Source organism: Schistocerca piceifrons, chromosome 1 (genome assembly GCF_021461385.2).
Source record: "Schistocerca piceifrons isolate TAMUIC-IGC-003096 chromosome 1, iqSchPice1.1, whole genome shotgun sequence".
In the NCBI taxonomy this organism is placed as follows: domain Eukaryota; kingdom Metazoa; phylum Arthropoda; class Insecta; order Orthoptera; family Acrididae; genus Schistocerca; species Schistocerca piceifrons.
Genome location: NC_060138.1, coordinates 986,560,988 through 987,015,145, shown reverse-complemented (window position 1 = coordinate 987,015,145; position 454,158 = coordinate 986,560,988). Strand labels below are relative to the sequence as shown.

The following is a 454,158-nucleotide window of genomic DNA, read 5'->3' as shown; positions in this document are numbered from 1 at the left end:
AGGTGTCAGCAAACAGATAGCACATGGGAAATGGTCAATAGAGTATGTGTCAGAGAACAGACCACTCGAGATGATGGGTAAGCTGGGCAGTGCACAAGGATAGGTCCAAATGGGAATAGGTGTGAGTGGAGTCAGAAAGGAACATGGGTGCTGCTGCATGAAGGCAGAAGAGGTTAAGTTGATTGAGAAGGTCAGCCAAGAGAGCACCTGTTGGACATGTTCTGGGAGAACCCGAAAGGGGATGGTGTGCATTAAAGTCACGGAGCAGCAGAAAGGGGTGAGGTAGCTGCCCAGTAAGCTGCCCTGATGACATCAGATGATGGAGGGATGTATGCGGTACAAAGGGAAAATGTCAAGTGAGGAAGGAAAAGGCGACCTGCAACACCATGAAGATGGGTAGTCAGGGAGATTGACTGACTACGAATGTCATCCTGTATGAGCAGCATGACTCCCCCATGAGATGGAACGCCATCCTCAGGGGAAGGTCTGAAAGCACAGGGAAGAAATGTGAGGGCTCATAGCAGTCATGAGGATGCAATTTTGTTTTCTGAAGGCAGAGAACAAGTGGACACTGCGTTTCTAAGAGCAACTATAAATCCTCTTTGTTGGATCGAAGACCACGAACGTTCCAGTGGAGGAGGGTCATGATGAGGGAAAAATGAAGGGATGTCACCTCAGTGGCTGCTGAGTGCTAGCCTTCGAAGACTCACTACTACAGTGCACAGAGGCAGGAGGATCCTGCTCCATGACATCTGCAGAAGTGTCAGCATTCTTCTGTCAGCCTGTGGAGTCCAGGGCAGAAATATGGTTGGTGATGTGCACCGGCAACATGGAGGTTGGTTGGGCGAGGGTAACACGTGACAACACCATTGAAGAGGATCGTCAAGTTATCAAAGGAGAAGATCGTTGCCTTCGTTTGACTTCTTGGAGCCTTTCTGGTTGGCAGAGGAAGACTAAGTTGTTGGTTGGCTGGAGGGACATAGGAAGTGTTTCCGGGAATATTCCTTCTGTCCTTTCCAGCCTGCCAGTTGTGTAGCTGGTGACTTTGCCATGTGAGGTGAAAGTTTGGTGGTGTGTTGCACAACTGGAGGAAGAGACAGGGATGCTACCATGATGCTGGGCAATTTCACATCTGTGGTGCTAAATTTGAAGTTACATGTCTGCATGGCCATGTCCTTCATGGAGCGAGATGTAGCAAGTACAGTATTGCATCCATGCATGCACGAATGCATGGTTTCCGACTCGCCAGCAACCTACGAGCAACCAGGTAAGGCACTTTTTCCTTCACCCACATCTCCTGGAATGCCCACTCATTGAGATACACAGGACTACTGTGGGAGGAGGCAGCATGGTCGCCATTGCAGTTTATGCAGCTGGGAGAAGGAGGCGGACAATCACCCTTGTGAACATCCCTACCACAGATTACACATTTACCTGGGTATTGACAGGACTCTCAAATATGGTGCAACAAAGACACTGGTAGCAGCACATTGGGTTCAGAATATATGGTGTGACTTTGATTACTTCATAACCTGCTTTGATCTTTGACAGAAGAACCACTCTATCAAAAGTGAGAAAGAGAGAGCGTGTGGGCACTAAGGAGGCACCTACTTTTTTCATCACCCAATGGACTGCAATTACGCAATGATCAGAGAGGTACATTTGGATTTCTGCCTCGGTCAGATCATCGAATAGCCTAGCATAAATAACACCATGGGAAGAAGTCAGAGTTCGATGGGCTTCGATACGAATAGGATAGCCATGGAGGAGTGAAGCTGCAAGCAGTTGCTGTGCTTGAGAATCAGAAGTAGTCACCAAAAGCAAAGTGCTATTGTGTAAATAAGAGTAGGATTTCACAGGGCCAGCAATTGCAACATCTCTCTGAATAAGAAACGGATTTACCATAGCAAAAGACTGACTGTCTTCAGTACATGAAACCACGAGCAACTCTGGTGCAGGTGGGAGGCTCTTTGAATCGCTAGCCTCATTTCGTTTATGGTTCATAGCCATTGACTGTGAAGATGATTGGCTCATTTTGAGAAAATCCCGTAACTGCCAGCGTCTCCAACGGCACGCTACTTCCAACTGGGGGCCCACTTCAAAAGGGGCGCATCCACCTTATGTGATTGTTCACACATCAAGTCACACCTCCCACATACCTGGTAGAGGGACTAACTGGCAATTTGGGAAGGTAGCAGCTCAGGCATTCACCCTTCCCTGGGCCTGGCCTGTACCATGGGGTAAATGTGAACACTACCTGTTGACCTGGGGTGGTGAATTACACATTACCCAGTCACCTGTTACATGTCAGACCATGGGCCGGCCTTCACGAGCACACAGGGAGGAAGAAGAGAAAGAGAAACCTAAAACACCAAAGCAGAGGATGGATAGGAGAAGGTGAACAAAGAAAGAAAAAGGAATTAAAAACAGGGGAGCGTATTCTGATATTGACTACCAAAAATGCAGAATACATTTCCAAAAACAGCCCAGACATGTTCCCCAAGGGAGGGGAAAAAGAACAGCAAGAGGATAGACATGCAGCATGGAAGGGAAAAGATGCTGCAAAGGCTGGGAGCTCCATGATAGCCAAGCACGAACAAGCCAAAGAGTGGCGAGCACCCTGGAGTGGTCGGGATAGGGGGGAGGGGGGTTTGTGCAAGTAATCTCTTACTGAAAACATAGAGATGTATGACATGCTGTGCTTGGTGCAACTGTTTGAGGGGTGCTGCTTCAGTCACACCTGTGTGTTGTTGCCCCAGTTTGTTGAGCGACTCATGAAGCTCTGCGTTTACACAGTCAATGGAACACTTCATCAGGGCTTGTCATACTGCTAATATTTTACAAGTGTAAGTATAGCATTATCTGACTTTGTGGTGTAGTCCACACTGCCAATCTGACACAGCCACCTGACTCAATTTCAATTAGTGGTTATTGGAAATAGTCAGTAGTGTTCCCATCACTGATAAGTGACTGACAGGCAGAATCAGTGTAATGGATTTAATTGAATTTTATTTAATCCTGTAAGATTACATGGTGTACAGTAAACGTACATATAATATAGAACATGTCAAAAATATAGAAACCTTCATTATCACATACTTCCTAACTATTCTGACATCACTGATTATAATTAACAATATTTACAAATTTAATGTGAGCAGTACTCATCAACACTCAACAGCTCCAACAGCCCATTCTTCCAAGTATAAACACTCAGAAAATACTCATTCCTTTAAAGATACAAAAGGAGCACAGCCAGAAATCCTGTGTGAAGAAAAGCAAACTGTGATGAGCACCCCATCTCCATTAGTTTTACAGCAAGCGCCGGCAGAAGTGTTTCCACCAAATATACTAAAAGCATCAGAAACAATCACAGCTGCAACAACAACAACAACAACGACAACAAAAGCAGCAGCAGCTACATCAACAGCAGAGCCACCTCTGGTACCAGCAGCAGCAGCAGAATCATTGGTAGCAGGACCAACTCCTGCAGCAGTATCTCCACAAAAAGTAGTAGAAACATCAAGAACAGTTACAATAACAATAAAAAATGCAGTAACAGCTCCATCAGCTGCAGAGCCAGCTCTAGTACCAGCAGCAAAATCAACAGCAAGAGCAACAGAACCATCATTAGCAACAGCAGAAACATCCACAACAGCAGCAGATTCAACTCCAATATTAGCAGAACCAGCAATGTCAACTAAAGAAACTTCAGACAGCAGACAGAAGCCAGTGCCTCCACCCCATCTAAATGATTTTTAGTGGAAACCAGAAAGAGGTGGAAGCCCACAAGAGAAACAGAGATATGACCTTATTTAAGTTGGAAAATCAGAGAAATCCACAACAAGGTATTTACAGCTTTAAAATAATTCACCAGAACGTACAGGGGCTGAGCAAAAAATATGAGCAATTAGGCATGTTTGTAAATGAAACTATGCCTGGTGTGCTTGCTAATAGTGAACACTGGTTATCTGATGCCAAATTAGAACTTTTTAAACCTCCAAACATGGTACTAGCTAATACATTTTGCAGATCTTCCATCAGAGGTAGGGGTGTGTCAATGTATGTAAAAAGCATAAAGGTCTTAATTTTATGTGGCGATTTCAATGTTGATTTCCAGTCTACAGGGCATGTGAAAGAATCCCTACTGAATCTCTCTCACTCATTCAGTCTGAATCTCACAGTAACATTCCCCACAAGGTGCAAAAGCAACACCAAAACCACACTTGACCAGATATTTGTAAACTGTCCCTACCAGGAAGTTGAACCTCTGGACACAGGCTATAGTGATCACTGTAGCCAAGTCCTATACCTTACAAATGTTCTCCCCTTAGTCTGCAACAACAAATACACAATTAAAGTAAGAAATTACAGCAATGAAAACATGAAAATCTTCAATGATTCCTTAGCAGCAGAAACATGGAACAAAGTATATGAAGCAGACAATAAAGATAACAAAGTGGAATCATTCCTAAACACATTTCTGTATCACTTCAATACTGCCTTTCCTCTTAAACTCAAACACACCACATCAAAAGAACCTAGTAAGAAGCCATGGATAACAACTGGTATAAAGATTTCCTGCAGAAGGAAGAGAGACCTGTTGAAGTATAAAAAAAATAGCAATCCCATCCCCACCCCATCTCAAGAAAGATACATAAAGCAATATGTCAAAATCCTTAAAAAATTCATAGCACTAGCAAAGCAAATAGCAAATGACAACTATGTGGCAACATCCTTAAACAAAACCAAGGCAGTGTGGAAAATCATAAGGAACAAAACAAATCAACAGCCACGTAAACATGAAAACACTATTCTGATCCACAACAACACCAGAGCTACTAATCCACAAGAAATTGCAAATATTTTCAACAATTACTATGAAAATATTGTTAAAAATCTGTTACAAAACATCAACAAACCCACACCCAACAGACAAAACAAAACAACAACTCCTGTAGAATCTATATTCTTCTGGGAAACTACTGCTGAAGAAATTGTACTAAGTGCAAATTACCTCAAGAATAAATTCTCATCTGGAATCGATGACATCCCAGATTTTATCATCAAAAACTGCATAAACAAAATAGCTCTCCCACTCTCAAATGTGTACAACTCATCGTTGATGGCAGGTACATTTCCAAACTGCATGAAAGTGGCTAAAGTCATCCCAATCTTTAAGAAAGGTGAAAAATTCAATGCAGAAAATTAAGACCCATATCGCTGTTACCTGTGTTTGGTAAACTTTTGGAGAGATTAGTTCACCAAAGAATAATAAATTTCCTTGATAAGAACCAGACACTATCTGATGCCCAGCACGGTTTCAGAAAAAACAAATCCACGACAACCGCCATATATGAGTTGAGTTTTACACTCCACCCTAGATGCTCTAGACAAAAAACAAAAAACAGTTGGGATCTTTCTAGATTTGCCCAAGGCATTTGATGTTAAAGACCACAAGATTCTTCTCAGCAAACTGGAGTCATATGGCATCAGAGGAACTTCACTAAACTGGTTCAGCTCATACCTGACAAATAGGAAACAAGAAGTGTCAATAAAACATAACAATCAAGGACATATTGAAACATACTACTCGGGCTATTGCAATATCACACAAGGTGTGCCCCAAGGCTCAATACTTGGACCAATGCTCTTCCTTGTGTACGTAAAAACCCTACCATCAAACATCAATGTCGGCACCAGTACACTCTTTGCAGATGATACCAATATCCTCATAACAACCAAAAATGAACACGAACTCCAAGAGGCCATAAATGGAAATACAGACAAACTTGGTGATTGGTTTGAGAAAAACAAGCTCATAGTTAACACAGAGAAAACCACTTACATAAACTTCCACCTAAGAACAAATAAAATTATGCCTGATATGAAATTACACAGTTCCCAAATATCCCCAAATACAGAAATAAGATTTCTATGCCTATGGATCCAGGATAATCTAAAATGCCAAACACACATTAATAAAATTAATAGTAAGCTAAACAAAGTGTGCTATGCCCTACGAATCCTCGCATACTGAACAAGCCCAGAAACTGTTCACACAGCCTACTATGCACAATTACACAGTGTAATGCAGTATGGTATTATATTCTGGGGAGAGTCTACACATAGCCCAAACATTCCCCTCACCCAAAAGAGAGCTATAAGAATAATGAATAAGGCAAAGCTGACTGATAGCTGCAGACCTCTCTTCCAAAAGTTGCTCATCCTACCCCTTGGCAGCCTGTATGTACTAGAACTATGCAAATTTGTAAAAAGTAATATTACAAAATTTAATAAAAATGTAAATGTCCATGACTATGGTACTAGGCAGAAAATGAAACTCCATGTTAAATAAATGTGCACCTCTGCCTTTAAAAACTCTCCCTTAAACAAAGGCATTAAACTATACAACAGCCTGCCATCAGAAGTAAAAAACAGTAAGTCCCTGACTGTATTTAATAAAAAAATTAAAATCATTCCTACTTGATCATTGTTTCTACAGTGCAAGTGAATTTCTGTTCCACATAGGTGGAAAGAAACATGAAGCAAATTGCAGCAAAGAATTTTGTAAAGAGTAAAACATTAATGCAAGTATGTGCAAAAATCTTGCATCTGTATCATCTGCTACTGAGCAAATTAAGTGCAGAAAGAATATCCAACCAGGTACTGTTGTGTATATGTGTGAGAGGAATACAGCACTAAAATACAAATGTGTAACTGAGTACGTAATTTTTGTGTTCATAAATTTGTGTGTTTATAACTTCTCAGAAAATATGTATGTAAACTCATGTTTGTGTAAACTTTCAGCATATAACTTCATGCCAGCAAATTATCATAATGTCCAACATCAAACGCATGTTTGTGCATCACCATGTGCATGTCATGTACAGTATTGATTGAGAGGACAAATATATAAATATTCAATTCAATTCAATTCAATTTTTAGTATCACATAACATGCCTTATACAATCAAAGATTGTGACACTATATATAATAATACTAAAAATAGACAATAAACTAATATATATATGGTGTTACATATTCAAAGAGGTATTTTAATTACAATTATAATGCATTGTTGCCATTCACGAAATCTTCTATATAAATAAATGATTTTAATTCTGTAAATGTAAATAAATACTCATTAGAAAGGACAATTGAATTATGTGCAGCACTTATAAAGATACCAAATGATGAAATTTATGTTATATGTTTATATAGACTGCCAGATGGAAACTTTGAAGTTTTCTTAACAAAGCTTTGTGACAAGATAGTGAATGTTTTTATGTCACGCCTAAATAAGTTAGTAATTATAGGGGATTTTAACATAAATGTATTAGCACATAAGTTACATATATTCACACATATTCAAGTATACTCTGCTTGAATATAATGTAAGATACCTGAAAAACACTGCAACCAGGGACACTAAACATGCCAGTCTGCAATAGATAACACAATCACTGGTACTCATCTTTACAATCTTATATATTCTTTTATTACAAGTGCTTTGTCAGACCACCATGCAGTAGAACTAGGTGTGAACATGAAAAAGGTTTATACACACTGTTGCTATAGAGACATCAGGATGAATACAGAGCAAAATACAAGTCATTTGAATAACATGCAAAGCAATGTGGATTGGAACAGTATTCTGATGACACATTACAGCTATGGCAAATTCTCAAATGAAATATACTACATTCTCAACCAAGCCTGCCCATTAATAAAAAAGAGAATTCAGTCACATGCTGGATATCAAGTTCAGACACTGAGGCAGGAAGAAAACTAAGATGGTATGAGTATACTATGTTAAATGACTTGGGGGGGGGGGGGAATTTAAAAAAAGAGTTCAAAACGTATCAAAAATACTTTACAGATCTCCCAATTCTCTGAAAAACAGAAACATTTTGAAAGTGTCAATCAAAAGTCAAATAATATTTCCAAAATATAATGGTCACTAGTAAACAGAGAAATAGGTAAATCTGGGAAACATAAACTGAAAATCATTTGCTGATGAATGGTACAACAGAAACTGATCAGAATAAGGTGGCAGATCTATTTAACAATTACTTTGTTTCTGTTGGCTCCAGCATAAACAATCAGTTTAAAAAATCACAAATACAAATTTAGCAGAACACCAGTGTCAGGAAGTATATTTTTGACACGAACAGGTGAAGAAGAAATAATTAAAATAGTGAGTAGCTTGAAGAATTCTCATGCAGTACAATATGATGGTTTTAGTCTGGACACTCTTAAGAAATGTATTCATAAAATTGCATCACCTTTATCAGCAGTTATCAGCAGTTATCAGCTTTCATATGGAAGATGGTCTGTGATTTCTAAGGGGCAGTATGGGTTTGTCAGGGGGTCATCCACCATTACAGCAGCATCCAACTTAATTGAAGATGTCACTCAAGCAACAGGCAGTAAAGAACATGTATGTGGCATCTTTCTAGACTTACAAAAAGCGTTTGACTGTGTTGATATGACCATATTGCTGGACAAACTGTGGAACTGTGGCTTTCGAGGCACAGCACATAATCTGATTAGATCCTACTTGACAAATAGGAAGCAGTTTGTGTCTATTAGCACTACAGAAGAAGCATACAAATCAAACACCACTGACATTAATTTTGGCTTTCCACAGGGGTCAATATTAAGACCACTCCTTTTAATTATTTATGTTAATGATATTCAGTCTATAACAAATCCCGCTACAACTATCTTATATGCAGATGGTACCATGTTAATATGCTGCAATCCAAGCTGTTCGCAGCTCAAAGTGGAATCCAATACTGCAGCAGGCATAGTTCTGCAGTATTTTAATGAAAACAAGCTAAAATTAAATACAAATTAATCCGTCTCTATTGAATTTGATCTTGGGAGGGAAAAAACTCATGAAAACCAAATTTTAATGAATGATGAATACATTAAAAAAAGAATACTCGACCAAATTTCTTGGCCTGACACTTGATGCAAAGCTAAACTGGTCTGATCATGTAAATGATTTTTGCAAAAAAGCTATCTACTACCATATACACCCTAAGAAAACTAACACCTTTTTATAACATTACCACTCTGAGGCAAATATATTTTGCACTATTTGAATTCCATCTAAGCTATGGGAGACAGATATGGGGATCCAGCAGTAAAGGTAATATGAAAAGTGTACTTATCCTACAAAAGAAGGTACTTAGAATTATGAGAAAGGAATGTGCCAGGGTGTTCTGCAGAAATTGTTCAAAGAATTTAAAATACTAACTTTTCATAACCGGTATGTACCTAAGATATTCATTACGGCAGTAAGAGATAACAAAACGCTTAAAAAGAAATACATGATCACAACACTAGAGACAGAGACCCACAACATCTCCCATAGAACAACACTTTATGAGAAAAGCCCTCACTGTGCAGCTATGAAACTACTGAATTGCTTCCATCCTAATATCTCCAAATTGCCCATTACAGAACTAAAAAAGAAATTAAAATTATGGCTCCTAAACAATCCTGCGTATTCAATAGATGACTTTTTAGATTTAGTACACTCATCTGATGGAAGACCAACTACCTAAAATTATATGAATCTCAAATTTTAGACTGTGTCACAAACTGTAAATATTTGAATGTCGGATCTGAAGACATCTACATCTACATCTACATTTATACTGCGCAAGCCACGTAACGGTGGGTGGCGGAGGGCACTTTACATGCCACTGTCATTACCTCCCTTTCCTGTTCCAGTCGCGTATGGTTCGCAGGAAGAACGACTGCTGGAAAGCCTTGGTGCGCGCTCGAATCTCTCTAATTTTACATTCATGACCTCCTCAGGAGGTATAAGTAGGGGAAGCAATATATTCGATACCTCATCCAGAAACGCACCCTCTCGAAACCTACGCCTTCCGGAAGTCAAGGAAAATGGCATCTAGCTGGGAGACTGTATCTAATATTTTCTGGGTCTCATGAACAAATAAAGCGAGTTGGGTCTGACACGATTGCTGTTTCCGGAATCCATATTGATTCCTACACAGTAGATTATGAGTTTCCAGAAATGATATGATACGTGAGCAAAAAACATGTTCTAAAATTCTACAACAGATCGATGTCAGGGATATATGTCTATAGTTTTGTGCATCTGCTCGACGACCCTTCTTGAAGACTGGGACTACCTGTGCTCTTTTTCAATCATTTGGAACCTTTCATTCCTCTAGAGACTTGTGGTACACAGCTCTTAGAAGGGGGGCAAGTTCTTTCGCGTACTTTGTGTAGAATCGAATTGGTATCCCTTCAGGTCCAGTGGACTTTCCTCTGTTGAGTGATTTCAGTTGCTTTTCTATTCCTTGGACACTTATTTTGGTGTCAACCATTTTTTCGTTTGTGCGAGGCTTTAGAGAAGGACCTGCAGTGCGATCTTCCTCTGTGAAACAGCTTTGGAAAAAGGTGTTTAGTATTTAAGCTTTACACGTGTCATCCTCTGTTTCAATGCCATCATCATCCCAGAGTGTCTGGATATGCTGTTTTGAGCCACTTACTGATTTAACGTAAGACCAGAATTTCCTAGGATTTTCTGTCAAGTCGGTACATAGAACTTTACTTTCGAATTCACTGAACGCTTCACGCATAGCCCTCCTTACACTAACTTTGACATCGTTTAGCTTCTGTTTGTCTGAGAGGTTTTGGCTGCGTTTAAACTTGGAGTGAAGCTCTCTTTGCTTTTGCAGTAGTTTTCTAACTTTGTTGTTGAACCACAGTAGGTTTCTCCTGTCCCTCACAGTTTTACTCAGCACATACCTGTCTAAAACGCATTTTACAATTGCCTTGAACTTTTTCCATAAACACTCAACAATGTCAGTGTCGGAACAGAAATTTTTGTTTTGATTTGTTAGGTAGTCTGAAATCTGCCTTCTATTACTCTTGCTAAACAGATAAACCTTCGTCCCTTTTTTATATTCCTATTTACTTCCATATTCAGAGATGCTGCAATGGCCTTATGATCACTGATTCCCTGTTCTGCACTTACAGAGTCGAAAAGTTCATGTCTGTTTGTTATCAGTAGGTCCAAGATGTTATCTCCATGAGTCGGTTCTCTGTTTAATTGCTTGAGGTAATTTTAGGATAGTGCACTCAGTACAATGTCACTCAATGCTCTGTCCCTACCACCCATCCTAAACATCTGAGTGTCCCAGTCTGTATCTGGTAAATTGAAATCTCGACCTAAGACTATAACATGCTAAGAAAATTTATGTGAAATGTATTCCAGACTTCCCCTCAGTTGTTCTGCCACTAATGCTGCTGAGTCGGAAGGTCAGTAAAAGGAGCCAATTATTAACCTAGCTCGGTTGTTGAGTGTAGCCTCCACTCATAATAATTCACAGGAACTATCCACTTCTACTTCACTACAGGATAAACTACTACTAACAGTGACAAACACGCCACCACTGGTTGCATGTAATCTATCCTTTCTAAACACTGTCTGTGCCTTTGTAAAAATTTCGGCAGTATTTATCTCTGGCTTCAACCAGCTTTCTGTACCTATAACGATTTCAGCTTCGGTGCTTTCTATCAGCGCTTGAAGTTCCGGTACTTTACCAATGCAGCTTCAACAGTTTACAATTACAATACTGATTGCTGCTTGGTCCCCGCATGTCCTGACTTTGCCCCGCACCCTTTGAGGCTGTTGCCCTTTCTGTCCTTGCTTGAGGCCATCTAACCTAAAAAACCACCCAGTCCACACGACACAACCCCTGCTACCCGTGTAGCCGCCTGCTGTGTGTAGGGGACTCCTGACCTATCCAGCTGAACCCGAAACCCCACCACCCTATGGCGCAAGTCAAGGAATCTGCAGCCCACATGGTCACAGAGCCATCTCAGCCTCTGACTCACACCCTCCACTCAGCTCTGTAGCAAAGGTCTGCAGTCAGTCCTGTCGACAATGCTGCAGATGGTGAGCTCTGCTTTCATCCCGCTAGTGAGACTGGCAGTCTTCACCAAATCAGATAGCCGCCGGAAGCCAGAGAGGATTTCCTCCAATCCATAGTGACACACATCATTGGTGCCGACATGAGCGACCACCTGCAGATGGGTGCACCCTGTACCCTTCATGGCATCCGGAAGGACCCTTTCCACATCTGGAATGACTCCCCCCAGTATGCACACGGAGTGCACATTCATTTTCTTCCCCTCTCTTGCTGCCATATCCCTAAGCGGCCCAATTACGCGCCTGATGTTGGAGCTCCCAACTACAATTAATCCCACCCATGCGACCGCCCAGATCTTGCAGACTGAGGGGCAACCTCTGGAACCGGACAAGCAGCCATGTCCGGCCGAAGATTAGTATCAGCCGGAGACAAGGCCTGAAACCGGTTCGTCACACAAACTGGAGAGGCCTTCCGTTAGCTCTCCGGAATTTCTTTCACCCCCTGCCACACCTTGAGACGACCTCCCACTCTACCATGGGTGAGGGGTCAGCCTCAATGTGGGCAGTATCCCAGGCAGCCACAGCCGTAGTCTGATCGGGGGATGCGTGGGACGAGCCGGCCGTCCCCGACGAACCCCCATCTGCACCCCAACAGTGATGCCCATTGGCAACAGCCTCAAGCTGCGTGACTGAAGCCAACACTGCTGAAGCTGGGAGTGAAGGGATGCCAACTCAGCCTGCATCCGAACACAGCAGTCACATTCCCTATCCATGCTAAATACTGTTGTGCAAAGAACGTCTGAACTAATCTACAGAGAGCACAAACAATTCGACACAAAATTTAAACAGTTATTAAAATACAAGATTGTCTAGTAAATGCAGTAATGCTGCTACTTGCGCACTGCTGACACACTGCTCAGCGGCAGAAGGAGACTACGTGATTTTTCAGGTACTAAAACGCGATGCTATAACTCTCAAATATTATAATACGCCCGAAATTTATGAATTAAACAATGCAAGTACCCAAAAATACACAAAGAAATTAAGAATTAAACTATGTAACAAACAAGTGAGCTAAGAGTATATGACTTGCTGCTGGCAGCTGCTTATGCAACGGTGCCAGGGAGCACACTGGCTGTGACCAACCGACACTGCCCATTCAACACAAAAACAGAAGACAGACGACTACGCGAATTTACACTATTCAGATACTAAAGTGCGGTGCTACAACTCTCAAATACTATAATACACCCGAAATTTATGAATTAAACAATGCAAGTACCCAAAAACAGGCAAAGAAATTAAGAATTAAACTATGTAACAAATAAGTGAGCTAAGAGTATATGACTTGCTGCTGGCAGCTGCTTATCCAATGGCGGCAGGGAGCCACAAACTGTAAATTCCTTAATCTATGTATTGCAATAGCAAATTGTTTTTATGTATAGTCCATATATGTAACGTTGTTCTCTCAACTAAATTCAGAAAAGTTGTGTAGGTAATATTGCCAGGCAATAATATGTAACTCTAGTAAGTAAGGCTCTGACTTATCCAGAAGATTGGAACAAAAAAAAAAAAAACTTTTTTTTGTAATCAGTTGATGTTGGATCAAAATAAATAATTAAATAAATAAATAAACACTGTAACATTCCTTTTCACTTCCACCAGATAGTCTTTTAGGTTTTTTGGAAACTTATTGTCGTATACATTGTCACACAGTGTTTTACGCAGTCTTCTTAGTAATTTGATACCTGAGTACTGGGGTCCCTTTCGAAGCATTGTCAGTCGGTGAGGTATGCTTTGTATGTCATTCTTCCTCCATCTGTTGTGGGTGTGTACATTAGCATTTGTAGTCCATTCTGCACTATCTTTTGTGACATATAGTATAGTTTTATATAAATGTACAAGGAGGAAAAAATTAAGATGCCTGGTCTTTTGAAGCAATTTTTGCATATCACAGAAGTCTTTCTTCTTAATATGTTTCTAACTGCTTTTTCTTTGTGATGTGGACACCCTTTTTATTTCTTGAATGTTTGAGATTCCCCACACTACCACTCTGCACTGCAGGTATGGTTCAAAGAGTCCATGGTATACTGTGCACAGAAGCTGTTTGTCTGCATACTGAGCTAGCTGCCACATTATAAATATGACAGAGGTGAGTTTCTTACAGACAGAATTAATACGTTGTTTCCATTTCAGCTTGTTATCCATGGAAATACCTAAGAATCTAGTGGATTATACTACTTCTAGTCTTGTTTCATCCACCTCTAATCCCATGTGCACAGTCTTCTCTTTATTTCTGAAAGCTGCATACATAGTCTTTTTTAGGTTTATAACAGGTCCATTTTCCAGGAGTCATTGAGCTGTGGTGTTTGCAGATACGTATGCTCCTCTCTCAAGCTGTGTCACAGTTTGTTCATTGTTCAGTGTTGTCATGTCACCAGCATACAATATTTTCTTCTCCTTCTCTTCAACACCTATGTCATTAACAAACAGATCGAACAGCAATGGACAGATTGCTGATCCCTGCGGCACCCCATATTTGATGAATTTGTTTGCTGACTGATATGCATCCCCTGTTGATACATATTACTTCCTGTAGCATAGGTATGATTCTATCCACTTCCCTGCTTGCCCTCGAATACCATTGTTTTCCAATTTTCTTATTAGTATTTCATGGTCAATAGTGTCATCCAGGAACCTTGCAGATACAACTTGTTTTTCAGCTAAGGACTGTATAATGTATTAAGTCAGACTGGCAATTGCTGATTCCATAGATCTAGTCTTTCTGAAACCATGCTGTGATGATATGAGAATGTTGTATTTGTCCTGATAATAAACTATTGTATTGTACATAATCATTTCCAGGATTTTTGAGAAACCTGATATCAGTGAAACTGGTCTGTAGTTGTTGGGGTCATCCTTATCCCCTTTCTTGTGTACCTTCAGTTTTTCTGGAAAAATTCCATCTCTGAGAGATATATCTGCTATGTCCAGCAATGGTGAGATTATTTGCTCACTTACTTGCTTTATTACATGATTTGACATTTCATCATCACCAGCTGAGTTCTTGGACTTCAGTTTCTGTATGGTTTTCCTCAGTTCATCTTCTGTGACTGGTTTCAAGAACATGGTTCTGCTTGAATTTTGTGTTAACTTAGTAACCTTCTTTTGTGGACTATTTTTTCCTGTTTCAAGTTCTCTACCACATTTATATAGTTATCATTAAGTATATTAGCTATTTCTCTGCCATCTGTAACCACACTGTTGTTTATTTTCATTGATGTGATATGTTTCTTTGTTTGATCCAGCTTTTTCCTACCTTTCACTATTAATTGCATTCCAAGTTGCCTTTGTCTTATTTCTTGAGTTCATTATGGTAGCATGAATTGCTCTTGATTTTGTCTCTCGTATTATTTTTCTGTACTTCTTTTGTAGAATTTTATAATTTTCAGCTTCACCCCCCTGTCTCAGATCCTGCAGCTTCCTTCACAGAACCTTGCCTCATGACTCATATCTCTGCAGTAGACCTAGATGCAAGACCTGTCCCATACATCTTCCTACCACCACCTACTCCAGTCCAGCATCACCTATCCCCTCAAAGGCAGGGCTACTTGTGAAAACAGTCTGTGAATTACAGGCTAAACTGCAACCACTGTGCTCCATTCTACATGGGCATGACAACCAACAAGCTGTCTGTCCACATGAATGGCCACTGACGTTGGCCAAGAAACAGTTGGACCATTCAGTTGCTAACCAAGCTGCTCAACATGATGTTATTTATTTCAATGACTGCTTCACAACCTGTGCCATCTGAATCCTTCCTGCCAACACCAGCTCTTCTGAATTGCACAGATGGGAAATCTCCCTACAATATATCTTAGGTTTCCACAGCCCTGCCAACCTCAATCTTCATTAGTCGTTGTTCTTCACCCAAATATCCCCTTCCCCGTTCCCATTCCAGCACTACCCAGTCCTTTATTCTCTCCTTTTCTGCTACAACCCCCCTCCACCCATGCCCATCTAACCTCTCGAATGTACCTAGCTGCCCTGCCCTCTCCCCATCTTGTCCCAGTATGCTCCCACAAGCAGCAGTTCACAGTCCCCTGCCCCTACTCTTGCTATCCCTCCCCCTCCCTGCCCCAGCCTCTCGTTATCCCTACCAACCAGTTTGCTTCTCCCATCATCTGCTGCTGCTCGCATTGTGCTCTTGGCAGCTACAGACTGTGGTCATGTATGTGTGTGTGTTGTCTATTCTGATAAAGGCCTGTTTGGTAGTCTTTTTGTTGTGCCTATCTGTGACTCAGCATCTCTGCTACATGGTGTGTAGCAACTATCTTTTCCATAATACTGTCAAATAGTATAAAATGTGTTTGTCTGATAAACATAATTCTTAAGAAAATCTAAGTTAGTTAGGAGAGGATCTTGGACCTGTGAGCTGAAACTGCCACATGGAGCAGCATGAAAGCAAAGCCCTCTAACGATTAACCCAGGAAGTCAATGAGACAGTTCAACAAATGGGTATTCTATGAGTTCACGTGGTTTAAGGTAGACATATTCAAGAAAGATACAACCATTGTGTTGTATATAAGAACCCTGTAAACTTACTTCTATCTCATATAATATTATCATCAAAAGCTTTACGAATTTATCCACATCTGACGCTCTAAGTTAACCAGAAACTTTTTACCCAAGGACCTCATGCTGAAAGTGAGTAGAAAGTAGAGAGGTATTTTTCCCAAGAGTGGAAAAAGTCTGTCTCAGGTAGGGATTCTTTTGGTTTGTTGAGGAGCATTAAATAAGTAATGCAACACTTCATTTTTCTCAATCAGTTTTGGTTGAAAAAATTTGTCATTTATAGTAGAACACTATAGAATATCCTTGCTTCAGCCCTTATTATTTTATGAAGTTCTGACAGGTGGCAGCACTATATGTAGCCTTCAAAATGGCATCTGTAACAGATGTGCATTCCAGGCAGAAAACTAGAGCATCACAGATATTCATAGGTGCTTGCAGAATGTCTGCAGAGATGAGGCAATGAACCAAAGCATGGCAAATCGTTGGACATGGCACCTGTCACGTAGCAACAAGATCATGCAAACTGTTCAGTCGGCCACATGTAGCTGTTACCCCTGCAATATTGGAACCTGTGGATACTCTCATTCGAAGCGATCAATGGATTACATTCAAACACCTTGCTGCACAACTGGATATCTCCGCTGGTAGTGCTGGCATATTCCTCCACCAGTTGGGCCACCAAAAGTGTTTGCCAGCTGGGTTACTCGCTGTCTAACAGAAGACCAAAACAGCAATGAAGGACCATCTCTGCAGAATTGCTTGTGTGTTATGAGGCTGATTGTGACAATTTTTGTCGAACACTGTCACAGTTCTCTCTGCAGAATTGCTTGTGTGCTATGAGGCTGATTGTGACAATTTTTGTCGAACACTGTCACAGGTCACAATACATGGGTTCACCTCCTCGAACAGGAAACAAAACAGCAATCCATGAAGTGGTGCCACACCACCTCTACTGGAAAGAAAAAGTTCAAAGCCGCACAATCAGCAAGTAAAGTCATGGCAATGGTCTTCTGGGACTCTGAAGGGCTTATACTGTTTGATGTCCTCCGTCATGGTGCAACTAAAAGGTGTACAACTTTGCTTCCCCCATTTTTTCCCCAACATATGAGGCTATAGTGAAACAAATTGGTTACACATGTATCATTCAAAGTATTTTCCATCATTGACCACTACTTTCTCTCATCTTTTGGGCAGTGTATGATTCCTGCGTCGAAAAAATTGTTCATCTTTTTAGGCGATCAACGAATTGATCCAATTTGTGACTTCTTCATGAGATTGGAAGATTTGGTCAGCCAGCCCATGCGCCATTGATCTAAACAGGTGATAGTCAGAGGGAGCAATGGCTCGAGAATATGGAGGGTGGTGTAGGACTTCCCATTGTAACGTTTCCAAGTATGTTTTGACCTGTTTTGCAATGTGGGGTCGAGTGTTGTCATGCTGCAAAATCACTTTATCATGCCTCTCACTGTACTGTGGCCGTTTGTCTTTCAATGCTCTGCTCAATCACATTAATTGCATAAGATAACAAGCACTTGTGATTGTTTCACTTGATTTTAACACCTCATAGTACACGACGCCGAGCTGGTCCCATCAAATTCAGAGCATGATCTTGGAGCCGTGAATATTTGGTTTGGCTGTTGACGTGGAAGCATGTCTGGGATATCCCCAAGATTTTTTTCATTTAGGGTTATCCTAATGAACCCATTTTTTGTCTGTGGTCACAATTTGATGCAGAAATCCCTTCCATTTTTGCCTCTGAAGCAACTGTTCACAAACACACAAATGCCATTCAACATCTCTTGGTTTCAGCTCATACGGGACCCAAGTTCCTTTTTTCTGAATCATGCCCATAGCCTTGAGACATTTTGCAATGGCTTGCTGTGTCACTCCCTCTAATCATACCAATTCTTCTTGAGTTTGATGTGAGTCTTCACTCACCAATGTCTCCAATTCTGCGTCTTTGAAAACGTTCTCTCTTCCACCACTCTGTGGGTCTATAATGTTAAAATCACTGTTCTTGAAGCATTGAAGCCACCCCCAACATGTTCCTTCACTAATAGCGTCATTACCATACATAGTTGAGAGCATTTGATAAGACATTGCTGCTGTGCCACCTAATGGCAAACGGTGGAAGCAAAGCTGTACACCTTGTATAACTCTGACGTGTATTGTGCTATCCTTAGGAAACTGAAGAAAGAACTTCTGTGTGTTCATTACCACAAAAATGCAAACAAATTTCTCCTTCTCCATGAAAATGCAAGGCCTCACATAAATCTTCATTGCCGACAGGAGTTCACAAAACTACTCCACAGCCTGAATCTCAGACCTACTGATTTATGTACGTTTGGCCCAATGAAGGATGCACTCCATAGGAATCAGTATGTTGATAACCAGCGCAGAGGTACCATGTGGGCATACATGCTCTTCCAGTAAGGTGGGGAAAGCCATCACATTGAATCGAGATTATGTTGAAAAATAAGATTTTGTAGCTAAAAGAGTGGAGAATAGTATGGTGTATTGGGATCCTGAGTGAAACTGACCTGCTTGGAGAAAAAAAAAGTGTTGCATTGCCTTTTGAATGCCTCTCATATGATTTGTTGATGTGACTTGAGATTCAATGAGGGCACAAAACATTGATTGACTCAGGATGATTTTCTGAAACAAGCTGTAAGTTTCCTGAAATAAACATCACTCCCTACATAGATTTAAATAAAACTTTCTCTGATGCCTAGTAGAGCATAAACTGCCTATTAGAGTGACAGCATACCAAAACTGCCCACCAGGTTGTCAAAATTGTGGAATCTGAAGAAGGAGATTTGTGTGGAGCAAGCAATGAGTTGTCCTTGCACTGATATCATTTTCTTCATGCAAAGGAACTTGTCTAACAGTTGTGGGGAAGCATTTATGGATTTCCCTACCTAGTTTTCTGACATTTACAAGGCACTCTGTATTCGTCTGCATCACCAAAGCATTTTGATTACAAGGCCAGTTGTTTTCTAGTGCCATATGGACCCAATGTAGCTGCAGCACATGACAGATCTTGTGCAATCATTTGACATTAATAATAATTATTTTTATTATAACTTTTCTATCATTAAGTTGTGGTAGATGGAGAGACATAGAAACTGACCAAATTCAATGAAAGTGAAGTAAGGATTTTGTAAATTATATGTTTTTTGATGTTTTTTATGGCTGACAGGAAACTTAAATAGAAAGTTCAGAGTTGGTAACAATGTGATGGAACAATTTTTCAATAGGTTTGCTCTTCTCTGTATGCAATTTGCAATGTGTAAATTTAATAAAAATTAGTGATAGCTACAGTCTAATAAAATCTGTGTAGATTAACTAACTTTCGATTTGAACTATTTTGAAATTTTAGCATGTTGTGGTTTCAGGGTGCTTGTTCTTATTTGGGTCTTTGTTGTCCGGCTTACATGTTATTAGGTACTGTCTCATCAGGAGGTGTGCGCGCACATGCACACGCACGCACACACACACACATTGTTGTTTGAAATTTCTTGACAGGAAACTGATTTTTACCTGAAACTCTGAATTACCTCACTGTCAATATAATCCAGTTAATTATGCAACAGAAATTCTGGTCATTACATACCTTCCAGTACTATTAAGTCCCTTGCTTGGGGAAAAGAGAGGGAAGCTTAAAAGTAAAAGGCAGGTCATTCGAGCTCCAGGATGTGAGAAACCCACCTGTAATGAGGGTGAATAATCCTGTAAACAGTTTGGTCTGCTATCTTAAGAAGAGATTGTATGGTTTCAAATTTTAAGTCATGCAAGACCTCTAGAACACATGGTAGTACTGCCATATAGAAATTTAGCACCAACAGACTTCTCTTTCCTACTTGTAATAACTGTGGACTACTGCTGCCACAGCAGACTTTAATTTTTGTTTGTCATCTACTTGATTAGCAAAATCTGTGGTTCCTAGCACAAATATCAGCATTTGCAGTACTTACATGAAATTTCATAATAGTCTTGCAAAAAGCAAACTCATTTTCTATAAAAATTACATTAATAGAACATATAGCTTGCCTCCATCTAGCAACAAAAATTCCTTAAGCTTATTTAGGAGGACCTAATTTAGTTTGACACCTAAAGCAATTGAGATTTTAATATAATTGTATGGTTCAGAGTTAAAAACACTTACTTAAATTGAAGTGTGATATTTTGTTTAGCAAATATGTCCTTAAAATTGTAGAAATGCTCCAGAAGATCGCAGCAAGCGGGTGCGGACCACACAGGGAGCACCTGGTAAAGGGGGAAGGCCACAACAAGCATAAATAGTGGACCAGGTCCACTCAAGGAGTAGTCTCAGGTCGCACCTGATGAAGGTAATGAGCTACGTTACTGAAATATCGTGCAAGTACAACGCTGATATCCGGCAGAACACCCGACAACCCAAGATGTCATTAGATCACCGGGAAAGCCTGAAGAATTACACTAGTTTATTTTTGTTGATATATAAGTTGTTAACAGAAGTCTTTGAACACATTCCTTTGTGCTTTGGTGAGATGACACAGAACTTAATCTTTCTGATATATTCTTGTAACCTAGTGTGTCCAATAAATTGGTATGGACACCTTCAATACTTATCCCCCACCAGTGATGCAGTCTCAACAACAGTAATGTGGATATTGCTTTCCACAAGGTTACACACAGCTAAAATATTGTCTTCAGTGACACTGATCACATGACACCATTTTTCGACTAAATGATGACCATTTCAAAATTTCTGGACCCATCTGAACATTTAGATTTTACTCTTCACTGAACTCTTAAAAATTTTAATTCATCTCATTTGTGTTGGCAAGCAAATGAATAATAATGTGTTGCGCATAAGACAGTGGTACCTCCCATTCACCCATAGTGATTCCAAAACTGGGAACTTGAGTTAAGACGGTTGTGTGCAAGGTTATCCCTTCCCTTCTCCATTCTCACACCCTGATTTCCCAGTTCACTAGGCTGTTCAGTCACTATGTAAGTGAAATGAACAAGTTTACAATTTATATCTGAATGATCTTTCTAGCTGTTGGCGTGAATGTCTACTTCACTTTGAGGGAATAAATTTTTAAAAGATACCAACCTATCCATTACAAAAGTCTTCAATGATGAAAAGCTTGATGTGGATAAAATTCATTGTGGGATACTTTATGAACATCACCAACATTGTGGTCATTCAGGCTATCCCGGCAAAATGATGATTTACAACTTTTTGGGTTTGTAGTCAAGCTGTTATCTCTGTACACAACATTTTGACAACTCTAGTTGTATTGAGGGTGGATTTCATTACTTGCTGTTTTGAATTCCAACCCAACTGTGGAAGAAAATGGCTAACTGATTCAAACATTTTTCCTTTCTCAAGAAAAATTTTCTGAATTAAAGTCTACCAAACGAGTTTTTATGTTATGTTTGAAGCTTGGTGACTGGTATTCACTTTTTAATGCTGTCTGATTACTTGTATAGACTTTTGGTGCATATTTCAAAGGACATAGGACATATTTTTCCCAATATTACGAATACTGCATCTGAATTAAAGCTGCTGATCTTGATACATGTCTTCTTACTAAACTGGAGAGTTGTAGACTACACTTATGAAAAGACATCTTTAACAGCTAGTGTAACATGAGAAAATTGTATTGCATTTATAAACAGATTTTTGAACTCTTTTTATAAGTCCAATTCTAGTGGAATAGTAATGGTGGAGACAGGTTTTAGTTGAACCTAGGGAATTTTAATCAGAAAATGCATGTTGGCTGCATGTGTGTGAATATTGCCTACCTGTGACACCTCAGGAAACTGTCCTCCACCAGCAAATGGCCAGCCTATCCCATGTGGAGAAAGCCTTAGTAAATATGGGCTAAAGATCAGTGGTCACTTTTAAGTCTGGCTGGGCATCTAAATCCAATGGTCACTGCACTTCGTAGTTAAAAACAAAAATATTTCAATGAGAATGACAACTGAACATTAGATATAATAATATGACTTGACCATAAGTTTAACAATAACAGACCAAAAGGAATGACATCTCTTGTCATCCATGATCTAGCATTCCTAACAATAATTGTCACTGCTCTGAGCAAAACCAAGTTATCCATTCACATGAAGCACAGTGGTTAGCTGACTGGACTGTCACTTCGGGAAGATGATGGTTCAAATCCTCGTTTGACCATCCAGATTTAGGTATTGTCAAACAATGGAGAGTCCAGGATGAATAGCAACAATATTACGAAAAGGATTGGTACACTTCATACAGAGGAGATGTTGAGTTGCAGACAGGCACAATGAAAACACAGCTATACATTTAAGCTTTTGTCCAAAACATCTTCTTCCGAGGCAGAAAACACGCAGATGTTCATACACGCAGAACTCACACATGCATGACCAACGTGTATGGCCACAGTGGCTGGACTGAGGACTGCAACTGGCCACAGCAGCCAGAGACAGTGGTGATGTATGCATGTTGTCTACTTTAAAAGAAAACACTTTGGTCAAAAGCTTAAATGTATAGCAGTCTTCTTGTTGTGCCTCTCTGCGACGCAATGTCTTCTCTATATGGGGAGTAGCAGATTTAGGTTTTCTGTGGATTCCCCAAACTGTTGAAGGCAAATGATGGGTTAGATTCTTTAACAGGGCATGGGTGATTTCCTTTCTCATCCTTCCCCAATCTGAGCTTGTGCTCCCTCTCTAATGACCTCACTGTTAACTAGACAAAGGTAAGGTCATTACAGTGGTCACAGGTAACACCATTTTTTAAAAGGATTTCAAACAATGGAAAAATCCAGGATGGAATGTTGTTTCAGTTGCCTGAAACTGCAGTCGTGTGTGTGTGTGTGTGTGTGTGTGTGTGTGTGTGTGTGTGTGTGTGTGTGCGCGCATATGTGAGTCTATTGTTGATGAAGGCCTTAATGGCTGAAAGCTATATTTGTGAGAGTTTTTATGTTATGTCTATGTGCGACTCAGCATCTCTGCTAAATGGTGAGTTTTAAAAGGATTTGTTTTGCATAATCGTGTTTTCCAGACTGCATGCCCACAAATCAAAGCTGCCACGTTATAAAGCACAGAAGACTGCACCCCAGAAAACATAGTAAAAACAAATGTAGGAAGGGTGATCTATAGACAATAAACAATTAAGATAGAAACGTGGAAGGGGACAGATAATACTGTTTCACTGTGGCATCACTAGGAACCTTTTTTTTGGAGGGAGCAGTATGGATGGACATTTAATTCTATGAAATCCCATACTCATTTGTATCTGTTGTATGAGGCATGGCTGATGGGTTTAACAGCAGACCAGGATGCAGGACCTTTGAGTCCAGAATCTGATGTCCTACCACTTGAACTTTAGTTCCAAGGAAAGCTGAAATAATAAACAATTATATAAACATAGGCAAAAAAGCTGAAAAATGTGTAAACAATGTTGACACTCCATGAGAACTAAGATAGTAAAAATAGTATTTAAGTCATTGGAGAAAGACAGAAAATGATGTGGTTAAGAAATACATTTTGGAGAAAAGAAACAGAATGAAGTACAAAAATTATGTATCCAGGTAATCGAGAGAATGCACCAGCATTATTTTCAGTTGTGATTCCTGTGACATAAAACTTTAGCTTGGAGAATAAGGAACAATGTGTTTTAGTGATAAGGCAGACTTTAAAAGTTGTAAGATGACAAAACAATGCCTAGATTTTTTGCATATTCTGCACCTCATTGCATTACAACTCATTTGCCTATGTTTATTGTCATTTTATGTTATACAAGTGGAGAGGGGAGGAAATACAGATGAAAAAGGTTGCAGGGGCACTTTGAAGACTGTGGCAGAAAAGAATAACAGAGAATATGATAATGTAATGTGATTGGACAGATAAAGAAACTACTCACCAAGTGATGGCAGGAGAACACACACACTTAAAAGAAGGTTATACTTATGCAAGCTTTAGGAGTCAGTGGCTACTTCTCCTAGCAGAACGGTTGAAGGGGAGGGAAGAAAGTTGAAGGAAAAGGACCTGTCATTCTGTATAGCTTTCCCAAAATATAACTCTCCAGTCCTCTTCCTTTCCCTTCTGATGGAAAAAGGAACTACTGGCTACAAAAGCTTGCATAAGTATGACCTCCTTTTATGTGTGCGTTCTCCTGCTGCCGCTTCATGAGTAGTAGTTTTTTTTTTTTTTTTTTTTTTTTTTTTTTTTTTTTTTTTTTTTTTTTTAAAAGTCCGTCCAGTTGCATAATATTGTCAAAGAATATGATAAGTTATAGTATTGGAAATAATATAAAATTCCAAATAATTCAAGAGTGATTTTTTTTTATGCAACTGCAAAGTAAAATAACTTCAGGACTAAAAGACAGTGCATGAGACAGTGGCTAATTTATTGAGCATGCAGCATGTCTGTGTGGAAGAACGAGGATGGAAACTCTTGAAATGCTGATAAAACTGTTACCTTTTTGGTATCATGACAGATGTATTTAGTAAGCATTATCTTTCACCTATTTGCTATTCAAACTATAACAGAAAAGAACACACACAGCAGAAAGCAACCACAGTAAAAAATAAATAAATGTTTATTGTTCTACAGTACTCACCTCTGAAGGTCTTGCTGAATGGTGGTCCAACATGCAATGTGTGGTTTTCATGAACTTCTATTTTGCATTAGACACACTTCTGTTGAGCTTGATATTTGGACTTGGGCTTCAAGTTCCTATGCTGACTACAGAATTTAACTATTCCTACAGCACTTTTGGGACTAGACAGCTGGACAGTTGCAGAGCTTACAATGGACTGGTTGCCCACTACACATGTCTATTGCACTTCAGTGGCATTTGTATTTGGTGTACAATAAAGGAGAATTGAGATTGACATAACAATGCAAAACATCCCAGTTATACCACAACTAAACAATTTTTTGTATGTACTTGGGAGTTTCTCATATTGTGGCAGTGGCAATCGTTTTGCAACAATTGCAGCTTTACTCTCAGCAGCAAGAGCATTAAGAACATTGGCCATAAATCAATGACACCTGTCTTTTCATGACTTGATTCAGATCTATGTCATGATAAGTACAACATAGGTGATTAATTACAACATGTAATTATAAGAGTGCAAGGAGCATCTATACCTATCATTTGTTTGGTGTACAAACATAAGCCCCGACCCCACACCGTTTTTCCCTGTAGACAACCACGTGTATCTCCATTTCTCTCTCTTACAGAGACTTGCTCTTTCAAGCAATAATTAATTCATATAAAAATCATAAACAGTTGCTGGTATGCCAACTGAACTACTCCACTGAAACAGATGATATCCTGCTAGAAGGAATCTTCTTCACTCAAATCAGTATTGTAACCAAGTTTTTCCAGCCACCACCAGTCTTTGACTTCCAGTTGCACATTGGACATATTTGGCATTTTAGCTGTGATGTCTCGAAGCAATCTACTGGGCTCAGGGCCTTCAGTCAAATGAGGCAGATTATTCTTACCGCCACCTGTGAAAAAATGTGAGTGTGCACATGTGTTTGTCTATTGTTGATGAAGGCCTTAACAGTTGAAAGCTATAATTGTGAGAGTATTTTTGTTATGGATATCTGCGACTCAGCATCTCTGCTATATGGTGAGTTTTAAAAGGATTTGTTTTGCATAATCGTGTTTTCCAGTATTGTAATGAAACACTATTAGCAGGAGTAAATATGTAAGAAAATAACTTTATTTTTTTAACAATAAACACATTTTCTTACACAGAACTATTAAACATCACAGTCATTTTTAAGAGATTAGCTATTGTAAGCATGGTCCAAAGGAAGCTGTCATAAGAATGTGCATTCTTTTCTTAAAAACAGCCAAATTTGAATTTACAATTCATATAAAATAGTCTTATGATATAATAAGAAGGAAAATTTACTCCTACAGTCATGCTTATGGAGAATTGGTGGATCTGACCCCAGCAACACCTAACAGGTGTTGGGTAAGTTTACAGACTGGGTGCCCACAAGCCAAAGCTGCCACATTACAAAGCACAGAAGACTGCACCCCAGAAAACATAGTAAAAACATCTGTAGGAAGGGTGATCTATAGACCATAAATGATTACGATAGGAACATGGAAGGGGACAGATAATACTGTTTCACGGTTTTAGTATGGCATCACTAGGAACCTTTTTTTTTTTAGGGCGATGTGTGGATGGATATTTAATTCTATGAAATCAGATACTGTTGTATGAGGCATGGCTGGTAGGTTAAACAGCAGCCCAGGATGCAGGACCTTTGAGTCCAGAATCTGATGTCCAACCACTTGAACTTCAGCTCCAAGGAAAGCTGAAATAAGAAACAATTATATAAACATAGGCAAAAAAGCTGAAAAATGTGTAAACAATATGGACACTCCAGAAAATGATGTGGTTAAGAGATACATTTTGGAGAGAAGAAACAGAATGAAGTACAAAAATTATGTATCCAGGTAATAGAGAGAATGCACCAGCATTATTTTCAGTTGTGATTCCTGTGACAGAAAACTTTAGCTTGGAGAATAAGGAACAGCGTATTTTAGTGATAATGCAGAATTTAAAAGGTGTAAGATGACAAAACAATGCCTAGATTTTTTACATACTCTGCACCTCATTGCATTACAACTCATTTGCCTATGTTTATTGTCATTTTATGTCATACAAGTGAAGAGGGGAGGAAATACAGATGAAAAAGGCTGCATGTGCAGTTTGAAGACTGGGAAAGAAAAGAATAACAAAGAATGTCAAAATATAACGTAATTTGACAGATAAAGAAACTACTCACCAAGTGACGGCAGGAGAACACACTCACTTATTTATTTTTTTTTTATTTTTTATTTATTTATTTATTGTTCCGTGGGACCACATTTAGGAGAAGTCTCCATGGTCATGGAACGAGTCAATACATGAAATTATAACACGATTGTAGAAACACATAAAATGAAACAAGTCGTTAGTTTAAATAAAGAAAATCAAGAATGTAACACTGGAATTTGCTTAATTTTTTATCTCTTCCAGGAGCTCCTCGACAGAATAGAAGGAGTGAGCCATGAGGAAACTCTTCAGTTTAGACTTAAAAGTGTTTGGGCTACTGCTAAGATTTTTGAGTTCTTGTGGTAGCTTATTGAAAATGGATGCAGCAGAATACTGCACTCCTTTCTGCACAAGAGTCAAGGAAGTGCATTCCACATGCAGATTTGATTTCTGCCTAGTATTAACTGAGTGAAAGCTGCTAACTCTTGGGAATAAGCTAATATTGCTAACAACAAACGACATTAAAGAAAATACATACTGTGAGGGCAATGTCAAAATTCCCAGACTATTGAATAGGGGTCGACAAGAGGTTTTCGAACTTACACCATACATAGCTCGAACAGCCCGTTTTTGAGCCAAAAATACCCTTTTTGAATCAGAAGAATTACCCCAAAAAATAATACCATATGACATAAGCGTATGAAAATATGCGAAGTATACTACTTTTCGTGTTGAAATGTCACTTATTTCAGATACTGTTCTAATGGTAAATAAAGCGGCATTTAGTTTCTGAACAAGATCCTGAACATGGGCTTTCCACAACAGCTTACTATCTATCCGTACGCCTAGGAACTTGAACTGTTCCGTCTCGCTTATAACATGCCCATTCTGTCTGATTAAAATGTCAGTTCTTGTTGAATTGTGGGTTAGAAACTGTAAAAACTGAGTCTTACTGTGATTTAGCATCAAATTATTTTCCACAAGCCACGAACTTATTTCATGAACTACATTATTTGATAATGTTTCAATATTACACACAAGATCCTTCACTACCAAGGTGGTGTCATCAGCAAACAGAAATATTTTTGAATCACCTGTAATACTAGAAGGCATATCATTTACATAAATAAGGAACAGCAGTGGCCCCAGCACCGACCCTTGGGGAACGCCCCATTTAACAGTGCCCCATTGGGACTGAACATCATTACCACTCTCAATATTGCGGAGGATTACCTTCTGCTTTCTGTTCTTAAAGTAGGAGGCGAACCAATTGTAAGCTACTCCCCTTACTCCATAATGTTCCAACTTCTGCAGTAATATTTTGTGGTCAACACAGTCAAGAAGGTTATACTTATGCAAGCTTTTGGAGTCAGTGGCTGCTTCTTCTAGTAGAACGGTTGAAAGGGGAAAGAAGGGGGGTGAAAGAAAAGGACCTGCAGTTCTGGGTGTCTTTTCCAAAATCTATCCCTTTTCGTAAAACTCTCCAGTCCTATTCCTTCACCCCCTTTCCTTTCCCTTCTGATGGAAAATGGAGCCACTGGTCCAAAAGCTTGCATAAGTATGACCTCTTTTTATGTGTGTGTTCTCCTGCTGCCGCTTCATGAGTAGATTTTTTTTATCGGTCCAGTAACATTATATTGTCAATGAATATGATAAGTTATAGTATTCGAAATAATACAAAACTCCAATTAATTCAAGAGTGATTTTTTTATGCATGTGCAAAGCAGAATAACTTCAGGACTAAAAGACAGTGTCTGAGACAGTGGCTAATTTATTTGAGATATTTTGGGTGCATTTACTATGTAGCATGTCTGTGTGGAAGAATGAGGATAGAAACTCTTCAAATGCTGATAAAACTGTTATCTTTTTGGCATCATGACAGATGTATTTAGTAAGCACTATCTTTTACCTATTTGTTATTCAAACTATAACAGAAAAGAACACACACAGTAGAAAGCAACCACACTAAAAATAAATAAATGATATTGTTTAACAATAGTAATAATGTGTAACAGTATTTGTTTCTGGGTAAAGAAGAAAACGTGTTTCACCCAGAATCTCTCGTTGACCTAAAACTGTTGTACAAATATAATCTCCCACCTCACGTCTTTTTTCCCATAGACACACACATGTATCTCTATTTCTCTCTCTTACAGAGATTTACTCTTTCAAGTAATGATTAATTCATATAAAATCATGAACAGTTGCTGGTAACCAGACTGAACTACTCCACTGAAATAGATGATATCTCGCTAGAAGGAATCTTCTTCACTTGAATCAGTATTGTAACCAAGTTGTTCCAGCCACCAGTCTTTGACTTCCAGTTGCACATTGGACATCTTTGGCATGGCTGTTTTGTTAGCTGTGATGTCTCGCAGCAATCTGCTGGGCTCAGGACCTTCAGTCAAATGAGGCAGATTATTCTTACTGCCACCTGTGAAAAAATATTAATTATTTTTATCTTCATTTACTGTAGTATCCACTCCAACTTTTTACCTTTCTAGTAGCATAATGATGTACTGTTGTTGTTGTTGTTGTTGTTGTTATTATGACATTGTGTTTACACACAATAAAAGACACACAAACACACACACAAATTTCAAGCTTTCGCAGTCCAAGGTTGCTTCATCAGGAAAGAGGGAAGGAGAGGGAAAGACGAAAGGATGTGGATTTTAAGGGAGAGGGTAAGGAGTCATTCCAATCCTGGGAGTAGAAAGACTTACCTTAGGGGGAAAAAAGGACAGGTATACACTCGCACACACATACATATCCATCCACACACGCTGGTATATGTGTGGATGGATATGTGTGTGTGTGTGTGTGTGTGTGTGTGTGTGTGTGTGTGTGCGCACGAGTGTATACCTGCCCTTTTTTCCCCCCTAAGGTAAGTCTTTCCACTCCCGGGATTGGAATGACTCCTTATCCTCTCCCTTAAAACCCACATCCTTTCGTCTTTCCCTCTCCTTCCCTCTTTCCTGATGAAGCAACCGTGGGTTGTGAAAGCTTGTAATTTGTGTGTGTGTTTGTGTGTTTTTGGTCTCTACCAACATACCAACACTTTTGTTTGGTAAATTTCAGCATCTCTAAACATATAATACTATTTGTCACAAAAAACAATACATAAAGTTTCCTGCTGCATTAACAGACCATAAATTAAATGAAACCAACATGCTGATAAGATAGTTCACCCTGTTTTACACTTATAAATCTTTCTCAATGTGATGACTTGCAAACAAAATGCTCTTGTATCTTATATCTTTGAATTCACTGTTGTCTTACAGATTAAATATCTGAGATAATGTGGCAATATTTTTTCTATAAAAATAAGCAGTAAGAGGGTTGTGAAAAGTCAACAGCCACACTTGACAAAGACTATTTCCAGAACTTGTAATTCTTACATTCAAATGTCAGAAAATTTAATTGTAATGGCTTTTGTGACTATTTGTGAGAGTTATTTTAGGATGAACTGTGACTTAGAAAATCGTAACACAAAACACAAAAATAATTTCTATATATAACTTTTGTTACTGACAGATTCTTGGGTTCAGAATAGATTCTCGTGTTCTAGTACAAATTTTCTTACAGGTGTGTAGTATCTCTGAAAAACCAAGAAATATGGATAAGGACATTCAATTATCCATGAAAAAAGATGAGATCAGTGATTTCAGTGCAGGAAGATTCTGTATTGTATTTATGAAGCAAGGAATTAACCATGCCCAGACATTGGTCAATAATTTGAAGGTATTCCTACATTATCATTCATGCTTGGTAATTATTCTTCAAAATTATACGAATACATGGCTTCCAGCAAAAAATGTCCCACAGAGAACAATAATCACTGTTAAAGTAATCTTCTGTATGTATTACACTTTAATGAGTAGTTTCCTTTATGTGTGTAAGAGTATTCACATGAAACTGAAGTACACAGACAACAAATGAGTAACATAACTGAATAGCTAGGAACTATTTTCAAAACTAGTGACTTGTTAATTACTTGAGTAAAAAGTTTATTCACAGTCACAGTGAGTATAAACAGTCAGTATTTTTTCCCTTTGTCATAGAATCAATATAGATAAACAAAAAGTAACATATACGTAACACAATGTGCGAACGAATGAATGCAATAAATATACAATTGCTAAGTTTGATATTGCAAGTTTTGTGGTAAGCATTACTGCACCTTAAAGGTGTCAACTTCATCTCACTGTTCAGTGGGAAAAGTGTACTACTTCACCAACAGAATATGCATACTGTAAAATTACAAGGAAACAGAGTGGCTGGTCATCATCAACTTTCAGGACATCAAATTTCAGTACTGCTGAGAGACACATATGATGTGAAAGAAGTGAGTGTATATACATACATAAAAAAAAAGTTTTGAGTGCACATCATGTGAATTACTTCCTTCAGGATAACGACATCGCTCGACAAGAGTAGCCAGCATGTTCTCCAGACATGAAACCTATCGGAAATGCCTAGGATAGATTAAAAGGGCTGTTTATGGACGACGTGACTCACCAACCACTCTGAGGGATCTAAGCCAAATTGCCACTGAGGAGTGGGGCAATCTGGACCATCAGTGCCTTGATGACCTTGTGAATAGCATGCCACAATGAATACAGGCATGCATCAATGCAAGAGGACGTGCTACTGGGTGTTAGAGGTACAGGTATGTATAGAAATCTGGACCACCACCTCTGAAGGTCTTGCTGAATGGTGGTCCAACATGCAATGTGTGGTTTTCATGAACTTCTATTTTGCATCAGACACACTTCTGTTGAGCTTGATATTTGGACTTGGGCTTCAAGTTCCTATGCTGACTACAGAATTTAACTATTCCTACAGCACTTTTGGGACTAGACAGCTGGACAGTTGCAGAGCTTACAATGGACTGGTTGCCCACTACACATGTCTATTGCACTTCAGTGGCATTTGTATTTGGTGTACAATAAAGGAGAATTGAGATTGACATAACAATGCAAAACATCCCAGTTATACCACAACTAAACAATTTTCTGTATGTACTTGGGAGTTTCTCATATTGTGGCAGTGGCAATCGTTTTGCAACAATTGCAGCTTTACTCTCAGCAGCAAGAGCATTAAGAACATTGGCCATAAATCAATGACACCTGTCTTTTCATGACTTGATTCAGATCTATGTCATGATAAGTACAACATAGGTGATTAAGTACAACATGTAATTATAAGAGTGCAAGGAGCATCTATACCTATCATTTGTTTGTGTGGTTCAGAGGCAGTATGAAGAATCAGAGAGTTTACACTGCACATACAAAATGTAGCAGACAGCTCACTGTCCCCGCCTTCCAAGTGTCAACATTTGGGGTTAAAACATATGCAGCACCAAAAATGAGTGTCCCAGAATCACCCATAGGTAGTGTTTCATTGTTAACTGCTGTCTCTGTACCGGTGTAGGTCTCAACTACAATAAAGGCTGACTTGACTCTATCTACATATACTGGCACAGAAGAGCCATTGAAGTCAACATCAAATATTTTGTTGTGGTGTGCCAATAACATGTATGACCATTGTATGATGATTGGAGAGGTTACTGAATGGCATCACGTCACATGAAATCTTTCTTTGGAGAACTGTAAGTTGCAGAAAATGAGTGGTCACTGGGTTGAATGTTCTTTTCAAATGGCAGGAGAGTGCTTGCATATCTGTCAGTGAAAATGTTGTATAAGCCCAAGGCGTCTACAATACTGTTGGATGTGATAGTAAAGAATTCTCTTGATAGTCGAAGTGTCTGACCATACACTAATTCAGCCCTTTTTGTGTTGAGATTTTCTTTGAAAGCAACCAGGAGGCCTTGTAGAACAATAAGGATGCTGTCAGTCCAATGCTGTGTGCCATGGCATCTAGGTGAACCCATTAATTGTCACTGGAGCCATTCCACAGGACCATTAGCAGGATGGGAGTGGGAGGAGGGAGGGGGTGTGGGGGGGAGAGGGTGTGGGGGGGGGGGAGGGGGAGGGGTAGTAGGCACAGGTTCGAATACATTTCATACTAACAAGGGAACCTCCCCCTCAGATTTAGTTATATGTTGGCACAGTGGGTAGGCCTTGAAAAACTAAACACAGATCAATCGAGAAAACAGGAAGAAGTTGTGTGGAACTATGAAAAAATAAGTAAAATATACATACTGAGTAGTCCATGTGCAAGATAGGCAACATTGAGGACCGTGGGAGCACAGGAGTGCAGTGGTCCCGTGGTTAGCGTGAGCAGCTGCGGAATGAGGGGTCCTTGGTTCAAGTCTTCCCTCGAGTGAAAATTTTAATTTTTTTTATTTTCGCGAAGTTATGATCTGTCCGTTCGTTCATTGACGTCTCTGTTCACTGTAATAAGTTTAGTGTCTGTGTTTTGCGACCGCAACGCAAAAGCGTGCGGCGATTAGTAAACGAAAGGACGTGCCTCTCCAATGGGAACCGAAAACATTTGATCGCAAGGTCATAGGTCAACCGATTCCTCCATAGGTAAACACGTCTGATATATTATATACGACACTGGTGACGGCATGTGCGTCACATGACAGAAATATGTTGTTGACCCACCTAACTTTTACACTTGGCGAATGAGTAAAAAGATTCTTCTACCATGCCTGATTTAGGTTTTATTGTGATAAGAGTTTGTCAGATAATAATTGTCTGAAAATAAAAGATTAAACTTTTCACTCGAGGGAAGCCTTGAACCAAAGACCTCTCGCTCCGCAGCTGCTCACGCTAACCACGGGACCACAGCGCTCCTGAGCTCACATGGTCGTTGAAGTTGCCTATCTTGCACATGGACTACTCAGTATGTATATTTTACTTATTTTTTCATAGTTCCACACAACTTCTTTCTGTTTTCTCGATTGATCTGTGTTCAGTTTTTCAAGGCCTATCCACTGTGCCAACTTATAACTAAATCTGAGGGGGGTGCGATGGGGAGGTTCCCTTGTAAGCAATACGGAGGAAGCTTTAAAGAGAGATGACTTAATGTACTTCATGCTTGATGCGTTGATACATCACAGTATACCACTACATTGGAGCCTGGTATTTGAATATGTCACTGCTATAAGCCTGACAATATTTCAAGGCATGCCTTCAATTTGTTGCCTGCTTCCTGGGCACCGCTAAGTGCTATGAAATCAAGCTCCTTCGTGATGGCGTCAATGAGAGATAATGCATCTGGTGGTCCATCCTGCTCACTATTAACAGGTATCCATAGTAAACTGTACTAAGGAGTCAAAATGCCACAATTAACATGGTGACGGTTTGTTTCACTCCTGAAGGAAAGTGAACATAAGTAGCCTATGGCCTGTGAGAAGTGTAAAATGTCTACCTTCATAGATGCGCCAAAACTTTTTGGTTGACAAAAACTCTGCATAGAGCTCACAGTCATATGTTGACCAATCTGCTAGTGAAAGTGATACTTTTTTGCTACATATAGCTACAGGTTGCCAGTCATGTTACACCCACTGCAGTTACTATGCATTCACCATATCTGCGAGACATGTGTCCAGAACAGTGTAAGTTTACGCAACAGCAGCTTTCACTCTGGTCAAGAATGCTTTCTTTCCACTAGTACACTGTAGTGTATCTCCAGGTTAGGTGAATCTTTTATCATCTCATTGAGAGGTGCTGCCAAAAATGCATGATTTTGCACAAAACACTGAAACCAGTTTGTCCAACCCAAGAAATGGCATAATCCTCATATTTTAGTGAGCTGGGGAAACTGAGGAATAGCGTCTACTCTGTCTTGAATTGGCAGGATTTCTTGTGCATTGATAACGTACCCTAAGAGTTTTACTTCTGTTGCTCCAAAGACAAATTTTTTCAGGTTAATCACTAATCTATGTTCTTGTAGTCTAGTGAACATCTGCTGTGGGTGTATTAGATGCTATGCCTCACTGGAAGACATTACAAGTACGTCATAAATGTAGACATAACAGAATATAAGTTTCTAGTTACTCCCCCCATGAAGCTCTGGGAAGTTTAGGCAGCACTGCATTCACACAAATTTGTAAAGTTTAAATGGAGAGCGAACAATGGTTTAGCTGATAGTTGCCACAAGGGCATTACCTGTTACTCTTCTTAGGGACAGTACGGAATGGAGATGCCCAGCCAGCTGTTATGTGAAGGGTGACAGATCTCTTGTGCTAACATGAAAACAACTCTTGCTTTACGGTCTTTAGTTTCTCTGGATGAAGACGACAAGCCCGTGTGTGAACTAGTAGTCCTGGCATGATGATAATGTGATGTGGCACAAAGTGTCTTACCGATGCTGGAGAAGATGATGGACAGTTGACTTTACAGAACTGATGAAGCAGGTCATTGTATGGTGAATCGCTGCAATCACTTTGATGCCAGCATGGTTGGCACTGCATAGATGTCGATGATAGACAACTATGTTGTAGAGTCAAGCAAGCTTCAACTGTGAAGATGTGGGAAGATGATTTAAAATGACAAGAAATCTGCTCCAACAATTGGGTACAGCATGTTAGCAACAACAGACCTCCATAACAAGTTCACACTGAAGATTGAAGTTTAGATGTAAGTTGATGTAGCTGTAAGTCTTGATGGGTGATCCATTCACAGTGTATAGGTAATGGCCATTGGTATTTTGCCACAGAAGACAAGAAGAATGGTAAACTGAGAGTTCAGCACTTGTATTAATGAGAAATTGGAGCTTGGTAGAGTGCTCTGTTATTACAGTTGATGGCTGTCTTGGTTTGAAATCAATTGCCATAGCTGCTGATTTCTGGCAGCATTTCCCTTTTCACAGGATGGCAACATTACTGAGCTGCAACTCCAAATTTTTTGTGATATCAGGAGATATTCTACCCAGCGGGTGACTGCCTGTTTCTGCTGGAAGGGCATCACCATGACGCAAGTGATTTGTGCTTGCAGTGCTTCCAGAGAAGTCTTTGTTCTGACGGAGACAGTTGTGATGTCCATTGTTGGATACATCTTGGCTATTTGGTCAGTAATTTCTGTGGGAGCATCAAGGCCACTAGTGAAAACTGTAAATATTTTCGGTGCATCCACAGCAAAGTATGCCACTCAAATATTCCACAGAATCTCATCATTAATTGTACTGTTTGTGAGTATGCAAAGGTGACAAAGTTGAGACAGTATATGGTTATCAAGTTCTTCAGCACAACACAATTTTTTAAGTTGATTATTTCTGACTGCAACAGATACATGCTTGATAGAGATGTATTTTTCAGTGATTAGTGGCAAGCGTAGGATGACTTGTATTTCCATAGCCATATGCTCATTAAGTGCAGCTACCACATAATTATAGGCCTATTTAGTTTCATATGAGACAATGTGGACTGAGACAAATTGGCCCTCAAGTTGAGTGAACCACAATATTGGGTTCTCCAATCAGGAGGGTGGGGTTTTCACTGTAATTGAACTAACGATCATGTTTGTTAATGGTAAGTCAGCTGCTTGCTAGATTCTGTGTGTTTGACACTGTAGGAACTGATTACATGAAGCTGTTGTTATGAGTGGTTCTGTGCAATGCATTTCATGTGAGAATTTACATAAGATGTGTGTTATGATTCTGGCCTGTGATTCAATTTTTATGACATGTGATGCGATTGTTCCAGCTGTAACATTATGCATAAGTAGCCATGCTGATCATTTGCCTACAATTGGTACAAGATAAGGCCAATTTGCTTGAGAAGCTGTGTGGCCCCAGGACCAAGAGTGTGTCAAGTCCATGCAGGCTACAGTGACGGCAGTTGAGCCAGGTGTAAGGATATCAGCAAGGGGCTGGATGTAGCAAACCCCAGTATGGGGAATTTTGATGATGGACAGTCACTTAAAAAGACAGACCATGCTCCAAGAAATGAAAGAGTATCAGACAAGCTGAAAGATGGCTTCTTACAGCACTGTGAGAATTTATAACAATTCACAGTGACATATTAAAAGCAAATTTGAACACATTTGTCATCTCAGAAAAATGAGGTGTATCCAGTGACTGAACTATACAGGGTGTATCAAAAAGAATCATCCAATTTACAAAATATCATAACTATTATGTTATTTGAGATATGTGCATGACAACATACTGTTAGAAAGAGCAAACTCTCGAGTTTTACATGGTTCCCACTGGGTAGCAGCAGTGTGCACCCACTTCAGTTCTAGTAAAGCTGGTGTCAGGACAATAGAAAGCATTTAATGTTCAACGTTTTGTGCAGTGTGGGTCAGTAATAACTGTTCAAAATAACTTTTGTGCTACGTATGGTGTGGATCCACCTACAGCACACAGCATTAGATGATGGTATGAACAATTCTGAGAAACAGGTCGTTTGTGTAAAGCCAAATCACTGGGCTGTCCCCAAGTGTCTGACACAGACATCGAATGCATCTGCCACAGTTTCACAAGGAGCCGCAGAAATCCATTTGCTGTGCAGTTCAACAGCTCAACATGCCCCCAATGTCCATCTGGCGTGTGTTGAGTTGATGTTTAGGCATGAAACCATACAAAGCTCAGCTACTGCAAGCCCTTCATGAAGGTAACAAATAACAACATGTGGAGTTCTGTAATTTCGTTCTTGGAAAGATGGAGGATGACAGTTTTCTTCCATGCTTAGTGTTTAGTGATGATGCAACTTTCCATTGAAATGGAAAGATGAACTGTCATAATGTGAGAATATGGGGTATGGAACAATCACATGAAATGGTACAACATGAGAGGGACCATCCAAAATTTAATGTGTTTTGTGCAGTTTTATGGGAAATGATGTATGGTCCATTTTTCTTGGCAGATAACACTGTTACAGGAAGCACATATCTTGATATGCTTGAGAACTTTCTTTTCTCACAGTTGGAGACTGAATCAAATTACTTCATTTACCAACAGGATGAGACACCACCACACTGGCATCTGGAAGTGCGGGAATTTTTAAATCAAAGGCTTACTGAATTATGGATCAGTCAAACCAGATCAAATGAGTCAGCCTTACATTACTGGCCTCCAAGATCACAGGAGCTGACTGTATGTGATTTCTTCTTGTGGAGGTTTATAAAAGACTGTTTTTTATGTGTCCCCATTACCAACAACAATGAATGAATTGAGACCTTGCATAACAGCAGCTGTGGAAGCTTAACTCAAGACATGCTCGCTGCAGTGTGGGAACAATTTGAATACTGACTTGACATATGCCACACATCTAAATGAGGCATACTGAACATCTATAAAAGGTGGAAAAAAACTTTTTGAGTTTCCCATTCATCAAAAAACAAAATTCATTTTATATGTTTATAGTCGCGATCTTCAAGAAAGGGGATAAAAAGAGATGTGAGAACTACAGAGGAATCACCCTGCTATGCCACTGTGGAAAAATCTATGAAAAGATCTTGGAGAAGAGAATAAGAAGCAGTATTGAAAGTAGACTGCAAGAGGAGCAGTACGGTTTCAGACCGGGAAGATCAACAACGGACCTCATATTTGCGGTAAGGCAACTGCAGGAAAGGCACTATGAGTACGGGAAGGACTTAATCATGGCCTTTTTAGATATTGAGAAGGCGTACGACAGTATCTGTAGGGACAAGCTCTGGGATGTGCTGAACGCAAAAGGGATAGATGAAGAGATAACACGAAAAGTCAGAAAAATGTATGAGGGAAGTGAGAGTTGTGTGAAAGTGGGGAAGGAACGTACTGCATGGTTCAAGCTGGAAAATGGGCTGTGACAGGGAAGTGCACTTTCGCCTTTATTGTTTATTATTGTTATGGATGAAATCCTACAGCAAGTATCAGATGCAATTGGAGATCGTAAAATGAAAGCAGTGCTTTTTGCCGATGACCTGATGTTATGGGGAAATTGCGAGAAGGAGGTGCAAGAGCAGTTAGATGCATGGGAGGCAACGGCAGCACAATATGGAATGCATTTCTCCGCAAAGAAAAGTGAAATAATTGTCACAACAAGGAAGAAGAATAGGCCAAATGTGGATTAAACTTGTGGAGGGGAAAAACTACAAGTGGTAGAGAACTTCAAGTACCTGGGAAGCGTGATTGAAAGTAAGGGGGGAAACGCAATGGAAATAAATGAAAGGTGCAGAAAAGCAGGGCAGTTCTACAAATGCATTAGGGGCTTATTTGGAGCAAGGAGGTGCCACAGAAATCCAAGGGAATTATATACCGAACCTACTTTGTCCCCATATTGGCATACGGAAATGAGACATGGGTAATGCACAAAAGCGACAAAAGTAGAATACAGGCTAGTGAAATGAAGTTCCAGAGGAGAAGGTTGGGTGTAATAAGACGAGACAGATTGCGAAATGTGTATGTGAGGGAAAGACTAAAGGAGGAACCAGTACAGGACAGGATAGAAATATCAAGACTGCAGTGGTATGGACACATGAAGAGAATGGATGAGGGAAGAATTCCAAAGAGGATGTTTGATCTGCAACTGGAGGGGAAGAGGCCCAGAGAAAGACCAAGAGATAGATGGGTGAAGGGAGTGAAGGAATGTGTGATGAGAAGAGGAGAGAACTGGATGAAGGTGGAAGAGGGGGAATGGTGGAAAGACAGAACACGATGGAGAGGCTTGTGTTCCCAACAGACCCAGCCAGTGGCTGGAAACTGTCCAAGATGATAATGATGATTAGTTTCAGAAATATATGCCAAACTGGATGATTCTTATTGATACATGCTGTATTTTCAATATCTTTAAAATGACAAATTAATATTTCACAGTGAATAAACACCTTCACAATGAACCTCTAAATTAACATCTTTTAAATGCTTTGTATGATTTTAACATACAATATTTTAGGTGATAACACTGCACTAGAGCTATCACCTCTGAAAGCTTCATATCTGTATCTAGTTTATTTCTTGATTTATTACTTTTTTTAAATATCTTTTCAGTATGCAAATGTTTGTCATTAGATTGTCTCCCCACAATCACACAGCAAATGAATACAGCATGAATACCTCATGTTTTATCACATTTGTTTATTTATTTCATGAACAATTTATTATTTCACTGAAAACTGTATTTAAAAATCATTTACAACAGATAATACAAAATCATGGTAGTTTAATAAGTGAGCAATTGCATGTGTTAGGTGACACCATCTTTGTAAAAGAGTGCCAAAATATGCTTCTGACAAACAGGCCTAAATAACTGTGTAAACAATATTACCAATAATTGCTTAAACGATGTTTAATGAGAATCTGTTGTCATTTATCATGAGCACATTTGCGCAAGAATACTGGATTATTTATTTATGAACAGAACTTCTATTTATATTTATTATGAGTGGCCTGAGTGTGACAGAATGTTAATAACGTTTCTTTGTTTAAATATTTTTTTAGTATATTACTTTAGTCTGAGGAATGGTCAAGTCATGTCTGTAGAACTTATGAACAATGTGTTAATGTATTTTTGGATGGGACAGCCTTCAACCAATGGAAAAGCAGACTATGGTGGTAAATTACAAGAGTCAAGGGGAGAATGTGACTTTTTGAGGGAAGAGCTGAGCAATTATTGGCTTATATGTTTGTGCTTGAAGGAGGCAGACCCATGGTAATGGGTGATATTTGATTGTGTAGGTGATTGATTCTGGGTGATGAACGGTGGCTACCATACCTTAACTTTTGAAGGGACTTATATTTTGAGAGGTTTGAATGTGCTCCAATGTAGGGCCCTAACTTTTCTGCTTGTATAACACAACTGAGGATAGGCAGAATGTGAGTTACTATCCTTTGTACTGCATGTGTCAATTTGTGAATCATCATGCTGAAGTCTGAACTGGTTTGACTGAGGAACATTTTGTGTACTGTGATCACCAAATGGACTTAGTTTTCGAAACTTCCTGGCCGATTACAACTTTGTGATAGACCAAGACTCGAATTTGGGACCTAGGCCTTTCGCGGGAAAGTGCTCTACTGATTGAACTACCCAAGCATGACTCACAATCTGTCATCACTGCTCTACTTCTGCCGGTACCTGGTCTCCTACCTTCAAAACTTCACAGACGTCCTCCTGTGAAACTTGCAAGACTAGCATGCTTGGAAGAAAGGATATTGCGCAGACATGGGTTAGCCACAGACTTGAGGATGTTTCCAGAATGAAATTTTCACTTTGCAGCAGAGTGACCTGATTTGAAACTTCCTGTGTCATATTAATGCACACTCTGCTGCAGGATGAAAATTTCATTCTGGAAAAATTCGCAAGGCTGTGGCTAAGGCATGTGTCTGCAATATCCTATCTTCCAGGAGTTCTAGTCATGCAAGTTTCACAGGAGAACTTCTGTAAGTTTCAAAGGTAGGAGACAAGGTACTAGAGCAAGGAGAATTGTGAGAATGGGTCATGAGTGAGACTGGGTCATGAGTCATGCTTGGGTAGCTCAGGTGGTAGAGCACTTGTCCATGAAAGGCAAAGGTCCCAAGTTCAAGTCTCAATACAGCACACAGTTTTAATCTGCTGGGAAGTTCCATTTCAATACACACTCCACAGCAGAGAGAAAATTTCACTGTGGCTAACCCATGTCTCCACAATATCCTTTCTTCCAGAACTGCTAGTTCTTCAAGTTCTGTAGTACAGCTTCTGAGAAGTTTCAAAGGTAGGAGATGAGGTACTGGCAGAAGGAGAGCTGTGAGGATAGGTTGTGAGTCATGCTTGGGTAGGTCAGTCAGTAGAGCAAAGGTCCCGAGTTTGAGTCTCAGTCCCGCACAGTTTTAATCTGCCACAAAGTTTTATATCAGTGCGCACTCCACTGCAGAGTGAAAATTTCATTCTGGTATTAGTTTTTGTGTATCTTTGATGATTATTTAGTGTGGGTATTTTGCTGCCATTCTTGTAACACTCTCAACTTAACTTTGCTGCATTCAATAAGGGTATTTTCTGTCTGTATTTTAACTGAATATTGTAGGACCACTTCACATTTATTTGAGATGTCCTTTCTTGATTAAATATTATTCAAAATAATTCTCTGTCATCTACATCAATTACAAATGTTAGAATAGAGCCCTTGTTATTAAATTATTCATTTAACTTTTATTTTGTATTTCTGTGTATTTTATTAACTCACAATTCTAGTCAATGCATAGACTCTATTTGACTGCAGGATCACAGCTACAAGTTATTATTTGCAGTGAATAGTTGCAGGGCATGAAAGCTGACATGTGTGGCTCAACCCTATGACTGCATCAAGATATTCTTATTAAACAGAGCCATGCATAGCCCAAGTACCTAAAGCAAAATTAAACACAAGTGAACATGCAACTGGTTTGCTTGTAAGGGATGCTGTTTAGAAGAGCAACCATTCAGCAGCAACAATTGTTCACCATCACACAAAGCATGATTTGGAAACTTGGGGTCACCGAATGTAGTGCACTAATTACAATGTATTTGTTCAACACAAAATAAGTGATTAATTACAATGCATAAACATAAGACTGCAAGAAACATCTATATCTATCATCTGTAGCTCAGACGCAGTGCAAAATCCAGAGTGTGTACATTGCATGTAAAAAAAATAGCATATGATTCACTGTTCTTGGGGATAACAAGCTCTGCTGTCATCTATAAACCCCTTTATAAATCATACTGTTTAATGGGTCCTTGTAGAATGCCCTGCTGATACAGCTGCTTGTGATACAGGTGGTGAGCCAGACTCAGATTGAATCTGCACAGTGGATTACAAAATTGGTCTGGTACACAGACCAGCCTGAATGCAGCTTTTAGGTGGTTTTCCATGCTTTTTTAGACAAATGTTGAGTTGGTCCCCAACCTACACACAAAAAATATGATACCCAAATACTTAAAAAACAATAATAACCACAAGAAAGGTTACACATTTCACAGACAGCTCCTGCACACAACTTAATACCTTAGGTTAACACGTAACACAGCAAGCTGGAACTACTACACCTGCTATGGCTGCACTCCTGCCAATAGTTAATTTTTTAAACTAATTTTTCAATTTTTGTTCAAGTATTTAGGTTGCAAAAATTATGTACTTGAATCTGTGAAAGCATTAATCAAACTTTGCCTCACTTAGATTTATTATTCATACTACGATTTTTGGTATGCTAATTGCAATACGACATACAGTGTTGTCAGAAACTACATTAATTAAATGATATTAAGAATTGAATTATTACTGTAGAATACAATATCTGATTTTCAGTGAGCTAGTACATGATTTTGGACACCACTCCCTAGAAAGACTGGCATTCACACTTCACAGTAATGTGTTTTGATTTTCCCTAAACTCATCACAGAATTAATGTTAAAAGTTTGGAAGTAACTACATTTTTTCCACTGCAGATTTAGCCACTGTACTTGTTATATTCCAGCTTTTACCATTGCATTTTTGTTGCCCCAATTTTTATGAACTGAAAAATATTCTTCAATATTCAATTTTCAGGTACTGTTGGCACACATTGGAATATCAAACAAGATTTTCTGTATGCTTGAATCCAAAGTATACATTTTTTTCATGCCCAGATTTTTGTGCCCAACTTAGATTTAAGCTATCTAGCATTGTCAGACCATTGTTAAGGCTTTCGTGGCCACTTGTTGACAAACTGCCTATTGGCTTCTGTCTCGGGTTCTTCGGCCGACATTCATCTAATGATTTTTCTGACGTTTCGCCAGCACGAGTGGCTGGCATTGTCAAAGCTTCACCCTCCATTTCACCACCGGCAATGGAGGGTGAAGCTTTGGCAATGCCAGCCACTCATGCTGGCGAAACGTCAGAAAAATCATTAGATGAACGTCGGCCGAAGAACCCGAGACAGAAGCCAATAGGCAGTTTGTCATTGTCAGACCATGTTAGACAATTTAATCCAATTTTTTTGGGCGACTTAATCTTAAATTTTCTGAATTAACGTGGCTTGTAATTCTTTTCATTATTATTCTTAAAAAAACGCATAAAGTTGTACAAGATGGTTAAATTTCATTTCTTTCAACAAAATATTACCCACAATACAACACCTCTGCACACAGTCACACTGGAATCAAAAAAGTGACAATATCTCCGCCAGTATTGTTTCGACATATTTTAAACATTACCAATGCTCATTGGAGACATATACAAACTTTCACAAAAAATTTCACTGAAATCTGTGGTAGGTCAAGCAGGGAATAGGTCTGAAATTAGGCAATTTGATAAGGAGTGACTCCTAGGCCAGATATCAGTATCAAAAGAATGGTTCATGAATGCTAAGCTTTTGCACAAATCAATGTTACCCTGCCAAAATCAATTTCCCTCTGGCCAAGAAACCACAACAGTTGCAAGAATGGCCATATGTTTATTTAATGGGACATCTTTGGAGCCAATACCCTCTTGGTGAGTCACCTAACTTCCCTTTTGCTGATGTTCTTATTTAGAGCAGCACAGCTACTGGTGCTAATTTCTTATAGAATAACAACAGTGAATAGTTGCAGTCTAACAGAAATTTTCTCAAGATCTCATAGCTGGATTCTGCTGGATTTTCTATAGCCTAGCCCAGCCCACCTCACCCCACATGTCTATGTCTACATAGATATTCTGCAAGCAACAGTACAGTGCATGGCGGAGGGTACCCTGCACCACTAGTAGTCAATTCCTTTCCTATTTCACTCACAAATAGAGTGAGGGAAAAATGCCTGTCTATATGCCTCCACACGAGCCCTTATTTCTTGTATCTTATCTTTGTGGTACTTACGCATGATGTATGTTGATGGCAGTAGAATCATGTGGCACTCAACTTCAAACGCAGGTTCTCTAAATTTTCTCAGTAGTGTTTTTTGAAAAAATGTTGCCTTCCCTCCAGCAATTCCCCTTTGAGTTCCCAAAGCATCCCCGCAACATTTACGTGTTGTTCAAACCTACTGGTGACAAATCTAGCGGCCTGACTCTGAATTGCTTCAATTTCTTCCTTAAAACTGACCTGATACAGATCCCAAACACTCAAGCAGTACTCAAGAATAGGTCACATCAGTGTCCTATACGCAGTCTCCTTTACAGGTGAACTGCTCTATCCTAAAAAAAAATGGTTCAAATGGCTCTGAGCACTATGGGACTTAACTTCTGAGGTCATCAGTCCACTAGAACTTAGAACTACTTAAACCTAAGTAACCTAAGGCCATCGCACACATCCATGCCTGAGGCAGGATTCAAACCTGCGACCGTAGTGGTCGCGCGGTTCCAGACTGTAGCGCCTAGAACTGCTCGGCCACCCTGGCTGGCGCTCTTTCCTAAAACTCTCCCAATAAAATGAAGTTGAGCATTTGCCTTCCCTACCACAGTTCTCACATACTCATCCCACTTCGTATGGTTTTGAAACCTTACACCTAGATACTTAAATGGCTTGACTGTGTCAAGCAAGACACTAGTAATACTGTATTGAACATTGCAGCTTTGATCTTCCCACTCATCTGTTTTAACTTACATTTTTCCCCATTTAGGGATAGCTGCCATTCATCACACCAACTGGAAATTTTTTCTAATTCGTTTTGTATCTTTCTGCAGTCACTCAACTTTGACACCTTACCATACACCACAGAATCATCAGCAAACAACTGCAGACTACTGCCCACCCTGCCCGCCAAATCATTTAAGTATATAGAGAACAACAGCAGACCTATCACACTCCACTGGGGCATTCTTAATGATACCCTTGTCTCTGATAAACACTCACTGTCGAGGACAATGTAGTGGATTCTATTACTTAAAAAATCTTTGAGCCACTCTCATATCTGTGAACTTACCCCATATGCTTGTACCTTCATTAAAAGCCTGCAATGGGGTACCGTGTCAAATGCTTTCTGTAAATCTAGACATATGGAATTTACCTGTTGCCCTTCATCCACAGTTTGCAGTGTATCATATGATAAAAGGCAAACTGAGTTTTGCATTAGCAATGCTTTCTAAAACCATGCTGATTTGTGGATGTAAGATTCTCAGTCTCAAGAAAGTTTAATATATTCAGACTGAGAATATGCCCAAAAATTCTACAGCAAGCTGAAGTTAGGGATATTTTGGGGTCCGTTCTTTTATCCTTCTTATATAATGGAGTCATCTGTGCTTTTTTCCAATCACTTGGGACTTTGTGCTGGTTGAGAGATTCACAATAAATACAGGCTATGTAAGGGCCCAGTGCCATGGAGTAGTCTTTGCAAAACCAAATTGCGATTTCATCTGGACCCAGTGATTTATTTGTTTTCTAATCTTTTAGTTGTTTTTCTATGCCAAGGATGCTAATTGCTGTGTCGCCTGCACAGGAGTCCTTCCAATGATCAAATGATGGTATGTTTGCATGATTCTCCTGTGTGAATGATTTCTTGAACATGTAAGATAAAACTTCGGCTTTCATTTTGCTACCTTCAACTGCCACACCAGACTGGTCAACAAGGGACTGAATGGAAGCCTTAGACCTGCTTAGCAATTTTACATAGGACCAGAATTTTCTTGGGTTCTCTGCCAAATCTTTTGACAAGGTGATAGTGGAAGCTGTTGTATGCTTTGTGCATAGATATTTTTACAGCACATGAATCTCTACTTATGTTCACTTGTCATCATTTGTGCATTCCCTTTTGAACCAAGAGTGCAAAAATCTCTGCTTCCTCAGCATCTTACATATATCGTTATTAAACCAATGTGGATCTTACCCATTCTTTATGCACTTACTGGGCACATAACTCTCCAGACCATGATTTCAAATCTGCTTAAACTTTGCCCATAATTCCTCTACATCCATCTTACTGGAACTAAGTGATGGCAGACTGTCAAAGCCCAGCGTATTTGTAGCTATAAGGTCTAAGGTACTTCCATTGTGTGTGGGCAGCTGAGCTAGCTGCTCAAGACAGTTTTCAGAAAATGTATTCAGATTTATTTCGCATGACTGTCTGTCTGCCCCCCCCCCCCCCCCCACCTCTTCCCAATGTATCTATATACATCCCAGTCTATACTCAATAGGTTAAAACCGCCTACAACTAGTACTGAGTGGCCTATGTATTTATGTGCTACTGACCATTTGGCAGTTTAGAGTCATTGAAAGAAATTATAAACTTTCTTTGAATGACTCTAAACTGTCACAGTGGAACTGTGTGGCCAGAAAAAGCATCCAACAATTAACTTCATTTCACCTGCACCTGTTCTATGTGACCAGGAAACTTCCCTGTCACACTCTAATTTCAACCCCAACAGAGGCAAATAGTTTTCTCAGCTGCAATGAACACTCTTTCTCCTATGGCCTCTAATCTGTCTTTCTGATATATGTTCCATGACCCACTAAATATCTACGAGCTTTCCAACTTGGGTTTCAGCCAGCTCTTGGTCCCAAGAATAATTTGAGTGCAAGAACTTTTTGGAGGGTAGTAAATTCTGGAACTTCATTACAAATACTTTGACAGTTTACTGATAAAATTTTGACTGTCGAAGTGTCTTTATTCTGAATCCATGCGACTTCCCTTGCTGCTTATCAACTGGTGAGTGTTCATCACCTCAAACCACCGTCTAGCTTAAAAAGCCCTCATGTGCACTTCATTAATAATCTGCTACCTGAGTAGCTGCTTCCTTTGCATACTAAAATCCTGACTTATCAAGGGGAGTCCTACAGATCAGTATACAATAACACAAGTCTATAAATCTGCATCTAAGACTACCACAGAGTCAATAAAGCCTATGGTTGAGACTCTCCACTCGGTTTGAAACCAAAGGAACCCATTCAACTCTGGGAAAAATGCTGCAAATTGTGAGTTCTGCTTGTGCACCGCGCTTGAGGCTAGCAGTCTTCACCACCTCTGTCAGCCACCTGAATGAACTGAGGATGTCCTCGGAACCCATGCGACAGTTGTTGGTGCCGATATGAGCCACAACTTGCAGACGACTGTACCATGCACACTTCATGGCTGCAGGCAAGACCACCTCCACATCTTCGGTGAGGCCCTTCAGCAGACATACTGAGTTTACATTGGTTTTCTTTCCAGCAAAGTCCTCAGATACAAATTCCATAGTGGGTCAATACTCATGAATATATGCCATGCTAGATATTGACCACCATCACTGGAAGTAAGGCTTGAAAACTCTTAATGGTTGAAGTTGCAGCAAATCAGATGACCCACCACTGGAACCAGTTACTAATGGCATTACACAAAGAATATCTAATGCTGCCTGCCTAGCTACGAGAACTGAGACCAAAATGATGTTGACTACCACAACATCAATTTACAGCAACCTCACTTCTGTAAGATATATGACTTTGCTCTCACCTTCGCCTGCAATCAGCACTGAACATGGACATTTGGGACACTGTCTCAGACCTAATGCAGACATAGGCTTTGCTATGCCACATCACTCGCCCACAGCGTAACAACTGTGACTCTGCAATGGCAGCCACAGGTTCACAAGATGATACTGAGCATTCTTTCACAAGATGATACTGAGCATTCTTTCACATCAGCAGACATACCTTCAATTGTCTTCCCTCTTTCCCAATGACTCAAGCACATACCAGGGCATTACTGCCACTGTCAATCAGTTAAACAGGGGAGAGATCTTGTCTTTTCACTACATAAAAGGCAATCATTGAACATGAACTCAGCCTGTGGTCTACAGCTGGCATTACACAACTGAGCTTTGCCAGTGGGCCCTGCTGGTATTAAATGACGACTAATCACCAGTTATACAGAAATATTTATGGGTGAATGAAACTTTTACTTGGTGTTAGACTGCCATATGTTAGGCTTGTTATTTGGACTCAATGTTGGGTTGGGTTGTTTGGGGGAGGAGATCAGACAGTGAGGTCATCAGTCTCATCGGATTAGGGAAGGACAGGGAAGGAAGTTGGCCGTGTCCTTTCAAAGGAACCATCCCGACATTTTTCGGGAATGATTTAGGGTAATCACGGAAAACATAAATCAGGATGACCGGACGCAGGATCTAACCGTCATCCTCCCGGGACTCAATGTTTTTACAGTGTTTATGAAGGCTAGTTCTTCCTAAAGTACTTCCTGAACAGCTGTTTGGACAGGCAGCCACAACATTTGTATGAGTTCTTCACCATTTCCCTGTTGAGTTTTAGTGGAGCTAGTATTTCATGGACAATAAAGACATGTCAAATATGATCCATGCTAACATTTAAAGATTTCAGAAAAGGCTGTAGTAAAGTGGTAAATGCAGGAGTGTAAACATAAAAACTACACTTATAGATGAAGACTATTGCTTGGTCATAATTGTGAACCATCTTATAGCGACACACAATGGTATGGCCCTCATGGCTGTCAGATGGACTGCTCTTTCTGGACAGACGATGTAGTGAACTGAATGCTTCTTTCAGAAAATGTTATTAATAAAAACTGAACAGCTCATTTTCTGTCTCAGGTATGTCCAAGATTAGTCTCCATCTCCAGAGAAACCAAAGAGTTCATTCATTGTTGACTGTGTTGCTGCAGAACCCCCATAAAAATAACATTTTGGATGAATTACCAGTACCTACCTTCTTATATTATGTTGTTCAGCGGAAGAACTTAACAAATCAAGTTAGAAAATGGTACCTAAAAATCAGTCATATTAAGACAAAAATAATACATAAACAGCATATCAAATGGAAACAATACGAACTAACATTAAAGTCACAGAACCATTTGATGATTATTTACATTTCAGCTACTAGACAGACAACTAAAGAAATAAACAGAAAAATAAAAACGGTCTAGGGTCTTCAGAATCAAGCTTCTGATGCACCACAAAATAAAAGTTTGCAATCAGTGTGTATTATCAGTTTTGACTAATGGCAATTAATAGAAGACACAGAAAAATCAAAAACTGGATCAGAGAACAGACATAAAAACTATAACAACAACTGTAATGAAAATTAATAGGCGGTGGCAAGAAATGAAACTAGGCAAATGGAAGGTAGGTGGGTCAAAGAAGCTTTTGCTTGATTTCAAGAGCTAAGGAAAGTCAGAGAGAACCTGTTGGAAGATAGGGATATAATGTTTGAAAACATGCAGAACCAACATGAATGTACACAGCTGAAGACCAAAATGTATGGAAAAGTGTAGTGGAGATCTTTAGTCAGAAAGCTGATGTATCATGTAACTGGCAAGAGTTTTATTTTTAATTTATTACACTGCAAACAGAGTGTTTACTTCTTTTTTAACACTTTGTTTAAATATTAATATTTTATCCAATACTTGAAAGAAACTGCTATAACTGAAAGCTTTGACAGTTACAATATGCTAATAGGAAAAACCAAACCCTGATACAGTTCCAAACATATATAACTTTATTTGGGACTTTTAGGAAGATTACCATCTTTGATTACTAGTCCAGATTTTAATTTTTTTGTTTGTGGTCTGGGAGGTAAGTGAACCAACAAGTAGAAATTACTCTTTTGCACTTATCATTTCTCAGAATATTGCACACTTTCAGCAAATCATTTCCAAAGCAAGTATTGTCTGAGTTCATTTACTGACTCTTTCTACTACTGATATGAATTCAAATGCTACTGCAAAATGAAAGGCTAGCTACATTTTTGTACCTCTCTCTGTGACATAAACTTATCTATTATTCTCCAGACACAATTTGAGCTGTCAGGATAATTTGGAACTGAATATAGTTTCAAAACAATTATTATTTGATTAATTGATAACCTAGTCTAACTTTCCAAATGACCTGAAATGAATAAAAGCAAGCGACAGTTCATGACTCTTGTGTCAATAATTTAGTGCAGTAATGTGCTGCTAAAACTTACTGTAAAGCTACAAAGATACACTTAAGAAACAAAAATAATGTTTTTCTTACCATGAGGACGACTGTTCCTCTTCTTTGCTCCTGGGCGTTCTTTCTCAGGACGTACTGCTGGATCAGAAAGCGTTGGAGCCAGGTATTTGCGACCTGAGCCACTACCAACGCTGTCTGACCTTGGGATAACAACACGGTGCCCACGATGTCTAGCACCTTCTGGTTCCTAAAACAACACAAGTATAATATAAAATAATTATGCAGTGCCATGAATGTTGTGGTACACATCAACATCTGAGTGTAAAAACATTGTGTACTGCCTCAAAACATGTTTTCTCATTTTATGACTTACCTAATGAGCAATGAAATTAGAGATAGTTGTCTTTTTTAATGATACACTATCTTTTTTAGAATCTTCAAACAGTTCATTAATCATCTAACATATGAATGCTCTCCCAGACATGTTGATCCAACTAGTATAAATGACTCTAATTTGTTGAAGATGTGAATGACTTATTCTTTAGATTTTCCTCTTTCTGCATTAAACACAGAAAGTAGATTTCAAAAATGCAAGAATCATGTCTGATTTTTGGAGCACTGCTTTTGGCCATACTCTCTATTCCCATGTACTATCTTCTCAAAAACAGACAACCACAATTATCAACTCTATTTATTTTAATAAACATATTCAGCACCAGGTTGGCAGCCCTGCAGCCAGGTGACTAGCATGAGTGTTGGTGTTCTCATAAAGATAAGTCATTCTAGATTATAACAACATTTAGTTTAGTACCGATTATGTGGTAAATACATACATCAAAAAAAGTTTTGCATCACCCTGGATCCCAAAACTCCTGAAGATAGACACTGACTGTGAATATTGTATCACAGACACAGTCTCTTTGACTGTTTAGAGATGTCACTAAACCCGTCCAAAGATGTAAACCACCATGCACAAGCAGCGCCTATTAGACGGAGGGCGTCCAACAGCTGATCAGTTCCAGTCATTCCAGTCATTCCACCAGGAAGGAGGTACACGGCTACTGTTGTCTGAAGTTCAACCATGCCTAGACTGTCAATATCACAGTTTGATTGCGTTCACATTGTTACTTTGTGCCAGGAAGGGGTTTCAACAAGGGAAGTGTCCAGGCATCTCAAAGTGGACCAAAGCGATGTTGTTTAGACATGGAGGAGGTACAGAGACAGGAACTTTCAATGACATGCTTTGTTCAGGCTGCCCAAGAGCTACTGCTGCAGCGGATGACCGCTACCTACAGATTATGGTTCGGAGGAACCCTGACAGCAATGCCATCATGTTGAATAACGCTTTGCGTGCAGCCACACGGCATCGTATTATGACTCAAACTATGCGCAATAGGCTGCATGATGCACAACTTCACTCCTGACGTGCATGGCGAGGTCCATCTTTGCAACCATGACACCTTGAAGCGTGTTACAGATGGGCCCAACAACATGACGAATGGACCGCTTAGGATTGGCATCACATTCTCCTCACTGATGAGTGTTGCATTTGCCTTCAACCAGATAATCGTGAGAGATATGTTTGGAGGCAACCTGGTCTGGCGAAATACCTTAGACACACTGTCCAGTGAGTGCAGGAAGGAGGAGGTTCCCTGATGTTGTGGGGTGGCATTATGTTGGGCTGACGTATGCTGCTGGGGGTCATGGAAAGTGTCATAACAGCTGTACGATATGTGAGTGCCGTCCTCCGACCAATAGTGCAACCATACCAGATGACAATTCACGCCCCCATCATGCACATTTTGTGAATGACTTCCTTCAGGATAACGAAATTGCCCGACCAGAGTGGCTAGCATGTTCTCCAGACATGAACATGCCTGGGACAGATAAAAAGGGCTGTTTATGGACGACGTGGCCCACCAACCACTCTGAGGGATCTACGCTGAATTGCCGTTAAGAAATGGGACAATTTGGACCAAAAGTGCCTCGATGAACTTGTGGGTAGTATGCCATGATGAATACAGGCATGCATCAATGCAAGAGGATGTGCTACTGGGTATTAGAGGTACCGGTGTGTACAGCAATCTGGACGACAACCACCTCTGAAGGTCTCGCTGTATGATGGTCCAACATGCAATGTGTGGTTTTCATGAGCAATAAAAAGGGCGGAAATGATGTTTATGTTGATCTCTGTTCCAATTTTCTGTACAGGTTTCAGAACTCTCTGTACTGAGGTGATGCAAAACTGTTTTTGATATGTGTAGGTGCATTAGTGTGTTTTTTAAGTGTACCATTAACGGTTTCACTTTTCTTTACATAATATAGCAGAAAATGTGAAAAGGTTGTAGTCGGGTTATAGTCATATTTTCTTTTTATGTTTTGCCACTGCAAATCTATAGAATTTCATTTCATTGTCCTTTACTCTCTCCAGCAATTTAACTGTAGTGTATCTCTTCATTATTTAACTCACATTTCCGGAAAGTAGCATAAAGATTAAGTTGTTGTTTCAGAAACTTTGTACTGTGGTTTTTGTTTACATACAGTTGCGTATAGGCCAAATTTGTGGAATCATAATTTCGTGTATATCTGTAATTAACTGATTTTTTCTTAATAAACTATTATGTTTATCATGAATGAAAAGTGCTTGACTTGCCATAGAATTGTTAGGTTGGGGCTTTGGTGTGACGGGTGTTGTAGTTTTTTCCATGTGGGTGACTGTAGTGGTGTGGGAATAGGGGAAGTAAATGAGACTCATCAGTGGCTTTGTAGCATATGTAGTAGAGATAGGATGATACTAGAACAGGAGGGGAAAATTGCTGCCTTCAGGCTGAGTTTGATAAGGCCAGGGGAGATCTTGACAGGTTAAGGAGGGAGAAGGGTAAAGAACAGTGGGAAGTGGCAACAGGCAATAGGAGGAACAGACCTAGAACTTTGTCTGACAGCTTCGTGGTGAATGTGGAAAATAGATTTGACCTGTTGGTTCAGTTAGAAGCTGGAGAGCCTCAAGCAGTTGCAGGTAGGGTACAACAAACTTTCAGCGGCAAATTGAAAAGTAAGTATGTAGGGAAATCAGTAAATAGAAAGAAAGCGTTGTTGTTAGGTAGTTCCCATAAAAGAGGTGTTGGCCAAATTTTGCAGGATGAACTAGGATACTCATCACCAAAATGTTTTTAAACATAGTGCTGGTCTGGAGCAGGTGACAGAGGATTTAGGATCACTCTGCAAGTATTTCAATAAGGAAGACCCTGTGGTTGTAGTGGGTGGGCCAGGTAATAGTACTGACCGAGGTCCTGGGTACAGTATAGAGTGTGACCTGGCAAAGATTGCATCAACATCGAAGCAGACTAGTGTTGGGTTTGTATCCATTCTTAGGTGCCATGACCAACTTCATTTGAACTCTTCTGTCAGGAGAGTTAATTTGGAGTTCTCTCAATAGGTGTGATTATACTAGGCATGGCCTTCACCTCAACAGGAAAGGGAAGGGTAAACTGGCTGGGAAAATAGCAGGAATCTTAAAGGGGGGAGGCACTGTCATGAGTAATAAAATGCCACTGATTCAGAGAAGACCCTTTTTTAGGGTAGGGAGGACAGAAAGAAACCAAGTTTTAAGAGAGGTTAGGATTGAGACAAACCTTCAGTTTGAGCAAGAAACCAAAAAACATAATTATAGCTTATTACATCAGCATAAACAGCTGTTGGTTAAGAATTTTCAACAATCAGAAATTTCAACTCTACCCCATTTTAACTCAGTCAATGTGAAATGTCAGCTATCTTATTCAAGGACTGAGAAATAAAATTAATGAATTAATTATTTTATCAATTATTTTAGGACACTACTCAGAGACATTCACTGGAGTGATGTTAACAGTGCTCATGGCATAAATGAAAAATATAACACTTTTGCTAATAAAGTGCTTACCTTATTTGAACACTGTTTCCCCCCAAGACTAACCAAGGTTAGAGCAGAGTCTACAAAGAAGCCATGGATTACTCAAGGAATCTTGTAAAACAAAAAGAAAACTATATCTGTCAATCTGAAACAGTTCTGATGTTGGTGCTATAGCACATTACAAGAAACACTGCAAAACATTAAAGACTGTAATATGGACATCAAAGCAAATATATTACAAGGAAAAGATAGTCATATCAGATAACAAAATAAAGACAATATGGGATATAGCAAAGGAGGAGACCGGTAGAACCAGACATGAAGGGGGCCAAATAGCATTAAGAGTACACGATACATTGGTGACAGATGGGTATAGTGTTGCAGAACTTTTTAACAAACATTTTATAACTGTTACTGAAATAAAGACAATATGGGATATAGCAAAGGAGGAGACCGGTAGAACCAGACATGAAGGGAGGCAAATAACATTAAGAGTACACGATACATTGGTGACAGATGGGTATAGTGTTGCAGAATTTTTTAACAAACATTTTATAACTGTTACTGAAACTATAGGGTTGTCAGGTTCTGTAGATGCTGCCATGGGATACCTCAGACCAGACATTTCAAGTAACTTTCATAATATGAATTTGACCTTCACTAGCCCAACAGAACTAATGTCCATCATAAAATCTTTAAAATCAAAGACATCTAGTGGGTATGATGAAATATCAACAAAGTTAATTAAAGAATGTGATTCTGAGTTAACTAACATATTAAGCTATCTGTGTAACCAGTTGTTTATCAGTGGAATATTTCTTGAATGGTTGAAATTTGCTGAAGTTTAAGAAGGGAGATAAAGAAATAGCACCAAACTTCTGTCCAACTTTACTTTTGCCAGCAGGCTCAAAAATTTTAGAAAAGGTAATGTACAATTGGCTATATAACAATCTTATCACAAATAACATACTGTCAAACTCACAGTTCAGATTTCTGAAGGGTTCTGGTACTGAGAAGGCTATCGACACTTACAGTGAAAATGTACTTTGCTATCGACACAGTGAAAATGTACTTAATTCATTAGACAAAAAACTGCAGGCAACTGGTTTGCTTTGTGATCTGCCAAATGTAAATGACAATATCCTATTAAGTAAATTAGAATATTATGGTGTAAGAGGAAATGCTGCAAACTGGTTTAAATCTTATATCTCTGTCAGGAAACAAAGGATGTTATTAGGAAAGAGACACGTATTAAGCTACCAGGCATCATCCAACTGGGAACTATTTACATGTGGGGTCCCACAAGGTTCCACCTTAGGGGCCTTACTTTTTCGTGTGTATATCAATGACTTTTCATCATTAACATTACCAGATGCCAAGTTTGTTTTGTTTGCCAATGTTACAAACATTGCAATAAATAGCAAATCAACTGTAGTCTTAGAAAGATCAGCTAATAAAATATTTGTGGACATTAACACTGGTTCCTAGCCAATTCTTTGTCACTAAAGATTGAAGAAACACACTATATGCAGTTCAGAACATGTAAGGGGTGTCCCATGAGTATATGCCTAACATATGTGGACAAGCATATAGAATAAGTGGACAGTGTTAAATTCTTGGGATTACAGCTTGATAATAAATTCAACTGGGAGGAGCACACCCCAGAAATGCTGAAGCTTCTAAACAAATCTCTATTTGCAATGCGAATTCTGTCAGACATAGAAGATACTATGTTTAATTTCACTCTGTAATGTAATTATGGGATTATTTTTTGGGTTAATTCATCAAGCCAAGCTAAAGTTTTCCAAGCACTAAAATGTGCAATAAGAGTTATATGTAGTGTGAACTCAAGAACATCCTGCAGAGGCCTGTTTAGGGAACTAGGGATACTAATTACTGATTCCCAATATATTTATTTCCTTAATGAAATTTGTCATTAAAATATATCACTTTTTCAAATCAACAGCTCAGTTCATGGAATCAATACTAGAAATAAGGATAATATTCAAAAGGATTTAAAGTCACTTACTCTTGCACAAAAAGGTGTGCATTATTCAGGAACAAACATTTTCAATAAATTGCCAGCAGCCATAAAAAGTTTAACAAGCAATGAAATTCAGTTTAAGAAAAGCCTAAAGGATTTATTGGTGGCCAACTTCTTCTCCATTGATGAATTTCTCAGTAGAAGCAACTGATTTTTATAAAGTACGATCTAACTTCTGCAGGATTTCAGTGCAGTAATGTGTTCATTGTAAATAAGTATTGTAGTAGTTCTATTATATGTTTATTACCTTATAAATAAAAAAAAATTTTTTTTAATTTTAAATTCAGTGCGGTAATGCGATCTTAGTAAATGAGTGTTGTAAAGTGATCCTTTCGTATAGTGCTCATTAAAAAAAGAGAGAGAGACAATCATTCCACTTGGGATCTGAGAAAGGTATATTTGCTTATTTGTTTTAGTTGTAAATATTTATCATGTATTACTGTTTTTTTTGACATGTTATACATCCTGGAGGACCTCCTTACTATGGATCAATTGGAATGAAAGTAAATGTAATCTAATCTAGTTTAAAAATTCAGAAGTTCACCTTCAGAAAGTGTACACATTTCAGATAATTTGTTTCACATTTGGTTGGTGGTGGCACCTTCTAGGATACTACTGTAATCATCTCTTACACAACAGCAATTTTGTGATTATTTATTAAAAAAGATGATGACTAATGGTGCCTTGAAAAATTTTGTCATGTTATCAGAAAACTGAAGACTGTCACAAGTGGTACATGACATCAAACAAAAGTTGATAGCTTCACTACACTTTGTTAAGTAAATATGACAGAGAGCACCTGTTGGTATGTGGGGCCATTACACTACTATTTCTTCAGTTTAAAAAGTCCTGCTTTATAAAATTTCTATTATGGTTTGTCTTTGCAACATCCTGTATTAAATATCAATACTGGCAGCAGTTTCTCACATAGTAAGGGCATGTAATATTGTTAATGGTGAATAGTCTGTTGGATAGAGACAATAAGCTTAGCAGCTTCCTTGCTGCTATTCTCAAGAAGAGTAGGATAGGGGACAGCACTGGGTTCCCCCACCCCCTTTTTTTTTCTTTCAACTGTAATAATACAAACATAGCATACACTGCACAAGCACTCATCACAGTCATTCATATGACTCAGATGCACAGTTTGACAATTCATGACAGAATGGGGGAAAGCGCTTCATTAAGAGTTGGTCCAAGATGGAAAAGTGGGATTTACACACCTGCCACCAACATTCATTTCATAAGTGTGGGCTTGACTTCTACTTTGATTACAGCCTGTAACTTCTCAATTTATTTACAGTTTCTCATTTTAGCATTGTTTGACAATAGTTAGGTTTATAAGTTCTAAAAATATGGCAGTATCATTATCATAATGAATGATAATTTACCTTAGAGTCTCCTTCACTGTCCCTGTCAACACTGTTCTCTTTTATTTTGTCTTCTGGGTGGTCTTGCACTGGGGCTGTTTCATTAGTGGCTCTTAGACCAGCTATCAGACTGTTCTGTTGTTTCTGAAAATAAATAATCAACCATAGGTATTTGGTATACATACAACAGATACCACTTAAAATTCTCTCTCTCTCAACACACACACACACGCACACACACACACACACACACACACACACACATCTTGACTAAAAAAAATTGAAACTGCTTGCATTAGTAAGGAACTGTTTGTTTGGGAATATTCGTGCTAGAGTATTTTCAGTATTTAACTGATACTTTAAGCAGTGATAGCCTCTGCAAAATTTAGTCAACTCAGTGACAGTGGGCTAGCAAATTAATACAGATAGGTCCTTATGCACTAATAAAGTATGAAAAATAGTTCCTCGTCGAATATCTGAGCAGCATTGTTCATTTTGTGTGTGTGTGTGTGATTATTATTATTATTATTATTATTATCATCATCATGAAACTCTCACTGAAGTCGAGCCAAGACATAGATTCTCAAAAGCATGCAGTTACATTAACAGCTAGCATCAATAACTCATGGAGGTGGCTATTGTGGTCTTCAATGTGAAGACTCTCTCCACAGAAGTCTCTCTTGTGCAAGTCTTTTTATCTCTGAATAACTACTGCATATTACATCCATAACGAGAGGCAAAAGTTAGTACAAATTTGTGTGTGTGTAAAAACTCAACGTGTGAAGCATACAACTACCACCGTGTTATCTTAGTGAAAGACCTTGCTAAGAACCCAAGGAAATTCTGGTATTTTGTACAATTTCTGAGCAGGTCAAAGGCTTATATCCAGTCACTCATTGACCAGTTCACTGTGACAATAGAAGACAGCAAAAGCAAAGCTAAAGTTTTAGATTTTGGAAAGGAGGATGACACAAATGTACCATCATCTGAGCATCACACAGACTCCTGTATGGGGGAGATAGTAATAGGCATCCATGGTGTAGAGAAGCAACTGAAAGAGTTGAAAATGAATAAGACACCAGGTCTGAATGGAATCCCCAGTTTTACTGAGCATACTCTATGGCATTTGCCCCTTACTTAACTTGCATTTATCGTGACTCTCTCACCCAGTGCAGAGTCCCAAGTGACTGGAAAAAAGCACAGGTGACTCCTATACAAAAGAAGGGCGAAAGAATGGATCTGCAAAGTTACAGACAAGTTTCCTTAACACTGGCTTGTGGCAGAGTTCTTGAACATATTCTCAGACTGTATATAATATATTTCATTGAGACAGAAAGGCCTCTGCCCACAAATCAGCACAGATTTAGAAAGCTTCGTTCATGCAAAACTCAATTTGCCCTTTTCCCATCATACACAAGTGGCTCAAAGACTTCTTAAGTAATAGAACCCAGTACAGTGTTCTTGATAGCAACATGAGGGTATTGTTAGGGTGCCCCAGGGAAGTGCAATAGGACTGCTCTTATTCTCCACATACAGGGCGGTTATAACTAAAGTCCTAGATTCAAAACAATGCAAAAAATGAATCACTGTAAAGAATGAAGTCAAAGTTGAATTAAACATTATTGCAGAAGGGGAAAATGTTATGTAAAAAAAATTAATGAAAATTTTACCACTACATGGCACTGTAAGCGGCAGAATATGCAAAATAAAAGAGGTGGGATACATGGCTGTGCCTCATTTGCATCTGAGATTCTTAGCATGACTGTCTCGATGCAGGATCATGTGCTGCCGGTAAAGCTCTAAAGAAGTTCTGGACACACTAGGGTACGAAAAAAGAGGTTGTCTGCCATGGGTCTGGAGAAAATGATAGCAACACTTGAAAAGATAGTTTCTTTTGAAGTGTAATGTGCCAGAGAGAGGTAAACAGTTGATCTGATACCAGTAGAAGATGTGGCCACAGTACATCAGGGGGTCATGCAATGGCATGCAAACACTCATTGAATGGGGAATTGTCTGAACTTTGGACATGGCCTGTGTGCACAGCACATAAAATTCTACCAAACATCTTGCACTGCTATCCATACAAAAGTATCCACATTCAGGAGTTACTTCATGCTGATCTGTCAGTAAGACAAACATTTGCTCTAGAATTACTTGCTTGCATGGAAGTGAACATTCGGCCATGGGAGATTCTATGGACAGACTAAGCTCATTTCCATCTTTAAGGACATGTCAATACAAAGGATTGCGGAATATGGGCAATGGAAAATCCACCTGCACATCAACTGGTTCTGCTTCATTCTGCAAATGTAACTGTGTGGTGTGAATTGATGGCATCATTTATCATAGGACAATATATTTTTGACACGATGATTCCTGTGTGTCTTGTTACCTGGCAAATGCCATTACAGTCTTCTGCACACCAATGTCATTCCAACCCTTCAACACTGTGGGTATGTGGGTAAGGTCATTTTTATGCAAGATGGAACTCCTCTGCACATTGCACAGCCAGGAAGCAGCTGCTGCACTGACATTTTGGAAATGCTGCAATTATCAGCTGTCATTTCCCTACAGCCTGGTCATTCAGATCACTTGTTCTTAATCCATGTGACTTCATGCTGTGAGGTATTCTGAAAGATATTGGTTCAATGCTCTGATTACAATTGAAGGTACGCATTGCACAGCACATTTTGAGCATGACCCTTGAGACACTCCAATCTTTTGTGGAACATGCTGTTTCTCAATTTCAACTTTTGGATGAAACTGGGGGACAGCATATTCAACATGCCTTGTGCCAATCTCACAACAATTAAAAACTGATTTAATTGTTGCTTTTATGTGATTTTTGGTCTTAGGGCAGTTAAAAACCGATTTTCCCCCATCCAGTGTGGTGCAACCTTTCCATAGTAGGTGGGATTACCTAACAGTGCCATAACTGTTGAATGCCAAACTTGTGAGGTCATGCACATTGTACAATACAATTGCTTTTATGTACAACTCACTTATGTTATTGTTCTTACAGTGGCATTTAGTGGGAAAAGTCTTGTTAAACTTTTTCTGTTTCCATAACATTTTCCACTTTTTCGATAATATTCTTTTTTGATTCGACATCAGCATGAGGAGTGTTTCTTTTTTTTTACAGCATTGTGGAACTGGAACTTTAATTATAATAATACTGTACATACATGATCTGATGGACAGGATGAGCAGCAATCTGGGGTTGTTTGCTGATAATGCTGTCGTGTATTTGCAATGTGTCATCACTGAGTGACTGTAGAAGTATACACAATGACTTAGACGAAATTTCTAGTTGACATGATGAACAGTAGCTTGCTCAGATAAGTAGGAAAAACAAACTTGTAACATTAGAAAACAGCATAAGTAATGTGTTGCTTGACAGTCACCTCGATTAAGTAGCTAGGGTAACATTGTCAAGCAATATTAAATGCAAAAAGCAAATAAGGATTGTAGTAGGGAAGGTGAATGGTTGACTTCTGTTTAATGGGTGAATTTTTTTTTTTTTTGGGGGGGGGGGGGGGGGTGGGGTGGTTTGGTTCACCTGTAAAAGAGAACATGTGCACAACATTAATGTGACCCACACTTGATACTGCTTGAGTGTTTGGGATCGCCATCAGGTCAGATTAAACGACAACATTGAGGCAGTTCAGAGGTGGACAGCTAGATTTATTACCGGTATATTGCGGCAACACAAGAGTATTACAAGATGGTTCGTGAACTCAAATGGGAATCCCTGGTGGAGCACTACTGAGGAAATTTGAAGAACTGGCATCTGAAGCTGACTGCAAAACAAATCCACTGCTGCCAATGTACATTTTGCCTAAGAACCATGAAGATAAGATAAGAGCAATTAAATCTCTTACAGAGGTATATAGGCTGTTGCTTTTCCCTCACTCAATTTGCAAGTGGAACAGGAAAGGAAATGATTAGTGGTGGCAGAATATATTCTCCACCACTCCCCTTACGGAGACTTGTGAAGTATGTATGTAGAGGTAGATTTGAATCTGCTACAATATTCAAACCTTGATCTCTCTCTACAATTTTTACCCCCACGCTAAGCTGAATTACCAAAGTGATGGTTCCTAGATGTCTTAAAGATTTGTCATAACAATCAATCCTTTTTTTTTAGTAAGATTGCACCTTAAATTTGTTTTTTCCCCAATTGATATGGTTCCTTCTTATTAGTCATTCAATCTATACATCTAATCTTCAGGATTCTTCTGTACCATAACGTTTCAAAAGCTTCTATTCTCTTCTTGCCTGAGTTGTTTATTGTCAGTCTTTCACTTCCATGCAAGGCTACACTTCAGGCAAATACTTTCAGAAAAGAATTTATAATATTGAAATTTATATCTGATGTTAACAAATTTCTCTCTTTCAGAATGGCTTTCCTTATTATTGTCAATTTGTATTTTATATCCTCTCTACCTTGGATATCATCAGTTACTTTACTACTCTACTACTTTTAGTATCACATTTCCTAATCTACTTTCTTCAGCAGCACTTGATATAATATGTCTTTATTCCTTTATCATTGTTTTATTTTTGTTGATGTTCATTTTATAACCACTTTTCAAGACACAGTCCATCCTGTTCAACTGTTCTTATAAGTCTATGATACAATTGCAATGTTATTGGCAAACTTCAAAGTTTTTATTTCTTATTTTGTCAATTACTGCTTCCCTTTCATGTCTTTTGATTCACATAACTGCAGTTCAATTTCTGTACAAACCGTGAATAATATTTCATCAACACTATCACAACTTTTATCTAGAAGGGGCAGTCAATAAAAAAAAGACAGAAAAAAGTAAGTAAACTGTTCATTATTTCAAAAGTAATTACCAGGACTGTTAAGAAATCTATCCCACTGTGAAACAAGACAGTCCGTGTCTTGATGTACAAATGTTTGCAGAACCAGGATTGTACCCAGGCTTGCATCTCTTCATCCAAAGCAAATTGATGGCCACAGATGTTTTTCCTCTGATCTCAAAACATACAGGTATCACATGGGGAGAGATTGGCACTGTGTGGAGAATGTGTAAGGGCTTCTCAGTGAAATTTCCACAACATAATTGAAACGACAGTGGCAATGTGTGAACCTATCCACATGTTCCCAAGGTTGTTTTGACTATACTGCAGAAGTTTTGCTGGGAAGCCCTTACACATCCTCCATACAGTTCCAATCTCTGCCCATGCAATTTCCATGCATTTGGAGACCTGAAGAAAGACATTTGTGGCCACTGATTTGCTACAGATGAAGAGGTACATACATGGGTACAATCATGGTCCCACAGGCGGTTGCAAACATTTTTCTATGAAGGCACTGACCATCTTGTCACACAGTGGAATAAATGTACTGGCATTTGTGGAAATTACTTTTGAATTAATAAACAGTTTACTTATTTTCTTCCACATGTCTCATTTTCATCTAATTTCCTCTAATAAATCTACAACTGCTACAGACATGGGTTTACTTTCTTTCACTCATCTTCTAAGATAAGTTGTTGGGCCAGTATTGCTTAACATTTTCTTGCATTTCTGTGGAAGCCAACCAAACTGATCTTTCCTAGGGTTGTCCTGTATCAGTTTTTCCAATCTTCCGCTAATAATTCCTATTAATATTTTGCAACTATGCCTACTTAAACTGGTAGTTCAATAACACTGACACCTGTCGCAACCTGCTCTTTTTGGAATTGGCATTACTGCATTCTTCTTGAAGTATGAGGACATTCTGACTATCTCATATATCCTACACACCAGTTGGCATTGTTTTGCCTTCCAAGGATTTCAATCATTTTGAGGGTATGTCATTTGCTTCAGGAACTTTGTTACAGTTTAGGTTTTCGTTACCTCCTTTTCCCTTTCTACAACATTGTCTTCATGTTCCATTTCCATTGTATCTGAACTATATATTCCTTACATTTCTCAAATTTCCCTTCTTTGCTTAGTACTGGCTTGCCATCTGACTTCTTGATATTCATACAGTTGCTTCCCTTTTCCCCAAACATATCTGTGGGTAGCATCTATCTTTCCTATAGCCAAGCATGCTTCTACAACTTTGATCAATGCACTCTAACCACACCTGCCCAGCCACTTTGCACTTTCTGTCAATCTCATTTTTAGACTTCTGTATTCCTTTTTGCCTGCTTCATATTCTTAATTTATGTATTTTCCCTTTTTTTCAATTAAATTCAGTATCTAGTGTGTTACCCAAGGATTTCTATAGGGCCTTGTCTTTTTACCCATTTGATCCTCTGCAGTCTTCACTGTTTTATTTCTCAGCACTACCTATTTGTCTCCTATTGTATACCATTATATACTGAAGAGCCATAGAAACTGGTACACCTGCCTAATATCGTGTAGTGCCCCCTTGAGCATGCAGAAGTGCTACAACATGACACAGTATGGACTTGACTAAAGTCTGAAGTAGTGCTGGAGGGAATTGACACCATGAATCCCACACAGCTGTCCATAAATCCGTAAGGTTCGAGGAGGTGGAGATCTCTTCAGAACTGCATGTTACTAGATATCCCAGATATGCTCAATAATGTTCATGTCTGGGGAGTTTGGTAGCCAGAGGAAGTGTTTAAACTCAGAAAAGTGTTCCTGGAGCCACTCTGTAGCAATTATGGACATGCGGGGTGTTGCATTGACTTGCTGGAATTGCCCAAGTCTGTCGGAATGCACAAAGACATGAATGGATGCAGGTACTCAAACAGTTGACACTATTGTGCATTTCATGCAACTGTTTCAGCATCATGATTGGCCTCACCTTCATGCGTTTTTAAATTGAAGTCAGCTGCTTAAAGGAAGTCCCTCTAACAAAGGAATCACTTTCAAAGGACACCAGATATCCAAGTAGTACAGGAATTAGCATATTTTATCAAAACAAAAGAGGGATTAGAGATTAAGTTAGTGAACTGCTTATAGATGTTGGCTCTGACATTATTGGTATATCAGAGCACAACTTAAATGAGGCTTCCTTTACCAGCATACAGTCTGCCCCGGTAGCTGAGTGGTCAGCGTGACAGACTGTCAATCCTAAGGGCCCGGGTTCGATTCCCGGCTGGGTCGGAAATTTTCTCCGCTCAGGGACTGGGTGTTGTGTTGTCCTAATCATCATCATTTCATCCCCATCGACGCACAGGTCGCCGAAGTGGCGTCAAATCGAAAGACCTGCACCAGGCGAACAGTCTACCCGACGGGAGGCCCTAGCCACATGACATTTCCATTTTTATACCAGGATACAGATCAGCTGGCTGTTTTTCAAGGTGTTCTTTGAGGAGCAGGGGTGGCCATGTATGTAAAAAACAGTATTTCATTTCAGTCCATAGATGTATGATGGCACTGCACTGAACAGTTATTTGAATGTTGTTTATAGGTCCCCTAACTCTTGGCTTCAGAGCATTTCTGCTCAAGCTAGAGAGGGTTCTTGGTTCACTTTATTGGAAGATCTCCCAAACTCATATGACCTTATGCAGACTGTGTTTTTTCCAACCAGGATACAGGGTAACAGTAGCACAGCCACAGCCAATATTATTATTCATTCTTCATTACTAGATGGGCATTCAGTTAGTAAAAGAGTAAATGGCCTTACAGACCATGATGTGCAAATTTTAACACTAAAAGGCTTTTGTACACAAACAAATGTTATATGTACTATGTAGGAAAGCTAATCCAATGGCAATAAAGGGTTTTTCTAAACCTTATTAAGGAACGAGAGTGGCAGGAATTTTATAGTGCTAATAACATAGATGACAAATATAATACTTTCCTTAGCAGATTTCTCATGGCCTTTGAGGGCTGCCTTCCCTTGGAATGTACTGAACAGTGTACTAGCAGTAAAAGGCAGCCTGGGTGGATGACTAATAGGATAAGGATATCATGTAGAACAAAGCAGGAATTATATCAAAATGTTAGAAGTAGTCACAATCAAGCTATAGTAGCCCATTACAAACAGTGCTGTACGATGCTTAAACATGTTATTAGGAAGGCAAAGAGTATGTGTATGCAAATAGAATAGCTAATTCACAGGATAAAATTAAAACCATATGGTCAGTTGTGAAGGAAGTATCTGGTCAGCAGCACTAGGTCAATGATATAAAGTCAGTTCGTAGTAAAAATATTTCTGTTATGATAAGTCAGATATATGTACAGAATTTAACAATCATTTTCTGAGCATTGCTGGTGCATTAAATGAAAACTTAGTTTCTACAGGAAATACTCCTCTATGATACTGACAAGGGGGAGATTGAATCAATAATTAAATCACTGTAGACTAAGTACTCTCATGGATATGATGGAGTGCCTAGCAGAATATTACAGTACTGCACATGTTAGACCCTTACTTAGCCATATTTGTACTTTTTCCTTTAAGAATGGTCAGTTTCCTGAACGATTTAAGTACTGAGTAGTAAAGCTGCTTTATAAAAAGGGAGAAAAGGATAATATCAACAATTTTAGACCTTTTTCTATGCCATAAGTGTTTGATAAAGTTATTGAAAAGGCTGTGTATGTAAGGATAATTGAGCATTTTATATCACATAATTTGCTGCCAAATGTACAGTTCAGCTTTAGAAGTGGTTTAACAACTGAAAGTACTATATTCTTTTTTCTATGTGAGGTACTGGTTGGATTAAACAAAAGGTTTTGAAGCCATATTTTTTGATTCAACTAAGGTGTTTGATTGTGTTGACCACAAGATATTTCTCCAGAAGTTGGACCATTATGGAATACGGGGAGTGGCTCACAATTGGTTCACCTCTTACTTTAACAACAGACAGCAAAAGGTCATTATAGTGGTTGTGATGTGGGAGGCACAGTCAAACGGGGGAGGGGAATTGTCCCAGGGATGAGTGTTGGGGCCACTCCTGTTCCTTATTAATATAAATCATATGCCCTCTAGTATTACAGATAATTCTAAAATACTTCTCTTCGCTGAAGGCACTAGCTTGTTAGTAAAGGACATTGTGTGCAACATTGACTCTGTTTCAAACAGTGAAGTTCATGACATAAGTTCATGGCTTGTAGAAAATAAAGGAACGCTAAATCACAGTAAGACTCAGTTTTTATAGTTTCTAACACATATTTCAACAAAACACGGTTTTAATTTCACATAATGGGCATACAATTAGTGAAACTGAACAGTTCAAATTTCTAGGTGTTCAGATAGATAGTAAACTGTCGTGGAAAGCCCACATTCAGGATCTTGTTCAAAGACTTCATGCTGCCATTTTTACCATTCGAACGGTATCCAAATTAAGTGATCATTTGACATGAAAATTAATCTACTTTGCTTATTTTCATTAGCTTATGTTGTATGGTATTATATTTTGGGATAACCTGGCCCATTCTCAAAGGATATTTTTGGCTCAGAAATGTGCAGTTTGGGCAATAAGTGGTGTAAGTTCGTAAACCTCTTGTCGAACCCTGTTCACTAGTCTTGGTATTCTGACTTTGGCCTATCAATATATATATATTCTTTACTGTTGTTTTTTGTTAATATATATATACACACACACACATTCTTTACTGTTGTTTCTTGTTAACAATATCAGCTTATTTCCAAGAATTAGCAGCTTTCATTCAGCTAATACTAGGTAGAAATCTAATCTGTATTTGGATAGAACGTCCTTAACTCTTGTGCAGAAAGGTGTGCAGTATACTGCTGCATCCATTTTCAGTAAGCTACCACAAGAATTCAAAAATCTTAGCAGTGATCCACGCATTTTCAAACTGAAACTGAAGTGTTTCCTCATGCATCACTCCTACTATTCTGTCGAGGAGTTCCTTGAAAAATTAAGCTGATTCCTGTGTTATATTGTTGATTACATTTACTTAAACTTATGGTTTGACTTTTTTTAAATTCATGGACATTTTATTTTACCTGCTATTACTTTTATGTTGTAGTTCCTTGTACTGACATTATCCATGACCTTGGAGATTTTCTCCTCAATTTGGTCCTACAGAACTAGACATGTAAATAAATAAAAAAAGGGCAGAATGCTTACGTACATGTCACCTGGCAGAGTCATATCTAGAGGTATCAGGGGTCCCATATCACTCCAACTGCACACACCCCACACCATTACAGAACCTCCACCAGCTTGAACAGTCCCCTGCTGAGATGCAGGGTTTTTGGATTCACGAGGTTGTCTCCATACCTATACACGTCCATCTGCTTGATACAATTTGAAATGAGACTCATCCAACCAGGCAACATGTTTCCAGTCATCAACAATCCAATGGCAGTGTTGATGGGCCCAGGTGAGACGTAAAGCTTTGTGTCGTGCAATCATCAGGGGTACATGAGCGGGTCTTCAGCTCCAAAAGTCCATATTGGTGATGTTTCATTGACTGGTTCACTTGTTGATGACCCGGGATTGAGACTTGCAGCAATTTGCGGAAGGGTTGCACTTCTGTCATGTTGAATCATTCTCATCATTCATCATTTGTCCTGTTCTTGCAGAAACGTTTTCCAGACTCAGCAATGCCAGAGATTTCATGTTTTACCAGATTCCTGGTATTCATGATACACATGTGAAATGTGTTGCGTGGAAGAATCCCCACTTCATCGCTGCCTCGGAGATGATGTGTCCCATCGCTCATGCACCGCCAACAACACCACGTTCAAACTCGCTTAAATCTTGATAACCTGTCAATGCAGCAGCAGCAATAACTAAACTAACAACCGTGCCAGACACTTGTTGTTTTATATAGGCATTGCCGACCACAGTACCATATTCTGCTGGTTTACATATCTCTGTATTTGAATATGCATGTCTATACCAGTTTCTTTGGCGTTTCAGTGTATAATCTATCTGAAGCCTTCTGGTGTCCCCAAGTTCTCTTACATATATATATACCCTTCTTTCACAAAACTTAAACAAGTAGTTAATGTAATTTAATCAGAGCACTGGAGCTCACTGGTGGGGTGTTTATAGCACCTGTGATTTTGACAGTACAGGGTGTTTCAAAAAGAATGGCCGATTTCAAAACTCCATATTTATTGATAAAAACATACTAGAAACATGGGATTAATTGAAAAATACTAACAAAATCTTAGTTTTAACTACACTGTTACAAATGCTCTATGTGTTCACTAGCAGATTGTAGCGCCTAGAACCGTTTGGCCACTCCGGCCCGCTATCTGCTATTACAGAAGTTACAGCAGCTGTTATTCTGCTCTTGACTTCTTCTGTGTCAGAAGGTAAAGGCAAGATTAACACACTTCCCTTCATGTGCCTCCCCCCCTCCCCCCCCAAGCCCCACACACAATCACATGGGGTCATGTCTGGTGATCTTGGAGGCCAAGAATGGAGGGCATTGTCTTGGACTCCCGAGCACCCTGTCCAGCACTGAGGCAGATAGTCATTGGGAAACTGATGTATATTGTTGTGCTAGAGTGGTGGAACTCCATCACATTGAGAAATAAATTCTTCAGAGTCCTCTTGAAGTTGTGGGAAAAGCCAATTCATTCCGGTCATTGTGTTTTCCTCAAAAAGAAGGGACCATACACTTTTTTATGAGAAATGGCGCCAAAAATGTTCACTTTAGAAGAGTCTCTTTTCATGCTCAATAATGTCATGGGGGTTCTGGAGTAACCACAAGTGACTGACCAAAATCACTGACTCACTCTTTGCAAACTACAGCACACGAAACAACTTCTGTTGAGTGGATGCCATCTTACTTCTGACTGATTGGAATATGAGAAGATGCATTGACTGACATCTAAGGGCAATTTTCTGAAACTCTACACCACAAACTTTCAAACAACACACATTTCCTTGCTGGTACATCTAATGTTTCATAATTATTACCATCCAAAAGCAGGTCATTCTTCTTGAAACACTCTGTAAGGTGGATGTATTGACAGGTACACGAAGACACTATTATAATGTAGAACTTCCAATCAATTTTACATCAACACAACATCAATGCAAAGAATCTAGTTATAAATGGTTAAATTTAGGAATACACATCTCTCAGGGGGGAAAAAAACAGAACTACAGACAACAAGTTATTTTGTGGACTCTATAAAAAAAATTCTCAACAGTGTTATTCACAAATGTTTTAGAAAATTTCTTGTGGAAAAAACTGCAGTGTGGCTAAAATTCTTTTTGAATGAATTAGGAACAGACTTGGTCACAATAAAATATTAATTTACAGTAATTACTGGTTTTGGTCAGAATGTGACCATCTTCAAACCATTTAAGTAGAGTTGAGTGTGAATTTACAATATAATTCCTTACACTAACTGCGCGGATTTTTTTAAGACATCCTTCCAACCAAGTTCTTATTGTCTGCTTTGCAACTTCCTCTTCGATGATGTACTCAAATTCTTCACGAGCCAATAGCTCCTCTAACTGCAGAGCTTTTCGTATATCCACAGAACGATAGGACAGCATGCTGTAAAAAAAAAAAAAATAAAGGCAAGGTTTGTCATATTAGAAATAAAAAACTGGTGCCAAATAAATAAAAATTAGTTAAAATCCAATAACATACTTTTAATTTCAGTTTACAGTCTTTTAACTGGACTGTTATAATGCACTTTTTTGAAGTGTGGTGACAGTCCCTTCATTTTTGATAATCGCAACATCCAAGATCCTCAACAAGATCAATCAGTGAGGCACACATCATGGATGTGGGATGAGTCAAAGGATAATTTAACAAAAGACATACAACATATAGAAACTTAGTCTTTGAACTGTTTTAATAATAAACAGTGACAATATTGCTTACTGCTATTAGTACTTTAAATATTTAATATCCTTAGTGGTGAAGGATATTGATAATGGATCTGAAGCACTGGATTCAGCATCTGTCCAGCACCACCAGAGGCACGATCACAAGTCACGTGAATTGAACTGATAACTGCACGGAGCTAAGTGAGCGACTGCGGGCCAATCTTGTTTAGTATGCTGCTTGAGCTCCATTAAATCTAGCTGCAATTCAGATATCGACCCTGCTTTGGACACCAACTTCCTGGCTTATTTTCTTGATGTTTATACAGTGCTTCCCTCACAACAGATTTGGATTTGTTCCCAGATTAAGCACTCATGCTCACTGGGGACATTTTAGTAGCAACGATTTCTTACCCTACCTTGTTCACCACCGCTTCCTGTGTTATGGACCTCAAGTTCATGGAACTTTGGCAGTAACAGCTGTCACAGCAAGAGCAACAATTTGCAGCTCAAGAGCAATGCTAGAAAGAGTAGCAGGTTGCTCTTTTCCATCTCGTGTCTCAGCAGCAACAAATACACCAGTCAGTGGTCATGGCTATGGCCTCACTGCTGTTCCCTACATTCATCATGTCATCGAAGAGTTGGGAAGTCTACTACAGTTATTTTGAATTCCATTGTTTTGATTTTATACAAAGTGGTTCAAAAACTGAAATTGCTCTCAGACCCTACTGAACTCTCTTTCAATGATCCCTGTTCTCAGTTAGCCAAACACTGCAGTCAGCATACATACCTTGTTGCAACTAGGCTCCAGTTAAAGCAGTGTCATAAACAACATGGACAGCCATGTGCAGCTTGGGCTGCTGACTTGCAGAATAGTGCATGAAAATGCAGTTTCATGTGTCAGAACTGTAAAGTCTCCTATACAGAATCACTTATTTGAGATGTGGCTCTGCACCTCACCCACACCAGGGATGTTGCCATAAAAGCTTTAGCTATATCTGTTCCTAGTCTTCATGAAATACTTCAGACTGCTAAATCTACTAGATTGCATCAGAAGCTCAGTAAGGTTTTAAAAACAACACTCATGTTTCCAAGCTTTTAGTCACCCTTACAAGCACATGTCTACTAATGATTCAAACTCATCAACTTCTACTCCTGCCACCAAGTCTCATCCAAGTTCATGGACATTTGGAACACTGGTGCTACTCCTGGATCCTTAGTAATTTTGTCATGTATCAGCCTAACCATTTTATTAGAGTTTCTGAGCTCTGCATGCAGCTAAGTTACATAAAGTGACTAACTGTTGATCATGATCTGACAATTGGTTTGCCACCAGCTATGTATGTGTGTATTAAACTTTGGCATCTTGAATGAATATATTATCTATAAGGGTCTACTATTTTGAGCAATTTGGGCAGGAAAATTTATCTCTGATACCAAACTATAAATGGCTAAAGCACCTGCAGATTATTTTTCCTGCTATGAAAACCGGATCCGAAGGAGAAATAACACTATGGTTGGTAGTCTATTGCAAAGACGTCTTTCCAGAGGAGTGGTGGAAAAGACTACAGTTGTTTATGAACAATTATGGAAAGGATAGATTGCTACTCATCATAAAGATGACACTGAGATGCAGACAGGCATAACCACTAAAACTCTATTTTTTGGTTTTAACCATACTGTTTCCAAGTATTCTTAGAAAAATCTCAGTCATTATTAAGACATCAAGCAGACAACAGGAAGTAAATGACAGTGTGTGATTTTGATATTAATTTCCTGAAAGATACAAATAAAGGAAACACTTTGGAAATGTTACTCAACAAATAACCAGAGTTTTTTCATTAATTTGCTCAAAAGCCTTACAAAAGGAATAAGAACACTAATAGACAACATAGCTCTAGATGAACACTTAATTGATGAACCTAAATATTTATCCAGTAGTGAATGGCCTCTATGACTACAGCACACAGCTAGCCATATTAAATAAAGTGTATGTGTCTGTGTGTGTAGCGTTAGTTATCTCTGAAGAAGCAAATTGTTTGAGAGGTTAGGAATGTTTTCTATCTTGTTTATGTACTTATCACCTGCTCAACACCTCAATTATTTTGGTTGATTAGTATTGTGAATGGTTTGATGCAGCCCAGCATAACTTCCTCTTCTGTGCCAACCTTTTCATCTCAGAGTAGCAGTTACATCCAATATTTTCCGTTATTTGTTGGATGTATTCCAATCTCAATCTTCCCCTATAGTTTTTGACCTTTATGGTTACTGCTATGGCTATCTCTAGCACCAATGAACTTATTCATGATGTTCTGACACATTTCCTATCATCCAATCTGTTCTTCTATTCAGTTTTTTCCACTTATTGATTTCTTCACCAATTCTGTAGAGGACCACTTTATTTATCATCTTATCAGTCCACTCAAATTCCTGAAACATTTATGCGACACCAATCTCAAATGCTTTCATTTTTTCCTTTTCTGTATTTCCTACAGTCCATGATTCACTTCCAGACAATGCTGTGTTCCAGGCAGACATTCTCAGAAATTTCTTCCTCACATTAAGGTCTATGTTTGATAGTAGTGGACTTCTTTCAGTGACAAATGCTCTCTTTGACTACGTTACTCTCCTTCTTATGTCCTCTTTACTTGCTCTGTCACAGATTATTTTGCTTCCCAGGTAGCAGAACTTCTTCACTAATTTATTATGTGGTTTGATGTTAAGTTGTAGAAATCATTCTGTTACATTACACATAACAAAGAATTCAAAGAGTTTATACGTATAAGAAGATCTGTAACAAATGACATATGAAAAGAATATTTCTATAGGAATGATCAGCTCTTGTATAGTACAGAAATGGATGTGTTTTGTTTTATCTAAGTTAAAAAGATTGCTTTTTCAAGTGCTGAAGTTTCTACATTATGTTTGATTACAATATTTAAAAATTCTGCAAAGAGAATGTTTTCTGTATCTTTCATATAGAATGTCACATCAAAAGATATTTTACTGAATACTGAGAAATATACACACACCAAAAAAAGTTTTGCATCACCTCAGTTCTGAGTTCCAGAACCTGTACAGAAAATTGGAAGAGAGATCAACATAAACATCATTTCCGCCATTTTTACTGCTCATGAAACCAAACATTGCATCTTGTACCGCCGTAGAACGAGACCTTCACAGGTGGTTGTCCACAGATTGCTGTACACTCCGGTTCCCCTAATACCCAGTAGCACATAATCTTGATTTGATGTATGCCTGTATTCAATGTGGCATATTATCCACAAGTTCATCAAGGTACTGACGGTCCAGATTGTCCCACTCCTCAATGGCGATTTGACGTAGATCACTTGGAGTGGTTGGTGGGTCACGTCATCCATAAACAGCACTTTTCAATCTATCCCAGGCATGTGTGATAAGGTTCATGTTTTCAGAACATGCTGGCCACTCTAATCAAGCAATGTTGTTATCCTGAAGGAAGTCATTCACAAGATGTGCATGATGTGGGCACGAATTGTCATCCATGAAGACTGGGCGCGAACTGTCGTCCATGAAGATGAATGCCTCACCAATATGCTGCCGATATGGTTGCACTATCAGTCGAGGGTGGCATTCACGTATCGTACAGCCATTACGGCGTCTTCCATGACCATCAGAAGCACACCCTACATGATGCCACCCCAAAACAGCAGCGAACCTCCACCTTGCTGCACTCGCTGGACAGTGTTCCTAAGGCATTCAGCCTGACTGGGTTGCCTCTAAACATGTATCCGACGATTGTCTGATTGAAGGCATATGCGACACTCATCAGCAAAGAGAATGTTATGCCAATTATGAGTGGTCCATTCGGCATGTTATTGGGCCCATCTGTACAGCGTTGCATGCTATCGTGGTTGCAAAGATGGATCTCTCCATGGATGTCGGGAGTGAACTTGGGCATCATGTACCCTACTGTGCACAGTTTGAGTCGTAGCATGACGTCCTGTGGCTGCACAAAAAGCATTATTCAACCTGGTGGCGTTGCTGTCAGGGTTCCTCCGAGCCATAATCCGCAGGTAGTGGTCAACCACTGCTGTAGTAGCCCTTGGGTGGCTTGAGCGAGGCATGTCATTGACAGTTCCTGCCTCTCTGTATCTCCTCCATGTGCAACAAGTTTGGAAGCTAGGAGACGAGGTACTGGCAGAAGTGAAGCTGTGAGGACGGGGTGTGAATTGTGCTTGGGTAGCTCAGTTGGTAGAGCACTTGCCTGCGAAAGGCAAAGGTCCCGAGTTCGAGTCTCGGTCCGGCACACAGGTTTAATCTGCCAGGATGTTTCAAGATCGATTTGGTTCACACCTGGACACCTGGAAACTTCCCTTGTTGAGAGCCCTTTCTGGCACAGAGTAACAATGCAGATGTGATCGAACCACAGTATTGACCGTCTTGGCATGGTTGAACTACAGTCGACATGAGCCATGTACCTCCTTCCTGGAGGAATGACTGGCTGTCAGACCCCCTTTGTCTAACAGGCGTTGCTCATGTATAGTTGTTTACATCTTTGGGTGGGTTTAGTGACATCTATGAATAGTGAAAGGGACTGTGTTTATGATACAGTATCCACAGTCAACATCTATCTTGAGGAATTCTGGGAACTGGGGTGACGCAAAACCTTTTTTGATGTGCGTATAAGTATCTGAGTTTCAAGAAGGATTGTCTTAAAGGGAAATCTGATAAATAGTACCACCATTTTTGTTTCTTCATTACAAAATAATATAACAGCATAAGACAAACCTCTTGAAAAAGAACAAAATAATAGTTTTATATTGAAATAGACAGCAAACACAGACATGTTCATGCAAATGCAACTCACACACATGACCACTGTTTCTGGCTGCCAGGGCCAGACTCGACAGCCAGAGACAGTGGTCATGGTGTGTGAGTTGCATTTGTGTGTGTATGTTATCTATTTCAGAAGAAGGCCTTTTGGCCGAAAGCTTATGTATGTAGCAATCTTTCTGTTGTGCCTGTCTGAGAGTCAACTTCTCTGCTATATGGTGAGCAGCAATCTATCCTTTTCATAAAACTGTCATTATTCCATCCTGGATTTTCCATTGTTTAGTTTTTATATTAATAATTTCTTGAATTATACTAAAAATGTCATAGAAACTGTGAAACTTAAGTGTGAGCAAACAGACTGCTCAGTTCCCAGGCCTACTGAGTTTCTTACTTTAGAACATCGTGGAAAGTCACATCTTCCCCATTGTGAAGACGGTCCAACTCATAACACATATGCTTGAAGAGGAGTCGATCTTTCTGTGGATCAACCTCAAGCCGGCCTTTCAGCAATCTCAAAATAAATTTCACCTGAAAATAAACGTTACTCACGTTACAACAGCAATTCATGGAAATTAATATGCAAGTCTGCGCTTTTATGACATTTAAATTTATTTTTAACTTTATTCATCTTTTGCCGTAAGAAAGGTGCAAAAACTGACAATTGATATCTAATTGTTCTACTACCTCTTCAAACTCAAATTGGTCAGCATCACAGAATGCATATGAACTACGGTTACTATTTTGAAAATTTTGAAATTCATACAATGCTTTGATACAATCAAGGCTCCATGTAATTTTCTAAAAATGTGATGAAATTTACAGAATTTTCTAGTAACAAGCATAAATGCTAACAGTAAAACTACAGAGAAGAGTGAAGATGTTTTTATTACTCTCACATTTACAGATTGCAGATTAATATTAATACTGATATTATAAAAATATTTAGGGAAGAAAAATTTAATGTGGAGCAAAAGGGAAAGCTGGAGATGGAGCAGAATATTTACAATCTATTGCAAAGTGAAACATGCACCCCACCCCCTCCCCACTCCCAACCTGAATGTCTCTTGGGCGGGCACTCTCTGCCTCTACTAGCTACAAAAATATGGATGTGAAAGAGAAATAACCACTATAGTTGGTAGTCTATTGCAAGGATCTCTTTCCAGAGGTATGGAAAAGACTACAATTGTGTATGAACAATAATAGGAAGGGTAGACTGATACTCACCATAAAGATGACCACTTAGATGCAGACAGCACAATGAAAAGACTGTTACACATTAAGTCTTCAGCCAAAGATTTCATCAGAAAAGAAAAACTTGCACACATTCACACAAGCAAGCAAACCTAATACACAAATTACCACTATCTCTGGTACCCCAGGCCCGAGCAGCCAGAGGTAGCAGTCATGTGTGTGTATGTGGGGTGTGCTTGCTTGTAAGAATGTGTGTGTGTTTTACTTTTCTGATGATGGTTTTGGCTAAAAATTTAATGTGTAACAGTCTTTTTGTTGTCCCTGTCTGCACTCACACAAGCAAGCCAATCCCCCCCCGACACACACACATTTTCACTATCCCTGGTAACTCAGGCCTGAGCAGCCAGAGATAGCAGTCATGTGTGTGTGTGTGTGTGTGTGTGTGTGTGTGTGTGAGGTGTGCTTGCTTGTGTGAATGCATCTGTGTTTTACTCTTCTGATGAAGACTTTGGGTAAATGCTAAATGTGTAAAAGTCTCTTCAATGTACCTATCTGCCACTAAGCATGCCGTCTTTATGGTGAATATCAATATACCCCTCCCACAACTGTTGACATTCCAATCTGGACTTCCCACTGTTCACAAATTGTCTATGAGGTTACTGAAAAAAGATCATCAATGTGACTCAATGAATAAAATAAAGAAAGATTGTGAATTTATCAGAGACAGAGCTAATGCTCATAGTGTGGAAGGAAATCAGTTGCATCCTTTTGAATACAAGCATCCATCCCAAGATTTATGGTAAGCTCTTTTTGGAAACCTAAATTTGGACACCCTGATGGAGATTTTAACCACTATCCTTCTCAATGCAAGTTCAATGCCTTACCACAAGGCTAGTAAGCATGGAGAATCAGTAATTATCTCTGTTGTTACTGATACATAGGAAAACTTTATCCTGGAAGGCAGTAGCAGTTCCTCCAGTAGCCACAGTTTGCAGAAATAAAGGAGAGTGGTACAGAAACTGTGGTGGTACCTGCTAGTGTGGTTAAGATGAGAAGACTTTAATGACCAAAAAATTGTGATGTGAATCACCACATTACTTTTCCCTAATAGATGCAGTTTTATGCTAAAAGAGTCAACAAGGCCTCATCTTTGGAAAAATATTTAAGAAATCAAATACAGTACTCTACCACATGGATCATAAGATATGAACTACTCAGAAGGAGTTATCAACAGAGAAAAGAATGTATATATGGTGGACAATATGTGAGTAAATCTCAAAGATAAAAATTGAAAGCAAACAGTTGGAGATTTTAGGAATCAGTGAAACACAAGCATTGGAAAAGGTGTTTTTGGAAGGGATATCATAGGCTAATTGATATTGGGCTACATAATGGTAAAATATGACTAGCAGTAATATGGAAATTGGCAACAGAGAAAAGGGTAATCTGCAGTAAATAGCATGAAGCATCAAATGAATCTTAGCTTTGATGGCCAAAACAAAAGAAGTAAAACTTACTCTTCTTACAGGAATAACCCCTCTCTGATGTATATCAACCACATTCCAAGTGTTCTGAAAATTACGGATGTCTGCGTATGACAAAAGGGCGTCTTCTTCATTTGAATAAAACAGTGAGAAATTCTCCATGATGATGGCTGTAAAAGAAAGCTAGTTACCTGTGTGTACCACATTTCAGATTCTAATATCAATCACAAAATATATAATGTCTGCTCTCACCCACCAACTAATAAGTTAAGAACAATGTATGTGATGATAACGTAGAAAGAACAAAAGTAAATGAGAGATGCTGTGAAATTTCCACAGTCAGTTTCCCAATAATTGTCTGCAGGTGTGCAATATGGTGGCTGCACCATGCAATCATGCATTATTTTGTTCCAATCTTCACCAGTGACAATGCGAAATAACATTGCCACACCAGTCACAGGTGAGCCAAAATTTGCTCTTCTGAAAAGATAAAGACGACTTGTAAGATAGACAGTCTTTTTGTATAAATGATTCAAATATTATAATGCAACCCTAAATTACTTTTAATTTTAAATTCATGCAGTAAGTAGAATAGATTCTTATTTCTGTCCTTTAATTATTTATTTACTTTAATTGTTTTGTACTTGTAACATCTAATTTTACACAACAACGTCAAATGATACATACATATATATTGCCATTTACACTCCAAGATTATTTATACTATTAAACAATATTTAGTCTACAGTCAGTGTATCACACAATAGCATCAGAATTCTTTTGTTTGTAAGCTTTACATTACTATATTTGGAGCTCTGACAAAACTGTTGCTAAAATTTATGTTGATGTCAGTTCTAAAGTGTAGGTTCCTTTAAGAATAGCCCACTGGTGTAGCTACTTTTTGAACATTTGTGAATCAAAATTTTAAGCCAATTTCGTAGTATTTTATGAACTTGGCAAATTTATCATTTACTATTAATGTCAAGTATGTTAACCACACAAAAATCTCTTCTACGCCCTGTGTGAAAGTAAATTATTTTTCTACAGAATGGTGTGAGTCTGCTTAACATCCTTAGATGGTATCTGATTTAGCCAGAATTCAGTGATTGACTAGGGCTACAATAAATGCAGAAAGTAAAATTTAAGAAAAAATCTGAATGAGTGAAATTAATACAACTTTAATGTGCTTCTGTACATGGAAAGTTTAAGATCAAAAACCACCAATAATTAAGGCAAACTTTCTCTGTGCATAAATACAAGCAGTTCTTTTCATTGTAATATATGGAATGGTCCCATACTGGTATCCAGACAATTTGCATGAAAATAAATAATGGAAGGAATAAGGACAACAACCAATCACATAGTTGAGTTGTTGACAGGCATGATTGAGTACATGGCTGAGATTCCAGACAAATCCTTCTTCTGAGCAAACAGAATACACATACATACACACACATACACCTGCACAACTGTATTGTCCAGGCTGCCTATGCTGTGCTGGTAACACAGCTAAGTATGCTGGAGAACTTCCGTGGAGTTTGGGGTGTAAGAGAGAGGTACTATCAAAAGTGGAGCTTTGAGGGCTAGTCATGAATTGTGGCTGGATAGCTCTGATGGTAAAAGCACACCCCATGAAAGGCAAGTATCTAGGTTTCAGTCCCAGTTGGCACACAGTTATGATCTGCTAGCTACTTTCATTTATTAACCAATTTCAAGTCAGCTCAGTTCCTACAGATGTGCTGCTCTAGCTTATAACCAGTTATATGGAATAATAAATAAAAATCAATATTAAATAAATATCAATCTACAGCAAATAATTTCATTTATAAAATGCCTGACAAAAAAAGTGAAGTGCCCAGAAGGCATAGTCAGATATCAAGGTAACATTGCACATGTACACACCACAAGCAGGTATGTAAATAATTAAGGTTGCAATCCTCTGTGACAGGTAGAATAGCCACCAGAATGTGTTAGTGTTTTCATGTTTAGTGCTGTTACTAGGTCTGGAAGGGTAAATGAAGGGCATGAAGAGCATTAGAAGTTGTGTAATCACTGTGAAGTGATACAGACATGTTGCATACTGTGAGACAGCGTTATCAGCATCTGACAAAGTTTGGAAGGGGCATCATAGTAGGTATCCATTTGGCCAGATGGTCTGTTTGTGCAATATCCAGATTTATGAGGCATTTAGATGTGACAGTGGCCCAATGCTGGACCACATGGGAATGTGACTGCAGACACATTCATCATCGACATTCCGGTTGACCACCTATTATCACCACATCATCATTATAGAACATGTTGACCAGCTCAGACATCAACTCTGTCCCTGTGCCAATGTGTAGGATGTCATGGACTGGTTACAACAATTGTGAGCCAGCTTGCCTCAGTAGATGATACAAGGGATTTATAACAACACAACCAAGTCACTGCATGCAACCCTGCCACAAGGGGCACAATGTATTACTGATAAATGGGCTCACACTGACAAGTTGTAAATTTGATTTGATTTTGTAACCACTGCTGTAACATCACATACCCTTTGAACCCACAAAGTTTAATTTTGTTTCCTCCTCCCCTTCTGAATGCTCCACTTTTTTGTCAGGCAATGTATATTTTTAAAAAATATTACTATAATGAAAACTCTAGGTAGGTATATCAGCAATGCAGGAAAAGAGAGATTGCCACTTACAGTAAAGAAGATACATCAATCTGCAGACAGGCATAATTGTGAGTGTCTTTTAATTGTGCCTGTCTGCAACTTGACATGTCTTCTTCACCATAAGTAGTAATCAGTCTTGTCCTACATTGTTAGTACAGTTTACTTATTATAAAGTAATTTTTTTTAAATATTCACTGTTACTTAATTTAAAAGAATACTTGAAACTTGCTGGCAGATTAAAATTGTGTGCCAACTCAGGACTCAAATTTAGAACCTCACTTACATGAGTAATGCTCTCCTCAATTGGGCTATCCAGGCACAACTTAAGATCTGGCTTCACAGTTCCAAATCAGCCAGAACCTCTCTCCTAAATTTGAGAAGTAGCAGAGAAGTACTGAAGGATTTGAAGCAGTGATGATGAGTCAAGAGGCATACACAGATGGGTCAGTTCGTAATAGCATAGCGCATTCCATTAACAAACAATTTGATTGTAAACAATATTTTCAGTTTCTTCACCAAAAGTAAGAAAACATATTTATTCTTGAGTAACAACATAAAGTTATGAGTAAGTGAAACATGGAATTCTTAAATGAACTCTACAGTTCATAATAGCCCTTTCCTGTGATCTGTTGATTTTGACTGAGAAGACACATCTCATCAGAAATTACACTCTATTAATATTAAAAAAGTGAGCCATGGGAACAAATGGTCCCCATGGGATAAACGGTAATTCATCTCTTCATTTTCTACAGAAGCGATTGTTCCAGATATATTGATCATTATTTTCACCCTGGTGCTAGTTGCACAGCTGAGAGAGACAGGGGTGAAGAACTACATCAAATAACTGGAAGTCCCATTTAAAGTCAAATATGATGTGGACACACTTGGATCAGACCTTATGTGCTTAGTTACTTCTAAAATGTTTTATAGCGTGTTCTTATTTCTCAAAACCTCAAAAAGGTTCCACAGAGTTCTGTTCAACTAAAATTGGGATTAGGTGATCTTGGGGCAGCTGCCAAGCAGCCCAGAAGTCTCGAAATCTATTGATTTCAAACTAATATGGACCATGTTTAATTATTATTAGATGATATCTCCTTTACATTCCTTGCACTGTTAGGGTTGTCTTACTCTCAATTTTTTCCGAATAGTGTATTGTGTATATGACATTTTGGTGAAAAAGCTACAGATATTCCAGAGTTGTAGAACTTATACACATACATCCATTTACATACAGGATAAAGCCCACTTATTTAATTAAGATTATGAACATCTATTAAGCATGTTTCTGATATAAACTTGCTGTGGCTGTGGAAGTGTGTGTACAGGTGTCTGTGTGTGCGAAAGTGTGTACTGTTGCTGGAAAAAGAGCTAGTACTTGAAAGCTAGTGTGAATGCTGTTTTCTGTTACGTGTTACTGTGCTCCAAGTATCGATCTGCTGTATGTGAGTGGTTGCCCTTTCATTTAATGTATAGCTCTATCCAGGAATTTCCATTATTGTGATATAAACTTAAAATATAGACTCTTACCTTCCAATCCCTTCTCCATACTTCACAGTGCCAAACAGAATGGTCCCAGCAAGAGCATAAAAGAATACTAAAAGAAACATTCCAAAGATGATAAAGAAACTTTTACACACTGAGACACCCACAGTGAGCATCAGCATTTTCAGTGTTGCATGCTTCCCAGTTATTGTAAAAAACCGAAGAATGACAACCATGAATCCGATTGAGTATGATAAGTCATTCTGAAACGAAAGGGAAAGTTGGAAAAAGAGAGAATTATTTGAAAATACGCTTCTGTATGCATAATTAATCTCTACAGGTGGTACAATGGACATAGATGTAGCTGTAACACAGGAAAGTTTTTATGGATTAATCAGATCAGGAGAAACAAAGAGAATTTCTTATTTTCACAATAACTGATGTGTGTTCATAGAAAGACAGCACAAAAATAGTGAATCAATAACTATTTTAGGAAAACGTCAAATGGAACAGTCTCAAATATAATTATAAAACATAGATTTCTACTCACATTGAAGAAAATGTAAGTACCAGAATACAAAGGGAAGTGGTAGCTAGGAACAGGGGCCACAGAACAGTTTCCCAGTTGGCACAACCAATAGATTTGCCTTGCTGCCACAGTTAAGTAAGGAAGAGGCTCCAGTAGAAGTAGATGTAGTTAAGAGGCAACAGAATCTCACTAGGAAACCAACTATTTCAAAAAAAGTAGAAAGTAAGAGGAAAGTTCTGTTGCTAGATAGCAGCCATGGAAGAGGTGTGGGCCACATTTTGCAGGAAAAATTAGGTGACGGGTACCAGGTCACAAACTTTTTCAAGCCAAGTGCATGTCTTAGCCAGGTGGTAGAGGATATAGGTTCCTTGTGCAAGGGATTCACAAAGCAGGATCATGTGATGATAGTGGTTGGAGTGGGAAACAGTATTGATAGGGATCAGGGCTACAGTATTGAGTGTTACGTGGTGAAAATAGCCTCGGAAACTACTCATACCAAAGTTGGGCTCCCGTCTGCTTTCGTGTGACATGATCAGCCCCAGTTGAACCGCTCTGTCAGGAGGGTAAATATGGAGTTGGATCAGTTGGGTAGGGCGGCCGCTCTGTCAGACATTGGATTGGTTCCTGTCAAGTCTATTGATAGGGGGAATCTCAATAGGAAAGAGAAGGGTAAACTGGCAGGGTTGTTAGCGAAATCCATAAGGGTGGACACTAATACTCATGGATGTACTTATTTTTTAGACTAATATCAGTGTCCAATGAGAAGTTCAGGCAGGCAGGTGCTAAAGAGGTCCAAAACTCACAAAATTCTCACAACAGGAAAGTAAATAATAATGTTACCATATTTAACCAAAATATTGGTGGATTAAAGAAAAAAGTAGATTCTCACAAAAGTAAAGTAAAAAATAATGTTACCATTTTTCACCAAAATATTCTGGGATTGAAGAATAAAGTAGATGAGCCCCTGGTTTGTTTAGATGACACTGAATCTGATAATGTAATAGATATACTATGCCTGTCTGAGCATCACATTGTGTCTGATACAGAAAAGGTAAATATCAGTGGTTATAAACTAGCTGCACATATGAGTAGAGAGAATAAGGTGGGAGCAGGAGTTGCCATATATGTCAAAAGTTATCACTGTGTAGAAAGCTTAGATACAAAAAAGTTTTGTCTAGAGCAACATATAGAAGCATGTGCCTGTCAACTTAAACTGAAGGAGGGCTCTTTTATAATTGTAACAGTATATAGGTCCCCTTCAGGAAACTTTAATTTATTCTGGGAAAACTTAGATGCCTTGTTGTGCTGTCTGTCAGATAGGAGAAAGAAAATTATTATTTGTGGGGACTTATGTGTTGATTCACTGAAAGAGTGTAATAGGAAGAATGACCCGGAAGTCTTGCTCGGTTCTTTCAATTTGACATCTGTCATTAATTTTCCTACTCGGGCAGTAAGGACAGCAGCACATTGATGGATAACACTTTTATACACCAAGATAGGTTTAAAAACATAAATTCTTGTCCTGTTGAGAATGGCCTTTCTCATCCTAATGCTCAGCTAGTTACAGTATATGACATAGCTCCATTCAGTAATTCAAAACTACCCTCCAAAGTTGTGCATTCAATTAATGACTCAACAATTAGAAATTTCAGAGAAAATCTTCTGCAGTTAGATTGGTATGATATGTACAAGGAACCTGATGCTAATTTAAAATATAACTTATTTCATGATACACTTGTAAGAGAATTTGAAAGCTGTTTGCCAAGAAAGTTGTTAAATCTAATTATAAGAAACCACGCAAAAAACCTTGGCTTACTAAAGGAATGAAGGTTTTAGGTAGGGTGGCAGGTGATCGGCGTGAAAGGAAGTGCTCCATTGCAGTGAGGCCCTGGATGTGCGGAATATTTGTGTATAAGGAAGTGGCATCAATGGTTACAAGGATGGTTTCCGGGGGTAACAGATTGGGTAAGGATTCCAGGCGTTCGAGAAAGTGGTTGGTGTCTTTGATGAAGGATGGGAGACTGCATGTAATGGGTTGAAGGTGTTGATCTACGTAGGCAGAGATACTTTCTGTGGGGGCTTGGTAACCAGCTACGATGGGGCGGCCGGGATGATTGGGATTGTGAATTTTAGGAAGAAGGTAGAAGGTAGGGGTGCGGGGTGTCGGTGGGGTCCTGATGCATTCCACATAATTAAGAAGTGCCATATTCATGATCTATAGAACTAGTACTAATCTAATCTAATGGAAAAAAATCCAGATACTGACTCATGCACCAAGAGTTCTGTACAAACTTAAGAATGTGTACAGATAGTTCAACCATGGCAGGAATTGAAAATTTATATCAAAATATGTGACATAATTGGCTGTATCTTTTGATTGCAATGATATAGAAGCTTAAATTTCTTACACTACCAAGGGACCACAGACTTTAGTATGTGACATAAATTTCAACTTGATGTGTCTACCTATTCCTGAGAAAAAGAGGTCTTAACAGATGGACAGACAGACAGTTGGATAACATGACAAAAAATTTACTTATTTATTTATTATGTGACACTTACAAATTAGCAATTTCCAGATTTTTTCCTTTGCTTGTACTGTGAAACCTTGCTTCTTGCCAAATTTCATGATTCTAGGACAATGAGAAGTACCCTACAGGTTCTTACGAACACATTTGCAAATATGAAATAAGTGACATACATAGCCATATCTTTTGACTGTGTTGACTTGGAAGCTTAAAGGTTTCACACTGCCAGGGAACCATAGATTTTAGTATTGACATATGTTTCAAAATGAAACATCCACACATCCCTGAGAAAAAGGGGTCTTACGAGAAGGATGGACAGACAGGCAGACAGATAACAAATGACAATTTTTTTTTTTGGTCATGCTATATAATAATAAATTAATAATTTTCAAACTTTTTTCTTTAATTGTACTGTGAAACTTTGCTTCTTGTCAAATTACATGATTTTTGGTCAATGCACAATACCTTACTGGTTCTGATAAGTGTGTTTGTGAGTATCAAAAAATGTAACGTTAATGACCATACCTCTTGAATGCATTGACTTAGAACCTTAAATGTTTTACACCACAGTGGGTCTGTAGACTTTAGTATGTGACATACATGTAAACTACCCATTCCCGAGGAAAGGGGTTCTTAACAGTCAGTCAGTCAGTCAGTCAGTCAGACAGACAGAAGACTGTATGGAATCCTAAAAATGCTAAAAATGCCATGAGGTTTAGTTTTCTGTTCTTTCTTATTAAAACTAGCAGCAGATAAATTTGAGTGATTTCCTGCATTCACAGAATGACCTTGACAGCTAAGAGAAGGTAATTTTCCTTTCACAAAATCGTAGGTGATTGTCAAAACATCATCAGTAAGTAACTAATGGCTTACAGGGTCTGTGAGAAAAGTAATGAGACTGACTTTCCATATACCAAAGCTTTTATGTTTTCCATACACCAATATTGTCCCCTTCAAAGTAGTTCCCTTTGGCATTGTCATGCTGCAGCATACACTTGTTTGCAATGTCTGGTCTAACTAGATTCATCTCTTTCCTGAAACTTTCCAGGGCACCCTTGTAAAACACTTGGTTGACAGTTTGTTCTGGAGGAACAAATTCTTCATGCACAATATACCTACTATCAAAAAAGTAAACCAGTATTGTTTCGATCTTTGATTTGTTCAATCGAGGTTTTTTTGGTCAAGGAGATGTCTCAGTGTGCCACTCCTCACTTTGCTGCTTTTCTCAGGACCATACTCAGAAAGGATTCATCACCAGTGATCACATGACTGAACCATTCGTGGTCATTGCCAGTTCTCTCAAGAAGATCAATGCCCAATTTTCTTTGATTGTCCTGCTCAATTGTGAAGTTTTTCGGCACAATTTTGGCACAAACCTTCCGTTTGTGCAAATATTTGGTCAAAATTTGATGTCCGGTGAAAGTGTTTAAGCTCAACAGGTCACTCGTCATCCTCATTGTTAAACGTCAGTCTAATCTCACAAGAGCACGTATATATTCAATGTTTTCATTAGTTTTTGAAGTTGAAGCTTTCCCTGAGTGAGATTCATCTTCAACATGTTCTCAGCCTTCCAAAAATGATGTTTTCCAGCAAAAAACTTATTCCCTTGATGAGGAATGTTCCACATAGGCCTTTATCAAATTTTTACAGGTCACACTCACGGATTCCCGAAGTTTAACACAAAACTTGGTGGTATAAAGTTGCTCTAAATTCCGCTATTCCTTTTCATAACACACAACAAAAACACAACTTAAATGACAGTGCTCTCAAAAATGACGTGATGGCTATATAGAACTGAAACTCGGACTGAGCATCTGGGAGGGATGAACATACGAGTCTACACAAGTAGAATAACACAGCATTACCAGGTTTCTTGCAGTGTTGTCAGTCTCATTACTTTTCTCACACAACTCATATATTGCACAGGGCACAGTGGTTTCATACAGCAAAAATTTCAAGTATGTCATGTTCCATTCTCCAATGGAAGGTCAAATAAACAATGAAAGTAGTTTCCCATGTCACTGTGTATATAGTTGCTACTTGACTGCTACATCATATTATGGATTCATAAATACTGTTTCCAAATTGTGAAGGAATAGGTGATAAAACCTTTTTGCTCTTGGATCTCAAATTCTTATTAACTTCACCTAGCAATGGCATTTGAATAATTTGGTTGTCACAGGTTGTGATTTAAGAACATTTATTAACAAATTTATTGTATAAATATCCACACTATGTGACATTTTACAAACCTCAAACTTGTCTGTTAAAATCCACACATTGGAAAGTCTATTGGGCTTAATGATTAAGGCTTACTGAAAAAGTATTTTCACACTGCAAATATGCTTCTTGGGTTTGCCGCTGGATTGTATTGTGTAATGTGCACAATATTTCATCAATGCAAATGCTTGACATCACCAGGTGGTGGTAGCTGCTGATGTCACTGCTGCAAGCTGCAAATGAAGATAATCATGTGGCATCGTCGAAATTTATCATGCCAGGAGCGGAGAATACATGTGCATCGGAAGACGCTCGTAGTTGGAGGAAAGTGGTGCTCCTAGAGCCCCCTGCTGGCTGCTGCAGGAAGGCCATCCACGCATGCTCTATGGGCAATGATTGTGCTGCTGGAAGCTCCTGTGGATAGAGGTTCAATTAAATCTCAGTAGTATGTTGTGTCACGTGATGAATTGGAAGTTCTTGTTTTTTCTGTCTTGATTTAATGGGACCCAGTGCTGGATTCCAAGCAGTGCTTAGTTGAAAACCTGCATCCCTGTTGATGAGATTGTCTGCTGTATGGGTATGTATGGCCTTCTTAACAACACAGTCCCAAAAAAATGATTCGGGGATAAAATTTATGTCTTTTCGTAAAACATACGATGTCCCGTGCCCAGGCAAGCTCTGCTTCTTCAGAAATACTCCACTACTGCAAATTTATCAGGTTGCCCCAGGCGAGTATGACAATGGTGTTCAACGTAACATTCTTGCATGGCTCGGCACGTCTGCCCAATATAAGATTTTCCACAATGGCATAGGATTTTACACATGCCACATTTTCTAAGGCCATGGTCGTCTTTGACCGAGCACAATAAATTCCTCAGTTTTGCTGGTGGCTGAAAAACGCAATTGATGTCATGCTTTTTGAGCATTCTTTCTATTCTAGAAGACATGCCGTTAAAAAAGGGCAAGAACACTGTTGCAGTGGGTGCCTCCACATCTTCATTTACATCCCACCTTCAAATTTGCTTAGAACAGAATGCATGGCATATCTGCCTATCGGAATAGCCATTCTGTTGCAATACCATTAGATTAGATTAGATTTACTTTCATTCCAATTGATCAATAGTGAGGAGGTCCTCCAGGATGTGGAACATGTCAGAAAAACAACAATACATAACAAATATTTACAAGTAAAACAAATAAGCTAATGTACCATTCCACAGGTCCCAAGTGGAATGATCGTCATTTTTTAATGAACACTTTTTTTAAAGTCATTTTACAAATACTAATGCACTGAATTTAAAATAAAAAAAGTTTTTTATTTATTTATAAGGTAATAAACATGTAATACAACTACTATAATACTTATTTACAATGAACACATTACTGCACTGAAATTGCGCAGAAGTTATATTGTACTTATATATACACGGTGTTACAAAAAGGTACGGCCAAACTTTCAGGAAACATTCCTCACACACAAATAAAGAAAAGATGTTATGTGGACATGTGTCCGGAAACGCGTAATTTCCATGTTAGAGCTCATTTTAGTTTCGTCAGTTTGTACTGTACTTCCTCGATTCAATGTGATCAAATTGTCAATTTTCACAATCAACATGCGTGGGCTGATGAGAATCCGCATGCAATTGTGCAATCACGTCATCAACACAGATTTTCTGTGAACATTTGGGCAGGCACTGTTGGTGATGTCTTGATTGGGCCCCCATGTTCTTCCACCTATGCTCAATGGAGCACATTATCATGATTTCATACGGGATACTCTACCTGTGCTGCTAGAACATGTGCCTTTACAAGTACGACACAACATGTGGTTCATGCACGATGGAGCTCCTGCACATTTCAGTCGAAGTGTTCGTACGCTTCTCAACAACAGATTCGGTGACCGATGGATTGGTAGAGGCGGACCAATTCCATGGCCTCCATGCTCTCCTGACCTCAACCCTCTTGACTTTCATTTATGGGTGCATTTGAAAGCTCTTGTCTACACAACCCCGGTACCAAATGTAGAGACTCTTCGTGCTCATATTGTGGATGGCTGTGATACAATACGCCATTCTCCAGGGCTGCATCAGCACATCAGGGATTCCAAGCGACGGAGGGTGGATGCATGTATCCTCGCTAACGGAGGACATTTTGAACATTTCCTGTAACAAAGTGTTTGAAGTCACGCTGGTACGTTCTGTTGCTGTGTGTTTCCACTCCATGATTAATGTGATTTGAAGAGAAGTAATAAAACGAGCTCTAACATGGAAAGTAAGCGTTTCCGGACACATGTCCACGTAACATATTTTCTTTCTTTGTGTGTGAGGAATGTTTCCTGAAAGTTTGGCCGTACCTTTTTGTAACACTCTGTATATATACAAATCACAGTTGGTTTTACTGAGAAATTCATCAATGGAGTAGGAGTTGGCCACCAATAAATCCTTTAGGCTTCTCTTAAACTGAATTTCATTGGTTGTTAAGTTTTTTATGGCTGCTGGCAAGTTATTGAAAATGTGTGTTCCTGAATAATGCACACCTTTTTGTACAAGACTAAGTGACTTTAAATCCTTGTGAAGATTATTCTTATTTCTAGTATTGATTCCATGAATTGAGCTGTTGGTTTGAAAAAGTGATACATTTTTAATGACAAATTTCATTAAGGAATAAATATATTGGGAAGCAGTAGTTAGTATACTTAGTTTCCTAAACAGGCTTCTGTGGGATGTTCTTGAGTTCACACCACATATAACTCTTACTGCACGTTTTTGTGCCCGGAAAACTTTAGCTTGGCTTGATGAATTACCCCAAAAAATAATACCATATGGCATTATGGAATGAAAGTAAGCATAGTATGCCAGCTTTTTCATTTTTATATCCCTTATGTCTGACAAAATTCGCATTGCAAACAGAGATTTGTTAAGACACTTCAGCAGTTCTGTGGTGTGCTCCTCCCAGTTGAATTTATTATCAAGCTGTAATCCCAAGAATTTAACACTGTCCACTTCTTCTATCTTCTTGTCATCGTATGTTAGACATATACTCGTGGGACACCCCCTACAAGTTCTGAACTGCATGTAGTGTGTTTTTTCAAAGTTAAGTGACAAAGAATTAGCTAGGAACCAGTGATTAATGTCCACAAATATTTTATTAGCTGATCTTTCTAAGACTACGCTTGATTTGCTATTTATTGCAATGTTTGTATCATCGGCAAACAAAACGAACTTGGCATCTGGTAATGTTAATGATGAAAGGTCATTGATACACACAAGAAAAAGTAAGGGGCCCAAAATGGAACCTTGTGGGACCCCACATGTAATTAGTTCCCAGTTGGATGATGCCTGATAGCTTGATACATGTCTCTTTCCTAATAACACCCATTGTTTCCTACCAGAGATATAAGATTTGAACCATTTTGCAGCATTTCCTGTTACACTATAATACTCTAATTTACTTAAAAGGATATTGTGATTTACACAGTCAAATGCCTTTGACAGATCACAAAATATACCAGTTGCCTGCAATTTTTTGTCTAAAGAATTAAGCACATTTTCACTGTAAGTGTAGATAGCCTTCTCAATATCAGAACCTTTTAGAAATCCAAACTGTGACTCTGACAGTATGTTATTTGAGATAAGATGGTTATAAAGCCAACTGTACATTACTTTTTCGAAAATTTTTGAGAATGCTGGCAACAGTGAAATTGGACGGAAATTTGATGCTATTTCTTTATCTCCCTTCTTAAACAGTGGCTTAACTTCAGCATATTTAAGCCATTCAGGAAATATTCCACTGATAAATGACTGGTTACACAGATAGCTTAATATGTTACTTAGCTCAGAATCACATTCTTTAATTAACTTTGTTGATATTTCATCATACCCACTAGATGTTTTTGATTTTAAAGATTTGATGATGGACATTATTTCTGTTGGGGTAGTGAGGGTCAAATTCATATTATGGAAGTTGCTTGAGATTTCTGGTCTGAGGTATTCCATAGCAGCATCTACCGAACCTGACAACTCCATCTTTTCGGTAGCAGTTATAAAATGTTTATTAAAAAGTTCTGCAACACTATACACATCTGTCACCAATGTATCATTTACTCTTAATGCTATTCTTAGGTGTTGTAGCACACCAGGTAGACTATTGGCATCTGGGACCACATGTGTTCTATGCACCAAAGAGTGTACGACACTACCGCATTGCGCAGGGTGATGACAACTTGTGGTGCACAGGGTGATGACAACTTGTGGCCTGCAAATATAGCTCTGTATGAGTTGATTTGCGATAGATGCTATGTCCCACAGTAACAGCAGCTTTTATTCTGACTATGACATCCAGGAATGCCATTCTTTTCCGCTTACATTGTTAACTGTTGAACTTTCTCAGTGAAGCTCATGTTAAAATTTGGAAGGTTCCCTCCTAATCTCTTCTGCAACGTCACTGGGAAGCTACAAAATTTCCTGTTCTATGCCAGCTATGAAATCTTGGATTGGAGCTGTCCGTGGTGTTGATGCATAGTTCAAACCTTTCTCGAGCACTGCAATAGCTGCGTCATCCAGGATTCTATCCGTGAGATTAAACATGGTGCCTTCCCTTCTTACAGTTGGGCCTTGAGATGAGAATACTTTGACATTTGGCAAACCTTTGTCTTGACCAGTCAGCTAGCGCCCAGGACAGTTTGCTTGTCACGGCATCTCATCCGTTGTGCCTTGCAGCAGTGACAGGAGCAACTACCACCACCTGATGATGTTGAGCAGTTGCATCAATGAAATATTGTGCAAGTTACACAATATGATCTGGTGGCAAATACGGGAAGTGTGTTGGCAACAGATCTCTTGGGGAAGCACGAAAAGTCACATATGGTACCTCTATGGGGAGAAGATGGCCAACGACATATGTGAGCTTGAAAAGTTATGTAACAAGAGAGGTAGACTGTTGTGCACCATGGCGTTTTTATTGAGATGCCATGACAAACAAACTGTCCCAATGTTTGCTAAATTTAAACATCATACTAAATCTGCAGCTGCTGTTAGAATTAAATGACAGGCGAGTGCAACCCTAGTGAGAGAGAGGGTAAATCATACAAATCAGGAACTGCACATGGTGTCCACAAAATTACTGTCAATGCATCTGAAGATCTCTTTGAAACTCTCAGCGCTATCCTGGGATTGGTTAGATAGCGCTACCTGGATGCTAGCTGACTGGTCGAAACAACAAGCCAAGGTTCGCCAAATGTCAAAGTATTCTCATCTCAAAGCATAACCACGTTGGTGCAACATGTTTAGTCTCACAGATAGAATCCTGAATGATGCAGCTGTTGCAGTGCTTGAGAAAGGTTTGAGTTATGCACCAACACCACGGACAGCTCCAATCCGAGATGTCACAGCTGGCATATAACAGGCAGTTTTGAAGCTTCCTAGTGATGTTGCAGAAGAGTTAGGAGGGACACCTGCCAAATTTTAACACAGGCCCCACTGAGAAAGTTCAACATCAGCTCAGCAGAAAGGAAGTCTCTGCGAGACTTGAGAGCGAACAAAGTCCTTGTGATTTTTCCTGCTGACAAGGAGAACACCATCGTCCTCCTCTCACGACTTGAATACGACAGCAAGATGGAAGCACTGCTAAACGAACCTGCCTATCGAAAGCTAAGAGAGGATCCAACTGGAACAATTCAGAGAAAAACATTAGATTTTCTCCAGGACAGTTCTATTCCTTCTAAAGTGACTAAGAGCCTATGGCAACAGGCTGCAGCTCCCACAAGACTGTATGGCCTACTCCTCTTGGCCCAATAGTGAGCAACATTGGAGCTCCTACTTATTTTCTTGCCAAGCATCTTGCTACACTGTTGTGACCTCTCATAGGCAAATGTGGTAATCATATCCGGAATTCAGAGGACTTCATAGGATGCCTGAAGACACTTAAGCTACAAGCGTCAGATATTTTGGTTTGATTTAGCATTGAATCATTAGTTATGAAAGTACCTCTGCAGGACTCATTAGAGCTTATCAGCAGCAAGTTTGAGAAAGACATAGTGGGCATTATTTAAACATGTGCTTACCTCAACTTATTTCTTATTCAATGACCAGTATTTATAACAAGTGGATGGTGTTGCCATGGGAAGTCCTCTGTCTCCCATGGTGGCCAACTATTTTATGGAAGACTTTGAGGAAAAAGCACTACAGTCAGCAAGTCTCAAACCTTCCTGCTTCTGGTGGTATGTAGATGATACTTTTGTGGGGTGGCCCAACTGAATAGTGACATTACCTGTGTTTCTCTGGCATCTGAACTCTCGCCATCCAAATATACAATTAACAATGTAAGTGGAAAAGGATGGCATTTTACTATTCCTGGATGTCATAGTCAGAATAAAAGCTCATGGTACACTGGGACATAGCGTCTATTGCAAGTCAACTCATACAGAGCTATATTTGTAGGCCACAAGTTGTCACCCCCTGCACATTGTGATAGTGCCTTAAGCTCTTTGGTGCATAGAGTACATGTGGTTTCAGATGCTGACAGTCTACCTGGTGAGCTACAACACCTAAGAACAGTATTCCAACAGAATGGCTATTGCGATAGGCAGATATGCCGTGCATTCTGTTCTACGCAAATTCAATGCAGGGATGTAAATGAAGACGTGGAAGCACGCACTGCAACGGCGTTCTTGTCCTTTTTTAGCAGCATGTCTTCAAGAATAGAAAGAATCATCAAAAAGCATGAAATCAAGTGCTTTTTTCTGCCACCAGTAAAATTGAGGCATTTACTGTGCTCAGTCAAAGACGACTGTGGCCTTAGGAAATGTGATGCGTATAAAATCCCATGCCATTGTGGAAAATCTTATGTTGGGCAGATACGCCAAACCGTGCAAGAACATTGTGTTGAACACTATCATCATATGCACCTTGGGCAACTTGACAAATCTGCAGTACCGGAGCATTGCCTCGACATGGGACATCATATGTTTTACAAAAAGAAGGAAATTTTATCTCCAGCATCATCTTCCTACGACTATGTTGTTAAGGAGGCCTTACATATCCATACAGTGGACAATCTTATCAACAGTGATGCAGATTTTCAACTATGTGCACCTGGAATCCACCACTGGCTGCCATTAAATCATGACAGGGAAAAACAAGAACTTCTGATTCATCATGTGACACAACGGACTACTGAGATTTATTTCACCCTTTAATCACAGGAACGTCTGGCAGCATAGTCACTGCCCATAGCGCATGTGCGGATGGCCTTTCTGGGGCACCCAGCATGGGGCACTAGGAGTGCCGCTTTCCTCCAACTATGAGCATCTTCCTGCATACATGTGTTTCCTGCTCCCGGCATGATAAATTTCAATGCCACTTGTAGTGCTTCAAGAATTTCAGGGTAAATTCTAGAAACACTTGGCTCTCCACTGTATCGAACACCCGATATTTTAATGACAGGGGTGAGAGAGCCTTTTTACTGCGTCACACATGTCTGTGTGAACAGGAAGGACAGTTGTCATGCGGAGCCAGGAGCTGTGTCAGATGAGCGGCCCCGACAAGTGGTTACAAGCAGCGCCCTAGAAGTTATATCAAAAAGTCAAAGAGTATTTGGATAATGTTCTATGGTGTGTGGTATCATGAGGATTGTTACAGAGACAGACGAAGCATGTGTTATATAGAGAATTTACTTTATGTCCTGGCTCTTCATGATGCAGAACATATGTAACTGTACAAATGTTTAGTAGATTCTGACATTTACCTTGGAACCAGTTGGCTTGCTGGAGTTTGTACAGAATAATTGTTACTTTGACAGAGTCAAAAATATATTGTTGTTGAACTGATAAGAGCCTATGAGTACATAATTTATTTCAAGAATATAGAGCTGGTTAATAATATTCCCCCTAACCTGATACAGTCTTTAGAGATGAATTAAATGGCGAGAGTAACGTAGCTGATAACTCAAAGAAGAGGATCAGCTGCACGCACACCCAACGTTGATGTAGTATCCTGCCAATGACATCGATGCGGTAACGGGCCGCCATCGCCATCTGCAACTGCCGTTCACCGCTGCTGACTTTGCATCTGCTCGCCAATGCCGCAACAACCGTTTGACGCTGCCAGCACCCGTGCTGTTCACTGGTGCCGAATCGACACCTGCTCACCAACGCACGTAACTGTATGAATTTTTAGTAGATTCTGACATTTATCTTGGAACCAGTTTGTACAGAATATTTGTTACTTTGGGATGAGAGTCGAAAATATATTGTCGCTGAAGTGACAAGGGCCTATGAGTACATAATTTATTTCAAGAATATAGAGCTCATTAATAATATTCCCCTTAACCTGATACAGTCTTCAGAGATGAATTAAATGGTGAGAGCAATGTAGCTGATAACCCAAACAAGAGGATCGGCTGCACGCACAATGTGTAAGTCAACTGGAAGAGACGTGTGAGTCATGCAACCCAACACTGCACTGTCTCTTGTCATCCAAGAAAGTGTTAGATGCTGTGTGATTATCGCCAGTCGCACCTCACAGCAGTGAAAGCAGCAGCTACCACCACCAGACGATGCTGAGCAGTTGCATCAATGAAATATTGTGCGAGTTACACAATATGATCGGGCAGTAAACCAAATAAGTGTTTTTGCAACAGATCTTTCGGGAAAGCATGAAAAGTCATATTTTCACACTGATAAAAGCCATTGAAATGATCAGACCTTGCATAAATTTCTTATTTGCTCCGATGTTAGTTCAGAAGATCTCATTCTCAAGCATTTGGGGTATCAAAGGACTACTGTAGATGACTTGGAGATCTATATTTCCTTCAATGGTAATTTCTGTCCACATAATTGACACAGATACAACAATTAGGATTAGACACACTGTGGTAAGAATTTTCTCAGAAGATGATATGTTGCTAACCTGCACACTATGATTCACCTACAGAGGAAAGACAATGTCATGGGGTAGTTAGTTGATGCTGTATAGGACATCTTGTATTCTGATAAGTGCAACTTTTTTAGACACTGAACAATTTGGACACATGACATTTCTTCATATTTGAATGTGCACATTCAAAATCACCCTTCAGGTCAACCCTTCTGTCATCTACTTTATACTGCTGGAATTTCCACATTTTGGAGTCTGTAAATTACCTGGAGCAGTTAAAGTGAACTTCATATATCCTTTTGCACTGGTGAACACAGATTCATATGAGATTTTGAAACATTCCATCTATACCATCAGAAGACACAGCCACCACATTTAGAATGGTTATCAGTTGCAAAGTGTCTTGATGGAGGTCCTTGGCCGCATGCCATGTGCACCATAATCATATTTCATCATTAATTCAAAACAAATAATGTAAGAATTTTTTATGAATAAGTTGCATGTATTACAAAGAGTGAGAGTTGTAGCAATGTGATGGATCGTCAGTTCATCCTTTCACTCACAGTGTGAACAGATATAAATGTGTCATTCCACAATGTCTTAAGAAGTGATGATGTTCATGTGATTATATGGAAATGAACAGTGTTTCAGACAGGGGTTGTGCACCAGCTTACCAACTGATGAAGCAAAACCATCACACATGGATAAGATGGAGGGACAGGGATAAGAGGGAGGGAAGGAGTGAGGGAGGGAGGGAGGGAGGGAGGGAGGGAGGGGTGGTAGAGGGAGGGAGGGGTGGTAAAGGAAGGGAGGGGTGGTAGAGGAAAGATAGATACAGAGAGAGAGAGAGAGAGAGAGAGAGAGAGAGAGAGAGAGAGAGAGAGAGAGAGAGGTGGCACACTGAAGTGTGTCATGCACAAGAAACCCTACGACACAGGCCTACAGGTGGAACATTAAGATATATGGCTCCCTCAATATAAGATTGACATAGTTATTCCACCTTAAATAATTTATATTGGTAACTCCAGTAAATATAGTGAGTGTTACCGTCTCTAGATCTTATCGCTATACTCAAACAATACTGGTGATATTCATCTAATTACAGTAAGTATATTACATTTACTTATGTTAGTCATCTGTCCATCACAGTAATCATCTGCAGGAGTTTCTGCATTTCATATACATTTTCTTGGGCTATCTTCTATGTGCAGATGATGGGATGAAACATAAAAATTACTGAAGAGTTACTGACACCACTAATTATACCTATGGATAGCTGCAGTATCATCATATTTTACTACGGAATTCTTAACCATACATTCACTTCCAATAACAACACACTTTTCTGAATGTTAATGCAGATCCACAAACTGTTATAACAATTTATGGATGGGCAGTAGATTATAAATGGACTTGAAAATTCATAGCAAATTTTAAGGTTGGGAGACAACATGCTCAAATCAAAATTGTTTAAAACATTGCACTTCCAAGCAGAATTTGGAAACAGCCCCAGATATATTGCACTGCATCAATATTTGTATCGTTTTCCAGTACCAGCAATATCTGTCCCTCTCCTGTTCTTTTATCATTTCACCTCACTGTTTGCTGCCACTTGAAATAATATACTAGTGGGTGTGGTGGTGGTGGTGGTGGTGTTACAATTGGAGAAGTGAGGTGTTCGCATGGGTAATAGGGAGCAGGGACCAGTGATGCTTGGTTGGCAACATCCTCCTCTTTCAATGTCAAGGGGTCAAGTGACTTGAATTTGCGATGAGGCATACTGACTTTGGCAGTAGGAAGTTTATGTAAGTACAATGGCTTTAGTGTAGAGCACACTCAGGTCTTCTGGAACTGATTATTTTGCCTTGTGGTAATCTAGCTGTGCGTGGTAGCTGATTCATGGACAGGGGATTAAGCCCTGTTGTTGGATGTTTGCCTGGTGTGAATTTTGGATCCGAGAATCCCACTTCTTGTCTGAAAGGGTAGACTGAACTTTCACATGTGAGTGTAATTGTTCCAGCCATGTAAGAGTCTCCCTGCCCCACCCCTCTCATTCTCCACGTCTATGTAAATCAGTGAGGAGCCTAGTTGAGTTGCAAATTTATGGCTATTTAGTTTCTTTGTCCATGCTCAGCAATATTTCTGGGATTATCTTTTTATCCTACCATCTTTTGTGATACCCGCAGTGCCTACATACTATAATGTTACTCAACTGTAGCCTTCTCACTGAGTGCTGAACCTGTGGCAGAGTTAAGCATGCAGTGCTGGCCCGGACTTGGACGCACCTTTAGTCTGTTCCAACGTAACAGACAGTGTGGTATGGCACCTTATGGGGCTCTTGGATGATAGTGCCTTCGAAGCTGTGCTTTTACACACCATGACGGCCTGCACCATCTTTGCTGAGGAGGTAACTGCTCACCAAGTTATGTAATTGTAATCTATTAATTGTTTCATATAATTGCTGTTTTCCTCATTCTAAAGGCTTGAGTGCTCATGGTAGTCGCCACACACTAACTTTCATAACTGTAATCTAGTAAATCTTTTATGTAACTATTCTATGCCAGTTTGGTACCCCTTGTTTTAACAGTTTAGCATTTTTAGACTTGGCCAAGATTTTTTAATTATTATGGGAAGTTACTCCTGTCATAACTCTTCATTATTTTGATTTAGTAGTTTATTTAATGTGGAAGGCCCCTCTCCCCCCCCCCCCCCCACCCCCACCCCACACTGCCCCATTTTTTTCTTTTAATGTCAGGAGCTTTGATGGCACTGGCTTCATGGACCTCATGCTTGGTTTGGCCACAACTGACTGTATTTCACATGCATGGTGCCTACATGCAAACAGATTGTTTTTAGAGAATGAGATTTTCACTCTGCAGCGGAGTGTGCAATGATATGAAACTTCCTGGCAGATTAAAACTGTGTGCCCGACCGAGACTCGAACCCGGGACCTTTGCCTTTCGCGGGCAAGTGCTCTACCACCTGAGCTACCGAAGCACGACTCACGCCCGGTCCTCACAGCTTTACTTCTGCCAGTATCTCGCCTCCTACCTTCCAAACTTTACAGAAGCTCTCCTGCTAACCTTGCAGAACTAGCACTCCTGAAAGAAAGGATACTGCGGAGACATGGCTTAGCCACAGCCTGGGGGATGTTTCCAGAATGAGATTTTCACTCTGCAGCCGAGTGTGCGCTGATATGAAACTTCCTCCGCAGTATCCTTTCTTTCAGGAGTGCTAGTTCTGCAAGGTTAGCAGTAGAGCAGTGTTACAGCCACATATTTGTATGAGTTGGCTGATTCCAACAGCGACTCATTGATATTATAATCATAAGATGTTAGATTTTTTTTCCATTTAGTTAAGTGCAAAATTTTATATTTCTGAACATTTAGAGTAAATTGCCAATCTCTGCACCACTCTGAAATCTTATCAGGAGGTGACTGAATATTTAAGCAGTTTCTTTCAGACAGTACTCCATTATAGATGGCTACACCATCTGCAAAAAGCCAGATTTTACTATTATTATTGCCTGCAAGGTCATTAATATACAGCATGAGCAGCAATGGTTCCAACACTCTTCCCTGGGGCACACCCGGAAGTTTGTTCTAGATCTGACAATAACTCTCCACCCAAGATCAGTCCTCAATCCAGTCACAGATTTCACTTATTACTCCATATGATCATACTTTTGATGACTGGCATAGGTGTTGTGCTGGGTTAACTGCTTTTCAGAAATCAAGAAATACTGTCTTGATCCAAAGCTTTAAGTAAGTCATGTGAGAAAAGTGAGTGTTGGGTTTCACATGATCGATGTTTTTGAAACACATGCTGGTTGGCATTGCGGACATCATTCTTTTCAAGATACCTCATTATGTTTGAGCTCAAAATATGTTCTAAGATTACACCAGAAATCAGTATCAAGGATATTGGGTGGTAGTTTTGTGGATCACTTCTACTACCCTCCTAGTACATGGGTTTTCCAAGAACTGGGTACAAATGTTTGTTCGAGGGACCTACGATAGATTATAGTTAGAAGAGGGGCTAACTCAGCCACAAATTCCGTGTATAATCTGATCAGCTGTTTCTCAACACCACTGACACTATACTTATTTCATTCACCTTTTCCGTGATACAAGGGTTAAACTGGGGCAATTGTCCTGGGTTTTCCTTTGTAAAGGAACACTTGCTACCCTCAATTTCAGTTCCTGTATCATTCGCTAGGGACTGGACACTAACTTCAGTGCCACTAACAGCCTTTATATGCAACCAGAATTTCTTTGGGTTCTGTGAAATATTATTTGACAATATTTGCTATAGCGGTCATTGAAGGCATCATGCATTGCTCTCGTGACAGCCAAAGGTGTTTCATTCAGCATCTCTCTATCTATAACCGAACCCTTTGTTTTACACCTATTATGCAGTAATCTCTGTTTCTTTAGACGTTTCCTTATAGTGACTGTATACCATTGAGGTTCCTTCCCTTTATGAACTGTTTTATTGGGTACATATCTAACCACAGTCAAATATTCTTTTAAACTTGAGCCAGAGTTCCTCTACATGCTCCTGCCCTGTGCTGAAAGTTTCAAGTTCCTCATTGAGATATGACACTACGGATTTTTTAGCTACTTTACTGAACATATATATCTTTTTGGTGGTTTTAGTTGTCCATTGTACTTTTGTAATAATTGTTGGCACAACTGTATCTCAATCACTGACACTAGTTTTGATGTGGACATCCTCAAAGAGGTCAGGTCCGTTTGTTGCCATTAGATCCAATATATGACTGGGGTTACTAACTATGTGTTCTAGGTAGTTTTCAGAGAAGAAATTTAGTAACATTTCACAGGGTGTCTTATCATGCCCACCATTAATGAAACTGTAATTTTCTCAATTAATTGTTGGATGATTAAAGCCTCCACTAATGAGTACAGTATGATTAAGGACTTACATACAAGTGAACTGAGGTTTTCTCTAAAGTTTTCATTTACATCAGCAGATGAGTCTGGGTGGGTGACAGATGGATCCAATTATCATTTTATGCCCGTCACTGATACTGAGTCTTGCCCAAACTGACTCACATGCAGCTTCAATTCCTATCTCAGTGGATTTGAGTTTCTTGTCTACTGTGGCAACTACACCACCTCCATTTCCCATTTTCCTATCCTTTTGATATACACTTAAATTTTCCCCCAAAATCCCACTGTTATCAAGTTCAGGTTTCAAACAGCTTTCTGTATCTGGTATTATGTGAGCTTCACTGCTTTTCATGATTGCTTCAAACTCTGGAACTTTCTTGTGAATACTTCAGCAGTCTACCATTAGAATTTTAATACTTTCATCTGTGGGAGGCATTTATTTTGATCTTACACTGATACTTCTGGTCATATTGCTATCGTTATATGGATTGGATGGAGAGCCACCTAAACTACTTCAGCAGTCTACCATTAGAATTTTAATACTTTCACCTGTGGGAGGCATTTATTTTGATCTTACACTGATACTTCTGGTCATACTGCTATCATTATATGGATTGGATGGAGAGCCACCTAAACTAAAAAACCCTTGTGTGCACCATACACACAGTCAGCTGTCTGAGTAGCAGCCTCTGACCTATTTAGAGGGACTGTACAATTCTCAAATCTATGGCACAAGTCCAGGAAGTTGCATCCTAGCTTGTCACAGAACCTTCAAAGTCTCTGGTTCAGCACTTCCACACAATTCAGAACCAAAGGGCCATGATCAATTCTGGGGACAATGCTGGAAATTACAAGCTTTCTTGAAACTCAATGTGCAAGGCTGGTCTTCTCAATCTTTTCTGCCAGTCACTGGAATGACCCAAGAATGACCTTGGAGCACAGATGACAGGCATCATTTGCTCCAATGTGCACCACGATCTGCTGTTGGTTGCACGCTGTTTGCTCAGTGGCTGCTCTGGAATAGCCTCTTCAACATGTTGAACAAGGCCCCCAGTCATACACACTGAGTGTACCTGGTACTATTTCCTTTTCCTTGTTGACATTTCCATAACGGGTACCATCACTCACCTTATGTTTGAATTGCCGACTATTAACAGGCCCCTACCCTTTTGTGTAGGTCTCCTGATTCTGGACAATACAGGTTTCCCCAAATCAGGTGAAGTGAATTCCACTGGCTCAGTTTGCAGTTTCATTGAAAGACATTACCTCAGATTTGTTGGTTAGGGGAATCGGTACAACATACTCAGTCCTCCGTTGTCCTTGTGCACCCTGTAGAGGACACCTAGATCTACAAATACTGATCCAGATCTGTCAAATTCTTCTCGTAGTATCATATCTCCCACCTCATCTTCTTCCCTTTCTATAATACTGCTTTCAAGTTCATTTCCCTTACACTGTCCCTCCAAATGCTTCTTTCACCTTTGTGGTTGCCCTTTCTTGTTTAGTATTGGTTTTCCATCTGTGTTCTTGATATTCACACATCTACTTCCTTTTTCTGCAAAGACCTATTTAATTATCCTATAGGTGGTATCTATCTTTCTCCTAGATATATAGGGTGATTATAATTAAAGACTTTCAAATGCTATAGAAATAACACCACAAGTCAGAATGACGTCAAATTGCAACGGAATATTATCGGAGAAGGGGGAAAATGTATGGCAGAAGAAAAAAAAGTAGTGTGAAAAGTGATCAATAGATGGCACTGTATGTGTCAGAATACATAACTGAAAACACCTGTCATGCACATGACCCACTGAAGTTAGTATGAACACGCCAGGTACATGGCTTTTCCTCCTTTCGCATCTGCGACATTCGCCATGACTTTCTCAATGCAGGACCACACTCAGCTTGTAAAGCTGTGTTACAAGAATGATGACTGTGCACATGTCACTCTGCAGAAGTTCTGGACATTGAAGGATTTGAAAAATGGCATTGGTCCGATGACTGCCTTGGATCTGGAGAAAATGATTCAGAAATTTGAAAAAGCAGGTTCTTTTGGTGTGCAACCTGGTAGAGGGAGGAAATGAACTGATTCGATGTCATTAGAAGCAGTGGCCACAGCAATGCAGGAGCAGACGAGTGTTGGAATGCAAACACGTAGCGCATGGAGAATTGCCTGAACATTGGACATACTCGTGAGCAAGGTGCGTAAAATCCTATGAAACATCCTTCCTCTTTTTCCATTCAAAATTACCCATGTGCACAAGTTCTTCCTGTTGACCTGCCAGCAAGAGAGACCTCTGATTTAGAATTTCTTGCTAATTTGGAAGTGGACAATGATTGGCCATAGACGATTTTGTGGACACACGAAGCCCACTTCCATCTGACAGGATACGTCAATACACAGAATTGTCGAATGTGGGCAACGGAAAATCCACATGCAAATCAATCAGTACCACTTCATCCTGAAAAGGTTACTGTGTGGTGCAGGTTTACGTCATCATTTATCATAGGGTCATATTTTTTCGAAGACACAGGTGCTTCCAGTCCTGTTACCCATACCGGTTCTGGTAAGTGCTATGAGTGTCTTTTGCACAACCATGTCATTCCAGCTCTCCAACAGTGTGGATGTTTGGATGGGATCATATTTATGCAAGATGGTGCACCTCCACACATTGCAAATCCAGTTAAGCAGCTGCTGAAGCGCCATTTTGGAAATGCTAGAATTATCAGCCGCCATTTGCCTACAGCTTGTCTGACCCCATAACCTGATCTTAATCTGTGTGACTTCTGGCTGTGGGGCTATTGCAAACTTAGCTGCATTAAAGGCACATGTTGCACAACACATTCTGAATGTGACCCCGGAAACACTTCGATCAGTTGTGGAACATGCTATTTCCTGATTTCAGCTTGCTGCAGAAAATGGTGGACACCATATTGAAAATGTTTTGCACTAGTCACACAGAAATTAATAACCCAATTTGATTTTGATTGATGCTTTTTATGCAGTTTTTGGCCTCAAGACAATTAAAAACTGATGTGATTGATGCTTTTTATGCGGTTTTTGGCCTCAGTACAATTAAAAACCGATTTTTCTCATCTGATGTCATATGACCTGGCCATGGTGGATCGGTTCACATAACTAACAGTATCCACCTGTACACCCATGCACACTGAGTAGTATAGTGTGTTTAACACCAAACATATGCCTTAGGCATTACTGTATGATTTATTTGTCATTTGTAGTCGACCACTATTAAATTATGATGCTTACAGCAACATCTATTGTTACATTCTGTAACTATTTTTCTTCTGCCAGACGTTTTCCTCTTTCTCCGATAATATTCCATTGCAATTTGACATCATTCTGACCATTGGTGTAATTTCTACAGTGGTTTGAAAGTTTAACTTTAATTATAATTACCATGTATATGCTCCTACAGCCTTGCATTTTTACCCCACTAAAACAGCAAAAATTGTAGAGCACAACAAAGCATTCGGTGACTACCAATACAGTAGTGTGGTTCACAACATTGTCAATCTATGGAATTAAATCCAGAAGTATCCTTAACTTCTTTAATGGCAGCCTTTACAAATAACTAGAGTTAGTGTACAGTTGTAATTCAACTGAGGTAACACCTACATATTACCATGTTGCTGACACTACTAGGTGTCTCCATCTCCAGCAGTGATTCCTCCAACGGAGGCTACTGCCGCCCATCTGGCTGCCACTCGAAGTACATGTGGTTTAAATGTGGCCACTCATACAGCATTACGCCATTTCTGCCTTTCACAACACCATGCTATGTCATCAAGACTTGTTCACTACCCCATGGTGTTCATCCCAGAGTCAGCCACCAGGAACAGCACCTGCTTCCCGATCATGAGTCTGCGACAAAGATGCATGTGCCAATGCTTACAGCATGCCTCCTGGCACCCATTTGAGCTATGGTGGCTTACTTAGGCCATGGCCCAAGCTTCCTGCTTCACTTCATTTGCTGCACCATAACAATCACATTCTTGTACTCTGTGCTACAACTACAGGGTTATTACAAATGATTGAAGCGATTTCACAGCTCTGCAATAACTTTATTATTTGAGATATTTTCACAATGCTTTGCACGCACATACAAAAACTCAAAAAGTTTTTTTAGGCATTCACAAATGTTCGATATGTGCCCCTTTAGTGATTCAGCAGACATCAAGCCGATAATCAAGTTCCTCCCACACTTGGCGCAGCACGTCCCCATCAATGAGTTCGAAAGCATCGTTGATGCGAGCTCACAGTTCTGGCACGTTTCTTGGTAGAGGAGGTTTAAACACTGAATCTTTCACACAACTCCACAGAAAGAAATCGCATGGGGTTAAGTTGGGAGAGCGTGGAGGCCATGACATGAATTGCTGATCATGATCTCCACCACGACCAATCCATTGGTTTTCCAATCTCCTGTTTAAGAAATGCCGAACATCATGATGGAAGTGCGGTGGAGCACCATCCTGTTGAAAGATGAAGTCGGCGCTGTCGGTCTCCAGTTGCGGCATGAGCCAATTTTCCAGCATGTCCAGTTACACGTGTCCTGTAACGTTTTTTTCGCAGAAGAAAAAGGGGCCGTAAACTTTAAACCGTGAGATTGCACAAAACACGTTAACTTTTGGTGAATTGCGAATTTGCTGCACGAATGCATGAGGATTCTCTACCGCCCAGATTCGCACATTGTGTCTGTTCACTTCACCATTAAGAAAAAATGTTGCTTCATCACTGAAAACAAGTTTCGCACTGAATGCATCCTCTTCCATGAGCTGTTGTAACCGTGCCGAAAATTCAAAGCGTTTGACTTTGTCATCGGGTGTCAGGGCTTGTAGCAATTGTAAACGGTAAGGCTCCTGCTTTAGCCTTTTCCATAAGATTTTCCAAACCGTCGGCTGTGGTACGTTTAGCTCCCTGCTTGCTTTATTCGTCGACTTCCGCGGGCTACGCGTGAAACTTGCCCGCACACGTTCAACCGTTTCTTCGCTCACTGCAGGCCGACCCGTTGATTTCCCCTTACAGAGGCATCCAGAAGGTTTAAACTGCGCATACCATCGCCGAATGGAGTTAGCAGTTGGTGGATCTTCGTTGAACTTCATCCTGAAGTGTCGTTGCACTGTTATGACTGACTGATGTGAGTGCATTTCAAGCACGACATACGCTTTCTCGGCTCCTGTCGCCATTTTGTCTCACTGCGCTCTCGAGCGCTCTGGCGGCAGAAACCTTAAGTGCGGCTTCAGCCGAACAAAACTTTATAAGTTTTTCTACGTATCTGTAGTGTGTCGTGACCATATGTCAATGAATGGAGCTACAGTGAATTTATGAAATCGCTTCAATCATTTGTAATAGCCCTGTACTTTTGTTCTACTACTGGACTTTGTTTAGGGATAACCCTGTTCAGATTAATTGTTTTGCCAGTCACTGACTTGTGGTGTCAATAAATCAGTGGTTAACTGTTTTTGGGTTGTTTCAGTGTTTATCAGTTGTTACAAAAGTAGTGACGAAGGAACTCAGTGTGCTCTTTTCTTCCCTTGAACAGTACATTTGACAGATTCAGGAACAGACAATTATTACCACTGCCATTAGTGAACAGTGCTCTGAAGTTACACAGTTCAGAACAAGTGCCAGTTGCAGATGGAACAAATTTAGCAAGAAAACACCACCATGTTGGGAAAGGTTTTGTCAGCACCTGTGGAACGCCAGCAGCATCCACAGCTAGCCACCCGCCACTGCTCCCACTGTACAAGGAATCAGCAGAGGACTCAGAATTATATGAAAAATGACTCTGACCATACTTTGAAGCTTCCCAGGTAAGGAATGCTGACACTATAGAAGCTCTCTTCTTGTTCGGATCATTACTTATACTAACAGAATTTTATGTAAATTAGCCCTGTTGATTGAATCCTCTTAGTTGTAAATTGATGAAATGCACAATTTACTAACCACAAACCACCACCAGCAAGTGCATGGGATTGTGTATAGCGTAGAAGTTTATCAAAGTAAAAAACACCCTAATCAGACGTACAAGGCATGGACAGCCTTAGTCAAAAGTGTCATTTCATCACTTCCAAACATAAGGAGTCACATACCAACACAATAGATTGCGATGCCATTATCTGTTATGCCCCATATAAAGAAGTTAGATAGCACACTATACAGTTTGATGACCGATCACCTGAACAAGTTCTAGCTCTCACACAGGCCTTTTGAAATTTCCTATGTGGCAGGCCAGTAATTAGAAACATGGGCCAACATTGCAGGTGACATGCTGGATAGCAGGTGCCAGGCATCGATAGGCTTGGACAATGTGAAAGTAGTGGTGGTATGGCCCGTCCACAGATAGATCCCAGCTTGTGTATGTGCTGCAACAGGTAAACAGTCTGGGCATTCTCCACTTCCATCTTGCTCAGTGTGTTTTAAGAATTAATCACAGTAACACTGCCCCCATCATTGGGAGACTTGTCACAAGTAATAAGTGAGGACACATTGCAGTTGTGTCAGTTTCCCACAATTCATTCTTGGCAGCAGCAATAACAGCCTGTGGATATGAACTTGATCACTGCCAGCAGTTCCCCTCCCAACAAATTGTTTATCACAGTCCAGATGAATTAAAGGCCAAACTAGCTGGTGGGAGATATTTTTTGAAAATAGAATTGGCTGAATCCTACCCGTAGCGTCTGCTTGATGAAGAGTTGTACAGCTCTTGGTAGTCAACACTCCTTTAGTGTTCTACATTGCCACTACTCCCACCGTGTTTCAATGATTTTTGAGCAATTAATGTAAAATACATCATGCTATCTAAATTACCTTGACGACATCAAGTAACGGGAACTTCCACAGAGGACCAATTCGAAAATCTGTGTATGCTGCTCCACACACTCCACTAAGCAGGTGTAAATTCAACAAATCTCAGTTCTCTCAGCCATCAGTTTAATATCTGGGACACGTAATTTTGCACGAAGCCATCACGGCACTACCTCGGCTGAAAAACGTCAAGGAACTGTTATCTCTTCTCAGGAAGGTTTCCTAACACTGTAAGTTCATGCCAAAAGCATTACAAATAAAAGGTAACCCATTTGCTTGGACACAGGACTGTGAGACCGCATTACGAACTTTGAAAACTTGCCTTCACTTAGCCCTGTGCTCAGCTACCTTTCAGCTTACCAAACAGTTGTTAGTGATGGCTGATGCTTCAGAATATGGGATTGAGGCCGTCCTGGAACATGGTATTCTGAAGGGACTTGGATGGCACCTCAAAGGAATTATTCCCAAATTTAATAAGAAGCTTTAGCTGTTATATATGCACTCAAAAACATTACTTATTTTGGTACTGGCTGAAGTTTCACCTGACAACCGCCCATAAGCTGCTCATTTCACTGTTCAGCCCCTCATCACAGCTCCCTGATATAATGGCTCACTGGTTGCAGTGCTGGTCACTTTTATTCAGCTGATACAAGTATGAAATTAATTTTTGTACCAGGGATAGACATTTAAATGCAGATGCCCTCCTCTGGCTGCCAATGGGTCCCAAACCTTTGCACAACAAAAAAGAGATTCTATGTTTCTACCTTAATGAAGTAGCACAGTCCACAGTTGACACATTTCCCACTACAGGTGAGCATATCGTGGTAACCACGGGTGTAGACCCCGTCTTACAACACATATTTTGTAACTTTCTGTGGGGATGGCTAGAGCAGCTGCTGCAACGGAAGGCAGAGCCCCTTTATCAATATTTTCAGCTATAAGAGTGGTTGGTTTTGGTTGATGGAGTTATCCTATTGGCTATGAACATGCATCACTGCACATAATCGTACCCTCTCATTATAGAATGACATTCTGTGCTTCTACTTTCCTACCACTAAGGGTATACAGGATAAAAATGCTAGTATGACACCATTATACTGGCCAGGAATCAACAAATAGTACAGATGGTCCAGTCATGCAACAAATGTGCAGAATAGCAAGCGGCTCATAAGAACACTTTCTTTCCATGGCATAGCACCGCACAATCGTGAGACAGGGTCTGCTTGGATTTTGCTGGCCGTCTTCTCAGAACACATTGGATCGCTGTGATGACTGTATACTCCTGCTTAGTTGATACAGGGTGAACAGTAATAAAACCGACAAACCACAGGGACAGATTCCTGACCGGAAATGGAGGAAAAAAAGGTCCTATGAACGTATGTCCAGAAACAGACGGTATGCATGCAATGACAACAAACCATCCCGTAACACAGTACAGAGGTGCATTGCATTAACATCACAACAGATGTTCGAAGTGGCATTTCAGGTGATAGAGGTGGTAGTGACTGCAATGCAGGATACATATAACCAAACTTTGGCTTACACCATTTTGGTGGGCCACTAGCTTGTACTAGGGTTTGTCTCCATATGCTGTAGAACCTAGTCCTCCAAATCTGGTGTATACACACTCCACCAACTCACTGCACATTCGTCTGTCTGAAAGGAACCATGATCACACAAACACCCAAAAACAGCTTGAAATGTTGTGTGATGTTGTTAGTGTCTGTGAAGGTACTTGTTTTGGTGTAGTCATGCTGCCTCTGAACCATTTTCATCTGCTTGGCTGTATGCAAACACCATCTTGGCTTGTTCCAACATGAACAACACCATCTCTGCTTGTTCCTGACATGACTACTGGACCATTCTGCTGCTTACAGTATGCTGCATCAATTGCACAGCCTGTAACACAGAAGGAACATGCAACATGAGGTCAGAAGAACTGTTATTCGACAGAGCCATCTACCATGGCAATAATGCATTTCTGGACATATGTTCATACGACTTCTTTCTTTCATTTGCAGTCAGGAATTCATCCCTTCAGTTTGTCAGATTTTTTAATGTTCTCCCTGCATAGTCAGTCTCAGGTTTACAACAGGGAAAAGCACCGTTATGGCCTTATCAAAAACATTTTCCATTGAAGGTCTTACCCAGAATTTAGTGATGGACAATGGTCCTCAGTTTCTACTGCAAACCTTTGGGAACTTCTATGTGACAAATACATCCAAAATATTTGGGCCCCATCTTTTCTAATGGTGAAGTTGAGTGCCTGGTGCATGCCTTTAAATTTCAAATGTTAAAATACATCTGTGACAGTCTGGCCTGTGATGTTTTAACTTTATTTTCAAGTCTGTTACTATTGGTTATCTGCCTTGAGCTGATTGCAGTTTAATTAAAAAGAACTACACCACATGCATATCATATCACTGTTATTTGTAAATCATATTCTGTGGTTATTCTGCAAACTGGATACATACATTTGTACATTTTTGGTTGTTTTATTTTAAAAACAGCAATTTGTTTATAAGGTTTGTGTGCAAGTTACTTACGGTGTTTCTTTACATGTTCTGCTTCTTCCCTCCTTGCCAGCAGTGGTTGACATCTAAAGACTTTGACTCGCATTAGCAGTTGGCAGTGTTTGTCATTCTGCAGGAGTTCTTGTGCTGAATTATTTATACTTCACTTTGGTAAACTGTTTTTTTTTTTTTTTTTTTTATTCCACACTGTATCAATTTTGATTTCTATTCATTTCTTTTCATTCATGTTGTGAGTGTTGCTAACCTGTGAAACTAATTTGTGTATGTCTCTGGCTCTAATTTTATGTTGGTGTTGGTGTAAGTGTTCTGCAAAAGTTGAATGATTTGTCCTACACATTCATGCTCTTACATGTTCTTTGTCTCTGTTATCAAATGTCCTCCTGGTTTGACGTATGTATGTTCCATCACAAGTATTACATTTTAATTGGTATATTCCTGATTTCTGAAATAGATCAGTTTTATCTATTGTTTTTGGGAAGTATTTCTGAATCGAGTTGTTGGCTTGGTGGACTATTTTTATGCCTTGTTTATTGAAAACATTGGATATTCTGTGTGTTTATTTGTAATTGTATGTCACTGTGTACGATCTTTTACTTTCTGTTTCTTCCACATTTTGTGTTGTTCCTATTTTTGTATTTTGTGTATTTGTTTCGTGTGTGATTTTGTCCTTGTCTTGATGACAGCTGGGTGTTTGTTCTTTTGTGTTTTTTGATTTTCTTGTTCAGCTTTGTTACTAAATTATCTTTGTATCCATTGTTTGTGGCTATTTGTATTATTGTATTCATTTCTTTTTGTAATTATCTGTACATAGTGTTTAGTCTGTGCAGCATGTATCTAAGTGCCGCCTACTTTTAAGAACTGGGGTGTTGTGATGTCTCATGTACAATTGTGTCTGTTTCGTTGGTTTTCAGTATATGTCAAATGTGTGTTGGTTGTTTTGGATCTTTATGGTGATGTTCAAGAAATTTAACTCTCTATTTTGCCCTTTTTCTATTGTAAAATGTATCTTATCATGAACAGAATTTAAGTCAGTGTATAACTGGTCAATTTTATTGCTTGGTTCATCTATCAGGCACAAGATGTCGTCCATATATTTAATCCAGTACAGGATGTTGTACCTATTTGGAACTAATTTGTTCCAGACACTTGGGATCCCATTGGTAATCCTTCACTTTGTAAATAGAATTCATTATTGAACTGAAAATAGTTTCGTTCTGTTACTAGCTCTAGAAGCCTGACTGTTCCTTTGATGTATTTGTGTGCAAGTGTATTGTACGCCTTAGGATTTTGTTCTATAATGTTTATTGTTTCAGTTATTGGTGTATTGGAATACATATTGTCTACAGCAAATGACAGGAGGATGGCTGTGTCTGTAACTTGTGTCTTTTATGTACTGAATCAATTATGTGGCATTTATTATAGTTCTGTCCTCTTTATCAGAAAACTACAAACTACAAGAGGACAGAACTATAAGAAATAACACAAAATTGATTCGGTGCATGAAAGACATACAAATTCCAAACACAGCCATCCTCCTGTCATTTGATCAGGACAATATGTATTCCAATACAACAATAACTGAAACAATAAACATTGTTGTTGTTGTTGTGGTCTTCAGTCCTGAGACTGGTTTGATGCAGCTCTCCATGCTACTCTATCCTGTGCAAGCTTTTTCATCTCCCAGTACCTACTGCAACCTACGTCCTTCTGAATCTGCTTAGTGTATTCATCTCTTGGTCTCCCTCTACGATTTTTACCCTCCACGCTGCCCTCAAATACTAAACTGGTGATCCCTTGATGCCTCAGAACATGTCCTACCAACCGATCCCTTCTTCTGGTCAAGTTGTGCCACAAACTTCTCTTCTCCCCAATCCTATTCAATACTTCCTCATTAGTTATGTAATCTACCCATCTAATCTTCAGCATTCTTCTGTAGCACCACATTTCGAAAGCTTCTATTCTCTTCTTGTCCAAACTATTTATTGTCCATGTTTCACTTCCATACATGGCTACACTTCATACGAATACTTTCAGAAATGACTTCCTGACACTTAAATCAATACTGGATGTTAACAAATTTCTCTTCTTCAGAAACGCTTTCCTTGCCATTGCCAGCCTACATTTTATATCCTCTCTACTTCGACCATCATCAGTTATTTTGCTCCCCAAATAGCAAAACTCCTTTACTACTTTAAGTGCCTCATTTCCTAATCTAATTCCCTCAGCATCACCCGACTTAATTAGACTACATTCCATTATCCTTGTTTTGCTTTTGTTGATGTTCATCTTATATCCTCCTTTCAAGACACTGTCCATTCCATTCAACTGCTCTTCCAAGTCCTTTGCTGTCTCTGACAGAATTACAATGTCATCGGCGAACCTCAAAGTTTTTATTTCTTCTCCATGAATTTTAATACCTACTCCGAATTTTGTCAGGACTGGCTCTCCCACGGCCATCAGTAGTTCCAATGGAATATTGTCTACTCCGGGGGCCTTGTTTCGACTCAGGTCTTTCAGTGCTCTGTCAAACTCTTCACGCAGTATCATATCTCCCATTTCATCTTCATCTACATCCTCTTCCATTTCCATAATATTGTCCTCAAGTACATCGCCCTTGTATAGACCCTCTATATACTCCTTCCACCTTTCTGCTTTCCCTTCTTTGCTTAGAACTGGGTTTCCATCTGAGCTCTTGATATTCATACAAGTCGTTCTCTTATCTCCAAAGGTCTCTTTAATTTTCCTGTAGGCGGTATCTATCTTACCCCTAGTGAGATAGGCCTCTCCATCCTTACATTTGTCCTCTAGCCATCCCTGCTTAGCCATTTTGCACTTCCTGTCGATCTCATTTTTGAGACGTTTGTATTCCTTTTTGCCTGTTTCACTAACTGCATTTTTATATTTTCTCCTTTCATCAATTAAATTCAATATTTCTTCTGTTACCCAAGGATTTCTACTAGCCCTCGTCTTTTTACCTACTTGATCCTCTGCTGCCTTCACTACTTCATCCCTCAAAGCTACCCATTCTTCTTCTACTGTATTTATTTCCCCCATTCCTGTCAATTGCTCCCTTATGCTCTCCCTGAATCTCTGTACAACCTCTGGTTCTTTTAGTTTATCCAGGTCCCATCTCCTTAAATTCGCACCTTTTTGCAGTTTCTTCAGTTTTAATCTACAGGTCATAACCAATAGATTGTGGTCAGAGTCCACATCTGCCCCTGGAAATGTCATACAATTTAAAACCTGTTTCCTAAATCTCTGTCTTACCATTATATAATCTATCTGATACCTTTTAGTATCTCCAGGGTTCTTCCATGTATACAACCTTCTTTCATGATTCTTAAACCAAGTGTTAGTTATGATTATGTTGTGCTCTGTGCAAAATTCGACCAGGCGGCTTCCTCTTTCATTTCTGTCCCCCAATCCATATTCACCTACTATGTTTCCTTCTCTCTCTTTTCCTACACTCGAATTCCAGTCACCCATGACTATTAAATTTTCGTCTCCCTTCACAATCTGAATAATTTCTTTTATTTCATCATACATTTCTTCAATTTCTTCGTCATCTCCAGAGCTAGTTGGCATATAAACTTGTACTACTGTAGTAGGCGTGGGCTTCGTATCTATCTTGGCCACAATAATGCGTTCACTATGCTGTCTGTAGTAGCTTACTCGCATTCCTATTTTCCTATTCATTATTAAACCTACTCCTGCATTACCCCTATTTGATTTTGTATTTATAACCCTGTACTCACCTAACCAGAAGTCTTGTTCCTCCTGCCACCGAACTTCACTAATTCCCACTATATCTAACTTCAACCTATCCATTTCCCTTTTTAAATTTTCTAACCTACCTGCCCGATTAAGGGATCTGACATTCCACGCTCCGATACGTAGAACGCCAGTTTTCTTTCTCCTGATAACGACATCCTCTTGAGTAGTCCCCGCCCGGAGATCTGAATGGGGGACTATTTTACCTCCGGAATATTTTACCCAAGAGGACGCCATCATCATGTAATCATACAGTAAAGCTGCATGCCCTCGGGAAAAATTACGGCTGTAGTTTCCCCTTGCTTTCAGTCGTTCGCAGTACCAGCACAGCAAGGCCGTTTTGGTTATTGTTACAAGGCCAGATCAGTCAATCATCCAGACTGTTGCCCTTGCAACTACTGAAAAGGCTGCTGCCCCTCTTCAGGAACCACACGTTTGTCTGGCCTCTCAACAGATACCCCTCCGTTGTGGTTGCACCTACGGTACGGCTATCTGTATCGCTGAGGCACGCAAGCCTCCCCACCAACAGCAAGGTCCATGGTTCATGGGGGGGGGACAATAAACATTATAGAACAAAATCTTAAGACACACAGTACACTTATACATGAATACATCAAAGGAATAGTCAGGCTTCTAAAACTGACAACAGAACAGAACTATTTTCAGTTCAATAACGAATTCTATATTTACAAAGTGAAGGATTATCAAGGGGATCCCCAGTGCCTGGAACCATAGCAAATATATTTATGAACCACACACAACACACTATATTTAACAAAACAGTGCCAAATAGGTACAACATCCTATACTGGATTAGACACATGGACATCATCTCGTGCCTGATACGTGAACCAAGCAATAAAATTGACCAGTTACACACAGACATAAATTCTGTTCATGATAAGATGCATTTTACAATAGAGAAACAGCAAATTAGACAAATGCCTTGGACATCACAATGAAGATTCAAAACAACCAACACACATTTGAAATATACTGAAAACCAACAACAAAAGACACAGTTATACATGAGACGTCACAACACTCCAGTTCTCAGAAGCAGGAGGCACTTAGCTACATGTTCCACAGACTAAACACACCAGCTGTGCACATGTTTCACCTACTGATGCCAGCCCCACACCTGGTGCCAGCACTGCTGGCACCGAAGTTCCATCCAGACATCCTAGTCTGAGCATGTGCTTTTGGTAATTGGAACAGACGGGTCCCACCAGTCATTCAGCAGCAATGGGGTTGCAAGTTGTGTATGCTGAAATTGAGGGACAGGCAAGCTGCCCGCCATCTCAACCAGTTCTGTCTGCACACCACTGGGCAGCCACTGCCATCAATTGCTCCAGCTGCTACAGCATTCCCCAGCAGATGATTTCTCTCTTGCCCATTTTTACTCACCTCCGGTCACAATCGTCCAGGTATCCCCTCTTCTCCTCACCTGGCACTGACTGCATTTTCTGAAGAGATATACCAACAAACATGTTCTAGGACTCAGCGGGAGACAATTGACTCAGCTCAGCAGCTCAAAGGGGCCCAAATGCTGCCACCCAACAGTCCCGTGTTGCTGCCTTATACTTTCCAGTGACCACGCACAGCGCTACAGTAGCTTGGATCTCTGCCTCGTGAACCGTTCCTGGCAGCACTGGTGATCTACCCACTCCGTGATGCTTTGGAGGTCCTGGTGCCCACTCTGTGGTGTTTTGGGGGTCCCAGACGCTCAGAAAGTGTCACTACTGCCAGTGACCCAGCAGGCATCCCACTTTGAGCTCCACAGTGTCCTCACAGGGCCTGCCTCCACTTGGATCACTTATGGCCCTACAGCCTACAGCCTGCAACATGCAAGTATGGGGCTGCTGGTGGCTCCGATAGCTGACAGTGCCATGTTCATCGTGTTCATGGAAGGCCACCAGCACATAAAGAGTCTCGCAGCTTTTACAGACATCAACAAGCCTCTCCTGAGGAAGGAGGAATGTGTTAACACTCATATTTTACTGCATTGCTGACACTACTAGGCATCCATATCTTGAGCAGTGACTCCTCCACCAGGGGCTACTGCTGCCTATCTACTCACCCCTCGAAATTTGTGCACTTTACATGTGGCCACTTATACAGCAGTGCACCAGTTTTGTCTTTTGTGGCACTGTGCTAAGTCATCACGACTCGTTAGCTACCCCATGGCATTCATTCTGGAGATGGCCATCAGGAGCAGCACCTGCTTCCCTGTTGCGAGTCTCCAACACATGTGCGCATGCAGATGCTCACAACACGCCTTCTATCACTCATCTGAACTATGGTGGCTTACTTAAGTTGTGGCCAAATCTCCACACTTCACTTCATTTCTGAACCACAGTGATCATATTTTTGTGCTCTGTCCGACAATGACCTTGGTTCTACTACTGGACTTTGTTTCAGGATTACTCTGCTCAGATTAATTGTTTCACCAATGAGTACACTTATGGAGTCAATAAATCAGAATTTAACTGTCTTCAGATTATTTCACTGTGTAGTAGTCACTACAATAAAAAATGGTTTTTAAAACTGTGACATTATTTTGCAAACAAAAAATGTGTTATAAACTTACCCTGAGAGTTGCATTGATAAACATCCAAATTACTCCAAGAACTGTGACTAGTAGATCATAACGATTTCTTCTCGACTGCCAGTAACCTCTTGGGGTGAAGGCAATATTTTTCATCACAACCTCTACCACAAAAATTAATGTCAGAACTGTACTAACTGTTGCCAGTGGGTCTGTGTGAGATTCTTCTTCCCTCCACTGTGAAGAAGGCATATCAGAGGTATTGCAGATAACAGTTACCAACAAAAATTCTAACATATGGTGATCAATAAAGAAAAACATGAAATTTAAACTTACAGACACACAAAGTAAACTGCTGTTGAGGAGAACCATGAGAGCAATAAAACGTTTGAAGTAGATATTTTGTGTAATATCATAGATGAATGCTCGAAATTTCTTTCCATCAGGTCTTGGAGGTAAATGAAGTGGTTGAGCAATTTTCAATCTTTTCTTTAAATCACACCTATCAGAAATTTATCAGTTGAGTGTAAATATATGAATGAAAAATCCCGGCATACTTTTCAAACTACATAGCTACAAATGCTATTACCATCTCCTCTGATCAACTGTAAGCAAGGCAGTCCCCTTATTTTCTGAGTAATTTGCTATTACCACACCAACAAAAAGTGTCAGTCCAATCATACAGCCAAGAAAGATGTAAATGTGAATGTATATTGCATGGACCTGGAACAAAGTAACAAAACTGATAAACAATCATGAATAAATTCTTCAATTAATGTCTTGATTTTTCCATCTAACATGTTTATTTCATTCAATAGAAGTGCTTAATACATTTAACATCAGACACTCACTTCTAATAATATTATAAAATTACCAGCAATGAAGAAACCAACAAAACACATAAAAGTGATAACATGCAACATGTGTTTCTTAAATATAGTACATAAGGTCACTTTGATCTGAATACAGAGTATGTTGGTATGTACTGATAAGGAAATCTAAGGGAAAGCTTGTAACGAAACAGGGTTGCCCACTGCTATCCTGTTTTGGTTTTACACTCCTTCAGTAACTTATTTAAGCAATGAACTTTTATTTATTTTTTTTTTTTCATTTTCACTACTACACTACACTACTACAGATTCTGTGGCCTTCAGCCTCATAGTACGGAATTCAGAAATAGTTTAAATAAAATTCCCCTAGTAAAATCTATTATTTCAGTACATTCTAATATCTATTCTGAATGTAATGAGCTAATCAGTTTTATTGGAAATGCATACTATTAACAGTTACGGACAATGATGTATATTGTGAAATACATATTAAGTAAAATTCGAGTGAGCTAATAGATCAAATTCAGCTATAAGACTGCATCCAAAAGAAAGCCTAAATTTTACTGATTCCAGCAAAGTGTTTAAATTAACCTAAAGTCTGTTAGTTAAATAGATATTAAGACTTAAAATCTGTAGCCTGTATGACTTTCAGTGCCAATTGTGACCAAACTACCAAATAATTCCGAGATCTGTTTCGATACTTTTGCTACCTTTATTTTCCTACCTAAAATAACTCCAGTCTCAACTTTGTAAGTGCATTAATTAAGAATTAAGTACATTTGAATATGTAAAAATTATTGTTCAAAAGGGCTGCCGTGGTTATAAGTCGGGAATTCCCACGGCGGATGCATAAGTTAGTTCCGCGTATTTAAATTGATACAACTCACTCATGTTATTTAAATAATAAAACCCAATAGTTAACTTCAAAACCAGTTAGAAAGGATCATTTTAACCCTGGGAAATTATAAACTATAATATATTAACATAAATAGTCAAATATTCAAGTGCTCGTCTATATAATGTCCGAGCTGGTGCAGTTCTCAGTTAGTTCTCGGTCAGATTCTCTTGGAGCAAAAGTGCAGCACGTTGGTTAATTTTTCGGTAATTGTAATTGTGAACTTTGTTAAAGACTGGAAGTTTTTGACCTACCTATTGTGATGATTAAGTGTAAGAGGCCTGGTCACATGAATATTGTGTGTGCGAGTGATAACAAATAAATCACACTGTGGTTGGCATAAATGTTCAACAATGAATACGATCTTGATTTTTGATTTTGGAAAACTTCACCTGGCTTCTTAATTTCAGTGTTATTTAGGTGAGATGGACGCAGCTACCAGGAAGACAACATTGAATAAACAAAGCAAGGTAGGTCGAGAACACTGCGCACTATCTACTGGGGGAGGAAATGTTTCAATACCGGTACATCCAGTTGTGACGTGAACTTTAAGTGGCACTAATAAATAAGGGCATGTCCCGGCACGTTACATGTGGTGCCCCAGGTGAGGATACAGCCCGGCACGTTACATGTGGGCTACCGGGTGAGGATACAGCCCGGCACGTTACAAACTGATAACTGATTACATATCATATGTCCAGCTACAACACCAACTGGGCCAAGGAAGGTATGAGTGCACTGAGTAAAGAATAAAACTACGGCCTTTATGACTTACCTAAGATAGTGTCTGTTGTGAGCACCCAGTATTCAAAGGCAAAGGACTTGTAATAATATCTCTATAGTTACAGAGTAAATGTCAGCTCAATAAGTCTTGAATCGCAAGGGAAGTAACTGATCTTAGAACTGATTCCCCTACTCTATGCACAGTATTACTCAGTTTCAACTTGTCACACACAACCAACCATGGAAAGAACTTGCTCCTCTGGCATATGAGTTCAACATCTAACATAAGTTACAGTCAAACAATGGAAAATCCAGGATGGAATGTAACAATATTATGAAAAATGTGTGTGTGTGTGTGTGTGTGTGTGTGTGTGTGTGTGTGTGTGTGTGTGTGTGTGTGATCTATTTTTGATGAAGAGCTTACTGGCCGAAAGCTTTATTTGGGACAGGCTTTTTGTTGTGCCTATTTGCAACTCAGCATCTCTGCTATATGGTGCAATAATAAGTTACATTCTTAGCTGTTAAAATTATCAGTTGTAATTCAATACGTGAAAACTATGATAATTAGCACTTTGTTAGGGTCTCTCACCAAATTTTGTTGATGACATTCTTGTGTTTATATATGGTCATGCTGTATACTTGTTTTGATATAAAATAGACAGTGATTTTTGTTGGGTGTGCAACAGTGCTTTTGTCTGTTCAAAACATGATAAGAGGGTGCACAATCGCCTCTGATGTTGTCAGGATATAAACGTTACACATAGACAGTTAATAATAGTAATGGAACAGCCTACAAGTTACAATTGATCTTGAAATTCTGAGAATGCATAGCCGAGTTGCTTTCGAGCCCCAAAAATGGTCTAATGTAGGACTGAAGTTGATTGTGTTTAATAAATAATGGTAGTACAGATGTGTATTTTATAATGCAATTTTTAACCTAAGTTATATTTCCTGTCTGAGTTTATTCTAAAATAAGATCTAGAATATCTGTATATGAAAAAAGAAGTTTGATAATATGGGAAGCAAGCCTCAACCTTGCACTCTTACTAATTAGCATAAATAACTTTTCTTCTCATTTTTTCCTGAGATATCAGTCTTGCACAGTAAAACTTCATTCACAGGCAGCCCCAACTGGAACAAAGACTATTTATAGCAGGATCATAAATATCCACAAGGAAGTGTCAACCGGGTAGGGGATGGTGCAGGCCTTCTGTAAGATTTAGAACTGCTGAATGTGACAGGATATATTGTGGCACTTGTAATCACTATATAACTTGGCTTCCTTTGATTTTTAGTCAGTTCATGGAAAATTATGCCTTTTTCTTTTTGTGGCAGTGGTTTTAGCACTGCCCTGCAGCCAAGGCAGATGTGAAGCTTTACAGAACATGTGTTCCTCTGTACTTCATATATGGACCCAAATGTGTGAGCTGAAAAGAGAAAATATTTTCTGGACTAGAGGAGAGGAAAAAGGGCCTGAAATTTAAAACACAGGAAGAGCTATACAGCTATACACAACAAGGAATTGGGGAATTCTAAAGCTACACAGAGGGCAACATTCAGTCACAGTTAGCAGGACTGTACTATAATACGTAAAACTGGGGACACAAGGACATCTTGGTTCACTCCTAGGCTGTTAAGAGTCATTTGCGCTGACCAATTTGAGACTGTCAGAACCAACTGATGTGCGTATGATATTAATAATATCAAATAATGCGAATATTGCATACAATTAGACTTCTGTACAAACTTTGTGCAGTAATGTGATCACTATAAATAAGTGCTGTAAAATGATTTTTAATTCATTTTTTTATTTGATGATGTGTGGCTACAAACCCCAAGATTATCATATACACCTAAGTGTATTAAATATTTGGCGACAAGTTTTATGTACTTTTAAATGTAATTATGCTTATGATTTTTTTTCTTTTTTCTTTTTTTTTTGATTCCCCATTCACAAGGGCAATTTCATTTGATATTAGCATAACTGTTCTTATTTTGTGAATATTTATTATGCATTCTTCTTTTCTGACATGTTCTACATCCTAGAGGATCAACTCACTATGGATCAGTTGGAATGAAAAGTACATCTAATCTAATCTAATCCACATACATGTAGTAAATTGCTGGCCTAGATTGAGCTTTATCCAAGCAAACAAAAATATGTAGCTTTCAAAACACATTTAGTTGAAGTTTGATTTTGCCATTCAACTAGAAATAGAAGGCATGAAAATGATGCAATAAATCCATTAACACGATCCGATGTGAGGTTTTGTACACAAATGAAGTGTTATAATGGCATCAAAATTGGAGTTTATTTTCCTGTTTCTTCACTGCGAGGAGCATTGATCAGTGCAATCTTTTGCTGATTAATCTACAGGATTACTATAAGTCTAGAGATTTTTTCTGTTTCATGTTTTTAATTTTCAGGGACAAATTAAGATTACTGCTATGTGAACAAATATATATTTTGTGAATATTTTCTAGCTTGATTTCCTAACTCATTGAATATGCTTTATTTAGTTATATTGGGGTATAATTTCTGACTGTCAAATCAAAGAGGTGGCACTCATCTTCATACTGATAATACAAAAATGTCTTTCTTGGTAGTATTTATGTTGACTGCAGCCTTGTACAGATGTTAAACAAGGATGATAAGCAGTTCAGGCAAAAAGAGAATAGAAATTTTGAAATGTGGTGCTACAGCAGAATGTTAAAAATTAGGTTATTAGATCAAATAATTAATGAGGAGGAACTGAATCAAACTGATGGAAAAAGAAATTTGTGGCACAACTTGACTAAAAGAAGGGATAGGTTGATAGGATACATCCTAAGGCATCTACAAATTATCAGTTTGGTGATGGAGGGAAGTCATGGGGAAAACTGTAGAGGGAGACCAAGACATATTCAAATGGATATAGACTGATGTAGTTATGTGGAGATGAAGGACCATGCACAGGCTAGATTAATGTGGAGAACTGCATCATACCAGTCATTGGACTGAAGACCACCAGAATAATAGCAATACAAAAAGATGTATTTTGCATTTGCTAATAAAGAACCCTTAGGTATCAAAGTAATTAATATTTAAAAAAATGCTGAACTGAAATTATCAGTCATTTGCCATACAATATTTTTGGGCACTTCCAGTTTAATTTAGTTATGGGTTATGACATGTTCTCAGATTCACCAAATCAGTTATATAAAAAATGAAAATTTTATAATCTTGAACCCTAATAAACACTTTTCTGTGAATGCTCATGAGGAGGACACTGCATAACACTGATCTGTAGCGTGTTCTTTGTGCCTTGTGCAGTGTTCCTGCCTTCATCTCAGGCACTGCACAGCTATGACTATCACCACAGCAATTTCCAGGCACCACTGCTGAACACCCCTTATGGAGGTGAAGGGTAGATAGCCATATGATAGGTGAGCAACTTTAATCACTTTAAAATAGATACAAGGCTAACTGTTTCATTATCGTTAACTCACCAACACCCATACACATTAAGGTGCTGATAGTTCATTTCACTAAAGTAAAAACTGGCTTTGAATTTGTGGGAATAAGTGTCTCCTCAAGTCAAGTACAACAGACAGTCTTTGGAATGTGTGAATGGTGAACTACAATTGTTCTTTGATTGTGTTGTTGTTTCAAGTTGCTTCCTGCTGATAATAAATCAAGATATCTTATATGTGGCTACTGTAATTTGCCTCTCTAGTTGATTACCTCAAGACGAAAATAGTTCACAAGCAGAAAGTACGGTAGCATTTTGCATAATTTTTTCACAGTCATGGAAGGCATGGTGGAATTGTTGCTTACAACTGGTGAGGGTTTCTACACCAAGGAGTGATGACAGCTCAGATGCAGTGAACTTATCAGCTCCAGTGATATCTTCAATGCTGCAAATGCATTCACAAGTTGAGTGCTGTTCACCAGTCATCTCATTAGTGTGATTCACACCACTGTTATAATTAAGGGTCCCACTATTTTCATCTGCACAATCTGAGATCTGGTTCATGATTTTAGAAAATATTTTCTCTCAACAGAAGATCATGGAGGACCAAGAGTAATTTATGTTGATGGTAATGTAGACCAGAGACCCACCACCATAGTTACAGATGTTATTCTGCAAACTCCACACTGACAGACTCACCAAACTCTCAAGATGGCACTTACCACTTGCTGCATCAAGTCACCCAAACAAAAGCTTAAGCAGGTGCTGTATTATTAGTGAAGAGGTGACAGAACCCCATTGGAATTCTGGAGACACGTATGGGCTATGATAGAAGTCAGTGACATCTCTGAAGTGCTGCTACTTCATGTCTGACAACAGCAACTGCCTCAAAAGATGCAGTTAACCTGATAGCACATGAGGGGTAGCCCTTGGACAAATTATTGCAGGCAGCTGATCATGCACACAGAATGTTATAGTTTGCAGTTTTATCGGCTGTAGCAATAGCAAATAATGATGCCACATGCAATACTCAGGCATTGTAGGTATCAGAAGAACATACGAACTGCTGCATGGTGGCATCATTTTGGCAAACACTGAGTAGGACCACATCTCATCAAGATTTACAAACCATGCAGGAAAAGATTTTCAATTAATTGCACGGGTTGGAGCTTCGGGTGGGTTCAGACAGGTGGCTGCAAGCAGGATGTTACTAATCTGCCAGCTCAGGACCATACCCAAGCTCAAGACACTGCACTGACCACCTGTTGATATCAGAAATGGTCTGGGCTGCAGGCTACGAAGTGCACATGGCCATTTGATTACCCAGTTAGTAACAGTGGTCCACAGTAACCACCATGGACCGGAGCACCTCCTAGCGGCGTCAGTGGCTTATAAAGCACCGACTAGCAGTAGTTCGGGGACCACAATGCAATATTAATGTGCCCTTGAAGACTGCAGAATTACCTCTCCTCAATAGTGAATTGGTGGTTTAACACAACTATTTGGAACATCACAGCAGTTGCACATTGCCAACAGATGATCTAATTTAGTATTTTTGGCAGATATTGATTTGGGAATCAGCACCCTGCTGATGCCATAGGCAACAGACATGGCAGTGCTGGAGAAACTGCAGCTGTTAGCCATCAATGATTTTAGTATTAGGATGCTGGGTCAAAGGAGCTGGTAAGTGATGTCGGCTTTACTATTCCTTTCTAGTGGACATATGTAGTGACAGACATTTCTCCACCTATCTTAGGAACAGATTTCTTGGGTATTTTGTGCTTTTAGTGGATTTAACTAAGGCCTTGCTCATAAGTAGACCTACCAGCAGCAAAGTCAGTGTGATTTTAAATAGTTCTGCAGATGGTAGGATACATTGTGTAAGCAATATAACACAACAACCTGTTTTACAAGTATCAATGCAACTGCACAATGTAGAGCACAAGACAAGACATTACACTACATAAGTATGACCCCAGGGCCACCGGTTATGCGGTGCATCCTTAGAACTGTGCCAGATAAAATACTGGAAATCAAAACTGTTTCAGACAGTGCATGGGGCTCTCCACTACCTTTGGACAGGAAGAAAGTTGGTACATTGTGTCCTTGCAGGTATTACCCAGGCTCAAATGCCAGGACTATTCTAGATACATATTCTATTCCACCTCTTTAAGGATCCCTGTATGCTTTGAGTGGTACAACAGTTTTATGTTCCTCGATTGCCACAAGGTCTATAGCCAGATTCCTGTAGTACCCATGGACGTTCCCAAGGCTGCAGTGATCTTGCCTTTTGGCTTATTGCAGTCCTGCATTCCCGCAAGCCCTACAGCTAGATTTCTGTAGCTCTTACGGATGTTCCCAAGACAGCAGTGATCACGTCTTTTGGCCTACTCAAGTTTTTGCGCATGCCTTTCTTGACGAAATTTTGGTATACTCTGCTGAGACACAATCACATGTCAGAAATGTGGCTGAAGTATGGCAAAGGTTGCAAGACCACAGTGTGATACTGAATGAAGACAAATGCACGCTGGGTAAAAGGGAAATGGCCTTTCTCGATTATAGAGTTTCAAGTAATGGAATCGCCCCATTGCTGAAAAAATTTGCTGTGTTGTGAGAGCTGCCATGTCTGAGGAATTACAAACAACTATGATGGCTGTTAGAATTGGTGAATTTTTATTGTCGCCTTTTACCAGCAACAGCTGCTACTCGGGTACCTCTCACAGACGCTCTTGTTGGCCACTACACTAAAGAAAGGTATTTACTGAAGTGGGCTTCCAGGGATGGACAAGGCCTTCCACACTTTGTAGAACGGTCTTGGGCAAGCGGAGTCATTTGCCCACCCGTTACCAGCCGCACCGATAGCTATGATAGTCGACACCAATCAGATTGCAATCAAGGCCAAGCTACACCAGAAAGTGGGTAATTGTTGGCAGCAATTAGGTTTTCTTTTTTCATAGATGTTACTGCCATGACTGATTAACTGGAGCATCCATAATAGGAAATTGTTGGAATTTTATGAGAGTGTGAAGCACCCCTGTCCTCATGTCAAAGCTTGTCCAGTGACAATTTACATAAACTATAAGCATTCCAGAACACAAGTAGTGCTCACCTTGACAGATCAGGTACTTCGAGTTTGTTATCCAGTTCACAATGCATGTTCAACATATTAAAGGTGCTGAAAACATAGTGGCCAACTACCTCTCTCATGCATGTTACGTGGTTGCAATCCTGAAGTATGAGGACCTTGCCAAAGCACAAATGGCATATTATCAGCTGCAAGACTTACTGATGGGTCAGCCTATGAGTCTGTGATTCCAACAGGTTGAGGTACTAGGTTGCGATGTCAAGTTACGGTGTGACATTTCTCGGCAGGCACCATGGCTCAAATTTCACAAGATAGCATTTGACAATGTGCACAACTTGGCACAGCCAGGGCTGAACACCATTGTCAAGATAATAATAGAATTTTTGTATGGTCTTCAGTTAAGTAAGATGTTTGCAACTGGATCTGCACCTGCCCCCACTGTCAACAGCGTAAAGTGGAAACTCATACCCTTGCTGAGGTTGGGCATTTTTCAAGTCTACTGGTGAGATTTTGATGTACCCACCTTGACATCATGGGTCCCCTACTGTCTTTGATGGTTACAGATGATTGCTTATACTGGTAGACAGATGCACAAGATAGGACGAGGCCATATCACTACCGTACATATTAGCTGAGCATAGGTATTTGTCACACACTGGTTGGCATGCTTCAGCTGTCTGCAGCACATTACGACAGAACAAGGCCGGCAGTTTGAATCTACCCTGTTCAGCGAGCTGGATAAACAGTGCAGATTCCAGTACCACCAATACCAGTTTGAATCTGCCCTGTTCAGTGAGCTGGTTACACAGTGTGGATTCCAGTACCACCAAACCATCAGTTACCTCCCAGCCAGTAATGGTATGGAGGAGAGGTGGCATTACATGCTGAAAGCGGCCCTCATCTGGTAAGAAAGTTGGACTGAAGCACTCCCTCTCATACTATTGGGGTTACAAATAGCTTGCAAGGCTGATATTGGCACCTCAGTGGCTGAGATGATATACAAAGAGCATTAAGGATCCCAGCGGAGTTTTTCACCTCTGCACTAATGCTAGATCAAATGGAATTACCCTTATTGATACAGAGGATTCAGGATCACGTGGATAAGATTTGACAAGCACCAGCTGTGAATCATGGCTCACACCCTGTTTTCTCACAAGAAGGCTCTAACACATTGTTCGCATGTCATGCAGTGCACTGATTCTGTGCGGATGCCTCTTCAGCTGCTATATATGGGACCCTACCAGGTTTTGCAGTAAACACACATTTGAGATTCTGCAATACTAGAAGGCCAGCAAAGTATCAGTGTAAAGACTGACACAGTATGGGTAATTCTGGCTCCAGCTTCAGACCATGTGGTGAGCAACATAGTCGGAGGGGGGCAAGGGGATGATGCTCCCACAACCACACAGCCAGCAGACAACAAAACTAGTCTGGACAACTCACACTGGCCACACAGAGATGACCACTCCACTTTCCAACTCATTACACCCGAGGATAGACTGCACAAGAGCTGGCACAATTGTCAAGTTCAAGTAACACTACAGGTGCTCCACACTTTAGGGGGAGGGCTGTGTGGGAATGCATATCTCCCCAAGTGAAGTGCAGTAGATAGTCTTTGGAGTGTGTGAACAGTGAACTATAATTGTTCTTTGATTGTGGTTTTGTTCCGAATTGCTTTCTGTTTATAATTAAGTCAAGCTCTCCGATACATGGGTATTGTAATTTGTCTACAAACTGTACAGATGAGGCTTCAGTAGAGGAAATTGGACTGGGAATTAAATGGAGTATTTGCAGTTTAACTGAAACTCCCCTGAATAACATCAGTTAAATTAATATTCAGTGTTTTTTTAATAAATTAATTATAAGAATGCAGATGCAAGAAAATACCCATCTTCATCACATACATCAAGTTAAGATGTACAAAATTGTTGTGTTCATCCCTTTGTTTTTATTTAAGAATACTGTAAAGCATCAAAAATCAAGTCCACATATTTATTCACTTACTTTTACTTTTCATCAATATATAAGCATCATTTCCTACTGTTTTCTTGGTGGAATTCCTACTTTTTTAAATTCTTTCCATCTTGGGCATCAGTATCACTTTTATGAGTGCTGAATTACTAACAAAAACAGCAAAAATATAGAACTGACACTTTCAAATAAGTATAGAGACTTAATACATGTAATGATGGAAGTCCTTGGAAGTGAGAACTAACTGATCATACTAAGTGCAGGAAAGTATCATTCTTGCAGTGTTCACATTGGTAGTAAGTAACTGCAAAAATTTAGCATGATGCCTCCAGTATGACCAATAAGAACTACACCTCACAAATACTGCATACAGAGTTCCATATTTTAGACACTAGCCAGTTCAGCACTTAGCAGGGTATTGATGTGTAGTCACATCAGCCATGGTCAGTGCCATGTCAACTCAATATTAACAGAGAAATTAAGATATGATGCTGTTACAGGTCACCAACATCATACCACTTGTCCCTATGCTGACTGTTCATCACATCCACAGTCACTAATTGGTGTTTCTTCCAATGACTGAAATGCAGTTTATGTTGTTAACATGTCACAAGTAATGTGGCTAAATTTTACAACCTAAACAGAAACTATGTATATAACATGAAAGAGAAATAAAAAGCACAAAAACACAAAACAACATTTTCTTCCAGAAGTGATGGGTAATATATACTAAAACATAAACAGTACACAACTCTATTATTTTTTAACAGTAAGCTCCACAACATTCTATATTAGCATAAACATTTGAACAGAAATGAACTTACACTCACATATTGAACATTGCATCACACATGCATTATTATTCTCATAATATAATATTAACCAAGCCTTGCACTTTCAAGAACACTTTCTGTTGTTGAAAAGAGCAAATAATAATATGAAAAAAATACATTACATTAAAATCTTGGGAAATATTGAAACATTCTGAAAAAAATCTGCGCATAAAGGCATCTGCAAATAAGGCTCACAGGTTTATTTTCAAAATACAATGATACTAAATTTTCAGAGACCTTTCTTGTCATTGAAAATTCAAAGCATTTTCCTCCTCAGTGATTTACAAGTTATTTTATTCGAAACAATAACCATACTTTGTATCTCTGTTATTCTGTGATGGCAGCAATTTCACAGTGAACTGATTCTGACTGATACAGTTGCCACCAGTTATCACTTAGATATTGCATAAATCATGTCTTCCTCATCCGCCTCTACAGCGTGCATTGCTCTTTCAGAATCTAAATGTGGAAACATATTTCTCAGTTGTGACACCTTCTTCGTGTTCTTCTTCCCACTCTTTGGGCAGTCAGTGAATAATAATAATAATAATAATAATAATAATAATAATAATAATAAGCTAGACATCTTGCACAGAAACCAACCGGCAGTTCTAGTTTATAAAGACAGCTTATGGACCATAGCGCCAAGTCTCACAACTTACAAGGACTAGTTCTCCCATAACCGTGCCTCTAAAAAAAAAGGAGCAAGGCGGGAATAACAGAGGGGGTAGAGAAGATGAGGTCAGCCTTCTGTATGACCAGAGGTATATACAATTAAAATATATATATTTAAAGATGTAAAAAACAGACACTACAAGGAAATAGTGAGTAATGTGGAATTATATGCTGCTAAGACAATAACAGTAGGAAGAAATGTGCACGATAACTAGAGAGAAGAAGAGAGAAAAGTATTGACGAAAATGCTAGGCCCTAAAAGAGATAGCGAGAGATGGTTGCGAAGACTTAGGGAAGAAGAGTACCGGAGTGTGAGAACAGAAGAAGCATGACTGAAAAGGGCAAGATTTGCAGGAGATGAACCAGGATATGATGGACAGAGTAATGACAAGAGAATGGGAAACAATAGGGAAAAAAGAGGAAAGACAGCGGGGGCAGTTGAACTCCAAAATGATTGGTCAGAATGGGGATCTAGGTCGAAGGAAAGGAAAAACGAAGAAGCAAGTACACATCAGCAATTATGCCAAAGATTGATGACAGGAGGACGCAGGGGAAGGATAGAGAATCACCAGTGGAGCAGACAGAAGAAAAGGATACTGAAGATCTGAAAGAGAGTGGGAGAGAAGAAGAGAAAGAGATTTTAGGAGAAAAAGAGGAAAATGCAATCCATGAATGGGTTAAATGTGATCCTACAGAGATTGTGATGCAAGAAGAAGAAGAAGAAGAAGAAGAAGAAGAAGAAGAAATTAAGATTTTTTTTCTAGTGCAGATAAGGTTTACTTTATTAAACTAGTCATAAGTGAGAGTGCCAATGTTACATAAAACCTTCTGTACGAACATTGCTCAATTTTTTACATTTAGATGATGACAACGTGACTGGCAATTACAATCAGAAAATTGCCTCTACTGGTAATACAAAAGAACTCATTGTTGACAAAAACATACAGTAAGTATGGCTTCTTGGGTGGGTAACACTGGGGATAAGTTAAGCCAACTAATTGGAAAGGTTTTCTTTCGTCGTCTTTGTTAGCACTTTTCCTTATTGAAATAGTTTTGTATTGTAAGAGCATATACCAAGTGTGAGTGACTGTGGCGTGCGCGCGCGTGTGTGTGTGTGTGTGTGTGTGTGTGTGTGTGTGTGTGTGTGTGTGTGTGTGTGTGTGTACTTTTACTTATTGCTTATGTTGTCAATGGCAAAGAGAGAAGTGAGAGAGTGAACCCCAGCATCAGTATTTACCTTATTCCTCTTGAATAACACCAAGGGGATGGCAAGGTTAATGGCCATATCTGATGGGCAGATCAACATCAACAGTGTCATACATACTTGCTCTACGAGACACTGTGAAGAGACTTGGAATTTATCTCAGTACATTGGTGCAAGTCTGGTGATGATGAACTGCAAAGAACTACATCTCCTTCATTTGGAACCCAAATATTTGCGAAGAAAATTTCTTCCACCACCAAGATTCAAACCAGCTACCTCTGAGTTGAACATCAACACACCAGCATGCATTAGCAATTCTGAATATACAGGACCCACTTCATTCAATCCACTTCATTCCTGCCACTAGCATCTCCTACTTCATTAACAACAGGGCTACATGTGAAAGCAGACATATAATTTACAAACTTAGCTGCAACTGCTAAGCTGCATTCAATGAGAACATGACAACTAAGAATCTGTCCATCCATATGAACGACCACCACCAACCTGTGGTCAAGAGACAGATAGTCCATAAACTTGGCTGAACAAGCTGCCCAATGTGATGTGCCTTGTTTAATGATTGCTTCACAGCCTTTGCCATCTGGATTCTTCACATCAACACTAGCTTTCCTGAATTGCGCAGGTGGGAGCTCTCCCTAAAACATATCCTTTATTCTCGTAATCCCCCTTGTCTCAAGCTTTGCTGGTCCCTGTCTTCCACTTGCCTAGCCCCTATCCTGCCCACACTCCAGTGTACACATGACTTTTGTTCTACCAATGCACCTATAAGTCCTTTCCTCTTCTCTACTCTACTCCTCTACTCTCGCTCTCCCCTCCCCAGCATAGCACAGCCGCCTAATGCTGCACCTAGAACTGTCCAGTCCCCACCATGTCCCTGCACATTCCCACAGGCAGCACTAGCATCTTCCTTGAGCCTTACTTTGCTATCCCTCCCCCTCTGCACCCAATGCCTCCTCCTTGACCCCCAGTACTCACCCCAGCTGTATTGCTGCTCACATCAGATGCAGCTGCACCAAGCCCTTGGCACCCAGAGACAGTGGTCAAGTGTGTGTCTGTGAGTTGTTGTGTGAATGTCTGAGAGTTCTACTTCTGAAGAAGGATTTTGTCCTAAAGCTGAAAATATTTTAGTATTGTTTTCATTGTGCCTGTCTGTGACTCAATGCTTCATCTGGGTGGTGAGTATCAGTCTATCCTTTCCATATTGTTGTTATTCAACCCTGGACTTTGCACTGTTTGTTTTAACACTCACCTGGTTTGATACAATACTTCCAAGATAACAACCTTTCTACACATTCAATTCTTTCTTCATACGGTTTGAGGTCTCATTGACTCAGTGTTCTGATCAATTTCATTATTACTGTTTTGTTATTACTTATAATTAATAATAATAATAATAATAATAATAATAATAATAATAATAATTATTATTATTATTATTATTTTATGTATCATAAGCACCAACCACCACCAATAATTTCATGTGGTTCAACAGCCTAATGTAAGTCTTTCAATGGGTGGCACTTCAGCAACTTATGTGTCCCTAACCAACCCCAGTAATCTGGACGAGGATATAAAGTTTAACTTGGAATCTGAAACATGTATAATTTCTGGTGAATCTTCACATTATTGATAGTTGGAGGCTAAGTTAAAGGCAGGCTAAAAAGAATCTGAGGTCCTGCGACCTATTGGTTTCCAGGCAAATACTTTACCACTAGACCACCAGGCCAATTAACTTGTACTCATTAAATTTATTTGTCCAGCAATGTAATTTTTTCTAAACCTTTTCTTCTGTCTCACCAGATGGCAACATCATCTGCAAAAACTAATGCATTCAAATCTCCAGATTATACAGCTTTAATTTCTTTAATAACAACATCCAAGAGTGCAATGAGAAGCAGTGGAGATACGTATGCCTCTCTTCGTTTGGAACCATTCTGATCTACAATTTTCTTTGTTCACTTCTTTCACAATTTTCATACAGCAATTGAATGTTTCGAATCAGAGAACTTGGAACTTCTAGTTTATGCAGACACACTCATATTTTGCTCTTTTTTAACACTGTTTTAGGCTTTTTCTATTTCTAAAAGCACTACAATCAGATCTTTCACTTTTTTCCCAGCACTTTTCCATTTGTTGTCTCATGGCAACTAGATCAACTGTTCATCTGTTGCCCCTAAAGCCATGTCATTGTTCTTCAAACTGATACTCTATCCTTGTTCTTAGTCTCTTCAAAATAATCATTTCTTAATCTTGAAACAGCATGATAGCAGGATAATTCCATTATAGTCTGTACAGTTTCCTCTGTTCCTTTTCTTAAACAATGATATGATCAGTCCCCTCTTCCACTCATTTAGTATCTTATTTTCTTTCCAAATTATCCTAGTTTACAATGTAGCCACTGAAGACTACACAGATAATCTGGATCCTAATTATCAGTACCACCATTACAGGCAGATCTTCACATGACAAAAATTTGCTCTCCAGCCATACATGAAAATACTTTTGTTTTCAAGCAATGTTATAATGAATTTTGCACAAATTTAATGAGCAAAGAATACCTAGGCAGTTTCACAAATGGGTGACACCGCTACAAATTAATCCTCACTGTGCTCTCCACCAAGCTACTGTATCTTTGCAGATACTTAACTCAAACTCACACCACTGTCTCCTATTGTAGCCTCTCACTTCTCACCCCTTCCCCCATTTCCCATTCTGCTGTTTACCAATTTAATGCACATATATACTGTCGTAAGTCACATATAATTTCATTTATTTTATTACAGCATCCTCAGATATTCATCAGACTGGAGGCAAACCACTACAAGTTTAAAGGAGCATTTATGAAGCAGCTATGGTATAAGCACACAGTTAAAAAATTCTTTCACTACTCATTCACTGAAATAAAATACTGCTATGGCATACCCTCTGCCATTTTAAATTCTAGAACATTTATGTGGATGTAGATGTGGACATTGGATATGTAATTAAAAGACATCAAAATTATCTCTCCATGAAATTTCTATGATCCACTGGCTCTATTTTATGCAAGTTGTTTATATTTGTTTGGAATGTCACCCCAAATAATCAGGACATTTGAGCTGCATAACTTATAGTTGTGCACCCTGATAACAAAATCATCATATCAGAGAAACATTTATGATTAAAATATGAGCATAAAGATGCATCTGAATGATGTATTGTTGGCACTAAATGTGGATGCTAAATGTCAGTAGTTACTTCAGACATTTTTGATTGGTGATTAGTTAATACCATATCACGTCCTTTCTCATTTTCTTTGACTGCAGTTTCAGTTTTGAGGCAGCTTCTCCTATGACAAATCTCCAAGAGAAGTATAACAAGTACACAAACTCCTAGTTTCTGAACAGTAAGTCACTGTTACTCTAAGCTGAAGTTTAAATTCTGAAGAACCTGTCATTATTTAGTGAAGTCCAAATACAGCATGAGAGTGGAACACTTTTTGTGCTGAGCAGTGTATGCAGCTTTCACTTCCAATGTAACCAACATGTAGCTTCACAGAAATAACAGTCGTGCATGGTTACAAGTACACACAAATGCACTAAGATTACATGAATTTTTTTTCATTTTTTACATAAAAATTTTGCTATTTGTGGAGCAAAATAACTGATGATGGTCGAAGTAGAGAGGATATAAAATGTAGACTGGCAATGGCAAGGAAAGCGTTTCTGAAGAAGAGAAATTTGTTAACATCGAGTATAGATTTAAGTGTCAGGAAGTCATTTCTGAAAGTATTTGTATGGAGTGTAGCCATGTATGGAAGTGAAACATGGACGATAAATAGTTTGGACAAGATGAGAATAGAAGCTTTTGAAATGTGGTGCTACAGAAGAATGCTGAAGATTAGATGGGTAGATCACATAACTAATGAGGAAGTATTGAATAGGACTGGGGAGAAGAGAAGTTTGTGGCACAACTTGACTAGAAGAAGGGATCGGTTGGTAGGACATGTGTTGAGGCATCAAGGGATCACCAATTTAGTGTTGGAGGGCAGTGTGGAGGGTAAAAATAGTAGAGGGAGACCAAGAGATGAATACACTAAGCAGATTCAGAAGGATGTAGGTTGCAGTAGGTACTGGGAGATGAAGAAGCTTGCACAGGATAGAGTAGCATGGAGAGCTGCATCAAACCAGTCTCAGGACTGAAGACCACAACAACAACAAACATAAAAATTGGTATCCTGCCAATGCGAATATCAACCATCCTGACGTAATCAATGGCTCAGGCTTAGAAAAAGTACTGAATGGTATTGTTCATAATTTCACCAAACTATCCTATAATTCAGTTGTGTTTTAAGGTGACCATGGTAGTCATAAAATGGGATGACTTTATTAGCTTTTAATTTGCAGAATACCAGCAGATGTGTCCAGTGATAGAGATCAGGTATCAGGGAAAGGGATTCTAAAGCTCACATGATATTGTTTAAGTTGTTAAGGAGTTAGAATGAAACATTTAATTTTGAAGACTGCTGATTGGTAGGAGAATTGTCACAGTGAAAATCTTTTGTACAAGGACACCAGTGTAAACTGCTTCATGTACATAATAATCATACTAGTACTGCAATATTACACAAATAGTTGTGTGTGAATTAGGGCCATGTGAATAAATCTAGTCACCACAGAACAGTCTTCACTTTGTAGGAATGTAGTTTCAGCACAAACCTCAGCTAATAACAATAACAATAACATACATGAATGATTATTTTTTCCATCTTTTTCTGTCTCCTGGGTAGAATCTATCACAACTGTAACATTTTAAATGCAAACTTTTCTTGGTTTTACCAGCTACTCTATTTACAACATTGTTTTACTCATGAAGTATCTTCTTATGAAAGATAAGTAAAAACACATACACATGTTCCTAAATGCTTCAGCACAGAACAATTAAAGCATGGCTTCTGTACGTCATTCCAATGCATACGATTATTATGCCACACAGATTAAGCGCTACAAATGTCAGTCTCTATGGAACATCATGCTCACATGCCAGGGACCACTACTCTCAGGGAGATTTCCATTTACATGTTACTGTTTAACTTACTGGTCCTAACTGTTTAATAAGAACATCTCGGACATCCAACCAGCCTTTAAATGATAAAACTTCAAACAATGCCAACATGGCATCACCTATGTTATCAAAATTGAAGCGCCGAGGGTTTGCCCTAATGAAGAAAAAGAGCAACACACAATATTACAGATTAAAAGAGTCACAAAAAGGAAAGAAATATATAGTTTGCAAGTCTGAGAAACGTCATTATTATCTGCAGCATTTAAAAACAGTCAAGATTAGTTCCTATATTTCAATGAGGTCCACTATTCATCATCTAAATAAGATGACTTATTTTATTAATTACAGCTGAAAGTTTGAATTAACTATTTAAAAAAATATGTTAAAAAATGACAAAATTCCTCCAGCTGTATTAAGGTGTTGGTTTTATTGGCGACTAGTTTCGATGTTGTTACATCATAATCTTCAGGCCCATACTTGTTGACAGCAACTGTATGTGTCTAACACTAGTAGTCAGTGGTGAGATAGGTGTGTTCCATGCGGAAGCCAGGTAGTAACTGATATCAATTCATATCATATCAGTTACTACCTGCCTTCCGCATGGAACACACCTATCTCACCACTGACTACTAGTGTTAGACACATACAGTTGCTGTCAACAAGTATGTGCCTGGCCTGAAGATGATGTAACAACATCGAAACTAGTCGCCAATAAAACCAACACCTTAATACAGCTGGAGGAATTTCGTCATTTTTTAACATATATTATACTAGCTGACATCCCAAATCATCCATTTCAATTATGGATATACAAAGATTTAAAAAAAAAGGTTTTGAAGCAGAAATCTACTAACCAGACTCGAGGTACCAGAATAGATGGATATGACTCATTAGCACCAGGCTGCAATTTCATTTTTGTGACAAATACTCTTCTCATAAACACACCAACACAATCTTCACGCTTAGTGATTGTAGGATCATTACATCTTGCTAATCGTCCTCCAAACAGCTGAACACCATAACTTGCAAATACAAACATCAGCACTATAAGAAGAATTGATACCTGAAAGAATTACAAAACTTTCTTTACAGTGAAGTACACATGGACAACTTCAAAATGCACCAAATGTAAGAAGTAAAACATGAACAGGTAATATGGACAAAATAGCAAAACAAAACCAGCTGCAGTCATCACTGGGCTGAAGACACACAAAGTAAATTTTAAAGTTCACAAATACAATTAGCAAAAAAGTTATTCTCTCTATCTTTTCTTCTTTTTTCGAGATGTCCAAAAAGATGTTAAAATGAATTAAATACTTATATACATTCCTTTGCCCTTATTACTACTTCAATTTTTAAGTGGGAAATATACTATTTTTTTAATGATTATCATTTTTCTTCCCGTATACTTTCAACAAGTGTATGTATCCACAGACAGACAGATCAAGTTATACATTTTTTAGACTAGATGGCAATAAACTTCAGGGTGTACAATACTTTTATAATCATTATTGTCAAATAATTCTGAGCCTACCTTTTGAAATTTGTCAGACCAACAAAGTTTCTGATGATAATGCAGTGAAATTAAATTTTTTAGTTCTTGAAGAGTTGTGAACAGTTTATATTAAATATATTTAAGAGTACACTTTTTTGCCTTTACATCTAAACCTAGAATGTATTGCATTAAAATCCAGCACAACACTGTCAGTATATGGGAGAAGAATGCTGGTGAGAAACAGATAACATGAGGTATAAAGACAGAATTACAAGTAACAACATATGAAGATCATTCAAACATAAATCAGAATATAGTAGTTGTTCTTGTTGTGGTCTTCAGTCAGAAGACTGGTTTGATGCAGCTCTCCATGGTATTCTATCCTGTACAAGCCTCTTCATTACTGAATAACTAATGCAACTTACATCCTTCGGAATCTGTTTACTGTGCTCATCTCTTGCTCTCCTCCTATGATTTTTATGTCCCATATTCCTCTCCAACATTAAACTGGTGATCACTTGATGTCTCAGAATGTGCCCCATCAATCGGTACCTTCTTCTAATCACATTGTGCCACAAATTTCTTTCCTCCCCAATTCTATTCAGTACCTCCTCATTAGTTACAAGATCTACCTATCTAATCTTCAACATTCTTTCTTCTGAAGCACGACTTTTTTAAAAGCTTCTATTCTCTTCTAGTCTAAACTTTTTATCATCAATTTTTCACTTCCATACATGGCTACACTCTATACAAATACTTTCAGAAAAGACTTCTCCACAACTAAGTATACATTCGATGTTAACAAATTTCTCTTCTTCAAAAACACTTTTCTTAACTGTTGCCAGCTGACATTTTATATTCTCTTTACTTCAGCCATCATCAATTATTTTGCTACCCAAATAACAAAACTCATCTACTACTTTAAATGTCTCATCATGATCTAATGCCCTCAGCATCATTTCATTTAATTTGACTACACTCCATTATCTATGTTTTGCTTTTGCTGGTGTTCATGTTATGTCCTCCTTTCACGCCACTGTCCATTTTGCTCAACTGCTTTTTCCAAGTCCTTTGCTGTCTTTAACAGAATTACAGTATCATCGGCAAACCTCAAAGTTTTTAATTTCTTCTCCTGGGAACTTTAATTCCCACTCCAGAATACAGTAACACAATTTTATTGGTGACATGTACCAAGTTTTATTAGTGACTTGTACCAATACAGATGCAGCACCTATTTTTCTACATTTATTTATTTTTTTCATCAGTCTTCTGACTGGTTTGATGCAGCCCACTATGAATTTCTCTCCTGTGCCAACCTCTTAATCTCAGAGTATTTTCTGGACATATTCCAGTCTCTATTTCCTCTACAGTTTTTAATCTCTGCAGCTTCCTCTAGTACAATGGAAGTTATTTGCTGATGTCTTAAATGATGCCCTACCATCCTGTCCCTTCTTGTTGTCAATGTTTTCCATATATTCCTTCCCTCTCCAATTCTGCACAGAACCTCCTTATTCCTTACCTTATCAGTCGAACTAAGTTTCAATACTTGCCAGTAACATCACATGTTAAATGCTTTGATTTTCTTCTGTTTCCATTTCCCTACGGTCCGTGTGTCACTACCACACAATGCTGTGCTCCAAACATACATTCTCAGAAATTTCTTCCTCAAATGAAGGCCTACATTTGATACTAGTATACTTCTCTTGGTCAGGAATGCCTTTTTTGCCAGTGCTAGTCTGCTTTTGAAGTCCTCCTGGCTCCAACTGTCATTGGTTATTTATTTATTTATTTTGATGCCTAGGTAGTAGAAATCCTCAACTTCACCTACTTCATGACGATCAACCCTGATGTTAAGTTTCTCACTGTTCTCATTTCCGCTACTTCTCATTACTTTTGTCCTCCTTTGATTTACTCTCAATCCATGTTCTGTACACATTAGACTGTTCATTCAATTCAACAGATCCTATAATTTTTCACTTTCACTGAGGATAGCAAAGTCATCAGCAATCTCAACATTGGTATCCTTCCACCTTGAATTTTAATCCCAGTTTTGAACCTTCCTTTTATTTCCATTATTGCTTCTTCAACAGATAAATTGAACAGTACAGGTGAAAGAATACACCACTATCTTACAACCTTTTTAATCGAGTATTCCATTCTTGGTATTCCCTCTTGGCTCTTTTAAGTGTTGTACATTGCCAATGTTTCCTTATAGCTTACTTGTATTTTCCGCAAAATTTTGAACATCTTGCACCATTTGACACTGCCGAACACTTTTTCCAGGTTGGCAAATCCTATGAACATGACTTGATTTTTCTTTAGTCTTGCTTCTATTATCAACTGCAATGCCAGAAATGCCTCTCTTGTGCCTTTACATTTCCTAAAACCAAGCTGATCAGCATGCAACACATCCTCAATTTTTTTCCCCATTCTTCTGTATATTACTCTTGGCAGCAGCTTTGAGGCCTGAGCTGTTAAGCTGACTGTGTAATAATTCTTGTGCCTGTCAGCTCTTGCAGTCTTTGGAATTGTGTGGACATTTTTCTGGAAGTCAGATAGCATAGAATGAGACTCATACAGTCTCCACACCACCATGAACAATCGTTTGGTTGTCACTTCTCCAAACGATTTCAAAAATTCTGATGGAAAGTTAAATAATTGTTCTGACTTATTTGATATTAAGTCTTCCAAAGCTCTTTTAAATTCTGATTCTAATGCTGGATACCCCTCTCTTCTATATCGACCCCGTTTCTTCATCTATCACATCAGACTATTCTTCCCTCCATAGAAGCACTCAATGTACTCTTTCCTCCTATGTGCTTTCTCCTGTGCATTTAACAGTGAAATTTTCAGAGCACTCTTTATGTTACCACTCTTGATTTTAATTTCACCAAAGATTGTTTTGAATTTTTTATAACTTGAGTCAGTCCTTCCAACATTCATTTCCTTTTTTGACTTCTTCACATTTTTCATGCAGCCACTTTGCCTTAGCTTCCCTGGATTTCCTAGTTATTTCATTATTAAGCAGCTTGTATTTCTGTATTCCTGAATTTCCCTGAACATTTTGGCACTTCCTTATTTCATTGATCAACTGAAGTATTTCTTAGTTTATCCATGGTTTCTTTACTGTTATCTTCCCTGTAACTACAGTTTTCTTTCCAACTTCTGTGATTGCCCTTCTTCAAGATGCCCATTTCTCTTCAGCCAAACTGCCAATGAGCTAGTCCTCATCACTGTATCTATAGCTTTAGAAAACTTCAAGCTTATGTCCCGTTCCTTAGTACTTCCGTATCCTAATTCTTTGCATACTGATTCATCTTCACTATGACTTGTCTCTTAAACTTCAGCCTACTTTTCATCATTAATAAGTTGTGATCTGAATCTATATCTGCTCCTAGGTATGTCTCACAACTGAGTATCTGATTTCAGAATCTCTGCCTGACCACGACATAATCTAACTGAAATCTTCCCATATCTCCAGCCTTTTCCAAGTATACCTTCTCCTCTTGTGTGTCTTGAACAGAATATTCACTATTACTAGCTGAAATTTACTGCAGAAGTCAATTTGTCTTTCTCCTCTCTCATTCCCTCTACCAAGTCCATATTCTCCTGCAACACTCTGTTCAACTCCTTTCCCAACAACCGCATTCCAGTCCCCAATGAGCATTAGATTTTCATCTCACTTTATGTACTGAACTATTTGTTCCATATCCACATATACTTCCTCTATCTCTTCATCTTCAGCTTGCAACATTGGCGTGTATATCTGAACTATTGTTGTTGGTGAAAGGCAACAACTCACCTATAGAGGACTGACACATAGAGCACAGTAACACATGACAGAAAACAGCATTCACACTATAGCTTTTGAGCACTAGCTCTTTTGATGGTAGCTCTTTTGATGGTAGCTCTTTTGCCAGAAACAGTACACATATTCATGCATGCAACCATACACACACACACACACACACACACAAATGCACACTCCAGTGTCCATGGCAAGACCTGTATGGCTGCTTGTGTAAATATTTGTACAACTGCAGGAAAAAAGAGTTAGTACTCTAAAGCTAGTGTGAATGCTGTTTTCTGTTATGTGTTACTGTGCTCCATGCATTGATCCACTACAGGTGAGTGGTTCCCTTTCCCTTACTTTAAATGTTGACTTTAATTCGATTAATATAACATTTACAACAATGAAAAGAAGTATATGTAACTGTCATGAATTTAATTAATGGGACACAGTAGTGACCACGTGGGTGAGTCAGTCCGCCTGTAACAGTTTTGTTGAAGGTTGTATGGAGTTTGAAGTTGTCAGACTCTCTAAATATAAATGTCTTTTCTGATTATAATGAATACAGCACAAATGAAATAGAAAGGTGTGTGTAGCTCATTTCCACAATTAGAGTGCTAGTTTCCTGTTCCAGTATGCAATATGCGAGTGGGCCCTGATTGAAACCAGCATCATCAGCAGCCATTATGAATTAAGGCACGAAGGAATTACAGACATTGACTGTGAGTGGGCACATGTTGTTGTTGTGGTCTTCAGTCCTGAGACTGGTTTGATGCAGCTCTCCATGCTACTCTATCCTGTGCAAGATAATCATACAGTAAAGCTGCATGTCCTCGGGAAAAATTACGGCTGTAGTTTCCCCTTGCTTTCAGCCGTTCGCAGTACCAGCACAGCAAGGCCGTTTTGGTTAATGTTACAAGGCCAGATCAGTCAATCATCCAGACTGTTGCCCCTGCAACAACTGAAAAGGCTGCTGCCCCTCTTCAGGAACCACATGTTTGTCTGGCCTCTCAACAGATACCCCTCCGTTGTGGTTGCACCTACGGTACGGCCATCTGTATCGCTGAGGCACGCAAGCCTCCCCACCAATGGCAAGGTCCATGGTTCATGGGGGGAGAGTGGGCACATAATGAAATCAAAGTGGTAAGTTAAAAATTTGTGCCGGACTAGGATTCGAACCCAGGTCTCCTGCTTACTAGGCAAATGATCTGACCACTAAGCCATCTGGACACAATTTTCAACTTCTTTGCAGACTACTAATGTTGTAGTGCCCCTTGCCCATTATCCTCATTAGTTGTAGCATTTCGCTGATTCCTGTAAGAGTTAGAGCCTGATGTGCATCTGCAGTGAAGAGATCATTGGGCATTTCAGCTTAATACGCTTTCAGCTTTCAGTACGCGAAAGAACTTTCCCCCCTTCTAACAGCCGTGTACCACAAGTCTCTAGAGGAACAGAAGGTTCCAAATGATTGGAAAAGAGCACAGGTAGTCCCAGCCTTCAAGAAGGGTCGACGAGCAGATGCGCAAAACTATAGACCTATACCTCTGACGTCGATCTGTTGTAGAATTTTAGAACATGTTTTTTGCTCGAGTATCATGTCGTTTTTGGAAACCCAGAATCTACTATGTAGGAATCAACATCGATTCCAGAAACAGCAATCGTGTGAGACCCAACTCGCTTTATTTGTTCATGAGACCCAGAAAATATTAGATACAGGCTCCCAGGTAGATGCTATTTTCCTTGACTTCCGGAAGGCGTTCGATACAGTTCCGCACTGTCGCCTGATAAACAAAGTAAGAGCCTACGGAATATCAGACCAGCTGTGTGGCTGAATTGAAGAGTTTTTAGCAAACAGAACACAGCATGTTGTTATCAATGGAGAGACGTCAACAGACGTTAAAGTAACCTCTGGCGTGCCACAGGGGAGTGTTATGGGACCATTGCTTTTCACAATATACATAAATGACCTAGTAGATAGTGTCGGAAGTTCCATGTGGCTTTTCGCGGATGATGCTGTAGTATACAGAGAAGTTACAGCATTAGAAAATTGTAGCGAAATGCAGGAAGACCTGCAGTGGATAGGCACTTGGTGCAGGGAGTGGCAACTGACCCTTAACATAGACAAATGTAATGTATTGCGAATACATAGAAAGAAGGATCCTTTATTGTATGATTATATGATAGCGGAACAAACACTGGTAGCAGTTACTTCCGTAAAATATCTGGGAGTATGCGTGTGGAACGATTTGAAGTGGAATGATCATATAAAATTAATTGTTGGAAAGGCGGGTACCAGGTTGAGATTCATTGGGAGAGTCCTTAGAAAATGTAGTCCATCAACAAAGGACATGGCTTACAAAACACTCGTTCGACCTATACTTGAGTATTGCTCACCAGTGTGGGATCCGTACCAGATCGGGTCGACGGAGGAGATAGAGTAGACCCAAAGAAGAGCGGCGCATTTCGTCACAGGGTTGTTTGGTGACCGTGATAGTGTTACGGAGATGTTTAACAGACTTAAGTGGCAGACTCTGCAAGAGAGGCGCTCTGCATCGCGGTGTAGCTTGCTCACCAGGTTTCGAGAGGGTGCGTTGCTGGATGAGGTATCGAATATATTGCTTCCCCCTACTTATACCTCCTGAGGAGATCACGAATGTAAAATTAGAGAGATTAGAGCGTGCACGGAGGCTTTCAGACAGTCGTTCTTCCCGCGAACCATACGCGACTGGAACAGGAAAGGGACGTAATGACAGTGGCACGTAAAGTGCCCTCCGCCACACACCGTTGGGTGGCTTGCGGAGTATACATGTAGATGTAGATGTAGAATTATATACATAAGGTGAGAATTCGAGTCTGATGGGAGTGATGCTAGGAAAGGCCATGCAGCCGCGATGACCCCCATGTCTGGATGACCTAGTGGTCAGAGCATTTGCCTCGTAAGAAGGGGACCTGGGTTTGAATTCTGGTCCAGCACAAATCTTCAAATTTTAGTATGGGAAAACAAACAATGCAAAAGACACCAACCATTTGCTCCATTAATTCTCTGCAGTTCCTGATCCTTTACCACCCGGTACTCTGCATGTCAGCATCGATGCCATCTCCCTTTATGCTAATATCTCCAATGCCCTTGGCCTTGCCTCTACTGAACACCACTTTTCCTAATGCCCGAGTGACTCCACACCAACAACCCCCTTCCTGGTTACCATAACCAACTACATCCTCACTCACAATTAGTTCTCCTTTGAAGGCATCACCTACAAACAAATCTGTGGTACAGCAATGGGCACCCACATAGCAACATGTACTGCCAATGTATTCCTGGATCATTTACACACTAACGTGAAGTATCTGAGCTAGCAGAATATGAAATGCAGAAAACACAAGTCTGAAAACAATTTATTAGACTCACCAAAACAAAACAATACCATCTCCAAAAGGACAACAGACTCGATCCCAACAGTGGATTGTCACAAATATAAAATAATAATAGAAAAGACCCAACTCTTCACAGGGAGAGATCACAATCAAAACATTCTACAATGTCAAGATGTTCATCGACTATACCAAGTCCATCTGCAAGGGATCAGCCAGCTAGAAGAGGTGTCTGCTTTGGTTGCCAGGGTGGCAGCTCTGTATACTTCCAAGTGGTGCATCAAACTGCCCTTTGCTGATAGTGCGCCACCCTGTAAAGCCTGTTTGGCAGATGTATCTTCTGGAACTATTTGCGATCACATGCCTGGCATATCAAAGTAGTTCCTGGGCTAGCTGCGACCTCTGGTGAAGCTGTTCTGCAGGCTCTGTGAATGGGTAGCAGTGGCCTCCGGTGGAGACCTGGTGATGTGTTGTGTTGTGGCTGCTGGTAAATATTTGTGTTGACAACACAGACAACGTACATTTTCCTGATGAATATATGCCCTGTGATGCAGGCATCCTGTGTTGATTGGACGTGAAGTGGGATGCTGATGCAGAAGGTGCTATGATGTCTGAAGTGTGCTATGATGTCTGAAGTGGGCAGCCACAGCATAAAGGAAACCTTCCTAAACACTCAGAATCCGAAACCGATCACCTGGTTCAGATTCAATGATGACATCTTCGTGATCTGGATGAAGTGTGAGGGAACCCTCCCCACATTCTTCAGAACCTCAACGCCTTTTCCCCATTTGCTTCATCTGGTCCTCCTCAACCCAACAAGCCACATTCCTTCAACTCAGTCTCCATTTCAAGAGTGGCTACATTACTACCTCTGTCCATATCAAACACATCAACCAGCCACCAAAAATACCTCCACCTTGAAGGCTGCTATCTGTTCCACAATAATATGTCCTTTCCATGTAGCCTAGACACCCATGGTTGCCTCATCTGTAATGATGAACAGTCCCTTTCCAAATATGCCAAGAGTCTTACTGAGGCATTCACAGGCCAAAATTAGACATCCAGCCCTGTCCAATAACTGATATTCTGTATCTTGTCTCACCTGTCACTAACCTTTCCCCACAAACTCACTGTCCAACCACACTGAAGCTCTCCTCTTGCGATTCAGTACCATCCAGGGTGGGAGAAACTGAATCACATTCTCCACCAAGGTTTTGACTACTTCTCACTGTGTCCTGAAATGAGAAATGTTCTCCCCAACCCTCCCATAATGGTATTATATCAACCATTCAAAAGGCTCATCTCCATGCAACAGATCTAGATGCAAGACCTGCCCCATACATCCTCCCACTACCACCTACTCTAGTCCTATCACAGGCACCTGCAACCACATCAGAGGCAGGGCCATCTGTAAAAGCATCCATGTGATCTATCAACCAATCTGCAACCACTGGCCTGTATTATACATGGTCACAACAAGTAACAAGCTCTCTGTCCGCATGAGAAACTATTGCCAAACTGTGGACAGTAGACAGCTGGACAAACATTTGATAAACTTTTTGCCCCACTTTAATGACTGCTTCACAGCCAGCACCATACGGATTCTTCCCACCAAGATTAGCTTTTCTGGATTCTACCTATGAGAAAGAATTCTCTCTATAATATAACCTTCAATCCCCAACCCCCCCTCCCCCTCAACCCCCCCACCACCACCCCCTTGGCCTTGATCTTCGTCAGTCCCCGTTCTCCACCTACCTTTTCTCTTCCCTGTTCCCATGCCGGTACTGCATACACCTTCTCTGCTGCCAACACACATACAAAGAAGTCATTTCCCCTTCTTTAAGTCTCTCCTCTCTCTTGCCCCCCCCCCCTCCCTCCCCCTTGCCCCCACCACAACAGAGCTTCATAATGCTGCACCTGGCAGCCCTATCCCGTCCCCACCACATCCCTGCATGTTCTCAAAGGCAGCTCTAGCATCTTCTCCCATCTCTACCCTACTATCCTTACCTCTCCTCATGCCTCTCCCTTAACCCCAACATCCACCCAAGATTGCTGATCAATGCAATTGCATTTGGGCCTCAGCACCTCCAGACACTGCTCATATATGTGAGAGAGTGCTCGAGTGCATGTGTGTGAGTTTTCTACTATGGAAGGAGGATTGTCTTCAAAAGCTTAAATACTTTAGCATTCTTTTTCATTTAGCATTCTGGGTCTTGGTGCCTCCTCTATGTGGTGGGTTGCATTAGACCTATTCCATATAGTTGAAATTGTCATAGAACTGTTATGATAGAAAGCTTCCTAATCTGTTCATGGAAGAAAGAAGTTGGCTACCTCAGTAGTCAATTGCACATATACTGTTTGACTGCAGCATTTTCTTTGAAACATTCCTCTCCTGATGTCTTCTTCAGTGGACCGAATATGTGGTAGTCACTTGGGGACAAGTCTGGACTGTAAGGTGAGTGATGAAGAGATAGTGTGTTTTTCACTAATTAAGAGTTGCTCTACGGGGCTGAGTGCTGTCATGCAGGAGGGTATTGGGAACTGGCTGCCAGATATGCAATCTTGGCATCATCCATTAGCTTGCAGTAGTAGTTTGTCATTCAACTGTGCAGGTAGTCAATCAGCAGTACATCTTTTGAGTACCTTAACACAGTTGCCAAAACTTTTCTGGCTGAAAGCCAAGTTTCGGCCTTGATCGGTGCCCCCTCTGCAACTTTCCTCCTCTCCATACTCATCCTCTTGTTCTACGGGGTAAACTGACAGACCCACATTTCGCAGCAGGTCACAACATGGTTCTGAACACACCTCCTTCTTGTTCAGAGTAATTCGGAAGATGCTGATTGATGTCTTTCTGCACATTCTTTTGTGCCTCGATGAGAAGATTTGGAACCTAGTTACCAATATTCTTCGATATCCAAGTGTGACCAATAAAATTGTATGGACACTTCCAAGACTCACTATCACCTATCATGCAATCTTGGCAACAGCAATGTTGCAATGAAATTGTACAAGCTCAGACATAACTCATACATTGTCTTCTCTGAAACTGGTCATCAAATTTCATTTGTGGCTTTGATTTTATACTTTATCATGACCATTTTGGAACTTCTGGGACCAACTGACACATGGGTTACACTTACAGTAGCATCACTTTACACTTCAAACTGTCAATTAATTTCATGTTTTATTTGGTGAGAAAATGAATAATAATGTGTTGTTTAGCAAGCACTGGTACTTCTGTTCACTTAATGGCAATACTGAAATGGGGTACATACTTGTGTTGGCCATGTGCTACCCCATCTCCATTCTCCTGCAAGCAATTCCCCAGTCCGCTGTACGGATCATGTCAGTACAAAGTCAAATGAACTTAGTTGGGGTATTTATTTCACTGATCCTAGTAATATGATACTGGAAAGTACTGGGTGGATTACATTTTGCGGAATGTGTGAAGATAAGGATAGTTGAAGTACTGAACAACACCAGACTCATAAACAAGATTTGGAGCTTTTAGCTTATCTTTCATTCATTGCCTTCCAGAGGTAACAAACATCCCCTACACATTGTAGTTGTGAATGACTGTGTTTGTTTCTTAGGTGTGTAGGAGGACACTGTCTGAAAGCTGAGCTATAAGCTCTATATCTTATTTTTATGGTTGCCTATCATCCAAATCAACTATAAAATGAATGGTTATCTTTACTCTTTCCATTCCTTACATAACAAAATATAAAAGAAAACAAAGCTTTGAGTGGAAAAGAGGACAAATGCCAAATGGAGAATACTTCTCAAATGGAGGCAATGCTAGACTAAAGAGGATAAACTTTTGGTAAAAAGATTTCTTGTCTGCCATTACTGAGATGATCGTTATCCTAAATAACCACTCTTGTTATTATAAAATTTTCCTTTAACAAAGACAAACATGCTTCATTTTGGACATTTTTTTCTAAATACATATACTTTGATCTAAGTTCTCACTGAACAGAAGTCGCTTTGAGTTGTCAACAGCTGCTCACAAAAGAAAATGAAAACTTTGCTAGCTTTTGGAAGCTACAGTACAAGTCCACCCCCCACCCTGCATCAACGCCCACCCTCCCCACACACTCTCACCTGTGTACCTACTTGCATTGTGCAGCAGGACACACAACACTGAGAATTCTATAGTTGATTTGAGTGGTAGACAGCCAGATAAATAAGATGTAGAACTTGTAGCTTAGCTTTCAGACAATACACTTCTTCTGACGTATGAAACAAACACAGACATGCACATCCGAGCACCACGTTCAAAGGATTTCTTCTGAAAGCAAGCAAAGTTTTCATTCTCTTTTGTGTGTGTCTGTTGACTACTCAACACTGTTGCTATCTAGTGAGTGTTCTCCTTTACTCCTAAATTTTTCTCATTCTGCCAAAACTTTCCTCACTAAACTGATCTAAGTATCAAATTCTATATCAGTTTTTGAATGCATAATTCTCATCGTTTATCATGTTTTAACAAGACTCTGCAGTAATCACATTCTGAAGAGAAACCTATGCATAACTTAATGAATACACTACATAAACTTATTGCCTACTGAGATGTAAGAACAGTACCAGCAAAATTTCTTTGAATCCTCGGCATAGCTCGTAGACTACTTTTCTCATGTGTGGAACAAGTGTGAAAATTCTTAGAGGTCGTACACATCTGAGTATCATAAGAAGCTGTGCTCCTGAATTCGGTGGAACATTCTTTGGCATCCAGCAAAGAAAAACAAGATTCACCTGAAACAGACATATATCGTCAGCATTAAATTTTAAATTGTGTTTACTTACAATATAAAATACAATCACATGTGTATGTTAAATGATCTTTGCATTATTCTGTCTGGACTGATCTATGGAGAGGAAATGTGGAAATATGTGACATACTTGGCACATTAGTATAAGATCACCATCTTTGTGCATCAGACCATGTGGGCAGATGTCTTATGTTAGGGGCTGAGGATGACACAGCAAACACATACGGATGACATTATGCATGAAATGATCACTGACAAATTAGAGGTCAGCCACTGTCAATGAAAGGTGGACAATAGTTGTATGCCTCCAATCACGTCATTTAGCAGGATTAAAAAGGAACACAGGAGGGAGAAAACTTTCAACAGCAGTGCAGGGAAGGTTTACCACATACTATTACCAAGTCAGAGGATACTCCTCCTGCATTAAGTGCTTAATTTGTCCAACAAAAACAACACCTACCCTACGTAAAGATTTCACAGTATCCTCACTCACAACTTCTATCTGACTGAACAAGTTTAGTTATATGCTCAGTGAACATGTGGATGCATTCCTCTCACAAAGATATCACATGGTTCAATGTATGTGGTGTCTTGCCTTTTGTAGGTATCTCTATGAACAATATGATAGTGTCCTGTTCACAGAGTTGCAGTTTAGCCTACACGGAGATTCTGAGTGTCAAATCCCTGAGACATGAAACCATTCTGGCAAAAATTGTGAAAAGGGACCAATGTGGTAACACCAGTGTTTACTTCTGTGACAACATCATGTCAGTGGCACACATATGCTTCTATGAGTACTCCAATGGCTGCAGTTACAAGGATGACATCATGAAAATGTGCAGTTTTTATGGTGTATGTGATGGCTGGTTCCACATGACACATAGTAATCACCACACACAACTGATCTAATGGATGAGTACCTACAACTTAGGACATATCTACAGCAGTCCATTTACTTCTTAGGAAGCTCTAAACAAAAGTACTATAGCCCCTACACTGTCCCCTCTGTCTACTGCTGACCTCCAGCAATGTTAAGTGTTCCTGAAAGCCATGCTGGATGGCCTGATCTACAAAATTAAGGGCCTTTTTCATGCAGAATTGTGATGTGAGGGCATCACAACCTACAGGGACAGTCAGTAGGGCTCTGTATGTTGGACAATACACATAGTAAATGTAATCCATTACTCATCATAGGTTATATCTCGTATCTGTAACATTCAATCACTTGTTAGTTAGTTAGTTACGTGTTCCATTGATCAATAGCATGGAAAACTGTTACAATGTGGAACGTGTCAAATGCACAAGAAATGCGCACAGGTAACAAGTTTTTTTTTCTTTATTATTTTCTTTTTTTTGTTTACATTATAGTGTTATACCTAAATATTTCTATTATCTATCCCATTCCATTAAATGGCACAAAATACATATATTATATTTCCAGATTTATTTACTCATATTCAAGATTCATCTACGGTATAGAAGGAATTGTCAAGGAGGTATGATTTCAATTTGTTTTTGAAACTATTACTGCTGTCTGTCAGACATTTTATTTCATCTGGCATTAGGAGTGATTTAAAATGCAATGATCATATAAAGTTGATCGTCGGTAAAGCAGATGGCAGACTGAGATTCATTGGAAGAATCCTAAGGAAATGCAATCTGAAAACAAAGGAAGTAGGTTACAGTACGCTTGTTCACCCACTGCTTGAATACTGCTCACCAGTGTGGGATCCGTACTAGATAGGGTTGATAGAAGAGATAGAGAAGATCCAACGAAGAGCAGTGCGCTTCGTTACAGGACCATTTAGTAATCGCAAAAGCGTTACGGAGATGATAGATAAACTCCAGTGGAAGACTCTGCAGGAGAGAGGCTCAGTAGCTCGATACAGGCTTTTGTTAAAGTTTCGAGAACATACCTTCACTGAAGAGTCAAGCAGTATATTGCTCCCTCCTACGTATATCTCGCGAAGAGACTATGAGGATAAAATCAGAGAGATTAGAGAGCACACAGAAGCATACTGACAATCCTTCTTTCCATGAACAATAGACAATAGATAGTGTTGGAAGTTCCATGCGGCTTTTCGCGGATGATGCTGTAGTATACAGAGAAGTTGCAGCATTAGAAAATTGTAGCGAAATGCAGGAAGATCTGCAGCGGATAGGCACTTGGTGCAGGGAGTGGCAACTGACCCTTAACATAGACAAATGTAATGTATTGCGAATACATAGAAAGAAGGATCCTTTATTGTATGATTATATGATAGCGGAACAAACACTGGTAGCAGTTACTTCTGTAAAATATCTGGGAGTATGCCTGCGGAACGATTTGAAGTGGAATGATCATATAAAATTAACTGTTGGTAAGGCGGGTACCAGGCTGAGATTCATTGGGAGAGTCCTTAGAAAATGTAGTCCATCAAAAAAGGACATGGCTTACAAAACACTCGTTCAACCTATACTTGAGTATTGCTCACCAGTGTGGGATCCGTACCAGATTGGGTTGACGGAGGAGATATAGAAGATCCAAAGAAGAGCGGCGCGTTTCGTCACAGGGTTATTTGGTAACCGTGATAGCGTTACGGAGATGTTTAGCAAACTCAAGTGGCAGACTCTGCAAGAGAGGCGCCCTCATCGCGGTGTAGCTTGCTCACCAGGTTTCGAGAGGGTGCGTTTCTGGATGAGGTATCGAATATATTGCTTCCCCCTACTTATACCTCCCGAGGAGATCACTAATGTAAAATCAGAGAGATTAGAGCGCGCACGGAGGCTTTCAGACAGTCGTTCTTCCCGCAAACCATACGCGACTGGAACAGGAAAGGGAGGTAATGACAGTGGCACGTAAAGTGCCCTCGACCACACATTGTTGGTTGGCTTGCGGAGTATAAATGTAGATGTAGATAGATGTAGAGACTGGAATAGAAGGGAGAACAGATAGAGGTACTCAAGGTACCCTCCGCCACACACCGTCAGGTGGCTTGCGGAGTATGGATGTAGATGTAGATGTTCTCAAAAAGTTTTATAGCAGCATATTTTACCCCTCTCTGTGCCAAAGATAGGTTAAGTAAAGGATAGTGTAGATCTTTCTTTTTTCTGGTATTGTAATCATGAAAGTCACTGTTGATTTTAAACTGGTCCATGTTGTTGAGAAAAAATTTCGTTACTGAATAAATGTACTGTGAAGCAGATGTAAGAATTCCTAACCTTTTAAACAGATGCCTACAAGATGTGTGACTATGAACCACACACATCATTCTAACTACTGTCTTTTGAGCAGTGAATGCCTTTTGCCTAAGTCTTGATTTGCCGCAGAATATTATTCTGTATGACATCAGAAATAAAACTTCTGAAATTCAGTTAGCAAATTAGTTTGGCTTGCTATCTGAAGTAGTGGAGGAAGGACCTTATTCAGATGTAGTTGAATGTAGGTTGAAGCAGAATACTAGCTTAAAGAAAAAAGACATGTCGAGATCAAACCAGGATAGGAAAAGAAGAATTCTGCTTATAGGTAGCAGTCATGGGACGAGTGTGGGCCAACAGCTTCAGGAGAAATTAGGGACAGAGTACCAGGTCACAAGTTTTGTGAAACCAAGTGCTAGCCTTAGCCAGGTGACAGAAAACGTAGGTCAGCTATGCAAGGACTTTGAGAAGGAAGATCAGGTAATTATAGTTGGGGGAGCAGGAAACAGCCTGGCTATGAATCCAAGATATAGTATTAGGAGTGACCTGGATAAAATAGGAGCAGAAACTGGTCACACAAATGTGGGGTTTGTGGAGGTCTTTTAGTGCCATGATCAGCCCTGGGCCAACACTGCTGTAAGGCATGTTAACACTGAGCTGAATGGGATGCCCCAGACACTGACAAAGTCTCACATGAGTGTTGTTCCAGTTGATACTATTCGTAGGTAGGGTTACACTATATATGGGCTGCACCTTAATAGAAAGGGGAAAGATAAATTAGCTTCTCTATTAGCAGATACTGTAAGGGGGGTTACAGTCACACAAGGGGTGATCCTTGTGGTTATTGCAACCAGGCAGACAGACAGGTTTTTAGGTAAAAGCCAAATCCTAGACAGGCAACAACCAAGGAAAATAGAAGAAAACAAACTTCATGTGCAGTAAATAGGGATAAAGCTAAGGGTGGTATCAACTTACTTCACCAAAATATCAGGGGAATAAAAAATAAAGTAGATGAGCTGATAATATGTTTAGATGATCTCAAAAATAAGAATGAGATTGATACACTTTGTCTGTCTGAGCACCATGTAACCGTGGGGATGGAAAATGTCAGTATAAATGGGTATAATTTAGAATCTTACACTTGTAGATCTAGTATGGATAAAGGAGGAGTTGCCATTTTCTTAAAAGAAGGGTATAAATACAGAACTGTTGAAGTAAGCAAATTTTGTGTTGATCAGCACTTTGAGGTTTGTGCATGTGAACTTCAGCTACATAATGTTGTGTAAATATTAGCAACAGTGTACAGGTCTCCACTAGGAGATTGGGAACTATTCATAAAAAAGTGTGACTCCCTATTATGCCGTCTGTCAGACAAAAAGAAGAAGTTATTAATCTGTGGTGATTTCAATGTTAACTTTCTAAGCAATTCTAATAGGAAAAGTGAACTAGAAGTGTTGTTAACAACATATAACTTAGAATCAGTGATCAATTTCCCTACACGTATAGCTCAGGACAGTAGTACTCTAATAGATAACGTATTTGTACAGCAAGAGGATGTAGAACAAACACATGCTTTCCCTGTGGTAAATGGATTATCTGACCATGATGCACAGCTGATTAAATTACAAAACCTAACAAGGAGTACACTTCAGAAACCATTAAGTAAAAGTGTGAGGGTGCTCAACCTGGTATCTATAGATCACTTCAGAGAAAGTTTAGGAAATGTAAACTGGGAAGATGTATATAATGATAAATGCAGCATATTTCTTGATAAATTTATATCCCTTTTTGAACATTGTTTTCCAAAGAAAATTACTAAATGTAACACCACAAACTTTTCAAAGAAACCTTGGACTACTACAGGTATTAAAGTGTCTTCAGAAAGAAAAAGAAAACTGTATGAGACAGCAAGAACTAGTAAAGATCCAGAAGTAGTTTTATACTATAAAAATTATTGTAACATACTGAGAAAAGTTGTAAGGAAATCAAGAAATATGTATGTTAGAGAAGAAATTAACATCTCAAGCAATAAAATCAAATCAATATGGAATGTTGTTAGAAGGGAGACAGGAAAAGTAACCACTGGGGTAGGTAGTATTACTGTTAAAGAGAATGAGACCATCTTAAAAGACAGGAAAAGTAACCACTGGGGTAGGTAGTATTACTGTTAAAGAGAATGAGACCATCTTAACCAATAGTACACAGGTAGCCAATGTATTTAACAATCACTTCTTAAGTGTAGGAGAAAAAAATTGGTGAGAATAGTTCAAAAGAAAAAGCCAGGCAGTACATGGAAGAGTCAGTTTTGAAAATTTTTAGTCAGATTAAGTTTCATGTAACAACCTCTTGTGAAATACAGAAAATTATTAAATCTTTGAAAAATATATGTTCTGTTGGAGTAGATGACATCTCTAACAAGTTATTAAAACAGTGTGGGGCAATTACAGCTGATGTTTTGAGTCACATATGTAATGCATCACTGACTCAGGGTATTTTTCCAGACAGGTTAAAATATGCCATTGTCAGGCCTCTCTACAAAAAGGGGGAAACTACGGATGTCAATAATTACCGGCCAGTATCCTTGCTTACACCATTTCCAAAAATCTTTGAGAAAGTAATGTACTCAAGAGTGATTAGCCATCTCAACAGTAATGGGATACTTGGTAAATCACTGTTTGGATTTCAGAAATGCTGCTCCACTGAGACAGCAATATACAATTTCACTGTCCACATAATAGAGGCTTTAAATAGTAAAACATCGCCAGTAGGACTACTCTGTGACTTAGCCAAAGAATTTGATTGTGTGAACCATGACATTATGTTAGAGAAATTACAATTCTATGGTATAAATGGAACAGCATATGAGTGGTTTAAGTCATATCTACAGAACAGGAAGCAGAAAGTGTCTTTATATGCTTCAAGTAATTCAAAGGAGTTTGCCACTTCATCTAACTGGGGTGAAATTACATTAAGTGTTCCACAAGGTTCGATCATGGGTCCCCTCCTGTTTTTGATATATGTGAATGACCTCCCTTCTTATGTGAAACAAGATGCTGAACTGACACTGTTTGCTGATGATACAAGCATAATTATTAATCCAGTAAAAGAAAGTCTGATAGAAAATGACACAAACAAGGTCTTAGGAAAAGTTACTAATTGGTTTTCTGCAAATGGGCTTTCTCTGAACTTTGAAAAAACACAGTACATCCAATTTTCTGCTGCAAAAAGTATAATTCCATCAATAAATATAACACATCAAAAGAAGTCAGTAGCCAGGGTAGAGCATTCAGTTTTAGGATGTACATATAGATGAGAATCTTAATTGGAAGATTCATATTTTGGATCTCCTAAAGTGACTAGGTTCAGCAACTTTTGCAATTAGAATAATTGCCAATTTGGATGATGTAGAAATTGTTTCCCTTTTTTGCCCTTTGCTTGTTACCTTTTCCCAGTGCCCAGAGTCCTTTTCCTCCCTTAGCTTACATAATTCTAAATTCGCAATTTCTAATTCAGCCTTAAGGGCACAAATCTTTGCCTCCTGTTCCGCGATTTTTCTGTCCTTTCCACATAACCTACACTGCCATGGAAGAGCCTCATTATCTACCCTTGTTTCCTCTCCGCTGCACTCGTCTCAATGAAACTACAACCTACAGTCTATACAGAACACCCCCTCTTTCAAATTTCTACAGCAACCTCCACACTTGTCACACATGGTTTGATAGTAAAACATAACACAAAAGCAGAAAATAACTTCAACAACACAATAGTTTTGTAACCTGTACTAATACATAACTAAACACTAATGTAAACAAACTTATAAACTTGCTTCAGAAACTTTTAATTAACCTGTCAACAGGTTGTGAGGATACCTTCTAGATCGCATGTTAATGCTATGCATTGTGTTCTTTCTTGGGTCTTCCGGGTTTATTAATTTGTGAATGTGAGTGGATAAGAAGGATAATGCAATGATTTCGAGCAGCTGAAGTGGAAAAGAGAAAGAAGTTCAATAATTTCGATTAACTGCAGATGTAAATGAAAAGTGTAAATTAAATATATTATCATATGAAAGTTGACAATACTTACCACATAAATGAAGACATCCAACACAGAAGCAACATCTTTGATATAGGCTTTGGGTGTGAAGAACAAACCATCAGCTAATATTTTCAGAGCCAGTTCAAGACTCATGAAAATAACAAATCCATATTCAGCGATTTGGAGAGCTGGAGTTTCCATGACTCGATATGTTGGTGTTTCAAACATCATTGAAATGCATGATAAGGTGGTAACACATATCATTACCCAGTCAAGGTATGTAACCAATCCAAGAAAGTTGCTTCAAAAGAAATAACAAGCATTAAAATTACTTCTTTAGCCACTGTATTTTGTATCTGCAGTGCAATAATAATAAAAATAATAGTAAAAATCATCATAATAGTAATAAACATTTTAATGGACTTACTGAAGTCTCTTGTATTGTACTTTCCTTTCCTTTCCTGTCAAAGGATCTTTCAGCCTGGCATCATAGCGAGCATAAACTATAAGCTGACACGCTTTGCGGAATTTGCTCTCTCTTGGGACACAGAACAATGGTGTATCAAAGAAAGGATGATTTTCCCGCAAATCATCTTCCCGCTGATTCCTTAAATGAAAGAAAACACTAATTAAGCTCAAGACATAAAAACTATTTTACATATTGCCTCCTCAACTACATGTTGTTACATATGGTAAGGAAAGTTCTGGCAGACCGCAAATAATTTAGGAGTAAATGAGACTAATCACTGAATAACAGAAGCTCCCCCCTCCCAGACACACACACACACACACACACACACACACACACACACACACACACCACTAAGAACATCACACACATCCATGCCCAAGGCAGGATTTGAACCTGCGACCATAGCGGTCGCGCAGTTCCAGACTGAAGCGCCTAGAACCGCTCGGCCACTCCGGCCGGCAATTCAAGTGGTGCTTGATGAGAATGACACAGAGGCGACTGTTGGGAGCAGGTGACAGGACAAGGGAGGGGGAGTCTGTTGGGCCGAGAGTGGAGTTGCAGTGGGTTAGCAGAGATTCATGCCACAGGATTACAAGAGTAAAGAACATGTCATAAGGATAACTCTTATCTTTGTAGTTCATAAAAACTAGTGCTGGAGGGAAGGATGCAGATGGCACAGGTTTTTGACGCAGCCACTGACCTTAAAAATATTGTGCTCAGTGGCATATCACAACAAAGGCAACTCCATTCTTGGCCATGCCTCCATGTCATTATCATCAAGCATGGCACGAAATCACTAGCTTCGGTACTCATGTGTCACATTGCTATCCCACGTACCTGCTGCCTCTCTCTCCTGTATTCCTAGGCTGCAGACCGACTGCCTCTACAAGCAGCCAGTTACTCCTTCCCATCTCTTCCTCCTGCTTGCTGCCTGTTTGTCTTTCTACCCATCCCACCCAGCACAACTAATCACCCCAGTCTATGTGCCAAACTGCAATCCCACCATTGTGTGTTCAGCCAGCACAAGATAGTGGCATTTGTGTGTGTGTGTGTGTGTGTGTGTGTGTGTGTGTGTGTGTGTGTGTGTGCGCGTGTGTTTGTGTTTGTGTGAACGCGCGCGCGCTCGTGTGTGTACTTTAGTTCGTCAAATGATTCATCTGAAAGAAATGATTTTTCCTTCTTTTTTGAATGCCTCTCAACAACTCACGCCTTTCCTGTTTGGTGATTGGACTTTACTCTTAACATGTTGTTAAGTCCCTTTTAAGCAGATAGGTGTAAAATGACAAATTTGTTTGAAATTTTCTTTGTTCACTTACTGATCTATTTACATTTTCACACAATATTGTATCATCATAATATAGCTTTAATAATTTTGATGAAATGAAACACATCCTCAGGCATTATGAAAATGAAAATCAAGAAAATAAATTCAAGAGTAAATCACTGGACAGGTAGGAACAAAGACATTTTTAAATGAATCCTGAAATGTCAGAATGAAAGGCAAACTAGAAAAATCTAGAGAGGAATGCAAAGCAATGTAATCTGTGTGGTTATTTTTATGGCCAGGAATTGTATAACAAAATATTGCCTGAAGGACTACATTATAGTGTAAGAAGGAACATAAATTTAATAATAGGCTAAGTAAATGACAGCAAAAAAATGGGTTAAAAATGAAGCAGTAATCTATGAAAAAATGTTAGGATTTAACATCCAGCTGATGACGCAGCCATGGAGACACAGCATTATAATGGACTGGCATAAGAATTAAATCAGAGGAAGGAAGATTTGGGTATAACATATCATCAATGACATGATTGAGGAGATGGAACATTAGTTCAGTTTGGGGATGGATGAGGAGGAAATCAGACATTTCTTTTCAAAGGAAACATCAAGATCCCCAGTAGAAGTCCAGCGTCTAGTAATTGTTCCACCTTGCTCTCTGTGAGATGAAATAAGATGCGTCCATTTCTAACCCCCCCCCCCCCCCCCTCCTCCCAATAATTCATATTATTAGAATTATAGAAACTACTGAAAATCTACATCTATGTGGGAAGACAGTGTGACATAATTATCTTAACTCTCCTCTTATTAACATCAATATGGTCAGATCCATTACTGTTCATCTACTTTATATTAGTACACATTTGTTACACTTGTTTCAACAAGGACTTTAATTGTGAATCCAGTTTATTTCAATGTTTATTATTTCCTGTTGGTTGTAAATCAAGAGGCAAAACTTAAAAGTGAAATAAACAAGATTTTCATTTGAGCTTCCATGTTCATGATGAAATTAATTTTAAAACAAATATTTTTTAATCAGTTACAAATATTATCAGAAATATTTAGCTGAAAATGACATACTTAATATATCATGAAGGAAAATTCTTTCAAGTTTGCTAATGTGTGTTGTGAAACTAGGGATAAAAAACATTGTAGCGTACTAATATGGCTTGTGGGCCCTATTATATAAATATTAACATAATTACAGTAAGGAGAGTAAAGAAGAGACAGTGTTGTTATGAAACTGGGTTTTTATTGAACGATATAAATGATAAATTTTGGGGAAACCACTGTTTGTTAACACTTACAGCACGGTGCCCGTATGCCATACAGGCGCGGCCGCCCTGACGTTGGCGACGGCGCCCGTATACCGTACGGGCGAGCCTTTATTTGGCTCCGTAAGCGCGTTTAGTGCGTCTCCGAAGCAGTTTTGTCAACTAATGTGGAGGTATATCACTCTTCTTCCGCAAGAGGCAAGCAATTATCGGCTATCTCATCCTGGGAGCGGCTGGGAGCACTGCAAAGACGAAGTTACCTGCAGTTCATTCACATCGTGAAAATATCGCGCAATGAGTTGACGGAGGCAGAGATCTTAGATATTCTTTATGGAGATGCAGGATCTGAAGTTGACGATTCTGACAAAGAGGATTCGTACTCTCAAGACGAAAGTACAAGTGACGATTCAGCTACCTATATGTCTCAATTGTTCATAAAGTGAAGAGTTCATTACCACATTTTGTAGTGTTCATTACTTCACTTGCATTTAGTACCTTTTAGTAGCAATCTTACCATTATTTTTTTTTCTATGCAGACAATGGTACAGACCATCAGTCACCATCTGTGGTACCTGGTCGTGTGTGGCTCACTGAGCACAAAGAGTAAGATTGGTCGGAACCAGACGATCAGCCAGCAATGCCGGATTTCCAGAAAGTAGTCGGCATAGCATCGCATTTTTCAGATGCCACTGAGGAGTTTCAATATTTTAGTTATTTCTTTGATGACGACCTTATTTGGCTCACCAAAAGTGAAACGAATCTGTATGCTGGTAACGTTATTACGACAATGAAACGCAAAGGTAGCCTGAAAATAAACTCTGTTCGGCGTAAGTGGTCTGCAGTAAAATTGCAAGAGATTTACTGGTCTCCCAGTATTATTTTGCATATGTGCGTCATCAAATTGCCAAAAATCAGTGATTATTGGTCAACAGACCCGTTTCCGCAGACAGAATTTGCGAGTAAATTGTTGAGTCGTGATTGATTTTGCGCTAGATTGTCGATGTTACACTTGAATGACAATGCTACGTTCATTAGCAGAGGTGAAGAAAAGCACGACCCACTTTACAAAGTGAGGCCTTTGTTTGATTTCTTTGTGAATAAAAGCAAAATTAGTTTTCGTCCAAGCATGAATCTGACAATAGGTGAGGCAATGTGTCCCTTTCGTGGTAGAACAAGCTTCAGAGTTTACATGAAAAACAAACCCAATAAATATGGAATAAAATTGTGTGCTCTCTGCGATTCATCAACTGGTTATATGCTAAACTGCGATGTATATACAGGTTCTGCAGGCAGTGTTGACTATAGTATCCAGGGCCTCTTAAAATGGTTGTGTTCACAGTACTTTGGCATAGGACATTGCATTTATATGAATAGGTACTACACCAGTCCATCTCTTTTGGACATGTTATGGGAAAATAAAGCTCTTGGAGTGGGAACTGTAATGAAAAACAGGAAAGGTTTGCGACGAATATTCAGGAAAAAAAAAAAAGGAAACACCATCTCTTGGCAGTGAAGTGGAAGTCAAAACGAGATGTTTTTTGTCTTTACACAAAGCATAAGTCTACCAGCACTAGTATTCAAATGAGGGCCAAAGGTGGAATAGCAGAAATTGTAAAGCCAGATGTTATTATTGATTACAATAAGAATAAAGCTGGGGTTGAAGAGCAGATCAGTTCTCCAGCTATTATCCGTTTGCCCGGAAAACTTTGAAGTGGTGGTAAAATCTGTTTTTCCACTTGTTTATGGTGTCAACTGTCAACAGTTTTATTTTACATAAAAAGAACACTAGGAAGAATGTATCCCTAGTAGACTTTATTCACAGAGTGGAGAAGAAATTGGCTGAGAAGGGAGGAAATATTTTTCAGCAATAAGCTGCTTCATCCTCACAAACTGAGAGGACATTTGCAAGGCACTTTCCAGAGAAGGTCCCACCCACTGCAAACAAGGTGAATATTACTAGGTATTGCAAAGTATGTTCAGACAGGGGGTAGAAAGAGACGGGTAAGCGCATTAGAAAGGAAAGTAGATGGTGGTGCAAGGACTGTGGCGTTGGCCTTTGCGTCCCACAGTGTTTCCAGGATTTTCACACAAAGGCTAACTACATCTGGACTATTAAAATACTCTAGTTTACAGGTACCTGCAGTTAGACAGTCCAGTGATATTTTGTTTTAAATTTAGATACAGTAATAATGGCACTACTCAAGAGAGAGAACATGTAAAATTTTTTTATCCACGATAGTTTTGTGTTTTCTTTTTTTAATTATAACACCCATTTGTATTTTATATTGTAAAATAAACTCACGTTCATGTAAAGCTCTTACGTTTTCCTTTTAAATGATGCAAGAACCATATTCCTATTATTTTTCTGTTCTTTGCAATTTAATTTCAAACATCCATTAAATATGCCAGTTCACAGCCAAGTGCTGGGTGTAAAGAGGGCAGTGTTGAAAGTGTTAAAACTTTTCAAATTAAATTGCAATACTACTTTGGTACAATTAGCAACATCAAATCACCATCTTTAATATTTAATATCCTGTTAATATTTAATATTTATTGAAATCTGTCCATTGTAAGAGGAAAAAACTACTATAATAAAGTCGGCAGTTAAAATAAAATTGCAAAAATATAATAAATTTTAAAAATAATGATAAAAGGTTGTTCGTAGGCAAGTGCTCTACGAAGACAAGATACTAGCAGAAGTAAAACTGTGAGGACTGGGCGTGAGTCGTGCTTCGGTAGCTCAGATGGTAGAGCACTTGCCCGCAAAAGCAAAGGTCTCGAGTTCGAGTCTCGGTCAGGCACACAGTTTTAATCTGCCAGGAAGTTTCGTATCAGCACACACTCCGCTGCAGAGTGAAAATCTCATTCTGGAAACTTTAGGAGATGTTTGTGATTGTGCAAAGTGTGAAATATTTGTGACAAGGAAAAATACAAATGTTATTGTTCATCGTTTGACTTACAGAAATTTAAGCTGTCCTCTTAGGTTCCTGTCTCACCACACTCTTGAAAATCACCACACATTTGAAAATATCACGCAAATCCTTATTTCATCCTTTGTTCTCTAACCGGACAGAAATGTTCAACAAGATCATATATTACAGAACATGTTGTTTTATGATCATAACGAAGTGATAACAATGCTAAGTTGAAAAAAATATTGGCATGTAGCAGGTTGTAAACCTATACCCTCTAACTCAGCTAATCATGACATTATCCATTATGCTACAGCTTACTCATCTAAAGGTTGTACTGTGCATTAGTTATCATAAAATATGTTGAAGCCTTACATCACTGATGCTTTCACATTTAATGATAAGTGTGATGTATATGTGATCTGGTACTTTCAGTGCACCAATGCTTTACATAAATATATAAATGGTATACATATGTAACACACTACTAAGGAAATGAATAATTAAAATGCATTCAGTTCACACAGGGGTCATTCACAAGTGCTCACAAAAGTTGACAGTTTAAATCTCATTAGTGAGATCACCGTTGCGGAAAGTAGTGTGAAGCTCCATCCGCACTGCCACTAGGAACATGTTTCTGTTGAAATCATTATTTTCTACAGTGTTTCACATCTGTTTCTGACTTTATTTATTGTCTTTGTCTCTGTCCACACTGGCAGCAAACATTTCCCAGTATATTTGCATCATCTGCAATGCTATTTGTTATATTGCTTTTGTATTGTCTGCCTTGTCATGTACAGAGATGAGGAAACTGTAATATGTGCTGTTGCATTGTTAATATTTTTCATGCAACCAAAATGAAAGATGATGTCATTGTTCACTCTTTTTTTTTATTTATTTAGCGTGACTTCTGACTTGAAGGCCATAAATATCTCTCAGTGTTTTGTAGTTTTACAGAATAGGGTTGAGTTTATCAAAAAAATTTATAATTGTTTTTAAAACTACTACAGTGGAACCTCGATTACCAAGCACCTCCCATAATGCGCAGTTCGCATGATGAGCAAAACAAATTGTAAAATAATGACTTGCTTAATTAGTGATGTTTCGCAAAATGTGTGACGACGATTTAGCGTGATGTCGGCAGCCGATCGCACGTAGCAGGAGAAACATTCAACAATATGAACACCTTTTGTTGTCAGCACTGGCATACGAACAACGTGTTTAGTATGTACTGCAGTCTGGGTGTAGTGCTCACCATCTTAGTGTAGCTTGTGAGCACAAATTTTTCTCACCTTGGTTTCACACAGTATTTATTTGAGTGCAAATTTTAATGACCTTTGTTCAGATGTCCCACCTTCGTAGAAATGTCCCTGAAGATAACGCCGCAAGAAAAAAATGATAAGAGAAAGAAAATGACCTTAGAAATGAAAAGTAAAATCACTTGGGGCGGGGAGGGGGGGGGGGGGGGGGGTGAATTAACGAATGTGGCATTAGTGTTGCTGATTTAACATACACATACAATCAGTCTACATGAACTATTTGCACTACCCTCAAGAACAAGGATGAGATTACAGAGAGGGGGAGCAACAAAAATATCTAAACAATGGTTTCATATTTTGGATGATGTCGAAAGGTTTCTCCTTATATGGATAAATGAAAAGCAATTGAAAGGTGACACTATTAATGAGAACATCATTGGTGAGAAGGCAAGAACGATTTTAGCCGACCTCTTTAAGAAGACGGCAGCATCATCAGTGGCCAAAGAAGTGTTTAAGGGAGCCATGAGTATTTCGAGAAGTTTAAGAGAAGAACCAGCATCCGCAGCATTTTGAGGCATGATAAAGCAGCCAGCTCCAACACAAAAGCAGCGGAGACCTTCATCAGCAACCTCAGGGTACTCAGAGATTCTGTGGGTTATATGCCACAACAGGTTTTTAATTGTGATGAGAAGGGCCTATTCTGGAAAAAGGTGCTGAAGTGTATCTTTATAAATGCAAAGGAAAATGCCCAGCCAGGTCACAAGCCAACCAAAGACCATCTCACACTGCTATTCTGCACCAATGCAAGCGGTGATTTGAAAATTAAACCGCTGCTTGTTTACCATTCAGAAATTCCATGAGCCTTCAAGAAATGTAAAGTCAAGAAGTTCAGGTTAAACGTGATGTGGAGGTCCAACAACAAGGCTTGGGTGACACTTGATCTTTTTTGTGATTGGATCAATGAAGTGTTTGGTTCTCGGGGAAAAGAATATTTGCTTGAGATGAATCTACCACTCCATGTCTTGCCTGTTACGGAAAATATTCCTGACCATTCTCCAGGCCTACAAGACTACCTCCTTGAAGAATTTCAATTCATCAAGAAGAATTTTAATTAATCATGGTCCAATTTCTGCCTCCCAGCATGACTCCATTACTGCAGCCTATGGACCAGCAAATTATTTCAAATTTCAAAGCAAGCAATGACGAATGACATTACTTTGTTTTCTACACAATCTTTCTCAGTATTCTACAAAATATAGCAGCAGTTTTCTGCAGAGCATCTTGTTTTATTGCTGTTCTTGTACTGCTTGCTTCATATATTCCACAAGCAGCCATCAGCCTGGTACAATGATAAAAACTCGACGGTCTGCTACCTCGCACACAGATTTTTTTCTTTCTCTCCCAGAAACATACACTTGTGCCATGCATTGGTGACAAGTGGTAGCTGGCCTGAAACATTGTTTCCTTATGAAACTTACTGGCAGATTAAAACTGTGTGCCGGCCCGAGAGTCGAACTCGGGACCTTTGCCTTTAGCAGGCAAGTGCTCTACCAACTGAGCTACCCAAGCACGCCTCACGACCCGTCCTCACAGCTTTACTTCCACCAGTACCTCATCTCCTACCTTCCAAACTTTACAGAAGGTCTCCTACGAATCATGCAGGACTAGCACTCCTGAAAGAAAGGATATTGCGGAGACTTGGCTTAGCCACAGGGGATGTTTCCAGAATGAGATTTTCACTCTGCAGCAGAGTGTGCACTGATATGAAACTTCCTAGCAGATTAAAACTGTGTGCCAGACTGAGACTCGAACTTGGGAGCTTTGCCTTTCATGGGCAAGTGCTCTACCAACTGAGCCACCCAAGTACGACTCACGCCCCGTCCTCACAGCCTTACGTCTGCCAGTACCTCATCTCCTATCTTCCAAACTTTACAGAAGCTCTCTTGCGAACCATGCAGGACTAGCACTCCTGAAAGAAAGGATATTGTGGGGACATGGCTCAGCCACAGCGTAGGGGATGTTTCCAGAATGAGATTTTCACTCTGCAGCGGAGTTCGAGTCTCGGTCGGGCACACAGTTTTAATCTGCCAGGAAGTTTCATATCAGCGCACACTCCACTGCAGAGTGAAAATCTCATTCTGGATTGTTTCCTTATATCTGTACAGACACTGCTACAGACAGATGTTTCCATGTTCCAAAAGATGTTTCCAAATGGTGTCCACATAAAATAGCCAGAAATATGTTTCAAAAACATGTTTCGAGTTAGTGTGTGCTCAGTTTGAAGTTTACTCAATCCAATTAACTGCCACTGGCTACAGAATGAACACACACACACACACACACACACACACACACACACACACACACACACACACCAAAATATTAGATTCCAGCACCTTTCACCATACTTCAGTTTTCGGTTTAATTCGACATGAAACTTCCTAGCAGATTAAAACTGTGTGCCGGACCGAGACTTGAACTCAGGACCTTTGCCTTTCACAGGCAAGTGCTACCTAAGCATGACCCACACTCCGTCCTCACAGCTTCACTTCTATCAGCGCACACTCCGTTGCAGAGTGAAAATCTCATTCTGTTAATTCACCATGTTCACCAATTTTTGCTTTTTCTGTGTTACACAAAGGAAAGGGGTCAAAAAATGTGAGTTTTGATGTATAATTTGTGGTTGTAGCATATCGAAAAACAGCTTGATTACCTCGTACACAGATATCAATTTCAATTTTTTGATGGTTTTTTACTTGCTGTTACACATCTGTGACTTTTTCACAACTGATGAAATTCATGACCACAAATTATTGTGTAAACATTTTATTGTACATTTAATTTTCTTCACTTAAACAGATTTTATGCAATGTATTGGTGTGGATTACAATTTTTAATCATATATGCCAATTACATATGTTTTTGCTCATATTTTGAGGGTCTAATGTTTTCCTCGATTCTGCATTTTCCTCGATTTTGTGGCTTTTAAGGCTGGGCCTCAAGAAAATGTAAAATAAAGCTTTCAGTGTAGTACATAATATGCACCAATAGCAATATCATGGTGACTCCTATTTTTCATTGAAAACTTTTTCAAATTTAGCAAAATGAATTCCTTCCATGTAAATATTACAAATACGATTGTTAACAAAATAATGGACACACCATCATGAAGCTCTGACGTACACAGCTAAAAGTAAAGCAAAAATGATTTTTTTTTACTGAATAATTTCTGTAAAATCATTTGAGAAAGATTCCAGAGTGTGCACCTTGATTAAGTCTTTGCCAAGCGGCCGAAAGGCGGCAGGCACTGTCGGCATCCCATTCCAAACAAACAAATGAACTCACCAAGAGCTTTGGATAAAAACTGATCTCTGCACATTGACCACCATATCCTGCTTGGAGTCTATTGTCTCTAATGTTTCTGATGCTCCTGGTCATGGCTGTATTCAGTGTCCACCAAGGGTATTCTTACTTGATGCCATCAAACCCCAGTGTCGGTAGCCACCATGTAGGCATGAGACCATTTCATCTCTTTCTTTGTGAGCTCCCCACTGGGCAATGTTTCAGTGTTTCAATCTATGGTGTTGCTGCAGGATGAGCTTCATTTACATACAGCATCTGCCTGCGCCCCACGCCATCTTGCTCAGTAGGATTTTGGTGATACCCCTCCGGACGCCAACTGAGGTGGATCTGGTGTTGCTACAAGAGCTACCACTGCCATATTGGCAGATACAGAGGCCATCACAGTTGACAATAGAGGATGTAGAATGAACCAGAACTCTCTTAATAGCCTTTCTTTCTTGCTGCAATCCCTGCTTGAGTTGTATAATTTTCATTACTGGGCAGGAGGGAAGTTATAGCCTGGCTGGAAGGTGGTGATGATGCTGAGGAAATAATGGAGTAAAATGTTCATTTCTCCAGCAGAAGGGCACTGGCTGGACACATATTCCACGGTTGATAACTCCTATGTAGTTGCGAACTGTTGTGTATCAGGTAAGAGGTGCATGACAAATACCATGAGACGCTGGCACCACACATGCACACCCACTCACCTGGCACCCCTTTCGTTCAGTGCAGCAGCCTCCAGATGGCACTCACAAACCTGACCCTTTCCCTGTTACATGCCATTTTCTTCTGTGCATCATATAAAACCACCAATATAGTGGACAGCTGCCATAGGGAGCGCTGTCAACTGCAGACTACTTGGGCGGTCACAGAAATTCTTCCACTGACAGGCACCAAAACATGACATGCCATGGACACGGACACAGACACACAGATACATGATGGGATACACATGGAGATGAGAAGACATGGAGACATGAGGTGGGTCATGCACAAGGGGACATGTGTGGTGGGACAATTCGGTTCAGTGCCTGCAAGCCTGCTCAGTATAGTGCTCTGAAGTCTACCTTCCCACTTAGCATTCACTGTTGATGGAGAACTAAACACATTAACACAGTGTCTGTACATTCAGTTATTATGACAATTTCATTGAGTGTCAAGAGACAGCACAGTTATTTAGATTTCACTGAATTAGATATAGGAAATCAAGTGCCATTCATCACACAGTATCAAAATAATATACTGTAACACAATCTAAATAAACATTATTCGTTATTTCTTTTTGTGTTGTCACACTTCTGTTAGAGTGCGCCCTGTCAGACAAGTATTTATAGCCATAGCATGTAATAGGCGCCTTGGTGGAACCATAGCCAGGAAACATGATGTTTGGGCTGTATTAGGAGTAGCATTGTTACTACAGTCACACCTCATATAGTATTGGCTATATTACATACAGCGCAGAGATTCCATGCATGTATGTATGGCATAAGATCCTACCTAGTAACAGACCGTTAGCTACTAATAGATTGGGCTCCTCATTACGCTTACCAGACCACTAAGCTACTAACAGATTGGGCTCTTGATTATGGTTATCAGAGAAGACAGAACAAGTTTGTATGATGTGCTTATTGTGAAGCAGATATCACCGATGTTTAAGTTGACTGGAATTTTTACTGGCTGTTACACTGCACTTGAAATCAATGGAGTGACTATGATACGAACTAGGATTTGCTATGATTGGAATCTCTTCTTTTTATTTCTGTTACAGAGTCCCAGTGACCTTATAGACTTGTTTTGTGCAATTTTCTTTAGTAAATAATGCCTTGCACTGATACAATACTTAAATTTGAGCTAAATAGGGAAGTAAGGAAATAGAAGACAGATTGACCTATTAATGAGCATGACTGCTTATTGCACTAAAAGTATTAAGATTAAGAAAACTTGAGACATAAGAAGAGCACCTAATGCTAAATTTTTATAATACCAACTTAATACTAATTAGTGAACATCTCTTGGGTATGTAACATTTAAGTCTGCTTCACCAGACCAAAAATGCCAATAACTGTTGCTCTTCTGAAGGGTCTGGAAGATGCTGCAGACCTCTAAACAGTTTCAATTCCAGAGTTTCCTTTCCTAAGTGTTTTTCTGATACAGCTTTAATGCTGGACTCTTGTGGGTTTTTGTGTTATTATCTGCTCAGTTTACTTTTCACGTTATCTTCATGATAATGAACACATGCACTTAGCATAGGTCACTGCTGAAAATTAATGTCTTCCAGCATACATTACATGAGTATTGGAAATTCTGCAGAGAACTTACAGTAGCTATCTTTCTTGGCATCTCAGCAACATTCCTTCATCCAGTTTGGTTCAACCTAAGATTAATGGCACCTACAAAATATATCAAATTCCACTTATTACAAAATACCACTCTGGACTGGGAACACTTAACCTGCTATTTTGCAAAGATTATGGCTTCCTTTACTCATGAACTGAAATTACGTCAACACTTCCTAAAATCATTTTCAAACTGCTGAAATTGTCTTTTACCATCCACTAGCTCTTCACAATATCTCCACCAACCTACAATAGCCCAAAGATGCATTATAATCACATAATTTTAATCTGAAATGCAAAATTTTATTCATAGACTCATCCAGCACCAAATAGTCCAATTTCTTTTCGCTTTTCTGCCCATTTCAAGTAATCTTTAAAATCTCTGAAAGATAGAAATTCAGTTGTGTTTTCTAATTTGTGGATCAATCAGTCTTCACTTGGCTCAATTTCAACGAATAAAAAAAAATGTAATATGTAACTCTCACAAAATTATTGAACTTGATGTTTTCTGACATGTGCATAACACTGGCATATTCTCACTACAGTGAGATATGAAAAATGAGATTCTAGGAAGATGTTTTCCAATGTTAGCTTTAAATTAATGAAAGCTATGAAAATTACAAGTGCAGCACTTGATTTACTCCACTTACCTTCTCATTTCTGCTTGTTGTCGCTTTGCTTGCAGTAGTTTAATATCCAGGTCCTGAGGTCTGCTACGAGATGAACTGACTCTATTCATTGCTCCAATGTCTCCATTTTCCATTAGGTGTTCATACGTTTGTTTCAACTTGATTGAACCACTGCGAACACTTCTCCTAATTGATCTGAAATGACATGCCACACACATGAGAACCTCAATGTATATAAAAGTGAAAAACATTTTATGTCTACATATACTTTTCACATATTTAAAATATGCAAGCATATTATTATTACATAGCCAAACTTGAATTATTTTAGGAGCATATAGCAGAATAAGAAATACACACATTAGTATAAGACAACTAACAGTTTAATGCCACATCCTGAATGCTAACTGCTAGTAATGATCCAACACAATTGTGTTTATAATGGATACATACTTATCTACAGAGAGCTTCATTTATTCTGAGCGATACTGAACTTGCTTGTTTCATATGAAAACTTTCTCTAGTAAGGACAATGCACTGACAAATATTATGGGAAAGTGCAACATAACATTCAGAACATAAAACAAGAGATATCTTTGATAAATCATAACACTCTAGTTTTTTAACTGCATTCCAAATTTACATCACAGCTACAGAAAAGGAAAGACAAAAGAAAACCAAGTTTAAATATATAATCTGCATTCAGATATATGAACAGAATGTACTTCTGAAGCATGCCTCAACATGTAACGGTCAAGAACAACAATATCCGACCCTTAACAAAAAGAAGTTGCTTTCTTGGAAAACATATAATGACAATAAGAAACAAAAATATGTAAAAAATGACATGTAAAAAAGGCAAATGACACCTTAGACACTGCTTATCCTCAGAAGTAATTTAAAGTGAAGACTGGCACTAACATCCCAAGTATGCTGCTGATATTCATGACAAAGTCATTACTCTCTATTGTCAAATACATCACTGAAGTAGCCAGGACTCCCTAAAGGCATACATTATGAGACTCATGGAACAAAGTGTGTGTATAGTTGATTGAATGAATGAATGAAATGACATTTAGGGAATATAAGCCAATAACATAAAATACAAATTATTGGGAAATAATTCTGTAGTCCCTGACTTGCTTATAACATACACAATACTCACACCTCTTCTATACCAACCATGCTATTTATACACATTACATTCATGCCGTCATCTGTCTCATTATTCAAGAACATAAAACCTATTTATTTTGAAATTATATAAACTTTTAATCTTGAATTTACAGTTATATTGCTGTATAATTGGTAACTGCTCTTATCTTTCTTTACCAAAATACTCAGCCCTTAATCCTGAATTTTTGAGTACTTATAACGTCTGAATGAGCTGAATAATTATAATACTGGTAGATATCTAACATATAAAATCTCTCGGATTTGTGCCATTTACATTTGATTTGGCAGAGAGGGTTGGAAAACTGCCAAGAACACTAAATAATTTTGATTAAAGATTTTTCTTTCCTGTATGACTTTTTGACATAACTTTAAAACTGAACTCTTTTCAATATTTGTGTTGCTATTTGCTTAGGTTGAATTTCCTGTGCTCCACAAGTTTTATTTATGACAGTGAATATATGTATGTTTGGTCTGACTAAACGCTGTGAAGCAGCAGCATTTGGTATTAACTTCTTATAAAAGAACAATATAACTTACATTAATCTCCTACTGAGAATCCACAAGCCTTCCAGAATGTAAATACAAATGGATTGCAGAGTGTTATATGAATACTGGTTTCTTTTCAGAGAACTTTCACATAAGGTCCATACACACCTTTTCACAAGAAATTATGGCATCATATGTAATTACACTCCATTAGTTGAAACAATGATTCTGACAGACAAATCTCTGACAGCTGTTGCTAAAAATGCTGTCCCAATGCACCTTTACCTTACCCAAGTATACAGTAAAATTTTGAACCTTTCAGGTGATCTGAGGTGTTACCAAACTAAATTTCCTCATTCACCAAACTGCCTCTTCATACTGATAGTGGGTAGTCCTCATCACATGTATTTATTTTTCTCAACTGAACGTTCTACAATGTTCTACACTATCATTACATTGTCAAATAAAACAAGAATTATTTGAGTCTCAATAATAATATTCAAAGCATTACATTCTATTGTTTGTCAACAGATTACAGATGTAAAGCAGAATTCTTCATACCATATAGCTGCTGAATTATGACGGACACTGCATATAAAGATAGCCATTTACTGGTCACATGTTCAGGATGAGGGAATCGTAACATAATATATAACACATACAACCGTAAAAAGAGCTGCTACAAATAAACCACTGTTAAGGTTTGGTGTTCAGCGTTAACAATGATGAAACTGTTTGAAGAATGGCAGGAACACAGTAATGATGTGTGGCATAACTGTATGGATCACTGCAAGATTCCTGCTTAAAAATGCAGAACAGTTCATCAGCTGGTCTGTGGTACAACTAGGTAACAACAAGCAGGGCCCATAGGGGGTGTAGAAACTACTGCATTGTTCAGACCCATAGTCATATCACAGAAGGCAAAAAACATCTAACAACAACATACTATTTCTCTGTTACTTCTGCCACTCTCCAGGATGTTAGTGGAACCTGCTTTCAGATTAGTAATAGGGGTATGCAGGAGTAGGTTTAATAATGAATAAAAAAAATAGGAGTGCGGGTAAGCTACTACAAACAGCATAGTGAATCCATTATTGTGGCCAAGATAGACATGAAGCCCATGCCTATTACAGTAGTACAAGTTTATATGCCAACTAGCTCTGCAGATGATGAATAAATTGATGAAATGTATGATGAGGTACAAGAAATTATTCAGGTAGTGAAGGGAGATGAAAATTTAGTAGTCATGGGTGTCTGGAATTTGACAGTAGGAAAAGGAAGAGAAGGAAACGTAGTAGGTGAATATGGATTGGGGCTAAGAAATGAAAGAGGAAGCTGCCTGGTAGAATTTTGCACAGAGCATAACTTAATCATAGCTAACACTTGGTTCAAGAATCATGAAAGAAGGTTGTATACATGGAAGAACCCTGGAGGTACAAGAAGGTTTCAGATATATTATATAATGATAAGACAGAGATTTAGGAAACAGGTTTTAAATTGCAAGACATTTCCAGGGGCAGATGTTGACTCTGACCACAATCTATTGGCTATGAACTGTAGATTAAAATGAAGAAACTGCAAAAAAGGTGGGAATTTAAGGACATGGGACCTGGATAAACTGAAAGAACCAGAGGTTGTACAGAGTTTCAGGGAGAGCATAAGGGACCAACTGACAGGAATGGGGGAAAGAAATACAGTAGAAAAAGAATGGGTAGTTTTGAGGAATGAAATAGTGAAGGCAGCAGAGGATCAAGTAGGTAAAAAGACAAGGGCTAGTAGAAATCCTTGGGTAACAGAAAAGATACTGAATTTAATTGATGAAAGGAGAAAATACAACAATGCAGTAAGTGAAGCAGGCAAAAAGGAACACAAACGTCTCAAAAATGAGATCGACAGGAAGTGCAAAATGGCTAAGCAGGGATGGCTAGAGGACAAATGGCTAATGGCTCTGAGCACTATGGAACTCAACTGCTGTGGTCATAAGTCCCCTAGAACTTAGAACTACTTAAACCTAACTAACCTAAGGACAGCACACAACACCCAGCCATCACGAGGCAGAGAAAATCCCTGACCCCGCCGGGAATCGAACCCGGGAACCCGGGCGTGGGAAGCGAGAACGCTACCGCACGACCACGAGATGCGGGCGCTAGAGGACAAATGTAAGGATGTAGAGGCTTATCTCATGAGGGGTAAGATAGATACTGCCTACAGGAAAATTAAAGAGACCTTTGGAGAAAAAGAAAACCACTTGCACGAATATCAAGAGCTCAGATGGAAACCCAGTTCTAAGAAAAGAAGGGAAAGCAGAAAGGTGGAAGGAGTATATAGAGGGTCTATACAGGGGCGATGTTCTTGAGGACAATATTATGGAAACGGAAGAGGATGTAGATGAAGATGAAATGGGAGATATGATACTGCATGAAGAGTTTGACAGAGCACTGAAAGACCTAAGTCAAAACAAGGCCCCGGGAGTAGACAACATTCCATTAGAACTACTGACAGCCTTGGGAGAGCCAGTCCTGACAAAACTCTACCATCTGGCGAGCAAGATGTATGAGACAGGCAAAATTCCTCATACTTCAAGAAGAATATAATAATTCCAATCTCAAAGAAAGCAGGTGTTGACAGATGTGAAAATTACCGAACTATTAGTTTAATAAGTCACAGTTGCAAAATACTAATGCGAATTCTTTACAGACGAATGGAAAAAACTGCTAGAAGCCAACCTCGGGGAAGATCAGTTTGGATTCCGTAGAAATGTTGGAACACGTGAGGCAATACTGACCCTACGACTTATCTTAGAGGAAAGATTCAGGATAGGCAAACCTACGTTTCTAGCATTTGTAGACTTAGAGAAAGCTTTTGACAATGTTGACTGGAATACTCTCTTTCAAATTCTGAAGGTGGCAGGAGTAAAATACAGGGAGGGAAAGGCTATTTACAATTTGTACAGAAAGCAGATAGCAGTTATAAGAGTCGAGGGACATGAAAGGGAAGCAGTGGTTGGGAAGGGAGTGAGACAGGGTTGTAGCCTCTCCCCGATGCTATTCAATCTGTATATTGAGCAAGCAGTAAAGGAAACAAAAGAAAAGTTCAGAGCAGGTATTAAAATCCATGGAGAAGAAATAAAAACTTTGAGGTTCGTTGATGACATTGTAATTCTGTCAGAGACAGCAAAGGACTTGGAAGAGCAGTTGAACGGAATGGACAGTGCATTGAAAGAAGGGTATAAGGTGAACATCAACAAAAGCAAAACGAGGCTAATGGAATGTAATCGAATTAAGTCGGGTGATGCTGAGGGAATTAGATTAGGAAATGAGACACTTAAAGTAGTAAAGGAGTTTTGCTATTTGGGGAGCAAAATAACTGATGATGGTCGAAGTAGAGAAGATATAAAATGTAGACTAGCCATGGCAAGGAAAGCGTTTCTGAAGAAGAGAAATTTGTTAACATTGATTATAGATTTGAGTGTGAGGAAGTCATATCTGAAAGTATTTGTATGGAGTGTAGCCATGTATGGAAGTGAAACATGGACAATAAATAGTTTAGACAAGAAGAGAATAGAAGCTTTCGAAATGTGGTGCTACAGAAGAATGCTGAAGATTAGATGGGTAGATCACATAACTAATGAGGAGGTATAGAATAGAATTGGGGAGAAGAGGAGTTTGTGGCACAACTTGACTAGAAGAAGGGATTGGTTGGCAGGACATGTTCTGAGGCATCAAGGGACTGGAGGACAGTGTGGAGGGTAAAAATCATAGAGGGAGACCAAGACATGAATACACTAAGCAGATTCAGAAGGATGCAGGTTGCAGTAGGTACTGGGAGATGAAGAAGCTTGCACAGGATAGAGTAGCATGGAGAGCTGCATCAAACCAGTCTCAGGACTGAAGAGCACAACAACAACAACAACAACAACAACAACAACAACAGCATGGCTTTAAGAACACTCCTTTAATTTCCAGTCTGTGGTACAATCCTGAATACACCCAACTGAAAGCATATAATGCATAAACAGGAGTATACACAGTGACAATTATATTTTATTTACGTAAGTTGAAGCATTACATCACTGCTGAATTCGGGATTATTATAACACTTGCAGCTTATACCAAACTGACACATCTTGTAAAATTCATTCCTTGTAGGTCATGTGCAGGGATAAAAGCCGTCAGTAGGCCAAGAAATACTGGAATATTCATTACATTGACACAGCATGAAGACACTACTGAATTAAAAACAGTTACAGCATTTGCAGGCTACTCAAAAATTACATAAATATCCCATAAAATGTATGTCATGTAGGATATTAGTTGAGATAAAAACAGTCAGTGGTCTGTACAACTGTGAATAAGCATTAAATATTCTGTGTGATGTGTCGCAGTGATTTAACAATTTAGACTTGTTTGAGTGTGAAAGCAAACTACTCAGAACCCAGATTAAGACTGATCGACCTTGCCTGAGAACAGGCAAGTACTGGTCAACACACCTACCACTTTAAGAATCCAATAACCTTCAGAATGGATTTTTCCTTTTCATACAATTAACCACCTTTCCAGCTCATCATCGTCATCATCATCATCATCTTTTTTGGTCCCCATATGTTAAATATCATCTTTCCCTATCATCTGACCATTAATTCTTAAAAAGAGAGAGAGAAGAAGAAGAAGAAGAAGAAGAAGAAGAAAAGGGTCCCCTTTAGTTTCAAAACACGGAATAGTGCCTTCATTTGATTTTATTTGTGTCCAATGGAATTATCCTTTTTATACATACATATTATAAGACAGACAAGAGTGTGTAGCTCTCACCTTGCTGAGATGTACAGTATTTTATGAAGTAATAACCATACTGCTGGTTGTACCTGTAATAACACGATTCATGTTTCCGTCCCACTTCACATAGTGTAGACTGGGAACTGTCTGCTAGGCATGCCCGATGTGAACTGAACTGGGCACGGCCCATGCTGCTTGAGTTGTAGTTGTTCCACTGGCAGAGGTCGCGTGCCCTCTGGTGGACGGGGCTTTACTTGCGGCAACTACTGTCCATGACGCGCCGTGCTGATGTGCACCTCCCATGATCTTTCTGGTGGCTACTGCACTTCTCCTCCTTCGGGGGGTGAAGCCACTGTGATCCACTGTGTCAGAAGGTGGAGCGTCGTGCAGTAGTGATGACTTCCACATCCATTGGAACGCTGGAGTTGGGGGGATCTGTCAACCCTCAAGCCGGAACCTACGAATATGATTGGAAGTAACCCACACGAAGAGGCCCCCATTGCCCCACCACCGGAGCCCAGGACAGAACGGGCGACAAGCCGTCGAACTCCGGATCCCGGTTCACCTTGAGAGGGGCAAGACCCAGTGGCGGTGGCGATGGGGAACGGACGACCACAGGTGAACCAGCCTCCTGAGAAACCGGGCCAGCGAGGGGGGCCAGCTCTCACCGGAGCATCTCTAACAATGGCGATGCTGGTGCTGGGCTACTGGAGGCTGCCAAAGCTAAGAACCATTGCAGTGTGGCACAGTCACAGGTGGGAGGGGTGGTAGCGTCCCCTGAGAAAACAACATGGGTGCCGGCAATGGGGAAGCCGGCACCCGAGGGGTTGGAGGGTGGGTCCCCAAACGTGGACGTAGCTGATTTTGGTGACGACGTACCTCCCGGTCCCCCACCTGCAAGGTATAGAGCCGGTGGCCATTGCGGCGCAGGACCACCGCCGGTATCCAACATGGATTGCGACCAAACCCAGACCGACATACCCAGTGGAAAGCCGGGTACCCCGTTTTGCGAAGACTGGCGAGGACCAGGACGGAGGAGGTGCAGCAGAGTCGTAGGTTGGCGCCCATGGAGGATCTCTGTGGGGCTGCATTCTGCTATCGGTGTGGTCCGGTATGCAGTCAGGAAAAACGTCAACACCTCCGCAGGAAATTCATGCACATACTTTTTTCATCTACGTCTTAAATGTGAGCACCATGCGCTCGGCTTCTTTATTCGATTGTGGATGAAAGGGGGGAGAGCAAACATGCCGAATACCGAAGCGCCTACAAAAATCCTGGAAAGTCTGCGAAATAAACTGAGGTCCATTGTCCAATACCAGGGCGACTGGCAGGCCTTCCACAGAAAAGATTTTTGCGAGTGCCTGGATTGCAACTTCTGAAGTGGTTGAAGAGTAGCGAACCACATATGGGAATCAGTAATAACAGTAATAAGCATCAATGACAATGAGCCAAAAGTCATTGAGAAACGGACCCGCAAAATTTATGTGAACAAGTTCCCGTGCCTGGGTTGCAGGTGGCCATGAAGAGAATGCTGACCTGGGAGACGCCTGTTGGCTCACACAGTGGGAACAGGTGGCCACTAAGTGGTCAATTTCCCTGTCAATAGTGGGCCAGTACACATGTCTGCGAGCCAAGGATTTAGTATGGGAAACACCAGTGCCCCTCATGTAATAAAGTGAGGACCTCCCTTCACAAACTTGCAGGAACAACCACACGAGGAGCCGTATCCTTGGTAGCCAGAAGGAGAACTCCATCCAAGACTGAGAGGCGGTTTTGTAGAACAAAATAATTATGAAGAGGGTCCGAGGCCCGGCCTGGAGGTCGGGAAGACCACCCCTGCTGAACGAGGCAAACTACTTGCTGTAGAACCCGGTCAGCTGCCGTTTCCCTGGCGACTCTAGAACTAGTGATCGGGAAGCCATCAACCTCTTGGCGGGACACCACATCCAAATGAACACACATAATCTCCTCCCGATCGAACTTAGGATCCGGGCCCACTGGAAGACGGGAAAGAGCGTCGGCGTTAGCATGCTGTCCAGTAGGGCGAAAATGAATGTCATAATGGTACTTAGAGAGGAAGAAGGCCCAACACTGCCGTCTGTGGGCCGCCCTATCCGGAATCTGAGAGGCGGGGCCAAATAACGATGTTAATGGCTTATGGTTAGTGATTAACTGAAACTTCGTGCCATACAAGAAAGGGTGAAACTTGGTAACAGCATAGACAATGGCCAAAGCCTCTTTTTCCACCTGGGAGTAATGGGCCTGCGTGGGACTAAGAGTTTTGGAGGCAAACGCCAGTGGCTGCTCGGAGCCATCCACGTTGCAATGGGCCAGGACCGCTCCCACCCCATACTGCGAAGCATCTGTTGCCAGGACCATTGGCTTATTGGGGTTAAAAGTAGCCAAACAAGGCGCTGACGTGAGGAGGCCCTTCAATGAGGTGAACGCTTGCTCGCATGCCAACGATCAATCAAAAGGAACACCCTTGCGCAGAAGGCAGTACAGGGGGCGGGCTATGGTGGAAGCCCTGGGAATGAACCGGTGGTAATAGGCAATCTTGCCTAAAAAAGCTTGTAACTCCTTCAGCGAAGCGGGACGCAGAAGGTCGAGGATACCTTGGACCAAACTTCCTAGCGGCTGGACGCCGTGCCAAGAGATGGTGTAGCCCACATACTCAATGGACGGTTGGAAGAAGTTCGACTTATGCAGGTTGCAATGCAGGCCAACAGACCTAAATTTGAGAAAGAGGGTTTGAAGGTTGTGCAAGTGTTCCTTTGTGCTGCGGCCTGTGACAATTATGTCGTCCAGGTAATTAATACAATGAGGGATTGTTGACATAATGTGCTCAAGATAACGCTGGAATATCGCCGGGGCACTGGATATTCCGAAGGCCAACCGCTGGTATTGGTAAAGGACAAACGGGGTGTTTACGACCGCCAGCCATTTGGAGTCCTCATCAAGTGGTATCTGATGATAAACCTCCGAAGATCGATTTTCGAAAAATATTAGCCTCCCGCCACAGCAGAGAACAATTCCTCAGAACGAGGCAAGGGATAGGTGTCCACCACCAATTGGGAATTAATGGTGGCCTTGAAATCGCCACAAATACGTAATTTTCCCGAGGGTTTCCTGATAATAACGAGTGGCGAAGCCCACTCACTAGAAGAAATGGGAAGAACGATCCAGAGGGCTTGCAGCCGGTCTAGCTCTGCTTTTACCTGAGGGCGGAGAGCCAAGGGGATCTGCCTCACGCATAGAAAACGCGGGCGAGCCGACACCTGCAACATTAAGTGAGCTTCAAAATCTGAAACACGCCCCAGATCCTCATCAAAGATATCCTCAAAGGCAGAGATCAAAGATTCCAATGATTGATAGGGAATGTCTTCGGAGACCAACTGTATGGTGTCTGCGATAAAAAAACCAAAAGCTTGAAAGGCATCCAATGCAAAAAGGTTAGCGGAGCTCGCATCACTGACAACAATAAAAGTAAGAGGCCGAGTGACTGATTTGTAAGTAACGTTGGCTGACCCAGTAGGGGAATGAACTGTTTATCATAACTGTGTAGAAGCCGGTAAACTGGGGCCAACGGGGGCGACCCAAGGTCGGAGTAAGTTTGTGCATTCAACAAGGAAACTGCCGCGCCCGTATCTACTTGCAGTTGTAATCGGTGCGACCGAACTGACACCTCGATAAAGAGTTCGTGTGCTGATGCGTCGGGAGCCTGGCCTGATGAAACTTCCTGAATGTCAACATCCATGTACTCTGTTCCTGCTTCCTTCGATTCTCTTGAGACTGAGCGGCAAACTTTAGCAATGTGTCCTTTTTTATTACATTTGCGACAAATGGCCCAACGCTGGGGGTACTCTGACCGATCATGATGTATATAGCATGACGCACAGGACGGTAACAGGGGCCGACGACCGGAACTCTGTTTACGTGCCGTGCGGGAGTGGCCGTAACGGCTGGATTGTATTTCTCGCACATCGTCCACCCCCGATGCAGTGGATGTGGCTACGCCACCCAGAATCGCCGCGACATCGCACCATGCTTCCAAATGTTGACTTCATACGATTGAGCAATGGACAGGACTTCCTCAAGGGAAGGGTCTTCCAACTGCAGGGCCGCTGCCGCACCTCCTTATCTGGGGCCGAACGAACAATGATGTCGCACACCATAATGTGGGCATACGACTCTCGTGACTGCTCCGTGACAAAATGACACTTGCGACTAAGACCGTGCAGGGTAGCGGCCCACACTCGGTAAGACTGATGGAGTTGTTTCTTGCGTTGATAGAACTCAACCTTAGCTGCCACAACATGCGTGCGGCGGCGATAATATGAAGACAACAATGAACACAATGAGTCAAAAGACAAGGACGAGGGCTGTTGCAACGGCGCTAGCTCCCGCAAAACTTGATACAGCGAGGGAGATATCCAAGACATGAAAAGAGCATGACATACCTCCGCATCGGCAACATGAAACGCCTGGAAATGCAGCTGAAGGCGATATTCATATGCGTCCCAATCCTCCGCTGTCTTGTCATACGGGGGAAAGGTAGGAGGGAACGGCGCTGTAGCAGACTGCGTGGAGAGCAATGGCAGAAGCACTTGTTTCATGGTTGCCATGAGCTCCGTCTGCTGCTCAACCAAAACCTGCACTAAACCCTCCATGCCGTGGATGAGCTGCGAAACCGGAACAACGATGCAACACGCAAAAGAACAACCCCACTTGTTGCCAATTGTGTAGTAGCACGATTCACATTTCCGTCGCACTTCACATAGTGTAGACCAGGAACTGTCTGCTAGGCATGCCCGATGTGAACTGAACTGGGCACGGCCCATGCTGCCCGAGTTGTTGTTGTTCCGCCGACAGAGGTCGCGGCCGAATTCTCGCATGCCCTCTGGTGGACGGGACTTTACTTGCGGCAACTACTGTCCATGACACGCCGTGCTGATGTGCACCTCTCGCGATCTTTCTGGTGGCTACTGTAGTACCCATTTGCTCATGTTACACAATGGTAGACAAGGCACACTTGGATTGCAAGCAATGCTTGAGACATGAAGGCTTTTTCAGATGCAGGTTTAATGTATAACTTTACAATACATAACGGGAATGTTCAAAACTAAACTAAATAATTTAAAAACATAAGTAGAAATTACTTTAAAACTATAGTGGTTAGCAGTGAAACTATTTCTTAAATGTAATTCAAAAATATTTTGTGAAAATAATGGGTTTCTAATGATCCTCACTTACTTTTTTTGGTCTAGTCTTAACTGCTTTGCACTGCTGATAGTCCCCTGTGGCTTAATTTGGCTCTTTCCTGGTACCGGTATAACTGCAGAATCTCCTAACATAAGACGCTGATTGTTTGAGTCACTGAAAAATATTTAAACTGCAGTTATGATTAATGGGAATACCATATATACAATTAACAAAACTGGTAAAGTCTTACTTAGCTCTCAGTTTTCACATGACACAATAATTAAGTTACATCACAGCCTTCAGACCATTTGTTCAAGTTGCAAATTGAAGAAACACAAATATGTCAATAAGGAGGGTGTGTATGGATGTGTACAGACAATAGTTCTCCTCATACAGCATCTGTGAATAGAATGGGAAGGGTAGAGGGAGGGGAAGAACAACACATCTGGTATAAAGTATTCCATATCACACACACCATGTGGCAACTTGAAGAACTGCTTGGCATTTCTGACAGTTACTTGGCTTCTCGTCACACAAATCATGAACCTTGCCATTGTAGGATGGCTTGTGTGGCTCAGCAATACAGGTAGCCATACTCTAAATGTAATCACTTTGGAGGGTTATCTATGAAGATTGATGATGAGGCTCAGCAACCTTTTCAGTAGTTGCAGGAACAACAGTCTGGACGACTAGCTGCTCTGTCTTTGTAGCTTTAGCCAACATGGCCTCACTGTGTTGGTACTGTGACATGGCTGAAAGCAAGGGAAAACTACTGTCATTCTATTTTACATGGAAATTCAGTTCTAATGTATGGTTTAATGATGATGGCATTCTCCTGGGTTAAATATTTAAGAGATAAAGTAATTCCCCATTCTGGCTTCTGAGCACAGACTACTTACTCAGGATGATGACGTAACCAGAAAAAATTCTGCGACTCAAAGAGTAGAATGTTATATCGACTATCTACCATCATGCCCAGAAATGAGGTAAATTCTAATCAGAATCCTCCCCACCTCTTCTGAAGTTGCATTCCACCTCCTATTCAACCTACACAACATCCTGGCCCAACTATATGTTGTTTACGAGGGTCACTCCAAAAGATATGCACACTATTTCTTTTAAAATCCATCTTTTATTCTACATGTTTGAAAGTTTTACAGTGTGTAGATACATCCTTTAGGAACAATATTTTCATTTCTCCACATAATTACCATCCCTCTCAACTACCTTACACCATCTTGGAACCAGCGCCTGTATGCCCGCATGGTAAAATTCTGGACCAACTTATTGGAGCCACTGTTTGGCAGCGTGCACAAGGGAGTCATCATCCTCAAACCTTGTTCCACAAAGAGAGTCTTTCAGTTTCCCAAAGAGATGATAGTCACATGGAGCCAGGTCAGGACTGTAAGGAGGGTGTTTCAGTGTTGTCCATCCGAGTTTTGTGATCACGTCCATGGTTTTTTGACTGACATGTGGCTGTGCATTGTTGTGCAACAGCAAAACATTCTGCTTTTGCCAATGTAGTCAAAAATGACTCAGTCGAGCTTGAAGTTTCTTCAGTGTTGTCACATATGCATCAGAATTTATGGTGGTTCCACTTGGCATGATGTCCACAAGCAAGAGTCGTTCGGAATCAAAAAACACCGTAGCCATAACTTTTCCAGCAGAAGGTGTGGTTTTGAAAGTTTTTTCCTTGGGTGAATTTGCATGATGCTAATCCATTGATTGCCTCTTCGTCTTTGGTGAAAAATGATGGAGCCATGTTTCATCATCTGTCACAATTCTTACAAGAAATTCATCTCCACCATTCTCATACTGTTCGCTGTATACCGTTTTTCTTGTTTCTGTGTGAGCCACTGTCAATATCCTGGGAACTCACCTGGCACAAACCTTTTTTAACACCAACACTTTCAGTATTCTGCAAACACTTCCTTCCCCTATCTCAATGTAGCATGACAATTCGTTCACTGTGATGCGTCTGTCAGCAGTCACCAATTCGTTAAATCTCTGCACATTGTCTGGAGTGTGTGCAGTACGAGGCCTGCCACTGTGAGGACAATCCTCAATATTGCCATGCCCGCTTTCATCACGTAACATGCTTGCCCACCGACTAACTGTACTGCAATTGACAGCAGCATCTCCATACACCTTTTTGAACCTCCTGTGGATGTTTGCCACTGTCTTGTTTTCACTGCACAGGATTTCTATGACAGCATGTTGCTTCTGACAAACGTCAAGTGTAGCAGCCATCATGAAGACATACTGTGACGGCGCCACTCATGGGAACAGGTTGAACTAAGTTTGAAAACAAGTGGGAAGGATGTATCTACACACTGTAAAACTTTCACACATGGAGAATGAAAACTGTATTTTTACAAAACTAGTGTGCATTTCTTTTGGAGCGACCCTCGTACATACACCACTTGCTGCATGGATCATGACCCTGTGGAACAACCAGGTGCATGATTCACCCACCCTACACAGCATACTCTAGTCCTGCCACAGGCTTATCCTACACCACCAGAGGAATGGCCACCTGTGACAGCAACTATGTTATTGTTGGCTCTGTTGCAATTTTTGTGGGGATGACCTCCATGCAACTGTCCACCATAATGAATGGCCACTCTCAAATTGTGGCCAAGAGCTGAGTTGACCACCCTTTGGTAAAAATGCTGCTGACCACAACAAACTTGATTTCAATGGCAGCTTCACAACCTGTGCCATCTGAGTCCTATCTCCAGCACTAGGTATTCTGAACTACATAAACTGGAGTTATACCCACAACACATCCTTCGTTCCTCCAATTCTCCTACCTCGAATCTCTGTTAACCCCTTGCAGTCACACCCTCTTCCCAAAAGTCTCCCTCACCTCTGTTCTGTTGCCCATTTAAATCCATTCCCCTACATCATTATCACCATGTGTTACATGTGCATGCCAGTGCTCTAGCTCAAGCTAGCAAAGTTTTATTCTTTCTTCTTTTGTGTGTGCCTGTTAATGACTCAATGCTTCCACTATTGGTGCACTGTTTCCTTCACTCCAAAAATATTTACAGAATGTTAAATCAGATAGGTAGCCTAGAAAATTTGAAAACAGAAATGCATGTGTCAGATTTATATATAGTGAGATTTAGTGAAGTGTGGTGGCAGGAAGAATGGGATTTCTAGTTTGGTGATTACTGGATTACCAACACGAAATAAGGGAGGCAATGCATGAGCAGGTCTAATAATTGTAGTAGTAGTAGTAGTAGAGGGGTTTTTGGGCGCATGACAGCAAGGTCTTCAGCGCCTGCTCAGTAACATAGTGAGATGGGTGTCAAGAAAATACTCAGAACAGTAAGATTAAACAGAACATAAAAAGGTCTAATAATGAACAAGGAAATGGGCATGTGGGTACATTGCTGTGAACATCATAGCCAGCATAGCAAAGCCACAACCCTCAACAGCAGTACAAGTATAAATGACTGCTAGCTCTACAAACGATGAAGAGATTGCAATACTGTATGTTGAGATAAAACAAGTTATTCAGTATGTCATGAGAAATTAGAATTTAAATGTGCTGGGGGCTGATATACTACAGGAGGAGAAAAAAAGAGAAGGATAAGCAGTGGGAGACGATGGACTGGAGAAAGGAAATTAAAGGTAAAGCCACTTGAAAGGGAAGAAATATGCAGAGAGCACAATTTAATAACTGTACTGATATAACATTTTACCCTCACTGGTATCAAATATGATGCAACACTGTGGAAGGGTACAAAGATGGATGCCTCTGAGCAAGAGTCGTTAAAATCAGATAAGATGTTAACCACTGGTGGTAAACTTAAGATAACAAATTCTAACAGAAATCTTTTATATCATTCTATAAATGCTTATACCAATATATTCATTACTAAATAAGAGTGTAATTTTTGTTGTAGACAAAGACAGTAAATACTAAGCTCTTTTAATATTATGAAACATGGAAGCTTCTAAAATATTAATGTAAATAAATAAGTTGAACAATGACCATATGAACATTTCCCTGGGGGAGAGTGGGGCATAAAGGACTGGGAAGGGGGGGGGGGGCAGGAGTGGTAAAAGTAGCAAGAGACTATGTCCTTTGTTAGACAGGAGGAGGCAGAAGGTTGCCAGATGTGGAAGCTTGTGTGTGTGTGTGTGTGTGTGTGTGTGTGTGTGTTTTAGTGAGCCATAAGATGGCCAATGCAACCAGCATGGGTTCTGTGACAGGGCTCAGCGAAGTATGAGTAGGACATGAGTCGGGCTCCAACTGATGCTGCCATCAGAGGCAATACTTCCCCTGCCATTTTCGAGACTCCATCCAGAATTATGGGCTAAGTCAGCTAGTACTGTCTAGGTTGCATGAGACTAGTCTCAAAAGTAAAGATGGGTGTCACTTGTTGCACCACATGTAACAAGGGAATGCACTGCCTCATAAAACAACCCCTGTAGATTGAGACTCGCTGAAGAACATTTTATTAACTAACATTAATGCTCCAGAAACAGTTCAGAATGGCTTTTCCATGTTTATTGGGAATGTCATTCAGAAAAGTTATTTGAACCAGTGACTTTTTATCTCTCTAAAACCATTATAAACCTTCTCCCAAAACATTAAGCAAGGACCAATACCAGAGCAGGTACAGAGCTGCATGACATGACATGATGAGCACCCTGAAGACATCGCAAGTAAATGAACTTTCTGATTACCCTCTAACCATAAACAGAAAGACTGAAAAACATAGACTTAACTGACTTAAATACCTTCCGCTTGATTAATTATGTTGGTGGAGCCATAAATGCTAATTACTTTTAGTAGTACTACAGCAGCAAAAAAAAAAAAAAAAAAAAAAAAAAAAAAAAAAAAAAAAAAAAAAAAAAAAAAAATTGAAGATGTTAATAATGACTTTTTTTTAAAAAATCTCATTTGTTTATATATGGAACAGTTGGCCAATGAATTGTGTTCAGAGCTTAGGTTGAATTGTAGTATTGGTGTTAACATAGAAATTTTTAGTAATGGTGTTAACATAGAAATTTTTACTTCCCAGTAAGTGTGTTCTGACTGAATGTGTGGGAGATTGAGCAGAAGGCAGCAGAGAGTGAAAGTGGAGAAAACTGTGGCCCAATCCTTTGTCAGGGGCAAAGTATTTTTTTACTATGGAGTTTACAGTGCCCAGAGCAGTAGGGTGCAAGGTGAGCCAACTGGTACTTAGCACTTGCTTTTCTGTCATCAATAACTTTTGCTTTGAACATTCAGATGTCAGTACATTTATCTGACTAACTGCAGTACTAAAATGAAGTCCGACAGTCATAAAATTGTTATGACCTGGGGGAAAAAAGATTAGGACAACTAGCACTGGGCGCATTATACGACTGAAAACACTTAGTTTCAAAACCATGAAAGTTGTATTCATTTAAGATACTAGAAGACGCAGTAAGGTACTGACAGATTATATAAGACAGAGATTTTGAAACCAGATCTTAAGTTGCAAAACACCTCCAGGAGCAGAAGTTAAAGAAATTGCAGAAATGTAGAAAATGAAGGTGATGGGGTCTGCATATGTTGAAACATACAGAGGTTGTTGACAGTTTCACAAGGACATTAAGAAACAACTAAGTTAGGTAAAATAAATACAAGGGAAAATGAATAGGCTTTGACTGGTGAAACAGTGAAGGCATTAGAAGAACAACTAAGCAAACAGATAAGCCCAGTTGGAAATCCTTTGCCAACAAACAAGATAATGAATTTAATTAAAGGCAAGAGAAAACATGAAAATGGAGTAAATGAAGCAGGTAAGAAAATGAGAGTGACAGAATGTGCACTCTGGCAAAATATGTATGACTTGAGAAGACATAGAAAACTGTAAAAGTATGCATGTCTACAGAAAAGATAGATGCTGCATATACAAAAATCAGAGAAACCTTTGAAGAAAACAGAAACAGCTATACGAACATCAAGAGCCAAGCTGGCAAGCCAGTACCGATTAAAGAAGAGAAATCCGAAAGGTGGAATAAAGATACAAAATGGCTGTGTAAATATATAAAAGAAAATAACTTGAAGACAATATTATGGAGAGGAAAGAAGAAATGGGTGAAGATGAGATACAGAGAGAATTTGACATAGCACTGTTCAAAACAAGGCATCTGAAGTACACAACATTCACTTTATTATGATCCTTCAGAGGACCAACCATGACAAAACTGTATAACATTGAATGACGGTTACATGAGATGGCAAAATATCCTTAGACTTCAGGAAGATGACAGTAATCACAATACCAAAGGAAGCAAATATTGACATATGTGAGTATTACTGAACCATTGGTTTGATAAGTCTCAGTTGTAGCATATTAACACAAATTATTTACAGAATAATGAAAGACTAGTAGAAGTTGATGTTGGAGAAGATCAGTTTGGGTTCCAGATAAAGACTGGAACATATCAGACGATACTGACCCTACAACGTGTCTAGACTGATTGAAGAGACATAAAACCACATTTATATAAAACACTTTATAGTGTTTGTAGATTATGAGAAATCGTTTGGCAATGTTGACTGGAAAACATTTATTGCAGTTCTAAAGTTATCAGTGATGACATATTGGGAGTAAAAGGCTCTCTACATCTTGTATAGAAACCAGATGGATATTATAGGAGTTGAAGGGTATGAAAAAGAGGGAGTGATGCCCCAAATTGTTATCAGTCTGTACACAGTGCAAACAAAAAGGAAACCGAGAAAGAGTTTGGAAAAGGAATTAAAGCTCAGGGAGAAAAAAAAACAAAGACTTTAAGGTTTTCTGATAACATTGTAATTCTAACATGGACAGCAAAGGACTTGGATGATCAGCTAAATGGAAAAGAGATTATACGTTGAATACCAGTAAAAGCACAATAAAGGGTAATTCAGGTGATGTTGAAGGAATTAGATTAGGAAATGAGATTCCGAAAATAGTAGATGAGTTTTGACATTTGTGTGGCAAAATTACTGATGATGGTAGCAGTAAAGAGGATATAAAATGTAGACTGACAACAGCAACTAAACCACTTCTGAGATGTTTGGAGTACAGCCATATATGGTGGAGAAATGCAAATGACAAAGAATATAGACACAAAGAACACCATAGAAGAATGCTAAAGAGTAGGTAGAAAGATTGTAAAACTAATGTGGAGGAACTGTACTGAATCGGGGAGAAAAGAAATATATGTCCCAGCTTAAGTAAAAGAAGAGATAGGTAGAGATGACACATATTGAGCCATTGGGGAATAGTCAATTTGATAATGGAGGGATGTTTGGGGGAACATATTATAGAGAGAGACCAAGGCTTGAATGTAGTAGGCGGTTCAAATGGTTGTAGGTTGCAGTAGTTACACAGAGATGAAGCGACTTGAATAGGATAGACCAGAGTGGGGAGCTGCATTAAATCAGTCTTCAGATTGAAGGCCACAACAACTATTTTCTTTTCTTCTCAGTACGTGCACAAGGCCAATGCCAATACAAAATAAACGAGTTCATCCAGTCTAGTATCTTTGTGAGCCAATAAACGAAACTGCCATTTTTAACAAATTTCACGCTCATCACCAGCTTTAAAGCGATCAGAATGATGCTTAAACACCATTTTGCTGCATGATTTCTTGCCTCATTTGCATTATTTTATATAATTTCTATAGAGGTCAACTGTCAGACTTTATTCTCAGTTGCACTGACTGTATCTGTTTGTGGCTTTGTCTGTTAACTTTAACGCTAAGCTGAACCTCTTCCATTTTTTTATGTTGTGATAGTTAGTGCTTTCATTTAATATGACATTCTAAGCAATACCTAAATTACTATGGAGTTTTGTGAAACCAGAATAATATTTTGGTCCATTTCAAAACTTTGTCAGTGTTTTGGAAGATACAACACTGATTGATAACACATACAGTATTATTAAGAATAACAGGAGAAAATAATACTCACTAGCAGTGAATAGAAGTGAAAGAAATCTAATGGAAAATATGTAGATAGTATTATGTAATACACTATCAGTTGAGTGAAAAATTCATATGTTGCAAGAGCTTTGATGTTTTTCCTGGAAAGGTCAAAATATAATATCAGCACTCTGTGTATGATACAATCAAAACTTACTTTATTATTCGTGTTACTGCTGATTTTCTCAGTCTTGTATCAATGCTGCGCACTTTTGGAAAAGTGGTCAGTGTTCTTAATGGCTTCTGTTTACGATATCCTATCTGATGTGGGTCAAATATTTCATTTACTTTTTTCCCTCCTTCTGTTTCTTCATCTTCCACTTCATAGACAAACTGCCTCATAAAACTTTCTCTCACCTGTAACATACAAATATGTTAACCATACACAGTAAAACAATTTAAGCAAAAGCTTTATTGGTAGGAAGGTTATTGAAGAAAAGCAGCTGCTAATATACATGCATATAAAGTACACCATAAAGTATAATGTATGTCGAATGGTACATATCCATCTACATCTACAACCAACCCTGCAAACCACTGCGAAGTGCTTGGTAGATGGTACTTCTCAATTCGATACATATTAGGGTATCTACCATTCATTATGAGCACAGATTGTGGGAAGAATGGCCTGCTTAAATGCCTCTGGGTTTGCTGCAATTAGTTTAATTTTATCTTCGCAGTTTCTACAGAAGCAATACACATGGTGCTGTAATATATGCCCAAATTTCTCACCTAATACTGGTTCTTGAAACTCAGTAAGTGGTCTTTTGTGGGATAGGTGTTTATCTTCTACCACTCCAGGTTTGCAACATTTTCATGATCCTCTCCTGTAAGTCAAACAACCTGTGGCCAATCTTCTCGGAAATTTGTCAAATTCACAAAGGGGCTGATCTTGGCCAGTACATTCATTCAGGATGGAAATTCCCACTACAGTTGATGGATGGATGGTTTGAGTCTTATCTAACTAACAGGAAAAAGGCTGTTGTTGTGAAATACCTGTGCAGTAAGTAGTCAGTCTTCATATGATTGGGAATTAATTACATGTGGTGTTCCTCAAGGTTCCATGTTGGGTCCATTACTTTTCCTTGTGTAAATTAATGACCTCTTTTCTGTTACATTGCCAGATGCTAAGTTTGTTTTGTTTGCAGATGATACAAACATTGCAATAGGTAGTAAGTCAAGTACAGATTTAGACATAGCTGCTCATTAAATTTTCAATGACATTGATAAATAGTTTAAAGCTATTTCATTGTCATTAAACTTTGAAAAGATCCACTATATACAGTTCAGAACCTGTAAGAGGTTTCCTTCCATCATTTGTTTAACATATGAAGACATGTAGATTGAAGAGGCTGACAGTGTTAAATTTCTGGGATTACAACTCGATAATAAATTCTGTTGGGAAGGGCATGTCACAGAATTGCTTAAGTGCCTAGACAGGTCTGTATTTGCAGTGAGAATGACGTCAGATGTAGGATATATAAATATAAAAAAAACTTGCATACTTTGCCTAATTTCATTCTATTATGTCATATGGGATCATATTCTGGAGTAACTCATCAAACCAAGCAAACGTTTTTAGCCTGCAAAAGCATGTAATAAGAATCATTTTTGGTGTAAATTTAAGAACATCACGTAGAAACCTGTTCAAGGAACTTTGTATTCTAGCCACTGCTTCTCAGTATATTTATTCCTTAATGAAATTTGTTGCAAGTAATATATCTCTATTTCCAACCAGTAGCTCAATACATAGTATCAATACTAAGGATAAGAACAATGTACATAAAGACCTAAAATCACTTACCTCAGTCCAAAAAGGGGTTCAATATTCAGGAACACACATTTTTGATAACATTAAAAACTTGGTTTCAGATAAAGCATGTTTTAAACAGAGTTTGAAAGGCTTTTTGATAGGCAAGCGCTTCCACTCTATAGATGTATTTCTTAACAGAGACTGTTAGGCCAGCTTAAGTAAAACTGTCTGTTAGATTTCAGTTTTGACAGCATTTGGTCACAACATCAAGATTAGGTATTTTGGGTATGATAAATTTATTAATAGTGGCTAACAATGTTTCATTCTCACAGTGTACTTATTTTGTAAATATTGGGAGTTCCAGTTTAATGTAATATACTCACATATTTTGACAATGTCCTGACAAGTGATCAGGGTAGTGACTGTTATATTCAAATGTTTTACGTTTTTTATGTTATACTTTCTGACATGTTCCACACCCACGAGAATCGACTCATTTTTTGTGTGTATGGAATGAAAACTGAATCTAATCTAATCTAATATAATCTAATCTCTATGTGTCTCTACTACCTGAACTGGGTGATGCACTTCCTGAAGTTAAGTACTGGCCAGCCCATCTCTCTCTTTGGGTACATACTCTTTGGTTAAACCTAATCTGGTAGAACAACAATATTATGAAAAGGATAGACCATTAATCACCACATAGAGGAGGCATTGAGCACAAGGCCCTATGGAAAGACTGCTAAACATTTAAGCTTTTGGAGAAAATTGTCCTCCTTTGGAAATAGAAAACGTACATACACAGCCACACAAGCACAACAGACACATACATGGCCACTGTCTCCAGTTGCTGTAGCCCGACTGTGACTGTGTCTGATGTGAACAGCAACCTGGGGTGGGTGGTGGAGTAAGAAGGCATTGTGGGGAGGGATAATGGGATAGGTGTGGGGGAAGATGATGTGCTGCCTGGGAGTGTGTGCAGGGATGTGATGGGAACAGGATATGGCTGCTAGTTAGTTAGTTTCACAGATTATCTGAACACAAAACGACATGGAACAAACCAGTTTTTAGGATATGTATACGTGATTAGTGTTAACATTAATTATCACATTATTTTTTTAGTCATGCTTACACAACTGCCACTGCTTGGTGAGTAGTCATTTTATCTGTCCAATTATGTTGCATTTTCAAACTTGATTATTTCTGTAGAAATGATTTTTGGTTACTTTTAAAACTTGCTTCACTACCTGTCAGACATTTTACATTATCGAGCAAATGATCAAAACTTTTTGTCGGTGCATTCTGAACTTCTTTCTAAGCCACCAACAGCTTTAACAATGGGTAATAAAGATCATCTTTCTCTATAGTGTTGTAGGTATGTACATCACTGTTCTTTTCAACCTGTGATGGATTATTTATGATAAATTTCATTGGCGAATACATGTATTGTGATGGTGCAGTTATCTATGTACATGATGTCCATGAGGGAACAGCACATATTTTCTTACTGCTTGCTTTTGTGCAATCAATACTTTCTTTCTAAGTGATGAGTTACCCCAGAAAATTATTCTGTATGGCATTACTGATTGGAAATACAAAAAATATGTCAGGATGCTAATACATTTGTTTCCAAAGCTACCAATTGTATGAAGGGCACACATAGCTGAACTTCAGTGTTTGAGAAGCTCAGTAATAGACTTTTCCAGTTCAAGTTTTCATCAATATGCACACCAAAAAATTTGGAACATTCTGCCCTATTTACTGACTACTGTTCTTGTGCTACATCAGTTGTTGCTATGTCTCTGTTCGTTGTACAAAACTGAATCAAGTGCATTTTTCCAAAATTTAGAGAGAGTCCATTTTCATAGAACCACTTAATAAGTCTTTGGAAAATATCATTTACCAACTCTTCAGTTGCTTTGCCTCTAATGAGATTTATCATAGCACTAGTATCATCTGAAAAAGTACCAATATTACTTGTTGACTGTTAAGTGAAATGTCATTCACATGTATAAGGGAACAGGAGTGGACACCCTTCACGACTTTTTGTGTTGACCATCCACTTAAGTCTTTTATCTTTTCAACATTGTCTGAATTATTAAGCATTTTTCCATCCATTTGTTAAACACTATTCAAACCAGTTATGTGTAAAGCTGTCAATTCTTAATTTTTTCTAGGAGAGTATTAAGATCTACACAATCAAATGACTTGGAAAGATCACAAACAATACCAACTGGTGATACACTATTATTTAAGGTTTGTATTATTTGATGAATGACTTAACCAATAGCCTTCTCAGTGAAGTAAACTTTAGGGAATTCAAACTGTGATATGCTAAGGAAAATGTTTCTGCTTATGTGTGTGTGACTACTTTTCCGAATATTTTGGAAAACGATATCAGCAAATAAATTTTATGATACTTGTTTAAGGCTGTGTTGTTAACTTTCTTATGAAGTGGTTTAATAATTTCATACTGTATTTTAACCTGCCTGGAATAATTCCCTGTGCCAGTGATGCATTACATACATCACTAGTAAAATTACTTATTAAGTTGGAGAAACTTTTCAGAGTTCTGTTTGAAATTCCATCGCCCCACATAGGCTTTTGCTTTTTTGGAATTTTCATAATTGTATTAATTTCAGTGAAGGACATTGGTGCTACTTCTAGTTGCTTAAAGTTTTGTGGAATGCCATTTTTAATACGAGGGTGGTTTGAAAAGTTCTCGGAATCACCAAGAGAGGACAGCACTAGCACAATGAGTTGTACACCTGATATTCATTGGATTGTTGACTGTAAACACATGCCACGTCAGTGCTCTTGGAAGAGAGCTGTGGTGGTGACATTGCTCTGTTGTTGTTCCCACGTAGTGATTTGCGAAGACGGAAAAAAATGAAGATTTGAGCAGAAATTAGGTGTGAAAGCAAAGGGTATTCTTACTGATTTACAGAATACACTGGGGGACTCTGCACTGTTGCAAGTGGGCAAATGAATTTAAATTTGGTCAAGAGAGCTTAGATGATGACTTGCACAGTGGTCAGCCAAGATGTCTCACTGATTCCACAAATCATTGCAAAAGTGCACAAAATGGTCATGGAGGATCACCGATTGAAAGTGTGTGAAATTGATCATGTTTGCCAGATGTCATCTAAAAGGGTATATCACATTTTAACTGAAGAATTAGAAATAAAAAAAAATTATCTGCAAGATGGGTGCCATTACTCTTGACACTGGATCAAAAACGCATGAGAATGGGCATATCGGAACAATGTTTGGCCCATTTTAGGAGAAACAAACAAGATTGTTTGCACTGGTTTGTGACCTCAGATGAAGCTTGGGTGCACTACTATACCCCAGAGGCAAAACAACAGCCAAAGTAGTAGAAAGTTGCTGATTCTCCATCATTAAAAAAGCAAAGACAATTCCTTTGGCGGGAAAGGTCATTGCATCAGTGTTCTGGGATGTGAAGGGGATTCTGTTTGTAGATTATCTCCCCACCGGGCAAACAATTACTGGAGAATACTATGTTAACCTCCTGGACAAATTGCAACAAAAGATACATGAAAAAAGGCCAGGTTTAGCAAGGAAGAAAGACATCTTCCATCAAGACAATGCACACGTGCCGTCGCTATGGCAAAATTACACGAACCAAGTTATGAATTGTTGCCACACCTGCCTTATTCTCTGTCAGACTTCCATCTCTTCCCAGAACTGAAAATTTTTCTTGGTGGATAAAGATTCACTTCAAATGAAGAATTAATGGCCAGAGCTGACAACTATTTTGTAGGCCTGGAGGAAACTCATTTTCAAGATGGGATTAATGCACTGGAACATTGTTGGACCAAGCGCATTAATCTACAAGGATGCTACATTGAAAAATAAAACAAGTTTCAGTGATGTAAGTACTTTTTTCTATTCCATTCCAAGAACTTTTCCAACCACCCTCATATATTCCTTTGCTTCTGCAGCTGTAGCATTTAATCCTATATTTGCTGCTACATTTAGAAAGTGACTGTTAAAAGTACTTTCAACTTGTGAATTATCAGTCACAACATTGTCATTTAGTTTAAATGTTATGGAATCTTGTACACTGACTGGCTGTCCTGCCTCCTGTTTCACAATGTCTTATATAGTTTTAATCTTGTTATTGGCATTATTTATTTCTGCCAGGACAGACATATTTATGGGCCTTTCATTAACTTTTCTAAAATACTATAATATTTTCTGTATTGTTGTTGTTGTTGTGGTCTTCAGTCCTGAGACCGGTTTGATGCAGCTTTCCATGCTACTCTACCCTGTGCAAGCTTCTTCATCTCCCAGTACCTACTGCAACCTACATCCTTCTGAATCTGCTTAGTGTATTGATCTCTTGGTCTCCCTCTACGATTTTTACCCTCCACGCTGCCCTCCAATGCTAAATTTGTGATCCCTTGATGCCTCAAAACATGTCCTACCAACCGATCCCTTCTTCTAGTCAAGTTGTGCCACAAACTTCTCTTCTCCCCAATCCTATTCAATACCTCCTCATTAGTTACGTGATCTACCCACCTTATCTTCAGCATTCTTCTGTAGCACCACATTTCGAAAGCTTCTATTCTCTTCTTGTCCAAACTGGTTATCATCCATGTTTCACTTCCATACATGGCTACACTCCATACAAATACTTTCAGAAACGACTTCCTGACACTTAAATCTATACTCGATGTTAACAAATTTCTCTTCTTCAGAAACGATTTCCTTGCCATTGCCAGTCTACATTTTATATCCTCTCTACTTCGACCATCATCAGTTATTTTACTCCCTAAATAGCAAAACTCCTTTACTACTTTAAGTGTCTCATTTCCTAATCTAATCCCCTCAGCATCACCCGATTTAATTTGACTACATTCCATTATCCTCGTTTTGCTTTTGTTGATGTTCATCTTATATCCTCCTTTCAAGACACTGTCCATTCCGTTCAACTGCTCTTCCAAGTCCTTTGCTGTCTCTGACAGAATTACAATGTCATCGGCGAACCTCAAAGTTTTTACTTCTTCTCCACGAATTTTAATACCTACTCCGAATTTTTCTTTTGTTTCCTTTACTGCTTGCTCAATATACAGATTGAATAACATCGGGGAGAGGCTACAACCCTGTCTCACTCCTTTCCCAACCACTGCTTCCCTTTCATGCCCCTCGACTCTTATAACTGCCATCTGGTTTCTGTACAAGTTGTAAATAGCCTTTCGCTCCCTGTATTTTACCCCTATCACCTTCAGAATTTGAAAGAGAGTATTCCAGTCAACGTTGTCAAAAGCTTTCTCTAAGTCTACAAATGCTAGAAACGTAGGTTTGCCTTTTCTTAATCTTTCTTCTAAGATAAGTCGTAAGGTTAGTATTGCCTCACATGTTCCAACATTTCTACGGAATCCAAACTGATCTTCCCCGAGGTCCGCTTCTACCAGTTTTTCCATTCGTCTATAAAGAATTCGCGTTAGTATTTTGCAGCTGTGACTTATTAAACTGATAGTTCGGTAATTTTCACATCTGTCAACACCTGCTTTCTTTGGTATTGGAATTATTATATTCTTCTTGAAGTCTGTGGGTATTTCGCCTGTCTCATACGTCTTGCTCACCAGATGGTAGAGTTTTGTCAGGACTGGCTCTCCCAAGGCCATCAGTAGTTCTAATGGAATGTTGTCTACTCCCGGGGCCTTGTTTTGACTCAGGTCTTTCAGTGCTCTGTCAAACTCTTCATGCAGTATCGTATCTCCCATTTCATCTTCATCTACATCCTCTTCCATTTCCATAATATTGTCCTCAAGTACATCGCCCTTGTATAAACCCTCTATATACTCCTTCCACCTTTCTGCCTTCCCTTCTTTGCTTAGAACTGGGTTGCCATCTGAGCTCTTGATATTCATACAAGTGGTTCTCTTCTCTCCAAAGGTCTCTTTAATTTTCCTGTAGGCAGTATCTATCTTACCCCTAGTGAGACAAGCCTCTACATCCTTACATTTGTCCTCTAGCCATCCCTGCTTAGCCATTTTGCACTTTCTGTCGATCTCATTTTTGAGACGTTTGTATTCCCTTTTGCCTGCTTCATTTACTGCATTTTTATATTTTCTCCTTTCATCAATTAAATTCAATATTTCTTCTGTTACCCAAGGATTTCTATTAGCCCTCGTCTTTTTACCTACTTGATCCTCTGCTGCCTTCACTACTTCATCCCTCAGAGCTACCCATTCTTCTTCTACTGTATTTCTTTCCCCCATTCCTGTCAATTTTTCCCTTAGGCTCTCCCTGAAACTCTCTACAACCTCTGGTTCTTTCAGTTTATCCAGGTCCCATCTCCTTAAATTCCCACCTTTTTGCAGTTTCTTCAGTTTCAATCTGCAGTTCATAACCAATAGATTGTGGTCAGAATCCACATCTGCCCCTGTAGTACACAAGTAATGTCAGCTCTTGATTTATTCTGGCTTTTACATAAACTTGCCTCTCCTCTTATATATGGTTTAAATTCCCTTAGTTATTCCTTGGCTTACTTGTCTTATTATTATTATTATAAAGCTTCTGGATAATTTATCAGGAAAACAACTTTCAAATATCCCCACAAATTTACTGTGCTAAGCGCAAAGTTGCCAAGTCAGAGGCTGTGCTTGTGCGTGTGTGTGTGTGTGTGTGTGGGGGGGGGGGGGGGGGGGGGGGGGAGCAGGAAAGGGAGAGGGGAGAAGCATTGAATGGAGAAAGAGTAAAGGTGCATTGCTGTGCGTAAGGCTGTTGTGTGAGCAAGGAAGGAGATAAGTATGTGGGGAACAGGGACTAGCTAAGGTTGAGGCCGTGGGGGTTTCAGGAACAAACAATATGTTATAGGGATGGTTTCCACCTGTGCAATTAAGAAAATCTGGTGTTGATGGGAAGAATCCAGATGGCGCAGCCTTTGAAGGAAATCATTCAAGACTAGCAGCTTCCCCATTACTTTTTCTTGTGTAAATTAATGACCTCTTTTCTGTTACATTGCCAGATGCTACGTTTGTTTTGTTTGTTTCCTCCCATTCCCTGCCCCTACCAACCACCCTAGCCTGCTTGGAGTGGGAGCAGAAAAGGGAATAAGTAGGTGGGGAATGGGGAGTAGTGAAGGTTGTGGGGATGAAGGATAACTTGTAGGCACAGTTACCAACCGTGCAGCTGGTTTGTAGGAAGGACCACACACTTGCTCAATATGCTGTCCAACTTGATGTGCTTCACTTCAATGACTGCTTCACATTTGCGTCATCTGGATCCTTCCTATATGTAGTTCCTTCCTGCTGTATCAACTTCTCTGCTGATCCCCTTCAGGGTTTCTCTCCTGCACCACGTTCATCTTTTTTCTTTTTACTCTACCTTGATTAATTTGATGTTTCAGTCTTCCTTTATTCTGGCTCGGATTTACTACTAGTATTAATATGAAAGGGATGAAAGTACAGTGGCTACAATGTCCTGGCCAATGGCACAATGTAGCTCTGTGTGTGTGTGTGTGTGTGTGTGTGTGTGTGTGTGTGTGGGTGGGTGCACGCGCGTGCACACGCACGCGCTCGCACGTGAGCACCAAATTAGTTATCTTATTGGCACAACTTCAATGCCCTATCACATCAATGGAGTTGACCCCAGAAAAGATCTTCATCTATTAAGTTTTATAAGAGAAGGTCACCTACACTAAACCTACAAGAATTCATAATCAAAATTAAGATTAGTTTCAAATCTAAGTAATATTTTAGTTATATATCTAAAAACAAAGATGATGTGAGTTACCAAACGAAAGCGCTGGCATGTTGATAGACACACAAACAAACACAAACATACACATAAAATTCAAGCTTTCACAACCAACGGTTGCTTCATCGGAAAGAGGGAAGGAGAGGGAAAGACAAAAGGATGTGGGTTTTAAGGGAGAGGGTAAGGAGTCATTCCAATCCCAGGAGCGGAAAGACTTACCTTAGGGGGAAAAAAGGACAGGTATACACTCGCACACACACACATATCCATCCGCACATACACAGACACAAGCAGACATTTGTAAAGGCAAAGCTTGAATTTTATGTGTATGTTTGTGTTTGTTTGTGTGCCTATCAACATGCCAGCGCTTTCGTTTGGTAAGTCACATCATCTTTGTTTTTAGATATATTTTTCCCACGTGGAATGTTTTTCTCTATTATATTCATATCATTAATATTTTAGTTAAATATTTTTAAAGTATGTGTGTATATAATCTACATGTAATGCTTACTTTTGGTAGACTGAAGTCTGATGGCACTTTATGTAGACATGTCATCTGTGGACTGTCAGGGAATTTTTCAAATATCCTTAAGCGGAAAGGTAATGTTTCCTTTATTTCAGCACTCTGTTCACGAAACTTTAATTGCTTCAGTTTCTTTATGTCCTCATCAAGTTCTAAATTATCTAGTATAACAGCAACAAACAAACTCAACACAATCTGAAAGGAAATACAAGATTTTTATTTGGCATATTAGACAATATTGAAGGAATGATCAGGCCTATAAAAAACAACAACTTAACTATCAGAAAAAAATCTGTAAGTAATGGGTGAAAATTACTGCTACGAGCTACAGTGCATGCGGTGTGGTGTAGTGATTAGACTCAGTGGCTGACCACCAGAAATTATTTGTTATTTAGTATTTACCATTTCTGGAAGGTATTTGAAATACCTTTAGTTTATATATGCTAGAATATTTTACATTTGTCTAAATAACAGCATTCAGGAATATTTTCTGTCTGTATAAATACCTGCACTCTCCATCCAGATCAGTTCTGTCCTGGCTTGGAAGCACACTACCACACCAGTGTATTCAAACCAAAGTTAGATTTTGATCTAGACTTTGGCTGTGGTTCTCCAAGTAACTGCATTTTGATGAGGTGTCTTCAAAATGTAAAAATGCAAGATTCATTACACCAGTGCTTTGGAGAATGAAGGTGCGCGTGGTTGTATTCACTAGGATAGCAGCTATCATCATAGTGGAAAGCAATTGAAGATCCCTAAGGAACCAATTATTGTGAAAACCAAGCTTTTGTCTAGTCTTCACGCCTTTCAATATCCCAAGAAGCACTTGGATTCTGACTTTGTTGTCTTTTTTGATTCCAGATCAGTACTGGAACTATTAAGACATCTGTACAATGTAAGAACCAACCATCCAATAGCGCCATTAATCAGGTGTTACAGATGACAAATAGGGATCAGAAAGTTACCATGTGATGGGTAAAAGAATACCTGGCAATGAAACAGTTGACAAGCTAGCCAAAGCAGCCATTTATGATGGAACAGTGGTACACTTGGAATTACATTATTAAATCAACAATCAGAAAGAAGTGGAACACAAATTGGCAAGAGACTTCCACATACGACACAGATTATGTTAAAGAGAATCCAGTGCTGATTCCTAACTTCTGCAATGAGAAAAATCAATGTTCTAGAAGACTCACAAATACTAAAAGGCATCTCACATTGAACTATGGCTGATACTGAGAGCATCTACTTCGTATTAGTCTGGTCGCATCCTCGTTGTATGACTGTGGTGAAGAAGAGGATATCAGGCACATCTTTTCTACATCTACATCTACATCCATACTCCGCAAGCCACCCGACGGTGTGTGGCGGAGTGTACCCTGAGTACCTCTATCGGTTCTCCCTTCTATTCCAGTCTCGTATTGTTCGTGGAAAGAAGGATTGTCGGTATGCTTCTGTGTGGGCTCTAATCTCTCTGATTTTATCCTCATGGTCTCTTCACGAGATATATGTAGGAGGGAGCAATATAGTGCTTGCGTCTTTGGTGAAGGTATGTTCTCGAAACTTTAACAAAAGCCCGTACCGAGCTACTGAGCGTCTCTCCTGCAGAGTCTTCCACTGGAGTTTATCTATCATCTCCGTAACGCTTTCGCGATTATTAAATGATCCTGTAACAAAGCGCGCTGCTCTCCGTTGGATCTTCTCTATCTCTTCTATCAACCCTGTCTGGTACGGATCCCACACTGCTGAGCAATATTCAAACAGTGGGCGAACAAGCATACTGTAACCTACTTCCTTTGTTTTCGGATCCCTTTTTTGGCTGCATGAACAGATACAATGCTCCATGCCACCTCCTGCAGTGTCTGGTCACCAACGATTGGTGTTTGTTGAAATGTGTCATCATCCTGCTCTGTAAGTTTATGTTTATGATGATGTACAATGTATGAAATCCAATGTGTATGTTGCTCTTCAAGGTGTTAAACCTTAGATGTATTATCATGGCTGTAAGTGTCCAACTAATATGCCAAAATAAGATAGTAAACAAAACATGCTTTCCATGCTAAGTGTTGTATTTCATTGATGACGACATGACATGGCACAACATGACATGGCATGGCACAGTATGGCATAACTATAACAATAACAACAGTGTTTATTTGCTATCAACTACCAGATGATTCCAATCAGTCATGAACTCGGCTTCACAGGAAAAGCATAATGATGTTAATTGGTATAATTCAGAGAAGTGTTTGCAAATGCTGAACTGGACTATGAACTCAACCTCCTACAACTAAGGGGCAGGACTTTATCATAATGCTGTCAAGTCCATGAAGAGGAAGCAGCACCAAACGTACTTGCAGAGATACTACATTCTTAAATTTTGTGAACAATTTTACTCAGCCTTCCTGTCCCTCTGTAATTTTAAGAATTTACATCTGCATGTCATACAGTGCCACAATGTGTGGAGTTATTGTTTGTACTTTTCTTACTCAGTTTATCTGTCATTACTCCGACATTTATCTTTTGTATATTCCCACATCTATTTCCCCTGGGATCCTCTAGGTTTCATTAATCAACAATGAAGGATTAAACAGAGAATGATGACTCTGGATACAGCACTGTGAATTTCTAGTAGACAATGGCAAAAAAAAAGTTTTGCTTACAAGCAGACTGTGTTGAAATGCTCTAAGTTGAGGGGTACATGAGGTATCTACTGTTCACCAAGCAATAATATGAATAAATAAACTTATTTAGGATGCAAGAAACAAAGCACATATCTGCAGAAAGAGAAAAAAATATTTGACTGCGATTATATGACTACTGTATTTTCCAAATGACATTAAATGTTCTTAACTTAAAAACACACAAATATTACAGTATTACTGAGTAAAACGTGGAGCTTATTGAAAACAATAATGCATGTGTTTCACTTGCCAGAGTGACGAATAAATGATACAAAATGAAGTATACTGCAACAAGTGGTGCCAGTGTTTCTCTGGTTCGTAGCATCGTTTCATCCATGACCTCCACCCAAGCTTCTTGCGTCAAGATTTGAAACATTGACATGAAAGCCTAAAATACAAAGAAAGAGATAATATTACACGACACAAGACTTTAAACATCAATAAAGAAATACCGTAAGTCAGAAAACATGTATGTAGCAATCTACAGTTATTAATCATGGTCTCATTTTAAATTATACAAACTGGAAGTGCAATTCCATAAAAGTTTCCACTGAAATTTGTATTATTTTAATTATCTAAGTTTAACATCTCTCATATACCAGTAGAGAGGTTAGTAATTTATATTACAGCATTACTGAATTAAAGATTTTCTTACCTCTGGGAAACTTTCAAATTTTGTAAAATCGCACAAAAAGCAAAATAGTTGCATTGAAATGCTGGATGAAATAATCAGGAGACACATGGTGAAAATGATGAGGCTGCCTAGCTTCTTTCCTGGTCCAAATATTTTATATACAAAATCTTCCAACATTGGTGATGCCTTAATTAACCTGACGACACGAAGAACCTGCAGTTAAAAAATATAACTAAATTAAAAGTGCTCTCCCCCCCCCCCCCCCACACACACACACAGAAACTCTTCCACAGGGTGTCTCACCTAAGAGTTGTTAGGTGCATTTTCACTGGTGTTTCAGCAGACAGTTGCAGTTTTGTTTTTGCAAAGTGTAGCTGAAGTTAGCCCAGATATTGCTTGTCATGTCTTTCAAATGATGCCTAAAGTTGGAGGAAAGCATCCGTTTGTTTCCAATTACAAATAAATGATTTTTAAATCAAAATGTTAGCCAAATCAACAGAGCGGTCCCAAATTAGTCTACCATGATATTTGTTTTACTGACATGTATTAACAGTAACAGTGAAACATGAAGAATAACCAGTACCCCAGCAACAACAGCACTGCTCAGGCCTGTGCTGATTGTTATCGACATGTAGCAGGACTGCCCTGTTGCTGCTGAAGTTTTTGGTTTTTCTCCATGTTTTATTGTAACTGTTAATAAATAACAATAAAATGAATATTACACTAGACTAACCTGGGACAGCTCTGTCAAAAGGGCACATAAAATTCTGATTTAAGCTAATTTTATTTTTAATGGGAAACAAACTGATGCTTTCCATTGAAACTGGGCATGAAATGAGAGACTTAAAGAGCAGTAACACCATAAAAATTGCACCTGACAACTTGTACGAGAGACACCTGAAATAAATATGGAATCATTACAGTACAGCAAAAGAGAACAAGTTTATTGAGAATATATCCAGGATGAAGAAAACAAGAACAAGTTTATTTAAGATAAATCCAGAATGAAGAAAAATAAGATGATAATAAGATCAGATTACATAGAGGGATCTGAATCAAGAAAAAAATACCAAATAACTGAAGGTCATTAATGATCACCTTTGGAGCTATGGCCATAAAATTGCTAGCCAATCAATGGTAAGTGTGCAGGGGTTTGTCCACTAATTGTACGGGCTTGGGTGTGTTGAGAAGTATGGTTCTGTATGATGAAGCTGCTGATGTGTTACACTGTAGTTGCTGTGGTGCTGCACTACACTTTTTGTGTGTTTTATTAGCTGATAGTCACCATGAAAAGTAACACTAACAATTGGTTAGCCAACTCCCACATTGATTCTGAAGCAGTGGGTTGCAGAGCTGTAGATGCAAATTTCCCAGTCATAAGGGTACCAGTATCAACACTTTTAGGGCTATGGGCCACTGCATGAGAGAAACGAGCATTTTTATCTCCAAAATGACAATTCAAGACATCAAAGCACAGTAATGACTTAAGAATCTAATGGAGACATACTGTAGTGTTTCACATTAACATCCACAACCCTCTAATATGTCTTCTTTATGGCAAGTAGCAATGTATCTTTTCATACATTGCTGACTTTCAAAATATGAGATTGTTCGAGGCAAGTAAATTTTTGCATCCAGACTTCAAGATACTGCTGATGTTCCAACACTGTGAAGTCTCCCTGCTTTATTCTGTTCGTATATAATGCTATTTTCACTGGGGGAAGGGGTATTTATTGAGCAAACCCATCATCAGTGAGTACATGAAAATCCACATTATATTCAAGAGCAGCGTCACCAAGAAAGATTTGTGGTTCATCTGAGGAGTAATTGGTGATGCCAACTTGGTTTGTTCCACCACCATACTAATTGGGCAGAATTATACAGGGTGTCCCACTCAAACCTCCCAGATTTCAAAGACCCAGGAATGAAAAATGAACAACATTGTAGAGCACCTCAAAGAATTTATTTACTTATTATCAATACACCTTACATGTGAACCATTTGTAGCACGAAGAATATCAAGTCTATATTCAATTTCTTGCCAAGTTCTTTGTAACATTTCTCTGTTATTGTTGCAATCGCATTAGGGATACGATGTCAAAACGTAGGAATATTGTCCACTTTGGTCGCACACATGCGGTCCTTTATGAATCCCCAGATGAAGAAATCAAGCGGCAGAATGTCAGATGAACGTGGTGGCCAGGCAATGGGTCCTCTGCATCCAATCCAACGATTGGGAAATTTCTTATCCAGGAACTTGCGAACAGCCATTGACCAATGCGGCAGAGCTCAATCTTGTTGAAAAATGATGTTGGGTTGCAAGTCTTGTATCTGAGGGTACACAAGCTGCTCCAACATGTCCAGCTACACTGACCCATTCAATGTTTGTTCCGCAAAGAAGAACAGTCCAACAATCATGTCGTGCATCATTGCACCAGACGTTTAGTTTGGGACTGTCACGAAAGTGTTCAATGACAACGTGTGGATTTTGCAAACCCCAAATCAGAACATTATGCCTATTAACCCTTCCTGATAGATGAAAGGTTGCCCCATCTGTGAATAAACATATTTCCAGGAAGCTGGCATCCATATCAATACGCTGCAGAATATCTGCAGCAAACTGTTGTAGGCGCGGTTTGTCGTTTGGCATGAGATGTTGCAGAATTTGCACTTTTTAAGCACACATATGAAGATGCTGGTGAACTACATGATGCAATGTTGAATGAGGTACATCAAGTTGCCTAGATGCTTGACAAATTGACTTACATGGGCTTCTAAGAAATGTTTGTCTGATGTCCTCCACTGTCTCTTCTGAAACTCCGTAACGTGCACCGCCAGAATGTTCCAGAAAACTTCCTGTTGCCAGAAATTTCCTATACCATTCCGTAACTGTTTTCACATCAGGTGGATAATTTCTTTGCACAGTAACCGGCGATTTTGTTTCTGCAAACCACACAACTGCTTGCGTGCGCTGCTGTGGAATCGCCATTTTCACTTCATGCGACCATGCTGCACTCTGGCAATGATACTTGGCACTTCTGACGTAGGAATATAAATTCTTTGAGATGTTCTAATTGGGGTACATTTTTCATTGTTGTATCTACTGTGGTTTTTCCCTCCTGGGTCCTAGAAATCAGGGAGGTTTGAGTGGGATACCCTGTATATTATTTTTAGAAATGAAACTGCCAAACTGCTAGAAGACATTCCTCTACATGTATGGCAAGAGATACTGTGCCAACAACATGGTTCCCCTTAGTAGTTAGCACAGGTGGTTTGGGCAATGGTCCCCATAAATGGTTTAACATTTTGTACAATTTAACAACACTAAACTTTTAAGGATGGAGTTTTATGAGAGACTACATTAACAGACACCATTCAACCCTTGTGAAGAGCCAGTAACATGAATTCTGAGGCTGCAACAATTATTCACAATAAATCTGGAAGTTCTGAAAAGTTGGACCAATTATTCTTAATGTCTACTTTTGAGACAGACAAATTGAGCATTTAAAGTAAGAAATGCAATACAAAACACAATAGCAATTAAAATTTAATTTACTATTACAGATCTACTTATAAGGACAAATGATCATTCAATCTCTCTATAAATCAGTAAAAAAGTAAAATACATGGCCTCTATATTTCATTATTAAAACACTGCACCAAAAAGTACCGCATGTCAATACCTCAAAACAGTGCCATTTGTGCAGTGCAACTGATTAGTTCAACAAATTACTGCCATTAATGGCACTTCATGTAGTTGATTTAAAAGTCAAGTGTTATCTAGGAAACATCAGAGATAATTGTGCCTAATGAAAGTACCTGTGAACAGGAGTTTAAAGCTTCCCAACTTTTAACAACTTAAACAGTACTCTTGGGCTAATTTACCCTGTAACTGGACACTTGAAGATAACAGTTGTTAGCTGGGGCAAGTCAGATCACACTCACTGCTTATTGTGGCCATAGTTCCACAACATTTCATCTACTGACCTATGGTTGATTGAGAAATTTTGCTTTTGGTTTATCTTTCCACTTTTCATTTCCTATTTAATCTTTATATCTCCCTCAGCCCCTTCTATCATCTCTGAACTTGAACTGCCACAGGAACAAAGTACTATATTTGACCCCCTCCCCTCCCCCCACCCACTTTCTGAAACTAATTTCCTTTCACTTTTATCTTTGATCCATCTCATAACAGGTGGGTTTATCTTAAACTAGGGTCTGGTTTATGTGATCCTCTGCAGGCTTTCCAAACTCCCCTACTGAATCCCACTTTTCTCAAAAAAAAAAAAAAAAAAAAAAAAACCTACTTCAAGCTAGGAGTGTTTTTTTTCTTTAACAGCTTAGAACCCAAGAGCACTATTGATGCTGACCTGCCTCAGACAGCTATACAGCTGGGGATGGTTTCTCACTAAGGGAGACCATGGCACCACACAAGAACAAACTGATGCCATCAAAAGCCATAAACTGTCACATGGGCATGGTCAGCTGTTTTCTGCCTGTGATTAAAGGCCAGAGGGAGGGGAGGAAGAGTGGGACCATGGTAGGATCAGTTCTCTCTTGGTAATCTGCCTATTCTGTTTATCATCGCTATCTGCTGGATGGACACAACAACAATGAAAACTGGTGCATTACTTGGTATCTCTCACAGACTTTGCTTGGTTTACTGGTGCTTGTACTGTCAACTTCTCTTGGCTATGAACTGGTTTCTAAGCGTGTAGAATAGCATTACACTGTTGAGTGAACTCAGTGTTCCATACTGTGATTTATTTTATCTTGTATTCCTGTAGTAAAATGTGGTTGCAAGCTGAAACAAAACTGGTGATGGGGTATTTCGAACATTGTGTGTGGACAAACGAACAAACAATAAAATGGATATAGAGTTTCTGCAAATGTAGCAATGAGAAAAACTGTCTTGGAAGTACAACAAATGGAATGACAGCAATGGTGTGGAGAAAAGTTAGAGGCACAATCTCAAAAGCGGCAATTTGAGCAACAGCACCAGCAGGAAGAAAAGCTGGAAATGCTGCAGAAAAAGCCGTGGAAGTTTGTTGTGCAACAGAAAGAACCCCTGACTATTAATTGGCCAAAGTGCAAATAGAGCAGCTGCCGAAATAGTGAGAGTATGAAGATCAAGAATATTGTTTTTGGATAGTTTCTAATGCTAACATCGGATAAAAACAGAGACGATAGTGGGCTGATAGTAGACACAGACTAAGCACCCTTTACAACCCGGTGTAAAATAGTGGAATCAGTCAACAAAAGGCACACTCCAAAATAATCAAGCACTTCCTTCTTGCAGTCAGCATTTAGTGTTGCATGAGCAATGAACTGCCATTCGGCAATGAAGACTGTCGGTGCTATGTCAAAGAAGTGCATTTAGAAATTGTGAGCAGTAACAATTAACTGCTGGAGTTCCAGGAGATTAAGCTAATAAAATGGACATTAACACACTAGGAGCTAAATATTATACAGCTTCAAATCAATACCATTAAACATCTGCGAACCTAACTCTCAATCAATATGTCCAGTGTCTTTCCTATCGACACCAGTGCCACAGTGACTGTAATCAACTTTGGAACTTATCAATGAACGGGCTCTCCACTATTACCCAGAGTTAATCATCATTTGGTGTCATACAACCAACAAAAGATTCCAATTACGGGTATTTTCACAAGTGAAATGAAATACAAGCAACTGACTAATAAAATTCCTCATCTGGTAGCGGCTCAAGATTTTTGTATCAATACATTCATGGCTTTTACATTTATTATACAGGACATAGTAAGTTTAACTGAGCTGGAATTCTGTCCAGTCCCTTAGAAAACTTAGGCAAGGAATTTGAGTCATTATTAGCATGTGGTCTGTGGTACACCAGCATTTTCACAGTGCATTTCACTTTAAAGCCTGTGGTATCATCCAAATTCTCTAGAGGGCATCTAGTGCCAATAGCAGTAAGACAATCAATTAAAGTAGAACTTGAGTGTCTAAAAAGTTCATTAGTCATTTAATCTGTGAAGTCAAGTAATAGGATTACACCAACAGTAGTACAGAAAAATAAAGTTGATCACTAACATTGTGTGGAGATTTCAACGCAATAATTACGGGCCAATCATAGATTAATATTCAATCCCCAGATCAAAAGAAATGCTGACAAAATTAGCTAGAGGTAAGAATTTATTGAAACAAATTTAGAAGGAGTCTATATATAACTGCCATTAGATGAGGAATTGAAAAAAATAATGAAATCAAAATGCCTGATAGCTTGTAAAAATATCTATGCCTACCATACCCTGTTGCAATTGCACCAGCAATTTTTTAGCACTACATTAAGGAACTTACAGCATCAATCCCATATTGTGCAAATTACCTTGACAATATCATGGTGACAGATCACAGCAAAGCCAAAGATCTGAAAAATGCGCATGTAGCATTTTCTTGCCTATGAGAAATAGGTGTAAAGTATAACCTTGATGAACACGTTTTTCAAAAAGAAAGTAGGGTACGTCAATCATATGCTAGTGTAAAAGGCTTCACACCCACAGATCAACACTTAGCCATAATTGACACACTGCTGTGCCCCAAGAATATAGCATAACTACAAGGTTTCTTAATGGAAGTCAACTACGACATAAAATTTATCACCTAGCCAGTTGATCTTATGCATCCATTCTACAAATTACACTGCAAAAGTCTCACATTTGCTTGGCCAAATGAATGTAATAAGCATTTAAAATGCAGAAACAGAAACTCTGATCAGCATCTGGTCTGGCTACATGAATGCCTGGATACACACAAAAAAATTAGTGATAATAGGACATGTGTCCCAACATGATCTAGGTGTGGTTCCTGCAAACATCAGATGAAAGTAATTACTCACAAATACAAAAAGAGGTGCTTATGATAAAGAAATGTCATATAAAAGTATATGACACTAAATTTCATTTCGTCACTGATTGCAAACCATTCCTTGGATCACTTGATCTCCATGGCTACTGTCCCAGAGAAAAAGGCTCAAAGATTGCACTGCTGGGCTCCATACCCAGATTTTTACAATTGCATCACCATAGAGGCTCTGTCTTTATTGTTCATGGGACAGGACCCACCATTAGACAACGAACAAACTGTTTACTTCTAACTATCTTGGAGCTTTAGTAGACAATCAACAACTTCCAAGTCACATCACAGACCATCACCAATGTAATAACTGATGATCCAGCTTGGAAAAACAATCTGCCACTCCCCCCTCTACACATACACGCAGTTTGACCCTTCTTCTTGATGCCCTAACCCAACCTGTCAGTTATCACTAGTAAATGACATAATCATTTCCACTGCCAAAGCAAGAAGCTGTTTACTTTTGACTTGCTTGGAGCTTCAGTGGACAATCAACAACATCTAGCCCTATGTACTAACTGTATGGAGAGCTGCTCGAGTCCTGAGAAAGAGGACCAAACAAATGACTTGCCTTGACCCATGCAAGCTGCTCTCACACTCATCTCGGATGAAAAAAAAGAAGAAAAATTGTGTAATAAACAGCAATAATAACAAATATGACAATGTAAAAAATAAGATCAAAAGAATATGAAAATCTATGACCAAAGACCACCAAACTTCAATTCATTAAAACAAAAACTACAAAATTTACTAGTCATCTGCAGCTTTGACAGTATTAATGAACATTTGGAATATTGCTCAAGTCTATAGGTTCTGCCTCATAATATCGCTACCTAGCAATTTACTAATGTACTCCAGTTAATGTGTCTTTTATGGCCATATATGTGGACATGGGATTCTAGTTTCTTAATACACATTTATCTAGAATATCACTCACTTTGGTACAATCAATCAGGATGTGTCAATTACGTTTCATCTATGCATCTTTTGTGTCTAATTGTGTCTACAAAGAATTACATTTTCTTAAACTCAATTACATAAAATATTGTTTAAATTATTATAGTTGATCGAGATGTGTTGATAAGAAAATTATCAGTCCATATGTACCTACAATTTGTGCAAACTTATATGTAAAAATTTTACACTATCTTATGTCTTGATACATCTTACATTATGAATGTAATAAAATGGAACTAAATAAATAAGGCTTGGCACGAAACATGAAAATGTGTAGAGGGATGGACAGGCACAACATTTAAAAGCATAAATGAATTGCAAACTTCCAGATCATCATAGATGAATCATGAATTTTGCAAGACAGAAAGGTCAGTGGAATACATTTGATGGAATGATGATATCTGAAGTATGTAGTTCAAACCAGATACAGGAGAGTGAGACCATAAAAACTAAGGGAATGATGAAAGTGAGGTTGCTTTTATATGAGCTGTAACTCCTACAGTACAAGTTACGAATGTTGCAGTTGTCGTCTTCGGTCCAAAGACAGGTCTGGCACAGCTCTCCACATCAGTCTAAACTGTGCAAGTCTCTTTTCTGCAAAGTTAATGCAGGTTACATGCATTTGAATCTGATCATTGTATTCAGGCTTTAGTGTAAGACAGAAAGAAAGCCAGTGGCCTGTGCACCAATTTGCCATGCTGTCCAGCACAGCTATATGCACCTACGAATGCACACAGAGAATGCTGGTTACCCTGCTACTCAATATGCAGCAGTCTCACCTGTGAGCAGAAATCACATGTGTTCTGTTAGGTCTGCAGAGTTTCTCACACAATTTTACAGAAACTATTCATTAAAAAAAAAGTTGATTTTTATGTTACCTATAGCTTTATATGTCAGTTTCATGGTGAAGTGCCATCATCTCATTAATGGTCATACTTACTGTAATATTCAAAAAGTTTGAAATGAGAAATATGGGTCACTGTGATTATGCATTTACTGCATATTTCATCATATGTTGCTGCATATGAATTAGCTAACATATTGAATCTTTTTTTAGAATTGGGAAGATGGAGAAACTGAAAAAAAAGACTTAATGATTGTTGGTGTAAATGGAAAGATAGTTTATTTTCAAACTACACAGTGTGGGTACAAATATTTTTTTACCAAATAGTTTCTTTAACATTGTGCTGTAGTTCTTATTCAAATAATTCGATCGTGTATTTCTGGTGCTGGCACAGTGGTTCTGCTATGACAGCAGTGGGTCGAAGCCTTTGTTTTGATAGTCATCTTTGAACTCAATTTCTGTTGTGTTTTTGTGAAAGAAGCAATATTTAACATGGCATCTCTATAAATACATCATATCCATTACTCACAACTAATCACTGAATATGCTTCTTTGAAGAAAAACATTTAACAAGTCAGATGAAAATAAAATGCCAGATCTGTATCAATTCCAAAGGGAATCCTGTAGCCTAGTGTACCTTTAACAATGAACCGCTGGGACTAAAACATACCAAAGGATTTCTATAATTCAGTTAACTTTGACATGTGAAAATGTGTGGTAAATAGCACACCATCTTTCCATTCCTATCCCTGTACAGAGTGAGCAAGAAAATCTTCTTACTACAATTATCTTTTAATTCGTCAGTGATACTGAAATTTAAGAGTTTTACTGGGACAGTTCTACTCTTCTGCAAAAATGCAGAACTGTTCTATTAGATCTTGAAGATACCAGTGATCTGAAAGTGAACTTTTTGGAAATAAAACCAAAAAGAAACATGGATCATCAAAAAGAAAGAATAGTGTACTTTCATTAACACACAGCCATCGCAGAAAGTTATCTAATACTTTCCAAGAAAAAAGCTGTGACGTAACAGTGACTGGTGTAGTGAAACCTGGAGCAAGAACAAGTTATATTGCAGACTATGACTTTCCAGTGAAAATAACGCAAGATAGTAACTTCACCATTTGCATAACAGAATCAAACACTAGCTAAAAATGAAGCAGAGGTTTGTGTGAAAAACTGACATGAGTTTCTAGAGGTGAATAAATCTAGAAACACAAAAGTTGCCACAGTGGCTCATAGGCATGATTCGATTTACAGCTCGAGTGTAAACAAAGTAGTCCAGAAGACAAACATAAAAATAAGGAAAGTGTGTTAGAATACAAGTGTGGAGCAACAGACCAAACATGGACTTCACTTGAACTATGAAGGGAAAATGTTTGTGAGTGATCACATCAATGAAATAATTAAAGATAAACTTTCAAGAAATAAAACTTTCTATCAGCTTCCTATATATCCTGCCACCAACAACGACAAAAGTAACATGAGCAAGAGAGAAGAAACAGTTCTTTCAAAACCATAAGATACTTTTTTAGGTGAAAGTATGCTTTTCAACAAATAAAACAATGACAGTTATTCACCAAAATATAAGAGGGCTTGTAGCTAAAGGAAATTAAATTTTTGTTCTCTTAGAGAATCCACAAGAAATAAAAGATGCTGATATGTTATGTTTTAGTGAACATCATATGAGAGATGTTCAAATGTTGCAGTTGAGTGGTTACTGTATAGCAACACTTTACTGTAGATCTATATTGGAAAAAGATTGTGCTGTAATTTGTGTAAAAAATAACATATCTTACAGAGCATTAGATTTAAAGAGTCACTGTATATAAAAGGGTATTGAAATATATGGAGTAGAGATGGGGCCTACTACACATGAACTTCCAGTTGTAGTGTTAGCACTTTACAGAGCTGGTATGGGGAACATGAATGTGTTCGGGTGGCAGCTAGGGTCTCTGTTATCCCAGTTGTGTTCAAAGTCCAAGAATTTAATAATTTAAGTGATTTTGGTATCAATTTTCTAAATGAGAGCAACAGTACAGCACATTTAGAAAATCTAGTAGAATCTTTTAACCTGATGACAGTAGTGGATTTGCCGACTAGGATTACTAATAACTGTCAAACTCTGACTGACAATATATTTGTAGGTAAGTCAAGAGTCAACAATACCAGCGTATGCCCAATTGTTAATGGCCTTTCTGATCTTGATGGTTGGTTCTTGGAATTCTCTTAGGGTAAGAAATGATGAGTCCCTTAAAAATTTCAACTGTAGCCTCCAGGAGATAGACAGGAGCCCAGTTTTCAGTGAAAAAGGTGTGAATAAAAAGTACAATATGTTTTTAAATGCATTTATGTCACAGTTTGAAACTAACTTTAAAAAAATAATTTAGAAACAACCATGTAGCCTCTGACAAAATATGGTTCACTGCAGGAATAAAAACATCCTGCAGAACAAAAAGGATGCTATATAGTTCTCTCAAAACTTGTAAAGACCTAAAGAAACAGCAACACTACAAACTTTACTGTAGCATTCTACAGAAGGTTATAAATAAATCAAACATGTGCTTAAAAACTGATATTGAGACATCACAAAACAATATAAAAAAAATCTGGAATACTGTCATAAAATCCAGTCTTATGTAATATATTCAATGCATCTTTGCAGGAAGGAATTTTCCCCATTAGATTAAAACTGGCTGTAATGATACCTCTATTTAAAAAAGCTGATAAAAACAGTGTCACTAACTATGGCCCAATTTCCCTGTTAACCCTTTCCACTCCAACGTTGAGTGCCACTCGACATCGTGAAATTAGTTTTCTGCTCCGATGTCGAGCCTCATTCGACACGACTTTTCGAAGCTCTCAGACATATTTTGAGTCTACTAGGCATTATTGCTGCAGTGTGCTGCCATCTAGGAGAACTAGTGTTAAATCGATGTCGAACAGTAGCAGCCGTGTAAAGTCAAAGATTGTAATTATTCCATTCAAGTCCACGCGCTCGAAATGGCTAGTTCTTCACGTACAGTCCTTTCTGAGGAAGAGATTTTAGATCTTTTAGAGCAATCTCTAAGTGAAAACGAGAGTGAAAATGATTTTGATTATGATAGTGATTCATTTAAAAACAATTCGAGTGACAATGGCAATGAAAACAGTGACAACGTGCATGTTTCTAGTGATTCAGCAGAGGATTCGTGGTGAATGTGGAGCGACACTGACACTGACTTCACAGATTTTCCTTTTGACGAATCAAAGTGTGGTTTTATAACAGAAAGTAATTCTGTTCCATCATCGCCCGTCGGATTCTTTCAGTTAATTTTTATAGATAACCTATTTCAACAAATAGCAGATGAAACGAATAGGTATGCTACATCAAAAATACGTAAAGTGACACCACTTCCACAACATTCTGCATGGTGGGACTGGAGAAATGTTACCATGGAAGAAATGAAACTTCCATGGTGTGCTACTGAATATGGCATTACAAAAGTGTAAGAGCTTGCAGGACTTTTTTTTCAAGAGAATGGTTACAATCATCCAACTTCTTTCCAGACTGTTTTAGTCGCCGATGATTTATGCAAATGTTCTGGGCACTTCATGTTTCTAATCCGACGAGTGCTACAAATGTCAACAGTCAGGTTCAGTCACGTCTGAGTAAAGTGACAAATGTACTGAATTACTTGTCTGGCACGTTTCTCAAAATTTTTCGACCGTATCAGTATTTAGCTGCTGATGAATCTACAGTATCATTCAAGGGTCGTGTATTATTCAAAATGTACAATCATCAAAAACCAAAAAAATGAGGACTCAGAGTTTATGTAATTTCGGATTCATCAAATGGTTATATCTGCAGTTTGATACCCTATTTTGGCGCTGTAACAACTGAGTCATTGATTTGTCCACACTTGAATTTTTATGAGAGAATAGTTCTTCAGCTGCTAGCTAATATTAGAAATGCTACAGGGCAGTCAGAGTATCTTTTCTACACTGACCGTTTTTATACAAGTGTTGCATTAGCTGATGAGCTGTTGAAACAGAACATGCATCTCACAGGAACGATTCAGGCCAATCGAAAAAACCTTCCAGCTGCAATCAAGAAAGGAGCTCTGCATCTAAGGAAGCACGAAATAAAATGCCTCCGCAACAACAAAATGATGGTTCTGGCATGGCAAGATAAACGATCAGTTCTCATGCTTTCTACAAAAGCCAATAACTCAGTGTCACTTACAGAAAGGAAAGGGAAGAAATAAAGAAACCAAATGTGATTATTGATTATACTTCAAAGATGGGTGGAGTTGATTGATCTGACCATTTTATTTCCAGTTACGGTTTTCTAATGAAAAGTCTCAAGTGGTGGCGAAAACTATAATTCTGGCTGTTGGAGGTAGGACTTGTAAACAGCTATTTACTATGCAAGAACCACTGTGAGAAAAACAACTTGACAATACCGTCTCACAAAGCATTCCATAAAAGTGTTATAAGAGGATTAGTTGCCGAAGAAAGAACTCAAGGATAGAAACGAGGACGTTGTTCAACTTCTGATGACGAGGAACACTTGAATGGAAAGTTGCATATTATCAACAAGCTTCCTGGGAACAAGCATAAGGACTGTGCAGTGTGCTCAGACAGAAAAAAGAAAGGTGGCAGGTGTGAAACTGTGTATTACTGCGAAACATGATCACGAAACCCAGCTCTCCACCCTGAAGAGTGTTTCAAAAAATACCACACAATGGAAAGTTCTGTACTGTAAAAGCTTACGTAAATATATGAATGAAAACACACATTTTGTTTTAATGTATACCCCAATTGTTGGCCAGCGGCCACATTGTTTCCACAAAGAGATCCGTGCAAATCTCTGTGGTTCACTGCCGCGCAGGTGGCAGCGATTTAAATAAGAGTGCACAGAGCCGCCCTGTGTCTGCCTTACGGAGTGCAAAGGGTTAACTATCTTTTCAGAAATTCTTGAAAATCTTGTGCGCAGATTGATCATCAACCATCTCAACTTCCACAATACCCTCAACAATAGTAGTATGTGTTTTGTACTGAACAAGCAATATTCTCCTTTAAAAATCAAGTTTTGAAAGCCATCAACAAAAAAAAAAAAAAAAAAAAAAAAAAAATCTTCAATTAGTATTTTTTGTGATCTGAAAGTGTTCAATCATGTAAACCATCAATTCTTTTGAAAAAGGCACAACATGAGGACTAGGTGGTACTGTAGGTTTGCGGCTTGAGTCATACCTAAAGGACCGAAAGCAGGCCATAATGATGAATGGCTCTTCCAGAGAACCTTCCTTGTCAGAGTGGGGTACCATAAGTTGTGGTGTGCCCCAAGGCTCGATTTTGGGTCTGCTACTATTGCTGATTCTCATTAATGACCTCCCTCTTGGTTCCAATACAAAAAGTAATTTTGCTCTTTTTGCAGATGGTAGATCACTCCTCTTTGATGAAATGGCTGATAAAAATCTTGAGCAAACAACAAACAAAGTTTTCTCTGAAGTTTGAAACTGGTTTTCTGGAAATAGTCTCTCAATCAACACAGATAACATCCATTATATAAGGTTCCATATGCCACAAAGAAATCTTGAAGAAATTAACATGAAGTGTAGAGATTGCAAGTTAATGAGCATTTCGCTCTCATTTAAGTATATGGCCGAAAGAGTCAGCCTACAGGAATTTTGGAATGAACCCTGTCGTCCAGGACCATGCACCACAAATGGCACAGATTCACCACGAGATGGGGAAACTCACAGGCGCCTATTATCTATTGAGGCCTAAGCGTAGTAGTGTGTGAGTGAGACAGACAAGAACCTACGTCATAGGGAAACCCAGTAAAAGGCTTTTGCAGCCAAGGAGATGTATCGGTGTTAAATATGGCGGATTTAAGATCGGCCGTAAAGGGGAACACTTATGAAAACTATTTAATTCTTTAGTAATGCAGGGAATCAAGCCACAGTAATTTTGATCTGCCATCCTCCGTAAAATTTCATGGTGACCCCAATAAAACTTGAATACTGGTCATATCTATAATAGTTTAGGATTTAGTAATAAAGTGAAATTAACAAGTTTTGTAACAAAGACCTGACTGCTAAAATCTGAACCCTTTGGTCGATCTTAACAATCGACATTTCGTATAGAAGCGCATCATTAAAATGACAAAAGCTTTAAATATCAGGTTCGAATCCTGCCTCGGGCATGGATGTGTGTGATGTCCTTAGTTTAGTTGGGTTTAAGTAGTTCTAGGTCTAGGGGACTGATGACCTCAGATGTTAAGTCCCATAGTGCTTAGAGTCATTTTTGTAAATATCAACTCTGTAACTTAATTTGTTTAAAAGATTAGTAAATTTAAATTATCAGTATTTACAGTTAAGTATCAGATCATCATTTCCTCCATACAAAACACATTGATTGATGACAGCATGACACCTTATTGACTCACTGGGTAATAGAATATTTGTTGTACAGTTTAGTGCACAATAGTTACTTCTGTTCTTTATTTACTTATGAGGCTACTGGCCGTGGCATTCAAAGTTAATAAGGAAATTGTACTGGTTTTATGTAAAAGAATTTAATGTTAATTATGTAATGGATATTATTACTTTATTTAGAACATGAAAGTGGTCATTCTTTGATTATTTAAATATAATAAAATGTAAAATAATGTAGAATAACCTATAGCCAATCAGATGGATGGCTTCATGAAAGGGAAATGCTCTAGTCAGTTGAGAAGTGAAACGACTTACAAAAATTTCGCGATTTGTGCACGCGGGACTTAGTATCTGAGCATGAAGTTAGAATTAAATCTAGACCTTTCACTGCTTACAAGTGTTGATAAATATCAACGGGGACAGTTGAGAAATATGTGCCCTGACTGAGACTTGAAGCTGGGACCTCCTGCTTACATGGCAGATGCTCTATCCGACCAAGCCACAGAGGACACAGATGATAGTGTGACTGCAGGGACTTACCTTTAGCATGCTCCCCGTGAGACCCACAATTTCCAACTTCCTGTCCACAGACTACATTTGTAGTGCCCCTGCCTACATTAATGTAGTGTGTGGACTGAAAGTTGGAAATTGTGGGTCTCACAGGGAGCGTGCCAGAGGTAAGTCCCTGCAGTCGTACTATCATCTGTGCCCTCTGTGCCATGTAAGAAGGAGGTCCCGCGTTCGAGTCCCGGTCAGGGCACATATTTCTCAACTGTCCCCGTTGATATTTATCAACACTTGTAAGCAGTGAGAGGTCTAGATTTAATTATAACTTAATTCTTCAAGAGCTGCAAGATCACCGATGATATCTGTACAGATACCAGCTTCATAGAGTATCTGAGTGGTGAGCAGCCGTGTGCCTGGTGTGAATTCTAACTTTTTGTGTAGTTAAGGAGGCAGAGTATTGGACTTGTGTTTTTCGATGAGATTGTGAATGATTGAGCTGTATCAAACAGATATGCACTCGAGTGTAATACTAACTCTAAATATGACCACTTTCGCTATTAGTTTGCTTCATGAATAAAAATTATTCTAACCAAATCACAACTGTGTGGCCTACATCATTTATGGGTCATTAATGTAGTTCCCAATATTATTATTATATGTTATCTTAACTTTGTATTTCGCAAGCTTCCCATCAGCCAGACAACTTAACCAAAGGGTTACAAGTGTCTAATTTAGGGTGTGCAATGCGACACATGCTGTTCAACCCCTACACGAGTTTGAGCCAAGACATTTTGATGAAGAGGAATCGCATGTGAGCCCAAGCATCTATGGGATGTTTGCTCGCAATTGGGGATTCGTCCGGGACAGGAATTTGGAAAATGTTAGTTGAGGAATAAGAATCCTGCAAGTGTTGGAACAGGATTGGATTTTGGAAAGTGTTAGTTGCGGAATATGTACTCTGGAAAGTTTAGAATTGGATCTGAATTCTGCAAAGTGTTTCCAAAAGTATTATCTGAACATTGATAGGCAGGACCTCTCACAAAAATTACATGTGAGATCAGTCCAGGACTGAATATTAGGTTTCCTTAATAGTTGTGATATTACAATTGTAATTCTCACAGTTAACAACATTCTGTGTCTAGGTCCCAAGTCTATGGCAGTTTAGGCAGTTTGCGTGGGGGCTCTGAGCTCCAAATTTTGCAACAATTGTTTGTACCGAGTTTTAGTAGTGGTTAGGAGTGATAAAGAGGTGACATCGCAAGCACGTGCTTCCAGCCAGCAGCGGCATCTCCAAAGGTGATTCATTGCACAGCAGTGGTTGCAATACCACAGCAGAGGTTACAAGATCTTCAGCATTGGTTTCAACTGCAACATCAGCAGCAATACCATAGCAGAAGGATTAAGCACGACAAAGCTAAGTACCTGTGTTGATAGTGAGATGTATGATTCTGTATATTTCAATCGCCAGTAATAGATGTTGCTAATATTTAGCAGTTGGCTAGTTGGTGTGGGTCCGAAAATACTAATGAGCCGCTTAGCCTGAAGTCAGAGCAGGAGAGCATGATCAGCAGTGAATTTAGTAGTGCAAATAGTATGAAATCAGGCAAGGGAGATGAATTTGGGTGAGACACAATGTCGCAATTAATGCAAATGATAGAGGATTGGGATCCAAAATTGATTCTGTTAAAACCGATATGGGATCCAAAATTGATTCTGTTAGAACCGATATCGGTGACATAAATTTAAAAACCATCTCTGTTAAAGTCGATATTGTTGACCTAAATTTAAAAACTGATTTGGTTCAATCTGAAATAACTTCGGTTGTGAAAGACAAAATAGGTAAAATGGTTAGTGGAATCGAGAAATAGATGGACGGAAAATTAAAAACCATTCGGGATGAAATGGGCAAAATTTCTGATGAAGTTGGGATACTTAACTCTAAGGTAGATCAAGAGGAGAAAAATTTCAGTGATAAGGTGGGGAAGTTGCAGGCAGACCTGGGAGGCAACGTAAGAAACTGTATGAGTAGGCAAGATGCTCTAATGGCTGAGATGACAGAGGCTATTAGCAACTTATCCGTTTGAATAGGTAAAGGGGAGAAAGAAGTCGATAAAAAAAGGGATAAGTAGAATCTGGCATTAAAACTGAAAATAGTGAAGTTAAAAAGCAAATCAATTTAACAAGGCGGTTACCAAAAAATTTGCAGTGGGATTTAGTGCACAGTCCTAGCAACTCAATAGATGAAATAAAAAGTGAACTGAATTCTTTAGCTGCACATCAAACCTCTACAGTGATCAGTGTTCCGTGGATGAACTCAGGATAGATCAACAGTTTTGCAAACAGTGGGAAATATCACCCAGTAAATTTTCTATCAGCACGCAGGGATGATTTTATAAGGGCAATGTCCAATGAGGCAAAGATAAAATCCGTGAAAGGACATTTGGAAGGTGAGCCACAATCATGGGCAAATATACTTAGTGATACGTACAGTACGTACGAAATATCTGAAAGCAGTTTCCTGAACAAGTTCTGGAGTGAAGTGAAGCAAATGTGACTCCAAAATGAGTTTCTGAATGGGCCAACATTTAAATATGGGAATGGGACAATGCGAGAATTTTGTAAATGTGAACTTGCAAGGTTAATGTATGTGAAATGTCCACTGGGAGTGCTTACTAAAATTATGAAGTTGAAAAGCCGGTTACCGGAAAATTTGCTGTGGGATTTAGTGCACAGTCCTAGCAACTCAATAGACAAATTTTTGGACTTTCTAGAAAAATTAGAATGGGCATTGAAATTTAAACCACCAAGTAAGCGGACAAATAGTTTTCAGACTGGAAATCGTGACTACGGTCCGAGTGATTACTATGAAAGACATCTGGGAAGTTATCAACAAAACGCGAACAGCATTTTTGATAATGGAAACAGTAACAGGAATACATCCAATGATAAATTTCATAGGGTTAATGGAACAGATACTTTTGTGACAGGGACAGACACCAAGAACATAGATTTGAGTGACTGGCACCTGGAGAAATGAACCGGTGTAATGGGAGATCGGGAAACTAAGTTTCACCAAATCTCAGGTCTGGAGATGGCAAAATAAACCAGCGATGAATAGAACATGAGTAAACAGAAATGTGATAGGTGTTAATAAATCAGCAGAAAGGCATCAGAAATTGAAATGAAATTAGTAAGAGATGAGAATCAAATAGGTAAATTTTCAAATCAGATCGTACGTAAAAGGCACAATCCTAAGATAATGAAAGATAAAGATAAAGCCAATGATGACGATTTAGGGCTAAATGATTTGTTTTATGAATGTGAGATGAAAGAGTGTGTGAATGTTAATACAATGAAAGATTCTATGTGTCAAAAGGAGGCTGAGGTGGAGCTGAATTTGGTGGAGTTAGATGGTATAGAAAATTCTAAAGAGGTACTATCCAGCAGTAATGATTATAGTGATGAAGGTGATGATTCAGTTGATATTATGATAGTGAAAGATGGTAAGGAGGTTAATAAGGGCAGCATAGCACTAGTCTCATCAGCTGTTGATGAATTTGTGTGTGTATCGGCAGATATTGGTGAACTAATCTTGAAGGAAGGTAGTAATGATGTTTTATGTGCAGAAGTTACGAAAGTTGCAGCTAATGGTATTGATACTTCAGAGGAAGAAATCTGTGTGTGTCTTTCTATTAGTGGAGGTGAAACTGAAATTCTGGATGGATCTGTTGATCTTGAATGTTTGTTTGAGAATGAATGTGGACCTGAATTTGACGTGTAATCTGAAATTAATGTGGTGCAGGAGCATGTAGGAGAGAAAAAGGTTTTATGCTCAGGTTTAAATCAAAACACAGTGGAATTTAATGGTACTGTTGATTCTGAAATTGCACGATGCTGTAGCTACAATTTATGTGAAACTATGAACAGTTCTTATATAGGTGATTTGACGACAAGAGGTAAATGAGGTACTATGTAGGGAGTTGAATGATGTATCAGCGGCTGTTGAAAGTGCTGTGTGTGAAGGTCTTTGTAATGACATGGAAGTAAAAGGTAATGCTTTATTTCATGATCATGATGTTGTAGCTACTAACAGTGATAATTTTAAGGGAGAATACAGTGAGTTTGATTCTAATATAGAAAGTGATATTTGGACAGAATGGTATCTTACAGAGGAATGTGATTTTACTGTAATTGATTGGTGATGGTATGGTAGAACATTACAATCATTATGCCTCATTTGTGGACTTGAGAGAAGTTTAAGATAGCAAGAGGTCTAAAACGGAGAAAAAATGAAATTGGGGCAAAAGAAGCATTTAATGAATTATTTTGGAAGGAATATGAAATTGAGGGGTGGATCGAACAGGATATGTGTACTCTAGAGATGGAAGAGAAGGGAGGAGACATAGAGAATGATTTATTGAGAGAACCATGTTTAGAGCAAAAAGAAATGATTAATGTTCAGCCTTAAAGTACACGATGAGAAAGTAGATGCACTGCTTGATTCTGGAAGTAATGTGTCAGCAGTGTCGGAAGGTTTTGTAAATAGGATAAAGAATAAGAAATTAGTTTTACTACCTGTAAATAGTGTAAAAATTAAAACGGCAGTTGGCGGTTTAAGTAAGTTTATAAGGCAAGAAGTCCTTTTGGAATTCAAGTGCGAGGCATATCATTTTAGTATAGTAGTGTATTGAATGGATTTGTAAAAGATGTGGTGATGGGAACAGATTTCTTATGTAAATATAAAACTTCGCTTCACTGTGTGGGAAGGTGCTTGGATTTTGAAATTGAGGGTGAAAAAAAGGAAAGTAAAATTTTAGAATCTTTTGACGGGGGACAACCAGATTGCACATACCAGAATTACACAGGGTTGGGATGAAGAGAACAATATGTATGACAAGATAAAGGAAACGGTAAAAGTAGTTGAGGGTAAATTGGAGGTAGAGAAAAAGGAGTTATGTGAATTGTTATGCCGTTATGAGGACATATTTTCTCATCGTCCAGGTAAATACTCCATAAAAGTGAAGCTGCACGAGCCGATTAAGTACAACTTATGTAATTCCTATTGCTGATTGGGGAAGCCATCAGGGCCAGGTTAAGGCAAATGCTAGAATGGAATATTATAGAGCAGTGTAGGAGCGATTATTGTAATTCCATTGTAATTGTAAAGAAAAAAGACCAATCGGTTAGAATCATGTTAGATGCGTGTAAGATAAATAAGGTAATCATGAGAGAACTCAACCAGCCTGGTAATACGGAGGAAGTGCTGCAAAACTTCAGAGACATAAAATTGATGTCTAGTGTTGACTTGACCTCAAGATTTTGGCAAGTCCCATTGGCAGAAGAAAGCAGACATTACACAGCTTTTTTATTTGAAGGACGAAGCTACCAGTTTAAGGTTGTACTGTTTGGCCTCATGATTTCAGTGGCAGTATTTGTGAGAGTGCTAAGCCATGTCTTAGGAGAATGCTTAATGAGCAAGTTGGTGACCTATGTGGACGACATTTTAATAGCAACAGAATCCTGGTATGAACACTGTAAATGGCAGGAGGAAATGCTTGTGGCCTTAAGACGAGGAGGAATGATGTTAAAGATTGCCACGTGTGAATTTGTCCAAGCAGAAATTCAGTTTCTATGACACACTCTTACATCTGTGGGAATTTTACTGAGTATCACGAAACTAAAATCAATCATGGATTGTAAAAGGCCAACCAACAGAAAGCAATTAAAATCATACCTCGGATTATGCGGGTTTTATTGAAAATTCTTGGGGGATGGAGGAATGAATAACCCAAATTTATGTAAATTATTAAAGAAAAACGCATCATGGAAATGGATGGAGGAACGTGAAAAGGGATTTCAGAACATAAAGGATAAACTGTGTGCGAGCAAGATGCTCTATTATCCCGACATGACACTTCCGTACTGTTTGTCGTCGGACAGTTCAGATTATGGGATAGGCAGCGAAATCTTCCAAGAAAAACAAATCAACGGGAAGATAGAACATCGGAGTGTGGCTTTCACCAGTCGCATACTCAACAAACACGAACATGGATACAGCGTATCAGAGAAGGAGCTCCTTGCAATCGTGTATGGATTCAAAAAGTTCCGTATGTATTTGGAAGGTAGAGAGGTGACAGTCCTATCCGATCATAAGGCCCTTAGCTTTCTGCAAGACTGTAGAATACTAAACAACCGTTTGATGCACTGGGCAATGTTCCTGCAGCAATTTAGTTACCAGATATACTATATCAAAGGGACTGAGAATTGTACTGCTGATGCTCTATCATGGCTGCCCATTGGAGAGGAAGACAATGACGGGAAGGAGACAAAGAATTAATTTCAGCTACTGTACATGAGAGGAGTACTGGGGGAAAAGGAAATTCATGCGGTCTGCAGGGATATGTGGAGAGCACGAAATGATGACACTGCCCTGTAGAACATCAAAATAAATTTTGACAGCAAAGGCTATGAAAAAATACCCCACTATTTCAAGATCCACAAGCGTGTGCTGTTTTGCAGAAGAGACGAGAAAACGGATCACTGTAGACTGTGCTTCCCAGGCAAACACGTCGAACAGATGATAGATTACGTCCATGTAAGTCACTGTCATTACGAGGCCCAGAAGTGCACAGAACTTACAGAGCAATACATCCACATTAACAACCTCCCCAGATGAGTACTCGCACAGCTGGCTGCCTGTGATTGATGTCAGTGAGTAAAATATTGCACTACAGCCCAACAAGTGGAAATGCAAAGCATAATACCGACCAAGGTAGGAGAGTTACTGGCGGTTGACAATTTTGGCCTACTGTCCACAAGACATGGCGGTATGAAGTACATATTTGTTGTTGTGGACCTCTTTTCAAAATTCATTAAACTTTATCCGATATGGAAAGCTAACAGTGAGACACTAATAGCCAAGTTAGAAAAGGATTTCTTTAAAAATGTAATCAAACCAGAAAGGCTGTTATCTGACAATGGATCTCAGTTTACATCAAACATTTGGAACAAATTTATGAAGGACCAGGATATAAAACATATTAAAATATCTGTGTACCACCTGGCAAGTAACTCTTGCTAGCACTATACGCGAGAAGTTGGATGACTGTGTCGGACTTAAGCGAGTGATAAACACTCAAAGTGGGTGGAATATGCACGTTCATTTGAGGTCGTTCTAAACAGCATGAAAAGTAATGCAACTGTATATTTGCCCTCGGAGGTGAAGACAGGAATCAAACCGAAATTTCTATTAACAGAAATTGTGGAGTTCCCGCAATGCCTGTCTGAGTCAGCTGCTGAGAGGGAGCAGGCGGTAAAATCCCGTATGGAGCAGCTGGCAGCGGAAAGGAAGAAACGGCATGATAGGTGGTACAAACCAATTAAATAAAAAATAGGAGACAAAATCCTAGTACAAACGAAAGAAAAGTCCAGCGAAGTGAATGGAGAAATAAAAAAGTTGTCTGAGCCGTACTATGGGGCATTTGTAGTGGCAAAATGTCTGCACCCTAATGCCTACCGACTCGAATACCCTGTTTCAGGAAAACTTCTAGGATTAAGAAATGTGAAAGAATTGAGACTGTACATTGAGAATGGGAAAGTAGGTCACGAAATAAGTTATCTGTGTTTAGATTATAAAATTATTTGGAGGGGTAATTTGCAATGTTTAATTTCAGGATTTATTATAGCTTGTTGGTCATTTAGTCACATAAGGATTTTTTTTTTTTTGGGGCACAGGATCTGTGCAATTATAAAGAGATAGTTTAGATGCACATCTGGGTGTGACGAGGTCGGAGAACTCAATTATTTGGTGAACGGTACCAAGTCAAAAATCAGTGCACAGTATGCATATAAATTAGGTTTTTGGGGGTATATAAGGGATTTATTTATGTGTATGAATGTGTTACACAAAAGTTTTTGGATGTTTTTATGTTAGTTGTAATTTCCAAATTATAAGTTATAGTCACGCCAATTGGGGTGCATGGAGGTCGGAGAAATTTGGAAAATGAAAATCAATAATGCTTACATAGGAAGACAGATGTATGTTTATCTACTTATCTGAGAATACTTTGGGGGAATAATTTATTGTTGTACGGAGTAATGATTTGTGTATGCAGCTTCACTGCACAGAATTAAACGAAGGGTGAGATTTGTTCATTTTTGTTGTTAGTTTTGAGTCTAATGGGAATTATTTAAATTAAAAGAGAATATTAATTTGCCGATGAAGTTGATTGGGAATCCATCATGAGATGCATGTCTCTAGTGGGACTTGAATAACGTGTCAGAATCATTGAAGAATTTACAAGCACCTTGCAAATGATGTACATCGATTGTTTACTGTGTAGTTTACATATGTTTGTATTGATTCCACTAGGGGAAGTGATCATTGTAGATCCTGGGTGGTTTCGGAAAGTGTTTGTTTTCTGGTATCTACACCTGATTCAAATTTCAACAGATTTGTTCCCGCAAAACGATAGTGATGGAATGCAGAGCCAAACAGAATTTCAGCAGGGTACTCAGCTCTGAATCTGTGGAGTGCCGCTGGGGACTTCGTTGTGATGAAAAGGTTCTGTGAAAGTGAGCGCAGTGGTGCTGATATTTCTGTGGTATTTCAATAGGCAGTCGATTTTGATAATTGTATAGTTTTATTTGGCATTTAATTAATGTGCCACAATTCATAATTTATGTTAGATATAAGTTTAATTTAAATTTAAAGGATGCTGTATCAACACCACTACAAATAATTACACTATTGATCTGGCACTTAGGATACTTATGTTATTGTATTATGAATTTGTGTCTTATAACTTTCTTCATAACATATATGGCACACCAACATATTATGAAGTGGAGGTGTAATAGTTAACTAGCGTTTCACTCTCATTTAAGTGTATGGCCAAAAGAGTCAGCCTACAGAAATTGTGAAACAAAAATCCTGTCATCCAGGACCGCTTGCCACAAAGGATGCAGATTCTACATGAGATGGGGCATCTATTGTCTATTGAGGCCTAAGTGTCGTACTGTGGGAGCGAGCAGACCCTCCGCCACACACTGTCAGGTGGCTTGCGGAGTAGGGATGTAGATGTAGATGTAGAACATACATGATAGGGAAACCAAGTAGAAGGTTTCATGTGGCAAGGAGACGTAGAGGCGTTACATATGGTGGACTTAAGATTGGCCACAAAGGGAACCATTTATGAAAACTATTTAATTCTGTAGTAATACAGGGAATCAAGCCGCATTAATTTTAATCTGCCATCCTCCATAAATTTTCATGGTGACCCCAATAAAACTTGAATACTGATCATATCTATAACAGTTTAGGATTTAGTGTTAATGTGACATTAACAAGTTTTGTAACAAAGACCTGAATGCTGAAATCTGAATGCTTTGGTCGATCTTAACGATTTACATCTCATATAGAAGCGTGTCATTAAAATGACAAAATGGTTCAAATGGCTCTGAGCACTATCGGACTTAACATCTGTGGTCATCAGTTCCCTAGAACTTACAACTACTTAACCTAACTAACCTAAGGACATCACACACATCCATGCCCGAGGCAGGATTCGAACCTGCGACCGTAGCAGTCGTGCGGTTCCGAACTGAGCGCCTAGAACCGCTAGACCACCGCGGCCAGCTTAAAATGACAAAAGTTGTAAATATCAACTGTGTAACTTAATTTGTTTAAAAGATATAGTAAATTTAAATTATCAGTATTTACAGTTAAGCATCAGATCACCATTTCCTCCACACAAAACACATTGAATGATGACAGCATGACACCTTTTTGAATCACTAGGTAATAGAATATTTGTTATAAAGTTTAGTGCATAATAGCTACTTTTGTTCTTTATTCATTTATTTATTTATCTATCAGAAAGCACATTGGTGCAAGGCTACTGGCTGTGGCATTCAAAGTTAATAAGGAAATTGTATTGGTTTTGTGTAAAAGAATTTATCGTTTATTATGTAATGGATATTATTACTTTATTTAGAACATGAAAGTGGTCAATCTTTGATTATTTAAATATGTTAAAATGTAAAATAATGTAGAATAACCTATAACCAATCAGATGGATGGCTTCAGAAAAGGGAACTGCCCTAGTTAGTTGAGCGAGGACATTCGGCGCATGGGAAATGTGGCAGGGTACAGGCAGAGGGACAGTGCTGAAGGAGATGCAAAAGCAGACAGTCGGTCTTTAGGTAGCTAGGAAGTGAAATGATTTAGAAAGTTTTGTGTTGTATGGTATCACGGGACTTAAGTCTCTGAGCTGTGAGCAGCCGCGTGCCTGGTGTGAACTCTAACTTTTAGTGTGGTTAAGGAGGTGGAGTATTGGACTTGTGTTTCATGATGAGATTGTGGAAGATTGAACTGTATCAAATAGATATGCGCTCAAGTGTAAAAGTAACTCTAACTACGAAGATTTTCACTATTAGTTTGCTTTATGGATAAACATTATTTTAACTAAGTCACAACTGTGTGGCCTACGTCGTTTATGGGTCATTAATTTAGTTCCCGATATTATTATTACTGTTATTATATGTTATGTTAACTTTGTATTTTGCAAACTTGCCATCAGCCAGACAACTTAACCAAAGGGTCACAAGTGTCTAATTTAGGGCGTGTAATGCGACACGTGTTGTTCAACCCCTAGATGAGTTTGAGCCAAGACTTTTTGAGAAAGAGAAACCGCATGTGAGCCTCAACATCCATGGGATGTTAGCTCGCAAGATCAACCAATACAAAAATTTGAGGGTAGGAAATTCCTGGGTGCATTGACAGCAAACGTAATTGGTCTCCCCACATCCTTCAGCTCTATAAAAGACTTAGTTCAGCAATATATATACTATGAATTATTGCTTCAGTGACCAAAGTGGATACCATTAAGGCTTCCTACTTTGTCTACTTTCATTCAATAAGGTCTTATGATGTTATATTCTGGTGGAACCAGCCTCTTGGGGTAGGGGGGGGGGGGGTGCGGAGGGGAGAGGAGGAGAGGGGCAGGGGGGAGGGGGGAGGTGGGGAGGGGGGGAAGATGAAGGGGGGAGGGGGGAAGAAGAAGAAGAAGAAGAAGGGCAGCTATCAGAATAATGAGTGGTATCCATCACAGACGTTCTTGCAGGAACTTGTTTCGAAAGATGGGGGCCCTTACCGCCCTGCTCACAATATTCATTTTTCCTTGTTGACCTACATCTGTAAAAACCTTTCTCTATAGAAGACAACAGTGAATTTCATAACTAGAACACCAGAGATAAAAACAGTCTACACATTGAATCGAAAAATCTAAATCTGGTACAAAAAGGAGCTTATTATCCAGTATTAAGCTGTTTAATGCACTCCCACCACATATCAAAAGTCTGCGTAAACAATTACCGATAATCAAACAAATCCTGATAAAGTACCTAACAGAGAAATCTTTTTATACAGTTGATGAATTTGTGGCAGAAAAAGAATACCACCACTAAATTTATAATTGTTTTACAAATACTTTCAATCTGATTACCACAGATATATAATAATTTTGGTTTTCTATATTCATAAAAAAAGTGCTCCGTCTTCAGGCCATGAGTGGCCTACTGGGACCCATCCGTCCGCTGTGTCATCCTCAGAGGAGGATGTGGATAGGACGGGGCGTGGGGTCAGCACACTGCTCTCCCGGTGGTTATGATGGTATTCTTGACCGAAGCCACTGCTATTCAGTCGAGTAGCTCCTCAATTGGTATCGCGAGGCTGGGTTACACCCCAAAAAAAATGGCAACAGCGCATGGCGGCTGGATCGTCACCCATCCAAGTGCCGGCCACGACCAACAGCGCTTAACTTGGTGATCTCACGAGAACCGATGTATCCACTGTGGCAAGGCCGTTGCCTTTCTATATTCATGCATGTATTTACTGTATTATTTAGCTTACTTTTGCTTCCTCTGTATATTACAGAGGCTTCCTAAGTGTAACACAGTATTCTCTTAATTGGGTTTATATTCTCCACTTGATATCTTATCTACATTGTATCTTTTATTGTATTTATGTAAATTAGCTTATATCTGATCCTGCCTTAGTGTACCACAATATTCTGTCAACTGGGTATATGTATATATTATTTGACCCCTTATTTGCATTGTATCTTTTATAGTATTTATGTGAGTTATACCTGAAATACGTACAGCTTGACACATTACATATCCTTGCCATTTACTCAGTACCTGGATCTATGAAATAAATAAATAACAAATCTTATACCTGTTTATCTGTGGATAACTATGTTACAAAAAACATGAGTCACTACTTTATGAGCTGCTTGGACTATTCATTAATGTTAAACCGATTATAGACAAAATATACATATCTTAACACATTAGATGATAATTATGGTGAAGAAGTTCATCACTTCACTCTGAAAGGGGACAGGAACAGAAATATGATACAAATTTGCTGCAAATTATTCTCATATTTCTCAGCTCAAGAACAGGGAAAACTCTGTGATAAGTTTCCATCACAGTCATTCACAATTAAAAATATGATGAGGTTACAATCTGTAGCCAAAACTACAACAAAATTTTTGATTTGCTTTTGTCGGAACTGTTAACCATTTCTCATTTGAAGAAGTATTATCAATAATGAGTAACGGTTGCATTTCTCCTTCCTTTGATATTGATTTCTTACTATTGTGTGTATTATATTTGATTTCTTACTCTTTTTCCCTATATGTTCATTTTATTATGTTTATATGTCTTTGAATTATTCTTGTATACAAATATGTATATTTTTAAATCAGCACAGTCTGTGTCCTGGTACTTCTGACATGAATAAATAAATAATTTCTCCTTGCTGACAGGTTTAATTTTGCTTCTTTTGGCAAAACATAGTATAAATTGCAATAACTACTGAGACAGAATATTGAAACAGTGTGTCTTATTAAACAAGAAATAAGTAACCAGGGAGGTCAATACATATGGAAAAACTCATTGTGTCATTCTGCAGTAAGAGAAGAGAATAAATTTCAGGTTATTTTTGTACTAGCAAATTCTATTTTTGATAGTTATCATTGACTTTAAAAAAATTACAGTACCAGATTGGAAAAAATTAAATAAAAACTATAATTTCTGCTATATCAGTTTAGATAAGAAAGTTCCATATGTTAACCACATGGTAAAATACTCTCCTATTTGTGTGCTGTCGTTTGCCACACTTTCGTTTCAACAACTCAAATGGGTTAAAAGATATCAGGTATTTTATCAATATTTCATTCTTGCATGCTTGCGATTGCAATTGAATCCATTTTTTTGAGATTGGAGGCAATCAATTTTTTAAATGAATAGTTTTCGTAAAATTGTCCGAGAAAGATTGCAAGATGTTTGCCCCAATTCTGTCAACATAGTGCATTGTCAACCACTGTGCCAAAAGCAGGCAAAGAGTGTCTTGTTCATTCTGGCTCGCCAGTGGTTGCTAGACCTCGCTGGTCAGTGCTGCACTGCCACCTGGTTACCCTTAATATCTCCCCCCCCCCCCCCCCCCTCCCCCACCTTTCTCTTTTCAAAACCAAATTGACAATTCCTTCATGCCTCAGGATGTGTCCTATCAACCAATCCCTTATTTTAGTCAAGTTGTATCATACATTCCTTTTACCCCCAATTTGATTCAGTATATCTTCATTAGTTATTTGATCTTCCCATCTAATTTTCAATATTCTTCTGTAGAACCACATTTTGAAAGCTTCTATTTTCTTCTTGTCTGAACTGGTTATTGGTCACATTTCACTGTCTTACAAATACCTTCAGAAAAGACTTCCTAATGCTTAAATTTATATTAAGTGTTGACACATATTTCTTTCCAGAAATGTTTTTTTTGTTGCTGTCAGTCTGCAGTTTATATCCTCTCTACTTTGGCCGTTGTCAATTATTTTGCTGCCCAAATGCCCCAACTTACTGACTATTTTTAGTGTCTCATTTCCTATTCTAATGATACCAGCATAAGCAAATTTAATTCAACTACATTCCATTACCCTTGATTTACTTTGTTAATGTTCATCTTCTAATATCTTTACAAGATATTTTACATTCCATTCAATGTCTCTCCCAAGTTAAGGAGAAAATTACCATTTCTCCACTCTGGGGGCAATTTAGATTGATACGAAAATAGAAGTAGGGATAGAAAATTTCAAAACACCATGATCACTTTAGAGCAGCATTTATTTAGATTACCAGTTTTGGTAAATTATGTTGCTCTCTTCAGATCTTATGCACTACACTTCAAAGACTCTCATTCACGTGTACAATAATTTGTTTGACATAATAAATAAACATCCCAAAAACGTGCACACCATAGCATACGTAAAACAGTCATTATACAAAATATCAAACACAGTGCACCAATTACACATGCTCATGCTAGCTTAAAAACTGCATAGACAAGAGTGTGTATGCCTAAAAACTGCATACTGACTCATGTCTACGTAGTTTTTAGGCTAGCATGAGCTAGTGCACTATGTACGATATTTTATACAATGATTGTTTTCCTTTTGATGTGCCAATATACTATGCAATGCGTCTTCTTGGACTGTCTGTCTATTATGTGACATAAATTATTGTACAAGTGGAGGAAATTCTTTGAAGTATAGTGCTTAAGATTCAAAGATGGCAATATAGTTTGCCAAAACTGATAATCTGAATAAAAGTTTTAATAAAGTGATCATCGGATTTGGAAGTTTATGTGTATTTCTGTGATTATCATTTCACTGACAAACCTCAAAATTGTTATTTCTTCTCCCTTAATTTTAATTCCCTTTCCAAAATTCCCTTCATTTCCTTTACTGCTTGCTCATAGTGCAGATTAAATAACATCAGAGGTAGGCCACAGCCCTGTCTCACTCCCTTTTCAACTACTGTTTCCCTTTCAATCCCTTTGGTCTGGATCTTTTAACTGCAGTACTCGTTCCTGTAAAAGTCGTAGATAACTTTTTGCTCCCTGTATTTTATCCATTTATAATTTTAAATAGTGTATTCCAATCAAAATCAATAGATTCTTCTAAAAATACAAATGCTTTAAACACAGGCTTGCTTTTGTTCAGTTTAACTTATAAAATAAGATGTAGGGTCAGTATGGCCTTGCATATCCCTGCATTTCTCTGGTACCCCTTCCAATAGGCCAGCTTCTGTTAGTTTTTCCATTATTCTGTAAATAATTTAAGTAAGTATTTTGTAACCATGACTTATTAAACTGATAATTGGGTGATACAGCTAACAGCACTTGCCTTCTTTGGAATATGAATTATAACATCATTCTTGATGTCTGTGGGTATTTCACTTGTCTGATATATATTGTATACAAAGTAAAATAATTTCATCATGACTGGCTTCCCAAAGATCTTAATAATTCTGAGGGAATGTCACCTACTCCTGGTAACTTGTTTTGATGTAAGTCTTTCTGAGCTCTGTCAGGTTCTTCTTGAAGTATCGTATCTGTCATCTGACATTCATTTACTTCATTTTTTGTAATATTGTATTCAAGTTTGTTTCCCCTGTATAGTCCCTACAAATACTGTGAAGTAAAACAGGAAAATTCAAGAACTTTTTCAAAACTTTTTTCTCTGATGCTCCCACAGAATAATGACAGGAAAAAGAGTTTATCACTTATTGAATTTCTGCTGTTCATGCAGTAAAACTTCAGCATCAGGTATGAAATTTTAATTTATTACTTCTATACTAATAATTTTTTTGCAATTCATTTTGGAAGCAGTATCTTCATATAGCACTGAATGTACCGGCAAAATTATATCATTGTACAACACATAATTGAGGAAGTATGACATTTTATATGTCTGAATTCAACTTTACAGAATCTGTGGTGAGGATGGGAAGGGGGAGTTACTGGTATTCTGTGTATTCTACTACTATGACTGAAAGAAATAATGTAGTTGAATGAGCAACTGATAAAGGAGAAAGAAAAGAATTTAAAGTAGTAAACTGTAAGAAATTATTGACTATCACAAGAGGACTCTGAATGGCAAAAGCGATGAAACAGCTACTTAAATCCCACAAATTATGTTGCACTGTAAGCTTTTAAATGGATGGTTTAGTGGGCTTTGGCCACAATTTGGTTGTTGCCTTTCAACATGCAATCCCTGCATGTGGGTACACCCACATACAAATTACGTGGTTGTTTAACCAGTTCTGAGATTAGGCCTGGTTTTCTGTGTGTTTAGAAGTCCTATCACCAAACCAAGAGTTATCAAGTTTTTTGACAACAGTGTGTTCTAGCTTCAAGCATTTTGTCTTGATTTCAATCAAACTCAAGCTTTCCACCTGCAGACTTGATATATTTAGCATTGTTGGACTCATCCCACATTTACTTCACTCCTTCTGTGATGCTACAGAGATACTGAGGGTTGATAATGGACAATAAAAGTAGTCATTTAACTGGTAATGTCTATGATACAGCTCTTACTGCACAAGTCAAATTGGTGTTAATATTCTGCCATTATTTGTGACTGAGAATGGATTGTAGTATGTAACTGCTGGAAACAACACTGAAAGGACTGCCACTCTAATATCTAAGGCATTTCCAAAACAGCCAGTTTCCATGATTTTTAAAGTCTATTATGTTATGTTTTAAGTTTTGTCGCTGTTCTCCAAAGATGTGTTACATATGCCTGGATATGATAAATCAGGTTTATGTTTCAAGTGTTGTCTATTAACACTAAGCCGTCCGGTGACACCACAGTGGTGTAGTGCATGAAACAGCAGTCAACGGCCGGCGACAGCACAGTGGTGTTGTGCACAAAATAGCGGTCAATGGCTGGCAACACCACAGTGATGTTGTGTGCATAGTATCACTCAGTGGCTGGTGACACCACAGTGGTGTCGCATACATAGTATTGCTCAGTGGCCGGCGACACCACAGCGATGCTGTGTGTGAAATAGCGGTCAATGGCTAGCGACACCACAATGGTACTGTGAGCATAGTACTGCTTAGTGGCCGACGACAGCACTTTAGTATCTTTTGCATTCTGTTGGTGTTTTGTGTAGGTAACAATAAATTATGCACGCCAACCAGTTTTTTGTTTTTATAAGTACTTGTGCCCTTTCATCATGGTAGAGAAAAGAGACAATATGATTATTTGCAATGAATGCATGGACGTCTTGTCTGAGGTTCCAGATGACTTGGCTGATTGGGAAGAAGACACTGGATATCAAAAAATGAAAGTGAAGCTGAATTGTCGGAAAATAGTGAAATATGTCCAAGAAGAATTCAGCAAACGCTACAGTTGCCAACTGATTCAGAAGAATCAGATGAAGAAAACAGTGTGCAGTGGTCAGATTTTGGTTTACCGAGGACTAAAAATAAATTTGGTGGATCTCTGGGTTCAAACATATTTCCCAAAGATACACAGAGTGTCAAGGATGTATATATATTTGTCCGCTTGTGTCCGTGTATGTGCGGATGTATGTATGTGTGTGTGTGTGCGAGTGTATACCCCTTTTTTCCCCCTAAGGTAAGTCTTTCCGCTCCTGGGATTGGAATGACTCCTTACCCTCTCCCTTAAAACCCACATCCTTTTGTCTTTCCCTCTCCTTCCCTCTTTCCGATGAAGCAACCGTTGGTTGTGAAAGCTTGAATTTTATGTGTATGTTTGTGTTTGTTTGTGTGTCTATCAACATGCCAGCGCTTTCGTTTGGTAACTCACATCATCTTTGTTTTTAGATATATTTTTCCCACGTGGAATGTTTCCCTCTATTTTTTTATATATATATATATATATATATATATATATATATATATATATATATATATATATATATATATATATATATATCATTCCCAATATATAATTCTATATTGGGAACGATCTATTTGAATATATTAGCAATGAAACCAACAAGTACTACAGTCAAAATTGCAACAGAAGGAAACTGGATAAAAAAAAAAATGCCAAGTTTGTTGACATTATGGAACCCGAACTTAGAAAATGGTTTGGGCTTGCTATCCTTATGGGAATTGTAAAAAAAGCAAGGATCGATGATTATTGGTCAACAAATCTGTTGATAGACACATTGATATATCGCAAAACGATGTCCCGCAACTGATTCTGACAAATATTATCATTTTTACATTTTTCCAACAATAAAAAAGATAATGCCGACTGGCTTTTCAATGTGCAATTTGTAACTGATTATTTTTCCAAAAACTTTAAAGAAACTTTTAATCTAAGTCAAAACACTCAATTGATGAAGGAATGATACTGTGACATGAACGGTTAAATTGTAAAGTTTACAATCCGTCGAAAGTTACCAAACATGGCATACTCATTTGATTGCTGTGTGATTCGAGTACAGGATGCATTTCCTCATTCAGGATATATTCCAGTGCTGGGCAGCCTTTATCAAAAACAGTAATGGAACTATTGATACCTTCTTATGGAAAGTGGCATCACCTCTACATGGATAATTATTATAACAATGTAAAACTTGCAGAGCAGTTACTTGAAAAGAGAATTCGAGTTTGTGGAATGATATGGCAAAATAGAGGATTTCTGGAAAAATTAAATTGCACAAAAGTCAATGTGTTTGAAGCTTGTCATCAACGGAAAGGTGAAGTACTCACACAGGTATGGAGAGCTCTGAAAATTAAAATGATATGAATGATCTCTACAATACATAATGTCACTTTTACTGACACTCAAAGAAAATACAGAAAAACCAATTACACAATAAAAAAAACCTGAAAGTGTATTAGACTACAACAAATTCATGAAAGGAGTGGATCGGGCAGACAAATATTAGAGTTATTACCCTGTATACAGAAAAACTATAAACTGGTCAAAAAAGGTTTGCATGTACCTCTTTAATTGTGCACTATTTAAGGCATTCCATACATATTAGTATTTCAATACATAACCCAAGAGTCTCCAATTTCATGATATTTTTATTGAAAGTATCTGATATGAGAATAAAAGACCATGTACTTGCTTTTGAGGAAAACTTGGAGGTTGCCACTACATAGATCCATTTGACAGAATTCCCGGTCACGTAAAGCAACACCACCTAATACTTATATTCGAAACGAATAAATGAAAACGAAGAAACTGCCATGTATGTTCCAAAAACAAAAGAAGAAGAAGAACAAACTTAATGTGCAAGTCTTGTGGAGTTGTGTTACATCTTGGAGACTGTTTTGCTGCATATCACATGAAAGAGAAATACTAACTACCAAAGACAATGCAAACAAACAAATATATGAAAAAAACAAATTTTGTATTTATTTATGTATGTATATCTTCAAAATTTCATGAAAATAGGGGAACAGGGTTGAGAACTAAGGATGAGATTAGTAAAACTTAACAATTTATAATCTCCTGACAATGTCAAGAACAGCTGGTGACAAGCCAAATAATCTGAATTAGTGCTGCCGGTGCCAAGCAAATAAATTTGTACAAATTGTTTGGACGACAAAGTGTTAAGATAAAGTTTGAGTTTGTAATCAGCTTGTCTCTTATCCTGTTGAAAGCAGCTAGCTTAAGTTTTGCATGGATACAGTTAGTCTAACAATGCCTCTTGTAAGAAGTGATTCAGGTTACTGGAATTCCATTTATTGTCTTGTTAAACATGTCCATTCTGACCAAAAGTATCCAGACATAACTATATAATACGGAGCAGACCACTAGATGTCACAAGAGGCAGACCTGCCAGAGTGAAGGGAGGCAGGGAGTTGTGTGTTGTCAGTAAAGTACAATACCAGCAGAATGTGTCAGACAGGAGAGCTCAGTGACTTCAGACATGGACTAGTCATCAGATGTCACCTGAGTACCAAATCCATTAGGGAAATTTCATCTCTTCTAAAGGCACCCAAGGTGCTTGTTGGTGGTGTGACTGAATGCAAACGAAAAGCCACACCCAAACCAAGGTCAGGCAGCCCTCAGGTACTGAGAGACAGGGATGGTGGTTGTAAAAAATTGCATGAAATCAGTGGAAGGAATCACTTGTGAGTTCCAAAGTGCTAACAGCACTCCAGCTAGCACAATGTGTATAGTAAGATAAGAAGAATGGGATACAGTGATCAAGTAGTTCCTCATAAGCCACACATTTCTACAGTCAATGCTAACTGATAGTTGAGGTGATGTAAATAGTGATGCCACTTGACAGTGAATGATGGGAAACAACTGATTTGGAATGATGAATTATGATATGCCCTGTGGTAATCTGATGGAAAGATTTGCATTTGACAAATGCCTTGAAAATGTTACCTCCCATCATTTGTAATGCCATCAGTGAAGTATGGAGGAAGCAGCTTTGTGGTACAGAGGTTTTTTTATGGTTAGAGTGTGTCATCCTCCTGTACTTAAGAAAATGATAAACATGGAAGTATTTACAACATTATGTACTGTAAAGGTGATGATGATTGATTGTATCAGCATGACAATGCACCCTGTCACACAGCAGCAGCTGTGAGGCACTGATTTGTGGATAGTAACTTTCCTGACTCCCATTCCACCACAGACATTCAACACATGACTGGAAATATCTCCAGTAGAGTTCAGACCATCATAAAGATGAAGGATGGACTCACCCCATATTATTGTCCACTAATAATGCTTTTGACCAGATGGTGTATACCAAAAGAGAGAAATGCTGGAATTGAATTTTGAACTAATCAAGCATTTAACCTATTAACTGTCACTAATATTTCATCATCAATTGACTTGAACCATAGTGTTATGCAAGAGATTGTCCAGTAGGAGCCAAGAGTCTGGTCTTGCATGAAATTAACTTCAGCAACTGCAAAAACATTCTTATTCAGCAAAATGTGGATTGTGCAGATCTTAGATAAAAAAATCATTGCACGGATATTATTCTGTTCCTGGAACTGTCAACAAGTTACAGATAATATGCTTCATAAACTCTTAACCATGTACATAAAATAATAAAACTCAGTAAAAAACAACATACCTGGAAGTATGTCAGACCAGAAAGATAGAGGGCTGGAATTACATGAAGAGTTGTTCCAATGGCAAGCAGGAGCTCAAATTTATGAATGGAATGTTTGTAATATCCACGCAAACCAAGACACCAAATCTTAAACAGTGTTTCCAAGTCAAGAAACAATGTAAAAGCAACCTGTAAAGAAAACAAAACAATTAAAGCTGACTGATGATAACAGATAACAAATGAAATTAAATTGCACTATTGCAGTGATCAGTTAGTAGTCCTATAGCCTGCCGTATGCCTTGCTTCTACAAAATTACAGCTTGAACAAAACAAATATTTGCAGACAAGGATAGGTCAGGTGATGAAGTTTCAGCTGTGGAACAACTACCATCCAAACATCATATTCCAAAGATTCCAGTTTGAAGAAAGAGTTCCAGGACTGTGCAATGCATCAATAAATCCAGTTGTTATAAACTTTCTTTATGTGCTACAGCATTTGCTATTAGCACCCTCGAAGAAGACTCTCAGCACAGTGGCAATTGGTATAGCTGAATCAATGAAAACTGGTTGACATCAACAATGTTAACCATTTTGTGGTCACTATCAATATTAAATAGCAAACAACACTGCATTTCAACATCTGTATCTATGAAAGCAAATGCAACATTCATTGTTAATGATAGCTGAAATGTCATCTACATCTACTCAGATACTCTGCAAGCCACCGTAAAGTGCATGGTGGAGGGTACTCTGTACTACTACTTATCATTTCCCCTCCTGTTCCACTCGCAAATAGAGCGAAGGAAAAACAATGATCTGTATCATCCCTAATTTATCATATCTTATCTTCGTGATCCTTACACATGTTGTATGTTGGTGGGAGTAGAATTATTTGGCAGTCAGCTTCAAATGGAAGTTCTCTAAATTTTCTTAACAGTGTTTCCCAGAAAGAAAGCTGCCTTCCCGCCAGGGCTTCTCGTTCGAGTTCCCGAAGCATCTCCCTAACACATATGTTTTGTTCAAATCTACCGGTAACAAATCTAGTGGCATTCCTCTGAACTGCTTTGATATCTTCCTTCAATCCGACCTGGTACGGACCCCAAACACTCAAGCAGTACTCAATAATAGGTCACACCAGTGTCCTATATGTGGTCTCCTTTACAAGTGAACCACTCTTTCCTAAAATTCTCCCAATAAACTGAAGTTGGCCATTTGCTTTCCCTGCCTCAATTTATAGTTGCTCTTTCCACCTTATATTGCTTTGCACTGTTATGCCCAGACATTTAAACAACTGGACTGTGTCAAGCTGGACACTAGTAATACTGTATCCAAACATTACAGGTTTGTTCTTCCTACGTATCAGCATTAACTTACATTTTTCCACATTTAGGGCTAGGTGTCATTCATCACACCAACTGTAAATTTTGTCTGTCATCTTGTATCTTCATATAGTCACTCAACTTTGATACATTATCATACAACATGGCATCATCAACAAACGAATGCAGATTGCTGCATATTCTCTCTGCCAAATCACTTATGCATACAGAGAACAACAGCAGTCCTATCACACTTCCCTGGGGCACTCCTATTACTTTGGAAGTCTTCAAGCCACACACATATCTGTGAACTTATTCCATATGCTCATACCTTCATTAACAGCCTGCAATGGGGCACTGTGTCAAATTCTTTCCAGAAATCTAGAAATACTGAATCTGCCTGTTGCCCTTCATCCACAGTTCTCAGTATATCATGAGAAAATGGCAAGCTGAGTTTCACATGAGCGATGCTTTCTAAAGCCATGCTGATTCACGGACATAAGCTGCTTAGCCTCAAGAAAGTTTATTATATTCAGACTGAGAATGTGTTCAAGGATTCTGCAGGCCCATTCTTTTACCTTTCTTATATAATGGTGCCACCTGGGCTTTTCTCCAGTCACCTGGGACTTTGTGCTGGGTGAGAGATTCACGATAAATGCAAGCTAGGTAAGGAGCCAACGCCGTAGAGTGCTCTTTGTAAAATCGAACTAGGATGCCATCCGGACCCGATGATTTATTTGTTTTCAAATCTTTAAGTTGCTTCTCTACACTAGACTTATGTGTAATTGGATTTGATATCATCATCTTTATTGACATATTATTTGCACTAACTCTTGTGTTAGCAACTAGCTGCAGTTGGTAGTGAATCGAAAGTATTCGGCAATGGTCAATGAATTTCATTTTCAGCCACCTTGCTGAAGATTTTCATATAGAGAGTGTAGAGTATCTACATATTCACGGTTTTATACAACAAAAAACATGTTATTGCAAGAAGGTAGGTCATTCTAATAATTTATTCTGCAAGCACTGTAATAGAAGGACTTAATAGTTTCACACTGAAAATATATTTATAATTATGACAAGAATAAGTGTGTTTTATCCTAGTATTTACAATGACAGAGAGACAGAATGGCTGGTCAGTACTTACCTTCAACAGGTAAAATTTCACTACTTTTGGTACATTTTAAAAAGAACAGACTAATTGTAGCTTACGGAACTATTAGTTCCTTCATCACGGAGGTAAGAGGGTTAGATTTGGGAAGATTACCAAAGAGCAGCAGGTCACTCAGACCCTTGGATGGGAGAGATCCACCTGTTGTGATGATGAAGGGAACAAAGATGTAGGGGACAAGCATCAGAGGGAGGGAGTGTAGGAGGTAAAAGATAATATACTGGTATCTTGTGCAGTCTAGAGGTGATATAGAGCAGACTAAAAAACAAAAGATGGGTACAAGATGAGTCATCATCATCATCATCTTGGACAGTTTCCAGTCTCTGGCTGGGTCTGTATGGAACATGGGCCTCTCCATCATCTTCTGTCTTGCCACCATCTCTCCGTCTTCACCTTGGTCCAGTCTTCTCCTTTCTTCTGGATGCATTCCTCTACTCCTTTCAGCCATTTCTCTTCCGGTCTTCCTCTTGGTCTGGTTCCTTCTAGTTTCATCTCATGTATCCTCCTGGGTATCCTCTTCTCCTCCATTCTCTTAACATGTCCATACCATCTCAGCCTTGATTTCTCTATCTCCTCCTGCAGTGGTTCCACCTTCATTAACTCTCTGATCCTCTCTTTTCTTAATATGTCTATCTTTGTCACTTCAATACTGTTTCTCAAGAATTTCATCTCACTAGCTTGTACTTTGCTTTTCTCTCATACTTTCATAACCCAGGTTTCTGATGCATATGTCAGGATTGGGACATAGTAAGACTGGTATATAAACTTTTTACTGATTTGGAGTACACCCTTGTTCCACATCAGGCTTCTGACACTCTTCCAAATTGCTTCTGCTTTTCTCCACCCCTCGGTTATTTCCCTGTCGTTTTTTTTCCATCTTCCTGTATCAGGCTTCCTAGGTACTTGAAACTCTCCACTCTCCTCAATCGTTCCCCACCAATTGTTATTGCCGTTGTACCTCTCTCCTTCTTTCTTGTTGTGATAATCATCTCACTTATACTAAATTTCATCCCATATTCTTGTACTGTTTGTTCCCATATGTCCAACTGTTCTTGTACTTCCTTCTCCTTATTCCCCAAATCATCAGATCATTTGCAAACACCATAGCTTTCATCTTCCTTTCACCAATTACTTGTGCTACTGTACTCACATGAGACAATACTGACCCTATGACTTAGCTTAGAAGAAAGATTAAGAAAAGGCAAACCTACATTTCTAGCACTTGTAAACTTAGAGAAAGCTTTTGACAATGTTGACTGGAATACTCTCTTTCAAATTCTGAAGGTGGCAGGGGTAAAATACAGGGAGCGAAAGGCTATTAACAATTTGTACAGAAAGCAGATGGCAGTTATAAGAGTCAAGGGACATGAAAGGGAAGCAGTGGTTGGGAAGGGAGTGAGACAGGGTTGTATCCTCTCCCTGATGCTATTCAATCTGTATATTGAGCAAGCAGTAAAGGAAACAAAAGAAAAGTTTGGAGTAGGTATTAAAATCCATGGAGAAGAAATAAAACCTTTGAGGTTCACCAATGACACTGTAATTCTGTCAGAGACAGCAAAGGACTTGGAAGAGCAGTTGAATGGAATGGACAATGTCTTGAAAGGAGGGTATAAGATGAACATCAACAAAAGCAAAACGAGGATAATGGAATGTAGTCGAATTAAGTGAGGTGATGCTGAGGGAATTAGATTAGGAAATGAGACACTTAAAGTAGTAAAGGAGTTTTGCTATTTGGGGAGCAAAATAACTGATGATGGTTGAAGTAGAGAGGATATAAAATGTAGACTGGCAATGACAAGGAAAGCGTTTCTGAAGAAGATAAATTTGTTAACATCGAGTACAGATTTAAGTGTCAGGAAGGAAGAGAAATTTGTTAACATTGAGTATAGATTTAAGTGTCAGGAAGTCGTTTCTGAAAGTATTTGTATGGAGTGTAGCCATGTATGGAAGTGAAATGTGGACGATAAATAGTTTGGACAAGAAGAGAATAGAAGCTTTTGAAATGTGGTGTTACAGAAGAATGCTGAAAATTAGATGGGTAGATCACATAACTAATGAGGAGGTATTGAATATAATTGGGGAGAAGAGGAGTTTGTCGCACAATTTGACTAGAAGAAGGGATCAGTTGGTAGGACACGTTCTGAGGCATCAAGGGATCACCAATTTAGTACTGGAGGGCAGTGTGGAGGGTAAAAATCATAGAGGAAGACCAAGAGATGAATACACTAAGCAGATTCAGAAGGATGTAGGCTGCAGTAGGTACTGGGAGATGAAGAAGCTTGCACAGGATAGAGTAGCATGGAGAGCTGCATCAAACCAGTCTCAGGACTGAAGACCACAACAACAACAACAACAACAACAACTGTACTCGTTACATCATCCATTACTACAATGAAGAGTAACGGTGAAAGTGCACTTCCCTACCTCAAGCCATTTCTCTGTTCAATCCAAGCTGATCTCTCTCCTCCCACTTTCACACAGCTCACATTTCCATGGTACATTTCACTTATCCTCCAAATAATCTGTTTTCAAACAATGGAAAAAAATCAAACAATGGAAATCTGTTTTGCTACTCCTATGTTCTCCAGGGATTTTACACTTTGCTTCTACGTACACTATCATACGCTTTTTCAATGTCCAGGAAGGTCATTAGTAGATCTACTCCATATTCATAGTGCTGTTCCTGCAGTTGTCTTACAGCAAAAATTAGATCCACTGTGGACCTTCCTGTTCTGAAGCCATGTTGCTCTTCTCTCATTCTTCCTTCTAATTTTGCCCAAATTCGTACTTCCAAAATTTTCTCAAAAATCTTTGCACAATGACTCATCAATGTTGTCCCCCAATAGTTCTTGCACACTTTTCTATTTCCCTCCTTAAAGATCAGCACAACTATTCCCTTCTTCCAGTCTTGTGGGATCGTCTTCTGTCTCCAAACAATTTTCATTACTTGATATAGCCATTGTATCCCCACCTCTCCTGCTGCTCCACACCATCTCTACACTTAGTTCATCCAGACCTGGTGACTTCCCTCCCTTCATATTGCCCAATGCCTCTACCACTTCTCCCCATGTAAGGTCTTTTTCTATTTGCTGTTCCTCTTCTTTTTTCTCCTCGGCTTGTTCCTCCTCATCCAGGTCTCCATTTGGATTCAAGAGTTCTTTAAAATACTCCTTCCATATATTCTTGAGTTCCTCCTTATTCTTTACATCTTGTCCACTTTTGTTCACCATTCGAGCATAATCTGTCGTACCTTTCTTCCTCTTACTTTTAATCATCCCAAATAACACCTTTTTTGAACCTTCACTATCCTCCTCTATCACTCTGGTCCACTGTTCCATCCACTTTCTTCTTTCCTCCGCTAGCACTCTTTTTGCTTCTTTCTTGCTTGCCTGATACTCTTCTCTTGTCTCTACTGTTCTCTTCTGGAACCATACCCTCTATTCTTCTTCTGTACAACATCCTTTGTTTTATCATTCCACCAGGGTGTTTCTTTCCATCACTTTTTGTTGCTTGTCGTCCCGCATATTGCTTCCGCTGCACTTAGTAATGTTCCCTTGAATCTACCCCACTCCTCTTCTACTGTTTTTGGTTCATCCTTTGGGGTGCTTTCCTTTACTACTTGTAGGTACTGTAGCCTGCTTTCTTCTTCCTTGAACTTCCATACCCTTATACGTCTTTCCTGGTTTTCTGTCCCTTTATTATCCTTAGTCCCTCTCAGGTTCATTATCAGCAAACAGTGCTAGCTATCCAATGCCTCTGATGGTATTACCTTAATGTCAATGATGTTCCTATTCATCTCACTATCATACAGGAAGTAGTCAACTATCAACTTTCTCTTTAAGTCTTGACTTTACCAGGTAATCTTGTGCCTCTCTCTTTCCCTGAACCAAGATTTCCCAACCACCAAGCCATTCCTTTGACAGAACTCCAATAGTCTTCCACCTTCCTCATTTCGGCAGCCTCAACCCTCTGGTCCAAGTACACTTTCACAACCTTGTCTTTCTCTTCCAATGTGTACATTTAAATCTCTCATTGCTATCATATTCTTCCTTCGCATCTGCTTCTGCATTTCCTCTTCAAATTCTTGCTTCTCCTCAGAAGTGCAACCCACCTGTGGTCCATACACTTGTATTACCTCTATGGTCATCCCCTTGAGTGATATCTTGGTCTTCATCATCCTATCACTTATTCTCTTCACTTCCTCTTTTAATCCATACTATTTGGACTCCATTTCTCCTTCTCTCCTCACTTCCACTCCAGTGCAGTCGGTAGCCTTTTCCTCAGTTCTCTCCTTCCTTCTCCTTTCCATCTCATTTCAGCTAACCCCAATAGGTCTAGATGGGTACAAGAAGAGTAATGAGAAGTAAAACGAATGGTTACTAATAAAAACACAATATGGCACATGTTCTACAGGCTTAATTTATTTAATTAACCATCTTTTGGGTTACAAGGCCACCATCAGACTTTAACTGACCGTCGTCAAAGTAGTTGCATTATTTGTAAACAACCAGGAAAAGATGTTATCTTCTAGAGAGAGACACGAACACAGAGTAAATGTCATCATTGATAGTGTAGTGGTGAAACAATTAAAAAGTTTCAAGTTGAACAGTAAATAAATGTAAAGGGAGCAATCAGGAAGAACATTAAGACTAAACTTGATAAACAATCTCAATAAAATAACATTAACACTCGACAAAAGTACTAAAGAACAGCTTCAAGAGGTATCACACGTGGAATGAGATACAGGAACAGTACGAAATAGAATTGACAACTGTAACACTGAAATATGTGGAGTACATAAGCAATCACAATGAAATGAGTAAATATTGGAAAATGGAGGAATTGTAAGAAACTGACAGTGTGGGAAGCATTGGAGAACTGTGAGGATTAGACACGAACACAGAGTAAATGTCATCATTGATAGTGTAGTGGTGAAACAATTAAAAAGTTACAAGTTGAACAGTAAATAAATGTAAAGGGAGCAATCAGGAAGAACATTAAGACTAAACTTGATAAACAATCTCAATAAAATAACATTATCACTCGACAAAAGTACTAAAGAATAGCTTCAAGAGCTATCACACGTGGAATGAGATACAGGAACAGTACGAAATAGAATTGACAACTGTAACACTGAAATATGTGGAGTACATAAGCAATCACAATGAAATGAGTAAATACTGGAAAATGGAGGAATTGTAAGAAACTGACAGTGTGGGAAGCATTGGAGAACTGTGAGGATTAAGTGAAGTTTATAGAAGGGGAAATACTGAGCTGTATTTGGTCATTTAATATTAAATCTGGACTGTGGAGATGTTTGTTAATTTCCAGGCCTTCCAACACATTGAGTTTTTCGGACTCTTATTTCTGCTGTCCCCCCCCCCCCCCCCCCGCCCCCTTTATGAACAATGGACCTTGCCATTGGTGGCAAGGCTTGTCGTGTGCCTGAGATATACAGATAGCCATACTGTAGGTGCACCACAATGGAGGGGTAACTATTGAGAGGCCAGACAAACATGTGGTTCTTGAAGAGGGGCAGCAGCCTTTTCAGTACATGCAGGGGGCAACAGTCTGGATGATTGAACTGGCCTTGTAACAAACCAAAACAGCATTGCTGTGCTGGTACTGCAAATGGCTGAAAGCAAGGGGAGACTACAGCTGAAATTTTTTCCCGAGGGCCTGAAGCTTTACTGTATGGTTAAATGATGATGGCATCCTCTTGGGTAAAATACTCTGCGGGTCAATTGGTCACCCACTTGGATTTCCGGGCAGGGACTGCTGAGGATGATGCCGTTATGAGGAGAAACAAAACTGGTGTTCTACGAATCGGAGCATGAAATGTCAGATCCCTTATCGGGCAGGCAGATTACAAAATTTAAAAAGGGAAATGGATAGGCTAAAGTTGGATTTAGTGAAGTTCGGTGGCAGGAGGAGCAAGACTTCAGGTCAGACGAATACAGGCTTATAAATAAAAATCAAATAGGAGTAATTCAGGAGTAGGTCTAATAATGAATAAAAAAAAAAAAAAATTGGAACATGGATAAGCTACTATGAACAGCATAGTGAATGCATTATTGTAGCCAAGATAAGACATGAAGCCCACACCTGCCACAATAGTACAAGTTTATATGACGACAAGCTCCACAGATGATGAAGAGCTTGAAGAAATGTATGATGAGATAAAAGAAATTATTCAGATAGTTAAGAGACACGAATATTTAATAGTCACGGGTAACTGGAATTCGATGGTAGGGAAAGGAAGAGAAGGAAAATATGGATGGGAGTAAAGAATGAAAGGGGAAGCCACCTGACAGAATTCTGCACAGAGCATAACTTTATCACAGCTAACACTTGGTTTAAGAATCATGAAAGAAAGTTGTGTATGGGGAAGAGACCTGGAGACACCGGAAGGTTTCAGATTGATTTTATAGTGGTAAGACAGTGATTTAGGAACCAGGTTTTAAATTGTAAGACATTTTCAGGGTCAGTTATGAACTTTGACCACAATTTATTGGTTATGAACTGTAGATTAAAAATGAAGAAACTGCAAAAAGGTAGGAATTTAAGGAGATAGGACCTGGATAAACTGAAAGAACCAGCGACAGTAGAGATTTTCAGAGGGTGCATTAGGGAATGATTGAGAGGAACAGGAGAAAGAAATACAGTAGAAGAATAATGGGCAGTTTTGAGAGATGAAACTGAAGGCAGCTGAGGATCAAGTAGGTAAAAAGACAAGAACTAGAAGAAATCCTTGGGCAACACAAGAATTTAATTCAAGAAATGAGAAAATATAAAAACAAAGTAAATGAAGCAGGCTAAAAGGAATACAAACATCTCATAAATGAGATCTACAGGAAGTGCAAAATGGCTAAGCAGGAAAGGCTAGAGGACAAATGTAAGGATGTAGAAGCATATATCACTAGGGGGGCAAGATAGATGCCACCTACAGGAAAATTAAAGAGACCTTCGGAGAAAAGAGAATGCCCTGTATGAATATCAAAAGCTCAGAAGGGAAAGCAGAAACGTGGAAGGAGTATAAGGGTGGAGAAAAACTGTGTCATGAAATTTTAACCACTATGGAAATTTGGTGCCACACACTCTGATTGCCCTGGAATTGCCCTGTTTCCATTCGTCAGTTGATGGGCAGCGCTATGGTTGTTGGTTCACACATACAAACATCCCTCGCCCCACCACTGCCCCAAAGTGATAGACACGTGTCGAATAGGTCTTGCTGTTTGTCTCCACCTCATGTCAGATGCATTCACGGGCAAGCTTCACTTCAGAGCACACACATATCAACTGCAATTTAGTCACACAGTAAGCATGGTGGGACAGCATTCATTTGAAGAACAACAAGACATGGTTTTTGTTTATGGACTAGCCGATGGTAATGCGCATGAAGCTTGATGGTTGTATGAGGAATGGTACCCAGCAAGACACCACCCACACCCGCAAATGTTTACAGCAATTCACTGGCTACTTGGTGAAACAGGCTCGTTAGCAGGATATCATAGTGATGCTGGAAGACCTCGAAAACGAAGAGATGCTGCAGCTGAAGAGACTGTTCTCGAGCACTTTGCGGCTACAAAAAGTACTAGAGCGGATGGACACAGCATGGGGGTCACTCATTGGTTAGTCTGGGAGGTTTTGAGGGATGATGTCCAATATCCATTTAGTTTCCACTCTGTCAAGATCTAAATCCTCTGGTAGACTATGAACACAGGCAGTGTGTTGCACAAGATCCTGACTTTCCTGCCACTGTGTTGTTTACCGACAAGTGCACCTTCCATCAGGATGACCTTTACAGCACTCAAAACGTTCATTACTGGGCAAGATGAAATCCTCATGTCATGTATGTCCATGGACATTTGGTATGATTTTCGCTGAACATTTGAGCAAGCATTGTGGTTGACCATCTGATTGGACCGGTCCATCTACCTCCTTGACTTACTGGGGCAAATTTCCTTCACTTTTTACAAGAAACTCTACCCGGCCTGCTGGAAGTTGTTCCCCTGAACATACAGCTACGCATGTGGTTGCAGCATGATGGGGCACCTGCACATAACAGTCGTGCTGTGTGTGGATATTTAAATGAACGCTACAATGGCCAAGTAATTGGCAGAGTTGCTTGTAGGACTTGGCCTCTGTGATCACCAGACTAGCCCTGTGGGGATTCATCAAGGATCTAGTTCACCCACCCAGATGCAAACCACCTAGAAACGAAGAGGAATTAATGGATTGCATTCAACATACCGCCAATCACATCAGGGCAATGCCAGGAATCTCTGAAAGGATTCAGCAAAACACTGTTCGACATTACCATGCATGAGTCGTATCAGAGGGTCGCCAGTTCGAGCACCTGCTTTAAGTAAACAATGTCCTAGCAACAAAAAAGACCCTTTTCAGGGCCAACACTATTTGTAAAAAACTTTCTGTACACGAACTAACAGCTGTTGAGTGGTTTGTTCCTGGTATGTCTCATCATGAAACTATAATGGATGTGTCGGGACCCTGGTTGATTTGCCCCCAGGGCCCCAGAGTGGAAGGCTGGTGCACTACCATCGAGTGTGCGGGCCACCTTGGATACATCGCGATCTCCGGCAGGCATAACATTGCGGTCATGTGTTGTCCAGAGCATCCAGCAGCAGGGCAATCCCGTGGGCAATCGGAGCATGAGTCACCAAGTTACCATAGTTTAAAAATTGTGTGTTGTAGACCTACACAACATTAGTAACTTTGGTTCCTACTGGCGTCAGCTATCCAGGGTAAAAATTTTGTGATACAATTTTTCTCCATGCTGTATAGGGGGTCTATACAAGGAATATGTACTGAGGGCAATATTATGGAAGTGGAAGAGGATGTAGATGAAGTTGAGATGGGAGATATGATACTGTGTGAAGAATTTGACAGAGCACTCAAAGACCTACACTGAAACAACATTTTGTTAGAACTACTGATAGCCTTGGGAGAGCCAGACATGACTGAACTCTTCCATCTGGTGAGAAAATGTGTGATACAGGTGAAATACCCTTGGACTTCAATAAGAATATAATAATTCCAGTTCCAAAGAAAGCAGGTGCTAACACATGTGAAAATTACCAAACTACCAACTTACTAAGTCACGGGTGCAAAATACTAATGTGAATTCTTTACAGATGAATGGAAAAATTGCTAGAAGCTGACCTCAGGGAAGATCAGTTTGGATTCCATAGAGATGTAGGAACACGAGGCAATAAAGACCCTATGACTTACCTTACAATATAGGTTAACAAAAGGCAACCCTATGTTTATGGCATTTGCAGACTTAGGGAAAGTTTTTGGCAATGTTGATTGGAATATTCTCTTACAAATTCTGAAGGTGGCATGGGTAAAATACAGGGAGCAAAAGGCTATTTACAAATGTGTACAGAAATCAGATGGCAGTTATAAGAGTAGAGGGGCATGAAAGGGAAGCAGTGGTGGAGAAGGGACTGAGACAAGGTTGTAGTCTATCTCCAACGTTACTCAATCTGTATACTCAGCAAGCAGTAAAGGAAACAAAAGAAATTTTTGGAGTAGGAATTAAAATTCAGGGAGAAGAAATAAAAACCTTGAGGTTTGCTGATGACATTTTAATACTCTCAGAGACGCACAGGACTTGGAAGAGCAGTTGAACAGAATGGACAGTGTCTTGAAAGGAGTATGTAAGATGAACATCAACAAAAGCAAAACAAGGATAATGGAATGCAGTCAAATTAATCAGGTGATGATGACGGCACTAGAGTAGGAAATGAGACACTTAAAGTAGTAGATGAGTTTTGCTATTTGGACAGCGAAATAACTGATGATGGTCGAAGCACAGAGGATATCCTATCAGGAAGGGTTAATAGCCATAATGTTCGGATTTGGGGTTTGCAAAATCCGCAGGGCTCATTGAACATGTTCATTACAGCCCTAAGCTAAACGTCTGGTGTGAGCTAATGCAAGACAGGATTGTTGGACATTCTTTGCGGAACAAACAGTGAATGTGTCAGTGTATCTGGACATGTAGGAGCAGTTTGTGTACCCTCAGATACAAACTTGCAACCCAATATCAATTTTCAACAAGATGGAGCTCCGCTGCATTGGTCAACGGCTGTTCGCAAGTTCCTGGACAGGAAATTTTCCAATCGTAGGATCGGACGTTGTGGACCCATTGCCTGGCCACCATGTTCACCTGACATTACACCGCTTGATTTCTTCATGTAGGGATTCATGAAGGACTGCGTGTATGCAACCAAAGTGGACGATATTCTTATGTTGTAACATCTTATCACTAATGCAATTGCAACAATAACAGAGGAAATGTTACAAAGAACTTGGCAAGAAATTGAATATAGACTCGATATTCTTCGTGCTACAAATGGTTCACATGTAGAGGTGTACTGATGATAAATAAATAAATTTTTTGAGATGCTCTACAATGTGGTGCATTTTTTGTTGTTGTATCTACTGTGTGTGTTATTTTTTTTTCCCTGGGTCTTTGAAATCAGGGAGGTTTGAGTGGGACACCCTGTACAGTTTAATGTTCAAAAAATCATAGACAGAGGCACATACCAATCAATAATACAGGGTAAAATGTAGGGGATAAAAGACAATATAAACTCATCCATGTAATTTGTAGCTGTTAGTGTTTTGAAAGTTTGGAAAGCTTGCATGATAACTCGCAGTCTTCACTGACACGAGCTCTTTGGTGCTTTCTTGCATGTAAAAGAAAAAGTGGCACTTCATGTAATGGAAAATTAACTTACTGCCAAGGTCAAGTTGATGTTCCAACAACATCCTAAATCATGTGTTCTGATAACAACTTCATCGGTGCTGTCTGAAAACTCATAAAATATATCATTCCACAGATTCGAGATGGAAGACAGTTTCTTTTCAAGAATTACTTCAACCTGTTAAAAAATGCTGAAAACACCTTTCGACGGGTATGTCAAATAAGAAAGGCCATTTACTGAACCAAAGTCCTTTATGGTGGTGAAGGTTTCAACAGCTTTTCATTCACAAGGACTTCAGCACACTTCACACAGCCACTCTGTTTATTCAACTTTTTGACAATATAACATGCTATGTGATACATTAAACATTGTTTTGAAATGTTGTCTTAATCGGAGTAGGAAGATCAGTTTCCCAATCCGCTGTCACCACTTTGTACTTAATTTCATCCTCAGCAGATAAATTAATGTTAAATTTCTTTAGCACATAAATGCATCTGAATTTGGTTCACAGTTCTCGGATGCAGATATAGCCATCTTAATAGGGACATGCATGCACTGTAACATACGTAATTGCAGAAAATCTACAGTTGATGGATGTCTGTTACAACTCATAGACCTCAAAATTCCAAAATGATGTTCCTGGGGGTCTTGGTTGACTTTTCCTGTCATTATGTACTTAAGAACTTTGGACCAAAAATACAGAGAAACTTCCAGTGTACTTTTTAGCATGACAGAGATTCCATTTTTCTGTTTGTGAAAATGTGTTGTTTTCTGAGCAAATGGTTTCATAAAAGTCAATTAATATTTTGTATGAAGGGGAATTTTTGTAGAGTGATTTATTTGTTATTCTAGAGTTGAGTGCATCTAATACGATTATGGTATTCATATCTCTCATGAATAGTTCATTGTTTTCACTACCGCTAAAATTCATGGGATTAGTTTCGCGGAAAAAGTCTAGACACACACACACAGACGAAAATATTGCTCCACTGTTACTTTTTGATACAAAATTGTTTAACATCATTAAACACAACTAGAATTCTAAATGTGTCTTATGGGCTGCACTGTTAGAAATCTACTCCAGCCAGCTACAAGCAACAGCTGCGAAGTCTGTCAGTGTGCACAGCAACTACCATTGTGAAAGATATCAAAAAAATGGAAGTAACGGCACTTCTCCATCTAAGCACTATGATGGAGATAAAATATGGACAGTAAACAGTTTAGACACGAAGAGAACAGAAGCTTTTGAAATGTGGTGCTACAGAAGAATGCTGAAGATTAAATGGGTAAATCACATAACTAATGAGAAGGTACTGAGTAAAATTGGGGAAAAGACGAGACTGTGGCACAATTTGACTAGAAGAAGGGATCAGTTGGTAGGACATGTTATGAGGCATCAAGGGATCACGAATTTCATATTGGAGGATAAAAATCATAGAGGGAGACCAAGAGATGAATACACTAAGCAGATTCAGAAACATGTAGGTTGTAGTAGTTACTCGGAGATGAAGAGGCTTGGACCTGATGGAGTAGCATGGGAAGCTGCATCAGATTAATCTTTGGAATGACCACAACAACAACAACAACAACAACAACAGCGTCTTTGATATTGAAAATACACAGAGCCATGGCATTCCTCATATAATACGAAATACTATAGTCACTGGGTTTCAGTATTTTTGCTACACTTTGAGATACCTATCCCAGGTATAGGATTGTACACCACATCTTGCAGACTTTGGGAGGAGCAACAGAAGGAGCATAGAGGAGGAGTATAATTTTCAATATTTGTTTCCTGTGTAAAAGTGTCTTCAATCAGGACAGCATTGCAGCCATTGGCTGAGACAATTAAAATTTATTATGTCTAACTCTGCTTTGAAATCCTCCTTAGACTTGATAACAGATATGAGATGGTGAACCATTGATTGAAAAGCTGCATGTTTGTGTCTTACTAGACACGTGGGACAAGGAGGTATTCATGTGTCTGTAGTTGTAATTTTTTTTATGGATTTTGAAATAATGTGTTCGTGAACTGATGTCAAAGGTTAGATCTTGAAAGTTTCTGGATTTGTTGCAAGTCTCCATTGTGAACTGAATGTATTTATGATGACTGTTTTAAGTTACGAAAAAATTTGTTAAGCTGTCTTGTAGTGCCAGTCCACTTACACAATACATCATACACATGTCTAAACCCGTATTTAGTATTTTCACATGGAGGTTCTTTATTCAAAAAATGTTGTTCAAAACTGTAGAGTCCCTTGGAACTGCAAGCGGTTTTGTGCTAAACATGTCTGAGTGGCCAATCAAATGTCATTCAATTCTACAGGGTTGACATTTACAACTGTACATCAACTCTGTCAGAATATCAACACATTCCCCTACAGGTATGTTGGAAAATTAACAGTATGGAAGCTGCCAGAGAAAACAGTACACCAGCTGGAGCAATAGGCCATGTTTTTTGGCAATTAGGTAATTACAACTATGACATTCATTATCGGAGCACTGCACAGCATGCAAATACTGGTGATCTGTCGCCCTTGCCTATGGACCCAAATAAGAACAACGACAGATAGGAAGTTGAATGCTTCTCAGTAAAAACATTATGCACCAGACAGTGCTGTCATTCTCTTTACTGTCTGTGAAATAGCCCAGGTGACAGTTCAGGATCTGCTACTTCCAGGGGTTTTGTCATTGAATCAGCATGGGTAGCCGGACTGCTCACCCAAGTTATCAGACCCCTCAGGTTTCAAGATTTTTTTGTATCCAATATTATGTCAGCTCTTCAGACATTGATTGCCTTGTTGCTGGTTACTAACAAGTTGGAATGCCAGATCATTTGGCCCTTGATCCTCCAGGTGCTGCAGTAAGCACACTGAGGGATGCGTTCAATAAATGCAATGGCCAGACTTCATGTTTAGTGCCCTAAAATTGACAATGGAGTAGAGAATACGGTCCACAAGTGTTCAGGCATGTGTGCAAAATCAGCTGACTCTGCCTCAGCATTATTCTTTGTGGCTCGAGGCTGAGCGTGCATGGGAGCAAGTGCACATTGACCTTATTAGGCTGTTCAAGGGTGCCTTGAGGCTTTTATTTGTGGCCACACACTCAAATTTACCATATGTGGTACAGAGGCAATCAACAACAGCTGCTATGATCTGGGCTTTAGTGACAATATTTGGCATAAATGACGTGCACAAACCTTAGATAAGTGCCTGCAGTTCTCCTCATATGCCTTCTAGAATTACTGCAGGAATGGAACCACACATCTGACCACTCCCCACTTTCACACGGCAGCAAACTCAGAGACAGAGTGGTTTGCCAGGACATTCAAGTCAGAGATGAGGAAAATTCTTCTAATTACACCATATGATGGTGTATTGACCAGCTTCTTGGCAATATATTGATCCAGCCCAGTCAATGGTAAAAGCCTCACTAAAATCATGCAGTGGCACAGTCTATGGATCGTCTTTGATCTTTTGCTACCATCACAGCAAGCCCAGAGCCTCTAGAGCAAAACTTTACTGCCACACAGGCTTTAGGTCTGGGCTTGCACCTTTGATTGGACCTGAAGATGGACTCAATGTACTGTTGTCTGCCATAATGGGTGGCAAATGTTTGATGTCACAAATGGGGCTGAGCAGTTGGTCTGGTATCACAGTCAGCTGTAGCTGCAACACCTAATATGGATGTCCCCCCATGAGCACTGACATAGGGCAACCAGCAGGTACTACTTCTCTCCCAGCTGGCTGGTACAGGCTGCAGAGACTGCTCTTGCTTCCTTGTACACATAGATATAACCTAGGTCCATGGTGTCATAAGGAGGTCACATTTCATGCATGGATGCCAATGGAGTTTGAACCAAAGCCACCCACGTTACATTCTCAGCACTGCCTCAAACAGGTCAGGGCTCAGCCCCACTTGCAGCAGAACAGAGTGAGTACCTCACCCTTGTTGATGCCACTGGATGCAGCAACACGGCCGTATCAAGCACCCCAACCCTCCTGATTTCATTATGTCTCTCAACGCATTAGTGGGGGTACCGATCAATCCTCCTTATACCCCTAGAATTCCTAGTCACAGGCCTGATCATTACCAGCCTTATGGGCCAATTAAAGGGAGAGGTATCTTGTATTGCTGCCACATGATCCAACTGATACTAATAATGTCTGTGAGCTTGTGGAGAATCCTCCCCTCACCTCCATCTGTAACAGAAGATGACGGGCTGCATAAACTGGAAACCAGCTCCCCAACACCCTCACTGGTCACTTACGTTGGAGGGACAACTTAGACGGCCACACTTTCCAGATCCTAAGCACACCAAACCAGTCTCTTGTATCATTTTGATGAGGCAACATGCTCTGGCCCTGCTCTCAGCAGGCCACCCGCACAGTTCCACATGGCCTGCATTGTCGCCCGCCACATTTCACCAGGGTATGCATGAACTGCACAATTCTTATTCCATGCTCATGGTCATTATCCTATCACAATCCGTTTAATAACAGGAGTGCTACCACATTTTTTCCATGCCACCTTCCCGAACTGCATCTTTTTGAGGCAATTCTACTGACTACAGGAGGACAAAGCGTGATGCCAGACATCTGATTCATCCTCATGGCATCAGCAATTGGAATACTGCATGCAGTGTAGTGCAAATAGTGGAGTGGAGTGCATTGAGCATCAGGACTATCAGGCTGAGTTATTACCATTTTAGCCCCGCCTGTTTTGGCACTCCTTTGATGCAATTTTTCAAGCCACTGGATGATGCTGAACAAAGATTGCAAGTCAACCATGGTCTGCCCGGTCCAAACCCTCCTCAATTAAGAAGCATTACTTCATTTCGAATGTTACTGTAATCATTAGCTTTTGGGTTAATATGTTAGAACCAGCCCGCACAGCTCTTCCAGGATGTCCCATCATGTTTGCCATTTTCTTAAGTAGCACACCACTTAGGAATGTGCGCCCCTTAGGTGTACTGAAGGGAACATAAACTCATTCTTTCACTGGTGACCCCCTCTAAACCAAATTGTCGAGTCTCATTACTGAAACATGCAGTTTTCCTTTTTTAATATTCTGATCAGCACAACCCATGTGTTCATGAAATCAGTTCCTGTTAGTTTGGCTGGACACATCCTGCTTGCACCTCCACCTGCTCCTTGCCCTCTCCACCCTCCCACTCTCCTCCATGCACGCCACCCCTCTGCACGCATCATTGCCCCTGCCTGCACCCCTCCACACATGCCATCCATTTGTGCCACAACCATCCCCCTTCTGCACCCCTTTGCTTGTGCCATCCCTTCACGTGCACCAGCATGCCCATCCTGCAGCTGACGGATGCACGCCCGGACAAGCCACAGTGTGACCATGCAGCGCACTGAACACCCCTTCCCACAACACACAGCAGAGATTGTATTGAACAGTTCACACCATGTGTGCCCACCTGCCTTCTTCTCAGCAAGACTGCCTGCCAGCACCCTCCCGTATGGTGCGAAATGCTGCCTGCAACGTTACGTCGCTATGTCTCTGCCACACGTTGCTACCCCTATGGCGGTCATGCACAACAGGCCCTCTAATTAGCAGCACTTCACAGGTGTTGGAATTCCGTATGCAACTGTCAGCAATACAGAACTGCTCGACTCAGTTGACCAACGGGGCAGCGTGCCCTGCACAAGCCGACTTGGCAAACTCTCCCCCCGGTCGTGCTGCTGCTCATTGTCGTGCTGCTGCTCATTTTCCCCCTTCAACCTGCAAGACCCACACCTGTGGTTTGCTCCCATTGAGGCAGATTTCGCAGCTTGTTCCATCGTGAGTGATGCAACGAAATTCGGGATGGTTGTCGGCCACTTCGACCTGACCACCACTGCCCAAGTCTGGGATATTATTTCACACTCAGCCCCCTCTGGCTGCTACAGTAAACTAAAAGAACACATCATCTCCAGCTTCATACCCTCAGAACTGCAACAGGCACATAATTTGTTATCATTCAAATGGTGTGACAATATGTGCCAATCCCTGTTGCTGGATCACATCCGATCGCCAGCAAACCACACATTTTCACCAATGGCCTGCTCCTAAACTGCTCATTTGTGTGCCTTCCCACCCCTATTCAGGCTGTCCTGGCCTCGCACGCCCATTTATTGCTAGGCGACACAAATGGTCTTGGCCATTTGAAACCCTGAACTCCTTCCTCGCCATGGCTGCAGTGCGGAATGCCGCTTACCACCCCGAGGCTCTGGCCGGCTATTCACCCACCCCACCTTATCTACACCAAGCCACGACATGCACAATGTCACTTGCACCACCTGCTGCTAACGAACCTCTGCCCAACATTCAGACCCCCGATCTCTACCAGATTCTCGTGTGCCTGAGCTCTGAGAGGGCAGCATTTACCACCAGCATCACTCGCCTACACCTCATGCACCTGCCGCCAGGTGAGCCCGACCTTACACACACAAGGCTGGCCGAGACAAAAACAGCCGCCCCCACAAGCACAGTCCTACCTGCCCCCTTGTGAACCAAAGCCACTGCGAACTAGACACTGCTTGCTGGTACCACCAGAGGTTTGGTGAGAAAGCAACCAACTGCAGACCTTCTATTCCTGGTCTCCAAACCCCGGCAGTGACAAGCAGTAGGCCCACCTAGTTGCTGTGCCACTTCACAGCGCATATTCATATGGAATTTGAATGACGCTAATCTCCCTGCCCACTACCTTATCAACACTGCCTCCAACTTATCCGTATTCTGCCACAAACTACTCCTAAATCCGGCTCCCATCTCCCCTCCTGATCACCGCTACCAACAACTTGGCCATCCCTACCTAAGGGGTGCATACCCACTCGCTCAACCTACGTTTCCAGTACGGACTCCAGTGGACCTTCAAGGTCATGGACGTTACTGACCCCATTTTGGGTGATAACTTCCTAGGACATTACAGCCTACTGGTCAATGCAGTGAAGTGCCGTTTAGTTGATGGCACCTCCATCAGGACCATCCAGTGCAGCTCCCACCCCGTCACATGCTTCACTGTGAAACAGCTGGTGGTTTCAGGCCCATATGCTCAGCTCCTGGCAGAATTCCCCCTCCTCATCCAGCCATCCAGCACCCACTGGAATGTTCAGCATGACACTTTGCATTATATCACCACTACCCATGGCCACCCCAGTTTTCTGCCATGCCTGCTCCCTACCCCCTCACAAGTGCAAACTCACAGAAAAGGAATTCGAAGAGCTGCTCGCGGCCAGTGTGCTTTGGCCTTCCAAAAGCCCCTGGACTTCAACTATTCACCTCGCCCCCAAAGAAGACAGTTCCTGGTGCCTTACAGTGATTACCGTAAACTCAATGCCCACACCATCATTGACCACTATCCGATCCCACTCCTCTGCGCCTACGATGATGCCATCTCAGGAACTAGTATCTGCAGTAAGGTAGACAGCATTACAGCCTACACACAAATCCCAGTCACCCTAGAGGACACTGAGAAAATAGCCATAATCACACTTTTTGGCCTGTTCGAGAGTGCATTCCTGACATTTGGCCTCCCCAATACCGCACAAACATGACAGTGATGTTTGGACAACACCTTCCAGCAGGGCGCATGATGGTGTTTTGCCTACATAGATGATATACTCATCTACTCCAGATACCCTACTGAGTGTCACCAACACCTACGCAAAATTTTTTCCTGCCTACAAAAAGCTGGAGTGATCCTAAACTTGGCAAAATGTGTTTATGAGTTGAGCGAGATTGAATTCCTTGGACATTCATCTCTGCCGCTGGCTCCTGCCCCTCCCAGAGACAGTACAGCCAGTAGTGGACTTTCCACACCCTACTACCTTCAAAGGGCTCCAGCATTTCATTGGCATGGTCAGTTACTTCTGTCACCACCTTAACGACGCCACTGCCACCCAAGAGCTCCTTACTGCAGCATTCCTTGGTGATAGAAATAAAGGGAACAAGCTGGCCCTTGAACCCTGGCCATGATCGAATGATCGAGAGCTTCAGAGAAAGAAAGTGGGACTTAGACAATGTGGCCCTTCTGACCCACCCCCTCCTCCATGCCCCCCTCGCAATAGTGGCAGATGCAAGCCAGATGGCTATCAGAGCCATCCTTGAACAATATGCGGACAATGACTGGCAACCACTCACCTTCTTTTCATCCAAGCTCTCCAATACACAATCCTGCTGGGCGCATATGACTATGAGCTGCTTGCACTCCACGAAGCTGTCCACTATTTCCAATCTTCAGTTTTTTGCAGGGAAGACATAGACCAGATCTCACCTCGACAGTTTAGGCTACAGGAGTATATCCTACAATTCACCACCAATGTCCAGCATATTGCCAGCATTGACAACATTGAGGCAGATTGCCTTAGCTGCTCCTGTACCATCATCCAACCCTTAGACTACAGTGTCTTGGTTGCTGCTCAAGAGGGCGACCTGCACCTGGCCCATGGCCTTCTGAATGTGGACACCAGCTAAGATCCATATCCGGCTCCAATCGTAAGATCTTTTGTAATGTCCTCATAGATCCTTCACAACCTAATGGTTCCAATGATTGCCCCCACTCCCTCCTGCCTCCCACCTTTTGAGAGCCGGCAATTGGCCATGTCCACGGTCTCGCACACCCAGGCATCTCCACTTTCCACCACCCTCATGAAATAATGCTTTGTCTGGATGGGCCTCCATCATGACTGCGGCCAACTGGACCCAGTCCTGGGTTCCATGCCAGCTTGCCAAAGTTGGATTGCACTTTCACTCCCCCTGCAGCTGCCTTTAATCTGACGCAAGACTGGTTCAAGCATGTTCACCTCAACATTGTTGGCCTTCTACCCTCCTCCAAAGGGTATCGATATCTGCTGACAATTACTGACAGATTTTCTCACTGGCCAGAGGCCATCCCTATCTCAGAGATTTCAACTGAAACTGTGGCTGCAGCCTTTGTGGTGTTCTGCTTTGGTTGCCCACGTGACATCACTACAGATTGTGGGCACCAGTTCACCTCGACCCTTTTCTGATTTCTGGCAGCCACCTGTGGCTCCTGTTTCCACCATACCACCAGCTACCACCCTGCAGCTAACGGGATGGTGGAGCAGTTCCACCACACACTTAAAGCCACCTTCACATGTTATTCTTCTGAATGGTCTGCTGCCCTGCCCCTGATGCCTCTAGGCCTGCAGATCACACGCAAAATCAACCTGGGAACTTTGTGTGCCGAGCTAGCATACAGACTGCCACTTGCCATTCCCAGATATTTTTTGGAAGCGACCCTGCTCCCTCCTCACAGCACCATCCCCGGCTTTGTGCAGCAGCTTCAGGGCTACATGGCCCACCTGTGACCAATACCTCCACAGTGCACTGTACCTTCATCCACTATGACCTCACAGCATGCACACACATCATGCTTAGGATGGATACATACCAATGGCCTCTCTGCGCTCGGTATTTGGGCCTGCACCTGGTATTGTGATGTGGGGACAAGACATTCTCCATTCGTCTGAATAGGGTTGCGGCAACCGTATCCATAGACAGGATCAAGCTAGCCTATGCCCTAGAGCTCCCTCAAGCCAACAAGCAAAGCACCATCGAGATAGAGTTGCCCTCATCTACCATCGGCTACAGCAATAGCACCAGCAATAACACACCACATACAACACACGCCAGCACCGTCCCCTTTGATGTCCCTGATGTGCCACTGGCACTGGCTGACGTCACCCCCAACACCATGTCCGCACACCACCAGCCAACATTGCCTGTGGTCCACCACCAGTGACTACATGAGTCACATACCTCCCAGTGCCTGGGACCCTGATGCCACCACCGCACTATCCTTTTTGCAGCCTCCAGCCAATGTAGACAGCATCTCACCCTCACAGGCGTCTGCCATGCTCAATGGAGTGTCTTCACCAATGCTGCTAGCAACTGCACCATTGGAGCAGAGACGCTATTTCACACATTCCAAATGCCATGTGCAGGAGCTGCCCATGCCCCTCCTTTCCCTAGAAATCACAGCATGAGCACAGCAGCAACAACCCATGCATGACTCACGGCAAGCATCGTCAGTCAGCTTCAAACACCCCGCTGCACAGCTGACCAGTGTTTACCCCTCAAAAGTGGAGAACTGTGTGATGGCTCCTTCCCTCACCTCCATCTGTAGCAGCAGACGATGGGTTGTGTAGACTAGAAACCGGCCTCCCAACACCCTCGCTGATCACTTCCACCAGAAGAATAACTTAGGCAGACATGCTTTCCAGACACTAGGCATGTCAAACCTCCATGGCTGTTCTGGCACTCCTTTGCTGCCAAGAATGCCATTGAAGCAGTTTTCCCATTCCGATGAACAAAGGGCATAAAAGAATGATGTAGGAGATTTCTGTTCATTATTTTGACTCTTTTTATGTACACATTATCAAAAGCTTGATGAAGCTGAATATCATAATGGGCCAAAAAATGCATGTTCTTGTATAAAGTGTTACAAACTAATTTCCTGAAATATATCATCTGAAGTATTGAATAAAGAGATAATTACTATCAGGTTTCACAAACAGAATGGAGTATGAGGATTTTAAATTATACAGAGAGGATTAACATTTTTTTCAAAAAATTGCAAAAGGAAGTATTACTTTAGATTAGATACCCTGTTAATTCCATATAGTGAGGAGATCATCAGAGATGTGGTATACATAATAATGTGTTAGTTTAATTACAATCACAAATGCCTTAATGTCCTCACTCTGTAAGTTGACGTGAAGCAGCCTAGGGTTTAACATAGCTCTATGGCATTTACTCGGCTGATTAGGAATTTTACATGGTCACTTTTCTCTCATGATCATAATTTGCTTGTCTTTTGCCTGAGTGTCAGAGTGCCAGCCTGATTTACTGATCAGATACTGATGGGTTGTAAAAATTATTATACCTAATTATAAAAGAAACTGACCCAAACAATGATTCAAATTCCAACTAAAAATAATTCAGTAAGAAGAAATTGTAACAAATATCATATTTCATTGAACCATTATTGAACTGCACTATATGATGACAACTTAGTACACGAGCCACATCTTTGTGATTTAAAATCAGTGCTTTTTGGACATTTTTAACAACAAATGTTAGCTCGCAAAAAGTATTTAATAACACTTACTTCGATGTAGTAATACTTTTCATAGAAAACATGGCGTGGCCTTTCATCATGTTTAAAATGCATTGTGGCTGTGACAACACCATTTGCTAGGATTATAGCCATTACAAGCAACCGGAAGGAGGCTGATCGCAGAATTACATGGCAGAACTGAGGAGCTGATCCTCCATGTTTATTCTCATCTAGAGTAACCAGCTTCCATCCAGAATCGTTACCAGTTAAAATCTGTAACATAAGATAACACATGAATAAGAAATACGTACAACTGAAAAGTGTTTGTAATTAAAGCTCACTACTGTCATAATTATTACACTAATCCTAAATGGAAAGATAATGTCACATCAAACATTCTCTTTGAAGAGTTCCTAACCCCATAGCCTAGTGTTGCACTGTCTTCAAGACTTCATATGCTGCTTCCAAGTTTACATCGACAATTTTAATGCACAAGTCACTTTAGGTGTGTGGTGGAGGATACTCTACTTATCACAAACAATTCACCCCCTTCTCATTCCATTCACAAAAGATATGTGGGAAAAAGATGATCTTTGCATAACTTAGAATAATAAGCATAGGATGTTTCAAAAGTTCGAAGACTTGTTTTAAACCTGTGTGACAAAGCAAGCTAGGATAATTTTAATTCCCCTCTTGTTTTGCCATCTGCCTCCTTTAAATTCATGTTGTTACTTTTAACTATTTACTACTAGCATACATGAATATAATCTGCATTTTCATAAAGGAGAAAGGTTGGCCCTCAGTTTCAAAGAATATAACACCAGATCTAATTTTGTGCTTAGTTTTATGTATGTAATTGATTTTTCTAATTTATTTTGACTTTTCCTAGTTAGTACCATTTGTTGCAGGGAGAAATCAGTGATTGTTTCATAATTTAAATTCTATTGTTGACATATAATCAAGTATAAATTCTGTAATAACTGTAAACATTTGGAAGACGAAGTACCAGTAATCTTAAAGTATCTATTTAGCTCTCTTCAAAAACATATTAGCGAAACCAACCCTGAATTAATTCCAAAGTAATTAAAAGTTTTGTCAAAAGTATTGTTTGTGTAACTATATTTTTTAGTTTAGCTCTCTTCAAAAACATATTAGCGAAACCAACCCTGAATTAATTCCAAAGTAATTAAAAGTTTTGTCAAAAGTATTGTTTGTGTAACTATATTTTTTAGTTTCATGATTTAATTTTCGGCCTAAACCTCATAGTAGAAGAAAGTGTTAAAAAGATGCAATTTTTTGATGTATTCAGTTAATTTAATGAGTTAAGTTTTAATTGTAATTTCTGTAAATTTAACTTTAAACAATGTGTAGTTTCAGCATCTATTATTGTGATGATATCTAAGGGCCCGATTTTTGATCATGAGACAGTCAGTCCATGGCCGAGTTTCAGACGAGTAACCTGTGATGGTTAGAACAACAACAATGCTTCAAATTAACTGTGAAATAAGTGTTAAACAATTAGGCTGTGTATAAAAACCAATGACAGTGACTGCTCCATATGTACATGTTTATTCTTCAAGAACTGTAGACTTTGTGGTTAGGTTTTACTGCTCGTAGATGTTCAACAAGAAGCTATTTTAGCAGTATGTGGAGTTTCGCCAGCAAACTATTAATGAGACTTATGGAAAGTTTAAACAATAGTGCACTGGCCATACACACATAACTGTGTAATACAATATTTTAAAGAGCGAAGTGGATGAAAATTGTGCTGAAGTGGATGAGGTCATTCAGGTTAAGGAAGAGGGATCCAGTAGCGAAAGTCAACAAGGGAAAAAGTGTACACCAGATGAAAATTTTGCAACAATGTTACGGCAAATTATGAGTAATATGGAAAGTAATATAATGAATAGGATGGAAAGTAATATGAATAGGATGGAAAGTAGTGTGAAAGATGACATTAGTAGGATGGATAATAACATTAGTAGTATGAAAAAAGACGTGGTTAGCTTAAAGGATGAGCTGAAGAAAGAAATTGACAAAGAGATTCAGTAGTCAAGTCTAATATTTCAAAATTAAATAACAGGATTGAGGCAGTAGCTAAGGATTGTGATGAAAAGATAAAGAAAGTAGAGCAGAATATTGAAAAAAATTAACATTGATGATTAGTAAATGTGTAAAAGAGGGAAAAAAGCTTTGTGATGATTGTAGTACGAAGGTGGCGGCTTCTGAAAAACAGTGTAAAGACGAAGTCAACACTGCCAGGAAATTTTGTGCTGAAAACAGGGTTAAACTTGAGAACCAAATAGATCAGATTAAAAATGATTTTGAAATGGAGGTAGAAACCAAGTGTGCTGTAGAGGTAGAGGAAAAACTGGTAAAAGTAAATGTAACTGTTGATTTAAAATTGGCTGAAATAGAGAAAAAGATGGAAGAAGTACAAAATCTAAAGCATAAAACATGTAGTGTGCTAAACAGTTCATTTGTCAGTTGTAAGAAATTTAATAATTTTGAACCATATGGGGAAGTGCATCCATTGGATTTCATTAGAGAATTAAATGATTTGCCTGAATCATGGAATGACAAAGAGAAAAAGTAATTTGTGAGACGTTTTTTGAAGGGGAGATGCTTATGGATGGGCAGGTCAAGTAGCTGACAGCTGTGCTTCATGGCAAAGCTTTGAGAAAGCATTTATAAATGAATATTGGTCCAAAGAGAAGCAGCAGAGAATTTTGAGTGACTTTTGGGGAGGAGAGAGATTTGACTCTAGGAAGGGTACGGTGAAAGGTTTCTGTCAGCTTTGGATAAACAAACTGAAATATTTGGACAAAGAGCTAGTCAGTGAATCAATAATTATGGGTTTAGAAACTAAGTTCCCTCAGAAAGTTAGAGAATTGTTTGTGCCTGCACTTAGGGGTAATATTAGTGATTTCTTAAACTATTTTTATAAAGTGGAGAGGGTGAAGCCCTCTGTGGAAGATTGTAGGAGGAATTTTGATAGCAACAATCAATCAGGGTTGGGTGGAGGATAGCCAGAATCGGCACGGAAATGGTAGGAGAAATTCAAGTAAAAGAAATGGAGGAGATGACTTTATTCTGGACTGAACCAAGTAAACTAGATTATGCTCCAGTTTTGGCTTGCACTTGAGCAGGTAGTGATGAAGAGCCACGTGTGTATAAATGTGCTGTGACCACAGGTAAGGGTAATGTAGATAATAGTAGTAAGATGAGTGTAATTTCTAATTATCGTGACATGTTGAATGATGGTGAGAGTAGCAATGTTTATCCCATACAAAGTAAGGAGGAACTTACTATAATAAAATTAAGTGATGAAACAGAGTGGGTTAATGTTGCTCAGGATTTCCAAAGTGTTGAAATGGCTTTTAAATTTTTACGAAAACATGAGGAAGTCAGGTGGTTTGCTTTGTGGTCTAATACTGGAAACAAGGCTCAACTAATTAGCCAAATGTTTGAGGATAGTGAAAATGACAAAGTGTCTGATTCTGACAGTAGTTGTAATGATGACAGCAGTGATGAGTCCAGTATTGATGAGGACAAGGTATTTGAATTTATAATTGACAATGATGGCCAGGTGATAAGTAAAGAAAGAGTAAAGGAGGATAATATTAGTCCTAAAGAAGAGTTAGAGTTTGAAAGTTGTAATGAGGAAGAGGACCAGGCTATCTTTCATTTGACTGTGTCTGATAATCAATTTGGTAAGCAAGATGATAGTTTTTCCAGGGAAAGGGTTAATGAGAATCTGTTGTATGAATAAGATCACACGGTACGTAAAAAGGAAGTGTGGCACTCTGTAATAACAGCAAGTGTACAAGGTATACAAGTTAAGTGTTTATTGAACAGTGGTAGTGATTTGAATGGTATTTCACAGGCATTTTTTGAATCTATTAAGAACACGGAGGGTATAGTGGTAATACCTGTTTCTGGAATGAAAATTATTGGTGCTACTGGTAAGCTCTCAAAAAGTGTGAAACAAGAAGTACTATATCTGTGGAATTGTCAGGGCAGTTGCTGGAGTGCAATTTCTTCATAATTCAAAATCTTAGCATTGATGTAATATTTTGGACTAATTTCTTGTGCAAATGATGTGTAAATATTGATTTTGCTAGTGGTAAGTTTAGTTTTAAGTATAATGGAAGTAGGTACGAAGTATCATTTTTGGAAGATATGGACAAGTGTATGGACACTTAATTAGATTTGCCATTAAGAGTTTCGACCACAGAGCAGGTTACTGAGGAAGAAGAGGAGGAGAGAGTAACGTTGGAGATAATAAAGAGAGTTGAGGATATTAAAGGTATTACAAAAAGTCAAAGGGAGGAATTAAAAGGTATTCTCCTGAGCAACTATGTGGCATTTTCAGACAGGCCTGGTTTGGTAAAAGATTTTGAATGCAAATTAAAGTTTAAGGGTCATGAACCATTTTTCAAAAAATCTTATATTATTCCATTCTCAACAAAATAAGTGGTGAGGAAAGAAATTCAAAAGATGGTCTCATTGGGGATAACTGAAAGGTCAAACAGCAGGTATAATAATCCACTTGTTTTAAGAAAGAAGAACGGTGGTGTCAGGTTGGTTCTGGATGCCAGGAAGTTAAATTAAATTGTAATAGGAGAGAGTGACAGACCCTCTAACATGGATGAAATTTTGCAAACGTTCCACTGATAAAAATTTATGACTTCTTTTGATGTGATTTGTGGCTATTGAAATATCAATCTGGCCTAGGAATCTAGGCCATTTACAGCATTTTTACATGAAGGAAGTGTTACCAATACTGTGTGCTGCCATTTGGTCTGAGCTTGTCTGTGTGTGTGTTTATCAGAGCTATTGATAGGGTGCTAGGTGAGATATTAACCAATGAAATAACGGTCTATGTAGATGATATCCCAGTAGCGAGTGCAGAATGGTTCAAGTACTGTGAGATTCTGAACAAAGTACTTAGAGCTACGTGTAGCGGAGGTATGAAACTAAAATTAAGTAAATCTGCATTTGTGAAGAAGGAAATTTCGGTTTTGGGTCACAGGATTAATGAGGAAGGTAGACAGTCTGATCCAGAAAAGCTTGCTGCTATTGTGGATTTTCCACCCTGTTTGGCTTCTACCAAAAGTTTGTATCAGATCAGTCATTTAACCATCCTTGCCTTGGTAATTTTTTGAGAAAGAGTGTGGTGTGGAATTGGACAGAAGAGTGTGAGAGGCATTTCAGAGTTTGAAAAAAGAATTGGTAAATAGTAAGATGCTAGGACATCCAAATTTTTCATTGCCTTTCTGTATGAGTACTGATGCAAGTTTTTGTGGTTTGGGGGTAGAAATTTTCCAGTTAGTACTTAATGAGATAGGGATTGAACATAAAACTATTGCTTTTGCTAGTAGGACGTTATAGCCACATGAAAAGAACTATTACATTTTAGAATCAGAGGCTTTGGCAATTATTTTTGGGTTTCAAAAGTTTGCGTACTATTTGCTTGGACATAAGAGCATAGTGTATACAGAACATAAGGCTTTGAGTTACCTTCAGAAATGCAGGCTGAAACACACCAGGTTAATTAGGTGGGATTTGTATTTGCAACAGTTTGATTTGGAGGTAAGGTATGTAAAAGGAAAAGACAATAATGTGGCTGATGCACTACTTAGGATTGCCAGCCAGGAAGCAGGGTACAGACAGTAGTGAAAACTGTGAAGAACAAGCAAGGTTGTTTTATTTGCAGGGGGTGAAGGATGAGAAGCTTATGAGGAGGATTTGCAAGCAAATAAGAAGGGAACAGAATTAGGATCCAAATTTAAGGTTGGTTTAGCAGTATTACAATTCAGACAACATGCCAAAGGTGAAACAATACTATACGATACATAAAGGTTTGCTGTTTAGGAGGAAAAATTTGAGTGATCAGGACTGGAAGTCATGTTTTCTCGACCAACATTTTGATAAGTTTATTGACTACTTGCATGAAAGTTATGGACATTATGGGACCAGGAAAATAGTAGCTAAGTGCAGGAGACAGTAATATTTAACAACTTGTGGAGAAGGGTTAAGCAGAGACTAGAAAGGTGTGAAAAATGTCAGAGAGTAAAGACAACTGATGTGCAAACAAAAGGCTTAATGCATTCTGTCCTTCCTAGTGAACCTAAAGAGATTATAGCAGTTGACCTTCCAGGACCAATGCCTGCATCTACAGGAGGTTGTAAATATATTTTCTTTGTCTTAGACACATTCTCAAAAAATGTAAAATTGTATCCAATTAAGAAGACAAATACTAGTACTATAATTGAGAAGTTGATATCACATTACTTTTGCAATGTAGGGGTACCAGAATCACTTTTGTCTGACAATGGTCCACAGTTTGTTTCAGAGAGGTTTGAACATTGTATGGCAATACACAAAATAAAACGCATAAAGATTTCTACATATTTTCCACAATGTAACATGAGTGGAAGGGTTATGAAGGAGATTAATAGACTGTGTAGGACTTATTGTAGTAAGAAACACACTGCTTGGGTGAGTCAAATTCAACATTCCGAAAACATTATTAACAACTTATGGAACGAATCAACAGGATATGCCCCATGTGAGATTATGTTCAACAAGAGACCCAGTAACATCATTAGAGAAGAAGTGGATTTCTGTCAGGTAAGTGAAGTAGTACAAGATGGAAAGATCAGATTGACTAAAGAGATGACGAAAAAGAAAGTGGGAAGAAGGAAGAGAAGGCATGAGAAAGGAGTGAAACCGACTAGTTTCAAAATAGGTGACCTTGTACCTGTAAAAACAAAAGAAAAATCTAGCAAAGTAAACCATGAGACAAAGAAATTTTTGCATATGTATCGTGGTACACCTTGCCCATTACAACTCTTATGAATTGGCCTATACAAAGACTAACAGGACTTTTGGGTTAAAGAATATCATTGACCTGAAACTCTATGTATCACCAATTAGATGTTTGAGTATTGATCCACAACAGTTTGAAAAGTTTCTGAGCTTGGGTAGTGCTGATTCTGTTAAGAGAACAGGGTGTGCATCGAACCAGACGTAAGACCTATGAAGCAAGTAGGGGGTTCAACATTCTGTGTTGGATTCATTATGTGGCGATTATGCTTACACCAGCTGTCCTGTATCATTTTTCATGTTTCTTGAGGCAGTCAAGGTCTTCCCATACCCTATCTGTAGTTCATAAGTAAATCAGAACCATTCTGTCTTCTACTTTCAAGTAATTTTGTACAGTAGGATACTTAATATAGAAATATTGTAGAAAAGGTTTCTCTGATATTATGTGTGTACATGTATACTATGTTATGTTAGTTATAAGTAATGCAATCATAAGATGATTGAAGAAAATAAAGTGGTACCATGATGTGATGATGCAAGCTGGGATGATTTTAATTCCCCTCTTGTTTTGTCATCTGTCTCCTTTAAATTCATTTTGTTACTTTCACTATTTACCAATAGTATACATGAATATAACCTGCATTCTGAAAAGGAAGGCCCTCAGTTTTAAACAATATAACACCAGTTTATTTTGAGTATTCCTAGTTAGTATCTTTTGTTACAGAGCGAAATCGGTGATTGTTTCGTAACTTAAATTCTATTGTTGATGTATACACAAGTATAAATTCTGTAATAATTGTAAACATTTGGAAGACGAAGTACTGGTAATCTTAAAGTATCTATTTAGCTCTATTCAAAAACATGAAAAGACGCAATTTTTTGATGTATTCAGTTAATTTAATGAGTTAAGTTTTAATTGTAATTTCTGTAAATTTAACTTTAAACAATGTGTAGTTTCAGCACCTATTCTTGTGATGATATATAAGAGCTCGATTTTTTGTCACGAGACAGTCAGTCCACGGCCGAGTTTCAGACAAGTAACCTGTGCTGGTTAGAACAACAACAATGCTTCAAATTAGCTGTGAAATAAGTATTAAACAATTAGGCCCTGTGTAAAAACCAATGACAGTGGCTGCTCCATACACACCTGTTTATTCTTCAAGAATTGTGGACTTTATGGTTACGTTTTACTGCTCGTAGATGTTCAACAAGATACAACTGTAGCAGTATGTGGAGTTTCACATGCAAACTATTAATGAGGCTTATGGAAAGTTTAAACAATAGTGCACTGGTCTTACACATATAACTGTGTAATATTTTGGGGATGTGCAAAGTGAAAATTAAAGTACCGAAAAACCTAACTGTGCATCTGTCAGCTACATCATTTAAGGTAGTCAGTGTTGGAATCCACAAACCCCATTTTTCGGACAGTGTAGCAATGCAGTACGTCGACACCAAGGACAACTAATGAATAATTAAAAGCAGGTGGAACCGTCACAACTGATGAGTCAATATTTAAGATTTACTGCTTTATGACTATTGTCTGGGCTGAAGATGAGTGAATACTTCTTAAGATAAATAAAACTGTCCTAATCTGATGTTTACTTACAACACTATAGAGCTTAATTGCAGATGGTCCTATTGGGTGCAGTACATCCTTGTTGCCTCTGACCTTCGAATTGACTTACCTAGCCAGTCATAAGAGAACTTGCAGTTTACTGTGGTCTTCAAACAACGTGAAAGTGTGGCACTTCTGTACATGTAAATAACTACCAGAGGTTAAAGATGTGGTTAGTGATAGAAAACCATCCTAGAACCTACCATAGATTCACCCCTGAACCTTTGGATGTGTGTCTTGATACTTATCAGCTTAGTCAGCACTGACAATCCAACTCAATGGGTACACTGATTTTTCAGCTCTAACTCTGAAACCACAGATGTCACATTTAGGGAGAAAAAAGAAAGACATACTGGTTTGGGGAGGATTTTTGTAGGCTGACTAAGCATAGATAAAATATTATAATCATAATTTTACAAATATATTAAAAGGTAGTGAACCTGGCAATGCTTTGCAACTGCTAAATAGGTATGGAAATTGTACAATTGGAAGTCTAAAAGTAAAGGGACTTTTTGCAATTTCTTGCTGAATGGCTTGATAACACTATTAGTATCCACGGCTGAAGTATAATTGTTGGCAACAACTCTATACAATGTGTCACTCTTATTTCCACACTACTCATTGTATTGTAGCAGACTGGGAAACACGGCAGTTCCATTGCTAATCTGCTCCAAGAAGGAAATGATGGCAGTGATTTGATTTTTGTCTGCAGAAGGTGTTAAACCTGTGGAAATTATTCATCGAATGCAAGCACATTACAGTGACAGTTGTTTATCATGAAGCAAGATCTACAAATTGACAGAGAGCTTCAAATGGTGAAGAATTTCTCTATGTAACGAGGAAAGATTGGGCAGGCCATTAACATTAACAACTGAGGACAATTTTGAAGTCTTGAAGGTATAGTGGTGATGGAAAACTGATGTGTCACAGTGTACGAAATTGGCGATACTTTTCATGTCAGTCATTTTCAGAAAGTGTGTGCAAGATGGGTACCGAAAGAATTGTCAGCACAGCACGAGATGCAAAAGATGGACATCTCTCATAAACATCTGACCTGATATCATTGTGACGGAGATGGATTTCTATAGCAAATTGTTACTGTAGATGAAATGTGGGTGCGTCATCATGAACCAGAAAGTAAGGTCATGAGCATGATTTGGAAACACCCATCATCACAAGAATAAGAAATTTAAATATCATCCATCAGCTGGTAAGATTATGCTAACACTATTCTGGGACAAGCAAGGTGTGGTAGCCCTACAGGTGAAACTGTGAACAGTGAGAAGTATTGTGATGTGTTGCAGACTAAATCCAAACCTGCAACAAGATCCAAACATTGCAGAAAACTGCAAAAAGGCATCATCCTGCAGCAAGGTGACACTCAGCCACTTTTTGCCAAATGGATGGCCAAAACAATAAAGGAGTTGGGATTCGAATTGCTGGGACACCCACCATACAGTTTAGACCTGGCTCCAATCAATTTCCATATGTTTGGTCCACTGAAGGAAATTCCCAGGGGGAGATTTTCAACCAACACAGAAGTCACTGATGTAGTGCAAAACTGGTTACAGGTGCAACCAAAAAACCTTTCTTCTGACAGAATCAACAAACCTGTGGAATACTGGACAAAGTGCATTTAAAGGTAGGGAAGTTATGTAGAAAATAATACATGTTTCAGTTTTCTATCATTAGAATAAACATTCCTTTTCTCAAAAGTCCCTTAATTTTTTACTTCCCCTCATATTTACTTCCTAATCTCCTTCGCCCCCCTCTCTCCATCCATATCATCCTCCGCCTCTCTTTGTCCATCTCCTCCTCTTCCCTCCTCTCACTGTCCACATCCATGTCCATCTCCATCTAATCCTCCTCCCCCTCTCACTGTCCATCTCCACCCCTCCTGCCCCCCAAAAAAGCTCTATCCATCTCCACCTTCCTCCTCCTCCCCCTGTCCATCACCCCCCCCCCCTACCCTCTATCCATCTCCTCATTTCCTCTCTCTCTCTGACCTTGAGCCTTGTTTATTGTTCTTCCAAATGAAACCTTAATTGAGAAATGAAGTTACTTAAAATGAATGGGTAAATTGGTTGGGATAATTAATGTAGGGGTTACAACAGAGACCAATCCAGCTGCTGAATCTGTGAGGATATTAGCTTCAATGACAGTATTTCTCACAGTTTTAATCTGTGAGTGGCTAGGACTGCAAAGTTTTGGATGATTCAGATTCCATAGTAGTGTTGTAATCTTAAGTCAATAAGCCATAACTAGAACACTCCTATTTCCTCTTAAAACTGATTGTGAGGTGGAAAACAGCACACTGTTGTGTAAACAATTTTTGAAACTTCCTGGCAGATTAAATCTGTGTGCCGGACCGAGACTCAAAGTAGGTCCTGAGTTTGAGTCTCAGTCCGGTACATAGTTTTAACCTTCCAGGAAGTTTCACATCAACACTGCAGAGTGAAATTCTCATTCTGTAAACAATTTTTGTTTAAAATTATACGTAAGAAGGAAAAATGTATGTGGAAGAAACAATTTGTCTAATGGTTTACACTGAGGTGACAAAAATCATGGGATAAATCCCAACATCGTGTCAGACCAGCTCCTGCCCAACATAGTGGAGCAACTTGACATGGCATGGACTCAACAAGTCGTTGGAAGTCCTCTGCAGAAATGCTGAACCATGCAGCCTCTACAACCACTCATAACTGTGACAGTGTTGCCAGTGCAGGATTTTGTGCATGAATTGACCTTTGGACATGTCCCATGTATATTCAATGGGATTCACGTCGGGCAATCTAGTTGGCCAAATCATTCGCTCGAATTGTTCTTCAAACCAGTTGGGAACAATTACGACCCGATGACCTGGCGCATTGCCATCCATAAAAATTCCACCGTTATTTGGGAACAAGAAGTCCATGAATCGATGCAAATTGTCTCCAAGAAGCCAATCATAATCCTTTCCAGTCAATGATCCATGTAAACACAGCCCACACCACTATGGAGCCACCACCAGCTTGCGCATTGCCTTGTTGACAACTTGGTCCATGGCTTCATGGGGTCTGTGCCACATTCAAACCTTTTCACCAGTTCTTACCAACTGAAATTAAGGCTCATCTGAACAGGCCACTCTTTTCCAGTCATCTAGAGTCCAACTGATATGGTAATGAGCCCAGGAGAGGCACTGCACTTGATGTCATGCTGTTAGCAGAGGCTCTTGCTCCGGTTGTCTGCTGCCATAGCCCATTAATGCCAAATTTTGCTGCACTGTCCTAATGGATAGATTTTCTGTATATCCCAGATTGATTTCTGTGGTTATTTCATGCAGTGTAGCTTGTGAGGTAATGGGCGAGTTGTGGCGCCCTGAAAAAATTCTAAGTTCAGAGGAAGCAGTGGCTGCATGGGCCGCTCGGCCAGCTGGGGCCCAGCAGCAAACACATGGTGCCGAACGTTAGCCGGACGAGAGGGGTAGCCCCAGCGCATGGTCCATCGAGCACATGGCTGGGAATTCCTTGGTGATGCTGTGCGCCAGGAGGGTCAAATATGGCGGACTTTGTGAAACCTCAATGGTAGACATTTCACAGTTCGTATAGAAATTAATAGTAGACAGATGAATAATGATAACTCAAAAAGAAACATGTACATTACCATTATTTACATGACAATTCTGATGGTGTAATCAGATTTTCAGTATCTTTATTAGTTTAAAGTTTAGTATCTGATCGTAAATTATACAAGCAACGAATTTCAAAATCTAAATGTTTCACCCAATTTCGTCGATCGACGTGTCTTTAGAAAGCTATTAGTTAAAGCTAAATTGGTATAAATTACAGGCATGTAACTTGAATAGTACATGAGTTATTGGAAGTCAAAATGGCCGATTACTATTGATCGCATCAGGCGCTAAGTACTCCACAGTGACACAAAAAAAATGGTAGCAGCATGCTTATAAATACATTTATTCATCTAAGTCTTTGGTTATATCCAATATATACCATTTATGAAGAAACTGGTTAAGTATTTATTGTTTTTTAGAAAGCACAGAGACATTAGGCTATTGGCTTACCTTTTGTTCTATTCCTTTGTTCTATGTTTATTTAATTTGTTTATGTATTTAATAATGATTTAATAATGTTTGTTAGAGTGTGTTTATGGTCCAGCTGTAGGAATATTTATTTAATTTCAAGTTATTTAAATGAAAATCCAGTATTACAAATGCGTTTAATTATGTTCTGTGGGTGCGTTGGATTGAAGACATTGTGCAAGCGCTTTAGCCAATCACAGCACTCGTGAATGGGGAGACTGGATGGAAGAGAGTTCGGGAGAGATGACAGGGGCGCAGCAGAGACTTGGAGAGTGTGGAGCAGTTTGTGCATGGTCACGGCAGATAGAAATACTTTGGAGTGCCGACTTGTGCACTTGTGAGATTTCCGTGGCTTCTACAGTGAAGACATGGTGTGCGTTTAGAAGTGAATATCTCGCGAGCTATGTTGTTGTTCATAACTAATTACATGCAGTAGGAATCTATTGTTTCCCTGTTATTCAGCTCATATTTTATTTAATTGCTGGACCATCAACACCAATAAGTGTTTTGCAGAAATATACCACATTCTCAAAAGGACTTCTACTATCGTACTCATCATTTAAAGTCATTAAGATAATACCTGCAGATTTTATTTAATTGCAATCTCTCATTTATAAATTTATATGATACATTCATAATTCGCAATTGCAGAGTGATAGAAACCTTCAACCATTCAATTCAATGTGTGTATTGTTATCGTATACCGCAGACTCAGCAGTACTTGGCTGGTAATGCGGCAACTACGTATCCCAGGCCTTAGACAACGAAACCAGCCAGAACTTTTAATATTGCAACATTGGTCTGAGGGTACATAGTTGAAGGCCATCCCATCACCATTTCATTTTATTTTTGTTTGAAAGCCCGCAAGCCGGTCTGTTAACACTGTCAGCTCTACATAACACCACTGCTCTGTCATTAAGTGAAGGCAGCCAGCCACTGCATTGTCCACGGTGAGAGGTAATGCAAGAAATCTGGTATTCTCAGCACATTCTTGACACTGTGGATCTCAGAATACTGAATTCCCTAACAACTGAAATGGAATGTCCCATGAGTTTTGTCAACTCAGTGTAAATGCCCTGATATCTAAGTTAAAACTGATTCCGAGAAAGAAAATGAAAGGCTTACATTTTTGGAGCACAGCATTTTCTTTTCCTCAATCAGTTTTAACAGAAAATCTGTATGTTGTCATTTAAAAGAATTTATAGCCTATGTCCACCTCAAGTTAACAGAGAATTGTGTAACAGTTTGAAGTAAAACATTACAGATTTGAGATTTCCCATTTATACATTACATATATTCTTATACATCACACATATTTAAAAATATACAGTTAATGCCAGTCCGAATTTTTGTTAGAGCATCATGTAAAAATCTGAAATAAACTGTTCAAGAATTTTTCAAGATATTTGCTACGAATGTTTTCCCTTTACGTATTATGTGCATATTTATTTACTACATATGTTTAAAATATGTAAATTATGTCAGTTTGAAAGTTTATTACAATACTGGTACTGTGTGAAAGTAGGAAATAAATCCATCAAGAATTTTTTGAGATTCTGACTAACAATGTTTCCCCTTTATATACTACATACACAGTTATGTACTACAAATATTTAACACATACGTTGTTGTTGTTGTGGTCTTCAGTCCTGAGAGAGCTCTCCATGCTACTCTATCCTGTGCAAGCTTCTTCATCTCCCAGTACCTACTGTAACCTACATCCTTCTGAATCTGCTTAGTGTATTGATCTCTTGGTCTCCCTCTACGATTTTTACCCTCCATGCTGCCCTCCAATGCTAAATTTGTGATCCCTTGATGCCTCAAAACATGTCCTACCAACCGATCCCTTCTTCTAGTCAAGTTGTGCCACAAACTTCTCTTCTCCCCAATCCTATTCAATACCTCCTCATTAGTTATGTGATCTACCCACCTTATCTTCAGCATTCTTTTGTAGCACCACATTTCGAAAGCTTCTATTCTCTTCTTGTCCAAACTGGTTATCGTCCATGTTTCACTTCCATACATGGCTACACTCCATACAAATACTTTCAGAAACGACTTCCTGACACTTAAATCTATACTCGATGTTAACAAATTTCTCTTCTTCAGAAACGATTTCCTTGCCATTACCAGTCTACATTTTATATCCTCTCTACTTCGACCATCATCAGTTATTATACTCCCTAAATAGCAAAACTCCTTTACTACTTTAAGCGTCTCATTTCCTAATCTAATCCCCTCAGCATCACCCGATTTAATTTGACTACATTCCATTATCTTCGTTTTGCTTTTGTTGATGTTCATCTCATATCCTCCTTTCAAGACACTGTCCATTCCGTTCAACTGCTCTTCCAAGTCCTTTGCTGTCTCTGACAGAATTACAATGTCATCGGCGAACCTCAAAGTTTTTATTTCTTCTCCATGAATTTTAATACCTACTCCAAATTTTTCTTTTGTTTCCTTTACTGCTTGCTCAATATACAGATTGAATAACATCGGGGAGAGGCTACAACCCTGTCTCACTCCTTTCCCAACCACTGCTTCCCTTTCGTGCCCCTCGACTCTTATAACTGCCATCTGGTTTCTGTACAAATTGTAAATAGCCTTTCGCTCCCTATATTTTACCCCTGCCACCTTCAGAATTTGAAAGAGAGTATTCCAGTTAACGTTGTCAAAAGCTTTCTCTAAGTCTACAAATGCTAGAAACGTAGGTTTGCCTTTTCTTAATCTTTCTTCTAAGATAAGTCGTAAGGTTAGTATTGCCTCACGTGTTCCAACATTTCTATGGAATCCAAACTGATCTTCCCCGAGGTCCGCTTCTATCAGTTTTTCCATTTGTCTGTAAAGAATTCACGTTAGTATTTTGCAGCTGTGACTTATGAAACTGATAGTTCGGTAATTTTCACATCTGTCAACACCTGCTTTCTTTAAGATTGGAATTATTATGCTCTTCTTGAAGTCTGTGGGTATTTCGCCTGTCTCATACATCTTGCTCACCAGATGGTAGAGTTTTGTCATGACTGGCTCTCCCGAGGCCATCAGTAGTTCTAATGGAATGTTGTCTACTTCCGGGGCCTTGTTTGACTCAGGTCTTTCAGTGCTCTGTCAAACTCTTCACGCAGTATCATATCTCCCATTACATCTTCATCTACATCCTCTTCCATTTCCATAATATTGTCCTCAAGTACATCGCCCTTGTATAAACCCTCTATTTACTCCTTCCACCTTTCTGCCTTCCCTTCTTTGCTTAGAACTGGGTTGCCATCTGAGCTCTTGATATTCATACAAGTGGTTCTCTTCTCTCCAAAGGTCTCTTTAATTTTCCTGTAGGCAGTATCTATCTTACCCCTAGTGAGATAAGCCTCTACATCCTTACATTTGTCCTCTAGCCATCCCTGCTTAGCCATTTTGCACTTCCTGTCGATCTCATTTTTGAGACGTTTGTATTCCTTTTTGCCCGTTTCATTTACTGCATTTTTATATTTTCTCCTTTCATCAATTAAATTCAATATTTCTTCTGTTTCCCAAGGATTTCTATTAGCCCTCGTCTTTTTACCTACTTGATCCTCTGCTGCCTTCACTACTTCATCCCTCAGAGCTACCCATTCTTCTTCTACTGTATTTCTTTCCCCCATTCCTGTCAATTGTTCCCTTATGCTCTCCTTGAAACTCTCTACTACCTCTGGTTCTTTCAGTTTATCCAGGTAGCTATGAGTATTGTGTAAAAATTTGAGATTTTTGTCACAATTTTAAACTACAACTGTCTTTACATAGCAGTATAGATGAACATATGTGTCATGGGATTGAGGGCTGGAGGAGGAGAGAAAAACTTGAAAGGCAGCAAGGAAAAGGATATGTAACTTAGAAGTCATGTAATCTAATACAGTTGCTGTCAGCCCTATCTCAAATTTCAGTGAGAAGCACAAGCTTTCTGTTTATCTGACTGCAGATAATAATTTTATCTATGATATCTAAATTCACTAACATACAGTACCTAACCAAAAGAAGTATTTAATAAAATTTCTGTTATTTTAATGAGATAGCCTTTTACATGTTTGTAGGTTTTCCCAGCAAATGTGCTGCTTGAAAATCTCTTGGGCATACAGCTGGATTGATTGGTCATTGTAGAACACCTTTTGATTGTGTAACTAGCCCTCATCACTAGGATAACCCTGCTGACTGGTTTCCAGAGTCTCAAATCATCTTTTGCTGAACTAAGAAGTTTACTCTTGGCCTGCAGGCAGTACACACAGTGGATTGTGTTGCCATAAAATATTGCCAATTTTTTCCGATTTTTTTGCTGGTGTACAGGAAGTAGGCCGCCATATATCACACAATGTGAGAGTGCATAAAAGCATAAATGAGACAAATCATTCATATGTTTGAAGAAATGTGCACTGAACATAAACAGCACACTGATTCCAGAAGACAATGAAATCGGTAAGTACTGAATACTGCCTAGACACTAACAATAAAGTGAGATACAAAGACGCAATGTGTGGATGGATATGTGTGTGTGTGCGAGTGTATACCCGTCCTTTTTTCCCCCTAAGGTAAGTCTTTCCGCTCCCGGGATTGGAATGACTCCTTACCCTCTCCCTTAAAACCCACATCCTTTCGTCTTTCCCTCTCCTTCCCTCTTTCCTGATGAGGCAACAGTTTGTTGCGAAAGCTTGAATTTTGTGTGTATGTTTGTGTTTGTTTGTGTGTCTATCGACGTGCCAGCGCTTTCGTTTGGTAAGTCACATCATCTTTCTTTTTAGATATATTTTTCCCACGTGGAATGTTTCCCTCTATTAATTCATATCATATATATATTTTTTTCAGCTTAGCCAAGTGTGTAACCCAGCAGTAAATAGAGAGATGGGAGAATGTGTAGCAAGACAAAGGTGGAGCGCAGACTGAGGACCACCACTCAACTCCTGAGTACCAGTAAGTGTCACAGTCATTATCATGACAGGTGTGTCATGCAGTTCACACATCTGAGAGAGATGGCAACACACTCTAGCTCAGAAGTCAGTCAGCTGTAGTAACACAATGAAGATGCTGTATTGTGTCATCGAAAATTTGTTTTATAATGACAATCAATTCAGCTGCGGGCCCAAGAGACTTTAAAGTTAGATACCTTTTATTAGGCAAACTGGACTCCGAAGTCATGCCATTGCTAAGGAATGTAAAGACATAGCTTTGATTCATTGCTTACAGATTGACAACAATAAATTTAAAATGCTATCGGAAGAAATTATAAGAAAATATATGACACGCTTCTTATTTTACAATGTCCTGTATGTATTCTAAAGAAAGTATTGATATTCATTCACTAATTACAGTTTACTTAGTGCCGCATACAGCTGCACAAGAGCCGCCATCAGCTAACCAGATCTCTCTAACCAGAACATTGAAATGCATTTAGCAGCAAGGGAATACAGCATGAACTAAAATAAGAAAAGAGAGGGAGTTCATAATAAACCCTCTGGATATTGTGAATGAGGTACAGGATAATACAAAATAAATTGTCCTTAAAAATTACATTTTTTATCACTGTACACAGTCATAAATTTTCACAAATAACAACAGTTTAAAATTATGCTGTTATGTTCAAATGGTTCTCTTTACCTGTGATGTCGAACTGTTTGCAATATGTCCACGCACTCCCCACATCTGCTGGAATTGTACTCTGATCTCATTAAATGTCTCTGTTATCACAGCAATAAACACATTCTTGACTAGCCAAGCAAGGAAGAAGATCATTGTGCTGAAATAAAATACAGCTCTCCATCCAGGTAAACTGTCTATGGCACGATACATAATGAAAACCCATCCTTCTTGGGAGGCAGCTTGGTACACAGTGAAGATGCTTGTTGCTGTTAAAGAAATATAGCTTCAACAACTAAATAACACGTATGTAGTGTAAATAACAAAATCATTTATTGATTTACAAAAATACAACAACTAAGCTAACAATGGCTGCCTGTATATTAACAGAGTGATTTCCATTCATTCATTCATTCATTCAATCACTCACACATATTGATAGAAATTCTTAAGGGATGGCAAATGAATCAAATTTTACATTAACAGGCAGAAACAACCACTGCAGGCTACTTCTGTGATGTATACATCCTTCTTTAAACTCAATGAAGTAACAGGTGTATAATGTTTAGTAACAATAAATTGTTACTAGTGCTAATCTACTCACATTAATAACAATGGGAATTACATAAAGGGTTAACATACAGTATAAGTCTTGCTCCTACATTTTTCATGGCTATATGATCCCTGTGGAAAGTAGTGGTAACAGGTAAAGGGTGAGATGAATCAAGATACTTCACAGGTTTGTTGGACAGCAGAACAGATACATAACTTGCCCAAAGCTTTCCTCAACCTTTCTAAAATGGTGTCCCGCTGTCTGATCAAGCTTCGAAGTATCTTGATTCAAACTACACCTTTGCTGTTTCCACTACTCACCATATAGGTAATATACTCACAAAAAACCTAGGAGCGAGACTGTTACTGTGTATCAAATCATGACAACATAATGTAGCCCTGTAACCAGCACTCCCACTATAAACAGTGTCACCTCTGAAAGTTGCCATGTCACATATATATCCTTTATCACAACTGAGAAGTTTTATCTACATCATACTCTGCAATCCACGTAACAGCATGTGATGGGATGGAGAGTACCTCATACTATTACTAGTCATTTCCTTTGCTGTTCCACTCACAAAAGAATGAGGGAAAAATGACTGTCTACATGCCTCCACATGAGCTCTAACTTCTTGTATTTTCTCTTCAGGGTCCTTACCCGCAATGTATGTAGGAAGCAACATAATGCAGTCAGTTTCAAACACAAGTCCTCTAAATTTGCTCAATGGTGTTCCTCAAAAAAGAATGTCACCTACCCTCCAGGAACTCCTTTTCGAGTTCCCGAAGCATCTCCGTAATGCTTCTTTGTTGCTCGAACCTACCAGTAACAAGTCTAGCAGCCTGCCTCTGAATTGCTTCAATGTCTTCCTTTAATCTGACCTAGTGTAGATACCAAACACGTAAGCAGTACTCTAGAATAGTTTGCATTACTGTCCTATAAGTGTTTTCCTTCACAGATGGACCACACTTTCCTAGAATTCTCCCAATAAACTAAAGTCAACCATTCACCTTCTTACCACAATCCTCACATGCTAGTTCCATTTCATATCGCTTTGCAATGTTATGTCCAGATATTTAAATGACGTAACTGTGTCAAGCAACACACACACACACTACTAATGCTTATCCGAACATTATGGGGTTGTTTTTCCTACTCATCTGCATTACTTTATATTTTTCTGCATTTACAGCTAGCTGCCATTCATCATACAAACTAGAAATTTTGTCTGAGTCTTCCTGTATCCTCCTACAGTCACTCAACTTCAACACCCTACTGTGCACGACAGCGTCATCAGCAAACAACTGCAGATTGCTGCCCACCCTGCAAACCAAATCTACATCTTCATCTACATGATTACTCTGCTATTCACAATAAAGTGCCTGGCAGAGGTTTCAATGAACCACCTTCAAGCTGGCTCTCCACCGTTCCACTCTCGAATGGCACGTGGGGAAAACGAGCACTTAAATTTGTCTGTGCAAGTCCTGACTTCTCTTATTTTATCGTGATGAACTTTTCTCCCTATGTAGGTGGGTCCAACAAAATGTTTTCACAATAAGAGAAGAAAACAGGTTATTGATATTTCATAAGAAGATCCTGTCGCAACAAAAAGTGCCTTTGATTTAATGATTGCCACTCTAATTCACGTATCATGTCTGTGGCACCATCTCCCCTATTTTGTGATAATACAAATGAGCTGCCCTTCTTTGTACTTTTTCAATGTCATTCGTCAGTCCCACCTGATGCAGATCCCACACCCACAGCAGTACTCCAGAATAGGGCAGACAAGTATGGTGTAAGCAGTCTCTTTAGTAGACCTGTTGCACCTTCTAAGTGTTCTGCCAATGAATCACAGTCTTTGGTTTGCTCTACCCAAAACATTATTTATGTGACTGTTAAAATTTACATCATTTGTAATTGTAATCCCTAAGTATTTAGTCTTGACTAGAAGAAGGGATCGGTTGGTAGGACATGTTCTGAGGCATCAAGGGATCACCAATTTAGTATTGGAGGGCAGCGCAGAGGGTAAAAATCGTAGAGGGAGACCAAGAGATGAATACACCAAACAGATTCAGAAGGATGTAGGTTGCAGTAGGTACTGGGAGATGAAGCAGCTTGCACAGGATAGAGTAGCACTGAGAGCTGCATCAAACCAGTCTCAGGACTGAAGACCACAACAACAACAACAACAACAACAAGTATTTAGTTGAATTTACAGCTTTCAGATTTGTGTGACTTATCGTGTAATTGAAATTTAGCAGATTTCTTTTAGTACTTATGTGAATAACTTCACACTTTTCTTTATTCAGGGTCAATTGCCACTTTTTGCACCATACGGATATCTTACCTAAACCATTTTGCAGTTCGTTTCGGTCATCTGGTGACTTCAAAAGACAGTAAATGACAACATCACCTGCAAACAATCTAAGAGGGCTACTCAGATTGTCTCCTATGTTGTTAATATAGATCAGGAACAACAGAGGGCCTATAACACTTCCTTGGGGAACACTGGATATTACTTCTGATTTACTCGATGACATTCCATCTATTACTATGAACTGTGACCCTTCTGACAGGAAATCATGAAGCCAGTCACACAACTGAGGCGATATTCCATAGGCACACAGTTTGGTTAAGAGACACTCGTGAGGAATGGTTTTGAAAGCCTTCTGGAAATCTAAAAATATGGAATCAATTTGACATCCTCTGTCGATAGCACTCATTACTTCATGAGTATAAAGAGCTAGTTATGTTTCACAAGAACGATGTTTTATGAATCCATGCTGACTACATGTCAGTAAATCATTTTCTTCGAGGTACTTCATAATGTTCAAATACAGTATATGTTCCAAAACCGTACTGCAAATCATCGTTACTGATATGGGCCTGTAATTCAGTGGATTACTCCTACTCCCATTTTTGGGTATTGGTGTGACTTGAGCAATTTTCCAGTCTTTAGGTGCAGATTTTTCTGTGAGAAAGTGCTTGTATATAATTGCTAAATATGGCACTATTGTATCAGCATACTCTGAGAGGAACCTGCTCGGTAAACAATCTGGATTGCAGGCCTTGGCTTTATTAAGTGATTTAAGCTCTGCTATGCTACACCAAGGATATCTACTTCTTTGTTTCTCATCTTGGCATTAGTTCTTCATTGGAATTCAGGAATATTTACTTCATCTTCTTTGGCAAAGGAGTTTGGGAAAACTGTGTTTAATAACCCTGCTTTAGTGGGAGTGTCATCAGTGACTTCACAGTTGTTATCGTGCAGTGAAGGTATTGATTGCGTCTTACCACTGGTGTGCTTTATGTATGACCAGAATCTCTTTGGGTTTTTGTGCCAGATTTTGAGACAGAATTTCGTTGCGGAAATTATTAAAAGCATCTTGCACTGAAGTACACACTATATTTTGAACTTCTGAAAAACTCTGCCAGTCTTGGGGATTTTGGGTTCTTTTAAATTTGGCCTGCTTTTTTTGCTGCTTCTGCAACAGCAATCTGACCTGTTTTCTATATTATGGGGGATCAGTACCATCACTTATTAATTTATGTGGTATATATCTCTCAATTCCCCCCCCATGAACCATGGACCTTGCCGTTGGTGGGGAGGCTTGCGTGCCTCAGCGATACAGATAGCCGTACCGTAGGTGCAACCACAACGGAGGGGTATATGTTGAGAGGCCAGACAAACGTGTGGTTCCTGAAGAGGGGCAGCAGCCTTTTCAGTAGTTGCAAGGGCAACAGTCTGGATGATTGACTGATCTGGCCTTGTAACAATAACCAGAACGGCCTTGCTGTGCTGGTACTGCGAACGGCTGAAAGCAAGGGGAAACTACAGCCGTAATTTTTCCCGAGGGCATGCAGCTTTACTGTATGATTACATGATGATGACGTCCTCTTGGGTAAAATATTCCGGAGGTAAAATAGTCCCCCATTCGGATCTCCGGGCGGGGACTACTCAAGAGGATGTCGTTATCAGGAGAAAGAAAACTGGCGTTCTACGGATCGGAGCGTGGAATGTCAGATCCCTTAATCGGGCAGGTAGGTTAGAAAATTTAAAAAGGAAAATAGATAGGTTGAAGTTAGATATAGTAGGAATTAGTGAAGTTCGGTGGCAGGAGGAACAAGACTTCTGGTCAGGTGACTACAGGGTTATAAACACAAAATCAAATAGGGGTAATGCAGGAGTAGGTTTAATAATGAATAGGAAAATAGGAATGCGGGTAAGCTACTACAAACAGCATAGTGAACGCATTATCGTGGCCAAGATACATACGAAGCCCACGCCTACTACAGTAGTACAAGTTTATATGCCAACTAGCTCTGCAGATGACGAAGAAATTGAAGAAATGTATGATGAAATAAAAGAAATTATTCAGATTGTGAAGGGAGACGAAAATTTAATAGTCATGGGTGACTGGAATTCGAGTGTAGGAAAAGGGAGAGAAGGAAACATAGTAGGTGAATATGGATTGGGGGACAGAAATGAAAGAGGAAGCCGCCTGGTCGAATTTTGCACAGAGCACAACATAATCATAACTAACACTTGGTTTAAGAATCATGAAAGAAGGTTGTATACATGGAAGAACCCTGGAGATACTAAAAGGTATCAGATAGATTATATAATGGTAAGACAGAGATTTAGGAACCAAGTTTTAAATTGTAAGACATTTCCAGGGGCAGATGTGGACTCTGACCACAATCTATTGGTTATGACCTGTAGATTAAAACTGAAGAAACTGCAAAAAGGTGGGAATTTAAGGAGATGGGACCTGGATAAACTAAAAGAACCAGAGGTTGTACAGAGATTCAGGGAGAGCATAAGGGAGCAATTGACAGGAATGGGGGAAATAAATACAGTAGAAGAAGAATGGGTAGCTTTGAGGGATGAAGTAGTGAAGGCAGCAGAGGATCAAGTAGGTAAAAAGACGAGGGCTAGTAGAAATCCTTGGGTAACAGAAGAAATATTGAATTTAATTGATGAAAGGAGAAAATCTAAAAATTCAGTAAGTGAAACAGGCAAAAAGGAATACAAACGTCTCAAAAATGAGATCGACAGGAAGTGCAAAATGGCTAAGCAGGGATGGCTAGAGGACAAATGTAAGGATGTAGAGGCCTATCTCACTAGGGGTAAGATAGATACCGCCTACAGGAAAATTAAAGAGACCTTTGGAGATAAGAGAACGACTTGTATAAATATCAAGAGCTCAGATGGAAACCCAGTTCTAAGCAAAGAAGGGAAAGCAGAAAGGTGGAAGGAGTATATAGAGGGTCTATACAAGGGCGATGTACTTGAGGACAATATTATGGAAATGGAAGAGGATGTAGATGAAGATGAAATGGGAGATATGATACTGCGTGAAGAGTTTGACAGAGCACTGAAAGACCTGAGTCGAAACAAGGCCCCCGGAGTAGACAATATTCCATTGGAACTACTGACGGCCGTGGGAGAGCCAGTCCTGACAAAACTCTACCATCTGGTGAGCAAGATGTATGGAACAGGCGAAATACCCTCAGACTTCAAGAAGAATATAATAATTCCAATCCCAAAGAAAGCAGGTGTTGACAGATGTGAAAATTACCGAACTATCAGCTTAATAAGTCACAGCTGCAAAATACTAACACGAATTTTTTACAGACGAATGGAAAAACTAGTAGAAGCCAACCTCGGGGAAGATCAGTTTGGATTCCGTAGAAACACTGGAACACATGAGGCAATACTGACCTTACGACTTAACTTAGAAGAAAGATTAAGGAAAGGCAAACCTACGTTTCTAGCATTGGTAGACTTAGAGAAAGCTTTTGACAATGTTGACTGGAATACTCTCTTTCAAATTCTAAAGGTGGCAGGGGTAAAATATAGGGAGCGAAAGGCTATTTACAATTTGTACAGAAACCAAATGGCAGTTATAAGAGTCGAGGGACATGAAAGGGAAGCTGTGGTTGGGAAGGGAGTAAGACAGGGTTGTAGCCTCTCCCCGATGTTGTTCAATCTGTATATTGAGCAAGCAGTAAAGGAAACAAAAGAAAAATTCGGAGTAGGTATTAAAATTCATGGAGAAGAAATAAAAACTTTGAGGTTCGCCGATGACATTGTAATTCTGTCAGAGACAGCAAAGGACTTGGAAGAGCAGTTGAATGGAATGGACAGTGTCTTGAAAGGAGGATATAAGATGAACATCAACAAAAGCAAAACAAGGATAATGGAATGTAGTCTAATTAAGTCGGGTGATGCTGAGGGAATTAGATTAGGAAATGAGGCACTTAAAGTAGTAAAGGAGTTTTGCTATTTGGGGAGCAAAATAACTGATGATGGTCGAAGTAGAGAGGATATAAAATGCAGGCTGGCAATGGCAAGGAAAGCGTTTCTGAAGAAGAGAAATTTGTTAACATCCAGTATTGATTTAAGTGTCAGGAAGTCATTTCTGAAAGTATTCGTATGGAGTGTAGCCATGTATGGAAGTGAAACATGGACAATAAATAGTTTGGACAAGAAGAGAATAGAAGCTTTCGAAATGTGGTGCTACAGAAGAATGCTGAAGATTAGATGGGTAGATCACATAACTAATGAGGAAGTATTGAATAGGATTGGGGAGAAGAGAAGTTTGTGGCACAACTTGACCAGAAGAAGGGATCGGTTGGTAGGACATGTTCTCAGGCATCAAGGGATCACCAATTTAGTATTGGAGGGCAGCGTGGAGGGTAAAAATCGTAGAGGGAGACCAAGAGATGAATACACTAAGCAGATTCAGAAGGATGTAGGTTGCAGTAGGTACTGGGAGATGAAAAAGCTTGCACAGGATAGAGTAGCATGGAGAGCTGCATCAAACCAGTCTCAGGACTGAAGACCACAACAACAACAACATCTCTCAATTGCTGTTGTAGAGGGGATGTTGGACAAGGATGGGCTGTCAGGATGTGCCGTATTAAAACTCGTCTGAGTTTCCAAAGTGATTTATTATTTCCAGCTACAGTGCCCTGTTCCTCTCGGTCTGCATCACTGGGTCCCGCTATGCTGAGGGCACCACGTCACTGACTGTGAAACGGATTGGCGCGAAATGGCTGCCTCAGTGACCCGTGCAATGCCCTGCTGTGTGCGGAGTTGTGATGACGTCAGGCTGTGCCGGCATTTGACTCAGCAGTCTTCGCCCCTGCCGCCTCAGCGCCGCTCATGGGAAGCCGCAGGGCGGCCCACTGCGTGATTCTTTGCCGTCACGGTTAGGATTGCGGCACAGCAAGCACCTGGGATCCGACAAACAAATCTGCGGCCCTCGCCTCGGGATGGCTCTGGCGTGTGTTGGGAGCCAACAAGACTGCCTGCAGTAGTGAGCTGTGGAGTGGCCCCCTGCTGGCTGGCTGCGGACCCCACGTTGGCCTACAGGGCCGAACCAGGGACCCGCCATCGACTGGAACACTGGCGCCCCATCTGCTGCTGCCGCCTGTAGCCGGCAGTGTGACACACCTCACCATCCAGGAGAGCTGTCACACTTGGATGCCTTGTTAGTGAACCGGTGCCTATTTATACACAGCTGTGCACCTCTGTTTTGCTAATGCGTCATTCTGAGTCATGTACTCATAAGACCTGGGTTGTGCCAGTGGGCCCCTTCTGCCTGTAACACTTGTCATGCAAACTGATGTGTTTACTCTTTTCAGCGAATCTACAGCTCTGTGGCCTCTTGCTCTGCAATGAACTGGTTTACTGATCAAGAGACCTGACTCAAGAGTTTGATTTAAAAAAGGTCAGATTCTGCCTTGGCAAAAACTCTTAAGTTGCTTCTGGCCAGTATAGCTGTGGCTGCGTAACATTAAATTGTGTGACTCCTGAAATTGACGCTGGCAGTTGAAAGGTTGGTCCTATTACGTTACACTTAGTTCCATTGATTAAAATTCCACTCCCCTCAAGCTCTACACATTTCACTTCGGCAAATATTCCCTGCTCAAAACAACTTGCTACTACTATTAATTTTTCGTAGGTGGAGAACATCCAATGCATCCCGACCCATTGCAAGCTCAATTTTGGCTCCAATCCATGATGTTCCTTGAACAGTCTATTTCTTCCCTCCTGGCTGGACATGCCGTTACCTTCCCTCAATGGCAGCTCCGTTATTCCTCTCGTCATCTTAGTGTACCAACTGTTAACTGCCGTGATCAGCAATACCTCCTCAGTTTTTACTTTTACAAAGTTGTTCAATGCTCCCCACTTCACTGGATACATGTTGTAACGTACCTTCTCTCTGTTATTGTTTTTTTGTTATTGTAATTGTGGAGATATGAAATTATTGTAGCGGTCTGCTTAGTCAGCCGTACTTCGGAATTTTTTGACATTGAATGGAGCCTGAAACTTGCGTAATAAATATTTCGTGTGAAGTGCGATTTGCGGCATAAACAAAAATTAATTGCGGAGATGCAATCCACAAAATATTAACAGAAAAACTTTAGAACAATGTGCACGACTGACTAGACACATTCAGAGGGTATGTACATTCGCATACGAGTTGTTGCGATGTGATGAGAAAGATCTATCTTAATTTTTTTTGTGTAAAATAATTACATCATAACACACTCGGAGATTGCGAACGTACAATCAGGGTAGAGGCACGTACTTTCTATCATTCCCCATGGCCTGGGTAAAAGAATTGCAATTATTTAAATTTAAGAATATTTCTTTTTCAATCAGACTCCTATTTTTATATGAAAAGGAAGATTTCAGGTTCTGAATGTCTCGGCAAAAACACATCGAAATTAATCTTAGCGGCCACCAAAGGAAAGTAGTGAGCACAATCATGTACCTCTATTGTTGAGCAGCGCCGTCGTAAAGATCGTTGCCTCCATCTAAAATTCACCTTCTCGAATTAACAGAATAATTTGTACTCCATTGGTATGGGATATAGGCTTGATCTTGACAGAAATTATAAAACACATTTTTCATCATTTAACACCTTCATTTAACACACACATAGACATGAAACTACACAGTATGTCTTTACGCCAGCACATCATAAGAAAAAGGGTAGTTAATACTAGAAGTAATAAGAGAATCTCGAAATTAGTCCTTTGTCTCTCAATGATAAAAAAGTTTTTTAGAGTATTCCTCTGGTATGGCAGTTGAACAAATTTTCTTCTTGTATCTTTGAAATTAAATTACAACATTTTTTAGTTCCTTTTCAATGTGGACCATGAAACATTGAAACCTTGCATTTTTCCCCATAACTGGGAATTGGATCAAAAGGTACACTCATGCACTGTCGCTCGTTACCATTACCATTGCAACATGGTAGAAAAACAGCAAATTTCACTCACTCCATTGTTAAATATAACCCTGATGGTAGTTCCTTCTGCGTCTTGCACAACCCGCGTAAATATTGGTCCGTCGGTAAGAAATTGGTATTTATCTGGCCTCACAAAGCGTGATGCAGCACTTCTTGCAGATTCATTGTCATTCCCTGTACATCCCACACATTGTCAACTACCCCCCTGCAGAAGTCTAGTTGACACTACCTGGCTATCTAGGATTTCCAGACACCCCTGTAAGGTTCCCAGGTTACAATTTATTACACCTTCTGACGCCTTAGCGTATTCCACTACCTGCCCTGCAAATGAAAGGAGTAACTGTGTGTTATTCAGGACTTCCCCTTCCAATGTTCCTATCTGGGTTGTGTGCCAAGCTGCTGCTGCTCTGTTCCCCTCTGCAAGTTGCCTCACCGCTTCCATTTTGTTGTTCATCTCCTTTATATCGCTTTCGTCCGCAGTTCCAAAGACTGTTTTCAATAACTTCCCCCCTGCGTTCAGCCGCCCTTGTTTCCGTCTTACTCGTGGCACTATTTCTTCCATCTATCCTACATGCTTCCGTAGTGTCTCATAAGCCTCATGCAATTTCTTGTACTCCCCGGCTACTTCCTTCAGCATTCCCTTGCTCTCTGCACATTGCCTAAGTTATTCAAACACTTCCTCAAAGCTCCTTACTTAATTCTGAATTTCCCATATGTTCCAAACCAACCTTAATGCCCACTGGTGACTTGACACCACCACATCTTCCCGCCTCAAGTACAACACACTTCCATCCAGGTGCTGCAACCGCAAGGTGTCCACCCCAATGGTGAAGAGATGGATTACCACCAACACTCCCCTTCTTAGTGACCTGAGGACAGGGATCACCATCACCCTTCCTCCCTCTTCAAAAAGACTGCTGTCCCTAGCAGGCTCACAATACTCGAAAACACAAACAAGAAATGAAAATACAATGCCTAATTTATCTACACAAACCCAATGATGCATAACAAAAAAAAAAACTACAAATACTGGTTTTCTCAGCGCTGTATGCCTCTCTTCACTCTCTCTTTCTGCCTCTTCCCTTCCTGTGACATGCCTGGAATCACATCAGAACAACCCTTAAATGGCCACAACCACCCAATGTGTACTATCATTGTTCTAGTTGGCAGCTGAAGCTTAACATTAATGGGGGATGTGGTTTCAACTACTTGGTATGGACCTTGATACTGTAATGTCTCTTGCAGCAGTCTCTACATGATATTTTCAGAAATTTTATAAATTATATAACTCAGTACATATCTTGAAATATCTCTTCTTATCTTACCGATTCCTAAACTTTAATATACGATGATTATCAATGCAAAGTAGTTTCAAGCCCTATTATTCCTTGGAGCGTCCATTTACTCCATGGAATAGCTTCTCTGTTATCTGTTTTCTCTTATGAAAAGAATGAAGGAATGCCTGCCGATTAGCCGTGAAAGGAGGAGGATGTATATGTATGTATTGTTGAGCTAGTCGCCATCTTGATAAGATTCTGTATGAGAAGGAATTTAATACATGAACTAAACTATAGTAAGTGTCCAGAATGAGATTTTCACTCTGCAGCGGAGTGTGTGCTGATATGAAACTTCCTGGCAAATTAAAACTGTGTGCCCGACCGCGACTCGAACTCGGAGTTCGAGTCGCGGTCGGGCACACAGTTTTAATTTGCCAGGAAGTTTTATAGTAAGTGTGTTCGCGTATTATTTAACTGATTATTATTGACAGTGTCTGCTTACTACGCTGTGTTGCACAGGATCAGTGGGGAACGTCTGATTTACACTGGACGAACCTGCCGTTTTGTATGCTCAAGATATCCAGTTACTTCAAATAAATAGACTAACACGGTCTTACCAGCAGATCTCCGGTCTTCCCCATGTGATCACCGAAAGTTAATAATTATTACAAATGTTTTCAGGAGATCAACTGACAATTTTCCTCTCACCGAGACTTCGAAACTGCTTCACTGCCTTTTGGAATTTAAATTAAGCTCAATTTAATCAGGATACAACAGTATTGAACTGTGTGAATGTGATAAGCCTGCTTTGTGAATGAAAATTCCCTTAATATACGCATGTTTTTTACTATCCTGATCAGTGAAGCTAAATCAGGCCGGTGTGAGAGAGGTTTTTAAATTTCAGATCCCACAAAAAATATTAAAATATCTCGTGATGAACTTCTTCGTTTTACCTTTTGGTATGTAGGGGCTGGATAGCATTACCAATTGCCCTACCATATACTGTGGTAAACTTCCTTTCCCCTTCACTGTGTCTTCCTGCCTTTCCAAAGCCTTTGTATTCGCCTTTTGTACTTGTTTTCAAACATCTCGAATTGTTCTTGCGAATTGGCTTACAGATTCACCGGCCCTTCCTTTCTGTAGCTTCACTAAATCAAATGGTGACGGCATTTTTCACCCATACACTACCTCATACAGAGACAAACCGGTATTGGTATGAACTTTCGCATTGTATGCACATACAATAGGCTTCAAATACTCGTCCCACTGACGGGGATGATAATCCACATAAAAACTCAGCATCTTCCCAATTGTTCTGTGTACCTGTTCTGTCCTTCCATTCACCTGTGGATGCAAAGCGCTTGTCCTCAACTTCTTTACGTTCAACAATTTACACAGTTTCTTCATTAAATCTGACATGAAGTTGGTCCCTTGGTCAGTAATTGTATTGTCTCCAGTACACCACACTTCAAAATCCAGTTCACTAATGCTTGCGCGACCATTGCTGCCTGTTGATTTGGCATAGCCACCATCTCCACTTACCTCGAAAAATGGTCTATTATTGTCAGAACGAATCTGTTCCCCAATGTTGTTCAACTGAAAGGTCCTAAGACATCAATTCCCAACATACAAAATGGACATGTCACTTCTGGTAATCATTGTAGCTGTATCTGTTTCTGACTCAAACCTGCTCTCTGTGCACATGTTATAATACAATTGTTGACATACTGATCCACATCTACTTTCCTACCTCTCCATCAATACCTCTCCACCACACTCCTATTTGTCGCTCTACACCCACCATGACCAGATAACATTTGATCATGTGCTTCCTTTAAAACCTCATCCCTCATCTTCACTGGCACTGCTACCCTTGGTCCTAACTTCGTTTCCCTGCACAGCAGACCATCATACATATTAAATTGTGGCTGTGTCCAATACAATTTACAATTGTCGTCAGCATCCTGTAATTCTTGGCATACTGCTAGGTCATAACCTATGACTTCCACTTTTGCCACCTTTCTACTCAGTGCATCCGCATTACCGTGCTTCTTCCCAGGCTTGTGCACCACCTCATAGCTGAATTCACTAAGCCTCACAGCCCACCTAGCGAGTCTAGTGGACGGATCCTTCAACCCCAACAACCACTTCAATGCAGGATGATCTGTCACTACCCGAAATCTTCTCCGATATAAATAACATTTAAAATATGTGATTCCCTGGGTTACGCTAAGCATCTCCCTCTCTGTTGTTTGGTAATTCCTCTCTGCTGCATTCAACTGCCTAGACGCAAGGGCTACAGGATGTTCTTTCCCATCAATTTCCTGACTAAGAACACACGCTAATGCTTAATTCAATGCATTGCATACTAGAATTAATTACTTTTCAAAATCAGGAAACACAAGAACCAGATGTTAACACTTATTTCAGTTTGTCAAACACTTTCTGATACTCTTCTGTCCTCTCAAATTTCACGCCCTTCCGTAACAATCGTGTCAATGGCTGTGCTAAATCTGTAAAACCCTTCACGAACTTTTGATAGAAACTGCAAATTCCTATGAATGATTGCACTTCCTTAACTGTTTTCAGCTCCTGAAAATCCCTTACACCCTGTACCAACCTCGGATCTGTTCGCACTCCGATCTTACTGATGATATGACCTAAATATTTCACTTGTTCCAATGCCAAATGACACTTCTCGAGGCTCAATGTTAAATGTGCTGCTCTTAACTTCATAAAGACTTCCCTTAACCGCTGGCTATGCTACTACTTGAAAACACTATAATGTCACCCAAATAGATAAGACACTGCCATGGTTTCAAACCCCTAAACACACTGTCTAGCAACCTCTGAAACATTGCCGGAGCATTTTTCAAACCGAATGGCATTCTGATGTACTGGTGATGGCCTCCCAGAGTAGAGAAAGCAATTTTTGGACGATCCTCTGGAGCCGCCTCTAACTGATGGTAACCACTTGACAAATCCATCATAGGAAAGTACTGACACTGTCCTAAGTGATCCAAAGTCTCTGATATGTTTGGAATGGGGTATGCATCCGTTACTGTCTTATTATTGAGGTACTGTAGTCACAACAGAACCTGTATTTCTTAGTTTCATCCATAGATTTTTTAGGCAAAATAACAATGTCCGCTCCCCAGCAACTATTACTATGCCCACTCCCCAGCAACTATTGCTATGTTCTATAATACCGTCCGCAAGCTGTTGATCAATGAAATCTTCCACAATCGGCTGCAAATACCTCAGTATTCTGTATGGTTTATGATAAACAGGCGCTTCGATCCCTGTTGGTATCCTGTTGTTGTTGTTGTGGTCTTCAGTCCTGAGACTGGTTTGATGCAGCTCTCCATGCTACTCTATCCTGAGGAAGCTTTTTCATCTCCCAGTACCTACTGCAACCTACATCCTTCTGAATCTGCTTAGTGTATTCATCTCTTGGTCTCCCTCTACGATTTTTACCCTCCACGCTGCCCTCCAATACTAAATTGGTGATCCCTTGATGCCTCAGAACATGTCCTACCAACCGATCCCTTCTTCTGGTCAAGTTGTGCCACAAACTTCTCTTCTCCCCAATCCTATTCAATACTTCCTCATTAGTTATGTGATCTACCCATCTAATCTTCAGCATTCTTCTGTAGCACCACATTTCGAAAGCTTCTATTCTCTTCTTGTCCAAACTATTTATCGTCCATGTTTCACTTCCATACATGGCTACACTCCATACGAATACTTTCAGAAATGACTTCCTGACACTTAAATCAATACTGGATGTTAACAAATTTCTCTTCTTCAGAAACACTTTCCTTGCCATTGCCAGCCTACATTTTATATCCTCTCTACTTCGACCATCATCAGTTATTTTGCTCCCCAAATAGCAAAACTCCTTTACTACTTTAAGTGCCTCATTTCCTAATCTAATTCCCTCAGCATCACCCGACTTAATTAGACTACATTCCATTATCCTTGTTTTGCTTTTGTTGATGTTCATCTTATATCCTCCTTTCAAGACACTGTCCATTCCATTCAACTGCTCTTCCAAGTCCTTTGCTGTCTCTGACAGAATTACAATGTCATCGGCGAACCTCAAAGTTTTTATTTCTTCTCCCTGAATTTTAATACCTACTCCGAATTTTTCTTTTGTTTCCTTTACTGCTTGCTCAATATACAGATTGAACAACATCGGGGAGAGGCTACAACCCTGTCTTACTCCCTTCCCAACCACTGCTTCCCTTTCATGTCCCTCGACTCTTATAACTGCCATCTGGTTTCTGTACAAATTGTAAATAGCATTTCGCTCCCTGTATTTTACCCCTGCCACCTTTAGAATTTGAAAGAGAGTATTCCAGTCAACATTGTCAAAAGCTTTCTCTAAGTCTACAAATGCTAGAAACGTAGGTTTGCCTTTCCTTAATCTTTCTTCTAAGATAAGTCGTAAGGTCAGTATTGCCTCACGTGTTCCAGTGTTTCTACGGAATCCAAACTGATCTTCCCCGAGGTTGGCTTCTACTAGTTTTTCCATTCGTCTGTAAAGAATTCATGTTAGTATTTTGCAGCTGTGACTTATTAAGCTGATAGTTCGGTAATTTTCACATCTGTCAACACCTGCTTTCTTTGGGATTGGAATTATTATATTCTTCTTGAAGTCTGAGGGTATTTCGCCTGTTTCATACAGCTTGCTCACCAGATGGTAGAGTTTTGTCAGGACTGGCTCTCCCACGGCCGTCAGTAGTTCCAATGGAATATTGTCTACTCCGGGGGCCTTGTTTCGACTCAGGTCTTTCAGTGCTCTGTCAAACTCTTCACGCAGTGTCATATCTCCCATTTCATCTTCATCTACATCCTCTTCCATTTCCATAATATTGTCCTCCAGTACATCGCCCTTGTATAGACCCTCTATATACTCCTTCCACCTTTCTACTTTCCCTTCTTGGCTTAGAACTGGGTTTCCATCTGAGCTCTTGATATTCATACAAGTGGCTCTCTTTTCTCCAAAGGTCTCTTTAATTTTCCTGTAGGCAGTATCTATCTTACCCCCTAGTGAGATAATCCTCTACATCCTTACATTTGTCTCCTAGCCATCCCTGCTTAGCCATTTTGCACTTCCTGTCGATCTTGTTTTTGAGACGTTTGTATTCCCTTTTAACTGCTTCATTTACTGCATTTTTATATTTTCTCCTTTCATCAATTAAATTCAATATTTCTTCTGTTACCCAAGGATTTCTACTAGCCCTCGTCTTTTTACCTACTTGATCCTCTGCTGCCTTCACTTCTTCATCCCTCAAAGCTACCCATTCTTCTTCTACTGTATTTCTTTCCCCCATTCCTGTCAATTGTTCCCTTATGCTCTCCCTGAATCTCTGTACAATCTCTGGTTCTTTCAGTTTATCCAGGTCCCATCTCCTAAAATTCCCACCTTTTTGCAGTTTCTTCAGTTTTAATCTACAGGTCATAACCAATAGATTGTGGTCCGAGTCCACATCTGCCCCTGGAAATGTCTTACAATTTAAAACCTGGTTCCTAAATCTCTGTCTTACCATTATATAATCTATCTGATACCTTTTAGTATCTCCAAGGTTCTTCCATGTATATAACCTTCTTTCATGATTCTTAAACCAAGTGTTAGTTATGATTATGTTGTGCTCTGTGCAAAATTCCACCAGGCGGCTTCCTCTTTCATTTCTGTCCCCCAATCCATATTCACCTACTATGTTTCCTTCTCTCCCTTTTCCTACACTCGAATTCCAGTCACCCATGACTATTAAGTTTTCGTCTCCCTTCACAATCTGAATAATTTCTTTTATTTCATCATACATTTCTTCAATTTCTTCGTCATCTGCAGAGCTAGTTGGCATATAAACTTGTACTACTGTAGTAGGTGTGGGCTTCGTATCTATCTTGGCCACAATAATGTGTTCACTATGCTGTTTGTAGTAGCTTACCCGCATTCCTATTTTCCTATTCATTATTAAACCTACTCCTGCATTACCCCTATTTGATTTTGTGTTTATAACCCTGTAATCACCTGACCAGAAGTCTTGTTCCTCCTGCCACCGAACTTCACTAATTCCCACTATATCTAACTTCAACCTATCCATTTCCCTTTTTAAATTTTCTAACCTACCTGCCCGATTAAGGGATCTGACATTCCACACTCCGATCCGTAGAATGCCAGTTTTCTTTCTCCTGGTATCCTATGCTGAACTAATGGAGCTGCTGGTAGGAGGCCTCGCGGAAAAAACAAATCCTTAAATTCCCACAACACTTCTTCTCCTCTTTTCAAATGCTTACTTTGTTATGCAATGCAGTTCTATTAGCAGTTAGTGGCCGATCGCTACGCCTACCTCTCGAACACCAGTCTTCGTCATCTGGTACATCCAAATTCGCTACTAAAACTCCTTTTCTCAAGTTCGCGTCCATCACACTAAAATTATCCACGTTCACAGGAACTACTCGCCCATCGTTTCCCTCCAGTATGCGTACCATACTATGTTCCACAAAACAACCTAACAAATCCAAAAATTCATTATCCTCCAATGTTTCAATGACACATACCGTACCCACAGGTAGATTTGACTCTACACTTACCCAAAGCGACTTCCTGGTGTCACTAGACACACACTCGACCGAAATAAGCCTTAATGCTAATGTACGCAGTTCAATTGGTTTGTTCATTACGTTGAATGCCCCTCGCAACAGTTCTGCATCGACAACAGTTTCTCCTAGCTGAAATAACATTCCACCAAGTTCCACAGTTCATTGTCCAAGGTCAATTTTAGCATGATGTTGATGCAAGAAATCTACTCCTAGGATCATGTCATAGCCCTCACTTACCCATGGTACTACTACCTCAATGCCTGCATCAAATTCGACTTTCCCTATGCAAAAGTCAACTGTCCCTGACCCAAAAGGTGTGACCTCCTTATCCCCCACTCCACACAACCTACAACATGGTGGGTCTAACTTCCATCATCCCATTAAACTCTTAGTAGCCACTGACACTTGCGCCCCTGTGTCCAACAAAATCTTAAACTTTTTAGTTCCTATGGATCCTACCACTGAACATTCCACCTCTGTATACGTATTTGTAGCATTGAAATTAGACGGGAGCTCCCTTAGGTGGGTCTTGGGCCCCCTCTGCCATTTAATGATTGTCCACCTCTACTGACTCCACTTCTCCATCCTCCAAGCCGCCGAATTCCATCCCTTCCTCTATTCCTCAGTGACTGGGTACATTGTCTCTGCACATGTCACATATGAGGGTAATTCCAATTCCTATTTTTTTGAAGTGAAAGAAGATGTTCATAACTTTCTGAACAGCATGGCGGCAAGCTTGTATGACATGGGCATACAAAAACTGCCACAGCATCAGCATGAGCAGAAATGCTGATTATGTCAAAAAATAGCTAAATGTTCAAGCTGTAAACTGATGTAAACCATTGTAGAAATAAACAGGTCTATGTACTTATAAAAAAATAGAAGACCTTACTTTTGGGATTACCCTTGTACGACCACACTTATAACATTTTATACTTGCTGAAACACTGCTTGTCTATCACATACCTCCACTGCCACGTCTATTTCCTCACGCTGAATTGCCAGCTGAATGGTTGAATACAAATCTTTTGCAGATCCTTCACAGACTTTCCGTGATATATGCACTGGTAACCCCCTCAAAAGTACATAAGTGACCTTTGCTCGGCCTCCTGCAACAGAACACCATTCACTTTATCGCTCTGACCCAACTCGTAAGTATACTTGATACTTTCTCTTATCCTGTCTGCAAATTTCTCTACCGTCTCCCCCTGCCTTTTTGTCATTGTACTCAACCTCTCCCTGAAGTACGAACTGCTATTCTGTTATGGAATAATCAAACTCGCGGCGGCTGGATCAATCTCCTGCTGCAGGACCCTAGGCAACAACTACTGATCCGATGTGGTTTACCGCTCAGTTCTAGCTGTTAATTCACTTCTCAACTGTGAACTGTATGGTGTCAATTGTGCTACCTTTTCCAACAAAATCCGTACCACTTCTGGTTCCGACACACCTCGCGTCCCTGACTATGCCATTGTGTTGCTTTCGCTCTCAGTTAGTCCCGAAACAAAATATTTAAGTACAAGAATAACCTGACTTCCTACAGCTCCGTATCATCATACACCAGTACGAAAGTAATCAAATGCCATGAAAAAAAACATCTTACTGCCCCAAACACACTAACACTTATTCTGACACAATAATAATAATAATAATAATAATAATAATAATAATAATAATATGCCTATGGAAAACATCTAAAATGGCCTGCCAGGAGCCATACTCAAAACACAAACAAAAAAAGAAAGAAAACGTCCAACACTCAAAAAGAAAAACTGGCCAACACTCACCACATTTTGTGACTGTAATGCAGGCGGTGGGCTCGAACGTCCTACTGTACAGACGACGTCCACTATTCTGACACCAAACATAGAGGGGATGTTGGACAAGGATGGTCTGTCAGTATGCGCCATATTAAGACTTGTCCGAGTTTCCCAAGTGATTTATAATTTCCAGCTACAGTGCCCCATTCTTCTCGGTCTGCGTCACCGGGTCACGTAAAGCTGAGGACACCACTTTCCTGTCTATGAAATGACTTAGCACGGAATGGCTGCCTCAGCAACCCAGGCAATGCTCTGCTGTGCGTCGGCCTTGTACGGCTGCGGAGTTGTGATGATATCAGCAGCTGATGACCATAGCTGTTAAGTCCCATAGTGCTCAGAACCCTTTGATGATATCAGGCTGTGCTAGCAGTCGACCCTGCCGCCTCAGCGGCGCTAGTGGGAAGCCTCGGGATGCCTCCAACGTGCATTGGGAGCCAACAAGACTGCCCATAGTAGTGACCCATGGCATGGCCCACTGCAGGTGGCTGCAGACCGCACGTTGGTCTCAGAGGGTCGAACCAGTGACCTGCTGTGGACTGGAACACTGACACCCCATCTGCTACTGCGTGTAGCCGCCAGTGTGACATGCTAAACTGTCCAGGGGAGCTGTCACACTTGAATGCCTTGTTAGTGAACCGGTGCCTATTTATACACGGTTGTGCGCCTCTGTTTTGCTAACATGCTACTCTGAGTCATGTACTCATAACACCTGGGTTGGGCCAGTGGGCCCCTTCTGCCTGTAACAAGCACCATGCAAACCACTGTGTTTACTCTTTTCAGCGGGTCTACGACCCTGTGGCCTCCATTCTACTTCACAACCGCTGGTAGCATAACTTACTGTCAACAGGCCCGCACCTGGCTGTAACTTGTGCACTCCGAAATATTGCACTGAAGCTAATGTTTTCCCATCTTAAACAGTGGTGCTGCTACACTGTCAATACTATCTCTTTGAAATCATTTCACAACTTTTCTACACTTACATGATCAGATCGGAAGGGGTGAAGATTGTCTTAAAAAGGCGTTAAGAGAATTTTTATCAGCTTTTTTAAATAACTATACTTTGCATTTCTTTTGATGGTTGTAGGTTTTACGGTATTCAGCTTAGCAGCAAATGCCTTGTGGTCACTAATCCCTGTATTCGTCATGATATTCACTATTTGTCCAGGATTATTTGCTGCTAAGAGGTCAAGTATGCTTTTGCAACCAATTACGCTACGAGTGGGCTCATGAACTAATTGTTCAAAATAATTTTCTGAGAAAGCATTCAGTACAATTTCGGATAACATTTTATACCTGCTGCCGGCTTTAAACATACCATCTATAATGGTATGAATCTTGTATGTGTTTGAAATTAGACTCAAGTTTTCTTTGAACTGTTCAGCAACAGTATCTTCTGAGTCGGGGGGTTGGTAAAATGATCCAATTAATAGTTTAGTCCAATTTCACTACAAGGCAAACTACTTCAGACAGCAATAAATATGCCACCACCAACCGTATGTAATCTATCCTTTCTGAACACTGTTAGATCATTTGAAAAAATTATGGCTGAACTTATTTTTGGCTTTAGCCAGGTTTCTATACCTATAGCTATTTGAGCTTAAGTTCTTTCTATCAGGGCTTGGAGCTCTGGTTCTTTCCCAACACAGCTATGACAATTTACAACTACAATACTGATTGTTTCTACAACTACCTTACTGTGTTTTACCTGCCCCCTTTTAGACGGATGCCCTTTCTGTGGTTCCCTGACCCCTTTCACCTAAAACTGCCCAGTCCCTTCCACACAGACCCCACTACTTGTGTAGCTGCCTCCTGTGTGTAGTGGACTCCTGACCCATTAAGCGGAACCTAGAAACCCACCAACTGATGGTGCAAGTCAAGGAATCTGCAGTCTACAAGGTCACAGAACTGACTGAGTCTCTGATTCAGACCCTCCACTTGGCTCTGCACCAGCTCGACGATGCTGCAAATGGTGAGTTCTGCCTTAATCATGGAAGCAAGACTGGTAGTCTTTACCATTTCTCCTAGCCGCCCGAAACCAGAGAGAATCATTTGTGTATACAGACAATAATAGCAGTCATATCACACTTCCCTGGGACACTTCTAATGAAACGCTTGTTTGTGATGAATACTCACTGTCGAGGACAACATACTAGGTTCTATAACTTAAGAAGTCTTTGAGCCACTCACATATCTGTGAACCTATTTCATATGCTTGTACATTTTTCAACAGCCTGCAATGGGGCACCGCTTTCTGGAAATCTATAAATATGGAATCTGCTTGTTGCCCTTCATCCATAGTCCACAGTATATCATGTGAGAAATCGGCAAGCTCAGTTTCACCTGACCGATGCTTTCTACGACCATGCTGATCTGTGAATATGAGCTTCTCAGTCTCAAGAAAATTTATTATATTCGAACTGAGAATAGAATATGTTTAAGGATTCTGCAGCAAACCAACGTTAGGGATATTGGTTTGTAATCTTGCAGGCCCATTCTTTTGCCCTTCCTATAAACAGGAGTAACCTGCACTTTTTCCAGTCACTTAGGACTTTGTGCTGGGTGAGAGACTCATGATAAATGCAAGCCAAGAAAGGGCCATATCCATAGTGTACTCTTTGAAAAATCGAACTGGGAATGGTAACCACCAACCAGCTGTGTACTTCAATTACAGACACTGCCAAACTTCAGCAAGGGGCAATCTTGACCAGCCAATTGCAAAGTACTATGGTCAGCACTTCTCCCTGTACCTACCCCATATTTCCTGTTCCTACTTTTCACTACTCAGGTACCTCACTTTATGTTTTCCTCTATGTTGTCAGCAACCTACTTCCTCCCCCTTGGATCTCTGTGTGCAACATGCAAGGAAGGAAGGAAGGAAGGAAGGAAAGAAGGTAGGTAGGTAGGTGGATAGGTAGGAATGGATAGGGAAGGAAAGGGGGGAGGGAGGAATGGCTAGAGAAGGAAAGGGGGGAGGGAGAGGGATGGGGAGTGGCAGGAGGGAGGAAGAGGAAGAGGGAGCCAGGGAAGGGGAGGGAGGGAGGGGGAGGGAGGGAGGGAGGGAGAGAGAGAGAGAGAGAGAGAGAGAGAGAGAGAGAGAGAGAGAGAGAGAGAGATACTTACCAAATTCATCGAAACCATTAAAACCCATCACATATCGAGACAGTTCAAGTTTCATGCACTTCATTCCGACAGGACATTGGTAGCCAGAATCAGGATCCAACGAGCAAAATGTATCAGGGATTGCCAAGCTGTTAATGGTGATGTATCTAAAATAAATAAAACTGTTGTTAATGACATTTTCAAACATAATATAACTTAATTTAGTGGTGGCATATATGTGTTCTTCCTATACATCAATAATGAACAAATGTTTGAAGCAAAAGAATACAGCAATTTACAACTTGAAATAAGATTATCTAAAATGGTTCCAGAAACAGAAAATAACTCAGCAGGTTTTCTTACTCATAAATCATATTTGAATGTTGTTTGTTTGTGAGAAGATCATGCCATGTCTCATCTAACAACAAGGTTGTGGTTAACCAGCCTGCAATAAGGCTGCTCATATTGGTTGGGATACCACCACTGTCATGTGAATATGGAGTTGATGGGTTCAGCAGGGCTATACTCAATTCCATGAATATCTCAACAATGCTAGCACATTACTGGTGCTAGAGAGGACAGACATGCTGTTCATTCAGCCATGCAGGATTGTGCTGCCATGTCACACATACCTCGAGTAAGGAAATGGACTTGTATACAATAAGTCAAGCATTCACATGAATAGTGTGACAATATCTGGAGTACCATGGAGTGTCAGCGTGGTGACCACTGTTGCAACTTTGTTTCACATGGCAGCAAAGAGAGGCACACTGAAAAGTGATACACCCAAAGGAGTAGCACCATGTCATCTTTCAGATAAGTCCTACATAATAAATCATGATGGATGTATTCATGTGTGGAAGGTCCAAGAAGAAGGAACATTGCCAGACTGCATTCATCATCATCATCATCATAATGATGACGTATGGCTGCGAGACATGGACATTGAACTCATTTACAAAAGGGAAACTTAGGACAGCACAGAGAGCCACAGAGAGATCAATGCTGGGTTATACAAGAAAGGACAGGAAAAGGGCAGATGACATCTGGTCTGTAATGAAGGTTAACGACATCTTAGAGACAGTAGATTCATTGAAATGGCAGTGGGCTGGCCACGTCACAAGAAGAAAAGACAACAGATGGACGAAGCTAGAACTGCAGTGGAGTCCGAGAGAGCGCTGGAGGCCTAGAGGAAGACCACCAGACAGATGGGACAAAGACATCAAGAAGATTGCTGGTAACACCTGGCAGAGAACTGCCCTAGACCGTCCCACTTGGAAAAGACTGCTGAAAGCCTGCCTGAATCCATGATTCGAAGAGGCCACATCATTTAACGATTGAACTGGCTGATGATGATGATGGGTACAACACCTGGTGCAGTAGTATGGTCACTTCTGGTTTACACAGCTGGTTATTTGATCAGCAGCCATAACATATCTGTCTTATTCAGAGCATTCAGACAAGGTTGGCACTGGTGGTGACATCTACAATGTGCTGACATGAGGAAAGTTTCCAACCAATTTCTCATACACAAACAGCAGTTGACCAGCGGTGCCTGGTGAAACGTTGTTGTGATGCCTCATGTAAGAACGAGAAATGCATACCATCATGTTTCCGACTCTGATAAAGGTCGGATTGTAGCCTATCGCGATTGTGGTTTATCGTATCGCAACATTGCTGCTCGCGTTGGTTGAGATCCAATGACTGTTAGCAGAATATGGAATTGGTGGGTTCAGGAGGGTAATACGGAATGCCGTGCTGGATACCAACGGCCTCGTATCACTAGCAGTTGAGATGACAGACAGGCATCTTATCCGCTTGGCTGTAACGGATCGTGCAGCCACGTCTCGATCCCTCAGTCAACAGATGGGAGCTTTTGCAAAACAACAAACATCTGCACGAACAGTTCGATGACATTTGCAGCAGCATGGACTATCAGCTCGGAGACCATGGCTGTGGTTACCCTTGACGCTGCATCACAGACAGGAGCACCTGCCATGGTGTACTCAACGATGAACCTGGGTGCACGAATGGCAAAACGTCATTATTTTGGATGAATCCAGGTTCTGTTTACAGTATCATGATGGTTACATCCATGTTTGGCGACATCACGGTGAACGCACATTGGAAGCATGTATTCGTCTTTGCCATACTGGCGTATCACCAGGCGTGATGGTATGGGGTGCCATTGGTTACACATCTCGGTCAGCTCTTGTTCGCATTGATGGCACTTTGAACTGTGGATGTTACATTTCAGATGTGTTACGACCCATGGCTTTACTCTTCATTCGATCCCTGTGAAACCCTACATTTCAGCAGGATAATGCACAACTGCATGTTGCAGGTCCTGTACGGGCCTTTCTGGATACAGAAAATGTTCGACTGCTGCCCTGGCCAGCACTTTCTCCAGATCTCTCACCAATTGAAAACGTCTGGTCAATGGTGGCCGAGCAACTGGCTCATCACAATACACCAGTCACTACTCTTGATGAACTGTGGTTTCGTGTTGAAGCTGCATGGGCAGCTGTACCTGTACATGCCATCCAAGCTCTGTTTGACTCAATGCCCAGGCGTATCAAGGCCGTTATTATGGCCAGAGGTGGTTGTTCTGGGTACTGGTTTCTCAGGATCTATCCACCCAAATTGCATGAAAATGTAATCACATGTCAGTTCTAGTATAATATATTTGTCCAATGAATACCCATTTATCATCTGCATTTTTTCTTGGTGTGGCAATTTTAATGGCCAGTAGTGTAATTCAAGAGTGCATGTTGCACATATTATCGGAACACGTCTTCATACAGAGAGTTTTCAGCTGTTTCCCTGACAAGCACATGGTCCAGATCTCTCACCTGCTGAAAATATCTACTCATGGATTGCTGAGAGACTGCCTGTCACTAAACTTAATGAACTCTGGCACAGAGTTGAAATAGCATGGAGTGACAAATCCCATATCTGCCATCCACGCTCAGTTTGAGTCAATGCTATCCAGGTTAGAGCCATTACTACTGCCAGGGGTGGCAGCTCTGTGTACTTGTTTTCTCACCTTGTACATCCCCAAATCACCTACAAATTTAATCAGGTGTTCTTCCTTTTATATTGCAAATGCACAATAAGTAAAATTTCATTATATGCTACCATTCCTTGTGTTACAAGTATAATGGCTAGCAGGATAGATATAATGGATGTATGATGGAGACAAGAGAAAGTACATGTTGATATTACAGACCAAACAGTAACAAAGAAAATCGGATATAATTTGGAACAGTGTCCTGATGTCTTATATTGGCCTGCTTAGCATCCTCTCAGATATTGTAAAAAGAGATGGGGGTTACAGGTAATCTTTATTGCCTTTCAACTGTGATGTTAGAGAAACTATGGTGAAAATTTAAAATAAAAATCTTGATTGTTTCTCATTTCCAGGGGTACAAGATATCAACACTGAGTTTTTTTGCAGACAACACTGCCCTTTTTGGCAAATGTAAACAGTATTTAAGGCAAGTATTAAATACAAACCTACAGTTCAAAACATAGGTTAGTGATAAACCAAGAAAGACAAAAAGGGTATGTTACGAAACAACTCCCATTTTACATTAGATTATTCTTTTCTGTAAAACAAAGTGGGTATTTTTCCTGTAGTCAGTTTCCTCACCAGAATAAAATCAAATACAAGTACCTTAATTGACACAACTTTTATAGACCAAAGTTAAACAGACAGTATTGCCAATAATACAGTCCTGAATGGACTCTCTGACTTTGATGGATAGAGACTTAACAATAAACATAAATGTTTGCCAGAATAAAACTGTCCCTATTTGCAAAGTTGTTAGGTTAATAATAATAATAATAATAATAATAATAATAATAACAATAACAATAAAATTCTGTACTCCAAATCATGCTCAAAGATGCACGCTGGAAACATACCATCCTGTCCTGGGTGGAAAATGAAGATGTCTACACAGATCTAGTTCTGTAGCAAGCCTATGACAACAAGGGCCAAGGCATGTTTATGTGCACAAGTCATAAATACGGAGCTGGTTCTGGAATCAGCCCACCACAACTATGAGGGTGCTTCCCCTAATGCTAGTACCAGTACAAGGCGAACACAACAAAGTGGGTGCAAAAGAGTATAGTGTGGTCTTCAGGCAAATTGCACAGCACTGTGGTGGTTCTTATGCCTTGGCACTCATAAATGCAGCTCAAAGCAGTTATGGGCACTTTGTGTCCACTTCTTGCCTTGGTATATCTGTTTCAAGTATACAAAATTGTTAAGGCTTTCATGGCCACTTGTTGACAAACTGCCTATTGGCTTCTGTCTCGGGTTCTGCGGCCGACGTTCATCTAATGATTTTTCTGACGTTTCGCCAGCACGAGTGGCTGGCATTGTCAAAGCTTCACCCTCCATTGCCGGTGGTGAACTGGAGGCGAGCTCGCAGCTGCAGACTATATGTACCTGGCGCGTCAACGTCCGAGGGCTTCTCCGCGGTCATTTCCGGTGCGGTTCTCCTCTTGCTACCTGCGACGGTCGTTCGCTGCAGTACGGGCAGCCAGGATCCGTTTACCTTAAGGCTTTCCTCTTTCTTGTTGAAACTGTTTGCGTGTTTTTGGATTTCTACAGCTTCTCTGAACAAGCGCGTGTGATAGTGCTTCTCTACAGCCAGAACTTCCGTGTCGGTGAATTTTATTACGTGGTCGGTCTCATTCAGTGCATGCTTTGCCACGGTCGATTTCTCCACCTGTCCCAACCTGCAATGTCGCTTATGCTCTTTGATCCTGGTGTTAATTGATCGTCCAGTCATTCCGACATAAACTTTTCCGCATGTGCATGGTATACGGTATATTCCCGACATTGCAAGTGGGTCTCTTTTCTCCTTCACCGATCTAAGACACTCTTTGATCTTCCTTGTCGGACATAAAGATCAAGAAAGTAATATTTAAAGATGTTAAAAAGATAACGATAGAAGAAAACTACAGTGAAACATATGCTAAATTAGAACGTCTTGCTTCATAGCTACCAGTATTTATGGCAATGTCTACAATTTAATCTTATTAATTTCTTGGCTGATTTTTCAGTATTACATTCATTTGCATACATAATTCTTATTGCTGCTACAGATATACTGCAATAACACACAAGATTTAACTAACGTAAACTATATAAAATAAATGGGCAATTGAAACACAAATGAACATCTACATCTACATGGATACTCTGCAAATCACATTTAAGTGCCTGGTAGAGGGTTGATTGAACCACCTTCACAATTCTCTATTATTCCAATCTCTTATAGCGCGTGGAAAGAGCAAACACCTATATCTTTCTGTACGAGCTCTGATTTCCCCTATTTTATCGTGGTGATCATTTCTCCCTATGTAGGTCAGTGTCAACAAAATATTTTCGCATTCGGAGGAGAAAGTTGGTGATTGGAATTTCATGAGAAGATTCCATCGCAACAAAAAATGCCTTTCTTTTAATGATGTCCAGCCCAAATCCTGTATCATTTCTGTGACACACTCTCCCATATTTCCTGATAATACAAAACATGCTGCCCTTCTTTGAACTTTTTCAATGTACTGTGACAGTCCCATCTGGTAAGGATCCCACACAGTGCAGCAGTATTCTAAAAAAGGACGGACAAGTGTATTGTAGGCCGTCTCCTTAGTAGATCTGTTACATTTTCTAAGTGTTCTGCCAATAAAATGCAGTCTTTTGTTAGCCTTTCCGACAACATTTTCTATGTGTTCCTTCCAATTTAAGTTGTTTGTAATTGTAATATCTAGGTATTTAGTTAAATTTACGGCTTTTAGATTAGACTGATTTATTGTGTAACTGATATTTATACTATTCTACTCAAATTGTGGTTCAAGCAAACAAAACTAATGTAAAGCATTTACTTATAACCAATATTTTAGACTCACTTTGGGTCTGTATCATTCAACACACAATGATTCTTCAGTTCACCAAAGAATTGCACTCCAAGAAGCCCATACAATGACATAAAGAACAGGAAGAATAATGTGACATTGTATATTTGCTGGCTCGATCGCCTGATGAAAAAATGACAGAGATATGAGTAAAAGTCAGTGACAAGAGCAGAAATATCAAATATAAGAACATTTCAGTCATTACAATGGAGCATCACATCTTACAATAATTTATAGCTATCAGCATCCATGTATCAATCATATTTTTAAAAATCTATCACCTGTTATATGAAACTCATCAATGACAAATGTAATATTAAGGAATCCATCGGAAATGCAATAAATAATCTGCATTGCTTAGTAATATTTCATCAAAGTATAAGAAGTCTTTTAAATAAAAAAGAAAAGCTGATTGCTTTTTCTTCAAGAAACAGTTGACACAGATGAAACTATTGCTAATGTGCTCTGCTTAACTGAACATCACCTGGAAGCTACAGAAAATAATCAGTTAATTTAAATAGTTATAAAATGGGTTTGTACTATTGTACCACCAACATAAGACAAGCTAGGCTGGCAATTTATATTTACATTACTCTTAGCTCACAAATCATAGATGTAACTCAGTTCTGTGTTGTATAGCATTTTGAATTGGTGTGCTGTAAAATAAGAACTGGGAATGCTGTCATAACAACAGTGTACAGGGCACCTGTGGGAAATATTCAGAACTTCCTTTCTTAGCTGGAATCAGTTCTTATAAAACTTTAGAGGAATAACAGTAAGATTATAATATTTGGTGATTTTAACATTAATTTCCTAATAAATAATAACAGTCATCAATGACTGGAATCATTATTGTCCACTTTCAAGCTACTCCCTATGATCTCTCCCCCAACAAGAGTATATGAGCACAGTAAGACCATTACTGACAATCTGCTTCTGGACCACACAGATTAAAGTAAAGTAAAAACATAGGCCATAATAGATGATTTGTCTGACCATGGTGGTCAAATGACAACTTTAAAACATGCCAGCAGAAAAGCAGTAAATGGTCACACCCAGGTTACACGCGTTAGAACATCAAATACTGGATCTTCTAGTGTGTTTAGAAATAGTTACATCTGGAACAATGGAAGAAAGAATACGAGGCAGAGAAAGTAAATAAGAAATTCAACTCATTCTCAAATTCTGAAACATTGAAGCCCACTTCTGACAAAGACAGGTTAAAATGAAACCAACCTTTAGTGGAAGGAAAGGCTATAATAGAGGGAAACATTCCACGTGGTAAAAATTTATCAAAAAACAAAGATTTGTGTGTCTTTCGACCTGCCAGCGCTTTTGCTTGGTAAGTCACATCATCTTTGTTTTTTTATATATATAAAAAAACCCACATCCTTTCTCTTTCCCTCTCCTTCCCTCTTTCCTGATGAGGCAACAGTTTTTTGCGAAAGCTTGAATTTTGTGTGTGTGTTTGTGTGTCTATCGACCTGCCAGCACTTTCGTTCGGTAAGTCACATCATCTGTGTTTTTAGATATATTTTTCCCACGTGGAATGTTTCCCTCTATTATATTCAATCATATATATATGGTTATAATAGAGGGAAACATTCCATGTAGAAAAAATATATCTAAAAACAAAGATGATGTGACTTACCAAATGAAAGTGCTGGCAGGTCGACAGACACACAAACAAACACAAACATACACACAAAATTCAATCTTTCGCAACAAACTGTTGCCTCATCAGGAAAGAGGGAAGGAGAGGGAAAGACGAAAGGATGTGGGTTTTAAGGGAGAGGGTAAGGAGTCATTCCAATCCCGGGAGCAGAAAGACTTACCTTAGGGGGAAGAAAGGACGGGTATACACTCGCGCACACACACACACACACACATATCCATCCACACATCCTTTTTTCCCCCTAAGGTAAGTCTTTCCGCTCCCGGGATTGGAATGACTCCTTACCCTCTCCCTTAAAACCCACATCCTTTCGTCTTTCCCTCTCCTTCCCTCTTTCCTGATGAGGCAACAGTTTGTTGCGAAAGCTTGAATTTTGTGTGTATGTTTGTGTTTGTTTGTGTGTCTGTCGACCTGCCAGCACTTTCATTTGGTAAGTCACACAACATCTTTGTTTAGACTCTTTGTCTTTAAATATGTCTGCTTGTGTCTGTATGTGTGGATGGATATGTGTGTGTGAGTGTATACCCGTCCTTTTTTCCCCCTAAGGTAAGTCTTTCCGCTCCCGGGATTGGAATGACTCCTTACCCTCTCCCTTAAAACCCACTCCTTTCGTCTTTCCCTCTCCTTTCCTCTTTCCTGATGAGGCAACAGTTTGTTGCGAAAGCTTGAATTTTGCGTGTATGTTTGTGTTTGTTTGTGTGTCTATCGACCTGCCAGCGCTTTCGTTCGGTAAGTCACCTCATCTTTGTTTTTATATATAATTTTTCCCACGTGGAATGTTTCCTTCTATTATAATGATATATATATATATATATATGTATATATAATGGAAGGAAACATTCCACGTGGGAAAAATTATATATAAATACAAAGATGAGGTGACTTACCGAACAAAAACGCTGGCAGGTCGATAGACACACAAACAAACACAAACATTGTCTTTAAATATGTCTGCTTGTGTCTGTATGTGTGGATGGATATGTGCGTGTGTGCGAGTGTATACCTGTCCTTTTTTCCCCCTAAGGTAAGTCTTTCCGCTCCCGGGATTGGAATGACTCCTTACCCTCTCCTTTAAAACCCACTTCCTTTCGTCTTCCCCTCTCCTTCCCTCTTTCCTGATGAGGCAACAATTTGTTGCGAAAGCTTGAATTTTGTGTGTATGTTTGTGTTTGTTTGTGTGTCTATCGACCTGCCAGCGTTTTTGTTCGGTAAGTCACCTCATCTTTGTATTTTTATATATATATATATATATATATATATATATATATATATATATATATATATATATATATATATATATATATATATATATATATATGAAACAGGACTAGTACAAATCTAGCTGTGAAATTACTTTACAAAAAATAATATAAAAGTCTAACTTGTGTAATCAGACAGGCCAAGCACATGCACTATGCACAAAAACTTATAAGGTCAAACAGTAAAGCACTAACCATATGGAGTACCATAAAATGTGAAACAAATAGAAAAAGGAAATCAGGACAACCAGGGCTACCACAGTCTTCTGATAATGGTACAGACCTGAATAATCAAAATGTTGTAGCTTCAAATCTCGATAAATTTTTTCTCATTGTAGCTGAAAAATGAGGAACCATGACAAGCAATCTCCTACAGAAGCTACAGACCTACTTAATCACATGGAAATCACAAATGTAGTGTTCCCTTTCAAATACATAACTCCCAAAGAAATTTTAAAAAACACAAAATTGCCTAAAAAGTCTCAGTCCTCTGTAGGTGACAGTGTACCAAGTGGGAGTTTAAAATCATGTGGAGACTTAATCAGTCATATATTGTGCCATTTGTGTAACCATTTGATGAAAACTGGGCTTATTAGAAAGATGCACCAGAAAAGCTGCTTATAATAATTAATCTTTATTAACAACAGACTGTTTCAGCATTTCTTGGCATTGATAAGTATGTCTAGAATGATCTGATGTCAAACTACTGTAAAACTATAATTAAAGCATTATTTTCAATATATTTCAATAATTTACTTCTAATCAAAGCATTGACAGTTCATCCACAACGTAATATGGATGTCACATCATCCTAGACATACTTGACAATGGTGATATATGCTGAAACAGTCTGTCATAAATCAAGATTAATTATTATAAACAGTTATCCTGATGCATCTTTCTAATAATCATTTCACTATCTGACATATATTATGGTGCTGGTCTCAAAGAAGAAAAACTGAAAACTGGGGTATTTCCAAATAGACTAAAACATGTGACAGTGATGCCAATCCACAAAAGTGAGTGAAGAACATAATATTCAATTATCAGCCCATCTCTCTGCTGCCAGATCTCAAAGGTATTGAAAGAATAGTGTGTGATAGGATTTATGGCCACACTACATGTAATGGCTTACTGCAACTAGACAGTTCAGCTTTCATAGTAGATTCTCCACAGAGAAAGCCTAACAGATGAAATTCTAGTTGAACTGACTTTCAGAAGAAATCGGTATCTTTTGTGATCTTGCTAAGGCATTTGACTGTGCAGATCATAACACACTGTTAAAAAGGTTTCCACACTATAGCATGAAGAACAAATCTTTGGCTTGGCTAGAATCTTCTCTACACAACAGGAAACAAAGAGAGTCCTAATGGAGGTGTGGCGTAGAGCGCCATAAAAATCGATAGTTGTTCTGTGCGTAAGTGTGCTATCTTCGAGGAGAGGGCTTTGGAGAGCATGTTGGACGCTAACGGCAGTTAGCCTCCGGACTTGTATCTGTGTAGACGCTATGTGTGAATAAATCTGTATATGAGAGAATTCTAGTTGTTTACCTACAACTATACCATATTCCCTCACTGGTGACCCCGTTTTTGTGTAATATGCGTCCGAGTTACCGCCTGAAGGTTATTTACGCGCCTACCGCGTCGGGTTTCTCCCCAATCGCGAGGGCCTTTGTTCAGCTCCAGACAATGGCCTTTCAGCATTCACCGCCGCCCAGATTCCAGCAACATCTCTCCAGCACTCCTGCCGTCATAGTGGACATGCCGCAAGAATCTTCGGAATCCTTCAGCCAGAACGTGCAGTGGAATTCATCGAGTGCCGCCAGTTTCTTCTAACCGCCAACAGACGTGGACTCTCGCTTTGTTAGCCTGGATCTTCCCACGTGCTCTCCACAGAGTGTTGGTCGGAACATTTCTACTCCTGTGTCGAACACACAATTCAATACATTTCGTGGCGTCGAGCAAGGTTTTGCTACTTTGGAAAATCCAGTAGTAAATTCAAACTCGAATCAGTTCCCGCCACGTGTGTATCCTTCCGCGCCGGCTAGTCAACAGGTGTTCAATGCTCGCCAAACAGCAAATATCACACCGAGTGTGCATCCTAGTGGACGTGTGTGGGATCCTTGTGTTGCTTCTAATCAAGTCAACAATTCTGTGCTGGACAGTAATTACTCCGACATCTACAACCAGCCCCACCACCCATGGTTGAGTGAATACTGTGTGCATAACGGACATCCACCGGCGTACTTAAGCACTTGCGGCTTCTCTCCGAGCTATCACATCAATGAGAATGCACATTTCGACTATGAGCCTCACACCGTTTGAGCGTCCGCCGCTTCTCAGCCGCCCCCCCCCCCCCCCCCCCCCCCCCCCCCGGCGTCAAGTGAATTTCGTGATTCCCGCATTACGGGACGCCAATAGTTCAAACTCGCAATCTTCTGCATGCTCTACTTCCGTCCGAAGTAATAGGCGCACCTCCGCAGTGACTGCAGTGCCGAATCTGCTGAAATTACCACACTTCAAACCCGCTCACCCGGAGTTCTGGTTTAATCTGGTTGAGCAAACATTCAATGTCTGCGCTTTGGACGACGACGCACGCTTCGCCTGCCTCATGAACCATCTTCACGACCGCGTTGATTTAATTTATGATCTGGTCAAAGCACCCCCCCTAGCAGGGAAGTATGCTGTGGCGAAACAAACGATACTGGAGTGCGTCTCTAAAACCAGGAGAGAAAATGTGCGACAGCTCATCTACGAAGAGCGTCTCGGCGACAGGTCTCCGTCCCAGCTGTGGCGGTGCATCCATCTTCTCGTCGATGAGCAATTTATGCCTGATGACACGCTCGCAGATATCTGGACTGAAAAGCTGCCTCTGCCTGTCCAGACTGCAATCTCTGCGTATGAAGATAGGCCAGTAAAGGAACGTTTACGCGCCGCCGACAGAGCATACTCCGCCAGGCAACGTGAGCTCCGTGCACTGCATTCTGGACGTGACCGCACTAAGATGCTTTCTGACGCCACGCCCTTGTCTGGTGCTGCTGATAACAAGTTTTTTAAACTAGCCGCCCTGCCTGCACCTTCAACTCCTCGCAACGACAGTGCATCGGCCTCTGTGGAAGACTCTGGGGCACATACTCCGTCACCTAGCAACTACCCACAAGAGCACAGGCCCGCCCAACCTTACTGTTTCTTCCACACGAGATTCGGGGAGCAAGCTCACAAATGCCAGTCACCGTGTTCTCACCCAAACTACAACCACAGGTAGGCTATGGTGCCACCTCCTGCGATGTAAACAACGGGCACCATCCCACGTTGCACTCCGTTTTGGACAATAACAGTAAGTGTGGTCGAGTCTATGTTCGCGATTTACGATCAGGTGTATGTTTTCTGGTAGACACTGGTGCAGACGTCTCTTTGCTGCCGGTTCGCCTAGCAACCAATAAAGTGCAACCACACAAAACAGTACTTCGTGCAGTGAACTTGTCTACCCCACAGTGTTCGGGTTCCACTTTGTATACAGTGAAACTTTTGCCCGAGTGCAAGCTGGAGTGGACGTTTCTAGTGTCAACAATTGAAGAACCTATTCTCGGAGTTGATTTCCTCAAGCACTATCAGTTGTCACTAGATTTTGTGCAAAATACTGTGTTTTACCCCTCCCTTAACAAACATATTCCTTTCGCTTCGCCGAGTGACAGTTCGGCTAACACCAAACATGTGTGCTGTGCTAAGAAGTGTGTAAACCTATCCTTGGAGCTGCAATCTTGGACAAACAAGTGGCTAGTGGAGTGCGCCAAGTCTTCTAAGTTGCGGATGGAACGTATGGAAATGCTGCTGCATCTCCATGACATACACCACGAGTTGGCCTCCACACAACGACACCTCGCGGCACTACAAGCAGACGACTCGTCGGCTACAGACAAGGTCAGTCCGTGCCAATCTGATGTTCCCGGGCCCGTGCACGTTAACGACAATGTTGTGAACTCTGTAAACTGTGTCAGCACCCCCTTTTGTAATGATAGGGTATGCCCGAGTGCTCATGCTCCTTGCGTTCCGAATGGACAATTAACCTGCCAAGCTCGTGGCAATGAACTACGGCCATCTGCTGTCCGGCCACGCCCACTCATGCCTACAGCGCTTGTAGTGGCACGGCCCACTACCAAGAACCAGTGTACCAACCTCGCCCATGTTAACACGTGTGCGGCCTTTACGCAGCCTACGAGCGGGTGGCACACCTGTACTTCCGTGCCCTCAGCGCCACAGCTTGGCCCATCCGCCACTGCCTGCTCCGCTTCACGGGCATCTGACTATCGTGCCGCGCCACGTATTGCAGTAGTCACTAACGGCACAGTTCATTGGTTACGTCTAACCGATGGGCCGCCCATATCGCAACGTCCACGCCGCCTCAAGCCGGAATTTATGAAAATTGCAAAAGAACAATTGGACGATCTGTTACAAAAGGGAATAATTGAACCTTCTTCCGGTTGCTGGGCTAGTCCTATCCTGTTTGACCAAACGAAAGACGGTACTTGGCGTATGGTCGGAGACTATAGGCATTTAAATGCCCGCACCATCATTGATAAATATCCGGTCCCACACATCGCAGACTTCAATCACGCCCTCGCAGGTGCAAAGTACTTCTCTGTTTTGGACTGTAAGCACGCATTTCATCAGATTCCTATGGCTCCAGAGGACATTGAAAACACTGCCATAACCATTCCCTTTGGGCTGTTCCAATACAAATTTATGCCGTTTGGGTAGTAAAATGCCCCCCAAATGTGGCAGCGTTTCATCACTCAAACTTTATCCCATCTAGACTTTTGTTTTGTATATATGGATGACATATTGGTTTTTGCTTCTACTTTAGAACAGAGTGAGGAGCGTGTTCAAGTCGTGACAGATATTTTAGCAGCCGCTGGTATTGAACTGAACAATAAAAAGACTCAATTGCACCAGTCATCCGCCACATTCCTAAGTTATGTTGTGTCATCGGACGGTCTGACACCACCACAGGACAAGATCAAGCCTGTTCTCGAGATGCTACGCCCTCAGACCTATAGGGAATTACGCAGGTTCATCGAAACAGTTAATTATTACCGGAAACATTTGCCAGCCGCTTCTGCAGTGCAGGCTCCTCTCACAGATGCTCTCGCTGGCCCACAAACTTCTGGCACCCGGCAGGTACTATGGACACCAGACATGGACAAGGCATTTAATGAACTCAAACAGCTGTTGGCCTCCGCTGTCACTATTGCTCACCCACGGGCGGACGTCACAATGTTTATCACTACTGACGCTAGTGACAATGCTATCGGCGCAGTACTGAGTCAGACATACAACGATGTTACGACCCCCCTGCAGTTTTTCTCAAAAAAGCTAAACAACGCGCAAGAGAAATACTCAGCATTCGACAGAGAATTACTTGCAGTTTACGAGGCCATAAGACACTTCAGAACTGATGTTGAGGGACGAGATTTCTATGTGCTCACTGACCACAAGCCGTTGGTTCCTGCCATAAAAAATCCTGCGGCTGATCCGCCCCCACGACGCTATCGTCACATCGATTACATCTTGCAATTTACTAATGACATTCGCTACATCCAAGGAGCGGACAATGTCGTCGCTGATTTTCTCTCACGTGTTGGTGCTGTCACAACGCTAATTGACTTAACGGAGCTACCTCGGTTGCAATCGGCAGACCCCGATGTTGTTGTTGTTGTGGTCTTCAGTCCTGAGACTGGTTTGATGCAGCTCTCCATGCTACTCTATCCTGAGCAAGCTTCTTCATCTCCCAGTACCTACTGCAACCTACATCCTTCTGAATCTGCTTAGTGTATTCATCTCTTGGTCTCCCTCTACGATTTTTACCCTCCACGCTGCCCTCCAATACTAAATTGGTGATCCCTTGGTGCCTCAAACGTGTCCTGCCAGCCGATCCCTTCTTCTAGTCAAGTTGTGCCACAAACTTCTCTTCTCCCCAATCCTATTCAATACCTCCTCAATAGTTACGTGATCTACCCACCTTATCTTCAGCATTCTTCTGTAGCACCACATTTCGAAAGCTTCTATTCTCTTCTTGTCCAAACTAGTTATCGTCCATGTTTCACTTCCATACATGGCTACACTCCATACAAATACTTTCAGAAACGACTTCGTGACACTTAAATCTATACTCGGATGTTAACAAATTTCTCTTCTTCAGAATCGATTTCCTTGCCATTGCCAGTCTAAATTTCATATCCTCTCTACTTCGACCATCATCAGTTATTTTGCTCCCCAAATAGCAAAACTCCTTTACTACTTTAAGTGTCTCATTTCCTAATCTAATTCCATCAGCATCACCCGATTTAATTTGACTACATTCCATAATCCTCATTTTGCTTTTGTTGATGTTCATCTTATATCCTCCTTTCAAGACACTGTCCATTCCGTTCAACTGTTCTTCCAAGTCCTTTGCTGTCTCTGACAGAATTACAATGTCATCGGCGAACCTCAAAGTTTTTATTTCTTCTCCATGAATTTTAATACCTACTCCAAATTTTTCTTTTGTTTCCTTTACTGCTTGCTCAATATACAGATTGAATAACATCGGGGAGAGGCTACAACCCTGTCTCACTCCCTTCCCAACCACTGCTTCCCTTTCATGCCCCTCGACTCTTATAACTGCCATCTGGTTTCCGTACAAATTGTAAATAGCCTTTCGCTCCCTGTATTTTACCCCTGCCACCTTCAGAATTTGAAAGAGAGTATTCCAGTTAACATTGTCAAAAGCTTTCTCTAAATCTACAAATGCTAGAAACGTAGGTTTGCCTTTTCTTAATCTTTCTTCCAAGATAAGTCGTAAGGTTAGTATTGCCACACGTGTTCCAACATTTCTACGGAATCCAAACTGATCTTCCCCGAGGTCCGCTTCTACCAGTTTTTCCATTCGTCTGTAAAGAATTCACGTTAGTATTTTGCAGCTGTGACTTATTAAACTGATAGTTCGGTAATTTTCACATCTGTCAACACCTGCTTTCTTTGGGATTGGAATTACTATATTCTTCTTGAAGTCTGAGGGTATTTTGCCTGTCTCATACATCTTGCTCACCAGATGGTAGAGTTTGGTCATGACTGGCTCTCCCAAGGCCACCAGTAGTTCTAATGGAATGTTGTTACTCCCGGGGCCTTGTTTCGACTCAGGTCTTTCAGTGCTCTGTCAAACTCTTCATGCAGTATCATATCTCCCATTTCATCTTCATCTACATCCTCTTCCATTTCCATAATATTGTCCTCAAGTACACCGCCCTTGTATAATCCCTCTATATACTCCTTCCACCATTCTGCCTTCCCTTCTTTGCTTAGAACTGGGTTGCCATCTGAGCTCTTGATGTTCATACAAGTGGTTCTCTTCTCTCCAAAGGTCTCTCTAATTTTCCTGTAGGCAGTATCTATCTTACCCCTAGTGAGACAAGCCTCTACATCCTTACATTTGTCCTCTAGCCATCCCTGCTTAGCCATTTTGCACTTCCTGTCGATCTCATTTTTGAGACGTTTGTATTCCTTTTTGCCTGCTTCATTCACTGCATTTTTATATTTTCTCCTTTCATCAATTAAATTCAATATTTCTTCTGTTACCCAAGGATTTCTATTAGCCCTCGTCTTTTTACCTACTTGATCCTCTGCTGCCTTCACTACTTCATCCCTCAGAGCTACCTATTCTTCTTCTACTGTATTTCTTTCCCCCATTCCTGTCAATTGTTCCCTTACGCTCTCCCTGAAACTCTCTACAACCTCTGGTTCTTTCAGTTTATCCAGGTCCCATCTCATTAAATTCCCACCTTTTTTCAGTTTCTTCAGTTTCAATCTGCAGTTCATAACCAATAGATTGTGGTCAGAATCCACATCTGCCCCTGGAAATGTCTTACAATTTAAAACCTGGTTCCTAAATCTCTGTCTTACCATTATATAATCTATCTGATACCTTTTAATATCTCCAGGATTCTTCCAGGTATACAACCTTCTTTTATGATTCTTGAACCAAGTGTTAGCTATGATTAAGTTATGGTCTGTGCAAAATTCTACACGGCGGCTTCCTCTTTCATTTCTTCCCCCAAATCCATACTCACCTACTATGTTTCCTTCTCTCCCTTTTCCTACTGACAAATTCCAGTCACCAATGACTATTAAATTTTCGTCTCCCTTCACTACCTGAATAATTTCTTTTATCTCGTCATACATTTCATCAATTTCCTCATCATCTGTAGAGCTAGTTGGCATATAAACTTGTACTACTGTAGTAGGCATGGGATTTGTGTCTATCTTGGCCACAATAATGCGTTCACTATGCTGTTTGTAGTAGCTAACCCGCACTCCTATTTTTTTATTCATTATTAAACCTACCCCTGCATTACCTCTATTTGATTTTGTATTTATAACCCTGTAATCACCTGACCAAAAGTCTTGTTCCTCCTGCCACCGAACTTCACTAATTCCCACTATGTCTAACTTTAACCTATCCATTTCCGTTTTTAAATTTTCTAACCTACCTGCCCGATTAAGGGATCTGACATTCCACGCTCCGATCCGTAGAACGCCACTTTTCTTTCTCCTGATAACGACGTCCTCTTGAGTAGTCCCCGCCCGGAGATCCGAATAGGGGATTGTTTTACCTCCGGAATATTTTACCCGAGAGGACGCCATCATCATTTAATCATACAGTAAAGCTGCACGTCCTCGGGAAAAATTACGGCTGTAGTTTCCCCTTGCTTTCAGCCGTTCACAGTACCACAACAGCAAGGCCGTTTTGGTTAATGTTACAAGGCCAGATCAGTCAATCACCCAGACTGTTGCCCCTGCAACTACTGAAAAGGCTGCTTCCCCTCTTCAGGAACCACATGTTTGTCTGGCCTCTCAACAGATACCCCTCCGTTGTGGTTGCACCTACGGTACAGCCATCTGTATTGCTGAGGCACGCAAGCCTCCCCACCAATGGCAAGGTCCATGGTTCATGGGGGCAGACCCCGATACCATGCAGTTAATTTCAGACCACAGCTCCTCTCTCCAACCGGTATGCTCTACTTTCCCTGGCATATCTGACTTAGTGTGGTGTGATGAATCGACTGGTAAGTTGCGGCCATTCATTCCTAAGCCCCTTCAATACCAGGTCTTTGACAAACTACATTCATTAGCACACCCCGGTGTCAAAGCTTCCACCCGTCTGGTAACTGAACGGTTTGTCTGGAGAGACATGCGCCGTGATTGTCAGTCTTGGGCAAGGGCATGCATGGTGTGTCAACAGAACAAAGTTTCCAGGCACACTTCTCCACCCCTTGGCTGTTTTGCCCAACCGCCAGGCTGGTTTCACCATGTTCATGTCGACCTCGTAGGCCCTTTGCCCCCCTCCGAGGGTTTCCGTTACTTGTTTACAGCTATTGACAGGATGACTCGGTGGGCTGAGGCTGTGCCTATTCCGAACATTACCTCAGAGACAGTAAGTCGAGCATTCTTAGATTCGTGGATCTCTAGATTTGGCTCACCTGTTTACCTCACCACTGACCAGGGGCGACAATTCGAGTCTTCAGTTTTCTCTGACTTATGTAAAATGTGTGGTATTGTCAAAATTCATACTTCTGCATACCACCCCCAAAGCAATGGGCTTGTCGAGCGATGGCATCGTACCTTAAAGTCTGCCCTGCGTTGCCATGACTCACTATGGACAGAGGCACTGCCCTTCGTGCTTCTTGGCCTTCGTGCGACTTTCAAGGAAGACCTCAAGGGTTCCGTAGCTGAGTTTGTGTATGGCCAACCTCTGGTTTTGCCTAGAGAATTAGTCACTCTGACCCCACTTCCACGGCCCTCTGAACTCCCTTCACTTCTCGAGCGGGTGCGCTTGCACTGCAGCAAAATTCAGTCGCCACCTCCGGCTGCTCATACACCTCCGCGCGCGTACGTACCGCGCACGCTAGATTCTTGTGAGTACGTGTTTCTCAGAGACGATTCAGTCAAAGCCCCACTTCAGTCGCCCTACACAGGTCCTTACAAGGTCGTCAAACACTCTGAGAATAACATGGATCTCCTCATAAAAGACTCTGTAACCACGGTCTCACTCAACCGAGTGAAACCAGCTTTCATTGAGCCTCAGGTGAACCTCCCTGATTCTGCCCCTATTTCTCCCACTCCTGCTTCGAGCGGCCATCCATCTTCCCACACCATGCATTTGGGTATTGATTTTCCACAGCGTGTTTCTCTGCCGAGCACTGCTCCTTCTCCGTGTTCATCTAATTCAAGTGGCCAATCTTTTCGGGGCTTCGCTCCTCACAGCCCTCGCAGTCGGATTCTACCATTGTGTTACCATCTTCGTGTGACAGCTCTTTGTCACGCCGTTCAATCCACGCTGGCTCCTCGTTGCCTTCGGTCACGCTCCCTCATCTGTCAGCTGATCGCCCGAGGTTGTCTCCTGCACAGTCTAGTGCACCTGCCACCCCCCTCTTAGCAGATGCTTCCCCCTGCCATGGCTTTCCCACACCTCCCTGCCTCCCTACCATTGCTCGTACAGGTGCCATCCAAGAATTCACAACACATGTGCACCCTGATGACATACATAAATTATCTGTTGTCGTAGATGGCGATACAGTGTGTGTGGTACTCGCGTGTGACAATATTGAGGAAGGAAGTGCAGAATCTCGTGTGGTGCGCCGCTTTAAATTGAGCAGAAGTGCTGCGTGTGGCAATTTGCGTGCCTTTGTTAGGCCTTCTGGCAAGGTGATTCTCCGCCTGCCAGCTGACGAAGTGCTACACCGTCACTCCAGGACGGGACGTCGTCTTCAGCCGCCGGCGTCGCTTGCTGACTTTACCATTGACGTACCGGGCTTCACCCCCTGGTCTCCTACCAGTCGACCGCTTCCGCCTGATGCAGAAGAACTGTGCGTTACCTTCCTAACTTCTCACCCCCCCCATTCACAGGGACGTACTCCATACTGCGCGGGGAGGGGGGGGGGGGGGGCTATGTGGCGTAGAGCGCCATAAAAATCGATAGTTGTTCTGCGCGTAAGTGTGCTATCTTCGAGGAGAGGGCTTTGGAGAGCATGTTGGACGCTAACGGCAGTTAGCCTCCGGACTTGTATCTGTGTAGACGCTAAGTGTGAATAAATCTGTATATGAGAGAATTCTAGTTGTTTACCTACAACTATACCATATTCCCTCAGAGGCAAGTGTAACAATAAAATCTGACTGGAGAAATGTAAGAGATGGAGTCCCACAGGCTGTAATTCTGAGGCCACTGATTTTCTTGATCTGCATTAATGATCTACCAATTACAATTAATAACAGAGCAAAAATAATCATGTTTGCTGGTACCAAATGCCACAATGAAGGATACAAAGCTGACAGTCACTAATGAAGTACACAAATGATTTACATCAGTCCCACCAGATGGACAGTCATATTCTAATCCTAAATTTTTTTCAAAATCTGATATTATGCAGTCAAAATACAAAACTTCAAGTTCATGAAATGGATAGCAACAATCAGAAAACTAATTAAACCTAATAGAAAATTCTTAGTTACCCACCAGATGGACAGTCAGTGAATTTGGAAAGACCAAACAATCAGCTGGTCAAGAAATTTAGCTCAGCAATACTTGCACAAAGCACCATTTCTCACCTTTCCAACAGAGCAATAATGCTGTTGTCATATTTTTTGTATTTACATTCTATACTCTCCTATGGTATAATCATCTGAGCAAATGCTGCAGGGGTTGCAAAAGTTTTCAAGTTTCAAAAACAAGCAGTGAGATTAATATGTGGGATCTGTAACAGAATTTCCTGCAGTGGTCTCTTCAAGCCTCTCAGGATATTTCCTACTGCAGGTCAATACACGAGGGTCACTCCAAAAGAAATGCACACTATTTTTGTAAAAATATAGTTTTCATTCTGCATGTGTGAAAGTTTTACAGTGTGTAGATACATCCTTCCTGCTTGTTTTCAAACTTAGGTCAACCTGTTCCCGTGAGTGGCGCCGTCATAGCATGTCTTCAAGATGGCTGCTACACTTGACGTTCGTCAGAAGCAATGTGCTGTCATAGAATTCCTGTGCTGTGAAAACGAGACAGTGGGAAACATCCGCAATAGGTTGAAAAAAGTGTATAGAGATGCTGCTGTCGATCGCACTACAGTTAGTTGGTGGGCAAGCAGGTTACGTGATGAAAGTGGGCATGGCAATATCGAGGATTGTCCTCGCAGTGGCAGGCCTCATGCTGCACACACTCCAGACAATGTGCAAAGAGTTAATGAATTGGTGACTACTGACAGACGCATCACAGTGCACGATTGTCACGCTACGTTGGGATAGGGAAAGGAAGTGTTTGCAGAATACTGAAAGTGCTCGTGTTAAAAAAGGTTTGTGCCAGGTGGGTTCCCAGGATGTTGACAGTGGCTCACAAAGAAACAAGAAAAACAGTATGCAGCGAACTTTTGGAACAGTACGAGAATGGTGGAGATGAATTTCTTGGAAGAATTGTGACAGGTGATGAAACATGGCTCCATCATTTTTCACCAGAGATGAAGAGGCAATCAATGGAGTGGTATCATGCAAACTCACCCAGAGGGGGGGGGGGGGGGGGCCGGGGGGGGGGGGGGGGGGCCGGGGGGGGGGGGGGCGGGAAATCAAAACCACACCTTCTACTGGAAAAGTTATGGCTACGGTGTTTTTCGATTCCGAAGGACTCTTGCTTGTGGACATCATGCCAAGTGGTAGTACCATCAATTCTGATGAATATGTGATGACACTGAAGAAACTTCAAGCTCGACTGAGTTGTGTTCGAGCACATCGGCAAAAGTAGGATGTTTTGCTGTTGCCACATGTAAACCAAAAAACCATGGAAGCGATCACAAAACTCGGATGGACAACACTGAAACACCTGACTTACAGCCCTGACCTGGCTCCATGTGACCATAATCTCTTTGGGAAACTGAAAGAGTCTCTTCATGGAACAAGGTTTGAAGATGATGACTCCCTCGTGCACGCTGCCAAACAGTGGCTCCAACAGGTTGGTCCAGAATTTTACTGCGCTGGTATATAGGCGCTGGTTCCAAGATGGCGTAAGGCAGTTCAGAGGGATCGAAATTATGTGGAGAAATGAAAATATTGTTCCTAAAGGATGTATCTACACACTGTAAAACTTTCAAACATGTAGAATAAAAGATGGATTTTTTAAAAAAATAGTGTGCATTTCTTTAGGAGTGACCCTCGTATATAGACACTGATGATGTTTTTAGTCAACAATAGGTATTTATTTCTGATAAAGTGTAACCTGTCTTGTGTTACAGTGTGAACTGTAACACAAGACAGGTGAAAAATTTCCACCAAGGCTCTGAACTCTCATGAAAGTACACTAGGGACTTACTGAGTCAGGTATAAATACGCTTCTGATTGCAATAAAAAAGGAAATTAATAATATACAGGTATTCCCATGAAATTTTGGTCTTATGTCAAAGCGGTAGGTGGATCAAAACAAAATGTCCAGACACTCTGTGACCAAATTGGTACTGAAACAGTGGATGACAGACTAAAGGCCGAAATGCTAAATGTCTTTTTCCAAAGCTGTTTCACAGAGGAAGAATGTGTAGTTCCTTCTCTAGATTGTCACACAGATGACAAAATGGTAGATATCAAAATAGACGACAGAGGGATAGAGAAACAATTAAAATCGCTCAAAAGAGGAAAGGCTGCTGGACCTGATGGGATACCAGTTCGATTTTACACAGAGTATGCGAAGGAACTTGCCCTCCTTCTTGCAGCAGTGTACCGTAGATCTCTAGAAGAGCGTAACGTTCCAAAGGATTGGAAAAGGGCACAGGTCATCCCCGTTTTCAAGAAGGGACGTCAGACAGATGTGCAGAACTATAGACCTATATCTCTAACGTCGATCAGTTGTAGAATTTTGGAACAAGTATTATGTTCGAGTATAATGACTTTTCTGGAGACTAGAAATCTACTCTGTAGGAATCAGCATGGGTTTCGAAAAAGACGGTCATGTGAAACCCAGCTCACTCTATTCGTACACGAGACTCAGAGGGCCACAGACACGGGTTCACAGGTAGACGCCGTGTTTCTTGACTTCCGCAAGGCGTTCGATACAGTTCCCCACAGTCGTTTAATGAACAAAGTAAGAGCATATGGACTATCAGACCAATTGTGTGATTGGATTGAAGAGTTCCTAGATAACAGAACATAGCATGTCATTCTCAGTAGAGAGAAGTCTTCCGAAGTAAGAGTGATTTCAGGTGTGCCGCAGGGGAGTGTCATAGGACCGTTGCTATTCACAATATACATAAATGACCTTGTGGATGACATCGGAAGTTCACTGAGGCTTTTTGCAGATGATGCTATGGTGTATCGAGAGGTTGTAACAACGGAAAATTGTAGTGAAATGCAGGAGGATCTGCAGCGAATTGACGCATGGTGCAGGGAACGGCAAGAAAGATAGTTCCCTTATCATTTAGCTACAAAATAGCAGGTCAGCAACTGGAAGCAGTTAATTCCATAAATTATCTGGGAGTACGCATTAGGAGTGATTTAAAATGGAATGATCATATAAAGTTGATTATCGGTAAAGCAGATGCCAGACTGAGAATCATTGGAAGAATCCTAAGGAAATGCAATCCGTAAACAAAGGAAGTAGGTTACAGTACGCTTGTTCGCCCACTGCTTGAATACTGCTCAGCAGTGTGGGATCCATACCAGATAGGGTTGATAGAAGAGATAGAGAAGATCCAACGGAGAGCAGCGCGCTTCGTTACAGGATCATTTAGTAATCGCGAAAGCGTTACGGAGATGATAGATAAACTCCAGTGGAAGACTCTGCAGGAGAGATGCTCAGTAGCTTGGTACGGGCTTTTGTTAAAGTTTCGAGAACATACCTTCACCGAAGAGTCAAGCAGTATATTGCTCCCTCCTACGTGTATATCGCGAAGAGACCATGAGGATAAAATCAGACAGATTAGAGCCCACACAGAAGCATACCGACAATCCTTCTTTCCACGAACAATACAAGACTGGAGTAGAAGGGAGAACCGATAGAGGTACTCAGGGTACCCTCCGCCACACACCGTCGGGTGGCTTGCGGAGTATGGATGTAGATGTAGATGTAGATATTTGAAAAGAAACTAAAGACATTCCTCATACGTCAAACTTTTTATAAAATGAATTAATTCTTAGAGTTATAAAGTATCCTTTAGTGTAAAAATAGTGGAAACCACTTAGTTAAAAACACTCTCTTAAAAGAAAAAATGTGATACTTTCACTTATGTCATAAAGATAAAATTTTGTATTTTAACTTAAATTATGATGATAAAATGTAAATCTATTTTGCTCTTAGGATAAAAATGTGTACTTTCTTTTATTCTAATATATTAAGCATTCATTTAGAGTTATGACAGTAACCTGCAGGCAGTAATATTATATGCAAGTCGTTTTTGTTAGAAAATAAGTAAAATAGTTTATATAAATGACATAAAAAATGCTCATGTAATATTGTATTATTTCACCTGACTCACCCTCTATTACATGCAATGGGAAGTTCCACTCTCTTCCAAAACACTGAAAATATTTTCACACGAAACTAGACAAAAAGGAAACATCCATATAGAGCCAGTGAATAACAGCCTAAATAAAACAAGGAACCCTGAATTATGGGAAAGCTATTTATAATAAGCTTATCCCAGAAATTAAATCAATAAATGACTTGACAAAGTGCAAGTAGCTGCTATGGCATGTCTGACTCATCACTGCTTCTATAGCCTGCACAAGTTCCTTCAGGTAGTACATTAAATATCTGTGTTTTTAACTTGGTGATGTTACTAGCCCCCAAGTACCTTAATGATCTACCATGCAAATGTTACTGGAATGCAAATATAAATCTACCTCTACAGTATGTGTTCTTTCTGCTTTTACATGATATATTCTTTTCTCACTTGTATGAGGGCGTGCCTAGAAAGTGATACCTCTGAATTTTTAATTCTGTCCTTAACATCGATTGAGGTATGACATGTGATGCATATTACTATGTCGACTTTCCTGCTTCACTGACACAAGTTTCAACCCACTGTCACTAGAAGGCTCCAAATTGTAGCATGCAACATGGTTGTGTGTAACTATGTTGCTGCATGAGAAACAGTATGCTGTAATTGAGTTTCTAACTGCAGAAAACGTGCCTCCAATTGAAATGCATGGAAGAATGAAAGCTGTGTACAGTGATGATTGTATGATTGTATCAATGTCAATGATGTTGACATTGTGCTGTTCATGACTGTAATGAAGGAAATGGTGGTGATGGTGCTAGCTTTAACATGTGTGACAGAGTTCTTAGTAGATGACCAAATACAGTAACCAATGACATCCACTGGGATTGGTTTGATGAACTCAGCAAAGAAAATTGTTGGATAACAAAGCTCTCAGGTAAGTACAGCATATCTTGAGGATTAGTACAGTCCAGTATTGCAGAACTGTGGTACAGAAAACTGTGTGCATGCCAGATGTCTCAAATGCTCACTCCTGACACCAAACAGACCACAAAAACATGAGAACATCAATGGAGTTCTGCCACAAAGGATCACTGATGACAAAAAAGTTCAAGAGCATGTCACCAGCAGGCAAATCCATGTTCACAGAGTTCTGGGATGTTCAGGGTGCAGTGCACTTCTAATTCATGCCTAAAGGCACCATAAACTTTGCAAGGTACCGCAAGACCCTCAGAAAACTGAAAGCACTCGTTTGAAGAGTTTGTCCACACATGGAGTACCCCCTTTTTTAGCTTAACAATGCCATACCACATGCATGCACTGTGATATCTGCAACAATCTGGCACCTTGGGTTCACTTTCATCAGTCATCCTCCTCAGAGTCACGACAAGGCCCCATCTGATTTTCATCTGTTTGCAAAATTTAAAGACCACGTTCTATGACTTCACTTTAATAGTGATGAAACACTGCAAGCAGAGGTGAGGTTGGTGCTCTGTCAGCAAAGTCAAACATCAGAATGTCAATTTGTGTACTACATGATTACCTAGACCAATAAAGATCTAATCTAATTACCTAATTTACCCATGAATCCTTTTCCCGAGGTTTAGTCGGTTGAGGTCACAGAATCACACTTAAAGCCTGTTCCATCTTCACACACTGTCAGGGCCTATGATAATGGTAGTGTATTTAGCAACAGAGACTCCTAAGGTGTTCAGGTATTAGTGACTGGATCAGATTATGTTTCATTATGTTACATCCCACCAAATTGAACTTTGTGTCTCATTGACCTCAGAAGGATGAGACATGAGCTTTGGTGAAGGCAACCATCTCAATTAGGGCCCCTGACAGATCAGAAGATTTGGAGTTGGCAGTTACAACATTTAATAATCTTCGGTAGGCATTGGTGCATTGGTAGCTGATACTGGGGATATATGTTAAATGTATTCTTTTCAAAGTACCTAGAACAAACAGAAAAATTCAAGAAATTTGCCACCATTCAGTCAGAAGATGGTCAGCTACCTGCACAAATGGTTTCAACATTTTGTCGTCTACAATGGTCACCAGATAAATTATTTATTTTGGCCTTTAATTTGCTGCAAAATAAATGTATTATGTAAAAGCAAAATTATTTTCTGTGTTCCTTGTTTTGTTTCTTTTTGTACTCAAATGTGTTGGAATATGCTTCCATATATACACTATGTGATCAAAAGCATCCAGACACCTGACTGAAAATGACTTACAATACAAGTTCATTGCACCCTCCATTGGTAATGCTGGAATTCAATTTGGTGTTGGCCCACCCTTAGCCTTGATGACAGCCTCCTCTCTCGCAGATATATGTTCAATCAGGTGCTGGTGGCTGAGCACCTGAAGGATAATTTGGAAAATATTTCGAGTAGATTTCCCCACCATGTTATAGTTCTGGGAGGATATTTTAATTTGCCGGATATAGACTGGGAGACTCAAACGTTCATAATGGGTGGCAGGGTCAAAGAATCCAGTGAATTTTTTTTAAGTGCTTTATCTGAAAACTACCTTGAGCAGTTAAACAGAGAACCGACTCATGGCGATAACATATTAGACCTTCTGGTGATAAACAGACCCGAACTATTTGAAACAGTTAATGCAGAACAGGGAATCAGTGATCATAAAGCGGTTACTGCATCGATGATTTCAGCCGTAAATAGAAATATTAAAAAAGGTAGGAAGATTTTTCTGTTTAGCAAAAGTGACAAAAAGCAGATTACAGAGTACCTGACGGCTCAACACAAAAGTTTTGTCTCAAGTACAGATAGTGTTGAGGATCAGTGGACAAAGTTCAAAACCATCGTACAATATGCGTTAGATGAGTACATGCCAAGCAAGATCGTAAGAGATGGAAAAGAGCCACCGTGGTAAACAACTGAGTTAGAAATCTGCTGAGGAAGAAAAGGGAACTTCACAGCAAACATAAACATAGCCAAAGCCTTGCAGACAAACAAAAATTACACGAAGCAAAATGCAGTGTGAGTAGGGCTATGTGAGAGGCGTTCAATGAATTCGAAAGTAAAGTTCTATGTAGTGACTTGGCAGAAAATCCTAAGAAATTTTGGTCTTATGTCAAAGCGGTAGGTGGATCAAAACAAAATGTCCAGACACACTGTGACCAAATTGGTACTGAAACAGTGGATGACAGATTAAAGGCCGAAATACTAAATGTCTTTTTCCAAAGCTGTTTCACAGAGGAAGACTGCACTGTAGTTCCTTCTCTAGATTGTCGCACAGATGACAAAATGGTAGATATCAAAATAGACGACAGAGGGATAGAGAAACAATTAAAATCGCTCAAAAGAGGAAAGGCCACTGGACCTGATGGGATACCAGTTTGATTTTACACAGAGTACGCGAAAGAACTTGCCCCCTTCTTGCAGCGGTGTACCGTAGGTCTCTAGAAGAGTGTAATGTTCCAAAGGATTGGAAAAGGGTACAGGTCATCCCCGTTTTCAAGAAGGGACGTCAAACAGATGTGCAGAACTATAGACCTATATCTCTAACATCTATCAGTAGAATTTTGGAACATGTATTATGTTCGAGTATAATGACTTTTCTGGAGACTAGAAATCTACTCTGTAGGAATCAGCATGGGTTTCGAAAAAGACAGTTGTGTGAAACCCAGCTCACGCTATTTGTCCATGAGACTCAGAGGGCCATAGACATGGGTTCACAGGTAGATGCCGTGTTTCTTGACTTCCGCAAGGCGTTCGATACAGTTCCCCACAGTCGTTTAATGAACAAAGTAAGAGAATATGGACTATCAGACCAATTGTGTGATTGGATTGAAGAGTTCCTAGATAACAGAACGCAGCATGTCATTCTCAATGGAGAGAAGTCTTCCGAAGTAAGAGTGATTTCAGGTGTGCCGCAGGGGAGTGTCATAGGACCGTTGCTATTCACAATATACATAAATGACCTTGTGGATGACATCGGAAGTTCACTGAGGCTTTTTGCAGATGATGCTGTGGTGTATCAAGAGGTTGTAACGATGGAAAATTGTACTGAAATGCAGAAGGACCTGCAGTGAATTGACGCATGGTGCAGGCAATGGCAATTGAATCTCAATGTAGACAAGTGTAATGTGCTGCGAATACATAGAAAGATAGTTCCCTTATCATTTAGCTACAAAATAGCAGGTCAACAACTGGAAGCAGTTAATTCCATAAATTATCTGGGATTATGCATTAGGAGTGATTTAAAATGGAATGATCATATAAAGTTGATCGTTGGTAAAGCAGATGCCAGACTGAGATTCATTGGAAGAATCCTAAGGAAATGCAATCCATAAACAAAGGAAGTAGGTTACAGTATGCTTGTTCGCCCACTGCTTGAATACTGCTCAGCAGTGTGGGATCCATACCAGATAGGGTTGATAGAAGAGATAGAGAAGATCCAATGGAGAGCAGCACGCTTCGTTACAGGATCATTTAGTAATCGCAAAAGCGTTACAGAGATGATAGATAAACTCCAGTGGAAGACTCTCCAGGAGAGACGCTCAGTAGATCGGTATGGGCTTTTGTTAAAGTTTCGAGAACATACCCTCGCCGAAGAGTCAAGCAGTATATTGCTCCCTCCAACATATATCTCGCACAGAGACCATGAGGATAAAATCAGACAGATTAGAGCCCACACAGAAGCATACCGACAATCCTTCTTTCCACGAACAATACGAGACTGGACTAGAAGGGAGAACCGATAGAGGTACTCAAGGTGCCCTCCGCCACACACCGTCAGGTGGCTTGTGGAGTATGGATGTAGATGTAGAATGGCAGCCTATTCTTCAAGGAGTGCTGCACAGAGGAGAGGTATTGATGTCAGTTGGTGAGGCCTGGCACAAAGTCAGCGTTCCAAAAGATCCCAGAGGTCTTCTATAGGATTCAGGTCAGGACTCTGTGCAGGCTAGTCCATTACAGGGATGTTATTCTTGTGTAATCACTCCGCCACAGGCCATGCATTATGAACAGGTGCTTGATCATGTTGAAAGATGCAACTGCCATCCCCAAATTGCTCTTCAACAGTGGCAATCAAGAAGTTGCTTAAAACATCAATGTAGGCCTGTGCTGTGATAGTGCCACGCAAAACAATAAGGGCCCTTCATGAAAAAGTTGACCCCACCACAACACAACCGCCTCCGAATTTTACTGTTGGCACTACACTTGCTGGCAGATGATGTTCACCGGGCATTCGCCAAACCCACACTCTGCTATCAAATCATCACAATGTGTACAGTGTACTTTGATTTGTCACTCCACACAATGTTTTTCCACTGTTCAGTTGTCCAGTGTTTATGCTCCTTACAAAAAGCGAGGCATTGTTTGGCGTTTATCGTCGTGATGTGTGACTTATGAGCAGTGGCTCGACCACGAAATCAAAGTTTTTTCACCTGCCACCTAGCTGTCGTAGTATTTGCAGTGGATCCTGATGCAGTTTGGAATTCCTGTGTGATGGTCTGGATAGATGTAGGCCTATCACACATTATGACCCTCTTTAACTGTCGGCAGTCTCAGTCAGTCAACAGATGAGGTTGGCCTGTACGTGTCCCTTCACTAACACCTCAGAAACAGTGGACCTAGGGATGGGAGTGTGAAAATTCATGTACAGACATATGACACAAGTGACACCCTATCACCTGACCACGTTTGAAGTCCGTGAGTTCCACAGAGTGCCCCATTCTGCTCTCTCACAACGTCTAATGACTACTGAGGTTGCTGACATGGAGTACCTGGCAGTAGGTGGCAGCACAACGCACCTAATATGAAAAACATATGTTTTGGAGGTGTATGGATAGTTTTGATCACATAGTGTATAAGGTAGTTCTGTATGTATTTGTTTTATGGCATAACAATTGTTACAACATATTTTTTCTAACTGAGAAGCACCCATAATTGAAAAACAATTGCAGGTGACAAATTAATGACTATATGAGCACTCAATGAACACTTTAGATGTGCTGGCCAATGGAAGTACTGAATGAATAAAAATAATAATACTTCACCCAGAATTGAATGCTTTACGGTTGCTTCCAACTTCAGCTTGCAGACAACATACGTTTAATGAGTTCAACATATCAATAATTGAGTTAGTTTAAATTCAGTTATAACACAACACTTCAGTGATCATTAACTCCACATAGCACTTATTGTTTTACAGAATCAGATGCCCTGAACACAGTTTTCTCTGTTAGATAATGTTAGCAACAATGAAAAAGCAATAAATACTGTTTAATGTCATTTGATTGCTACCGATTCAGCTACTCCCTACAGCCAATGCCTTGAGACTCTTCTGAGAATGCACGGGTAGTATACATTCCTACAAAAGTAATTAACTGTTCATCTGTTATATACATGCCAGGAGACTCAAACTGAAAAGACTTACTTGAATATTTGGTTTATTCTGTTATATATATGCCAGGAGACTCAAACTGAAAAGACTTACTTGAATATTTGGTTTATTCTTGATTTTGGCATAGAAAATTTCAAAAACACTCTGATGAAACGAATCATAATTAGAGGTCTCGGTGCACGCAGAATGGAAAGGTAACTGAATCTTGGCACTATTCCTATCATCTCAAACATTTGCAAAATTACTGACACCCAGAGGAAGAATACCATACTGGCATCAAATTGACACCAATGGTCCTTCAGGTATGGAACTTCACCCTTTAAATGAAAGAAAAGAATAGTTTAGTAAAACACAAAGACATCACGGACAAAGATTTATAGCACATTAATATACAAAAGAAAAGCACAATTATTTCATAATGAAAATCAATGCAATTTATTCTGCTTTTGCTTGTTTAGAAAAGAAAAATGAAACAATTGTATGGTGAATGTTACACTGTTCAAATTACAGTTTCACTAAATTTATTGACAAATTAAGATATTATGATTTAATAACATTTTTCTTTAATTGTGTAAAAAGCTATAGTTATTTGGGATTACACTTTTTCAAGAACTGCAAACACAACAATATAAAGTAATAAATTATGTTTTATCGAGCTTATTTTGCATAGCAGATTACACTTCCTCCTATATGGTAATAAATATATGTCATGTCAACACCAAGTGCTGACACAAAATAAATAACATTATATATATTACTAAAGTAGTTTATGAGGAGTTGAGAAACTCTTAAACTTAGTTTTGATATATGTCCAAGACACATGCATTCAAATTATGTCAGTATTTCTACAGAGAATAAAATTTGTGGTGATACTTTTCTATTTTCAGCACCAGTTTTTGTATCAGAAAACAATATACCAAAAATTACATATTGCTGTTACTTCTCTAACTGCGCACAAGCAATTTTTGTAAAAGATGCATGCACACACAAAACACAGAAACAAATACCTTATTATAAGGGAGGATTTCCATTACAGAATAGGGCCAAATGACAAGATACGATGTGATGCAAGTAGATTAACTGACAGATACAGCACAAATGGATCTTATAGTATGAGGTACAACACAGTTTTACTGAGTAAGCAAGTTTTCAATACCACTAACCTTTAGTATACCTCGGATATGCATTTTGGCAATCATTTCTGCAGTAAACAAAAAAGTTACAAAGAGGTCACAGCAAAAGGTCACATACTGAAGGGGTGGATGCTTTTCAAATGTTTTTGGAGTGTTCAAACTGACCGATAAAAGGCTTAATAAGGCACAAAACCTCATTAGCCTTCTAACCCAAAGCTGCAAAATAAAGTGAAGAAATGCACATATTAGTATGAAATAACTGACAAACTGTAAAACACCTTAAAATTAAGAAAGATATCTGCAATATAGAAACATTAATAAGCTGTTACAGTAGTTAAACAGGGAAAAAATAATACATCAACAAATGTTTACAGTCTCTGTGCTGACACATAAGCAAATATTAAAACAGGAAGTGTAACAACAAAATGTCATAATTTCACAATTAAGTGGCTATGTTATTAACTTAGTAGTGGATCAATTACTTAGCAGTTCTTCCACATAAGTTCATCATCAAACCTACACAGTCATAAAATACTTGTTAATTAATGAAGAAAGAGACTGCAATGTTTTAACTCTTGAGCAGTGTATAAAGGGTATCATGAAGTCTCACTTATCAATTTGAAATTTTGTTTGTTTGTTTATTTGTTTCCAGATGCATGTCTGCAGTCTTGGTATACATCAAAACCCTGTGCTGTAGTACCATAGCATGCCGCTAGAGAGAGAGAGAGAGAGAGAGAGAGAGAGAGAGAGAGAGAGAGAGAGAGAGAGAGAGAGAGAGAGGGGGGGGGGGGGAGGGGGGAGGGGGGGATGGTGCCATTCCCTGATAAAGTGAAGTATCATGCTGTAACTCATATCCTGGTGGAGACGCTCCCAGTGTTGTCAAACAGTCAGTTAATGAAAATATAGCATAACTTAGACTGTGATATAATGACATGTTTCACTCATAAGCAATCACTATGGCTATTCTAAATACTAGATTGTCAATCAATCACTGCATTTTTTGTGACACTGGTATATATGCCCGTCATAGAAACAGCCTCCAAGTCAGTAACTTTATTTCTTATTGATACTGAAATTTGTGACTGGATTCAGGATTTATAACAGCACTGACTCTTGGATGAAGGGTCACGAAGTGTGTTACGACCCCTGCTTTTCATGTTGTACATTAATGAGTTGGCCGACAATACTAACAGCAACCTCAGGCTTTTTGCAGTTGATGCAGTTATCTATAGTAATGTATTACCTGGTAAAAGCTGAAAAATTATATTGTCAAAAGCTGATAACATTTCAAATAATACCAAAGCTTGGCAATGTGCTTTAAATGTTCAGAAATGTGAAACTGCAATTCACAAAACACAGAATCCAATATACCATGACTACAGTCAACTCATGCAAATACGTGTGTCTCTAAAGAAATTTATTTAAAGGGCAGGGGGAGGGGGAGGGGGGGCAAGGCTCTAAAACTGCATTTTTTATGTAATGAGTTGGTCAGTTTCGAAATGTGTCACTGCAATCAGCCACGTAATGCTAGAATTGGCTAAAGAGAGTTTTAGAGGAATCATAGGAAATCACTTCTAGAAGTGTATGAAAATTCTATAATGAATAAAAACTCTGTACTCCAGATTACTCTCCCTGCAGGTAACTATGATCTGGATATACCAATATATGTGAATATGAAATGGAACAATCTTGTAGGTTCAGTTGTAGATAAAGCAGGTGGCAGACTTTGGTCTGGGAAAATACAATCAGTCTACAAAGCAGATTGGTTACAAAACTGCTGAGTGACTCAGCCTAGAATATTGTCCAGGTGTGTGGAACTCGTACCAAATAAGACTAAAAGGGGACACTGAACACATATAAAGGTGGGCGATGCAAAAAGTTTTTTTGGCCCATGGAAGAGTCACAGAAATGTTGAAAAACCTGAAGTGCGTAATACTTACAGACAGTAGTAGTAGTAGTAGTAGTAGTAGTAGTAGCAGCAGTAGTAGTAATGGCAGCAGCAGTTTTATTCATCTGTAGATCAGTTTTACAAGGATACTGGACATGTCTTGGTATTGCAATTTGAAAACAACAAAAATAACGTAATTAAACTACAAAGGCATTTACATAGGTACAGGTCTAATTTCAGAAGGATCGGGCAGGTAGCTGGCTACGGCCTTATAGTAGGAACCATTTTGGCATTTGCTAGTAGGAACCATTCTGGCATTTGTCTGAATTAATTTAGGGAAACCACAGAAAACCTAAATCAGGATGGCCGGATGAAGACTGGAGCCTCCAACCTTCTGAATACAAGGCCAGTCTGTTTAAAACAGTGCTATCTCATCCCTAGTGTACAATACTGTTTTTCAAATAAGTTATTAACAATGTAAAGACTACTGCTATATTGTTCATTCATTTTTCGCTCCCTGTCACTGCACACACTACATACACTCTACACTCAATGTTTCAAATTGTAAGATTAAATATACTGTCAGCTGATGTCAGAACCATAGCAACAATGTTTTGTTTCCATTCTGTGTACCATAACTTCCCATTTCGTAGACTGAAAAACTGAGTCAGCACCTCTCAGTAACGAGTAAGATGTTGAGCACCAAACGAAGACAAAGTGTCAAAGTGTTAGTATTATATACTGCATAGCTTCGAGAGTGAGATTTTCCCAAAGGGAAAGGGGGAGGGGGGAAGATGGGGAAAAATACAATGTGAAAGTATTGTGCAAAATGATGTATGTTTCATTATCAAGGGGTAGGGGTAGAGATAGTAGTGTATGGAGGGGGGGGGGGGGGGGGCAGAGGAACACTGTCTAGCACTATGTGTAGCTACTAGAATGCCAACAGGTGCAGCATCAGGAGCTTGTGTAGCAAGTAGGTGGGGAAGAAAAGGAACAAAAACGAGAGGAGCAGGGAAAGATGGGTGGGTGCAATGATGAGGATGGCAAACAAAGAGGCTGGGAGATGAGAATGGATGATAGGACAGAAGGAGTGGAAACTGTTGGATGGAGGTTGTGGGGACAGTATGTTACTGCAGGTTGAGTCCAGGATAATTACAGGAGCAGAAAATGGGTTGCTAGGACATCTCCCATCTGCGCAATTCAGAAAAGCTGGTGGTGGAGAGGAGGATCCAGATGATTTGGGTAGCAAAGGAATCATTGAAATCAAGCATGTTATGCTCAGCTGCATGTTGTGCCACAGGGTGGTCTATTTTTACACAGAGGTGCAGAGGAAGCCATCAGAGGGGAGGAGGTCAACATCTAGGACGGTGGCACACTTGGTTGGGGAGGACCAAGTGAAGCAGATGGGAGAGAAGCTCCTGAGGTTGTAAAGGAATGAAGATATCGCCTCAGGGCCAAGACATCCTACCTTCATTCCTTCATAAGTTCAACAACTTCTCTCCCATCCACTTCACCTGGTTGTCCTCCAACCCAGCATGTCACCTTCCTATACACTGACCTCCCCTCTCTGATTGCTCCATCCACACCTCTGTCCACTTTAAACTCACCAATCACCAACAGCATGTGCGTTTTGACAGCTGTCATCCCTTTCACACCAAAAAATCCCTCCCACACAGCCTAGCCACCTGTGAACAGTGTATCTTCAGTGAAGAACTCCCCTGCTCAGTATGCTGAGGGTCTCACCAAGGCCTTCACAGACAGGCTCTATTCTACAGTCCTAGTCTGCAAAAACATCTCCCATGGTATTTCCTCTCACACCCCCAATCCTCTCACCATCCCCAAGAACAGGCCACAGAGGACTGCCTCCTTCATCACCTAGTACCACCCTGGACTGGAACACCTGCACCACATTGTTCACCAGGGCTTTGGTTACCTATTGTCATACCCTGAAATGAGGGACATCCTTCTCAAGATCCTTCCTATCCTTCCTGAAGTGGTGCTCCATCACCAACTCAACCTCCATAATGTCCAAGTCCAACCCAATGCCATTCCGAAACCATTGCTGCAAAGTCATATTCCTGTGGAAAATCCTTGTGCTAGACTGGCCCAACCCCCTCCCCCACAAACACACACACTTCCTATTTCAGTCCTGTCAATGGATTATCTTAGCCCATTAGGTGAAAGCAGTCATCATTTTTACCAGGTCTGTTGCAACCATGGCACAGCTTTCTACACTCCTGGAAAATGAAAAATGAACACATTGATGCAAGTGAATAAGACCCACCATGCTTGCACTGGACAGTACGAAAGTGCAGTGCATGCAATGACCAAATGCACAGCACTGCAGACACACCAGGAACCATATTATTGGCTGTGGGATGTTGTTAGCTGTGCAGCGGCTGGTCACCACCAGAGCCAATGGTAACCAGTTTGCCCTGGCGTAGGGAGCTCCATCTGTGTCTGCAACATTGTTAGTATGCTCCGACTGTGTGTGTATGTGAACCATCTGGGCAATTGATGGAGTTTGAGCGAGGGTGTATAGTGGGCCTGTGGGAGTCTGAGTGGATATACCACAGAATTGGGCAACACATGGGGCGTGAGTTCTCCACAAGGCATCAATGATGTTGCCAGTGGTCAGCAGAAGGTGCACATGCCCATCGACCTTGGTGTGGACAGCGGCAACACACAGTTGCACGCCAAGACTGTTGTATCCTACACAGTGCCATATTGGACCACACAGTCACTTCACAACTTAGGGGCACCGTTGCTCCAAAGGTATCAGCAAGAACCTTTCGCAACTTTCTCCATGAAGCATGGTTACGGCCCCAAGTATCATTAGGGCATCTTCTGCTCATGCCACAACATCGTTCAGCCCGCCTCCAGTGGTGTCATGATAGGTGTTTATGGAAGGACGAATGGAGGCTTGTCATTTTCAGTGATGAGAGTCACTTCTGCCTTGGTGCCAATGATAGTCATACATGCTCATGCAGATGAGTGCGGAAATCAGGAGTGTATGTGACAGAGGCATAAATAGCCAATACCCGGCATCATGGTGTAGGGAGCAATATCCTACACTGGCTGTACTCCTCTGGTGATCATTGAGGGAACAATGAATGGTGCACTGTACATTAAAACCATCATCCCAACCATCATGCCACCGTTCATGGACCGACAAGGTGATGTGCTTTCCCAATAGGTCAATGCACATTCACATGCATCTGATGCCACCCAATGTGCTCTTGAAGGTGTATATCAAGTACCCTGGCCAGCATGATCCCCAGATCTGTCCCCCATTAAGCACGTTTGGAACTGGATGAAATGTCATCGGGTGCAGTCAGCATGTTCAGCCTGAACTCTGCCCTAATTGAGGCACCAGGTGGAAATTGCAAGGCAGGCCATTGCCCAAGACTACAGTCAGCACATCTAAGATCATCTCCATGGGAGAATTGCAGCCTGCATTGCTGCAAAAGGAGGGCATACACAGTATTAGTGCTGACACTGTGCATGCTCTGTTGATTGTACTCACATGCGTATGGCTCTGTCTGTGTGATCGTGAGTTGTATACATCCTCAAGAATGTGTCAATAAAATTTGCCGCTTCTGGGGCGATGAATGCATGATGTTGGTTTTTTATTTTCCAGGAGTGTATTTTTGTATGACAACCAACCAGCTGTACACCAGGATGAACGGCCATGTCAAACCATGGAAAAGAGCAAAGTAGACCACCCTGTGGCAAAATAAGCAGCTGAGCATAACATGCTTGATTCCAGTGGCTGCTTCACAACCCTGATTCATATGGATCCTCCTCTCCACAACTAGCTTTTCTGAACCGTGCAGATGGGAGTTATCCTTACAACACATTCTCCGCTCCTGTAATCATCCTGGCCTCAACCTATCCTAACATACTATTCCCACAGCCTTGACCCAACAGTTTTAACCCTCTCTGTCCTATCATTTTCTCCCAAATCTTGTCTCCCAGCCCCTTTGTTTGTCACCTTCTACCAATGCACTCGCTCACCTTTCCCTGCTCTCCTCTTTTTTAGTATTTTTTTCTCCACCTCTCTGCCCTACAACCTCTGGATGCTGTGCCTGTTGGTGTTCTAGTCCCTGCACTCTCTTCCAGTTCCAGACAGCGTTCCTCTGTCTCCCCCATCATGTACACTACTATTCCCCCCCTCCCTCCAGTTTGCTGCTGTCATCCCAAGTGACAGTTGCATTCTGGCTTAATCTGCGTGTCAGTTTACAGTTAATGTGTCTTCTTTGTGGTAAGTAGCAATCTTTATTTACCTACACTGCTGACGTCCCTAGAGGAAGTTTCCATTGTTTTATTATCGTTATTATTATTTACTTGTGTTACATTTTTTACCAACACCTACTCTGTGTTATCTAAGCAATCCTTCAACATACAGAACGTACTGCTTAACAGGCACTTTTTAACTGCCTTTTTCAATAACTTTGTTTCATTAAATTCTTTAAACTCATTGGGCAATTTATTGTACAGTTCTATTCCTTGGTAGAAAGTGCTGTTTTGAGTTTTACATCTACTCTTTCATGGTAAATGTAAGTTCCATGGACAGATCTGTTTGTGCAGTAATTATCAATGTTATTTTTGACATGTACAACTGATTTATAAATGTACTCACATGTTGTAGTTAAAATAATCATACCCAGTGTTTTGAACACATCTTTAAAATGAGCTCTACTACTAGTTTTGGTTATTATTCATTTGGCCCTTTTCTGTAGTCTGAAAACTGTATTCATATTTTGTGCGTTTATTCCTCAAAAAAGAATTCCATAGCTAAGAAATGAGTGTGCATACAGGGTGTTCAGCAAAGGAGTGCCTGATTTCATATTTAAATATCTTGAAAACTAAGGTCAACAGACAAGTACAACAAATGGTAAGTTTATTAAGAAAGCTATAAGAATTTTGTACAGAAATAAATCTAAAAGCAGCCAACAAATGACACTGTAATCTCAGTATGTAGTACAAATGAAATGACCCAATTTCAAAGACATTACTGGACTCATACAACTATGATTTTATGTATCAGTCTTAAGCAGCAAGTGAAAATTTGTACCAAGGCCGGGAATCCAACTTGGGTCTCCAGTTTATTACACAGGTGTGTCAGATACTAAGTCACCTTGTCACAGCAGTTCATGCAACTATACAGATTATCCTGGCAATTTAGAGTAGCGAGAATTTAAAGCAGACTGTGATGGCAGTGGGAATTTGGATCGAGGAGGGAGGCACGCCAGGCTAATCTGTGCAGTTGTGTGAAGCACTGTGCCAAGATGGCTTAATGGTTAATGAACTTGCCTAGTAAGCAGGAGACCCTGGTTTGATTCCTGACCTTGGTACAAATTTTCACTTGCTGCTTCAGTCTATATTCTCAATATTTAGTGCCTATAAATAGTGCACTATAGCTCAGAACCACCAGTTCCACTGTTGACACATTAACAAAAGACCCAATACAAAAACCATTCACAAGCTCTTCACCAAATTCCAATGGACAGGGAGTGTGGTTGATGATCTGAGAGGGATTTTTGGCCTCAGGCAAACTGTGGTTATTCCTGAATATGCCACCACAGTTTCCATCTGAAGAAATGCTGCAGAGATTTGTTTGAAGCATTCTAGTATGCAGAAAATGCTGAGACAGAGCCTACACATGTTTAAATTCAAAATCCAGAGCCACCTTGCTATACCTGTACAAGTTATGCAACAGAGGGTTGGCTTAGTGAACTAGTTCCTCACAGTGACTGATAATGAAGGATTTGAAGATTGCAGCATTTTGTTCATAGAAGAAGCATACTTCCATCTGAATGGAGTCATTAATAATCAAAACTGGCAATTTCTGAATTCTGAAATTCCCCATTTATGTGAAGCAAACCCACTGTATTCTGCCAAAGCTACTGTTTGGGCTATGGTGTGCATCAGGAACATTAATGGCCCTTTTTTTACTTTTGGTTTAGAACAGTTTATAACCATACAGCTAGCACTTAAAGGATCAACCACACACCAGGTGGTTCATGCAAGATGAGACCAGACCACACTCCAGTGAACAGGTGTTTTGCTCTTTGATGGATACTTCAGGAATGGAGTTATTTGCATTGGATTAGCAAAAATCTACTGGCACAGAGATGGACTGGCCTTAATATTTGTCTGATTTGATTCCTTGTGACTACTTTTTGTGAGGCGCACTGAAAGACACTGTCTACCAGAACCACACCACCACACTGGACAAGCTTGAACTGGCGAGCTGTGGGTCATCTGAATCCATTTCCACTGATACTACATGATGTGATGGCAAATTTCATTGTTCATTTGTCACCTCTGTACTGTGAGTGATTTTGAAGAGATTGTGATGTGATTGAAAAGATTAATAATGGAAGTTTTTGGAAGAAAAGTTTAATTATGGAGGCTGATACTGTACTAGCTGCACAGTGTACAGAACTATCTACTGACAGCTTTTCAAATATTTCAAAACTTCTGTGTAAAAATTCTTACAGCCTTCAAATTAAACACACATTTTGTTGCACTTCTCCTGATCTTAGTTTTCGAGTTATTTCTTATCGATTTTGCAATCAGGGACTCCTTCACTGGATGCCCTGTATGAATAATATGCAACTACAAGATATTGGCTGTTACTGATGAAAGGACTCTAAGGGCATAACACGCTGATAACATTCTTTATTCACACCACTTTTACTGAGAATCAACATTCATTCCTAAAAATTTTGTGTTTGTTATGCAGTGTATAGAAGTGTCATCTAAATTTGATTTAACAGCCGTCATTTTCTCTTTTCAAACTGCAATTCATGGTATTTTTTTCTTTATATTCAGTGTCACTTTGTTGCCTCCTTGAGGGTTTCATTTGCTTTCTCTGCAAGGAATTCTCTTGTTTCCTCAGTGACTATAATACTGTTATCATCAAAAAAGAGAATTTTTTCCTTATGACAAACACTAATGGGAAAGTCACTGATGTATATCAGGGAAAGTAGTGGTCCTAATATACCACTCTCAGGAACTCCTATATTGATGTATTTTGATTCTGATATGTGTCATATTAAAAGTTTGAACTTTTTTGAAATAAGTGTTGTCTCTACTCTTTGTGCCCTATCTGCTAGGTATGACCAGAACCAGTCATTAGCTACAGCTCTTTTTTTCTTAATGCTTCTAGCTTATTTAGTGGAATCTTATGGTCAATAGTATCGAAGGCCTTCAAAAGATCTAAAAATATATGTGTGTGATAGTCATTTTTGTTGAGGGCTTCAAGAAGCACTTTTGTGAATTTTGCCATGGAGAAGTTGCGCTTCTACACCTTTGTAAACCAAACTGTGATTATTTAAAAGGCAGTATTGTATCAAGTAATTTAGTAATCTGTCTTTCATTAATGATTCTATTATTTTTGAGAATAGCAACAGTGCAGAAATGGGCTATTTCCTTTCTGTAGCAGGGCTACAATATTTGCCTGTTTAAATACCCTGGAAATTTCCCTGATATGAATGGTTCATTTAATTATGTCTGTTAAGGAAGCTTGTGGACTCTGCTTTGTTTCAACACACCTGTTGGTACTTTATCTAACCCCTCTAACTTTTTATTTTAAAGATTTTGTACAGTTTTACTGATTTCATTCTATGTAGTTGGTAGTACTTTCATTGTACTTAGTACATACTTATTTACAGGTGTTATATTTGCTTTTGAGAATTTTTGTTGCAATTTCTCTGAAATACTGGAAAATATGCACATTCACATAGTTTTCTAAGTGGTGATGAATATTTGTTATTTGACCCTCTCCCTTATCAGTATGTTATTGTATCTTTGTTTATCTCTCCCTGTTTCCTTTTTAATGACATCCCTGTTTGCTTTTCATTTATTCTCTGCATTGTATAGTATTTTGTATTGTACATTACTTTTATGCAGCAGTCAGCACCCTCCTATAAATTTTCTTGTACCTATGATAGAAATTTAACTACTATGGATCATTACGGCTCTTTTTCCATTGAAGTGGGGTATTTAAGGTTTTTGGAGGAATTCTTAATACTTGCTGTTATCTATTCATTTTTGTGATCCAATGATACTGATTTGGATGCTCTTGGAAATCTCTTTTCAAACATCAGATCAAACAATGCTCATAATTTGGAGCATTTTGCTTTAACATTGATCTCTCTATACATTTAATAACAATTTTCATTCACTAGTTCTCTTGAAAAATTTTGTATTTTGATTTCTGATAAATGACATTGAAGGCCTGCAGTTTTGGGAATTTTTTCCATACTCAAGTTTACTATAATTATTTGGCAAAAATGAACTGATAGCCCAAGACCTGCTATATGTCAACTGCTCCACAAAAGCCTACTTACAAAATTCTGATAACCAGTATTAAGAGGAGAATCTAGGAATACATTGCAGCCCTATACATATTACTCCCATAGGAAGACTAATTACAGCATGCAGAGAGTAATTTACACTATGTGGTCAAAAGTATCCAGACACCTGGCTGAAAATGACTTAAAAGTTTGTGGCGCCTTCCATCGGCAATGCAGGAATTCAATATGGTGCTGGCCCACCCTTAGCCTTGATGACAGCTTCCTCTGTCGCAGATATACATACAATCAGGTGCTCGATGTTTTCTTGGGGAATGGGCTTTCTTCATGGAATGCTGCACTGAGGAGAGGTATTGACGTTGGTCGGTGAGGCTTGGCACAAAGTCAGCATTCCAAAACATACCAAAGGTGTTCTAGAGGAATCAGGTTAGGACTCTGTGCAGGCCACTCCATTACAGGGATGGTATTGTCGTGCAACCACTCTGCCATAGTCCGTGCATTATGAACAGGTGCTTGATCATGTTGTGTTGAAAGATGCAGTTGCCATCCCTGAATTGCTCTTCAACAGTGGGAAGCAAGAAGGTGCTTAAAACATCAATGTAGGCCTGTGCTGTGATAGTACCATGCAGAACAACAAGGGGTGGAAGCCCCCTCCATGAAAAACATGACTACACCATAACACCACCACATCTGAATTTTACTGTTGGCACTACACACACTGGCAGATGACGTTCACCAGGCATTCGCCATACCCACACTCTGCCATTGGATCACCACATTGTGTACCGTGATTCGTAACTTCACACAACTTTTTTCCACTGTTCAATTGTCCAATGTTTATGCTTCTTACACCAAGCGAGGCATCGCTTGGCATTTACCTGTGTGATGTGTGGCTTATGAGCAGCCGCTCGACCATGAAATCCAAGTTTTCTCACTTCCTGCCTAATTGTCACAGTACTTGCAGTGGATCCTGATGCCGTTTGGATTTCCTGGATAGACGTCTGCCTATTAAACATTACGACCCATTTCAACAATCGGCGGTCTCTATGAGTCAACAGACAAGGTCGGCCTGTATGCTTTTGTGCTGTAAGTGACCCTTCACATTTCCACTTCACTATCACATCGGAAACAATGAACCTACGGATGTTTAGGAGTGTGGAAATCTAGCGTACAGACGTATGACCCAATTGACACCCAATCACCAGACCATGTTCGAAGTCCGTGAGTTTCACAGATCACCCCATTCTGCTCTCTTGCGATGTCTAATGATTACTGAGGTCGCTGATATGGAGTACCTGGCAGTAGGTGGCAGCACAATGCACCTAATATGAAAAATATATGTTTTTGGAGGTGTCCGGATACTTTTGATCACATAGTGTAGGTCGTTATTCCTCCTACATTCCAGATGCAAGTGGAATGATAGAAATCACATATAACGTGCACAATGGGATGTACTGCTGTCATGCACTTCTTAGAGTTTGCAGAGTAGACAGATTTAAGTTAAACATCAGAATATCTACAACAAATTGTGAAAGGTGTAGGACCTGCTTGCACAATATTAAATAGTGTGTTAGCCTGCAAGACAGGAAAGTGGCTGAGATACAGATTGATTATGCTTGCAGCTTTAATGTGCAGTAGTACAGTACGCTCAACAGCCTGAGTGTTGTGTTCAGTGCCTCAAATTCTTTTACGTTTATGCTAAATTGTTCCTTTAGCTTCATTTTAGAATATGTACCTTATATTGTGTAAATATTTGTGCAACAAAGGATTATCGTCATTCCATACCACATTGTATCTCAATTATTGTCATACAACTTCCACATTGATGACCCGTGACGACTGTGAATTACGCCAAATACATACAAAACTGGATACTACACTGCAACATTGCAATCTGTGCACACCAGGCCACTGGTTTCATTTCTGGACAGTTCAGTGCTTCGCAACCAATTTTTTGATTGCCTACTGTGCTCAATTGCGCAAGTGATGCGCTTCAGTACTGTGGTTCAACTTAGCAATGATAGTGCCAAACAAGTGAAAGCAACAAATGATTTACTGTGGAATCTCATTGCAGTTACCATCTTGTAAAAACACCAAGCAACGGCTCATCAGCAACATTCTGTCTGCTCAGATTCATATTTGTCCACCGCTGGTCAATGGCCTTCATGGACAACTAATGAACAGTTACATCAAGAAAATTTCACTGATCATGGACAATGTACTATGGTGTTGACAACAATGCTGGCAGCCATATGTCACAGTGTCAGACAAACCACCTTTTAGCAGACATCATTTCTGACATCTACCCTCCACGAGTAAACAGCTCATTGACAAAGGATGAACCTACAGCACTGCAACAGCATGAGGCTTCCTGCTCAGTAATCACAGTGCACTAATCCATGACCCTGACCCTACAACATCATTGTCTCATCCCTCAAATGGACATTCTCTCTTAATGACATCATTTAACTGGACCTAGGTGTGGACTTCTCATGCCACTTCTACTTCTCCCTGGTTGTACAACATGCTGTGCTCCTGCCCTTTGACACAGGTTGCTGCAGCCCATGTCATTTCGTCGATGCCCTCAACCCTACCTGGTACATCAACCATTCAAGACAAACACCAGGAAGACAATTGTACAGCACTGCTGGCACACTCAAGGAGTGTGCCTCATCACCTGATGAGCTTTTGGTGGTTCACAAATCCTGCACTGACTGCTGTACAGCATTGTATGCACTCCATATGAATAACATGTTGCTCCTGCAACATAAGAACGGTAACTGTCATAGCAATGAGAGTGGGAGCTCAAGACTGGCCGCAGTCCCATCGATCAGTCATGGCAACTTAACATTTGACCACATGCACTCTCCTCTCTATCCAGCACCTGCACTGTCACCCAGGTATACAGAGAAGCTCACATCTAATAACAACATGTCCTGCCTCGCCCTCTGGCTGCCTTGCCCCTGGTTTCATCAGGTATGTCCCTCTGGCTGTACACCACGCTGTCACCTCGTCTCTTCCACATGACTCACCATCATGCAACTTGGCAACCGCCTGCTGCTGATCTTCACACAACAAAACCGATCCCACTGGCTTCATTCTCCTGGTTTGACGTCTGACTGTCACACATCTATCACAGGTCAACTAAACTCTATGACACCCCATGCAGGTCACATCAGATACACTGAGCACAACACAATGCCTTTCAGACCTCTTTCAATCACACAATTTGGATTAACAGCTCACATAAATCACACTGCCCCCTATCAGATGCCATTTCCTTGATCAGATCAATGTCCCTCTGGCATGTGTGGCCTCGACATGGTGACATCCTTGCCACTGACAACCCACCCCTATCTCTCTGGTCATACCATCAGCATCCTGCATGGACACACTGACAGCTACAACTGTATTACCACCTGTTCAGTGCTCATACCACACCCATCACAACTTAAATTATATCATACTTGCCCATATCACCTCCAGGAAATATAACCCCCACCAGAGCTGAGAGAAACATAAAATTATACAGACTGTGAAAAACCAGTGCCCAATTTCAAACCTCATACTTGAGTATGAAGGGTTAGAACAACATACTATTAGTGAACAAAGCTTGAAAGAACACTTCATACCACTTGTTATTTATGTCATTATCCGTAAGTGATGTCCTTCAGGTTACCACTATTGTTCACAATGCAATCTTCAGCAAGAGCACACAAACTCGTCATAACCTTAGAAAGTGACACTTCCTAAGGCCTCTACTTTAGTAAAATGTTGTTTTCAATTCCTGAACATTTGCCAGCTTGTTGGCACGCAATATTATTTAAATCTTCCTTAAAATGTGCTCCACACTTATGATTTGTCATTTGAGAGACTTTTTTTACACCAACAAAAGCTGCTATAAACAATACCTTAATTCTGCCTTGTGTAGTTTCACACACACACACACACACACACACACACACACACACACACACACACACACATGCACAAAAGTTATAGACAGTTTTCAGACTGAAACAATTAAGGTGCACACAACTGTTGATGGACTATCTGATCATGAGACAAAATTAATGGAAATAAACAATACTGCAAATTTCAGTACTGACATCTTCGTTATAAATATCTGATAAAGTAATGTACTCAAGAGGAAACACACTTTTAAATAGAAAAAATTTTCTTAGCTTGTCACAGTTTCGATTCCAGGAGAGTTAATCAACTGAGGATACTATTCACACATTCACCCACTAAATATTACAAGCCTTAGATAATAAAATATTGCCAGCTGCTGTTTTCTGTGATATTTCCGAGGTTTTTGATTGGGTAGATCATCTTACATTCAAAGAAAAACTTCAGTTTTATGAAACTAATGACTTTACACAAAACTGGTTTGAGTCATACTTAACAAACAGAACATGAAAGATTGTGCTGGCAAGTTCAAACAACAGTGGAAGGTAGACAATTTTAGTGCTGGGAAGAAATCAGAGAGGAAGTCCCAAAAGATTCAATTCTGGGTCCACTCCTATTCCTTGTATATGTGAATGACCTTCCAATTGACATCCAACAAGCAGAATTGGTACTTTTTGCAGACAATACTAGTGTGATGATAAATTCCATTACAGAGAAATCAACAGAAGAGATTGTTAATGGTGTTTTTCAAAAATTTATTTAGTAGTTCTCTGGAAATGGACTCTCTTTTAATTTTTAGAGAACACACTATACTCAGTTCTCTGCAACAACTAGAGTCATACCAACAACTGATGTACAGAGGATTGGTAGTCAGTAAGCATGGTAAAAGCTCTACATTTTTGGATGTACATATTGATAAAAACTTGTCCTGGAAGAAGCAGATTATTGAACTTCTCAAACAATTTATTCAGCTATTTTGCTCTTCGTACAGTTGTTAGTCTTGGGAACAAATGAATCCACCGCCTGACACATTTTGCATATTTCTTCTCAGTAATGCCTTATGGAATAATTTTCTGCAACCTCATCACTTACAAAGAAAGTACTGATTGCACAAAAGCTGTTGTTGTTGTTGTTGTTGTTGTTGTGGTCTTCAGTCCCGAGACTGGTTTGATGCAGCTCTCCATGCTACTCTATCCTGTGCAAGCTTCTTCATCTCCCAGTACCTACTGCAGCCTACATCCTTCTGAATCTGTTTAGTGTATTCATCTCTTGGTCCCTCTCTACGATTTTTACCCTCCATGCTGTCCTCCAATACTAAACTGCTGATCCCTCGACGTCTCAGAACATGTCCTACCAACCGATCCCTTCTTCTAGTCAGTTGTGCCACAAACTCCTCTTCTCCCCAATCCTATTCAATACTTCCTCATTAGTTACGTGATCTACCCATCTAATATTCAGCATTCTTCTGTAGCACCACATTTCGAAAGCTTCTATTCTCTTCTTGTCTAAACTATTTATAGTCCACGTTTCACTTCCATACATGGCTACACTCCATACAAATACTTTCAGAAATGACTTCCTGACATTTAAATATATACTCGATGTTAACAAATTTTTCTTCTTCAGAAACGCTTTCCTTCCCATTGCCAGTCTACATTTTATACCCTCTCTACTTCGACCATCATCAGTTACTTTGCTCCCCAAATAGCAAAACTCCTTTACTACTTTAAGTGTCTCATTTCCTAATCTAATTCCCTCAGCATCACCTGACTTAATTTGACTACATTCCATTATCCTCATTTTGCTTTTGTTGATGTTCATCTTATACCCTCCTTTCAAGACACTGTCCATTCCATTCAACTGCTCTTCCAAGTCCTTTGCTGTCTCTGACAGAATTGCAATGTCATTGGTGAACCTCAAACTTTTTATTTCTTCTCCATGGATTTTAATACCTACTCCAAATTTTTCTTTTGTTTCCTTTATTGCTTGCTCAATATAGAGATTGAATAACATCGGGGATAGGCTACAACCCTGTCTCATTCCCTTCCCAACCACTGCTTCCCTTTCATGTCCCTCGACTCTTATGACTGCCATCTGCTTTCTGTACAAATTGTAAATAGCCTTTCGCTCCCTGTATTTTACCCCTGCCACCTTCAGAATTTGAAAGAGAGTATTCCAATCAACATTGTCAAAAGCTTTTTCTAAGTCTACAAATGCTAGAAACGTAGGTTTGTCTTTCCTTAATCTTTCTTCTAAGATAAGTCGTAGGGTCAGTATTCCCTCACGTGTTCCAACATTTCTACGGAATCCAAATTGATCTTCCCCGAGGTTGGCTTCTATCAGTTTTTCCATTCGTCTGTAAAGAATTCGCGTTAGTATTTTGCAGCTGTGACTTATTAAACTGATAGTTCGGTAATTTTCACATCTGTCAACACCTGCTTCCTTTGGGATTGGAATTATTATATTCTTCTTGAAGTCTGAGGGTATTTCGCCTGTCTCATATATCTTGCTCACCAGATGGTAGAGTTTTGTCAGGACTGGCTCTCCCAAGGCTGTCAGTAGTTCTAATGGAGTGTTGTCTACTCCGGGGGCCTTGTTTCGACTCAGGTCTTTCAGTGCTCTGTCAAATTCTTCACGCAGTATCATATATCCCATTTCATCTTCATCTACATCCTCTTCCATTTCCATAATATTGTCCTCAAGTACATCGCCCTTGTATAGGCCCTCTATATACTCCTTCCACCTTTCTGCTTTCCCTTCTTTGCTTAGAACTGGGTTTCCATCTGAGCTCTTGATATTCATACAAGTGGTTCTCCTATCTCCAAAGGTCTCTTTAATTTTCCTGTAGGTAGCATCTATCTTACCCCTAGTGAGATAAGCCTCTACATCCTTACATTTGTCCTCTAGCCATGCCTGCTTAGCCATTTTGCACTTCCTGTCGATCTCATTTTTGAGACGTTTGTATTCCTTTTTGCCTGCTTCATTTATTGCATTTTTATATTTTCTCCTTTCATCAATTAAATTCAATATTTCTTCTGTTACCCAAGGGTTTCTACTAGCCCTTGTCTTTTTACCTACTTGATCCTCTGCTGCCTTCACTATTTCATCCCTCAAAGCTACCCATTGCTCTTCTACTGTATTTCTTCCCACATTCCTGTCAATTGTTCCTGTATGCTCTCCCTGAAACTCTGTTCAAGCTCTGGTTTAGTCATTTTATCCAGGTCCCATCTCCTTAAATTCCCACCTTTTTGCAGTTTCTTCAGTTTTAATCTACAGTTCATAACCAATAGATTGTGGTCAGAGTCCACATCTGCCCCTGGAAATGTCTTACAATTTAAAGCCTGGTTCCTAAATCTCTGTCTTACCATTATATAATCTATCTGATACCTTTTAGTATCTCCAGGGTTCTTCCATGTATACAACCTTCTTTCATGATTCTTGAACCAAGTGTTAGCTATGATTAAGTTATGCTCTGCACAAAATTCTACAAGGCGGCTTCCTCTTTCATTTCTCTCCCCCAATCCATATTCACCTACTGTGTTTCCTTCTCTCCCTTTTCCTACTCTCGAATTCCAGTCACCCATGACTATTAAATTTTCGTATCCCTTCACTACCTGAATAATTTCTTTTATCTCATCATACATTTCATCAATTTCTTCATCATCTGCATAGCTAGTTGGCATATAAACTTGTACTACTGTAGTAGGCGTGGGCTTCAAGTCTATCTTTGCCACAATAATGCGTTCACTATGGTGTCTGTAGTAGCTTACCCGTACTCCTATTTTTTTATTCATTATTAAACATACTCCTGCATTACCCTTATTTGATTTTGTATTTATAACCCTGTATTCACCTGACCAAAAGTCTTGTTCCTCCTGCCACTGAACTTCACTAATTCCCACTATATCTAACTTTAACCTATCCATTTCCCTTTTTAAATTTTCTAACCTACCTGCCCGATTAAGGGATCTGACATTCCACGCTCCGATCCGTAGAACACACAAAAGCTAGCAGTAAGAATAATATGTGGTCTTCACCTGCAGTCATTATGTAGGTACCTCTTCAATGAGTTAGGTGTTTTAACTGCACCATCACAATACATATATTTGCTACTGAAATTTGTTGTAAGAAATCCATCACAATTTGAGAAAAATAGTAATGTCCACACTTACAACACTAGAGAAAAAATTATCTTTATTAACCATTATTAGAGCTGTCAGAGCCTCAGAAAAAGAGGTCAACATGCAGTGACAAAATTTTTTGACCATATGCTGAATAACATAAAATGTCCGAAAGCTTTAAATCTAACCTAAAATCACTTTTTCTGGACAACTCCTTATATATTGTGGGTGGATTTGTATTTAAAAACTGGTAGCCTGCAATAAATAAATAGATAAATAACTGTAGTTGCATGAGTAGGACTAAAAAAATGCATTAATACAGGGTGTTTATAAATGAATATCGGGGTTTTAATGCTTTATAATATTTATTATATTAAACTTACAGTTATAAATGATATGTAAAATGAAAGAGCAACTCAAATAATTTTACCAAGAACCTTGTAAATGTTCAATGTGAGCACCATTTGTCACAAGGCACACATCAAGTCTATTATAGCCGAGTGCTGGACATGCCGCAAGGGGCCCAATGACAGGGCTTGCTTTGCATGGCCTCCACGTTCACCCGACCTAACACCAAGCGATTTTTTCCTTTGGGCCTTCATCAAGGATCATGTGTACATGCCTCCACTACCAGCAGACCTTCCTGAATTAAGAACCCGGATTGAAGCAACTGTTGCTACAATCACTTATCAACGTTTGGGAAGAACTCAGCTATATACTTGACATGTGCTGTGTGACAAATGGTGCTCACATTGAACATTTATAAGGATCTTGGTAGAACTGTTTGAGTTGCTCTTTCATTTGACATATCATTTATAACTATAAGATTAATGTAATAAATATTATAAAGCATTAAAAACCCGATATTCATTTATAAACACCCTGTATCAACACTCAACATGTATACTGTTATAACTTCAAGTTGAACAAATATATTTCTAGGAAGACGCAATACATGAAAGTCACAGATCAAGTAAACAGAGTAAGACGTGTGTACACTATAACAGTCAAATCATAACTGAGTCTGAGTCTAGCAGCCGCTGGCTGGCTGGCCGCTTAGGTGGCGCTGCTGCTGCATGGCTGGCAGACAGTGCCGCATGTAGAGGACGCGCATAACTGCGCGGCGGCGCTTTGAAAGATTGGCGAGTCACAACACTTTTCCCCCCTTTGAAATTTTTGCACAGGTCTTGATGGAGGTGGCCTGTAGATTGCTAACATCCATAGGTGTTGTTTGTCTGGCTGTAAAGTCTCGAGGAGGGGGCTTCCCGTACGGATGGAAGTGTCCCCGACAATGACGGGTCAAGATGACAGGAGACGTGGGGGTCGAATCTGCTGGGGCCTCGGGCACCAATCTGCCCGTTGGGGCAAGTCCGGTTGTTATAACAGGAGACATGGGTGATGTGTCCGTGTCTGTAGGAGAAGGAGACGAGTAGAGTTGCTCTGACAGATGATGGTCATCTGGTTCCTGCATGGGCACGTCTCCTGGTGGCGTCAGTTCTTGTGCTGGCACCAATATGATGGTGAGAGGACTGCACTGTAAGTAAGGAGAGATTCCAGTATCCCAAGCGTCAGGTAGAGCCGAAGGTGGTGAGGTGGTGTATCGGCATCCGGAACAGGCGTTGCCGGCACATGAGGCAGAATCTGGTCCGAATGACGCACTGCAACACCCGTGTCCATCTGGATTTCATACAGGCATTGGCCACGTAAGATGCGGCCAGGACTCCATTTTGGCCACCTGTTATATCACCGTACCCATACAAGGTCTTTGGCGGTGAACCGGCCAAACGAAGGCACCCGCAGCCGTGAGGTGGAAGGCCGCAGAAGATGAAGTAGAGTGCGGGGCTGTCGGCCATGTAAGAGCTCAGCCAGGCTGTGATCGTCCATGGGGGGTGAAATGGTAAGAAGCCAGAAATTGGAGAAGTGAATCAGCAGCAGCAGAAGAAGCCAGGAGTTTCCTCATCTGAGCCTTAAATGTGCGGACCAGTCGTTCAGCCTCACCGTTTGACTGTGGATGGAACGGAGGGGCCGTGACATGCATGACGCCGTCACGGGTACAAAAATCCGTAAAATCGGAAGAGGCAAATTGCAGAACATTATCAGTAACAAGAGTAGAAAGAAGGCCTTCCAAAGAGAAAATGCGAGCTAGAGCATTGGTGGTTGCCGCGGTGGTAGGCGACGTGCAACGGACAATGAAAGGAAAGTTAGAGTAGGCGTCAATAAAGAGAAGCCAATAAGTACCTAAAAAAGGTCCCGCGAAGTCAGCATGAATACGCTCCCAGGGCTTCTCAGGCGAAGGCCACTGTGACAAAGATGACTTCAGGGCGGTGGCCTGTGACGCACAAGGGCTGCAGGCAGCGACCATGTGTGCGATCTCAGAGTCAATGCCGGGCCAGTACACATGATGGCACACCAGAGATTTTGTGCGAGAGACATCCCAGTGCCCTTGGTGAAGGAGGCCCAAGACCGAAGCACGCAAAGACACAGGTACCACAACACGCGGCGAAGCATTTTCGGTGGAAAGGAGGATAACACCATCCCTAGCCATGAGGCAGTAATGCAAAGCATAGTAGTTCCACAACGGATCAGAAGTCTTAGCGGATGGACGATCTGGCCAACCCTTCTGAATACAGTGAAAACCTGGGAGAGGCTAGGATCAGAACCTGTAGCAGACGCCAGCTGGTCCCCGGTGATGGGGAACCCGTCCACAACTCGCTGCTCGGCAACATCCAGGTGGAAACACAAAAGTTCATCCCTATCGAATGCCAGATCAGGACCCATAGGAAGGCGAGACAGTACATCAGCATTCGCATGTTGAGCCGTCGGCTGGAAATGAATCTCATAATTTAAACAAGACAAGTAAAGAGCCCAACGCTGGAGGCGGTGTGCAGCCTTGTCGGGAAGTGACATTGATGGATGAAACAAGGAAACAAGTGGTTTGTGATCCGTAACAAGATGAAATTTGGATCCATATAGAAAAACGCCAAACTTATGAAGAGCATAAATAATGGCCAAAGCTTCTTTTTCAATTTGAGAATACTTTTGTTGGGCATCCGTGAGTGTTTTGGAGGCATAAGCAATGGGTTGTTCAGAACCGTCAGAAAAACGGTGCGCAAGGACAGCACCAACCCCATATTGAGAGGCGTCCGTGACAAGAACAAGAGTTGGCCAGGTCAATAAGTAGCCAGACACGGGGCCTGTTTCAGCATACTCTTCAATTTCGGGAAAGCTGCATCACATGACACGGACCAGTGAAAAGGCACGTTTTTATGCAACAGGCGATGCAATGGCTGAGCCACCGAAGCAGCAGATGGTAAAAACTTGTGATAGTATACTATTTTTCCCAAGAAGGCCTGCAGTTCCTTAACAGATGTAAGGTGAGGAAGGGCATTGATCGCAGCGACAGTTTGCTGAAGCGGACGAATACCATCCCGAGAGAGTTGAAACCCCAAGTACGTGATACATGCCTAAAAAATTTTGATTTTTGAAGATTACACTTAAGACCGGCAGTCTGTAGGACATGAAAAAGTGTGCGGAGATTTTTAAGATGTTCGTCAGTGGTGGAGCCAGTGACAACAATGTCATTCTGGTAATTTATACATCCAGGGACAGTGAGCAATAATTGTTCCAAGAATCGCTGAAAGAGAGCAAGAGCACTGGCAACCCCAAATGGCAATTGTTGGTATTGATAGAGGCCAAAAGGCGTGTTAAGGACAAGAAACTGCTGGGAAGCAGTGTCGAGAGGATGTTGATGATAAGCTTCTGACAGGTCAAGTTTAGAAAAATACTGGTCTCCAGAAAGTTTAGTGAACAGTTCTTCAGGTCGAGGCATAGGGTAAGTGTCGATAAGGCACTGAGCATTTACAGTGGCTTTGAAATCACCACAGAGACGAATATCACCATTTGGCTTAACAACGACAACGACAGGAGAGGACCACTCACTGGAAGTGACAGGAAGCAAGACCCTGAAGCAGTGAGACGATCCAGCTCCTGTTAGACCTGATCATGAAGGGCCACAGGAATGGGTCAAGCCTGAAAAAACTTAGGCCAAGCGGTGGGTTTGAGCGTGATATGAGCTTCAAAGTCATTTGCACGGCGTAACCCAGGAGAAAAAAAGGGACGAAAATGTCGTCGACAAGAAATCCAGTTGAGCATAAGGAATAGCATCAGAGACGATATTGACAGAGTCATCTACGGAGAACCCAAAAACGCGAAAGGCATTGAAACCAAAAAGATTCTCCGCGTTACTATGGTCAACCACAAACATGGGAACAGTGGGAACGACGGATTTGTAAGATACGTCAGCATCAAATTGTCCCAAGAGAGAAATCTTCTGTTTATTGTAAGTCCGTAATCGCCTAGTGACAGGTGACAGGATTGGAGAACCCAAATGAAGATATGTCTGAGAATTGATGATAGTGGCAGCAGAACCAGTATCCACCTGCATGCGAACACCTCGACCAAGTATTTGGACAGTGAGGAATAACTTCCCTGAAAGGGAAGAAGTACAATTGACAGACAACACAGAATCAGAATCAGCGTCATGTTCATGAACATCATGTATGCGGTCAGATTTGCAAACGGATGACACATGACCCTTTTTTTTGCATTTGTGATGCACGGCCCAACGTTGTGGACAATCTTCTTGTGAATGTTTCATAAAACACCGCGGACATGAAGGTAGTTGCCGTGGGTTTTGCTGCAGTTTCTTAGAGGTTTGTTTACGGTTAGGCCGAGGCTGCTCTTGGGAGTGTACTGCGGCCATGTCGGCCGGCGGGGACACGCCACACGCTTCGTCAACATCGTACAGAGGTTGTATTTCCCCAATGTCGCCCCATGCCTCTATTTGCGCTGCAGCGGCGTGAGAAATTTCAAAAGACTGAGCGATGGATAGGTCTTCATCTAGAGTCGGATTTGCCAACTGAAGGGCACGTTGACTAGCTTCTTTGTTGGGCACCGATCGGATAATAGCATCCTGTACCATGGAATCAGCGTAGGATTCTTTGTGAACTTCAGTAACAAATTGACACTTTCTACTGAGGCCATGAAGTTCAGCAGCCCAAGCGCGATAGGATTGATTCGGTTGTTTTTGACAACGATAAAAAGCAACACGAGAGGCTACCACATGCGTTTGCTTTTGAAAATAGACGGATAGAAGTGAGTACATTTCAGCAAAGGACAAAGAAGCAGGATCTTTCAAAGGAGCCAATTGCGACAACAACCGATACATTTGAGGTGCAATCCATGAAAGGAACAGAGACTTACATGTTTGTTCGTCCGCGACATGAAATGCCAAGAAGTGCTGTCGAAGACGTTTTTCGTAATCAGACCAGTCTTCCGCTGTCTCGTCGTATGGAGGAAAAGGAGGTACAGACAACGACGAGAGACACCCTGCATTTAACGCCATGACGAAATCATGAATCATATTTGTGAGAAGCATTTGCAGTTCTATGAGACCTTGCAATAATTGCTCTAAAGTAGCCATGGAAACATGTGGGTCAATTGTTATAACTTCAAGTTGAACAAATATATTTCTAGGAAGACGCAATACATGAAAGTCACAGCTCAAGTAAACAAAGACGTGTGTACACTTTAACAGTCAAATCATAACCGAGTCCGAGTCTAGCGGATGCTGGCTGGCTGGCCGCTTAGGTGGCGCTGCTGCTGCATGGCTGGCAGTAGAGCATGTAGAGGACGCGCCTAACTGTGCGGCAGCACTTTGAAAGATCGGCTAGTCACAACATATACATATCCTGTAAAGTGATTCACTCCACATCATTTTGATAAAAGAATCATTCAAATTACCTATGGAACATGTAACTAACTAACAGGCAGGTTCCAAGGCTTCAGACCTCAAAAGAATTCCGCACAGCACAAATAGCCAACTTAACCCAATACACAGAGGATGGATTTGAAAGACGTTACATCAATGGAGTTGTTTTTATTGATCTATATTCAGTCTGTTACAGTGTTTAACACTGCATCATGCTACACAAGATCTACAGCATGAAACAAAATCATGGCTTCATGAAAATAGTTGGCACTTTTCAGCACAGTTGAAAGATATTCACTGAGTTTTAAGGAAGACAAAGTTGTTGGAGAAACCAAAAGAATGGCTTGCCACAGGGAATGCTTTGCTGCTGCACTCTTCAATATACACACCAATCACCAACCAAGGCCTAACATTTGGCAACAGGAATCAGATATTTTAAAAATGAACAGTGCACATCTCATTTGCAATGCAAAAGTAAATTTATTACAATGACATCTTTATAATTACATGCCATTTGAAATGCATATTACAAATGAAAGATAATGTCTGGTAGGTGGTGTACACTTTCTTGAATGCAGGTTTCAAGCCCGTGCTGGAAATCTGTGCAAGCACAGTACAATATTCCATGATCAATTGCTTCCACTTCCTGCTTGACCAACGTTCTTCAAATCAGTCAAGATGCAGGTTTTATGGGAATACACATGTGATTTTAGGTATCCCCACAGAAAGAAGTCACAAGTGCTTAAATTGAGAAGGGGGGGGGGGGGGGGAAGGGGTGTGGAGACCTTGGATGCCACAGGATGTCACCAAAATGGGAAATGACCCTCCCTAGAAACATGTGACAAACGACGTGCAGTGTGATGGGTGGCACCACCTTGTTGAAAATAATCGTTGTTCTTACTGTATAGATGTCAATGGACATAAGAAATTGTTAAGCATGTGAACGTAATGTTCAATGTTGACTGTCATAGTCATACCATTTTAATCTTCAAAAAAATTTGGCCGAAGTCGTTGAAATTGCTAATTGCACACCACACCAATCTGCATGGAGTGGTGTTTCATGGATGATGCGCAGATTCTCAGATCCCAGTAACAGAAATTTTTCGTGTTAACCTCCCCATTCAAATGAAAATGAGCCTCGTCACTCATGATGATTATCACATTTTCACCGTCTTCAAGCAGCACTTGCATTCAAATACCAGATTCCTCTCGTTGCTTGTTCACAATCTGCTTCCTTCCCTTGTTGAACACTACACATCTTGTTTGGATGAAATGTTATCTCTTCCCTCAAAATAGTATGCTCTGCTTCCCAGCTTAACTCTAATTTATGCAAGTGTCATTATGCAGACTGCTCTGGGCTACAAATCAACGCCCGTCTCAAAACCTTGAAGTTTTTCAGTGCCCTTGCATTCTTCTTAGAATCTGGTGGCTTCTTTTTTATGATACTCCCTTTTGTCCTCAGACCAGTAAAATATCTGAGAATCGTATTGCAGCTGGGAATGGGACTGCAGATTGAAATGAACACAAAAAAGCTGCTGCAGTGTTGTGATAACATTCGGCATTTTGCAAGATTAGGTGAATAAGGTGGGTGCAGAAAGACTTCCCAGCCCAACTCCCCTACAGTGTTTTTTGTCACTCTGGAATAATGTGGGCGAGCATTATCGTGGTATAGCATCACTTCACCCAGTCTTCCTGGTTGTTGTTCTTGGATTGGGCCTGCAAGACGTCTCAGATGTTGAGAGTAAATGTCAGTAGTGATGGTTACACCTTAGGGAAGCAATTCATAGTACACACATTGTCGCTGTTCCACCAGATGCATAACATTACCTTTTTTGGATGTGCACAGATCTTTGTATGGGGAGTTGCTACATTGTTTGGGCTCAACCGTTCCTTTCAGCATAAAGACATGACTGAGCGAGGTGGCACAGTGGTTAGCACACTGGACTCCCATTTGCGAGGACAATGGTTGAAACCCACGTCTGGCCATTCTGATTTATGTTTTCTGTGATTTCCCTTAATCACTTTAGGCAAGTGCTGGAATGGTTCCCTAAATTCAATGGGACCAATGACCTCGTTGTTTAGTCTCCTGCCTCAAATCGACCAACCAACCATAAAGACACCATTTCTTGTCACTGGTAACGATACAGGGTAAGACTGGTCAGTGTTGTTCACCAGCCAACTGATCATGAGCAAGCACTGATCGTGTGACCACCCATTGAGTTTTGTGATTTTTGCTTAGAGAATGCTGTACCCGTGCACCAGATTTTTGAACCTTCCCTGTTGCATGCAGATATCGCACATGGTGGAATGACCATAGTTCATTGCATTTGCCAATTCTCGAGTACACTGATTTGATTATTGTGGATTAATGCATTTAAATGATCTTCATCAAACTCCGAAAGTCTTCCTGAATACAGAGAGCCACTAATGTCAAAACGATCTTCCTTAAAATGAGAAAACCATTCCCCCCCCCCCCCCCCCCCCCTTGCTTTATCCAATGGCATTATCCCTATGTGGGGAAAAAAATTATTGGCTGCTTCCGTTGCTGTCACCTTTTTATTAAACTCAATTAGAAGAATATGTTGGAAATGTTCCAATTTCCTCACTTGGCACTTGATTTTCTGTCATCCCCAGCTTCACTCACTATCTCCATATGACAAAATAATAATACATAAACTCAGATTGCAACAGTGAATTGCAAATGAAAAATGAGTCTATAAATGAAGCCATAGTAACCAGCATTCAGACATTCAAAACAAAAATGCTACTAACTTCGACACCAACCTGATATAGTTTCATGCATTGTATTGTTTTACTTTACTCATTGTTGTGGGTTGTTTCATTGCAATATCTTCTTTACATGTTGCATTTTATTATTCTCTCCTACAATTTATTCCTCTTTTTCTTCATTTAACTCATCCTTCCTTTCTTCCTTCTTTCTCTTGCTATTTTGAACATTCATTTTATCTTAACATTTTCAATTTAATTTTTTTTTCCATAAATACTGTATGTGTAATTTGTTCTCCCTGTACTCTTGATTCCTTGTCCCCAATGCAATTCAGTAAGTTCCTATTCTGAAGTGCTTCAATAGAAGTTGAACTGTCAGTAAGCAAATTATAGCTTACCACAAGAAGTATTTTTAAGCAAACGTGTGGTGCTGTACCATCCACTGTGACATCACTTCTGAAATGGCTTCTGATAGCGAGAACACTGCTGAAGGTTCCCACACTCTACATGCACGAGGGGCATTCACTAGTTACTTCAAATCATCACCCCATATACGCAGATGATCTTGCTTTAGCAACGCAAACAAAGAAGCCTGAGGAGACTGAACAAGTTCTACAACAGCACTGAGTATTATGGCAAGAACCACCAGAAACCTAATCCTCAACAAATACAGGTCTGTACTTTCCATCTCTGAAAAAGACAGGCGAATAGAAAAACAAAAGTTAACTGGGAAGCCTGTTTTATGCTAAAATATTCGGCATCACTTTAGACAGGTCTTTAACATACTGTACACATTGTCTCAGCACCAAGCTAAAAGTGTCAGCTTGAAATAAAATCATTCAGAAACTCATGGGCAGTAACTTGGGAGTCCAACTTCAAGTCATCAGAACCTCCACCATAGAATCCTATTTCTCTGTCGGGGAGTTTGCGTGCCTTGTATGGTACAAATCTGCCCAGGCAATGCAAGTAGAAGTTGCACTGAATGAAACTGCACAACTTACAACTGGATGTCAGAAACTGACACCTTCAGACAAGGTTTATTATTTGGAAGGTACTGTACCACATGATATGTGTGGTACAGTAGCTATAGACATAGAAATTAAAATGGATGAACTAAAGCATTTACACCCTCTTCACGGCCATAAACCACCACGGTCTATAGTGAAATCCAGAAGTAGTTTCCTTACTTCAACAGAAGCATGAACTATGTCTCCACCTGCTGCCAGAGAACAATTGTGGGCGGCTACATGTGACAACTTAAAACATACATGAAACCTGCTGTGCATCATGGTCTATAGTGAAATCCAGAAGAAGTTTCCTTACTTCAACAGCAGCATGAACTACGTCTCCACCTGCTGCCAGAGAACAATTGTGGGCGGCTACATATGACAACTTAAAACATACATGAAACCTGCTGGCATCTACTGCCTGGAGATTCTTTAGAGTAGACCATGTGGAGATCACTGAACAGGCTATGATAAGGTGTAAGCAAATCCATAGTCAACTTTGTCTAATGGGATTTTCCAAAGGACTGACAAAATGTGAATGCAGAGGAGAACAGGCAATGCATTACCTGTACTACCTGTCCATGTTGCCTTAAGGCATATAGTGATGAACAGCTGATGAAGACTGAAGGCACTGCAGTTACTGTTATTCAAATCTGGGTGAATACCATTTAGTTCATTATGTAAACTATGCAAATTTTGTTTTAGTAGTATCCCTTAATATCATACAGCCATGTGATATAAAGTTCTGTGCAGTTTCTGACTAGGGTGAAGGGGGGGGGGGGGGGAGGAGGGAGGGTGGAAGAGTCCAAAATGACAGCCTCCTTCATGGGTTCTTCTTAAACTGGGTCCTACGTGATATATCTCTGTCCTTGACCTACCTTGTTTAATGTTTTCCTCTTTTCTCATTTTTAAGAAGGAACATGTGGGTATGAAAGATGCACTTATGTACGTGTGTTGCTGTAACATTTACTGGAAATTGCACCTTCTGAAGATAAGAACTAACAACATCATCTGTTTCTTTATTGATTTAACAAATATCAACACAGGGTTTTCGATTAGAGTTCACAGATTAAACTGCAAAGACTTACATACAATATAGTACAGTAAAGAGCTGAATCAAAACAATTTTGAAAGAAAGATTAGTAATGGCAGTATTAGAATGCAGTGCAACATAACTTAACATAAGAGAAAACTGAATGGCGAATAAATGAGAGAATGCCACAAAATTTTAATGTAGCTTGCACAGGTTCAAAAATAATGTCGCACTTCAAGAAACTTTCAACCCATGTTAGTATATTCTTTCTTAGTTCTTATACTTGCTTGTGCAATGTATGAGAACAATACTTATAAATGTTGGGCCAGACATTGTGAAGTATGAGGTTCATACAAATGAAACCTGGTCAATGTGTGTACCTTTGCCTTACACATAAGTTGGCACCACGTAACTGCGGGTATGGTGGTGCCAACTATTGGTAGAAAGACTGATGTGTGCACACTGTTTGACGTTGCATAGTGCCAGTGTTGTTTCATGTCGAAGAGAAGGTGGTCACACAAGTTATCATCTACTAATGAACATGTAGGCGAGTAAGGAGGAACAACGAGGAGTGATTCGATTTTTGGCGGTAGAGGGAGTTGGAGGTCGTGAAATGTATCGACAAATGAAGGCTGTGCACGGTGAGTACAATCTGAGTCATTCAAGTGTTGTGGAATGGTGCAAATGATTCCTTGAGGGCTGCAGGTCACTGGAAGATGATGCTTGTCCTGGAGAGGTTCGTCGTGTCATCGCACTGGAAACAGTTGTGGAAGTGAATGCTTTAGTCATGGACAACTGCAGAACCACCATGGACGAGATCCATTGATTACTGGGTACTAGTGTGGGCACAGCCCACACCATAATGCATCAACACTTGAACTTTCAAAAAATCTGTGTGCAGTGGGTTCCCCACCAACTGACTGCCGAACAGTGCAATACTCGAATGGTCATCTGCAGCATTATCACGAGGAGGAATATGGCTTTCTGTTACGCATTGTCATGGGGTGACGAAACATGGTGTCACCATTTTGAACCGGAAAGCAAACATGAGAGCAAGCAGTGGAAACATTTGACTTCACCACCTCCAAAGGAATCAAAGGTCATGCACACCAGTTCTGGTAAGGTCATGATGTCCTCCTTTTTAGACCACAAGGGCCCACTGCTTGCCGAGTTAATGGACAGGGAACCACCATCAGTGCCAAGCGTTATCAAGCCAATTTACAGAACCTTACACAAGCCATCAAGTCGATACGCCAAGGCATGTTATCCAATGGCATTATCCTCCTGCACGATAATGCCCGCCCACATACAGCCAATGCGGTGAAGATGACATTGCAGCAGTTTTGGTGGGAAATACTGGGACATCCACCATACAGTCCCAAACTTTCACTGTGTGACTTTTATGTGTTTGGACCTCTAAAACAATATATTCACAGACATCAATTTGTAACGTATGATGAAGTGTTTGACTGGGTCCATGCCTGCATCCGACAGCAGACTATTAGCTTCTTCAAGGATGGAATCGACCGGCTAGTGTCACAATGGGATAAATGTGCCAACAGTTTTGGCGACTATTTTTGAGTATGTATACTGCGTATGACTACATTTTTGGGTTAATAAAATCATTACCGTTACTTACATGAAAGGGAAGCAGTGGCTGGGAAGGGAGTGAGACAGGGTTGTAGCCTCTTCCCGATGTTATTCAATCTGTATATTGAGGAAACAGTAAAGGAAACAAAAGAAAAATTCGGAGTAGGTATTAAAATCCATGGAGAAGAAATAAAAACTTTGAGGTTCGCCGTTGACATTGTAATTCTGTCAGAGACAGCAAAGGACTTGGAAGAGCAGTTGAACACAATGGACAGTGTCTTGAAGAGAGGATATAAGATGAACATCAACAAAAGCAAAACGAGGGTAATGGAATGTAGTCGGGCGATGCTGAGGGAATTAGATTAGGAAATGAGACACTTAAAGTAGCAAAGGAGTTTTGCTATTTGGGGAGCAAAGTAACTGATGATGGTCGAAGTAGAGAGGATATAAAATGTAACTGGCAATAGCAAGGAAAGTGTTTCTAAAGAAGAAAAATTTGTTAACATCGAGTATAGGTTTAAATGTCAGGAAGTCGTTTGTGAAAGTATTTGTATGGAGTGTAGCCATGTATGGAAGTGAAACATGGATGATAAATAGTTTGGAAAAGAAGAGAATAGAAGCCTTTGAAATGTGGTGCTACAGAAGAATGCTGAAGATTAGATGGGTAGATCACGTAACTAATGAGGAAGTATTGAATAGGATTGGGGAGAATAGGAATTTGTGGCACAACTTGACAAGAAGAAGGGATCGGTTGGTAGGACATGTTCTGAGGCATCAAGGGATCACCAATTTAGTATTGGAGGACAGCGTGGAGGGTAAAAATCGTAGAGGGAGACCAAGAGATGAATACACTAAACAGATTCAGAAGGATGTAGGCTGCAGTACGTATTGGGAGATGAAGAAGCTTGCAGAGGATAGAGTAGCATGGAGAGCTGCATCAAACCAGTCTCAGGACTGAAGACCACAACAACAACAACCGTTACTTTACACTAGTGACTGGGTTTTATTTGAATGCCCCTTATAGTCTGTTGTGGTGTGAAGTAACAAGTTCTCCGGAGCAGCAGGGAGATGCTAACATCAGACCCAGAACATCCATGGGGTACTCAGCAATTAAGGGGGTGTGTCACAGCCACTTGAAGCTGCCAATGAAGAGCCACTGCATCTTGCGCTGGCCATATATATGGGATAGGCAGCCACTAGGAAATATCTAATTGGGAACAAACAGAACCTCCTCTGAGCATGTGTGATGACAGTATTCAAAGCATGTTACTTATGTGTATATATCACAGCAACCATACTAGGTACAGAGCATTATGATGCTCTGAACATTTCAGTACCAAATTTGTGTCTGCAACATGTAAAATTAATGAAGATTATCAGGGAGAAGAAAACAATAACAGACAAAGCTTTGAAAATTAATTTTCATTTAAAAGAAGGAGATCTACATCTACTCCATACTCTGAATGCCACCATGAGGTGCATGGTAGAAGATACCTCCAATTGTACCAGTTATTTGGGTTTATTCATGTTCCATTCACATATGAAATGCAGGAAAAATGATTGATTGAATGCCTCTGTGCGTGCAATAATTATTCCAATCTTATCCTCATGATACCTATGTGAGTGATACATAGGGGATTGTAGTATATCCTTAGAATCATCATTTAAAGCAGGTTCTTGAAACTTTGTTAATAGACTTTCTCAGAATAGTTTATGTCAATCTTCAAGAGTCTTGCAGTTCAGTTCCTTCAGTGTCTCTGTAACACCCTACCATGGATCAAATGAACCTGTGAACATTTGTGCTGCCCTTCTCTGTACACATTCAATATCCCCTGTAAGTCCTATTTGGTACGGTTCCCACACACTTGAGTAATGTTCTAGAACGAGTCACATGAGTGATTTGTGAGCAATCTCCTTTGTAGACTGATTACTGTTCCCCAGTATTCTACTCATAAACCAAAGTCTACCATCTACTTTACCCACTACTGAACCTATGTGAACATTCTAATTCATATTTCTACAAAGAGTTACATCCATGTATTTGTACGAGTTGGCCGATTCCAACTGACATTATAGTCATAGGATACAATGTTTTTTTCTTTTTGTAAAGCACACAACTTTACATTTCTGAAATTTAAAACAAGTTGCCAACCTCTGCACCACTTTGAAATTTTATTGAGATCTTATTGAATATTTATCCAGCTTCCTTCAGGTAGTACTTCATTATAAATAAGTGCATCATCTGCAAAAAGTCTGAGGTTATTATTAATATTGACTGCAAGGTCATTAATATACAACATGAACAGCAAGGGTCCCAAAACATTTCTCTGGGCCACACATCAAGTTACTTCTATATCTGAGGATGACTTTCCATCCAAGATAACATGCTGTGTACTATCAAAAAGTCCTCAATCCAGTCACAAATTTCAATTAATATCCCATATGATTATATTTTTGACAGTAAGTGCAGGTGTGGTACTGAGTCAAATGTTTTTCAAAAGACAAGAAATACTGCATCTACCTGACTGCCTCGATCAAAGGCTTTCAGTATGATATGTGAGATAAGTGCGAGTTGGGTTTCACATCATCAATGTTTTCGGAATTCATGCTGGCTGCCACTGAGGAGGCCATTCTGTTCAAGACACTTCATTATATCTGAGCTAAGAATATGTTATAAGATTCTACAACAAATCAATGTCAAGGATATTGGAAGGTACTTTTGTGGATCACTTCTACTACCCTTCTTGTAAAAAGGTGTGACCTGTGTTTTTTTCCAAGAACTGGGCAAGTTTTTTGTTCCAGTGGCCTAGATAGATCATAGCTACAAGAGGGGCTAACTCAGCTGCTAATTCAGTATACAATCTGACAGGGATATCATTGGGCCCTGGAGCTTTCTAAAGTTTTAATGATTTCAGTTGTTTCTCAACACCACTGCCACTAATAATTATTTCATTCATCCTTTCAGTGGTATGAGAATTAAACTGGAGCAGTTCTCCTGGGTAAAGGAACATCTGAAAATGGAGTTAAGTATTTCAGCTTTTGCTTTACTATCCTCAGTTTCAGTTCCTGCCCCATTCACTAGGGACTGGATACTAATGTTGGTGACACACAGTGTTTGCATACAACCAGAATTTCTCTGCTGAATGAGATTTTCACACTGCAGCAGAGTGTGCGCTGATATGAAACTTTCCTGGCAGATTAAAACTGTGTGCCAGACTGCGACTTGAACTCGGGACCTTTGCCTTTCACGGGCAAGTGCTCTACCAACTGAGTTACCCAAGCACAACTCACAACCCGTCCTCACAGCTTTACTTCCACCAGTACCTCATCTCCTACCTTCCAAACTTCACAGAAGCTCTCCTGCGAACCTTGCAGAACTAGCACTCCTGGAAGAAAGGATATTGTGGGACATGGCTTAGCCACAGCCTGGGGGATGTTTCCAGAATGAGATTTTCACTCTGCAGCGGAGTGTGCGCTAATATGAAACTTTCATATCAGCAAACACTCCGCTGTGGCTGAGAGCTTACATGTAAGTGTCTTTTAACTGTACCTGTCTGCAACTTAAAATGTCATCTTTACAGTAAATCACAATCTATCTTTTCCTACATTGTTGACATGTAATCTTGGAAAGTTCAGCCTAAGGGTATTTAAGGCCCAGCTGGATGATGGAGTGAGGTCTCAGTTTTTGACCATACCAGAATCAGGAGCTGTGTCACTGTGTGTTGAATCGGCTACACATTTGCATTTTAGTTTAGAATTATTTCAATTTGTGCCCTCAGAATATGTGAAAATTTTGCTGTTGATTCACAGCAAAATTTTATTCACTACATTTGCAAACTTTGGTGATTTACTGTGTTTCTGAGAACTTGTGTCATTTCCTATGGTGATCAAGGTTTTGAAATTTTGCATGCAAGTCAAAATCAAGAATTGTATTTATTTTTGGCTGGTGGATTAGATGGTACTTGTAATTACTGGCCATCATGTTGTGTTGATGGGCCTGCTAGGATCCATGGACTGAGCTTATGAAGTGTCCTTTTTTATTATTACTCATGTTATCCACAGTTGGGAGTTACATTTATTTTTATGATGGGGAGAGAAGTGGTGGCACTGGAATATATACAAATATCTTGGATTGAAGATCACACCCTTTATCATTATCTCATGGAGTAAGGGTGTACAACTGTTGATAATGATGCATCTGTCCAAACTTGGGGGCCCATTAGTGCTGTTCAAGAGAAGAAGGCTGTGTGTTGGCTTTGGGCTTTATACTCTTCCTTCTGTCTCTCATGGTCATCAAACACAAATGTTATATTAAATTCATTACAGTCAGCTACATCAAATGATTAAATACATAACACTTGTCACAAAGGAAATGAAGACACATTCACAACGGAAAGTAGGACACACCAAACACATATGTCATTAAATTATCCAGCTGATTATATTGTTCTACAAAGTTGCAAGCACAGGGGCAGGGGAGCTATTTGTTGTGGAAATATAAGAAAAAAGTAATGTAATGTACATAAATAAATAAAGTTACTACAAGACTGGTAGACACTTACTTGAATCAGTCACAACCTTTAGGTATTTGAGAGTATGTGTCCAGGGCAATATAAAGAGGAAGATCAAAATAAATTTAGATGTGGGAAGGTAGATGCCAGACAGATGAATCAGCAGGATTCTAAGGAACTGCAATTATAAACAGACAAAGTAACTTACAAAAACTTGGTTAAACTAATTCTTCAGGGTTGTTCATCATTCTGGGACTTTTACCAATGTGGATTAGTGGAAGGGACAGAGAAGATTCACGTACAAGCTGCAAAGTTCATCAGATATTTATTTAATCTCCATGAGAACATCACAGAAATGTTGAACAAACTGCAAAGGTAGAAGCTACATGAAAGGCACTGTGATGAGCCTTATTCTCAAAACTTCAAAAACCCATTCTAATATGAGTCAAGAAACACATTACTTCAGCCAACTTATATTTTACACAGTAATCAGGAGGGAAAAAGTAGTTCACATATAGAAAGAAGTAGCAATAATTCCCCTACCAACCCTACCAATAAACTACCTAAAAATGGAACAGGAAGATGGGAAATGATTCTCGTGCAACATATACACACTGCCATACACCGCTTGGTGGAAAGAAGTACAGATTTAAATGCCATGTTAAACCTTTTCTGTACTAGTTTCTTACAATAGCGGGCTCTATTCTGTTAGATGAACAGAGTTAATAAACCTTGCCATAAAAATAAGCATTAGTTAAATAAACTGTTCTGGTCTGGAACAAAATATCTGCATATCCTATCCAATATAGAATATACCTACCCAGAAAATTTAACTGAAATTTTCCAGATAATAGCTATTCAGAACACCTACACTATGTGTTAATGATGATTTTGCTGTAAAGCCTGAATCCTAAAAGTCTCATAAATTCAACATAGTGCTTGAACACACAGCAAAAAAATTGTACCCCTACACAATAAACTATGGGTTGTCTTCAAAAGAATTACTCTATATTTGAAGCAGTTACTTAGACTCATTAGCTTGAAAGGTGTGGTGATACATACAATAAAAAACTAAGTTAAATATCAGCTGATATAAAGATTACCATGTTCACCCATTCAATATCAGCACTTTCATTAAGAGCCTCTTCTGGACCATAGTCTGCGAGGACAGTGTCCCCTTTGAGACTCTGCTTCCTCCCCAGCACCATGCTGGCAGCCTCTGCAATAATGTTATTCAACATTTAGACCAGAGAACAAATTGTGAATTTTGCCTGACAAAGAGTCAAATAAACAGAAGAGTGACATGATGATGAAACATTCTGCATTTTAAATGGTATTACAAATCACTAACAGAGAGAGATGGACATATAGCAACAATTAAACAATGAGAAAAAGTAGGAGGAACAGAGATAGGAAGGGAGGGTGTGGAGTGTGGGCGGGGGAGGGGGAGGGGGTAGGGGGAGAGGGGGGTAGGGGGGGGAGGGAGGGAGAGAGAGAGAGAGAGAGAGAGAGAGAGAGAGAGAGAGAGAGAGAGAGAGAGGGGGGGGGAGGGTGGAGGGAGGGGGAGGGGGGAGGGAGGGAGAGGGAGGGAGAGTGGGGGGCAGGAATGAGGGAGGGAGAGTGGGGGGCAGGAATGAGGGAGGGAGAGTGGGGGGCAGGAATGAGGGAGGGAGAGTGGGGGGCAGGAATGAGGGAGGGAGAGTGGGGGGCAGGAATGAGGGAGGGAGAGTGGGGGGCAGGAATGATGGAGGGAGAGTGGGGAGCGGGAATGAGGGAGGGAGAGAGGGGGCAGGAATGAGGGAGGGAAAGAGGGAGGGGGGAGGGAGGGAAGGAGAGAAAGAAATAGAGATTTTCTCAATATTTTCTTCCCCATTTACCTGTGTGTCACGCTGTCATGTATATTGTTCAACTAATTCAGCTTTATTTAATGTGTTACCTGTCATCACTTTCTCATTCCTGTATTTTAATGATAATTACTGTATACGTTAATTTCACAACTGTGTACTACCCTCTTATGTTTAGCTCAGTTCTTCATTCTCACAATTATGAGAAAACCTAATATTTACATCCATGCTTCCTATGTGTTTACTTCTTCATTTTCACAATTGTGTGCCAATCTAATGTTTGTACCCATGTTTTCTATGTGTTAGTGTCTGCATGAAAAGTCTAAAACCATTCCACAGATGTATGTGTTTACCGATTTTTTTACATCTCACTCAGATACCACTATCTCATCTATCAATTAATTAGAAATTACTAAAATATTTAATTCAATTTATCATTTGTAAAAACAGAACATCATTTCATCAACAATTTAGTATAATGCACTGTCAAATGAAAATGAGACAGAATACATACAAAGCATGGCATGGGTGCTGGTAACACAGGAAGTTGTGGAAGTAGGGGTACCCTGTACGGGGAATTAGAAAGAAACAGTGCAAAAATTCACTGCTATGCCAATTGTCTGTTAGACATGCCCAGATGTGAGGTCAGTGAATCATATGTGTGTCCAGGAAAAAAGAACAGTGAGGTACAATGTGGTTTTTGACTGTGGAATGAGTGTCAGGTAGTGAAAGTCATGCCCAAATGTCTGCTGTGTATGACAAACACAGTATGGCATATGCACATGTGTCCATGTGCAATAAACAATTATGAGAAGGCTGGGTGTCACTGAAACACAACAGTTGGTCAGGACAGGCCCATCACGTCATTACCCCTTCTGTCATTGCAGCAGTGGAGCTGCCAACGGAAATGACTGACAGTGGATGATGGAAGACAGTTAGTTCATGTTGGGCATCAGTCATGGTACTGCACACGCCGTCCTGACAGAGCTTCTGGAGGTCCAGAAAATCTGTGTGAAGTGGGTTCCCCACAGGCTGACGGAGGAGCAGAAGTCGAACAGAATGTTGACATCACTGGTGCACTTGGAATGGTATTACAATGAAGAATACTGTTTCCTGCCCCATGTTGTTGTGAGATGAAACTTGGTACCATCATTTAGAACCAGAGAACAAAGATCAGAGCCAACAACGGAGGCACATGGATTTATCATCACCGAAAAATTCCAAAACCATCCACACAAGCTCTGGGAAAGTCAAGATGATCCTTTTCTTTGACTGCAAGAGCCTGCTGATCGTTGACTTACTGGAAGAATTAATGCACAGCAGCATGTGGGCACTTTGCAAAAATTGAAGCATGCCATCAAGTTTAAACACTCAAGGATGTTGAAGGATGGCATCATTCTATTGCAGGATAATGCCTAAGCATTTTCTGGGAAGGCTGCTTCACATGTGCTGCAGTAGTTACACTGGGAAGCCCTCACCATCCTCCATACAATCCCAGTCTCTCCCCATGCAATTTCCCTATTTTTGGAGTTCTGAAGAAAATCATCTGTGGCTATCGATTTGCTTCATAAGAAGAGGGGCATGCCTTGGCACAATCACGGTTTTATAGGTAACAGTAAACATTTTTCCATGAAGGTAATGACCATCTTGTCTCACATTGGGATACATGTATTAACAGTTATGGTGATTAATTTTAAAATAATAAACAGTTTACTTACGTTTTTTTTACATCTATCTCAATTTCATCTAACTGCCCCTTACACACAGAATATCATTTGTTGATAAATTACCATACATCATGCTTATGATTTTCTTTTTACTATTTAAACATTTGTAAAAAAGATACAAAGATGTGGTTAAACCTGTGGAAAAATGCATATTTCAAGCATTGCACATGAGAAGCAAATTTATTTCCTATAGAAATTGATTGCTGAACAGTAGGCACTATAAGAAACAACAGCTAACTAAAATTTATCCAGCTAACTATTTAATCTAGAGCCCTATTGAATTCTTTATCATTTATCATGATCTAATAATCAAATCTTGGGAAGTTTAACAATATGCTAAAACTACAATGTGTAACTAAGATGCATGTGTTCTGTTCAATATTGTTCCCTTTTAGAGGAGGTAAATATTTTCATGTTTCTAAACTTCCTTCAATATCCTTTTCACATTATAAGGTGTGTATCATCATTTTACAATGATAAGTTGGAGCATCCAGAAGGCACTTTCTTCACAACTGTTAACAAAGTAATTGCTCACAATGTTATTAGGCATATAATTTATGCTGAGATTATCATAAAAAACTATATTCCTACTTTATGCCTTTGAGTTATAAAAGTACATATTCCACAAAGGAGTATGTGGGGAGAGTAAGGAATGTATTTCACTTGGTTACAGATACTGGATTCTATCATTTAATTTGACCCCCACAGTATCTTTTAATTTAACCCCCAAAGTATCTTTTATTCTCAATATGTCCTAACAGAGTCTATTCTTTAACCAATGAAATGCCTCAGCCAACAAAGACAACATGCAGAACCTAAGAAAAAATGTAAATTCTTGGAAGGTCTGAAGGATGTTCTGTCTGAAAACCCACATGGTACCCTTTTAGAATTCTGGGAGACTTCAGACTCCAGTTGGGAAGCAGGAGAAACTGTAAATGCACCATGGGATTTATGTTGTAACAAACCAACAATAGTGAAGAAAGACTGCTGGAAAAAAGAACTTTTATCTTGGTCATGAAGACCAAAAATTGCAAACATCCACTGAAAAATGTAAAACATACGTGTGTTCCACCACAAATCTGAAAGAGTTTCAGAAACACCATGTGGTTCTTTTGGGGATGTTTTAAAGAAGACTACAACAAGAAAATTACTAAAACATGCAAACCCTGATTCACAACATAATATCACAAAAATCTAACTATAGTCCTTCCCTATTAATGTGAACTATTAACAGTATAAGAAAACAAACTAATCGCTACTCACTGTGATGATGACCCACATCGTTGTAGACAGGCACAACGAAAAGACTGTTACACATTACAGCTTTCAGTCAAAGCCTTCTTCAGCAAAGAAAACACACACACACACACACACACACACACACACACACAAAAGCAAGCACACCACACATACACATGACCGCTATCACCAGCAGCTCTGACCGGAATGCGACTGTTGTGTGAATAGCAATCTGGAATGGGATAGGAAAGGAGGAGGGATAGCAGGGTGAGGGGAGAGGAGAGCAGAGGCAAAGGAGGGAGGATGGTGGAAAATCAGTGAAGCAAGCAATTGGTATCTTTGATGGAAAAGGATAGATTACAGGTATCTGGTTTGAGCTGTTGGTCACTGACGGCCAAAATCCTTTCACCACAGGCACAACAACCACGTACAATGGGGTGTCAAGGGTTATTGGGTTTGTGAATTTTGGAAAGCATGTAGAAAGTGGGTGCGCGGGGTGTCACAGAGATGAGGTGGGGCATGGATTCAGAGGAGATGTGAATGCCCAGGCGTATCAAAGCCGTTATTACGGCCAGAGGTGGTTGTTCTGGGTACTGATTTCTCAGGATCTATGCACCCAAATTGGGTGAAAACGTAATCACATGTCAGTTCTAGTATAGTATATCTGCCCAATAAATACCCGTTCATCATCTGCATTTCTTCTTGGTGTAGCAATTTTAATGGCCAGTAGTGTACTTGTACTTGCTAGACATGTAGTTGGTAGAGACAAAATCTGCACCAATGATGCACTGAACAGTTACAGTATTTTACAAGGTTCTTTTGGAACTTAACTTGTTAGTTGCTACCTTAATAACAACCCCTGCAACAGAGGTCAAAACACCTACTGAGATGTAGATCAGAAATTGGAAGATATTGTCAACTATCATATTCTGATACACATTTTATGATTTCAAAATATTTTACATTTATTTATATTTGCCAGTTCAAAAAGCTCCTCAGTTCTTAAGCTGTTTTGTATCGATGCCCATTGTAGTTCCATGTGTGTGTGTGTGTGTGTGTGTGTGTGTGTGTGTGTGTAGTGGCTCAGTGGATAAGTGCTAGACTAGAAACCTTAAGCCATCAAATCAAAAAACCTTCAGCTGTCTAAGATTTCCAGTTATTATTTTATTTGTACAACCAGTTTCAGCATTACATTATGCCATCATCAGACCTCTGTGTAAAGACAACAATGATAACAGCATTAAACATATAACAAAAGTGGCAGCATAATTATTATACAGGGTGCCTCATTTTAATCTATACTGGCTGATATCTTTGGAGCAGCATAATTCTGCAAATAAAAGTATCTGGTAAAAGTCGTAAGCTTTGAAGGGGGTCATGGAGTGGTTACCTCAAAATGACCATGAACCTTGTTTTCGAGGTCAAACCAAGGTCAAGTTCATTTTTGCAAATGATAACCCCTATTTTTTTCCATATTTGTGTTCTACATGAAAAAAATTCGCATTGTTTGTAGGGAACTCCCTCCCTCCGAAAAACGAATGGTTAGTCGCCAGGGGGCACTTCATTATAACTTTCCCAGGTTACTAGTATATCGAGAACGAAGCGAGATTGGGAAAAAATTTTAATGAAAATCTTGTATGGTTTCTGAATTCTGTCCACTGGCGAAATTTTCTTGAACTTAAAATGCCTTGAAATTCTTCAGTAGGGATTAACCTGAAAGCAAATACTGTCGGCATTAACAGAACCCAATGTGCACCATGTGGAGGTTGCCCAGCAGACTTTGCACATCGTTAGCCCTGGAAAGGCTGATTAACATAGTTATCACTGGAAATTTAGGATCTCAGATGCTCTATCAACTGCCTGGAAAACCGCCACAATCTTTTCTCTCGTACCTTCTGCCGTTGCTGGGGGAGTGGGGTACACCTTCTGCTTCATAGCTCCCCATAAGAAGAATTCCTATGACATTAAGTCTGGTGAACTTTGCAGGAATTCACAAATTGCACTACTGATACCAATCCATTGATTAGGGTAAGTTGCATTAAGGTATCTCCTGACAGGTACGGCCTGATATGCAGTGGCGCTGTTGTGTTGAAACCACATCTGTGCTTGTATGTCTAGGGGGATATTTTATAGTAAAGGAAGCACCAGATTCTGGAGAATACCAAAATAGCACAAGCTGTTCAACGTTCTGCCATAAAAAACAGGACCTATTGCGTAATCTCCAACTATGCCCACCCAGGCATTGATTGATCACCATCTCCATGTTCAATAATCTCGTTGCCAGCAAAGGATTAGCTTCCATCCAGTAGTGTGTGTTATGGAGATTGACTCCTCCCATGTTGTCGAAGCTTGCCTCGTCTGTAAAGAGAGTGCATGCAAAGAAAAAAGGATCACGATGTATTTGCATGTCAGCCCATTGACAAAATGCCAGGTGTCTCAGGATCCCCAAGCTCAATTGTTTGGGCGATATCTAAGCGATATGGGTGGAATTTAAACTATCTTAAAACATGAGATTCCATTGATCGAGGTACATCATGCATTCACTGAATCTTACGAGTTGAAAGGTGTGGAACTTCAGCGATGATAGTACCAACTCCCAGCACAATCCCTCTCTCAGGCTCGTCTTTTGTCTCTGCCTTTTCAAGGTTCCTCTTTCAGCTTGTCTTGCCAGAGACCTAACTGTAACCTTCATGAGATGACGGGCATCGGGATACCTTTTGGCATACAATCTTTGCGTGGCTGCATAATTATCGTGACACTCGCCAACAACTATTATCATTCTCAATATTTCTAACTGCAAGTAATCACCCATTTCAGACAGATTAGAGTCGAAAAATAAATTGTACTGATCACTTTAAGTGTTATTGGTTTCCTTGGGTTTTTCCTTCAATGAAACATCCAGCAAGTATTCTGCAGGAAAACTGACTTATTACAGTGTACATAGGCCATTTGTTTATGGGTGCTCACTGTTGTTTATGCCACAACGTGAAGCCAAAACACACAGTATTCAAGTGCGCTATTTCAGAAAATTACTTAGGTGTCTGACGGATGTGTGTCTTTCAAGAGGGCATCTTAATGTATCTCGATATTGATGTAAATAATAGAAAAATGAAATTCCCACTGGTAATCCATTCTTTTCAAATATAGAGAGAAGGCAGAAATGAAAGATGGGCCCGACAAAGTCGATTGCGAGACAAGGTGACCCAGATAAATTTTTCTCTTATGGTCTTCAAACATTCATGTTGAGAATAATTTTGCTTGCATGGATTTGGAAAACTTTCATTTCACAGGAACTCATTAGAATCTCATGAGACAAGATTGTTCAGAGTCCCACGAGGTGAAATTCATCAGAGTTTGATGATGCGGAATTTCTCTAAATCCCTCAACGCACATTTTTTTCTAAGTCCATAAGAGAAAAATTTATGAGAGTCACACCAGTCAAGAATCATTCTTAGTGAGCACAGCTGAGAAATTATGAGTCTCCAAAAGTAAAATTTCTCTGACCCCCCCCCCAGTCATGATTTCAAATTCGCCGACAATGACACTTGTTAGTTAGCCTCAAAGCTCCACCCTTCTCTTCTCTGACAGTGCTGGCACAAGAACAATGCTGGTCTCTGATTCGGCACCCACCAAGTGGTGCACATTGGATTCCGCTAATGCCAACGATATTTGCTTTCAGGTTAATCTCTACTGAAAAATTTTAAGGCCATTTCAAGTTCACGAAAATTTCACCAGTGGACAGAGTTTAGAAACTATACAAGATTTTCATAGAAAATTTTTCCCAATCTCGCTTCATTCTTGAGGTACTGGTAACCTGGGAAAGTTACAATGAAGTGTCCCCTGGCAACAAACCATTGACTTTTTGGAAAAAAAAAGGGTTCCTTGCAAACATTTTTTTTTTTAAACGTAGAATACGAATATGGAATAAAGGATGTGGGTTACCATTTGCAAAGATTAACTTGACCTTAGTTTGACCCTGAAAACAGGATTCAAGGTAATTTCAAGGTAACCATTCCCGACCCCTTCAAACCTTACAATTTTTACTAGATACTTCTTTTGCAGAATTATGCCACTTCAGAGATATCGGCCGGTATAGATTAAAAAGGGACACCCTGTATACAGTGGTAATATGTAGTGACATATAAAAACACCAAATTGTAGAGAGAATAACATCAAAGTTAAAGCTAAATTAAGGAATAAAACAATAGGACTGTTGCACACTGTATTAATATAAAGTAGGGAACAAAATATATAAGCCTTACAATTGCAAAAAAGAACCTACCAAATGGAGGTCAATATTGCATGTTATGCATAGATAATCATGGGGTAATGATAATCTCAATACCTGCGAAATATCTGGAACAAAACAATCATAGTCATATACTGATGAGTGCAATCTGAAGGTAAAATATTTACTTATATGTTGTCATATACTAATAAAACATAAAACCACTTACTGGAGGTCAACCCCAAATTAACTATCTGTATCACCATGTTCCATACACTAATAATAACTAACAAAACAAGAGTATAAAATTACATCAATGCAATCTTTCAGTCACAGATTCATAAGGTGCCACCTATTTAATAAAAACATTTTCAGTGAACCAAACTGTGAATCTAATGTAATATGAGATACGTTCAAAAAAATTGTGAAACATTCGCAATTTCACACAAATGGAGCATTGGAGCGAAATGCAGTTGTCATCCTTGCACATGCCTGTGTTGAATGTGTAACTGCCATAAGTTGCATTGCTGTATGCCTACCAGTTATTTTTCAATACGACATTGAGTAGAAAGTTGTGCCACACAGTTTGCAAATTTTGAGACAACAGAATTAGAGGACCAACATGTCTGCATTAAATTTCGAATAAAATTCAAGAAAATCTTCACAGAGGTATCCCAAATGATGCAGGAAGCATACGGTGATGAGTGCTTAAGCCGTACTTGATGTTACAAAGGGTTCACATGGCTTAAAAATGGCCGGATGGAAGTTACAGGTGACCCTTCTTCAGCATGCCCTTTCAACATCTACCAAAGACACTAATGTCAGGAATGTCAATTTATTGGTCAAAAACCATAGATCAAAACCGAAGAAATTGGGAAAAGGTAGGAAATTAAGGAGGTGGGGTCTGGGTAAGCTGAAAGAACCAGAGATTGCTGAGTGTTTCAGAGGGAGCACTAAGCAATGGTTGAGTAGAACAGTGGAAAGGAATACAGTAGGAAATGAAAGGGTGGCTTTAAGAGATGAAGAAGTAAAGGCAGCAGAGGAACAAACAGGTAAAAAGACAAGGCCTGGTAGGAATCCTTGACTAACACAAGAGATGTTGAATTTAACTGATGAACAGAGAAAATATAAAAATGCAGTAAATGAAGCAGGCAAAAGCAAATACAAACACCTAAAATATCAGATAGACAGTAAGTACAAAATGGCTAGGCAGGAATAAGGATTTAGAAGCATACATCACTAGTGGAAAGACAGATGTTGCCTACAGAAAAATTAAAGAGAGCCTTGAAGAAAAGATAACCACCAGTATGAATATCAAGAGCTCAGATGCAAAACCAGTCCTAAGCAAAGAAAGAAAAGCAGAAAGATGGAATGGGTATATAGAGGGTCTATACAAGAAAGATGTACTTGGGGGCAATATTATGGAAACTGAAGGCAATGTAGATGAAGATGAGATGTGAGATACAGTACTGTGTGAAGAATTGGACAGAGCACCGAAAGACTTAAATTGAAACAAGGCTAGAGGAGTAAACAACACTCCATCACAACTACCGATAGCCTTGGGAGAGACAGCCATGACAAAACTCTTCCATCTGGTAAGCAAGATATATGCGACAGGTGACTTCAAGAAGAATATAATAATTCCAATTCCAAAGAGAGCAGGTGCTGACGGGTGTGAAAATTATCAAACTATCAGGTTAATAAGACACAGCTGCAAAACACTAACATGAATTCTTTACAGAAGAATGGAAAAACTGGTTGAAGCTGACCTCAGGGAAGATCAGTTTGGATTCTGGAGAAATGTACAAACACGCGGGGCAATACTGATTCTACTTCTTCTCATAGAAGATAGGTTAAGCATTTGTAGACACAGAGAAAGCTTTTGTCAATGTTGACTGGAAAATTCTCTTTCAAATTCTAAAGGTGGCAGGGGTCAAATACAGGGAGTGAAAGGCTATTTACAATTTGTACAGAAACTAGATGGCAGTTGTAATAATCGAGGGTAGTGGTTGAGAAGGAAGTGAGACAGGGTTTTAGCCTATACCTGATGTTATTCAATCTGTATAAAGAGCAAGAAAAAGAAAACAAAAGAAAAACTTGGAGTAGAAATTATAGTCCAGGGAAAATAAATAAAAACCTTTTGGTTTGCCGATGACATTGTAGTTCTGTTAGAGACAGCAAAGGACTTGGAAGAGCAGCTGAACAGAATGGACAGTGTCTTGAACATCAACAATAGGAAAATGAGGGTAATGGAATGTAGTTGAATTAAACCAGTTGATACTGAGGGAATTAGATTAGGAAACATGACACTTTAAATAGAAGATGAGTTTTGCTATATGAGTAGCAAAATAATGTTGGTCAAAGTAGAGAGGATATAAAATGTAGATGGCAATGCCAAGAAAAGCATTTCTGTAGAATAGAAATTTGTTAACATCAAGTATAGATTTAAGTGTCAGGAACTCTTATCTGAATATATTTGTATGGAGTGTAGCCGTGTATGGAAGTGAAACATGGACGATAAATAGTTCAGACAAGAAGAGAATAGAAGATTTTGAAATGTGGTGCCACAGAAGATTGTCAAAGATTAGATGGGTCGACCACATAACTAATGAGGAAGTACCGAATGAAACTGGAGAGAAAAGATTGTCAAAGATTAGATGGGTCGATCACATAACTAATGAGGAAGTACCGAATGGAACTGGAGAGAAAAGAAATGTGTGGCGAAACCTAACTAGAAGAAGGGATCAGTTAGCAGGACACATTCTGAGACATCAAGGGATCACCAGTTTAATACCGGAGGGAAGCATGTGGGGTAAAAATCATAGAGAGAGAGGCAAAGAGATGAATACAGTAATCAGATTCAGAAGAATGTAAGTTGCAGTAGTTACTCAGGGATGAAGAGGCTTGCACAGGAAAGAGTAGCACATTGAGCTACATCCTAACAGTCTTCAGACGGAAGACAACAACCACAACTTTATATTAATACAGTGTGCTACTGTTCTCTCGTTTTATTCCTTAATTTATTTTTAACTTGATTCACTCTCTGTACAGTTTGGCATTGCTATATGATACTACATATGACTTCTGTATATAATTATTTACACACTAGCCTTTGTTTTGTATTTAACACTGTTATCATAGTTGGGTTGGGTTGTTTTGGGGGAGGAGACCAGACAGCGAGGTCATCGGTCTCATTGGATTAGGGAAGGATGGGGAAGGAAGTCAGCCGTGCCCTTTCAAAGGAACCATCCCGGCATTTGCCTGGAGCGATTTAGGGAAATCACGGATATCATTGTTGTCTTTACACAGGGGCCTAATGGCAGCATAATGTAGCCTTGTTGTACAAATAAAACAACAACTGGAAATTTTAGATGGCTGAAGGTATTCTGATTCGACATTTTATATTGAACAGCCAAGGTCCCACTATCACCTGTGTAAAGATGGACTTGCAGAGAAATTTTAAGTTCTGGGATTCAATCCTTACTTTGTCCTACGATTTGTTTTGTCACTTATTATTCTTTGACATCTGAAAATGGTCTGTTAATGTGAAAAATGCTAAGCTCAACAGCAGTTTCAAGTACATGTTAAACAGTAGACCCCTTTATAAATTATTAGCATGTCAGTTCTGTGAATGGATGACGTCAAAGGCCTATCGCCTCCAATATGGCCAAGTCTAATAAAGCACTACGGTACAAACACACCTTTGGGTTGGGAACATTTTTACCTTTCAAATGTTTCTAGTATGAGTAGATTTCATGTGCATCTTGTTTTGTTTTAATTTTATATGTTGATAATGTTGTGAGAATTTGGAACTGTATGCATAAAAACTGGTAAATATTTTTTCAGTAGCTGTTGACGGAATATTGGCTTAAATTAATATAGTAGAGGATAACCTGAAAAGAATACATACAACATTATGAACATAGTTGCTGAGGCCTCTTCAAAGATCTTAGAATTCTTACACTTGCAAATCATTACACTTACTACTTAATGGTATTAGTTCTGAACAATAAAAGTTAGTTTCTGACTAACTGTGCTCTACACATGTCCTTGGCGAGAACTCAAGGGGGTTCTCCTTTTTGTTTCTGCCAGCAGACTTAAAGTAAGAAACTGAGAATCTCTGCAAAATTTAATTTCTTTTTCATTCATTCATTCATTCATTTACACACTAGTGGACTGTGCTCCATAAATCCCATCATAAAGGAGAACCTTCGTGAATATGGAATGAGTCAAGTTACACATTAACAGACGGCTGCAGCCACTGTAGGCCACTTCTGTAAACATACGCTAATAATAACAACAAATGTAAGTGTACCTTAGTAACCACTCTTGATAAATGTTATCTGGCTTCAAAGATTAATGATTAATGTCAGAAGCATTACAGGTAACAATGTTCACTGTGGATAGGTCTCTTTGATAGTAGACACAAAGTAGCTGCTTTTGCCTCCAAAGTTGCGCTCAACTGTTAAAATTTTTCTTTTTGTTTTATATTTTGTAAGTAAAATAAGCTAAAGTCATTTGATGAGCAAGAACTGTTTGATTTGTTTATGAGATGTACCTTGTAAAATTTGTTAGTAATCCCAGGTTGATAGGTAGTGTGTTAGACATAGATATTTGGCATAGAACGGTCATTATGGCAATCACAAATTTTGAGGACTGACTTTCCTTGTGTCTCAAGAGTTCTGTGTCTGTAAAATGTTGTATGAACCTCTCAGAACTGAGTTACAGCAATATTATGAAAATTTGAACTGTTGCCGTATCTACTACAAGCAACTCTATAACAGCAACAACAATTTCATTATTGCTCCATCCCACTAAGAAGAGCACCACTATAGTGGTGTGCAAGTAAGAAGGCAAATGTGTAATGTGATCTATCCAGAGAGGGACAGGACATACTTTTTGGCAGTACCATTGTGCTCCCTGTCGTTGTACCACATTTCTCTCTCCAGCTATTGCTTAACCAAGTAAAAGGCAGCGTTTGAGTAAGTACCACACGGGGGCAATGTTCTTCCTTCTGACTCTCCCTCAATAAATCTGAGGGAGAGTCATTTCTGAAAGTGATATTTGTAATAATTGCTCCCAATAATCAACACTACGATGGTTAAGTACCTTCACCATACCTAAACTAGCACAAAAATCACTGTTAAATGTTCTATGCGCATCCCAAAATGCACAGTACAGTTGGACACCGCACAATGAAACTGTTGGCTGGTTGTCATGTGATACACTGCCCCTTGCCACTGCATATAATCCCAACATCCATCTCATTACATGCATACCACTATAAGAATGGGCTCCCAATTCTGCAGCATAAATAACAATGACTCATTTCTTATGTCATACTTCAGGATGTGCTTTCTTTTATGAGCAGAAGTATATCTATCATCCACAACTGTGGCAGAATACAGAGAGTATGACACACAAACAAGATCATCAATTTACTGCTTCAGTGACTGATGCAATAAATCAATGACTTTGTTTGTGTATTATCCAATTAGTTGCAGTACTTGACTGACTGCCGTTACAGATTAAGAGTTTTATACAGAGAGACTGTGGTACAAACCTGGCACCTCCTTTTATCACAAAATCTATATCTTCCTCAAAATTTTAATGGCATCAAAAGAGTTAACTAGTATTACAGCTTTCTTTTTTATGTTTGTTACCACATACAAGAGACAAAAATCATTTTACTAACATCTACAGACATACCTAGTTTACTGAGAATGATGCAAGTCTGCAGGTAGGAACAGGTGAAGCATATACTGTGTTCTAATCTCAGCTTTTTGAAGATTTAATGATAATCCTAAAATGAAAGTGTAGGTTTCAAATTTTTTTTTCCTCTGCATCCAATTGTGTCTATTGTCTGTACAGGATATTTGCCTCCTAAAGGTAAGTAATAGCTAGGTATTCTGTCTTTTTGTAATTTTACATAAATACATAAATTCTCCTTTTGTTAAAGCTACTGATGAGATTTGTTTCAAAACTTATGAAGGATGGGAGGTTTAAGTATAACATACTATCCACCCTGAGATCATTACATACAGAGCACAAGGGCATTTCGGACAGGTGTCAAAAAGGAAACTGGTATTTAGGAAACCTTGATAAACTTAAAGTTGGTTAGCTGGATAATAATTTGAATCCCAGTCCCTCAAACATGAGTCCTACAGAACATAATAATTATTTTTACAGTCCTTTGTATTGTTATTTATGCTACAAGAAAAATGTCAACACCTTTCAGTTAGTGTATTACTCCACACAAAAAATCTGAATTCAGATTTAACCTATCCTACATTTCCTTAACATCATAAAGTAAAACATGTAAATAATCTGCTTCTGACATTGTAATTCTCTTATCAAGTCAATTCATGAGGTTAACAAAGCAACAGTACAGTATGCTATAGTACTGAAATACTAGTTCTGAAACTGGCTTCTCTGATCTTAAAATATATTTACACTGAGATTCAATACACATGTGCCCATGTTGAGAACTTAAAAAGGGGTAAGGAAACATAAATTGACAAGAACAATTGATAAAGTACATGCTAAGCAGTATCAAAGTATCTTAAAGTGTCATATCTCCAGCGAAAAAAGTAACTTGAAATTCAGTTTAAATGGATTTAATGTTGAAGAATAAAAGCCAGTGTTACCATAAATATTGTAAATTTTCATGCACAAAGTGAAAGGATCAGTGAGTTTTCAGAATAGTTAATCAATACTTATCTCTAAACACAGTGTAACACTCACATAATTAATAAAACCAATAAAATTAAAAACAAGAGAATCTACATAGCATCACAGAAAAAAGATGGTGTTCCCCTAAAATGATATTATTTTTTTTTAAAAGATGTCACAATATAATGAGAAGGAAAGTTGCTACTCACCATATAGCAGAGATACTGAGTTGCAGATAGGCACAACAAAAAGAAGGCTGATGGCCGAAAGCTTTAATTGTGAGAGTCTTTTTGTTGTGCCTAGCTGCGACTCAGCATCTCTGCTATATATCGAGTAGCAACTTTCCTTCTCATAATATTGTTACATTCCATCCTGAATTTTCCATTGTTTGATTTTAAAGATGTCAGACTCATACAAGTGAGTTGACTATTCTTCTTACTCTATCATCATTTTTTTAACAATACAGCTACTGCATTTTTTTATCACTCAGTACATTACTTACAGATTGTTTCTCCAATAATTATCAGCTTGTATTTAAGAAGTGCGAAAGTGAAATTTTGAAATAATTTAAATATTTGTCTCATCTACCAGGGAAGAAATAAGTCACATAGTTTAATGACAAGTAAGTGTGGTGAGTCCTCAGTTTTCCTGGCATGTTTGAAAAGAAGTTTTGGGAAATTAGCAGCACTACAATGTCCAGCTGGCAGAACATTTTGCCAAGAAACAAAGTTGGTGTTATCTGGGGAAGTAATACCATGAGGAGACAACAGAACAGTCTGCAGCTCTTGTCTTCACAGTCGAAAAACACTCAACTGTTCTTTAAATGACATCAAATTTGCCACTGACTGCACTATTTACTACAGTTTCCATATTTGCAATTTCAATCTTTGGTCATTTTCAAGTATTTACAGGTGCTGAAAACAGCAGTAGTTGACATTGGACACACTATGACTCATCTCAGGACTCGCCACATGATCCATTGGTATATAACGGATGGGATTAAAACTGTTGAAACTAGATTTGTGCTCACTGTACATGTCAGTAATGCTCATTAATTGAATATAGTGTTCATTACTGATATCTGCAGCAAGCACAAATCTAGTTTCAAGAGTTTTAATCCTACACATTATGTGTCAATGGTGTATATGATGAATGCCAACATGAGCCATAGGGTCTCACATCCCTTTTATTGATATTATAAATATCGCCTACTGCTTTATTTTCAGCACCTGAAATTACTTGAAAATGTCCTAAGGTCAAGACTTCAATCGGGGCAACTGTAATGAGTAGTACAGTTGATGTCAAATTTGATCTCATTTGAAATTCTAAAAGACTGTGACCCCACAACAATTACAGTTGCCTACTCTACTATTATTGCTCTCCAAGAAGAGTTTCAGGATGGTGGCAGACGGGAGCAGCAGCTGAAATGACAGAAATCAACTGGCAATCTAGGAACGATTGATTTCTGAGTGTTGCCAACAACGATTAACAGAAAACAATTTGCTTAGAGGATGTATAATACAAAGCCAGAAGTGACACACGGAAGTAACAATCACTGAAATGTTAAGTGTACTTGAGTTTGAAATAATATTATTTATTGGCAAGAGAGATGCACTAAACACTTTTTCATCAGCTAGATACTGTTGGTAAATACCATAAAACATTCAATACTAGTGAATCTATGTCATTTTCTATCAATTCAACTAATCTCATCTGTCATCTTGACAAGAGTCACGTCTGAGTGTGCATATCGTGGTGGTCATGGATGTATCTGACCCGTTGCTGAGAATCTTGTTAGTGTGTGTGTTGCTGTGGATGCTCCAATGTGTATTTGATGCCAAGAAAGTTTGGTTATTTGCTAATGTTTTGTATCTTTCAGATAGTACAAGACCAATTTTAATGAGTCCTCAATGGATTTAGTTAGTGACCAGAATTAATGATTAGTTATTGGTGACAAAATCTTCTGAGTCATTATGCTGCATCAAATTCCTCTTCAAACTTCTTCAATGACTGACGTTTCAAGTCCTTTGGTGGGATCCTCTTCAGGATTCCAATGGTACCCCTTGACGGACACCAGCAAAATCCTGAAGAAGATCTCAGCAGACAGATCAAAATGTTGATAACTGAAGAAATCTGAAGAGGAATATGGCATGGCCTAACAACTCAACTCACATTTTATCATCAGAGACATTGAGCACAAAAGCTTGCAGGCTTAAAATGATTAAGTAGTTAGTTCCATGTTCCAAAGTAATATCAACAAGAAATATTATGACATATCAATTAGAATGGACATATCAATTAGAATGGAACATAAAACATAAATAGTATAAATTATTTGAAAAGGTTGATGTACTGTAGTCTGTATGTATTGAGGATGATGCATTATATTGTATATATGAGATATAGAGGTTCATATAAGAACTGGAAATGATATGCAAAATATGATACAATAATAAATGCACCTCCGTTAAATATGAGTACTTGTATTTATTCCCTCTACAGCATCTGGTAGGCATGGAAATTAAAACAAGTGTGAATATAAGAAGCCAACAGCCTTGCCACAGTGGTAACAGTGGTTTCCATCAGATCACTGAGGTTAAGCACTCTTGGGCTTGGCTAGGCACTTGGATAGGTGACTGCCTAAGTCTGCTGAGCACTGTTGGCAAGCGGGTTGCACCCAGCCCTTGCGAGGCAAATTGAGGAGCTACTTGACTGAGAACCAGTCTCACAAACTGTTAATGGTTAGGAGAAAGGTGTTCTGACCACATGCCCTCCATATCAGTATCCAGTGAAGCCTATGAGCTGAGAATGATATGGTACTCACTCATTACCATTGGACCTTCAAGGCCTGTTTGGATGGAGTTCTTAACGAATATGACAAATGATTTATTTATGCACTGATAGTATATGCATGGACTGTCTATTTTTCAACATATTCACCATAATGACTAAAACATTAGTTTTAATGGTGAACCAGCTTTCCAGTCCCTTCTAACAAAAATACTGCCCTTTGTTTGTTGAGCTTTGTTGTCACAATAACCTGCAGTATCTCACATGAGGAGGTTACAGATCTTATACTGAAAACAACAATAAATGTGGCTGCATATTGTGAGAAATAACAAAGAATATTAAGTTGTTGTTGTGGTCTTCACTCCAAAGATTGGTTTGATGCAGCTCTCCATGCTACTCTAGCCTGTGCGAGCCTCTTCATCTCCAAATAACTACTGCAACCAACATCCTTCTGAATCTACTCACTGTATTCATCTCTTGGTCTTCCCCTATGATTTTTACCCTCCACACTTCCCACCAATACTACACTCATGCTCATAAATGATAAGTTGAGAAAACCGTCCCGAAACACATGTGCTACAAAATGCCACTGTTTCCTGTGCATGTACCCTGACATCAGTATGGGATATGAAAACCATGCACATGTACACAACCCGCACAACAGGTTGGCATACTCTTGATCAGGTGGTCGAGCAGCTGCTGGGTATAACCTCCCATTCTTGCACCAGTGCCTGTCAGAGCTCCTGAAGTGTCCTAGGGGTGTGAAGACATGCAGCGATAGGTCAACTCAGAGCATCCCAGATGTGCACGATGGGATATAGGTCTGTAGACAGGCAGCCCAGTCCATTCACCTGATATCTTCTGTTTCGAGGTACTCCTCCATGATAGCAGCTCGATGGGGTCGTGCATTATTACCCATCAGGAGGAAGGTGGAACCTACTGCACCCCTGAAAAGGCAGACATATCGGTGAAAAATGATGTCCCGATACACCTGACCTGTTACAGTTCCTCTGTCAAAGACATGCAGGGGTGTACCTGCACCAATCATAATCCCACTCCACACCACCAAACCACGACCTCCATACAGGTTCCTTTCAAGGACATTAAGGGGTTGGTATATGGTTCCTGGTTCACACCAGATGAAAACCCAGCGAGAATCAGTGTTCAGACTACACCTGGACTTGTCCGTGAACATAACCTGGGACAACTGTTCCAATGACCATGTACTATGTTCTTGACACCAGGCTTTACAGGCTCTCCTATGATCAGGGGTCAGTGGAATGCACTTTGCAGGTCTCTGAGCAAATAAACCATGTCTGTTCACTCGTCTGTAGACTGAGTGTCTGGAGACAACTGTCCCCAGTGGCTGCAGTAAGGTCTCGAGCAAGGCTACCTGCAGTACTCCATGGCCATCTGTGGGCACTGATGGTGAGATATTGGTCTTCTTGTGGTGTTGTACACAGTGGACGTCCCATATTGTAGCGCCTAGACACGTTTCCTGTCTGCTGGAGTCATTGCCATAATCTTGAGAACACACTTTGTGGCACACGGAGGGCCCGTGCTATGACCTGTTGTGTTTGACCAGCCTCCAGTCGCCCTAGTATTCTACCTCTCATACCGTCATCAATATGAGTTCTTTGAGCCATTTTCAACACACAGTCACCATTAGCACGTCTGAAAACGTCTGCACACTTACCCGCTTCACCGTACTCTGACATGCACCAACACACCTCTGCGTATGTGGACTGCTGCCAGCACCACCATGCGACAACCACAGGTCAAATGCACTGCATGGTTATACCTTAAGGTGATTTAAACCTGCAAACTGCCTACCAGAGCATTGTTTCCCCATGTATCAGCATTATCCTTCATTTATGAGCATGAGTGTAAACTGGTGATCCCTTGATGTCTCAGAATGAGTCCTATCAACCAATCACTTTTTTTAGTCAAGTTGCACAACAAATTTCTTGTCTCCTCTATTTTATTCAGTACCTCCTCATTTGTTACATGATCTACCCATATAACCTTCAAAATTCTTCTGTAGCACCACATTTCAAAAGCTTCTATTCATTTTTTGTCTTAACTATTTATTGTCCATGTTTTACTTCCATCATGGCTAATCTCCAGACAAACACTTCCAGAAAAGACATCCTAACACTTAAATCTATATTCGATGTTAGCAAATTTCTCTTCTTCAGAAATCATCTTCTTGCCATTGCCAGTCTACATTTTATATCCTCTTACTTCGGTCATCATTAGTTATTTTGCTCCCCAAATAGCAAAACTCATCTACTACTTTAAATGTCTCATTTCCTTGCTCAATTCCCTCAGCATCACCTGATTTAATTTGACTACATTCCATTATCCTTGTTTTGTTTTGTTGATGTTCACCTTATATCCTCATTTCAAGACAATGTCCACTCCATTCAATTGCTCTTCCAAGTCCTTTGCTGTCTCAGGAAGAATTACAATGTCATTGACAAACCTCAAAGTTTTTATTTCTTTGTCCTGGACTTTAATTCATACTCCAAATTTTTCTTTGATTTCCTTTACTGCTTGTTCAGTGTACAGATTTAAAACATTGGGGATGCACTACAACCCTGTCTCACTCTCTTCTCAACCACTGCTTTCCTTTATGCCCTTTGACTCTTATTACTGCATTCTGGTTTTTGTACAAGTTGTAAATAGCCTTGTGCTCCCTGTGTTTTACCCATGCTAAATTCAGAATTTGAAAGAAAGTATTCTAGTTAACACTGTCAAAAGCCTTCCCTAAAGCTACAAATGCTATAAATGTAGGTTTGTCTTTCCTTGACCTATTTTCTATGAGAAGTCGTAAAGTCAGTATTGGCTTGCATGTTCCTACATTTATCCAGAATCCAAAATGATCTTCCCTGAGTTCAGCTTCAACCAGTTCTTCCATTCTTCTGTAAAGAATTTGTGTAAGTATTTTGCAAACATGACTTCTTACAATGATAGTTCTGTAATTTTCACACCTGTCAGCAACTGCTCTCTTTGGAATTAATTATTACATTCTTCTTGAAGTCTGAGAGCATTTCAACTCTCTCATACATTTTGCACACCAGATGGAAGAGTTTTGTCATGGCTGTTTCTCCCAAGACTATCAGTAGTTCTGATGAAATATCGTCTACTCCCAGGACCTTGTCTCGACTTAGGTCTCTCAGAGCTCTGCCAAATTCTTCTCACAGTGTCATATCTCCCACCTTGTCCTCATCTACATCCACTTCCATTTCTATGATATTGCCTTTAATTTTATTTTCCTTGTATAGAACCTCTATCGACTCCTACCACTTTTCAGCTTTTCCTTCTTTGCTTAGGACTGGTTTCCCATCTGAGCTCTTGATATTTATACAGCAGCTCCTCTTTTCCCCAAAGGCCTCTTTAATTTTCCTGTATGCAATATATATCTTTCCCTGAATGAAACATGCTTCAAAATCCTTGCATTTATCCTCTAGCCATTCCTGCTTAGCCATTTTACATTTCCTGCCAATCTGATTTTTTAAACATTTGTATTCCCTTTCATCTGCTTCATTTTTATATTTTCTCATTTCATCAGTTAAATTCAATATCTCTTTTGTTATCCAAGGATACCTGCTAGGTCTTGTATTTTTACCTATTTGAAGCTCTGCTGCCTTCACTACTTCATCTCTTAAAGTTAACCATTTGTTTTCTGCTGGATTCCTTTCCCTTGTTCTAGTCAACCACAGCCTAACGCTCCCTCTGAAACTTGCAGCAACCTCTGTTTCTTTCAACTTATCCAGGTTCCATCTCATTACTTTCCTAACTGTCTCCACAATTTCTTCAGTTTTAATCTACAGTTCATGACCAATAAATTGTGGTCAAGGTCCACATCTGCCCCTGGAAATGTATCACAATTTAAAACCTGGTTCTAAATCTCTGTCTTCCATTATATAATCAATCTGAAACCTTCCAATGTCTCATGATCTCTTCCACGTATACTACCTTTTTTTATGATTCTTGAACCAAGTGTTAGCAATGATTAAATTATGCTATGTGCAAAAGTCTACCAGGTGACTTCCTCTTTCCTCTTTGATTCCTTTCCCTCAGTCTCTATTCACCAACTCCTTTTCCTTCTCTTCCTTTTCCTACTATCGAATTACAGTCCCACTACTAAATTTTTATCTCCCTTAACTATCTGAATAATTTCTTTTATCTTGCCATACATTTCTTCAATCTCTTCATCACCTGCAGAGCTGGTTGGCATATAAAGTTGTACTACTGTGGTGGGTGTGGGCTTTGTGTCTACCTTGGCTACAGTAATGCTTTCATCAGTATGCTGTTCATAGTATCCTATCCACATTCCAGTTTTTTTCTTTTTCTTTTTTTCCTTTCCTACTCCTGGCTTACCCCTACTTGATTTTGTACTTATACCCTTTATTCAACTGATCAGAAGTCCTATTCCTCCTGCCACCGAAGTTCACTAATTTCCACTACACTGAACTTCACTCAATCCATTTCACTTTTCAGATTTTCTATCCCACCTGCACCATTAAGGGATCTGACATTCCACGCTGCAATCCATAGAACACTAGTTTTGTTTCTCCTGATAACATCATCCTCTGGAGTAGTCCCCAAGCAGAGATCTTAATGGGGGACTATTTCACCTCCAGAATATATTTCCCAAGAGGATGCCATCATCATTTAACCATACAGTACACCTGCATGCCCTTGGGAAAAATTACACCTGTAGTTTCCGCTTGCGTTCAGCCATTTGCAGTACCAGCAAGGCAAGACTATTTTGGCACATGTTACAAGGTCAGTCATCCAGACTGTTTCCCCTGCAGCTACTGAAAAGGCTGCTGCCTCTCTTCAGGAACCACACATTTGTCTGGCCTCTCAACAACAGATATCTCTCCTTTGTGGTTGCATGTAAGGAACAGCTATCTGTATTGCTGAGACATGCAAGCCACCCCACCGAAGGCAAGGTCCATAGTTCGTGGAGGGGGGTGGGATCCATTCAAAACAAATGAAGAGGGATGCTTTTGTCAGCTGGTTTACTGCTGTGTAACAACTTCTGACTGCAGACTGCTTACTGCTGCATAAATTCAACAGTTTCTTCAATGAGTGAAATAGAAGATGATGGATCATCATATTCTGGGATTTGCATCATGACTTATTTTTTCAGGATATATAGGTAGATGAAGGAATAGTTAGCCACATGTTGTTTCACTTCAAATGAAAAACTGCAGAATGCCAAGATGAATGTCTTGATAGGTAGGCGATAATAAAATTACACAGGAGATAAGAAAGATGGTGTACTGTTATGACAAATGTCTGAACTGACATAGGAATTCCAGGATGGAATTATGACAATATTACACAAAGGATAGTTGCTACTCATCATTTAGCAGAGATGCTGAGTCACAGACAGGGATAACAAAAAGATCTTCAGCAAGTAAGCTGTCAGCCAAAAAAGCCTTCATCACAATTAAACACCACACACACACACAAAGACACTCGCACAACTCACACACAAATGTATCCACAGGAAAAGGAGACAAGTAAAAAAATTATGGGTGTGTTGGTGGACTAGAGGGCTTTGTAGTGCTGGAATGGGAACAGGGAAGAAGCTAGGTGGGTAAAGAACGACAATTACCGAACGTTCAGGCCAGGAGGATTATGGGAATGTAGGATATACTGTAAGAATAGTTTCCACTTGTGCAATTCAGAAATGCTGGTGTTGGTGGGAAGGAGCCAGATGGCACAGGCTGTGAAGCAGTCACTGAAATGAAGAGGGTCGTGTTCGGCAGTGTGCTCAGCAACTGGGTGTCCAGTTGCTTGTTGGCCATAGTTTGTTGGTGGTCATTCATGTAGATAGCCACCATGTTGATTGTCTTGCCCATGTAGAACGCAGTACAGTGGCTGCAGCTTAGCTTGTAGATCACATGACTGGTTTCAAAGATAGCCATGCCTTTGATGGGATAAATGCTACTTGTGACCGGACTGCAGTAGGTCATGGGGGGAGGATGTATGGGATAGGTCTTGCACTTATGTCTATTATGAGCATATGAGCCATGAGACAAGGTGTTGGGAGCAGTAGTTGTGTAGGGGTGGACAAGTATATTGTGTAGGTTCACTGTGTGGCAAAATATATCTGTGGGAAGGGTGGGAAGGATAGTGGGTAGGACATTCCTCATTTCAAGGCACAATGAGAATAGCTGAAAACCTGGTGGAGGCTGTAATTAAATTGCACCAGTCCTGGGTGGTTTTGAATCATGAAGAGAATGCTCCTCTGTGGTAGGACAATAGGACTTTGGGAGGTGGTGGGTGACTGTAGAGACAAGGCTCGAGACATCTGTTTTCGTATAAGACTGAGAGGGTAATTATGGTCTGTGCAGGCCTCAGTGAGATTCTTGGTGTATTTCAAGAGGGACTGCTCGTCACTACAGATGTGATGGCCACAAGTAGCTAGGCTGCATGGAAAGGACCTCTTGGTATGGAATGGGTGGCAGCTGTCGAAGTGAAGGTATTGCTGGTGGTTGGTAGGTTCGATGTGGATTGAGATAGTGATACAGCAATCTTTGATGTGAAGATTAACATCAAGGAAGGTGGCTTGATGGGTTGAGGAGAACCAGGTGAAGCAAACGGGGGAGAAGGTGTTGAGGTTATGTGGACAGAGTGTCCTCACCCTAGATCCAGATCACGAAGATGTCATCAATGAATGTAAACCAGGTGAGGGGTTTGGGATTCTAGGTGACTAGTAAGGATTCCTCTAGATGGTCCATGAATAGGTTAGCATAGGATGGTACCATTCAGGTGCCCACAGCCATAGCCCGGATTTGTTTGTAGACAATGTCTTCACAGAAGTAACTGTGGGTAAGGATATAGTTGGTAATGGCGATTAGGAAGGAGGCTGTAGGTTTGGAGTCCATCGGGCTTTGGGGAAAGGTAGCGTTCAATAGCAATAAGGCCATGGACATTGAGGATGTTAGTCTACACGGAGGTAGCATCGACAGTGAGGAGCAAGCCACCATGTTGTACATGAATGGGAGCTGTGGAGAATCGGTGGAGGAAATGGTTGGTATTTTTTGTATAGGAGTGTAGGTTGCTGGTAATAGGCTGAATATATTTGTCTACAAGAGCAGAGATCGTCTCACAGCAACTATCCTTAAAATAATATTGTCACTGTCACTATACTATAGTCCATCCATGTATGTAATTTATGTGCATAAATACTATCTCATGTTCATATTGGTTTCATTTCTGGCCCTTATAGATACTGGAAAAAACTTCATACGCACAGCATTCCAAGGACACCTGCTTCAGTTTTTTTCCAACATTCTGAAAGAATTTTACTGTGGGAAACTACAAAGCTGATTTTATAGTAACAATGTAGGTGTGATGGATCTTATGTTATATTTTGCTTTAAATTTCCGTTGATCCAAAGCAGTGCAACTACTTATAGAAATGATTTTTACGACAGGATGTAGTGGATATTCCAAATTAAATGATGTGAAGTGCTGAAGATGTAGCTCAATAAATTTTCTAAGTTCAAATAAATATATATTTACATATAGTTAACTGATGTTCTGCTTTTAATGGAGATGCTAACATGCTTTAAAAACTGGAAATGGAATTACAGCTGTTTGCAGTTTATTATTAATTACTTAACTGTTTAGATCCTATTTCTCTCCCATTTGCTCCTTCTCTATTTTTCCTCTATTTTTGCCTCATTGTTACTCTTATTCTTCTACCTCCTATACATCACTCATTGTAAAGACCATAAGGACAAAATTAGTCAAATTAACCATGCACAGAGGCAACCAATTGATTATTATTCCTGTGCTTCATATGTAATTGGAAGAGGAAGAAATTCTAACATGTATTACCATGCTAAAGGACCATTTGCTGTCTATTTCACAGTGGTTTTTAGAGTATGTATTTAGTTGTAGATCTGTACTACCCATCATTCAAATTGTTGCAAGGTTCTTATGTTTTGCTCTTGGTGGATGAAGAAACTTCTGGTTATCAAAGATAGAATTTGTGCCAGATAGTGCTCATGTTTATGGCTGCTACTTTCAGCTACATAGAAGTTTGAATCTCAAAGGAAGAGTGCGTTTTCTGCTCTTCTACTTGTCTATTGTTGCTGCAATTTTGAACTAAATTTGAAGTACTTCTCAGAACAATGGTTTACAAATCTGAGTACAACAGAGTAGGCTGTTTAAACATACACATTCCACACTGAACAGATGAAGGAAGAAAAAAATGGTTTAAGTGGTTGAATTTCACAGAGCTTTTAAATTATCACATAATTTGGAAAGATTAGTGAGTTGCACCAATTTCTTGAAGCATCTTAAACCATACCATCATGGTGGAACTTAATCCAATATCAGCTAATTTCAATCCCATTGCTGTAGAGAAGTTTGAGAACTCAAATTAATTTAACAAGGTAAATGAGACTATGTTCACAACGAGTGTCAACATTTTCTACCAGAGTCTGTAGCTATACACATGTATGAAGGAAGGGCGTAAGATGTTATCAATGGTGATTCACCTGAGAAGCTGGATGTTAAGTGCGGAAGTTTATTTGTTCATTCTATAATGAACAAGTTACACGAGCCTCAAGATATCATTCCCTCCTTCCATTTTCACATTTGTCCTCAGTAACTGAAGTGTAACATCACAGTTACCCTGGCACAAGTAATTACCTGCCTTTCTCTATTTGGGAAAGAATTTAAGTTTGATAACTGAGCTACTGAAGAAACTGCAATAAGGTGGGATTGTAAGGAGAAGGGACCTGGATAAATTGAAAGAACAAAGGGTTGTTGAGAGTTCAGAGAGAGCGTTAGGGACTGACTGACAAAAATGGGGGAAAGAAATACAGTAAATGGCTGCTGACTACGCAGCTATGTTTAAAACTTTAACAGTAGAAGAAGAATGGGTAGCTTTGAGAGATGAAATAATGAAGGTAACAGAGGATCACATAGGTAAAAAGACGAGGGCTAGTAGAAATCCTTGAATTACAGAGGAAATACTGATTTTAATTGATGAAAGGAGAAAATACAAAAATGCAGTAAATGAAGCAGGTGAAAAGGAATACAAACATCTCAAAATGAGATCAACAGCAAGTGCAAAATGGCTAATTAGGGATGGCTAGAGGACAAATGTGAGGATGTAGAGGCATCTATCACTAGGGGTTAGATAGATACTGCCCACAGGAAAATTAAAGAGACCTTTGAAGAAAAGAGAACCACCTATATGAATATTAAGAACTCAGATGGAAAACCAGTTCTCAGGAAAAAAGGGAAAGCCGACAGGTGGAAGGAGTATATAGGGGGTCTATGCAAAGGCGATGTACATGAGGGCAATACTGTGATGGAAGAGGATGTAGATGAAAATGAAATGGGAAATATGATGTTGCGTGAGGAATTTGACAGAGCACTGAAAGATCTAAGTCAAAACAAGCCCCGGGAGTAAACAACATTCCATTACGACTACTGAAAGCCTTGGGAGGGCCAACCATGACATAACTCTACCATCTGGTGAGCAAGGTGTATGAGACAGGCAAAGTACCCTCAGAATTCAAGAAGTATATAGTGATTCCAATTCCAAAGAAAGCAGGTGTTGACAGGTGTGAAAATTACCAAACTATCAGTTTCATAAGTCATGGCTGCAAAATACTAACACAAATTCTTTACAGACGAAATGAAAAATAGGTAGAAGCTGACGTCGGGGAACATCAGTAATTTGGATTCTGTAGAAATGTTGGAACACGCGAACCTACGTTTCTAGCTTTTTGCGGACTTAGAGAAAGCTTTTGAAAATGTTGACTGGAATACCTTCTTTCAAATCCTGAAGGCGGCAGGTGTCAAATGCAGGGAGCGAAAAGCTATTTACAATTTGTACAGAAACTAGAAGGCAGTTGTAAGAGTAAAGAGACATGAAAGGGAAGCAGTGGTTGGGAAGGGAGTGAGATGGTTGTAGCCTGAGACCCTTGCTGAATTTCTTCATTCTAAATGGTGTTAAAAACCTATTAGTTTCTGATTCTAAAGTCCTATTAGCTTTTACTTTCTGTTGTTTTCTATTAGTCTTTCAGGAGCAATTGATGAGCCTCTTGATTAGGTGTTACCGTGGCAGACTGTTTGGGACCATTTGGGTCTCCATCAAGTTTTTTTAATAAGATTCCAGGCTATTTTGCTGTTATGTGTCATATCCATTCACTCCAGGGTCTCCATCCATCTACAGCTCGGCAAAATAAATGGACGGAGATCCTGGATAGGGGTGTTGTATACCACCATATCCTCCTTTTAGGAATATAAATTCTTTCCCCCGTCTCTTGTCAATTTTATTATGCCCTCCAAAAAATAAAAACTGGAGGTTCTCTAAAATATTTCTCTGTCTTGACAATGTCCTACACATCTGAGTACAATATATTTTACTTCTATATGTCTTGTGGCTAGTGGAAACTATAGAAGCAAGGTCATGTGTATATTGGGAGGTGAGATGCACAAGCAATTTATAATAATGTTAATGCAGTTTTGTGGTGACGATGCCAGATGAACCTGTTGACACACTATCCTAACCAAACAACTCTTTTTTTTTTTTTCTTTGCTAAGTGGAAGAGTGTTCCCTTCTGTTTCTTGTTAGACTGACACAATATTTTAATTTTTGATTCCCCAGCTATCACTTTTCCTTTTTCTAGGATGTCTATGAGTGCGACACCCTTTATATCCCTTAAAATTGTCACCACAACTTTTCTTTACGATGGCATTGTCTTAACCTTCTACAAGAGCATATTTACTGGAAGCAACCCATTTCTTCGACCATTGCTTAGTTTTTGGGTTTCAATTATACGTCCAAATCTCACACTGGTAATGACAACTAAACCACAAAGCCCTTTGGAATTTCATTTAAACTGCTCCAAACACACCTATGAATATGACAGACGCACCCCACTGTACTTATTGTGCACTTCAGCAGTCACAGCACCTTGTAAAATATTACTTGCTTTTCCTGTCAACACACTTCTTATGGTCTTTGCTACTTCATGCAAATTTGTTAACAATAAGCAAGAGTCAAGGTGTTAACATTTTCAATGATTTCTTTGGTAGTAACATCTGCTGGACGTTCTGGAAAATCCTAATTAAAAACAGATGTTTGGGGCAATTTAAATTAACTGAGCCAATATCTATCTGTTCTCACTGCCGATGAAGAACCACAACAAAGAGCATCAAATTTTATTTTTATCTTATAACACATTTACCCAAAAGACTAGCAAATCCAAACTAACTATGGATCAGTGTCCTTTTTGTTTTAGCTTCATTTAACATTGAATGTGGAAGACTGGAGGAGGAGCTACAGGTTAGACCATTTCCATAAAATAAATATGCTACACTGCAAAAACTCTGTGGAAGATTTTGTATGCTAGGTAAAGGGAAAAGGGAGTGGAACAGTTTAGCAAGAAAGATCTCAAATCTCTGGCCTGAGACACTACAGTGTTACACAAAAAGACTGAAACTAGGTGCACTGAAAGATTAAATGAAATACTGTTCATCATCATCACAAGTTGTTGTGCTCACTGCTGAGCATCATGACCCCATGAACCATGTGTCTCCATCCTGGACAGTTACCAGCTTCTCTTAGAGTCTGCTGAAGATGTAGACCCTCAGTTTCTTGCCCTTAATCTTCCCTTCCATGTTAATTTTCTATAGGTTTTCTCCATCTCTCTTCTCATAATATGGCCAAAGAACTTGAGAATTTTTTTACTGACATCAGAAGAAAGGCAGGTAGATATACTGAGTTGCTCAATAATGGACACATTTGTCATTCTTTCAGGCCATTTTATGTACAGAATCCTGCGCCAGCACCAAAGCTCAAATGCTTTGATGCACTGTTTGCCTCTGGCTTTAAGGGTCTATGTCTTCCAACTATAAAAGAACATGGAAAACATGAGAGTTTCAACATGCTGGACCTTTTTGGTGTTCATTATTGCTTTGCTTTGCCAGATCTTGGCGAGTTTCTTCACAACCGCTCACCCTAGTGTGATCCACCTTCTTATCTCCTCTTGACAGCTTCTCCTGTCACGGATGGTTCACGCAAGATAAATGAAAGAATGGATGACTTTAATAGACCTATGAGTTAAACCTGCACTAATCAATCAATTATCATGAGTTTGGACTTGCTGAGATTGAGTTCCAATCCTTGTGATAGAGTAATGTCCTTTACTTTTGTTAACAGCCCAGAAAGTTCATCCTCATTGCTGGCTAAAAGCATGCTGTCATCAGCAAATTGAAGGCTGTTAACATTTCTATCACCAATTGAGATGCCTTTACTCCAACCATTAAAAGCATTCCTAATTACATGTTCTGCATAGATTGACACTTTTTGATACACTGAAGGAATCAGATGTGTCAGCATTTGTCTTCAAAGCTGTGACGTGATTTTGTATAGACTTCTGATAAGTGCTGTCAAATGTGGTGGGACACCAAACTCTGCAAGGACCTGCCACAAATTTTCCCAGACAACACAGTCAAAGTCAATGAAGTTCCTGTAGTCAATGACGTAGATGAAGATAGGAACATAGAAGTCTCATGATTTCTTAGTTAATAATAATAATAATAATAATAACAAATCATTCCAAAGGATGGTAACACCAATTTGTGTCTTCAAACATGGGCACTTATTAAACCACCTCATACTGGTCATGGAAAGTCTCCATTTATGTCAATGATAAAATAATGTAATTAATATAATAGAAGGAAACATTCCACGTGGGAAAAATATATCAAAAAACAAAGATGATGTGACTTACCAAACGCAAGCGCTGGCAGGTTGAAAGACACACAAACAAACACAAACATACACACAAAATTCAAGCTTTCGCAAGAAACTGTTGCCTCATCAGGAAAGAGGGAAGGAGAGGGAAAGACGAAAGGATGTGGGTTTTAAGGGAGAGGGTAAGGAGTCATTCCAATCCCGGAAGTGGAAAGACTTACCTTAGGGGGAAAAAAAGGACGGGTATACACTCGCACACACACACATATCCATCCACACGCGTTTGGTAAGTCACATCATCTTTGTTTTTTGATATATAAAATACTGTAAGCATGAGGAAGCCATGCTCACTATGGTGTCCTGGATGCTACTGATAGAGTCATGTGTTCGCTCTGCAATGCCTGGAGGGTCAATATGTCTGCACTTTCTTCACAATTACATTGGCTAAAACAATGAGGGATACATTCTGATGATAAACTATTTTTTACCTTAAGAAGGGCAGCCTTTTCTTGGATAGAATGAATTCCTACACATATTTGAAAAGAGAAATTGTGATAGGGGGAATGTGGGACAGTTAATATATAGAATGAGCTGTATGGAGAGACAGAGAACAGGTGTGCACAAAAATTAGAGGAAAACTGTCTTAAAGGAGTACATGAGCAATGATACTTGATATATAGGTAAGATAAATGAACACAAGGGAAAATAAAATACTTGCAAAGCATAAGCAATGAAGGCTAACTGAGAAAAGAAAAACTGAGTGGGAAGGAGGATGTAAGGTGAAAATTGCAAAGAATGGACAAGAAACAGCTGGGGTGGTTAACAACAGCTCAGCTGAGTGAGGAACAAAGTATAAATAATATACAGATAATACACTGTTAAAATATACAGATAAATAAAATGGCAACTCTTTAACAATAAGTATATCGACTGTAAACATACTGCAGATACAAGAATATGAAAGAAAAAAAGTGTCCAATGGAATAAGACAAATATTAAAGAGAAGGCAAGAATTTCAAGCAAATGGTAACAGTGACACGAAATAATAAGCTGAATTAAATACAACAGTGTGGAAATGTCTTCAAGAGAATGTGTAAAGATAAACTGAAAATCTGATAAGAGTAACACCTGGAAAAAATAAGACAATGAAGAAAACAAAATGGAAACTTATGTCAGTAAATGTCACATTACATCAGTTGAGATGGCACAGTAACTAACAAGAGAAGAAAATACACAAACATTCAAAGCACCCTTTAAATGGGTGGATGCATAAAGAGACGAACTGAAAACACAGATAGTTAGTAATGAAGATGACATTCTGGAAGTAATGAAGAATGTGGTTTTAAAACATATGAAAAGCAGAGAAGTGCATGGAAGGGATAGCAGCTACAGAAAATATTAAAGCACAAGGAAATGCTAAATGAATGGAACTAATTCTCTCCAGAGGTAGATACTTGCAGTACCTAAAACTGGAACTATTTTGTTATTTTTATTTATACGTACTTTCTCACCTCCCAGAACAATTTGTTGGAAACTTTAGGTCTGATAACAAGTATCTTAAAAATCTATTTGTCAGTCTCTCCTCAAACAACCAAAACAGTTGTCCACAAACTTTTAGACTTCTGTTTATGATTGACTGAATTAATCTTTCATTGTCTTGGTACAGTTCTTCCCTGCTACATAATCTACACTGCCATATCCACACTAGCATGATGCTGGCTGAATGCAGAAACGGAGGGAGCGTCAGGCGGGAGAGTCGCCTGTGGAAGCGTAAATCAGTGTAATGGTATGGAGAATGAAATGCAACAGACAGACTACGGATAAGATAACAAACAAGAACAAGGATAAACAACTTTATAACAATAAGGCATTATGCAAAGAAGTCACCACAATTATGAAAATAAAATCAGAGCAGTGGAGAGACAAATCCAAGACACAACCAGAGAGAGTAACCAGGTGACATGTGAGGTAGGTATCCAGCAATTCTAGTACAGCGAAGATTGATCCATAGGAATCAAGTGTAAGCACTGAACTGACTGGTTGTGCACTGTCTGGCTGCCTAAATACCAGCCGTGAGGAACAGTATTGGCCAGTGCATCCACATGGCAAGATGGTGGCATGCTTGCCATGTGAGCACAGCATGACCACAGTGGCCTCTATTGGCTATCAAAGTCCATCTCCTCTGGTGGGCATTTGACCTCTGTGACACCATATACCAGATATACCGTTCAGTCTTTTGAACCAATCATCTTGCAGAGGATATTTCTCTCAAATTTCTGTTTTTCTTAGTCACGACAATTCTGGCATTCACTAGCTTCTTCACTATATTTCCATGTTTTAGCTAACCCTGAGATGGTTCTTCCTGTGTGTAAAGGATGTATCGTGCAAAAGAATCAGTGGGCATCTTCTCTTGCCTGGTGGTGTTGGTATCTCTTTCCCTAATTTCAGTTGCTAGGTTGCAAGATTGTTAGCAAATGCAAAGCAGTTGAACTACATGCTGCCCTTGGATCTCACAATGCATACTTGACTGAGCAGCTCCTTCCTGTATAGTTCTTTTTCGCACTGATTGATGATCTTTAAAACACAGCTGATGAGATCCAGAGGCAGCTTATCTCCCTGATTGACCCTGGTTCCAATAACAAGGTTCTTTAAGAGCTTCATTATAAATTTTATTTGTGGATGGGCCACTGTTACTATCTGCTGGGTAATTTACATTGTTTTGGCGTCCACTCTGAATCCTATCAGTATGTCAAACAGAACTTTCATTTAAACTGGTTTTGAATTGTAAACATTTTTATGGCCATAAAAATTACCACCAGTTTTTTGCAGAAATAATTATCCAGTATTCTCTTCATGTTTTAGATCTGCTTCACAAATGTTCTTCCTGTTTTGAAGCCTATTTGATCCTCCCCAAACTGATAATCTATTTGCTCTACCAGTTTCATCTGAAGTGTTTTGGACATTACTTTATTTGTTATGACAATGATTGAAATGTTGTGATAGTAAATGGGCTCCAATCTATCATCTTACTTAGATATAGGATAAATCAGAGCAGTTGTCTGGTGACCATAAATCACTTCACATTCACAGGTCTTTTCCGTTCCTTGCTTTTAAGCTGCAATTGTGATTGAACCACCACTTTTCACCAACTCTGCTGTAACAGCTTTCCCTAAGGCTTTATTATTCTTTGGTTCTGCAACTATTTAATACAGTTACCTTTCATCTAGTGGGACTGAATCTAGTTCTGGTCTTATTCTTGGTCATTCATCAGCTTCTTTAGAAATTAAAAATTTCTTGAAGTAACTGGTGAAGGTCTCACAATTTTCTTCTTTGTTCACTGCCAGCTTTTGCTCCTCCTCTCTTTGAAAACTCAGGCATGGATGTTGATGCTCATTTAAGTGCTATTGCAGAAAGTTGTATTATTGTTCTCCTTAAATTCTTTCTCAATTCCTTGAAATTCTTGGAGATGCAATTTCTTTTGGCTTGCCATAAGATCTTAACTGTCTTTTTGTCCTAAATTTTTCTTCCCCTTTTTGCAAACATTACTTTAATACGCCACATACAAAGGTTTACGGGTTTCTGCTCTATTGTCAATTAGCTCATTCACAACCAGTATATGAGTGTTTACTGTAATGATGCAATTTCCTTGACTGTAGTAGGCAATTTTTCCAGATTATACTTCCAGATTTCCATTTTTCTTTTTTATAATGGCCTTTGAAACTCCTTTCTTTTTTCTTGCAGCTTTATGAGGGTTTAACTTTAATATCCTTGTCAGATGCAGCCTTTTTTTGTTTGTTTTATTTAATGGAATAGACCTGAATTTTGTGTGTGTCAAGAAGTATCCTAGTCTACATAAGTATTTTCTGAACTACTATGGTCACACTTTCTCTGGAGTTTCATGCTGAGAAGGCAGTGTGGTCCAGCTGACATTCATTGGGGCCTTGGGTGCCCATCACCATATTTTCTTTTTCGTGGAAAGTTCCTTGAAGAAAGTGAACACAAGTTTAAGGTCAAAGGCTCCACACAGTTATGGGAGTCTTTTACTATTTGTTTTTGTTCTGTGATGAGTGTGAAGAAGCTAACTATTTTTCAAAACTGTCATTCTCTTCTAATTCATATGTTGAAACCACCATTAGCAGTTTTGCTATGTTGCTTCGAGTTTCTACAGTTGACTCTAAATGATCCCCGACACACAATGCTTCCACCTTCTTGAGATTTCTTTAGTTGTCTATCTTTAAGGAATCATTTATGTTGAGTAATGTATATCTTTTGTTTGCACATTTCAGTGTCTGAGTAGAATGGACAGCTTTTCAGAAGGAGAACTAAAGTTAATTCCAGGGTCAGTTCCTTGCTTATTGGTACAGAACACTGTGAAAAGTTGCTGCAAATTTCTTCTGGCTTATGGTCCAGGTTTTCTTCTGTAGATTCTGTAGTTTTCTGTCAAATATTTCTGTCATGACATCATTGTTAAGATATTCTGCTTTTCCATTAAATACAGAGTTCATTTCAGTTTTCTTGTCTATAGTACAGTCTGTAGGTTGATAGTTTTAAAATAATGACACTTCATGATGCACTCCATCTGGTGGCAATCATTGCCATGTCTGTTTTTAATTCATCATTGATCTGGCTACTACATGGCTCTGATTCCTTCTTGCATGCTGGTACAGAAATCAAAATCTACGCTTGCCACCTGCAGTGATGGTCGATTTCCAAAACTTGACACCATATGAGGTAGTTCTTTACAAAAGAATTACCTTCATGCCTGCTGGCAGACACACATATCCATTATTAGAATTATGCCTGTGAGCCACAGAAGTTCTTCCGCATCTCAGCAATTGGCAAACTTCCTTTTCTTCTGATACAGCCATTAACTGCATTTTCCTTTGCCTTGGTCAAACTGCAGCTGTTTATTCTGGTAGACCTTATTCACACATGCCTTCTATATCTAAAACAGCTCCCCCCCCCTCCCCCTCACTCGCACTCCCCTCCCCCCTCCACCATCAATCACTGGAAGGTACTGTTTAAATGCTGAGGGCCTTCACCCCTGTGTCTCCCACAGAGTTGTGTCTTGCCATTAGTACAGAGAAGGACACCTGTACAAGCTGACTGGACATAGGAACAATGTTTCAATTACTCTACTCTGTAAGAAAGGACACAGACAGGACATAAAAAAAACTGTAGACCTGCCAGCCTTCTCTTCATAAACTCCAAGATATTCACTACAGTTATATCAACAGGGAAGTAAACAAATAAATCAGGAAAAAGTTCGGAATGGGAGACATAATTTTGGCTATAATGTAAATGATATGGGACATGACAGGAACTTGTAACCAGGTGTATGAATTGTAATAAGGAAGTTTGCTACTGGTTCCAGGAAATAAGAGAAGTCTAAGACTAAGATTATGATCTAATAACAATAATTTCATGTGGTTCTATGACAGAAGCAAATCATTTGGTTGGACACCATTTCAGTGACTTGTGGGTCCCTAATCTACCCTATTTATCCAAGCAGGGAAAGGAGACCCACAGGTTACTGTGGAATCTGAACCATGTGTCACTCCCGGCAACTCCCCATATTGTTGAGAGGTGAAGACTAGCAGGCTGAAAATTTCTGTGGGCTGACAGGGATTTGGCCCAGTGATCTCTCTGCTTCCATGCATGTGCTGCATCACTAGACCATAGGCCCGACCAAAATTTAATTGACAATGGACAGATGATATTAGAAAATACAGGAAACCCATGGAAAAGTTACAAAAGGCCTTCACCTTGTAGCGAATGTCAAATGGCTGCTGCTGCTGCTGATGATGATGATGAGGCTGATGATGTAAATGATTATGGTGACTTGTAATGAGTAAAAGTGGCCAGAAAGAAACAATCACTTCATGGTTTTTGAGCTGCATGATAGGTCTTGCAGTGAAATGAAGTCTCATTTAATTTCAGAATATGTAGAAAAACAGTAAACTCAGAAGGGACATAATCAAAGTCAGAAAAACATACAGTTCCACATTACAAAAACATACTGAATGTGCTCAATATACAGGTGCTACTTCTTCATCTCTTATGTTCTTATGCCACAGATTATAGCTCTACAATGGAATTCACTTTTAAGCTTTACTCCATTCTATATATAAGTCATTCTATTGTTATTCTGTTTCTCTCAGATTTTCTGACCCAGTTTATAAACATACCATTTCCTGAATGAATCTTTCACTCTGTAGTGAACAGAGCACAGTTTCAAAACTTCCTGTCAGATTAAAACTGTGAGCTGGACCGGGACACAAACACTAAATCTTGAAAATCGCACGAAATGCTTTTGATGGTTGTGTTATTCAGGCAATATGCATGACTTATCCTCAGAGTTACAATTCTACCAGTACTTGTCACCCATTTTTCAAACTTCACAGGAGCTTTCCTGCATACTTATCTCATCTAGCACTCATGGAAGAAATATCAACAATGTAGTAAAGGACAGATTGCTACTTACCACAAAGAAGATATGTCCAGTTGCAGACAGGTACAATTAAAAGACACTCACAAGTAGCTTTTGGCCACAGCCTTCGGGCCTGAGATGCTGGAGATGGCGGTCATGTGTGCACGTGGTGTGCTTGCTTGCTTGCTTGTGTGTGTGTGTGTGTGTGTGTGTGTGTGTGTGTGAGAGAGAGAGAGAGAGAGAGAGAGAGAGACTGAAAGCTACATGTATCTTTTAATTGTGCCTGTCTGCAATAATTTGACGTGTCTTCTTTATGGCAAGTAGCAATCCGTCTTTTCCTACATTGTTGATATTCCTACCTGGAGTTTCTGTTGTTTGACTCATGGATGTTGTAGAAGAATACCTACACGATGGTCTCCTGATTGCTTCCAGAATGAATCTTTCATTCCACAGCAAAGTGTATGCAATTTTGAAACATTCTGACACATTATAAACATGTCCCAGACCAGATAAGAGCAGTGCTTACAAATTCCAAAGTTTTGGATTCATGTTCTGTTTAATCTGCTCTTTCAACACATCTCTTCTTATTACTGAACAGCAAATACTGGGAATAAACACAGTTTTTCAAAATTCCTACACACAGAAGACATAGTAAATGATCCAGAATTTAAATCAAACACAATAACATGAATAACTTGGAAGTTGATATCCCCAGCGTACCAAAGCAGCTTATATCAGTCAATAAAGGCAAGTCCTCCAGTCAAGATTGTATACCAATTAGGTTTCTTTCAGAGTATGCTGATACAATAACTCCAAACTTCACACTGATGAAAGATCTATATCTAAAAACTGGGAAGGTGCACAAGCCACATCAATCCCAAGAAATCTAACAGCAGTAATCCGTTGAATAACAGACCCTTATCACAGACATCAATTTGCAGTAGCATTTTGGAACATATATTGTTCAAACATTATGAATTACCTTGAAGAAAATGATATATTGACAAATAGTCAGCATCATCAGAAAATATGGTTCTTGTGAAACACAACTAGCTCGTTATTCGCAAGAAGTAATGAACGCAATTGACATGTCGTCTAAAAATGATTTCACATTTCTAGATTTCTAGATGGCTTTTGGCACTGTTCCTCACAAGCAATTTCTAATCAGACTGCACATCTATGGAGTATTGTCTCAGTTGTGCAACTGGAGTCATAATTACCTGTCAGAAAGGTCGCAGTTTGTAGTTACTGATGGAAAGTCATTGAGTAAAGGATGATTGATATCTGGCATTCCTCAAGGAAGTGTTATAGGCCCTCTGCTGTAACTAATCTATATAAACAATTTAGGAGACAATCTGAGCAGCCCTCTTAGATTGTTTGCAGATGAACTGTCATTTACCATCTCATCAAGTCATAAGAAGATCAAAGCCAGCCAATTCCAAAATGATTTATACAAGACATCTGTACAGAGGGAAAAGTGGTAAATTGGCTCTAAATAATGACAAGTGTGAAGTCATCCACATGATTACTAAAAGAAATCTGCTAAATTTTGCTTACATGATAAATCACACAGACCTACAGCCTATCAATTCAATTAAATACTTAGGGTTTACAGTTATGAATAACTTAAAATTGGAATGATCACAGAGATAAAGTTGCGCGAAAAGAGAACCAAAAAATGCATTTTATTGGCAGAACACTTACAAGATGCAACAGGTCTACTAACAAGACTGCCTACACTATACTTGTCCATCCCCTTCTAGAGTATTGGAAAGCAGTACGGGATCTGCATCAAATAGGATTAATGGAAGACGTCAAAAATGTTCACAGAAGGGCACCCCATTTTGTATTATTGTGAAACAGGGGAGAGAGTGTCATGGATATGATACATGAGTTGGGATGGCAATCATTAAAATAAAGGCGTTTTTCATTCTGGAAAGATCTCTTCATGAAATTTCAATCACCACATTTCTCCTCCGAATGCGAAAATATTTTGTTGGCACCCACCTACAGAAGGAGAAAAGATCATTGTAATAAAACAACAGAGATCAGAGCTCACATGGAAACATTTAAGTGTTCATTTTTCCAAGGCACTGTTCAAGATGTTCAAAAGCAGAAAGGTACAGAAACAGCTTGAAAGTGGTTCGATAAAACCTCTGCTAGGTGCTTTATTGTAGTTGCAGAATAGTCATGTAGGTGTAAATGTATGATGCTTTTTGTAGCTCCCTTTATTCAATTTCATTTAGTCTTTATCTGTCTTACCACTAGTCACCTTTCACCATAGATCTTACTGTTTGAGATAACTCTTGTGCATGATCAGATGATGTGCTTTATATGGACTAGTGCCAAACTTGATATTGCATTACTACTGCCAATCTTGATATTGCATTAAGAATAATTATTTTTGAATAAACTGTTTCATTATGCTGTTTGCTATAATAGACATTATTCTCTTAATAATTTTCCATACAATCAAATGTTGCTGTCATGTCTTACATTAACCTTATTCTCCTCGAAAATGGATATGAGAAACTCAATACTTTTAGTCTTACGGTAGCTCCTAATTGAAGAACTAAATAACAGCAAATAAATCATTTTGTCCCAATAAAAAGACGTGTGGAATGTTATAATAATTAAAGATAATAAGGTACAGGCCTTGCTCATCAAACTGAAAGGTGGAATGCACATGAAAGAAAAGTAAGAGGCTCTATCTACCAACATAAAAGACTGAAGTCACAAATCAAGTGATGTTTTGAACTAAATGCCTTTCTTTAATAGGCTTGTTCTCATAGTGGAAGCAGGATGTTAGTACAGTTTCCAATTTTTCTCCCTCCACAATGCCCTGTCACTTTATTCACACTTTCCTCCCTGCTTCAGAGGCAGACATTTGGATTCAGAAACCTTAAGATTTAACAACTTTTTTTATTTGTTGCTGTATGCTGCTGTCTCGTTTTATGGGAATAATTAGAACTTTTATTTAATTTTAATAAAAATATTATTTTATTTTTGATTACTGTTTTGAAAAAATAAATGTCCTTTACTTTCCCACTCCACATATGGATGGAGTGCACCCACTTGTCCTAAGAGATGATTATTTGTGTATGTGTATGTGTATTCTTTTAAGTCTCATTAAAAATAAAGGTACTCGGTGGGTTGCACAATTTCACAAACACATTTCTTCATACTTCACAGTCATTCTCTACACGATATTTCAACTCCTGTTCTCAACCATAAAAAATGTTTCATGAGTATTCAAGCACAATGCGCAGTAATCAAAACCTATAATGTTGTATAATTTTCATCCTGCTTTGTATTTTTCATTGATATGTAAATTTAAAGTGACAAGCCTGAATTTTGAAAATATCTGAAGTCACATAGAATAAGAATTTTATTACCTGTTCAGTCAGAGTTGTTCATCAATAGATTTAAAGCATTCTACTTATACTATATTCATCTCGGTGTGCTCTGTACACTAAAATAAGTGATTTTTCAATGCCAGTGAGTCAAATCATGTACCCACCTTGAATTTTCATTGGTTTAACATACAAACGCACACACAAACAGAGAAAAAGAAGATAATAAAATGTACATGCAGAAAGGGATTGAAGTGCAGAGGACTAGTGCAGATAATAAAACTTATGTCCATAAATATCATTTTGTATTACTATTCTGAAACACAGGACAACTGTTTAAATGCAGAGCCAAGCTCTGTGTATCAGCAGTTCTTTATTGTAGAAACTAAAATTTTGCAATAAAATGAAAAATCTGATAATGAGTGTCCTGAAACTCTCCTGATCCAAGCATTTGCATTCGTTAAGAACAAACACACACAGTTAACACTTATCCAGCTACTTGCCTGCTGCACAATTGCTATGAGACGTGAATACAGCTGTCAGCATATTTGTTGTGTGACAACTGCTATACTCTGCCTGCAACTTTCTCAGACACTATTTCATCAGCGAGAATGACTAGAACCTACAGTAACAAAAAGTATGTGAGAAGTGCACAAAATTATTTCCGAAAAAGACCAATGAATAAAAGTTCAGAGATATGCGAGACTTTAATAGTTGAGACAATACCTTTAAAGTTGAAGAAAAACTGTACAAACTAATTATGATGTTGCAGTCTTACTAGATGGGTACATTTCTTTTTTAACAATAATTGTAAATGTTGGTTTGTACCGAGATACTGAAGCTCCAAAAAAAATTTTTTTTTCAAATGCTGCAAAGTTATTTTATGTTGTATGTATTTTTATACAGTACATTTGACATAAAAAAACTGCAACACATTTTACACTTTTAAATGCAGCAGACCTTTCCCTAGATGATTTACCCACCTCCCTCCCCCCTACACACACACACACACACACACACACACACACACACACACACACACGTCAAACAATAAGGACGTAGCAATGGCATGCTGGGCATAATGATAGCAAACTGAGTGTGCCACCAGGTTGTTAACTTCTAGCATAATGCATTTTCTGCCTCTGCAGCTAACAACAGAAATGGTGGAGGGAGATCACAGCTATAAAGTGAGAGCTCATCAGCCTCCCACTGGCAGTCTATCAGTGTGCGTGTGATGACAGTTCTTTCTCTTGTTGAAATATTAAGTATGTCAGTAAAATATTCTGGCAGCAATTTGCCCAAGAACTCCTCATATTTTTTATTAGCAGCATATACTCAACTGGAAATTAATATAAACTTTGTCTGATATCTTATGAAAAATGAACTTTTTTTTAACAAAAGTGAGAATTAGACATATGGGCCAACTCATATTGAACAGACCCATGGAAGTAAGTATTATTTTTTTTTCTAAAATAAACTGTATCAAAACTATTGTTCTTAAATGTTGCATGGGGAAGGTGAGTTGAAGATCTGTTTTCCCCTTTAAGAGGAAATAATATTACACACCTACATGGTGAAATGTTAAAACTGCTTTGAAAACAGAGGAGCAGATACAAAAGGCAGCATGGATATGTCATGAAATTGTGTTTGGTATTGGTTTAGTAACCCATCTTTTGTGAACACATGTGGGAGATATTTTAACAACTGTGTCTTGCATTGGTACTCAGAAAGCCAATAGTGAAGTTCTGATGTCCCAGTAATGAAACCACACACAACCATGAACTAAAAACCTTTAATTATCAATTTATTTCTTATTAGCTTGTCGAATCAAATATTTCTGTCAAGTGACAATTCAATAATTTTAACATGCCACTGCATTTATACATAATACTTTTCACACAATAATTATTGATTCCTCATCCAAGAAGTGTGTTCAGAACCACCCCCTGCTCTCTCTCTCTCTCTCTCTCTCTCTCTCTCTCTCTCTCTCTCTCTCTCTCTCACACACACACACACACACACACACACACACACACACACACATGCATGCACACACCTCCCCACTCCCTCCCCATGCACACACACATGGCTGCAGTCAATTGTGAAGGTAGGAACTCTCCCTGCAGCATATACTTCAGTCCCGTATCCTCCCTGTCCTCAACCTTCATTAGTCCCCATCCTCCACCTGCTTCTGCCCCTTCAGCCCTACACACTCATTCCACCATGCCAGCAGCAAACCTGCACAGTCCTTTCTCCTTCTGCTTTCTCCCCTCCCCCAAGCACAGCCTCCAGATGCTGCACCTTTCAGTCCATTACCTGCCCTACCCCGTCCCTGTGTGCTCACACAAGCAATGGTAACATCGTCTCCCAGCCCTTCCCAGCTATCCCTCTCCCCTTCTGGCCACACCTCTTCTGAACCCCCACAACCTACCCCACCCAAGATTGCTGCTCCCTCAGGCACAGTTGCAGTTGGATCTCTGTGCCTGGAAATGAAGTGGCCGTGTGAGTATATATGTGTGTGTGTGTGTGTGTGTGTGTGTGTGTGTGTGTGTGTGTGTGTGTGTGTGTTTACACATGTGTGAAATGTGCATTTTGTATATTTCTGATGAAGGTCTTAGTCCAATAATTAAATAATGTCTAGCAGTCTTTATTCATTGCACTTGTCTGCCACTCAATGCCTTCTCTATGCGATGAGTAGCAATCTAGCCTTTTTATATTTTTGTTATTCCATCCTAAATTTTCCTTTGTTTAAACTGTATACTTCTCTTTTATGTAAGTAGTGTTAAGATGATGACATCTCTGAGGAAATCAGCACTTAATGGAATCTGTGGGACCACTAAAACTCAATGAATTTTTTCTCAGTAACACGCTGCAGTCACAATTATAATTTATTTCTGTGTGGTCTAGCAGTTTATACTTACTTTTTATTTAAATCTAAATTTTTCAAAACTCTCTAGAACAGCTCTAAGCATGTGGGAGGTATCTGTAGGTGGGAGACTTCTTCCCCACACAACTTCTCTACAGGGTACAGAAATGCATTTTTGCCTCTCCTTCTAGTTTACCTGGTGGAACAGATACTCTAATGGCACCTGTAGGTTTATAATTATGAGATTATGAATATTAACAACTGCTTTCAAATCTATTTAATGCTCATCATTGTTGGATACCATATAATTGTGGACCTTTGCTCCATACCAAAGACATCTTTACAGCCACCCAATTTATGAACACAGTTTCAAAAATAAAACACATTAAACAGTCCAGCAAGTACAATATCAATAGTGTTTCCTCGTTTTTCACTAATTTTCAGATGGTTCTAACCATATAACTTCATAACCGCTGTTTGTTTTGTTGCAACTACACAGCTTTTGAATTTCTGCAGTACATTGTCTGATCACAGTAAATCAAAAGCTAGAATTTATTATCTGAATGTAAAACACAGAACAAGGTATCTGTAAACATCAAATCATAACCTACAAGGGAAAAGGGCGTAAAATATATGCCACGTACTGCAGCACAATTACTGAAAGCATCTGCTACAAACTAACTGTCAACACTTCTCCAAATGATGGGACACTGAAAAACATCTGACAAGAAAAGTATTATCATTTGACAAATAAACTGGAAAATGAGCTGTTAGTGTAGTTCATAAATCATAAATTCTTCAACCAGAATGGTAAATTCTTTGCATAGGAGACTAGAAAAATATTCAAGCTTAGATGTATTTTAAATTTATAATGTTTTAAATTATTTTCTTTGTGACTTTTAGTACCTTTCTTATATAATTCACAAATGGGATTTGCATTTGAAGGGTTGAAATTTCCCTCTTATTGCAGTATTTGTCTCACACCCTTCAACAACGTTACTAGTGCATTATGTGTTGTTTACTTTCTTAGGTGTTAGTACGTGGCAAAATATGAAAATGAAAATAAAGTGTTTCAAAAATATGTTGTTCACAGAGGGAGAGTCAGCTTCAGATTTGCTAGAGAGCTGTTGAACAATAATGTTAAAGAGTGATCAGCTCCTAAAATGCTGACCTACACATTATTGGTTAACTGATTGAATGTGTTGATTATATGGCTATTGCGCTCACGTAACTCATACCAGCTGATCACCTTTGCTTGAATAAGAAGTATTCTAAGGGATCTGAAATACATGATAAAATTGTTGTAACAGTACCTTCAACACCAAACTAAAATGACTCATAAAAGATTTCTTGCAAATAGTACACAAAAATTTGTTTAACAGAAGCAAGCTGAAGTCAATTATATTCAAGCAGATGCACTAAAATTAGAAGAAAATTCCAAATTTTATGCACTAATAATTCTGCAACTTGATGACAGGCCTTGAGTAAATAATGACTGACAGCTGCAAGCATCAGCTCATTTGAGTTATGTTGTACTATTAATGTGCCAACAACAAATCATCAAAGTGAATTTATACCTTGCACCTCCAGGCGAGATGTAAATTAACATCGCCATGGAAGTCATGAAGATTTTAATACAGAAGGACAATATAAGATAGCAGAAAACAATACAGCAAAGACTAAAGTATAGAGCGATGATTCACAGACATATCTTTAAAATGGATCCAGTATTAACACTGATGCCATTGTGATAGAACCAGAAACCACGTGTATTAAAAGACTTTTTGGTTTGGCTACTTCATTTTTAATGTCAAATTGCTGACTTCCTTGTAACTAAAATACTGAATGTATGGAAACAAAATGACTTTATTCGATGACTTCATCAAAAACATCTGTTTTGTTTACATTTTTGAAAAATCTGAAATTTTAAAATAATGTGTCTACTGAAATGCCACAAAAAGCTGCACTAAGTCTAACTTTTCTGAAACAGCAAAAGTTTCTAGTCACTGATTAAAACATAAATGAATATCTGAAGCTTGCAGTAAGTGATTCTTACAACCAAATAATCTAGTACATTATAAGCTTACAAAAAAGTGGTAGAATACATTACACAAATCAAGTTTGAAAGTTATGGTACATTTCACAGCAAGTACATACTGCTTCATATATACAATTACCCTGCAGTGCCAACTACTTTAACAAAACATACGTATGACCCCATACTTCATTTTGACTGACCTGGACTTACGACAGCTATTGGATGGAATAATAGCTGACGTGGAAAAGCCGATGTTGACGCCAACTTTAACAGTTCATTTCACAACAGGGTCAAATAAAAATTATCACTTTCTTCTGCAGAGTGTAGATGAGCCGGGTGTCACCTGTAAACAACAATCAATACATTGACATGCTTCCTGATAACTTCACATGTGTTTCCACATATGTACATCACCACAATGAAATTGTTTTGAATGTACCTCTACTCATTCACCGTTACCATTATTAGAAATCACAAGTTTCAGTTTCAAATGCTTCACTATGGAGAGTATGTTGGTATAAGGTTTCCCAGGAGCATTAAGACACATGAGACTCCTACATACATATAACCTAGGTTGTGTGCCATGATGTTTTTTGAAAAAGCATATTTTCATCTGCAGTACCTAAATGTTTCACCTAAAAATCACTGTCAACTCAAATAAAATCACTCCAGTTTCTACAAAGCCAAATTAAATGTGACCGCTGAACATGTCATTATGCACACAACTGGGATGATTTATATCACAACAGTCTAGATGGTTAAATGAGGATTAAATATTGATTTTTGCCTATTGCTTATATACTGGTTGCACAAAAACTCCCTAGAATGTTAACAATGTTGTCTGTGTTACTGTCGATTTAAGATGTTCTCTAACTGCTGCTGCTATATTTCTTGTCATATTTATGTGTTTCTTTTTCTTTTAATGGTATTGAAAATGCAAACTTCTCTCATGTAGCATAAATTACTTCTAATAAAAGGTTACAATTAAATCCTAAATGATTTTTGTCCATCTATATTGTAAATTGGTTTTTATTTTTTGAAATGAAATGTATCTGGTGTGCTACTGAGCTTGAAAGAAGAAATATTCTCCAATGAAACTGCTGAATAGTTCCCGTCCATCTTCTACTGGGTAACAAATGCCATATATTTTTCTGTTTTCACTCACATCCTCCTAGACAGCAGTCCACATTTAATTATTTTTAAAAAAGCTTAAAACATCTGAGAATTACAACTGATGATCTCCTCACTATTGCTGTACAAAAACTATGATTTCACTGGTATCTTGGCTGTGACTCATAATCCTTCATAGTTGCTGCTTTCCATCTAAGCAACTACCTACCACAGTGACTGTGTGGGTACTGCAATGTGCTGCATTGAAGCAGCCTAGATAGTGGTCATGCATTACAAAGACGGGGCCATGGAAAAGTGAATAATGGAAAATATAATTACCACACTGATACTCCTACTGGATGTTAAAGAAGGCAGCAGACTGAAAAATTTAGTTTCCACAAGATGAATGATTCAATTCATTTCCGATCTTTGAGGTAAACCGGTACTGGTATTATTATGAAAGAAAGATGGGAACAGACTAACAGAGTGAGTTACAGGTAACACACTTGACTAAATTATTATTCCGATAATGAAATATAACCAATATTAAGAACCACTGTGTGAGCCCTTGTCACAAGCTGATGAGGAGGAAATACGGAGAGTGCACAGGAAAACACAGATATTGATAACAAATGTGATGGGATATGGAAATTTAATGACAGCCAAAGCAGAGGGATAAACACCAGAGATAAATCAGGAAATACTCCAGCTTATACAGGAAATAAGAAAATATGAAAATCCTAGGGGCACAACAGGGAGACAGCAGCATTGACAGCTTAGGACTTGAAATTAACAGGAAGCGCAAACAGGGTAAAGTGGAATAGACACGAGACACATGTAAAGCAACTTGGATAGAGTAGCAAGTAAAGGTGGTGTTCTATGAAGTATACCTGACAATCCTCTTTTAAGGGTAGATAGACTGGAAGCAGTGTATCAAATGTCTAAATGATGGAGAACAACTATTCTGAGAGGATGAAGGTGATGTGGAACAAACAGTTCAACAAAGTGCTGAAAGAGCTGAGACAGCAGGACACGGTTAAGTAACTAAGCATTTCTAAAATCTGTTGGAACTAACGAAACCAGGGCAGGCATTATCATCACATCTCCTAAGATAGTGTGAGCAGATAAAATTGGAAGCAATCACGCAATCAATCTGACATGTCACACTTTTGTTTAAAATAATGTGCAAGACAGAAAGAACAGTTTTAGAGGTATTGCATGAAAATAAGTTTAGTTTCAGAAATGGAAAAGGCATCTGAGAAGTAATTTTAAGTTTGTACTTGAAAATGTAAGGAAGAAAAAAGAAAATTCAGGATCAAATCAGACAATGGAAAATCTGGGCTGGATTAACAACATGAAAAGAACAGATTGCTACTTACCATATAGAGAGGGTGATGAGAGGCAAACAGGGATGTGGAAGAATGACCGCTAAATCAGTCTGCCACTCCATGCCTCCTGTATGTGATGAGTAGCAACCTATCCTTTCCATATTGTTGAAAACTGAAGATACTTTCACAATATTTGTGGGCCTAGAGAAAGCATTTAACCATGCAAAATTGAATAAGATGTTAACAATGCTGACAGAAGGGGAGTCAGAGAATGCACTGGAAGTACTAAATGTGGACGATTGAGAAAGATAAGTCACATTGAGAAAATCACACAGTTTATTAACTTACACATCAAAGAAGCAATGAAGTGAGAGAATTTCAGAAGAGGACTACAATTGCAAAGAAAACAGACACCAATGTTAAGCTTTGCAGATGACGTACATCTTTTGGCCCAAAACAAGGAAAACTTAGAAGACTGTTGGATGGCAAGGACAGCATACATTGCATAGAATATCAACTAAAGATAAAAAAGTGACAAAATGGAAGGTTGGAGGATCTAATCTCCACTAGGTAATCCTGATTCAGATTTTCTAAGGTTTCCCTAAATTACCACATGTAAACACCAAGATGGTTTCTGTCCCACCACTGTTAAAACTAGACTGGTAAGTAAACAGTGATATCATGATTTGTCCAATGATTTTGCAAAAGTGAGCACTGGACCAAAAAATCTGTCACACTACTTTGACCTTGATAATGGCCTCAATTTGCTGCAGAAGAGAGCCCATAAGTTTCTTCCAGGTGCTTTGTCGAGTGGATACCAATCAGAGATTAAGAGCACTTGATTTTGCAAGCTAGTCACGGTGCAATATGACGCTTGTGTTTGTCAAACCAGGAATGTTTTCATGCAACACTTTGAACATAGATGTCACATTGGAAGAGAGGAGTGTTCAAAACACACTTGTCATTAAGATGTATAAGGAAGGGCAACACTGGTCATAAGGAACATTTAAATAATAATCACTGATAATTTCCTTTCTTGGCCTAAATGTAGCTGTTATACTGAACTTGACTTTATTGTTGTTGTTATTCTTGATATCACTCACAGAATATTTGTTCAAAGCATAATTACATTTATCTTTTGTATTCATAGTGTAGAATAATTACAAATATATCTGGTTAGCTGTTACTGACGTGACAGAGGAATTCCAAAGTTTCAAACATATCTTCACAGGGCTAATAACTGGAGACTGAGGATGGCTGATTTCATTCATTCATCCATATACCGTGGCCTATGGGCCCATTATACAGATAAACTTTAAAATGTGTCCAGAACGAGATTTTCATGCTGCAGAGGAGTGTGCACTGATATGAAACTTCCTGGCAGATTAAAGCTGTGTGCCAGACTGAGACGCAAACTTGGGACCTTTGCCTTTTGCGGACAAATGCTCTACCATCTGAGCTACCCAAGCATGATTTACGACCCGCCCTCACAGCTTCAATTCTGCCAGTACCAGTTTTAAAAAAAAATGTGTTTTATGTACTCCTCCTTCTGAAGACATATATAAAAAAGAAGAACAAATGTTTCCTTGCTATGTGTATCAATACATTTAAAAAATTCATTGTCATATCTCTGCTATAGTCAACACCTGTGTTGAGAAACAGTTATAGATGAATGTAATACAATTAGTTAGTTAGTTAGTTACATGTTGCATGGACCATCTTGCTCAATACATCCTAATGATGTGGAATGAGTCACTTTACATTCACATCTCAAATTAATTTTAACACATCATTACATTCTGAACATTTCTAAGGTGATGTTTATTGTTTCACAAAAAGAAAAAAAAGATATACAGATGTGAATTAAGTTATTTCTGCCCACCACCTTTTACACATTACAGTGATACGGTAATAAAGAGTTGTCAACGAGAAACTTTCTCAGTTTGCTATGAAATTTTACTTTGCTGTGTGTCAGACATATTATATCACTGCGTAAGTGATACAAAATTTTGGTTGCATAATTGTGCACACATTTTTGTGATAAAGACAACCTTCACGTGGAGTAATAAATATCATTTTTCCTTCTGGCATTATAATTATGTACCTCATTTTTCTTTTTGAACTGTAGTGGATTCTTTACGACAAACTTCACGAGTGGCTAAATATACAGTTAGCTAGAAACCTAATACTTTAAAAAAGGTATTATTTACTGTGTTATACTAAACAGTTTTTGTTTGCCTATAACTGTCTGATTAATACTTCTGAGTGACACCATATACGAGTTTTTGCAGAGATAACAGAATTGTGGTGAAACTTTTATGGCATAATCTGTATCACTTCAGGTATAGGGTTACCATCATAGTCTCGGATGTTATTGAATTTAGCGTGTGTTAAAATTCAGGAGTAAGTAAGAAACACATATTTTCTTGTTTTCTCAAAAAATTCCTGCCCCGAGATAAAGGCCTCCAAAGATGACACTGCGAACACTGTTTTGAAGATGCAAATTTCGGAAAATTTTTTAAATGCTGTATCTCTGTAACATTTCTAGATATTTAGTTAGAGTTTTTTATTTGAAAGATAATTTCTGTATGATTACAATGGTATCCTCTGTTTGGACATATCTGTCAAAGTTATTTTACTGTTGTCTTTTGAATTTTTTTTATGATTTACAGAAAAAAAATTTATTTCAAAAATGCCAATCCAGAAAACTTAGATTTTTTTCTATTGATTAGTACCACGTAGTATTATATTCTCAGTAAAGGAGAGCTTCCATTTTTAAGTTGGAGCGGTTTCATTTTTAAAAAATAATTTTTTTTAACTTTCAACTGTCTTCACTGAAGTTGTTTCTCACTAATTTTTTTGTACTTTCTTTGTTGCAGTTTTTTTTTCACTTTAAGTGTTGTTACACTTTGTTGTAGTTTGTCAGTTTCTTTGTCATGACTGTTCACTGCAAGTTTCTGTATTGTAGTTGTTCTGTATTAACTTGTTTACTGAAGAGGCTCCTAAGAAATATGAGATCATCCAGTGAGTTCTCTGTTTCTATGAGGAATTTGCCAGTTGACACAGTTACAGTGTGTTTTGTGAAAAGGACTGTTTGAAATGTCTTCTGACTGGGGCCACAGGAGAGTGAAATGTGCTGACTATTTGCTTACCCTTAAAAGAGTTATATATAAGACAAACAAAAACAGACTTTGTTAAGTTTGGGAATAAGTGTTCTCATTTGAAGACTCTGTTTCAAAGTGAAGATGTTTCCAGTGACGACTTTTTGTTTTCTAAATGTACTGACAGAATAACAACAATGACAGTATCTGAACAAGATGAAGCCTCCCATGGTCCAGATTTTGTATCAATAGAGGAAGAACTAAATACCCTGAATCAGTCAACCACATAGGTAGGTGTTAGACCTGTTAAGAAACCGTGGTCAGTGAAGTTGAGTCATAAGCTCTACGCATCAAGAAAGTGCAGAGAAATTACTATAGCTATGGACGAATACACTACAGCAAAACTGACCACACTCCTCAAAATAGAAATTCCATCTTCAGAAGAAAATGAACCAAAGAACTCTTGCCAGCAATTTTTTACAAATATCAATTCAGCTGTTGAATATTTTGCATCCTACAGTGAAAAGGTGCAAGTTTTAACTATTATTCCACAGACATTTTCAAAGAAAACAATTTTGAACCACATTCCATCAGTATCAAAGTACTTGGTAGACAAATCAAGAAATTTGAGGTCTGTAAAAGGAGTCTTTGGAAGATCGGATCCCTATTATGGGCATCCTATAGAGGCAGCTCAAGTTCAAATAGTGCAGTCATTTTATCTGGAAGATAAATGGGACTGTTCTCGTCAGAGTGCCAACTAAAAAAGACACTATAACTGTAACAGTTGAAGGTCAAAAAGTTGTGCAAGTGAAGAGGTACACGACTCGCAGTATTAAAAAAACTTTTCTAATTTATAAGAGCAACTATACAACTTCACATATTGGAAGATCAAAATTTTATGTGCTACAACCTAAGTGGGTAGCTCCACATCCACCTAGACATTTTATGTCTGTTTAGGTGTTTACTGCGTGAATTTTGAACTTTGTGTGGTAACTTTGAAGAACTTGTTGGAGCACATGACATAGACACCTTGGTTGAGCATGTGAAGTCATTAGTAGTCTGTGACGTAAAGTGAGAGACTTGTTTCTTTCAAGAATGTGGTGACTGCCCTGGAAAAGGAGGGCTGTCTCAACAGACACTTGGCCTGGAAGACATAGCAGATAACTCTGCAGAAATTATGTATGTGACATGACAGGAAAGTAAACTAATTAAGAAAACAGTTGCCTTTGACAGTTTCATTGATCAACTTAGTAAATAGTCAGTGAAAGCAGTCACACACCAGCATCTGAAGAAATTGCAACAACACATCAAATATGTGAAAGGGTGTGAAGAGGTTGAAGAACTATGTTTGGTGCTTCACTGTGATTTTGCTGAGAACTGGACTGTAATTTCCCCGCAAGAAGTACAAGGGTATCATTGGAGTAATGACCACGTTTCAATTTTTACAGGAGTGACATATTTTCAAAACATGATCACAAGTTTGTAGTTATAAGTGATGGCACAGGACATGACTTAGCACATGCTTTGCTGGCAATGCGCAAAATTCTTCAACTGCAAACAGGGGCAGAGAAGATCATCATTATTTCTGATGGTGCTCCTAGTCATTTTAAAAATAGTTACCAGCTGTTTGAATGGAGTAAGTTGCTTGTGCCAACTGATTGGGTATACTGTGCTAGTGGTTACGGGAAGGGGCCTTGTGATGGTGTAGGAGGCCTCCTGAAGCACCATGCCACAAAACATAATCTTTCCCGATCAGATACAGCTGTGATTCAGAATGCTCGGGATTTTACGAGACACGTGAAATCTTACACATCTACAGGCCTCATTCTTTTGTCCAAAGAGGAAATCGAAGAATTCCATGAGCAGAAAAAAGAAGAATGGTCGAAACAAACTACTACTGTGAAAGGAATTCAGAAGACACATTTCTGGACTCAAAGTACAGGGCAAAGTCATATTGCACACACTTTAAAGAGCTAGAAAGAAGAAATTTTCTTCGTTCATCTAACACCTCTGAAACATCAGGATAATATTCAGATTCACAAACTGAGATGGGGGATGTGTGTGTGTGTGTGTGTGTCTGTGTGTGTGTGTGACTGGTGGATTGCAAAGATTATACACACCAGTTATGAGTTAAACAAAATTGTGGTCAACTTTACGCTACCACATGGACCAGCTGCTGGATATAGGTTTCCCGCTGAAAGACAGCAGCAACACCATCAGTTCTCACTTCCTGTTCACAATGTTTTGAAGACTGTTAAGAGCTCCAGTTCCTATTGGTTCAATGGGAAGGTATCACTCTATATCATAGGAAGATATTGAAGCAATGAAACACATTTTTAGTTCATTGACTAGCTAATTTCAGTAAAAAACAGAGTGCACAGGATGAGTCTCTTACTCATCTTTCAAAACTAATATTAGGCTATGTTAAATAAGGCTAGGTTTTGATTTTTATGAGCCTGTTATGTGATAATATGGTAATAAAACAGGTTTCATGTATGTCAAAAATTTCAATTGTTTATAAAACCTGTTCAACCTAAAAAGTGGAAGCTCTCCTTTTCAGGGAATGTAGAACTATATGGTACTAATCAACAGAAAAAAATCAAAATTTCATGGATTGGCATTCCTGAAAAAAAAAAAAATTCCATAAATTATAAAAAAAGTTCAGAACACTATAGTAAATGAACTTTGACAGATAAGTCCAGATGGAGGATTTCTTTGTAATCATAAAGCAATTATCTTTGAAATAAAAAAAAAAAAAAACTGGAACTGTTCCAAAGATACAGCATTTTAAATTTTTTTCCAGAATATGCATCTTCAAAATGGTATGCACAGTGTCATCTTTGGAGAGCTGTACCTCGGAGCAGAATTTTCTTTTTTTAGAGAAAATAAAATAATACATGTTCCTTTCTTAGTGCTTCATTTTAATATATGCTAAATTCAATACCATCCAATACTATGAAGGTAAGACTTTTCCTAGCCTGTCTGAATTGATATAGACTATGCCTAAGATATTATCAGATAAAGCTTGTGCAATATATGTAAAGTGGACTGCATTATTATAAATTGTGTTTAAAATATGAAATACAAAGCTAATTTTTCTAGATTATTTATGTTACTAACTGATCTGGTAAATAAACAATACCTTCCTAAAGTAAAATCATTCACATTTTTTGCAATGAGACATAACAAATTGTCATACTGATTGTGTTGTGTCTGTATGTGCACATGTTGAGAGTATTTGTAAGTCTGCCAGATATAGTTTCTACAACATGGCACAGCTCCCAAAAGGGGTAGAAACTATTTCTCCTTTGAATGCTGTATTGAGAGTACTCTATGAAATGGGCCACTCAAGTGAAATCTGAGCTACAATTAATTCTGGAGTTCTGGCAGAAGTGTATAGCATCTTCCAATTGTGACTATGTTTCTATTCTCTTAAAATGTCTCAAATAGGCTGCTAAAAAACTGTCATGACCTGCTATTCATTTCTCTACCTGTCTACGAGAATATGCAAGGTAGTGAAAATATTCTTAATAACAAATCTGAAATATAATTTCCTTTCACAATTCATTCTTCTTCAAGGAAAAGGGCATAAGTTCAGAAAAAGAGATAATATTACTCTCTTACAAAGAATAATGAAGACTTTATTTGAGAAAAAGTTTGTAAACCTACACCTAACAGATGGAGACCTGAAACAGTTACTGCTAGCTATTGCAAAAAAGATTACAGTAAGCCTATTATAAGGCATAACACACAGTATGGGATTTGCGTCTATGCCTGTTGACAACTGTTAATATTAAGTTTTCTTATAACTTTATTTGACTGTAGTTTCATCGGTACAATAGACTCCATGTGGCATATGAATAATGTAGAACTATTTTTAATTAAATTATGTAATGTGTAATGATGCTAAGAATTCTGACACATTTACACAGCACATTCAATCATCTGAGAACTAAAAGAAGTGTATTAACAATATCTACAGAGAAAGATAAATTTGTATCTTGTATGGTATATTAGTAAAGTAAAGTTGCATGCTCTCAGGAAAAATTGCGGCTGTAGTTTCCCCTTGTTTTCAGCCATTCGCAGTACCAGCACAGCAAGGACGTTTTGGTTAGTGTTACAAGGTCAGATCAGTCAATCATCCAAACTGTTGCCCCTGCAACTACTGAAAAGGCTGCTGCCCCATTTCAGGAACCACATGTTAGTCTGGCCTCTCAACAGATACCCCTCCGTTGTGGTTGCACCTACGGTACAGCTATCTGTATCGCTGAGGCACGCAAGCCTCCCCACCAATGGCAAGTTCCATGGTTCATGTTGTGATTCTATCAGAAACAGCAAAGGGCTTAGAAGAGCAGTTGAACGGAATGGACAGTATCTTGAAAGGAGGAAATAAGATGAACATCAACAAAAGCAAAATGGAGATAGCGGAATGTAGTTGAATTAAGTCGGGTTATGCTGAGGGAATCAGATTAGGAAATGAGACACTTAAAGCAGTAAATGAGTTTTGCTATTTGGGGAGCAAAATAACTGATGATGGTTGAAGTAGAGAGGATATAAAATGTAGACTGGCAATGGCAAGGAAAGCTTTTATGAAGAAGAGAAATTTGTTAACATCGAGTATCTATTTAAGTATCAGGAAGTCCTTTCTGAAAGTATTTGTGTGGAGTGTAGCCATGTATGGAAGTGAAACATGGACGATAAACAGTTTGGACAAGAAGAGAATAGAAGCTTTCGAAATGTGGTGCTACAGAAGAATGCTGAAGATTGGATGGGTAGATCACATAACTAAGAGGAGGTATTGAATAGAATTGGGGAGAAGAGAAGTTTGTGGCACAACTTGACTAGAAGAAGGGATCGGTTCGTAGGACATGTTCTGAGGCATCCAGGGGATCACCAATTTAGTATTTGAGGGCAGCGTGGAGGGTACAAATCATAAAGGGAGACCAAGAGATGAATACACTAAGCAGATCCAGAAGGATGTAGGTTGCAGTAGGTACTGGGAGATGAAGAAGCTTGCACAGGATAGAGTAGCATGGAGAGCTGCATCAAACCAGTCTCTGGACTGAAGACCACTACAACAACATGGTATTTTAGTTGTTATTTCTTTCTTTTGTGATGCTTTGTCTTTAGACAGGGATTTGAGTACTTAGTTCTGTTTGTAGTTCCTATATATGTTGTTACTCTCTACTTATTACTGGATTTTACATTTGTTTGGATCGTTAACTGAAGCATTCCACACAAACTGTTAACTCTGACCATGGATGTTGTCGAGATGGCAGACATAAACGACTTCTCACAATCAAATGTGCACAATGTACACATCATATCAAGAATTATAGTTTTTCTCATCATGACATCACATTCATCAGCTTCATCACCTCATAACGAAACTGCATGTTTCAATCAAAACTAGACTATAACAAAACACAGACGTTGGGCTACACTGCTACTCAGTTTGGTGCCACAACCTACATTCAAAACGGTAATGTACAGGCAAAACAGATAACATCATTGATCTGTTTTCTTTCATATAATGTCACATGCCACAACATCATTATAACATAGGTCAAAGACAATGTCCAATATTGGTATGTTTAAGTAACTCTTCTATGTATGAGAAGTGGCTGCATCAAAACTCCAGTCAGTAACACCTTTATTACATAGAACACACTGGTAGTGCCATCAGACTTCAAATATAACTCTGCATTTTTTTATGAATACATTTCTTGAAACTATGAATGTGTAAACAACTGAATGATGTGTCTTGCAGAATAATGCTAGATGGTCACCACTGTCATTACCACAGATGGACTTGCACAATATTTGGAATTAAATAATTTTTTTTTCAGCTCAATTTCTGTAGGCTAAATATTAAATACTTCAGTAGATAAGTGTGAGAGTAAAAATTAGAAAGTCCAAGGTTCAATCCATGTTTTGTCCCTTGGACTTTTTCTGTCACTGATCACTTCTGGTAATGATTTCTTAATGTGAAAGATGCAAAGTTACACCATGTTTTGGGGTCCATATTACACTATAGTTTCCCCTCTAACTAAGTTGGCTCAAAGGTCAAAAGAAAGCAAGGCATACTGCCTACGATGAGAACATTCCTAATAAAGCACTGTGATATTCTAGATCTACATTCATAATATGCAAACTACTTTTTAATGCATGACATACATTCAGCATTGTAACATATTAGTTGCAATTCTATATGGAGTGCAAGAAGAATGGTTGCTTAAATATCTCTGTGTGAATTGTAATTAGACTAATCTTGTCTTAGTGTTCACTATAGGAGCAATACATATGGGGCTGTAGATTATCTCTAGACTCTTCACTTCATAAACTTCATATTATGCTTTTGCTTGATTGTTGGCTTGTATCTTGAAGTGTCTGCCAATTCAAATATTTCAGCATTTCTGCAACTTTCTTCTGAGAGCCAAGAATGTGATCATTTGTGTTGTTCTTGTGACTGACATATTGCAGTGGCAGAGAAGAGTGTTCTCAGCAAGCAGCGAGCATCACTTCATTAGGTGCTGCACATACCTACAAAACAGGCAATGCGGCATGCATGTGATGCTTGTGAAAGAACTGCGATTGGATGGTGTCTGGCCCCTACCACTCGACATGCTGAAGCATCAGTCACAAAGTGATTCTGATAATAGTATAGAATATGTTCAGTGTTCCCTTTTAGTCCTATGTGGTACAAGGCCACACACACTTGAGGAATAATCTGAGTTGGGACACAATCCATTTGCTGCTGGTCACTGCATTTTTCTGGTACCTTGCCAATAAATCGAAGTGAAGCCAAACATCCAAGCTGAGGAAACAGTCATGTTTCGAGCTCTCCATAATTGGAAAATATTTCCAATTATGGGTTCTATTATATCAAAATTCCAGTTACTTGAGTTTAACTATTTCTCATTGAAAAATAGTTTGTTTACATTGGTATGGATGTGACACATTATTACATTTAAACATTTTTCCATTCAGAACAGGTTTATTTTCATGTTTAGATGGCAGTACTGAAGATAAAGTCCCTAAAACAACTCTAACAAGTTGTATACTCCGGATTAAACTACTCAAGAAAGCTACACCTAGGAAGAAAGAGTAATTTGAGTGTGCAGGAACATAAGAGAGGAGGAAAATAGACACAAAATTGGTGTAGAAAAACAGTAGGATCATTATCTGAGGCGCTTTTTGGTAGATAAAACTTAAATCTACAGCTTCAGTACCTTACCACAACAGGAAGTCTGTAAACATAAATGTACTCATATATGAATACTGTAATCCGCAAGATAATTGACTTAACTGCTGAATTTATGAAAATAGCTGGAGACAATTGAAAGTATTTAGAGTTACTGGCATCAAAGGTATTTAATACTACTACAATGCCGGATGATTACCAGTAAGCAACTGACAATAATGGTGCAAACATGGTACAAAGCACTGAAGGGTACCTTTGAACTAAGTTAATAAAAACGGTGGGACTAAGTTAATAAAAACGGTGGGAATCAGATTATATACACCGTTTTTCCGGACTTACTGAGAATTTCAATCGAAGCAGATGGTTGTTAATGTTGTTTGCTGACGTGTCATTACACTTAACAAAGGCAAGTTTATAAGCGCCACGTATATTGCGAAAAATGCGCAGATTGGGGTACACCTTAAGTTATTCTAGAAAAGAGAAGTGTAAGAAGCAAAAAGTGGATTAAATTAACAATTAATAATACAATCGAAAAGCGCGGACAAAACATCATAAACTTGCAGAACCAACACTTTCAGCTAATCTATATACTGATATCCAGTAAGTCACAGGGTACATCTTCAGTTTTACAATTCTCTACTAACAATGCGAAAAATATCTTTCTTTTAAGCCAACTAATTGATTCATGCATTACAAACAAATGCTTTTACTTCGGACAAACACCGGCGACTTTACTTTGTTTATTTACTATCTGGCTTGACAGTTCCCATTTTGCTTGTGCCCATGTCAAAGCACTTCATCTACACATATAATCCACACTTCGTTCGGCAAGGGCAAAGATGACTCTTCGAGTTCACTACCAAATGCGTATCGGGTCAGAACGACAGCTCGCCCAGATTGGATTGTTGTTTTCTGCAGTATGTATTGGAGCTTCTACACAACGTCGCATCGCTCAGCCCCACACTGAATCACAATTGTTTTTAGAAACGGGAGCGTCTGTAGCGCAATAAATTGCAGCAACAAAAAGAAGAAGACACCTCATCTGTCTTTTCGTTGGTTTCCTAAGGACTTGAGAGGTATATACCATCATGTTATTAAAGGGCATCGTCAGGATTCGGTTGCAGACTACGAGTGTGTTAATGATTAATGTTTCGTTTTAGGAGCAGAAAATGGCTAGTGAATAGCGGACGAGAAGATCTTACTAAAAAAGATCCTGTTTACCTTTTTATATAATGTTAAGTTTTGTTTGCTGCACTTCAAAAAAACCAGTTCATGAATGCAGACAATAATAAACTCGTGTGGAATGCGGAACTTATACTGTTTGACGTCCTAAATAAACCACCTCAGCTGACGATGAGAAGGAAACTGCTACAAAAAGTTCTGCAATTCGTCTAAAGCTGTAAAATAGTCCTATGGCACAGAAGCAGCCATTTCAAATCTTTATATCTCAGTGCTAGGTACATCTGTGTCGTCAACACAGACCTGCTTTGACGATGAAGTGGTTAGATTAAGTGCAACTAATTGTGTCTTGCAAAAGCGTGTGAAGTATGAGGATGTGCAGATCGCTAGACTTCATACAAAAACATGGAAAGTGGCTATCATTTTAAGTAAAAGCTGCATAAGGATCAAGTGAAGAAGAACAGTCAAATTTTGAAGACTATAGGATCCAGATATTTGAAAACAGACGTCCTTGACTCGTTGTTAAGCCAGATTAGCATGCCACTGAAGGAGAAATGTGCTGAAGATGGAAAGACGAAAATAAGCTGTTTGCTCTAAATTTATTATATTACAACCCTCAGGCATACAGGTTTTGTCAGAATGTTTTATGCTTCCATCGCTGTGTACATTACAAAGGTATGTGGAAGGCACACAAATAAAATGGGGGTAAGTGACAAATTCCAGCTTTTAAAGTACACCGATAAACTAGTGAATATGTCACTGGATGAAATGTGTCTAATGACAAAGTAAACATATGACAGCATTTCTAACACTGTTATTAGCTTTGAGAACTTGGGATTTACATGCACTGCGTATTTCTCCCACTATTTGGCTGTTGTTTGGCGCACTTAGAATAATATAAAGATGAAGGTCGTACTTGTGGCAACAGGGGACAAGGGCTAAAACACAGTACGCCTACAGAACGACAAATGGCGTGTCGATCCATTTTGCGTGTAGAGGTACATGACTGAGCTTCTTATGTGTGAATCTATGTTTTTTTATTCCTTTGATATAAACGTGGTAAGCTGCAGTTATATCCAATTTCACAAGTGTGTTTTCACGGATGTGTTGCAGCTTGCCACTGGATTCATGATTTTTATCCCAACTTGTGCATATTTTAGAATCATTTTTCGAAACATCTACGTCTTCTGATATTACAAAAACTCTGTGAGGCAAGAAAATAATTCAAATATTTCGTAAATCACGTATGAAGAGGATGCAAAACAAACACTTTGCTTACGATGCATCTGACATTCTCCTTTCTCGCCGTTTGGAGCGCTAGTGTCGCACAAGCTGTCAAACGGTGACAACTTTTACAGCAGTGATGTCGCGACTGTTTTATCAGCCTGTGGTGTTGCTGTCAAATAATTGACCAGACTTGCAGAATGGGCTTGTAATTACTCACTTTGACCACAGACTACTCTACACAAGCTGAAGCATTCAATATGGCAACACCACACAGCTGTCAAATAGACGACCGGACTTGTAGAATGGACATCTTATTTTACGTTAAAACAACAAAGCAGTTTTACTCTCTAATACATGCAGGTGTGGGTTAACACTTGTACAAAAGAGCAACTCGCCAATATCTTACCACTTAAATATCCGCAAATGCAATTTTAACATTTGTCGAAAATTATGAAACGCGAAAGCGGAAAATTGTGTACAATGCAGAAGTTAAGTATTGTATGTAACAGGATGTGTCCTGTGCTCATACATAAACGTTATGCTACTATAGCGTCTCACACAAGTGTCTTCATGTGCTAAGTGTTCGCATAGTGTTGGTGGTTCAATCTCACATGATGTTGTCAAGTGATCTGTGGCTGTTAAAGCAGTTCCACACCCAGCCTCCAGGGGCATTTCGTTTTTGGCGCGTTTTATACTTACTCTACACATTTCTTTTATTCCTTGTTTTGTGAATTTTCCCATCCTGTAGTTTTCTCCTTGCTGTCTACTGTTACCCTTGTTAGTAAGGGTGTCGGTAGGCAATGCACCCACAAGAAAGTTCTTTCACCTCTAGACGAGTGTCTAATTGCTCGTTCTGCCTACAAGCACGTCCAACCGAAAGTTGGTCGCCAAATTTGAGGCGAAATCGACAAGTGATGAGCTTGATGTGATATGGAGCTGATTTGTGTCTAGTTTACGGGATTTTGGAGGAGCCAGCAATATCAAGACATACGGTTTGCTTGCCTCCGTTTTAGCCCAATAACCCAGTCTTGTGGTTTGCACAGGTGGAAGCAAATTTCTTCTACACCAGAGTAACTGCTGATGCCTCGAAGTTCGCCCTTATAATCAACCAATTGGACCACCACTCTGTGGCTGAGGTGCAAAACGCCATCACTGCGACTCTGCAGGCGAATTCCTATGAGAAGCTCAAGGTGGAAGTGCTACGGAGAGTCGCTGCCTCACAGGAAGGTAGAATATGCTAAATTTTTTTTACAAGAGGATAATATAGATAATAAGCCATTACAATATGTAACATATCTATGCAGCAAGATAGATACAATCACCATACTGGCCATCTCATTGCACACTCCGTGGATCAGTGGACTACCACCACAGGTAAAGACAATAGCAGCATCTCAAACAAACACGTCACTGGACGCTGTGGCAGAATTTGAGACCGTATACAGCAAGCCATCAGCTCGGCCTAGATTAGACCAGTTGCAGCACAGTGCAGCAGTATGATGGCCACAGTGACAGTAGTGTGCAGCAATTCCAACTTGCTCGCAGTGAAGGTGGAAATGTTGTGCTTACAGGTTGGCATGCTTTTGTCACAAGGTGGCAATGGAAACACAGACATTCAAGGAGTCAGTCTGCTAACAATGCTATGTCTTCTCAGAGTGAACAACCTGTGTGTTGGTATCACCAGAGATTCGGCACAAAAATGTATGGCACCATGCTTTCATTCAAATGCTGGCGATGGTCAGCCATAGATGCAACCAACTGTCCATCATCATCTCGTCGCCTATTCGTCAGCGACGGAAGTTCTGGCCTCAAATTCCTGGTGGACAATGGTTCGGACCATGATCTCTGAAGCATTGCTGCAGGAAACCAACTGCCTTCTATCAACTGACAACAATTCGACTTTCACTACCTATGCTCCAGGGGAATGGACTTGAACTTAGGATTACGCCATCCATTCACTTGGAATTTTACTGTTGCAGGCATCATGGAAGCTATAATTCGCATAGATCTCTTGGCACACTATGACCTCTTACCAAACATGGCAAACACCTGATTAGTGTTACCAGGCTAACTGCAATTCGTTTTCATCACAGTGCAGCCATCCACAGTGCAAAGTTGACATAGGCACACGAGGGTGAGTATGCTTCTCTACTAAGTCAGTTTCCAAACTTGACCATACCACCAGGAGTACATAATGAGCTACCACGCAATACGGACCACCGTATTGAAAAGATTGATGGACTGCCAGCGTCGTGCAGATCTAGTCATTTGGCACCATACCACCACACCATTGCTCGAGCAGAGTTTGACATTATGCTGCAAGAGGGCACTATCAGACCATCGAGCTGTTTGTGGACCTCTACCTTAAACCTGGTACCTAAGAAAGGTGGATATTGGTACGTGGTGCTTATCATGCACTTAATGTGGTAACAGTTATCCTGTTATCCTGTGCCATTGTTATGGGAATACAATTAAGCATCACATGGAGCAATGGTTCTCAGTGTATTGGACTCTAAAATAGCTTATCGCAGCAGCAGTGGCGGAAGAAGACATTCTGAAAACTGTATCCGAACGCCATTCGGGCTGTTTGAAAGCATGTATATTACATCTGGATTATGGAATGCAGTGCAGACATGGCAAGGGTTTATTGACTCTGTCCTTCAAGGCCTTCTATTCTGTTTTGTGTACCTAGGAGGTGGGCCCGCGTTTTTGGCCACCCCACAACAACACCTACAGGAAGTATTCAACTGTTTGGAGCATTATGGAATCATGTTGAACGTTGCTAAGTGCGTTTTTGAACAACCTGAGGATACAGAATGAGATTTTGACTGCAGCGGAGTGTGCGCTGATATGAAACTTCCTGGCAGATTAAGACTGTGTGCCGGACCGAGACTCGAACTCGGGACCTTTCCCTCACGCGGGAAGCAGCACCCCGACGGGGCGTGAGTCATGCTTGGGTAGCTCAGATGGTAGAGCACTTGCCTGCGAAAGGCAAAGGTCCCGAGTTCGAGTCTCGGTCCGGCACACAGTCTTAATGTGTCAGAAAGTTTCATATCAGAGCACACTCCGCTGCAGAGTGAAAATCTCATTCTGGAAACATCCCCAAGGCTGTGGATAAGCCATGTCTCCACAATACCCTTTCTTTCAGGAGTGCTCTTCAAGGTTCGCAGGAGAGCTTCTGTAAAGTTTGGAAGGTAGGAGACGAGGTACTGTCAGAAGTAAAGCTTTGAGGATGGGGTGTGAGTCGTGCTTGGGTAGCTCGGATGGCAGAGCACTTGCCCACGAAAGGCAAAGGTCCCGAGTTCGAGTCTTGGTCCAGCACACAATTTTGGTCTGCCAGGAAGTTTCAAACTGAGGACACCTTACTGAGATACAGAATTTCATCTGTGGGCTCTGTACCTTTAAGAGAGAAGGTTGAAGCAATTCTGCAGCTACCTAGGCCAACCACAATCAAGGAACTGAGTCGGCGAGGCCGCGAAACAGAGCATGGCTGACGCAGCACTCCTTGCACTTCCCAAACTTGATGTGCCCCTAAAGTTAGTGGTGGATGCAGACCAGATGACCATCAGTGCAGCCCTACTAGAATGGTCAGAGGGCTCATGGCTGGCATATGCCTCTCACAAACTGTCCTTATCTCAGACAAAGAGGTCTTGGCCGTATGCGAGGGTGTTAAATACTTTCAACTGCAGACTGAGGGGTGAGCGTTTACAATCTTCACTGACCATAAGCCGTTGATCTATGCATTTAAGCATAACAGCGTCAACTGCTCTCCTCGCCAATACAACAGTCTCGAATTTACAGCTCAATTTACTGACATTAAGCATATTCTGGGCACTGATAAAGTGGTGGGTTAATGTCTTTCGCATATCAACAGTGTGTCAAGCCCTACAGACTTTTCCACACTGGACCAGTCACAAAAAGATGATGAAGAGCTCTCGACGCTCGTCAACGACGCTATGTCAGCATTATGATTGCAACTCATCGACATTCCAAGAGAAGATGCCAGGCTGTATTGTTGCGTCTCCATGATAATAATTCGCATGCTACTTCCATCAGCGTTCAGAAGACAAACGTTTGACAGCATCCACAACATGTGCCTTCCAGGAATCAGTCCCACCTTTCGTCTGATGTTTCAACGCTTTGTTTGCCCGGGGATGCAAAAAGTATGTCGAGAATGTGCATGAACAAGTCTGCAATGCCAACGGTGTACGGTGTCTCGCCACGTGCATGCGCCAGTCGGTGATATTCCGAATGCAGCCGTACGTTTCGCGCATTTTCGCCTTGCTGTAGAGGGACCACTTCCTCCGTCGAATGGTCAACGTTATTTATTGACCATGATAGATCGTTTCACCTGCCTGCCAGAGGTGGTGCCCATCGATGGTGCCCATTTGACAATATTGCAGCTGAAATATTGCTGCTGAAATATTGCTCTCCACATTTGCGTCAGCATGGATAGTGAGATGCTGTAGCCCTTTATGTATCACTAATGTCACGATCGGTAGTTTGAGTTGGACTTGTTCAGACAGCTTCTCAAGTTTTGTGGGTACGTCCACTACAAGATTACCAGTTACCACCCCTCTAGGAATGGCATAATTGAGCTCCAGCATCGCTCACTGAAGGCAGCCCTCATGTACCATGACACAACTTGGACATTTGTTCTTCCTGCTGTCCTCCTTCACTCGCGAACCACATATAAACCCGACATTGATTCTTCGGCCATGGAGATGTCTTCCAGGCAAATTCATCGACGCTGATGCCCTGCATTCATCTACACACGACCATCCAAAATTCGTACATCATCTGAAGGATCATATCGCTCAGACAGCCTTCTGAGGCTTCCTGTCATGGCTCATCACCTTTTTGTATTCGGTAAGATCGAGACAGCTGTTCTCATGTCATGCTCTGTACCGACAGCGTGAAACCATTATTGCAACCTCTGTACACTGGCTCTGTCGAGTGTTATGGAAAGGTGCGTGGATGTTGGCATCTGGGCGAATGGCAAGGCAACTACCGTTTCCTTCAACAGAGTGAAACCTGTGTAGATATTCCATAAGACATTATCATCCGCAATCCCAGGAGGACATCAGAATCTTCTAGAGTCTGAGACCCAGCCCCAAGTACTGCAGCCGCTGCAAACACCTGATGCAGAACAACCACCGGCTTGGGCAACCAGTTCTGGATGTCGTGTTAATTTACCTGCTTCTTTAGTTGACACCGACGCTCCAATTCCGCTGAGGAGGCTGATAATGGCGTTTGACATGAGTGATGTCACGCTCTAGTGCAAAATTATGTGTTCGCATAGTGTCGGTGGTGCAGTGTCCCGTGATGTAGTCAAGTGAACTAAGGCTGTCAAAGCAGTTCCAATAAGGAAGGAAGGAAGATTGGGTTTAATGTCCTGCCGACACCGAGGTCGCTAGAGATGGAGCACAGGCTCAGATTGTGTCAAAGATGGGAAGGAAATCAGCTGTGCCCTTTCAAAGGAACTATCCCGGCATTTGCCTGGAGTGATTTAGGGAAATTACAGAAAACCTAGATCGGGATGACCGGATGCCAGTTTGAACCATCGTCCTCCTAAATGCGAGTCCCCCCTGAAAGCGGTTGCACACCCAGCCGTCAGAGGCTACATGTTTTTCATGTGTTATACGCCTACTCTATGTATCCCCTTTATTCCTTGCTTTATGAATTTTCATGGCCTGTTGTTTGCTCCTTGTTGTCTTATTGTTACTAGTGGCTTTGTTAACTAGTTCCCTTCGACGAAGAATTCTGTTTTGTGCAAGGGGTCGGTACATTAAAATACATCTCGTTTCTATTGTTTAGGAAGGGTGTCGGTAGACGACGCACCCACAATAAAGTTCTTACACTCCAGATGAATGGTTGATTGCTAGCCCTGGTTATGAGCACGTCCAAGCAAAAGTCAGTCAGTCAAAGTCGAGCAAAAACCGACTCTACGATTAAAACATGTGCAAAAGAATGAATCAGTAATACTACTCCCCTTTGAATGGGTGAAAATGGAATTTTAACAAATAACGAAAATTATGTTACATGAGAACTAAAATCGTGCAGCTGTTAAGTACAGTAGCAGTATGTACTCGTATGATTACGTAACAGATGAAAGACAATTTTTTCGTGGCAGCAAGTGTAATAAATGATGACAAACTACTATCATGTATTTAATGTGTGATCCACAATGTTGTTTTTAATGTTATTACACAACCTCTACTTTCAAAGAAATTTCATAATCATTTTTCTCAGTGTAAACGGTAAGACGTAGTGAGATATCTGTTCTGACAAACAACACTCCTCTGATGAGCTATTTCGATAGATTCGTTCCAGATGTTTGTACATCCAGAAGCAATTACTCAAAGCAAAAAACAGTTACGGAAAGCAGGAAAACATAGGCAATATAAACACAACTTCTATTTACGTAACGTTTTTAAATTTTTTGGGGTTGAATAAGGTTTCTTGTGGTGTTATTTGAAGTCAGTAAGCTGTGTACTTCACTTAACATTGTTTTATCGCCACAGTTTCTGTGATTACTTATTACTTGAATAAACATTTATTTGACTTGCTTTCAGCTGTACTGTGCAAGAAAGTAACAATTGTACAACTGCCAATATTTATACTAGTTTGAAATTTTGGAATTCTTTCCACTGATAACATGTACAAACATAATGATTCGTTCATTCCAGTATGGTACAACTTGACACTTCCTACAATATTAAGTACATTTTCACACACGCCATTAAAGCTTTTAATCATATTTCCTAAAAGCCACTCTTCATTTCTCTTACGAAAATCTTGCCCTCGCTTCAGTATTTTTTTATTAGGATCTTTCTAAAACTCAGATTAGATGGGGAAAATTCTTCGATTACACTGCCAAGCAATTTTGGTCGAGTTCTTGGTTCTGCTGATTTACTTGCCAAGATTGAAAAGTATTAATTGTTATTAACGCCCTCTTCTTCAAATTGTTTCGCATAGATCATGGATCTCATGAATATGTAATATATGTTTATTACGTTTCTTTATACTCTCATGCTATCTTTTAATATCGTTTCTATAGCAACACATCAGTAGTAAAATTCGTCTTTCAGACAAAGCAGCGGTCTTTGGATGTCTAATCACGATTCGTATTTCCCCCAACACCGTCCTGCATTGGCAGCAGATTGTCTTCACAGCATTGCCACTTGTCACGACTCTGGCTTGTGTAACGTCGGCTGTGCTTTTACCCTGCTATAAAAGACGGATTAAGGAGCAACTATATTAAAACTTACAGGACACATGAGAGATGCAATGAATCATAAAAAGCATGCTGATAGTATGGGGTCGTAAACCAACTGCTCTTTTAGCAACTTTCTTTAAATGTTCAAAAATGTAAAACTATGCACTTCACAAAACGAAAAACGTAGTAACCTGTGACTATAATATCAATGAGTCACTGCTGGAATCGGCCAACTCATACAAATATCTGGATACAGATATGAAATGGAATGATCATTTGGGCTCAGCCGTGGGTAAAGTAGGTGGTAGACTTCGGTTTATTGGTGGAATACTAGGGAAGTGCAATCAGTCTACAGATGAGATTTCTTACAAATCACTTGTGTGACCTTTTCTAGAATATTGCTCAAGTGTGTGGTACTTCTATCAAATAGGACTAACAGGGGGCATAGAACATATACAGAAATGGCCTGGGCAAATTATCACAGGTTTGTTTATTCCTTGGGAGAGTGTCACAGAGATACTGAAGGAACTGATATGGAAGACTCTTGGAGATAGACGTAAACTATCCCGAGAAAGTTTATTCAAAAAGCTTCAAGATCCGGTTTAAATGATGATCTAGGAATATACTACAACCTTCCAAGTATCGCTCATATAGCGCTCGTGAGATAAGATTAGAATAATTACTGCACGCACAGAGGCGTTCAAACAATCATTCTTCTTGTGCTCCATAAGTAAATGGAACGGAAAACAACCATAATAAATGGTACAACGGGACGTATCCTCTACCATGCATGTCGCAGCGGTTTGTAGAGCATATACAGGGTGGTCCATTGATCGTGACTGGGCCAAATATCTCACGAAATAAGCGTCAAACGAAAAAACTACGAAGAACGAAACTTGTCTAGCTTGAAGGGGGAAACCAGATGGCGCTATGGTTGGCCCGCTAGATGGCGCTGCCATAGGTCAAACGGATATCAACTGCGTTTTTTTTAAAATAGGAACTCCCATTATTTATTACATATTCGTGTAGTACGTAAAGAAATATGAATGTTTTAGTTGGACCACTTTTTTCACTTCGTGATAGATGGCGCTGTAATAGTCACAAAAATATGGCTCACAATTTTAGATGAACAATTGGCACCAGGTAGGTTTTTTAAATTAAAATATACAACTTAGGTACGTTTGATTATTTTATTTCGGTTGTTCCAATGTGATACATGTACCTTTGTGAACTCATCATTTCTGAGAACTCATGCTGTTACAGTGTGATTACCTGTAAATACCACATTAATGCAATAAATGCTCAAAATCATGTCTGTCAACCTCAATGCATTTGGAAATACGTGTAACGACATTCCTCTCAACAACGAGTAGTTCGCCTTCCGTAATGTTTGCACATGCATTGACAGTGCGCTGACGCATGTTGTCAGGCGTTGTCGGTGGATCACGATAGCAAATATCCTTCATCTTTCCCCACAGAAAGAAATCCGGGGACGTCAGATCCGGTGAACGTGTAGGCCATGGTATGGTGCTTCGACGACCAATCCACCTGTAATGAAATATGCTATTCAATACCGCTTCAACCGCACGCGAGCTATGTACCAGACATCCATCATGTTGGAAGTACATCGCCATTCTGTTACGCAGTGAAACATATTGTAGCAACATCGGTAGAACATAACGTAGGAAATCAGCATACATTGCACCATTTAGATTGACATCGATAAAATGGAGGTCAATTATCCTTCCTCCCATAATGCCGCACCATACATTAGCCCGCCAAGGTCGCTGATCTTCCACTTGTCGCAGCCATCGTGGATTTTCCGTTGCCCAATAGTGCATATTATGCCGGTTTACGTTACCACTGTTGGTGAATGACGCTTCGACGCTAAATAGAACGCGTGCAAAAAATCTGTCAACGTCCCGTAATTTCTCTTGCGTCCAGTGGCAGAACTGTACACGACGTTCAAAGTCGTCGCCATGCAATTCCTGGTGCATAGAAATATGGTACGGGTGCAATCGATGTTGATGTAGCATTCTCAACACCGACGTTTTTGAGATTCAAGATTCTCGTGCAATTTGTCTGCTACTGATGTGCGGATTAGCCTCGGCAGCAGCTGAAACACCTACTTGGGCATCATCGTTTGTTGCAGGTCGTGGTTGACGTTTCACATGCGGCTGAACACTTCCTGTTTCTTTAAATAACGTAACTATCCGGCGAACGGTCCGTAGACTTGGATGGTGTCGTCCAGGATACCGAGCAGCATACATGGCACACGACCGTTGGGCATTTTGATCACAACAGCCATACATCAACACGATATCGACCTTTTCCGCAATTGGTAAGCGGTCAATTTTAACATGGCTAATTTATCACGAAGATAATACCGTCCACACTGGCGGAATGTTACGCGATACCACGTACTTATACGTTTGTAACTATTACAGCGCCATCTATCACAAACCGAAAAAAGTGGTCCAACTAAAACATTCATATTTCTTTACGTACTACACGAGTATGTAATAAAAAATGGGGGCTCCTACTTTAAAAAACGCAGTTGATATCCGTTTGACCTATGGCAGCGCCATCTAGCGGGCCAACCATAGCGCCATCTGGTTTCCCCCTTCAAGCTAGACGAGTTTCGATCTTTGTAGTTTTTTCGCTTGATGCTTATTTCGTGGGATATTTGGCCCAGTCACTATCAATGGACCAACCTGAATATAGCTGTAGATGTGAATCATACACACTCTAAATCATCACATCGACCCATCGCCCTGTGGATGTGTGACGAACGATATGTCGCCGTATAATCCTCCCTCTTTTGAGTGTGGAACGGGGAGTGACCAAATGTCGATACCACCAAGAGCAGAGCACAGCTGGACTATTTCTACGTCGAAGTGGCATTAGCAACTGTACTATGGCTCTCTGCAGTACGGAGGCTATCAGATGGGCCATTTGTTTATCGCTGACTGAAAGGGGTGCTTGCGGAACCCGAAGTCGCCGGGAACTGAAGGGAATTTGGGCGGTATCTGCCGTCTTGTTAGAGCGAACGAGCCTCTGGAAGGTTCCGACGTTTTAGTTGGACCTTCATTGTGGTAGGTGGCTACAGTGGCAGCTCTACAGGTGCTGGAGTAAGTGTCCCTGGCGGAGGTTTCTCTGTGTGCCAGTCGAAAATACGAGTCCATGGTGGACGAGAAAGTGGGGTGCCCAGTAGCCTATGTACAAGGTAGGTATGTTATATTTTTCGACCTATTCGTGTAATAAAATCTAGGTGAGGTGGAGATTCGGGTGTTGATAAGCTGATATTGCTGATGTAACTGGATTATCCATATCTTGATTCCCTGACAGTTTCAGGAAAGTTTTCCTTTGAGATTTGCTCTCACAACGGGGTTCTAAGTGGGGGAAATGCATGTGTTGTCTCCGGAAGCACTTCGTATGTAACATATGCAGGCTTCCCTCTCTCAATGGAGACTGTTGTGTCTTCGCCGTCTTGCAGTATTTCGATGATGTGCAAGCCATATTGCAATAACCGATATGACCCAGCCTAAGAAGGAAACAGCGGCGGCTCAGTGTCGTCAATACACAACCAAAAGTGCGAAAAGGTCCATAACTCCTTGTGAAAAATATTTGCTTGATGCCATGATGGTCTGGTGCGGCTGGAGGAGTCATTGCATTGTGTGCTGCAGTGTTTGTGCGTACTCGTGAAGGATGTGGGCAGAGGGTGTCGTCACTTCTTACTTTTGTATGAGATCGGTGGGAATTCGAATTGGTTGTCTGTAGACTAAGTGACCTGGAGCTAGGTCAATATCTGTTTTTTGTAGTCCAGGCTCTTTCGCGGCACACGAGCGCTGCTTTGAACTACACGGTCGTTCTGCTACCCCATTACTCATGGGATTGTAGCTGGTAGTTTGATCACTGTGGACAGAACTAAAAAAAATATGGCGAACCAGGTGCTGACGATTTCTTCAGCCACTGTCACTGCAAATATACCAGTAACTGGCATATCTTCAAGCCAGCAGGTAGAATGGTCTGTTATTGTTAACAAGGATTTGTACCCTTTGTAGAAGGGAAATGACCCTATTATGTCCACAAGCACATACATATGTGTTGTTGCGGGGCGGCGGTGGTGGTGGTGATGATGGTGGGAGGTTAATTATATTGCCAAAAACTGCGAAACGGCGACTGACTTTGTTTTGTTGGCGAAACAAACAGCTCTTGCCAGCTGACAGCTCTGTTTTTGGCTCCTGACCAGGTAAAGCGTTGATTCACAGCATATGGGGGCAGAAAAGCGAGGTTGGGACAGGTCGTCAGCAGTTTGGAATGTATTCTCGCAGTGCACCATGGGGATGTGGTTTTTGTTTGCCTTTGGAGGGGTTACACCATAGGGCGATCTGCAGTGCTGGAATGAAAATCTCCTTCAGTATGTAGCTGGAGCTATCGCGAAATAACATTTATAACTAGATCTGTGCACAGGGCGTTCGCGATGTCTGGCCACAACACTCTGCTGATTGCATTATATACCAACGAGAGAGAAAACCTATGCCAATATTTTTAAAGCTCTTATATGGCTGAATTCCATGGTAGGTTCAAAATTGTAAAGGCTTTCTTGGCCACTTGTTGACAAACTGCCTGTTGGCTTCTGTCTTGGGTTCTTCCGTTGACATTCGCCTGATGATTTTTCTGACGTTTGGCCAGCACGAGTGGCTGGCATTGTGTAAGTTTCACCCCCCACTGCTGGTTGTGGACTGGAGCCGAGCTCGCAGCCACATACTAAGGTACGTGTACCAAATAAGGCCCACCTAACGTTTAGGATTTTCGTATTCAGTATGTGTAAGTGGTAAGATTCCGAGATCGTAAGTGCAACATCCTACAACTATATTGAGTTCAAAAATAAATGAACATTGAAAGTTTATTTAAATAATATCATCATTTTAAAGAAAATGTTTAACCCTTGCAAGTGGGCCTTGTTAGTTGACCTTGTTCCTAATATGGCCTGTAGGCACAACCTATTCATATTAACATTCTGGGGCATGTAAATGGCAGGAAAACTGTTTGAATACACTGGAAGAGTTGTAATGTCAGTTTATTTTAGAAATAAGTGGAATGAGATGATATATAGACCTTTATAATGACTTGTTTTTACAAATGCTTCATACAGAACTGTAGGTACTTACTGCTTATTAGCTCTTCAGATTTTTACATTCAATCAGCAATCAAAATTATTCTGACAGCAGTAAGTTTCCTTATCGTAATAGGAACAATAATTCTAATCATTACATTTTCAATGAACACATGAATAATGATTTGTGAAACTGGTTTGGCTCATTTAAATCATTTTTTACAGGTGGGGCACAGGAAATTTAGCACTTTGTCTTTTCGTGTCAACCCTACACAATCTTCATGCACATATTTCATACATTTTCTGCAAAGTCTCATGTCGAATATCCTGTCTTCACAGCATACGTGACAAAACCAGCCAACCTCTTGCAACACATTTTTAGATGCAGAACTGCTGCTTGCTTTAGTGGATTCTTTATTTTTGCATTTTTCTTCTGAATATTCATTACTGGGGTTGAAATTTTTTGGCGACGTGAATCTGCCTTAGACGCAGTGCTTTCGTTGGTACCATTTTTCTTTTGAGTCTGCGTGAATAGTGCCTTAGATACGACTTGCGCCTTGTGATTTAATGCCTTCTTCTGTGGTGTTTGGTTTTTGTTCTTCAGCTTTGGGGTTTGCAAAACTTCCTTGAAAGAACACTCGAGATCTTCAGGTGTGTCACTATCTTCAAGACTGAAGTCACTTGAACTAATCTTTATTGAATATGCCTCGCTTTCTGATGAACTGGAATCAATGGACTGGCACCCCTCTTTGCGGGAAGCCTTTGGGACTGATTGAGTCTCTGGCACTTTCCCTGTTTCAGGGGCAATTATCATGTCCTCTTCTAGATCAGGACGCTCTGGTGGACGAGAGGGAGCAAATGCAGTGTCTGGAATAGCTTCTGGGTCAAAAGGATAAATCTTCGTAACACGAAACCCAGACATGACATTTACTGGGGATTCTGCTTTTGGCCACACCTTGCTGAAGATTTTTCCAAACACACGTCTATTAATTGCTCTGTTTTCTTCCCTTTCATGTGTAGACCAGTACAGCTGAACTTCGTCATCCCAGTAAGACTCAGACAGCTTGAATACTGATGTATCCATGGGTTGCAGCTCATGTGTTGTGTTGCTGGCCAAGCAGTAAAGTCTGATATTGTGGTCTTCAGCAACGTCGCAAATTTCCGGGTCCAAATGTGACGATGCTCCATCAAATATGAAAATAACATATTTTTGCAGGCTTGTATTTGGCAAAATGATGTATCCATTTGATGAATGTCGCAGTATTCACTGAGCCCTTATCTGTCATTTCTACTGCAGTCCCAGGTGGCAAATAGTCTCCCCATTCTGGCTTGCGTCGCTTTCCTTTGAAAAGTATCATAGGAGGAATAACCTGTCCAATTGCATTCCCACATGAGACAATGGTAACATTTTCCCCATGTTCTGAGGCAACAAAGTGCAAGCGTCTCACACCTTTCTTGGCTAAAACACCAGGAGACTTGTAGAGTGCGAGGCGACATCCCTTTTCGTCCATATTGTTCATAAGGTAGGGTTTGTCAAATAACTCCAATTCAGACAAGACCGTTTTCAGTTTCTGAAAATGATCATTTACAATAATCTTGTTTAGCTTTGCAGCTCTTCCTGGATTCAAGTGTTGTGCCTTCCTTCTTGCAATGCCTGGGTGTCTTTGTAGGAAGAGCTTGAGCCACTTGCGTCCAGCCAATCTCTTCATCTCATTAAAAGGATTCTGCACACTATTCTTTTCACAATATACATATACACATTTTCTGAGCACTTTTGCTGTAATTGGATACCCAACTTCAGCGAGTCAAAAAATTCTTTGGCAAAGTACTCTTTCCTGAGCTTCATCCAAACAAGTTTTTCGTCCCAAACGTTTGGTTGTTAGTCCAGAACGTATGTGGTTGCGTAACGTACGTCGAGAAATCCAGTATGTTTTCGAAGCGGCTCTGACAGGCATCCCTTCAGCAACAGCTTCTACAGCTCGTTTTAAATGATCTGCATCCCATGTAGCTCGTTTTCTCTGTGGATCCATCTAAAAACAAATATTACCAGTAAGCCTGATGTTCCTGAATTAGGTTTGTAAAACTGTGATTACATATATTTTTAAAGTACCGTACTTCAATTATAGCTACTAAACGTTATTGATCTAAACGCAGATCGCCCTGTTACAAAGATTACCAAGAACGAATTTAAAATGTTTTCTTTTGACATTTCTTGCAACAACCAACTAATAGCTCGGTAAAAATGTATAAAATAATTTAGATTTAATTTACAAATAGTAAATACGTGTTACATGAGGTTTCCCAGGATACACTGAACTTAAATATGCATTGCAGTTATGCACAGCTCCATACAATAGGGTACCTAATAAGGTCCGCCCGGGCCTTGTTTGTAGCGCCACGGATGGGCCTTATTGGGAACAACCAGTTTAAAACGCGTGTGCGTTAATTGTTTAAAAAGAAACTTATTGTTAGGAAGATAATGCAACTATCTTAATACAGCACTATTTTCTGTTCATAAATACATATTTACTAGTAGAAATGCTTCATAACCGAAACGGTTGCATTAGATGAAACGTACCGTGCAAATAAGAAGCAGCTCTCCTTTGCTGAACGCCGTAGCACAACTGAAAGTAAAATGGCCGGCACGAGAGCGGGTGCGGAAATAGTTGTTGCCTTGGCCCCTAGATGTCACAAGCTGTCACTACCGAAGACATTTCGCGCTGTTTTCCAGCTTTCTATGCTAGAAAATGAGAGTGGGCTTTATTATGAACAGGGCCTTATTTGGCACATGTATCTTATATGTACCTGACGAGCCAACGTCCAAGCGCTTCTACGCGACCGTTTTCGTTGCGGTCCTCTTGCTATATGCGGCGGTTGTTCGCTGCAACATGGGAAGCCAGGGTCCATTTCAAGGGCGTACCCAGGATCTGAACTAGGGGGGAGGGGGGGGGCAGGTCATACCAGTCTCAGGAAACAAGGACTCGAGACAACATACAGCACTTCTTATTAAATAAAACAGTAAATCAGTGAAAAACTGCTTTTAATAAACATTTTAAATACAAGAATGCACTTGTACAATCCGAGAAAACATGCAGCATTTCTTATTAAATAAAACGGTGAACTAGTAAAAAAACTGCGAATATCTTCTTGGGGGGGGGGGGCAGCTGACCCCCCCCCTGCCCCTCGCTGGGTACGTCCATGGTCCATTTACCTTGTGTTTGTGTATTTCTACAGCTTCTCTGAACAACTGGGTGTGATAGTCTCATCTGCAGCCAGAACTTCTGTGTCGGCGAATTTTATTACGTGGTCAGTCTCACACAACGCGTCCTCTGCCACGGCCGATTTCTTCACCTGCCTCAAACTGCAAAGTCACTTATGTTCTGCGATCCTGGTGTTGATTGATTGTTCACTCATTCCAACGTAAACTTTTCCGTATGTGCATGGTTGTTTTTGTTGTGGTCTTCAGTCCGGAGACTGGTTTGATGCAGCTCTCCATGCTAATCTATCCTGAACAAGCTCCTTCATCTCCCAGTACCTACTGCAACCTACATCCTTCTGAATCTGCTGAGTGTATTCATCTCTTGGTCTCCCTCTACGATTTTTACCCTCCACGCTGCCCTCCAATGCTACATTTGTGATCCCTTGATGCATCAAGACATGTCCTACCAACCGATCCCTTCTTATAGTCAAGTTGTGCCACAAACTTCTCTTCTCCCCAATCCTACTCAATACCTCCTCATTAGTTACGTGATCTACCCACCTAATCTTCAACATTCTTCTGTAGCATCACATTTCGAAAGCTTCTATTCTCTTCTTGTCCAAACTGTTTATCGTCCATGTTTCACTTCCATACATGGCTACACTCCACACAAATACTTTCAGAAACGACTTCCTGACACTTAAATCTATACTCGATGTTAACGAATTTCTCTTCTTCAGAAACGCTTTCCTTGCCATTTCCAGTCTACATTTTATATCCTCTCTACTTCGACCATCATCAGTTATTTTGCTCCCCAAATAGCAAAACTCCTTTACTACTTTAAGTGTCTCATTTCCTAATCTAATTCCCTCAGCATCACCCGACTTAATTCGACTACATTCCATTATCCTTGTTATGCTTTTGTTGATGTTCATCTTATACCCTCCTTTCAAGACACTGTCCATTCCATTCAACTGCTCTTCCAAGTCCTTTGCTGTCTCTGACAGAATTAATGTCATCGGCGAACCTCAAAGTTTTTTTTTTCTCCCTGGATTTTAATACTTACTCCGAATTTTTCTTTTGTTTCCTTTACTGCTTGCTCACTATACAGATTGAATACCGAGCGAGGTGGCGCAGTGGTTAGCACACTGGACTCGCATTCGGGAGGACGACGGTTCAATCCCGTCTCCCGCCATCCTGATTTAGGTTTTCCGTGATTTCCCTAAATCGTTTCAGGCAAATGCCGGGATGGTCCCTTTGAAAGGGCACGGCCGATTTCCTTCCCAATCCTTCCCTAACCCGAGCTTGCGCTCCGTCTCTAATGACCTCGTTGTCGACGGGACGTTAAACACTAACCACCACCACCACCAGTTTGAATAACATCGGGGAGAGGCTACAACCCTGTCTCACTCCCTTCCCAACCACTGCTTCCCTTTCATGCCCCTCGACTCTTATAACTGCCATCTGGTTTCTGTACAAATTGTAAATAGCCTTTCACTCCCTGTATTTTACCCCTGCCACCTTTAGAATTTGAAAGAGAGTATTCCAGTCAACATTGTCAAAAGCTTTCTCTAAGTCTACAAATGCTAGAAACGTAGGTTTCCCTTTTCTTAATCTTTCTTCTAAGATAAGTCGTAAGGTCAGTATTGCCTCACGTGTTCCAACATTTCTACGGAATCCAAACTGTTCTTCCCTGAGGTCGTCTGTAAATAATTCGTGTTAGTATTTTGCAGCTGTGACTTATTAAACTGATAGTTCGGTAATTTTCACATCTGTCAACACCTGCTTTCTTTGGGATTTGAATTATTATATTCTTCTTGAAGTCTGAGGATATTTCGCCTGTCTCGTACATCTTGCTCACCAGATGGTAGAGTTTTGTCAGGACTGGCTCTCCCAAGGCCGTCAGTAGTTCTAATGGAATGGTGTCTACTCCCGGGGCCTTGTTTCGACTCAGGTCTTTCAGTGCTCTGTCAAACTCTTCACGCAGTATCGTATCTCCCATTTCATCTTCATCTACATCCTCTTCCATTTCCATAATATTGTCCTCAAGTACATCGCCCTTGTATAGACCCTCTATATACTCCTTCCACCTTTCTGCTTTCCCGTCTTTGCTGAGAACTGGGTTTCCATCTGAGCTCTTGATATTCATACAAGTGGCTCTATTTTCTCCAAAGGTCTCTTTAATTTTCCTGTAGGCTGTATCTATCTTACCCCTAGTGAGATAAGCCTCCACATCCTTACATTTGTCCTCTGGCCATGCCTGCTTAGCCATTTTGCACCTCCTGTCGATCTCATTTTTGAGACGTTTGTATTCCTTTTTGCCTGCTTCATCTACTGCATTTTTATATTTTCTCCTTTCATCAATTAAATTCAATATTTCTTCTGTTACCCAAGGATTTCTACTAGCCTTCGTCTTTTTACCTACTTGATCCTCTGCTGCCTTCACTACTTCATCCCTCAGAGCTACCCATTCGTCTTCTACCGTATTTCTTTCCCCCATTCCTGTCAATTGTTCCCTTATGCTCTCCCTGAAATTCTGTACAATCTCTGGTTTAGTCAGCTTATCCAGGTCCCATCTCCTTAAATTCCCAACTTTTTGCAATTTCTTCAGTTTTAATCTACAGTTCATAACAATAGATTGTGGTCAGAGTCCACATCTGCCCCTGGAAATGTCCTACAATTTAAAACCTGGTTCCTAAATCTCTGTCTTACCATTATACTGTATAATCTATCTGATACCTTTTAGTATCTCCAAGGTTCTTCCATGTATACAACCTTCTTTTATGATTCTTGAACCAAGTGTTAGCTATGATTAAATTATGCTCTGTGCAAAATTCTAACAGACGCCTTCCTCTTTCATATCTTAGCCCCAATCCATGCATGGTATGCATTATATTCTCGACATTGCAAGTGGGTCCCTTTTCTTCTTTGCAGATGTAAGATACTCTTTGATCTTCTTTGTCGGTTTGTAAATAGTTTTTACGCTGTGTTTGCGCAATATGCTGCCGATTCTGTGCGTCACTCTGGGAATGTGTGGCAGAAGGGCCGTACCCGACAATTCTTCTACTGATTTGACACTTCGCCGAGACTTTGACCATGTTATACTTCTAATATAACTTGTGGAGTACCCACTGCTCCTCAGAATACTTTCCATGTGTTGTATTTTGCGTCTGAGGTGCTGCGGCTCAAATATTCGTCTTGCTCGCGTTACGAGCGTATTAATCATGCCTCTTTTCTGGCTCGGGTAATGATTTGATAGTTTGTGCAGGTATCAGGTCCGTGTGTGCCGGTTTTCGATACACTCTGTGTCCCCCTTGAGGTGGCCGCAAAGGATGGTGAAAACCTGGGCTGTGCACATATGCGATCCACCACTGAGAGCAGATAACAACTATTGTGGCCAGTGGGTATATACGTCGCATCTTCTGTAGTACTGACAAAGGGCGTGCTTGGCCCTCTACCAATCAGTGTGCATTACCAGGTTGTCAAAGAAGAAACTGAAGGAAGAGATGAAGACTGGTACGCCTATAGGTTCTGCCATCCACAGCGGATGTCTTTGTTACACACCACGATGCCACCACTGCGCAACGAGAGGCATAGCTATCCCACAGCAGCATTATCAAGAAGCAAGCCTGGCTTGCTACCACAGAGTCATGAGCTGCATTGCTGTTAAAGGTGGAGCAGATGGAAGAAGAAGGGGAGCGGCACACGAAGGGGGTGTGTCATCCACAGTGTCTGTCAGTAACACACTAGCTGACAGTATCACACAATGAAATGTCAGCAACACGAGACAACGTACCTCCATCAGTCCATCTGACTACTGCAATCTGACACTTTGCCTGGTGTGAAGAAGATCTCTGTTGTGTGCCAATGGGGTGGGACAGAGAACCAGTGCGTATTGCCCTTACACATGTGCTGATTCCCAGATGCAACCATCTAGCATGTGATACTGCTACCCACCTGCTGCACCTGTGCACATCGGCGTGTCCTGTGGTGTGGCCGAGATGAGCTACATAGATCTCGTTTGGAAGAGAGTCCGAGATAGGAAGGTAACTTCAGTCTCAGATGAACAATCTTCAGTCACTGACAACTGCAACATTGAGCCCCCCAAATACCCTGCACTTAAGGTCCACCAAATGACCCACTGCCCTCAGGAGTGTTTGTAGAAAAGGTGCAATGCAAAGTGCAGCGAATATAAAAGATAGTCTGTGCATGTTCTTGTACAATATAATTGATGTTTTAGTTTCTGTGCTTGATTTCATTAACATACGACTGCCTGTTTGGCAAACTTGTGTTATTTCAACTAGTTGAATTTTTAATTGAGTGTGATTTACTGGCAGGTTAAAACTGTGTGCCGGACCGAGACTCGAACTCGGGGCTTTTGCCTTTCGTGGGCAAGTGCTCTACCAACTGAGCTACCCAAGCACGACTCACGCCGCCTCCTCACAGCTTTACTTCCGCCAGTACCTCATCTCCTACCTTCCAAACTTTACAGAAGCTCTCCTGCGAACCTTGCCAGACTAGCACTCCTGAAAGAAAGGATATTGCGGAGACATGGCTTAGCCACAACCTGGGGGATGTTTCCAGAATGAGATTTTCACTTCGCAGGAGAGCTTCTGTGAAGTTTGGAAGGTAGGAGACGAGGTACTGGCGGAAGTAAAGCTGTGAGGACGGAGCGTGAATCGTGCTTGGGTAGCTCAGTTGGTAGAGCACTTGCCCATGAAAGGCAAAGGTCCCTAGTTCGAGTCTCGGTCTGGCACACAGTTTTAATCTGCCAGGAAGTTTCATATGAGCGCACACTCCACTGCAGAGTGAATATCTTTTTAATTAAGTTTTTATTTATTGTAAAGACGTCTACTAATGTTAAATTGATTTGAGTGGTCTTGGTCCATCAGGTCAATGACTTAGGAAAGCCATTTTTTATATCTGATGCTGTGAAGCTACCTAAAGGAAAGGGCTCTGACATTCATGTTCCCAGGCGTAATAAAGACTGCTGTACCATTGTAGGTGAATTGTATGCTAGATAATCATTATGTTTTATTTTATTCATTGATAATTTTTCTACATCGTTTTTGCCTTGTGATTTTTTGTGTAAATTGTTATCTTGATTTATGATTAACTGGTAACATAATCTGTGGTATTCTTTATGGTCAATACTTTTATGAGGAAGCTAATTTCTTTTAACATTTCACTGATATGCATGTTGGCTTAACTTTGTTTGTGTTATGGATATGATGAATCCCTGCAGTGAAGCATGTGTTAAACTGTGTACAATTTCCAACACAGTAACCATTAATAAACTTTACTGGTCCATAATAGGTGTATATTAAATACTTTTTTACAGGACCACAGTTATGGATATAGTATATTACGTATATTATATTAAGTTATGGTATAATTTAGTTATGGAATACTTGGTTCAAGTTTCATTTTCTGTTTCCATGGTTCCTTCTTTCGTTGAACATTTCCTTGATATTATGTGATACAAATATGTAAAAAATTATTGGTAACGCCCTTGCATGGCTCAATCATTGCTCATTTTTCACCAGAAGTGTAAGGTGATGAAACATCTCAATGAATTTGACCCTCATTACACCAGCAGAAGTAATGTGCATCATAAAATCTTTAAAATCAAAAACATCTAGTGGGTATGATGAAATATGAACAACGTTAATTAAAGAATGTGATTCTGAGTTAAGCAACATATTAAGCTATCTGTGTAACCAGTCGTTTATCAGTGAAATATTTCCTGAATGATTGAAATTTAAATTTGCTGAAGTTAAGTCACTGTTTAAGAATGGAGATAAAGAAATAGTGTCAAATTTCTGTCCAACTTCACTTTTGCCAGCATTTCCGAAAATGTTTGAAAAGGAAATGTACAACTGCTATATAATCATCTTAACACAAATAGCATATTGCCAAACTCGCAGTTCGGATTTCTGAAGGGTTCTGATATTGAGATGTCTATTTACTCTTACAGTGAAAATGTACTTAATTCATTAAACAAAAAATTGAAGGCAACTTGTCTATTTTGTGATCTGTCAAAGAGATTTGACTGTGTAAATCA

General features: G+C 39.8%; 2 protein-coding genes and 2 non-coding genes across 4 annotated transcripts in view; 1 reads left to right on the top strand and 3 right to left on the bottom strand.

The window, feature by feature from the left end:
* Window positions 1–28,603: 28,603 nt before the first annotated feature.
* LOC124795014 (sodium leak channel NALCN) lies at window positions 28,604–430,935 on the bottom strand. Its single transcript, XM_047258779.1, has 32 exons — window positions 430,862–430,935; window positions 417,609–417,751; window positions 372,572–372,687; window positions 336,619–336,804; window positions 335,549–335,772; window positions 310,645–310,773; window positions 304,744–304,889; window positions 282,114–282,361; window positions 264,022–264,243; window positions 239,683–239,850; window positions 203,140–203,331; window positions 202,735–202,872; window positions 199,786–199,992; window positions 189,948–190,147; window positions 181,886–182,008; window positions 170,220–170,393; window positions 157,118–157,297; window positions 156,739–156,991; window positions 149,294–149,461; window positions 136,907–137,115; window positions 136,086–136,206; window positions 117,910–118,043; window positions 117,657–117,822; window positions 117,363–117,557; window positions 82,618–82,835; window positions 78,685–78,908; window positions 78,462–78,598; window positions 76,145–76,281; window positions 70,507–70,663; window positions 58,259–58,381; window positions 51,019–51,184; window positions 28,604–29,693 (listed from the first exon to the last, which is right to left on the bottom strand). The coding sequence occupies exons 3-32, from the start codon at window positions 372,674–372,676 to the stop codon at window positions 29,512–29,514; spliced, it is 5,232 nt and encodes a 1,743-aa protein (XP_047114735.1). The 5' UTR covers window positions 372,677–372,687; window positions 417,609–417,751; window positions 430,862–430,935; the 3' UTR covers window positions 28,604–29,511.
* On the bottom strand, window positions 142,495–142,567 carry Trnat-agu. The gene has a single exon. It is a non-coding gene; the product is annotated as a tRNA-Thr (tRNA).
* Window positions 430,936–446,082: 15,147 nt separating the features above from the next.
* The window catches only part of LOC124776966, a 20,418-nt gene continuing 12,342 nt past the window's right edge, over window positions 446,083–454,158 (bottom strand). The window contains exons 2-3 of the mRNA XM_047252209.1: window positions 446,725–446,925; window positions 446,083–446,631 (exon numbers count right to left, since the gene is read on the bottom strand). Of these exons, the coding sequence (XP_047108165.1) occupies window positions 446,083–446,631; window positions 446,725–446,925 (750 nt within the window). The remainder of the gene's footprint in view (window positions 446,632–446,724; window positions 446,926–454,158) is intronic.
* On the top strand, window positions 449,217–449,289 carry Trnaa-cgc. Its single transcript has one exon. It is a non-coding gene; the product is annotated as a tRNA-Ala (tRNA).

What these genes read in the sequence shown, in the direction of transcription:
- LOC124795014 (XM_047258779.1), bottom strand. Translation starts at nt 372,676, where the DNA reads ATGGTGCTGGGGAGGAAGCAGAGTCTCAAAGGGGACACTGTCCTCGCA. An exon ending in AAAAGTATTACTACATCGAA is followed by an intron (nt 239,851 to 264,021) that starts GTAAGTGTTATT and finishes TTTTCTTTACAG; the next exon opens with GTTGCTTTTACATTGTTTCT. An exon ending in ATTCTGGTACCTCGAGTCTG is followed by an intron (nt 136,207 to 136,906) that starts GTTAGTAGATTT and finishes TTTCTTCATTAG; the next exon opens with GGCAAACCCTCGGCGCTTCA.